The 576,716-nt window shown below is 45.3% G+C and overlaps 13 protein-coding genes, 1 non-coding gene and 1 pseudogene across 35 annotated transcripts; 9 read left to right on the top strand and 6 right to left on the bottom strand.

Annotated features, from left to right (window-relative positions):
- Positions 1–1,533: 1,533 nt before the first annotated feature.
- Positions 1,534–2,478, bottom strand: LOC116874360 (olfactory receptor 8B3-like). The gene is given in 1 exon segment (XM_032869024.1): positions 1,534–2,478. A coding segment is annotated over 1 exon segment (945 nt).
- A 13,127-nt stretch (positions 2,479–15,605) lies between these two features.
- On the top strand, positions 15,606–16,581 carry LOC116874326 (olfactory receptor 6T1). The gene is given in 2 exon segments (XM_032868994.1): positions 15,606–16,544; positions 16,546–16,581. Coding segments are annotated over 2 exon segments (975 nt in total).
- Positions 16,582–20,747: 4,166 nt separating this feature from the next.
- Positions 20,748–21,692, bottom strand: LOC116874359 (olfactory receptor 4D5). Its single transcript, XM_032869023.1, has one exon. The coding sequence runs from the start codon at positions 21,690–21,692 to the stop codon at positions 20,748–20,750; it is 945 nt and encodes a 314-aa protein (XP_032724914.1).
- Positions 21,693–43,824: 22,132 nt separating this feature from the next.
- LOC116874418 lies at positions 43,825–43,952 on the bottom strand (annotated as a pseudogene).
- Positions 43,953–48,349: 4,397 nt separating this feature from the next.
- TMEM225 (transmembrane protein 225) lies at positions 48,350–50,719 on the bottom strand. Its single transcript, XM_032869022.1, has 4 exons — positions 50,448–50,719; positions 49,687–49,833; positions 49,298–49,432; positions 48,350–48,572 (listed from the first exon to the last, which is right to left on the bottom strand). Exons 1-4 carry the CDS (start codon positions 50,623–50,625, stop codon positions 48,355–48,357), a joined length of 678 nt encoding a protein of 225 aa, XP_032724913.1. The 5' UTR covers positions 50,626–50,719; the 3' UTR covers positions 48,350–48,354.
- Positions 50,720–63,665: 12,946 nt separating this feature from the next.
- Positions 63,666–64,643, top strand: LOC116874325 (olfactory receptor 8D4). The gene has a single exon (XM_032868993.1). The coding sequence runs from the start codon at positions 63,693–63,695 to the stop codon at positions 64,641–64,643; it is 951 nt and encodes a 316-aa protein (XP_032724884.1). The 5' UTR covers positions 63,666–63,692.
- Positions 64,644–72,011: 7,368 nt separating this feature from the next.
- LOC116874324 (olfactory receptor 6M1-like) lies at positions 72,012–74,474 on the top strand. The gene is made up of 2 exons (XM_032868992.1): positions 72,012–72,932; positions 74,415–74,474. The coding sequence occupies exons 1-2, from the start codon at positions 72,012–72,014 to the stop codon at positions 74,472–74,474; spliced, it is 981 nt and encodes a 326-aa protein (XP_032724883.1).
- A 13,308-nt stretch (positions 74,475–87,782) lies between these two features.
- On the top strand, positions 87,783–88,724 carry LOC116874357 (olfactory receptor 6M1-like). The gene has a single exon (XM_032869021.1). It carries the CDS (start codon positions 87,783–87,785, stop codon positions 88,722–88,724), a length of 942 nt encoding a protein of 313 aa, XP_032724912.1.
- A 7,456-nt stretch (positions 88,725–96,180) lies between these two features.
- Positions 96,181–97,122, bottom strand: LOC116874356 (olfactory receptor 6M1-like). The gene has a single exon (XM_032869019.1). It carries the CDS (start codon positions 97,120–97,122, stop codon positions 96,181–96,183), a length of 942 nt encoding a protein of 313 aa, XP_032724910.1.
- A 10,573-nt stretch (positions 97,123–107,695) lies between these two features.
- On the top strand, positions 107,696–108,637 carry LOC116874355 (olfactory receptor 6M1). The gene has a single exon (XM_032869018.1). The coding sequence runs from the start codon at positions 107,696–107,698 to the stop codon at positions 108,635–108,637; it is 942 nt and encodes a 313-aa protein (XP_032724909.1).
- Positions 108,638–109,186: 549 nt separating this feature from the next.
- LOC116874413 lies at positions 109,187–109,288 on the top strand. The gene has a single exon (XR_004383988.1). It is a non-coding gene; the product is annotated as a U6 spliceosomal RNA (small nuclear RNA).
- A 55,669-nt stretch (positions 109,289–164,957) lies between these two features.
- Positions 164,958–165,908, top strand: LOC116874354 (olfactory receptor 6X1). The gene has a single exon (XM_032869017.1). The coding sequence runs from the start codon at positions 164,973–164,975 to the stop codon at positions 165,906–165,908; it is 936 nt and encodes a 311-aa protein (XP_032724908.1). The 5' UTR covers positions 164,958–164,972.
- Positions 165,909–173,317: 7,409 nt separating this feature from the next.
- On the top strand, positions 173,318–189,242 carry ZNF202 (zinc finger protein 202). Of its 5 annotated transcripts, XM_032868796.1 has the most exons (9): positions 173,318–173,428; positions 174,740–174,856; positions 175,695–175,763; positions 182,948–183,451; positions 184,158–184,368; positions 184,722–184,810; positions 186,095–186,224; positions 186,761–186,880; positions 187,414–189,242. In XM_032868796.1, exons 4-9 carry the CDS (start codon positions 183,050–183,052, stop codon positions 188,406–188,408), a joined length of 1,947 nt encoding a protein of 648 aa, XP_032724687.1. In that variant the 5' UTR covers positions 173,318–173,428; positions 174,740–174,856; positions 175,695–175,763; positions 182,948–183,049; the 3' UTR covers positions 188,409–189,242. The 5 variants fall into 5 exon arrangements, with proteins under 5 accessions (XP_032724687.1, XP_032724686.1, XP_032724688.1 ...); XM_032868795.1 differs by lacking the exon at positions 175,695–175,763; XM_032868797.1 differs by lacking the exons at positions 174,740–174,856; positions 175,695–175,763.
- Positions 189,243–257,157: 67,915 nt separating this feature from the next.
- SCN3B (sodium voltage-gated channel beta subunit 3) lies at positions 257,158–279,739 on the top strand. Of its 4 annotated transcripts, none has more exons than XM_032868793.1 (6): positions 257,158–257,262; positions 258,215–258,296; positions 265,352–265,515; positions 268,235–268,460; positions 272,840–272,978; positions 277,577–279,739. In XM_032868793.1, exons 2-6 carry the CDS (start codon positions 258,242–258,244, stop codon positions 277,638–277,640), a joined length of 648 nt encoding a protein of 215 aa, XP_032724684.1. In that variant the 5' UTR covers positions 257,158–257,262; positions 258,215–258,241; the 3' UTR covers positions 277,641–279,739. The 4 variants fall into 4 exon arrangements, with proteins under 4 accessions (XP_032724684.1, XP_032724681.1, XP_032724682.1 ...); XM_032868790.1 differs by lacking the exon at positions 257,158–257,262 and adding an exon at positions 257,366–257,639; XM_032868791.1 differs by lacking the exon at positions 257,158–257,262 and adding an exon at positions 257,405–257,459.
- A 3,694-nt stretch (positions 279,740–283,433) lies between these two features.
- Positions 283,434–525,536, bottom strand: GRAMD1B (GRAM domain containing 1B). Of its 15 annotated transcripts, XM_032868774.1 has the most exons (23): positions 453,365–454,189; positions 416,968–417,045; positions 328,197–328,407; positions 323,618–323,692; positions 322,181–322,201; positions 310,145–310,229; positions 309,605–309,708; positions 308,747–308,842; positions 307,351–307,431; positions 304,598–304,713; positions 302,724–302,880; positions 301,451–301,640; positions 299,772–299,915; positions 298,754–298,872; positions 298,356–298,498; positions 297,192–297,295; positions 296,431–296,634; positions 295,347–295,437; positions 292,683–292,694; positions 292,206–292,313; positions 291,769–291,886; positions 288,470–288,563; positions 283,434–285,090 (listed from the first exon to the last, which is right to left on the bottom strand). In XM_032868774.1, exons 1-22 carry the CDS (start codon positions 453,736–453,738, stop codon positions 288,474–288,476), a joined length of 2,721 nt encoding a protein of 906 aa, XP_032724665.1. In that variant the 5' UTR covers positions 453,739–454,189; the 3' UTR covers positions 283,434–285,090; positions 288,470–288,473. The 15 variants fall into 15 exon arrangements, with proteins under 15 accessions (XP_032724665.1, XP_032724671.1, XP_032724674.1 ...); XM_032868780.1 differs by lacking the exons at positions 283,434–285,090; positions 453,365–454,189 and adding an exon at positions 525,294–525,536 and having other exon boundaries at positions 288,047–288,563; XM_032868783.1 differs by lacking the exons at positions 283,434–285,090; positions 453,365–454,189 and adding an exon at positions 466,223–466,345 and having other exon boundaries at positions 288,047–288,563.
- Positions 525,537–576,716: the final 51,180 nt, after the last annotated feature.

The following is a 576,716-nucleotide window of genomic DNA, read 5'->3' as shown; positions in this document are numbered from 1 at the left end:
TAACAATAGTAGAATCTCTTTCGAAAACAGTTGGGCAGTTTCTTAAAAAGTTAAAGAATTTTCATTTCACCCGCAATTCCATTTCCCATACTTTCACTTAACTTGCTCAGAAGCAGCGCCCAGAGATCTATACATCTCCCCTCCTTCACTACTACCTCTGGATCCAGATATTTTTGTTGACTTATCTTGAGTCCGAACTACTTTTCATCAAAGGATACTGGACTATTAGATATCCAAATACAAAAATTTTACTCAGATCAACAGTCCACACCATATAGAAAAAGCAATTCAAAACAGATCATGAATTTAAATGTCCTAATACTTAGAGAAGAAAACATAACAGAGAAATCTTGGAACTCTGGGATGAGCAAAGGATCTCTTAAATATGAAACCAGAAGTTCAATCTCAAAGATTGAGACAATAGAATTCATCAAAATTGAAATTCTCTGCTCTTTGAGAGACACTATTAAGAGAATGAAAACCCAAGACAGATTGGGAGAAAATATTTAAATCACATGTCTGATATACTTTGCATTCAGAATATATCAAGAAATCCCAAAACTTGAGACTAAGAAAACAAACAGCACGATGTGCCCTATAAGACCACACACATTGCCTGTCTCACTTACCACTATATCTGCAGTGTTTAACAATAGAGCCTGGTGCAGGATAGATGCTCAGTCTCTATTAATAACTATACTGTTTGTGCCATTAACCCTCTGAGACAAAAGGGGCAGTGGAAATCATAAAGGGAAAATGCTGACTGCTAAAAGAATTAGAGATTTTTAAGTCTATTTGAGAAAAGGACAAAAATTCTTCTACTAATATAGCCTCTCCTATTATCTGTATTTCCTGCCCTGAAATCCCAAGAGGGAAAACCCAGTGTAGGCTCCTTTTTATTCCTGACAGCTCTAAAAAGGTTATCTTAGTTTCTTGTCCTTAGGATCTAGGATCAGAAGGAAATCCCCCTTTACCACACTCCCTTGAGACCAGAGACTAGAAGGACAAAAGGATCTTTCTATTTTTATCTTCTTTGGGGAAACAAAGGAATCTCCCTAAACAAAATGCCCTACAGCAATGTAATAGACCTCTCTCATTTCCACCACAGTCTTTCAATAGAGGTTTATTGAGTGAATGAATGAATGAATGAATGGCCAAATCTCAAGTCCACCAAAGTCCATATATCCATGACAAATCTTCACAGGAATTCCAGACATGTCTTAGTCAAAAATCTCACACTTTACCATTTCTGAATTTACCAACATTCAACCTTTTATACTTAAAATTTATAACTTCTGAAAATGAGCTGAAGAATGACAAAGGAACTCCTTTTTACTTTCTGTGAAAAGACAGAGGACTGGTCCTCCTTCTCCTTATATTGTCTTTGTGAAATGATTTATAAATAATTAACTCAGTTTACCTTATTATTTGAATCATTTGCATTCCTATTTTGATTTTTTACTGTTCTCTCTGTAACTTCATACATTGTGTGTCCCTCCTAGGTTTGGCATCTATACCTAACCGAGTTTCCATTTATGAGAACATCCTTTTCTTCAAAGTCGTACTCAGTGCAATTTTAACATCTTTGTTCCTCAGACTGTAGATAAAAGGATTCATCATTGGCCCCACAATGGTATAAAAAACTGTGGATACTTTGTCTTGATCCAGAGACCCAGCAGACGGCTTAAGATACATGAATGCTGATGACCCAAAGAAGAGAGAAACAGTAACAATGTGGGAGCTGCAGGTACTGAAGGCTTTGGACCGGCCCTCGGAAGAACGGATGTGGAAGATGCTGGAGAGGATCAAGGCATAAGAAACGGAGATGGTGAGGCTGGGCACTATTACATTGACACCCACCACAATGAAAACCACTAGCTCGTTGATGTAGGTGCTTGTGCAGGAGAGCCGGAGGAGAGGAGGTATGTCACACATGTAATGATTGATGATGTTGTCACTGCAGAAAGTGAGTCTCAGCATGCACCCAGTGTGGGCCACTGCACCCGCAATCCCCATCGCATATGTTCCTGCCATCAGCGTGAGGCAGACCCGATGGGACATGATGGCCTTGTAAAGCAGGGGCTTACAGATGGCCACATACCGGTCATAGGCCATGGACGTCAAAATACAGCACTCGTCAATAACAAAGAAGGAGAAGAAACAGAGCTGTGTCATACACTCTGCGTAAGAGATGATGTTCTCTGTTACAAGACCCATCAGCATTCTAGGGATTATGACAGACGAGTAGCAGAAATCAATGAAGGAAAGGTTGAAGAGGAAGTAGTACATGGGGGTGTGCAGGTGAGGGTTCAGACTGATCAGAATAATCAAGCCCATGTTCCCCACCAGGGTGACCACATAGATTCCTAAGAAAATGAAGAAGAAAGGCAGCTGGAGTTCTGGCTGTTGTGTTAAACCCAACAGGATAAACTCGGTCACTGAAGAGTCATTTCCTGTGGCCATTCTTCCCTAAGGCATATCTGTGAGAACAAGACAAAAGATGACATTGCAATGAGTACCCAGCTCTCCCCGCCAATCCCCCCATACTGAGACTGAGACCCAGAATGAGAGAATGAACTCAAACCCACCCTGCTGTGTGCCTTTGTTGTCTCCACTGTAAAGTCTGAGGGACCGTTCAAAGATGTGTATCAAACATGCTAACAGGTGAGTGCCATTGGTGTGAGGCTGAGGAACCCTGTGACCAATCAGGGCTACATTGTCTGTGTTCCACTCCTGCTTTGACTGTCCACCAGCCCCACCTAATGGCCCATGGCTGCCTCCATAGGGAGGAGATGAGGGCATCTCAAATCTTCAGCTGCCCTAGCTGAGGCTGGGAAGAAAGAGAACAGGACAGATCAAATCAACACTCACCCTTCAATATAGGTCCTTGTTAACCTCTCTCCCTTATTCCCAAGGAGACACAAGTGGCTCCGATGAATTTCAGAGATGAGCAGCCCAGAACGGAGATCCTTCCTCTTTGTTACCTTTTTTGTTTTGACTGAGGGAACCAGAGCACCGACCTCTGAGGAGCCATGACTTACAGATGATGATTTCTGACAGTGGCTTTGACCAGAATGGTTTTCTCCAGATGAGGGGGTAGTAAATAGCACCCTGCCCATGCCCAAAGAGCCCCATGCTAATATGACCCCAAGGGTTTTCATGCATTAGGAAATCCTAGGGACCTGATTAAAAATGGGAAGATGGTTCTCCCAGTGTTTTCCCCAGAGATCAGGCTTTGTAGCAAAGAGACATTACCTATTGTGCATGTATAGCCCAAGTTCATTATAGGAACACTGATTTCTTGGAATATGCCATTTTTCACACCTTTGGGGTTGTTGCCAAATCGGGCACATCCCCAAATAGAAAAGCAGATGTTCCTTCCTGCATCCCTCTTGCCATACGAAATACTATACATTATTTGTTTGTTAGTTGTGTCTTCCCAGAACACACAAACACACACACACACATTTATACACTCACATACATTTGAATTTAAGTTCTAAAGGGACAAGGATTTTATCTGTTTTCTTCAGCACTATTACTATTTCTGGAGCACCTTAGACTAATATGAAGGATATATAGTAGGTATTGAATATTTGTTTGATTGAATAAATGAATGAGAATCCCTTTTTTCCATCTTTCCTGGGCCCTGTGCTGGTTACTGACTGCAATGGAATTCTTGCCGCACAGGCAAAGGCTTACATGGGCGTCCATGTTTTTCTTTGCACACCTGTAGGAAAAACACCAGGAACGTCCATGAAGGTCACTGCTGAATTCCTGGTGTCCACGTAGGAGCACTTCAGATCAAAGTTACTGAACTCAGGGAAAAAATATTATTTCCCTCCACCCTCAGTGTCACATAGAGGACTGCCATAGGCTTTCAGAGAGGTCCCGATGTCTCTCCCCAGGGACCACAGCAGAGGCTCAGATCAAAAAGCAGATTTGGATTAGCCTAGGAAGCTCCAAAATCCCAAAGTCCTGCTCAGCTCACCGTGGGAGGCCATGGGGAACCATTCAAGATTTTTATTGCTCTTTTGGCACCAGATTAAAATCATCAAAATGGAGACCCTTGGGAAGATTAACATGGTGAGCACCAGCAAGTTGGACTGATATGCGAAAGACTAGAGGCAGGGTCAGCTTTGGGAGACAATTACAACAGTCTATGGGTGACTTTTAGATGCCCTGAATTAACAGTGCTACTGTCAGTAATTCCAAGAAACAAACATGCTCAAGAGACATTGCAAAGGGAGATTCATCCAGACTTCTTACAAAGAGGATAGAAATAGACAAAAAGAGTTGCAAAAAATGCTAGCCTCAGTGTTGGGATAAACTATGCTGTTACTACAAACAGAAAGAACTCGAAGTATTTATGGAAAGTGTACATTCGGGTTGAACATGGTGAGGTTGGCTAGCCAGACAGGGAAGCAGAAGCACACATTAGGAAACAGCCCAATGAAGGCTAAATAAATGTAAGGAGGAGGGTTACACATGAGAAAAAGATTTGGGGATCCTTTCCGTAAAGGCTAAAGCCATGGGATTAGGTAAACTCAAGGAGAGAAAAGATAAAGAAAGATTATGCTAAGTGAAGTAAGTCAAGCAGAGAAAGACAAGTATCATATGGTATCACTCATATGTGGAACATAGGTAATAACACGGAGGACCATGGGGGAAAGGAAGGATATCTAAAGAGGGAGAAATCAGAAAGGGAGATGAACCATGAGAGTCTATGGACCCCGGGAAACAAACTGGGGGTTTCAGAGGGGAGGCGGGTAGGGGAAGGGGGTAACAGGGGTGATGGGTATTAAGGAGGGCACACGTTGTGATGAGCACTGGGTGTTATATGTAACTAATGAATCACTGAACACTACATCAAAAACTAACTGAACATAAATGAATAAATATAAAAAGAAAAAGAAAAAAGAAGGAGAAAAGGAGCAGAAGGGCAAGAAGAAAATTTGAGAAATCCTCCCATTGTAGGTTTTATATTTAGGATCATTTTAAACCAAACCATTGCTGATATGAATCCTAATTATTATTCTTAGCCCCCTCAAAATTATTAGAGGGCTAAAAACTGCTCAGGCCAAATTTGAAAAGTGCCTCACTGGATAGCCATTCCTTGGGCTGCAACAGTGATGAGTACCTGGGGGAGTCCATAAAATGTTTTGTCTTTTTTTGTTTTGTTTCTTTTTGGCAGAAAAAGAGAGAGCACACATGAGCAGAGGGAGAGAGAGAATCCCAAGCAGGCTCCAGACCAAGTGCAGAGCCCATGTGGGGCTAGATCTCATGACCCTGAGATCATGACCTGAGCTGAAATCAAGAGTCAGTTACTTAACTGACAGAGCCACCCAGGCACCCCCATAAAATGTGTTCTGTATAGAAAGTTACAAACTCTTATTTGGCTGATAATCCCTTTAAAAATTAAAAAAAAAAAAAAGAAAGAAAGAAAGAATCCCTTTAAAATTATATGAAATCACATTGCAAGAATCTTACATGAAGGTTTTAAGCCACAGCTGAAAGTCATTCTTTAATCTTTAATGCAAACCACCTAAATATGGGCAAATGTGAAAGGAAAATAGGGAGGTTCTGAGCTTATCCTTACACTGCAAAACTCTCATTCCCTCCCTACCTTTCTCCCATCTACATAATGGTCGCCTTAACCTAATTCAGTTAAAACAATGTTAAATGGTCTTCCTTTCTTTGAAATATATCAGCACCTCTTGCCCATGACTGACTCCTTTTTTTTTTTTAAAGATTTTTATTTATTTACTTATTTGTCAAAGAGAGAGAGACCAGAAGCATGGAGAGTTGAAGGCAAAACAAGCAGGGCAGGCACAGGGAGAAGCAGGCTCCCTGCTGAGCAAGGAGCCGGATGTGGGACTCAATCCCAGCATTCTGGATCATGACCTGAGCCAAAGGCAGATGGTTAACCAAATGAGCCACCCAGGCATCTCCTGACTCCTTTTTAAGTAACTCAAGTTCAGTATGTTCTACCTTGTCATAGTCAGTGGTAATCAAAGCTTTATGCGATGCTCTATTTTCTAAAGATGCAGAAAATAAAACCATGTATTTTAACCCAGAACATGATGTTTTCATATATGTTTACATTGTCAAACGATCATCACAATCAAGCCATTTAACATATTCATTACCTCATGTAATTATGAGTTTTTTGTGATGAGAACACTTAAGATCAACTCTCTTAGCAAATTTCAAGGATACATTTCAGTATCATTAACTATAGATACAATGTTGTACATTAGATCTCTGTAACTTACACATCTTGCTTAACTGAATTTTTGTCCCCCTTAGAGAGCATCTCCCCCTTTTGCTCGGTCTCAGGTCCTGACAACCATCATTCTACTCTATGCTTTCATGAGTTTCACATGTTGAGATTATATATACAAGAGAAATCATGCAGTATTTGTCTTTTTTTTTTGGTCTGCCTTATTTCACTTAGCATAATGTCCACTACGTCCAACTATGCTGTCCCAAATGCAGAATTTCTTTATTTCCTTAAGGCTGACTAAACCATAAGCATTTTTTTTAGAAGTCAGCTCATCCTAAGATTAATTCTTCTTCTCTAAGTTCTAATCAGTAAAGAATATACACGAAGACCTCTAGTCAAATAAGATAAATGAATCAGCTGTAGCAATGGGCAAGGGGACCGTTATCTGTAGAAAGCAGAACTCTCTAGTAAACATTAGATTGGAAAATTACACCTTAATCTTAAAGCCAAATGAGGCTTCCTATGTATTCCCTCTTGCCTGATCCACTGTAAACAAAAGGAACATTGTGGACACACCCCACAGGCAGAAAAGGAATTGCCTGTACCAATCTAGTTACCTTGCAGGAGTGAGGATGGGGAGATCATGGCCCAAAGAGTCATTTTTCTATTAATAAATGAACTGGTCCAAAGAAAAGGATGGACTTCCCTTCTTGCTTTTGAAGCACAATGGCTCCACCTACTGATAAAGGTCTGACCCAAAGAATTTTGGACCAGCTCTTCAGATTAGCTATTTCTCTTCACTTACAAAAAATAGGTAAAAGGGGGGAAAAAAAACAAGATTTCCAGAATGTGAAGAAGCAAGGAAGTCCTTTCCTAGGTAGAAATGTAAGAGGAAAGAATAAACATTTCTAAAGTGCTGGGAAACGGGATCCGGCAGAGGCTGGGTACTTAATAAATAATTGTCAGTGGCAGATGCTCCCATCAGATTTTATTTGTCTATTATTTGTGAAATAATCACACCTGTGAAGAAAACACTGTAATATAGTGGGTAAGAGCCTGGCTTCTAGGGCAGAAGACCAGATTTAAGTCGTGTGTCCCTATTCATTTCCATTGATTAACCAAAGTAAACAGGTATAAGGGAAAAAAAAGAGAAAAAGAAAATGCCCATTTTTTGGAAAAGGTAGCAGTTATACTAATCTCCCTTCAGAATGATATTCCATCTTAATTCTGAGATGAAATGCTATCATAAAGACATTTTTTCTCCGAATGAATGTAGCTATCACCAGGCGTGTTATTGAATAAACCATTTGGACTCACTTCTTGTTTCTTGGCCTTTCTTATGAGAGAAGGCTTTGGGATCAAGTAGGCACCAAAACACCCTCCAGGTAAGGTGATTATCTGCCACACTTTATAGAAGTCCCACTCTAACTGGAATTATATCAACTCGTTTCACTGAAAGAAACAGAAACTATTCTAGGAATTTTAAGCAAAGAGGCTTACAGGGAAATAAGCGCTTACGTAATCACCAGCAGCAGCACTTAGGAAATGGGACTCCAGGATGGACTCCTAGTCCTCTGCAGATCTGACCCAGTGGGGAGATTAGAACGAAGGTGGGAAGAGCTCACCCACAGTAACCACAAGGGCATTAAAACACCCTTGAGCACACTTTCTCTTATTCTTGAAAATCAGAGCAAGGCTGGCTCCTCACTTTCCCATATTAAAAGCAGATCACTTTTATTGACCTTACTATTCTATCCGATTTTAAGGGCCAAGTTTTGACAATCCCAGAATGTTTAAAGACTTTTCTCTAGACATATTATTCTGATCAGTGCAAAATTTTCTTTTATCTATTACATATTTTAAGCCATAATTTATTTAGCCTATGAACTCCTAAGAATATCATAGAATATTTTCCCATCTTCAGGAGAAAGAAAAAAAACATAACTGGCTACAAATAAAAATCACCAATACATAGTCTGACATGACTATATTTCCTAATTACAACTAAGTTCAGACAACAATTATTGAACTTTTAAATATGTTCTCTTGATTTTATCGTGTCTCTGTTAAGCCAATAGTAGGCACAATTCGTTCATGCTCCCGAATGTGCAAAGTTTTTCAGTAGAATGGCATCTGAAGGGGACAGACTCTTAACAGTTCACAGTTTTAAAGGACTTTAAGTTCAACATTTATTCAGGGGATGGGGTAGAGTCAGCAGAGAAAAATGGATACTCTGAGCTTATAGAATTTATGTAAATGAGAAGAGAAATTTTATTCTGCATTATAATGAGCAAAATTTAAATGATTTTTCTAATCTTTATTATCTTAATGCAAACTATATACAATCCATTCTCTTGAAAGCCCTGTGAAACCCATTCTGCTGATGAGGAAACTGACACTTAGAGAATGTAAGGCCTGTAAGTTCAGGCCACTGGTTGTGTCATAACTAGTATGTGATTCAATACTCAGTATTTATTGAAAAATGTGGTTTATTTTGTTATTTGAGCTGATAATATATAGATACTTAATTTTTATAATTTCATTACGTTCTCAATATACCCAAGGTCTTGAGTCACTAGCCAAGTTTAAGAGAATTTCCCAGGGCGCCTGGGTGGCTCAGTGGGTTAAAGCCTCTGCCTTCGGCTCAGGTCATGATCTCAGGGTCCTGGGATCGGGCCCCGAATTGGGCTCTCTGCTCTGCGGGGAGCCTGCTTCCTCCTCTCTCTCTGCCTGCCTCTCTGCCTACTTGTGATCTCTGTCTGTCAAATAAATAAATAAAATATTTTAAAAAAAAAAAGGGAATTTCCCAAAGTTTGGATATAGTAGTAAATTTTCTACTACACTATACTCAAGAAATAGCTTTTTTTTTTTTTTAAATCAAAGGAGTATGGCTGCCACTCTATGACAAAACTCAAACAACTTACTCCCTGTAACCTCAAAGGGCTAATTACACTGTTTATTTTTAAGAAAGTTAGGTCAAAGGTGTTTCCTTTTGGGATTCCAAAACAAGTTCAAAGCAAGTTAAAGTAAGTGTTAATTGATTAGGTATGGAAAGAATTAATCATGCCAAGTTATAAGAGCTTAACTTTCAACACTACAGAGGGGTTTTGCCTGGTATCACGTGAAGCAAACAGGTGTTGATACAAAAAGCCTTCCGTGTGCTCCACTGACCAAGAACAGGAGCCCTACAGGTCCTCTGCCTTCACCTTCTTCAGAGTGGCCAAGGGGAGAAGCCTAAGAAGTACCAAATGGAACAGGTACAAGCCAATTTATATGAGCCTCCCATCTCAGGCAACTTTGTGTACTCAAAATCTATTCTTACTCTGACTTAGAAAGGAACTTGTTGGAATCGAGTCTTGCATATACAAATCTTAAGTCTTACAGTTTTGCAGTATGAAGCATATGGTATATTTCATTACACACAGAAATAAATTTCTGTTTATCGGAAGCAAGAGAGGAATGAGAGACCCCCATTCCCACTACTGGCTAGGGAGTTCTACACACATAGACCCGTACTTGGGCCAATAAAGCACTGCACTGCACTGTGGGAAGCTCTGAGGTTTATGTTTTGCATACCCAGATAATGAGACTAACAACTTCCTCTTTTATTAGGGCCTCAGACACCAAAACCTCCAGCTTTTGGAAAACTTTGTCCTTGTTCTTGTCACTGACGTTTCACATGAAATTCTAGTTTTGCAGGTAGAGAAGTAACCAGAAACCTACTGTATTTGGGAGAGCACTAGGCAAAGTACCGTGTCCCAGAGAGCACAAGTTCAGGGAATATTTGCATTCTATAGTTACTGTGTTAGCCATTCTATCCTCAGGCCCTTAAGAATGGAATTATTTCTCTTAAGAAGTAAATGTCTCCTTGGGTGCCTGGGTGGCTCAGTGGGTTAAGCCTCTGCCTTTGGCTCAGGTCATGATCTCAGGGTCCTGGGATCAAGCTCTGCATCGGGCTCTCTGTTCATCAGGGAACCTGTTTCCCTCTCTCTCTCTGCCTGCCTCTCTGCCTACTTGTGATCTCTGTCTGTCAAAAAAATAAATAAAATCTTCAAAAAAAAAAGTAAGTAACTCCAAATAATCACATTTCTTTTTAATTTAACACATTACTGGTTATTTGACAATTACCTAAAAGCAAGAATACCATGTAATAGCTATATAAAGACACTACTGGCAGAGATGGAAAGGATCCAAAGACAAAAATTAAACTTCCTCTGTCTCAAGGGCTTGTTTAGGCTCCCAGGAGCCTTTAAGTCCTTGAGGTTTGAATCATTCTTCTTCCAACAAATAGTATGCTCTGGTCTTGCTATCTTTAAAAAGGAGTATACTTACATAATAATTATATTTTGAACAGCAGTTTGTGAATAAAAAATGCACAATCTTTATAGTCTCATTTTCCTATGGAAACACTCAAAAGTTTTGGTATTTGGGGTTATTTTAAACCTGACAGACTCATATCCTTTCTTGAACTGCAACAATTCCTCCTTAAATGCTCAGTTAAATGTTATGAACCTTATAAAGTATTCCATGCTGCCCCCAAACAAAATTTGTTCCTTTCTCTGCCCCTCACATGACTTTCATTTTACTTTTATCACAGCCTTAAATGAATTCTAATGGAATTTATAAATTTGCAATCACGATATCTTAACACTTACTACACTATGGCTCTGTAGCAATTAATGCCACTTTGTATCTCCAGTACCTGGTAGGACAAGGTAGCTCAAGGCTTTTGAGATTGTATCTAATCTCCTATGTATGGGGTACTTGGAGAGCCCAGTCCTGAAAGCAATACTCCGTACATATCCATGGGCACCATGGGGCATGAGTCAGCCATCTGGAATGTTGTCAGAATTAGAAGCCTGGATTTATATTGCTTCTCTGGGTCATTTGTAAAGTTTACTCTACTAAAAGATAGAAACTGTAAAGTTTGCTCACATTAGAAAGCTGGTGTTGGGGACACCTGGGTCAGCTGGGTGGATCAGTTGGTTAAGCCGCTGCCTAAGGGCTTAGGTCATGATCCCAGGGTCCTGGGATTGAGTCCCACATTGAGCTCCTTGCTCAGCAGGGAGACTGCTTGTCTCTCTGCCTGCCACTCTGCCTGCTTGTGCACGCTCTCGCGCTCTCTGACAAATAAATAAATAAATAAAATCTTTAAAAAAAAGAAGAAGAAGAAGAAGAAAGCTGGTGATGTTTCTAGTTTAGAAAAACTAAACTAATGTCTAGGCTCTTCCATTTCCAACCTACAACTTAACCTCTTCTTATACCTCAGTCCTTTTCCCTTAATCACACTGAAACCACCCAACTCTCTCCTTTCTCTCTAAATCCAGTAGTTCTCAGACTTTAAGGTAAATAAGAATAACCCAGAGAAATTGTTAAAGATCTGTATTCCTCGGCCCTAACCCCAGAGGATGATTGCATTTTTACAGGTAGAGTCTAAAAATCAGCGTTTTTAATTAACAAACTAGAGGATTCTGGTGAGGGTTTTCCATGCTCTTAGGAAGTAATTCAATAAACCTAGATTCACCCTTAATTAATAAGGTATAAAATGTATTCAAACCTCAAGATGCCAGGAGGATAGCTAAAGAGGAAAAAAAAGAAACAAGCTAAGTAAATGTGCAGTCAGTAGAATGAGGATTTGGCTAAGGGAAGCAGGAGAGCAGCTCTGAATGGATCATAACGAGCTGGAGGACTAAACAGACACACAAACATACATCCTGGAAACGAAATTTTCAAGACCACATGGTCCACGTGGATGAAAGGATTGAGAAAGGGTCTCAGGGGTGCCTGGGTGGCTCAGTCAGTTAACCAACTGACTCTTGATTTCAGCTCAGGTCATGGTCTTGGGGTCATGAGATCGAGCCCCAAGTCGGGCTTTGTGCTGAGTCTGGATCCTGCTTAAGATTCTCTCTTGGGATGCCTGGGTGGCTCAGTCGGTGAAGTGTCTGCCTTCATCTCAGGTTGTGACCCCAGGGTCCTGGGATCAAGTCCTGTATCTGGCTCCCTGCTCAGCGGGGAGTCTGCTTCTCCCTCTCCCTCTGCCTGCCACCACCCCCACTTGTGCTCTCTCTCTCTCAAAAATAAATAAATAAAATCTTTAAAAATAAAAAAAATAAAAAAGATTCTCTCTCCCTCTTCCCCTGCCCCCACCCCAGCTCCCATGTTCTTTCTCTCTAAAATAAAAAGAAAGAAAAAAGAGAAAGGGTCTCATAGCAAAGGTTTATGGTAAGTCCTGGCAAGAGGGTCTTATCTTTCAGAAGGGAGATGAGACGGTTTTAATGATTCCAACCAGATTTAGGATAGTAAGTCATAAGTGTAATGCCATGAAGGAGCGTTTACTGGGAATGATCAAGTAGGTAAGTACCTATGTGTGATTCTAGATCTTTAAGCAACCCAAGCAGAAGGTTCCACTTTCTACATGATCTAGATCCAGCATATCCTGTGATAGAACTTGAAAGACAAGGAGGACAAGTCCCTCTGATGTACTCCAGCTAAGGGAGTCCATCCTCTTTGGGGAGGGAGTGGTAAATGGGGACAGAACACCCACCTTTCATCACTCTACAGGAGAAACTGAAAGCCTCCAAGGTAAGGCTCATTCCAGCACACATTCTGAGGGATATTTTTATCTTTTCAGGATCAAAGCTTTAAACTACAATAACTAATTTCTATATGCAGAATTCCTATCATTAGCCCACAAATGAAGCAAGATAACGATTGGAAGTTGACACTGGATCAAATTTACAGTCACCAACTCTCTCTCACCTCAGATATTATGGCCAAGCAGTTCCAAGTGCAGGCTCCAAAGTCAGACTTTCTAAAATTCCGATCCCTAACTCTCCTCACTAGATATGGGTACTTAATTTCTAACCAATTCCTTTGCCTGGAGAATGAAAGTAATACCTAGCTTGTGTAGTTGCTGAGAGACTTAACAATGAAATGAATGAAAAGTTCCTTTCCTGACACATAGCTACTCAGTAAACACTAGCTGTCGTTATCATGAGGCATTATATTGTTGCATTCCAAATCAATGTCCTTTTCTGGCAGGTTCAAGTTTCAAGTAAAAATAGCCATGGTCTGAATCAGGGTTGGATCATCTTAAATGTTCATCTTAGCTCTACCTCTGAGGTTTTGTAAACTTGCTCTCCTGAAGTTTGCTCACCAATAAAATGGAAAACAATAGAAGCTATCTTATTGTGTAGATTAAGTCATGGTGCAGCTAGAGTGGAAAATATGTGTACGTGTGTGTCCCTCATAGCTCTAATTCCCTCCATAGATTCTCACCTTGCCAAGCAGTATTTTTAGTGCAAAGTGCATGGAACAAGAAATCATTTCCAATAACAGTTTAACAATTTCTAACTATGACTTTATGCAAGACTTCTTAGACATTAAGTAGGCCAACCAACAACATTATTTGGAGGTTCAAAATGACAAAAAAAAAATTTTAAGATTTTATTTATTTATTTGGGAGAGAGAGAGCATGAGCAAGGGAAGGTGCAGAGGGAGAAGCAGACTCCCCAGTGAGTGCAGAGCCTGACAAGGGCTTGATCCCAAGACCCTGAGATCGTGAACCCAGAAGAAGTCAGACACTTAACCAACTGAGCCACCCAGGTGCCCCCAAGTGACAAAATTTTAAGCATGTATACATAGTGGTTATATTTTGATTATGTGGAATCATAACAAAGATAACTAGCCACCTGGAAATTATTCAGAAACTTGCAAGTAAGTTGAAGGATTACTTGTTACAGTTTTGTCAGTGGAATACTGTATAACAGACTTTGGTGTATGTATTTTATAATTGTAGATAAAAGCTAATATTAAACATTTCACAGCTAGGCTTTATAAGCTATTTTTAAACACAGTATTTACCTGATACTTTGGAAAAAGCCAGAGTTAACATATTTCCCTTATCTGAAATGATTATGACATCCTCAAATAGTGCTCAGCATCCTTCTCTGGATTTTATTGAGGTACTTCTTTGATTTTGGAGCTATAGTCTCTACCAGCCTTATATATATATAAGGCTTTATTATTAGCTAGCTAGCTATGTAATTCCAGGATTTACTCCTTATTGACATAACCAGAACTTAGCCTGAATGTCTCTCTCTTTCAGCCTTGGAACCAAGATTATCTGCCTCAGCTAGTAATTTTTCTTAAGGCCTCTTCAAACAGGATGCAGAAAATATTTGTGTTCCCCATCTTTAATGCTGGAAGTCTGGCATAATATAGATGATCCTGGATTAAACTTTGCCAAAGTTCTGAAATACTTCATTTCTCATCAATTAAATAAAGTAACTTGATGGTAACTTGCATTCTTTCTGTCTTAGAAAGCATTTTCAGGCAATGAAATTAACAGGCAATATCTATGAAAGTCTAAGTATTTGGTGATGGATTTAAGAAAAGGATCCTAGAACCAAGATGTCTACTGACACCCAACCCTTCAAAACTTATGGGTCAATTTCACAAGATGCCAAATGTCCAAGGAAAAGATGAACATATCTCCAAATGAAGGCAATGGTTCAAGAGGTGAGCTGATACAACCTATCTCCTTTGTAAAGTTTCCCTCTCCCTCCTCATCTTATGCCGTGAACATGTTGGAGGAGCTGAGGATGAGGGGAGGCAAGTCAATGTGACACCGGGAAGAGGGATTTCCTATAATCCACAGAAGGAAGTCTTGGTAAAAACAACAACAAAAAATAACCAAACAGGACTGGGCTCTGCATGGTTTCATCCTGTGACTCTGTAGCTGATTAAGGAAAATAAAATAGCTGAAGATACTGAAAGCCCTGATTTTTATTGTTATATTATGTTAAACCAGGACACAGAAGGACCACAAACACTGAGAGTTGTCAGTCATCTTTTCTTTATCTATAAGATGAGGGGGACACCTGGGTGGCTCAGTTGGTTAAACGTCTGCCTTAGGCTCAGGTCATGATCCCAGGATCCTGGGATCAAGTCCCACATCGGGCCCTTTGCTCAGTGGAGAGCCTGCTTCTCCCTCTGCCTACCACTCCCTCTGCTTGTGCTCGCTCTCTCTCTCTCTCTCCCTCTCCCTCACAAATAAATAAAATCTTACCAAAAAAAAAAAAAAAAAGATGAGAACAGTTATATCTAACTTTAAAAGCCACTGTGAGAGGAGATATAGCATCCAAATTTCCTAATACATAATTAGTGTTCAATATCATTCATGTTATTAGTGGTATACAGCTTGCTATCATAATTTGCTTCTCTTTCTGTGAGTCACCTCTAAGCAGAAAGATTAATATATTCTCAGAATGTAAGGAAGCACTAGGTGCTCATTATTTTATTAATTGATTAAAATATGATTTGTGACTATAGATCCAGTTACGAAGTTCTGTTTCATTTCTCCTCCAGGTCACTGGAGATGAGTCCTGAAAACTGGACTCAGGTAACACGGTTTGTCCTTCTGGGTTTCCCAAGAAGTTACATCCTACAGTCCTTGTTGGTCCTGGGGTTGATGGTGACCTACATTGTAACAGCCACAGGCAACCTGCTCATTATTGGGCTCAGCCGGACCAGCCGACATCTGCACACACAGATGTACTTTTTCCTGAGCAACCTGTCCTTCCTGGAGCTATTGCTCGTGTCTGTTGTGGTTCCCAAGATGCTCTTCATCATTCTCACAGGGGATCACTCCATCTCATTTGCCAGCTGCATCCTCCAGTCCTACCTCTACTTCCTCCTAGGCACCACCGACTTCTTCCTCTTAGCTGTCATGTCTCTAGATCGTTACTTGGCAATCTGCCGACCGCTCCACTATGAGACTCTGATGAGTGGTCATGTCTGTTCCCAACTCGTCCTGGCCTCCTGGCTGGCTGGCTTCCTCTGGGTCCTTTGTCCCACCATTCTCATGGCCAACCTACCTTTCTGTGGCCCTAACGGTATCGACCACTTCTTCTGTGACAGTTGGCCTTTGCTGAGGCTCTCTTGTGGAGACACCCGCCACCTGGAGCTGGTGGCTTTCATGCTCTCCACGTCCGTGTTACTGGGCTCCTTGGCACTCACCTCAGTTTCCTACACCTGTATTCTTGCCACTGTTTCCAGGGCCCCCACAGCTGCAGAGCAAAAGAAGGCATTCTCCACTTGTGCCTCACATCTGACCGTGGTCGTCATTGTCTACGGAAGCTCCATTTTTCTCTACATCCGTATGTCGGATGCTCAGTCCACGCTGCTCAGCAAAGGTGCCTCAGTCCTGAGCTGTATTGTCACACCCCTCCTGAACCCATTCATCTTCAGTCTCCGCAATGAGAAGGTGAAGCAGGCGCTGAGCAATGCACTGAGGTGGCACAGAGCCATGGCTGCAGGAGACTGTGAGGGTCACAAGTAAAAGGAAGTATTAGATGAGATTAAAAATGTATGCAATTTTGGGGCGCCTGTGTGGCTCAGTGGGTTAAGGCCCTGCCTTCAGCTCAGGTCATGTTCCCAGGGTCCTGGGATAGAGCCCCGCATCGGGCTCTCTGCTCAGCAGGCAGCCTGCTTCCTCCTCTCTCTCTGCCTGCCTCTCTGCCTGCTGTGATCTCTGTCAAATAAATGAATAGAATCTTAAAAAAAAAAAAAAAAAAGTAAGCAATTTTTAGAAGTGTATTTGAAGTTCAAGTCACTCGAGCAACACCCTGCACTTTCCTCAGACAATTAAGAAATAGTCTCCATATGGGGCACCTCGGTGGCTCAGTCGGTCACGCATCTAGCTCTTGGTTTCGGCTCAGGTCATGATCTTGCGGTGGAAGGATTGAGCCCCAAGTCAGGATCTGTACGCATCTCCCTCCACCCCTCTTGCAAATGTGCACTCTCTCTCTCTCTCTCTAAAATAAATAAAGTCTTTAAAAAAAAAAAAGTCTTCATAAATATATAATACAAAACAGGGAGTGAGCCTTCATTTTCCTCCCTCCTATCTGCCTGATGCCTCCCCGCCCACTCCCCCAGAAGGCTGATCCAATTGGTCAAGTTTCAGAATTCTGATTAGGACACATGTCCTTTGGGGCAGGTAATGGCCTTCAGGCAGGGAGACGACTCCTCTTCTTCCTTACATATGTGTTCAGGCACACTGATTCCCACTTTGGGATCCCAAATGATGAAGCCTGTCGGGGGATGCTGAAACATGGAGATTCAGATCAGGAGTTTAGAGGGGAGTAAGAGGCCTTCTGCAGCCTTCCACCTGGATTGAGTATTACAAACAAGATTAACCAGAATCTGGATACAGAAAATTACATTTTGGCAGCAATAATAAATGGTTCTTCCACTTGTTACTGCTCTGTATGTGACTAGCATCTCTCCTAGGAATCACATAAAGGAAGAATGCTGTGACCAACAAAACCTTTGGCTATCCCGAATCCCCAAGTCTAAATACAAGGACAACCATTCCATCATTCCTTGAAGAAATATTATTAAATACCTCGTATGTTTAAGGCACTGAGCTAGGCAGGCTTCAGATGAGGGTGACGTCTTGGGACAACAGAGATGTGTAGGGCCCAAATTTTAAAGAGATGCATGCCCCACTGGTTGTGCAAGTTCAGGGTCAGGCCAAGCACAAACCTGGGAGTGAATGCATCCTCGATTCTGCACCCAAGGCCACTCTGGGGCTGTTCTGGAATCTCGGCTCTGGAGCTAGACCTTCAGTATATGGTAGTAGACATGGCTCTCACTTTTATAGAATTTACAGTATACTGCAGATGGCTGGCAAAAACCAAACCAAACAAACAAGAAAACCTAAATACACACCTTAGTACGTAGTTACAATTTGTGATCAATGCTTTTGAGAAAAGAGTTGAGTTTTGTTCAAGGGGCTAATAAGGAAAACTAATTTGGACGAAATGTGGAACACGCCTCTGGGATGAGCTTTAAACAGTGGCCTCGGGTGGAGCGGCAGTTACCCAGGCAAACTGTCGGGGAGGAGCTTTCCAGAGAGAGCGAGTAGTATTGGCCAGGACCCAGGGTAAGACAAGAGTGACTAAAAGAGAAAAATGTACAAGAGGACTGGAAGCAGAGCGGTGGGCTGATGTCAGTTCAGACAGGACCTTATATCTATAAGGTTTCCGTGGATCTTTCTTCTTTTGTAAAGACAATGTAAAGCCTTTGAAGGGTTTTAAGTGAGGAAGTGATCAAGTCGTATTTTTAAAAAATCAATCAGCCGTTGTGGGACAACTGGTTAGACGGAGACTAGTGGGTTTGAGAGAATCAAGTAGGAAGCTGCCACCTGGCCTAGATGGCTGGCTATGACTTTGACTTTACAACTGGCAGCGACGACTAAGAAAAATGGACAATATGTAGTTTGGAAGCAGACTTGGTAAGATGAGCACTGCTCCTGCCCACAGAGATCTCACAGCCTATGAAAGAGCCAGGCTGGTAAAGGGACTAAGTTAGAAAGAGGGGGAGAGCAGAATCCTAAGGGAGACTGAGATATTTTCTGAAGAGAATGACCTCCTACTTAAGGGGACTATGTGCATTTTTATGTGTACTGGACCTGCCTAAATTTTAGCTCTTTTCCCCTACTATCCAGCTAGATGAAAATCATTTGGGTTACTAGAAAAAAAAAAGAAGAAGAAGAAGCTGCATTTTATTTGCACTTGTATGTCCTCTTCAGTGTATCTGTACATATGACTTGTATAAATCAAGATTTGACTCTGCTACAAGTCCAAGGTATAGTGGCAGGAGAATTAAACTCTTCCTACTAAACCAAACTATACGGAAAGAGAACTCTGACTTGAGTCTTCTGATTCCAAAATTATCTTTTCACTAAAAGATACTCTTTTTAAATAGATTATGTGTTTGCTCTGTGCTGTATGAACACCTCTTCCGACTTTCCAACTTGTTTTTTCCTAGACCTGTGTCTTTCCTCTTTCAAGCTTGACCCATGCTCTAGGCCCTGGGTACTAAACATTCTCTCTCAGCTGGCTATCATCAAGGAAAGGAACTTTGCTTATACTAATTTACTTACTAAGGTATAAGAGATGGGTGATGACTTAATGCTATGATTGCAGATGCTTGTTAAATATCATCCTTTTTCCATCCCACATCCATGGTAGGTATCACCAATTGATTAAATAACATTCAACATAAATAAACAAAACATTGCTTTGTTTTATTTTAAAACTGATTCTCAGGTATGGGAGTGAAGATAAAAAAGTGCAGGTCCTATGGCAAAGGTAAGAAGCCAGATGGTTAACTTGGTGGTAGGAGATGTGGGAATATGGATCAGGGAGTTAAGATGTGAGGTGGGGTAATAGACCACGTAAGAAAAGACCATGACTGTTTCTCCATTCCCTCTTAAGTTGCAATAGAGCTTCTAGGGGTACTTGTGTATTATCTTGTACCACTCCTTATTTAGGGACTGAAGGATAATCTACCTTTTCACTTTATAACGCAATTCTGCATTTTTTATTATGTTCAGTTGTCAACAAATTATCTTTTACTCTGTGTCCCCACACTCCAAAATCCAGTCTGTTTCACTCTCCCAACTACAAGAGACTGAGACCAAGTTAGAATATTTTATCTCGGCCCACGATGCCAATTTAACTGGCACAAACTCAAAAAGACATAATGGCCCTTAGTAGCTACAAAGAGCTTTAGATATTATCCAGAACTTGGGTTCCAAAGTTACACAGAACCTGGATTAGATTCCAGAAATAAGCTCTAGAGACTCAAATAAATGATTCAAAGTCTCTCAGCTGCCACAGATTCATCTTTAAAATGAAGATGATAGGGGCGCCTGGGTGGATCAGAGGGTTAAGCCTCTGCCTTGGCTCAAGTCATGATCTCAGGGTCTTGGGATCGAGCCCCGCATCAGGCTCTCTGCTCATCAGGGAGCCTGCTTCCTCCTCTCTCTCTGCCTGCCTTTCTGCCTACTTGTGATCTCTGTCTATCCAATAAATAAATAAAATCTTTTTAAAAAAAAAAATGAAGATGATAAAATCAATGCCTGCCACATAGTAAACTCTTAACAAATATTATTTAAATTGTGATGATGGTGAATACCTTAAGTAAGAGGAGGAAGTAATTTTCCAAAGACAATTTCCTTTCTCTTCATTGACATTAAATTAAGTTAGCCTTCCCAAATCAACACCACATTTACGTTAACCTCCAGATCTCTCTTGTCTCCAGGATGTTTATAATTGTTCTGAGCTCATCTGATATATTTTGTGTCCAAGAAGCAATATCAGAAGAGAAACACCAGATGTGCCACCTCCATGCAGCTAGAACTTTCTCCACAGGGCCAATACCATCATATGGACAAGTACCACTGAGCCAAACACCATTTCTGCCTAGCACCTAAGACTTCTTCTCTAGGAGGTGCTTGGGAGAAGTTCTAGGATACTCATTCCATTTTCTAACTGTGTTAAGAGTTCAGGTCTCCAGAACTTGACTGTGGTTGAAAACAATAGAGAAGCAAGTAGTAGAGGAAGTAATCGAGGGGACATGTAGTTTTAGTTACTCTGTAGGTCTCCTCAAGCATGTTCCTACACTGAAGCAGCCAGCAGATTCTCAGGCCCTGCCTCTGCTAATCTGGAGGTCAGTGCTCCAGGGGACCCAGAAGGTCCTTCTGCCTCCTCCACAGCTTTTTCATCGCCATGATCACTTCCTTATTTCTCAGGGTGTAGATGGCAGGATTCAGCATGGGAGTGACCATTGTGTACAGCACAGAGACCGCCTTGTCCATAGGGAATGTCCGAAATGGCCTTGCATAGATGTAGACACAAGGCACAAAGATTAAGGTCACTACAGCAATATGGGAGGCACAGGTGGACAGGGCTTTGCTGCGGCCTTCCCATGAGTGGCCTCGGAGCATGAATAACAGTGCTGTGTAGGATCCCAGAAGCACCAGAAAACACATCAACGTCACCAGGCCATTATTAGACACCATCAGAAGCTCTAACACAAAGGTATCTGTGCAGGCCAATTTGATCAGCTGAGGCACGTCACAGTAAAAGTTGTCCAGCTTGTCAGGCCCACAGAATGGCAGTTGGATAGTCAATCCAACCTGTACAATGGAGTGGATGAAGCCCCCCACCCAGGAGGCTACCATGAGGAGACCACATACGGTCCTGTTCATAATAAGCGTGTAGCGCAAGGGCTGGGAGATGGCAACATAGCGGTCATACGCCATCACAGTCAGCAGGAAGATCTTGATGCCACCAATGAAGTGGAAGAAGAAGAGTTGAGTCAAGCAGCTGCCAAAGGAAATGACGGGGTTGCCTGAGAGCAAGTCAACCAGCATCCTAGGTGCCGTGATGGTAGAGTAGCAAAAGTCAAGGAAAGAAAGATTGCCTAAGAGAAAGTACATGGTTGTGTGGAGGTGTGGGTCAGAGGTCACGATGGCCACAATAAGGAGATTTCCCATCACGGTCAAAAGATACACAACAGAGAAGACACTGAAGAAAAGGAACCGGAACTCCCATACCTGGGAGAGCCCCAGGAGGACAAAGCCCGTCACTTGGGAATGATTTGCTGGATTCATCTGCTTGGTATGACTTGGTCAGTGAACCTGCTGAGGAAAATGGACATCTTCATCATGAGATCCACAAGCTTCTCTGCAATAATTTTCTCTGCCCTCTCTGGGGAATTCTTCCCTGTCTCATTTACTCTCCGACAAATGTTGTAAGCAGTGCAATAGGAAACCAAGCATTTGAACATCATCTGCTGTGCAGTCAAACTCCAGGGGCCTAAAACTCAGGGTAACACTGATACTGTTCCTAGTTGATGAAAATCAAAACTAATCAGCCCTCAAAACTTGAGAAGTGAGAGGCAGAGAAGTGAATTCTCACTTCTCCCAGCAGCCATCTGTATAAACAGAGCAATCTTCCCAAATTCTCTAAGTCTCACTTCCCTCCTCCATGATGTACATTAGCCAAAATGCCTGCAAGGTCTCCTATAGTCTAAGATTTTATAGCTATAGACGGCCTTTATTTAGAAAGCCCAAAAAATTTCCACCAGCCAAATATCTAGACGTATAAGTGTCGTGAACTAGTGTTTTTCTTTTTCTTTTTTTTTTTTTTTTAATTTATTTGACAGACAGAGATTACAGGTAGGAAGAGAGGCAGGCAGAGAGAGAGGAGGAAGCAGGCCCCCTGCTGAGTGGAGAGCCCGATGTGGGGCTCGATCCCAGGACTCTGAGATCATGACCTGAGCTGAAGGCAGAGGCTTTAACCCACTGAGCCACCCAGGTGCCCGTGAACTAGTGTTTTTCTAAAGTTAGATAAGAAAAGAAGTGGAAGAAGCAGCTTCCTATCCGGCAAGTCTGGGAAACCCAGAGAAAACTATAGTCCCCGTGGAAATAGAGGGAAAGGCAACCAGAATGTTGAACCACCCCTGAAAATTTGTGTGTCACTGCTAATTTGGGGGATATCTGCCAAAGAATAATTTCTCATTCATACAAAAAGCAGCAAGGGAAGGTCATAAATATTAACTGAAGGTAAAAAAAAGTCATTATCTAAATGCAAAGCTGCCTCAACATCTTGAAAACCTTAAAAATAAAAAGGGTGTTTTTAAATATTTAGGCGTTTTTAAATATTTAAGTGTTTTTAAAAGATACTGAGAAAACTAGCTCTTTGTAAGAATTCTAGAATGAGTCTCTTCATACTCTTTAAGAGAAATGTGAAGTTATCATTCCACACTTAATTTTTAGTATGACTTTTCAACTATATTTTCTTTCCTTTGTTCTTTCTTCATTCAATATGCATTTATTAAACAACTTTTATTTACTAAGCCCTATATTAAACAGTAAGGATTTTAAAAAATAAGACACAAGTGATCTAACATGTCACACTAAGCATAGGAGATTCACCTCCTGACACCTGCCTACCCCTCCAATTTTGTCATTTTATACAAAGCCCCCTTCACACATACACTATGATCTAGCATACCAAGCTCCTTGAAGTTCCTTGAGTTTGCCATGCTCGCCCCATGCTTCCCTGATTTTCTTTATTAATCTCTACATACTTATTTTATCTCAATTTTAATGAAATGTTTCAAATACACAAAGTTGGGATTTCCAGTTTTAGCTTAAACATGTCTTCATATGTTCCAAGTTCTTCAACCTGGAAGTCAATACTCTCTTATCCTTGAAGCAAGAAAAAGCTAAATAAAACGAAAGGCAATGACTTTTCTTGGGGCCATCAGAGAACAGAAGTCACGGAGCAAAACACTCCCCCCAAAACCCGGAGAGAGGAGGGAAGCAAGAGAGAATCATAGTAGACATCTACTTAGCTGGGGGAGAACCACTGGAGTCAAACACCAGTAGGAGCACTTAAATAGCAATTTTGACAAATTACTGGAGGGTGGGTGTGGACTAGCACGCTAGTGGGAAACTCCTGGGAGCTGCAGCCTTAGGGAAACCCCACACTTCCATGGGTTCCGTCTTGTAGTGAAGAGTGAAGAAAGATACTCTCCTGGAACTGTCAGGGGGAGAGGAGGAGTAACAAGAGTGAGGGGTGCCTGGGTGGTTCAGTCGATTAAGCATCTGCCTTTGGCTCAGGTCATGATCTCAGGATCCTGGGTTTGAGCCCTGACTGAGCTCCCTGCTCAGCGGGGCTCAGTGGGAAGTCTGCTTCTCCCTTTCCTTCTCCCTCTCCCTGCTGTTCATGTGCGCTTTTTCTCCCAAATAAATAAATAAATCTTTAGGTGGGGAAGAAAAGAGTGAAATTTAGAATAGATAATTCTCCATTAAAAAAACAAACTATTCTCTAGGTTAAAAGACTTTGCTAAATCCATTCCCCACCTGGGAAAAGGACCTTCCTCCCCTTTCAGCACCCCACAGCCTTGTTGTGTTACCTAAGAGGGTGAGTGTCCAACGAGGGTCCACTAAAGACTTATGTTTAATCACAAGAGTATAGAATGCTCAGGGACCTTATCTCCACCGCAACAGGGCTCTAGCATGAAGACAGTGGGTTACCATGGAAATGGCTGCAAGACACAGACTATCTCTAAGAACAAGTACTTCAGGATGCCTAAAGGCAATGCAGGAGATAACACAGTCACCTGAAACCCCTGACTCCTTCAAAGATAGCAGCTACTAGTCAAATTCACATAAATTCTCACACTGAAGTTTCTTTACCTCGGTTCCTGTTACCTGACTGTTCCTATTGTTCCAGGTTTGAATTTCAACAACAAAATCACGAGGCATGCTAAAAGGCAAGCAAAAACACAGTCTGAAGAGACAGAGTAAGGAACAGATCTAGACTCATCTATCACACCAATATTAGAATTATCAAGCAAGGGAGTTGAAAACTGCCATGATTAATCGGTGATGGGCTCCATTAGAGAGAGTGAGCAGCCTGCAAGAACTTATTGGTTATGAAAGGAGAGTGATGGAAATTCTGTAAAGGTATAAAAATGGAATGCCAGAAGTCCAAAACACCGTAACAGAAATAAAGAATGCCTGTAATGGGCTCATCAGTAGGCCGGACGCAGCCAAGAAAAGAATAAGTGACCTTAAAGATAGGTCAGTATATTGGGTCCCCAATGTTGGGTCCCCTAATAATAGGTCCGTGATTAAAGGAGCGAGACTGATATAAAGCAAAGTTCAAGCAAAACTTTATTTTGCGTCAAGCATCAAGAATCAAACCGACCATCAAACAGACCAGTCAGGGCCGCCCCTTACAGAGAGGACGACCTCTCTCTGTTTCACAGACTAGCTTTTATAGAGCGAAGGCCATGTGGTTGGGCCTGGCCACACACAGGTGGCCAGTGAAATTGTAACACACAGAGAACGCCGCACAGTGATGCTAGGTGACCGACTGAATTACAATTTACCCTAGTAGACATTTGAACCAGCCTATCCCCTTGTTCAGAATTGGCGCCCAAAAGGTGCCCAAAGGGTGGTGCCCATACTCCTTGGTAGCTAGGAGACAGTGTGCGCCCCCACTGATTGAATGTCTCCACCTGGCCTGACCCACCCTTGTATTGGGGCTTTTTTACCTGGGACTGGTTTCCGGGACTTGTTTTTAAGTAAGTTCCCCTGGGGGGGCGGGGGGCAGAGTCAATATAAGTTTTACTGCATAAACAACAAAATGGCAGTTCAACTGGGGTGGGGCCACTCTGGATGAACAGGCCCTCACGGGTAGAAACTTCCCAACCAGAAAGGCAAAGGATGAAAATGGCAAAGAGACACAGAGAAGAGCATCCAAGAACTTTGGGATAGTTTTAAAAGGTGCAACATACATGTAATTGGAATGCCGGAAGGAACGACAGAATGGAGTAAAATAAGTACCCAAATAAAAACGGCTGAGATTATTCTGAAAATCACGATATACACGCAGTCACAGCACACCAAACAGAATAGCAAAAATTAAAAAAAAAAAAAAAAAAAAAAAGCCTACTATACCTAGGTCTGATGTAGGAAAGATGTCAAGATTCAGAGCAGATGGCCAAGAAAGAATTCTTGAGACGTCTTTGGTGCAAAAAGGTGATTTTATTAAATCACGGGGACAGAACCCGGGGGCAGAAAGAGCTGCACTGGGGTCATGAGGAGTGGCCTGTTACATACGTTCAAGTTGGGTGGGGGTTAGGGACAGCTTAAGTCTCTAGGGAATTTTGGAAGCAAGGTTTCCAGGACCTTGAGGGGGTAGCTATGGTTGGGAAATAGTCATTTATTACCATCTTCTAAAACCTGAGTCACGAGACACTTCAGGTGTATATGAACAGGTCATATGCTTGGGGGATGATTGCCAACATGTATCTTGGGAGGGTTAGAGATAAAGGAAGTTTCCATAGGAATTTTTGTATGTTACAGTAGACTTACAAGATCCTGGGGGTCAGGCTAAGATTGCCTTTGCCCTTAGCAAAGTATTAACATGGAGGCAGCTGAGTTCCTCGAGGAATGTCACTCTGCCTGTTTCAAGGACTTGTCAGTGGGCTCTAGGTAGTAAGGGAATTTATTTTTCTTTTGCCTTTGTTTCCCACATCAATTATATCATAGTCAACAACAGAAAACCAAAGTCAAGGAGAAAAATCTTGATAGAAGAGAGAAAATTTTCTCAACAATAGAGGAACAAAAACGAGAGTTAGAGAGAAAGGCTTGACAGAAACCAAGAAAGCAGGAAATAAGTGGACTGATAGATACATTTAAACAAGTGTTGAAAGAGAGAGAGAAAAAAGTACCAGCTTAGAATTCTAAATCCAACAAAATTGTCTTTAAGCATTAAAGAGAAATAAAGACTTTCTCAGGCAAATACCAGGTGAAAGAATTCGTCACTAGCAAATCCACTCAGCCAGACATGTTTAAAAAAAAAAAAAAAAGAAAGGAAAAAAAGGTCTTTAGGGAGAAAGAAAATGCTGTCGATCAGAAACTTGCATAGACATAAAAAAAGGAAGAGTGTTGGAGAAAGAATAAATGAAGATAAAATTAAAATAACTCTAAAACTTTTTCTTATTCTTAAAAGAGAAGTAACAATGTATTGGTTATGGACAAGTAAACCATTATGAGCAAGTAAATAGAATGACAGCAATGTCATAAGGGATGGGAGTCTATTCATTTGCCAAGGCTGCGAAACAAAGCACCCCAAATTAAGTGGCACCCCAAATTAAGCACCCCAAATTAAGCAAAAATGTATCGTCTCAGTTCTGGACAGTAAAGGTTCAAGATCAAGGTGTTGGCAGGACTAGTTCATTCTGAGAGCCATGAGGCCGTTTCCTGCTTCTCACCTCACTTCTGGTGCTTTGCCGGCAATCTTCGGCATTCCTTAGCTTGTAGAAACATCCTCCACATCTCCGCCTTCATCTTCACTCTCCATTCTCTGCAAGTGTGTGCTTCAGACTTTCCCTTTTCTAAGGCCACCAGTCATTTGGCAATAAAGTTAATCCTAATGACCTCCATTCAGCTTGGTAACATCTGTAAAGGAGTTGTCTTAAAATACAGTCACATTCTGAGATGCTAGGGGTTAGAACTTTAAGATGAATTTGGGAAGGGTGGTACAGAATTCAGTTCTTACAAGGAGGGAGGCTTTGGGAATACTCTTGTTGAGGAGAACAAAGGCAAAAAATATAGATAAAATTAAATTTCCTTACAATTTACAGCCCATTGATAAATTCCACAGACGCGCAAAGTGTGATATTCTCAAGAAACTCAGGGCCATCATAATGTTAATGCCTTGCTAGAGGCAAAAACAGCCTTAGCTCGACAATAGCCAGATCTCCAGGATCCTATAAGTCTTCTTTAACATATGAAAATCCCTTTAGAGACTTCCTTTACTCTACCCAACCCCCAACTTGGAAGTATATAATCAGTCACTCCTCACAATCACAGGGCAGCTCTTTCCGCCCATTGGTTCCGTCCCTGTTTTTAAAAAAACAAAAACAAAAACAAAAACACCTTTTTGCACTGCAGATGTCTCAGGAATTCTTTCTTGACCTTTTGCTCCTTGGCCCCACAGCACTCTGACCTACAGATGCAACATAACCTCAACCAACATCCCAGCAAGCTATTGTGTAGATATCAACAAGCTGATTCTAAAATTTATATGAAAAGCAAAAAGCCTAGAACAGCCAACACAATGTTGCAGAAAAACAATGCTGGGTGACTCACACGAACTGATCTCAGTATTTACTGGGACGTCATAAAGTTACCATTAATTAAGGCAGCATGATATTAGAGAAAAATAGAGACATAGATCAATGGACTATGATAGTCCAGAAAAAACAAAAACAAAAAAAAAAACAAAAACATACGGAAAACTGATATTTGACAAAGAAGCAAAGGAAATTCAATGGGGAAAAAGATTGTCTTTGCAACAAATGGTGCTGGAACAACTGGACATCCATATGCAAAAAGAAATTGTACACAGATTTTATGTATTTCATGAAAATTAACTTAAAATGAAACATAGACCAAAATGTAAAATTCAAGCTATAATATTTCTACTGAAAAAAAAAGAAGGAAATTTACATAAACTTGCAGTTTGGTGATCTATTTTTACATGCAACAGCAAAATCATAATCCATAAAAGAAAAAAAATAATAAATTGGGCTTTCTTAAAATTAAAGATTTCTGCTCTGCAAAGGACACCATGAAGAAAAGCAAAAGATAAGCTCCAGCTCGGATAAAATATTTGCAAAACATATACCTGGTAAAAGATCCAAACCCAAAATTACAAAGAACTCTCATAACTCAACAACAGGAAAGCAAGCAATCTAATGAAATGGGCAAAAAATCAGAACAGATCTCTCACCAAAGATATACAGGTGGCAAATAAGCAAATTCAAAGATGCTAAACATCTCTTGTCATCAGGAAATTACAAATAGAGTAGTTCTCCATGGAGATATAGAACAATTCTAATAACGGTATACTCGCATGTAGGTACTGAACAAACAGTTCAGTAAGTGAACGGCAATGGTAACAGCCAGGCTTCTCACTGTTGGAGTGTAAGCTCACAGGAAGCAAGAAAAAAGGTTAAAATGATCCATGTTGTAATGGACTAGAGTCGGAGGGATCAGTAGAACTCGTGTTTATCTTTGTAAAGATATTGACGGTTACATATCGAAATACGTACACGGGTAAGTAAACACTAATCTATTTCCTTGCTCTATCCGCATAAAATACCTGAAAGCAATGACATCCCTTTAGCAAAAGCACAAAGCACTCAGACCTTGGTTTCTAATTCAGTCTCTAATAAACGAAACCTTGGAGTAATAGCGGATTCTAGGACGAGGGCGGATTCTAGGAGGAGGGCAGGAATATTGAGGATTCTAGGACGATGAGCCTGGAAAACTAGGAAGACAAAGCATGGAAGCACTCAAAAAAAGTTGACGAGATATGCCAAAAGGACACAGGAGCCAATAAACAAACTCTCTATGCCCAAAGCTGGGACAATTGGTGCAACAAAATAAAATAGCATTGGCTTCAAATCTAAGGCATAAAATAAACATCCGTGATATAAATACATGATTGAATAAATAAATGGGAAGAATAGACACACCTCCCAGGGAGAAGAATTCCAAATAATTTAAGGAGATACTTCATCCTCAAGGAGGTAAACTCCTTAAGTGTAGATGACACACAGTGAGTCACTCCTAAGGTATGAAAAGTGAGAGAAAAAAAAGTTTCAAAAGGAGAAAAGCTGCCAAACATTTTTATACGAATGATGTTTCATAACATCAGTAGTGACGTTATGTTGTTAATATGCATCCTTGGTATATGTGACATTTATATCCCATATGTAATAGGATATCATGACAAAATAGGGTTTCTTTCAGAAAAGTAAGGATGGGAATGCCTGGGTGGGTCTGTGCATTAAGTGTCTGCCTTAAGCTCAGGTCAGGGTCCCAGTATCCTGGGATGGAGCCCTGCATGGAGACCACATGGTCTCCCTTCTCATTAGGGAGACTGCTTCGCCACTTCTCTCTCTCTCTCACTCTGCTCTCTCTCTCTCTCAGATTAATAAATAAAATCTTAAAAAAAGAAAAGTAAGGATGGTTTAACATTTAAAAAGCATACAATGTAAATTATATTAATCAAATAAAAGAAAACATTATATGACGATTTCAACTGATACGGAAAAAGCATTTGGCAAAATTTGACCCCCATACATAATTGTTAGGAATAGAAAGACATATTCTCAAACTCATAAAAGGTACCTCGGTCTATGGTGAAATCTTGACTACTTTCACCTAGGTCAAGGACAGAGAAATGATGGCCCCTCTTATCCATATAAAAGAAATGAGAGACATAAAGATTGGAAGGAAATCTTTTTTCCATATTATCCCTGCTTACAAACAACATAATGTTGGGTCCCCAATATTGGGTACCCCAATAATAGGTCCGTGATTAAAGGAGCGAGACTGATATAAAGCAAAGTTCAAGCAAAGCTTTATTTCGCGTCAAGCATCAAGAATCAAACCGACCATCAAACAGACCAGTCAGGGCCGCCCCTTACAGAGAGGACGACCTCTCTCTGTTTCACAGACTAGCTTTTATAGAGCAAAGGCCATGTGGTTGGGCCTGGCCACACACAGGTGGCCAGTGAAATTGTAACACACAGAGAACGCCGCACAGTGATGCTAGGTGACCGACTGAATTACAATTTACCCTAGTAGACATTTGAACCAGCCTATCACCTAGTTCAGAATTGGCGCCCAAAAGGTGCCCAAAGGGTGGTGCCCATACTCCTTGGTAGCTAGGAGACAGTGTGCGCCCCCACTGATTGAATGTCTCCACCTGGCCTGACCCACCCTTGTATTGGGGCTTTTTTACCTGGGACTGGTTTCCGGGACTTGTTTTTAAGTAAGTTCCCCTGGGGGGGCGGGGGGCAGAGTCAATATAAGTTTTACCAAAAAAATGGCAGTTCAACCGGTGTGGGGCCGCTCTGGCTGAACAGGCCCTCACAATAACTGTTCATGGAGAAAATCCTAAAAATATAAAAAATAAGTTAAAACCATTATGAGAGAAACATTTTTAAAATATACATTAAAAAAAAACACTGCAGGATTTATTCATCTAGCAATATAGTTCCAAAATATATTTTAAAAAGTTATAGTTACTGGGTGAAGTAAATGGTAAGTCCAGATGTCAGAGACTACCAAATTACATAAACAAAAAAATATTTAATGCTACAGAGAATTTGTGGGTTTTTTCCTAAAGATTTTATTTGTTTTGAAAGAGTGGGAGAGAGCAAGTGTGCATGTGCGCATGAGTGAGAGGGAGGGGATAAAGGGAGAGAGCCCCAGGCTCCCCGCCAAGCAGGAAGCCCAGTGTGGGGCCGGAGCCTAGGACCCTGGGATCTTGACCTAAGCCTAAGGGAGATGAGTCACCCAGGTGTCCTGCTATAGAGAATTTGAGTGACACAGCAAACCAGCTTAAACTAATAAATATCTAAAGCAGTGTAGTCCCCAAAGCAGAAAGTGATATTCTTTTCAAATACCTATGTGTTGTTCCTCCAAATTGTCCATGTATTATGTCACAGAAAAAAAAATTCAATGAATTCTTAATGACAGAATTTATGCTGTATTATAAGACATTAGTGGCAAAAAAGTAGGTAAAACAAATCATCCACTAAGAAATTTTAAAATATCTTCTAAGTAAGATACATATGCTATATCTTTTAATTAACTCTTTCATTTAGGAATTTCAAATGTAAACTTTAAATATATTTAGAAAGTAATAGTTTGTACTATAAAAAATTTGCAGGCAGTTGCTAAAGTAGCAAGAAGAAAAAATTAAAACCGTAAGTTTCTATATTTGAATATTAAAAAAGAATATATATGAATTAAAAATCCAATAGAAGACACTATAAAAAGGAAAAATACAGAGTCAGTAAAAGTAGAATAACTCTCCCACTCCAGCATCAACCCAAAAGAAAACTATGTGCATAATCAATAAAACCAAAATCTTTCTTTGAGTAAAATAGTAACCTAGAAACAAATATATAAGTCCAAAAAGAAAACACTACTTATGCACACAGTCGTAGGAACTGCCAAATTATGTCTATGTAACATTTATACAAACTTTAAAATCTAGTGAAATGGATAATGTTCTAAGAAAATATAAATAAACTAACCAATCTCTTCAATGTGGAAACATGACTATGTAATAAATAATAATAATAATAATAATAAAATAAATTGTAAAGTTAGTCAAAGATTCTTCCTTACAAGCAAAAATCTTTTGCAGAGAAGATCTACCAAACCATCAAGGTATAGATTATTATTCATGCTATTATATGTCCAGAACCTAAAACAATTTCTGGCACTTAATAAACCAGGAACCCAATCCATAGTTGTTGAATGAATAAAAGTTCTACAAACTGTTAGCAACCACAAAAATGATGATCAGCCTTATTCTTTTGATAACACTAATGTAATACCATTACCACACTCAGAAAAAAGTACCATATAACCAACAAAGAGAAAAGCATAAATTAATCTAAATATAACATAGGTTTAAATTCTAAATATAACAGTGGAAAATTAAATTGAAGAAACAATGGCTTTCTTGTCTTCCAGAAAAAAAATTTAGAAAAAAAAAAAAGGAAAATAGATTATATTCTCATTTACAATAAAACCAAATACCACAAAAATACCTAAAATAAGCCTTACAAGAAATATTTAAGACGCACATGAAAAAAAAATCTAAAACCTGGCTGACTTATTGACTAACTTTAAACATATGCCATGTTTGAAAGGACAAGAAGCTACAATGTATATTAAGTTTTAAAATTTTTTCCCAATAAATTTTTAAAATTAAATAACTTCAGCCAGAAAGTCACCAGAAATTGTTAAGGAATTTGACAGGATATTTTGAAATTCATCTAAAAAAGGTATGTGTCTGGGGTACCTGGGTGGCTGAGTCAGTTGAGCTGTGGACTTTATTTTGTCTCCTGTCAGGGTCTCAGGTTTGTGAGATCGAGCCCCACCCAGTGTAAAACATTTTATCTTTTGTCCTGAGTGCTTTGCTTCCTGCCAGTCTCTGCATGTGCCCAAATGAAATTCCTCTGTAATGGCTCCAGCAGATTTCTTACTCAGACTCTTCGAAGACAAATTTTCATTTCGCATCACCTCTGACCTACTGCCTACTTTTTTTTTTTTTTTTTTAAATCTCAGGTGTCCAGTCTAACTTTTCCTCTTTTCCTAAGAGGCATATCATGGAACAGTTTTGCCCAACATATCCGCCAAGTAAACTTCTGTTTCTTTTTTTTTTTTAAAGATGTCTATTTATTTATTTATTTATTTATTTATTTGAGAGAGAACACAAGCTGGGGAGGGGGGCTCATGGGGTAAGGCAGAGGGAGAGGGAGAAGCAGACTCCCCGCTGAGCAGGGAGCCCAATGCAGGGCTCCATCCCAAGATCATGACCAGAGCCCAAGGCAGATGCTTAACTGACTGAGCCACCCAGTTGCCCCAAATTCCAGTTTCTTCATGCACAACTTCTTGGCCCCAGGAAGCCCAGCCTTTTTTGGCTAATTATTCAGCCCTATAAACTTAGCTTAAATAGAGTCAGATCAGAGCTAAGGTCAAGTAGAGGCAGTATATTTGAAATGCACCACATTTCCCATCTCCAACTGCCTACACAATTCATAACTGCAGTGATTACTAATTCAAGCATGCATGAACCACTACCACGTAGTAGCTGCACATAGCTTCTTCTGGATGAAATCGTTACTTAAGCATCTGTCTCCCCATCAGCCTAAAAGACCACAAAGACAGAGACGGTACCTAATTGAAATTTTCATAACCCAGAACCCCAGAACGTTAAAGGTACTTGACACGTAATAGAACATCAATAAGTATTTATTAAAGGAAGGGGGGAAAAAAGGGGAGGGAAGAAGGAAAGACGGGAGAAACAGGGAAGGAGGGTAGGTAAGAAGGGAAGGTAGAGTTTCTGACCAGTGACTGGCCCCTGAGGAAGTATTTTGGGGGTGTACTCTTCAGCTGACCTCTGATGTCACATTACTTATTTAGAAAGTAAGTCTAAATAATAGAGCGCACCGTTTTGTATCAAGTAGGCACTGTTTGTTGGACATGGTATTACCTTTAGATCCAGGCTGACAGGACTCTTGCCCAGGATCACTTACCTTCACAGGGGCAAGGCATCCCAGGGGTCAAGGTGAAGTGCCTATAGGGTCATTTCCCTGCCCCTTCTCCACCATGGCAAGAGTAAATGGAGACCCCTCCCAAAAATGCCTAAACATTTAAAATTATACCTCAAGCTAATGAACTGTTAAATATATTCTTGCTCACTTGTTGAAGACAAGGTAAGGTCTATAAGGTCCAGAAAGCCAGGTCTGAATTTGGAAACCTTGGTCACATAGGAGGGGTTCTGCTCTGAAATGAGACAGGATGGGAAGAGGCCACTCCATCCTGCTTGCTTAGTCTTCACCCTGGCTCCATCCTGCCCACGAGGGGTCCTCATTGTCCACGTGTGTGCACCCTGGTTTGCACGTTCCAGCTCTATCTCCTGTCCCACTACCCAGTCAAACAGTAGGCACCCCCATACCATCCCCCAGGCATAGGGATAGATACACTTACGTCTGTCACAGACCATCCTGGGGAATGCAGTCCTCTGGAAGTGGGATTAGGACCACATAGACAAAGTCTTAAACACTGAGAGCATGATGGGGAGGGGTAAACTGGACCCCACGAGCCCTTCACTTTGGTGTCTCTACTGCCTTAGGCAAGAGTCCTTGGGGCCTGAGTCTAAAGCTAATACTGCATCCAACAAACTGAGTGCCCACCTTATACAAAACTGTGCTCTCTGTTAAATGTTTTTGTAGTAAATGTGTACCAATGACACCTGAAGAAAAATTAAAAGAAATATTATGATTTAAAAAAAAAGCAAAATGAAACACCAGGAAAATGCAGGAAATGGGGAAAATCTAGGAAAAAATGAGCTAGGAAGCCTTTTAATGTTTACTCAAATTCTCACCTTTTAATGTTTACTCAAATTCCTAGCTTCCTGAAACACTTCAGCTCCAATGAGAATTATCTAAATTTATGTGGCCCAACACAGTAGCCCTTGGCCACATGTGACAATTTAAAATTAAATTAATTGAAATTCAATTGAAAGATCAGTTATTAAGTTTTACCAGCCACATTTCTAGCACTCTCAATAGCTCTGTGTAGCTAGGGTCTACCATACTGAACAGTACAGATATAGAACATTTCTGTCATCACAGAAAGTTCTACTGAACAGCACTTTTAAAGAAAGTAAAAAGCTCCGTTTTGACCTTCAAATGACCTTCATTGGTGACTTTGATGAAAATCAAGCAATAACCTTTGAGGTTAATTGTGTTACAATGATTTGGTGCCACTTTTGAATTTCCTATCAATGTCTCCCTTACATTCGATAGTTATTTAGGAAATTGTAATGTGAGCAGTAACTTCAAAAAATCTTGTTCCTGGTATGAAGCATTTTATAAGGTCAGCCTCAAAACCTTAAAGAATTAGGCAAGATGCTCTGTTTGGACCAGCAGAGAATACACTAGTTTGAATCCAAGATCCTGTGAACAGCCTGACATATTCTTATGGAAACTGTATCAGAGAGCCTGGATTATAGTTCTGATATGCACGTCATCTTGGGAAAGTTAATCTCTCTCAACTTTGGTTAAATAAAAATGGTAAAAATATGCCCAGTTTGCCTCACTGAGGCATTTTAAGGATGAGATAGGAATATCATAATTAAATAAGGTATGATTGGGGCGCCTGGGTGGCTCAGTGGGTTAAAGCCTCTGCCTTCGGCTCAGGTCGTGATCTCAGGGTCCTGGATCGAGCCCCGCATCGGGCTCTCTGCTCAGTGGCGAGCCTGCTTCCTCCTCTCTCCCTCTATGCCTGCCTCTCTGCCTGCTTGTGATCTCTGTCTGTCAAATACATAAATTTAAAAAATAAATAAATAAATAAATAAGGTATGATTAATATCCTAAAGAAGGTTTGACTTTTTTTTTTCCCAAACTGTGTGATTTTAAGCAGATGTATTCTTACAGATGGGCCAAAATAGAGAAGATTTTACTCTAATTCCTCACACCTGAAACCTTTCCTTAGATTTTATGAGCTCTTTACTGTAATAGATCTTATAGCTAGATACGTAAATGTAGATTTCAGATTTTTAACTGGCATAGTCAGTCTTTAACACTCATTGTTAGGTAAAGTTCTGTACATACACGCATGAATTTTCTCTTCCATCCAATTCAGTGATGATTTATTCTCAGATTTTTGGGTTTGAAGCAGAGAGGACTAGCAACTAAAACATAATGGACCAGTTATTTATCAGGATGTATAAATTATGCATATTACTTTAAGTAGAAAGACAAGGAAGGAATCACTTTGTGAATTAACAATAAAATATAGGGGCACCTCGGTGGCTCAGTGGGTTAAAGCCTCTGCCTTCCAACCAGGTCATGATCCTAGGGTCCTGGGATCAAGCCCCACATCAGGCTTTCTGCTCAGGGGGGAGTCTACTTCCTCCTCTGTCTCTCTACCTGTCTCTCTGCCTACCTGTGATCTCTGTCTGTCAAATAAATAAAATATATATATATATATATATATATATATATATATATAAAAGAATATAAATTAGGCATATTGGGGCACTTGGATGACTCACTCAGTAGATCATGTGACTCTTGATCTCAGAGGTGTGAGTTCCAGCCCATGTGTGGCACAGAGTTTACTTAAAAGAACAAATTAAAAATTTAGAATGAATTTAAAATGTGATAAATGTCCCTAAAGGATTCTAGATCTAGCGTTATTGGGAGGAAAATATACCCTCTGTTTGGAGGACTGAGGAACTGTGACATCCCAAGGAGAGGAGTGTGTCACATTCATTTGGGTATCTCTATTGGCAGGCACAAACCCTGGCTTTGACACCCATTAACTGTGAACACCCAGGCAAAGTGTCTTACTTGCTCCGAGTCCAATCTGTATAATGTGGGCAACGATGTTTTCTGTTGTAAAATGAGCATAATGACGCTTCCCCTGCAGGGCTGAGGAAAAGTGTGAAATTAGACAATGTATAAGAAGCTTTTAGCTCCATGGCTGGAAGGGTGCTAGGTAGCACTATCGTGCATACAAATAAATCATAGCTGTATCTTGAAATTTGGAAAGGATTTTTAACTGTTAGAAATAGGGTGGAAGAGAAATAACACATTCCAGAGGTAAGAGACAGATGAAGAAAGTGTGTGAAGATATGACAGTGGAGGGAATGTCTGGGTAAAGTGAAAATGTATAACTGAACTAGAAATAGTGGTAAGAGATGATATTGGAAAAGTACATAGAGGGCGGGCTATGACCTCACCTTCAATTAAATGTCAGGTTAAAGAGCTCCTGTTTCCGAGTTTATGAGCAGGGGCTTGAGGGAATCAGCCTAGGACCTATCCCTGCCCAGCTGTGGCATTTGAACATTCAATTTATGTGACAATTTAAAGTTTGTGAATCCTCCCAGGCTAAGAGAATCACGGGCGCTTCCACTTTCTGTTAAATTACTCTATTTAAGTCAACATGTGTTGCGTTTTAGAAAGGAACAAGTTAGCCTAATTTTCAATCTTATTCCTCTTCCTGAAAGTGGAAAGACAACAGCAGGAAAAATGGTCTTAGGTTCTAAGACAGTCATTCAGCCTTGAGGGCGCTTGCTGAGTTCTCGGTGCTAGACAGTAGCACAGCCACGAACTGTGACTTAGTGCCATGTTTCTCTAGTGGATAATTTCAGGCTTGAACATCTCCAAATGAAGGAAAAATAACCTAAGAAATACATGAGAATAGCCTTGGTGCACTTACCTGGAGCTTCCCATTTAGGGCATCCCAACAGCAATCATCGATATATAAATTCAGATCCAAATGTGTCAGACTGCAAGGATTCCGTTGGGCCTCTGAGAGGCTTTGGGGAGTGGAAGTTGCTAGTTTTAGTGCGAAGGGTTATTGACAGAGCAGAAGGTAAATACCAGGCGTGGGGTAGGCAAACCTGCCAGGCATTCTCCCAAGCCAGAAGTCACTGGGGACCACACACAGGACCAGAGCGTAGGAAGAGCAAGGACTCCAGTAAACCATCCCTAAAGGATAAGTTAGCTGCTCAACCTCTAGTGTGGAGATGTTTCTACATCACACCATGGCCCATAATCCAAAGATGACATTTGTAATGATTCATCTCCAAAATTCTCTTTTCCCATCTTTCTCTTGCATCCTATTTTGCAGCCATATGCCAAACGGCTACACAGATCAAAGATCTAAATGAAAAAAAATAAACTAATGAAAAAGTTCACTGAGAAAGTGAGTTTGGACAACTACCTGGAACCCATACATCAAACTGACTTATTATCCTCTACCAGCTGCTATGTGCACCATTACTCTTGTTAAAGATTTAAACGATCATTTCTGTATTTGATCGTATTTATGCATATTCATGAGGAAAATTATATACTGCTCAAAATTCTCAAATGTGTTCACACCTTAGAGTATATCCCTCAGAAATATGCAATCTACTGAATGCTTTTTGTATATTGGTTTCCAGAAAATTTATTCCAATGTAATTATGTGAGATTCAATCACACCACATTCTCACTATCAATAATTATCAATTTTTACTTCATATTCAATAGAATTTCCTTAAAATATAATATCTTTAAATTATTGAGGATAAATATTTCTTTTCAAAAATCTTCCAAGACTTTCAGGTTGATATTAGCAACTGTTCTGTTCCTTGCCAAGACTTCCCATGCATTATTTGTTTCTGTAGACTTTGTTTTTATTATTTTTGTGCGATTTATTAAGAAGAGAAGCTGTATTTACATATGAATACACACATTTACATATTCATATGCATGTGCATTTATATGTAAGTAGGTGTGCATGCATTTAAATATATGTTAATATGTATATTTATTATTTATATAAATTGCTATGTTCTTGACTGCTTAGTGGTCAAGACTACTCTTTTTTTGTTTTTTTAAATATTATTTCATATGGGTTTTTTTTTTTTATGTTTAGCGAGGAATTTCCCACTGAAATAGTCATCCTGTATGACCTAGATTTTATGCTGTTTTGTTCCTTTATTTATTTTCCATTCAAATCTATAAAGAGTCTGGAAGTTTCTTAGGTGAAGCATTAACATTTTTCTAAGAAGCTCAATTTCCAAACTCCACTTATTATATAAATTAGAACTTTGCTATTGGTTTGTCATACCTTTTTTGTCATTCACTAAGTTTTTCTACATATATTAAGATATGTTTCAACATTGGATTTGATTTCATTAAAGGGTCTGTCAATTCTTATTAGTATCCTTTACTTGTTTTTAAAATAATACATTTATGCATATTGTACCTATTTGAATTTAGGCATAAATCCAGAAAACTATTAGATAATGGTGACAGCAAAAATCTTTGTCTTCTTTCTCTTATTTTAATACCTTTATTTTTCTTTGTGAGGGAAGATCACTTTATTACTAGCTAATGAAATATTTTGAATTTTTTTTGGTTGTTGCATTGTTTTATTGAGATTATCAATATTTTGTAATTAGATTAGTTTATGTACATTTTTAATATAAATAGATTCTAAAATTTCTGGGTGAAACTTTAATGCTGTTGTTTTAGTTTGTCAGTATTAGTTTTAGGACTTTTACATCTGTATCCAGTGGTGAAATCAGTCTATGGACTTTACATTTCATGCTGTCTTGGTAGATCTTGATATCCAAATAAAACCTAAGGAACTGAGGACCATCTCAAGTTTTCCTGGATTCTGGAAAATTACTTTTTGGTGGTTTTTATAGAACTCACCAAAAATGTTTATTAGGGCTGCATCTTGTTGTGGAAAATAATTTTTTTAACTGAATGATATGTGAGAAATTGTATTTTATTGTAGTTTTAAATTTCATTTCCTCTATCATTAGTGAGATTCCACAACAAGAGCTGTTTTTGCATGTCTTTTCTTTGTGAATTTTTGTTCATATATTTGCCCACCTTTCTTCTGTTTTGAACACTTTCCTCAAATTTTTTTCTTTTTTTTTTATTTTATTTTTTATAAACACGTAATATATTTTTATCCCCAGGGGTACAAGTCTGTGAATCGCCAGGTTTACACACTTCACAGCACTCACCATAGCACATACCCTCCCCAACACTTTCCTCAAATTTTAAGAATTCTTTCTGTATCAAATATATTATGACTTTTTCTGTGATGTAGATTGTATATATTTTGTGTTTTGTTTATGGCATTTTCCAATGCAAAAACATTTTTTATTGAGTCAAATATGTCAGTCTGTTCTTCTATTGCATATAAATTTTGAGTCATAGTTGAAAAATATTCCATAAATCCATTGTAAAAAAAAAATCATCTGTTTTCTTCTGTGCTTGTACATTTTTATTTCTTACGTTTAGTTATACTTATAAATGGTGTGAAGACTAATTTATTTATTTATTTTCTAAGATTTTATTTATTTTATTTATTTGTCAGAAAGAGAGGGAGAGAGAGTGAGAGAGATAGTGCACAGCAGGGGGAGGGACAGACAGAGGGAGAAACAGGTTTCCCACTGAGCAAGAATCCAGGAGTGGGACTCAATCCCAGGATCATGGGATCATGACCTGAACCAGTGGGCTTAACCCACTGAGCCACCAGGTAGCCCATCTAATTTTAGATCTAATTTTATGTTTTTCCAAATGCATAGCTAGCTATCCCAACACTATTAAAAACTCCAACTTTGCTCCTATTATTTGAGATTATATCTTGATCATATATTAACCTTTATATGTACTTTGATCTATTTCTAGAATTTCTATTCTATTCCAGTAGTCTGATTATCTATCCTAGTCAATACCACATTTTATTTTAATTTTATTTTTATTTTATTTTATTTTATTTTAAAGGCTTAGAGTATGTTTTGATATCTCATGAAACTAGTTTCCCCTCTTATATATTTATTATTTTTAATTTATAACATTTTATTTTTTTCTGTCACTGATAATATTTATTTTTTAGTTTTTCATTTTTTAAGTTTCTTTTTAATTCTAGTTAGTTAACATACAGTGTTATCTTAGTTTCAGGTGTACAATTTAGTAATTCAACATTTCTGTACATCACCCTATGTTCATCACACCAAGTACACTTCTTTTAAAGATTTTGTTTATTTATTTGACACAGAGAGACAGCGAGAGAGGGAACACAAGCAGGGGGAGTGGGAGAGGGAGAAGCAGGCTTCCCACCAAGCAGGGAGCCTGATGTGGGGCTCGATCCCAGGACCCTGGGATTATGACCTGAACCAAAGGCAGATGCTTAATGACTGAGCCACCTAGGCATCCCAATAAGTGCACTTCTTAATCCCCATCACCTACTTCACCCATCCCCCAACTCTCTGCCCCTCTGGTAACCATCAGCTTGTTCTTTATAATTGAGTCTGTTTCTTGATTTGTCTCCTCTCTCTCTTATTTTTTCCCTTTGCTTGTGTGTTTTGTTTCTTAAAATTCCACATATGAGTGAAATCATGTGATATTTGTCTTTCTCTGACTGAGTTATTTCACTTAGCATCATACTCTCTAGCTCCATCCATGTCATTGCAAATGGCAAGATCTCATTCTTTTTTAATGGCTGAATAATATACCACATCTTTTTAAATTTTTTTTAGTGAGAGAGCATGTGGGGGGTGGGGGGTGGAGCGGGTGAAGAAGAGGGAAAGAGAGAGAATCCCAAGCAGGCTTCATGCTCAGTGCAGAGCCTGGTATGGTGCTCAATCTCACATCCCTGATATCATGACCTGAGCTGAAATCAAGAGATGGACACTTAACTGGCTGAGCCACTCAGGCACCCCATATATCATATCATCATATCTTCTTTATTCATTTAACAATGGGTGGATACTTGGGCTGCTTCCATATCTTGGCTATTGTAATAAATGAATTCAATAAAGTTGCAGGATACAAAATCAATTTGCAGAAATCTGTTACATTTCTTTTTTTTTTTTTAAGTTTATTTATTTAAGGGAGAGGGCGCATGCACAAGTGGTGGAGGGAGCAGAGGGAGAGGAACAAACAGACTCCACATCAATTGAGGAGTTCAACACAAGACTTGATCCCACAATCCCGAGATAATGACCTGAGTGGAAACCAAGAGTCGGATGTTTAACTGACTGAGCCACCCAGGTGTCCCAAAATCTGGTGCATTTCTATACACCAAAAATGAAGCAACAGAAAGAGAAATTAAAAAAACAATATCACTTACAATTGCATTCAAAATAATAAGATACATAGGAATAAATCTAACCAAAAAGATTAAAAACCTATACTCTGGAAACTATAAAACACTCATGAAAGAAATTGAAGATGACACAAAGAAATGGAAAGGCAGTCCATGTTCATGGATTGAAAGAACAAATATTGTTAAAATGTCATGCTACCCGAAGCACTCTACACACTTAATGCAATTCCTAACAAAATACCAACAGCAGTTTTCACAGAACTAGAACAAAGAATCTTAAAATTTGTATGCAACTACAAAAGATCCTGAATAGCCAAAGAAATCCTAAAAAAAAAAAAACAGTGCTGAAGGCATCACAATTCTGGACTTCAAGTTATATTATAAAGCTGTAGTAATCAAAACAGTATAGTACTGGCACAAAAACAGACACATAGATCAATAGAACAGAATAGAAAATGCAGAAATAAACCCACAATTACATGATCAATTAATCTTTGACAAAGCAGGAAAGAATATTCAATGGGGACTATACCTTCAACAAACGGTGTTGGAAAAACTGGACAACAACATGCAAAAAGAATGAAACTGGACCACTTTCTTATACTTTACACAACAATAAATTGAAAATGGATTAAAGACCTAAATGTGAGACCTGAACCATAAAAATCCTACAAGAGAACACAGGCAAGTAATTTCTTTGACATTGGCCAGAGGAACTTCTTTCTAGGTATGTCTCTTGAAGCAAGGGAAACAAAAGCAAAAAAAAACTTTGGGATTACATAAAAAAGGTTCTGCTCAGTGAAGGAAACAATCAACAAAATTAAGGCAACCCAAGGAATGGGAGAAGATATTTACAAATATCATATATGATAAAGGGTTACTATCCAAAATCTATAAAGAACTTATCAAATTCAACACTCAAAAAACAAATAATCCAATCAAAAAATGGGCAGAAGGCCTGAACAGACATTTCTTTAAAGAAGACATAACAGATGACCAACAGACACATATAAAGATGCTCAATGTCACTCACCATCAGGGAAATGCAAAATTACAGTGGGATATCACCTCAGACCTGTCAGAATGACTAACACCAACAACACATGAAACAACAGGTATTGGGGAGGATGTGGAAAAAAAGGAATCTTCATGCACAGTTGGTGGGAATGCAAATTGGTGCAGCCACTCTGGGGATTTGTATGAAGATTACTCAAAGAGTTAAAAATAGATCTATGCCACAATCCAGTGATCACACTATTGAGTATTTACCTAAAGAATGCAAGAACACTAATTCAAACAAAACAAAACAAAACAAAAACAAACAAAAAAACAAGAACACTAATTCAAAGGGATACTGGCACCCTTACATTTACAGCAGCATTATTTATAAAAGCCAAGATAGGGGCACCTGGGTGGCTCAGAGTGTTAAGCCTATGCCTTTGGCTCAGGTCATGATCTCAGGGTCCTGAGATGAAGTCCCACATTGGCGTCCCTGCTCAGCGGGGAGCCTGCTTCTTCCTCTGCCTTTCTCTCTCTCTGTCTTTCATGCATAAATAAATAAATTCTTTAAAAAGTAATAATAATAGGGACGCCTGGGTGGCTCAATTGGTTAAGCAGCTGCCTTCGACTCAGGTCGTGATCCCAGCGTCCTGGGATCGAGTCCCACATCAGGCTCCTTGCTCGTCAGGGAACCTGCTTCTCCCTCTGCCTCTGCCTGCCATTCTGTCTGCCTGTGCTCGCTCTCTCTCCTTCTCTCTCTCTGACAAATAAATAAAACTAAAATCTTTAAAAAAAAAAAAAAAAGTAATAATAATACGGGGTACCTGGGTGGCTCAGTGGGTTAAAGCTTCTGCTTTCAGCTCAGGTCATGATCCTAGGGTCCTGGGATCGAGCCCCGCATCCGGCTCTCTGCTCAGCAGGGAGCTTGCCTCCCTCTCTCTCTCTCTCTGCCTGCCTCTGCCTACTTGTGATCTCTGTCAAATAAATAAATAAAATCTTTAAAAATAATAATAATAATAGCCAAGATATGGATTGATGAATGATATTTATACATTTTTCAACTAGCAATAATCGCGCCTCAGACAAATCTCATTGGCTATGATACTGCCACTGCGCAAAGCTTATATACCTTTTTTTTTTTTTTAAGATTTTATTTATTTATTTGACAGAGATCACAAGTAGGCAGAGAGGCAGGCAGAGAGAGAGGAGGAAGCAGGCTCCCGGCTGAGCAGAGAGCCCGATGCGGGGCTCGATCCCAGGACCCTGGAATCACGACCTGAGCCGAAGGCAGAGGCTTAACCCAATGAGCAACCCAGACGCCCCGCTTATATACCTTTTTAAAGTCCTTATTCCTCTGTCTTTTCATTTACTTTTGGACTATGTGGTGGTCAATTTTCAGTGGCATCCCTTAAATATCACCTATTGCTTATATAACAATGAGATTTTTTTTTTTTTTCCAACTTTCCTCTTCCCCTTCCTCTTTTTCTCCCTTATTTTAGGGCATTGCTTCCAGTGTTTTCAGAGCAAACAACACATAACACGTGTTATATTCATATGACAAAATTATTATTCTATCATCATACTAAATTTTGCTCTTGTCTTAGATCTACAATCAAATGTATTAAATATTTACTGTCACTATTTATACTGGTATTTCTACAGTCCTCTTCACTGGATGAAGTCCATCATCTAGTAAATTCCTCAAGAGCGGTTTATAGATAAAGAATTCCTGAGCTCTTCACATGCTTAAATCTGTTTTCAATAGCCTTGATACTTGAAGGCATGCTTAGTTGGATATAAAATCATTTCAGCTTTTTTTCCTCCTTAATTTCTTCAAGTGTTGCTTCATGCCTTGATATAAGTTGGGTTTGAGAAGTCTTTTGTCAGCCTAATTCTCTTTTTTTAAGTTATTCATCCCTTTTGCCTTTTCTAAGCTTGTATCTATATCGGTAATTATAATTTGTTCTTTTATTTACTTCTGTATTATCTGCTACTCCCTACCCACCAAAAGGAGAGACCTTGCACATCTACTTCACCATAATATTCCAGTACTTAGAACAGTAGCTCACACATAGTATCCACAATAGTGCTCTTTGATTATAAGTTTTTAATTTTGATGCAGTCTAAGTTATTTTTTCTGTTGTTTCATATGTTTTTGGTGTCATAACCAAGAAATCATGGTTGTATCCAAAGTTATAAAGACTGTCTCTTATGTTTTCTTCAATGATAGCTATTTTATGAAGTTTAAAATATATTTATAATAAGACTTATGATGATAATGTGAAATGTTGTATTCAAACAGCATGAAGGAGACCTCAAGGGTGCTGTTAATATTCTGTTTCTTTATTTGTGTGCTTGTTACACTGATGAGTTCTCTTTGTGAAGATTTAAAGAGCTATACATTTACCATTTGTGATCTTTTCTATATGCATTTTATATTTCAAAAAAGGTTACTCAAACTTTCTTCCAAAATAAAACAAAATAAAAATAAGAAAATAACATGTAAAAATAAACTGGGCAAAGAGAGTTCAAGAAGACAAATTGTAGCCAAAGTTTACTAATAAAGATAGATTCAAGAATTCTAAAATAATTAGAAAATTTATTTCAGCAGTTTATAAAGACAAACATAACATGACTAAAGAGGGACTTTCCCAGGAACTCAAAGTGTTTAACAATGAGAAACAAGAGAAGAAAATTAGTTTGGGAAAATTTGTACAGGGACATAGATGAGTGAAAATTTAATTTAAAACAATCTAAACCAAATGGAACATAGTGTTAAGGCTTTATAAGTTTAGACAATAAGTACACAGGTGGTTATTACATCGTTTTCGACTTTGTTCTGTATGTTTGAAATATTTCACAATAAAATACAGAAAAATTTTCCACAAATGATAATTTATATATAAGATACATTCTATTATTGGGATAGAAAAAAAATAAATTGATATTTCAGTAGATGCATGAAAATTTTCAATAAAGTTAAACATTTACTTCTGGTAAATTCACTCTGCAAATGAGATATATAAGAAGAAGTCCTTTAATTTGATGAGGCAAATATGCCAAATTCTACAGTGTATATAATGCCAACTATTATGATATATAGGCATTTTAATTAAGATGAAGAACACAGAAAGGATGCTTACTATCTTTTTTTTCCCATTCACCTTATCTTGGAAGTCTGAGCCAATGAATAAGACAACACAATAAAAAAGAAATAAGTGATTAAAGTATTGGAAGAAAATAAACATCTTTTCGGCAGACAATATGTCTTCCTCAAGAATAACATAAGAGAGTATATAGACAAATTAAAAGGCCTAATTAAGACAAATTAAGAGTTTAGTAGTTTCTAGAGACAAAAATCAACAACTTTACACCAATAATAGGCAACTAGAAAATATTATAAAATATTTCAATTCACAAAAGCACAAAACTGCAAGTTACCTATGAATCAACCTAACAAAAGATCTTTCTGGGAAAAAAAAAATCATAAAACATTGTTGAAGGACATGAAAGAACCCCTAAATACATGTTGTCATATTTTTGGATTGGATGGATAAATATTATTAACATTGTTAATTCTCCCCAAATAAATTAATAAATTAATATGATTATGAATCATATCAAAGTAGGATTTTTGTGGAACTGTATAAGCTAGTCCTGCTATTTATATGGGGACCAAAAGGCCAAGAACAAATCAAAATCATTTGGAACAAGAACAAGCACTTGAACATATTAAACACCAACACTTTCTATTCCTATAGTAATTTAGAGTGCTGTATCATACAGGGTTATAAAAACAGACCCATGAAATGTGTTATAGAGATCAGAAACACATTCACAACTATGTATTTGATGCATGTAGGAATTATGTTACAAATATATAAGACAAGGAATTAAGTCATAAAAATGTTCTGAATAAATAGCTATCCATGTGGAAAGTAAATAAAATTTGCATCTATGCCTTATATACTTCGCAAAGATTATTCCTAGTAAGTGTAGAGTAAGGAAGGATTTCTTAAACAAGACACTGTTAAGCACCAACTAAAAGGAAAAGTTAATATATTGTATTACACTTCATCTGAATACCTCTGCAAAACAAAAAGACCTAAAACCCAAGACACCACCACTTAGTATTAGTTTCCAATGTATAAGAACTACAAATCGATAAGAAATAGACAATTCGTTTCAAAAAATGGTCAAACAGCAATTCACAGAAGAGGAAATCCTAAAGCTCAATAATGAAATGAGAAGGTGAGCAGACTCAGCGATCGTTCAAGAGGAGATTAAAAATAAAAAGACTGATTAAACCTAAGTGTTGGCAAGGCACAAAGAGACTAGAACACCCATATGCTGCTGGTAGAAGTATGTATTGTAACAGCCATTTTTTACATCATTCTGTCAACATTTAGGTAACTTGAAACTGAAGACACTTTCTGATCCAACTCTTCCAATCCCAGATAAATACCCTAGAGAAAGTCTAGCTCATAGACAGCTGTGTATAAGAACGTTTATAGCAGCACTATAGCAGAATAAAAGAAAACTAGATTTTCATCAACTTAACTGTAAATTAGTTAAAAGCTTAACTGTAGTTTCAATGAACGAAGTAGAACAAAGCTGAATGAATCACAAAACCAAACACGTAGTTGAGTGGAAAAAAAGCAAGTTGCAAAGGTGCCTGAGTGGCTCAGTGGGTTAAGCCGCTGCCTTGGGCTCGGGTCATGATCTCATCACGGTTCTGGGATCAAGCCTCGCATTGAGCTCTTTGCTCAGTGGGGAGCCTCCTCTCTCTCTCTCTGCCTGCCTCTCTGCCTACTTATGATCTCTCTGTGTCAAAAAAATAAAATCTTAAAAAAAAAAAAAACAAGTTGCAGAAAAATGATCTGTACAGTCTTTTAATAAATCTTTGAACACTTGGAAAGCTAATCTATGTCATTTTTAAGGAGGCATAAAGTTGTAAAAATGACATGAATGTAAAGTGATCAGGAATGCATCATTAAAATTATTTTGTGAAAAGAAACAAGGGAGGGAAATGAGATTAGGGAAATTTTTAGCTGAATATCACTTTTATCTATAAATTTAATTTGAAAACATCTAAAGCAAATAAGGCATAATGTTAAAATTTCATAAAGTTGAATGATGTGTGCACAGGCATTTATCATACTGTTTTGTGTTCTGAATGAAATATTTCTCAACAAAATTAAAGTACAAAAGGTATTCTATGTTATTTAAATCTTTGTGGTGTATATAGTTAACAATACGGCAAGTATTAGTTATAAGATAATATTTATTGTGTGAATAACACATGTTCTTAAATGGTAAGAACAAATAGAAACTATTTGTTCAGCAGGCCAGGATTAAAAAAAAAAAAAAAAAAAGTCATCCTTTAGATCTTCTTACAGACACCAACCCAGGCACAGTCATTAAATAATGCCGAACAAAGACAATACGGCTGTGGAGACACACAGCGCATTAGGCAAAGCGGTTTCCATTACGATATGTACGTACTGAAAGATCGAATGTCAAATCATAGAGCCCAGGTTACACGGCGCACTTGGAATTGTGACCTGTCTGGAGAATCTTTCCTTGTGTGAACAATACTACGAGGCATGGCTGCCTTTGGTGAAGAAACAACAGAACCCTTCGACTCCTCTACGTCCTGACTTTCTCTCTGAGAGGTAGGGAGGAGGGTCACGCAGGCACAAACCTTGGTGGACTGCTTGCACTCTAGCAAAGACATGGTTCCTGGGGAAAAGAGAAGCCAAGAGAGGGTGATAAACAATGGAGAGTCACAGAAACTCGTCCCTCTGTGCCAGCAGAGAGGCCCCTACCCAGAGCCCAGTGGGTCCCTTTGAACCGCCCCAAACCAAACCGTGGGGGAGAGGGAGGTGTTAGCTGCAGAGATGAGAAGCCTATGCAAAATAGCTTAAATGCTGCGCATGTCAAGAGCACCGAAGACTGAAGACTCATGCTTCTGAGTTTGTAAGTGCATTTCCAAATGAAATTTTAAAGACTTTTTCAGAAAAGGAGGATCTCCAGTGTTGGCACGTGGTCATTTAACATCAGAAATTGCTTGTTTCTGACCTCAGAGTGCCTCAGCACCACCCTGGACACCCAGGGTACCCTGTCCCTCTTCACAGTAGTAAACATTCTGTATCAGCCATCCTCCTTAGTCATGACTTTGCTGGCTATCTCTGCCCTGAAGTGGGGAGGGGGTGAAAGACAGTAGAAATGGCAGACATGAGAGCTGCCCTTGGGAGCAAGCTTACTGAACACTTCACACAGCCCTAATCTCCAGTTCTACCCTTAGAGAAGCTGCCCTCAGAGAGTGAGTCCACTTGAACCTTGGTCATTTAATACACAAGGGTTGGCACCTTTTCCCTATGTCCCTTCCCTATCCTTTTTTCCTCTCCTTTCTATCAGGGATTGATCAGTTCTTATCACCCATCAGGGGCCCTGAATATACTCACCAGAGGCCATAAAAAGGCAAAAGCTTAAGTAGCCAGTGACGATGATCCAGCTGATTTTGTAACTAGAGTAGTACACGGATCGACCTTGCCTTAGCTTTTGATGATACAGGAGGAGTGCACAGAGCAGGAGGATACCTTTTGTCCAGACGCAAGGAGAAAAAAGTCCCTTTTGAGGAACCTAGGCTCTTCTACTCAAGCCTTGAACCCAAGATATGCCTGACTTCCAAGCCTCCACCCTGTACACTAGCACCTTGTCCAAAACCCGTCCCCCTTAGTGGTCGTTCCAATTCAGAGGCTCAATCTCTGAGCCAGAGAACTAGGAAGGCTACAGCCCGGACCCATAAATGAAGTCAATCTCCAAGCCTGTGTCAAGGGAACCAGGAAGTTACCTGTGAGGAAACTGAGGAAGGCAGTGATGAAGAGGATACATTTAGTTGAAGGAATCAGATAAGTGACTTCCAAACCCAGGAACAAGTTATGGAATAGAGAAAGGTTGAGAACCAAAATCATCATGATCCTGACCACTTCCAGGCCATCTGTTGGAAAGCAGAAGCTGTGTTGAAAGAAGGACAGAGATTTCTTCTAGGCTCATTTCCACCTGAAGACCACACAAATTTCTAGGTAAAAATTGGAATTGGGGTAAAAAGATTTGATTAAATAATAAAGAGGGGCAAGGGGAAAGAAAAAAGAGGCAGGGAGCCTGAAGCTGAATGGGAGCGAGACCCAGAGGAAACTGCTCTCTGTCTTAGCGTCTCTATAAGCCTCTTTTTCTCCTTTTCTTTTCTCAGATTTCTCGTTCAATACAATTCATCCTGTCCTCCTTTAGTGCTAACACAAGATATTTCCTTGTTGCCAATTACCTTTCTTTTATGGCCTCCTGTTCTAGGTGCACTGACTACCCTAGGGCTACTGCCAACACTTCTCAGATGTCCAGCAATTAAGTCTAGGAGCTTCTAAACTTTTCCCCCAAATATGCAGAATGGTGAGATTTGGGAGTCGGCCTTAACCATTGATTATGGAACTGGGCACAGGGCAGCCTGGAGAAGTTGTCCCAGAGAACAGAGAGTAAGCTGGTGAGATAAGTAGAAGTCAAGGAAAGAGGAACCCTCCCTCCCTCTCCCCCGATCTCTTTCCATGGTGTCGTTCTGACCTTCTGGCCAAAGAGTGGTACAACATATCCAGGGGCTGTGGCTTATTGTATTTTTCTTTGTTTCCAGTGTCAGTTCAACCCATTCTTCTGTGAGGACTCCTATTGCCATGAACACTAAGGCCCAGGAGGAGAACATCACGTTCATGGCCTGGATATTTCTGAATGAGACATTCACCATTGCGAGGGGGATTTCAAGCTGAGACCACCACCAGTATCTCACATGGCTCTTCTCTGATTCGATTACTCCTTCACAGGAGGACAAGCAAAGTCTAAACTCTCAGTGATTGCAGAGGCATTGGACATAGGCCTGATGTCGCCTACGGAGCAGAGACGATAAATCCCAATCCCCACTACTCCTATATCTGGGCCGGCCTGCTGTCAGGGTTGCCAACTGCCATGGAATCATCTCTTAGCTTGACCCTTGACCCCGGTGACTAGCACAGTGGAAGGACCAAGGGGACTACAGGTCCTGAGAGACTTACCCTTTATAGAGGGAGATATAATATCACATATTAGAGCTGCCAGACGTAGTGATAACTAGAGGCCTTGAAAGAAGTTAAACATGCCTGACCGAAGAGGTCCAATTTTAGAGTTGAAGGATCAGTGAAAAGCAGAAGGAATTCAAGATCATTGAAGGAGGAGTCGGCCAGCTAACCTCATAAAGGGCATGACCTCTCAAAATTTAGGATGGTTTGGAGAAACTTGTGTCCTCATTTAGAGAGCCTAAAGAAGTTGAGTTAGGCAGGCATCTAGGAAATGGACCAGCGCCTTGAAGCCACAGAAAATGGTTTCATACACTGAAGCATTGCAGTCCAATATCATTTAGAAGGCACAGACTATTATTTTTTGACAGTTGCCTTAGTAACTCGGAAGAGAAAACATTTACTTATTCCTTGAGTAGGCAACTACGGTATGCAGTAACCGCAGAGTCAGAGGACTTATATGAAAACCCCCAAAAAAGCCTTTTACTGAACTAAGATGAAAGTCCTATCTAACAGCCTCTTTCTGCCTATTTTTTTGACCTTATGGCAGACCCCTTTCCATGGGCCAAACTGGATTTCTTTCATTGCCTCAAACATGCTGTGCGGTCTTTCTTCTAAACCTCTTTACATATCTTGGTATATTGTATTTTAAAAACTGTTTAGGGGTGCCCGGGTGGCTCAGGGGGTTAAAGCCTCTGCCTTTGGCTCAGGTCATGATCTCAGGGTCCTGGATGGAGCCCCGCATCAGGCTCTCTGCTCAGCAGGGATCCTGCTCCCCGCCCCCTTCTCTGCCTGCCTCTTGCCTACTTGTGATCTCTCTCTGTCAAATAAATAAGTAATATCTTTAAAAAAAAAATACTTTTTGGAACAATGTTCAATATCTTTAATCTTACAAGGGAGACTTTGTTGTTAAGAAAATGGATTCAAGGGGCGCCCGGGTGACTCAGTGGGTTGAGTGGCCAACTCTTGATTTCAGCTGTCATGATCTCACAATAGTGAGATTGAGCCCCAAGTGGGGCTCCGTGCTCAGTGGGGGGGTCTGCTTGAGATTCTTCCTCTCCTTCTGCTCCTCTGCTCACATTCTCTTTATCTCTCTCCTCTCTAAAAAAAGAAAGGAAAGAAAAGAAAAAAAGGGACTCACAGTCCTGGCTTTCCATCCTGGCTCTGCCACTGAGCAGCTTTGTGATCTTACAGATAATAATGCTTCCTACTACATAAGAATTTTGTAAAGACTACATGAGTTCAGAGAGGCAAAGCACTTCAAAAGAGTTCTCGGCACATGACAAATGATATGGAAGCAATAACCACAGTATTGATTTGGACTCCCTGGGACAGCGACTCTGAGGCAGGAATTGTATGTGGAGAGTTTATTGGGGAGCATGTCCAGCAGTCACACCTGCCAGTGTCTGAGGGGAGCGGGTTTTGTCAGAAGTTGAACCGGGATGTAGTTGCAACAAAAGAAACTTGAGCCAACCGGAGCCACCAGGAGCTCCGGATTGGGAGCAGCTTTCTGGAGTCATCTCGGATGGAGCAAGAGAGCCTAGTTTGCTGTAGAATGCAGTCTGTCCCTGGGCTAGTATCTCCCTTCTGTGTCCAGGACAATTCCTTTCTTCACAGAAACTGCAAGCCTCAGGGGCCGTCCCTTCTGGTAGTCATGGGAATGAGCTCCCACCCTTGTCCTCTCCTGTATCAGAGCCAGCTTGTTCTGAGAGCTTCCAACTGCTGTGGAATCACCTATCAGTTTGACCCTTGATGCTTGAGGACTAGTGTAGTGGAGGGACCAAGAGTGTAATAGCCATGACAATTTATATTATTACATTCTTATATAGTGATGATTTTATACCTATGCAATTGGTCCCTAAGAGTAGGATTTGGAGCCGAAAGATTTATGTCTCCTTTAAACTTTAAGAGATAATGACACAAGAATATGAAGAGGTAGCCAGATTAGAGAACCTGGTGGGATATGAGGGATTTGTGAGAGACAGGTCTAAGAAGAAACCATGTTTCCAGCTTGGGAGAACAGTAGTCCATGATGCCATTAAGTAAGATATAAAATATGGTCGCAGAAGCACAAGCCTGGTGAGGAAGAAGCTAGTAAGTAAAATACTGGTTTGGGTTCATACAATAGATGGAATGTAGTTCTGGAACTTGCCGATGCATTAGGGGTTATCAGCCTGGGGATGACAGTTGAAACATAGATGTGCATATCCCCATGTAAGGATGTGACAAGAAGTAGACAAGGAAATTCTGGAGAGGGGCGCCTAGATGGATTAGTGAGTTAAGTGCCTGCTTTCAGCTCAGGTCATGATCCTGGGGCCCTGGGATCGAATCCCACATCTGGCTCCCTGTTCAGCAGGGAGTCTGCTTCACCCTTTCCCTCTGCCCCTCTCCCCCACTCATGTTCTCTCTCACTCGCTCCACTCTCTCTCTCTCTTTCAAATACACAAATAACTTTTTTTAAAAAATCCTTTAAAAAGAATTCTGGATAGCATTAACATTTATAAGAAAAAGCAAAGAGGATGAGTCAGAGAAATATAAATGTTGGTGAGTAATTAAAAAGAAGCTAGAGTTTTAAGAAGACATTGGGCAATGATACCTCATGCTGTAAGGAAATCAGGTTTGGTACAAGCTGAGCTTATGTCATTTTATTGATAATCAGAATGTCCTTTGGTGGTTTGGGTCCTAACATTTTCAGTAGAATGAGGGCAGGAGTGGAAGTAGAAGAGAGAGAGTTTTTGTTGTTGTTTTGTTTTTTAATGGCAACTAGATGACATCAATAACAAAAGGGAAAAAGGAAAGTAGAATTGTAGTTTCAAGAGGATAATATGCAATTTTAGAAAAATTAGAGAATAATACAATGATATAATATAATATAATATAATATAATATAATATAATAATACAATGATATTATTATGTGGGATATCTCTCACATATCCTACATCCAGCTTCAGTGATCGTTCCCTGAATTATTCTGAAATAATCCAAGACAATTTCGTTTTTAAATATTTGTTTGTGTCACAAAAAGGATTGATTTTTCCCCCCTCTACATTTTCTTCCTCCCCTCTCCCTCCCCATCTCTTCTTATCTAGTTTATTAGAGGGTTATCGTTTTCATTCAACATTTCAAAACCTCTTTATGTATTTATCCATTTGAAAACCTTATTTTTAATTTATTCACAACTTTGGGCTTTTCCCTTATTTCTCTTTTCGTATTATAGTTCATGAAGGAAGTTCCCTTCATGACCTCCAGAAGCATTCACACCTTTGTTCTCTTTGATATGAATACAACTAAGGCCCTCCTCCATCTCAACCCCTCTGCAGTGATTTTTTTTGCCATCATTTGGTTCTCTTGAGGGGAGAGAAACTCTGGGCTTTCTTCGGCAGGCTGTTGCTGCAGATGACATGTAGTAGAGAGACCCAATAGTGATAGAATCCTCTCTAACCGCAGATGTGAATTACATGATGCGGGGTTCCTTTCTACCTCTCTAACTGCAAAAGCAAGTTAAAGACAGAGGTCTTGGAAAGGCAAAACTTTGTAGTCCCTAATGACTTAGAAACAGACAAAATTAAAAAATATCTTTGTTTTTTAAAAAAGGCAAAATAGGGGCCCCTGCATGGCTCAGTTGGTTAAGTGGCCAACTCTTGACTTTGGCTCAGGTCATGATTTCAGGGTCCTGGGGTCCACCCCCGTATCAGGCTTCACACTCAGCAGGAAGTCTGCTTCAGGATTCTCTCTTCTTCTCCCTCTGCCCCTCACCCTACCCCTGCTCACTCCCCCTTGCTCTTCTCAATTAAATAAATAAATATTTTTTAAAAGGCAAAGATCAAAATTGTGCGGAACAAAGCATTTTGAACTATTATTAAAAAGAAGAGAAAAAACCAATATCAAAAAGGAAGAGAGCAACACGTGAAGAAATATTTAGGGAAAAAAGCCATAAATGATACTATCCTACAGCAACAACTAATTTCCTTTTGCTTATTACCTTCCAGTTTCTGGTTACAATGACGCATGTTGGACATGATTCTACATGGCTGTAATCAAAATGTACTATATGTAAAAAAAAAATGTAGTGTACATAATGAATAGCGTGAGCATTTAGAAACTCCTTAAAATAATTTGAAAGAACACACAATAGTTCACTGTGTTAATATACAAAAATATGTGATCCCATTTTCCTCTAATAGTTGGTTTTCATGGATTATACTGGCAGCCATCTTGAAAAAATGGCTGGAATCAGAGGAATTAGAAGATCATGCAGCTGATTCCCTCACTGTGTCTTTTCTGCCTTCCTTCTTCCTCCCAAAATAATCAATAGACACATTAGTATAATCTCTTTTTATTTTGTAAAACATTCCTGTGTATTTCTTATTTGACCTTCAAAAAAATGTTAAAATTCAGATAGAACATGTTAGAATTATATGTATCTTATCAATAAGAAACCTTATTTAGATAACCTGACCAAAGGTCACATAACAGCTAGTAAACAACGGGAAGAGATCTTAAAAAATCTTCAAGATGAGAAGCCCATGTGTGTTTTCTCTCTCTTTCTCTGAATATCCACTCCATGCACACATTAGCCATCAAATTAGAAGGATCCACAAAAGAAGCACACAGTACAGATCACAAATCATGTCACTCTTGAGACAGAGAGCCAAGGAAAGGCCAGTTATAATGTTAAAAACTGGAATCCATTGGGGACAGTAAACATATGCACAAATGTTCTCTCACCTGAAGGCACTGGGGAAAGTAGAAACTATAGTATTGTCACACTCGTGATTACAGGATTCACTTATAAATAATTGAACATAGTCCCATCTGGGGCAATTAAAACTTTCCCTAAACAAAATGAACTCCAGAGACCATAAAGGAAAATGGGATGCTATTCATCTAAATCAGCATCTAGGTCACTTATTAGCTTGATTAGGGACCTCCATGATCCAAACAATAATTTCAAGAATGAGAGCATTGTGAGCCTCTGTCTACCAGGGCTGGGAATTAATGGGTGATTCTTTAACTTACTGTTCTGGGACTCTCACCTGGATAAAGAGTTTTCCTTCCCTTTAAAGGGAAAGGTGCCTACCTCCCTGTACTCCACTAGCAACACTCCAGTCTGGGATTGAGGGACCATAGGCTAACAGACCTCACTACCTGAGACCTGGCTTGTCGGATTCCTGCTGGAGGATCATGTATTCAAGGCGGCACTGCATCATACCCCTGGGGCTGAAACAGCTATTCCTGACATCTTCCTGAAATGAAAGGCAGAAAGAATTCACGTGAAACCCTGGGGCACATACATGAAATTGGAAATTCCCCTTCCACCTATTGCCCTGGGAATGGTGGTGATTGTGGCATTGACGGGAAGACAGCATCTACACCACACAGGCTCATGGCCTGTGTGGAAACTTCCACTCAGATGATTTCTCCTTTCACGTGGCTTCCCGATTCTCTTCTTCATCAGGATGTCCTCCTGAGGTTGGGCCTGGGCTTTCAGGATTCCCTGAAGTACAGAACTAGGTGATGACATTTTGCCACATGCTAGCCCAAGATTTCTTGATTCTGTATCCCTCTGGAATGCTTACTGAAATTGAAGATTCTTTTTTTTGACCCCAGATTTATGGAATCAGAACTGTAGGGGGTGGGACCCACTTGGGCCAGGTGCCGTGAAAGAATTTTGGCACACAAACCTTAGGAATCTCTTGGAATCATAGGCCTGACTGCCTGGAAATGTTGTAGTACCTTGTCTTTGGATGTGTTCTTATCCTTTCGGACCCATTCCATGGGGATCAGGGTCTTTGAGATGGACTACAAGAAACCCACAAGTCCAGGGATCCTAAAATGAGAGGGGCTTTACTTTCGGGTCTTGTTTTCATGAATCTCCTGAATATCTATCCAGAATATGAGTCTGGTGCATTTACTGAAGAGGTCAGTGATAAGAGATTAGCAGATATTTTTCTAGCCAAGCGCACCAGCTTTATTACTAGGGAAATATTTGCTCCAAATAGGTTTGCTTTTCAAGCTTACTGATGTGTGCTAAATCCCCTAGGAGACACTTAGAGTTCTTTTCGTCTCACTTCAAATATAAGCAGACACCTTCTTGCTTGCTTTGCTCTTGGGGCAGCAAGACACAGGCTCTGGGATGAGGCTTTGCAAATTTGTCACTTATGGACCCACCACTTTACCAGCTGTGCAACCTTGAGCTCATTTCGCAATCACTCTGAGCTTCGTGGTCTCAAGGGTGAAATGGAGCTCCACGTTCCCCACATTGAGCAGTTACTGCTAGCAAATGAGATGTTTACCAAATGTCTGGAGCAGTACTCAGCACATATCAAATCTTTTCACCTTATCTTCACCTCAAGTGCATGTGCGTGTGTGTGTATACACACACACATATGTTGTGTGTCTGTGTGTGTGCTTACATGGTATGTCTTTGGGCAGCAAGCAGTAAAGACACATCTGGACACATAAGATGATATAATGGGTGCCATCTTCAAGTTTCCATTTACATCTAGACCAAGAGTTCTTGAAGAATTCAAATGAAGAAGCAGGAACTTGATTTGATGAGTTCAACCCAGTAAGATAAACTATATCCACCCTCAGAGATGTATAAAATCCAAGAATAGTACAGAGCCATCATGAGATTTGACTCTGGGCCATCTCCTTTGCATTTTCATAATATTGGAGGGAACAAAAACCAAAAATCGAATTTTAGTAGAAACCTCTGTGAGACATTACGGCACCATTAGCATCACATGGATTGACAGCTAGCAAAGTACAACATGCAGACAAAATGTAAAAATCTGTCTTCACCCCATTGACCTTGACTCCCTTACAGCTAGCAATGCTTGGTGGCGGCTGCAGGGCACAGTTGGGAAGTGGTGGGGCAGGGACTCTCCTGAGTGGAGCAAGGTGTTTCCAGCACTGACGAGAGTGACAACATGGGTATATGAGGCTGTGTGTGGGTCCTGAGGTTCTGCCCAAACCAAAGACCCCTAACTAAAAGCCTCATAAGGCTCTAGCTTTGGGGTGCCTGGGTGGCTCAGTTGGTTAAGCAACCAGCTCTTGATTTCAGCTCAGGTCATGATCTCAGAGCTGTGAAATCAAGCCCCACGCAGGACTCTGCCTGGGTGTGGAGGCTGCTTGGGATCCCCTCTCTCTCCATCTGCGCCTCCACCCCCCATTCACACATACACACTGTCTAACAAAAAGTGAAATAAAATAAAATGGGGTTTTTTGATCATTTTTTTAAAGATTTTATTTATTTATTTGACAGAGAGAGACACAGAGAGAGAGGGAACACAAGCAGGGGGAGTGGGAGAGGGAGAAGCAGGCTTCCCGCCAAGGGGAGAGCCCGATGTGGGGCTCGATCCCAGGACCCTGGAATCACGACCTGAGCCACCCAGGCGCCCCTTTTCCTTTAAATCATTTTTAAAAGGCTCTAGCTTAAATGAGGTTAAAAGCAAAAGGAAAAAAAATACAATCACAAAAGCAAAAAAATAACAAAGCCACCTCTAGTGTCCTGGCTTTATACTAACTCACCTCACTTTATAATTTTCTCATTTCTCTGCCTTGTGACAGCACCCTGAATCTTAGTCTTAGTCTTTGAGTATAGGAAATTGAGAAAAAGATGAAGAGAATTGCATCCAAACCATTCTCTGTCTTTACACTTATATCTCTGTGTGACTTCTTGAACTCCATGTTCTATTTCAAAACAATAAAATCTTTTTTAAAGATTTTATTTATTTATTTATTTATTTATTTATTTGGAAGCGAGAAAGAGCATGAGTGGGACTCGATCCTGGGACTCCAGGATCATGACCTGAGCCAAAAGCAGTTGCTTAACCAACTAAACAACCCAGGTGCCCCGCAATAAAATCTTTTAAAGAAAAAGCTATTTGTAATTTGTTATACAAATATGTGGAGGTCTCTGACTACAAAATACAAATGAAAAAAATAGAATCCAAAACCAAAGAGAAATGTTCAGATTATCTGGTATTCTTCCTTATAATGTGGGTAAGTCAAAATTGATTCAGCAAAAGCAATGTCTACTTTGAAACTCTTTTTGTATCCACTCAGCTTACGCAAATTCTCTCCTCCCTTGAAGGTGCTGTCTAAAACCTACCCTTCCATAAAAATGGTCTTTAACACATAGACAGTAGTGCTTTGTTCCATCTCTGAGCTCAAACCTTACCTACTGCTTATCACATAGAGTGCTGGATATGGTGCTTCTCACTCACTAGTCTGTCAGGGCAAGTCGTGTGTTGAACAATACTATTGTTCTTGCTAGATTGCAATATTCTGAAGGGATTCGTGTCAAACCCTCCTTCAGAGTGCCTAATCTATGTTGTATGGCAGTGTTGAATCACTATATTGTACACCTGAAACTAGTATTACACTTTATATTAACTAACTGGAATTTAAATAAAAACCTTAAAAAGTGTTTTAAATTAAAAAATAAAAATAAAAAGACCTCATATTTGGGTCACCTGGGTGGCTCAGTCAGTTAAGTGGCCAACTCTTGATTTTGGCTCAGGTCATGATCACATGGCTCCTGGGATCAAGTCCCGTGTAGGGCTTCACACTCAACAAGAATCTGCTTGAGGATCTCTTCCTCTTCCCTGCTCCTACTCTCTCTCTCTAAAATAAATAAATGAATCTTTTACATATATGTATATATATATGGGCAATGTTAGCATTGCTAGCTCCCATTGCTAACATTGTTAGCAAGGCTAATATGTATATATATATATATATATATATATATACATATATGTATATATGAGACTGGAAATCTACTTCTATAGTTTAAAAGAATTCATGTGAGATAATAATATCTTTTTCAAATCTACTCCATTTCTTTAGTATGTATTTTTTTTTTTTAAGACTTATTTACTTACTTATTGGAGAGAGAGAGACAGAGATAGTGAGAGAGGGCAAGAGCAGGGAGGAGAGGGAGAAGCAGGCTCCCCGCTGAGCAGAGAGCCCAATGGGGGACTCGATCCAGGAACTCCGGGATCGTGACCTGAGCAGAAGGCAGTCACTTGACCAGCTGAGCCACCCAGGCACCCTTTAATATGTATTCTAAATAATTCCTAACATTGGGCCATACTAGTTGCATTCCTCTAGAAACATGATCACATTTAATGGCCAAGTTTACTTATGTAAAGGGTGGATAATAAGACAGCACAGGGACAGTTCTTACAAATCTACAAATACACCAAACCTCAAGAGATAGGAAACCTGTGAGGATTACTTGTCTTTGTTTTTCCAGACGTGAGAGACTTGAACTAAGACTAGAAGTCACAGATTCATTTAAACCTGCTCTTTGCCGTGGTTGTTTGGATACTTAAGGATGAAAAGGTATAATTAACCCATCTCTATTCCTAAAATAAAAAGGATAGGAAAAAGAAGAGGCATTTGTCAAGAGTCTTCAGAGGAGGAAAGTGAGTTTCACAGCTATAATGTTTGTACGGTTTAGGTATTAAAACGCATTCTAACTTCAACTCCCGATTATCCACAGGAGCTCTAGAGGTCCCAGTGTTTGCAGGCTCAGGAATGGAGGGCAGAAGCTATGGGCATTCATTCTGGACTCAGCTGTGCTATGCCCCCTCACCTCCGCCTAATAAACCTGTGCCTTATCTGTGAATTAATCTGTGAAATCACCAGCATCTAAAATAGGAATTTTACAAATGTTTTTATAGAGATCTTAAAATGCACAGAATGTGTTTACACTTATGTCTTATTTAATTTGCACAATTTTCAAGTATTTATTTTTTTTACAGGTTAAAATATGAACCTCTAAGAAAATTTATGAATTAAATATTATGCCATTAAGTCTTAGAGCAATGGTTGAATTAAATCTTACGGCTCCTAGTTCAGTGCTCCTTTTGCCACCTCTGTGCTAAAGGTTTCTTTCTTTAAAAGGGGGCCACGGAGATTTAACATTTAAGTCAGACTTAGGGAAAAAAATTCTGGACCTGTGCTGTCCAATACTGTAGGCACTAGCCACATGAGGCTACTGAGCATCTCAAATATGGCTAGTTTGATTTTAGAAGGGCTGTAAGTTTAAAATACATTAAGAATTCAGAGTTCTGTATAAAAAAAAAGATAAAATAATTTGTTAGAATTTTTATATCATAATGCATAGATCTTTAAAACAGGAATTTTTATATCATTACATGTTGAATGAGTAAATTTTTACATGTATCAAGTTAAATAAACTGAAGTATTAAAATTGACTTCAACTGCCTGTTTTACTTAAAAAAAAAAATAGACTTCTGGAATTTCAAATGACCCCTATGACTGCATATATTTCTATCGGGCAATGCTGACCCAGAGACCACTTTTGTAAAATACTTAAAACTGTCATAGTTTTAACAGCACTGTGTGGTGCATTAAAATGTTTAAAAACATGTTTTAAGCTACTAGATGACTTTTGAGTTTCTGAAATTATTTGAGATCTGAATCAGGTCCGAGTCAGTGTAGTAGATTGTCTTAGAAAGAGGTCAAACACAACGTAAAAAGTTTTAACCCCAGAGTTTAGGAACTTACTATTAAGTAGATGGTCAGATAAAGCAGATACCTTTTTTTGGGCAATGTTAGCATTGCTAGCTCCCGTTGCTAACATTGTTAGCAAGGCTAATATGTAAACACTGCTAACATTGTTCACTCCTAAGTGGATTAGGGTATAATTTTATAACATTTCTTCCCTGCAAACACAAAAGCATAATACAATTTATTGTAATAAGCTCTCAGACATGCACCTCTCACTGCTGTGAGGTCTCTGAGTCTACGTATAGGTGCTAAAACACTGAAAGGCAAAATACATTTTAATCCTTCATCCAAGAAGCCTATTCTTGAGAAGCTGTTTTCAAACACTTCACATGAGCACATAATGGTTTCTGGCACAGAGAAGAAGCAGAGTTTCAGAGGAAGAAACAAGAACAAAGAAAGGTGATTTCAGCTCCAGGAGATAAAAACCGAAAATAGCCCTTCTCACACTATAATGTGTACACAGATCCTGGGGGGATCTTGCCAAAATTTTGGCAATGATTCAACTGGCATGGGTTAGGTTTGAGATGGTGCATAAATTTCCAAATCTTACAAATTTCCAAACAGCGCTGGTGCTGGGTCTGTGGACTGCAAAATGAGTAGCAAGAACCTAAAACACTGAAATGTGTGAAAAGCAAGAAATGTAGGAGAGAGAATCATAACTAACCTCAGCAGAAGGCAGATGGGTTCAGGGCCCTGGATCAGAGCTAGGAACAGGGGCAGGACAGAAGACATTACTTTGATGGAGAGCCCAGCAGGAATTAGGGGAAGTGTGGGAGAATTAGAAACGTGGCCAGACATTCAGGACAGTCTGAAGGTACACATAAGAGGAGATCAAAAGCCAAAACTGAGTATACGTGTCTTCTTGAACATCCTTTGGTATTTCCCTGTATGGTCTCTGTGACTAGACTATACCTGTGTATGCTGATTGGTAAGGGATGAAGGGAAAGGAAGATTCTGGACTATTCCAGCATTAGGCTAAGGGCAATTGGACATTTTCTCTTTTGCACCTGGCTCCCCTATTTCATCCCTCAGGATGGGAGAAGAAGAGCAGATGCAAAAGTCTTGTGTTCTATAGAGCTTGGAAACCTTCTTAGAGAACAGCTGTCCAGTATTATGAAGTCTCTTTGTTGTCAATTGACTTGGGAAATAGGGAGGAGGCGCCAGCATCCTTGAGAACGCAAGTGGCCAGAGGAAATGGGCCTTGTCTTGCTGTGATAGTAACAGATTTTAGTATTTTCTAAACCAGATGTCCGAGCAAGGGTCTGTATAAACTGTGGGTGAACACGAGTGTGTAGACAGGGCTCAATGACAGCTTTGCCTTCTAGAAGGTTTACTGTTCTACCATCACTCAGCTTTACTAAAGTGTATGAAGAATTAACTTCCTACCTGGAAATCAGCTTCCGATTAGACTAAAAATAGAATGAACACGCCTATGAAAACATAGTTTCTTCGAAGGTTCTGAGCCACACCATTGCTAAATACATTTTATTAAAAAGGAGAGGGGGGTTCTACCATCAGATAAGTTTGGAAAACATTGTATATTATATAGCTCCCTAGGAGATTCTGAAATATCCTTCAGTTCAGAAACATTTTTAACTTTGTGTATGTAACTCTGTGTCTGAAATCATGAGCTACATATTCCATGTCACACCTATTAACATCTCCCTAGAATTAATATTCTGCTGAACACCCCCAGAATCCTTGACGTGGAAACCACAGTCGACCTTGACAATGGACATCTTCTCTGTAGGAAATCCTGGAGGCAGTCAGCCCTTGGCAAATGTGTCATTAACAAAAATATTTCTTTTCTCAGTCCACAGCCCTTTCTTTAAGAACATCTTTGGCTGACTTGCTTTAGATCACCTCTACTGTGTCTTTAGTCTTCCCTCTGATTCTAGAGTTAAAGATTTCATACTTGGCTAAAAGAATCTGAGACACTGGAGAGATTGCTAAAGTTTATTCATAATTCCTAAAACCTATAGTTAAATAGATGTTTACCTCCTATTGTTATCTGAACACGGACTTTTGGGGTTGGAGGGGGGGCGGCGCTCAAAGTCTCTGTACATCATTGGAGGCATGGGCTTGGTGCCGAGGAGATAAGATAACCTTCATTGTCCGTTTTCATAACTACAGGGAATGGGAGACAAGCTAGGATTCTGCCTGCCTGACTTGGCTCTTTTCTCTCATCTCCACAGATCTCTCAGAAGAGAATGGGCATCAGAAACCATTCCACAGTGACTGAATTTCTTCTTTCTGGACTAACCAACCAACCCATGCTTCAGGTGCCTCTTTTCTGCCTCTTCCTAGGGATTTATGCAGTCACAGTGGTGGGAAATCTCGGCATGATCTCAATCATTGGCTTGAGTTCTCAACTCCACACCCCTATGTACCATTTCCTCAGTAGTTTGTCTTTTTTAGATGTGTGCTATTCTTCTGTTATTACCCCCAGAATGCTGGCAGACTTTTTAGGCAGCGATAAAGCTATCTCTTATTCTGGATGCATGACTCAGCTATTTTTCTTCTGCATTTTTGTCATTTCCGAGTGCTATGTGTTGGCTGCCATGGCCTATGACCGCTATGTGGCCATCTGCAGCCCCCTGCTCTACCATGTCACCATGTCCCCTCGGGCCTGTTTTCTGTTGGTGGCTGCTGCCTTCTCGGTAGGACTAACCGACGCGATGATTCACGGAGGTTGTATACTAAGGCTGACTTTCTGTGGCTCAAACGTCATTAAGCATTATTTCTGTGACATTATCCCACTTATTCAACTATCTTGTTCAAGCACTTATATTGATGAGCTTTTGATCTTTGTCATTGGTGGGTTTAACATGGTAGCCACCAGCCTGACAATCATCATTTCTTATGGCTTCATCCTCTCCAGAATCCTCCGCATCCACTCTGCCCAGGGCAGGTCCAAAGCCTTCAGCACCTGCAGCTCCCACTTGACCGCCGTTCTCATATTTTATGGGACTCTCATGTTCATGTATCTCAAACCTGCCTCCAGCAGTTCACTCATCCAGGAGAAAGTGTCCTCAGTATTTTACACTACTGTGATTCCCATGTTAAATCCCCTGATATACAGTCTGAGAAACAAGGAAGTGAAAAATGCACTTGTGAAGCTCCTAAAAAAAAATTATCTTTATAATGAATTTGCTCTTTAGTAAGATGTATTTACATATTTATAATCATAATATGTATGTGTATGTGTTTATACCCTGACTCTTTAAAAATCATTTGAAGTGAGGTGAAATTCTATACATAATTTTATGAATAAGTGTGTGTATATATATATATATATATATATAGTATCAGTTAGTAATATTTAAAATATAACTAATATGTTTATTAACATTGGTATTCTCCTGAGAATACCTCTTTATTTCCATCCACGATGTATAAAACAGATACAGGGCGCCTGGGTGGCTCAGTCGGTTAAGCATCTGCCTTCAGTTCAGGTCATGACCCCAGGGTCCTGGGATCGAGCCCCATGGGGGGTCCTGGCTCAGTGGGGAATCTTCTTCTCCCTCTCTCTCTGCCCCTCCCCCCCACTTCTGTGCGTGCTTTCTCTCTCTCAAATAAATAAATAAAATCTTTTAAAAAATAAAACAGATAGAATTTTATGGAGGAAAAGTCAAATTCAAGCTGCAGACAAGTCTTTAACCACAACACAATAAAACTGAAATTTCAGTTAACATTGTACGATGACAGATGGTAGCTACACTTGGGGTGAGCATAGCGAAATATATAGATTTTTCAAATCACTATATTGTACACCTGAAACTAATGAATGTAACATTATGTGTCAACTATACCTCAGTAAAAAATTTTGACAGAAAGAAGAAAAGTGAATAATAACTTGGAACCGCAATACGATCCAGCAAAGTTGGTTAATGTTCGCCTTATATATCCTTTTTCTACCCTTTAATTTTTTCAGCCATTTCTGCTTCTGATCTAGATGTGTCTCCAGTAATGAGACTACAGTTTGATTTTTTTTAACCTAATCCAACAATTTCTGGCTTTTAATAGAAATGTTAAAGTTTCAAGGCTTTGATTAGAGGAATCAATAGGTTCCAGAAACTAAGTGATGCTGTAATGTAGAACAAAATGCAATGGGAAAAAGCCACAAAGCGAAGAACACACAGGAAATGACACCATCAGAGGATAATGCCAGTGACACTTCTCCGTTACCTCTCCAGCTGTGTTAGAAGGTCCCTACTCCGTATCTTTTGGAGATTACTTTCAGTCAGTTCAGAAAATGTCTGCATTCATGGCACTTAACCATCACTCTAATTCACCAACCTAAGGATTTTTAGGCTAATATAAGGATTAGGTGTAGATGGATATAAATGAAGAGAAAGTCACCTTTTGTAGGTTCTGGCAAGAATAGGAGAATTTTTCTTCATTTTTAACAGAGGGGGGGGGGAAGGAAAGTTTATCATTTTCAGAGCACTGGAAGGATTATTATTGCCAGCATCCTTGGGAAAGGAAAACAGGCATCGTGTTGTCAATTATTGGGGAACATCAAAAGTTTTCTATGTTTTGATTTCCCTAAAGTTCTAAATGAAGCCACCAAGCTTTTATTAACTGAATAAAACAAAAGGCCTGGGATAATCCCCCCTGGAGTCCTGAACATGTCTATTTGGCATCTCCAACTAAACTTTGTGGTTGTGATTGTTTTTTTAGGACTAAACTTCCTTGATTACAAAATAGTAATTAACCTCATTTCACCTCATATTCCCAAGAGCTACTATTCTCAATTAAATCCTTGAGAGCAAGCAAGAGCTTCAAGTATTACTGTTTATTCATGGCCTATTTTCTTAGAGGAAAGGACACATCCCATCCTAGATACAGAAAAAAGAGGTAGAAAGCCAAAGTTCCATTTATCTTATAAAGGTTTCAGAGTTTTCAGAATAAATACAGAAAACAGGTGGCATTCAGCTTCCAGGTCAATGTAATGGCTGATTTTGAAATAGAGCTGTCCTAAGATACAATGGATTTAGTACGTCTCTCAGGGTAGAGAAATATTTGGGAAGGATATTGACATTTAGACCCTCATGGAACTACATGATCCTAACTATCCCTTCCAATCCTGAGATTTTTCTGAATCTAAAATGTTCTGGTTATTCAATTCCTCAACACAGCAAAACCAGCATTTCCAGACTTGGAAAACAAGGTGACAATGACATTTCTGCTCTGGCTCAACTAGAGAGCTGAGTCTTGACTCAGCTTCATGTGTTTTATCACTAACTTAGACCATAACCAGAGCTTCTCTGACCTTTTCTCTCCTCTCTGAAAAAGTGGGACTAAGAGTCCATATTTTGCTTATCTCTAAAGAATTCAGTACTCCAATGTGACTCTGCCACACACTAGCTATGGGACTCTAGGTAAGTGATTCAACCTCTATAAATTTCTTTTCTTTTTCTTTTTCTTTTTCTCTTTTTTTTTTTTGTGGGCAAAATGTAGATCATGACAATACCTATTAGAAGATCATTGAATCTATACATATGAAAAAGAAGAGCCTTGAAAAAATTAAAACAACTGCCAGGAAAATATGACAACCTCCAAATCAATCATACGGATGCTTTAATACTCACCTATCAGAAAGAGCTCAAAGCAGAAAAGTTGTGTGGAAACAAAAGCTGCAAATCTATAATTTAGCCAGAAAATACTACATTTCAGAAATGGATGATACACATTCCTTTCTGATGACACTTAAATTTTTCAAGTGATAACAATGCCTGACACAGAATACCAAGAACTCAATGCATGTTAGCTAGTATCACACCTATGACTTGAAACCTAAAAGTAGAAATCAAGGCCTTTTGAAGAGATGAGAATAGTGGCTTTGTCTGAACAAGTTTCAGGCCAGTACTGGGACCAACTGGTAGAAGTAACTGGGAAAAAGTATTACCTCAAGTTAATAAAGAATTTTCAAAGGGTCAGAAATCACCAATATGAAAAAAGATAATGAATTAGCAGTGAATTTCCCACAGTTGAAAGATTCTAAGTATAGATGGTTTGACTTTTGCTGAGGAAGAAATAGTAAGTTTGTGTAATGACCCGTGGACAACCAATATTACGAAGTTTTCCAAGAAATCCAAGTGAGAGGGGGCAAAAAAAATTTCATCACTTAACATTTATTTTTTTTAAGATTTATTTATTTATTTATTTGACAGACAGAGATCACAAGTAGGCAGAAAGGCAGGCAGAGAGAGAGAAGGAGGCAGGCTCCTTGCGGAGCAGAGAGCCTGATGCAGGGCTCAATCCCAGGACCCTGGGATCATGACCTGAGTTGAAGGCAGAAGCTTTAACCTGCTGAGCCACTCAAGGTGCCCCATCACTCAACATTTAAAAGGAATCTAACAAATACAATTCTGAAAAATTAAGTTTCCTTTTATGTTTAAATATAAAAAACACATGCTTATGGGATCAGTTTTTAATAATCTGCAAGGTATAAGAATATCTTCCCTTTTATCGCTATGATAGAGGCGTAGGCTAAAACATGCATATAAGAAAGCAGTGTGGCTACAAGGTCGAATCCTTTTAGGACCCTCACACAGATTTTATTTATTTATTGTGGACAGAAGTCCAGGTTCCTTAGAGATCTCTGTTATCACATCTCCACGACGTATTAATGTTTTTACATTTTTATTACTCACGGAGATGGGGTTGACAATATTTTTTTTTTCTTCATGGTTTGTCCATAATAGGTGCCTCCTCACTCCCACCCAAGGCTCCCAGTCCTATTTGTCTTGCTTGGTTTTATTAGCAAAACATTTATTGAACATTTATTGAACATAACGTAATGTTATGTTAGTTGTTTGCTGATAAGAACCTGACATCATTCCAATCCTTACTATGAACATAAGCAGAAGATAGTTACAGCATTTCCATTTACCAGTGAGAAAATTAAAGTCACGTGCAGAAATCACAGCTATGGAACTCCTACTGGAGCCTTCCCACTGCAAACACACTTACTACTGTACTACATGGCTCAGCTTACACATAAAACTTGGAATGAGAAATTATTTTTTTAAAGACTCATCCACAATTTCAGACATGAAGGGCTTATGAAAGGACTTCAAAGTAATTTGTATTTATATGAGCTGACCAGCGGAAATGAAGGAAAATAAAAACCTTAGTAAGGAGACTGAGACCTGGATTTTGAAAGAGATTGTTAAAGGATAAATTATTTAATTATCTTCAGATTTTACTTAGTAGAAGTTCAGTTACCTGTTTTGTCTATAGTGCAGTCAGCAAGAAACAAGTTTATTTGGCTACAGGGAATACTGACACAATCACAGGGTCCTTCAGTAAACTTTGCAAGAGCTATGGCTTAGTAACTAGCAAGAGAAGTCATGTAAAATTGGGTTATTTGTGTGTTTAATGAGTTGTTCATATAAACAGTGACTTGTTGAGCTTGTCACACACATACACACAAATATTTTAAAATTTAAAATATTATAAAATAAATGTATTTACTAAAATCTTCCACTATGATGATATTTTGTTCTTACTGTTCTGTGATTTTTTTTTTCTTTATGTGTGTTAAAGCTGTTTATTAGGTATCTACATATTTAGAATCATAATAAGTTCATGATGGATTGAAATTTGTAAAATCACAGAGCAGCCCTGTCAATTCCTAATGACCCATTCTGTCTTAGTGTCTGTTTTGCCAATTATTAATACAAGTTCCTCCACTATCCAAAAGTATTAATATTTCTATGAAACCTTTTGTAAACCAAGATAGGATCAAGTGAAGAAGGAATTACCATTAATTTATATGGAAATTTGTTGAGCATCCCTAGACACCAAAAAATAACCCCTCTTAGACTTTTTTGATACCTTTAGCATACATCTTGCTAATAGATTCACAAAATAAATCAAGATAAAAAACATATTAACAGACACAGCTCAAAGCTGAGTTCAATGCTGAGATGCTGAGTGTAGTTCCCTGGGGAAAAGCTTGGTGGCGCCACTCTCTGCTCTGCTTGGGTGCTGCTCACTACTATGGCTTGACTCCCTGCAAAACACATACACAAATTCACAGGGTTTCTGGATTCCTTTAAGATAGCAAAAACTAGTACAAAGTATGTTGTCCTTGAATGAAGTGGCAAAATGGGAACTTTCGAAAAGTGAAAGATACTTGCATAGCCACATTAACTTACTTTGTGATTAGCATATGTTTGACAATTTTTTTAAAGATTTATTTATTTATTTGAGAGAGAGAGAGAGAGCAGAGGAAGCAGCAGAGGGAAAGAGTCTCAAGCAGACTCCCTGCTGAGCACGACCTGGGGCTCGATTTCAGGACCCTGAGATCATGACCTGAGCCAAAACCAAGAAGCAGACAGATGCTCAACTGATTGAGCCACCCAGGTACCTTTGAAAAATCTTTTTTTAAAAATCCTTCTATTTTCTATTTTTCCATGTTCTTACCTTTTATGTATGTCTTATAAACAGAATAGAGCAGGAATTGTTTTTTAATATAATATTACATCTGTCTTTATTTAGCTTTGTTCTTTAATAGTTAATAAATTGGAACTGGTCTCTACAGCTTACTTTTTATTTTTTATTTTCCCCAATTTTCTGTTTCTTTTTCCATAATTTTTCTTTTTTTTTTTTAATTAATGGATTACTTTGACTTGATATTTATTTGTATCATTGTTATAGTTGAATTTTTGTCTTCCCTGTTTCCCTTTGTCCTTTCTACAAATTTGGAAATTATCTATTCTGTTTCTATTCTTTCCCTGAATACCCTAGAAAAATTACTGGGCTTATTTAACTTAAAACCTAAAAGAAAACAATGTTTCATCCCCTCTCAAATGATACATGAGGGCTTTAGCTCCAATTTCCCTCTCCACACTTTTATCTTATCATCACCCATATACCAATTCTAGCTTAACTCCACAAATTCAACACTGCTATTACTTTTTACAAAGAATTTCTATTTAAATCTATGTGCACGTTTACCATTTTATTATTCCTCTTAATACCTTAAAGTATCTCCATTATTTTATGCTTGAATTATATTTAGAAATTACTTTATAATTTGTCCCTTGGTAATAAATTCCTGAAGTTTTTATCTGAAATATGTTTATTTTACAATGGGAGATACTTTTACTGGATATCTCATTGTGAGTTGGCAGGTACTTTCTCGCCATGCTTTAAAGATGTTATTTAACTAATTTTTGGCTTTCACTGCTGCTGTGTTGGAACCAATAGTCATTCTGCTTTCCCATGTAAGTGATCTGCCTTTTCTTGCTGTTTATCATTGCCTCCCTTTGGTGCTCTATTTCTCTGTAAATACTATCCATCTTCACTGTCTGTGTTCTCTCCTGCAGGATACCACACTACACATGTAAATATTCCCATTCCCTGATTTTGTTTTGGTTTTTTTAACAAAATTCCATTCCTTTGAACACTAATATTTTGCAAGTTTATCTCTCTTTGTTTCATTAAAGAGAAATTCTTTTTATATATCTTCCTATTTACTAATCTGGTTTTTTTGTTTGTTTACAGAGTGGATGAGATGACCTAATAAGAGGGGGTTTGGGGGGGTGCCTGGATGGCTCAGTCGTTAAGCTCCTGCCTTCAGCTTGGGTCATGATCTGGGGTCCTGGGATCAAGCCCCACATGGGGCTCCCTGCTCAGCGGGGAGTCTGTTTCTCCCTCTCCCACTCCCCCTGCTTGTGTTCCCTCTCTTGCTGTGTCTCTCTCTGTCAAAAAAAGAAATAAAATCTTTGAAAAAAAAAAGAGAGGGGGGGTGCCTGGGTGGCTCAGTGGGTTAAAGCCTCTGCCTTCGGCTCAGGTCATGATCCCAGGGTCCTGGGATCGAGCCCCACATCGGGCTCTCTGCTCAGCAGGGGGCCTGCTTCTTCCTCTCTCTCTCTGCCTGCCTCTCTGCCTACTTATGATCTCTGTCTGTCAAATAAATAAATAAAATCTTTAAAAGAGAAAAAAAGAAAATGGATCCAGACACCTCCCCTTACTTTTGATGCAACCAGCAATGTCTCAGAAAGTGTGTCCTATCCAATTCTTGTTGCTGCTTAAGAGAATCCTTCAGATCATCATATGCTGGTCAGCCTCCATACAGGAAGGATAATAGAATTTTTGTCTGATGACTTCTTTTTCCTCAATGAAGTCTGATATGAAGTTCTCAGCGAGGATATCCATCGTATTAAATTGTAACATGTTCAGAATGTCTTCAGTGAATTTCAGTGAATGATACATATCAGTTAGCTTGAATGGATTTGGATGTAAGGAAGGAAGTAAAGAAAAGAAATATATGCATGTAATAGGAATTGAAAAGTTAAAGTTTAAAGAGGCCACAGAAAGGTTTTTTTCCCAACTCATCAACTATGAGGATGGGACAGAGGCCAAGCAAAGGAATTTGATTTACCAGAAGCCACATAATACAGCCAGAGAGAGGACCAGGACCCCAGCTCTTGAATGTTCTCTCTAGCAAAATTTGGAAGAGATCTTAAACTCTTCTGTTTTTCTTCATTTGTTTCTTCACCCCTCCAGTAGAAATGACTCTGAGAAACCAGAGTTCCTTGACTGAATTCACCTTGGTCTCCTTTCCTGTCATCCAAGAACTTCAAATCTTGCTGTTTGTCATTCTCTTGCTGGTTTATATGCTCACCATAACAGGAAACATTGTCATCATTTCCTTAGTATGGACTGATAATCGTCTCCAAACACCAATGTATTTCTTCCTTAGTAATTTGTCATTTTTGGACATTTTGTTCACGACTACTATTACCCCCAAGTTGCTAACTTGTCTCTTAGAAGAGAAAAAAAACATATCTTTTGCTGGCTGCATCACTCAAATTTATTTCTACTTCTTTCTGGGGACAGTGGAGTTTATTCTGCTGGCGGTGATGTCCTTTGACCGCTATGTAGCCATCTGTAATCCCCTGCGCTATACCATCATCATGAACAGCAGGGTCTGCCGCCGGCTGGTTCTGGGCTGCTGGTTAGGGGCCTTCCTCTCAGTACTGGGCCCAACTATTGTGGTGTCCAGATTGCCATACTGCACTGAGGAAATTGGTCATTTCTTCTGTGACATTGCCCCCCTGCTACAGGTGGCCTGCATAGACACTCATTTCATTGAGATGATAAACTTTCTCTTATCCTCCCTTGTCCTTCTGACCTCCCTGGTACTCACTATTGTGTCCTACACCTACATCATCTCTACCATCCTGCGCATCCCCTCAGCCCAAGGCCGTCAGAAGGCCTTTTCCACCTGTGCTTCCCACATCACAGTTGTGTCCATTGCCTATGGGAGCAACGTCTTCATGTACATGAGGCCCAGCCAGAGCCACTCGCTGGAGTTTGACAAAGTGACAGCCGTCCTCACCACAGTGGTGACCCCTCTTCTGAACCCTTTCATTTACAGCTTGAGGAATGAAAAGGTAAAGGAGATCTTGAGAGAGTCAATTAGCAGGATAGTTCTGCCACATTCCAAGGGAACACGACTCTAACCCATTTCAGGGCATCTAAGCTATGCTTTCTTCATATGGCATCTCGTGCTGTATGAAGAGTGACACCAAAGTGGACTGAACTCTTAACATCTGTTGGCAGGATAAATTAGCATCAAACACATCATCAATACTGAAGCATGCAAAATCAGAAGAAAAAAAAAAGAATTCTATGTCCACTCAGTCCTTAAAATATTTTGCATATCATAACATGGGATCATGGAAGCACTCCAGAGCTAAAGTTTAGTATTTGTTGAGGTACTGATTTCAGTGGACTTAGATTAGTTATATGACTTCTCTAAGCCTCCTGCTGCCCAACTGTAAAATGATGGCAGGGATTGGCATGTAGATATAATTGAGTACAACCAATATTTGGGTTTTGTTGTTGTTGTTGTTGTTGTTGTTGTTGTTGAGATTTTTATTTATTTATTTTGAGAGAGAGAGAGACAGAGTGAGAGAGAGCATGAGAGGGGAGGTCAGAGGGAGAAGCACACTCCCCATGGAGCTGGGAGGTGATGTTGGACTCAATCCCAGGACTCCGGGACCACAACCCGAGCCAAAGGCAGTCGCCCAACCAACTGAGTCACCCAGGCACCCCAACCAATATTTGTTTATGAGTTTTGTGCCAGAGGCCCACGAGGGCAGCAGTTATGGGAACACTTGCAACCCAGCCAGCATGCAAAAGGAATGGCCCCATAGAGACTTACAGATAGATCTGTCATTATAACACTTTGTATCCAGTAGAGTCTTAGTTTGATTATATGTTCCCCAAATCCTACTTTGATTTTGATTTTTTTCTTTGGAACTGCCCACTTTTTAAATTGTATTATCTTTGCTCACAGGTTGCGACCCAACACCCAAAGAAATCTGTTTGAATTCATTTATCAATCTAATTTACCCAAATGCTCTCACTTACTAGATTTTCTCATACAATTTTGTGATAGTTGAAAATATTGTTACAGGAGTTAAGATGACAGAGTAAAAAGGAGACCCTATATTTGCCTTCTCCCTTGAACACAGCTAGATAAATATCAAATCATTCCGAATCCCCCAAGAAATTGACCTGAGGACTAGAAGAACAAACTACACAACTAGAGGGAGAGAAGAGGCCACATCGTGGAAAGTAGAAGCAGATATGTACTTTGAGGGGTAAAAGAATTACTAGTGATGCATAGGGGAGAGAGTCCTGATCATGGAGAGAGAAGTGAGAGACAGAGAGACACAGAGTATTGCAGAAGAAACACTTCCCCAGAGGCATTGACTAAGAAAACAAGAGGGGCTACTTATCATGAGTTTTTACAAACAGTGGAGCTCAAAGTCTGAAGTTTTAGAAGTCCTGCCATGGCCAGTGTGGAGAAGGAGGACAGAGGCCCAGGAGTGGACTGCATGCTCTCAGGATCCCCTTGGCCCACTAGAGAGATGGTTCCCCTTCTTGAAGTCCATCTGGGAGAGGTGGCACTCCTTCTCAGGGACAAGAGCCAGTGGGTGCCATTGAGCTGCCCCATTTGTTAGCACAGGAGCAGAGACACCTGTTGAGGGCAGCTAACCTGGATGCTGATTCTTGTTTTGTTTTGTTTTTTTCCTGCTGCATTTCCCTCTAAACTCCAAGTTTCTGCACGTTGGTGCAACTGACCTTCTAGGACAAATCTGCATCAGACCCAGCATGGTAAGACCCACCCCTAGAGGAGCAGCATGGATCCATGCCATGGCAGATCCCTAAAATTTGGAGTTTTGAAACTCATACCAGCTGAGTTTCAAAATACAGGTGCACTGAGCTGCCAGGTGGGCAGATGGCCTGAACACAGACAGGGTGAAGGCAACAATCTGCAGGACACGAGAGGGTAAATTGTTCACTCCTCTGTGAGGGCTTCCTGGACAGCATGGGTGCAAACACCCTTCTCTGGGAACAAGAGAATGGGTTGGCACCATTTTTCTCCCTCCACCCATCAGCGTGGACTATCTTCAGTGAGGAGCACAGTGCCCACAGTGGAGACCTGAGCCACATATGCCAAGCCCCTCCTCCCTACACAATGCGGGTGCTTCTGTATGAGGGCAAGTGTCCCACACACACACACACATACCGAGCCTACTGACCATACACTGGCTGCAGACCTTCAGCTCTAGTGAAAATAGGATCAGGCCTCTTTCAACAAGCAGACCAGAGCTTACCTAGTTACAACTCTGGACAAGGTCTGAACACTCCCCACTGCAGGCAAAGAGAAACTCTGCACAGCCTGACCTGAAGGAAAGAGCAGCCACAATGCAGCCACAGAGTACACACAACATACCTCAGAGACACTTCCTGAAGGACCAGGCTCTGGACAGGATAGGACCCCTTCTTAAAGCCATTACTCTCAGCAACAAGAAACGTAACAGGCGGAAGAAGAAGAAAGAGACCTTGACAAAATTCCAAGATGAAGAAATTCATCCCAAAAGAAAGAAAAAGAAAAGGTCATGGCCAGGGGTCTCATTGAATAAGATGTAAGTAATATGCCTGATCCAGAATTGAAAACAACAATCATGACGATATCAGCTGTACTTAGGAAAAGCATAGAAGACACCAGAGAGTCTCCTACTGCAGAGATATAAGACATAAAAACTAGTCAGACCAAAATAAAAAAAAAATGCTATAACTGAGATGCAAAACTGACAGAATATAATGACCACAAACATGGAAGAAGTAGAAAAATGGGTCAATTATATGAAGATAAAATTTTGGAAAATAATGAAGCTGAAAAAAGAGGGAAAGAAAAATATTGGATCACAAACATAGACTTAGGGAATTCAGTGACTCCACAAAGCATTATAACATTCATATCATAGGAGTCCCAGAATAAGAAGAGAGGGGAAAATAGGCAGAAGTTTGCTTTTAGGAAATTACAGATGAATATTTCCCTAATCTGGAGAAGGAAACAGACATCCAAATCCAGGAGGAACAGAGAACTCCCATCAAAATCAAAACTGGCCAACAGCAAGCAAGATATTTTGTGGTAAAATTAGCAAAATACAGAGATAAGGGAAGAAAAGGCCTAAAACCAACAAGGGAAAGGAAGTACTTACAAGGAAAGACAAAGTAGGGGGCAGCAGACCTAGCCACAGAAACTTGGCAGGTCAGAAGTGACTGGCATGATATACTCAAAGTGCTGAGTGGGAAAAATATGTAGCCAAGAATCTTTTATCCAGCCAGGCTACCGTTCAGAATAGAAGGAGAGATAGAGTTTCCCAGACAAACGAAAACTAAAGGAGTTTGTGACCACTAAACCAGCTCTGCAAGAAATATTACAAGAAACTCTTTGAGTGGAAAAGAAAGACCAAAAGCAACAAAGACTAGAAAGAACAGAGAAAATCTCCAGAAACAATTACTTTATGGGTATAATACAATGATACTAAATTCATATTAAAAACCATTTTGAATGTAAATGGGCTAAACGCTCCAAATGAAAGACATAGGGTATCAGAATGGATTAAAAAAAAAACAAGACCCATCTATATACTGCCTACAAGAGACTCATTTTAGACCTAAAGACACCTGGAGGCTGAAAGTGAGGGGATGCAGAACCATCTATCACTCTCGTGGATGGCAAAAGAAAGCCAGAGTAACCATACTTATATCAGACAAACTAGATTTTAAACCAAAGACTGCACCAAGAAGTGGGGAGGGCACTATATCATAATTAAAGGGTTTATCCATGAAGAAGATCTAACAATTGTAAATATTTCTGCCCCCAATTTAGGAGCATCCAAATATATAAAACAATTAATAACAAACATAAAGAACTCACTGGGGCACCTGGGTGGCTTGGTGGGTTAAGCCTCTGCCTTCGGCTCAGGTCATGATCTCAGGGTCCTGAGATCGAGCCTCACATCAGGCTGTCTGCTCAACAGGGAGCCTGCTCCCCCCAACTCCTCTGCCTCCCTCTCTGCTTACTTGAGATCTCTCTCTCTCTCTCTCTCTCTCTCTCTGTCAAATAAATAAATAAATAAATCTTTAAGAGAAAAAAATGGAACTCACTGATAATAATATAATCATAGCAGAGGACTTTAACACCCCACTTACATCAATGGACTGATCATCTAAGCAGAAAATCAACAAGGAAACAATAGCTTTGAATGATACACTAGACCAGATGGACTTAACAGATACTTGCAGAGCATTTGTCCTAAAGCAGCAAACTACACATTCTTTTCAAGAATACATGGGACATTCACAGAATAGATCACATACTGGGTCACGAATCAGGCCTCAACAAGTACAACAAGACTGAGATCATACAATGTTTATTTTCTAACCACAACACTATGAAACTTGAAGTTAACGACAAGAAAAAATTTGGAAAGATCACAAAAACATGCAGGTTAAAAAACTATCTACCAAAAAATGACTGGGTCAATGAGGCAATTAAAGAAGAAATTAAAAAAAAAAAACATGGAAGCAAGTGAGAATGAAAACAGGACAATCTAAAACCTTTTCTGTGCTCAGGAGACTCTTAATCTCACAAAACAAACTGAGGGTTGCCAGTGGGGAAGGGGGTCGGGAGAAGGTGGTGTGGTTATGGACACTGGGGAGAGTATGTGCCATGGTGAGTGCTGTGAAGTGTGTAAACCTGGCAATTCACAGACCTGTACCCCTGGGGCTAATAATACATTATATGTTTATAAAAAATTTTAAAAATTTTAAAGAAAAGATGTGGTATATATATACAATAGAATATTATTCAGCCATAAAAAAAGAATGAACTCTTGCCATTTGCAAAGACATGGATGGAGCCAGTGTATTGTGCTAAGGGAAATAAGTCAGAGAAAGATAAATGCCACGTGATTTCACTCACATGTGGAACTTAAGAAATAAAACAGATGGACATAGGGGAAAGGGAAAAAAAAGAGAGAGGGAGGGAGGCAAACTATCAGAGAGACTCTTAATTATAGGGAACAAACTGAGAGTTATTGGAGGGGAGGTGGGCATGGGATGAATTAAACAGGTGATGGGCTTTAAGGAGGGCACTTGTGAGGAACCCTGGGTGTTGTATATAAGTTATGAATCACTAAATTCTACTCCTGAAAGTAATATTACACTGTATGTTAACTAACTAGAATTTAAATAAAAACTTGAAACATTAAAAAAACAAAGAAAAGTGATTTAAGATAAATATTTATGTGTAATTTAATAAAGTGAATAGTAAATTAACACTGGTACATATTTGATTACAGTTTGTAGTCAAATTTTAATACCACTGTTCCCTCAATAAATGCATCATCATCATCATCATCATACTGTTACCTAAACTTGCCAGTTATAAAATCAGTTACTACTTTTGGAATATCTTTTTTGTTTTGTTTCTTCTCTCTGCTGCTCACCACTATCATTGGTTTATAAGAGAGCAGACTGTCAGACAGCCACCCCAAATCTCTTGGAGAACGCAAGCTTATATCCTATACACTGAAAGGCTAAGTTGAGATTATTTATATGTTAATAGTTTTTTTTATGCATATGTATTTGACATCCTGGTAGAGATTGAATCCAAGTAGCAGTAACTGATTTCAGTCAAGTGTTTAAATATCCAGGATGGTCATATTTGCTTTAAGAAGACCTACATTTTGTTCAGCTTACACAGTGGAGGTTTGGAGGAGGGGAAAGGATGTTCACATGAGAAGGGAAAGGCTTACAAAGGAAAGCCTATAAGGACAAATATGTAAATAGTTAGAAAAGGGATTTTCAAAAAGTATTAATTTATTCATAGTTATTTTACACTTTACAATCTCTCGGAGGCTGAAAGGAAATATTCCAAATGGTTAATGCTGGTTAATCTGGCTGATATTCTAGGTGACTTTTTGTTTTAATTGAAGTACAGTTGATACACGATGTTACATTTTAGTTCAGGTGTATAACAGAGTGATTTAAGAAGTTTGCACGTTTATGCTGTGCTCACCACAAGCGTAGCTTCCACCTGTCACCATACAACACGATTCCCGTAGCCCTGACTATATTCCCTATGCTGTACCTTTAATGCCCTTGATTAACTCATTCCACCACTGGTAGACTGTACCTCCCACTCCCTTCCACCCATTTTTGCCATTAGACGATATTTTTTTTAACACTCTACTTTTCTACATTTCCTGCATTTTCTGTGCTCAGGAGGCATAAATGTTAATTGAAAAATATTTGGATGGGCACTTTTTGAAAGAGATTAAATTCATTTCCATACTGATGCACGGGTATGTATCTAAGAAGTGATGCCCATACTTGGTATATAAATAATGAAATTATTTTTATTTTATTCAATCTGTTTTAAACTCTGTAATTCATACTCTCCAATTCGGTATACATTTTTTAAAAGATTTTATTTATTTATTTGACAGAGAGAGAGAGATCACAAGTAGGCAGAGAGGCAGGCAGAGAGAGGGGGAAGCAGGATCCCTGCTGAGCAGAGAGCCCAATTTGGGGCTCGATCCCAGGACTCTGGGATCATGACCTGAGCTGAAGGCAGAGGCTTTAACCCACTGAACCACCCAGGTGCCCCTCGATATCCATTTTAGGAGTAGTAGTAAATATCTAAAATTTCCTCCATTTAAAAAAAAAAAAATTGTTTATCCTGCTTTGTTAGAATAGTTAAATGTCCTATGGAATTTCCTTTTCCTAAAGTTCAAAGTTTGCAAATTAACCCAGAGGGAAATGTATTGAGCCCAAGTGAGTTGATTACAACATTCACTATTTTCAGACTACTTCCCCCTGTAACAATTTAGTGGTAACGTCCCTAAATGGTCATACTAATTAAGAATACAGTGATTCATCTGGGACTCTAGGTCCCATACCCACTGTAAATAAATCATAGTTTTGGGGCAGAAGTGAAATTCATTTAAAAAAATCATAATCTCACTCATCTTCAAAAGATCATTATCATGATAATCAGGGCCCCACCTCATCTCAAGTGACAATTCCATAAACTTCTGAAAGAATTTATTATTTGTGATTATTTGGGAAGCCCAATCTGACGTATTTTGGTTCCATGTGCAAAGAAGCACACCGAGAGAGAAGCTGAAGCTACGTGAAACATTGTGTGTTTAACCAAGAGTTTCTGAATAATTTTAAAAGCCACCAAAAGCTATCTGGTCATCTATGTCAGAAACTGGAATAAATCATAGACTCCTTCCTCAGTGCCCATAACCATTGGTCAGGCCCTTTATTTTGCTTCCTATCCTTCAAAACTATCCTTCAAAACTGTTTTCTCCTCTTCACCATTATTACATTTCAAAAATCAAGTCCTTTATTATACATCGTAGGATTATTGGAAAGGCCTATTAACCAATCTCCCTATCTCTAGACTTATCTCCATCCAAGTAACCCTCCATAGGTTTGGTGCAGTAACTTTCTAAAAAACAAAGATGATCAAATAACATTTTCTCAATGGTTCCAAATGACTTCTCACAATATGTCATATAAGGCCATTATATCTGTCCCTCACCTGTGTCAACCTCACCAGTACCACCAAATAACTTGAAGTCTCCAGATGCTCCATGCCCTTCAAAGTATTTTTTTTTTTTAATTTGGAAGAGAAAGAGAGCACAAGTAGGGTGGAAAGACCAAAGGAGAGGGTGAAGCAGGCTTCCCTGCTCAATCCTGTGGGGCTCCATCCCAGGACCCTGGAATCAAGACCTGAGCTGAAGGCAGACGCTTATCCGCTGAGCCACCCAGACACCCCACTTCAAAGTCTTTTATAAAATTCTGTTTGTCTTGACATAAATGTTTCCCTCCAGCACTAGTACCACTAATCTGCCTAAAAACATATTCCTTATCCTTCAAGAGTCGTTACCTCCTCTCTGACAGCATTCTTGTCTAACACTCCCATAAAACTTTCCTCCCTCTCTCAGTCCCACAATAGTCCTTGAATTTTCTCATCATCTCTCTGTGAATTCCATGAAGGCGGTATTTCCTCTAATCTGTTACAGTATCGCTAGTTCTGAACATCAGTTAGCTACATTTAATGAACATGTATTTAATCGTCCAGTCAAAAAATATTTATTTATTTATTTTTAATTATTTATTTTTTAAGATTTTATGTATTTGACTGAAAGAAACACAGCAAGAGAGGGAAGACAAGCAGAGGGGATGAGACGGAGAAGCAGGCTTGTCACCGAGCGGGGAGCTCGATGCAGGGCTCGATCCCAGGATCCTGGGATCATGACCTGAGCCAAAGGCAGACGCTTAACGACTGAGCCACCCAGGTGCCCAAAAAATATTTATTTAGAACCTAAATGTGCCAGGTACTCCCCGGGGCACTGGGGGGCTCAGTGAGGAACACAAGAAACAGTGTGTTCTCAGTGAGCCTACTAGGTTCTAGTAAGTAGCTAGAGGTAGGACTTAAATAAATAAATTACAAAATATCAAGTGGTGACTAATGCTACACAGAGAACTGAATCAGAGTGAACTGACTGAAAATGGCTGAGGAAACTTCAGATTGAATGGTTAGAGTAAACACCTCTGAGAAAATAACGTTTATGTTGAAATTTAATGACAAGTCAGCTATGGAAAGATCAGGAGAAAGCAATTCAGGATATACACAATGAGGCCAAAACCTAAGACCATAGAAGTCAATGAATTTGACATGCTCAGAAGGAAAAAATAAGCAATATTACTAAAATATGGTGGTATGTTAATCACTGAACCTTACTATGTAAGTTAAAAAAAATATTAAAACTAACAATGGCGAGGAGCATGGATGGCTCAGCTGGTTTCAGCTCAGGTCATGATCTTGGGGTCTTGGGATCCAGCCCCACTCCATGCTTGGTACAGAATTTTCTGGAGATTCTCTCCCTCTTGTTCTGCCCCTACCACCACTCACACACGTGCTCTCTCCCTCTTAAATAAATAAATAAAATCTTTAAAAAAAAAACTAACTATAGCTATAATAATTTGTTAATAATAGATATACAGCTGACCCTTGGACAACACGTGTTTGATCTACACAAGTCCATTTACACATGGTTTTCCATAAATACAGTACTGTACATGTATTTTCTCTTCCTGTATACTTTCTTAATAACATTTTCTTTCATCTAGTTTACATTATTGTACAAATACAGTGTATAATACATAAGTAAAATGTATGTTAATTAATTCTTTCTGTTATTGGTAAAGCTTCTGGTCAACAGGAAGCTAAGAGTACTAAGTTTTGAGAGAGTCAAAAGTTTTACATGAATTTTTAACTGTGCAGGTCAGTGCCCTAACTCGTATGTTGTTCAAGGATCAACTGTACCTTGTGACATCAAAGCCATAAAATGTGGGGAGGTGGGAGATAAAAGGATAGAGTTTTTATATGTGATCAAAGTTATTATTATCAGCATAAAATAGACTGATCAAACTATAAGATATTTTATGGATGCTTCATCGTAACCACAAAACAAAAACCAACAGCAGATACCCTAGAGACAAAGAGAAGGGAATCAAGGCACACTGCTGTGGAAAATCATCAATTCACAAAGTAGGACAACCAAGGGAGGAAGAAAGACAGAGGGAACTACAAAAACAAAAACAAAAACAAACAAACAAAAAACAATAAGATGCAAAGGCAATAAAAATAAATTTGGAAAACACCATGACAGTTTCTTATATAGTTAAACATATATTTACCATAAAGACATAGCAATTCTACTTCTACGAATGTATCCAAGAGAAATGAAAACAAATATTTACACAAAAACATGAACCCAGCTGATCATAGGAACTTTATTCATAATAGCCAAATACTAAAAACAACACAAGTGTTTATCATCTGGTGAATAAAAAAATGTGATCTGCACAATCTACATAATAAAGAATCCTCCATAATACAAAGGAAGAGAGTTCTGACACCTGAAACATGTGGATTAATTTCAAAGTATCTGATTAAGTGAAAGAAAACAAACACAAAAGACTACATGAAGTAGGGCTGCATTTATATAAAATGCAAGAAAATGCAAATTACCCTGACAGGAAACACATCAGTGGTTATCAGGGCCTGAGGTAGGGGACAGGAGAGCATTTCCCGCAAGGGAGCACAACAGTTTCTAAGAAAACGGAATTATTGTAAACCATCATAGCGGTGCTGGCGGCTACGTGAAGGGACACAGGTGTCAAAACTCAACCAGCTCTACACTTAAATCGTCCATCGTGTGTACCTTGTACATCAATACAATAAATTTAAAATATGGACACAGGGGTGCCTGGGTGGCTCAGTGGGTTAAAGCCTCTGCCTTCAGCTCCAGTCCTGATCCCAGGGTCCTGGGATCCAGCCCCGCATCAGGCTCTCTGCTCAGCGGGGAGCCTGCTTCCTCCTCTCTCTGCCTGCCTCTCTGCCTGCTTGTGATCCCTGTCTGTCGAATAAATAAATAAAATCTTTTTAAAAAAATAAAATAAAATATGGACACAGGCATACCAATCTTTGTAAAGGATCTCTTTGTGGAATGCAGCTTAAAGCTTATTTCAATACACGACGATCATTTCAGGAAAAAACGTGTTTTAGGTTCTCCAAGTTTCTACTTCCCTGATGCTTTAAAGCAGCTCTCCAAGTTTCTCTTTAGATAATAAAATAAACAACCAAGAGTGTGTCCCAGGAGACCCTAACTTTCTGTGAGTAGTTCCTGCCACTCTGATGTTCTGACTGCAGTGATAATCATTAACCTTTTTTTATGCCATAGTCCCAGGTGCCACTGTAAGCCAAGTCTCTGAGGGTGAGCGCCAGATCTCATTAAACACCGCCGTTCGCCCCGCATGGGGCACTTTCGTACAGGCAGAGTCAGGCGACTCCTGCAGAGAGTAAGTGAAGGTGGTGCTACGTGAAATCAAGTCACGGACACCTGATGAATGAGCAGGGTGACCCAAGGAAGGGTGACAGTTTAGAGAGATGCTTCAGTGCATGCAAACATGAATTCTTCTGACAGTCCAGATGGAGCCACAGAAGAACTCGAAATTCACTGAGTGCCCGAAAGTTACATTCCTGAAGCGAAGAAAGGAAAAAACCCAGCTGAAATTTGGGCAGCATTCGGCCACTTTTGCCAGAAGTCAGGGGACCTGCTCGAGATCTGGCTGCGGGTGACTCCTCCATTCACCACCAAACCTCGCTGCTCCGCCCTTCCTGACCACCACGTGCAGCAGGATACATGGGACGTGGAACTCAGAGGAATGTTCTGAGGTTCACAGGAAACGTGAAGAGATACTGTAACGCTTGGACTTCTCCCTGGGGTTAAGTCCAGACTTCACTTTTGCTGTGGGCATCCGAAAAGGAAGTGAGAAAAAGCCACAGACGTTATGGAAAAGGACAGTTTTTCATTCAGAGGAAGAAGGATGGACTCCGTAAGCAAACACTGAATAACCATTTGGTGCGGTTTGGAAAGGGGGATTAGTTACCACCCAGGGGAAAGTCTCAGACTAGGACTGAGATTTACACAGAATTCAACGCTGAAGCAATCACAGAATTGACAGAAAAACGGAGGGAATGCAGTATGGAAAAAAAACCCGCAAAGCTTGAGTTTCCTAACATACCCGAATAGAGAAAACACAAAGGGTGCTACAAAGAGTAGGAGGTAAGTATACTTTATTATGCAATTATCCATACTTATATGTTAAGCAGTCTGACTCTCACTAAATTTGTTTACGTGGATATTTTATGAATTAAAAGTATAACAGTATAACTACTGCTCTCCCCAAAATTATAGTGAAGGCAGCTGTCAAGTATGATAGCTTTACTCTAAGTATGTAAATGAAAGTCCTTAATGTACTCAGCTTGCAATTAAGCTTTGTCACATTTTACTGACAGCAGCAAAAATCCCAAAATATCTCTAATCCCCACCCCCCACCACCACATCTCAGTCCTTTTCTGTTCCTCCTTTCCCATCCCGATGTTCTTAACAAGTCCACATACATCACTGTAGACATAGGCTCTAGCGGAGGGCCTCAGTCTGTCCCTGTCGTCATCCTCATTTTAGAAAACACATAAGACACGAGGCTTAAGAGTGTCATGAAAGATCCAAACCTACAGTGGCCAAACAGGTTCTCTTCCATCAGTCCCCATTTCTGACTAAATCTGGAATCTTGAGATGTGCCAGTGTGCAACTGAATGCCACTTTTTAAGGACCCACAAATGGTAAGGAAGAACAATCCTCCCCCAAAATGAAAGTCTTAACATGGCAAGGTTATAATTAAATGCTTAGACGCAGATTGTCATAATCCAGAACCTTTCCCCCAAGACAGGATGGGCTCAGGAGGGCATCTAGAGAAGACCGACACAAAGCCAGCTTGTTCTCCACTATCGTGAAGTTAAGCAACTCCCCTAGGAGAGCAAGGCTACATCTTTCCCTCTTCTCAGCATTTATTTGACCCAAATACAGCAGAACAGAAAGCTCTCGATGCCTTTTTTCCATTCCTATATGACCCCATGACGACCACAGCCAACAGCAACCCCATTTGTGTCCGACCATCCCAGAATCTTTTTTTTTTAATAAACATATAATATATTTTTATCCGCAGGGGTACAGGTCTGTGAATCGCCAGGTTTACACACTTCACAGCACTCACCATAGGACATACCCTCCCCAATGTCCATAACCCCACCCCCCTCCCAACCCCCCTCTCCCCATCAACCCTGTTTGTTTTGTGAGATTAAGAGTCACTTATGGTTTGTCTCCCTCCCAATCCCATCTTGTTTCATTTACTCTTCTCCTACCCCCTTAACCCCCCATGTTGCATCTCCTCTCCCTCATATCAGGGAGATCATATCGTAGTTGTCTTTCTCCGATTGACTTATTTCGCTAAGCATGATACCCTCTAGTTCCATCCACGTCATCGCAAATGGCAAGATTTCATTTCTTTTGATGGCTGCATAGTATTCCATTGTGTATATACACCACATCTTCTTTATCCATTCATCTGTTGATGGACATCTAGGTTCTTTCCATAGTTTGGCTATTGTAGACATTGCTGCTATAAACATTCGGGTGCACGTGACCCTTCGGATCACTATGTTTGTATCTTTAGGGTAAATACCCAGCAGTGCAATTACTGGGTCATAGGGTAGATCTATTTTCAACATTTTGAGGAACTTCCATGCTATTTTCCAGAGTGGTTGCACCAGCTTACCATCTCAGAATCTTGTTTAAAAATGGCACCGTGCTATTGCAGATCCCAACCTGTCTAACTTACAACACCAGGGGGGAATCAGGCTCCTCTCAGCGTCGTCAAAGAAGAAATACCCAGGAAGGAAAATGGAGGAATTTGGGGGAGGTTGGGAAACGATTGGCGAGATAAATGGAAGGAACAGTGGGATGGATGATTGGCAGCTGCGGGAGACTCCACCTCCGTCTGCCTTGACACCTGCTCCTCTCCAGTGGGGGCAGTGAGGAAGGTGGGAAGGGGGAAATGAAGGGGATTTCAAAGCATTTCCACTTGTCCACAGACCATGCTCGCTTATGTGTCTATATTAGACCTCAGCAACATTAACGCGCGTCCACCCAGATATGGTTGATATGGTTATGCCTTTCTGTGCTGTAGTAATCAGTCAGGAAGTGTATGACCTGGGTGCAGGAGCAGTGAGGGGAGGGTGAATATCACAATATTTATGGTGCAAGGCAAACGACAGTACAAGACCCTATTTCAATAGATCAGCCTCTGTGAGGTCCTTTGATAATTTAATTTTGGAATAAATGGATGGGAAATACAAATAATGAGCAACTACAAGGACCAGAAAAGTCACAGCAAAATTTTCAAATGGAAATTCATTCAGGAAACAAAAAGGGTGGGGGGGCTTGGTTAAGGAAAAAATGCTGCTAGGAATTACTTTTCCCAGACAGAGTGTCTGAGGAAAATGATTTCCTTTCAGGAGGAACTCGGTGGCTTCAAACCTAGAGGGATCCTAGCTCAGGTTCTTGAATTGGTCATTTGCACATAGAACTAAAGAATTAGCCACAAAATAAAACACCCAAGGACCCCAGCTTCAATGGAGTTACACAAGCATGCACTAGAGGTTCACCAAAGTTGAGCACTATTCCGAGAGGAGCATTCCAAATACCGCCCATCTGCATCCACTTTCTTGCACTACTATTAACAGACTCATGTTCCAATTGCTGAAAAGAATATAAGGTATAAGAGACCTATAGAAGAGGACCTGTAAAATATGCATAGGTGGGGAATGGGAGGTGAAATTTCTGTTATTCTTTTGGAAGCTGCCATATACATGACATTACAAAGAACAATGATTATTTTCCCAAAAGACGTTTTCAAATGCATGAAATAGGTTATGCAAGTTATGAAGCATGCATCATATACCTACTTGCTCTGTCACTGTGTAGACCTCAAAAACTCCAGTTTCTGCTCTCCTACTGGCAATACATGAAGGGTTGAGATAATGTGGAGAAAAGGAACTCAACTTTTATTAACATTCCCTTTGTCCTTTTGCAACTTGACTGTCTGGATTCTCAGTTAAGTATTCTCTCTTCTCAGGCACAGAACTGTCTGGGGAAAACAGGAGACCAGGAAGAATGAAAGGGAGATGGGAAGGAGCACTGGGTCAGAGAGAAAAACCATCATGAAGACCAGAGTTTAATGGGACCACAGAGGTAATTTCATTCAACCAAAAATTTTAAATATGAGAATCCTGCAGTGAGAAAAGTCGTGTCGTTTACCCAGGGTCCTACCTGTCTTATGGTGAGTGAAATGACTCTTGACTCTTCATCCAAGGCTTTTACTACTTCATCTTTAGCACTGACATTCAGGGTTGAAAACTTATTTTTGCTAATTTTCTTTGTAATTTTTTTTCAGAGACTTTCTGCCCACTGATATTGCATGCGATGGATATGCAGAATCAGACCACAGTGACTGAATTTATCCTGACTGCCTTCCCTATGATCCCAAAGCTTCAGATCTCCCTCTTTGTGGTCCTCCTGTTTACTTACATGCTAATTCTAACGGGAAATACTGTCATCATTTCCTTAATCTGGGCTGATAATCGCCTCCAAACCCCAATGTACTTCTTCCTCAGTAATTTGTCTTTTTTGGACATTTCATACACTACTTCAGTTACCCCAAAGCTGTTAGCCTGTCTCCTAGAGGACAAGAAGACCATATCTTTTGCAGGCTGCATCACCCAAATATATTTCTTTTTTTTCTTGGGGACAGTGGAGTTTATCCTCCTGGTGGTGATGTCCTTTGACCGCTATGTGGCCATCTGTAACCCCCTGCGCTATACTATCATCATGAACAGCAGGGTCTGCCTCCTGCTGGTTCTAGGCTGCTGGGTAGGAGCCTTCTTTTCAGTACTGTGTCCAATAATTGTCGTGTCTGGATTGCCTTACTGTTATAGAGAAATTAGTCATTTCTTCTGTGACATCGCCCCCCTACTACAGGCAGCCTGTATAGACACTCATTTCATTGAGATGATGAGTTTCCTCTTATCCTCCTTTGTCCTTCTGACCTCGCTGATTATCACCATTGTGTCCTACACCTACATCATCTCTACCATCCTTCGTATCCCCTCAGCCCAAGGCCGTCGGAAGGCCTTTTCCACCTGTGCTTCTCACATCACAGTTGTGTCCATTGCCTATGGGAGCAATATCTTCATGTACGTGAGACCCAGCCAGAGCCACTCACTAGAATTTGATAAGGTGACAGCTGTCATGACCATAATGGTGACCCCTCTTCTGAACCCCTTCATTTATAGCCTGAGGAATGAAAAAGTAAAAGAAGTTTTGAGAGACGCAATCCACAAAATTATGTCCTTATGGCACAAGAGAACTTGAACTTTATTACACAGGAGAGCTTGAAAGTTTGTGTGCTAATAATGACGATATTCAGCACTTGGACTCCAGGTGGAGGAAAGCATGCTTGTAGACAATAAAGTCAAAGATTTGTGGGAACACATGAAGAGGCTTCTTGCCACATCAGAAACAAGGTATTACAGTCAACGTCCAGAGAAGGCAATTCAAGCATAGAGAAAATAATGTTTTGAACCCTATTATTTTTACTGTCTCACACACAGATTATCATGAATTAATGAAAAATACTTAACTGAACTCAGAAAACCTGATTTGTAAGCCTGGGTGTATTGCTGTTTTATCACATGGCACTTACACTATCTGAACTCTCATTTTTCTCATTGGTACAGTAGGAAATACTTCACAGTCCCCCCACCCCTGCTTTTTCTTTAATAGTCTTAATCTAGATGACCTAAGAAAGGCAACCACAGATAACTGGAAGTTAATGCTTTCTCTAGGTATTAGGCTGATGCAAGATGGCTGACTTCATCCCTGACAGCTAAATACTGTAGAAAATAATAGTAATAATAATAATAATAATAATAATAACAAAAGCAAGAAAGAGCAGTAACCTATCCCAGCATTTGTACAGTGTGCTTAAATGTGAGCTTATATGTTGATACACATGGAGTTTATAAGAATATAGATTTTAAATCACCTGAGTTCAAAATCCTAATTCCTGGAAGGAGGATATGATTGGTGCAACTGACAAGAGATGTCCTCTCCTGATTCATTTCTTTGTAAGAGGAAAGATTGGCAAGGAGTTAAGTTGCCCTCTGTCCTTACCACCATGGAACCCGTGCTATGGGATGGGTACTCTGAACGACATGGTAAAAACAGGAACAACACCATAGGCATTCCTAAGAGCAAACAAATTATGGCTAGCGTGGTCATTAACCTTCTAGCTACATGGACGATGACTGAGACCCTAAACTGGCATGGAATCTCTCACGGACAAGCAGATAGAGAAAGTGCTACCTTAGGAACGGACTCAGAATACTATGGAAGAACCCAGTGTGTCATAAGGTATTGTAACGAACAAATGTTTCCAGATCGAAAGAACATAGAACAATGTCACCAGGGCTGAAGCAGTCATATAAGGATCTGGTCTGTACTCATTATCAGACACTCCATAAGTTAAGATTTGGAAAGTTACCATATCAGTTCCTATTGCTGCCATAACAAATTTGGCAGCTGATAACAACTCAGTTTTATCATCTGACCTTTCTGGAGGTCACATGTCCAAAATCTGTTTCCTACTCATCTGAGTTGTTGACAGAATTCCCTTCCTTGAAGATGTGGGCCCAAGGTCCTGCTTTCTTGCTGCTATCAGCCAAGGGCCATTTCCAGTTTCTAGAAGGTACTTCAGCTCTTGGCTCGTCGTCCCCCTTCCTTCGCCTTCAAAGCCAACAATAGTGGAGCGAGTATCTCACAAGTTTCAAACCTCTCTTCTTTCCCTCTCTTTCCAACTTGGCTGACAACGTTCTCCACTTCTAAGGACTCACTTGATTGGATTAGGCCCACCCCAATATCCAGGATATTATCATGGACTCAAGGTCCTTTTCCTGAATTACATTTGCAAAGTCCCCTCTGCCAAGTCAAGTAACATATTCACAGATTCTGGGGGATTAGGACATGAATATCTTAGGTGCCATTACTCTGCTTGTCAGCATTGGGTTGCTAGAGGTAATGATCCAAGAAAGAAAAAATAAAGAACAGAGCACAATAGGATTATTTTGAGCCAATACTCATTCCTAAACTCCAAGTTTCATCACTTAAAGCAGAAGAGCTTACAAATCCCAGAATGTGAAAGACTAGTGAAAAGCAGCAACATAGGAAATACATGTATGAACTAGCTACATGTGTTTTTATTTAAATCATTGTTAGGTAATGATGAACATAGCTGTCGCTTTGTGCTGTTTTACTGTTTTCATGAGTGCCCACATCACTCAGAAACTCTGATCTGCTATCACGAACACAGAAAAGAAAATCCTGAGCAAATAAGAGAATTTAAACACAATTTTGGTACCCAAAATTATACCTGGCCCCAGGTTGGGCCAGGCTTGAAACTGAAAATATAAAAAGACTTCATAAACTCTGAAAAATAACATAAATATACTGTTTTGCCTTGATGTTGATTATTATTCTTATGATCAACATTGTTATAACACAAGATAATAATATCTATCAGTTTCTACGTTGACTCTAGTTAGTTGCTTGTCCCAAACTTGGGGACACCTGGGTAGACGCTTACTTTTCCCATACTATGGGCCCTTTTAATGAGGCCCAAGTGTCAGTGGCCAAAACTCACTCTTTTGGTTGCAGCTGACTAATCTGGCCTTGGCCTGGGAACCCCCAAGCCCTCCACCCATAGACTTTAATGAAAGGATGTGTCCCAGGGCATGCTTCTCCATACTGTCCCCCTCCAAGGGTGCCCCTCCCCCACCCAGCCATGCCATGTACCTCCTCCAGGACCCATGAGTAATAAACTCTATGGTAATTCCTTTTGCAGTCTGTTGAACTGCAGCTCACCATCTGGTCTCCTCTGCTCCACTTAGGAAATGTTAACTTGACAAATTAATCACAAGGTGGTACCACCACAAATAGCAATTTGCTTCATTCTTGAAATGTACTAAGAAGTGTTTGTGTGTGTGTGTGTGCATGTGTGTGTAACACTTCAGAGGTATGTACTTTGTCTGAGATCCTTAAAAACTCTTTATTAAATAAAATTTTGGTGGGTACCTGGGTAGCCTATTTGGTTAAGCGTCTGCCTTCGGCTCAGGTCATGATGATCCCAGGGTCCGGAGATCCAGACCTGCCCTGGATTCCCTGCTCAGCAGGGAGCCTGCCTCTTCCTATTCCCCTCCACCGCCTCCTCCTGACCCTCCCTCCTGTACCCTTCCCCTTCCCTCCCCTGCTCACTCGCTTGCGAGTTCTCTCTTAAATAAATAAAATCTTCAAAAACAAAAAGGTTAACAGTGAAAATATATTAATTACTAAAGTTTTTATAACTGGAAAGAGCTTATGCATTATCGTTTTCAACATTATCATCTTTTTTTTTTTTAAGATTTTATTTATTCATTTGATAGACAGAGATCACAAGTAGGTAGAGAGTCAGGCAGAGAGAGAGGGAGAAGCAGGCTTCCTGATGAGCAGAAAGCCTGACATGGAACTCGATCCCAGGACAGTGAGAGCACGACCTGAGCTGAAGGCAGAGGCTTAACCCACTGAGCCACCCAGGCACACCTACATTATCATCTTTTTAAAAAGGGGGCTTACTTTCTCCAAATGCTGAAAGTAAGAAAGCATATTAATGAATGAATCCCTAGTTAGCTGTAAACAATATCCTTGGGGCAGGCCTGCAGTCTAAGATGATAAATGATTTTTTTTTAAGATTTTATTTATTTATTTGACAGACAGATCCCAGAGAAGGAGGCAGAGAGAGAGGAGGAAGCAGGCTCCTTGCTGAGCAGAGAGCCTGATATGGGGCTCTATCCCAGGACCCTGGGATCATGACCTGAGCCGAAGGCAGAGGCTTTAACCCACTGAGCCACCCAGGCACTCCGATAAATGATTTTTTTTTAAAGATTTTGTTTATTTATTTGAGAGAGAGACAGTGAGAGAGAGCATGAGCAAGGAGAAGGTCAGAGAGAGAAGCAGACTCCCCGCGGAGCCGGGAGCCTGATGCGGGACTCCAGGATCATGACCTGAGCCGAAGGCAGTCGTCCAACCAATTGAGCCACCCAGGCGTCCCAATGATTTTTTTAAATAAAAGATTTTAGGGGCGCCTGGGTGGGTTAAGCCTCTGCCTTTGGCTCAGGTCATGATCGCAGTGTCCTGGGATCGAGCCCCACATTGGGCTCTCTGCTCAGTGGGGAGCCTGCTTCCCCTTCTCTCTCTGCCCGCCTCTCTGCCTACTTGTGATCTCTGTCTGTCAAATAAATAAATAAAATCTTAAAAACAAAAAGAAATACATACTTCTGAAATGTACCATACATATGCACACACACACACACACACACACACATAACCACTTTTTAGTACATTTCAAGAATGAAGGAAATTGCCGTATGTGGTGGTACCACCTTGTTATTAATTTATCAAGTTAACATTTCTTTTTTTCTAAGATTCTACTTATTTATTTATTTGACAGAGAGAGGCAGAGAGAGAGGGAACACAAGCAGGGGGAGTGGGAGTGGGAGAAGCACGCTTCCTGCTGAGCAGGAAGCCTGACAAGTGGCTCAATCCCAGGACCCTGAGAGGCTGGGACCTAAGCCAAAGGCAGATGCCTAACAACTGAGCCACCCAGGTGCCCCCAAGTTAACATTTCCTAAGTGGAGCAGAGGAGACCAGATGGTGAGCTGAAGTTCAACAGACTGTAACAGGAATTACCATGGGGTTTATTACTCATGGGTCCTGGAGGAGGTCCATGGCATGACTGGGGGAAGGGGGCACCCTTGGAGGGGACAGTATGGAGAAGCAGGCCCTGGGGCACATCTTTTCATTAAAGTCTATCGGTAGAGGGTTTGAGGGTTCCCAGGCCAAGGCCAGATTAGTCAGTTGCAACCAAAAGAGTGAGTTTTGGTCAGTGACACTGGGGCCTTATTAACGGGGCCCATAAAGGGAAGGGGCTGGGAGGCAGGGAAGATGGTTGAGCACAAGGGCTGTTGGGGTGGTCATGTCAGAAAGTCACATGTGTTTGTGACTCTGCAGGCTGCATGTGCTTGCATGAGGGGACTAATAGCAGTTCAACATCACAGCAGGCTGCTGGGCCAAATGGGGGACAAGGCAGCAATACCCCGGAGTAGTTTAGCTAAACTCTTGACCACCGATAATAAATAATTTGACATGTTTCACTGCAGCCTTTGAGAATCTTGTGATCTAATTGAGATGTATGTTCACAGTTGTTGTCACCAAAACCTTTATTTCGACTGAGTCAGGAGGAAGGAGTATGTGAGGGTTAACTGGCAAGGAGAAGGATCACAGAATTCATTATGTACAACAGGGGTTCTCTGGTTGGGTTGTCCTGTGTCCACAGCTGGAGGGATATAGTTTATCTAGGAAGTGGATATTGTTTGACATTTCTGCAGGTTATTTTGATCTGTTCCCTCTTCTATCCCCATACTGAAGAGGAGTAGTTTAAATACCTAGTCCTAGTTGAGTGTGGGAAAAGTAAGCGTCTACCCAGGTGTCCCCAAGTTTGGGACAAGCAACTAACTAGAGTCAACGTAGAAACTGATAGATATTATTATCTTGTGTTATAACAATGTTGATCATAAGAATAATAATCAACATCAAGGCAAAACAGTATATTTATGTTATTTTTCAGAGTTTATGAAGTCTTTTTATATTTTCAGTTTCAAGCCTGGCCCAACCTGGGGCCAGGTATAATTTTGGGTACCAAAATTGTGTTTAAATTCTCTTATTTGCTCAGGATTTTCTTTTCTGTGTTCGTGATAGCAGATCAGAGTTTCTGAGTGATGTGGGCACTCATGAAAACAGTAAAACAGCACAAAGCGACAGCTATGTTCATCATTACCTAACAATGATTTAAATAAAAACACATGTAGCTAGTTCATACATGTATTTCCTATGTTGCTGCTTTTCACTAGTCTTTCACATTCTGGGATTTGTAAGCTCTTCTGCTTTAAGTGATGAAACTTGGAGTTTAGGAATGAGTATTGGCTCAAAATAATCCTATTGTGCTCTGTTCTTTATTTTTTCTTTCTTGGATCATTACCTCTAGCAACCCAATGCTGACAAGCAGAGTAATGGCACCTAAGATATTCATGTCCTAATCCCCCAGAATCTGTGAATATGTTACTTGACTTGGCAGAGGGGACTTTGCAAATGTAATTCAGGAAAAGGACCTTGAGTCCATGATAATATCCTGGATATTGGGGTGGGCCTAATCCAATCAAGTGAGTCCTTAGAAGTGGAGAACGTTGTCAGCCAAGTTGGAAAGAGAGGGAAAGAAGAGAGGTTTGAAACTTGTGAGATACTCGCTCCACTATTGTTGGCTTTGAAGGCGAAGGAAGGGGGACGACGAGCCAAGAGCTGAAGTACCTTCTAGAAACTGGAAATGGCCCTTGGCTGATAGCAGCAAGAAAGCAGGACCTTGGGCCCACATCTTCAAGGAAGGGAATTCTGTCAACAACTCAGATGAGTAGGAAACAGATTTTGGACATGTGACCTCCAGAAAGGTCAGATGATAAAACTGAGTTGTTATCAGCTGCCAAATTTGTTATGGCAGCAATAGGAACTGATATGGTAACTTTCCAAATCTTAACTTATGGAGTGTCTGATAATGAGTACAGACCAGATCCTTATATGACTGCTTCAGCCCTGGTGACATTGTTCTATGTTCTTTCGATCTGGAAACATTTGTTCGTTACAATACCTTATGACACACTGGGTTCTTCCATAGTATTCTGAGTCCGTTCCTAAGGTAGCACTTTCTCTATCTGCTTGTCCGTGAGAGATTCCATGCCAGTTTAGGGTCTCAGTCATCGTCCATGTAGCTAGAAGGTTAATGACCACGCTAGCCATAATTTGTTTGCTCTTAGGAATGCCTATGGTGTTGTTCCTGTTTTTACCATGTCGTTCAGAGTACCCATCCCATAGCACGGGTTCCATGGTGGTAAGGACAGAGGGCAACTTAACTCCTTGCCAATCTTTCCTCTTACAAAGAAATGAATCAGGAGAGGACATCTCTTGTCAGTTGCACCAATCATATCCTCCTTCCAGGAATTAGGATTTTGAACTCAGGTGATTTAAAATCTATATTCTTATAAACTCCATGTGTATCAACATATAAGCTCACATTTAAGCACACTGTACAAATGCTGGGATAGGTTACTGCTCTTTCTTGCTTTTGTTATTATTATTATTATTATTATTATTACTATTATTTTCTACAGTATTTAGCTGTCAGGGATGAAGTCAGCCATCTTGCATCAGCCTAATACCTAGAGAAAGCATTAACTTCCAGTTATCTGTGGTTGCCTTTCTTAGGTCATCTAGATTAAGACTATTAAAGAAAAAGCAGGGGTGGGGGGACTGTGAAGTATTTCCTACTGTACCAATGAGAAAAATGAGAGTTCAGATAGTGTAAGTGCCATGTGATAAAACAGCAATACACCCAGGCTTACAAATCAGGTTTTCTGAGTTCAGTTAAGTATTTTTCATTAATTCATGATAATCTGTGTGTGAGACAGTAAAAATAATAGGGTTCAAAACATTATTTTCTCTATGCTTGAATTGCCTTCTCTGGACGTTGACTGTAATACCTTGTTTCTGATGTGGCAAGAAGCCTCTTCATGTGTTCCCACAAATCTTTGACTTTATTGTCTACAAGCATGCTTTCCTCCACCTGGAGTCCAAGTGCTGAATATCGTCATTATTAGCACACAAACTTTCAAGCTCTCCTGTGTAATAAAGTTCAAGTTCTCTTGTGCCATAAGGACATAATTTTGTGGATTGCGTCTCTCAAAACTTCTTTTACTTTTTCATTCCTCAGGCTATAAATGAAGGGGTTCAGAAGAGGGGTCACCATTATGGTCATGACAGCTGTCACCTTATCAAATTCTAGTGAGTGGCTCTGGCTGGGTCTCACGTACATGAAGATATTGCTCCCATAGGCAATGGACACAACTGTGATGTGAGAAGCACAGGTGGAAAAGGCCTTCCGACGGCCTTGGGCTGAGGGGATACGAAGGATGGTAGAGATGATGTAGGTGTAGGACACAATGGTGATAATCAGCGAGGTCAGAAGGACAAAGGAGGATAAGAGGAAACTCATCATCTCAATGAAATGAGTGTCTATACAGGCTGCCTGTAGTAGGGGGGCGATGTCACAGAAGAAATGACTAATTTCTCTATAACAGTAAGGCAATCCAGACACGACAATTATTGGACACAGTACTGAAAAGAAGGCTCCTACCCAGCAGCCTAGAACCAGCAGGAGGCAGACCCTGCTGTTCATGATGATAGTATAGCGCAGGGGGTTACAGATGGCCACATAGCGGTCAAAGGACATCACCACCAGGAGGATAAACTCCACTGTCCCCAAGAAAAAAAAGAAATATATTTGGGTGATGCAGCCTGCAAAAGATATGGTCTTCTTGTCCTCTAGGAGACAGGCTAACAGCTTTGGGGTAACTGAAGTAGTGTATGAAATGTCCAAAAAAGACAAATTACTGAGGAAGAAGTACATTGGGGTTTGGAGGCGATTATCAGCCCAGATTAAGGAAATGATGACAGTATTTCCCGTTAGAATTAGCATGTAAGTAAACAGGAGGACCACAAAGAGGGAGATCTGAAGCTTTGGGATCATAGGGAAGGCAGTCAGGATAAATTCAGTCACTGTGGTCTGATTCTGCATATCCATCGCATGCAATATCAGTGGGCAGAAAGTCTCTGAAAAAAAATTACAAAGAAAATTAGCAAAAATAAGTTTTCAACCCTGAATGTCAGTGCTAAAGATGAAGTAGTAAAAGCCTTGGATGAAGAGTCAAGAGTCATTTCACTCACCATAAGACAGGTAGGACCCTGGGTAAACGACACGACTTTTCTCACTGCAGGATTCTCATATTTAAAATTTTTGGTTGAATGAAATTACCTCTGTGGTCCCATTAAACTCTGGTCTTCATGATGGTTTTTCTCTCTGACCCAGTGCTCCTTCCCATCTCCCTTTCATTCTTCCTGGTCTCCTGTTTTCCCCAGACAGTTCTGTGCCTGAGAAGAGAGAATACTTAACTGAGAATCCAGACAGTCAAGTTGCAAAAGGACAAAGGGAATGTTAATAAAAGTTGAGTTCCTTTTCTCCACATTATCTCAACCCTTCATGTATTGCCAGTAGGAGAGCAGAAACTGGAGTTTTTGAGGTCTACACAGTGACAGAGCAAGTAGGTATATGATGCATGCTTCATAACTTGCATAACCTATTTCATGCATTTGAAAACGTCTTTTGGGAAAATAATCATTGTTCTTTGTAATGTCATGTATATGGCAGCTTCCAAAAGAATAACAGAAATTTCACCTCCCATTCCCCACCTATGCATATTTTACAGGTCCTCTTCTATAGGTCTCTTATACCTTATATTCTTTTCAGCAATTGGAACATGAGTCTGTTAATAGTAGTGCAAGAAAGTGGATGCAGATGGGCGGTATTTGGAATGCTCCTCTCGGAATAGTGCTCAACTTTGGTGAACCTCTAGTGCATGCTTGTGTAACTCCATTGAAGCTGGGGTCCTTGGGTGTTTTATTTTGTGGCTAATTCTTTAGTTCTATGTGCAAATGACCAATTCAAGAACCTGAGCTAGGATCCCTCTAGGTTTGAAGCCACCGAGTTCCTCCTGAAAGGAAATCATTTTCCTCAGACACTCTGTCTGGGAAAAGTAATTCCTAGCAGCATTTTTTCCTTAACCAAGCCCCCCCACCCTTTTTGTTTCCTGAATGAATTTCCATTTGAAAATTTTGCTGTGACTTTTCTGGTCCTTGTAGTTGCTCATTATTTGTATTTCCCATCCATTTATTCCAAAATTAAATTATCAAAGGACCTCACAGAGGCTGATCTATTGAAATAGGGTCTTGTACTGTCGTTTGCCTTGCACCATAAATATTGTGATATTCACCCTCCCCTCACTGCTCCTGCACCCAGGTCATACACTTCCTGACTGATTACTACAGCACAGAAAGGCATAACCATATCAACCATATCTGGGTGGACGCGCGTTAATGTTGCTGAGGTCTAATATAGACACATAAGCGAGCATGGTCTGTGGACAAGTGGAAATGCTTTGAAATCCCCTTCATTTCCCCCTTCCCACCTTCCTCACTGCCCCCACTGGAGAGGAGCAGGTGTCAAGGCAGACGGAGGTGGAGTCTCCCGCAGCTGCCAATCATCCATCCCACTGTTCCTTCCATTTATCTCGCCAATCGTTTCCCAACCTCCCCCAAATTCCTCCATTTTCCTTCCTGGGTATTTCTTCTTTGACGACGCTGAGAGGAGCCTGATTCCCCCCTGGTGTTGTAAGTTAGACAGGTTGGGATCTGCAATAGCACGGTGCCATTTTTAAACAAGATTCTGAGATGGTAAGCTGGTGCAACCACTCTGGAAAATAGCATGGAAGTTCCTCAAAATGTTGAAAATAGATCTACCCTATGACCCAGTAATTGCACTGCTGGGTATTTACCCTAAAGATACAAACATAGTGATCCGAAGGGTCACGTGCACCCGAATGTTTATAGCAGCAATGTCTACAATAGCCAAACTATGGAAAGAACCTAGATGTCCATCAACAGATGAATGGATAAAGAAGATGTGGTATATATACACAATGGAATACTATGCAGCCATCAAAAGAAATGAAATCTTGCCATTTGCGATGACGTGGATGGAACTAGAGGGTATCATGCTTAGCGAAATAAGTCAATCGGAGAAAGACAACTACGATATGATCTCCCTGATATGAGGGAGAGGAGATGCAACATGGGGGGTTAAGGGGGTAGGAGAAGAGTAAATGAAACAAGATGGGATTGGGAGGGAGACAAACCATAAGTGACTCTTAATCTCACAAAACAAACAGGGTTGATGGGGAGAGGGGGGTTGGGAGGGGGGTGGGGTTATGGACATTGGGGAGGGTATGTCCTATGGTGAGTGCTGTGAAGTGTGTAAACCTGGCGATTCACAGACCTGTACCCCTGCGGATAAAAATATATTATATGTTTATTAAAAAAAAAAAGATTCTGGGATGGTCGGACACAAATGGGGTTGCTGTTGGCTGTGGTCGTCATGGGGTCATATAGGAATGGAAAAAAGGCATCGAGAGCTTTCTGTTCTGCTGTATTTGGGTCAAATAAATGCTGAGAAGAGGGAAAGATGTAGCCTTGCTCTCCTAGGGGAGTTGCTTAACTTCACGATAGTGGAGAACAAGCTGGCTTTGTGTCGGTCTTCTCTAGATGCCCTCCTGAGCCCATCCTGTCTTGGGGGAAAGGTTCTGGATTATGACAATCTGCGTCTAAGCATTTAATTATAACCTTGCCATGTTAAGACTTTCATTTTGGGGGAGGATTGTTCTTCCTTACCATTTGTGGGTCCTTAAAAAGTGGCATTCAGTTGCACACTGGCACATCTCAAGATTCCAGATTTAGTCAGAAATGGGGACTGATGGAAGAGAACCTGTTTGGCCACTGTAGGTTTGGATCTTTCATGACACTCTTAAGCCTCGTGTCTTATGTGTTTTCTAAAATGAGGATGACGACAGGGACAGACTGAGGCCCTCCGCTAGAGCCTATGTCTACAGTGATGTATGTGGACTTGTTAAGAACATCGGGATGGGAAAGGAGGAACAGAAAAGGACTGAGATGTGGTGGTGGGGGGTGGGGATTAGAGATATTTTGGGATTTTTGCTGCTGTCAGTAAAATGTGACAAAGCTTAATTGCAAGCTGAGTACATTAAGGACTTTCATTTACATACTTAGAGTAAAGCTATCATACTTGACAGCTGCCTTCACTATAATTTTGGGGAGAGCAGTAGTTATACTGTTATACTTTTAATTCATAAAATATCCACGTAAACAAATTTAGTGAGAGTCAGACTGCTTAACATATAAGTATGGATAATTGCATAATAAAGTATACTTACCTCCTACTCTTTGTAGCACCCTTTGTGTTTTCTCTATTCGGGTATGTTAGGAAACTCAAGCTTTGCGGGTTTTTTTTCCATACTGCATTCCCTCCGTTTTTCTGTCAATTCTGTGATTGCTTCAGCGTTGAATTCTGTGTAAATCTCAGTCCTAGTCTGAGACTTTCCCCTGGGTGGTAACTAATCCCCCTTTCCAAACCGCACCAAATGGTTATTCAGTGTTTGCTTACGGAGTCCATCCTTCTTCCTCTGAATGAAAAACTGTCCTTTTCCATAACGTCTGTGGCTTTTTCTCACTTCCTTTTCGGATGCCCACAGCAAAAGTGAAGTCTGGACTTACCCCAGGGAGAAGTCCAAGCGTTACAGTATCTCTTCACGTTTCCTGTGAACCTCAGAACATTCCTCTGAGTTCCACGTCCCATGTATCCTGCTGCACGTGGTGGTCAGGAAGGGCGGAGCAGCGAGGTTTGGTGGTGAATGGAGGAGTCACCCGCAGCCAGATCTCGAGCAGGTCCCCTGACTTCTGGCAAAAGTGGCCGAATGCTGCCCAAATTTCAGCTGGGTTTTTTCCTTTCTTCGCTTCAGGAATGTAACTTTCGGGCACTCAGTGAATTTCGAGTTCTTCTGTGGCTCCATCTGGACTGTCAGAAGAATTCATGTTTGCATGCACTGAAGCATCTCTCTAAACTGTCACCCTTCCTTGGGTCACCCTGCTCATTCATCAGGTGTCCGTGACTTGATTTCACGTAGCACCACCTTCACTTACTCTCTGCAGGAGTCGCCTGACTCTGCCTGTACGAAAGTGCCCCATGCGGGGCGAACGGCGGTGTTTAATGAGATCTGGCGCTCACCCTCAGAGACTTGGCTTACAGTGGCACCTGGGACTATGGCATAAAAAAAGGTTAATGATTATCACTGCAGTCAGAACATCAGAGTGGCAGGAACTACTCACAGAAAGTTAGGGTCTCCTGGGACACACTCTTGGTTGTTTATTTTATTATCTAAAGAGAAACTTGGAGAGCTGCTTTAAAGCATCAGGGAAGTAGAAACTTGGAGAACCTAAAACACGTTTTTTCCTGAAATGATCGTCGTGTATTGAAATAAGCTTTAAGCTGCATTCCACAAAGAGATCCTTTACAAAGATTGGTATGCCTGTGTCCATATTTTATTTTATTTTTTTAAAAAGATTTTATTTATTTATTCGACAGACAGGGATCACAAGTAGGCAGAGAGGCAGGCAGAGAGAGGAGGAAGCAGGCTCCCCGCTGAGCAGAGAGCCTGATGCGGGGCTGGATCCCAGGACCCTGGGATCAGGACTGGAGCTGAAGGCAGAGGCCTTAACCCACTGAGCCACCCAGGCGCCCCTGTGTCCGTATTTTAAATTTATTGTATTGATGTACAAGTTACACACGATGGACGATTTAAGTGTAGAGCTGGTTGAGTTTTGACACCTGTGTCCCTTCACGTAGCCGCCAGCACCGCTATGATGGTTTACAATATCTCCGTTTTCTTAGAAACTGTTGTGCTCCCTTGCGGGAAATGCTCTCCTCTCCCCTACCTCAGGCCCTGATAACCACTGATGTGTTTCCTGTCAGGGTAATTTGCATTTTCTTGCATTTTATATAAATGCAGTCCTACTTCATGTAGTCTTTTGTGTTTGTTTTCTTTCACTTAATCAGATACTTTGAAGTTTATGCACGTGTTTCGGGTATCCATGGTTTATTCCTCTGTATTATGGAGGACTATGTATAATATAGATTCTGCAGAATTATCACAGCCTGTTTATTCATCAGACGGTGGAGCCTTGAGTTGTTTTCAGTACTGGTTAATGTGAATAAACCCTCTATGAACCATTGAGGTCATGTTTTTATGTGGATATTTGTTTTCACTTTTGTTAGATACATTCTGAAAAGTGGGATGACTGTGTTTTATGGTGGGAATATGTTTAATTATAAGAATCGTCAGGATGTTCTCCAAAGTCATTGTATCATTTTCCGTTGTACTGGTAATAGAGTGACTCTCACACTTCCGTATCCTTACTAATGCTGGGTGTTAGCAGTCTTCTAAATTCTAGCCAGTCTAGTACATGTTGACGGAAATATCTGATGCATTATACATATATTTTTTTTACTTTTTCAGTTTATTGGATGTATAATTGACAAATAAAATTGCATATATGTAAAGTGTTCATCATGAAGACTTGACATAAATCTATATTTTGGGAAATGATTATCACAATCAATTACCTGACACATTCTTCACCTCATATTGTTACTTTTTTTTTTGATGAGTGTGTTTAAACTAGCTACTATTTAGCAAATTTCAAGTACAGAATACAGTATTATTAAGTGTGGTCACCACACTGTATGTTAGACACCCAGAGTTTATTCATCTTATAATGGAAGGCTTTGTGCCCTTGGCTACCATCTCCCCATTTTCCTCTATCCCACATGTGAGTGAAATCATAAGGTATTTGTCTGACATGTTTATAGCAGCATTATCTACAATAGTCAAATTATGAAACAACTCAAGTGTCCACTGACCGATGAATGGATAAAGAAGAGGTGGCGTAATGATGGGATATTATTCAGCCATAAGAAAAGAATGGAATCTTGCCACGTTTTGCAACAACATGGTTGGAACTATAAAGTATAATACTAAACGAAATCAGTAAGAAAAACAAATGCCATATGACTTCACTCCTCTGTGGAATTTAAGAAACAAAACAAATGAACAGGGGCGCCTGGGTGGCTTAGTGGGTTAAAGCCTCTGCCTTCGGCTCAGGTCATGGTCTCAGTGTTCTGGGATCGAGCCCCACATCGTGCTCTCAGCTCAGCGGGAAGCCTGCTTCCACCCCCCACCCCCATCTGCCTGCCTCTCTGCCTACTTGTGATCTCTGTCAAATAAATAAATAAAATATTTTTAAAAAGAAAAAAATAAAAGAAACAAAACAAATGAACAGAGGGGATAGGGAAAGGGAGGTAAGTGAAGAAACAGACTCTTAACTGTAGAGAAGAGACAGTTCCCAGAGGGGAGGTGGGTGGGGGGAGGGGTGAAATATGTTTTGGGGATTCAGAAGCACATTCTGTGATGAGCACTGGGTGTTGTACGGAAGTGTGGTATCACTATATTGAATACCTGAAACTAGTATTACATTGTATGTTAACAAGTAGGAATTTAAATAAAACTTTTTTTAAAAGATTAAAAAAAAAAAAACTTAAAAAACTTGCTGTGCTGTTAGAGACAGAGGTCCTAGATGGCATCTGAAACTCTAGAATAATTATTGTTGGAGAACACTTTCTATTGGTCAATGACTTTAAAAGGATGAAAGTTTTTTAAGCATTAATTTTCTTTTAAATAGATAAAGCAAAATATCATGAAAATCCCCAAGGAAACCCTAGCAGGTCAATTTGGCACCGTCTAAAACTTTGTAATTATGATTAGGTCGTTCAAAACCAACATTCTTTTGTAACAATATTATTAATTAACTTCCTTTGACCCATATCCCCAAGAGCTGTTTTCATCTAAATCTCTAAGGAAAATAAGCCCATGAAAAAGCACAGTTCATCCACTTATGAAAAAAAATTCATAGAAGAGAGGAAACTTTATAGAGAAAAAGAATAGGGTAACTTTTAGAAAATATACAACTCACCTTTAATCTTGGCAATTCAGTGTATTCAAGACTATTTAGTAAAATCTCCGGTGGAAAATTTAGTATTCTAGTAACCGTAAAGAGGGACCACGATACCAAAAACTACACTAAGTTCCCCTCACTGGGCTGTCGCTTGGTAAGGATGGCGTAAGAAGGATTCTGCATCAGCCACATCTGAGTTAGTTGTATTGGGTTTTATATCCAAAACAGCCCAGTTACTAAATAATTCGAATGATTGAGAATTAACCAAAGACTCAGAACTAGCCTTCTTGTAAGAGGGAAAATACCTGTGAATTGAGAATCAATGATTTTCCAGGATAATTTTTTTAAAGAGTCAGGGACGATCTACTCTTATCCAGCTGATTATTCCTGCAAGGTTTTCCAGGTTCTTAACACTTTACTACCACATTCTCTACTGCAAAACCAGACTCTAGAATCATTTTGTGTGGAACTCATTGGGGTACCTGGATCATTAGGGTGTTTAAGGGCTACTATGGTGAAAAAAGTGTTTGGTTGGAAAGGTCAGAACATGAACGTGTATTTGGAATTTACAAAGACAGAATTTTCCATTCAAGATGAGAGCTTTTCATTCAGCCAGTGCTAAAGCAAGGTAGAGATTTCCCACTCACTGAAGTCATCCAAGCCATGGCTGGATGGATATGTGATGAGGCTGGTAATCACAGGGACACACACTGGGGTTAGGTGGTTCACTCACCTCGTCAATTTTATTTTATCTTTAAGAGATGTTTCTAGGAGCTAGACGTAGAAATAGAAATGGCAAGAGAACAATTTCAAAGTACAATATCTAGAGTAGATTCATGCACACACAATAATCACAGTTGGACCCTCTTGCTGTCGAATGCTGAACGAATCTTGCATCATCTGTACAATCTATAAAATGTAAGTATACCTTTTCACCTATGTTTTATTGACTAATATAGCACGTTTGTTAAATGTATCTTCTCGTGTGTAGTCTCTCTGATCTGTCATATTCTTAGTGGGGTCAGATGCAAATCTGGGGGATTCAGATTAAGGATGCACTAAGAATATTCCTCAAATTAAACTTTCCGTAATTTGTTGTTATTTATTCAAGAAACAGATCACTCTAATTTTTCATCTCCTTTGAGTTTATCTCAATCCTTTCTGAACAAAGCCATATTTTTTAGCAAGATTCTGTTAGATATTGCCACACATATGATTTAATTTAAACTTCACAGTAGCTCATCTTGAATGTTATATTCATCTAACACTTGAATCTGGAAGTGTGAATTATCATTTTGAACAGCCTCATGGAAATAATAAAACACACACACAAAACAGACTCTCAGTGCCTCAGACAGAAAGTTCACGTGAGATTTCACTTGCTATTACACTGGTATCAGTATTCATGATTAGCCACTTCTGTGCGATGATTTATAGAAACATTTGAGAGCTTGTATGAGTTTGAGCACATACACACATCCATAATATCATCACCACAATTAAGGAGACAGACACACGCCAGACCTCCCAGAGTTTCCTTCACACAATCACTTGTAAGGGTCATATACTGTCTGATTCCATCGATGGCCCCGTGAGAAAGTCAGCCGGTTGTTTAGTGTTGGTTAACTTAGATGATCAACATTTCCTTCCTGTATAGATAATGACTGAGTAAATATTCTTGCACATAAATCACATAAAACTCATCAAATTGTGCCTATTAAATATGGGCTGTTCTTCGCTGTTGTTTTTTAAGATTTTATTTTTAAGTAATCTCTACGTGCAAGATGGGGCTTAAACTCATGACCCCGAGATCAGCAGTCCCATGCTCCACCAAATGAGCCAACCAGGGACCCCATGTGATGTTCTTTGTGTATCAATTGTACCTCGAAAAAGCTGATATTAAAAAATGAGTGTGCAGCGTTCTAGTAATTGACATGGAAGGATGATGATTATTATTAAAAAAAAAAAAGAAAAAGAAGAAAAGCCCGTTACAAAATAGTATGTCAGCCTCATTTATTTTAGATACATATGTAAGTAATTTAATTTTGAAATGGCATGGAAATACATTCACCAAAATATATAACAGGTTTGCTTACAGAATGTAATTTTCTTTTTTTGCATTTGCATATTCAAATTCTTTCCACTGAAAAATGTGTGGTTTTTTGTGGGGTTTTTTTGGTAATGGGAAACACTTAAAAAATGGAATAGGAAGGCAAAATTTTTATCTTAGTAAAGGAGTATGAGGGGAGGTGGGCAAAAGGAAAAAGAGGGGAATAACCTCTAACTTATTTGTTAAGGAGGTGCTCAGTAAAATCTAGACAAAGAGAGCATGGGCGTTAGAGCATGGGTGCTTTTAACCAAAAATGAGGATACCGGTTTCAGAGAACATTTCTCAGATACTGGGATAAAGAACAACTAGATGATCTTGATGTAGTTTTATTATTTCAACTAATCAAGTAAATAAAGTGAGCTACATTATCTCTATTTTACCTCCTGTGTATAATCTGTACCTCTTTGATTTTATCACACTGTCTAGTGTCCCCTTAAATAATCAGCCAGAAATAAATCAGACAAAGACAAATATCGTACAATTTTACTTATGTGTGGAATCTAAAAAACAAAACAAATGAACAAAATAACAGGATTGTAAATACAGACAACAAGCTGGTGGTTGTCAGAGGGGAGGAGGTAGGAAAATGGGATTAAGAGGGCTAAACTTCTAGTCATAAAATATATAGGTGACAGAGATGAAAAGTATAGTATACGGAATATAATCAATAATACTGCAGTAACGTATGGTGTCCCATGGTAGCTATACTTATCGTGATGAAACCAAGTAATGCATAGAATTATTGGATGAATATGTTGTACACCTGAAACGTTATATGTTCATTATACTTCAATAAAAAAATAATCAGCCAGATATGTGATGTATAGCTTACATACTTCACAGAATTTGGAGAAGGTAGGTTGTGGACCCAGGGTGTAACCTAAATATAAGATACTCACTATGCCCTTTTGATGTGTCATCTAAAGTGATTAGCAGGAGCCATGAACCATTGTTCCTTTCAGATACTTCCGGTCTGTTTCCATAGATCTATATATGCAAGGAAAAGACTTTCAAAGTTGAGACTCTGGAGATCACCAAATATGGGAAAAAAGAAATCAACCTTTATCTCTTGTGGCAGGTCACCAATGTCAACTGCTCAAGTGAAAGAAAATTTGTTATAGAAAAGGCCAGAAAGTATTTAAAAGAATTTCCCTCTCAATGACTGTAAACTTCAAAAAAAAAAAAATAGTTCTTGTTAAAGTGTGAGTCAGTACTTTATAGCACATTTTTAACCTGGAAAACGAAGCTGGGTGCACTGAAGAGAAGAGAAATTTCATTTAATGAGAATGAATAGAATTTTATCAGAGGAAGGAAGCTGAGAGGATTTTTTAAACCATTCTTCTCTCTTCATTTTATGGAAAAAGTTGTGTCTAAATGGTATTTTCATTTTCCCAAGGATGCCCAATAATGATCTTCCAATCGAGGGCTAAGCCCTTGACCCATCTCCCAATGGAAGACATGCTCCACAACACATTTTCTACAGATATTTATAAACGTACCTCCTAGGCTGATTTTCTTTTTCTTGTTTTTTAAGGGAGACCATGCCTACTGTGTAGCCACAGCCATGGGAAATTGGAGCACAGTGACTGAATTCACCCTGATCGCCTTTCCTGCTCTCCTAGAGCTTCGAATCTTCCTCTTTGTGGTTCTTTTGCCGACTTACACATTAACGGTCACAGGAAACATTATTATCATCTTCCTAACATGGACCAATAATCGTCTGCAAACCCCAATGTACATTTTCCTCAGTAATTTGTCCTGTTTAGATATTTTATACACCACGGTTGTCACTCCAAAGTTGCTAGCCTGCCTCCTAGGAGAGAAGAAGACCATACCTTTTGTTGGCTGCATCACTCAAACATATTTCTACTTCTTTCTGGGGACAGTGGAGTTTATCCTCTTGGCGGTGATGTCCTTTGACCGCTATGTGGCCATCTGTAACCCCTTGCACTATACCATCATCATGAACAGCAGGGTCTGTCTCCTGCTGGTCCTGGGCTGCTGGGTGGGTGCCTTCCTGTCCGTGCTGGTACCAACCATTGTGGTGACAAGGCTACCTTACTGTAAAAAAGAAATTAATCATTTTTTCTGTGACATTGCCCCTCTTCTGCAGGTGGCCTGTGTAGATACGCACCTCATTGAGCAGATCAACTTTCTCCTATCTGCCCTTGTCATTCTGAGCTCTCTGACATTCACGACTGGGTCCTACACCTATATCATCTCTACCATCCTGTGCATCCCCTCAGCCCAAGGCCGTCGAAAAGCTTTTTCTACCTGCGCTTCTCACATCACGGTTGTGTCCATTGCCTATGGGAGCAACATCTTTGTGTACGTGAGACCCAATCAGAACTATTCCCCGGATTTTGACAAGGTAGCTGCTGTTCTCATTACAGTGGTGACCCCTCTTCTGAACCCTTTTATTTATAGCTTGAGAAATGAAAAGGTGAAAGAAGTGTTGAGAGAGACAATGAACAGAGTCATGTCCTTGATACTTAGGAAAACTTGACATTAGTGTTCATTATATCACACAACATTTTTTATCTTCAGCACATTCATTCTGCATCAATATACTGCCAGGTGAACATTTCAGAAACCTGAGACTGTGTCAACAGAATGAGCAATGGCCACACCAAACTGAAGGACATTCTGCTTACATCTAGGGGAAAAAAAAAATCTAACCCACCAACCCTTGTATATTCATGGCTTTAAATCATGAGACATCACCTAAATAATATCCAGAGGTTTCCAAATCCAGTCTTGGCTCCATCGGTTTATTTTCCAGGTGACTTTGACCATGTCACAACTCATCTGAGCCTTGATGTCGCCATCTCTAAATGAAATAATAGATAATAGTGTATCACAACTCGTAGCAAGACATGTGAAGTTAGAGCATTTTAATTTCTTGGGTTAGGCACTCTTGAAAATTTCAAGAGATTCGGTTTTCACCTTTTGTTCCATTTACCTAGATCGAGTAAATATGATGTGCGAAGTGAGGGGAAAAGAGGTAAGTGAGACTAGGACGCCATCAAGCTTCTGGCTATAAACCTGAGTGAGTGCTCTCTTCGGCAGGACATACACTAAAGTTAAAACAATGCAAAGAAGATCACCTTTCCTGCACAAGGAAAATATGCAAATCTGTGAAGCACTCCGTATCATTTGGCGGCAGATGATAACTAGACTTATCATGGGGACCATTTCATAAAGTCTAAAAATATGAAATCACTACGATGTATACGTGAAAATAACTTGTATATCATTTACACTTCAATTTAAAAAAGAAGGTGTGCCTGGGTGGCTCAGTGGGCTAAGCCTCTGCCTTCGGCTCAGGTCATGATCTCAGGGTCCTGGGATCGAGCCCCGCATCGGGCTCTCTGCTCAGTGGGGAGCCTGCTTCTCCCTCTCTCTGCCTGCCTCTCTGGCTACTTGTGATCTCTCTCTCTCTGTCGAATAAATAAATAAAATCTTAAAAAAAAAAAAGAAGGAAAGAAAGAAAACCTGAGTGAAAAATGGAGATATTTGCTAGGAAAAGGAACATAAGAAGGGCAGGTCGTGAGTGACTTTGGTAAAATGTTTAATACAATTTTGGGGGTGAAAGCCAAAATAAAGTAAGGAGAATAGCCTACATGTATAAAGAAACAGAATATAAATATAGTCAACACTTTCAAGAAGGTTAGCTGAGACAATAAACAGTATGGTAATATAAAGTTAACATGGGTTAGAAAATATTATTTTCTGACAGGAGATGTGTTTGCTTTTCTATTTTCTGACAGGAGATGTGTTTGCTTTTTAAAATATTGATTAGAGGAGTATAGTCGTGGCCTTAGGCTGAGGCAATCAGTGAATGACTGATATGATGGGTTACCAGAAACTGTCAAAGGTAAGGACATCAAGAACCTGAGGAAAAGGATAGTTACTGGCAAAAGTTTGTGTTGCATGCTGACAAATAGGAATAGATGGATACAGAATGGAAGCTATAGCAACCAGGTGAGAATTGTCACAGTCCTTTTTGATGGATGGCCCAAAGTGAACACGAAGAAGAGATAGAAAAATGGCCAAAGAAAAAGTATAATTTTTAATAATGTGTGCAGAATACAGCAAATGAACCAGGTCCATCAGTAAGTAATATAATGTGTAATTATATTTCCAAGGAAATTACTCATTCTTCCATTTGCCAAGTATTGTTTGGTGCCTATAATGTACCAATAAGCATAAGAGACAAAACTTCTGCCCCCACTGGATATAAATTACAATAGGGGGAGATATACAGTAAGAAACTGATCCAGAAAAATTATAGAAAATGTACATGGTGACAAAAATTATGGAGAAAAATAAGGCAGGGAAGGGGAATAAAAGGTTTTGGGATAGAGTTTTGATTTTAAACAAGGTGGTTAAGAAAGCCTTTTCTGAGAAGATGACCTTCGAATAGATGGAAAGGATCTGAGAGTATGAGCCATGCGGGTATTTGGAAAAACAGGATGACATTATATTAGAGCAAAGATCTTAAACCATGGTAAGAGAGAGAGAAGCAAGCCCTCGTGCTCTAGCAAGTGGCCACTGAGCGTGGAGACCATCTGACAACCTCTGCGGCCAAGGACCAGTGTGGGCACCAAGATGGGAACTCCAGGGGCACCTGGGTGGCTCAGTGGGTTAAGCCTCTGCCTTTGGCTCAGGTCATGATCTCAGGGTTCTGGGATCGAGCCCCGCATCAGGCTCTCTGCTCGGCAGGGAGCCTGCTTCCTCCTCTCTCTCTGCCTGCCTGTCTACCTACTTGTGATCTCTGTCTGTCAAATAAATAAATAAATAAATAAATAAATCTTTAAAAAAAAAAAAAATGGGAACTCCATTCATCAGCGCACTGCACTGGAACTAAAAACCAAAGCAGCAGAAAGGCTATACTAATCCCATATTGCCAAGAAACTGGTACCTTAAAGCAATAAATATTGACAATATGTAAGAAAATTTATTCTTCAGGAGCACCTGGGTGGCTCAGTCGGTTAAACATCTGCCTTCAGATCAGGTCATGATCCTGGAGTCTTGCAATCGAGCCCCACATTGGGCTCCCTGCTCAGCAGGGACTCTGCTTTTCCCTCTGCCTGTTGCTCCCCCTGCTCATGTTGTCTCTCTCTCTCTCTCTCTCTCTCTCTCTCAAATAAATAAAATCTTAAAAAAAAAAAAAGAAAATTTATTCTTCAGCACAACCATACCTGATTTACCCATAGTGTTGTTCTGATTTCTTTTGATGGATTCCCGTCATTACAAGTTTGAAGTTAAAGACTTTTGTTTAAGATTTTATGTATTTATTTGAGAGAGAGAGCCTGAATAGAGGGAAGGGAGGGTGGTTAAAAATTTCAAGCACACTCTGTGCTGGACACAGAGCCCAACGCAGGGCTCCATCTCAGGACCCTGAGATCATGACCTGAACCAAAAACCAAGAGTCCAATGCTTAACTGACTGAGTCACCTAGGCACCCCCTAGCCTTTTTTTTTTTTCTTTTTTTTAAGAAACATCTTCAATAAGGATCAAATGGTTTTGTTGTTTAGGACACTGATTCTAAAATTCTGGTTCCCAAACCAGTAGCATAAGCCTCATCAGGGAACATGATAGAAGTGAAAATTCTCAGGCATCACCCCAGACCCACTGTATCTGAAACACTGGAGGTAAGCCCAGTGTTCTAACAAGCTTTCCAGGTGATACTGAAGTCAGTCAACATTTGAGAACCATGGGCTAAGAGAGGGCCAGGCAGGTGACCAGTTACCCAGACTCTTATTATCATTGCTATTGCTCATGAAGAGCCTTGATTAAATATTGCCAGGAAATTTGGCTTAAAATGTACTTGGTATCTAAATTTTTAAAAAATCATATACCACAGTAATTTTGTTTACAAATTTTTATTTAAATTCTAGTTAGTTAACATATAGTGTAATATTGGTTTCAGGAGTAGAATTTAGTGATTCAACACAGTATTACGAATATAATTACCATTATTCTCATGATAGGTAGGTACTTAATCGTATCTGCTAATTTATTGGGATTGAATGAATGACAAAAATTAAGTTTGTTTCTGTTGTGGAGAAGTATTTTCCTGGAGTACTAGAGATAACTACATAAGTACTTAGCCTTTTTTTTTTTTTTTAAGTACTTTGCTTTTAAGTCCTGGGCACCTGGCAATGAAATAAGAACATCTCTCTCTCTCTCTCTCTCTCTCTCTCTCTCAAGATTTTATTTATTTTTGCAAGACAGAGCAGGTAGCACAAGTGGGGAGAGAGGCAGAGGGAGAGGGAGAAGCAGTCTCCCTGCTGAGCAGCAAGCCAGATGCAAGACTTGATCCCAGGACCCAGGATCATGACCTGAGCCAAAAGCAGGTGCTTAACTGACTGAGCCACTCAGGTGCCCCAGGGAGGACGTTCAAAACAAAGTTCCCAGCAGTTGTATCAAAGGCCAAATTTACAGGTCCTTTTCTACAGTCATTTAAATTGTCTGTGATCTCAATATCTCTGGTTTTCTCTGCCTCTAAAAAAGAAAAGAAAAGCTTTAGTTTGCTCGTAGGTTTCATCACCGTTGTGTACATGATGATCATTTTTCCTCAGAGCTCATTCCTCAGTCAAGTGTTCATTCATACAAGATCTGTTGAGGGCACATTCTGAATCAGTATAGAGCCCAGTGTCTGGATGTAGGTCTTCATTCTGACATCTGGTTCCAGTATGATTTGGGGCCAATCCCTTCATCTCTCTGTACCTGTTTCCATTATCTATAAAATAAATTTCATAATAGTTTTCATGCTGTAGTATTATTGTAAATAAACTTGAAAACACTTGTATCACTGAATCAATATTAGCTATCCTCTTTGGGACTCTGTATAAAATTCTATGTGAGGTGATAAAGAGAAAAAGAAACAGAATATGAGTTCTACTCCTGAGTAATTCATATTTTAATTTGACAGAAAATTACATAAAGGAAAATATTATGAATGATCCAGTCTGAAAATAAAAGAATTAATACTTCCAATTTGGGACAAGGAGGAGTAACAGAGATTTTTAACCTTTTGACTTAAACAACTAGAAAATGCAAAAGTGTGTAGAGCAATGATTTTCACACACTGAAGAACAAACAGTGGAGGATTGTGATCGCTGCAAGGTGGGGAAAAAAGTGGGCCCTACAACTGCCCCAGCGTGCAACCTGAGTGCGGTTTCTAGGCTGCAGCGTGGGGCCAGAACTCTCAGCCAGAGGCTGGCAGGGTTCCTGAATTGAGCAGACAGAGACCAGAGTTTGGGGAGGTGGATGACTTGTGTTTGTAGAGAAGACAACCAGAGATAAGGAACAGACACAGAAAGACAACTCTGGAGACAGGCAGAAGGATGCCCTGGAGATTTTGGTTGAATACAAATTTAAGCATCCATCCAAAAAAAAACAAAAAACAAAAAAACACTTACCTGAAGGTGTGAAAGGATCCATGAGAAATAAATAGGCCAAATAAAATTTTGTGACCACCTAGGGATGGACACAGTTGTGTTCCCAGCAGCCAGAGTGAAAATTGAAAACACGTGAGACATAAGATAAAGTAATAGGGATAAATTAACCCAAAAGCAAAAGCAAACGTAGCTTTTTCTTGAAAAAGGTTTAAAACAAGATTTGAAAACATTAACCTCGACCACATGTGCCTAGGAGGACAATGTTAAAAGAATTCAACCTTAAAAGAATTCAGCCAATTCCATGACTTAACAAAGTAAAATACACAGCACCCAAAGAAAAATGTGTAGGCAAGGAAGTAGGATATTGTGATGTATAACTAGAAGGAGAATCATCAACGGAAACAGACCCAGAAATTGCAGGAATTACCAAGCAAATATTTAAGCAGCAACTGTAAATACATTCCATGTGCCTGAGAATGTAGAATGTAAAATGATTTAATGATGAAATCATTAAATGATTAAAATTAAAAATGATTAAAAACATTTATCATCTCAAATGGTGGTCACCATCATAACCATCCCCTCTCTCCTGCACTTTCCAAAATCTTTGTATCATTTTGTCATATTAACAACCATTATTCTTAGACAGAGTTGGCCATGATGATACCATGTTCTCAAGGTATTCAACAAAGAGCTTTGTAGGAAACATTCTTTTTCCTGAAATGGAATATGCATGGCCTGTAGACAAAATGCCCATAAAAAGGGTTTCCAGTAGTTCTTGTAGCCTTTCTCTTGCATGCAGGATTACAGGTAGGAGTTTGGACCCAATTTCCTCTTGACCTCACCAGTCTGTGAACACAAAGCAGGTCATAATAAAATTCCGAACATCACTGGCGCTTGCCCTTCTCACCCAGACACGGGCCACAGGCTCTCACTCTCCTATGCGATGACTACCACGTGTTGCTTGGAATCCCCAAGTGATATTTCATGTGTAGTTATGAACTGTCACTTAATATGATCAGGCCCTGACTGCCCTTTGCTGATTTATACCATCTTTGAAGCGGCTTGAAAGCACAACTTTCTCATGGTCATTACAGACTACTTACTCCCTCTGAAAAAAAGTGGATCTAAGGGACAAAAAAACTTTCAATGTCTTTCAGTGATCCTAAAGTAGCAGACCACGGAGGTGTTAGATATGCTGTTCTGTGCTCTGACGTAATCTGCTATAGTTCAGGACACTAAGCCATATCCCCAACGGAAGTGAGGAGAATCCCCATTATCTTACTTTACCACCTGGGCACAGAGGTAAGATGGCATGTGCCGTCCCTGTACCTCAAAGAGCCCTTCACTTTCTTCCTTCAGCCCCTCTGTTTATAAGGTTTAAAAAAGAATCCACATGGCTTGGGCAGATAATCAATATCTGAATAGATGGCATGTCCGCTTCCCCACCCTGGTGCTACCCGTATGTGTCCACCATCTCCAGCGAAAACCCTCATATAAATTGACTCGGAATTTCTTTACCCACCAGTGTGTCACAAATTCTTAGCCTCCATCTGGGACCCCTGAGGCACGTAAGTCAGACAGAATTCAAACACAGTGTATTTGAGTATCAGACATGACTTTGGGGTTTTTTGTTTTGTTTTTCAGTGTTCCAAAATTCATTGTTTATGTACCACACCCAGTGCTCCATGCAATACGTGCCCTCCGTAATACCCACCACCAGGTTCACCCAACCCCCCACCCCCCTCCCCTCCGAAACCCTCAGTTTGTTTCTCAGAGTCCACAGTCTCTCATGATTTGTCTTCCCCTCTGATTTCCTCCAGCTCACTTCTCCTCTCCATTTCCCCAATGTCCTATGTGTTATTCCTTATGCTCCACAAGTAAGTGAAACCATATGATAATTGACTCTCTCTGCTTGACTTTATTTCACTCAGCATAATCTCTTCCAGTCCTGTCCATGTTGATTCAAAAGTTGGGTATTCATCCTTTCTGATGGAGGCATAATACTCCATTGTATATATGGACCATATCTTCTTTATCCATTCGTCTGTTGAAAGGCATCTTGGTTCTTTCCACAGTTGGGCGATTGTGGCCATTGCTGCTATGAACATTGGGGTACGGATGGCCCTTCTTTTCACTATGTCTGTATCTTTGGGGTAAATACCCAGTAGTGCAATTGCAGGGTCATAGAGAAGCTCTATTTTTAATTTCTTAAGGAATTTCCACACTGTTTTTCCAAAGCGGCTGCACCAACTTGCATTCCCACCAACAGTGTAAGAGGGTTCCCCTTGCTCCATATCCTCTCCAACACTTGTTGCTTACTGTCTTGTTAATTTTGGCCATTCTAACTGGTGTAAGGTGGTATCTGTATTTGGTCTTGATTTGAATCTCCCATATGGCTAATGATGATGAACATTTTTTCATGTGTCTGTTAGCTATTTGTATGTCTTCTTTGGAGAAGTGTCTGTTCATGACTTCTGCCCATTTTTTGACATGATTATCTGTTTTGTTGACTTTGTAAGAATGCTCACATCCCTTCCAATTCATGCAACGGTCCTTTGACCAAACTGAAGAAACAACTAGAACAGTGTTGTGTGTGCATGGTATTACCCTACATGAAACAGAGACAGGGAAGAGAAAGATACTAACATTCCCGGAGATGGAGTGTTCAAGAATGCCTTAGAAGTTTGAAAGTGATTAACATATATTAGAAAAACTCTCTAGATACTGTTACATTTATAAACTTAACCCCCAGTTTTTAATACAATCAAACAGAAAAAGAAAGATTCAATAATAATCTTAGTGACAACCAATAATCCATGAAAATCCATTCTCTTAACTGACTAGAATTTAAATACAGCCAAAAAAAAAAAAGAAGAAGAAAAAGGAAATCCATCCTCTTAATTTAGTAATTTACCAGGTATAGACCTAACTGATGGAAATTTTATGCTCTGCCTTTTAAATACCTAATCACATTTTTGCTTGTTTTTATAGTTAAATACCATAAGGAAGTTCTTGATCTTGGGGTTAAATTTGAAAATTAAGTTTCATTAGTAACACACTCCAACCACAAGGGGGAGTGCAAGTCACACCTGACACCTGTCACACACAGACACACACACACACACACACGAAACCCCCAGGCAATTTACCTTCTGTGGGAGGAGGAGTAATTAACAAGTTCACTGAATTGCACTGTTCCAGGGGATCACTGCTTACATTGTACACTATGACATATTTCCAAATTCAGGATTTATTACAGCCTGAGTGTTTTGGTGCTTTAGATGTGATCAGTGAATCAGTTAAAATGTTTAAGAATCCTGGGAATCCTTTTTCGTGTATACATGGCTGAGGTATATATGTGCAAGTATATATGGTGCAATAAGACAGACCTGGGGTCTCCTACTGCTGAAGACAGGCTGCCCTTCCCCATTATAATTCCCACATTAAGCTATTATTGGTAAAGGGCAGAAGGGTATGATCTCTTCCTTAACTGAAGGCCTGTGGCTCTAGGTCTTACAGACAATCCTTCTTTTTTCCCCTTGGTGTACTGTCCCTTGGATCCTTTCTCTGCTTCTTTTCGTTCTTTAATCTTTCAATGTTTTGGAATATTTATTTTTTTTAAAGATTTTATTTATGTATTTGACAGACTGATCACAAGTAGGCAGAGAGGCAGACGGGGGGCGGGAAGCAGGCTCCCTGCCGAGCAGAGAGCCCAACGTGGGGCTCGATCCCAGGACCCTGAGACCATGACCGGAGCTGAAGGCAGGGGCTTTCACCCACTGAGCCACTCAGGCGCCCCTTGGAATATTTATTTTTTGTAAACAAAGTATTTCTCTTTGAAAACTCATATCCAAAAAATAATCTAATAAAAACGTAAAATTTTATTTATTTATTTATTTGACAGAGAGAGACACAATAAGAGAATACAAGCAGGGGAAGTGGGAGAGGGAGAAGCAGGCTCCTCACAGAGCAAGGATCCTGATACGGGGCTAGATCCCAGGACCCTGGGATCATGACCTGACCTGAAGGCAGACACTTAACGATGGAGCCACCCAGGTGCCTCTGAAAAACCTTTAGATTTTGGTTGTGTTTTGTTCAAAATAAACCAGCAATATTCAACCAAACTTTTAACAAATGTAGTGCCAAAGAGTTTCATGTTTTAAGGTGTTAGGAAATAGCAATTATTGAAAATGGAGCTTTCAAACATTAAGGCATTGAAATGTTTATGTACTCAAGCAAGGGAAGAATTGAACAAACTATAAAATTAAAACTCCAATGGTGTACAATACTTAATTTTGAAATTCTTTTAATAGTTTAGGATAATATTAGTTTGTTTGGGGGGAACAAATGTCTATAATTAAATCTATGTAGTCTTGGAAAATAGGAACACTTTTAAAATTTAAATTGCCCTTCACAAATTTTATATTAATTTTTACTGCCAAGTACTGTTTACAGAAGCTACTTCTGACTTAAAAAGTACTCCAGAAAGAGTATACTAGGCCCTTCAAGATATAATCTCAGAAAACAAAGACAGACTGACAGATAATATTAAGTATGTTGTGATAGATTGCATTACTTTAAGAGCAATTTTATTATTATTATTATTGCAGCAAGAATAGTTCACATGAGATCTACCCTCTTAGCAAAATTTTAAATGTTCAACTCAGGATTGTAATCTATAAGCACAATTTTGTACAGTGGATCTCTAACACTTATATATCTTACATAACTCAAACTTGATCTTGGAATAGCAACTACACCCAGCCCTGGAAACCACCATTCCACTCTGTTTCTATCAATTTGACTGTTTTAGATTTTTCATATAACTGAAATCATGCAGTATTTGTCCTTCTGCAACTGGCTTATTTCAAAATGGACTTCAAGTCCACCCATGTTGTCATATATGGCGGGACTTCCTTCGTTTTCAAGGCTGACTAACATTTCATTGAAGGTACACAGCACCTTTTTCGTTATCCATTCATCGACCAATGGACTTGTGGGTTGTTTCCATGTCTTGGCTATTGTGAATGGAGCTGCAATGAAGAGGAGAGTTTAGGGGAGGAAAATGTTCTCTTCTCCTATTCCAAGTTCTTTGCCTGGTCTAATAATTAAATTGGTGTAAGACAGATTGACAGAAAAAAAATTAACTCCAAATATACTGAAGCCACACAAAGACAGAGAGGTTCTCTGATAATCAGGCAAATGAGGTTTGTAGGCTACCCTGAGTTAGAGACGAGGTTTAGGGGTCTGCAACTTCAAAGGGAAGACAATTCACAGGAAAATGGCAAGAACAAGTGTTTGGTAAACAAACGTTAGTCATGCCAGGGGGAGAAGTTTTCTTATGTAAAAAAAAAAAAAAAAAAATAGAAAGTGATAGCTCTGTGTGGGCTCCCTATCTAATTTCTTGTAGGCAATTAAAGAGAAGGTAAAAAGCTCTTCTTGGTCTATTGGACCTTGATTGTCCTCAGCTAAAACTACTCGGCATGCCAAAGTGGAACATTCTGGGGTGCTTGCTCTAAACTCCATCAGAGTGCAGCAATCCTAATTCAAGATTCTGGTTTCAAATATTTTGGATATATACCCGGAAGTGGGATCTCTGGATCATACAGTAGCTCTATTTTTAATTTTTTGAGGGACCTCCATATTCTTTTCCAGAACGGCTGCACAATTTTATATCTCATCCGTGGTGTCCCCGCGTCCCAGCTTCTTCACCTTCTTGCCAACACTTCCTGTCTTTTGTTTTCTTATAATACCCATTCAAACAGGGGTGAGGTTATATCTCATTAGGGTTTTGATCTGCATTTCCCCGATGGTTAGTAATGTGAGCATCTTTTCATATACCTATTGGCCATTTTCATGCCATCTGTGGAGAAATGTTTATTCAGTTCTCTTGCCCACTTTAATCTGTTACTTGGGGAGCTTTTTTGCTACTGAAATGTAGGAGTTCCTTATATATTTTCGGATATATTCTCTTATTAGATATAGGGTTTGCAAATTTTTCTGCCATTCTGTTTACTGCCTTTTCACTCTGTTGATTTTTTCTTCTGCTGTGCAGAAGCTTCTCGGTTTGATGTAGTTTCACTTGTTTATTTTTGTCTTTATCATCTATGCTTTTGGAGTCACGTCCCAGAAACCATTGCCAGCCCCACATCATGAAGTTTAACTCCTAGGTTTTCTACTAGCAGCTTGACAGTTTCAGGTCTTATGTTGAAATCTTTAATCCATTTTGAGCTGATTTTTGTGTGTGGCGTGAATCCAATTTCGGTCTTTTGCATGTGGATATCCAATTTTCCCAACATCGTTTGCTAAAAAGACTGTCCCTTTTTCCCCATTGTGCATTCTTGTGCTCTTTTATCAATTTTCAGTTGAGTATATATGTAGGGTCTATTTATGGGCTTCCTATTTTGTTTGTTAAAAAAAAGACGACAGGCCCAAAATGGAGTCACTCAGACCAAGTCACCAAAGTGGGGCTTAATATCTAACCTAGCTGGCAGTTTCAACCTCCCCCAGAAATGTAGTTTTAACTGATCAGTCAGGAATTTTCTGGTCAGCACCAAAGAGGCAATCAGTGACTTGGGCCTCTCCATCCCCCAAAGGCAGATGGGGTAATCAGCATGATAAGATCTACTACTCCTTCCCTTAAAGGAAAATGGTCTTGCCTGAAATAGCCCTTTCTATTCCCTCTGCTAATTATCCCACCCTGTTTCTGTCTTTAAAATCCTTCTATTTTGTACAGCTCCTTGGAATTTTTCCTGATTACTAGATGTGATGCTGCCTGATTCATGAATCACTTGATAAAGCCAATTAAATATTCAACTTACCAGAAGTTTGTTTTTTAACATGTTCTGTGGGACTCTATGCCTGTTTTTATGCCAGTGCCATATTTGCCAGATTTGATTACTGTGGCTTTGTAGTACAGTTTAAAATCAAGAAATGTGAAGTTTCCAGATTGGTTCTTTCTGAAGATTTCTTTAGCTATCCTGGGGTCTTTTGCGGTTCCATATAAATTTTAGGATTTTTTTTTCTATTTCCTTAAAAAAAAATACCATTAAGACTTTGATAGGGATTACATTGAATCTGTAGATCACTTTGGGTAGGATGGACACCAACAATAGTAAGTCTTCCAATCCATGAACATAAATGTCTTTCCATTTACTTGCGCCTTCTTTAATTTCTTTCATCAGTGATTTACTGTTTTCACTGTACAAGTGTCTCATCTCCTGGGTTAAGTTTATCCCTGAGTATTCTATTCTTTTTCGTACTATTTTAAGTGGGATTATGTATTTAATTTTCTTGATAGTTTATTGTTAATGAATAGAAATGCAACTGGTTTTTGTATGTTGGCTCCTGAATATGCTTCTTTATGCCATCAAAGTGGGACGATATCAATGACCAATATCAGAGTGTGACCCTGAGGTAAACTGAAGCTCCTTTTAGTCATGGATCCACCTCTTCAAACAGACAGAAGTCTTGGCATAACTCACATCAAGGAAATACATTGAGATTGGGCTCCAAGGCTAGTAACAAAGAACATAGTCCTTTTCTTGGCCTTATCCTCTAGGCACGCATAGGAGAAGCTGCAGCTGCTCTACACAGCTTGTCACAAAATTGAGAATATGGTATCATGGGTCCCAGCCATTTCTCTTTCTATTAATTTCTACCATAGACACAAACCTTATTTGAGAGAAATGTATTGAGCAAACATGAGAATTAAAGTTTTTATTACTTACAGATTGTATTTTGGATAACAGAAATCAATAATGAAGACTTTAGGGATACAGTTTATAGTAGTTGGCTTTTGAAAAATTCAATAACTTATGCAGCAATTTACTTCCAACTTACAGGCTAGAAGGGTCCTGGTGTTAGAGCAGAGGCAGGTTCACAGAACAGAGGACTCCAATTTAATTTAACAAAGAATAACTTCTTTTAAGAATTTATTCATTTATTTGTCAGAGAGAGAGTATGAGCCAGTTGGGGGGAGGGGCAAGGACAGAGGGAGAGAGAGAAACAGACTCCCCGCTGAGCAGGGAGCATGACGTGGCGCTCCATCCCAGGATCCCAGGATCATGATCTGAGCAGAAAGCAGATGCTTACTCTACTGAGCCATCCAGGTGCCCCAACAAAGAATAATTTTTTTAAGAAAGCGAGGAACAGAAGTCTCCTCTATCAGGTGTGACAAGGAGGTCATGAATGAGCCAGTTCCACAAACTCATAAAAGTATTCTCAGTTCCACAAATATTATTAAGGCATTAGAGACATAAACTTGCAACTGGGGCCTGGGTCACATGGCATATTGATAGAAAGCCCAAGTGCACTCTCTGTTCTTCATGCATGAGAACATACAGCAAACACACTATGCCAGAAGGCCACTGGCAGGAGGAACACACAGCTGTCTCCTACATATGGACCAACACTGGCTTGAAAAAAAAGAGCAGCTGACAGGAACAGCTGAGGCTTACGACAAACTGGCACAGACTAGAGAAGTGAAAACCTGACCAGGGATGAACTCTGTGAAACCTGGAAATGACAGACTCCACAGTGGTTTAGAAATTACCCTTGGATGAGAATCAGATATTCTGGGTTTCAGTCGGGGTCCAGCCACAAACTAGATCAGTAGCTTCATGGAAGTCACTGAATTTCTGAGTTGCTTCAATGATAAAAGGTGTGGTTGTGGTTTGTAGGATATCAGGCCTTCGCCCAAATCTGTAACAGCGCTTCTCAAACTTTAATATGCATACGCGTTACCTGAAGAACTTGTGAAAAACATAGATTCTAAGACTAGATCTGAAGTGAGCTCAATCTTTTGCATATCCAATAAGCTCCCATGATACGCAATGCTATTTCTTTGCAAGCATGCTCTGTGTAGGAAGGCACTAGAGTTTACTGGTTCAATATTCCTAGGCAGGATCAATCAATAAGGGAACACTAAGTGTCTAATTGCCCCTTTCAAATGAAGAGATGAAGAACGAGAGTAAGTGGAAGAGAGATTAGGCCAGGAAATTTGACAAGGACCAAAGCACAATCCCAAACCATTAAGAACTGAAACCAGGGCTTACCATGCAAGTAGGTGTTCAATAGTTGTGTCAAATATCAAAAGATAGGAGGGTTGCTCAGATCTTTTGTGTCAGCAAGAAACAGCGGCCCTAGGGGAATTTCATTTGTTGTGTGGGTTATGGCACTGGTGGTTAAAAAATAGTTGTAAAAGTATTCCCCCAATTGGTCGTGTGTATATTAAATTTTCCATATACACAGTGGAATATTACTCAGCCATCAGAAAGGATGAATAGCCGACTTTTGCATCAACATGGACTGGACTGGAGGAGATTATGCTGAGTGAAATAAGTCAAACAGAGAAAGTCAATATCATATGGTTTCACTTATTTGTGAAACATAAGGAATAGCATGGAGAACATTAGGAGAAGGAAGGGAAAAATGAAAGGGGACAAATCAGAGTGGGAGATGAACCATGAGAGACTATGGACTCCAGGAAACAAAATGAGGATTTTAGAAGGAAGGGGATGGGGGATGGGTGAGCCTGGTGATGGGTATTAAGGAGGGCACGGATTGCATGGAGCACTGGGTGTTCTACACAAACAATGAATCATGGAACCCTACATCAAAAACTAATGATGTACGGTATGGTGACTAACATAACATAATTTTTTAAAAAGAATGAAAAATAAACTTCCCATTAAAAAAAAAATCTTAGTTTTGAGATAACTCAAATGTATCAATTCTTTGAGTTATAATTCATGACTTTGAACTTTGATCAAAACCAAAGCACCCACCCCAGATGACAAAGTCATTGTCCTACATCTTCTTCTTTGTAGTTTTGTTTTGTTTTATTTTAGAGAGCACAGGCAAGAGCAGGGGTGGTGGGGGAGGGGCAGAAGGAAAGGGAGAGAGAATCTTAAGCTCCACACCCAGCACAGAACCTGACTCTGGGCTCTATCTCACCACCCTGAGATCATGACCTAAGCCAAAATGAAGAGTCAGACGCCCAACAAACTGAGCCACCCAGGCGCCCCTCTTCTTTACACTTGGTTTGTTTTATTTTTTTCACATTGAGAACTTTAATCTGTCTGGAATCTTCCTTTTCATGAGATGTTTTATACAGAACAGTTTTCATTTTCTCTTTTGTTTTTTTTACCTCATAAGCCTTCTCTACTAGAGATCCCCTGCCCATCAATTCTGGGAAGTGTCTCTAATTTCCCCAAATATGACTTCTCTATTTATTTGTCTTTCCTGCTGAAACTCCTCTGTATCTCTTAGCTTTAAAAAAAAAAAAAAATGTTCTATTTTGTCCTTCTTTCCTGTTGCCCTCTAGAGAGTCCTCCAATGTGAGCTTCCAACTCAGTAGTGGTTCTTCAGTTTTATCCCTGCCACAATTTATCATGTTATTTTAATTATTACATTTTATGTAATAACATTTCCTATTTGGCTCTTGTTTGTGACTTCCTGTTCCTTTTTTCTTTCTCTAGTATATTCCCTTATCTCCTTGAATGTTCTTATTTTGCATATTTAAATTCCATTCTACCAGTAATGCTACTTCAGGTGGTAGGTGATGTTTGTTTTGTCTTTTTTTTTGGGGGGGGGGGTCCTATTGTTTGCCTGTCAACCCATGTACCTTGGGAGAAGCCAAACGCTCTTTGTGGTAATGCATGTTGGTAAGGAGCCAAAGGCCATGTACTTGTCTGCATCAATCTGATTAATGTAAGACAGTAATCTGCAAACTATGGCCCATGGGCCAAATTGGACCCATTGCCCATTTTTATAAATACAGTTTATTGGAGCACAGAAACTGCCATTTGTTTACACAGCCTATGGCTGTGTGAGCACCACAGGGACAAAGTTGGGTAGTTGCAGAGAAACCATACGGCTCACAAAGCCTAAAATATATAATTTGGCACCTGACAGAAAAAGTTAGTCGACCCCTGATTTAAGAAGTGGAGAGAGTTGAGACCTAGAGTGGAGAGTGACAATTACCACCAACCCCTGTCATCCAGTCCAAGGGCTGCCCTTCCCTGCGGCAACACCTCTGGTCAGAATTTCACCTGGCAGTGGCTCCTTTAGAAGGTAACAGCTGGGCCTTGATGGTTTACAGGGGAGTCATGGGGGCATGAAGGCTCGTGTGTAGGTGGTCAGCTCATTTCCATCACTTCCTCACTCAGTCCAATGCTTGGTGCTGCCCTGACATTTCAAGGTTGGACTGTTGCTACTTACTTCTGTCATGACAGTGCAAGCAAGGATAGTCTAAAGGCGTGGCACATGAAAAGCAATCTAGTCTCCCAATGCTTCCTCTTCCCTGCCGGGGTCTAAGTGGCCACTATCCACCCAGGGGAAGAAAGATGACCTTCTGTCTCCTTGGAGTTTTCTTATGCTTTGTTGTCATTTCATAGTAATTATCATTAGATTCTGGAAACCATGCTTCCCTCTTGTTTCTTTGGTTTCTCCCAGATTGTTTTTTTTGTTTTTGTTTTTGTTTTTTTGTCAGGAGGCCAACAACACATGTTGCTTCACCCTTTGACAGAAACCAGAAGTCTCTGATGTTTATATAGATTAAGACCATCTCCATGGCAACAACTTTTCCAAGCCCTTCTTCACTCATTCCTAATCCCTTCCAACACAAAATTCATACAGACATGCCTCCTGTTTCACTGTCCTTCACTTTACTGCACCTTGCAGATACTGCATTTTTTATAAATTGAAGGTCTGCGGCCATTCTGAATCAAACAAGTCTACTGGCGCCATTTTTCCACAGCATTTGCTCCCTTCACGCCTGTGTCACATTTCAGTAATTCACAAACTATTTCAAACTATTTCATTGTTATTTATATTTGTTATGGTGATCTGTGATCAGTGATTATGACTCGCTGGTTAATTTTTTTTTTAAAGATTTTATTTATTTGACAGACAGAGATTACAAGTAGGCAGAGAGGCAGGCAGAGAGAGGGGGAAGCAGGCTCTCTGCTCAGCAGAGAGCCCGACACAGGGCTAGATCCCAGGACCCTGGGATCATGACCCGAGCCAAAGGCAGAGGTTTTAACCCACTGAATCACCCAGCGCCCCTCGCTGGTTAATATTTTTAATTAAGGTATGTAAGTTGTTTTTTAGACATAATGCTATTGCACACTTAACAGACTACCATGTAAACAACTTTTATATGCACTAGGAAACCAAGAAATTTATTTGACTCACTATACTGCAATATTTGTTTTACTGGGGTGACCTGGAACCAGACCTACATTTCCAAGGTACAATTGAAACCCAGAGGAAACTGGGAGCCAAGAGCTGAGGAGAAGTAAGACTTCCAGTGATTTTTCTCAAGGATTCTGATCCAGTGGTCCTTCGTTCTCCTGAGCTCCACACAGCTTGTAACATACAAGTTGCTATTATGGACCCAAAATTTGTAAGTCAAAGCACTAATCCTCAGTGTGGCAATCTTTAGAGATAAGACCTTTCAGGAGATAAACGAGGTTAAATGAGGTCATCAGGGAGAGACCTAATCTGGAATGACTGGTGTCCTTAGAAGAAGAGACACCAGTGATTATGCTTACAGAGGAAAGGCCCTGTAGGAAAATCATAGCAAGAAGATGGGTCTCTACAAACAGAAAGAAAGGGTCTCACCAAAGACCAAGCACCTTGACCTTGGTCTTCCAGCCTCCAGAACTATAAGAAAGTGTATTTTTGTTGTTTAAGACACATATTCTGTGGTATACCACTATGGCAGCCTGAGAAGACCAACACACTTGCCAGTTAGCCCTAAAGAGTGCCCAGAAGACTCTGCGCACTTATATCCTAATAGCAAGGTTGCTGCTTATAAAATATGCCTTCTCCAATATCCAACATATATATCCAATATCCAACATATATATATATCGCACCCAATTTCATACATCCTACATCGCAAATGCAGAGAAGGAAATGAACCCCAGTTGTAACCATCCACCTATATCCTAAATGGATACCATAAAAGTATCCTAGATGAAGAAAAATACTTTTCTTGTAGAGAAAGCTCCTACATACCATGATCCCACCTTGCCAGATAAGCAATGCCTTAAACATGGATGAAGAAATCCTGTAAATAGAAAAAGAATGATCCATCATCCAAGCACAATCTGGGAGTATCATAGAACCTCTGAGGCATTTGGGAGATATGTCCTATGCTAATCACAGACAAAGAAAGGCCAATCATTTAAAAGCCTGGAAAGAACATATAGTACCCAGAGCAATCTAGAGATTCAAAGCAATCGCTATCAAAATACCAAAAGTATTTTTCACAGAACTAGAACAAACAATCCTAGAATTTGTCGGGAACCACAGAAAACTCAGAATAGCCAAAGCGACCTTGAAAAAGAAAAACTAAGCTGGATATGTCACAATTCTAGACTTCAAGCTTTGGTAATCAAAACAGGATGGTACTATCAAAAAAAAAAAAAAAAAGCCAAAATCTTGCCATTTGCAATGATGTGGATGGAACTAGAGTGTATTATGCTGTGCGAAATAAGTCAGTCAGAGAAAGACAACTATCATATGATCTCTCTGATATGAGGAATTTGAGAGGCATGGCCGGGAAGGGGTGTTTTGGGGGGGTAGGGAGGGAAAAAATGATACCAAATGGGACCGGGGAAGGAGATAAACCATAAGAGACTTTTAATCTCAGGAAACAAACTAAGGGTTGCTGGGGGGTGGGAGGGGAAGGACAGGGTGGCTGGGTGATGGACATCGGGGAGAGTAGTGTGCTATGGTGACTGCTGTGAATTGTGTGAGACTGATGAGTCACAAACCTATACCCCTGAAGCAAATAACATATGTTAATTTTTTTTAAACTACAAAAAAAAAAAAAAAAAAGGATGGTACTGACACAAAAATAGACACATAGATGAATGGAACAGAAAAGAAAGCCCAGAGGTAAGCCTACAATTATATGGTTAATTCATCTTCCATCAGGGAGGCAAGAATATACAATGTGAAAAAGACATTGTCTTCAACAAACAGGTGTTGGGAAAACTGGACGCTACATGCAAAAGAATGAAACCGGCCCGTTTTCTTATACCGCGCACAAAAGTAAACTCAAAATGGATTAGGGACCTGAAATTATAAAAATCCTAAAAAGAACACAGGTAGTAATTTCTCTGCATCAACTGTAACAGTATTTTTCTAGATATGTCTCCTGAGGTCAGGGAAACTGCAAAAATAAACTATTGGGACTACATCAAATATGTGCAGCAAAGGAAGCAATCAACAAAACTGAAAGACAACCTACTATGGGAGAAGATATTTGCAAATGACATATCTAATAAAGGGTTAGTATCCAAAATATATAAAGAACTTACACATCTCAATACCAAAAACAAAACAAACAAACAAACCAATTTCAAAATGGGCAGAAAACATGAACAGACATTTCTCCAAAGAAGACATACAGCTAGTCAACAGACACATGAAAAGATGCTCAACATCACTCATCATCAGGGAAATGGAAATTGAAATCACAATGAATTGTCACCTCACACCTCTCAGAACGGCTAAAATCAAAAACACAAGGGAGCCTAGGCGGCTCAGTCATGCAAGCATCTGCCTTTGGCTCAGGTCATGATCCCAGGACCCTTGGAGTGAGCCCCGCATCTGTCTCCTTGCTCAGGGGGGAGCCTGCTTCTCTCTCTGCCCCTTCCACCCTTGTCTGCATGCTCTCTCTTGCTCTCTCCCTCTCTCACAAAAAAAATAAATAAATAAAATACTTTTTTAAAAAACCACGAAATTTAAAAACATACATATTAAAAAAAAAACACACAAGAAACAGCAAGTGTTGATGAGGGTATGGAGAAAAAGGGATCCTCGTGCACTGTTAGTGGAAACAGAAACTGGGGCAGTCACTCTGTTAAACAGTATGGAGGTTTTTCAGAAAATTAAAAAATAGGATTACCATATGATCCAGTAATCACACTACTGGGTATTTACCCAAAAAATATGAAAACACTAATTCAAAGGGATATATGCACCCCTGTGTTTATTACAACATTATTTACAGGAGTGAAATCATGGAAGCAGCCCAAGTGTCCAACAACAGATGAACAGATAAAGAAAATGTGATATACATGACGGGATATTACTGGCCATAGAAAAGAATGAGATCTTGCCACTCGCAACAACATGGATGGATCTAGGGAGCATCATGCTGAGCAAAGTCAGTCAGAGAAAAATAAATACCATATGATTTCACTCACTTGTGGAATTTCAGAGACAAAACAAATGAACAGAGGGAAAAAGAGAGAGACAAACCAAAAAACAGACTCAGCTCTAGACAACAAACAGATACTTACAGAGGGGAGGTAAGTGGGGGATGGGTGGAATAGATGAAGGGGATGAAAAGTACACTTAACCTTGATGAGCACTGAGTAATGTATAGAATTGGGTCAGGGACGCCTGGGTGGCTCAGTTGGTTAAGCTGCTGCCTTTAGCTCGGGTCATGCATGATCCCAGGGTTCTGGGACCGCGTCCCGCATCAGGCTCCTTGCTTAGCAGGGAGCCTGCTTTTCTCTCCGCCTCTGCCTGCTTGTGTGCTCCCTCTCTCTCTCTCTCTGACAAATAAATAAATAAATAAATAAAATCTTAAAAAAAAAAAAAAGAATTCTTGAATCACTCTATGTTTCCCCTGAAGTTAATATAACACTATTATGCTAACTATACTGAAATTAAAATTTAAAAAACCTTAAATACATAAGTACATAAAAGCCTGGAAAGATTAAAAAGATAACGATAAAGATAAAAAGATAAAGACAGGTTTACATCTTCCATTTACCTGGGGCCATCCCCTTTCCAGTCCTCTCAACATATTGCATACAGGGAAATTGTGGGGTGCTCCAGTCAGACAGGGGTATCCCAACTGGGTGGGAGCTGCAGCACAGCTGGTGAGAGAAGTCACCCAAGGCAGAACGAAAGAGGAAAAAGTTTACTGAGCACAGCGCTAGAGGGCAGCTGTCAGAACAGCAGAGACGGTGTGCGATGAGATGGTGGTGAGGGGCCACATTTACAGGACAGAGTGAAGAAGGATGGGAACATATACAATTTTCTCTCTTTTGGTAACTGTGCCTTGTTATAAGTAGCCCATTGGTTAGACAGGGCCTCCAGCTATTTCATTTAACGAGCCTGTCCACATCCGGTCCAGGAGTCACTATGAGACCTTTTGCCTTGCTCGCATTTCTTTTTTTTTTTTAAATTTTTATTTATTTATTTGACAGAGAGAGATCACAAGTAGACAGAGAGGCAGGCAGAGAGAGAGAGAGGGAAGCAGGCTCCCTGCTGAGCAGAGAGCCCGATGCGGGACTCGATCCCAGGACCCTGAGATCATGACCTGAGCCGAAGGCAGCGGCTTAACCCACTGAGCCACCCAGGCGCCCCCTTGCTCGCATTTCCATGGCTCAAGCCTGTTGCCTAAAAGTGGCCCCTAGGGGGATTATCTCCAAGAATCATCTTGAATTTTCTAAAATCCTTTAAATGGAGTGAATATTAGTTATTATGGGCCCCCCTAAATATAAAAGACTTAACTGCAACATAAAGAAAAAAAATTTTTTTAAATTTTATTTATTTATTTATTTATTTAATTCCTGGGACTTGATCCCAGGACCCTAGGATCACGACCTGAGCCAAAGGCAGATGATTAACCACTGAGCCAGCCCAGCACCCTATGACGTAGAGAAAAAACTTAAAAAATATGTTTAAGCCAGACAAAATTTCCTTATTTGGAAGATAAAAGTGGGCACACAAATTCACAACACTGTATCACGCTGTACCCATTCCGCTTACAGCTTTCTGTCTACGGGACTGCTGAAATCAGAAATCCTCTTCTGACAGAGAAGTGAGAGGCTAAATGGCTAGTCCCACCCGCCATGAGCTCACATGTCAGGCTAAGGCTAAAACAACAGTGCAATGCCATTGTCATGGGAAGGAGTCTCCCTTGCTTACATGTGCTCCCCATCACATCTAAAACAATTCCCTGCACATAATCTGAGCATCATAAACACTGAACAAATGAAAAAAGTAAAGACTAATTATAGCAGAAGACACAACAGCCTGACGCATATGGAAATGTCGCCGTTATTACTGATAGAATTGATAGAGGAACCTGTCTTTGGTTCACCTCGACTTCATCCAAGAATCCGAGGCCACACGCTCTGGTCTCGAGCTATGCTGTGGACAGACAGGGGCCCCTCATCAGAGGAAGCACTCGTTCAAATAAGCTTACATGTGGTCAGAGAACAGACTGAAACACAGCGCACCCTCTCAGGGGAAGGCCAGGTCTGAAAAGCAGAGCTCCAAAAAGCTAAAGCAAAGTTGTTCTACTCTTTATCCTAAACTTGCCAACGAGATGAATCAGTCCTCCTCCTTTGAATGAGTGTGGGTGCGGGTGTTCAAGGATCTTCACAAGACAACATGTCTCCAAGCATTTTTGTTCCTCATTTTCCCACACTTTTATTTTTAAGATTTTATTTGAGAGAGACCTCTAACAGGGGAGTGGGAGGCACAGAAGGTGGTGGGCACAGAAGGAGAGGGGGAAGCAGACACCCTGCTGAGCAAGGAGCCAGACATGGGGCTCAATCCCAGGACTCTGAGATCATGACCTGAGCCGAAGGCAGCTGCTTAATTGACCAAGCCATCCAGGTGATGTCAACTTCTTTTTTTTTTTTTTAAAGATTTTATTTATTTATTTGACAGAGAGAGATCATAAGGAAGAAGGCCGGTGGAGGGGAGCAGAGCAGAAAGCCCAATGTGGAGCTTGATCCCAGCCAGGACCCTGAGATCATGACCTGAGCCAAAGACAGAGGCTCAACCCACTGAGCCACCCAGGTGCCCCTATGTCAACTTCTCAAGTTGGATGTTTGCCATGATTATTTTCAGTCTTTCTCCTTTTCTTAGAAACCTTTCTAAGCATTTAAAACTATAAAATGCTTTTAATATACCGCTTTAGCTATATTGCATATATTTTGATATTTAGTATTTTCATTATCAAGCAGTTTTAAGCATTTTCTAATATACATTATGATTGCTTTTTCAGTCAAGTGTTTTTAGAAGTGTGATTTTCAAATTACTAAGATAGGAGATGTCTGGTTATCTGTTTTTTTTAATTATCTGCTATATTCATCTAATTTAATTTCATCATAGTCTGAGGTGTGATCAATTATGATCGTGATTTTTGAAATATTTTTTAGGACTTGATTTATGATCTATGTAAGTGTCCCATGAGTGTCTGAAAAGAATATATATTCTCTAATAGGGGGGTGAAGAGTTTTACCCCCCTACTGGAGAATATATGTTCTTGAGAAAGATAATTATTATATGGTTCCATTCATATGCAGAATATAAGAAGCAGCCCAGAGGATCATAGGGGAACAGAGGGAAAACAGAATGGGACATAATCAGAGAGAGAGACAAACCATGAGACACTCTTAACTGTAGGAAACAAACTGAGGGTTGCTGGAGGAGAGAGGGATGGGGGAATGGAGTAACAGTGATGGTCATTAAGGAGGGCACATGATGTGATGAGCACGGGGTGTTATACGTAACTGATGAATTATTGAACGCTGCATCTGAAACTAACATGTACTATGTGTTGGCTAGTTGAATTTAAATAATTTTTGAAAAAGAATATATATTCTTTTATCTATGTTCATAGCTATTCATTAGGTCAAGCACATTGTTATAGAATTCCAATGTTCCATTATCTTATAATTTCTGTCTTCTTGATCTATAAATTATTTAGAGAGATGTGTTAACATTTCCCACCAAAACGATCAATTTATCAACATCTCTTTGCACTTTCTCAAGTTTTACTTATATCATTTGGAGCTATTTTATTGGGTGCATAAAAGTTTAGATTCCTGTTGTGTCTATCTTCTGATGAGTTAAATGTTATATCACTAAAACTAATGGTGTTATTCTTTATCTACAAAAACACATTTTGTCTTAAATTTTACTTAATTTCATATAAATAAGGTTAAATGGGGTGCCTGGGTGACCCAGATGTTGAGCATCTGCCTTTAGCTCAGGTCATGATCTCCAGGTCCTGGGATTGAACCCCGTGGGGGCTCCCAGCCCAGTGGAGAGTCTGCTTCTGCCTCTCCCCCTGCTTGTGCTCTGTCTCTCTCTCTCTCTCTTTCTCTCTCTCATGAATGAATGAATGAACGAACGAACGAATGAATACGGATACATCTGATTTCCTTGTTTTGTGTTTCCCTAGTGTATCCTTTTTGATGCTTTTGCCTTTGACTGTTTTTGTCCTTTATATTTTTGGTATGTTTCTTGGAAAAGGCCTATAGTATGTTCCTTTTATCAAATCTGAACTGATATTCTTTCTCTTACCTGATGTGTTTAATTCATTTACATTTATTTTTGACATACTAGGATTTATTTTTTCTTATATCTTTTTTTAAAATTTTTTCCATTTCAGTGCTTCTTTTTATTTTTCCTTCACTTTGTTGTTGTTGTTAGGTAAACCACGACACCCAACAGGGGGCTCAAACTCTTGACCTCAGGATCAAGAGTCACATGCTCTGCTGACTGAACCAGTCAGGTGCCCCTATTTTTCCTTCTTTACTCTTTGTTCTAAATTTGTTCTAAATTAAGGTTTTAGTTTGGTTTGGTTTTTCTCCCCCATTTACTGATTTGAGAGTTATTGTACTTGTTTTCTACTCTCTCAGTGGGAATTCCTGAGATATTTTTTATTTTTATTATTTATTTACTTATTTATTTATTTGATAGAGACTGCAAGTAGTCCAAGAGGCAGGCAGAGAGAGAGAGAGAGGAGGAAGCAGGCTCCCCGCTGAGCAGAGACCCCCCCCCCCCCCGATGCGGGACTTGATTCCAGGACCCGGAGACCATGACCTGAGCTGAAGGCAGTGGCTTTAACCCACTGAGCCACCCAGGCGCCCCCCTGAGATCTTTTTTAAAGATTTTATTTATTTATTTGAGGAGAGAGAGCACAAGCAGGGGGAGTGGCAGGCAGAGCAGGCAGAGCAGGCAGAGGTCATAATCCCAGTGTCTTGGGATGGAGCCTGGCATCGGGCTCCCTGCTCAGCGGGGAGCCTGCTTCTCCCTCTCCCACTTCCCCTGCTTGTGTTCCCTCTCTCTCACTGTCTTTCTGTCAAATAAATAAATTTTAAAATCTGTAAAAAAAAATTTTGTTCATCTGAAATGTTTCTTTTTTTTTTTTTAAGTTTGCTGCATGTGAAATTCTAGGATGGAGGGAATTTCTTCTCGTACTTGGCTACCTTTGTACTATACCATAGTCAAGAGTCTATTTCATGTTCTTTCATGGATAATGTCGTCCCTGGCTCATTATATGGCCTCTTTGGTGTTCTGCAATTTCACTCTGATATGTCTGTGCTTGTTGATTTCCTTTCATTTAATCCACTTGGGATCCCCTGGGATTCCTGAATCTGAGAATTGGTGTCTTCATGTTTCAGTGATTAAGTGATTCATTTTCTTATTCGTGCCTTTCCTCATTATCTTGATGCTTTCATTTTTTTCTGCAATTAACTACTTGTTAGAGCACTGGTCCAAGGGTCAGTGAACACTTATGTCCAATGAAAGTCATATGGTTTTATAAAAATTACAACTGGAACACAGCCACACCAATTTATGATTTGTCTATGGATCCTTCCAGGCTCCAACAGTGAACCTGAGTAGTTGTGACAGAAATAAGAGGCCCACGGTGCCTAAAATATTTATCATCTGAGCCTTTAAGGAGGAGCTACCTGATCCCTGCTTCCAGCCTTTGTGTCTTTTTTTCACTTTCACTTTTTAAATTTGCCAAATTTAATTGCTTTTCTATAAGCCTCGTCTATGTCTTTTTCACTTCTTGATTGTTTTTTCATTGTCTGTAGTTCTTACTCATTTTTTATCCCCTCTTTTTTTTAAACACATTAAACAAACTTTTTTCTGGATCAAATAAATAATTGTGATATTTTAATACCAAAGTCTTTACGGGCCTCATCCTGTTGCTTATTGTTTCTGTCCATTCTTGTTAACAGTGCCTCAGACCCTCATGAGTTTTGTACTTTTTTTTTACAATGAGGTTATAATTCTAATACCTCTATGGGGGCACATGGGTGACTCAGTGGGTTAAAACCTCTGCCTTCGGTTCAGGTCATGATCCCAGGGTCCTGGGATCCAGCCCCGCATCGGGCTCTCTGCTCAGCAGAGAGCCTGCCTCTCCCTCTCTTTTTGCCTGCCTCTCTGCCTACTTGTGATTTCTGTCTGTCAAATAAATAAATAAAATCTTAAAAAAAAAAAAAAAAGAAACCTAATACCTCTATGGGGATTTTTTCAGGCCTGCTTTAGGGATACCTTCCTCTTCTGAAGATTTGCATTCCTTCCATTCTATCCACCCAGGTCTACTTTAAATTACATTTACTGTTTATAGTTTCAAAAAAGAATAATGATGTAAGGGCCATTAATTCATAAAATGACTATTTTCCCTCAATTCATATAGCCAAGGTCAAAATAGAAAAGTAGGATGGATTTCTTTTCTAGTTCACTCTATTTCTGAGAGCATAACTCTTCCTTCGTCTGTTTTGTATTGGGAGGATGTTAATCCTGCCTCTGTCCTCTTCACAGGTGCAAGGCTTTGTTTCCCACACCTGACGGTATTTCCATCAGACCGAAGTTCAAGGCCACCTGGTGTCAGAAGGTACCACATACAATTGGCTTGGTGCCCCCCCCACCCACCCCGACTTGAGATGGTGCCCCCACTGTCTGGCAGGTTCACTTTTGCAATTGAAAGAGTGAGGTTTTATTTTAATATTTTCAAAGGTTGGGTAGCAGGAGACTTTTAAAATATATAGTCTTTAATATTGCCAGGAGTAGGTCAAGGTTAATTCCATTTAATTATTTTATTTTTTTTTATTTTTTTTTCTCTAAGGTTTTATTTATTTATTTGACAGGATAGATCACAAGTAGTGAGAGAGGCAGGCAGAGAGAGAGGAGGAAGCAGGCTCCCCACTGAGCAGAGAGCCCGATGCGGGGCTCCATCCCAGGACCCTGGGATCATGACCTGAGCCAAAGGCAGAGGCTTTAACCCACTGAGCCACCCAGGCGCCCCCCATTTAATTATTTTAAAATTAAAACTTCTATATGACAGAAAGCTCCCATGAATTGTGACATGGGGGTGATGCTTAGACAGGGAAATAATATTTGCAACACAAGAAATAATTTGTGTACAGATTATACAAAGAATTTTCCTCAATGGTTGAACAATCTCAGAAAAAATAAGTAAATCTTACAGAACAAAACAGAGGCAAAAAATGCATGAAAAGATATTAAATTCAATAGTAATAAGGAAGGAAAAAGTGAGTATCTACATCTTCATCCATTTGGGCTGCTGTAGTAGAATACCACAGACTTTAAAAAAAAAAATTTCTTTCCCACAGTTCTGAAGGATATAAAGTCTAAGATCAAGATGCTATCAGATTCAGTGTCTGATGAGAGCCTACTTCCTGGTTCGTAAACAGCAGTCTTCTTGCTGTGTCCTCACATGGCACAAGGGGTAAGAAAACTCTCTGGGGTCTCCTTTACAAGGGCACTAATCCCATTAGTGAGGGCTCCACCCTTGTGACCTAATCACCTTCTAAAGGTCTCATCTCCTAATACCATCACATTGGGGGTTAGAATTTCAACATATGGATGGAGGGTCAGGAACAAACATTCAGTCTATAGCTACCTAAGATCAGACAAATTCACTCGAGAGATACATTACCTACAGAAGCACTCTGCATGGGCACCTGGGTGGCTCAGATGGTTGAGCGTCTGCCTTTGGCTCAGGTCATGATCCCAGGGTCCTGGGATTGAGCCCCACATAGGGCTCCCTGGCAGGGAGCCTGCTTCTCCCTTTCCCTCTGCTGCTCCTGTTGGGTCCCCCACAAAATGGGTACCCCAATAATGGGTCCGTGATTAAAGGAGCAAGACCGATACAAAGCAAAAGTCAAGCAAAGCTTTATTTCCCGTCAAGCATCAAGAATCAAACCTACCATCAAACAGAATGGTCAGGGCCACCCCTTACAGGGAGGACCACCCCTCCCTGCTTTCCAGACTAACTTTTGTAGAGCAAAGGCCATGTGGTTGGGCCTGGCCATGCACAGGTGGCCAATGAAATTGTAACACACAGAGAAAGTTGCACAGTCATGCTAGGTGACCAATTGAATTACAATTTACCCTAGTAGACATTTGAACCAGCCTATCACCTAGTTCAGAATTGGCGCCCAAAAGGTGCCCAAAGGGTGGTGCCCATACTCCTTGGTAGCTAGGAGACAGTATGCGCCCCATTGATTGAATACCTCCACCTGGCCTGACCCACCCTTGTACTTGGACTTTGTTACCTGGGACTGGTTTCTCGGACTTGTTTTTAAGTAAGTTCGGGGCGGGGGGGAGGGGGGGTGCAGGGTCAATTTAAGTTTTACAACAAAATGGCAGTTTGACCAGGGTGTGGGGCTGCTCTGGCTGAACAGGCCCTTACATTCCCCCCTTTTCTTTGGAGATTAGTCAAATCTTTGACTTTTCAGCCAGTTCTATGTCCCTTTTTATGGCTGCTGGACTATTATAATGACTCCAGTGTGATTACCCAGAAACAGCATTTCTCTCTTAGGGCTACACAGAGCCCCCACTTATTCTAGAAATAGTATGTCAAGGCTTTCTCTATTTTTCCCACCTATATTTTAACACTAGGAGCAACAATGAATTCAACGAACTCATTGTTTTTTGAGTCTTAGCTTCAGTCCACAATTGGCGGGGTCCACTGGTAGCGGCATCCATCTCTGGGGGGCGTCCTCGTCCTCAGCTCATTTGACGTGACTCACATGAATCCAGGCCCTGATGCCATCTACTTTTATTGCTGTGGGAGTGGTCAGGATGACAGCAAATGGTCCCTTCCAGCGAGGCTCCAAGTTTCCCACTTGGTGGCGGTGTATCCAAACCAAGTCCCTGGGTTGGTAAGGATGTGGCTGGATTTAGCACCACCTGAGGCTGGAAGGTCACTTTTGGTTCGTTGAGGAGGAGGGCCTGGTACCCCTTTCCTGCAGAGTCTGTAAGAGAGCTCTCGACCCCCGCAAGCATGACCCATAGTCCTCAGCAGCTATTTCCATTATTCCCACTAACTCAGTCAGATTCTTCCTTTCAGATCCTTCAATTTTCTGAAGTTTCCTCCTCATATCTGGGGCTGACTGACTGGCAAAAGCAAGATCGTCTACACGAGTTACCATGCAACGTCTCCGAAGTTTACCTCAAGCTGCCTAGCTTAGGTAAACAAACATTTAAAGACAACCAAATCTAGAATTTAACACCCATAAAGGTGTGTTATTAAAACTAATTTTTCTCTCTAAAATAACCCTCATTTCCAGAGATAGCCTAATCAGGACTAATTCATTTGAAAAACAAGTCCAGTTTTAACAAACTTGGCCTAATTATTTACATAAGCTCAGCAAGAACAGTAAGTAATCATATAGATCTTTTAGAATCTGCTTTGCTAGAATTTCTTATAAGGAATCTCTAGGTTGAACTTTTAGTAGCCTCTCCGGGCCAGAAGCCAAGCCACGTAGTTGCCATCAGACATGCCTGCAATACCTGTCAGTCTGGGCGAATTACTCTGCCCCTGCCAGGGAGTGACGTTCTTTACTCACCTGGTGAGGCTGCTGGGAACTCTGTAAGCAAGGTATCAGGCCAACAGTTCCAACGGGCTTTACGGCTCCAGGTTTCATAAAGTCAGCCTTAGTTCCTTTAAACTGTCTGGTCATATCTGAGTCTTTTCAAATATGACATCCCAGTCAAAGCCTTGGTAAAATAACCAGTGTTTCCAATAGTGTCCTGTTACAAGGAGAACAGATTCTTATTGAACTTATGCAAATGATTGATTGAATGAAATGAAAGAAAGAATACTAAGACCTTTTTGTTTCAGAGGGTTCAGATAGAGAGAAAAGTTGAATGCCTTGATTCGTTTACAAATGAGCACTTTTACATCTCTATAAATTACAGAAAACTTAAAAAGTTTCCCTAGTCTGGAAGAGCAAACATTACAGAACCAGTCATGTTTAATAAGACAACACATTAAGAGACACAACATTACAACTTCCTTCAGTTCATCTAGTCCCATGTTACTAATTCTGGTTTAGTCCGAATGCAGCTTTTACTTCTGGAAATTCTTACCCATTTCAGTTCCAGAATTTTATCTTTTCTTTTTTTTTTTTTTAAAGATTTTATTTATTTGACAGAGAGTGATCACAAGTAGGCAGAGAGGGAGAGAGAGGGAGGAGGAAACAGGCTCCCTGCCCAGCAGAGAGCCCGATGCGGGACTCTATCCCAGGACCCTGAGATCATGACCTGAGCCGAAGGCAGAGGCTTAACCCACTGAGCCACCCAGGCAGCCCCCAGTTCCAGGATTTTAACATATCAAAGACCTGTATTTGTCCTGAAAGTCTCCCATATGAATTTCCTTTAAGGCAGAATTCATCTTACAAGAGAATTAAAACAACTATAAATGACAAAAACTCAGAATAGATATGGTTAAATATCACGTGATGACCCTTATCAAAACATTAAAACTTTAGGAAATCTATAGAACCTCTAGAGTAGCTACAGCATTTACCCAAATGTAATCCAAGGTTTATCATTTGTTTAGCAGTACTCCCTGAGTAACTTAGCATATCAAGGAAAAGCCTTATGAGTCAAAGGGTTCTCATTTACAACTCTGGGCAGACAAAGAGAAAACCATTTACACTTTTTTTTTTTTTTTTACCAGATCAATTAACCTAAGAAAACTTTGCCCTTTTAAGCAGAGAGAAAACCAGTTTTTTTTTTTTATACCAGTGTCTTTCCTTTTTTTTTTCATCAGTCTTAGTTACACTTAGCAGAATTTTGTACTCTTAGAAATACCTTAACCTCTACTCAAGACTAAATATTAACCAATTGTGAGCTGTTAAAACAGAATTCAGTTAAGCACAAAAGATGTTTACCGACAGATTCCAAAAGCACAAACCTAGTTCTAGCATTTTATCTCATTTGGTTTAAAGTTTCAGGTTAGAAAAGACTTTGAAAGCTACTTTAACAATTACCCATTAAAACCTTGAGACAGATAATTAACCATCACTTTAGTCATCTCTTTGCTAACAGATTTCAACAGATTTTAACAAATAACACGAGCTTATTTGACTTTAAGTAAAAACTCTGAAGTCTCACATTTACTACTGATAACTCAAGACATGTTCATCCTAATTAACCCAACAAACTTAACTTAGTTCAAATACTGATTTACATTCCACCTGGGCCCACTCCGCTTCAAATGTTTACCTGAGACCCGGGTGGGAAGATCCAGAGTTGGGGTGTTAGGTCCAGAGTGCACTCTTGTTTCCCGACAGTGAAGAACAGAACAAAGGGCCACCAGAAGGCAGAGAAAGGGCTCCCAGTTCTAGAGCTCACCAGCTCCAAGAGAGGAGCAGACGCCATGCTTTCCCGCCAACAAGGGGGAGGTGCTAGGCAGTCTACGTTGGGCCAGAGAAGGCAAGGAATGTCCCCGAAACAAAGGTAGTTTTGGCAGCTGCTTGGGAATATTCCTTAAAGTCTCTGTCTTGAGTTAGACTAACCCCAGTTGGCTCCAATTATAGCCCTTAACACACGAAATGAGTGAGGGAGAAGCCCCACATCTATTAGGAGGAGCAGAGAGACGAAAGTCAGAGTCCCCTTACACTCTGCTTGCCCCATTCCTTCAAACACAACAAACACCACAACAGACTACAAAGAGACAAGACAAAGACAACCACAAACCCAGCGGCCCTTACCCAGAGCCGGCCATGAGTGAGGTTTTCTCGGCCCCCTACAGACACTCACCAGTGGGGATTTCTTGGTCCCCTAAAGACACTCGCTGAGACGAGCCACAGAACAGAACCAGACCCAGATGACCGCCTAGGGGGGACTCGGACCCCTAGACGATCTACCAGAAGAGGGATGGGGCGTCCCCGCATCCACTCCAGCCCTGGGGAGCATGGCTGCGTCTAGCTTCTCCCTGGTGGGCCATACCTGGAGCTCCGCAACCAGACAGAGATTCAGACCCTGAAATTCCGATGCTGGCTCAGTTCTCGTCATTTAATTCCGGACGAGCCCCCATATGTTGGGTCCCCCCAAAAAATGGGTACCCCAATAATGGGTCCGTGATTAAAGGAGCAAGACCGATACAAAGCAAAAGTCAAGCAAAGCTTTATTTCCCGTCAAGCATCAAGAATCAAACCTACCATCAAACAGAATGGTCAGGGCCACCCCTTACAGGGAGGACCACCCCTCCCTGCTTTCCAGACTAACTTTTGTAGAGCAAAGGCCATGTGGTTGGGCCTGGCCACACACAGGTGGCCAATGAAATTGTAACACACAGAGAAAGCTGAACAGTGATGCTAGGTGACCAACTGAATTACAATTTACCCTAGTAGACATTTGAACCAGCCTATCCCCTAGTTCAGAATTGGCGCCCAAAAGGTACCCAAAGGGCAGGGCCCATACTCCTTGGTAGCTAGGAGACAGTGTGCGCCCCCACTGATTGAATGTCTCCACCTGACCTGACCCACCTTTGTACTTGGACTTTGTTACGTGGGACTGGTTTCTGGGACTTGTTTTTAAGTAAGTTCCCTTGGGGGCGGGGGGAGGCAGGGTCAATTTAAGTTTTGCAACAAAATGGCGGTTTGACCAGGGTGTGGGGCTGCTCTGGCTGAACAGGCCCTCACACTCACCCTGCTTGTGCTCTCTCACTGTCTCTGTCAAGTAAATAAATAAAATTTAAAAAAGAAAAGAAAGAAACACTCTGCACAAGACATGGGCAAGAAAATGGATACAATAATTTTCATTTTAACATGAGCTATAATTCTGAAAATTGAAAAGATTATCTGTTCAGCAGAAATCAAGTGAACCAACTCATTTGTACTACACGAAATAGTATGCAATAGTTAACAAGAATGAATTCAAAAAAAAATTTTTTTTAAAGATTTTATTTATTTATTTGACAGACAGAGATCACAAGTAGGCAGAGAGGCAGGCAGAGAGAGAGAGAGGGAGAAGCAGGCTTCCCGCCGAGCAGAGAGCCCGATGCGGGGCTCGATCCCAGGACCCTGGGATCATGACCCGAGCCGAAGGCAGAGGCTTTAACCCACTGAGCCACCCAGGCGCCCCTGAATTCAAAATTTTATGGGTCAACTTGGGCAAATCTGAAAAACAAATTACTGAGTAGAAAAAGGCAAGGTATAAAATAACAGTTAGGAGCGCCTGGGTGGCTCAGTGGGTTAAGCCTCTGCCTTCGGCTCAGGTCATGATCTCGGAGTCCTGGGATCGAGCCCCGCATCGGGCTCTCTGCTCAGCAGGGAGCCTGCTTCCTCCTCTCTCTCTGCCCTCCTCTCTGCCTGCTTGTGATCTCTGTCTGTCAAATAAATGAATAAAATCTTAAAAAAAAAAAATAAATAAAAATAAAAAAAAAATAAAATAAAATAACAGTTATACTAAAGTATCATTTATTTACATTTTAAACACACAAAAAAAGCACTGTATATTATTTATGGATACTTAAATATCTATAAAAATGTAACAACCTGTACGGGATCATTATCCTCCAACTTTGGGGAAGTAGTTCTTCTAGCAAGAGAAGCAGGAAGAGGAAAGAGTGATGTTTTAGCATTACCTGCGATGTTCTTTTTAATACAAAAATATCGAAAGCAAATAGTAAAATACTAACATCTCAAATTTGATGCTAATTATATAATACATATAATCAGCGGCATAAATATACATATATTTATTTTATGTATTATTTTTGTATTATTTTCTGTGCACTTCTGAATGCCTAAACCACTTTATAATTAATTTTTTAAAGAAGAAGAAAAAAATTAATGAGTGTAAAAATTGCCAATTTTTTTTTTGACAGGAACACTTACGAACAGACATTTGAAGATATAAATATATGTACTGCTATAAGAAAATAAAAGGTTGGGACGCCTGGGTGGCTCAGTTGGTTAAGCAGCTGCCTTCGGCTCAGGTCATGATCCCAGCGTCCTGGGATCGAGTCCCACATCGGGCTCCTTGCTTGGCGGGGAGCCTGCTTCTCCCTCTGCCTCTGCCTGCCATTCTGTCTGCCTGTGCTCTCTCTCTCTCTCTCTGACAAATAAATAAATAAAATCTTTAAAAAAAAAAAAAAGAAAAGAAAAGGTTAATCAGTGTTTCAGAATATAGTCTAAAAACCAGCCCAAGTATTGACAAGATTGTGAATTACATAAGAACCAAAATTTTAACTGTTTTCTTTTCCCTGAATTACCAGCACCTAAACAGAGACTAGCACATATTAACATCTTAAAATGTAAAATTTCTGAATGCTAAAAGCAAGTATAATCATAGTCAAAATACAAATGATAGAGTAGGGAAAATATTTGTAACATTCATAATAGGAAAAGGTTAATATTGCTAATATTTTGATGACATCTACAAATTAAATACATATAAAGGACAATCTAACAGGAAAAAAATGTCCTAGATACATGAACCACCAAGTCACAAAAAGAGAAATTGAAAACTGCCAACACACATATGAAAAGATAGGCACCTTAATTATTAATTAGGGAGATATCAATTGAAACAAAAACTTCTCTGCATATCTAATTGGCAAAAATTTCAAAAGACAGTTAACATACAGAATTAGCATTAGTACAGAGAAACTGACACATTTACAAACAGTGCATAAAAATGTAACTGCAAAGGGGGCCTGGGTGACTCAGTAGGTTTAGCAGCTGCTTTCGGCTCAGGTCATGATCTGGGGGTCCTGGGATCCAGCCCCGAATTGGGTGGGTTCCTTGCTCTGCAGGGAGCCTGCTTCTCTCTCTCCCTCTGCCTGCCTGCCTACCGCTCCCCCTGCTTGTGCTCTCTCTCTCTCTCACTATCTCTCTCTCTGTGTCAAATACATAAATAAAATCTTTTTTAAAAAATGCAGCTGCAGTAGATAGTAAACCCATAAAATATGCATATATATTCTCCCCAAATCATTGTCTGGCTCCTAAAATGTTCAAGATGCCCAGAGAAAAGCAACACCTAGAAGGCTGAGACAAAAGAAAGGAAGCTTGGAGCTTGAATTCTATCAATTTAGAAGAATTGGTAAACGGGGTACCTGGGTGGCTCAGTGGGTTAAGCCTCTGCCTTTGGCTTGGGTCATGATCTCAGGGTCCTGGGATAGAGTCCCGCATTGGGCTCTCTGCTCAGCAGGGAGCCTGCTTCCCCCTCTCTCTCTGCCTGTCTCTCTGCCTACTTGTAATCTCTGTCAAATAAATAAATAAAATATTAAAAAAAAAAAGAAGAAGAATTGGTAAACAACTTGGGAGTTTCCACTGAAATTGCTGAGGACTAAAAGCTGTGGCTCAAGACTAAGGAGTTGTTCTAAAAATAAAGTCAAAACCAACACATGCCAGCCTTTAAAAAAGTATAAGAACAAATCTCCACTCGTTCAAAGTGGTGGACCAATAATTTGTCTTCCTGAATATAAATGATCTTCAGAGAAAGGTTATAGAACCTAGTGGCTCTATAAATATCATTCTCTAGTACCCAGTATATATGGCGTCAATACAAGCAATTCTCACTAAATCTGTGAAACGTGACCCATAATCAGAAGGAAAAGTAATCAGTAGAAACTGACACATAGATGACCCAATCACTGAAGTCAGAAATAGATTTAAAACAGATATTAAAAATATCTTTTAACTTAAAGAAGAATATGTTCATAATCAATGAACCAGTGGGGAAATCTCTGCAGAGGAATGGGAATATTGAAATGAAAATTCCAGAATTGAAAAGCAAAATGTCTGGAATGAAAAAGTCATGGGTGGGGGCACCTGGGTGGCTCAGTGGGTTAAAACCTCTGCCTTCAGCTCCAGTCATGATCCCAGGGTCCTGGGATTAAGCCCCATGTCGGGTTCTCTGCTCAGCGGGGAGCCTGCTCCCCCCCACCACCACCGTCTGCCTGCCTCTCTGCCTACTGGTGATCTCTGTCAAATAAATAAATAAAATCTTAAAAAAAAAAAAAGGAAAGGAAAGGAAAAAGAAAAAGCCATGGGATGGGTTTAATGGTAGAATGGAATTATAAAATAAAGCATCAATGACCTCAAACACAGATCCGTAAAAATTATTCTGTTTCATAAGATAGAATTTTTCTAATAAAAAAAAGTACAGAATGTCAGTGACCTCTGGAATGGGTTAAGAATTATGCCAGTCCTATTTGAATTCCAATAGAAATGGGTATTCATTATAAATATGCCAAACTATTTTGAGCTGTTAAAATTTGTCTAAATAACTGAGTTGCTAAATATGACATTTTTATTCCATAAAACCCGAGGGATCAAAAATATTTTCAAAGAGAATTTCAGTTATTCTGTAAATAATGAGAAAGTAAAAGAAGTGTATTAAAGAAATGAGACACTACCTGCAAGCCCCACTTCTTTTTCCCAGTCCCTCCTTTCTCTTAAATCTTTGGCCTTTAAATCATTTCATGACTTGCTTTGTGATTATAAAAATTAACATGAGATTTGTCTACTTCAGAATGGTAAAATGTTTTGGGCTGTGGTGGGTAGAGGATAGAGGAATTTAAGGTAATTACTCCTTAAAAGCTAATTAACATATTTGATGGCACCCTGCTATTGATGTCCTTTCCCTCCATTCCAGTCCCTCCCTCCAATTCTTTTTATTCTCCAACATATTTCCTTTGAACTTGCCTAAAATCAGTGCAAACACACAACTGCATATAAACATAAGGAACCCTTGATAAAACTATGTGTTCACTAAAATATTTATTCTGCCCGTGGCCTCATATCCTATCTTCCATAGAATTCTTGGGTCCATCACCTTTCTCACAAGAGTGCTCTCATTCTTTCCTAATAACTACCTATTTTATCTATTGGAAGAAATGTTTATGTTTTAAGTAAAAAATGTTCTTCCAAAATAATTGCTTGTTCAACTATATTTCCTGGGACATTCAACCCAGTCACATCTTGGATGATCTCTTAAAAGAAGACGTGAAGATGTAGATTTGAAGAGATCAGGCCTCCAGAACCCCATTACCCAGAGTCTGCAATTGCAGGACAAGCTGGATAAGCTTAGCTAAGGCGGGTCTGCCTACAGCTGTTGAAGAACGATTCCCAGGAGTTTCTAGAGTTGAAGTGTCTTCCTGCCAAGTTCTCAAGATGGGACTCCTCTCCTGCCAGAATGCAAAGTCATCTCAAATCTCTCCCACCAGTTTTCACGCCTCTCTACTTTCTCCAAACCATCTACTCTGCCCCTCTGTGCAATTTTGTGACTCCTATCTTCCTCTTAACGGTTTTGCAAAATTTCAAAGTAAGGCTGACTCCCCCGCCCCATGCCTTTTTTCAACTTTTTTCGAAGTGTAAATTAATGCATAGTCATCATAAACATAATAGTAAAATTCAAAAAGCACATAAAAGCACTTCACCTCTCTTACCTAAGACAACTGATTGTAATTTCTTTACTGAGTGATTCTTTTTGAGCTCAAATCCTTTGGAAAATACAACCTCAAGAAGTGTGTGTGTGTGTGAATTAGACAACAACAACTTTGTATCCAGCCGTAGAGCCCCGTAGGGAGGCACTGCAGTGAAAGGTATGAGGGATAGTGTAGAGGGTATTCTGAAAAGAATCAGGGTCCTCTCCAGGTTCATCCACTAAATCACTGTGCAACAATGTCTAAAATCACTTTATCTCCCTGAGGTCAGGTTTTTTATTTGTATAATAAAGAGGCTAGACTTGATAATTCTAGGTTTACTTCCATGTGGTGGTATCGGTTATTTTTTTGTTGTCCCACCTCAATTTGCATTTGACTTTCCTGTGCATTTGTGTTTTGTGATTATTCGTATATATGCTCCTCGGTTAAATTAGTAAATTAATCTCGATGGAGACAAGGTTACTCACCTTTGGCATATTATTTTGAGTTAAAGTTACCTAAGAAACAGCCGATGCAAAAAGGCCACTCTCATCGTCTTTTGTCTCCCTGAAAGCAGGAAATAAATCTCCCATGTGAAAGGAACCCTCCCGGTACCAGCAGGAAGAGAGACATCCTTATCACCAAGGCAGAATTTAGGGCCAGGAAGGTTGTATAACAAACCTTGTTACTTTACTAAATTTACTCTGCCAAGATCAGACTTCTTTGTCTTGTAAATTCCTCACAAATGTATTGTTTCTTTGCCTAAAATATATAAAAGCTACCTGCTTTGGACACTTATTATTTTGGTCTCATGCACTTCCATACATGTGATTTAAATTTGTTTTTCTCCTGGGTTGCCTAGGTGGCTCAGTCGACTAAGTGTCCAAATCCTGATTTGGGCTCAGGTCATGATCTCAGGGTCCCAAGATTGAGCCCTATGTTGGGCTCCAGGCTGGTCATGGAGCCTGCTTAAGATTCCCTTTGCCCCTTCCCACTCATGTACGCGCTCTCAATCTCTCAAAAAAAAAAAAAAATTGTTTTTCTCCTGTTAATCTATTTCATGTCAATTTAATTATTAGACCAGCCAAAGAACCTAAAAAGGAAGAAAGAAAAATTTCCCACTCCCACAGTCTTCTTATCCTTTGCATCTGCCCAAATACACTGGTGGAGGGGGGAAAAAAAAGCCCCAAAATGAAGACTTTGCCTCAGGAGAGCAATCCAAGATTGAATTGCAGTTTTAACCTACCCCAGAAAGGTGACCCTTTCAAAGTCCTTCTGAACTTTCCTGATCAGCACTACTGAAGTAACCTGCATGATAAAAACCCTTGCTGTTTCCTTCCCCAGCAATAGAAGAGTCCTCTCCTGAAACAATCCTTTCTTTTCTTTTGCTAATAACTGTTTGTCCCACCCTCCTTCCTATAAAAAGCCTCCATTTTGTACAACTCCTCAGGGCTTCTCTCTACATTCTAGATGGGGTTCTCCTTGAATCATGAATTGCGTAATAAAGAGCTTTAAATTTCCTTGGCAGAATTTTGATTATTAACAATAGTGTATGGCATCTAATAGGTGCTCAATAAAGGTAGGAAGGATGGAAGTGAGGTTAATTTAAGACTAATGAAGATAGTTTTTGGTGAGGGAGCAGAAGGATGGCTAAGGACAGGCAGAAGCTGACACCCCACAACCCACCCTCCGTGGGATATATGTGACATTCCTCAGGTACTCCTGGATGCCCTAAAGGAAAAACAATTCATAGAGATTACGATCCTGCAAGACAGGAGTCTCCCTCAGTTCACAAAAGTCTTAGCAATTTACAAGAACAAAGCATTTCTGTCAATGGCTTAGCTTCCAGAAGAGAATGTAGCTGCACTTAAATGTCCTTATAATCTGCAGCCCATTAACAGATAGTTGAAGTGGGCAAAGTGCAATGGTCCTCCAGGAAGCTCCCAACTATCTTTCTGTGAATGTCTCACTGGAAGGGAAAACAACCTTGACAATGGCAAGGTCTCTGTTATCTTGTAGGTCCTCTTTAGCACAGGAGAGTTCTTTTGAAACCTCCCTTTTCCCTTACCTCCCCCAATGCCCAAGTATGTAATCAGCCAGCCCTCACAGCCCTGGGGTAGCAGCCCACGGGTCCAGTCCCCATGCTTTCATAAACCACCATTTTGCACCAAAGATATCTCAAGAATTCTTTCTTGGTTGTCAGCTTTGGACTCCACTGAACCTCACCTATAGTCTAAAGCCCCATCATATGGTTCCCTGACAGGTTGAGACTTGGATTCTTGGTTTCAGCTCAGGTCATGATCTCAGGGTCCTGGGATGGAGCCTAGCGTGGGCTCTGCTTTCAGAAGGAGGTCTGCTGGGTTCTCTCCCCCTCTGCCCTGCCATCAATCGCTCTCTCTCAAATGAATGAATAAATCTTTTTTTTTAAGATTTTATTTATTTATTTGACAGACAGAGATCACAAGTAGGCAGAGAGGCAGGCAGGGAGAGAGAGGGGGAAGCAGGCTCCCCGCTGAACAGAGAGCCTGACTTGGGGCTCCATCCCAGGACCCTGAGATCATGACCTGAGCCGAAGGCAGAGGCTTTAACCCACTGAGCCACCCAGGCGCCCCTGAATAAATCTTTAAAGTGTGTGTGTGTGTGTGTGTGTGTGTGTGTGTGTGTGTGTGAGAGAGAGAGAGAGAGAGAGAGAGAGAGAGAGAGATGAGGGAGCAGAAGACTAGCTGAAGACACCCTGCAAACTCCCCACCCCCCCACTCCTGGATGGGACAGGTGTGACATTCTTCTAGAAATCTCCCAACTATCTTAATGTTAATACCTCACTGGGGAAACAACCTTAACTTGACAATGGCAAGTGTCCAGCATCTTGTAGGTATCTTGTAGGTATCATGTAGCTCAGTCCTCTATAGCTTGTGAAAGTTCTTTTGAAACCTCCCTTTTCCTTATTGTCCCCAACTCCCACGTATATAATCAGCCACTGCTCCAGAACATGGTGTGTCTGCCCATAGGTCCTGTCCTGTGCTTTAATGAACCATCATTTTGCACCAAAGCTGTCTCAAGATTTTTTTCTTGGCTGTCAGCGCTGGACTCTACCCCACTGAACTTCACCTATGTTCCAAAATCACATCATGCCTGTGTATGAAGAATTGTTATATCCACAGAATGTCATTACGTATCTTTACGTAACAGCATTGCCACCAAACCTTGCATAGAAGCAAGATTGTTTTTATTAGAGAGTCAGTAATTTGATTGCTCAAGGTTTCATTTGTTTTAGGAGTTAGAGCCACACAGGATGACCTTGTTTGTCTTCTTGGGGGATTGGGGATTGTTTATCAGCCCTGGTGGTGGTGCTAGTGGTGTCCTTGGTCTGGTAGCAGCTGCTGTCACTGACGTCGCTCTTAACCACAGAGGCACCGTACACAACCACCCCTGGGTTAACATGGAAGGTAGCGCTTTCATTCCCACAGCCCTCCGAAAGAATAAAGTAGAAAAGGGTTAAATGAGCCAGAACAAAGGTACCAGGCAGATTTTTTCCTATAAAGATAAAGCAAGGAAGGGCGCCTGGGCAGCTCAGTCAGTTAGGCATCTGCCTTCCCCTTAGGTCATGATCCCAGGATCCTGGAATCAAGTCCCACATGGGGCTCCCTGCTCACGGAGAACCTGCTTCTCCCTCTGCTTCTGCCTCTGTGCTTTCTCTCTCAAATAAATGAATAAAATATTTAAAAATTTAAAAAAAATATATATAGCAAGGAAGACTTTCAGGAGAGATACATTCCCCAGATCCTTCTAACTTCTTTTTCCTTTGTTTGAAAAAAAGCTGAAAATAAGAGGCTGACAGGGAATTCTTCTATCATGTAAGTCATTTTGCTCCCAGATTCATTTGTTTAAAAATTACAGATTAAATGCCAAGATTATAATGTGAAGTATTCTTTTTTTAGAAAAAGATTTTATTTATTTATTTGACACAGAGAGAGAGATCACAAGTAGGCAGGAGGCAGGCAGAGAGAGGGGGAAGCAGGTTCCCTGCCAAGCAGAGAGCCCGATGCAGGCCTCGATCCCAGGACCCTGAGATCATGACCTGAACTGAAGGCAGAGGTTTTAACCCACTGAGCCACCCAGGAACGCCCCAATGTGAAGTAATCTGTGGAGTAATGCAAAGGGCTGTCCCTTTGGGGAGGGGAAGGATCTGGGGAGAGGAAGACTAGTCCCTGCTGTGGGAAGAATTCTCCCTCACACGTAGATACACTTCTACCTCCCCACATCCTCTGCATCCCCCCTGCATGGTCTGGCCTTTCTTTTTTTATCTTATCTTAGTCTTTATTTATTTTCTTGGGACAACCCTGAAGGCTTAGCTTGCGCTAAATCAAGCATGTTCTGTTATTTCTTGAGGTCTGAAAGGGGTAGTGGGGTCAGGGATTTATTTGCCTGAAAATATTTGGAAGGAATGTGAGGGGGTGCTTAAGAGGTTGTAGAGCAGATGTTTGCTGAACCAAAAAGTGGTTGTTTTTAGTGACCATTTGCATGGCTCTGGGTCTGTCCAGGATTGCAACCACACAAAACACTTGGCTTAGAGGATCTTTATGCTTATTTAATAAGTCATGAGGATTAATGTACAAATGGTGTATTTGGGAAATTTGTGAGGAAAAGCGAATATTGAGTACAGCCCTTAGGTATGTAGACTTCACATCAGGATGAGGTATGGTTTGACAAAGAGGAAGGTGGACATTTCAAGCAAGGGGTATATACCGTGTACCAAAGCTAAATGATGAAGTAAAGAGAAATTTTATATGTATAGTAAAATTGATATCAACTGGAGTTAAACATTGGCTTCGAAGCTAGTAAAAGTAAAGAAATTTACCTGCTGGGCATTGGTTCTTTAGGAATTTAGGGCTGATGCCCAACATACTTGCTTTTCTAACCCCAATGTAGCATCAAAAATAGTACACCACCTTTTGGATCCCTGATTCGCCTTGCACAGTCATCCACACACCTTCCCTATTTTCCTTAGCTCACTAAACATGCTCATTGCTATATTTGCAAAGAATGACTTGAAGTATTACCCTACCCATTTGGATGTTTGAGTTTAAGGGAGACTGCAGAAGACGCAGAATAACTCAAGACCAAAATTAATTACTCGGCAATGGTGATTTTCAGTTAGATAACAGGGTAGATGATTTTGGACAGGTGAGACCACCTTGTCACTGCTAAACTTCCGTCCTGTAGTCTGACGTCCTATAAGGTAATCCCTGGGTATCTCTACAATGGAAAACAGTGGTATCCTCAACCATTATCAGTTTATGGATTCTAATTCCTACCATTCCTACCATAAACACTGAGTCTAACCAAGACTACTTGTGCACAAGCTTATAACACATGCAAATTCAAACCACAAGAAATGATGATTCAATACAAAAGTTCAAAGATGGGTCGCCTGGGTGGCTCAGTCGGTCAAGTGTCTGCCTTCGGCTCAGGTCATGATCTCACAGTCCTAGGGTCGAGCCCCTGTCAGGCTCCCTGCTCAGCAGGGAGTCTACCTCTCCTGCCCCTTATCCCACTCATGCTCTCTCTTACTCTCTGTCTCTCAAATAAATAAATAAAATCTTAAAAAAAAAAAAAAGCAAAGAGATCATTTGTGCCTAATGCTTACATATCAATGAATCACAACAGATTTCTTTTATAAAAGTATTCACTTAGGGCCTTGTTTTCCTCACAAAGTTGTTATGAGATTAACTAGAATTATATAACTTGGAAAAGGGGAAATTAAAAGCACAGTAAGGGGCCCCTGACTGGCTCATTTGGTGGAGCATGTGACTCTTGATCTTGGGGTTGAGTTTGACCCCACAGTGAGTGTGAAGGTGTGAAGATTGCTTAAAAATAATATCTTAAAAAAAAAAAAAAAAGGCAGAGCATAAATGTTACGGATGTTTTGTCTGCTTTACATAGATCGCTGTGATTCTAAGCTCTTTTACTACACATTTATCTTATTCACTTATTCTGTCAGACCCCAGGGAATACGACTGATTTGTGGTTATTTTCAGCAGAAAGGATAGTGTGAGAAGAATGTGAAGTTGGCAATTAATATATCTTTTGAAAGAATCACAGCTGGAACAAAATAAAATTTCAGAGGGTCCCAAGAGATGAAAATAGACCACAACACAGCGTGTGAGGCAGGTAGCGCTCAGAAGACAAGCAGGTAAGCTCACAGCAGCTATAGAGATAATTAACCAGTAGGAAAGTTTCCAGCCATCAGGAAGGCGCTGAACAAGATTCCAACTCTGGGAAGGGGTCTAGGAAAAGCCCATTATTACAGATTTAACTTTGGGTTGGTGGAAGGTTGGGGAATGAAGAGAAAGTCTGGACTTCATGATCCGGGTAAAAGCTTAGTCTTCAGAGCTTACAAAGACTGAACTGAACCACTTGATCTTAGAAACTCACCTTCTGCTGCAGGTGCGTTTTGGTCTTTGGTCATGGGAATGAAATGAAGAGGGTTATCAAGCAACAGCCAAGACATATGCAGAAGCTAGGAATCTATTTGGACCCAACATTTCCTTCTACGTCATAGCACCACTTTGTGGTTCCTTTTGTTCTTCTATAAATGCTTCCTCTTCTTCGGGAAATGCTATTGTCTCGAACTCAATCTCTAAAACCATATTTCCTGGGTTGAAACCTGTCATTTTCTTTTTTTTTTTTTTTTAAAGATTTTTATTTAGTTATTTATTTGACAAAGAGAGATCACAAGTAGTCAGAGAGGCAGGCAGAGAGAGAGAGAGGAGGAAGCAGGCTTCCTGCCGAGCAGAGAGCCCGATGCGGGGCTCGATCCCAGGACCCCGGGATCATGACCTGAGCTGAAGGCAGAGGCTTTAACCCACTGAGCCACCCAGGCGCCCCGAAACCTGTCATTTTCTACATGTGGCCATAGTCAAGTTACTTGATCACTCTGTGTCCCGGTTTCATCATCTATAAATAGAAGTAATAATAGTCACGCTACTGCACGGGGTTGTTGTAAAGATGACAAAGACTCAAAACTGGTAAGAGCACTATGCAACTGTTTGCCTTGATTATTATTCTCTTTATTTTTTTTTCTATAATTAAAAAAAATACTCATCTTTTTTTTTTTTTTTTTAAAGTACGCACGTGTGCACGTAGGTGGGTAGGGCAGAGGGAGAGAGAGAATCTTAAGCATGCTCTGCACCCAGCTTGGAGCCCAATGCAGGGCTCAGTCTCAGGACCCTGAGATCATGACCTGAGCCGAAATCAAGAAATGGACACTTAACTGACTGAGCCACCCAGAAGCCCCCTCCATCTTTTTTACTTTGAAAATTCATATTTCCTTCTGACTTCAGTCAACCACAAATTTCGTACTTGAATTTGTAATCTCAGCTGACGCTTTCAAAAACGGAAAACTGACTCATCAGAATAATGTTCTGAATCTGTAAACACGGTGATAGCCTCATATGACTTGTAAAATTTCCTAACATTCTTCTGAATTTATATACTGTTACTCATTTTTGTACGTAGTAATTTTTTTCAAAACTCAGAAAATTCAACAGCCATTCTGAGGCACCTGAGTTTGGAAATAAAAGATGGCATTTCATGTGTTGAGAGCTAGGAAGAATCAAGGGTTTTTTTTTTTGTTGTTGTTGTTTTGTTTTTCTTTTTAGTGATGGCTGCCCACTCAGAGAACACCCTAACATAAAGCCTTTTTCTAGTAGCTGATGGTTTAATTCTTTTAATGTTTGTGATAATAGATCCAGACTCATGGTATCTAAACATACACACTGGGGAGGCCATCTTTAAGAAAAAGAACACTAGGGGTGCCTGGGTGGCTCAGTGGGTTAAGCCTCTGCCTTCGGCTCAGGTCATGATCCCAGGGTCCTGGGATCGAGCCCCGCATTGGGCTCTCTGCTCAGTGGGGAGCCTGCTTCCTCCTCTCTCTCTGCCTGCCTCTCTGTCCACTTGTGATCTCTGTCTGTCAAATAAATAAATTTTTTTAAAAATCTTTAAAAAAAAAAAAAGAACACTAAATTGAAAATACAGATTGGGTGCAAAAACTAATATATATTTTAAATGAGAGGGGAAAATAACACCAAATTGCAACAAGATACTCTAAAAATCACACAATCCAGAACAATAACCCAATTATTTATTTGCTAATGCGAATAAATGGAAGTTTCTGGTTTTTTAGTTTTTTAAAGTAAATATTAAACTATTTTTAGCATGTCTTTGATCATACAGTAATGATTTTATAATATCATTTTCTGTAGAGAAAATGGAAAGTTAATTTAGATGTTCTCTAACAGGATTAACTGAAGTGTTTTTAATTTATTTGTGTTAGGGAAGTCACTTTTAGCTTCACAATAATTAGGCAAATGTATACAGTTTTGTCAAATTTATAATAAACTTTGATAACGCATTTGTTCATGTGTATGACAGGGTATACACCTGACAATAGAGAATTTCAGCTTGAGTGGGTATTAATTAAACTGTCTGCTTACAGTTTCATATGACCAATAATAGGAAGAATCTTTCACAGACTCACTTCTGGTTCTGAACATTTTAAATCTTGTTTCTCCTCCATTATCACTGTTGGGGATATATAATTGAAATCAAAATCTTCCAACCCAGGGGTGCCTGGGTGGCTCAGTGGGTAAAGCCTCTGCCTTCGGCTCAGGTCATGATCTCGGGGTCCTGGGATCAAGCCCCCCATCGGCCTCTCTGCTCAGCAGGGAGCCTGCTTCCCCCCTCTCTCTCTGCCTTCCTCTCTGCCTACTTGTGACCTCTCTCTCTCTAATAAAAATAAATTTAAAAAAATCTTCCAACCCAGAAAACCTCTCCACAAAGATAGCAGAGAAAGCATACTTTTATTATTAAATAAGAATTCAACCAGAATGTGATGCATATCCCAGGCAATGCACTGAGATCTTGCAAAGACAAGAAGAAATTTCACCCTTTTACATAACCAAGCAACCACAATCCATTACATACATGCGCTCAAATAAATAATAACTAGGCCTCAAGTAAGAGGACTTGACAGCACAATTTTTAACACAGTTTATCTTAGACTCATCTGGTAATTGGAATGGCCATCTGTGTTAGCTAATTGGCTTTACCAAGAGGAAGAATAATCTTCTTATATCTTTTTGACAGGAGATGGTTTTGTAACTTGGAGTCAGATATCCAAGGAAGTTAGGCTCCTACCCTCCCACAGAAACTGTGAGATAGAGTACTATTACCCTTGTTTACATTTTAAAGAGACGGTTCTCAGGTCCTTGAGAAAGACATTTCTGAGTCATAAAGCTGACAAGGGCCTTATTGAGCTTCCAAAAAAAAAAAAAAATTACACACATTTCAAAGAGACAAAGAAAGAAATTATAATTTGACATTTTCTAAAGTAAATGCTGCATAAAAGGCAGGAGAGAGAAAGTCCCTTCCCTTATTTTTGACAAAGAGAATTAAATTAAGCCTCTTGTATTTTATTTTCTATTAATTCCTATACTACATATTCTGGTGCTTGCTAGAAAAATCTCTAGTCTTGTTCTTTCGGGTCATGACATCTAAGTGAGTCAGCTTGGTGGATGTTCCCAGAAACAATTCCTGTGGCCATTTATTTCTGTTGTAACAAAGTTCTTCATTTAACCCCAGTCTTCTCATTCCCAGACCAAACAAGCACCCTGGGACAGGAGAAAGATCACTGCAGATAAGCATGGCTTGTCCTGTATTGGGAACATCACTGTCTCCTCTAAAATTGTCCCACTGATAAGCCAACCTGACCTAGCAGAGTTCTCACATACGATGATTCTTTTTTCCCCCCAGAGTTTATAGAGTGCTTTCTCTGTAATTCACTTCATTAAGGGACCATCTCAACTTACAAATATATTTATAAATACTCCAATTTTGAATTGTTTCATATTTTAGCTTCCAAACATGAATCACATCAAGATATATGATCTAACAATCTGATTTAAATATCCAAGTATTGTAAGACAGATAAGAAGTTTGCTGACTCAGTGGCTTAAAACCTCTGCCTTTGGCTCAGGTCATGATCTCAGGGTCCTGGAATCAAGCCCCACATCGGGCTCTCTGCTCAGTGGGGAGCCTGCTTTCCTCTCTCTCTATGCCTGCCTCTCTGCCTACTTGTGATCTCTGTCTGTCAAATAAATAAATAAATAAAATCTTAAAAAAAAAAAAAAAGAAGTTTGCTGAATATTATATGATGAAAGGTTGGTGTAATCAAAACATAGATGAGTTTAGTAGGGTGTTATGTTGTTCCACAAATGGACCTAAAGAATTCTCATTTAAATAAGATGTCTAGGGCTCCTGGGTGGCTCAGTGGGTTAAGCCTCTGCCTTCGGCTCAGGTCATGATCTCAGGGTCCTGGGATTGAGCCCCACATTGGGCTTTCTGCTCAGTGGGGAGCCTGCTTCCCCTCTCTCTCTGCCTGACTCTCTGCTTGCTTGTGATCTCTCTCTCTGTCAAATAAATAAATAAAATCTTAAAAATAAATAAATAAATAAGATGTCTAACTTAATGTATTTTAGTTGTTATTAGGACTGACCAGCTTTACACAAAAGAAAGAATAAGTTATGTAAAATTAAGGTCATCTCCCTCAGGAAAAAAAGACAAGGAGAAGGAGGAAGAAGGAGATAGAGAAGACAAGAACGTGTAGTCATAAAAGGCAGGCTAGAAGAGAGTTCCCAAAGGAGGTAGTCAGTGGTATTGACTGCCACAGATTGATTTAGGGGGGAAAAAATGCACTAAGAGGAGCGCCTGGGTGGTTCAGTGGGTTAAGCCTCTGCCCTTGGCTCAGGTCATGATCTCAGGGTCTTTGGATGGAGTCTCACATTGGGCTCTCTGCTCAGTGGGGAGCCTGCTTTCCCCCTCTTTCTCTGCCTGCCACTCTGCCTACTTGTGATCTCTCTTTCTGTCAAATAAATAAATAAAATCTTAAAATATATATATATACATATATATATATATATGTATGCACTAAGAAAATCCTTTCAGATTTGAAAGATCATTTAAAATTTTAAGAATTATTTTAGGTATATACATTCAGTAAATGGAAACTAAACCTCAGGAAACTAAAGATTGCAAAGAAATAGAGGTGAAATTACATATTATTTAAGAAATTTTTGCAGGGCACCTGGGTGGCTCAGTGGGTTAAGCCTCTGCCTTTGGCTCAGGTCATGATCCCTGGGTCCTGGGATTGAGCCCTGCATCGGGCTTTCTGCTTGGCAGAGATCCTGCTCCCCACCCCCCCGACTGCTTCTCTGACTACTTGTGATCTCTCTGTCAAATAAATAAATAAAATCTTTAAAAAAAAAAAAAAGGAAAGAAATTTTGCAATAAAATAAGTCTAAGATAGCTAGGCAGTCAAAGTTTTGTTTTGTTTTAAAACAGAAAACTGTGCCTTTTTTTTTTTTTAAGATTTTACTTATTTATTTGACACAGAGAGATCACAAGTGGGCAGAGGCAGGGAGAGAAAGAGAGGGAAGCAAGCTCCCCACTGAGCAGAAAGCCTGACACAGGGCTCAATCCCAGGACCCTGAGATCATGACCTGAGCCAAAGGCAGAGGTTTAACCCACTGATCCACCCAGGCACCCCAAACTGTGCCTTCTTAAGGAAGAAAAAAAAGTCTATTTGGTGAGGGGAAATAGCCAAAAAAAGTAGAATTTTGGATGAAGGATACTCTGAAAGACAGCAAGAAAAGAATATCAATAATACTAACAATAAAACCAATACTACACACAAAAATAGGATATGTGATTCTTCTTTTAGCTTCTGCTAGAGAAAAATCTTCCTTCTCTAAGATCAGCATCTCTTCCCCTACTCATGCTGCCTTCCTTGTCTTTGAACTATCTCATATCTCTTCAATTATGAATAAATCATCTGTTGGGTACCACTGAACTTTCAAATTTCCATTCCATTACTTTGGAAGAATCTAATAAACAACCATGACAAAATAATCCTACTAGAACAATCTTCCAACCATAAACATAAGAAAAACTAGACAAAATATATGAAACAACTATTTTCAGGCACTGGACAAGGAGTCAAGGATGGATAACCATGAAAAAAGGGAAACAAATTAGTCCAACCCTAAAATAGCCAGGGCTCTCCACCTGGAGGTGTCTGTTAGACAACCCTAGAGGGCAAACCCAAGCTAGGCACAGCAGGTAGAGGAACAGAGTTCAGAGTTCAAGGAGACTAAAGCAACTGAGGGGCAAAATACAAAAAAGAAAAATCTCCAGAAATCTGCAAAGGAGTCTCTCATAGTTTATAGCTGAAAATAACAAGCTGTACCTGCATGCACAGCTTACTGGGGAGGTGAATGCTGAACTACAGAACTTGCAGAGGGTTAGATATCAGAGATCCAAGCAACCAGAATGTAAGGACCTCATTGAACACCCAGAACCTTAGAAATTATATGTCTTAGCAGGAGAGAGAAATTAGCTCTAAAATGAAGTCTACTCCACTGTGACCCAACAAAGCTTCAAAAGAAAATCTTGAAATAATCAAGTAAGTTTACAATACATTGACAGCTTGTCAGTACCAACTACAATACTCTTTTTTTTTTTTTTTTAAAGAGAGAGATCACAAGTAGGCAGAGAAGCAGGCAGAGAGAGAGGGGGAAGCAGGCTCCCCACTGTGCAGAGAGCCCGATGTGGGGCTCGATCCCAGGACCCTGAGATCATGACCTGAGCTGAAGGTAGAGGCTTAACCCACTGAGCCACCCAGGCGCCCCAACTACAATACTCTTTAAAGAAAGAAAAGAAGGGGCACCTGGGTGGCTTAGTGGGTTAAAGCCTCTGTTTTCAGCTCGGGTCGTGATCCCATGGTCCTGGGATCAAGCCCCGAATCCAGCTCTGTGCTCAGCAGGGAGCCTGCTTCCTGCCCCCCACCCCCGCCTGCCTCTCTGCCTACTTGTGATCTCTGTCAAATAAATAAAACCTTAAAAAAAAAAAAAAAGAAAGAAAACAAGACCCAGAATTCAGCATATAATGTCCAACAACCAACCAAAAGTTACTAGACAAAAATAAAAAGGAAATGTGATCCAAAATGAAAAGAAGTATCAATCAGTCAATAGCAACACACCCAGAAATAACAGAGATGCTAGAATTATCAGGCAGATAATTTGAAATAGCTATGGTAAATATGCTATAAGGTTTTTTTTAATGTGAACATAATGAGGAAAAAATGGAAGATTAAAAAACAAGTAAATGTAACTGAAGAGTATATACAGCTGAAGTGAAAATTTTCCTGGATGTATTCAATAGCTGTTTAGGCTTCACAATAAAAGAATGTGAAGACTAAGTATAAAAGCTATCCAAACTACATGTCATGGCGGAATAAAACACTAAAAACAAAATAAATGGAGCTTCAGTGGCATTTGGGACACCACCCAACAATCTAATGTACGTATAATTGGAGGACAAAAAAAGGGGGTAAGGGCAGAAAAAAATATTTGAAGAAAAAAATTCAAAGACATAATGACAAAAATTTTTGAAAATTGGATGGAAAATACAAATTTACATTTTCACAAAGTTTTACCAAGCAAGACAAACAAAACAAAACTACACCTACACATATCATAATTAAATGTCCAAAAATCAATGATAAAAATTGTTAGGACAATCAGAAATTAAAATACTCACCACACATACCCACATTACAACACATGTTATATAATATTGAAATATACATAATGCATTGCTTATGTCTCATGAGAACCATGCAAGTAAGAGGACAATAGATCATATCTTTAAACTGCTTGGGGTTGGGGGTAGAGTGTAAGAAACTCCCTAGAATTCTTTTTTAACAAATTTTTTTTTTTTTAAGATTTTATTTATTGATTTGACAGAGAGAGATCACAAGTAGACAGAGAGGCAGGCAGAGAGAGAGAGAGAGAAGCAGGCTCCCTGCTGAGCAGAGAGCCCGATGCGGGACTCGATCCCAGGACCCTGGGACCATGACCTGAGCCGAAGGCAGCGGCTTAACCCACTGAGCCACCCAGGCGCCCCTAGAACTCTCATATGTTGGTTGATGGGATAGCAAAATGGTGAGATCTCACTGGGGAAAAATTTGGCTCTTTCTTAAAAAATTAAATATACTTACCTCATGCTCAGAAAATTCATCAAACATTTATTCATCTAAAATAAATAAATGCTTACACTCACAAAAAGATTCCTGCATGAGTGTTCACCACAGCTTGATTTGTATAATCAAAACTGAAACAACTCAAAAGCCCATCAACCACTAAATGAATCAATAAGGTGTGGTATGGTCATGGAATATGGAATGTGTAGGGAAGGAAAATTTTCCCTCCTTCTCTGGTTTCTTTGGCTGGTCTAATAATTAAATTGACATAAGACAGATTAAGAGGAGAAAAATTTTTCATTTTGTATGTACAGGAGCTCATAGAAATACAAGTCTCAAAATAGTGAAAAACAAGACAGCTTTTATATCTTTTAGACAAAGAAACAATACATTTGTGAGGAATTGACAGGACAAGAGATGTTTGGGCTTGGGGAGGTAAATTGGCAAAGTAACAACGATTGCTTTTATAGCTTTCTTGGCCCTAAATTCTCCATCACTGGTAATAAGGATGTCTCTCTTCCTCCTGGTTCAGGCAGGGTATACCTCACATGGGAGATTTATTTCCTGCTTTCAGGGAGACAAAGGAAGTTCAGAGTGTCCTTGCACTGGTTGCTTTTTAAGAAACTTTAAATTTTTTTAAGATTTTATTTATTTATTTGACAGGGAGAGAGAGAGGTCTCAAGTAGGCAGAGAGGCAGGCAGAGAGAGAGAGAGGGAAGCAGGCTCCCCGCCGAGCAAAGAACCCGATGCAGGGCTCGATCCCAGGACCCCGAGACCATGATCTGAGCCGAAGGCAGAGGCTTTAACCCACTGAGCCACCCAGGCGCCCCAAGAAACTTGAATTTTAAATAACTAATATGCCAAAGGGTTATATTTGGGGGTAGCCTGCCCTGAATCTTATCAAGTACTACTCAACAATCAGAAGGAATGAACTTTTTATATTTGACAATAGGGGTGAATCTCAAAAATCCTTTGCTAAGTGAAAGCATCCAGAAAAGAAAAGAGCATACAGATTGTATGATTTCACTTATATGAAATCATACAGAAGTCAAGACTAATCTACAGGCATAGAAATCAGATCAGCTGTTGTTGGGGTGAGAGGGAAGGTGTTAAGGTAGACTAACTGAAAGTGGGCACAAGAGAACTTTTAGAGTGCTGAGAACATTCAAAATCTTAACTGAGGTGGTGGTTCCATGGGTATACACACCTGTCAAAACCCACTGAACTGTATACCTAAGATGAAAGCATTTTATTCTATGTAAACCATACCTCACTAAAGTTTTTTAAATTACAATTTCAACTCCATTTTCTCATTTTGCAGTGTCCCCCAATCAACTCTCTGTTGACCCTCAAGAGTTCAAAACCCCATCTTTTCCCTTATCACCATGAGAAAGTTTAAAAAAAAGTCATATAATTCTATGCCATTCACTCTTGCATTTCTGCAAAACTGGTCACTTGTCACATTCTTTTTTTTTTTTTAAAGATCTTATTTATTTATTAGACAGAGATCACAAGTAGGCAGACAGGCAGTCAGAGAGAGAGAGTGGAGGAAGCAGGCTCCCCACTGAGCAGAGAGTCCGATGCGGGGCTCGATCCCAGGACCCCGAGATCATGACCTGAGCCGAAGGCAGAGGCTTTAACCCACTGAGCCACCAAGGTGCCCCCACTTGTCACATTCTTAAATCAAATTTCCTACACTTGATTTAACTCAGTTCAATAGAGGATCCCACTTAATTATTAAGAAACCACTGATTTTTCTTCTTGCGGAAACTGAGAAATTCAAGATTTAAAACCCATAAAATCATGGATTCTCTGATTTTGATTATCTCAGGAGTGGAGGGATGATTGGTACCAATTAGAATTTAGGAAACTACCAATGCCACACCTTGACTTATGAATAAACTTTTAGCGAAACTTTGTTTTCTCCTGGGAGTCTCTGGAGCACATCCATGGAGACTGATGTCCCAGAGGAAGCTGGGAAAGTGCCCTGCTAACAAACCATTATTTTGAGAGAAGAATTCTTGACCTAGTGTGAACTGATCTATTAATCACTTTCAGCACAATTGTCTTAAACGCTGAAGCAATCTTGCCATTTCTTGAAAGCTTCATGAATGGAATTCAGCAAAGCCTAACAGCACTTACCTTAAAGTTTAGAAAGAGAGATTCAATTTCCTGGTGCAAAAAAGAAGGAAATTTTCTGTTTCAATTCTGTGCCTTTATAAGAATCTCTCCTTTCCTTTAAGTCTGCTTGTGGATAAGGACACGCCTCAGGACCAGAAGTGTTTCCCTGGGAATCATTAGTGCTGTGAATATTGCTTTGCTACTGAGAAGCAAAGAGTACTATTCTGGGTAAAGTATTGCTCTTCTGTAGACTTAATAGATAGGTCTAGCCTTGATGCCTTAAAGCCTTGAAATACGTTCCAATTAATGCATCTCAGTCTCACATAGAAACGTCATCATAACCATGACTGGCCTTGGACCAGCAAGCAGTCTTAATTCGCTGCACTTTACCTACAACCATCAATCCTTGGGATGAATTTCATACTGGCTGTCTTTATTTGTATCCCAGTTTTACGCAGCCCCCCAAGCAGTGATTCCTGATAGGCTTCCCTTTGTGGAACTCATAATAGAGTATAATCCAGGTACGTTTGCTCCTACTCCTACACCATCGGGCATCTTCAAATTTACTACATGATCCAAGTCTTGAAAAATTGAAACTGTCAGAGACAGTTAAAAAAAAAAAATGGATAAGTAAATGAACAAAAGATGAGACTTGGGACATATTGCCCTTAGCCCAGATTCAGAAAAGATATATGTTAACACCTTTCTACCTTTTTCTTTTTTTTCTTAAGTTTTCTTTTCTTTTTTTTTTTTAAGATTTTATTTAGTTATTTATTTGACAGACAGAGATCACAGGTAGGCAGAGAGGCAGGCAGAGAGAGAGAGAGGAGGAAGCAGGCTCCCCGCTGAGCAGAGAGTCTGATGCGGGGCTCGATCCCAGGACTCTGGGATCATGACCTGAGCCGAAGGCAGAGGCTTTAACCCACTGAGCCACCCAGGCACCCCTACTTTTTTCTTCTTTTGAGACAATGAAAAGCTTAAGAAAAATGAAGGATGCTTCATCGCCACAATATAGCTCAGAAAAAAATGATTCCATTCTACCTCAAACCATTGAGCATCAAGCGGGTTGAGCAAGCTCTCTGTACTCAAGATCCGGGATAATAACCAGAACACAGTCAGAAACATGGGAAAGATGCAGCCGAAAGTTTTGCATGCAGCAAAATTTATATAAAAGCTGGAAGCAGCAGCAGACTTGGAGATAAATTATTTAGCAAACAGTCCCTGTTATGTCTCCAGCATTTGAAATATAATACTAGCGTTTTATAAACATATGCATGTATTAATCTACATAAACTCATAGGAAACTGGGGACACAGCGTCAACAAACTATCCATTTATATAATCCTTCAGAAAATCTCTCTTGAGGGCTTATTTTATGCCCCACAGATATTATTGCCTTAGAGTCTGTGGAGGAATCCAAACAAACTGTAAATACAATTTGGTAAGAGGTTGCATATGGAAATGGCGGGGAGGAGGGTGGGAGTCACACCAGAATGAGATGGGAAGTTAGACAAGGCTTCCCTGACATGGCTCCTGGGCCGGCGTCTAGAAGACAGACTGGATTTAGCCAAATCTGGGAGGGATTGGGAAAGGGATTCTAGGTCAAGGTAATAGCACGTGCAGTGATGGTGGGGGGGGCGGAGAGAGAGGACGGCCCCTTCCGGGAACCGAAGAAGGGGTCAGCAAACTTTTGCTGTAAAGGGCAGACCTGATCATGTATATTTTAGGCTTTTCCACGTCCTATAGTCTCTGTCTTAACTCCTCAACTCTGCCGCTGTAGCACCAAAGCAGCCACAGGCAATATGTAAACGAATTAGTGCGGTTCCGGGGAAATCTTATCTCCAGAGAGTGAATTTCCATATACAGATAGGAATGCTTTGCTTGGTATGGAAAGATACTCGGTCATAAAGGAAGGTGTTAGTAAGGATGTAGTTTCCAAGATTCAGTCTGTTACTGCAAGCATTTGCTAGCCTTTTAACTTTGTTAGTTTCATGTCTATGGATCTTTATTTGGTGTACAGTCATTAAGTACTTTTGTATATCAGGTCCTAATTCAGCTGGTCTTGGCATTTTGAATTAAAGCTTAGTACATTTTCCTACTTGCTTAGCAAGTGTATTCACTTCGTTTGAATGTGTTTTAGTCTCCTTTGTTAAGAGTCTGAATTAGAATTTGGAAATGGATTCTTGAGAGAAACATCTGTTCTATTATCTAAGTTGTATTTCACTGCTAATATATAACAGCAATGATTTTTAGTTGTATAAATAGACACAGAGAACCGTGGGGGGTTGTAAAATCAGCTTTCTTACACATATGTGTAATATAAATCAAGAATTTCTTTTAGAATGTAATAGGGGAGTGTGGGTTAATTTCTTCGGAGCCCCCAGCAGTGATCATTCTCATTGCCGTACACAGTTGGGAAAGTACTTTTCCACTCACCAAGTGTACTTAGTACTTTCAAAGTCCATTAAAAGCTGGTTTAGCTGGCAAAAGGATAAGCCCAATCCTGAGTAAGGAAGAAGTGCTGAAGGTGTGTATGTGCAGGCAAAGGAGGGGATGTGTCCTGAAGGAACTTAAATGGAATCAGAATCCTCCTTTTTTCTTTTCTTTCTTTCTTTCTTTTTCTTTTCTTTTCTTTTCTTTTTTTTTTTTTTTTCTGGTCCAATCTGTATTTGAGCATGAGATTTGAAGGAGCTGCTTTCTTCCTTGTCTTTCTAGAGTATCAAGGGACATGAGAAATGGCACAACAATCACAGAGTTCATCCTTCTAGGATTTCCTGACATCGAAGGACTGCAGGTCCCCCTTTTCATAGTAATCTTTTTCATCTACCTATTAACCCTTGCAGGCAATGGGCTCATAATTGCCATTGTCTGGGTGGAGCCCAGGCTACAAATAGCAATGTACTTCTTCCTCTGCAACTTGTCCTTCCTAGAGATCTGGTACACCACCACGGTCATCCCCAAACTGTTGGAAACTTTGGTGGTGGCAAGAACAGCTATCTGCATGCCCTGCTGCCTGCTGCAGGCCTTCTTTCACTTTTTCCTGGGCACCACCGAGTTCTTTATCCTCACTGCCATGTCTTTCGACCGTTACCTGGCCATCTGCAAGCCCCTTCGCTATCCCACCATTATGACCAGCAGCCTCTGCCTGCAACTTGCCCTCGGTTCCTGGGTGGTGGGCTTTACCATTGTCTTTTGTCAGATGCTGCTGCTTGTCCAGTTGCCCTTCTGTGGCAACAACGTCATCAATCATTTCTACTGTGATGTGGGTCCCATTTTGAAAGCAGCCTGCACAGACACAAGCATTCTGGAGCTCCTGGGTCTTTTGGCGACCGTCCTCGTGATCCCAGGGTCACTCCTCTTCACGGTGATTTCTTATATCTATATCCTGTCCACCATCCTACAGATCCCTTCAGCCACTGGCCGACAGAAGACTTTCTCTACCTGTGCCTCACACTTGACAGTAGTCTCCCTGCTCTATGGTGCTGTTTTGTTCATGTACCTGAGACCCACAACACAGTCTTCCTTTAAGATTAATAAGGTGGTGTCAGTGCTGAACACTATTCTCACACCTCTTCTGAATCCCTTCATTTATACAATTAGAAACAAGGAAGTGAAAGCAGCCCTAATGAAGGCAATGGCTTGTCCGAAGATTCCTCATCCATAGTAAAACATGCAACACATCAAAATGAACTTAAGGCAGATACAACAATTAAATGTGAAAGAGGACTGTGGAGAAGGTAAAGATGTAAAAGCAAACTATGATGGTTAAAGTTTCCTATAAGAATTTGTTATGTATGTTACATTGTATGTATGTTATGTATGTTCATGTTATATATATATTTATATATATAATGTATGTATGTATATTATGACCCAGGAGCCCTTCAAAAGAAATGAACTCATTCTCCAACAAGGAAATCCCACCTTCCGATGCATCCAGTAGAAACCACAAGACTCAAGGACAACTGTCAGTAACTTTAAAAAAAAAAATGTGGGGCGCCTGGGGGGCTCAGTGGGTTAAGCCTCTGCCTTCAGCTCAGGTCATGATCTCAGGGTCCTGGGAGCAAGCCCCACATCAGTCTCTTTGCTCAGCAGGGAGCCTGCTTCCCCCTCTTTCTCTGCCTGCCTCTCTGCCTACTTGTGATTTCTGTCAAATAAATTAAAAATCTTAAAAAAAAATGTAAGGAATCCTATCTCCCTCTTTGTTTATAATAACTCTTCTTGCCTCATTTCCTTATCAAAGACATAAAACATCCCACATATTTTCTTAGTACTTAGTCCCTTCACAGTAGAAGTCCCTGGTAGGCTTCTAATCAATTCTAATGGGTCTTTCAGAAATGTTTTAAATAAACCAAGTTTTTGTTTGATAATGTGTTAATAAGGGAACTTTCATTTTAATAGAATACAAATGTCTACATACACCTAAATGTGTTTATTCCCACTTAATACCAAAACTTGAGGACAGCATGTGAAAATTTCCAATTGGATTAGGCTGGTTCCTATGTTCCATTCTAAGTAGTCTAGGTGCCTATGAAACCAAAAGTTTGAGAGCCAATAGAACTATGAAGGCTTTCTTGCTGGAAAACTCAGCCCCAAGGTTACATTAATGACAGGGCTTGAATGTAAGGTTATCATGTAAGGTCCCTCAAGGAATGACAAACAAATTCATTTAACCATGTTCTCAGGCAAGACATTTGGCAGAAAAAGTTTTCTACAGAATGATGATGTAGGTGACTCACAGTTGTAATAACAAGTATTATATATGCCCCTCTCCCCACAGCAAAGAAAATCTATCATTAAAAGTCCACTAAACTGTGATTTTTAAAAAAAAGGATTATTTATTGCACATCCCTTTTAATATGTTTTGCAAAAGCAAAACAAAGTGTAATGAGGTGAAAATGTTATTATCTCGATTGTCCAATTGGATTTTATCTTACAGAGGAGCTGTCTTGGGGCCAGGCAGGTGGAATTGGTCATTTGAAGGCAGAGAGAGAGACTCTAAGGATGAATATTATCAACAGCCCTTTCATCAAAAGAATGATTTAAATTGCCCTGAATGAGAAAATCTGGGTAATATCTAAGTGGTCCCCAGAGAGGAAAATGGCACAGAAAGTAAAGAAAGGAGAAATGAGCAAAAAGATGACTGTAGCAGAAAAGTTTGTGAGAAGAAGTCAGTGGAAATTCTCTGAAGTTGGAGAGCCTATAGAGCATTTTTTTAAAGATTTATTTATTTATTTGACAGACAGAGATCACAAGTAGGCAGAGAGGCAGGCAGAGAGAGAGGGGGAAGCAGGCTCCCCACCGAGCAGAGAGCCCGATGCGGGGCTCAATCCCAAGACCCTGAGATCATGACCTGAGCCAAAGGCAGAGGCCTAACCCATTGATCCACCCAGGCGCCCCGTTATAGAGCATTTTTAAAATGGATATGCCTATCTTCAGTTTGAGGTCACATTTCTACGCTGTTCAACTGTCTTCCTCTTGAACCTTCAGTAACGTTGCCTACATTACCAAATATGTGTATGAACATCATGTGTATGTCACACGTATTCACATATGTGTATGTTGTGTGTGTAATTCAAGGAAGAACTAAGTTTCCTGTCTGGAATGATGTGGTCTGAATTAAAGAAAGCCCACAGAAAAGCTTACGGCAATGGCCACAGAATATGCAGAAATTTTAGGAAAAACTTCAGACTTCTTTTGGCGTGGGCATGGTTCCAGGTCACCTCTATCTAGGGGAATTGTGATACCTGAGTTATATTATTAATTTAAAACATTTTTAAAATCTGATTTCAAGTTTCATAAGTATCAGTTTTCCTGGGTCTAGCTTATTGTCTTAAGAGTTACCTGTTTGATGGCAGACAGAGATAACATAAAACACCTTGACAGATCTTATAAAGGAGAGAAGAGAGTACCACCAGAGTACGACCAGACTCCAATTCATGAAAATCAAAATAGACACCATTTATTCATGCATTTTTCATATTTTATTGGTGTATTGGTATCATGTCACAAGCAATGTGCCAGGTAACTGATTTTTGTTGAAAAAAAAAACATATTTTGGTAGTCTGCCAGAGAATGAGTACTAGGAGTTGGAAATACCAGAGTTGGAGAGGTCTAGCCAACAAAGAAGCTCCAATACCTGAACATCAAGAATGAAATGGGTTACAGGACTTCTAGGCAGCCCTGCCTTAGATCTTCACCAACATGGTCCCTCCAAAGTCACCTCCAGGGCCTACAGAAGCCAGAGTGCTATTTTGAGGAGAAGGAGCTCTGGCCACAGAGACAACATGGCAAAGATTGACTCTACGTTGCCCTTTTTTCCCTAGGGCCCTAGAACCCAAATATCTTCCTCAAATGTACATACCCAGCTTTCTCCAAGAGAATAAGAAATTACACAAGAACTCATCCAAACAATATCATAAACAACTTCTTCCTCAGATCCCTGGATATTAATTATTTTCCTATTACTGGAAACTCTAATGACAAGGTTGAACTCATGCATACAGCTGAGCCAAATCCTTGACAATGAGCTCTTGAGTTAATTTGTACCTGAAAAACATACACACTTAAGTAAAGGGGTTGTTTCTGTGATAGGTTCCAAGAATACATCAGTTATTAAAAGCAGGGTTCAAAGTATTCAGACTTGACATACAGAGTTAGACAAAATTAAACAGTTTTCTTCACTACTCAATTTCTCAGAATCTTTAAGACTATGTTAAAAATAAATTTCTAACTCCCAAGCTTATGCATATTAAACTGTCTGTTATATCATCTTGATTTTATTAAGAACCGTGCCCGCTATTAGTGATGTAAACCAGAGCAATGACCATTTCAAAAGGTCCTCTCCTCAACCAATCAAATGGTGGCTTTATTTTCCTGCCTTATTTGGGCAAAACTTCCTTTCCTTCTCCAAGATCTATTCCTTCCCTTGTAGCTCTGAAAGATCAAAGTCACTTTTGAGAGGTACAGCTCTCCCTTACCTCTCAGGTAATAAATTCAGCTTGACTTTTCAATTCTAATAATCCTCACATACATTAGATACTTCCAAGAGGAAGACAGAGAATATGCCTTTCCCAAGCTTACCCAGCTACAGACCGCTTCTCTCAATGTGCCTTAGACTAAGATGTTCCTGCCATCTTCCTTGAGGGGCATCCAAAGTCATCTCTGTATTTATCAGGCTATTATAATTCCATGATATTTGTAAATGACCAACCAACTTAGAGATGAAATTTTTAAGCTCCCAAACAAGAAAAGCTGAATGCACAAAGAACTGGACGTGATTACATAGTTACCAAAGCATCTAATGCCTGACCAAGTGGGTCCCCACCACTTTGACTTACATATTCTCCTTGCAAGTTTAAATGAGTCCAGTTATAAAAATGCCATTTACACATGACTCTTCCAAAACCATTCACTTTCTGTGTTCACCTGGTATTCAGCTAGTCTCAGACTGAACAACTAAAAGAGTAGAATGACATGCACTTTCAGATGAGCCCACTCCACTAATTACTCCTGCTGTTTCTTTGATTTTTGGAAAATAATCTCTCTCTTCCACGTGCAGAAGCAACCATTTTCCTAATAATTAGGTCTTTGTTCTTCATCAAATACCGTTAAAAAAAATAACAATCTAATGCCCCAATCTCCCCCCCCCGCCCGCCATGGCTTTAGTCCAAGCACTTGACCTACAATAATAACTTTATAAATCACCTTTCCACATCCACTCTTGGACCCCTTCATTCTCCTCTGTGGCCAGAAGGAGCTTATAAAAATATATATCTAATCATGTCACTTAATTAAAATCCTTCAGTGGCTTCCCATTAGCTGTAGCAGATAATGCTTAATTTAGTCTATAAGAACTTTGGTCTATCAGATCTGATCCCTGTTCACAATACCAGGTCCATCTCATATATTTCTCTGCGGCTCTCTGGCCCTAGACACACTATCCCTTCAGTTTCTCTAATACTCTAAGCTCCTTTCCACCTCAGGACCCTTGCATATGCACTATTTCCCATTACTTCAAATATTCTTTCTTACCCCACTTCCCACTCCTACCCCCAATCTCAGCCTGCCCACTCATCCTTCAGAACTCTGTTCAAAGCTTACTACTCAAGAAAGTTTCTCCTAACCATCTCTCTTTCAGCACCATCACCAGGATTAGGACCGCCAGTCATAAGCTCTCATAACATGCTGTACTTCTCCTTTGTAGAACCTACCACAGTCATAAATAATTTATACAAATATGTTTCTTTCCTCCCAAACATATACACCACAAGAAAGTTAGCTCCACGAGGACAGGCTGTTCTCCACTGTATTCCATATACTACCACAGTGTCCAGGAATAGTAATTACTCGATAAATAAATCCCACTGATGAATGAAGGACCCAAAACTGGACTGACAGAAAACCAGTCACATCACAAACGGACTGTAATCTCTGTAGTTCTGTTTGTAAATATCCCATACTGTGGTTTGTGTTTATTTTTTAGATTTTATTTATTTATTTGAGAGAGAGAGAAATCACAAGTAGGCAGAGAGACAGACAGAGAGAGAGAGAGGGGGAAGCAGGATCCCTGCTGAGCAGAGAGCCCCATGCGGCTCTCAATCCCAGATCCGTGGGATCACAACCTGAGCTGAAGGCAGTGGTTTAACCCACTGAGCTACTCAGGAGCCCCCACATACTCTGTGTTTTAAAAGTATAAATGAATTACCATAAACAATATTAGATTAGAATCCCCAATTTATACCAATCACAAAAATAAATGCAAAATCTAACCATAAAAAGGAGAGCAAAAAATGTAGTAAAAAAAAAATATATAGGAGGAAGCCCTGATGATTTTGATGTGGAAAAAAATATTCTGAAATAAGACATGAAAATCAAAGCCACTGAGAAAAAGAGTATCACATTTATCTGATTTGAGCTAATTTAAAAAAAAATTTTATTCATCCAATTTAAACTTTATCCAATTTAAACTTTAAGACAATAAACGAAGTTGGAATGTAAGCTATACAGTCAAAGAAAGTTTTTGCAACATATATATTAAATGATTACTATCAAGAATATATAACATTTAACAATGAATAAGAAAAACATCCAACTGAGAAATGGGCAAACTCATGGGAGAACTACAAGTTACCAATAAACATGTAAAGAATGTTCATTTTCATTCTTAATCCTGGAAAGGAAAGGTAAAATATGACCACCACTTTCTTACCCATTTTACAAGTTTTTTTGAGAGAGAATGAGAGAATGAACTGGGTGGCGAGGCCTGGGGTGCGGGGCAGATGAAGAGGGAGATAGAGAATCTTAAGCAGGCTCCCTGCTCAGTGCTCAATCCCAGGACCCTGAGACCATGACCCAGGCCAAAACCCAAACTTGGATGCTTAACCAGCTGAGCCACCCAGGCGCCCCTCACTTAGGAGGTTAGCAACATCAATAGTGGCATGAATATGGGGGAGGGCACCTGGGTGGCTCAGTGGGTTAAAGCCTCTGCCTTCGTCCACTCAGCTCATGATCTCAGGGTCCTGGGATCGAGTCCTGAATCGGGCTCTCTGCTCAGCAGGGAGCCTGCTTCCTCCTCTCTCTCTGCCTGCCTCTCTGCCTACTTGTGATCTTTCTCTGTCAAATAACTAAATAAAATATTTTTAAAAATTTGAATATGGGGGAAAATATCCTCATATGTGGCTTTTAAGATCATACACTGGTGCCGTCTCTGGGAGGTAATTTGGTAGTATTGATTGAATGTATATAACCTATGACCCAGCAATACTTTTTGTCTGTCCCAGAGTAACATTTGCATGTATGCTTGAAAAAGATGTTTACTATAGCATTGTTTGTGTTAGTAACAATTATAAACAACACATATTATCTATAGGCAAATGGCTAGACACACTACAGAATGTTACAAATGCAAAAAGTAGGAGGAATAAGGCAGATCTGTATGTACTATGAGCAGGTCTCCAAGGCCCAGTACTAGGAGAAAATAGCGAATTGAGGAATCTAACATGAACCCACACATATATGCACATGCACACAAAATAATATTATATGATTTCTATGAATACACACGTTTATTATATGTAAAAGTAGGGTTAAGTTCTGGAAGGTAAGTACCTGAGAATGAACCTTTGGTGGGAGAGATGAGAAAGCCAGGATTAGTAAAAGATCACTAACTTTATCTGCAATGTTTGAAATGTTTAGAAAAACATTTATGTATCATTTATGAACTTAATATTTTAAAATATTGAATGAAATCTATAACCAGAACATCTGACACACAGTAGGCCTTCCTGGCTCTCCATCAAAAGTGATGAATACCTTGGCTTCAAATGCAGTAGACTGATCCCAGCAATGTGTCCCACGAAAATAAAATGTGTAATAAAGACACAGATGGGGGGGGTGGTGGGAGAGAAGGCCCTCCCATGGCATGTGGAAAGTGGTGACTTAGGGGGTTCAAGGGACAGGGAGACTAAAGAGGAAAATAGCAGAGGTCACCGACCTAGACACAACTGAACAAATGAGATCAGGGAGGTCAGTCTTAACAAAACACAAAGACATGCTCCAAGGAAAACAGAAGAGAACAGGATACCCTAACTCTTCTCTTACTAAGCTTCTACTACGTTCCAAAGGGTTCACATGCAATATATCCCTTAGCTCTCAGAGCAAGGCTTATAATTACACCCATTTTAGAAGATGAACGCTGAACCTTAGAGGGGGTAGAGGGGTTTGCCCGATGCCACACAACTGTTGGCGAATGCAAGAGCCAAACCCCAAACTACTCTCTTTGCTATCCTGCTTCGCGAACAATTAAGAAAAACCAAGACTCCAAAATCAAAGCAGAGATCAAAAAACGGTGAAACGGGTCTGTGAGTAAACTGAAGGCCCGGGGCTGCAGGAGGGGCATGCGGCCGGAAGCGGTCTGGCCCCAGGCTTTCCGCGCTGGGACCCCGCGACCATCACAGCCTCCACCCGCGCGGAGCACACAGAGACCAAACCTCCCACAGCCTAGAAGGGCTCCAGCGCCGCGAGGAGGCGGGGCAAAGCCCAGTTTCCGGTTCCGGGAGCAAAGGCCCCACGTGTTCCGACCCGCCAGGCCCCGCGCGGCTCGGATCCGGCGGCGCTGCTACGGCCGGGAGTGGGTGGGGGAGAAGCCGGGACAGGGGAGGAGCCGCCGGAGCTGTCGGAGCCGTGAGTGCTGAGGGGCTGGGCCGGGTCGGGCCGGGCCGGATCGCGTGGAGCCGGGCAGGGCAGGGCGGGGAAGAGGGGGAGAGGTCTGAGACCCCGCCCCCCCAGAGCCTGGGGAAATCGCACTGTCCTGGAAGAAGGGGCGGCGGCAGGGTAGTGAGGGGGCCGAGGCGTTGCGGTCCCCGGGGCTCCCGTGGCAGGAGCTCGAACCTCCGGGGACGCGGATGGCGCTCCGGGCTTCTTTCGGTGCAGCCACCGCCCTCCGCCCCCTCCTGAGGCCTGCAGAAATGCAGTTAGTTCATACCTTCCTTTGCTTCCGCGCCAGCTGGCCCCCACGGCACCGAGAGAGGAGTAGTCTAGGCCCCTCTATTTCCCCCAGCTTTTTCTCACCCCGTCTAGAAGATTGTTAAGAACCATCTCCCCCCACTCCATCCCCCGCAGTCTCCCGGCCCAGACCAGCCCCATCTCTTTCCACCACCAAACTCCCCCCTCGCCAACACACGTACAGATACACTCACCCGTGATCTTATCACCCTTGGACACCGTCTGGCCTGTGGCTTTTCAGCTGCCACTGTGACCGACCCCACGTTTCCCCTCAAGCTAGTAGCTTCTGTCTCCACTTGCAGCTTCCCTCCCCCCAAGCCCTCACAGCCAGTTTTGGCACTTCTGAACCCCACCGTTAGCAGGAGTATACAGGCCTCTGCTTCTTGTCTGGTTTGACCGAAAGTTTGTTAGTTCGTATGCCTTGGGTATTCTGTTTTCTCAGGGTCAACCCAGTTTTTATTTTTCTGGGCATTGGAGATTCTTGTCTCCCAGGCCCTTTGATTACCCTGTCTGCCTCCGTCCCTGTACTGACCACCCCAAAGGTGACCTCCTGGGCCTAGCTGTTCTGTGACCACCTTGGTCCTAGAGAGCACTGTCACATCCAGGCTCTCACTCAGATGTTAGGGTGGGGACTGTCGGTTTTCCTCTATCTACACACTGCCCGTGACACCCAGGGCAGCCTGACTCAGGAGCCACAGAAAGCTAGTGGAGCCCCCTTCCCTCTTCCCAGCTTCTCTTCTAAGTCACCCCCCTGGGCCTTGATCCAGAAAGCCACTTTAGAAAGGTTGTGAGGAAGCCATTGGGAGAGAGGAATGTTGGTGGGAAGTATGTGACAACCAAGCAGTTAGGGTTTGTGGCCACTTGTCTTGGGTAACTTTCTGCTGATAGTTTCTAGTATAAGAGGGCTGGCAGGGTTGGAGGGAGGAAGGGGATTTTTCCTCTTAGAATCAAATACCTGGGATTCATAATCTTTCCCCCTTTCTCCTCCAGCTGTACCCCTTTTGCACTCTTTTATATACTATATTGCAGTAGACAGTCATTTCAAGGGCACAGCAAGGTTTACTACGATGTGAGGGACTCTTGGGCATTACAAACTATAAAGATGAGGTAAGTTACAGGCTTACATTTTTTTGTGGTTAATTTGGCACAGGCATAAAACAGTCCTAGACTCTTGACTTTTGCAAATCTTCCTTTAAATTTGGGTAGCACTGGGGCACCTGGGTGGCTCAGTGGGTTAAAGCCTCTGCCTTCGGCTCAGGTCATGATCCCAGGGTCCTGAGATCAGAGCCCCGCATCAGGCTCTCTGCTCAGCAGGGAGCATGCTTCCCTCCCTCTCTCTCTGCCTATTTATGATCTCTGTCTGTCAAATAAATAAATAAAATCTTAAAAAAAAAAAAATTGGGGCAGCACCGGAAAAGTTGGATGCTTTCTGCTGAACCTCAAGTTTACTTTCTTTAGGTACTGGCTCTCAAACTTACTGTGCATCTCAAGCACCTGAAGGGAAGGCTTGTCAAAGAGATTGCTGGGGCCGCCCCCAGAGTTTCTGATAACAGGTCTGGGCCTGGGCTTGAAAATCTGCACATTTCTGACAAGTTTTTAGGTGCTTTTGCTGCTGGTTTGGGTTTCTCACACTGAGAACCACTGCCTTTGGCTAAGCTCCTTCACATAAACAGTGCAGTGGTTTGGGGAATCAAAGGACATATGTGTGTACTTCTGTTAGAAACCAGTAATATGATCTTGTGTGGATAATTTAACCTCTTAGATCTGAGTTCTTTCGTTTTTAAAATTAAGAAAGCTTACTTTAAAAAAAAAAAAACAACTCCGTAATTGCTAGTGTTCTTATGCCAAATAGAAGATGAAATATTGATGAGTTTTCCCCGTGATTTTTCTTAATTCTCTTGATAGGAGCTTCCGTTTTGACCATATTACTTATATCCTTTTTTAGGTTTTTGCTATGAATTGCTAGTATCCTAAAGTCCCTGCTGTTTCGTAACTACTTACTCAATTCTTTAAGGTTAGAGCCAGTGCTTTTTTCATCTTTCTCCGTCTGGCGGTTTGGATTGTGTGGGACACACAATTGATGGTCTGTGGGTATTTGTAGAATGAATAACCTTATCCCCATATCCTCTGCTATCTTTTCCCTTTGAGGAAGTTTTTCTTCCCTCGTTCTGCATCGTAAAGCGGTATATGGCTATGCCACTTGATTCCCCCAGGCCACTGGGATCAATGCTGGTGCCAAATTCCTATAACTGTCCCTGTGAGTGATTTATTACCAAGGTCCTGGCACCCACTGATTCTAAATGTTAGTGCATCCGTATCCAAGGTGGAGTAGGATAAATAGCTTAATAAAATTCAACACGTTTTACTGAGCACCTTTTCTACCAAGCATTCAACAAAGCATTAGGCACTTGGAATATAAAAATGAATATAGAGGTCCTTGCCATCCTGGGATGCCTTCTACTCTTTGCACCATGATTTTATCTGCAGTGGAAACCTGCTGCTCCTCTGATTCCTCTGGTCCGCAGGCATGGGTCCCATCTTTTATCATCTCCTCATAAGTGAGGGAGCCTCGGGCAATGCCGGAAGGAAGTCCTCTAGATACAAAGCAAAGAGTATTTTGACAATATCAGTTACAAAAACTAAAACCATAATACATGACCCTTGAATTCACTGTTCCAAATTACCCATATTTACTCCTCGGGTCAGGGTCTAGTTATAAAATATATTACCCTGTTGTTTTTCATTAAATGATGTTTCCTGCATCCCTGTGATTGGCCTTGGCCATGTTTATTGTAGTAATGAATTGGGTACAGCTACTTTAACTCTGGCTGCCATATGAGCACTGCCTCCCTCATTAGGATGGGTGTTCGGTTTGGTGAGCGCCCTTTTCCCACTTCAGACCACTTTGTGATGTTCTGCTTTAAACTGAGCCCTAAGGGGCGCCTGGGTGGCTCAGTGGGTTAAAGCCTCTGCCTTCAGCTCTGGTCATGATCCCAGGGTCCTGGGATCGAGCCCCACATCGGGTTCTCTGCTCAGCAGGGAACCTGCTTCCACCCCCACCCCCCCCACCCCCCCACCCCCGCCTGCCTCTCTGCCTACTTGTGATCTCTGTCTGTCAAATAAATAAATAAAATCTTTTAAACTGAGCCCTATAATTAACCTGCTTTGTTTAAGCCATTGACCACCTCTAGGTAACCGTTAAGGTTAAGAAGCCTAGCTTCCCGTTGGACATTAATCAGTATTGTCAGGACGGCCAGATACACCGTTCTGGACTCTTAAAATCTGTTTTTGGCTTCTACCCATCTAAACTCTTTGAACTTCTTAGGCTAGTACACCATGGCCCAGGTATTTAGTAAAGAAACCTTATATCCTTGTTCCTCACAAAGCCCCTCTGTTACCATTAAAAAGCAAGATGGTTTTTCAAAGGATGATCCAGCTTTCTGTCTTTACATGGAAAATCATTCCCATTTCCCAGATAACACATCTTGAGGAGGTAGAACTTAGATCCCCTACCTGCAAGGGCAGAAGTACCAGCAGTCCTTCACGGCCTCCTGGGCCTGCGGTACACACCTAGAGAAAACATTTTAATTCAAAATAAAGTGAATTGGTATGTTTTTTATAGTTTATTTCACATTCTTTTTTTTTTAAGATTTTATTTATTTATCTGACAGATCACAAGTAGGCAGAGGCAGGCAGAGAGAGAAAAAGGGAAGCAGGCTCCCTGCTGAGCAGAGAGCCTGATGTGGGACTTGATCCTAGGACCCTGAGATCATGACCTGAGCTGAAGGCAGAGGCTGTAACCCACTGAGCCACCTAGGCACCCCAACACTTTACTTTTAATATAATAGTAGACAGACCAAGATTTTTCCTGTGCATTTAAATTTTTTTTTGGAATGACAGTGAAATAAAGGGCCGTTTGCTTGTTCATTGTTTAGATCTTGTGTTCTTCCCAAAAGGATTTAAAGTAATTGGAAGGGAAGAGAACAAAATAAATTGAGCATCTGCTCTCTACCGGGCTCTATGCTGTAGTGATTCTGTATGTAACTTCATTTACTCCTTAAAGCAACCGTGGGAGTTAAGTAGGATAGCCACATTTTGAGAATGAGACCCAAGACATAGGGAGTGTCACGTGGCCAGTAAATGAGGAGAGGGATCCAAACCCAAGGCTCCAAAGCCCCAAACCATTATGTGGAAAGCATGGATACACACTTGTATACAGGACAGTTAACCATAAAAGATAATCTTCGCAGTAGAGGGATCATACCAGATAATCTTTAGTTTTAAACAAGAATAAAGCGGGGCCCCTGGGGGTGTCTCGGTTGGTTAAGCGTCCAGCTCTTGATTTTGTCTCAGATCATAGTCTCAGGGTCGTGAGGTAAAGCCCTGCATGGGCTCTGTGCTGAGTATAGAGTCTGCTTGAGTCTTTCCCTCACCTTCTACCCCTTCCCATCCTTTCTCCCTCTCCTTCCCTCTAAGAAAGAAAACTACAGCATTAGAACAGGGCAGTTAACAATTTAGTTGATTCCTGTTCTAGAATGATGATAGGAGCAGGTGGAAGGTCTGGTTAGCCCCAGAGAATAGACATACCCAGATTTCCAGGTTATGGGCCAGCATTAGGGTAAAAAATAAAATTGGAAGCAGAAGGGCTAAATACAATCCTTTGAGCCCTGATGCCCATTGAAGATGATTTGCCAGTGAATAGACCACTCTCTCTCTCTATTGCTGTATGACCACAAACCTTGTCATTTAGGGTCCAGAAAGCCCTCCCGAAGCAGTCAGATTTTCAGGTAGGGAACCAGATATCCTTTTATTCCCTGCAGTTTTTGTTCTTGTCCATAGAATGCAGTTACGGCCTTCGCTGGCATGTGACACATTTTAGATAAGGGGCAGAGGTAGCTGGACCAAAGGCCAGAGAAAGCTCTTGCCTTTTCCACAACTCCCCAGTCCTGCTCCATACACCCTAAAAACACTCAAAAGACAAGGTCATGGAGCACACCCGGCCCTACGCTTGTGAAGCTTTTCTGTAGCCATTGTTTCAGAGCCTTCTAGAACCAAGTCTTTTGCTCTTCCTGGCCTAGCTTCAGTCTCTATAGACTTCAGTTTTTATCTGGCATTGTGGAACCCTTGCAAGGGCAGACACGGAAGGAAGGTATTAGAAGAGCATGGACAACAAGTTGCAGGGCTAGTTGCAGCGTAGCATATCCCAAGAACCTAGAATGAAGCAATGTCCATTTTCTGTTTCTAATACTTGACATTTGCACAGCACATTTTCGTTCATAAGCTCACAGAGCCCAGCTAATCCTGTGAGTTAGAGTAGTTATCTGCAGAGGACTCTTGTATCATCTCATGGTTCCCTTAGAGCTGCTCCAGTTACTTGAGGATGTGGGGCTGGGACGTGCATCTTTGGAAGCCTAACCCAGTGTTCTTTCCACGCACTGCCTGCCTCCTGTTCCTTCCCATTCCTTGTCCCATCAGGGGCTCCTCTTCTGCCCATCATCCTGCCATTGCTGATCTGTTTGTCTTTGTCTCTTCCTAAGCTGCCAAAGTAAATCCAAAACAAACAGTGGAAACTTCAGTTCACAATTTCTGAGAGGATTTAGAAATGGCAGGTTTTAATGTAGACCTTGTACGTTCCTTTGTCTTTGGAGAGCAAAGCCCTCTGAGAGCAGGAATGCTTCTGTCAATGCAGACTTCATAGACTCTGCAGTAGACGATCTCTGGTAGCCAGTGCTATGTGGAAACGAGGAACACTTCTAGTCCGCCTCCCTGGGCACGGGTTCTCAGACTTCAAAGATGATTGCGATCCCTTCATTAAGCCAAAAGACTATCAATTCATTATTATCTCAGAACTCCCAAAGAAAACAGCCTCACTGAAGATGGGCATAAAATTTTAAAAGCTACAAACCGCATAGTAAACAGACCACCATGGGGTAGAGACAGCAGATCTGGTAGGTAAGACAATGACCATGTAAAGATCTAGAAATGAGGGAACTCTGTAAAGCAGGCTATGAAAGTAAGTAGTATATGTTTGAGGCTACCAGAAGAGAAATAAGAGCATGAATGAATGAAAAGCCATTTGGGATAACAGATAATAAAAATAAACAACAGGGTCATTGAAATTAAACTCCGTTTTATGGGCAGCATGACATTAGACCCAACTCTTTTTTTTTTTAAGATTTTATTTATTTATTTGACAGATCACAAGTAGGCAGAGAGGTAGGCAGAGAGAGAGAGAGAGAGAGAGGGAAGCAGGCTCCCTGCCGAGCAGAGAGCCCGATGCGGGACTAGATCCCAGGACCCTGAGATCATGACCTGAGCCGAAGGCAGCGGCTTAACCCTCTAAGCCACCCAGGTGCCCTAGACCCAGCTCTTAAGAGCGGATTGTTAACCTTGAAGGTAGATCTGAGACTGAGGTAATGAAGCCCCCAAAGACTGAAAAATGAAGAATGCCTCAGATTGCATGTGGAGAGGGGTCTGCAGGGGGCAGGACCGGGAAGACTAGGGGTGAAATTTAAACAAAGTCGTTCATTCAACATACAAGCATCTGTTACATGCCAGGGTGGTGTAGGAGATGGTCATGTTTTTAAAAGTTCCTCTTAATGCCTTTCAGTGGTTCATAATGGCTCAACCAGGGGAATGGCAGTGGAGATGAGATGGATTTGAGAGACCCTTAGAAGGAAGGATTAACAAGATCGGTGAACTAAAAAGTATAGAAACAGTGGAGGGAAAGATGGGTTCTTCCTGATAAAAATGGGAAGAAAACTTTATTCATTTAAATTCACTTCATGTGCACTTTATCATACATGTTGGGAACATCAAGGAGGTTCATAGGAAGCATAGCCGGGGACTGTGTGTGCTATCCCGGGATCCATACCCCGGGCGTGGTGATGGCGTTGTGCCCAGGTTGCCGCACAGGCACAGTGATGTCCAACCATTTTAAGGATGGGGGAGTGGGATCAAGGAAGACATGGAATTGAAGCTGCCTTAGAAGTAAAGTTTCACCTAATGAAGGGTGAAGACTCAGAAGGAACAACGTGTTCTAAAGTCAGAGAGCATGGGGCTTGTGTGTGCTTCACGTGCATACTGTGTGTGTGTGTGTGTGTGTGTGTTGGAAAGGATTGAAGAGGAGGATGAAAGGAAGGTCTGCCTAATTTATAATACTTAGGAGTTTGTTTTTCACTTAAAAGACGGGGGAATGGTTGCGCATCTTATAGGGAAGGGACATGATCACATTTGCCAAGAGTGCTCATCACTCTTGTGATACTGTCCTTGGTAACTTGAAGGTAACAAACTTGCCGGCCGGGAGCTCCAGGTTGGAGGCAGTTGAGAGTAATCCAGACGAGAACTGATCAGGAGCTGCGGTGCAAATCGTAGGAATACAGAAGAGGGAACATGCCAAGAAAGGGAACACACCATGCGGCATTGGAGCTAGGGGGTGGGAAGGTTGCATTTAGAAGGAACAGCCTTCCTATGAGCATGGTGTCCGGAAGAGACACCCGCTTTCGGTTGGAAGATCAGCAGTTCGCGATAGCTTAGTGATAACACAGCAAAGGGGAGGATATGAGGCTTGACAAAGCAGTCGAGGGCTGATGGGGAAGAGCTTCGTGTGCCATGCCGAGGACGTTATAGCTGATCTTACTAACAGAAGTATTTTTAAAAAGTGTTGAGTGGTGCAGTTGGGACTCTAATTTAGAAAGATAGTCAACATTGGGTTGCCATTGCCCTTCTAGGCACTTGACAGTGATATGTTTAATCCTCAAAGTCACCCTGGTCGATGGATACCATCCTTACCTCCACGCCATAAATGGGGAAACAGGCACGGGGAGCATAGGAACTTAACTGTGGCCTCACACCTACCAAATGGTACAGCCCCAGTTTAATGCCTGGCAGTCTGACAGCAGGACTCTCGTCCTTCCCTTACACACCTTTGGTGTTTCTCCACCACCACACGTATCAGGACCACATGTAGCATTTCTAAAGACGCAGTTACCTCCATTGACTAAAGCCCAAGTGTCCAGAAGAGTGTTGAGCAGTACTTATTTTGCAAAAGCTCCACCATGTTCCTGGTTGGGTGCTGCCGATATCCCAGGTAGGCAGTCGCGTCCGTAGTCCAAGCAAGAACTGAGGGCCCAAGCTCAAGCGGTCTGTGGCAAAGAGGAGGAGGAAACAGATTGAGAGGCTTACAAGGTAGAACTGGTTTTAAGGGGCTGTAAGCAGTGGGGAAGAATCAGAATTGAGTCTAAAGATGACAAAGTGGAGGGGCGCCTGGGTGGCTCAGTGGGTTAAGCCGCTGCCTTCGGCTCAGGTCATGATCTCAGAGTCCTGGGATTGAGCCCCGCATCGGGCTCTCTGCTCAGCAGGGAGCCTGCTTCCTCCTCTCTCTCTGCCTGCCTCTCTGCCTGCTTGTGATCTCTCTATCAAATAAATAAATAAAAAAAAAAATCTTAAAAAAAAAAAAAAAAAAGATGACAAAGTGGAGTGTTTACTTAGCTAGTGATCTCAGCCAAGATAGGATCTCAGGAAGTGGGGTGGATTTGAGAGTCAGCGTAACTGTCAGTCAGTCAGTTTTGAACACTTGGGTTTGAGGTTCTGGAGGTCTTCCCATTAAGATGTCTTTTAATAAGCAGAATATTGCTCTGGGGGTGTCTGTGTGCCCGCCGCTGTATAAGGGGCTTTCCTCACTGTTACCTCACACAGTCTGCCCCTCAGATCTCTGAGAGGCCCCCTTTTACGGAGGAGTTCCTATGGAGTGTGGTCGAGTTTGAAATGAGCCTTCCTAAAGGCTTCCCCGTCTGTTTCAGCCTGGCAGATGGGTCTCTTGGTTGTGTATGTAAACGTGTGTGTGTGACACAGATGGTGGTCAGTACGATGCGTTCCAGCCGGCGATGAGCAGCGCCCTTTGTCCTCGCCATTTTCCTTGCAGGTTCACAGGGTTCATGAAGTAGAGATGCAGTGTTTTTCTGTTTTCTCTGTGGGGTGTGAACCTGGCGGAGGGTGAGGGGTAAGAGAAGAAACTTGAGGCATAGATCATCTGATTTCAACCAAATCTATTTATAGCTGATGGTGGTGGAGATGAGCGGCAGGGTTTTAATAGTGTGAGAAAGTGTTAGGTGTGCCGGGTTATGAGTGAACTCAGATCTGTTACCTGTGTATCAGCTCATGCTTACGCTGTTGTTTGTCTCTGCTTTTCTGCCCCAGGTCCCTTGGGAGAAACTCCTTGAGGTGCCCAGGCTGAGACTGGGGGGTAATGACGGTGTGAGCTCTAGATGGTATGAGACCCCTCCCCACAAGAGCCAAACAATGGCTACAGCCTTGGAACCAGAGGACCAGGATCTTTGGGAAGAAGAGGGAATTCTGATGGTGAAATTGGAAGATGATTTCACCTGTAGGCCAGAGTCTGTCTTACAGAGAGATGACCCTGTGCTTGAGACCTCACACCAGAACTTCCGGCGCTTTCGCTACCAGGAAGCCGCAAGCCCTCGAGAAGCTCTCATTCGACTGCGAGAACTTTGTCATCAGTGGCTAAGGCCAGAAAGGCGGACAAAGGAGCAGATCCTAGAGCTGCTTGTGCTGGAACAATTCCTTACTGTCCTGCCTGGAGAACTGCAGAGCTGGGTGCGGGGCCAACGGCCAGAGAGTGGCGAGGAGGCGGTGACGCTGGTGGAGGGTTTGCAGAAACAACCCAGGAGACCAAGGCGGTGGGTGAGGAGGGGGAGTCCTGATCTGTGTGATGTGGAGGGGGCTATTTGCTGGAAGGATGGATTTGGGGCGTAGGGCATACAGGGAGGACCCTCATCGTTTACCCTTTAAAACTAATTGACTCTGCTCTTGGGTTGTGCCTAATCCATAAGGGGCAGAAGGGTGTGTGTGTGTGTTTGCATGTGTTTGTGTGTGTGAGTGAATGAGTGAGTGAGTGTGACTTCTCTGGTTTTTGAAATCCCTGCTTAGGAACCTCAGCACTCAAGGGTCAGATGGCTTTGGTTTTCCTTACTTTGGCTGTCGAACCTCCGGTTCTTGAGGAGGCCAGTTTTGTGACTTTCTCAAAGGTCCTCTTAGACTCTCAGTCACAGATCCCCCTCCTGGGACCATAAGACAGGGAAGCAAACAACGAGGAGAGCCACAGGTGGGAGAAGTGGAGATGGAAAGAATGGGTATCTCAGAGCCCCAGGTGACAAGGGCAGGGGTGGGGGAGTGAGGAAGCTGTGCGGCAGTGTCCGAATGTCCCCACCTTGTCCTGGCGAGGATAACCTTCAACAACTTGTGTGCCCCAGTGGCACCAGAGACTCCCCTCCTTATCTGGGACCCTCTGGGAGTGTTTCTGTTGGCAGCATCTCCTAAAATAAGCCCTGATGTCAACCGAGACTTTCCTCTTGACTCCATGCTGACTGGAAATTGGAATTATTCCCAGGTGACTGTTCATGTTCATGGCCAGGAGGTCCTATCAGAGGAGACGGTGCATCTGGGAGCAGAGCCCGAGTCACCTAGTGAGCTGCAGAACCCTGTGCAGATCTCGACTCCTGAGGCATCCTGTGAGGAAACCGTACAGAGCCCGGATCTGGGGACACCGGAAGAGCAGAGCCTGTGCCATGAATTGGAGTTCCAGCCCCTGCAGGAGAGCGGTGGGAAGCCTCAGCAGAAGGGGACATTGTGGCGGGCAGAGTGTGGGAAGGGGGCTAGTTCCCCTCTACGGAGGAGGCTAGGTGTGGAGCATAGTGGGAAGAAATCACAGAATCCAGGGTATTGAGAGGAGACATTCCTAGCTAGCGTCTCCCAGAAACGCGGCCGAGCTGAAATAGCCAACCCATCCTTGCTTGTCCTCTTGGCATGTCAGTAGTTTTCCACATGGTGGCAGTGGGAGGACTTGAGCCGCCCTTGGGCCGGTTTCTGGATTCCTGCCAAAGAGCAGGAGAGCCGGTCAGCTGTTTGCCGCTTAACCTGCACATTGCTCATCTTCGCCTTCTTTTCTTCATAGAGGTTCCGGCGTCCCAGGACCCATACCTTCCCGAAGAGAGGAACACTGGAAACCCAGAGATGGTTGCCCTTCTTACTGCTCTTTCACAGGTGTGCTCTGGTTTCCCCTCTGTGCCTCAGAGAATTTGAAGAACCACCAGGCATTAGCTGAACAGGTCGGACAGGGCACAAATTTCCACTCTCCTTTGCCAACTTAAGTTCTCAGTTCTAGACGTGTCTGCAGCAGGAGGAGTTGCATGGAATGGGATGAATGACCGTAGTCTCATTTGGCTCTGCAGGCTCCAGAGCCTTATTTGCCACTGCCCAGAGAGAGGGACTAACAAAATGAGATTATTTCATAACTCTCTGGTACAACCTGGAAGTGGCTGAATGAGGGCTTATTTTTGGTTTTTAGAAGTCAGCTTGATAGTCATTTGTAAGAATGGCTGACTGCTGCAGAAATGCTTTCTGAAATTGTGTGGTATCCTCTCGCAGGGGCTGCCCTCAGGCCACAGCACATAGGAAGCCCTTCGCATGGTCAGGGCCTCGAAACTAGGCTGTGATCATGGAGAGGAAAGGAAAAGGCTGCATCTGTGGTTTCACATTGCAGTCCAGGTGCCACCGAAGGGCCTGTGTGTGCTGTGCTGACCCTGTAGGTGATAGGGGTGCCTGGAGAAAGTCAGGGAAAGCTTTCCAGAAAAGGTGAATTTTTGCAGAAATATAGGTGGCATTAAGGCAGCAGATAGGGTGTTAATGAGGACCTTTAAGACTCTTCTTGTAGGGGTGCCTGGGTGGCTCAGTTGGTTAAGCCACTGCCTTCAGCTCAGGTCATGATCCTGGAGTCCCGGGATCGAGCCCCACATCAGGCTCCCAGCTCCATGGGGAGTCTGCTTCTCCCTCTGACCTTCTCCTTGCTCATGCTCTCTCTCACTGTCTCTCTCTCTCTCAAATAAATAAATAAAAAATGTTTAAAAAAAAAAAAAAAAAAAGACTCTTCTTGTACATTAACCAATGTGCTCCGGAAGAAGAGCAGAGGCTGGCCCTGAGAGAAAGCAGTGGGACTGGGAGCACCAGAGGAGGAAATAAGAAAGTGCAAAAGTAGGAAGTCAGGGAGCAGCAGCCCAGAGTGCTGCAGTTCCCGAAGGGAGCCCGGAGTCCTGTGTGCATGCCTTTTGTCTCCAGCCATAATCTTTATCCCTTGAACAAAATAGGCACCTCTGGGAGCATCCCGTTTTTTTGTTTTATTTTGTTTTTAAATTTAAATTTTATTTTTATTTATTTTTATTTATTTTTTATTTTTTTAATTTTGTTTTGTTTTGTATTTTGTTTTTGTTTTTGTTTTTAGGTTTTTTTGGGACGAGCATCCCGTTTTAACCGAAGCCTGTGTCTTTTCAGGGATTGGTAACTTTCAAGGACGTGGCTGTGTGCTTCTCCCAGGACCAGTGGAGCGACCTGGATCCAGCACAGAAAGAGTTCTATGGAGAATATGTCTTGGAAGAAGATTGTGGAATTGTGGTCTCTTTGTGTAAGAAATTTCAAGTGTTTCTAGGGTGTTCTGAGCACAGAGGTCTTTCTCCTCTTGGAAGTTGTGGGGGTCTTAGACCTTAGAACTGTATGCACCACGCTTCTCTTAGCCTACCCCACCAGCGAGACTGAAGGATGAGCTAAAAGCAGGACAGTATCCTTCCAGGTTAAAGGGAAGAGGAAATGCTTAGAAAGTGGTTGGAAACTCCTAATAAGAAAATAAAATCATAATATATATAGCTTTAGTATATTTGAGGTGGTGTGTGAGTTTTGAAACAAGCAATAGAAGTTGAAGCTGATCTGCTTACTTGAATTTGGGGAAAGAGGGAGCAATAACAGTCCTAGACTATCAAGTTGCAGACGAAGGGCATGAAATGTGCAGGATTTGGTGAGAAGTGCTCAAGCTAAAAAGACCAGATCGGAGCCACTGACCGGGCCGTCCATTTGTTCTTCAGTAGACCCAACAGCAAAGATCTGCTCTTAACACAGGGAATTGCTGAACCAATCGTAATGTCCCACTTTCCCTCTCTTGAGCAGCATTTCCAATCCCCAGACTAGATGAGATCTCCCACGTTAGAGAGGAAGAGCCTTTGGTCCCAGATATCCCAGAGCCTCAAGAGCCTCAAGAGCCAGAAATCCTGAGTTTTACCTACACAGGTGAGGAACAACAAAAGGCATCTTCCCCCGCAGGGCTGGCACTTTCCCTCTCCCTCTGGGGTGCCCCTCTCATTGGTTCTTCTAACCTGTTGGCCATTACCCCTGTCTCTCTCTGAATGCCAAATTCTTCTGTCCTCATCCTCCTCTTTCCCCTCCCGTCATTCATGTGAGGGATGTGTAATGCAAGATGGTGAAAGAAAAAAAAATGGGAACTTGGGAATGCAGCTGTAGTCCTTTACTAAGCAGGTTACTTAAACTCTTGGTCCTCAGTGTCCACATTTGTGAAATGAGGATGATAATTTTTGTCCACACCAAGGCTTGTTGACAGTATGAGATAATGTATAAGAAAGTGCCTGGCACATGACAGAAATTAGTTGACTGGTTATTTCCTTCTCTCCCAGCCTCTGCAGTTATGAAATACGGGCTTCTCTCTGTGGTCTTGCCTTCCCAAGACTGTTTAAAAATCCCAGCATTGTGTGGAAGGCATTGTCCCCTCTATAATTTCCCTCGTTCTCCTCTCACCCTCTCTACAGGAGATAGGAGTGAGGATGAAGAAGATTATCTCGAGCAAGAAGATCTGAGTTTGGAGGATCTACACAGATCGATTTTGGGAGATCCAGAAATCCACCAGACTCCAGACTGGGAAATAGTCTTTGAGGATGATCCAAATAGACTTAACGAAAGAAGATTTGGTACAAATATTTCTCAAGTTAATAGTTTATCGAATCTTCGGGAAACCATGCCTCTCCACCCCTTGTTAGGGAGACACCATGACTGTCCTGTATGTGGGAAAAGTTTCACTTGTAACTCCCACCTTGTTAGACACCTAAGAACTCACACAGGAGAGAAGCCCTATAAATGTGTGGAATGTGGAAAAAGTTACACGCGGAGCTCGCATCTCGCCAGGCACCAGAAGGTCCACAAAATGGGCACGTCATATAAATTTCCCCTAAACCGGAAGAATTTGGATGAGACCTCCCCTCTGGTCCAGGCTGAGAGAACTCCACATGTTGAGAAACCCTATAGATGTGACGATTGTGGAAAACACTTCCGCTGGACCTCAGACCTTGTCCGGCATCAGAGGACACACACAGGTGAAAAACCCTTCTTCTGTACTATTTGTGGCAAAAGCTTCAGCCAGAAGTCTGTGCTGACAACACACCAAAGAATCCACCTTGGAGGCAAACCCTACCTGTGTGGAGAGTGTGGAGAGGACTTCAGTGACCACAGGCGGTATCTGGCGCACCGGAAGACACACGCAGCCGAGGAGTTGTATCTCTGCAGCGAGTGTGGGCGCTGTTTCAACCACAGCGCCGCATTTGCCAAACACCTGCGAGGACACGCCTCAGTGAGGCCTTGCCGGTGCAACGAATGTGGGAAAAGCTTCAGTCGGAGGGACCACCTTGTCAGGCATCAAAGAACCCATACTGGCGAAAAGCCGTTCACGTGCCCTACCTGTGGAAAAAGCTTCAGCAGGGGCTATCACTTAATCAGGCATCAGAGGACCCACTCAGAAAAGACCTCCTAGCTAGGTTCCCATGTAAGGAGGTCTGGCTTCAGCCCTCACCTGGGGGTGGGCGAGGAGACGCCCTCTTGTCAGCCTGGGAAGACCTTTTCTGGGGAGTCTCCCTGACGTGCCCAGATCTACATCACCTCTTCCCACAGCTAACTGAAGTCCCCCAGGCAGAACCTCTCAACCTTCTTCTACACCTTGAGGAGGTTTTTTGCCCAGAGTACAACCTGGGTGGAGGCTTCTCCTTGACCGGAGTGTTCCTGCCTCTGCCTCATGGGTGTGAAGTAGGAGATGTAGAAGACTTAACAATATCATGGTTATTATACTTTCCCCTAAATAGGCTGTCGCATATCCTAAAGACTGTTTCACAGCCTCAAGTCTGAAGTTGCCCAGGACAGCCCTTTAGGTTGGGTGAGGGACCAGCCTCTAGGATTCTGTCCTTACTGGGCTCAAATCTTAAAGCACACAGCCCTGAACTCAAGGCAGGAGATTTGCATCCTCATGGCTCTGCCACACATTCACGAGATAACTACAGATCTCTCACTGGTTCACTTCTTCACCATGCACTTTCCTTTGATACCTGGGGAGAGATGGGAGACGTGTCTGATGGGGGAAAACCTCGAGGCTGTTTCACATGGACCTTGTCAGGCTGTTCCCTTACCGGTTGCCAAAATACCAGGGGCCAGACCCTGCTAGAAAGGAGGGTCTAGTCAGAAACCTCTTTCGTTGGGGCTGTTTTCCTGTTGGAATACTCATGCCCACCCTCCTTAGTGTTCTACCAGCCTCTTGGTTTTCCCCCTAGCACTTCTGCAAAAGGGAGATGGAACAGCTGGGTGCCAGGGGAGTCAGTGAAGCGCGATTACATCACAGTGAAATCATTTACATTCCCACATGCATACAAGCCCACCCACCCTGCCCTCTTTGAGTGGGTTTGCAAAGGGATTTTGGAACCATGTCAGCTAATGTGGGTATGATAATAATTACAGAATCACGATTGACTGGGTCACTTCATTTATATGAAGAACACAAGAAGACCTGAGACCAAATTATGAAGAAAATTCTGTAAAAGCTGTTGCTGCTGGCTAAGGCCATCAGGACTATACTGACACCCAGCCCCTATCATCCCTGCCTTGGTTCTCTGATATCAGGGAAAATTATGAACCCCAGCACCTGGGACCCTGAAGAATTTACCAGGAGTAAATGGCTTTCATGTATTTGCGTTGTTTGCTTTTTCTTATGTGATCTCGTTTTTATGTAATTAAGAACTAAATAGTAGTATCTCATGGCTGATAGTAGGATCTCTGTTGCCTGATTAAGGATCCTTGGAGATGGGGAGGAATAATTAAGAGTCTCACCTGCTCTGCTTGTGGGAGTGGCAAGGACTGGATGGACGTCCTCCATAAATGGAGCATAGGGTATGGGATTAAAGCATGAGAAGGGAGATTGTCTCCTGTGCCTGGTTTCTTCAGCTGTTTCTCAATCCATTATGGGCCAGTGTGTACAGAGAGAATGGGTAGGATAACAAGGTTTCAGACCTAACAGCTCAACAAGACAATTCACATTTTGGCCAGGACTGATAACTCCAGTTGCCCAGTCTGGCTTTAATACCAGTCAGCCGTTGTCCTGGAAATACACATGTGTGGAATAAATAAAAGTAACACAGGCAGCCCCGTCCCCTGGTTTCTGGAACTTTCCATTTTATTAACTTCCCAAGGCTTCAGGTTCCAGATAGTTCGGGACGTCTTACATCCAAAGACATCAAGGAGTACACAGTAGTTTTCCATGAGGCAGGTCATGGTTGGCAGAGCTGAAGTTGGATTAGATGGCATATTGAGGGAAGGTTCACGCCTGTGGTTTGCACAAGACACTCCTCATGGGCAAACATTTCTGAACCCTAGATCTAAGGTCTAAGCAAATTTGTGTTGGGTGAAATACAGCCTTAAGAGATCATTTTCCCTAGCTTGCACCGGTTATGGGAGCTGATAAAATTCTGGAGGTAGCCGAACAAATTTGTTCCAACAGAACAGTGGTTTTGTTCACTGATTTACCTGCATCACTGCAGTAAGTGAGACAACTGTCAAGAGAATTCTACATGAGGAAAAGCGAGAGACTGGTGTAGTTTGTTGGCGCATCAAATAGTTCTTTTATTCTCAACTCCCCCAGCAAAGTCACATGTGTAGACACTAAGTCTCTGCTTGCTTGTGAAACACTTTATTTTCTGAGGCTCGTGGAGGGGCGTGCCGTCTCCTAAACCCGAGCATGAGCAGAGCTACAGTTTGCAGCAGAAGGGCCTCTGCTAGAACCTGTGGGGAGCAAGAGACTACACCGGAACTGGGGAAGAGGCTGGGCCGTGGCTACCCTCAAGAGGGGGGTCCCCATTAGAATTTGTAAACAGTTGAATACTGGTGTTCTTGAATACCGTACTAAGAAGTTTCTGGAGAATAAAGAGGATTTAAAAGATAATATTTGGAGGAAGCTATAAAGTACTCGAGTCAACAACTCAAGAAAATCGGTAGATGGTTGGAAATGATGAAGTCGCATGCTAATAAAGTTATGAAATTAAAATATTTGTGCTTTTGGCCATTAGTTTAGGATTAACCAAGGAATATTGAGCCTCTTCTCCATCCCACTTACTGAAGAGAAATAAATGGAAAGAGATCAAGGCAGAATATATTTTTATTATCTGGAACTTGGGCCTCAGAGTCTAGACCAGAATCTAGTGAACTCTCCGACGAACCCCATGGAGGACACGGAAGCGCTAGAACCAAAGCAAGCTAAAAAACAAAACCACTTTCTCTAGGGCCCAGCTCAACTGGAAGATCTAATAGAAAAAGCATTCTTTTCACTGAGCACTAAAGTGGTGAACAAGAAAACACCCCACTGAGTTCTGCAAAGTTGGCAGAAACCATTCGCTTCAAGCCTCACATGTCAGAGCAACAATCTCCAGATTGCCCCTTGCATGAGGAAAGTAACAAGCTAGTGTGCACCCCTTCCAAGGCCATTTTGATTCACCAAGCTCCCAGGAAGGACAGCAACCCAAGTGAGAGTTAATTTTACCCTGTGGTGGTTTTGGAGAACAAAAGCTGTACTGAGAAATAGTGAATTATTATATCCCACGCACCTGAATAATTTGCTAGTCTTCCACACAGATATTTTTTAATTTTACCTCTAACATCTCCTTCAGCTAACCAAAGTATTTCTTCGAGCCACAATAAATTTCCCTAAGAGAAATATACATAATTTTTTTTCTTCTGTCTCCTTAAATTTCTAGTGATATTGGCCAACTGACCCATTAATCTGATTTGTGGGTGAGTAACAGACTAAAAGCCGAAAAATGGATGCCCTCCCTATGTACTCACTAATCTGTTTTGGCAGATTCAATGTTCTCAAACTTGAGCACATCTCCTTGTAGGTGACATAAGTTGATTCCTCCTTGGAGAAGCCCCGAGAAGCAGGCAAGGACAGGTTTTGATCTCTCTTTAAAGATTTTATTTTATTTATTTGACAGAGATCACAAGCAGGCATAGAGGAGGAAGCAGGCTCCCCGCTGACCAGATAGCCCAATGCAGGGCTCGATCCCAGGACCCTGGGATCATGACCTGAGCCGAAGGCAGAGGCTTTAACCCACTGAACCACCCAGGCACCCCTTGATCTCTCTTTAGATACCAGTCGCTGTAAATTATCCTTAATAACAAGAAGAAACAACTCTTGTCAGTGCTACAAAAGTAAGGATATCCTATAATGAACAGTTCCTGTTCTTACTGTATGTGTATGCTCATGGAAATTTCAGGTAAAAAGGGACAAGAGGGAATGCAATTTGATTTTTTTAAAGATTTTATTTATTTATTTGACAGAGAAATCACAAGTAGGCAGAGAGACAGGCAGAGAGAGAGGAGGAAGCAGGCTCCCTGCCGAGCAGAGCGCCCGATGCTGGGCTCGATCCCAGGACCCTGAGATCATGACCTGAGCTGAAGGCAGAGGCTCTAACCCACTGAGCCACCCAGGTGCCCCCAGTTTGATTTTTTTTTTTTAAGAGATTAGATTATTTGGTAATCTGGAAAGACGGGAGCTCTTCAGTGGAAACTGGGGACTTAAGAGCAGAACTTATATAAAACTTCCAGAAGCAGAAGTAATAGGTAGCTGGAGCAAAAAGACCCAGTCCTCTGCAAAGGTGCATGAAAAATAACAATCTTCACTTAAATAGAGTATAAATCTTAGTAATGATCCATGCAGAATATGGCAAGGCTTCAAAAGGCCATTTGCACAGGAAGATAATTGAAACTGTAAATTCCCAGGATTTTCTGTAAGACTGCTGCTCTGGGCTCATTTCACTTCAGCTGTAGTTCCTCCATTAGTTGTACATCTTACGATCTCTTAGAAGAGTCCAAGAGACTCCTTATCAAGGGACACTCTCAGGAAGAGGACTACAGCAACCGTTTCGACCTTTGGTTCATTTACTGAATCTCTGCAAAAGCTCTATCAAGAAGCAGTTCAAGGTTGAAGAGCTGGGAGCGGTTGGAAGAAAGTACCCGAAGAGGGATGAGTTAACCATGAGCCAGGAAACATCAATACAAAAGCAGAAAACTGGATCCAGAGACAAAGATCTCTGCTCCCTTCTTTAACTCTGAGGAGCTATTCTGAAAGGCCCTCTTCTACAGCGAAACTCTATTTTGGATAAACTACTAGAGAACAGGGACACCTGGGTGGCTCAGTCAGTTAAACGTCTGCCTTCCGCTCAGGTCATGGTCCCAGGGTGCTAGAATCCAGCCCAGCATCGGGTTCTCTGCTCAGCCAGAAGTCAGCTTCCCCTTCTCTAACTCCCCCTGCTTGTATTCCCTCTCTTGCTGTCTCTCCCTCTGTCAAATAAATAAACAAAATCTTTTTAAAAAATTACTAGAGGGGGCACCTGGGTGGCTCAGTGGGTTAAAGCCTCTGCCTTCGGCTCGGGTCATGATCCCAGGGTCCTGGGATCGAGCCCCGTGTCGGGCTCTCTGCTGGGCAGGGAGCCTGCTTCATCCCCCCTCTCTCTCTGCCTGCCTCCTGCCTCTCTCCCTTGTGATCTCTGTTAAATAAATTAATTAAAAAAAAATTTTTTAAAAATTAATTTATTTAAAGTAGGCTCCACACGCAATGTGGGGCTTGAACTCATGACCCTGGTATCAAGGGTCACACATGCCACCACAGAGCCAGTCAGGTGATTCTCCACTTAAGAATTTTTTTTTGAGATTTCATTTATTTATTTGACACAGAGAGGGAGAGAGAGGATGAGCAGACCTTGGAGCAGGAAGCAGAGGGAGAGAAGCAAGCTCCCTGCTGAGCAGAGAGCCTGAGATCACGACCTGCGCTGAAGGCAGATGCGTAACCACTGAGCCATCCAGCTGCCCCATGGAAATTTTTTAAGTAAAAGAATAAAATAACCTAGAAAGGAGACAACTACAGAAAATAATGACCAAAAAAGTACATTAGCAAAGTAAAGAAGCTGGTTCTATGAAAAGATGACTAAAACCTCTGGCAGTATTGAGTAAGAGATGGAAATACAGTATATAATAAACTACAGAAAGGTAAACATGTAGATAAATAGAAATCATACTGATATGAAAACAATGTCTTATGAGTATTAAAATACTTGTAATAATGCACAAGATGAAGAGAGTGGATGTAGTCAAAATGTTCCAAGGTTCTAGCATTATTGGGAAAATGGTGAAGTACTATGTTTTTTTGGACAGTAATTATCTATGATCTCTGGGGTAACCACTAAAAGAATAACAAAGGAATGTGTAACTGACAAGTTAATAGAGGGAAAATAATGAACTTGCAAAAGATTAAGGCAAATGAAGGCAACAAGAGAATATAAAAAGGTAGATCAAGGGGCACCTGGGTGGCTCAGTCAGTTGAGCATCTGCCTTCGGCTCAGGTCCTGATCCCGGAGTCCTGAGATCGAGCCCTGCATCGGGCTCTCTGCTCGGCGGGGAGCCTGCTTCTCCCTCTCCCACTCCCCCTGCTTGTGTTGCCTCTCTTGCTATGTCTCTCTCTGTCAAATAAATAAATAAAATCTCTCTTTAAAAAAAAAAAAGGTAGGGACGCCTGGGTGGCTCAGTTGGTTGGACGACTGCCTTCGGCTCGGGTCGTGATCCCGGAGTCCCGGGATCGAGTCCCGCATCTGGCTCCCAGCTCCACGGGGAGTCTGCTTCTCCCTCTGACCTTCTCCTTGCTCATGCTCCCTCTCACTGCCTCTCTCTCAAATAAATAAATAAAATCTTTAAAAAAGAAAAGGTAAATCAAGAAGCTAAAAAGCTAGATATATAAATACTATATATTCAATATAAATGGATTAAATGCCCCCACTGAAAGACCAGGCTAACATTATATACACACAAACACGACCTTAAAGATGATCAGAAAGCTGAACATAAAAAAGCGCTCTTTACAATGACTCGTCCCTAGAGAGTGGGTATGGTCAGGAAGGGAATGAGAGCGACCATCTCAGTACTGAGTCGGAAAGAATACACCCCACGAGTGGTCCATTTTGAGCCTAAGGAGAAGAGCATGTTTGAGAGAGAAAGGAACAGGATAGGAGAGGGAAGGGATGGGGAACACAATGAACAAAGAGTTACCTGTTCTCTCTGTTTGTAATCCCTTCCAGCCAGTCACCACTCATTGGCTGAGTATAACCTGATCGTTGTGCGCTGGATGCTTAACACAAGTTACTCATGACAACATGTTACAGGTATTTTTATTCTTATTTCACAGGTTTAAACCAAGTCTGAAAGGAGCCAAGTTGCTCATTCAGTTTATAATCATTAGTGGGATGGGTTCAAAATCAGGACGGTGACCCCAAAGCCAGTCGTTTTTTTACATGAGCATGCTGTCCAGAAGAGAGCAGAGGAGAAGGGAGGCACAATTCAAAAGAAGGAAGAAGAAAGCCACTAAAAATAGATGTTGGTATTTATATCAGGCAACTACTGCCACATGATAATACAAAACTTGGGTGGCTTTCAACCATAAGCACATATCTTCTATATCCGCAGATAGTCTAGACTTCCAGAAGCAGATCTTCTCTGGGTTTGCGGGCGTGGCTTTGCTTCTGCCTGGTGATGTGTGGGGCGGCTGGGGCTCTGGGGCTTTCATTCTTCTCCTGGACCCCCGTGGTGCAAGCCTTGATATAGGACTCCTGTAGTGATTACCCAGGTGCGACAAGGGAAACCCAGCCTCCAGGTGCGTGCCAACGCCTATGTCTCAAGTCGGCTAACATACACTGGTGAAAGCAAATCACATGGCAGAGCCCAAAGTGAAAGGGAGGAGACTTTTACTATGTCTTCAGTGGGAGACTGCTTCCTTATATGGAAAAGGGTTTGGATATAAAAAGGGGAGATGAGAGTCAATAATGTACTCTACCATTTTCCAAGCAAGAATCACAATGTAGTTTTTTACTTGACATCCATGCTGTTTTGGAAAATGCCTACTTTTATTTAAGTCTTCTAAGACTAGCCCTTCTCTCGACACAAAAAACTTGAAGTATTTTCACCTATCACTTTCCTTGCAAGCTGGTAATGGGGAATGGGATCAGACAGTTTTTATCAATCATCAACAAGGTGATCAAAATGCTTTATGTAACCTTTATAGAAAAATCAAGAGCAAACTTGGGGGGCAGGGGATTCAAAGATGAATAAAATACAACATGCACAGAACAGTTGTGGGGATCTAGGTGACAGGTGACATCATCACGTTAGAAACACGGGAAAAGGAAAATTCACCAGCAAAGATACTCGGCTCAGTTTTTTATTGTGTTGAGTGTGAGACAACTCTAGGCTATCCACAAAACAGAAACAGATCTGTTGTGAGAGAAGAAGTCTGGAAAGGAGCTGGGGAGTGATCTGCAAACTGGGGAGTGATCTGCAAACAGGAATAAATTCAGGGTATGCGCCTGGATGAGAAAGAAAGAAGGTGTATACGGAAAAAAGAAGAAGAACTTGCTAAGGAGAGAAATCTGGGCTTCAGGAGCAATGGGTGAAGGCAGTAAGTTACCTACCAAAAAACAGTGGGAAAGAACAGCTGAAGGGGAGAATCAGAAGAGAAGTGTTGAAAAAAATCCCAAAGAGAAGAAAATTGTAAACAGAAGATGTGGTCTGTGCTCTCAGATGCCACAGAGGAGCCGAGCTGAAAACTAAAGGAAAGTGTTTGATTTCATGATTGGGTCAACCTGAGCCAAGGGGTGAAAATTAGGTAAACCAATAGGAATGGAGGAAGAAACAAGCTGTGGAACTTTGAAGGAAAATGCTTGAGACGGAAAGAAACAGTGTGGCAGTTTGGGGAGATACAGTGTCAAGAAAAGATGTCAGTTTTTTCTGGGTCTAAGGTAGACTGGCAGCAGTGGAGGAAGGAAACTAACTTGCATCAACCACCTGCTGTTTGCCAGACCTGAGCTAGACATGCTAATACATAGTGTCAAGGTGAACTCGATGAGGGGAAGGAATAAGGGCAGACAGAAATATTAAAAATACAAAAGGTGGGAGAAAGGAGGAAGCAAATCTTTAAGAGGCTAGGATCAAAAGTGCAGGTGGACAGACGGACATTAGAAAACAGCACATTCTGAGATGAAAAGCACAAAATGTTTCGGTGACGACTGAATCTGATAGGTCATATACAGGGGGGAAAAAATCCACAAGGAAGGTTTCTGTCTTCTGCAATCAGTGCTGTGTTCATGATCTGAGAATGGGGAGTGTATAAGTAGAGAAATGGGCTCAGAAAGAGTAGGAAAGGGTGATGCTTCTGATGGAGAAGACTGTTGGATGAACAGAGAATATAACAGCACATAAGTGTTCGTTTGTAGAAAGTTTTGTTACTAAGCTGACCAAGAGAAAGCTACTCTATGTAAATAATTCTTGACCTGTATAAATAATTGTTATGGTGAATTTTCTTAGTGAACATCGGCTTGTAGTCGAGTAGGAGGCACGTCAATTAGAAAGCCACACAGTCATGGGATCACGGAGTGGCAAATGTGTACAGAGCACACCCACCCAATAGCTCAGAACATACGCTCCTGAACTACGCAGTGAGTTTCTTCACCTTTTCTTTCATACACCCAGAAATCATGTAATAAATACTCATCATGGGGGCACCTGGGTGGTTCAGTTGGGTAAGTATCCACTCTTGATTTTGGCTCAGGTCATGATCTCAAGGTCTTGAGATCAAACCCTGTATCGGGCTCTGTGCTGAGCATGGAACCTGATTAAGATTCTCTCTCTCCCTCTCCCTCTGTCCCTACCCTTCTTACCCACCCCTCCTGGTCACACATGTGCACTCTCTCTCTTTCTAAAAAAAAAGAAAAAAAAAGTTTATCATTTAACAAACTTTGTTCTAGATATTTGGGAAATGGCAGTGAACAAGAAACAAAGATCCCTATCTTCATGGGGCTTATATTGTGGTGAGGGGAGACAAACAGTGAACAAAATAAATTATTGTTTTTTTAAAACATTTTATTTATTTGAGAGAGAGAGAGAGAGAGAGGGTGAGATCACAAGCAGGGGGGAACGGTAGAGATAGAAGAAGACTCCACACCTAGCAGGGAGCTGGATGCAAGACTTGATCCTAGAACCCTGGGATCACCACCTGTGGCAAAGGCAGACACTTAACCGACTGAGTCACCCAGGTGCCCTAAATGACTGTTATATAGCATAACAGAACGTAACAAATGCCAAGAAGAAGAATTAGTCAGGCAAAGTGTAGCACACACACTCCAGGCATAGCACAGGGAATAAGCAAGGAAGGCTCGCAGAGGAGGAGATTGAATAAAGACCTCCAAGAGCTTAAGGGAGTGAATCATGCATATTAAAGAGAAGAGGCATTCTAGAGTGAATAGCGAGTGCAAAGACCCTGAGAAAGCTTGTGCTTGGCATACCTGAGAAGCAGCAAGGAGACCTATGAGCCGGGAGCATAGAGAACGAGTGAGAGGGTTGTAGGAGGTACGATTAGGGGGATGTTAGTAGGCAAAGTATGGAACTCCTTATAAGCCACTGGAATGATTTGAGCTTTTATTCTGAATACAGTGGGGATCCACTAGAGTTTATCATTCAACAAACCGTACTATGATCTCACCACGATTATAGAAACATGCCGATAGTGAGAATGGATTGTAGGGGAACAAAGATGGAAGGAGGAGTACCACTGGGCAGGCGGATACAGTTCTCCACATGAAAGATGGGCATGGTTTGGATGAGAACAGTAGCAGCGGAACTGATGAGAAGGGGCAAGGCTCAAATCATATACTTAAAGTACAATTGCCAGGAATTACGGGTAGATGTGAGATTACAGAAATAGACTAGTCATCGGGGCGCCTGGATGGCTCAGAGGAGAAATAGACTAGTCAAAGAACGCTCTAAGGGTTTGGCCTCAGTAAAGGGGAGAAAGACACCATTGACTAGGATGGGAATACTGTTAGGTAAAGCACATCTTGCCAGGAACATGAGGAATACGGTTTGGACACGGTAAGTTTGAGGTATCTACTAGACAGACTAATGGAGGTGCTGCATAAGTCGCTAGATGGAAGAACCTGGAGAATAGAAAAATAATACCCAGCCGTTCGTTAGACATTTATTGGGCATCTGCTCTGTGCCAAGCATTGTGTCAGGTGCAGTGATTAACTACTGAGAACTTTGCATCCAAGGAACTCATGAACTGGCCAGAAAGACTGATCTCTAACCTGATATAAGAGGTGGGCTAAGTGGGGCACCTGGGTGGCTCAGTGGGTTAAGCCTCTGCCTTCAGCTCAGGTCATGATCTCAGGGTCCTGGGATCAAGCCCCGCATCGGGCTCTCTGCTCAGAAAAGGGAGCCTGCTTCCCCCTCCACCTCTGCCTGCCTCTCTGCCTACTTGTGATCTCTCTCTCTCTCCCTGTCAAATAAATAAATATTAAAAAAAAAAAAAGAGGTGGGCTAAGTAGATAGATAGCATAGGAAGTGGCGGGTGGGGGCCAGGTCAACTTTGCTGGGGGAGATGATTCAACTAAGACAGGAGCAGAACTGAGCAGTGGTTAAGAGCACAGACTCTGGATTAATGGACCTAGATAAGGACCTAGTTTGAGTCCCACTTGCATCATTTATTAGCTCTGTGACCTGGACATGTAAGTTACTTAACAGCTCTAAGGTTTCTCCTGTGTTAGCTGGGGATATTAATAGGTCCCTTAGAAGCCAATATTTTCATTAGTTGTCATATTAACCCAAATTGCTTCATGAGTGGACCTGTGGCCAGCCAGGCTGCTACGGACCCTGTGTGAGACAACGTCTGTGTATCAGCAAAGCCCTGGCCATGTTTTCACAGTGACCTCACTGATTTTTTCCACCATTCCTAGCATCAATGAGAAAAGCACTTTGGCTCCTCAAGACTGTTATGAATATCTATGTCTTTTACAATTCCAGGAGCCACTGAGGGTGAAGATGTTGCTTCAAATCCATTTTCCCTATGGCACAAAATATACTGAGAAAAAAATATATGTATATATGTCTTGACTCTGATTCCTTCAGTGTATCCATCCAAACCTGTCAAAAAGAGGGATATAATGAGAACCAAATGACAGCCCTATAATAACCAGTAGTATTACCTTAAAGTATCTAGAAATTTGAAGCCATTCTATAAAATTTATTAATATGAACTCTTTCCATTTTCAAGTAAACCCTCTTTTGCCACAGGTAAATTGCATCCCCCCAAATAATCTTAATTTTATCTTTTTCCACAAGGAAAACCAAATATCCCAACTATGTGTTGAGTCTTTCCATTCTAGTTCCCTGCATGGTGCCCAGTTATCTTCTCCACCCATGGGTCAGAAGCTGCCTGCTGTTTAGGACCCAAAGTGACTCTGAACTATGTCACTCATTCATCCGACTCTTCCAGGAACCCAGAGTTAAAAGGACATAAACGTTTGTCCTGGCCCCAGCACCACACCCAGAAAGTTGAGAAAACTCAAGGATATCTCGGAACCCATGTGAAATCTACAATACTGTCAATGCCATCATGCAATCATGTCTCCCAACAAAAACTATGTTCTTAGATCCATAGTCTTCTACATCCACATTGCTATTTCCAGCAATTTCCTAGCTATTTCTACTGCTGTGTCCAGATGCAAATAAGGGCAGATTGAAGTAATTAAAGGGAAGGGAAAAAAAAGTGATAAAGAAAAAGACTATGGGTTCAGCTTCTGTGGAGTACCAATCACCCTGAATCCATCATTTATACTGAGAGAGAAATCTTCCCTTAAGAAGCTCCCCATCTCCAGGGCACCTGGGTGGCTCAGTGGGTTAAGCCTCTGTCTTTGGCTCGATCAAATCTCGGGGTCCTGGGATCGAGTCCCCAATCGGGCTCTCTGCTCAGCAGGGAGCCTGCTTCCCCACCCCCTCTCTCGCTTGCTTCTCTGCCTACTTGTGATCTCTCTCTGTCAAATAAATAAATAAAATCTTAAAAAAAAAATTTCCAATCTCCTAGGGGAAAATCCATCTCTCATACAAACCATTTCCTCTCTCAAAGAATGCATTTTGAAATCCTCTTCTCATGTGATTTGGAAATTTCTGACCAGTTTGTGGGTTTTCTCTAAGTAATCCTTTCATTTTGACTCCACACTAGTTTCTAGTTTCTTAATTTCCCTTCCTAATTCCCATTTAATTCCTGCATATCTGGCTTCCCATTGGGGAATTCTTTGGAGTGAAAGGTAGTGAGGACCTCTACATTGATTGACAGCTTCCCCTTCCCTGTATTCCTGACATGCCAAGTTCATAGGCTTGTACCCTGCCAACCCAAATCCCAATCTCCTGCTTTTATCTCCATATTTTTCCAATGTCAGCAAAATCCTAAATCCTTCCTAAATGCTGCTGGTGGTTCTTTCCAAAGAAAAACAATAGGTTGGAAACTTGCTTATCAGCTGTGATTGGGATCAGTAGCCTTTTTTGGAAGGGGATCAGTAACTTGTAAGTTAATCTACAAAGCTGACAAATCATTTTAAAAAGATACATCCATGCTATACATTTCATTCTAATTTCAAACGTGTAAACCTGTGTTTATTCCCCATTTTTTAATTGCATAGTGATTAGTCCGAGTTTAAATCTAGACTCATTATTTGCCACTTATGTGACTCTGGACTAATGAGAGCAAATACTTACATAGCTCTTATTATATGCCAGTCAATTTCCTAAGTGCTTTACCACGTTCACTAATTTACTCTTTATAAGAACCCTATTGTGTTAGTTTTCTATGGGTTCCCTAACAATTAACATAAACTGAGTGGCTTAGAACAACATAAATGTATTCTCCCATGGCCTAGGGGTTAGAAGTCCAAAATCAAGGTGTCAGCAGAACCAGTCTCCCTCGGAAGGGAAGAATTCTTTCCTGCTTCTTCCTAGATTTTGGTGGTTACTGGCAATCCTAGGCATTTTTTGGCTTATAGCTGCATCGCTCCAATGTCTGCCTTCAGCTTCCCATGGCCATCTTCCCTCTGTGTGTGTCTGCATGTCTGCATGCCTCCAAACTCTCTCTCTTTATCAGGACACCAGCAATTGATTTAGGGCCCACCCTATTCCAGTAGGACCTCACCTCAACCTGACCACATCTGCAAAGGCCCCGTTTCCAAATAAAGTCACTTTCATAGGTACCAGAGAACAGGAAATCAACGAATTTTGGGGGGGATTCGAATCATACACCTGAGAAGAAAGAATGCCTGATTATCTAATTTGACCAATAAGGAAGTTGAGATACAAAGAAGTTCAATAACTTGCTTACGTGCACACAGCTAGAGATTAATAGAAGCGACATTTAAATCCAGGCTCTGGTTTGGCTCACAATTCTTCTTCGCCAGTATGTAAGACCCCTTCTAGACAGAAGAAGGAACCTGAGGGTAATGCGTGCTGTGCTTGGCACTACCCAACCAAAGCCTGAACTCTGAGCTGCCCTGAGGCCAGCAACGGAATCCAAATCCAAGTATCTCCAAGGTCAGGCTCTGCTCCCTCCCAGACCGGCAGGTGCACTTGCAGTTTAATAAGTGACCACTAGAGGCTGACACCCAATGCTGGAGGCTTGCTTCCTCCACAGAGACCGCAGATCTGCAAAGCTTAGTGTTATTAGGTGGAAAGAAATAGGAATATGTCTGGGAGCTCAAATTTTTGAAAGCTCCCTACTGATGCCTGAAATTTTTAAAAGATATCTATACAAGAACTGGGGTGCCTGTGACCATCTAGGTCTTTGTACCTCAAGCCTTCTTATGCCGTCAAGCTGAGAGGCAATATGTTCATTTGCCTTCTGGCATTCTGACCTGAAAAATTTAAACAGGTGAGTGAAAGTGACCAGGGTGCCTAAGGAATTCAGTACAAAAGTACATCACAATGCTCACAGACCTTTTTCCTTATTATACCCAAAATGGTCAGTTCTCTCTAGAAACAAAAAGAAGGCTGGGCGGTAAGGAGTGGGGAGGTTTGTGAGTAAAGAATCTATTATTCTTCTTGAAAGGAACCGGCCACCATCTACCAGGCAGAAACCTGTGATTTGTCCCAGACTCTCTCCTCTCCCTCTCTGTATCCCATTAGTGACGCTAATTCTATTTTTTAAAATTTAAATTCAATTAGCCAACATATAGTACATCATTAGTTTTTGGTATAATGTTCAATGATACATTATTTGTGTATGACACCCAGTGCTCCTCACATCACATGCCCTCCTTAACGCCCACCACCCAGTTACCCCAGCCCCCCGTGATGCTAATTCTAAATTATCTTTACCGACTGCATCTGTGCCTTCCTCTCATTTCCCCTCTCCCCTCTCCCCTGCGGCAATGGTCCTGGCCTCATCGTGTGAGTTATGATTGCCTTCTAACAGACTCCCCTGCTCCCCATGTTTCCCCTCCTCAACCCATCCTCTGCGTAATTGCCAGCAAACTTCCTAAATATCAAGTTGCATCCTATTACTTCTATCCTATTCTGTTGCCCAGTGGCCCCAAAGCACGTTCAAGGTGCAACACAAACACCTTAGCTCTGCAGGCAGGTCATTTACTGCTGCGGCGTCTTCTGTGCATCCCTTTTCCCCCACTCTGTCCATGGCTCCCTTTTACCTACTCTTTCCTGCTAATTCCATTTGGGAAACTCGACTCATGGTTCACATCCTCCAAGAAGCGTGCTCTTATTTTCCCTTCAAATGCTTCTTACATGGCCCTTTGAACATTGCCGCATGGTCCTCTGTTAAGTTGTCTCTTGGTGTTGTCTGCCCGACACTGAGCCCAGTTCCTGACACATAATAGCAGAACTGGGAATTTCACCACTTCCCATCCACCTCAGTACCTTTCATGGAAAAGCATTTTTTTTTTTTTAACCTAGGACCACCTTGTTTGTGTGTAATCTTGTTAAAGACTGGAGTCTCAAATGGATCACTGTCTGTAGGGATTTACAATGGAAGGACACACATACATAAATCCAGAATCCTTGAAAAATAATGTACAATTTAACTATAAGTTTTCATAGAGCAGTCGGTTTTTGGACCACACACTTTTGGGTGGTTTGTACCTAAACGGTGCCCAGTGCCTGGTAAGTGCTCAATAAGTATCTGTTGAAGAATGAATGAATGAATGAATGAATGAACGAATAGACAAATACCTATTTTAGGCATTGATTACAGTACTTCACTCTGGTTTCTTATGTTTCTCCTTTACTTACCTATAAGCTTCCAGGTCTCTCAAATATACTTCAGAGTTTGTGGTGGCACCAACCGCAGGGCTAGAATAGAGTAAACCCTGATCGTTGTAGCTATAAATATCACACTCAGCTTTTGGAAATGTAATCACTCCAAGATAAAAGTCCCCCAAATCCAAACTCTAAATATTAGACTTGAAAAAATGCAAGTACATATGGCAAATCAAAAAGAACTAGTACGCAGAGGCAATGCAAAAAATAATTTAAAAAAATCGTATATAAGGGAAAGTTCAAATAGCATGCCTCAAGAATGATCTGCTGGGAGCTTTGCATCCCTCCATGTCTCGTTCATGCCTTTTGACACCAGATGGCGACATTTTATCATGATTGACTGAATCTTGGCTATTTGCTAATTTACTCAGCAAATATATGTATGCTTGGAGGCTTAGGTTAGGCACCAAGAATTCATAAATGAATATCATATAGACTTTGATATCAAAAAGTATACTGGAAGAGTGGATAGCTCTACAGATCATTTAAAAGTTCAACAGTGGGGCTCCTGGTGGGCTCAGTCCCTGAAGCATTTCTCTCGATTTCGGCTCAGGCCATGATCTTGGCTGGAATCAAGTGCACATTGGACTTCGTGCTCTGTGCAGAGTCTGCTTGGGATTCTCTCTCTCTCCTTCCCTCTACCCCTCCCCCGCTGTGTGAGCTCTCTAAATAAGTAAATAAATAAATAAATAAAATCTTTTTAAAAAGGGCAATAGTGATGATACAAAATAATAACTAACGTACTTTAAGGGACATAAGAACTAAAAAGACACATCATAAGCAAGGATTTCCAAATGGACAAAAAGCACACAGAAGTGGTCAACATTATTAGTCATCAGGAAAAGGCCAGTTACAAAGCTCTGTGAGACACTATTCTGTCCCCGCCCCCCCTTACAATGACTAAAATGAAAAGGACTCAGAAAACCAAGGGATGATGAGGCTGTGGAACAGCTGGAAATCCTACACATTGCGGTGGGGAAACCGGCATTCAACAACTTTTGGAGAATTGCTGGGTATATCTACCAAGGCTAAGCTTACAGCCTAGCCATTCGGGTATATACCAACAGAAATGAGTGCTTCTGTACAACAGAGACATGAATATATATATATTCATAGCAGATTACTGGTAATAGCAAGAAATGGAAACACTCAATGTTGATCTATAGTACAGCATATAATTATGGTGTATGCATAATATAGTCAGTATATGGAATATTATACAGCAATGAAGAACAAAAGACTGCTTATGGCCACACGGCTGAATATCACTAAATATAATGTTAACTGAAAGAAGCCAGACCCTAAAGAACTATATGACTATATTTATGTGAAGTTCAAGAACAGGAAAAAAATTTTTTTTAAGATTTATTTATTTGAGAGAGAGAGAGAGAAGGGGAGGGGGGAAAGGTCAGAGAGAGAAGGAGAGAGAGAATCTCAAGTGGACTCCCACTGAGCACAGAAGCCTACATGGGGCTTGATCTCAAGACCCTGAGATCATGACTTGCGCTGAAATTAGGAGTCAGACGCTTAACTGATTGAGCCACCCAGGCCCAACCCCCTCTCTTTTTTAAATAGATTCCATGCCCAGTGCAGAGCCCAGCATGGGGCCTGAACTTGCGACCCTGAGATCAAGACCTGACCTGAGATCAAGAGTCAGTTGATCAACGAACTGAGCCTCCCAGGTGCCCCCAAGAACAGGAAAAACTAATGTGTGATAATAAAGGTTAGACTGTGGGTTACTTGGGAGAGCAGGTGGTTATTGATGGGAAGGGGACAAAAGTGAACCTTCTATAGTACTACAAGTTTTCCATATCTTGATGTAGGGGCTGCCACACAGGGATAGACAGATGTAAAAATTTACAGAGCTATATAGGATTTGTGCACTTCACCACATGTAAGTCAGTTCTCAATAAACTGGTAAATAAAAAGGAAGCAACAGCTAACATCATTGAATGTTTATTAGGTACAAGACATTTTGTTGATACATGTACAATCTCACTCAGTCATCATCCTAATTCTTTTCCACCCAAATCTGTTGAGATATAATCAACATACCACATCGTGTGATTTAAGGCATACAAGGTCATACTTTGATGCATGTATATGTTGCAAAATGATTACCGTAACATTAGTTAACTCATCCATCATCTCACAGTTACTGTGTCTGTGTCTGTGTGTGTGCGCGCGCCCCTTTGTGATGACAGCATTTAGATCTACTCTTTTGGCACTTTTTTAAAATGGTTTTATTTATTTGAGAGAGAGACAGCACAAGTGGAGGGCAGAGGGAAAGGGAGAAGCAGACCCCCCACTGAGCAGGCAGCCAGACATGGGACTAGATCCCAGGACCCCAAGATCACAACCTGAGCCAAAAGCAGACACTTAACCGCCTGAGCCACCCAGGTCCCCTGTATTTTTTTTAATTTTTAAAATTTTTTTAGTTTTTAAAATATTTTATTTATTTGAGAGGAAGAGAAAGAGAAGGAGCACAAGCAGGGGGAGTGGCAGAGGGAGAGAGAGAGAAGCAGACTCCCCACTGAGCAGGGGACCTGATGTAGGGCTTGATCCCAAGACCCTGGGATCATGACCCGAGCCAAAGGCAGGTGCTTAACTGACTGAGCCACCCAGGCACCCCCAATCCTTTTTTTTTTTTTTAAGATTTATTTTATTCATTATTTTAGAGAGGTGGGGAGGGGCAGAAGGAGAGAGACAAAGAGAATCTCAAGCAAACTTCGCACTGAGCACGGAGCCTGATGCCAGGCTCAATCTCATGACCCTGAGATCACGACCTGAGCTGAAACGAAGGGTCAGCCACGCAGGTGCCCCTGGAAGTTTATACACTTTGACCGCCTTCACCCATCTTCCCTATCTTCCCCCCTCATCCCTGCCCTAGGCAACCACCAATCTACTCCTGTCAGTGCAGTAGGAGAAACTGGAGTGGGTGGTCAGCGGGAAGAGGGGAGGCCGGTGGAGGCATGACCTTGTCAAACTGGGCCAAATCCGAATGCAAACAAACAGGGCAGGTAATAGGGACATGTTGGCCAAGCTCAGCTTCCAGCAGAAAGAAAGCAGCATGGAGAAACCACCTGATCCAAACCAAGGGATCATTTCAAGACTTGAATTTAGACCAGGAGGAAGATTAAAAAAAAAAGCTCACTTTCAGAAAAGTTCAATTAAGGCATATAAAAAAAAAATCCAGTTTGGATCGAATTGGTGGGTCTATCTCGGCCCAGGGTACGATGCTTATCTAACCAAGGCAGCTCAGCCCGGAGTCAACCATTTACCTGTCCCTCCCTCTCTCTCTGATCTGTCTGTGTCCCCTCTTCCCCAGCTGGAGGTCCTCCAGTTTTTTCCTGGGACTTCCACCGTGTACCCCGCATATCAGAGGTCTAGGAGCCGAGGGTCTTTGTCTTGGCACAACCGGTTTTGTTGAGCCTTTTCTGCATTATGTCCAAGGACTATGGGGGCTGTGACAAATACCACAGACTTGGGGGCTTAAGACAACAACAATTTATTCTGTCCTAGTTCTATAGTCCCCAAAGTCCAACGCCAGTGTCACTGGGCCGAAATCACCCCGCTAGCGCAGTGGCACTCCCTCTGGGGGTGCTCGGGGAGAATCTGTAGCTGGCCTCTTCCTCCCACAGGTGACCCCCGCCCCCCGTGTGGCGTCCCCGGACTTGTGGCTGCTTCACTCCAGTGTCTTCCCCGGTTCACAAGACCTACCCTGCGCGCATCATCCGCCTTGGCCCCTCTCTCACACAGACTCACCTGGAATAACCTCCTCGTTACGAGACCCTTCATTTAATCACATCTATGACCATGGAAAATTGTATTCACTCTTTTTCCAAGGAAGGGAATATTTGCACGTTCCGGGGGCTAGGACATCCTCTCCTTGGGGGGACCCTTATTCAGCCTAGAGTTTTCAAGCTGCAGAAGTACAGATAAATAGATTTTTACAAATAAAGAAAACTTCTCTAATGACCGACTATAAATACTGCCATTGAGGACAAGTCCTCTCTTAATTCTGTTCAATCTGGCTTTGTTTCCTCACTATCCTCTGGAAATACCTTTGACAAAGCTGCCAGATCCCATGGTCATTTCTCAGCTCTTAATCTGTTGTCATAGCACCTAATAGAGGAGAACGCTTCCTCCTAGAAATGACCCTCTTCCCCTACCAGCTACCTCTTCTCAGTCTTCTCCCCTGGATCATCATCCTCATACAAGTTCTAAGCATCAGTATGCCTGTAGCTCAGCTCTTAGACTGCTTTCCGTCCTAACCTGTTCTTATCCCCTGAGCAGTATAACCCAGCGCCCCCCGCAAATGAAGTCACCAACACACAGATGATCCCAAGTTGTATCCCCATCCCAGTCTCTCCTGGAAGCACCCAACTATTTTTTTTAAGTTTCTTTCTTTCAGTATTCTCTACACTCAACGTGGGACTCGAACTCACAATCCCGAGGTCAAGAGTCACATGCTCTACCGACTGAGCCTGCCAGGCGCCCCCTTAACATCTGACTTTATTTTTTTAATTTTCATTTTTTTAAAGATTTTTATTTATTTATTTGACAGAGATCACAAGCAGGCAGAGAGGCAGGCAGAGAGAGAGGGGGAAACAGGCTCCCCGCAGAACAGAGAACCCAATGCAGGGCTCGATTCCAGGACCCTGAGATCATGACCCAAGACGAAGGCAGAAGCTTAACTCACTGAGCCACCCAGGCACCCCAACATCCAACTTTAATAAAAATAGTTTGTTTGAAATCTCCTTCTGGATGTCCAACAGGGATCTTAATCCTGACACGTCCCAAACCGAACTCCTTATTCCATTCCCGTCCCCAAAACTGCTCTTTCCCAAGGGTCCCCCATCTCAGCAGAAGACTCTATTTGCCTCGTCACTCAGCCCCCAAATCCTGGGGTCCTCTTTGGTGTCTCTTTTTTACCTACGAGCCCCTCTAGCAGCAAGAGTTTTTAGTTCCATCTTGTAAAAATTTCCAACTCCTACTACGGCCGTCCACCTTGACCACTGCCGCCTTGTCTAAGCCACCATGACTTCATGCCCAGATTGGGCACAACAGCCTCCTAACTGCTCTCCCTGCTCTCCCTCCCACCTCCTTACAATCTGTGGAACCAAGGAGAGTATTTTAAACACACACCCCATCATGTATTGCTCTTCTCAAAATGTTCCAGTAGCTTCCCATTATATTTAAGACACAATCCAAAGTCCTTCCCATGGTCCTTGAAGCTTCTCCACCTTCCTTCCTTATTGCTTCTTTACTTTGCCCCTTGTACTCCGGGCTCCTTGGTTCCTAATGTTCTTCAGACTGACCGTTCTCACTCCTACCTCAGGACCTTGCACTCTCTGTTCCCTCTCCTAGACCATTTTTCCTGGATATTTGCCCATCATGCTCCTTGACTGCCTCCAAGCCTCTGCTCAGTTGTCATTCATTCCCTCAGGGAGACCTCTCCTGGCCCCTCACCTAATAATAGCATTTCCGTTACTCCCTAGCCCCATACCATAACTGATTCTCTTTAAGACATCTGTCACTACCTCACATTATAGTATGTATTTATTTGGATAATTGATTAATTTCTACCTCCTCTACGAAAATATTGGTTTTCTGAGAATAGGCATTGTGTCTACTTTTGCTCTTCTCAAGATCTCTAGTGCCTAGAACAGTGCCTGACACAGAACAGGAACATTTAGATATTTCTTGAACAGATGAATGAATGAATGAATGAATAAGGATTTTAGAGGCTGGCTGGCTGGCTGGGACATAACAGGTAAACTCTTGGAAGGGACCTCCCTCCACTGCCTCCCAGCACTCCTGCAGACTCTGATCCCCGTAGCTATGATTCCTACCCCACCCCCCCAGCTTGAATAGCCTGCCAGCTCCTGCTGAACATCAGCTCTGCAAAGGGAGCCCAGGACCTCTAGCCCCACCTCCGCTTCCCCACCAGCTTCCCAGGGGAAGTGGGCAGGCAGTCCACAAGGCAGAGAAACTTGCCTAGGAGAGCACAGCTAATAATGGACTTCTTGTGCTGTAGCAACTGCTATGACGTGCAAATGCTATGGGTCTCAAAAAAAAACACCCAACCCCCCCCCCAAAAAAAAAACAAGAGCAACCTGGTGGGATTCTTTGTAAGTTCTCAGCAGCAAAATCTTCCTTTGATGTGCCAGTTGGGGCAGCAGTTAAAAAAGATGGCAACCACTTGTGAGTGTTGTCCCCATCCTGGGTGGGGTGGGGGCTGGCAGGCTCCGTGGGCCAAAGGCCCAAACAGAATGCCACCTTCCACATCAGACGCTGCTCCCTCCTCCACCCCACCCCCAGGGAAAGTCGGCATTGGCCTGCTGGCCAGGAGAAACCCACATAAAGTGCAGAAGCCCTGTAACACAGTGAACAAGTGGAATTTTAGATGCAAGCCTCAGTTTGAATCCCCCGTGCGTACTTTTAGTTCTGCATTCTTGGGTAAGTGACGTACTGAAAGCCTCAGTTCCCTCGTCCGTAACATCAAAATCACGCCTGTCTCTAGGGGACTTTGTGAGGGTGGAATGGTCTGGGCCAGCGCTGGGTCCCCATGACTGGCAGTCGGCGGGTAGGAAGGCATGGAAGGTAAGGGGGAGGGTGGGGAATGGCTAGGATGCCGAGGTCCCCTGACACCATTGACCCTGGGGTGTGGCCAGCCTGCTCTGTGGAAGCGGAGAATCACAGAAGGATGCAGTTACAGGAGGTTTCGCAGTTATTAAAACAAATAAGCGACAAAACCTTGCATTTTACAAAAAGGGAAATGGGCCCACGGAGATGAATGGTTTTGCCCAGAGTCACATAGCCAGTTCATAACAAAGCCAGAGCAGGCACCCATATCTCAGCCGTTGGTCTCAGGGTCTTACCAAAGCTTCTGGGTGTTCTCAACAGCTTGGGTGATTCGTGAGCCTTCCTGCCCCCGATTCCCGGGCCTCAAACCCCACAGCAGGCCAGTGTTCTCTGCCCAGCCCACCAGGCCTGCAGCATTCTCTGCCCCTTGTCCCTGCCCCCATTCTCTAATCTTTCTTCCTTCTGACACCTCCCTCCCAGCCAGGGGGCTCACTGGCCTGTTACAGGGGAGGACATTTCCTGGACATGAGGGGAGGAGAACCACAACGTCACTCTGAGGATCCCTGGGCTTCTGTGGCAGCTAAAGCCCTTCAGGGGACATGTGTCCCAGGCCAGGCCTTGGTAGAGCCTCTCACTCCTTTCCTCCTATCCCCGCAGCCCTTCTGTAGGCTCGTTGGTGATGCCATATTGCCAAAGTTTCCGTAAGTTAAAAATGAAGGCAAAATCCCCAGCTCTCTTAGATCAAAGGCCACATGGCTGTCTACCCCCCTTCACTTCTCTGTTCCTTTTTCTTCAAACGCTCTTGGAAATATCATCTTCTGCCGAGCCCTTGAAGGGACGCATCATTCTGAGCCAGAGCTCAAGTCTTTAGCTGTCCCTCACGAGTTTCCTCATGACTCTGTGACTCAGTTTCCTTATTTATCAGGCAGAGCTAATAGGATTAGCTGTCTCCTAGGGTGATTGTGAGATTGTGAATTGATACCTGTAACGCACTTCTAGAAACGCCTGGAACAAAGTAAACCCTCAATAAATCTTGTCTGTGATTTTTTTTTTTTAAGATTTAATTTACTTATTTGACAGACAGAGATCACAAGTAGGCAGAGAGGCAGGCAGAGAGAGGGGGGAAGCAGGCTCCACGCTGAGCAGAGAGCCCGATGCGGGTCTCCATCCCAGGACCCTGGGATCATGACCTGAGCCACTCAGGTGCCCCTTGTCTGTGATCATTATTATTACAAGAAAATCATCCTCTCCCATTTCAAACAGGAATTTACCTGGGACTCCAACGGCCCCATTATATGTATTTCTCCCTCTTTCTGTCCTAACTGCGTATATGTTGGTGCTGTTCCTGAGGCGATCCTCGTCCCTGTCACTTGTCTCCTCTAGTGGCCAGTGTCTGATTAGGGAGAAGCTCCCATAGAGCTGGGACCAGGACTTGTTAACCCTCCTCTTCTGCCAAATGGATCGAACCCCAGGTGGCTTGTACTGCTATTAACCGAAAAAGCGTCATCGAGTCAACAGTAGGTAACACCGTCACCCTTATTCCTGATGACCTGTCCGTGTAACCTGACTTATATACTATATATAATACTATAAGAAATCATCCAATTTTCTAAGTAAAAAACAGTTAAATATCAGCACTTTCGTATGGTTCAGTCTTATAAGAGTACAATAATTATAATAAAAAATAGCACCCAATGTTTATTGCTACTATCTGCCATGTACCATCCTTTTCATTTCATGTGGACCTTTGCTGTGTCATATCCACGGCTCTGTGGGTTGTGCACCATCACCGTCACCAAACGTCAGAAAAGGAGACTGAGGCACCGAGGAGTTTAGTAAATGTCCTCAGCTAACACAGCTAGTGACGGGATGCAAACCTGGGGGTTTACTTCTGCGCTCACACCCCCAGCAAATACTCTCGTGCTAGGCTTTCTGAATCCAGGACTCTGCCTCGTTCTTATAAATTCATCTTTCGAGGCTCAAGGATTGGAACTCTAACTTTGAACCCAGCTGGTGGATAGGCTCCAGTCCCCTGATGAGAAAACCCCCTGCTTATGCCTGGTGTCTGCTCGATTCCCTGAATATGCCTTCCTCCTAGCTTTTCTACCACCACGTTCTGTTCATCTGTCTGTCCAAGGAACCCTCACCCATTATTTGTGTTGGATCTTCCCAGTGAGAAGGGCTTTATTCAGTGGCTCTCATCACTTACGCCGTCCCGCTAGTCACGTGCGGGGCTCCACAGACCGCTCAGCACCTGCTCCTTCGCCTCCAGCCGGTTCCTCCTCCTGAGTCCCTCCCCCATTCCTAGGAGTGGTCCAGTGTCACTCCCATGCCCACTCTGTCCGTCATTCCTGCAGTCTTGGGCATTTGTACCTCGCCCTGCTCAGGCCTATGACACTGCAGAGCAGAATCCCCAGGGAGCCGAGTGCATGAACCTGGTCTCTGCGTGCAAAAATCCTTGCAATCTCATTGGCAGATAGAATATAGGAAAAGAAATGCAGGGTAGTGCGTCCCGACTGACGATTAAGTGGCCCGAACATTTATTATGCACTCAAGGCCTCACATTAGGAAGAGAGTGAAGAACCATGATCAGGACACAGTCCAAACAATGCCTGCCCGAGATCCGCCCCAAGCCCAGTTCCCAGTTTCCCAGTGTTAAAAGGCACCCAGCAGGGGCCCCGAGGGAGCTTACCTAAAAGGCAAGGGTGGCAGAGCGCCTCTGCGGAGTGTCCCCTCTCCTCCAACCCTCTCCGTGTAATGGCAATAGTGGAATCTCATTTCTGCGCCGCGCTGGACGTATCCTAAGCCTTTCATCCACAAATCAGAAGTCCAGTAACCATAATTTAAATTCTCCCCAGTGCCTCGCCTGGGCCACAGTAAATTGCAGCCTAAAAGCCGCATTTGTTTTTTGTCGAGACCCACACAAACCATGCACTTTCTGGCGATTTTCTTTTTTTCTTCCAGCCTCCCTTCTGCTAGCAGAACAAGCCTCATTTATCTGCAGCCATTAAGTCTGTCCACAGGCAGGTATCAGGCATGACCAAGAAATCAATATGAGCCAGTGAAACAAGATATTTCCTCCCTGTTTTGCTCGTCTAAATGAGGAAAGCTTCCAGCAGTGATCAGGGAGCCGCCAGCCGGCCACGCAGTGCCCTTTTCGCTCTCCCCATGCCGGGCAGACACAGGAATTCTTTTCTGCTGGGAATATGGGCCATTGTGAAATTCAAGGACTTTCATAGTATGATGAAGCCAGTCTAAAATACCCTTCCCATCTTGGAAGGTACCACAGAATCTGTTCTGGCAAGGAGTAGGAAAGAGGGACCAGGGAGGCATCAGGTCTGGAGATGTATAAGGGGACCAGGCGCTCTGTTTCCAGACAGCACCACTCACATCCACCTCCACAATTCTCAGAAACCTTTATTTCCAAACCCCATCCTAAAGATTGTATCTGTATACAGTAGGACTTGTTTACTCCATCCAGCTTTTATTCGTCTAAGATAATTTATTATTGATGACAACCTTTTTTTCGGAGCCTCTGTTGTTCAATAAGATTTTGGAGCTCAGCGGCCTTGTAACTGAAGAGCGGGCTCTGTTCTCCATCAACTGGTAGAGGTAGACACTGGGGGAGTTTTCGGAGGAGAGCAGTAGATAAAGGACTCTTCTCAGTCGGCTCCAGTGGTCATAACCGCATAACATGCACTGGGTGGCTTAAACCACAAACATCTATTTTCTCACAGTGCCGGAGCCTAGACGTGCAAGATCAAGATGCCAGGTTGATTTCTGGTGAGAGATCTCACCTGGGGTTACAGATGGCCACCTTCTCAGGGCGTGCTTGCCTGACCTCTTCATTGCAAGGGAGAGAGAGCATGTAGGCAAGTTAAGCGCCTGTGTCTCTTTTATAAGGACACTAATCTCATCATGAGAACCTCACCTTCCTGACTTCATCTAATCCTATTCCCTCCCAACAGGCTGCCATCTCTAAACCCCTCACCACAGGAGGGCCTCAACACTGTAGGTCTTCAAATGCAGAATGGAGGGGCGGGGCGGGGCCACAATTCAGTGCATAGTAGCATTGTACCACAGATGCCCTCTGTTGCTGTATGATCTCTCTTGATGAGGAACTGAAGGGTTCATCAGATGCACACCCACAGATTTCTGTGATGGCTTCTCCTGTGTTTTCTCAGGAAGCTGTGGTTGGTGTAATGTGATATATTATCTGTGTTGTGGTAGAAGCTGCACTGGACTTGTAGTTAAAAGACAAAGTTTCAATCACCTCACTCCCATTTGGACAGCTATTATCAAAAATACAGAAGATAGGGACGCTGGAATGGCTCACTCCGTTAAGTGGACAATTCTTGATTTCAGCTCAGGTCATGATCTCAGGGTTGTTGAGATTAAGCCCCTCGTTGGGCTCCCCACTCAGTGCGGAGTCTGCTTGGGATTCTTTCCCTCTCTCTCTCTCCCCCTGCCCCTCCCCCTACTCTCTCTCTCTCTAAAATAAATAAATAAATCTTTTTGAAAATACTAAGTGTTGGTAAGGATGCAGAGGAATTGAAATACTCATGCACTCTTAGTGGGATTGTTCAATGGCGCAACTACTATAAAAAACAATATGGCGGTTTCTCAAAGTATTAAAAATAGAACTACCAGCAATTCCACATCTGGGTATAAATACATACAAAAGACTTGAAAGCAGGATCTTGAAGAGTCATTTGAAACACATGTTCATAGCAGCATTATTCAGAATAGCCCAGAGGTAGCAATGGATGAATGATGGAGTAACAAAATGTCTGTTTCTATACATACAATGAAGTATTATTCACCCTTAGAAGGAAATCTTTTCACATGCTGTAAAATGGATGAACCTGGAGGACACGGAGGACATTAGGATAAGTGAAACAAGCCAGTCACAAAAAGCGAATGAATCCACTACCTGAAGGGTCGAATTCGTAGAAACAGAAAGTAGAGTGGCGGTTGCCGGGGGAAGTGGGGAGGAGAATATGGGGGGTTTCTGTTTAGTGGATACAGAGTGTAGAGTTCCTGTTTCTCAAGATGAAAAAGTTTTGGAGATGGTTGTACGACAGTGTGAATATTCTTTTTTTAAAAAAATATTTTATTTATTTATTTGACAGACAGAGATCACAAGTAGGCAGAGAGGCAGGCAGAGAGGCAGGCAGACAGAGAGGAGGAAGCAGGCTCTCCGCGGAGCAGAGAGCCCGATGCGGGGCTCGATACCAGTACCCTGGGACCATGACCTGAGCCGAAGGCAGAGGCTTTAACCCACTGAGCCACGCAGGCACCCCAACAGTGTGAATTTTCTTAACACTGTTGAACTGAACACTTATAAAATTAAGATAGTGAATTTTATATTACGTGTTTTTTACCACAATCACACACACATGTTGTAAGTCCAATCAAACAGGAGCTAGCAATGAGAGAGTCATTTAAACTTTCTAAGTTTCCGTTCTTTCATATGTAAAATGGGGATAAAGTGTCCATCTCTGAGTTACGGTGAAATCAAAGATATTAGGGCAAGCGCATTAGGATAAAGGTAGACAGGATGGTTGTGGACAACTACGTGCAATACTGAAGTTGTACACAGGTACTGATGTTGCTAGAAATTGCTCTGCCACAATTTAAATTATATTAAATGCATTAGTTGCCTAGAAGTGTTTTAATTCTGGCCACTATTAAGAACCATATGCAATGTAGGCACAGGAACTGCCCACCCTATCAATTCCCAGTTTTGGAGAATGGTGTGAGTTTTAAATGAAATTTTAAGACTGGCAATATATTTCCCAGGCAGCAAAAACACAATAAATTACTTAGGTCTAAAAGCGTTCAACTAGGATTTGTAAATGGTAACCTGGACTCATTAATGATTCCTATTTGTTGGAGGATGCTCAAGAGGACTGGTTTTGTGTGATTCATACTCCCACTGCTACTCAGGAAAGGGTAAGCCAGTAAAATCCATTTGTGGGCTGTGAAACACTTAATGTTCCTTTGTACTGATATCTTATCATCCAGGAAAAAAGAGCTCGTTTATAAAGAGGACAGCAGGAATTAGGAAGTAGCACATAGTCATACTAACCTGCCTGTCCATCTTCAAGAAGCTCTGCTCCCAGGGTCCTGGGTTTGGGATCAAAGATGGGGACTGAGGTGGGTTAAGCCTCTGTCTTCGGCTCCGGTCATGATCCCAGGGAACCTGCTCCCCGCCCACCGCCCCGCCTGCCTCTCTGCCTACTTGTGATCTCTGTCTGTCAAATGAATAAATAAAAAATATCTTAAAAAAAAAAAAAAGATGGGGACCAAATATCAGCTCCCTGCTACCCTCACAGACTAGAGAGCCAAGATCCTTTTTCCTTGGTTCTCCTACTAGCAGAACTCAGTTCTCCTTTGGGCATCTTCAAAAGAGGCTAGAAAAATACTCCAAGAGAGACTTTTCGTATTCCTTCATTCCCAGACTGTTCCCAGAGGGAGTTGTCACAACCCCAGCAGATGTCTGTTCAGACTGTCCTGCTGACCACTGTGGGTCTCTGAGGAGGACCAGCACTGGGGTGGGTTCTAGAGGGTCAGTGACAGGGGATAACTTGTCTGCAGTGCACTTAACTCTCACCGATCTTGACAACACAAGGGAGCCATGAGCAGTGATGGGGCCGACCCCAAAGAGCATGTAATATTTTTTAGAAGCTGACTGTGGTTTTTAAGTTGCTAGTTCTTTAAGAAAGTTGATTGGGTGGATGTAACTTAAGAGAGATTTTCTCTCTTTGTTTAGGACCCTATGACTCGGTGTCTGAGAGGCCCAATCAAAAGTATTTTTGCTGTTTCCCCAAGAGAGTATTGTATTTCCATTCTAGTTCGTATCCTGGCACTCTGCCTGTTAGGTCAAGAATCCTAAAGCAGGGGAGCCTGGGTGTTTCAGTCGGTTAAGCCTCTGCCTTTGGCTCAGGTCATGATCCCATGGTCCTGGGATCGAGCCCTGCATCGGGCTCTCTGCTCAAGGGGGAACCTGCTCCCCCCCACCCCGCCTCTGCCTGCCTCTCTGCCTACTTGTGATCCCTGCCTGTCAAATAAATAAATAAAATCTTAAAAAAAAGAAAGAAAAATAGAAAAAGATTCCTGAAGCCAATGGACAAGTGAGGTGCCTCCGAAAATACCGTCATAAACACATACAAACCACACCCCCAGACCTCAGGAGAAGGTAAGGTCAGTGAGGAAAGGGACTTTTTGTGTTTGGTTTGCTGCTTTATTCCCAGCACTTGGAAGAGTTCTGAGCACGGAGTGGTGCTCAATAACTATTTTTCAAATGAACAGGTGGGTACTTGCTGCTTCCCCACTCACACACAAACTCACAGAATTGGTAGGAACAGAGCAACCAGCATCTCATGCCGGGGAAACATCAGCATGTCTTATATGACTGAAGATGGCCAGTTTCTCCAGTATGATGGTGAGGTCTAACACATCTACGTTGGAAGGAAAATATGTCATGACACTGGGCTTAAATCCAAACACCACGTCCAGAACAAGTAAGAATATACTTAGTTCAGGGACTCTTAAAATTTGAGAAAACAGCATGTAAGTAATGGGAACTATAAAAACAATGGATGTGGTCCTTTGAGCCGCCAAAGGATGTCAAAATCTTAAAAAATTAATCATATCATGATTATGGACATCAGGTCTCAGGGGCTAATTACTGCTTTATTATTTTCTTTCTTTGACTTAATTTACAAAGATTTTTATCTGACTAGACTATTAATTTGTGTCCTTAATAGGAGTCCTTGCAAAATGACACACTTCAGATTTTCAAAACACAGTTTCTAGCACCTTCCACTTTTCAAAGAATCTTTACATGCATTATCTAATTTCAAACATCTATGCAGAGCATGAGGAAGACCAAATCTCTGGAGTCCAGAAAGCCTGAGAGAGCATCCAGTTTATAGTTTTCTTTTTCCTCTGCAACTTGCCTTTACCTAACTAATTCCGACTCTCTGTGGCTTCCCTTTAGCACAGACTAAGGTAAATGGAGGGGAGGTAGAATTCAGACTTATTAGCCCCTAGGTAATTGAAATTGGAGCTCTGGATGTGTGTGCCCCATTGTGCTCATGAAGTCTGTGATGGTTCAGAACATACAGGAAAGTGAAAATCAAGGTAGGTAGCAACAGCTCCAAATACTTCATCCCCCTTTGCATAGAAGGCCAATGAGAAAGTGGGGGGGGGGGGGCTTGCACACATGCATGTGTATATCCATGTATATTTTGCAGTAGGCATCAGACTTTGGAGTCAAATGTTCAGAGCTCAGATATTGCCACCCCGTCACCAATATCTCCCCCCACATCTCCCTGCTACACTGCTGATTCTCAACCCTGGCTACACACAGAAAAATGTATTATTTATTGCATGTGCCCATTTCAGAGATTCTCATTAGTTTGATTTGGGCAGGGTCCAGGCATCAGCATTTTTCGGAGCTTCCCAGGATACAGCTGGAGTTGAAAACTACTGGGTCGTGCAGTGCAGCAGGTTAGACTGAAGTTGGAATTTGTCATTGAGGAAGTTGTTTGATCTTGAACCTGTGAAGTTTATAAATATCATCTTGGGGGCTTTAGAAAAGGAAAAAAAAAAGGCTTTGAGTTCTATATAGTGAATTAAACATGAGTTTATCTACATTCCCTCCTGAGTTTTCGCTGAAATGAGAGTATGTGTTATAAACCCACAGGACATATAGAACAGAGAGGAGAACGCCAGAGACAAGAGACATCAACAAAGTTTGGGGAAACAGAATGCAAATCGAAGAACAGAAGCTGACTTCATGGACCTAGAAAAAGCTAAAGCCTAAGTACTTGCAGAGGGGAGGTTGAGGAGAGTCAAGTTGATTCGTGTTCAAGAATCCTTGAAAGGCTCAGAAATTGGAGGCCCCAGCTACAAAGATGGGAAGGGGAGGGTAAGACTGAAAACAGGAGGGCCCGGTCCCTTGAAAGTCTGTATAATGGGCAGCAATCCTCCCAGCTCTTCCCAACATGAGATGCCAGGTCCTCCATTGTAGAATGAGCTAGGTTATTCGCTGGAAAAGCCAAGTCCAGAGTCTTTCAGACAGGATAGGAAGGAGGCATGGTACTGGAAAGAGGAGAGCAAGGGGAGCTCCGTAATCACCTTTGGACATCCATCCCCTTCCAGCCTCGTGGTCTCAAGAATGCTGAGTGCCAAACAAACCCTCCCAGGCAAAGAACTGGAGAATCTTTCTCTGGAGAAAATGAAAAGCCCGGGGCACCTGGGTGGCTCAGTGGGTTAAAGCCTCTGCCTTAGGCTCAGGTCATGATCTCAGGGTCCTGGGATCGAGCCCCACATCGGGCTCTCTGCTCAGCGGGGAGCCTGCTTCCTCCTCTCTCTCTCTCTGCCTGCCTCTCTGGCTACGTGTGATCTCTGACTGTCAAATAAATAAATAACGTCTTAAAAAAAATAAATAAAAGGAAAATGAAAAGCCCTGAGGAAGAAAACCTCTGAAAAATGATGTTTAAAATACCCACAGTAAGAATGACTTCACGTCTCTACAGAGTGAAGCCACAAGCCACACCCAAGTATTCCTGAGATTCCAGTCAGCTCTCTGGAGCCTCATCTGAAGGGATGATGAAGGATCTTCAGATCCTTGAAGAAAGCTTCCGTCTGGTGGGGGGAGGGGTGGGGAAGAGAGAAGAAATGGAAGTCAATGCAAAGAGAGACAAAAAAGATATTAAATTTATAGTTGATATTCTCCGAAAGAAGAGAGGATACTTCAGCCAGAAGACAAGAAGAGAAGGCTATAAAACAAACAAACAAACAAACAAAAACCAAGACAAAAAAAACCATCCAAACCCTTCAAGAACAAAGAGTTCTCAAGAAATAAAAATCTGATAGATTTGCTAGCTAGTCTCCAAAGATGGATCCCAAGGAGCCCTGCTTCCCAGTATTCCCAGCCTTGCATAATCCCCTCCCACATGGAATCCATTTGGCTTTGTGACACTCGAACTAATAAAATGGAACAAAAGTGATGCTATGTCCATTTTTGGCCTAAGCCTTAGGAATCTAGCAGCTTCTTTCTGCTTTTGTGCTTTTGGAAGTCTTGAGCCATCCTGTAAGAAGTCTGGGTACCCCACTGGAGAGACCCCAGGGAGAGCTCATGAGGAGAGAGAAAGTTCCTGAGACTGCATGAAGAATGAGAGGCTCTGCCCTCCCGGGGTCTTGGCTGAGTCCCGTCCTATCATCCAGCCAAAGCAGGTGCAGGAATGAAGCTGTTGGAGATTCCAGCCCCAACAGCCATGTGAGAGGGAGACCACACGAGAGAGGCCAGCTACCGCAGATGAGCCCCAGTCAACCCAGAGAATCATGAAAAATAATAAAATGGCTGTTGTTTTAAGTTACAGATGGTAGGTTATACAACCAGTGATATCTAGAATAATTGCCAAAATACAATGATAACTCTGAATGGCATCAGGCTTCTATTTTTTTTAATATTTTATTTATTTATTTGACAGAGATCACAAGTAGGCAGAGAGAGAGGAGGAAGCAGGTTCCCCACTGAGCAGAGAGCCCGATGTGGGGCTCGATCCCAAGACCCTGAGATCATGACCTGAGCCGAAGGCAGAGGCTTTAACCCGCTGAGCCACCCAGGCACCCAGCATCAGACTTCTTAACAACAACCCCGAAAGCTAGAAGACAGTGGAGTAACAGCTTGATAAGCCAGGGGAGGGGGGAGGATGGGAGGGGAAGGGGGGAGGGATGCCTTATTTCAATCTACAGTTCTACATTTAGTAAAATTAGCAATCAAACATAGGGTTGGATTAAAAAGATTTTTTGCAAGGCCTCCAAAAATTTACAACTTATGCAACCCTTCTCAAGAAGCTATTGTCAGATGTGAGTCAGTAGAATGAAGGATTAAACCACAAGTTCTGAACTGGGGTGGGGGGTTGGTATTTGGGCCTCCAGGGACATTTAGCAGTGTCAGGAGACATTTAGGTCATGGAAGGCATGGTGTTGCCGGCATCGAGGAGGTTGAGGTCGGGGATGTTGCTAAATAGTCTGTAATAGCAGGACAGCCCTCCACAACAAGGAATTGTCTGTCCCCAAATGTCAGTAGTGTACAGGCTGAGAAACCCTGGATTAAACCAAGAGAGAAGACACGATATCAGGGAATAAGATTTTCAGCACAGAAGATCTGCAGAGGGAAGTGCCAAGACCATGGCTGTCTTACAGGCTTAGAGAACAGCCAGTCCAAACTGGAAAGGGATCATAGAGGATTCCAGCAGGAATACAGAGCTATATCCAGGAGCAAAAACAGGGGAGGATGGACCTGGAATAATACCTGATTATTTGACTATCTGAGCAGAGTATTGGGTGGAGAATTTACAGTTCTTTTGGAGAGTGGGAAGATTTAGTGATAGGGTCATGAAAAAATAAAAAATGTAAAAATGCGGCAATGACTAGCTTTACAAGTAATGAAAAATTGTACAGGAAAGGAGATACAATTATATTCTCTCTGCTCAGCAAGTTGGTCATATGTGGCAGTAATAAGGTAATCATAAATTAATGATGATAGCAGGCACCTATATGGCCTATCATAGCACTGTTCTTACTGCTTGACCTGTACTTACTCATTGAACCCTCACAAAACTTTTGCAAGGTAGCTGCTATGATATTTCCAGCAAAGGCATGAAATAAGCAATTTGCTTGAGACAGCACAGCTATATGTAGTAGAAGCAGGATTTTGAACCTAGGAAGTCTAGTTCCAGAATTTTAACATTTTTCTACTATCCTAGCTGTTTTCTTATTTACAAAAGATTTTTAGGGGCGCCTGGGTGGCTCAGTGGGTTAAAGCCTCTGCCTTCGGCTCAGGTCATGATCCTGGACTCCTGGGATTGAGCCCCACATCGGGCTCTCTGCTCAGCGGGGAGCCTGCTTCCCCCTTTCTCTCTGCCTGCCTCTCTGCCTACTTGTGATCTCTGTCTTTCAAATGAATAAATAAAATCTTTAAAAAAAAGATTTTTACCATTCTTTTAAAAGATTTTATTTATTTATTTGACAGACAGAATACAAGTAGGCAGAGAGGCAGGCAGAGAGAGAGGAAGGGAAGCAGGCTCGCTGCTGAGCAGAAAGCCCGATGCCGGGCTCCATCCCAGGACTCTGGGATCATGACCTGAGCTGAAGGCAGAGGCTTTAACCCACCAAGCCATCCAGGCGCCCCTAAAAAAGATTTTTAAAATGTGATATTCATCTTATAAGCACGAGTGTAATTGGCCAACAGGCAACTGTTCTGTTTTCCAGCAGTTACTCAATATCTGGAATATTGCTCCTAGAGCCAGAGTAGAAGGACAGAGAGGGGCAATCAGAGTGTGAATGTGCTAAACCCTCATCCGCTGTAATAGGATTACTGAGATATATATATACAGTCTAAAATTCAGAATTAAAGATACAGCAGCTCGAGAATGCTGTTTGATATATGGAAGAAAATGTCAGAAGAACGGCTGAGAGATTAAAGTGGTTGCTCTGAGGGGATGGGCCTTAGGAGCAGAGAGGAAAAAGGAGGGGAGAGCTTTTATTATTATAAGCCTTGTAGTACTATTTGGCTTTAAAATTTTGTATGTTTATTACTCTGATAAAAGATAAAATTCATTTAGAAATTAAACTGTCATTGGTTAAAGATTGTTGAGACTTATCCTGCCTGGAAACAGAGACATAATCCAATGATTCTTAAAATGGCCTTCTGGGCTCAGGACCATGGAAATAGGACTATGTCGTCTCAGGGAATGGCCTAAATTGCTTTTTCATAAATAGGACAGGAAGATCATTCAGCGTAGAGGCTCTTGTCTTGAGCCACATAAGACTCTCCATGATCCATGGGTGGCAGCTCTTATGACAGTCTCCTTTCTGGAGAGAAACATGGGGTATCTCAGATGGGAAAGGGTTCTTGCTGGGGGAAGAGGATGGTTGATAACCTCCATCCTTGGGTACAAAAGATGAAGGTAAATTGTACCAAAGGAAGACTGTGTGAGAAAGTCTCTTAACATTTCGAATGGAGGCTAAGGATAAACCTTAGGAGACTGAGATTTCTTGAAGCGTACCCAACTATGACTTATTTTTAAACCCTTCTCGCTTGCTTTGTGATGGCCCCAGACTCCCCTTATGCTCTACTTAATAGTCTCACCGTCTCGGAGGCCTTGGACCACCTGGTCCAATCCTACTTGTTGTAACAACCAATTGGACTAGACTGAGCAACTCTGTGTGGGGACATTCCGACAGCATCTTGCCTCACACCTGAGCTGTGCCACTTTGCTCTTGTCCATGAGACTCCTGTCTACAGGGAGATGAGAAACAGACTGGTTGGGCACTTGCATGTGAGCTGCTCAGAAGCACAGGGGAAATTCATCCCAACTGGCCAATGATGATGGACACCAGTGGATAAGTCTCTCTTCCAGAAACTGTCCTGAAAAACAATCATGTGTAACTTGGAAGATCCTGTGATATCAAGCATTCCTTCCTGCTTCATGTTAAATGGTGATGAACCCTTGTATTACTTCTCCCTGCCCCGCCCCCACCCTTTCCCTCACTCCCAGTACCTGGGGTCTGACACTCTAACCAAGTAACAGCCCACATGCCATGTCTCAAGATCTGCTTTCTGGGAAGCCCAGATTTCAGACTTCAAAAAATGTTAAAAGTCTCACCTAATATAAAATAGATTGTCTGAACAGTCCTATAACTATTGAAGAGATTGAGTCTGTAATTTGAAAGCTTCCAAAGTGGAACTCTTCAGGCTCAGATGGCTTGCTGGAAAATTCTACCAAACATTTAAACAAAAGAATTAGCCATCAATTCTATGCAATTGCAATTCTATGCAATCTTCCAGAAACTAGAAGAGGGGAAAGTACTTCTCACCTCACTTTATGAGACTATCATTACTCTAATATCAATATCAAACAAATAGAGTAAAAAACAAAAACAAAACTTCAGGCTTATATTTCTCATTAACTTAGATGCAAAAATACTTTTTAGAAATGCGAGCATACTGAACACAGTAATATATAAAAAAAATTATATACCACAACCAAATGGGGCAAGGGCTGAAATTATGAGCTAGACTGTCTCAATATTTGAAAATCAGTCAACTGATGCAAAAAAGGAATTTGACAAAACTTAATTTGTGATAAAAACTCTTAGAAAATTAGGGATAGAGGGTAACTTCCTTAAATTAATAAAAGCACCTATAAAAATTAGCAGTTAACTTCATACTTAATAATGATAACCTGAGGGTCCCCTGAGTGGATCAGTGGGTTAAGCCTCTGCCTTCAGCTCAGGTCATGATCTCAGGGTCCTGGGATCGAGCCCTGCATTGGGCTCTCTGCTCAGCAAGAAGCCTGCTTCCCCCTCTCTCTCTGCCTGCTGCTCTGCCTACTTGTGATCTCTCTCCCTCTGTCAAATAAATAAATAAAATATTTTTTAAAATTAATGATAACCTGAATGCTTTCCTTCTAAGATTTAGAATAAAGCAAGGATGTCCACTCTCACCACTCCTATTCCACATAGTAGTAGAAATTCTAGCCAAAGCAATAAGCTAAGAAAAAGAAATAAAAGGCATACCAATTGGAAAGGAAGGAAAAAAACTGTCTAAATTTGAGGTGACATGGTGAGAAAAATCCCAAGGAATCAACAAGAAAAATCGCAGAACTAATGAGTGAATTCAGCAAGTTTGCAGGATACACGATAAATAGCAAAAACCATTATATTCCTATATATTAGCAACAAACATGTGGAAAATAAAACAGAAAAGCCAATACCATTTATAATTAGCCTTAATTATCCCTCAAAATTAAATCCTTAGGTATAAATCTAATAAAACACATATACATCCATATGCAAAAAAAAAAAAAAAAAAAAACACAAAATGCTAGGGCACCTGGTTGGTTCAGTTGGAAGAGCGTGCCACTCTTGATCTCAGGGTTGTGAGTTCAAGCCCCACGTTGAGAGTAGAGACTACCAAAAATTAAAAACAAACAAACAACAACATAGAATGTTAATGAAAGAAATCAAAGAAGATGCAAATAAATGGAGAGGCATACCCTGTTCAAAGATCAGAAGGCTCAATGCAGTGAAGATGTCAATTATTCCCAAATTGACCTATAGATTTAATGTAATTCCTATCAAAATCCAAGCAGGAATTTTTGTAGATCTAGACAAGCTTGTTATAAAAATTTATATGACAAGGCAAAGGAATAGAATAGCTTAAATAATTTTGGAAAAGAAAAAAAAGTAGGAGGAAATACTGTTCTTGGTGCTAAGACATTCTGTAGTGACAATAATCAAGATAGGGTGGTATTGGTGGGGGAGTAGACGTGTAGATCAATAGACAGAATAAAGAACCTAGAAATGGGCCAACACAAAAATGCCCAATTGATTACTACAAGATGCAAAAGCAATTCAATGGAAGAAGGATAGTATTTTCAACAAATGGTGATGGGACAATTATAATTAGACATCTACAGGCAAAAATAAATCTTGACACAAACTTCCCACCATATACAAAAATCAATTCAAAACGCATCACAGATTTGAATGTAGTGTGGATCTATAAAACTTTTATAAGAAAATACCAAAGAAAATATTCAGGCTAGGCAGAGGCTTACTAGACCTGACACCAACAGCACAATACACAAAAAGAAAATGTGATAACTTGGACCTCATCAGAATTAAAACTTTTGCCCCACGAAAAACCTCAATAGAAGGATTAAAATAAAATCTACCACCAGGAGAAAATATTTGTAAACCATATATCTGACAAAGGCTCCTATCTACACTATAGAAAGAGCTCTTGAAAATCAACATTAAAACAAATAAAACAATTTTAAAACATGCACAAGACAGAAGCAGACATTTCACCTAAAAGGAGCTAAAGATGGCAAATAAACACATGAAAAGTTGTTCCACACCCTAGCCATTAGCAAACAAAATCACAATGAGGTATCAATACACATCTGCTAGAACAGCTAAAATGAAAACGAGCAGCAACACTAAACCTGGCAAGAGTGGAGAGAATCTGGATCACTCATAGCATGGTGTTGGGAGTGAAAATGTTACAACCACTCCAGAAAACAGTTTGGCAGTTTCTTATAAAACCGAACACGCCATTACCATATGACCAAGCAATTTTCCTCTTGGCATTTATCCCAGAGAAATGAAAACTTAACTTCACACAAAAACCTATACATGAATGTTCATAGCAGCTTTCTTCCTAATAGAAGAATACTGGTAACAACCTAAAAGTCTTCTTTGAGAGAATGGTTGAACCATCTCTGGTATATCCATATGACTGCATACCACTGGTCAATAAAAAGAAATGAACTGTTAATACATGCAAAAGCCTGGACAGACTTCAAGGGGATTAAGTTTACTGAAAAAAATCAAGCTCAAAAAATTATATGTATGATGCCCTCAGTAGAACAGAACATTCTAGAAATGGCAAAAACAACAACAACAACAATTCTCAAAAATTGTATGTATGATGCCATTAGTAGAACAGAACATTCTAGAAATGGCAAAAAACAAACAAACAAACCCAAACAACAACAACAACAACAAAAAACAGAGCTAGCAAACAGATTAACAGTTGATAGGGGACAGGGTGGGATGGTGGGAGTAGAGTTGGGGGGGGAATAGGTCTTCGTACAAAGATGTAGCATAAGAATGGTCTTTTGTGGTGATGGAATAGTTCTGAATCTTAATTGTAGGGATGGTTATACAAATCTATCCATGGAGTTAGCTGGCTTGGAACTACACACACACAAACACATAAATGAATACTAGTTTTATAAGTGGTGAAAACTGAGTAAGATTGATAGTCTAAAAAACACTAATGGACCAATGTCAACTTTCTGGCTTTGATATTGTACTATAGCTACGTAAGAGGTCACCATAGGAAGCTGCCTGAAGGGAACACAGGACTATTTGTCCTGTTTTTGCAACTTCTTGGGGGTCTATAACTCTTTTAAAACAAAGTGTTAAAAAAGGGGGGGACTTAAAAAAATGAAAAATAAAAAAATATTTTTAAAAAATGGTCTATCTCCTTAACATCTTATTTTATTTTATATGTTTTATGTATTTATTTGACAGAGGGAGACAGCGAGAGAGGGAACACAAGCAGGGGAGCAGCTTCCCACGGTGAGCCTGATGCAGGGCTCTATCCCAGGACCCTGAGATCAGGACCTGAGCCGAAGACAGACACCCAAGCCATCCAGATGCCCTCCTTAACATTATAAAGGCTTTGTTGGTCTGTTAAAGCCGACTAAAATAACTATAGGAGAGCCTTTTCCTACTGCTGAAGACAGATGTGGTCATGGAAAGAAAGCCCAAAAGGGAAGCAATAAACAAAGCGAACAGAGGCAAATAGTCCCAATATCTAGAATCTACGGGAGAATAATAACACGCCTTGAGCCAAGAAGTGAGCTACAGCGTTTAAATCAGAAGGATGCTGTGTGTTCGCTGACACCCAAGCATGAAGGCAACAGCAGTGACAGACGGGCTGAAGCAAATCTGGGTTTGAAGCACTGGAGGGGGAGGAGAGCATCTCTGTGAGGGCGGATGGATGATTAATATGGAGTCTATGCTTTGGGTGCAGCAGGGATGAACATCCAGCCTGGTGAGCGCCATTGTCTGAGACCCAACTCATTCCTTGTTGAGGCGACCTGCCGCCCCTGCCTGCCTCCACGGCGGGAGACCTGCCTGCCTCCTCCATTTTTCCCTCCACCTAAACCCAAGGCATATAAATAATAGTCATCATCACAACCTACATTTGCATAGAACCTTTCCATTTTTGCAGAAAACATTCCATATCTTTGACCTCATTTGAGCCTCACCATTCATTGGTAAGGTAGCAGGGAAGGTGTTTAGAGTAAGGTAAGACAAGTAAGAGAAACAGAGGTTTCACGGACTCCTGTGGATATAGTACTATGTTTTGGGTCTCTGGGGTCTGACAATCAGCTCTGAAATCTAAATTGTGGCCCCTCTTTTCCTGCTGGGCCAAGTCAACTCCTGGAACACGGACTCTTTCCCAGGATGCTGTGCAGGGAATGAGAAATTCAGACAGAAAAGCAACCAGCAAAATTCAGCCTCATATAAAGACCTCTGCTTTTCAAGGAGACATGATAATAATAATAAAAAAAAAAAAAACATCAGTTCATTAGTTCATGGGGCTTGTTTTTCTTAAGAAAAGAAAGGAAAGTATGCAAATTTCAACCTGACTGGTTTTATGTTTTCAGGTAATTCCTGAGTCTTAGTCATACATGGGTCTTGGATTAATCAGAATTTATTTTTATCTTCTAACCTTCCGGCTGAAGCTGAGTGCTGTTCTTTGCTTGCTGGGTGAGGTTGCCATAGAAACACTTTCAGGGGAAGCAGTGTCTCTCTTCACAATGTTGTGACTGCAAGTACCGACTAAAGCAGACCAGCCACTCCCCAGCGAAGGAGAGCACCCTGGGGCCCCCAAAGTGCTCCATCTCCTCTACTCCAAGATCCGTGTGCCCTGAGGTGTGAAGTTGTTTCCCCATCAGCATCCAACCCATAAAAATATCATTTGCACCCTGAAGCCTCCTCTCCATTAGCCCCTCCTTGGAGAATGGCTGCCAATCCCCGATAGGAACCAGGAGCCCTAGTTGGAAGGACTGTCACGCCGGAGCTAGCTCGCACTGGTTCACAAGACCGATCTGTGCATTCCTCCCTGGTTCTATGTTCTCAGATGTCCCATCAGCAGCTTGAAAATTAACCCCGGGTGGGAATATTTATGCCTCAGAACTTGGTCAGTCGCACAGATCAGGGCTTTTTACTTTGTCATCAGCTCACTACTGAGAACCTTTCTCAGAAACCCCAAGAAGCTTTAATATCTGATTCCGAATACTTTGTCTTCCAAATGTTTGTTGGTTATAGGCACCTCTGAGTCCAAATGAGATAAAAGTAACTCAGATCTCCATAGAACTCAGGTCTCTTGAACTTGTCCCGCCCTTGTAACTTGTGTGTGCCTGTTATCACACTGTGAGGTTTTATTTCAAATATGTCAGCTTCATTCGACTATATCTCCTTAAGGGCAACAACTCTTTCTTATACATCTTTATATTCCCTAGTGCCCAGTATAGGGCTGGGTATGCAGCAAGGGCTAGATGGGGATTTGGTGCCTGAGTTATTGAATGAGTAAGCGAGTGTTAGAGCTGGAAGGGCCAAGAACTAATCAAACAGTCATTATACTGGTAAGAGATGCCTCCCAGGAAAGTAATAGTAAATTGCCCAAGGACACAATCCTGTTAATGGTAGAGGAGAGAGAGGAACTTAGCTGATAACATCTAAAATGGTGCCACATTGTCCCTGGTTCCAAACATCCAGTCCTTGTGACAAATACCACATTTGATTCGTAGCCTCAGCCTTTTCCTCTGAACATCGCTTCTTATAATCTTGTTCCACGAGGAGCCCCTGCACTGGAATTTCTCCATCCTTCTCTGGATGCTTCCACCATCCCTAAGTAAGGCAGGATTGTTCCCGCTCCAGTAAGCTATGGCTATAAGGGAAGGAGCTTCCAGGACATTTCCATCAGACCACAGTGCCCTACTCTCTTCCTCCCTTCCCTTCCTTTTCTCTCTCCCTTTCTCTCTCTCTCTCTCCTTTCCTTCCCACCCCTAGTCTTGGATAGGCTTCTTTACTTGAAGATTCATAAGTCATATTTTGAGTTCTTTCCCCACAAGTCCTTAATGTAAATTCTGAATGTCATCAATGCTCTGGACAGATAGGAAGACATCACATACAAGGAACAGTGAGAAAGAAAATCACATCAATAGATTTGGTTTTGTTGGTTTGTTTGTTTTAAAGATTTTTATTTATTTATTTGACAGACAGAAATCACAAGTAGGCAGAGAGGCAGGCAGAGAGGCAGGCACAGAGAGAGGGGGAGGCAGGCTCCCAATAGATTTGTTTTAATGTCATTTTTGCAAATGTCCATATTCCTAATATGGTGTCTCACAAGGTGTTTCTTTTCTCCCCTTCTTCCTTCCCTATGACCTTGACTTAAAGCTCTTCTTTCTCTCTTCCTCCTCTTTCTTACTCTCCTCTTCCTCCTTTTCCACCTCCTTCATCTTCTTCATGAATTAAAATTTAATTTTTTTTTAAGATTTTACCTATTTATTTGAGAGAGAGAGAGAGAGAGATCACAAGCAGGCAGAGAGGCAGGCAGAGAGAGGGAAGCAGGCTCCCCGCTGAGCAGAGAGCTTCATGTGGGGCTTGATCCCAGGCCCCTGAGACCATGACCCGAGCCGAATGCAGAGGTTTAACCCACTGAGCCACCCAGGTGCCCCTAAAATGTAAATGGTTAAAGTATGAAATAATGTGCTGACTGCCCAATGGGGTATTAGTTTATCAAAATCCTAATATGTTTGGGGTAGTTTTTACTAACAGGTACTAAAAGGGGGGGGGTTGGTGATCTATAGCTGCATGCTAGGTCCTTAATGATATATTCATTTGCTCTGGTAAAGACACCACGACCGAAACAGCAGCTGCCTCTGGGGTCACCACCTGATGGAGTGTCCAGAAATCCACCATCAGTCTTCAAGATTCAGCTGTCTTGCGTGCCGGTGAAAAAGTCAGCCATCGAAGTAAGCTGTGGGAGTTATTCCCCGTCATTCAAGCTAAAACACCGACTCTGGTCAGTGAACCCATATCAATAAATCCACACTGATCCAACCATTCTCAGACATACCCCCTCAGATTGTTTTTCAATGGAAATTGTCAAAATCTTGCAATTTGGATATGCATGGTATCTTCTCATTGGTCACGCTTGTACCCCATGGTCTGACAGAATTTGTGTTTAGATCTCTAAACAGAGATGTAGAAGAACCAAGAGTGGGAAAGGTGAATCTTGAGAAGGATCAGTGCTCCCAGAGCTCTAGGGGACTTCGAAAGAAACCATGTAGCATCACAGTACTCTACTTATACTTATTTTTTCTATGGCAACAACTTCTCAATCATTCAGAGCCTTTCCTTTTATAAACACTTCACTGCAGGTAACAGCAGGTGATATCCAACTAATTACTTTGCCATTGTAGGTCCTTGACTACTAGTTACCAGCGATGATGCAGTCATTGATGGCTTTAAATTAGTTTATATTTGGTTCCAATAAGGTAAGTCAGAGAAAGAGAACTATGGTGAGTATTATGGATATGAGAGATTTATTGTAAGAACTGGATCTCTTTTAGACCCTAGACTTTATTATAGGAATTAGATGCAAAAGTGAAGGAGTTAAGGAAGCAAAGTTCTGGAAGGAGGAGCAGGGGAACAACAACAAAAAGAGTCACTCAGCAGGTCTTCCTGAAGCATGGATACCGGTAGACAAGTCGGGGCTTGCAGGGAATTCTGGGAAGCAATTATATGGAGCCGCTCAAGTGGGACACAAAGGGCAGACTTCTGGAGAGGTCTATGGGAAGCCATTTCCCTTAGCCCCTGCTTCAGGGGGTACACAGCTAAGCCTGGGGCTGCTGTCTGGAAGACAAGCTAGATACAGAGCAGAGGAGAGAAAGAAGGCACCTCTGTGTCCCCAAGGTGCCTTTGTGTCCGTCTGTGACGTACTTCGGAGAGTAATGGCTGTTGCTTTGCTTTGGCTTTCCAAATCTCATGCACGTTCTGTTTTTGGCCAACTCGAAACTAGAACCATCCATGGTAGGGGCATCTGAGAAATATAGCTTCCAGTTTGAACAGGTTGATATAGCACAACCTAACACCACCTTCCAGGAGTGTGCAGGTGGCAGCAAGTGACAGTAAGTGTGAACCCAGAGCAGAGAGTACAAAACACAAACAGCCACCTATAGCCTGCTGAGACAAACAGTCGTGTAATGGCAACTGCACTGTGGTCAAGTTTATCTGCCAGGCTGATGCTGAGAGGTGTTAAAAGCTGGGAATTGAAAAGAAGAGAATTACCATTTTGCTCCCTTTTTACCCTGACAGACTATTAAGTTAAATGTCTCCCTCCTCTATATTTTAAATATTTATTAATCAAAAAGCAAGGATGATGGAAAGTTACAACTCAGCTAATTCTCCAAAGAATCTACTCTCAGGGGACAGATTCACTAAACTTGTCATTCTCATCCTGTTGTCTATTAAAATCCATGGCTTTTTTCACTGAAAAAGAAAATTGAGTATTAAGAAATTTTCTTCATTTAATTTATTCAAGCCTTGTCCTAGAGCTTCGTTTTGGGGTTGATTTTAGTAAACCTTCACAGAATCGAGATAGGTGGATAAACTAAATTATTTGTCATGGTCCCTTCTACTTCTTGTCGTATAACTTTACTAATGACATGGAACTCCTTCATTGCTATTTCTTTTTTTTTTTTTTCAGATTTTATTTATTTATCTGACAGAGAGACAGAGAGATCACAAGTTGGCAGAGAGGCAGGCAGAGAAAGAGAGGGAGAAGCAGGCTCCCTGCTGAGCAGAGAGCCCAATGCAGGGCTCGATCCCAGGACCCTGAGATCATGGCCTGAGCCGAAGGCAGAGGCTTAAATCACTGAGCCACCCAGGCACCCCCTTCATTGCTCTTTCTTAACATGCACAGGCAGAGTGATTTTAAGTGATACCTGGAAAAGTAGAACACAGTCCTAACAATTCGTGCCAATAAGGAATTTTGAAATTGACAAGGCACTTTAAAATGCTGTCACATTTGAGTCTCAAGACAATCCAGTGAAGTGAGCTAGGCAGATGTCCTATCACCGCAGTGATAGGGAAACTCGGTCTCTGTGTTTTTAAACCACGTGCTGTTGCTGGAGCTCTCCCAGTTCATCATGCGTGAGCCAACAGAACTTATGCAACTGATTACGGTTATTTTTCTTTTTCCCCGGGAAGTGATGATGGATCGCTCTGCTTCATCCAGACCTTATCACCTGGTCGTTTGTACGATCAACGCTCACCGGAAAGAAAATGTGCTTTGGTAAGAGAAAAACCTGGATTTGAAAAAGGCTTCCATCCCTAGTTTTGTGGCTGTGGACAAGCTACTTAATCTCTCTGAGCTTCAGTTTTTCCATTTTAAAAATGGAAATCGTTTTTTACAAGGTTATGAAGATGACACACGCTGTCAGGAGGCCTGACACCACGCCAGGCACATCGCAGGGGCATGGCAAAGGCCATTTTTCATCTATAAATCCTTCTTCCTCAAGGCTGAGGACAGTTCCACACAAAGCCCTCCCCTAATTAACCTCTCTTTCATTTTCCCAATTTCACGGTACCCAAACCACTCAGAGCCCAACTTATTTGTTCTCAGATTGTTTCATAGCGATCTGCTCTTTTTCATTCATTGGACAAATATGTAGTGAGTGCCAACTATTTTCGGACACTGCTATATAAATATATAAGAGTGGATGTAAAATAGTGAAGAAGGGCGCCTGGGTGGCTCAGTTGGTTAGGCGACTGCCTTTGGCTCGGGTTATGATGCCGGAGTCCCGGGATGGAGTCCCGCATTGGGCTCCCTGCTTGACAGGGAGTCTGCTGCTCCCTCTGACCCTCCCTCTTTTCATGTTCTCTCTCTCTCTCTTTCTCTCATTCTCCTTCTCTCTCTCAAATTAAAAAAAAAAATCTAAAATAGTGAAGAAAACAGATGTGTTCCTGCCCTCAAGGAGCTCACAATCAAGCAGGAAGCAGAGCTCATACCAGTAAACACACCAGTAGATGTATCATAACAAAGGATGATAAATGTTGTAAATGGAAAGACCAAGCTGCAGTGTGGAAGACCAAGTTCAGCTTGGGTGACGACAGACGTTTTCCTTGGAGTGACATTTAAGCAGAAACATGAGGGGTTAGGAAAAAACCAAACACGTAAAGTTAAAAATCTAGCATTTCCTAGGCAGAGAAGAGCAGATATGGACACCCTGAACGGGGGGAGGAAAACACTAGAAAATCAGCATGGCTGGAGTACAGGGGATGCAATGGGTGTGGCCTGAAACCAGGTCAGGAAGCAGGAAGGGGCCAGACTGCATGGAGCCTTTGACCTCAGTTGGCCTCTCCTAGATTTTGAGTACCCACAGTTTATTTAGGAGGTTGGGGAACAGGAAGTGAGAGAGGGAGACAAGGAACACAATAAAGATGCATTATTGAACAGATCACCACTGGGGGAGCCCAGGTCTCCACCCTCTGAGAAACTCCAAGACCCAGTATATATATGGGATACCTACCCAGGATACCAGGAATTGGGGCTCTTTATCCATCAGATTCCTATGCTCCTGATGGCATCCACTCTCTGGCACTCCCAGCTTGCCAAGTGCAGGCTTACTACACTCATGGCCAGGAAAAGCAGCCCAGGAACAGAAAGTTATAGATGTGTACTGAAGCAGCCTTCAGTGTGTACGCATGAGTGAGTAGTTGGGGTAGGAGATGAAGGAGGCCATCCTGGACACATCATTTTCATTATAATGGAGAACTATGGGAGGATTTTCATAGTTTAATACGATAGAGTTTAGGGTATTTGTTTTGTTTGTCTGGGTGCCTTGTAAGATCCTTGAGAACAAAGAACATTCTTCATATTCCTTCAGCACTAGCCACAGTGATGACACAATGCTGTTCACATAGCAAGTCCTAAATAAATATGTTTGATGGAAAAAAAAATATGTTTGATGGACTGTCCAGGGGTAAAAGTTTTGACGAATCCAAGGTAACTGGACCACAAAGGACCCGCTGAAAAGTTTTTCCATCAGTATGTTTGGCATCAGGTTTTATAAAGTCTTTTTAAAGTGACCAAATGGCACATGGGCCACCTCGGTATCCAGGAAGTCAACTCTAATTTGGGCTATTCATAGGAAAATTTTTCAGCGAGAATTCAACCCCGTTTTTAACCCTCAGAAGGGCAGAGTAGTGCAGTGGTTGAAAGTACTGATTTTGGAATTCCATCCAGATCGCATAGGGCCTGGACCATAACCCTTCTCAGCTTTGGGCCCTTGAACAAATTACTTAACCTCATTGGCCCTCAGCCTCTCCATCCATAAAATGGACATAATATGAATTACATTACCTCACAGGGTTAATGTAAAGGCAAGATAATATAATACTCTCTGCCCAGTATGTAAGTAACATTCGATCAATGTTATCATGACTGATATTTTGACTTTCCTTAGAGTTATTCGGCTTCTCAAGTCCATGTCATGAAACCATGTCATGAACACGGATAAACCGTACTTTCGGGTGTAGGCCAGAGTCAGGAGGAGCCTCTGGTCTGTTTGCTCTTCAAGCCTATACTTTAGGGGGGGAAACATCCCCAAAAGCTGATTTCCAGTGGATACTTCTTCCCAGAAACAGACTCTCCCTCCAGGAATCAAGGGACATATTTGTAGAATGAACTGAAGCACGTTGGAGGTTGAGTGTGGACTCACAGTCTCCCAGACCGACCCTTTCATCTGCCCGCCCCCTCTGTGCTGCCCCCTCCCTCCCCTTCCTGGAGAACTCAGACAGAGATGCATGGAACTGTGAAGTATCTTTATGTAAAAGGCCCCCCTAGCAGGGACTGCACTAGCCTGCACCTTTGTATTCATCTTTACGCATTTGCATTTTTTTCTGATTCCAAAGAGATCTATTCTCCTCCTAGAAATTCTGGAAAACGTATAAAACCATAAAACAGTAGGAAAATAAAGCTCTTTAAACCTTCTCTAGGATGTGATTGTATTCACCCATGACATGCTAGCTGAGTTTTTGCTAACAACCTTAGAGTCACAGGCTTTAAATTGTGCCTGACCTGAAAGTCTTTTATAGCTACCTTCCCTTTCTTCTTGCTCTGGTCTCTATGAAAACAAACCCTTCTTAGTCACCGTTCTCTGTCTCTGAGTGTGGGCGTTTGTCCACTTTGGGGCCTCCACTTCCTGGAAGAGCATGGGCTGCCAAGGCCAGATCTGGGTCCAAAGGACATTCACGCAGGGGGCAGAATGCAGGGGACAAACCCAGAGCGGGGTAGCAACCACCAGCCAGGGGTGCTGAGCTCAGGTAAGGTGTCCTCACTCTGCTGGGTCTTCTATCATGGTCTTCCCACCGCAGTCGTGAACCCAGCCCAGGAAAGCAGCTCCAGCTCTGGCCTCATCTAGCTGGAACAGATACTCGTCCAAATGGAGAGCAGGAGGGGACTTTTTAAGGGAAGTCTAAATATGGCTCTCCGCTCAGAGAACTCGACAACTGTTCAGAGCGCTTGTCTTATCTCAGGAGATGGGAATGACTTTTATGCCGCTGGCACTGGAACTTCAGGAAAGTGTTGCTCATTCCACTGGGGATGTTGGGTCAGCGGGGTCTGGCGGGTGAGGAGTGGAAGTTGGGGCTTCTCAAGTCCATGTCATGAAACCAAATAGGTTACCTCAGCTGGGAGCTGTTGTTCTGTCTCCGTCCTGCTAGCCAAGGAAGAGAAAGAAAAAGGAAAAGAAAAAGAGAGAAAGAGGGAAAAAAAAAAGAATAAGGGGGAGGGGAAATACTTAAATTTCATCCAGGGATATGCCTCCCTCCTTGATTCCCACAGTCTGTTAAGCACTCAGGAAGCTCTTCCTTAACTCAAACCCACGTTTGTCTTATTGCCACGCAACCTCATGTTGGGTATCCTTCCTCTGCGAGAGGAAGCTTCTTGGTACCAAGAAAGGTGGTACAGGTGGTACCGGGGGTCAGACAATCGTGAATCTGAGCGCCATGTTCTCCATCTGTGAGCCGTGTGACTTTGTGGACTTGCTGCATTTTGGTCTCCTTATGCGTAAAATGGGCAGAATTATAACACATGCCTATTAAGGTTGTTGTAAGGATTACGTGAGATAACATATGTAATGCTCGCTCCACAATAACAAACTCAATAAACATCAGTTATAAATAGAATATTAGCAGCAGACCCTCCCATGGCATTGGCAATGTCTTTGGTACCATGATCCAACTTTTACACTGAGGGTGAATTAGATCCTTTAATTCTCTTTTTTTCTTCCTGTTTTTTTTTTAACTATCTTTCGTTTTTTATATCACTCAGATTTTTTTTTTTAGCCACTTCCTGATAATTCAAAGTAGAATCACTTTACTTTAACATAGAATTCCTTTAATTTACTTTAAAACTGAAAGTACCATCCTCTGCTTGGGAAGTCTCAGGAAAGTGCTGGAATTCTCCTCTCTCTTTTCTTTTTTTAAAGATTATTTATTTGACAGACAGAAATCACAAGGAGGCAGAGAGGCAAGCAGAGAGAGAGAGGAGGAAGCAGGCTCCCCACTGAGCAGAGAGCCTGATGCTGGGCTCGATCCCAGGACCCTGGGATCATGACCTGAGCCGAAGGCAGAGGCTTTAACCCACTGAGCCACCCAGGCGCCCCTCCTCTCTCTTTTCATTGTGATCCTGAAGATGAAGAGACAGAAGCAGTAAACCCTTCCTGAGGAGACTTAAAAAGGAAGCAGCTTCTTTACCCCTAGTTCCTGCCTCAGCTGCATGCAGGAAGGAGTCAAGGTCATGTCTCCTTCCTGCTGCCTAAAAACAAGAGGCATCTTCTCTTCCCTCTGAGGCCTTCAGGCCCTCAGGGACTGCCAGCAACACACAGTTGCTTACTTATTGGGGTTATATTTATGCATCTCACATGCCAGGTGCAGAGGAATGATGGTGTTACAAAGAACTCAGCCTTAACCTTTTATGAACAAATATTCCCCAAATTCGACTTCCAGGTTCTTCACTTCTATTAACAGAGTCTTTTCTTTCCTCCTCCCCCAGCCATCAACAATACCAAATCTCTTATAATTCTTTCAAAAGAGGCCCTATGCCCAATGTACTTCTACTCCCCGGCAAGAGACTCATTCATTATCTCTGCTTCCCATTGTCACATCCAGGTGGTTCAACTCTTCCTTCACGGAATTCACAGAAGTCACGCCGTCACTCTTGTACCCTCTTCAAAGGTCTCCGCCTACTTCCCTATACTTTGCCCATCTTACTCAGTGGTTTCTTCATCGAAAGAATGGTGGTTTGCTCTTTACGTCCTCCCCATCACCTTCAAGAATGCCAACAATCCATGCTGATAATGCTCCTTGTACTGTGGCCTCACATACTCTTTTATCTTTTCAATTCCAGAGACAGGCAAACATTCATCAATTTTTATTCCAGTCCAGCTAAACGGTAAGTGAGTTCAGTAAAGAATTGTTGACTTACTGGCCTGGATCTGAGCCTGAAATTTCCTCCCCCTGCTTTATTCCTTTGAATGCCATAAGTTTGTTTTGATTTTGTTGTTTTAAAAAATTGTGGGAGCAAGATTTGCTTGTTGAAAAAAATAACTCCAATTTTTGCAGAAGCATATAAATTGTAAAACTATGTATTCCTGATCTCCTCAACTCCAATGTCTTCCTTCTGCAATGTACTGGGTCACTTCGCAGGACCTCCACAATACAGACTTGCTTATCCTTCGATGTGGCTCCACGTTGGAGAGGTCAATCCCCCCAAGTCCCCTCTGATAATGATCTCCTGCTCTTCCTTCTCTCTCAATTACTTGCAGTCCCTAAAATTGCTTCTTAGTCTTCCTGTCACCACCAGGTACTCCCTGATTCCATTTATTTATTTGTTTATTTATCTCTCTTCTTTAGAGAGAGAGTGTGGGCACACATGCATGTGAGGGGAGGGGCAGATGGAGAGGGAGAGAGGGATCCTCAAGCAGACTCCCTGTTGAGTGCAGAGCTCAACTCAGGGCTCTCTCATAACCCTGAGATCGTCACCTGAGTGAAATCAAGAGTCAGGTGCTTAATTGACTGAGCCACCCAGGCACCCTGCTCTCTGATTCTCTATTCTTTTCTTTCACCTCTGTTGGCATTCAGTTAACTATTTCATAAACATACTTTATTCCACCCCAGGATATCTAAATGCCTTGAACTTCTGTTCCACCTCTCCAGCCTTCAGGAATGGTTAGCAATGTTACTGGAGAAAGCCTTGAAGCCATTTGGAATGGATCCATTGCAATCCATTCTTTGTTGGGTCTACTGATACTCACATCTGCTTTCATTCATTTTTTATTAATTAATCATCCCACTTCCTAGAGACTTTTTGATCTCTCTCTCTCATTCTCCTCAAGTCCCCAGTTCTGTCCAACTCCCACTTAGAGCAAATAATTTTATTGCCTGTTTTACTGACATATAATCTCTCTCATCTGAGCAACTTCGAAGTCTTTTCTTGTTGTCTTCACATCGCTGTGTATCCTTCCTCTTTCTCCTTGTCCTCCTCCCCTGAAGCTGAAGTTAACTCCAGCCAGGACTCTGGGTTCAAGCCCTTCCTCCTTGTTATGAAGCTTGTGCATCAGTGATTGCCCTTTTCCTACAAATTTGGTCTCACCCTCTGAGTTGACTTCTAAGCTTTTGCCTATATGACTTTCCCAGAAAAATCCTTACCTATCCTAAAGTTTCTTTTCTTTTTTTTTTAAAGATTTTATTTATTTATTGGACAGAGAGAGAGATCACAAGTAGGCAGAGAGGCAGGCAGAGAGAGAGAGAGAGGAGGAAGCAGGCTCCCCGCTGAGCAGAGAGCCCGATGCGGGGCTCGATCCCAGCACTCTGGGATCATGACCTGAGCCGAAGGCAGAGGCTTAACCCACTGAGCCACTCAGGCACCCCTATCCTAAAGTTTCTTATCAACACTTTCCTATCCCTACCAACACCTTCATTTCCACTATCAAATGTTTTGAAAATATAATAAAACAAATTACATCCATTAGTTTTGCACCAACACTTCTTGCTCAACTTCTTCCACAGTATGGCCTCCTCTTGGCCATCAGCTGAAACTTCTCATAAGGTCATCAGTGATTTCCTGATTACCAAGTCTCCCAAACAATTTTTATCCCACTTAAGTCTCCGTCATGGCACTCACTGTCAGTATGGAACATTCCCCTCCTTTTGTCCCTGACACAGCACTGTTTTGATCTCCTATCACTTTGATCACGCTGTTTCCATCTCTGTTACAGATCTCCTAGCACTTTATAGTCTCTCCTTCAAATACCAGCCATTTCCATTACTTCAGTTATTACTCTATAAAATGACTCTCCTATCTTGATCACTAAATCCATGATCTCTTCTGAGGCCCAGATTTAAATTTCTGGGCAATCTATCAGAATCTGGAACACAAAATATACCAAACAAAATCCAAGATCCATCAGTTTTTCCCCTAAATCACCAATACTGCTATCTTTTCTATAACTTTGGAGGCATCAAAATCGTCTCCTCTTCCATGACTAGGGTGAACTTTCTTCCCTGTCCCACACTTGGTCATTTGCAAAATGCAATGTATTACACCTCCACATTTTCTTCTGAATCAGGTATCTCCCACTCACACTGCCTTACATGAGTTCCTTTTTCCTTCTTACTACAGCTGCAGCAATTATTTTTCCTATTTTTCCCATTTCATGAGTCTTATTCTACCAGATAAACTTTCCTAAACACCATTTTTTAATTAATTTAATTTTTTAGTAACATATATTATTTGCTTCAGGGGTACATGTCTGTAACTCATCAGTCTTACACAATTCACAGCACTCACCATGGCACATACCTACCCCAGTGTCCATAACTCAGCCACCCTATCCCTTCCTCCTGCCCACCAGCCACTCTCAGTTTGTTTCCTGAGATTAAGAGTCTTTTATGGGGGCACCTGGGTAGCTCAGTGGGTTAGGCCTCTGCCTTCAGCTTGGGTCATGATCTCAGGGTCCTCAGATTGAGCCCCACATCGGGCTCTCTGCTCAGTTGGGAGCCTGCTGCCCCTTCTCTCTCTGCCTGCCTGTCTGCCTACTTGTGATCTCTCTCTCTCTCTGTCAAATAAATGGATGAAATCTTAAAAAAAAAAAAAGAGTCTTTTATGATTTGTCTCCCTCTCCAGTCTCATCTTGTTTCATTTTTCTCCCTCCCTACCCTCTATGACCCACCCACCCTGCCTCTCAAATTCCTCATATGAGTGAGATCATATGATAATTGTCTTTCTCTAGTTGATTAATTTTGTTTAACATAATACCCTCTAGTTCCATCCACATCATTGCAAATGGCAAGATTTCATTTTTGATGGCTGCATAATATTCCATTGTATATATACACCACATCTTCTTTATCCATTCATCTGTTGATAGACAGCTAGGTTCTTTCCATAGATAGGCAGCTTTCCATTGATAGACAGCTATTGTGGACATTGCTGCTACAAACATTCAGGTGCACATGCCCCTTCAGATCACTACATTTGTGTCTTTAGGGTAAATACCCAGTAGTGCGGACACAGGGTAGTTCATTTTCAACTTTTTGAGGAACCTCTATACTGTTTTCCAGAGTGGCTGTACCAACTTGCATTCCTACCAGCAGTGTAAGAGGGTTGCCCTTTCTCTGCATCCTGGTCAGCATCTGTTGTTTCCTGACTTGTTAATTTTAGCCATTCTGACTGGTGTGAGGAGATATCTCACTGTGGTTTTGATTTGTATTTCTCTAATGCTGAGGGATATTGAGTACTTTTTCATGTGTCTTTTGGCCATTTGGAAGTCTTCTTTGAAGAAATGCCTGTTCATGTCTTTTGCCCATTTCTTGATTGGATTATTTGTTCTTTGGGTATTAAGTTTGATAAGTTCTTTATAGATTTTGGATACTAGCTCTTATCTGATATGTCATTTGAAAATATCTTCTCCCATTCTGTCAGTTGTCTTTTGGTTTTGTTGACTGTTTCCTTTGCTGTGCAAAAGCTTTTGATCTTGATGAAGTCCCAATAGTTCATTTTTGCCTTTGCTTCCCTTGCCTTTGGCACTATTTCTAGGAAGATGTTGCTGTGGCTGAGGTTGAAAAGGTTGCTGCCTGTGTTCTTGTTAAGGATTTTGATGGATTCCTTTCTCACATTGAGGTCTTTCATCCATTTAGAGTCTATTTTTGTGTGTGGTATAAGGAAATGGTCCAGTTTCATTCTTCTGTGTGTGGCTGTCTAATTTTCCCAACACCATTTGTTGAAGAGACTGTCTTTTTTCCATTGGAGATTCTTTCCTGCTTTGTCGAAGATTAGTTGACCATAGAGCTGAGGGTCTATTTCTGGGCTCTCTATTCTGTTCCATTGACCTATGTGTCTGTTTTTGTGCTAGTACCACACTTTCTTGATGATTACTGCTTTGTAATAGAGCTTGAAGTCTGGAATTGTGATGGTGCCAACTTTGGTTTTCTTTTTCAACATTCCTCTGGCTATTCAGGGTCTTTTCTGGTTCCATACAAGTTTTAGAATTATTTGTTCCATTTCTTTGAAAAAAGTTGATGGTATTTTGATAGGGGCTGCATTAAATGTGTAGATTGCTCTAGGCAGCATAGACATTTTCACAATATTTGTTCTTCCAATCTATGAGCATGGAACATTTTTCCATTTCTTTGTGTCTTCCTCAATTTCTTTCATGAGTACTTATAGTTTTCTGAGTATAGATTCTTTGCCTCTTTGGTTAGGTTTATTCCTAGGTATCCTATGGTTTTGGGTGCAATCATAAATGGGATCAACTCCGTAATTTCTCTTTCCTCTGTCTTGCTGTTTGTGATTCCTGTGCATTGATTTTATATCCTGACACTTAATTGAATTCCTGTACATGTTCTAGCAATTTTGGAGTGGAGTCTTTTGGGTTTTCCACATAAAGTATCATATCATCTGCAAAGAGTGAGAGTTTGACTTCTTTGCTGATTTGGATGCCTTTTATTTCTTTTTGTTGTCTGATTGCTGAGGCTAGGACTTCTAGTACTATGTTGAATAACAGTGGTGATAGTGGACAGCCTGCCATGTCCCTGACCTTAGGGTAAAAGCTCTCAGTTTTTCCCCATTGAGAATGATATTCCCTGTGGGTTTTTCATAGATGACTTTTATGATATTGAGGTATGTACCCTCTATCCCTACACTGTGAAGAGTACTTTGTCAAATGATTTTTCAGCATCTATTGAGAATATCATATGGTTCTTGTTATTTCTTTTATTAATGTATTGTATCACATTGATTGATTTGTGGATGTTGAACCAACCTTGCAGTCCAGAAATAAAAAAAATCTCATTTGGTCATGGTGAATAATCCTTTTAATGTACTGTTGGATCCTGTTGACTAGTATTTTGGTGAGAATTTTTGCATCTGTGTTCATCAAGGATATTGGTCTGTAATTCTCCTTTTTGATGGGGTCTTTGTCTGGTTTTGGGATCAAGGTAATGCTGGTCTCATAAAATGAGTTGGGAAGTTTTCCTTCCATTTTTATTTTTTGGAACAGTTTCAGGAGAATAGGTATTAATTCTTCTTTAAATATTTGGTAGAATTCCCCTGGGAAGCTGTCTGGCCCTGGGCTCTTTTTTGTTGGGAGATTTTTGATGACTGCTTCAATCTCCTTACTTGTTATGGGTCTGTTCAGGTTTTCTATTTCTTCCTGGTTCAGTTGTGGTAGTTTATATGTCTCTAAGAATGTTTCCATTTCTTCCAGATTGTCAAATTTGCTGGTGTATAGTTGCTCATAATATGTTCTTATAATTCTTTGTATTTCTTTGGTGTTGGTTGTGATCTCTCTTCTTTCATTCATGATTTTATTAATTTGGGTCCTTTCTCTTTTCTTTTTGATAAGTCTGGCCAGAGGTTTATCAATCTTAATTCTTTCAAAGAGCCAGCTCTTAGTTTCACTGATTGTTCTACTGTTCTTTTGGTTTCTATTTCATTGATTTTTGTTCTGATCTTTATTGTTTCTCTTCTCCTGCTGGGTTTAGGCTTTCTTTGCTGTTCTTTCTGCAGCTCCTTTAGGTGTAGGGTTAAGTTGTGTATTTGAGACCTTCCGTATTTCTTGAGAAAGTCTTGTATTGCTATACACTTTCTTCTCAGGATCACCTTTGCTGTGTCCCAAAGATTTTGAACAGTTGTGTTTTCATTTTCATTTGTTTCCATGAACTTTCTTTAGAAGGATGCTCTTTAGCCTCCATGTATTTGAGTTCTTTCCAACTTTTCTCTTGTGGTTGAGTTCTAGTTTCAAAGCACTGGGGTCTGAAAATATGTAGGGAATGAACCCAGTCTTTTGGTACCAGTTGAAACCTGATTTGTGACCCAAGATGTGATCTATTCTGGGGAATGTTCCATGTGCAGTCGAGAAGAATGTGTATTCAGTTGCTTTGAAATGGAACGTTCTGAATATATCTGTGATGTCCATCTGGACCAGTGTGTCATTTAAAGCCTTTATTTCCTTGTTGATCTTTTGCTTAGATGATCTGTCCATTTCAGTGAGGGGGGGTGTTAAAAATCTCCTACTATTATGTATTATTGTAGATGTGTTTCTTTGATTTTGTTCTTAATTGCTTTATATAATTGGCTGCTCCCATGTTAGGGGCATAGATACTTAAAATTGTTAGATCTTCTTGTTGCATATACCCATTAAGTATGATATAGTGTCCTTCCTCATTTCTTATTATAGTCTTTGGCTTAAAATCTAATTTATCTGATATAAGGATTGCCACCCCAGCTTTCTTTTGATGTCCTTAGCATGATAAATTGTTTTCCACCCCCTCATTTTAAATCTGGAGGTGTCGGGGCACCTGGGTGGCTCAGTGGGTTAAAGCCTCTGCCTTCGGCTCAGGCCATGATCCCAGGGTCCTGGGATCGAGCCCCGCATTGGGCTCTCTGCTCAGCAAGGAGCCTGCTTCTCCCTCTCCCTCTGCCTGCCTGTCTACTTGTGATCTGTCTGTCAAATAAATAAATACAATCTTTAAAAAAAATAAATAACTAAATAAATCTGGAGGTGTCTTTGAGTCTAAAATGAGCTTCTTGTGGACAGCATATCGATGGGTATTGGTTTTTTATCCATTCTGATACACTGTGTCTTTTGATTGGGGCATTTAGCCCATTTAAATTCACAGTAACCAAAATAAATAAATAAATAAATAAATAAACAAACAAATTCACAGTAACTATTGAAAGATATGAATTTAGTGCCATTGTATTGCCTATAAGATGACTATTACTGTATATTGTCTCTGTTCCTTTTTGGTCTGTTACTTTTAGGCTCTCTCTTTGCTTAGAAAGCCCCTTTCAATATTTCCTGTAGGGCTGGTTTGGTGTTTGCATATTCTTTTTTTAAGATTCTATTTATTTATTTGACAGAGATCACAAGTAGGCAGAGAGGCAGGCAGAGAGAGAGAGGAAGGGAAGCAGACTCCTTGCTGAGCAGAGAGCCTGATGCGGGGCTTGATCCCAGGAACCTGGGATCATGACCTGAGCCAAAGGCAGAGATTTTAACCCACTGAGCCACCCAGGCACCCTGATGTTTACATATTCTTTTCGTTTTTGTTTGTCCTGGAAGATTTTTATCTCTCCTTCTATTTTCAATGACAGTATAGCTGGATATAGTATTTTTGGGTGCATATTTTTCACATTTAGTGTTCTGAATATATCATGCCAGTCCTTTCTGGCCTGCCAGGTCTCTGGGTATAGGTCTGTTGCCAATCTAATATTTCTACTGTGTATGTTACAGACCTCTTGTCCCAAGCTGCTTTTAGGATTTTCTCTTTGTCACTGAGACTTGTAAGTTTTACTATTAGATGACATAGTGTTGACTATTTTTATTGACTTTGAGGGGGGTTCTTTGTGCCTCCTAGATTTTGATGCTTGTTCCTTTTGCCAAATTTGGGAAATTCTCTGCTATTTATATTACTATATTACTGCTATAATATGCTCCAATATACCTTCTGCCCCTCTCTTTCTTTCTTCTTCTTCTGGGATTCCAATTATTCTAGTATTGTTTTGTCTTACGGTATCACTTATCTCTCAAATTATCCCCTTGTGGTGCAATAGTTGTTTATCTCTCTTTTTCTCAGCTTCTTTATTCTCCATCATTTGGGCTTCTGTATCACTGATACAGAAGCCCAAATGAGCCATCACTGAGCCATCCAGGCGCCCCAGCCTCCATTTTTTTATTGCACCTCATTAATAGCTTTTTTTATTTCAACGTCATTAAATTTTAGTTCTTTTATTTCTCCAGAAAGAGATCCTCTAGTATCTTCCATGCTTTTTCCAAGCCCACCTAGCACCTTGATAATCATCATTCTGAACTCTAGTTCTGACATATTACTAATGTCCATTATTGATTATGTCCCTAGCCAACAATACTGCCTCTTGGGGGCGCCTGGGTGGCTCAGTGGGTTAAAGCCTCTGCCTTGGGCTCAGGTCATGATCTCAGGGTCCTGGGATCGAGCCCCGCAAATGGCTCTCTGCTCGGCAAGGAGCCTGCTTCCCCCTCTCTCTTGCCTGCCTCTCTGCCTACTTGTGATCTCTGCCTGTCAAATAAATAAATAAAATCTTAAAAAAAAAAAAACTGCCTCTTTTTTTTTTTTGAGATGAGTTTTTCTGCCTTGTCACTTTATCCAGATAAGAATAAATGAATAAGATAACAAAATACTAAAAGGATAGCAATGACCCCAGAGAAATATACAGTAACTTAATTGGAAGACAACCTAAATGGGGAGAAGAAAGGAAAAAAAATATATATATATGTATGAGACTGGCTGGAAGAAAAGAGAGAGCCACACACTTTATTTTGGGTGTATTTTGGTCTGTTAGAAGAAACTGCCTCCTAAAATTTTAAAGAAAGAAGAATATATATATATATATATATATATATATATATATATGTAAATATGATGAAGGGGTGGAATATGACTGTAAAGATGAAAATTATAAAAGATTCTAAAAAAGGAATTGATAAGGTAAGAAGTTGGTTAAAAAAAGAAAAAAGAGAAAAGAATGTGATCAGGCTGGAGACTAGAACAAAGACATGTGCCAGATTTGGGGTGTATTTTGATCTGTTAGAAGAAACTGTATCCCAAAATTTTAAAGAAAGAAAAACCTATATGTATACAGAAAATAAGGTTAAATGCAATGAAGGTATAGAATATGACTATAACAATGAAAATTTTAAAAGATTTTAAAAAAGATATTGATAAGTTAAATTAGGTAAAAACATTAAAATTGGAAAGAGGAAAAATTAAAAAAAATAGAATAAGAAAAAAATACAATTAAAAAAAATTTAACTTTGAAAGACTAAAGAATCATGGGGAAAAAGCCATGAATTCTATGTGCTGTATTCCCATAGCTCTGAAGTTTTGCAGTTCTCATTCATCAGTGAACTTGGTCTTGGCTGGATGTTCTTGTTGATCTTCTGGGAGAGGGGTCTGTTGCAGTGATTTTCAAATGTCTTTGCCGGAGGCAGAATTGCACCGCCCTTGCAAGGGGCCTGGCTAAGCAATCTGCTCGGGTTTGGGTTCGCTCTCGGGAGCTTTAGTTCCCTGAATGCTTTCTGTAGAGCTTTGGAGGAGGAGAATGAAAATGGAGGCCTCCCAATCTCCCGCCCCAGAGGAGCCAAGAGCTTGGGCCCCACTCCTCAGTGTACCCTCAGAGAAAAGCAGTCAATTATTCCCATCTCCCTGGTCTCCAGCTGCACTCCAAGCTAACTCAGCTTGTGACCGAATGTTTCTATATCTGGGGCACAGCCCCATTTGGAGTCTCCAAACCCAGCAGATTCCTGCCCAGTGCTCCTATGCCGCTCCTCCTGGAAGAGGAAGGTGAGTCTCCCTAGATCTGCCACTTGTGGTGTCCCTGCTTGAAGAGCAGTGGCCCAACTGTGACTTGGATCATGGTTTAAGGTAACCCCGAGCTGAGAGCTCACTCCTCCGCTCTGTCTCTGCTGCCAGCTTCCCCACTCCGATACCTGGGAGATCTGCCACACTCAGGCACCCCTGATCCTTCTGTGGCCCCATGGGACCCGAGACCACACTGTCCCCATGAAAACTCCACTCCCGCTTAGCCCCTGGAGCAATGTCTCTAAGTGGAGCCAACTTCTAAAATTCCCGATTTTGTGCTCTGCTGCTCCACCACTTGCTGGGCGCCTGCCCTCCCACTGCGGTCTATCTTCCCGTCGCTTCTGATTCACTTCTCCACACGTCCTACCTTTCAGAAAGTGGTCACTTTTCTGCCCCTAGAATTGCTGCACTTCTTCTCTCTGATCTCCTGTTGAGTTTGTAGGTGTTGGGAATGGTTTGATAACTAGCTAGCTCAACTCCTGGGACCTGATGACATCTAGGTTTCCTCCTCCAGCTGCTTCTATGCTTTGGTCATGTTGGTTTACCTATAAAGAATGTCATGCTTTTCAAACACATCATGTTGAAATTGTACCTTTGCCTCAGGAATGTTTTCAATGTACCTTTTTTTGTGGACCTTTTACAGTTTGAGGCTTAGCCAGCCTTTTTCTGGTCCTCTATATCTTACTCCTACTCTGTTTTATAACATAACCATTTGTAGACGTGCTACCTTCTCACCCCTGATGTCTGATCCTCACTATAAATTGTGTCTTTAATACTATTACCAAGAACTTTGCTAGCCTGCAGGTTCAAAGATGAATTAAAATTTTTATAATTTCCCTGGGAAATTCAAAATTTCCTTGCCCAAAGGAAGCTTGTATTTATGTGTTTTTTAAAAAAGATTTTTATTTATTTATTTGACAGACAAAGATCAAAAGTAGGCAGAGAGGCAGGCAGAGAGAGAGGGGGAAGCAGGCTCCCCATCAAGCAGAGAGCCCAATGCGGGGCTTGATCCCAGGACACTGGGATCATGACCTGAGCCGAAGGCAGAGGCTTTAACCCACTGAACCACCCAGGCGCCCCATGTTTTTCATCTTCATTCCCCAGTGAAGGTTTCTCATTTATGTGAAAAGTGACCGAGTTCCTATTTTCACTACTTTAAGGGTGGAGAACATAGAGAAGGGAGGCCCATCTTTACCACTATGACCAGGGAAAGTGTGTTCTCCAATCCCCACATTGGAATTCAAAAGGCAAATCGTTGCACTAGAGGGGAGAACACAGACTAGTGATAGAAAAAGACCCCAGTACACCCAGTTACAAGGTTGTTTGACAAACACTATGGGTGAAGTGTGTGCTGTGGGCATCATCTCTATCATGGTGTGGGAGAATGAAAGAAGAAATCTGAGGGCAGGATGAAAGACCTCAGCAGCCACTCAGCTCAATCAGGTTTTCTCATTGTGACTTCATTTATCATTCTGAAACACAAAATGCAGCACTGTGCCTTTTCCAAACACTCAGCATAGTCACATTCTCTTAAAAGTACTTACAGAAATGGCAATATTTTTTTTAAATTATGTTATTGTTTCATGTGGTCTGAATATGGAGGCTCTTCTCTCTCCTCCTCCAAGTCCTGGAGTTGTTATGTTGGTCTCCTCCCAGCAGCACACAGCTGCTTGTGGAAATCTGAGTCCCACCATTAGTGGGAGTGGTGCGTGAGGGACATCAAAGAGTAGAAAACAGAATTGTATGTCAGAGTACATACAAGTTGAATGGCCAAGTCACTGAACTTCATTTGAATTTAGTTTGCTAAAAAAAGAAAAAAATAACAATAATGCTTACTCCTTATTTATGAATTTATGAAGAAGGTAGGAAACAGTACTCATTAAGTTTATGCTAAGAGGTGCCTGGCTAGCACAGTTGATAGAGTATGTGACTCTTGATCTCAGGGTTGTGAGTTCAAGCCCCAAACTGGGCATAGAGCTTACTTTAAAAAAAAAAAGAAAGAAAAGAAAAAAGTTTATGCTAAGGGCCTGATGTTGCTCCAGGTGATTTGTATGTTTAATTCATTTAATCTTCATAAATAGATACAAGGTAGGTAGTATTATTATTGTTTTCATTTTCACAGAAGAAAATAAGGTTCAGAAGAATTAAGCAACTTGCCCAAGGTACAGAAGTACCAAGCAGAGTATCCAGAATAAACCTGTCCCAAAGAAATAATTCTTTTTCATTGCTGCATTCAGCCACTCCCAATCATGGCCTTACTTAAAAATGGTGGGGTTATTCAGTGATACATACCCAAATTAAGAATCAGGAGTGTGTTACTTGCATCTATAAGGTGAGCTTCTCAGGACACTCTTTATCCCCCAAGCTCCCATTTCCTTTCTTTGGGAAATTTTACTCATCTACTCAAATATTAAACCTCTTTCGAAACTTTCCCAGCTCTCTCTCTGCTCCCCAGGCTCAAGTTATAATAGGTGAGCCCATCTTCCAGGCTACCTATATGCAATAACCACACAATTTCAGTTATTGTTTTAAAGCCACAGACTAATGTGATACCTAACATAGAGTAAGCGCTCAGTAGAAGTTTTATAAGTGAATGAATAAGTGAAGTTTAACAGTATATAAGTAATTTAATAACTCCAGATATCAATTTTCTCCATCTTTAAAATAGATGGCTAGTCTCTCATATGCCACAGGCATATCATGAGAATTCAATGAAACATGTTGTGTTCATAAAAATAAAACTGTAAGATGAGGTCAAGCAGTTGTTCCCTTTGCAAAGAGAAAAAGACTCCCCCCACACAGAAAACAGACCAACAATGAGGAGTTTTTCATTCATATTAATCCATGGGAGCTCTCTAAGTGATGTGATTACAAGACCACTCCACTCTGGAAGAAAAAAAGAGAAAAGAAGATAAGAGGGGGAGGGGAAGGAAGGAAAGGAAGGAAAGAAAACACAAATTATATTGGTTTTTTTCTTATTTACTTACTTAGATTCCATACTTTTCTATAATACTTGAAGCTTTGTGAGTAAAGGGGTCATACCTACTTTTTCTTACATATAAACACACACACGCACATAGGCACACACACACACACACACAGAAACATTCATCTTAGGACTTCACATAAGGAGTCATTAACTTTCTGATTGATTTGCACATCAAAGTGTCTTTTGATGGTGAAGACCTTATAGGAAGAAATTAAGTCTTTAAGACTTTGAAGACAAAGAGCCTTGGGTTTGAGTCATAGTTCTGCCATATACAAGTTGAATGAGCAAGTCACTTAACTTTTCTTGTAGTTATTTCCTCAAAAACAAAAGAGAGAGAGAGAGAGAGAGAATAGTGTCTACTTAAAATCTTTGTGAGGATTAGGGGCGCCTGGATGGCTCAGTGGGTTAAAGCCTCTGCCTTCAGCTCTGGTTATGATCTCAAGGTCCTGGGATGGAGTCCCGCATCGGGCTCTCTGCTCAGCAGGGAGCCTGCTTCCTCCTCTCTCTCTCTGCCTACTTGTGATCTGTCTGTCAAATAAATAAATAAATAAAAATCTTTATAAAAAAAATCTTTGTGAGGATTAAATGAGTTAATCCATACAAAGTGCATAGAATTGTTCTGGGGCCAAAGCATCTCAAATATTATGATCATGATAAAGACAATGATGTTGGTGATGAAAAGGATAACAAAGGTGTTGACAAATCATGAAAAGTTGATTATCTCTCATCATGCTGAAGTCAACAGCTGGGGTACAACTCTGTAAGGACTAAAGAAATAATCTAAACAGGAGCCTAACACGTTGGTTTTATAAGACTTTACAAAATTCAAAACACATCCACACATTAGTTCATTTGTGCTTCCAGTAACTCTGAGAGGCAGACAGAGAGAGAAAATTGGTTCAGAGTGGTCAAGTGAAAATGTCAGTACTATCTGCGAGCCTAAAGAGGCCTGAGACAGACCTCCTGTCCCCAACCTGGGGGTCATTTTGTGGTTTCTTTTTCTCCTTCTTCAATATTATTTCTGATGAACATCAAGTAATCAGGGCTTAGGTGCTGGTTCTGCACCAAACTTCAGAATAACCAGAGTATTAGTTTAGCAGCAAAGGCAATAATGACACTTATTTCTCCAAAAGTCTTTTTCCTTTGGTCTAGCCTAAGAACACAAGCCAGAAATGCATAAGAAATTATGCCAGATGAACAGCAATACTTGAAATATAACATTTCTTCTGAGAAGCTTGAAGTACCTTATCACCAATTATATTTTCTTTTTCCCCATTCAAATGTCTGGATGATTATAACTACCTATTGACAGCTTTCTCATGGACGTGTACCATAGGTTTCCTGAAGATTGGTGAAGATCGGTGACATCAACTTCTCTTGCACACAGGGTATGTTATGAGGGCTTGTGGGTCTCTCCTGGATGTTAGGAGTGTTCTAGCTTCCCTGATCATTCAGACGAAATTCAATTCAACTCAACAAACCTGCCAGGTTCTCTGTCATGTGCAGGTCCAGGAAGGGATTGCATACTTTGGTCATAATATCACCATTTCCTGTCCTAATCCCAAACTTCCCTTGGCTGGTAACAGTAACCACACAGCTGGCAGTCTGATGACGGAGCAATTTGGGGGAGCCTGATATCTCCCAGTCCCACATGTGCTCCTCAGCCACAATTTAAAATAAACTTTTTTTTTTACTCTCCTTGTCTCATGGGTTATGCACTATTTTTCAAAATCCATTTAGGATAGCAAAAGCAGGTCACTTGACTTGTTTACATTGGGCTCTGATTTCTACATCTTGACTCTTAGTTTGGGTATGTGTTGATCTTGAAGTGCATCAAGAAGGGGCCCACAGCATCTCTCCCACCTGTAGCTCCCTGTTCCTCTCCACCCCCTACTCTTCAGGAGACAATTTTGCCTCGTTCACTAAGATCCATACGTGTATCCTAAGGTCTCTCTCTCTCTTTACTCAGTGTCACTGCCTCTATGGCTGTTTCTAATTTCTCCCCATAATTGTAGTGAAATGGATTAACATTTCCATGCATATCTCAGATGCCATTCCTCTTTCCTTGTCAGAGTCATTCTTTCTGCTCTACTTCAAAATCTTTAAATACCTCAGGCCCCATACACTTCTCTCCTCTTTTGCAATCTCTGAGCACAATTGGCTGGAGTATTCTGTGAGGAGCCGTGTCCTCCCATTTCTCTGATTATTTTTTTTAAGATTTTATTTATTTATTTGATAGCGAGAGAGGGAATACAAGCAGGGGGAGTGGGAGAGGGAGAAGCAGGCTCCCCGCTGAGGAGGGAGCCTGATGCAAGGCTTGATCCCAGGACTCTGGGATCATGACCTGAGCTGAAAGCAGACACTTAATGACTGAGCCACCCAGGCTCCCCTCTCTGATTAATTTTTTTTTCTGTTCCCTCTATTGATTATGGCCTGGGTTCCTCACCCTTTCCACACTATTCTCACTTGTTCATTCATCCATTTATTCATTCATCCAGGATTCATAGAGGATCTAATAATCTGCCTGGTACCAACCTGAGCATAGGAGTACAGCAGTAAGCAGAGCAAACACGGATGCTTTCATGAAGCTTATATCCTGATAGGAGAAACCAGAAAATAAGCAAGTGCATTAAATTTCAAATAAAATAATTTTGGATAGTAAGAGAAGATATAAAGAACAAGAAGCAGGATAATGACATAGAGAGTAGCTTCAGGTGGGGAAACTGAACAGGAGCATGACCAGGAGTGCCACTCTAAGGAGAAGTCATCTGAGGCAAGACCCTAATGATAAGAAACCAGCCAGAGGATAAAGAACATTCTGGGAAGAGGGGACATCTGGCAAAAAGGCTCTGTGATCGGAAAAAGCTTAATAACTTTGTGTAATGGAACATTGTGAACAAGACAGGGAATGGTAGACACAAGTGTGAAGATCTAGCCAGGCCTCAGGGCAGGTGAGGAGTCTAGATTTTATTTAGTGCAATGAAATGCCATTGAAGGGCTTTAAGCAAGGAAGGTACATGATCTTATAAAATACAAAATACAAAAAATCCTCTGGCTGCTGTTTGTAGACTAGAATGGATGGTTTCATCATCATCTGTAAGGGGAAGATGATCTTCAGATTGGGAAAGGTTAAACACAAAACAGTAAAAAAAGCATTGAAGCCAAAATGGCAGAAAGGAAGAAGGCATAACTTAAACAATTAAAATGAATTAAAAACTCTTAGAACAAAGCAGAAGTTACTTCAGGAAACTTAAGGTACTTGCCAAGTGACAGAAAGCCACTGCCAAAAAATCAAAGGAAATGTCAGAAAACTGAAAAGACCAAATGCTCCTATTTTCAATAGAAGAGAGAATTTCACATGCAGACTAGAGGCAAGCACACTGTTCCTAAAAATCTCATGTAAAATCCTCAAAGTGACTGAAATGGGACTGGTAAACATTTAGAAAAGAACATTGTGATTATTTCCTAATAGCACAAATGGATGTAAGAAAGATTATGTAAAATTAAACCAGTTCCCACAGTGGTAGTGGTGATGTATGTGGGGGTGGTGGTTGACAGATTTATCAGACTGAAAATATCTCAGTTACTCTCTGTATTTGGATGGGACTTTCAATAAAACCATAGAATCTCAAAGGTTCTTGGAACTTTATCAGTAATTTATTCCAAATGTCTAACCTATAGAAGATTTTTATCCCCCTGCACCATCCCAGTAATTTTTTAGAGAACAACTTCTTGAACATAACAAAAGATAATTCCTTCCACTTTGGAATTGTTTGAAATATATTGCTGAAAATCTATTTCCATGTAAATGTAAACCATCGATCCTACCTCTTTTCTCTGGACCATTATCGATGTAATTTTTCTCCCATGTGTCCTTTGTGTTAAGTATTCAGGATGTGTCATGCTATAAGTATGGAAAATAGAGAGAGATACCTTTAGTATTTATTTGTGATTGAACAACCGTACCAAAAAGTCTAATTAGGAGCTCATTGTCACGCTAGAGTGAGGTCTCTAGGATCATGTTGAAGGACTCTTCTTTGGTTTTTTCCCTCCCATTAAAAAAAACAAACAAACCTATATTTGGATCAGGTGATTGTCAAGCCTAGAGGTAAAACAAAGCTGAAGAAGAGAGATATGTTGGATGATTGAATTTGGATTCAATAAGAGTATCAACAGGATGTGACAGTTAGTTGAAGCTGATAAATCTTAACAACAATAAAGTAGTTCCATAATCATTTTTCCAAAATTCCCCGTATAACTAAAAATGACTCTGCAACAATTCAAGTGAAAAATACTTAGGAATTTTAACTGACGACAAGCTCATTTTGAGTGAGATATGGCAGCAAATGTATTTGAATCGACATACCTTCTGAAGCAGGTGTGGCCATAATTCCCCTGGATTTATGCTGGTCAGACCACATGGGGAACATCATTTCCTGTTCTAAATGTCACTTTGAGAATCGTGCTGACAAACTAAAAATCCTCCTGAGAAAGTGACAAGAACAGTTTGAGGACCACTTCATGGAGTGTGGGGAGGGAAGAGGAATGTACAGAATTTGACTGAATGTAAAGAAAAACTTCTTTAAACAGTAGAAGGGACAGGTACCTGGGTGGGCTCACTTAGCTAAGCATCTGCCTTCAGCTCAGGTCTTGATCCCAGGGTGCTGCAATACACTCCGACATAGTCCCTGCTCAGTGGGGAGTCTACCTCGCCCGCTGCCCCTCCCCCCCGCTCATGCTCTCTCTTGCTCTCTCCTTCAAATAAAAAAATAAAATCTTCTTTTTAAAAGATTTTTTTTTTTATTTGACAGAGAGAGAGAGAGAGAGAGTGAGAGGGGCAGAGGGAGAAGCAGACTCCCCCGCCAAGCAGGGAGACTCTGGGATCATGACCTGAGCTGAAAGCAGACGTGTAACCAACTGAGCCACCCAGGCGTCCCCCAAAATAAAGTATTTTCTTAAAAATCAGAAGGGACTAACTTGGGAAGTAGTAAGCTCTTACCCCTAAAAAGGGTCGAGCCTATTCATCAGGAATGTTCTTGGGGAATTCATGAATTGAACAAGTTGAATTAAGTCAACTTTAATTTCTCTTCCAAGCTTAATACACTGTGCTTTAAGGGCTGGCCTTCAAAACAACATAGAGTTTATGGCCTGGTGGCTCCCTGCCCAGGAAGAAGATTCGATCTTGGCGACCTTCTGCTATTCTGTCATATGTTAGGAAAGAGAATTTCCTGCCTATGGTTCGTTTACAGTCAGCTGTTACTCTCCCGTTCTTTTTTGGAATATCGGTGTCAAGCTTCCCCTTTTGGAAAGGGAGCAGGAGGGAATAAGAAGGGGGAGGGGGAGATTTTGGTATTAATCTTTCATTTCAGTTCCAGGCATTCCTAATCGAGTGGTTATAACAAATCTGAGTTTGAATTTAAAGTTTCAGGTTTCCCTTCCAGAGATGGGGCGGGGGCGCTGAAACAGCTGTTAGGACTAGGGAGTGGCTAATAGTTGGAAGAAGCCAAACCACAGTCTGTCTCCTTTTAAACTAAAAAAAGAAAAGAAAAAAAGAGATCAGAGCAAGAGGGAGCTGCCCCCACCCACAGCACCGCTCTTGGGCTAACCTTTGGGTCACCTCTCTGGATGAGGAGGTGAACATGGGAACAGGTGCACCTCACTCCTCTCCACTCCTCCTAAGTAGGGATTATCTTGCTGTGTTCACGGTGTCCGGAACTAACTAATCAAGGCTAGACAAAGAATAGATTGGAAGAACAGAAGGGGCTGGGGTCGGGGGAGAGAAGCCCAGAGCTTCTCCGGTACAGTGTATATTACAGATGACATCATTGCCTGAAAAAGATTCGGCCCTCCCCTTCCCGGAGCTGGAGGCAAGCATGCGTGTGCGGGAGCAGGAGTGGGGTTGCCTGGAGGGTGTGAATTGGTGCGAGGGGGTGTGCCCGTGCTGGGGAGAGCTGCCGGGATGTGAAAGGGAGACCTGGAGACAGCCCGCTAGCAGAGAAACCGCGAGGTCTTGAGGTGTTTGCGCCGCTCTAAGCTCCGCCCCTCGCTCCGCCGCCGTGTTCTGCCCTGGGAGGGGCACGCCTGTTTGGGGGTGGGGAGTGTGTGCACGAGGGGTGGGTCCGGGTAGCGGTGGGGGTGGACAGCCGCCTGCGCATGTCAAGGCTGACTGAACATACGCGGTCAAAGGGAACCTGGAGAAGGGCAGTAGGTCACCCGCCACCCAGGGTCCGGGACCGGGCACGATCCCGGGGCGAGCTCCGGGGAAGGGGCCCACCCTCCCTGTCCCCTCCCCCTGAGATCGGCAGCGCGACAGGAGCTTCCGCCTCCTTCCCCGCCCCTCCGGACCTTCCCGGGGAGCGGAGGGCGGGTGTGGACGGTACCGAGGTGGAACGAATTTTGGAGCTCAGACGGGTGGCCCGGGTGGCTTCGGGTGTCGGGGGGCACGCCCAGCTTGGAGAGCCGGTGCAGGCGGATGAAGCCGAAGCTCCTGGGTCTTGGCGGATCCTGGTCTGAGCATAGCTATTCCCAGGGGAGGTGAGAGGTGGATCAACATGGACCCCTTCGACAGCCCAGCCGCCTAGAGCCCTCCGTGCTGCTCTCTTCGGAGCTGAGCTGTCACCGAGGCGCAAACAGAAGCCTCTGAGCGCCTGGAATTTGTGAAGTTCCGGGGTGGGCGGGGAAGGCACTGTCCGTGGTGCTGAGCCGGATCCCAGCAACGGGCTCCGGGGAGAGCGCGCGAAGCTGCTCAACGGCTCCCTCGAATTGGGGCGGTGCGCTAGGGTAGCTTGGAGCTGAAACCCCCGCCAGGCTCGGAAAGCCCCCGGAAAGCCTCCCCAGTCGCCGGCGCTTGACCCTTATTTCAGTCAGAAAGTCGCCCCCTTGGGGCAGTTCGTCCCAAAGGCTTTCCTCGAAAGTATCTGAGAGGGCGAGTTGTTGACCAAGGGAATCTCTCTGTTTAGCCTCGGAAGCCACCCGCCGGAAAAAAGATGCCTGCCTTCAACAGATTGTTTCCCCTGGCTTCCCTCGTGCTCGTCTTCTGGGGTAAGTACCGGCACCCTGCCGTGCGAAATGCAGATAACAGTAATAATGCCAACAATAATAACACTTAATTCATGTCGTTTGTGACAGAAAGGAGCCCTGGCTGGCTTCCCTCTATGCTTGTCTGCCAGACACGGAGCTCCATAGGGGTTCCATGAGAGCTGGGATTTTGAGATTGGAAAAACACGTCCTCAATCCTGCTGCTTTATTCCTGAGCCACCGTTGGTGGTTTTTCCACCCCTCTTCCTGTTTCCTGTTAATTCCAAAGTATTTTCCCCCCTTTCCTTTGCTGAAAGGGAATGCAGCAACGTTCATTATGAAAAATCTCAGTTGCATTTACATTTCATTTTTCAATGAGGAATCAGTCGGTCTTCAGATTAATTCCCATGTCTTTTTTTAAAAAGCTGGATGCACACATTTTGAGAATGAAAACACTTTAGCTGTCGGCCCATTTTTAAAATTCTAACAAGGAAAATAGGCTTCAGCCATTTGCAGCTATGTCTTTGATAAATGGGCACCTGGGCATTGCATCTTTATTCTTTTTCATGAGCATCTGAAGCTAAGGTGCTTTGGTGTTTGGGGACCAATGTTTTTTTGCTTTCAGAAATGAATAGGCTCTTGTTTGTTGTGAGGAAATAAGGTGACCTTCTCCTTCCAAATACGGAAGACCTTCACTTACAACAGTAGGGCTAAGCAGAGTAGTGTCCGGGTAGGGTGCCTGCATGTGTGTAGAGAGAGTTAAGGAGTCCATGTGATAACATCTGAATATGTGATTGAGAGAATGCTTTACTCAGTGTATGTATATGCCTGTGTTTAAATGTGTGAGCATGTTAGAATGGGCATCCGAATAGATTGGTGAAGATGTGTGCGCGCGTGTCTGTGTGTGTGTGTGTGTGTGTGTGTGTGTGTGTGTGTGTTGGTTGTGTGGTTCTGGGCATCTCTGTCTTGATGACTCTGATTAGATCCTCAGGTCAAATATAGGTGCTCTTCAGTTAACAGATTGCTTCACATAATCTTCTACATTCCCACTTTTTTCCATGTTTTTACCTTTCTGTATGCTAAAAATCAATAACCAGTATAATTAGAAGTGATTGTGCCCACCGGCTTTATTGGAATTGGGCATGTGGGATTATCCTCCTATGCTTGGTGTGAAGCTCATTCTGTCTGTGCAGTGGCAAATATGCTGATGGGAATTGCCTCTTTGCCTTAGTATCACTTTATTAAGCCTCCAGGACTTACTGGCTGCCAGCCTTATCTGGATTTTGCATGTGACCAAAAGCAAAGCCAAGCTTCCTGTTGAACAAAATGCCTGATGAGATAGTCCAGGAAGGACAAAAAGGAAGAGTAATGCCAGTCCTAAGGGCAGACTCACCGCCATCCTTCCCCAATAGAGTAGACTAGACCTGAAGATGAAGCCGACATAATAGGTTGCCAATGATCTCACCTGCCTTGCAGATTTAAGGCTGGAATTTCCTCAGGGGAGGCTAAGACTAGGGACATGAGGCTTAAGAGAAGTTGGTCTGGCTAGGTAAGAAAGAGTGTGAGTAAAACAATGGGAGATGAAGTTGGTGAGAGCCTTGTAAAGCCCTGGTAAAAGGCTCTACACAATCTTTCTTCCCAAACCTTAATTTAAATTTTTAGCTCCATGCCTGAATTCCAGCAAAAGGGGTGAGCATGCCTTCTCCCAAGCACCTTTTTGGACTTACAAAGCCTGGCTTGGAGTCTTAGCTCTGCCATTAGCTTGCTATGTAACCATCTTAGAGTATCTGGTTCCTCATATGTAAAGTTTGGAAGTTGGGGCAGATAATATTTAAGACTGAATAGTAAGGAAGTATTTACAGAATATTGCTAAACTTGGCAGTGTCCACGCCTCTCCTCACTCCACTCCCCACCCCACCCCAACATAGACCTTTGGGAGAAGTGTGCACATCACACCCATCCTTGGTAATTCTCAGCTTCTTCATAACTGGAACATTGTTTCACAAAACTTAAAAGCTGCAGAAGGAAAGAGGGATGGTTTGGGAAACTTGGCCATCAAATGTAAGAGAAAGGGCCTCGTTTCACAAATGCAATTTCATTTTATTTGAATGTAATTCTAGTATTGGAAACCACTCCTCCCCAAGCTGATTTTTCACATGATGCAAATAGGAATGGAAAGAATCCTTTCCATTATATTATTGTCTGCATCTCCTGAAAAAACTTCCCTTATTTCCTTTAATAAAGTGTATAATGATAATTAAAAGAAAACTCTATACTTGCCTGGTGCTTTATAGTTTACAAAGCATTTTTCAATCCATTACCTCTTTTTGGTCACCGTATCGATCCTTGGGGGTAATCAGGGGAAAATAGTATTATTTCCAATTTAGAGGTGAGAGAATGAGCTCAGGGAGAAGGAAGGACTTGCTGGAGAACTCTTTTCTCCTGATTTCAGTCTCCTACTACTTGTTCTAGCACTTCTTATGGACTCATGTCCTGCTCTGCAGGATTGCAGGATAGGTATCATCCTCTCATCCCTTTTCTGAGCCATCACCTTTTCTCCCCTCCGCCAAACCATTGCCTTTCCTAAGGGCCTCCTGAGCCTCTAGGCCCAGATCTATTCTCCCAGATGTCTGCTGTGTTGGGTGGGGAATATTTTCCTCTCTTCCGCCAGCAGCCCATCTTGCTGGATCCCATTCTTTCAAGGCTCTGCTAAGTGACTGGCTAATTTGATGGACAAATCACTTCAAGGTGTTAATATCTACAGATAACTTCATTTATTACCCTCCTTCAGAAAGTATTTACATTCTAATCAAAGCCTTTATTATCTTAGCACAAGGAAAAGAATTCTAGAGCAAGGTCAGGAATGCCCAAAGAAGAAAAAGATTAGAGGAGTTGGTTCAATACACATTACTCTCTACCTTATAATAGATTGACATAATTCCTTAATTAAATATAATCATTAGTTTATTCTACCTTCTTAGAAGTTTCTTCATTTTTTTAATATTCTACCTTCTTAGAAGTTTCTTCATTTTTTTAAAATTTTATTTATGTGTTTGAGAGAGAGAGCACAAGCAGGGGGAGCAGCAGAGGGAGAGGGAGAAGCAGGCTCCCTGCTGAGCAGAAAGCCTGATATGGGGCTTGATCCCAGCACCCTGAGATTATGAACTGAGCCGAAGTCAGATGCTTAATGAACTGAGCCACCCAGGTGCCCCAAGTTTCTTCATTATTACTATGGAAACTGAAGAAGAGACCAAAAGTGAAGTGATCTGTCCAAGACTATTCTAGTTTATTCTTTACAGTCAGCAATGTGGACTGAATACCTACCATGTGTACAACCATTCTTGGACAGCTAGAGGATTTCAGAGAGGGGCAGTCTCCATGGGCTGGAGAAACAGATTTCAGCTCTTGATGGATGGAACAGCAAGTCATATTGCAAAGGGCAAGCAAAGAGGGATGAGAGAATTTTGTGGCCATTTTGCAATGTACTATCCAGGACCTCACGAGCAGAATTCTATGAGAAGGGAATCAGTAGCACTCGTTCTCTGGTGCAGTTTTCCTGACTGCATATATTCTGTCCTCCCTCCTTTAACTGTAAATGAACTAACTGTACCCCTATTTAAGACCAGTTCATCTACATCACCTGTGACCTGTGGAAGGATGTGTGGTCCGGCAAATTATTCCTTTTCAAACCCCAGCAGCTCTACTACACCTTCATCCAAGCAAAACCATTGAGCCATCTCTCAGTCTCATCAGTGTGCCAGCCCCTTAACTACTCTCTTTGCTTCCGCACTTGCCTTTCCTCACCTCTTCCGTTTATTCTCAACAACATAGCAGTCAGGTCATGTAATCTTGTATAAATCATATCTTTCTTCCACTCAGAATACTCCAGTGTTCTCCAAGTCACTCTGAGCAAAAGTCAAGGGTAAGGTTCTAATTGTGGTCTGCAAGACCAGCCATGATCTGGCCCTGGTTTCTGTCTCCTTCTCACTCTGTTCCCTGTGCTTTATTGTGCTTTTAGCTCTTGACAGACACTCCCCCCACCCCAGGACCCCTGAAATGCTATTTCCTCTATTTGGCATACTTCCACACTGATATTTGTATAACTCATTTCTTCCCCTCATTTTTTTCCTTCAGTGCCTGCTCATTGTCACCCTCTCAATGAGGCTGTCTCCAATGTGTCTGTGCTCCTCTACTCTGTTTTACTTTTTCTCATAGCACTTATTATAACGTAATGTATCTTGTTTTTCTCACCCTCCCCTGGAATGTAGACTCTATGAGAGCAGCGATGGTTTCTGTTTTGTTCCCTCTTGTATTGTCATTGTCTAGAACAGGGCCTGGCACACAATAAGCACACAACATATTTGTTGAGTACGTGAACAAAGAGATGAAGGGTAAAATATCTTAACAAGGGATAGTGTACAAAGCACATTCATATAAATAATTCCATAGAATTTCCATGATGACTCCATTAGAGAGATGTTATTTCCAACATTCTATTGATGAATGAACCAAGTCTTTGGGGTTAAAGAGTAGATAAACCCAGGCCTTCTGTTGCCAAATTCATCTTCATCCTGCCTCTGAATTTGTAACCATGCATTCCTTGGTACATTTTCAACCATGCTGCTTTGAAGTCATCATCATTGAACTAACTTATTTCCACCATGTCTCATTAAATAAGAATGTACCCCAAGGCTCCCTTCTACACAGAGTTCTCAAGGCACATGCTCTGCATCTCTGTTCATTCCCAAGCTTTTGCAAAGACCACACCATCTTCTCTTCAAACACATCACATTCTGAAAGTGTTTCTGGTCAGTTCTCTCCAGATAGGGACCCTTTCCCCAGAAAGGGATGGTCCATATGCAGAAGCAGGAGACCCTCTTTTTTTTTTTTTTTTAAAGCAGGAGACCCTCTTGCAGATTGCCCAATAAGACGAGCCCCAACTTGTTTGAGAGTTTTAAAACCAATTAACTTTATTTTACATTGATGTTTTAAACTTCATCATAGTGCCACTTTGTTTGTTTGTTTGTTTGTTTGTTTGTTTGTTTTGAAAGAAAGGCAGACCATCCAGTGCCTCATTTGGAGGTGTCTGGAGCCTTGGAAGATAGACTCCCCTATATTCTTTTCCAAATGGACCTTGAGAGCTTGTTTGGAGGTTCACAGCCACTCACATACCCTTGAGCAGAGAACAGTCCTCCTCTGTAAGGTTGTCCCCTCTCACTGAGTGCACAGCTTTGGGAGGGATGCACGTGGAGCGGTGAGGGAGGAAGGGGACCTGCCTAAGCAGACGGATGAGCCAGATCAACCCTGGCTATCAGTGGGGTGACAGATCCTAGGGCCACTTGCTTTTTAAATTCTGTGTTTAATAGTGACATTTTTTGCCTTTGAAGCCAGTCGAATGTAATTTATTTTTTGACTCAATTAGTTGGTCAATCTCATTTTAAGCTCTAAAAAAAGCTTTCCTCTGTTTTTAGAATGAACGGCCTGCCAATACAGAGACAAGCTAACCATTTATAGTGTACTAGCCTTTAAATAGCAATGTGTATTGTTTCATTTTTTAAGGGGTTCTGTTTTTATTGTTAATTCATCAGTCCTGATATAAGAATCCTTTGTGGTCATCCCACTTTTTAATCTTCTATACAATGAAGTGTAAACTCTTACCAAGTAGGTTTGTTTGTTTTTTTTGTTTTTTGGTTTGTTTTTTTTTTTGCATTTGTAAACAGCTTCAGCACCAGAAAATTATTTTTTTTAATAAGTTAAACTTACTTTCTTGTAACTTTTGGAACTGGACAGAAGTTCCTTTCTCTTCTATAGGCCAGCCTTCAACTATTGGAAGACAGATAAGTTCTGTGTCCAAGACAGGCACCCCTCATCCTCCCGTCTGTTTCTCCCCAGATTTTGTCCCCAGACCCTGCTCCATATTGCTCCCCTCTGGGCATGCACTCATTGAACAACTTCCTTTTGCAAACTGTGACACCCTGAATGGATCATAATGGTCCAGATTTGTTCTGAACAGTACGGAGGCCCTGTTACTCCCTCGTTCTGCACATTGTACATCTGTTAATTCAACCCACATTTGCACTTGCTTTGCTGGCAGCCACATCCCACTTTTGACTCATTCTGAAAGTACAGTCTGATGTACTCACCCTTTTTTAATGGGTTATGAGTTTCTAGAGAACAGGGACTGGAGGTCCAGACCTCCATGTGGCATACAAGGTGTCCCCCTGATTCTGACCTCTCTCCAGATTTTTAACTTTGTTTCTCTCCACTCCTCTGCGAAAAGCATACTCTGGCCGAGGGTCTGTTCCCTTGTCTTCCTCACTGCTGCTCCATCCCCCACCAGGCATCAGAATTACCTACATTTTTTTTTCATGAAGTTCAGATATAATTACATCTCTCCATGGCTTGCAGACATCTGACCCCTCATGTTGTGAAGACCATACAAAGGTCTTCACAGTGTGGTCCTAGCTCCCCTTCTACACCCCAGCCTCATCTTCTTCTTCTTCCTCTCTCCCCAGTCCAACCAGGAATAATTGGCCCTCCTCTGGGAACAGAGCCCATCGCCAGCACAGCACTCATCATGGCCCCATTTCATGATATTTCAGAGTATGCGTTCCCTGCTAGATTCTAGATGCCTTTAGGGTGTGGTTAGCGTTCCGTTCATCGTTGCATCTCTGCCTAGCATCAGGCCTGGCCTGGAGTAGATTTCAGCGAATGGTGGTTGAATGCAGGGGTGCATGGTGGTCAGTGGATGGGGGTGTGTGTGCCCTGTTTCCCACCTAGACTCTAAGTCTTTGAGGGCAAGAGTCAGGGCTGTGCCACACCCTAACTGCATCCTGGGAAGTTTGCAGTGACCTCCAGGTCATTCATGGCTCCTCTAGCCCACTCCCTGCCCGCTCCGAGCGTGCACCCTTGGGGAGCACAGGTGTCGATGTACGGACACATACATGCGATTTTCAAGTTTGTCTCATGACTCTTTCTTCTCTGTCTCTCCTCCCTCCCTCTTGTTCTCCAACGCCACTCTCCCGGTGCCGGCTTCCCCCACACCTCCTGTTCCTTCCCTGTCACTGGCCTCTCTGCAGTCAGCGTCTGCTTCCCTGTGTGTGTGGAAGTGCCCTCGGAGACGGAGGCCGTTCAGGGCAACCCCATGAAGCTGCGCTGCATCTCCTGCATGAAGAGGGAGGAGGTGGAGGCTACCACGGTGGTGGAGTGGTTCTACAGGCCCGAGGGCGGTAAAGATTTCCTTGTATGTCTGGCTGCGGACGCTGGCCTTTCTTTTGCTTGCCTCTGCTATTACGGGCCTGGATCCTGAGAGTCTGGGAATGCGAAGATCTGACAGACCCTGGCTCTTTCTTTTCAAAGCACTGACAGCTCCCCTGCAGATAACCTGACAGCCCAGCCTCTGTGAAAGGAAGGGCGCCCGGCCAGCTGCAAGCATTCCTGCTTACAAGCAGGGGAAGGGGGAGAAGAGAGAAATAGCGTTTAGCGCCTACTGTGCGCTAGTCACCGGATAAGGCACCTCGTAGGTGTTTTTAATTTTCTACACTGTCCTAGGGGATGGATTAAATTAGCAGGAGCACTGAAACGACACTCAGCGTCATTATATGGAATAGCGTAGGCTAGCTCATTGAAATCTCACAGTCCCAGTGAAATAAGACTTGCAGGGATGACCAAGCTGCTTTTCTTCTCCTCCTCCTCTCTCTCCTCCCCCTCCTCCTCCTTCTTTTTATTTAAATTCAATTATCCAACTTAGAGTACATCATCTGTTTCAGATGTAGCATTCAATAATTTATCAGTTGGGTACAACACCCAGTGCTCCTCACACCACGTGCCCTCCTTAATGCCCACCACCCAGTGACCCCATCCCCCACCCACCTGCCCCAAGCCGCTTTTCAGCTGGTATACCCAGTACAGCCGCATCCGTGAGTAAAATATTTAAATAGTTCTGTGGTGGGTATTTAGCTCTGCCTAGCCTCCCTAGTGGCCTCACCACCACGGGTCCCATTAGGATCCTCCGGATGTCCCCATGTTCTAGAGACTGAGGGATCACCCTGACAGAGCAGGGAGCCTCCAAGCCCCGCCCCGTGCTGTGGCTAATGTCAGTTCTGATTGGTTGGCGCCACTGCCAATATGGTTGTTACTCGCTTTGAATACCCACTCGGGGATGCCCATTACTCACACTTTCACTGACCGCGGGACCTCGCTGCCTGCCTCGGTTTGAGTCTCGATTCCACAACTTCTGGGTTATGTGCCCTGGTACAATTTACTTCGCCCCTCTGTGCCTCAGCATCCTCATCTCTAAAATGGGGGTGCGAACCACCAGAGAATTGTTACCTTCCGAGTTGTTAGCTTTAACTTTTAAGGCTATTTAGAATAGCCCTGGGATATAGGAAGCACGATATAAGTGTTTGCTAGAGAAGAGGTATACGTCCATAAGTGAGGCGCCTGGGGCCCGGAGAAGTTAAGTTAATAAGAGAGCTTAGATTCGAACCAGGGACACAAGGCACTTCTTACTGCCCTATCCCACCTTCCTGCAGACAAGTTTCTTTTCTACAAAGACTTCATGGCGACAATAATAGGGGGAAGTTGAGTGTTTGCTTCAATTGGGTGCCAACACCGGAACCAGTAGGTGTCCCCCAAATCTTGGTTTTTCACCCAGAGTTGACTGTGACTGACACTAGTCCCCAGGTTACAGGAACCTGGATGTCTGGCTGGATGCGAAGGCTCCCACTGACCTCAGGCCTGGTTCTATGCCAACCCCCAACTCAGCCTCCATGGCTGCCCAAAATGAGTAGAAGTTGACTTAGAAGGAAGAAAAGAAACTTTAAAAAGTTGTAGTGGACATACAGAGCAACGCTGTCTCCTAGAAATGTTTGCGACAATGGGAATGCTCTATCTGTGCTGTCCAGTACAGTAGCCACTGGCTACAGGTGGTCACTGAGCACTTGAAATGTGTCTAGCGCAGTGGAGGGATTGAATTTTACATTTTATTTCATTTCCAGTTATTTAATTTTTATTGTAGAGAGCCACGTGCGCCAAGTGGAGACTAGAATGGACAGCACGCCTGTAGAGAATAAAGAGCTGGAGAGAGTGAGAAGGTGGGGGGTGTCTGAGAAAACCAGTTTTGAGACCACATTTCACTTACAATTCAGCCTAAAATGAAAGACCTGAGGTGTGCATATCAGTTGGCAGCTCTGTTTATCTGTGACACCTTTTGCGTCCTCGGTCCCCTTCCTGTGACCTGACCCAGACCGACCACATCCTCTCAGTGAGAACCAGATCAGAGAGGCAAGTTTTGAGGCCAAGACTTTCAGATGTCTTCATGACACAGGAAGCTGCCTTTCTAGGTCTCTCTGCTCTGTTTTCTCACCGGCTGCCCCCGTGACACATCTCACTCTCTCTTGCTCTCTGTCTCCTTCCAGTTCTTTCTTTCTCCCAACTTCCCCCCTCCTGGTCTCCTGTATGCTTCACTCACCTTTTAAAAATTTAAAAAAAATATTTTTTTGAGAGAGAGAGAGAGAGCATGAGCAGTGGGAGTGGAAGGGGCAGGGAGCCCAACGCGGGGCTCGATCCCAGAACCCTGGGATAATGACCTGAGCCAAAGGCAGACGCCTAACTGACTGAGCCACCCAGGAATCCCCTTCCCTCACCTTCTTTCATGTTCTTCCTTTGCACCTCTTTTTTCCCCTGCCAGCCTTCTTCCTGCCTCCTTATTTCTGCCTCTTGCTTTTCTTTGTCCAGATGCCCTGATACCTGTTTACCTTTGCTCATCTTTCCCCGCCTTTCTCTCTTCCCTGCCCTTCTCTGAGCCTCATCCCACTCCTATTCTTGGGATCTCCTTGTAACCATGTCCCTTTTCTTCCCTGTCCCTGCACAATTCTCCTTTGCCCTGCCCTGTCCCCATCCCAGCTCTCTGACCCGATTTTCTCTCCCGACCCTACTCTCTTTTGCTTCTCTACCTGCAGATCTACGAGTATCGGAACGGCCAGCAGGAGGTGGAGAGTCCCTTCCAGGGACGTCTGCAATGGAATGGGAGCAAAGACTTACAGGACGTGTCCATCACTGTGCTTAACGTCACTCTGAATGACTCCGGCCTCTACACCTGCAATGTGTCCCGGGAGTTTGCTTTTGAGGCACATCGGCCCTTTGTGAAAACTACACGGCTGATTCCCCTCCGAGTCACCGAGGAGGGTGAGGCTGGGGCGCAGGGTCTCCAGGGTGCCCTGCTCTTGGGGGAGGGAGGACAGTGGGCTTCCACCCAAATGACACCCTTGCAGAGTGCAAAACCCATATATCGAGAGTGGCAATACCTAAAACTGTCAGCATTCACTTGTCTTCCTGTAGCGGCCAGTTTCCTGCAAACTGCCTGATAGCTTGCCTCTCTGTGCCTTTCTTCAGAGCAGAAAGGCTCAGGGATGACAGGAGAATGACCTCTTCCTTCATCCCCTAACTCTTGTCCTTAGAGAAGGAGGACAGCCTCCATAAAGCCCAAAGCTGCCAAATCAGCTGCACCTGCTTCTCTAGCTTGTGTTGAATCCCTGACTCGCTGGGCACAGGGAATGCTCATGAGGTCATCTAGAGGTCCTCAAACCCTCCTGTACGTAAGCCATACACATCCCTGAACCAGCGGTGCTCAAACTTCAGCAAACCTCAAAATCCCCTGCAGGACTTTTAAAAATGCAGACTTTCTGATTCTGTAGATAGAACTTGGGAATTTGCATGTCTAACAAATTGCCAGGAGATGCCCCAGCTGCCGGGGACTGCACTTTGAGAACCACTCCTCTAAACCAAAGTTGGACAGCCTTTTGTCTTCTGTTCCCCTCCCCCCAATTAATTACCCAAGCAATCTCCTCCTTCCCCATCCCCAGCATCTCTCATTACATAACCTCATTCTCAACTGGGAGAACAAACTTTCTAGTCTTTAGTTTAAAATCTTCAGATTTCCCACAGCTAGTTTCTTGTTGGGGTGGGAGGTGTGGGGAAGCCCTTTCATCAACCCAACTCAAAAGTTTCTCTTTTAATCCAGTCCAGAATCCAGGGCAAAGTTTGAGTGTTCTCATGCACGGTCCTTGTGCTTCCTTCCTTTTTTTTTTTTTTTTTTTTTTAAGATTTTATTTATTTCTTTGGCAGAGGTCACAAGTAGGCAGAGAGGCAGGCAGAGAGAGAGAGAGGGAGGAAGCAGGTTCCCTGCTAAGCAGAGAGCCCGACGTGGGACTCTATCCCAGGACACTGGGATCATGACCTGAGCTGAAGGCAGAGGCTTTAACCCACTGAGCCACCCAGGTGCCCCGGTCCTTGTGCTTTCAAGGGACTCCGGGAACTGTGGCTCCTACCCCCTTGCCAACACTCTACCACGTGTCGGAGAGTGATATATGCACGTTCTTGTGTGTTTTCTCATCCAGGTTCAATGATGGTTCCATTTCTCTTAGCCTGTTCTCAGGCAGTCTGTTTCCAGCATCTTCTTAGCTTTATCGCTGCCTCAAGATGCCGGGTGGTGAGAAGGCAAAAGGTGTGGGACATGAAAGAAGAGGTCAAAGTCAAGATAGGGCATTCCTAGGATTTCCAAGAATCCCAACTTCCAAACCACAAGTGTATGTTTTTCTCATGTTATTGTGATAGAATTCATAATGCAAACTTGAGAGCGAATGGCAGGTCAAGAGGGGTCATGATTTTGTCCTGATGTGGGCACTATGACTCAAACGGAAGATAGGTCAGTTCTGAACGTGCAGAAGCACTCTCAGACCACTGGCATTTAGACCTGATGAGCCATTTTCCCCCTCTGGGCCAGTCTCCTCTTGTGTACAATGAGTGTGTTGGCCTGGAAGCTCTCTAAGGTATTTTTCTGTTCAGAAGTTCCATTAGCCTCTCTGTTTACACACCTCTTCTCCCCGGGGAGCAGGGGCTGGCGCCCTCTGCTGCTCACCATGAGGAACTGCTGGCTGCTGACAGCCGGGCACTAGGAAGGTGCCTGTCTGCACCCACTGCGCTCCCAGGCTTTTGCCTCCAGAGACCCTCACGCAGCCAGTGGAAGGTGTGCCAAAGCTGAACCAGTCTGCCTGCTGGGCGCCAGAGCCAGGCTTGGGTAAGGATAGAAGGAAAACAAGTTTGTTGTCGGAACCACCGATCCTCTTGGGATGCTAGGACTGGAAGGAAGCTTGGATCTCATTTCATGCAGGGGTTCTGAGCAAAGAGCAGGCGTCGGAATTGCCCAGGGGGCTTGTCTTCCATGTGGACATCTCAGTACCGCTCTTGTGGGTATGAGTTCGGAGGGTTGGAGTGACGTCTGGCGTGTGTCAGTAGAAATGACTCCCTCGGTGATTGCCTGGAGGGTGCAGCCCTGGTGTCCCTCATTTTGTGGTGGGGAGGTCAGTGAGGGGGCTTGCCTAGAGACGTGAAGCAAATTAGCACCAGACGCAGGACTCCAAGCCAGATCTTTTGCCTACCAGGCTAGCTCTATGTCCATGGCATCTTCTCCTTCTACCACCATCACACTCCCTGCTACTCTTTCTTCTCCTTTTCATAACTTTTTTCCCTTCCCTCTTCCCACCCCCCACCCCTTCTCTTCCCCTCCCTTCCTTTTCCCTTCCCCCTCTCTTCCCTCTTCCTTTCCCCATCCCTTCTCTTCTCCTTCCCCTTCCTCTCCCACTCCCCTTTCCCCATCCTTTCCCTTCCCTTCCCTCCTCTTCCTCTCTTTCTCTTCCTCAGTGAGCCCCTGGCAGCCTCCGAGAATACCTCCCCCCCAGATACTACTGGTCTCATAAGGCTCAGAGCCACATGCCCCACCATGACATGTCCTCCATTCCTATAGTCTCCCAGAATCTCTCTGGTTTTCTTTGTTCAAGCTGAAATTATCCTACCCTAAGCTCTGGCCTCCTGGCTCTAAGACAAAAATCTGAGGTCTTTTTACCTAGAAGTGAGTAAAAATAGTGAGCCTAGGTACCTTCTTGTGTTACTACTTCTGGGCTATTGCATTAATACAATGCGTGCTTTAAGATGAATATGTCCTAAATCAGGTAGTGTCAAGGCCACAAAAAGACATTTGATGTGTATGGTGTTCTTTTGGGCTTCAGGCTGCATCTCTGACCTCCAGCTCCAGGAGGTCCAGCATCCAGGAAACCTGGATGATCGTGGAGCCTTTAGACTGCTTCTCTGAGCTGAGGGTCTTGGCGATGGCTATTCTGTGCTTTCAATGAGCTAATGAGCGAGGACTTGTGGATGCCTAGGGCTGTGAATAACCAGGGACCATGAATCTAATGTATGGGTAGGAGCTAGCAACGGGAGATGTGGCTAAAACCTTCCTTCCCACTAGAAAGGAGGATCTGTCAGGACACTCGCCATGGAGTGTGTTTTAATTGTCATTTTGGTTGGCCATGAAACAAAGATCAATATTTATTTATATTAATTCATTCAACAAATACTTATGGAGTACTTCAAATATTCTGGCATTAGACAAGATAATTCAGAAATAAGTAAAATATGTTCTTAATAAGCCCACCATCAGTAGGGAAGACAGAGAAACCCATGGCAGTACACCCTGAGGAGTGTCACGATGGACGAGGAGGACAAGTGCACAGAGGAGGACACCCTCTGCATGAGAGGCTGAGGAAGGCTTCGCAGCCTGGGCCTTTGGTGGCATCTGGGAGAATGGTCGGGGGACTGAAAAGCAGGAGGGGATGTTGAGACAGAGGTAGCAGAGTGAGGGGCAGTCCCATCGAGGAAGAGGAAAGGGTTTGGATAGATGTCCGCGGATCCCAAAAGACCACAGTGTATATGGGAGTGGAAGTTTTGCCCGTGCGTCGGATGGCGATGAGGAGAGCAGGGCCGGGCAATGAATGGTCTCATGTGCCACGTTCACAGAGCTCGGTCTTTCTCCCAAGGGCGGTGGGGAACACAGAAGGTTCTAAGCATGACAAAGGCAGGATCAGATTTGTGTTTCAGAAAGCCCGGTTAGTACATGCAATGCTCCAGTTCTCATTTCTGTTTGGGTTTGGGATGACGTGGAAGGAAGACAGTGGGAAGGACCCTGTTTCCAGTCTGGTCTTGTAGAGAACATGCCCAGCTCACGGGGCTGGCTGACTGCTCTGGCCCCACGCTCTCTCCCTCTGCCACTCTAATGTCAGAGGACAAGGTGGCTGAACTAGCCACGTTCCCCACATCTGCGTAGACCATCACATCTCACCAGATGTTCTGGAACACAGTAGGTAGTGTCACGGTGGGAACGGTTACCCTGGCCTTACCTTTTAGGGAGATGAGTCTCCAAGAAGGGAAATGACTCTTCACATAAAACCGGGACCCAGTTCTTATCTCTCACTCGGTTCCCAGATTCCTTCCGCGGCTCTGTGATTTCTTCCACTCCCCATTCCTCCGCACCCCCCGCTCCAGAAGGAAGTCAGTGAGCGAACGGGCAAAGAGCGTCGGACAGTATTAAGCCTCTCCGACATCTTCTCGAGTTCCTTAGCCCCAGGGCTTATTTAAGCGACACTTAAAAATAGGTCTCATATATCTCGGAGCCAGTGACAGCTCTGGCTTTGCTGGGCGTGCATATTCTGAACCCTCTGTCCCCCTTGCAGCTGGAGAAGACTTCACCTCTGTGGTCTCGGAGATCATGATGTACATCCTCCTAGTCTTCCTCACCTTGTGGCTGCTCATCGAGATGATATATTGCTACAGGAAGGTCTCAAAGGCCGAAGAGGCAGCCCAAGAAAACGCGTAAGTTCAAAGATGCCAAAAATAAGGCTAACGGGCACCTTCAGAGCACTTGCCCTCACAGTCGAGGTGCTAAGCAATTGACACGGTCCTCCGCTCTCCTCACTATGATCTTCAAGGTAGGCAGCATCGATACACCCATTTTAGAGCTGAGAAAACTGAGCCCGGGAGAGTTTGCCCAAGATCATTATAAGAGGCAAAGCAAAGTTTTGATTCGTGCCTGCTAACTCTTGACAGGGACACTTAACCTTTGATGTAAAATAAGACCCATAATCTACCATCTCAATCCTATGAAATTCACATTATTATGATCATCTTACAGAGGCTGAAGTGGGCTCATAGAGGTTAAGTGGCTTGCGGAGGCCACACAGATAATGAGAGGAGAGGCTGGGATTTAGGCTTCTTGATTCCAAACATTTGTGCTCTTTCTGTCACACTCAGCCATTTGCTGTACACCTCGGAGCTCATCACGCCATCTGGGCACCACCTTTTCTTGGCTGAGGAGCTCGGGGCCACACGATCTTTGCCCTGGAGCTCAGCAGCAATTGAATACCCAGAGTAGGGCCTCTCATTCTCCAAGGTCCAGACCGTACCGTGGCCATGTTCATCAAGGCCCTAGTCACTCAGGAGTGAGCACATCTGAGAAATGATGGGGTCTGAGGGTCTAAGAGGCCGCTCTGGCCTGTTAATTTGGGGAGAGGAAAGCACAGAACGGTCATAGATTTACAACGCTAGCCACAATGCAGAGGTGATATCCTAAAAACTGGAGGCAGATAAGATCACCTAAAAATGTTTGGTAAAGAAAGTATATTAGATGATGCTATGATCTCAGGAAAGTAAAAATTACAACTGATATAAGGATAGAAAGTAATGATATGTTGGGGAAGATTGTCATTCCTGGTGAAACCTAGGTTCTCAGATTTTAACGCTTGGACAGAAAGTGCCTACAACTGGGCCCGCACACAAAACAGTTGGAACCGAGACCCCCAGCAGAGCCAGGATCCTCCAAAGGCTACAACACATATCAAGGACAGATGAGAAAATCAGCCTGCCAGCCTGGGGAAAAACCCAAGGAAACTTACCTGTCTTGGCCTGACTCCCAAAGAGAAACAGAAAAGATTCTTGAGAATTAGTAACCACAAGCCTGCAGTCACCACATTTGGGATGTAAATTTATACTACCTGCATGATCCAGGAACCTCTAAGCTGAGAAATTCAATTAAAAAATTAGTCCCCAGACAGTGATAACCATATAGGAGCAAATGAAAAACCATTCTGAAGTGACCCTCTCTGAGCTGAGGCTTACCAGGATTCCCCACGTAAAGCCCGGCTGGATCTGATTTCACAGTCTGATCCAAAGCTAAAAGCCAGCACAGGCAAGACAAGGAACAAATGGCAGGATTAAATCCCAGGAACTTCAGACACAGGACCTGGTAGAATTTTGAAAATAAGTTCATTTGAGAGAGTTAAAGCAATAAAATAAAAGCATAAGAATAGAGTCAGTTGCTAAGAAAAACAAACAGGCAGATTTCATTTTAATTTTTAAAGACTTTATTTATTTATTTGACAGAGAGATCACAAGTAGGCAGAGAGGCAGGCAGAGAGAGAGAGAGGAAGGGAAGCAGGCTCCCCGCTGAGCAGAGAGCCCGACGCGGGGCTTGATCCCAGGACCCTGAGATCATGACGTGAGCCAAAGGGAGATGTTTAACCGACTGAGCCACCCACGCACCCCCCACACAGGCAGATTTTAAATAATTTAAGAAATCTGGACATGAATGGTAGAGTCAATAAAATTTTAAAATGTGATGGAGGGGTTCACCAGAAGATTAGATGCGGACGGGCAGGGCAGCAACATAATTCAGCAGTGCGGAGCGAAGCCCAGAGATCTAAAAAGATGGGCTATCTCAATGAAACACGAAGGAAGAAAATGAGAATACCCATTAGAACAGAACAGGCAAAACGGAGGAGAGACGATATTCAGGGATACAGCGGCTGAGGGAAGATTCCTCAGACCCAGGAAGCACGACGTGTCCTGCGCAGCGTAAACACTAAACTGAAACACCAGTCATCCCTAAACCGGAGAAGGGCGGCCACTCGGGTTACCTCCAGCAAATACCAGCGGGGTTAGAACTGCCTATGATACGAGAAACATGTCTGCAGGCTTCGGTTCAATATTAACTTGCAGATCCTAGGGAGTGTACTAAGTAAATACAGAGGGAAAAAAAGAGTAAAAATTGTAAGGGAAGACACCAAAGTATCATGATTCATACCCAATATAATTATCTATTGTTGGCTGGCAACCCCCTCTGGAGCTTCCCCGGTGTGATGGGAGGGCAGGGAGAGACGGAAGGAAGAGGCAGACCTATCCAGATGGAATTAAACCAGGGAAATTACTTACACGACTTTTCCTGGGCAGCCACAGGACAAGCCTGCCAGAATCTTAAAGGCTTTTGTAGACAGAGGCTTTAACTGGGTTCAGACGGGTATATACTGTCCAGATAGTCTCAACAACACATCACTGTCTTCAGACAGTGTCCCTAGGACAGCTTCTGGGAGTGGGGAAGGTAGGCAGAATGCACACTCCAAGAAAAGACGGCAGGGGGTGGGGGGGTTGGGGGTGGGCGGCTTGGTTGCTGGAGTCCAGCTCACGGGCCACCCAACAGCCACGTCCTGCCCGTGACTTCCCCCACCACCTACATAGAAAATCCAAGGGAAGCCGTGGAAAAACCATTAGAGCCTGTGAGCACATTCCACAGGAGGGTAGATACAAATCAAAACACAAAAGTATAAAAACCACCTGTAGTCCAACCACAGACATTTAGAAAAACATTGAAATACTTAGAACATTTGAAAAAAAAAAAAATTCCATCACAGTGGCAACAAACACTGTCCAGCACCTGGGAATACATTTGATGAAAATGTGCGAGAACTTTCAGAAAATTGCAAAACTTTACTGGAAGACTTAAGACCTAAGTAAATGGGAGAATCAGACCTCACTGATGCAAACATGGCAATTCTCTCTGAACTTAATCTGTAAATTCAATGACATTTCCACCAAAACCCCTGTTGGATTGTTCAAGGAACTCGGTTAGTGGATCTTAAAAGTCACATGGAAGACCGAAGGGCCAAAACTAGTCCAAACCAAGCGATGCCCAGATTGTGACTCTTTTCTCCACCCGATCTCTGTTGTGTATTATTCTCTGGTTTTGCTTCTTGGTGGGTAACCCTTCTGATCATTCTTAGCTCATGAGCCATCGTTTGCCTATTTCAAAGAAAGAGCACTATTTAGTGAAGGTGGCTGGTAGGACTTTCCCTATCCGACATGAAGATTTCTTTTTTTTTTTTTTTAAGATTTTATTTATTTGACAGACAGAGATCACAAGTAGGCAGAGAAGCAGGCAGAGAGAGAGGAGGAAGCAGGCTCCCTGCTGAGCAGAGAGCCCGATGTGGGGCTCAATCCCAGGACCCTGGGATCATGCCCTGATCTGAAGGCAGAGGCTTTAACCCACTGAGCCACCCAGGTGCCCCACGACATGAAGATTTCTTATAGAGCTATTAGAGAGAAGAGTTTATCTGTACTGACCTAAGCATGCAGCACAAAGAGAGCAAAGCCGAGAGCCCCCCTCCAAATGGGTCACGATAAAAAGATTCCCCCTCTCTCACACTGAACAGAAGTAAATTGTAAGTGGATTTAAAGACAAGGTAAAATGTACAACTTAAAAAGCCTATCACGGGAAAATAGAAGACACTATCTTCATTACCTTAAGAGAGAGGATTTCTTAAAATGCAAAAGGTACGGAGAGGAAAGAAGGGTAAATTTCATGACACTATCTATGAAAATCAGTTTAGAGACAACAGACCCAGAGAAGATATTTTCAAGACACAGAGCCATCAAAGAAAAATCCAGCGGTGTGTGAGGGGCTTAGTCAGTTAAGCAGCTGACTCTTTATTTTGGCTCCGGTCATGATCTCAGCGTCCTGGGACTAACCTCCCTGGTGGTCTAGTGGTTAGGATTCGGTGCTCTCAGCGTCCTGGGACTGAGTTCCATGCTCAGTGGGGAGATTGCTTCAGGATTGATTCTCTCTCTCTCCTGCTGCCCCTCCCCCTAAAAGAAAGAAACAAAACCAAGAGAAAAGAAAAGAAAAGAGAAAGGGAAAGGGAAAGGAAAGGGGAAAGAAAAGGAAAAATCCATGAGAAAAAGATAGGAAAACTGGGAAAGCACATGAACGAATTACAGAAGCAGAAACCCGAATCACTTAAAAACCTACAGCATTAGCAGTAATCAGGGAAATGGACATTAAAGCAACTATAAAATATAATTTCACACCCCACAGTGTGGTCAACATTTTAGCCTGAGACCCATGTGGATCAATGAGAAGATTCATGCATTGCTAGGGGAAGGGAAAAAAAATAGACAAGGTCTAGTATTCTAGTCCCCGCTGAATGGGGCATTCTAGTTTTCTCTGGGAAAAAGAGGCAGAAGGAAATGCGGAGCTGTTCTGCAGACATCCTTGCTCCTGTGCCCCACTCCTTCGCCTTTCTTGGGCTCCCACCCCTGGGTAGGAAAGTACTGATTCTCTCCTCCCTTCTGCCCAACTCCAGGTCTGACTACCTTGCCATCCCGTCCGAGAACAAAGAGAGTTCGGCCGTACCTGTGGAGGAATAGAGGCATGCGCCTGGGGTGACGTACAGGGAAGGGCCAGGGACAGTGCATCCGGACGGCAGCTGGTGCAAGTGACTGTGTCCATCCACACCCAAGTGACTTTACATCTGACCCCTTAGATTTCTACCCTATCCAGAGTCCCCGCCCTCAGGGTACTACCTGAAGTCGATGATACCCAGGTCACAAAGCTCTACGTCAAGCCCTTCAGAAAGTGAATTGCTTTGGCCTGAGTGTTGGAGCAACTTGGACGTCTTTCCCACCGCGACAAAAACGCCCCCAACTCCCTCCTTTGTAAGGATTGTGGGTTTGGTCAGAGTCTTCGACTGGGCTGGACTGGACCAGGCTGGAAATTCTCAGTGAGTTGTTTTATCGTTGGTAGGTGGTCTGGACCCCGAGGGACGGGATATTCCAGATTCAATGATATCAACGGCATCAGAAGGGTGCCCCAGGGGCCACATCGCTTTGCCTCCTGCATCCATCCTTCTAGTCACTCATATCTGCTCACATCTGAACTTTCACCTCTGACTTCCTAACTCCATCAGACCTCTGCACACCCTAAGACTTTGCCAGAACCGAGGAGCCAACATTTCTATGTGGACTCAACCTCACCCTGTTCTAGCTTTCAAGCGAGGAGCTCCCATGCCAACCGGACTTCCTCCCTGGGCTCCAAATGACTCTGTACAAATGCTGGAGATGGCACACCCCTCTGTCCCTAACTGGCTGGAACTGGCTCGTCCTTCATTGCTGCAAGTGAATGGATGTCTTCATGGAAGGAAGCGGGAATGATTAATTCGGGTTAAAGCACGAGTGTCATGAAGTGGGATTCCTTGAAGCCAGTTTTTTTCAAGTCCCTGGCCCACCTGACTAGAGCATCAGAGCAAAGCATGCCTTTCTAGGTTCTTCAGTGATAGAAAGTTTACTAAGCCTGGGCCAAAATGTGTTCAGAACTTGGTACTCTAGGGCTCGATCCTGATAGGTCTCTAAGGCCTAAGCAGGGCTCAGTCCTTCAAGAAGCCAAAGACAGAAGTGGCTCTTAAAAATCATGCAACAGGTTCATAACCCTATTAGGGTAGCACAGGTGCACCCTCCAAGGGGAGCACCCACCTGAGATCACTGGGAAGCACTATTTCCCTGTGGGCATTGGAACAGAAATTCCTAAATTCTTCCTCTCAAAATTCCTGTAGATCAGTATTATTCTTCATTTCACAGGAGACAACTGGGACTCCAGACCGGGCTCAACTGGGTAAGAGACTTCAGAGGCTACCTGGGGCATAATAAGCCTTAGATGCTGTCCAGTCGGGACTTTCAGAGACGGGATGATTTTGTTTTTAAAAAGACCTTGAAACTGAGCTTGGCTGTGGCCATGCCTCATCCCCAAGCACGGGGGTGGGCTGGGGGGTGGGCTTGGATTGCCTGGCTAAGGTTAACTCTGATAGCGTCAGGTAACTGGAATCCGGCTGAAAGGCCCAGAGTAGGACGTGGGGTGGACTGGAAGAATTTCCTCAGTGAACATGAAGAATATTCCAGAAGGACGTTGCCTCTGGGAATACTTAAACTAAGAAATGTGCTTTTTAGTCTTAGATGGATGACACGTGAATGAGTGAAGAGACGGGCAGGGCGCATTGACTTCCAAATATTCCACCCACGAATCCATGATGCCTCTCGCTGTTGGGTATTTTTCTGGATTTGGGGAGAGAGGAGGAACACTGAAAAAATTTGAGTCAGTGTCTCATTTCATTTCAACTGAGTGACTGGTCCAAGTGTGATGTCCTTCGGCACCTAGTGAGGAGGAAGGGGAAGGCTGCTTTATGGGATATGAAAGCATGGCGGTGGCAGGGCCCAGGCAGTGAGATGTCGCTCAGATCTGGGGGAATGTGTGAGGGAAAGAGCACACTCCACTGGCTCTGGGGCTCACCCAACAAACCTTTCAATTCTTCCATCCTTGGGAGGATCTGCTAGAAACAAGTCCTTGTTCACATCTTCAAGAGTCCAATTCTATTGAAGAAAATACTTTCAGTAAACTCAAGCAAGACCTTTCTCATCGGTAATTTCCCACACGATTTCTCTGAAATAGGCGGCAGAATATAGACCATTTTTCGTACTTTGTAATGAAGAAGTTCCTCATTACAAAAAAAAAAAAAAAAATTCCTGTGAGTTCCAGTCCCGTGGCTGGTGGATGGCCAAGTTTACAGCAGAAGCAAGCTAATTCCGACCAGCCAACCCTCCTCTTGCTTCCAGGAGACCACGCATCTGACTCGTAATCAAGTAGTACACACGATGGCTGCCTTTGTCCTTTTTCAAAAGCCCAACTCAAGTATTTCCTGAGTGGTTTGGTCTTTTTTTTTAAGATTTTATTTATTTATTTGACAGACAGAGATCACAAGTAGGCAGAGAGGCAGGCAGAGAGAGAGGGGGAAGCAGGCTCCCTGCCAAGCAGAGAGCCCGATGCGGGGCTCCATCCAGGACCCCGAGATCATGACCCAAGACGAAGGCAGAGGCTCAACGCACTGAGCCACCCAGGCACCCCTCCTGAGTGGTTTTTAATGAACTCAATGGCACCTATCATTTTCTCCCCTTCTTTATCTTTTACAAGGAAGCTTCTCAATTCTTTTCTCTTTCCTAACCTCTCCACCCCTCTCATCCTTAATTCTGCTGTGAGAGCAACATGGCTTACACAGCACTTTCATTTCCGATACTTTAGTTCTCTTCCCCAGCTAGTCCTGTGAGGCGGGTATTACCGTGGGTATTACCATACCCAGGTATCAACTGAGCACACTGAGGCTGTCTGAGGCCAAGCAGCTTTACCACATCCTGCCTTCATACACCTGGGAGGTGCGGAGCCGCGGTCGGGTCTTCTCTGGACTCCTGGCCCCGCTCCTTTTCCACCCAGACCGCCGCTGCTTTCTTCCGTGGCTGAATTTCGTCTCCTCTCCGCCTCTCTTGCAGGGGTTGGACAGCTCTCACCCCTACCCCTCAGCTGCTCCTCTGCCGCTTTGCATCTTAGCGGTGCTCGCATGGTGCTTTGAGAGTCTGTTTTGTTTCGGTTTTCCCTCTCTGGCTGGTTTGCACATCACTCTTTCTCCTGAATGGCAACTCAGCTCCTTCCCGGGAGGCTTGATCAGGACTACAAACCCCATGATCCCCAGCCTGCTTCAGATCTTCCCCATATTCCTAGAGGAGCCAGACCCAGTGTGCATTGCTCTGGAAGCTTCGTCTGGCATGTTGTTCTTATAAAAGGGCTTAGAAATGTTCTCAAGGGCTATTACCACTTTAGGAACCCCACCTGTTGCCTTGGTGCTGTGTATTTCCCATGACAGATCCTTCAATAACACACTTCGCTGAAGGCCAGGGCAGGCTGGCTCTGGTTTTTCTTTTCCTACCGCTAGCACAGCCAAGAACTTGATTGCTCAACTCGGCTGGCGCTGTAGACACCCTGCCCTACTGACCTTCACTGCCAGCTCGGTCTTCTTGCACAGCCCCAGCTCCTGTGTGTTAATACTGTGACAGTCAGGGCCTGTCCCTCCCCCAGCCTTTACTTTCCATCTGTTTAAAAGCATTCTCCTTTACTTCCTCCATCCCCCAACATCCACACACCCAGATTGCCGATTCTCAGAGTTTTTCTCTTTTGATGCCCACCTAGACAGGTTAGTAGAAAGGGAATTTCTCAAAGCAGGACTGTGCTGGAGAAACGAGGAGGCAGTGGCTGGCTGAGGGGCAGGAGGCGGTCCTTCCCCTCCCCCACAAAACTACTAGATCAAAAAGTAAAGGACCTCTAACCCCGGATCTGTGAGGCTGTGTGACTGGCATCCCTGTGGCAAGATGCAAACCCAGACCCATTTCAGAACAGATCTTGGTTCCCAAGTTCACACAGAGAAAGGGAAAAATAAAACACCAACAAAAAGCCTTCCCTTCCCTTCCTTTTGTAGATGAAAGGTCCCTACGCCAGTGAGTTCACCTCGTCCCTGCGAGTGGATCTGAGTCGTACTGCTGTGTTCAGCCTCCGATCGCCCATCTCGCCTGCGTTTCCGCACGCATGGTCTCAAGCACCAGGCCAGAGCCTCTGGGTGCCCCGCCGCCTTAGGTCAGAAAAATACCGTCAGCCAAGCTCTTCCTAATCTCTGAAAGTCCGGCATGGTAGATAACTCATGTTGAGCTCTCTTGCTTGTGAGTTTAGAGTAGGACCCAGGAGATAAGCACATGAACCAAGTCTGAATTGTGGTAGATCAGATTCCACCCCTCTCCTAGGCCAGCTAAGCCTCAAAGCTGGTAACAGGCTTCTCCCCGCTGCATCGCTATCCGGCAAGAGCTGCATCCGCTGGGCAGGGGCGCTGCGGAAGCCCGAGCGCTCGTCCCTTTGGGAACAGCATCGAACACAATCCGCCAAGTCCTGCAGTCCCGCAACTGACGCATCTCTTTGCCACATCATCCTCTTCGTTATTGCTTTTTGATTTTCCACAGCCAAGCTTTTCCCAAACCCTAGAAACGTCGTTCCTGATCGCCCACGCTCTCCACAGCCTAACGCCAGTAGGTAGTGTTTTTCAGGAAATACCTTGTTTGTGTCAATAAAGTGTCTCTAAACGCACTTGCTCTGGTTGGGCTGTGTGTATCTGCTGTCTGTACTATGGCTTCTACCTCCCTCCCCAGCCCGCGCCAACTCCGTTAACTCCCCATCGGTGGTATCTTCCCGCAGAGCAAAAAATGCATTTAGCAGTCTAGAACTAAACGGTATAAATGTGTGATGCAGCCCTCCTTCCCTCTCCAAATCAAAGGAATGCAAGAGTTGCCAGTCTTCCCTCCCGCCGGACACCCAGTAAGTTTCCCATCACGTGGTGAGGGTGTAACTCCAAGACAGACAGGCCTAATGAGGGGAGGGGCCAGACTCCTCAACCAGTCTAGGCTAACAAGGAAGGCAAAGCAGTCTCCCGATGTCCACCTTCCTGGAAGGGCCAAGGCACAGAAGGGAAAAGTTGAGTAAGATGTTGTCCCTGGGAGTCACAGCATGTGTTAATAGGCTCCTACGGTAATGGTACTGCTGGGCGCTCCTGGGGTGCGGGGGGGCAGTCGGTTGAACATCCTGCTCTTGGTTTTGGCTCAAGTCGTGATCTCAGGGTCATGAGACTGAACCCCACTTTGATTCTCTCCCTCTCCTTCTGCCTCTCCCACTAATAAATCTTTCAAAGTACGGTTAATAAGGAAAAAAAGTTTTCTTAGTATAGTACTTGCCACTCTATGAAGAAACACACAGACACTGGGGTGCCTGGGTGGCTCAGTGGGTTAAAGCCTCTGCCTTTGGCTCAGGTCATGGTCCCAGGGTCCTGGGATCGAGCCCCTCATCGGGCTCTCTGCTCAGCGGGGAGCTTGCTTCCTCTTCTCCCTCTCTGCCTGCCTCTCTGCCTACTTGTGATTTCTTAAATAAAATCTTTAAAAAAAATGAATTAAATAAAGTAATTAAATAAAATCTTAAAAAAAAAGACACAGACATATTTTATATTATCTCTAAAAAACTGAGGCTCAGAATAATGGATGGGGACCAAGGTCACACAGCTGGAAAGTAGTGTTGCTGCAATCCATACTCTGGTCTGATTTGAAGACTTCTTATCCATCTGACTTACCAGGCTGCCTGCCTTCCCAGGAAAGGGCATCCTAGACGTTGAGCATGTGTATGAGCGCACACAGACACACACACACATACACCCCTACATGCATGCACGCCCTCATCACATCTGAGAGGACCAAAACCTTTTGGGGGTGATGAGCATTAGTGAATCGAGCAATAAACACACACACCATTTATTATTTGTAGTTCAATACTTTTTTCTTTTAATTCATACTGTACTTCCATGGCTCTAGCTACTTTACATGAAGATCTGGCTGGGAAGCCGTGTATGGTTCTAGGTAATAGCAGGTAAGTTTTCAGACCTTGCGCACAGCGCCAGGCAAAGTACAGTTCTAGATCCAAATACAGAGGCCAGACAACTCAACTGCAGTCGACCGGTGTTCTTTCCCATATATGGCCCCATGCAGGTGCTGGGGGCTGCTCCCTCTGCCTCACCCACTCCACCCATTGTCAGGATTATCCAGGGGCCCCTGGGGCCTCTGACTCATCTCTCCCCACTTTGGGAGTCTAGGTTGAGTGGGGGTCGGGGGAAAAGCACCATGGGTTTGGGAAGATGACCTGGTCCATGCAGAGAGTGGTCTGGCCTTAGAGTGCAGGACAGGGAAATGTGGGGAGCCACACTACTGTTGGCAAAAATGGTTGCTTTCGTTATGCAATCTCAGCACGTGAAACCCGAGCCCAGGGCCAACTCCCCAGACAGAGCCAGCTGTCTCGCCTGGAGCGGAGGCCGCCATCTTGTTTCTGCAGCGTCTCACTGTGTTGTGAGAAGCAAGGAAGCCACGGGGCACAGATGACAGTATTCTTTACTCTTTCACATGCTGGGTACATCGTCTGGCATCAGCTCCTCTTGGCAGGCAAGGTGCTTCCCGCCAGTGGCCAAGGTTCCAGTCCAGGCTCCCAGGCCTGCTGAGGACCTCAAGTCACAACAGAGAACAATGCCCAAGACCCCTGAGCTGTCGCACCCAACACCGAGCCAGGGAGCTGGCTGGGCCCGTCCACAGCCATGGCTGGAGCAGGAGTGAGGTAACAAGGCTGGGCAGAGAGGTGGGAAGGGGTGCTCTCTACACCTTGTGCAAATTCCTGCTCCATATCAGGGAAGCAGGGGGTGTTAAGAGACGACCTTCCAGAAAAACGCTCGACTCGGACCCAAAAATGCATCTTCTGGAAGAAAACATAGAGTTGGAGGGAGGGGGGCCAGCCTGCTGGAGATTGGGGGATGAGGGTCAAGGATGTTAAGTGGTGGATGGGATGATTGTCCCACAGCCTAGAGACAAGGGGTCGGGGGAGGAGAGAGTCAGGAAGACAGGTTCTCAAGTTTCCTACTGGAGTGGGCAGGTGAGGTCCAGGGGGTGTGGGGAGGGAGATCACAGCCCTGCCACCTGGGGGCCCTAGGGAGGAAGGGGCCTCGCTCTAGCTGTTCTGCAGAGCTAAAGCAGCAGCACAGCATGGCACAGAGAACAGCCTTCTGAGACCACAGTCCAGAAAGATTCTTCTCCCTGGTCCTTTCTCCAAGACTTCACCCTAGAGATGCTGCCCAGAAATGATTTTAGACATGGTCCACGCTTGTGTCAGGACAGGGACAGGGAGAGAAGCCATTTCTAGCAAAGCATTCTTCTTGAGGTTTCTTGATCCCTCTCCCCCTTCCTGTAATCCCAGGTTCTTAGGGTCAGTGCTCTATGACAACCCCAGGATTTTAGGCAAAGCTTCACAATTAATCAAAACCCCAACAAGGTTTGAACTGAGTCAAAAGAGAAGTACTAGGACCAGGAATGACTTCTCTCCAGTGTTTCTTCTAGTGAGGAGGAGGAAGGATGGACAGATGAAAGGCTTCACAGCCTAGAGACAAAAGATGAGCTTATATTAATCCAAGATGGTGCCCTTCTTGCCATTATCCTCCTCCTCCTAGCTTAGAGAAAGTCCCTTCCCAAACTAAGACTAGGCCGACAAAGGAAGACACACCCTCCTAGATTAATAATGGGAAATACAACACACCTGATCTCCTTCTCCCTGCCTCACTAGGCCTCCTTAGTCCTGTTGGCTCATAAAGAAGAAAGTTTAACTATCCTGGATTTCCCAGGAACCCTGACACTGCCCTACTACTCTACACACCAGGAAGCTCTAGCCCAGAAGGCTTGTTCTCTCCAAGTTTAAGAAAGCCCTACCTTGCCAGTCTCCAACACAGCCTAATAAAGACAATGCCCACACTAGAACCTATCTTAGAGATGGTCCAGCTCAACCCCCCTCCCGTTACAAAGGAAGATACAGCAACTCAGGTAAGGGAAGTGACTTGTCCAAGAGCAGAGCCAGGACTTGGGCCCAGGTCTCCTAACTTAGCCCAGTGCTCTAATAAAGAGCTGCTGATCCTGCTGCCCTTGTCCCAGGGAGGTGAAGGGGAGAAGCGAGGCGTTGCAGATGTGAGTGGGTTTTCCAAGGCCATAATTCCTTCAAGGGAGCTGGGATGGAAGGACAGACCCTGTAGCTCACTGCCACCTGGTCAGAGATGCTGCAGCATCTTTTGAATGCAAGCTCTCAAACGTGACCCCAGGAATCCTCGCGGAAAGATTCCCACATGACCAGGGTCCTTACGTGAACAAAAACAAAGCACAGGCTGGAAGGAATTACACAAAGGATGTGGTTCTCATGCTCCCGGGAACAGCTACAAGCCAAGCTGCTGGGCTCGAGCTGCCATGTTACTGATCAGTTTCACTCCCAGACTTAATCTGCAAAGGTGCGCTTCCTTGGACAGGTTACTGAGTGTGGGGAGAAGGTTTTGTTCAGGAGTGAATAAAGGTGTTGGGTCTTCTGCTTTGAAAGTTAAACACAGTATTAGAACAGAGTGCCCACAAGAGATCCATGATTCTTAGGAATGAGGTAGGCCGAGGGACCTTCCCCATGTGTACACAGTGTGTCCCGGGTTCAAACCCCCAGGGTTCCTCGGATATACTAAGCATCTCCCTTCCTGTCACTTCCTCCTCCCTGGGATGGCCAAAGAGGTAAAGCAAAAGCGAACAGCTCTGTGCAGCCAAGCCCCCTGACATCACTTTACTCCCAGCAGAGAAACCACTGGAAGTCACCCCAAAGGTCCCACCACGGGACCATCAACAACTGGATGATTTAAATAAGTATTAAATTATGAATGGAATAAAGGAGAGAATTTATCACTTTTGCTTTCAAAAGTTTCTGAGAATAATGTTGGCCACTGGATCCTGCGGCAGGAAAATTTCTAGCAGTCTGCACTGTTCCTCCTCCTTTGGCCCGGGGCCCACAAGCCCCGACCATCACTGGAGTGTCTCCCGATCCAAGTCCTGGACAAGGATGAGGAGTGACCCCCCGTGACCTGTGGGCACATGCACCTTGCACAGGCATGATTCCAGCCCTGGAATCTCCTCTCCTAGAGAAGGGATATCCATTCTAGCTGATTCTCAGCCCACTCCCCTGAGGCAAGTATCCTTTGTCTTCCCATCCTGCCCTTAGGCAGGATATTTCTTAGACTGAGAAGTCAAAAGCTGTCTTTGATTGTCAAAGGGGGATGCTCAGGCCATTCCAACAGAAGAACATGACTTGCTTTTCTTTGCGGCTAGATCAGCGATAAAATCCTCCTTTCCTTTGACCTCCTATGTCAAGAGACCCCCAGGAGAACAAGCAATCTGGAAGAGTCTTCCCGGCCAAACTAGTATGATCCTTTCCCAACCAAGGAACCGAGGGGCTGGCAGGATTCCTCTGATCATTACACAGACAAATAGCAGTTAAATGAATGAAAAATGCTAATCGTGCCCAGAAGGCCCCTGCAAGGTCAGATAAATGCCCGTGTCCGAGGGAGCCAACTCCCAACAGGCCCTGAGTGACTCACTCTCCTAACCAAAGGTCTTCTTTCTCCTCCTGAGTAGTCTCGTACCTCTCTGGGGCCAGAGGCTAGAGAAGGCTTTGCCTCCTCTGCCACAGCTCCCACTCTCAAGTCTGAGGAACGGGATTTGGAATAGCCTCCTCGTGGCGCAGAGGCTCACTCTGGCCTTTTCCTGCACAAATGCAATGCACCTTTGCCAAATGCATTCTTTCCAAAAGCCTAGGTCTCCTACCCTGTGCGGAGTGTCTTCGTTGTCTCCCTTAATCAAAGTCAATCCTTCCCTTATAAGGAAAGGATGCTGGCAGCCAAGTGAGCGCTTGGAGATCGGTGCTCACTACTCCTACGGCGTTCTCTGTGAACCTATGATCTGATTGTACAGTGCTAGGGCACTCCCTCCCTCCAACCCCGGACGCCCCTAGGACACCCTGACTCGTCCCGGAAATCAAACTATCAGCTCAAAGTGAAGAAATTAGAGCCACAGGCCTGACTGGCTCATAACCACTCGGAAAGGGGTTTAACGAGATCCAAAATGCTCCATCCTGGCTAATAAACGATGTGCTCTTAGGGCACAGAGAAAAAATAGGGCTTTAGGCACTAAAAAGTGACACTTCACCCAGATCCAGCCTGGGAGAAGACCAGAGAGAAGGGGGAAGGGGGCGGGAAATAAGAAATTCCCAGCCCTTACTGGGTCCACACCCTACAGGGGTCAGGGGAAGGTGCAGGGGTGAGGGAGGAGGACACCATCCTGCACACGTGTCCTCGGGAGCCTGCAGCTCAAGGCCCAGTCCCACAGGGGCAGCCTTCCCAGCTTTCCAGCCCTCCGCCTCGCTGGGGGCGCATGGTCCATAGACAGCGGGGTGGGAGGGAGGGGGCTCAGGTGGCAGAGTTTGGACGGGTTCTTGCCCTTGATGCTTCCAGTTCACAAGAGAACACCTGGGGAAGCGTGGGGTAGGGAAGAAAAGATTCTCTTTTATTTTGGAAACAAATCAAGAGGGGATTCGGGAATGAAGCACCTTAAGCCCCTTGAGACTTCGAGACCCCAGGGTCTTCACAGGCATGACTTTGGCTCAACAACATTTCCCTTCTCAGAGCCTGGAACGGCCAGGAGGGGAAGGGCAGGGACAGGGGTTGGGGGAGGATCAGGGGAGGTCGGTGCTGAGAGGTGGTCCCTGCCCTCCTCGGCCCCTCCGCCGACCAGCACAGGAGGCGGGCCCGCTCCTTCTCCCTGGTACATAGGCATTATCTCTTTTTAAAATCTGTATATAATATATATATATTTATATTCTGTATATATATATATTTATATATATCTATTTATACGGTCTATGTACACGTATTGCACGGGCCTCTCGCAGCCCCCCCTGCTCCTGCCTTGTCAGTGATAGCGGTTCCTCTTCTCTTCACTTTCTGACGTGTAGTCTCGGGACCTGATGCCATTCTGGAGATTGATGAGCGAGTCCTTCATCTGGAAGACAGGGAAGCCCGCCCAGCCCCGGGTTGGTGCCCTCAGTGGGCTTCTCCACCACGCCCACCAAGGGCGGGTCCCCTAGCGCAACATCGAGTTCCAGGAAGCTGGGCCCCTAAGACAAGGGGGATTCTCCTAGGATGCTGCCTCCAGCAGAAAGGGGACAGCCGATCTAGCACTGGGAACCCTTGGGGTGAGGTTTCCTGTGTCTTAATGATTTGTGGCCCCTGTGTTGCTCGATTAAGAATTCTTTCTCTCTCTCTCTCTCTGTCTCTCTCAGGGCGCCTGGGTGGCTCACTTGTTAAGCGTCTGCCTTCGGCTCAGGTCATGATCCCAAGGTCCTGGGATCAAGCCCCACATCCGGCTCCCTGCTCAGCGGGAAGCCTGCTCCCTTACCCTCTGCTGCTCCCCCCGTTTGTGTTCTCTGTCTCTCTCTCTGTTAAATAAATGAATAAAATTTTTAGGGAAGAAAAAAAAGAATTCTCTCTCTCTCTCTCTCTCTCAGGGTGCCCGGGTGGCTATGTGGGTTAAGAGTCTGCCTTCAGCTCAGGTCATGATCCCAGGGTCCTGCAATCGAGTCCCACATAGGGGTCCTTGCTCAGTGGGAAGTCTGCTTCTCCCTCTACACTTCCCCCCTGCTTGTGATCTCTCTCTCTCACTCAATAAAATCTTGGGAAAAAAAAATTCTCTCTTTCAAAAAAGAAAAAATTTCTCAAAGCATTCCACTGCTATAAGGAGCCACACGAGGCTGTCTTCTACTCATTCCAGGTGGTTTCCCCATCAATCCTGAAGACCATATACTCCCATCTTGTGCATTTTGCCACCTTATTTTCCCAGCCCGGGGCTCTTGTCTTCTTGCCTATTCCAATCTCACCCATCGTAAGGCCCAGAACAAGTCCAAACGTTCTCTAGCTCACCATCCACTTCCTTTTTCCTGGCTGCTCATAAACCACTTGTTGGGACTCCACACTAGGGTCATCTGTAATCATTTTGTTTCATGTGTGGTGGATAGCAACAGACACTTTGGGTGCCAAGCGAGACCCGACAACTGAGCAGGCTTCTAGCTGTACCCACATCATGAATTAACCTTAACTGAATGTCTTAACCTCCATGAAGGAAGAGGCACACTAACACTGTCAGGTCATGGCCAGGAGTCTAAATGGGGCAGAGTCCCAGCAGCAGAATCCTAATGGGTCTGTCATACACAACACATTTACATACCACCTTGACCTAAGCTGCCCTGGGACAACATGGCTAACATTTCATGGGCACATGGCTATGGATTTTGAAATCCTCTCTCCCTCTGCCTAATCTAGTTTTCTTCTTTCTCTCTGGTTCTTCTATATACCCTTTGCTCTGTAGGGATGCTCCAAAGGGGTCTGTTATTAATCTTCCTGAAGTTACTTTTAAAGGGAATGAAACGGGCACCTGGGGGGTGTCCGTCTGTTAAGCGTCAGCCTTCGGCTCAGGGCACGATCTCAGGGTCCTGGGATCAAGTCCTACAGCAGGGATCGAGCCCCCGCTGAGCAGGAAGCCTGCTTCTCCCTCTCCTGCTCCCCCTCCTTGAGCTCACTCTATTGCTCTAATAAATAAATAAGAATCTTTAAAAAAGTAAAATAAAATAAATAAAGGGAATGAAACAAAACACCTATCCTAACGCTCATAGAGTTGAGTCCTCCACCCTATACATCTGACCGCCCCATGCTCCAATGTAAGGGACCCCATCCTGACACCGGATTCTGGAGGTCGTTCAGTCCAACTGCCTCCTACTTCATTCATAAGTTTCTTATCTGACACCACCTGGTCAACCCTTGGGCACTTCCGGTGATAGAATCTCGAGCCTTCAAAATAGCCCATTCCATTCCTGACTAGCTTGTCAGTGGTCTGTTTTTATTTGATTACTTGAAGCTCCCTTTCCCTGTAACTTCTAGCCCCTGGGGCCCCACGAGCATTCAATCTATCCTTCTACCTGTTGGACCTCAAGGTCTGAAGCCTATCCTGTTTTCCTCACCCCATCCTTCCTTCTCCTAAGTGTATCTTTAATTTGATCAACTTTTCTTGGTATCACAGAGCTCCTAAGCACCCTGCAATGCCATTTACCCCTTTTGTTAAAAAAACAAAAAAAATCCATGGCTCCAAAGCTAAATATGATATTCTAGAACACATTAAATTGGATCCTGATAGCCACATTAAAATGCTCTCTCCTCGATCTACAGCTAAGACCACACTATGAAGGGGAGTAAGATTTAATATTAATGAGGGCCTCCCCCGTGCCCTCAAATCCTGACAGCAATTCCACGAAGTCACAATTGTAATTCCCATTTTATAAAGGAAGAAACTGTGAAGTCACTAATATTAAATCCCTTGCTCCAGGTCACAAAACCAGTCCGTGGCAAGGCTGGGATTCCATCTCAAGTCTGGCCGACCACCAAACATAAAGAACTCCTTAGGAACAGAAATTTTAATGGACAAATTTTTCATCTCCTATCTTCTTAATTCTCTTGGAGGGCAAAGTTAGCCTCTTGCTGTCTTAGCAACTACAAAGGAGTTCTAAATGTTAACTTCTTCTGGGGGAAGGAAGAGAAGCTCCCTCCTTTGATGAAACTAAACTTGTTGATTTTGCACCGGAAGGATTTTCTTAAAGAGATGAACGAATGCAGTTATTGGAAGGAACACAGGCACCTACACTAGAAGATGTCACAAAGAGATGACGCAGTACTAACACCATCTTCCCAGACTACCTGTGCTCCTGACAGAGAGTGACGTGTTGGGGGTTGTGTGATGGTGTGTGTGTGTGTTGAGGGCGGGGGGGCGGGGGGGGGCATACAGCAAAAGGAACTAGAAACATATGCCCTCTCGGAAGACAAATCTCTGTGAAAGGAGGTTCTCCCCTTTAAATGCCTGTCAGATGGCCACGAGTGACCAAGGGGGGAAAAAAATAAAGGAGTTCTTCAGTCTAACCTACTGCTTTCTTGCTGCAAATTTCATTGTTATCGCTTGGGGAGAACACCTGTGTTTCCAACAACCCATTCCAGGATGACTTTAAAATCAGAACAATGGATGGCCCAGGGGAAGAATGAACAGGAGGGTGAGGTCCAGTGGGTGGGGGTGAGGATGGGGACAGGACGGGGAGATCTCCCAGAGCACAGGGAAGCAGCTCATCTTCGGAAGATGAGGGCAAGGAGACAAAGTGGGGACATCTCACCTGGTCAAGAAGCATTACCGAGGATTTGATGATCTCTCTCCATTTTTGGAGCTCTGTATCGTGGTACTTTTGTTGGGACTCCAAGAGCTGGGCCCATTCTGTCTGAGACTGGGGTAACCTGTGGGGCAGAAGAAGGGGTACCCCGGCAGCTGGAGTTATGCTCAGTGGACTGTCCTGTGCTCCCAGACCCCTAAAGGACAGAGAGTCACATCAGACTGCTTTGTCCTCTGCTCAATGCCCCCGGCTCCCCTGTGCCCCAGGTCAGAAGCAGACTAAAGCTACACGGACAGTTTTCAGAGCCCACTTATGGGCTCATCCCAAAGGGTTACCCACTGGATAAGGGAAGTGGAGCCGTCCCACGGAGACCGGATGGCAGGAGCGGGGGCACGGTACCAGGTGGGATGGAGGTGGTGGCCCAGGGAAGAGGCAAGGATTACCTTTCTTGGAGCCTCAGACCCTGCCAGGCGGTGAGGGTCTGGGTGGTGTATTCCAACATCCAGAGTTTGTAGAAGAGCATTATGTTAAGGACAACCAGCAGCACCAGACTGGGAAGGAGACAAAGGGGACAAAGGCGACAGGCATGAGAGGTCATCTGAGAATGCATGCAACCTTGAAAAGCCTGGGATCACCCCCCACCCCTCCAGAGGCAGCTGCTGTCCTTGACCATAGGTCACCTGAAGCATGGCAGTAAGGGAGGGAGGAGGAAGGATGCAGCGAGGGGGAGAGGGAGAGAGAGCAGCGCTCTCATCTGGAGGGGCCGGGACATAGCAGGAGCGCCATGGAGAGGCACGTGGGCGAAGGCATTGGGAAAGAGACACACATAGGAGCCCCCTAGACCCAGGGTGCCTGGGGGAAGAGGTAAGATGGAGAGGAAAAGAGATGAAGGGTAAACGAAGCAATCAGAGAGCCAGTACCTGAAACAGATCCTAATGGGAGCAAGGAGGAAAAATGGGGAGGAGGCAGAGGTTAGAACAGGCCAGTGCTGAGATGGGGAGGGCTGCACTGTAACCAAGCCAGGGAGCAAGTGAGTCTGGGGGGAAGAAACACTGAAAGTGAGGACACGAGGACGAGGAGACCCAGCAAGCAAGGAGCAAGAGACAGCAGCTGCAAACAGATCTTAGTAGGTCAAGGGTGACACGCAGAGGCATGTCCTCCTACCCAGCGAACCGGACACACGACAGAAGGGCGAGGCTGTGGACTATCGGCCTGATCTCCCCAACAGGGGTTAGCACGATGTCCTACAGCACGTCTCGTCCTCATGCCTGGCTGGACCCGTGGGGGTCACGAGGTTGCCCGAGCTGGGCTAGCATTGCTTAGAGCCAGGAGATGGTAAGGACGACCCTGGGGGCACAGAGGGCCACCAAGAGATGGGGGAGCCTCAGGGGCTGCCAAAAGGTCATTTTAGGTTCGTGGCAGAGAGATGATTTGCAGAGCAAGGGGATCTAGAGACACATAGAACTGGGTACAGTGCTGGTGCAATGTTTCAGGGTTCTGAAATTCTGATGAAGTTCCCTAGCTTCTCTGAACACCCTTAACTACCCCGCTGGGGCTGCACTGTGCGTGGGCTGAAAGCGTGGACGGAAAGCTCCCTGCACACAGGAGCCCCCCGTGACGGCCAGTTTTATCATGAAAGGGGTATGAGGACATTTAGGGACACACACAAGAAAAGGGAGACAGAATGATGGAAAAGGACCAACAAAGAACATCTTATGCTGTGCCTTCGACCTTTCGGGGGTGTGTGTGTGTGTGTGTGTGTGAGAGAGAGAGAGAGAGAAGAGAGGGAGACTGCGCTCTTCTCTGTGCCTCCAGCACTACAGAAGCAGATACTCCTGGAGCTGACAGCTTCCAGTCCCTGACCCCATCCAGGGCTCTGTGCCTTCTCCAGAACAATCTCTAAATTTCACGCTGACTTGCAATGACGCTGCCTCTAACTGTACCCACATGCGCCAGAGGACCTGAACGCCCGCCTCTTTGGCGTGGGCTGCGTATATCCTACCTCCTGCATTTAGGTCTGTGTGTACAATTCTGCCTGTGCTCCGTGGAGGTCCACGGACACCCCTGTAAGCGCCCCCCCATGGTGCCCACGCCTTGTCTGTGGCCCCGATTTCTTCTCATACCCGGCGCTGTCCTCGGATGGTCTCATTCTCACCCGGGGCTCTCATGCTATCGCTAACTAAATCAGCATCCATGAGCCATATGCCTCTCCGCCTCGCCCAGGTCTATATCAGCAAGTGCTGTCCCCTCCCCCTGGATTCCCTACTGCAACGTGGGACACAGCTGGAGCCCAGAGCATCTTCTCGGACAGCTCTGCACCCCGACCCGGATTTCTGTGAATGACACAACCATCTCCAGGCGCCCACCGCAGTCCTCCCCCTTCTTCGGCTACCCAACCAGATGGCTAACGGGTCCTCCGTCCCCTCCTTGAGGGACAGTCATGCTCCCCTATGCCGCTGCCCCTTACTTGGACCAGCCTGCCTGCCTCCAGCCCTTTCTTCTCTAGGCCTCCTGCTACAGGCAGGCAGAGGGACTTAAAACAACACCACCACCTGATCTTAGCCAAAAGGCCCTGAAGTGATAAAACAGCAACGCAGAAAGCCAATCCTGTCACATTCCAGAGCTTCCTGACAGGTTTGTCTGTGCCTCTGCTTCTGCCTCTCTGAAAACGAGTTATGGGAGCCTGACCGAGTCGGGAGAGGGTGTCATAGAAGACACACCCAGAGACAGGCCAGTCCCCAGTGCAGAGCAGGCAGGACCCCCATCTGGGCATCTCCCATGTCACACCTGCCTGTGCCCCCCCCCAAGCTCACAGCACACCCCCATCTCCAGGGAAGGCGGTGGGGTGGGGGTGGTCCGGCAGCGGGCCGAACCAAGCAGAACAGCAATCTGCACTCAGCCGCCCGTCCCAGGAACTCCCGGCTCCCAGCGGTTCAGGGACGACCCCAGCGCCCTGGGCTCCTCCGTGGACAGTGGGCCCTCCCACACTACCTGTGCATTTCTTCCCACTTCGTCTCTCCCTGCCCAGGGTCCTCCTGGGAACATTACTGCGTCTACTGTTCTATAACGTGATGGCAACCTTGTAAATTATTTACAATAATATAAGCATATATTTCGGGACAGTCGTCATCGATTTTGTCTGGCTTTCCTGCCAAAGTGTGGGCCCAGGCGTGCCCCGATCCTGGCCCCCGGACCAGAGCAGTCTCAGGACCTCCCTCACACGTGAATGAACGGGCTTCTCAGACGCTGTGCGGCGTCTCCGTGTTAGCATTTCTCCAACAGTGTAGTAATTCTGAATTTCCTGTCTGTCTTACCCACTTGAAACTGAGTTGCCAAGGGCATGGTTGCTGTATACAGTGTTCTGTTCCCCCTCCTGAGGGCCTAGCTTACTGCAGATGCTAAATCGAACAGAGAAAAAGAAACAAAGCAGCAAGGAGTGATGGACAGAGCTAGTGATCTGAAGAGAGGAGGCTAGAGGACAAAGGCCAGGGCCACGGGAAGGGGTGCGCACACGCCCAAGGAGCCAGCGGGCAGGGAGGGAAGGTGCTGGGGCAGGGGCGGGGAGGAGAGCTGAGATCCCTTACACACAGCTGATAACCAGCAGCAGCTTGGACACACTCTGCAGATGGAAACTGTTAGGGGTGTCCTCGGGGATATGCCGTGTCTGCGTGGAACCTGTGGGGAGAGTAAAGAGGCCATCACCACGGCGGCTCACGAGCCCTCTGGCTGCTGTGACAGGGGTCACGCACAAGCTTCGGGGAATGACGGAGAGTTGTCCATGATGTTTTCCCAACAATGAGAGGAGAGATACACCCAGCCCTCCAAAAGGGCAAGGGAAGCCCCCCAAGGGCAAGGTCATGGGCTGGATCAGGCGAAGTGGACATTCAAGTCACCGAACAAACAAGAGACTCAACAGCCTTATGCAGCGAGGACATGCGGAGCGGGGACAAAGTAGCCGTGGCACAGACAACCGCACCGGGCTGGGACCAGCGCCGGCTTTCCGCTCAGGCTGTGCCTGTAGCTGGTGCCGGGACGCTGACCAAGTCTCAGCTCCCCTGGGAGACCCAGTGCATTCACATGTGTCACATCCGCTACGTAAGGGAGGGGGACACAGAAGGCGGGCACCGTCCTCCTTTCCTGCTCCCATCCTGAGGCACACCCCGGGGTGTGCAAAGCACGGCCTGAAAGACTCTGGACTGGTGGTCTCTATGGCCACATGTCGCCAGGACTGAGTGAAGACATGAGGTTGTGCGTAGCTGGATGCAAAGAGGGAAACAGGTCAAGGCGGGGGGTGGGGCAGGTGCGGGGGCTGCCTCAGGCTCCCTGACATCTGTGTCAGGAGGGCACCTCTGGCCTGAGCTGCAGCTTTTCCCCGGTGCATTTGCCAAAAACCTGGAAGCTGCTCGTTTGAGTCCATCGAGGCAGGCATGGGAGTTCAGGGAACTTCTGTTCAGCAGACCCCACGTGTGGGTTCAGCAGGGACCGAGGAACATAAAGGGCGAAGGGGAACAGGTAGCGGATCCAGAGGTGAATGATGAGTCAGTGGCAAATTACATACGATCTGTACCCATGGACGCAAAAGGAGCGCGTGTGTGTAGGCCCCGGCACTCGGCACAGGCAAGCTGCTCGGGGCCCCAAGCCCCACCCCCACCTCCAGCAGGTGCGCACCTGCTACGTGTTTGATCCTGTGGCCCACGTCTTCATCGGTGGGTGTGGTGACGGGGCTCATCACCTCTTCCAGGTGAGGCACCCGCAGGTGGGCATGGGGACGCTTCCTCCTCCGAACGGCCGGGGCCTTGCTGGTCTTCTCTTTGGGAGACTGTCTGTGCATCTCAGCCAGGTACGTGCTCTCCGTCTTGGCCAGCTCGCTCTCTGTCCGAGAGAGAAGGCCACCTGCCTCCACCTGCAGCTCGACCCACTGGCCTCCAGAGACAACGCTGCCTCTGCCCAAGCAAGCCCGCTCTCCGAGAACCCTTTTCCCACACTGCATGCGGGGACGCTGAGTGGCAGGGCAGGGGTCCCTCGGGGGCAGCGACAAGCCTCAGGAAGTTCCACTGGGACGTACCCCCAGCCAGACACCCCGCTCTGGGTTCTGCTCAACACTGTGCAGAAACGTAGGTTCCCGACATCTGCGCCCCCGTGCGGACAGCTGGGGGCACGTCCAGGTCCTCAGGGACGCATTCCCAGGCTCACCCTTCCTCTCCGTACCGAATTACCCCCAGTGTGATGAGAGGTGGTGGTCACATGCCGGGGGTGGGGAGGGCTGGCCACAGACCCCTCTGAAGTTACCCGCACAGCCTCTCGGAAACGCACGTGTGCCCACGTGTGGCCCCCACTTCCGTGCTTCCCATGCCCGACCGGTGGCAGCTGCGCGGCGGAGCCCGTGTCGGCCCTGCTGCGCCAGTGCCAACGGCTACAGCCCTGCTCACCGAGGTGGCGGAAGTAGTCCTCCAGCCCACTCCAGAAGTTCTTCTCGATGAACGTCTTCACCAAGCCCCAGGGCTGTTTGCGGTAGCGCAGCTCTGTGGAGACCCTGAGGAACAAGCCAGGAGCGAGATCAGCTGTTTCCCGGGATCCCTGCTCTACCAGACAGGCCCTTCGCACCACACCACGGTGTCATCTCAGCTCCCTGACCACTTCCGGAGGTCCGTGGAATGGGCAGATGGACCCTCCCTTTACAGGTGAGAAAATGGGAGTTCTAGAATAGTCCTGTAGACCAAAGGCTAACATAGAAGGGCTCCTGACAGTGGGCCCACAGGTCTTTCATGAGGCCACACCGCCTCCTTCAGATGGGGCCAGGAAGCCGGCCGGCCGCGGGGGTCTTTGTCTTCTTCTGTAGACACCTGCTAGTCCAGATTAGGCTCTGGGGTTCCGTCACTCCCACCACTAGGGGACTCATCTGCCACCGGCCCTGGCTCCCGCCTCTCCACTCCCCAAGAGCAGGCCACCTCTTGCATTTTTCCAAGTATTCTCTCTCCCAGTCACGGGTCTCTCTGCTGCCCATGCTGTCTGCACACCAGCCCCTTCCCCTCCTCTCCTCCATGGCCGTGTCACCACAGCTCCCAGTTAATGCTCCCATTTTTTAAGGCTGCCTGGCCCCCTTCCCTGCTGTCCTCGGGGACACTGCGGCCTAATGCGAGCCAACCGATGCTTGCAAGTCACCCCACCATCCCCTTCTGCCCTGCCACCCAGCAAGTGTCACGGGGTTACAGGGGAGGGGCGCCTTTCTGGGGGGGGGCGGTGCATCAGTAACAAGCTGCCTCTGGGTGGCCTGGACAGAAAGGACATGTCATCAAGAGATACTTCAAAAAAGCTGGAAGAGAGAAGCCTAGACATGGTGTGGGGCAGGATGGTGGGGGCAGGAGGGAGGAGAGATGATGGAGGCGCACAGGCACCCAACAAAAAAGTATTTTCAAAGAAGAGGATGAGAATGATGCGGCCCTTTCTGAGATGTGGGGCTCGGAACGTCTCGAATCCTGAGAGGGCTCCCTGGGGCCCTTCACCAAAGCCCCGTCTTACGGCGACAGCACAAGCGAGGTCACGTGTGCACGCGGGGCACCTCCCGGAACCCACGGGGCACTCCGGCCACCCACCTGAGCCGACTCTTGTTCCGAGCCACGCGGGTGAGCGTGTAGCGGTTGATGGTGTAGAAGTAGTCGTGGTAGGGCACGTCGTGCGTGAGGACCTCGGCGTCGATCACGTAACATTCGCTCTCCTGGCTCGCCTTGTACATGGTCTGTTGGGACGGGGGACGAAACAGGAGACGTGGTGGGAAGAGCGCCGCCCTCCCTTCTCTCCCTGCACCCACCCCCGACTTCTGGGCGGAGACGGGGCCCCCCAAACCTGTGGAAATGGCAGCCCAGCATGTATCCCCGCCTTGGGGCGCAACGACACAGGCACCCAGATTCCTCTTCACAACGTCTACCCTCAATCCTTCAGACGGGGCAGAGGCTCTTCCTGCCGCTCCTCTACGCCCCCGCCCGCGGCTCACCTGCGTCTCCCTGACAGTGGCAGTTTTCGGAGCCAGAGGGTTGGTGAGGGTGATGGTGTACAGGATCACTCGGCTCTGGTTTCCGTTCTCTTCCTTCTTCCACGGATGGAAGATGATATCTGAGGGTGGAGAAGAGCCCCGGAATGAGGGCGGGAGGGAGGCAGGCCCGCACCATCTCTGAATTTCCCCTCCCAGCGAACCCTTGACTGTACTGGCGGCCGGCTGGCCCCCAATGGGAAGCCAATGGGAGCCCGAGGGCCCCGGGAGGAGGGTGGGAGGAGGGGGAGTCAAAACAGAAAGAGGCCCATTGTAGCGCTGCCGAAACTCTACACAGGGCTCCAGAGTGCTGATTGTTCCTGGGGCCGGGACAGGCCGTCCGGGGGCCACCTGCGGGGGTGCTGGCAACACTGGAGTCACTGTGATGAGGGCCTGGGATCTTTGGGAACAAGTCCTCTCCTCTAAGGCATGGCCTCTGAGTGCCCTCCGTCTGCCCTCCCCTCCTGGCAGAGGGCGACGCTGATGCCCGGATGTTCTTTCATGGCCAGAGCCGCAGCCCCTGCGGTGGGGCAGAACAGGGGCAGGGGGATGAGATGGGAGCAAAGCAGGAAGGTGCAATGTCCTGGATGTGAATCCTGGCTCACGTCCGACTGGGCGACATGGCTCCTGGGCAAAGTGAGGACAGCTGGAGCTCGGGGTTCCTCACCAGTAACCCCAGGGATCACAATGCTCGCACACACGGCAGGCCCAAGGGTTACGCGAGATGGTGTCACGTGCTTGGCGCGCCTGGGGTGGGGGGATGCCTGGCAATAAGGGCTCGAGGCAGTTCTCTGCGAGACCGTGAACCCTGGGCAGTCTTGCTCGCTGGTGGGCCTTTGGGGCCTTGCGCACGGTGGGATGGGGGAAGGAGGAACACACAGGGCTCTGGGACGGGAAGGGGGGCCCCCCGTGCCCTCAGGGAGCCTGGGGAAGGAGGAAACTTGGGAAGGAGAGGATGACGCGTGTCCCGAGATGAACTGACCGGAGAAGCGCCGCTGTTCCATGAAGTCCCGCTGGAAGGGCGAGTCCGTGAACAGCAGGTCGTAGAGCTTGTCCACGCTGAAGTTGAAGACCTCGTTCACATACTGCCGGCCACTCAGGTCCTCGTAGAAGGCCTGGACCTCCCCTGCACAGAAGAGGATGAGAAGGAGGGAATGAGGGCTGAGGGGCGGCGGCCCCAGGGACAACGGCCAGGGTACTTCGGGGTCATGGGCCCCTAAGGAAGGGCAGCCCTCATGGGTAGCAGCTCATGACCTCGCATCTGTCCATCTCCTCCTTCGCCAGCACGCACACAGCTCACTTGAACCAGTAGCCTTCCTTGACAAAGACTACGGGAATGTTCCGCTTGTTTTTCCATTTTCAAGCCTTGCTAAGGAAGCTGATCTCAGATGAAGATTTAAATGAAGGAGGATTTCCTGAACCTAAAAGCTATCAGTTATCCAGAGTCTGTAAGTTAAGCATGACGGAGGACACACGGCCCTGCAACTATGGCACAGGGGCATTAAAGGGACATGGGTTCATCTGGAAAGTCCAGCTGGGCTGGACTGCAGGGCGACCGTAACTACACGGAGCTGGCTCCTCTTCCATAAGGCGGCCGGCCGCCCCCAGGATTTCAATGCCTGTCACTTTTCTCAGGTTTCTATCTGCTCCAGGAGAATGTGCCTGGGAGTAGAGGTGTGTTGCTAAAGTCCCGGCACCCCAAGCCCTCGGCACCCCAGAGTCCCTAATCACTGCACCTACAGAGGCTGCCGTGCGGTCTCAAGCAAGAAGCTGACATTCCTGGTGCCGCTGCGGCTCAGAATCATACAGAGCCGGTGCCTGTGACCGGACAGGATAAGCACAGTCGGGAGGGAATGGTCACGTCTGAGTTGATGTGCGTGTTGTGCAGTACCCAACCTGTGCAATCACTGGCACTGGCCTGGCATCCTGGATGGGACTGGGGGAGCTGGCCGACGGTGAGGACATCACTCCAGGGGACCATCGGAGAGACCGTCCACAGGTGTTTAAATGAGCACTGTCTACGTACACGCGCTAGTCCTAGCCTTCCCCCAAGTCCATGGATCAACCCATTTCATCAGTACTGACAATCAGGCCCCTGGGCCCCGGAATGCCAGAGGCAATGCACACCAGAACCAGGTCCTAGAACCTGACCCACTGCAGGCAGGAGTGACGTTAAGAAGTACTATCTAGAAATACTAGAGAGAAGGGCAGGTTCCAGAGTCTGAGTGACCCGGCAACACCTTTTCTCACAGCCTGGTCTAAAAAGCCAATGCTGGCGTCACCACAGCAAGCTTCTAGTAAGATCGCGTTGTTCCAGGAAGCGGCTGACTGGCACCTTCCCGTGGCACATAAACACCGCCTTGCCTTGCATCTCTATAAGAACAGAGGTGCCGGGCAAGTCTGGTCAACAGGGGAGACTTTAGTGGCAAGACCAAACTGCAGGACAACACATGACCCATTCAGTACGGACAGACAAATACGGAATGAGAAGGATCCTGCAGCGGCTATCCAGAAAATGTCCGTATGCTAATGACACATGAACCCACCCTTCTACCAGAAACCCAGAGACCAACGGACTCCAGCCTCCACACAGGGACATCCTGTTGGCCTTCAAACGGAGAGAGAAAGGGCTGCTCCGCACACCCACTTTCGAACGCCCACCTTCATCGTGGGTGTCGGAAGAGTCACTCAGCTCAGTGGGGATGTCCTCATTGTCATTGAAGTCCAGCGAAGGGGAGGTCACAGGCGCGATGATCTCAATCTTCTCCCCGATGATGTTGTCAATGGCAAGCTCCTTCTCCAGAGACCCCTCGCCCTCCAGCACCTCCTCCTCCAGGGGCAGGCCATCGAACTGGGGTGGAGACAGAGGAGTCACCCAAATAGGGCGAACTACTCCGGGTTTCCTCTCCAAAGGGAGATTAGGGACCTGGCCCAGGGAGCTCTCACGTTCACAACACAGCCCCTCAGGGGCTGGGTTGGAGTCCCGCTCTAGGGGTTTTCCCCAGCTCTGCCATGGAAGGCAGGAGAACCGAGTAGAAGGTTCTGACCTTGTACTACCATCACACAGTGCCCCAGCCCTAGCATCCAGCAGAGTCAGCTCCCAGAGCCACATCTCCCCCCTACTACAACAGGTCAGCCTGCCTCTCACGAGCGCTCGTCTGCTAAGAGGCTCCAAATCTTCCTAAGTGCTTTTTAATTTATTCTCCCCTTAGCCCTAGAAGAGAAGAGAGACAAACCTTTTTATTTTTAGGACAACCTTAGAGATGGAAAATGGAGATTAGGCACAGATGAACGACGTTTTCATTCTAAGGTCTGACCCCTGAGCCAACGGAGTATGCGGCTCCCCTCTCTGGGAATCCTTTCCAAGAATCCCCGCCCATTCTTCAACCCGCCAGTGCACACCCAACACTTCCTCTGTCAAGCTCCCATCCCTTCTGGAGCCAAGTCTCAGAGAACAAAGGCCTTTCTTAACATATTTTTATCTCTTTCGCAAAGTCTAGCACAGTGGAAAAATAAATCGGGAGCGTATACACTAGGAACTCAAAAACTAATTGTCGAATGACTGAACAGATAAAAGATTGCAGCCCTAGATTCACATGCAATTTTGACCTTGTATCAAGGCAGTTAAAAAAAAAAAAAAAAAAGACCTGGGATAGTTCTCCATAGAGGGGCCGACTTGGAGCTGTCACACCATGAACTTGGAATGGTTTCCGTGTGCTCAGAAGCCAAACAAAACCTTGTATCCAGGGCGCGGGACTACAGCATCGGAACAAGAGAGCCCATTGGCTCCTGGAGGCCTCGTGAATCACCTACCACAGGGTAAGCAACCTCCCTTGTGTCCGTGCCCCAGGCCGGGGTGCTGGGGAGTGCACTGGGCTGGGAAACAACGACTACGACGGGAGGAGGGGCAGAAGAGAGGTCCTATTGCCCATACCGAGACAGGGGCCTCGCTGCTCCCTGTGGACGTCAGCGTGCTGTTGGTGATGGACTTCTTGGGGAGCTGCGGACTGGCATCCGGCTTGGTCTCGATGCTGCTTTTGGATGAGCTGTCGTTCACTTCATTCTCTTCCACGGGGATCTCCTCACAGTAGCTGAGAGAAGACAGCACGAATCCCTGTCACCTCGGCAGTCAAGACTGCTGACTATTCTAAGAACCTCACATCTGTCTACCCGTCCCCAACTATGGGCTGTCTTGCTTCTTTGCTTTAGCCAGGATCTTCCTCTAAACACCTCCCCGCTGCTACACAACATTCCCGAAACCTCCTCCCCACCTCGCACTCCCCTCCCCATGTATGATTTCTGGCTCCAAAGTCACCTATTTTCTGCATACTCTCCTTAGATTTAACCCAACCTATGACCGTTACGTGTCTTAAACGATCTTTCTTCCATGGCATCCCATCCCATCCCAACCTCACCACTGGCAGAAACACCTGGGACATTCTGAGAATACATTTTACTTCCCACACAGTGATGGGGACTGGACCCTCCACAAGTGTCCTTTGGTGAGAACACCCAGATTCTGGATCCTAACTAGTGAGCTTCTTTGCCCTGGACATCGGAAGGTGAACCCTCCCTGGGAGAAGGGTGGGTGCCTGTCTCGGGACACTTCAGCCTCTCCCAAGGGAGAAATCAGCCCTGTCATCAGCTTCTGACTCACACTTTGCCTATCACCCCACTGGATGCAAGACAGCTCTGAGTAACATACGACACGTCTGCTCAAGACAGGCAGACGTTCACCGAGATTGAGTGGTATCGCCACTGAGGGTCACTACTCCACGCACTTTTCCTGCTTTCCACGGCTCTGTGCTTCGCATGCCACCACCGAGCCTCCATCTACCTCCCCACCTCGAGCAAGGCTAGTACGGCTTCGAGGCCCCATCCTTCTCAACACATCAAGCATGGGATACAGTGATGCTCCCTTCCCTTGGCTCCGAGCACGCGAGCTCTCCTAGTGCTCCTCCTACCTGGCTAGATGTTCCTTCAGGATTTCTTTTGCTGCTGCTTCCTCCTGCTGAGTGCTCCCAGGCCCAGTCCTCGAACTTCCTATGTTCATCCAACCATTTGTGGTTGCAGCTAATCTCCTTAGCTAGCCACTCCTAATTCCCAGGTTTAGGAACCTCGCCCACGCTTCCCTGGTAAACGCCACACTCACATCCACAAATGTCTATGTGACATCTCCATTTGGCCGGCTGTCATCTCAAACCCAACCTGCCTGATCTTCCCCCAAAGTCTGGTTTGTAGCGCTGTCCATCTCGGTTTGGAAGAGCCCTAGGCTTCCAGCTGATAAATCCAAGGAAACCTTAAAGCCATCTTTGGTTCCTTTCCAATCTGTCAGCAGATCCTTCAAAACAGACCTGATTCCACTTTCAAAATATATTCAGCAACGAACCAGTGCCTGCCATTTCTACTGCTGCCCTCCCAGCCCAAACAACCTTCACCTCTCCTCTCAATTATTCAACAGCCTCTCAGCCTCTCAGCCCATCGCCCTTGTTCCTTCCTAGTCTATTTCCAACGCAGGAGCCAGAGCGCTCCGGTTAAAACGTTAACTCAGATCTTATCCATTACCAACTCAAAGCCTTGCCACGGCTTCCCAGCCCATTTGGAGTAAAATCCAATCGTCGCACTGGCCAAAAGGCCTTCAGGGTCTGGCCCCGGCCTCTCCTCCTCCTGCTGGCCCTTTGTTCGTTCTGTCCAGCCACCCACTGGCTGTTCCCACTCACTCAGGCATCGCTCCCTAGGGAGGCTGCCACCACCATCCCAGGCCCTCTTGGAGGAGCTCCCTGGGCAGCTGCCCTCAGCCTTGCTCACCCCATCGTGTTGAAGTCGTCATCAGGGGGCACGTAGTCCTCATCGTCACTGGTAAGGCCCAGTTCATTCCCGTAGCACTGGTGAACGAAGTGCCAGAGCTCCTTGGGGCAGAGGGGCTGCGGGGACAACAGAGGGACTCTGACCTTTCCTTCCTCGGGACCCCACGCTACACAGAGGCACTGAGCTGGACTCCCCTGGGGGTAGGAGAAGTGGACCTCCATTCTGGACTAAGTGGAGAGCAACGCCTCTTCTACTTCCCTGTACCTCCTCCCAGGGTCACATCAAGACACCAATCTTTTGCCTAAAGATACAGCTTCCAGCCAAGCCAGGAACCTGGCCCTGTTCCCACAACTCAGGTTTGCATAATGGGATCAGCTGCCCCCTTAAGGATGGTAACTACCCATTTTTTGGCTTCTATGGACGAGGTCAAGCATTAAGCGTGATAAATCAATGTGAATCCTGGAGCCAAAGGGATCACAGAGCGTCTGATGTGGACCTGGTCCCTAGGGGCAGTCTCCCCAACACACAGAAACCTCCTCATACTAACGGTGACCATGCAAGCAGGCCCCACTGCTTCACAGAACGAGGTGTGACCTCGAAGGTGGCCATTCCGTTGTCGGACAGTTCCCGTGGCTAGAAAGAAGCCTATGTTCTCATAATTTAAGGGGCCTCAGAGGGGAGCACATCCAACCCTCTCCTGGCTACCTCAACACCTCCTTCTTTCTTCTCCACCAGAATGAGTCCGTCTACAGTTCTGGGTGCTGCTAGCCGCACGTCCTTATTTCACCATGGGCCTACGTACCCTCCTCAAAAGCTCTGTCCTGAGAAAAGTGAGCTCCCGTGGGGTTCGGATTTGTGGGAAAAGAGGCAGAATGTGGAAAAAACAACGACTGGAGGGAAATGGAGGAGTCCTCAGTTGGAAGCGGGGCAGAAGGTGGCAGGGTCAGGATATGAGAAAGAGGGCCAGAGACTTAAGGAAAAACAGAAGGAGTCAAAACACAAAGAAATATTACATCAAACTTAAAGAGCAGTTCCCATTAACAGATCTGATTAAGAACCTGAGAATTCTTGGAGATCAGCCTTTCCTGGTGTGGTTTAGGAAGCAGGCAGTGCTTCTGGCCTCCCAGCTGAGGAGAACTGTCCAGAATGGCACAGCCCAGGGCTCCCTCTGAGCCGAGAGGTGCTGGCCCTCACCAAGCCAGAGGGAGGTATCTCCTCCTCCTTTCTCTGGGCCCCCTGCCTCCTATCTCTGGCCCTGACATAGATCATTCACCCCACCTGAGACACATTTGCCTTGCTGCCTAACCACGTCCTCCCCAACCACGTCCTCCCCTTTGTCACAACTCCCCTTCTCCATGCACTCCTCTCTGATCCATCCACCAGGCTCAGCCTGCCGGACCACAAGCAGGACGAAGACAGTCAGCGGACATCTGCTGTGTCAGAGCTTCTGTCTTATTCACAAAGGACAGTGTCTGTGAACTGAATGAAAAATCCCAACCTGCCAGTGGAGGTTCAAATACACAATCATTTTACTATTACTGATGGCTACTAAAGGCAGAAGATCGCAGCACAGATAAGCTACCTGGATTCGGGCCAGGGCTACAGGCCTTCAGGTCAGAAGAAAGTCTAAATAATAAATCTGCCCAGTTTACTTTAGATTGCTTAAGAGTCAAAGTGGATAAATATGTGTCATGTATATAATTATAACCATGTAACTTTTCTACTGTGTCTCTTGCCTTGGCTTGAGGCTTCTTTCCCAACACTCACCCCGACTGGCCAGGGCATCTGAGTGGGAGTTCTTGAAGGAATGTGGCCATATCATCGCCAATATCCGTGTCCCCTCAGAGTCCCTGAGACACTCGAGTCAAATGTGGCCATATCATCGCCAATATCCATGTCCCCTCAGAGTCCCTCAGATACTCGAGTCGTCAGATTAGGGGGCTTATTAACTCTATTTTTCCCTTTTCTGAATTTTTGATGCTTGGCATCCAAGGCCTAGCTGACTGGTAAGGGAATGTCCATCCCAGGGTTAGCTAATCCCTGTTGACAGAAAACAACTCTCCGGGAAGTTCACCTTTTGTATGTCACTGGCCAATCCAAAGCCTAGACCCTCCACCCCCTTCTTTCCTAGACCCTTACAGTCGGGGCCCATGTTACCTGGCCTTAGGTACCCCAGCGACAGGCAACTAGAGACAGTCTCCATGTCCCAAGGCCTGATGGAATTATTCAAACTAGCCAATTTTAAACCTGGTTGGCCCTTACCCGGCCTCACCCAGTCCTTCCTGCAAAAGCCGCAACGGAAGCTCTTACCCATGCTTTCCCCTTATGCTCTCTACCTCCTAATGGGCCGTGGTCTCCTTCCCTTCCCCATGTGATCTGCGAGGTGTGACAGGCCTCTGCCTCTAGGAACCTGTGAGTATAGAAATCGATTCCTCCCTGACAGTCCTTTCCACCTCTGCAGGTCTCACAAACCCTGGCACATTTCAGAAGGTGGAACTCAAGTGCCTGAAGTCAGTGAGGGCCTCGCTCCAGGCAGCAAGCGGGCAGCTCACAGAACACCACCAGGAGGAGAACAGAGAACTCACCCAAGTCTGGGGGACTTCGAGAACCTTGATGACACCCGGGCTGCTCTGGAGCCAGCCCACGTCACGGAAGCCCACTCCCGCCACGGAGCCCTCACCCCAGGGGAATGAACATTCCAGGTGGATGCGCATCCTGAGGCCGAAGGATGGAAGCAGCTGGGCAGTACTCACCTTTTCCAGGAGTGCGTTCTGCCAGAGCCGGAACATCATCATGTATGTCCTGTCCCGGGCCCCAAATGACGTGAAAAAGTGCTAGATGGGAACAGAAGACAGCAAGAAGAATCCTTTAAGACTCACAATATAATGGAGGGAGACAGGGTGCTTCATCCTTTTAAGGAAAGCTGCTGACTTCCTCCCCAAATACTACAGACTCAGTTATCCACGACCATGACACCAGCGTACTGTGGTGAGAGGGACCAGCCCATGGGGCCCAGGCACTTGGGACCTTCAAGTCCACGGTGGCCCCGAGTCCTTCGGTATTCACCCCTGCTTTCCAAGGCGCTTCTCCCTCTGCTTGGGAGGTTTTCCTCTCCATAAAACAACTTTCCTCATCCACCGACTGGACCCGGGATAAGTGGTGAGCCGGGAGCCAGACTTTGGGAAGGAGAAGACAAACCCTCTCACCCTCTCATTCGCTAATTCAACAAATATTTGAATACAGTACGTGCTGGGTATGATTTTACATATTTGGGGTACAGTGACAATCAAAACAGAAAGGCCGGCTCTTACTGTGCTTACATGTTAGTGGGGACCCCATAGAACACGTGGGAAGAAAATGATGGGGAACCAGATGTCCTGAACACGATCTAAATGCTGCTTCACCTAAACCACACAAAAGCCTGGAAGAGAAACTAACCGCCAACGCCTAATAAAGAGAAACAAGCTGGTGGGATTAGAGGTCTTGTGTCATCACAAGGCTGATTCATGTCAGAAACAGAATTCAAACCAAAGACTACCTGACCCAAAATCTCAAGGCTGTTGCCACTGAACTCCCCAAGTCCAAGGGCTCTGCAGTCCTGTGTTCGGCTCAGGCCTAGTCCACCCCCAGCCCTGAAGCTCTCAGTCTCCAGGCGCTGGTTAAAGGTCAAAGATCCCAATGTTTCCTCGGCCCCATATGTTACCTCCCCCATACTGACAATCCACTTCCTACTGGACTCTGCCGATGTGTAATAACAACTCATATTTGCAAAGCGCTTTACAATTCAGTGTTTTCAAATCCGTGACGTCATTTCAAGCCTTTGTCATGGGAATGACTGGCACCACGTTACGCATGAGAAAACTTAAGTGGAGAGAGGTTACATGCCACTCCCACGGTTACAGGACTCAAATTCAAGTGCTCTGGCTCCAAGTCCAGTGGACTGACCTTCCGTCCTCACCCCTGCTCAGACTCCAAACACCCCAATCCAATGGAGGTGGTCCCCACCATCTCCATCACCTTCCCATCCCCCACCCCCATCCTCCTGGCCTCCATATTCATGCAGTTGAAGGACAGAAATACAGAAGCGGGGTCGGGGGGCTGGGGACTGGGGTGCCAGGGAGTAGAAGGTCCAAGATTAGTCTCACTTACCTTTTCAGAGTCAGTGCAAACTTGAATGGCATTGGGAATGAGGCGAGCTGTTTTCTCTTTAGTCATGGAGCAGATGTCTTTCAAACGGACCGTCAGCTGGCACCCCACAGGGACGGAGAACAGATAATAAGCAAGAAGAGACATTCATTGAGTCGGCCACAAGTGTTTATGTGGCGCCCATTCAGAGGGAGGAAATCACATCTCAGTTTACTTATTTCTAAACCTGGAAGGGACCCCGTTAAACATCACCTGGTTTAGCTCCCCATTTCCCAGAGGCCACGCAGCAAGATGGCGGCTGAGCCTTGCCTTGAGCCCAGTGTTGTCTCAGCTACTGGTCCAGGCAGCCTGCCTTCTCCCGTCTACACAGTCTGATCAATGTGCACAGCCCTACTGCTGCTTGGCACTTACACAGACACAGGACAATGACACTGGATGGAACCATAAAAGTCACCAGCTTATTTCTTCCTGCTTTATTTTATAAGATGAGGAGGCAGAGGAAGAATAAAGGACTAGCCTCCTAAGAAACAGCTCACTAGGTGGAAAACCCAGACAACGTTCAACCGGGCCCTGAGTGCCAAGGCCAACGCTCCTTGGACTCAACTACTCTACCTCCTGCGATGACTTTTGCCGAATGCTAACCCCCACTTGCCAAAAGCAAATGCTTTCATGCTCTCTTCCGCACCCAAGAGGGAGGGAGGGGGAAGACATGGCAGAGGAGATCTCACCCTGAAGACTCAGGCATGTCCTTTTATGCAAAGGCGTGGGTAGAGCAGGAAGTCAACCAAAGGGGGAGAGTGGGGACAACTTTCTCAGTGCTAGCCGAGGGGACAGCCCAGGGAGAAAGCCCCAGTTCTTTACCAGAGTTTCCCAGCGGAAGATGTTGCTGTAGAAGCAGATCCAATTTTCAGAGAGGTAGAGTCGGCCCTGAAGAAGAATGTCTCTTTGGAGTGCACATGAGTAATCTGCAGTAGGATGGGGGACAAGAGGAAGCATCTTCAGCGAACCACTACCAACGAGGCCCGCCATCCCTCCCACCAGCACTGCGGGAGCTCCGCTGCCTGCCACTCACTAGTTGGGTGAGACACTTGAACTAGTGGCCAAGGGGGTCCCTAGCAGCTGACATGACGTGAAACACGCCGTTGCTGCCTGGAGGCAGAGGGATGGAGGAGGTGGCAGAGAGGACGAGAAAATCAGAGGGAGTAGAGGCCGATGAAAGTCAACTGATACCCCTCCCCTATCCACATTACCCCAACCCTTAACTGCTGGGCCACCTGCAGAGGGAAGAGTGGCAGTGACTCATCCTGGGCTGGGCTCTCTACCGAGGCCATCACACACACGGTGCTCAGCCCAGACTTCCTTCCCGCTCCCACCCCCTGCTCTCAGGGTCCCCCAGCTCACCAACAATGAGACGCTCTGTGTCTGGAAGTTGCTTAAAGAGCTTTCGGAAGTCTTCATTTCTCTGCTTGTAAGTTGGGCTTAACACCTGCGCGACAATGACTGAGGTTAGCAGGACGTCCCCAGGTTCTGTGGGGATGGGGAGGAAGACATAGCAAGAGCACCTGCTTGCAGGTTTAAAGGGCGAAGATGAGGCTCTGTTATTCCACAGACCCTACGTAGCCCGGTGAGGCCTAGGGGGCTTCAGCATGTATGGATAAACACCCCAGGGAGAATCACACACTCCAAAAGTGTTTGTATCCAGTGTCCATCAATGAGAAAATGTCAAACATGCTAAGCAGGGCCCTACTGGATACCAAGAAGAGAAAGGAAGGAGGGACCCCTCCAGGGAGCTTCCCGGGACCCACCACGAGAGCTACTGCTGCCCTGCCTTCTGCCAGCAGGAAGTCCCACCTTGACAGCAAAACGGGGGCCTGAAAGGGCTCCCTCAGCCCCCTAGCAGGACCCACAATACGACAGTACTCAGTGCATCTCTTAGAAGCAGTGGTTGTTGTCACTGATACAATAAGTACCTGGCTGGGTACGACAATCGCAACTGGAAAAGAAAAATCTTACAATGGAAGACTATTACGATGGGACTTGTCGATTATATCTCAGTGAAACGGGGTGGGGGAGAACTGTACTTTACCAAGACTAGATTAGAAAACAATAACAACAATAACAACAACATAAAACCAGTACTAGAATAAGCACAGAAGCAGAGAATTTAAAAGCGTGTCTGGCAAGTTGGAGGCACCCCACCTTGAGGCCCTCCCCACCTTTTACAAGCCCATCTAACCCAACCCTTCCATTAGCGGTGAGGAAACGAAGGCCCGAGAGGAGACCCCTGCCCAGGAGCCCCTGGACTGGTCAGTGACAGATTTCTGCATCCCAGGTCCTTGGCTCCCCCTGAGCCACCACCAGAGCCTGTGCTTTTTGGGTGCAGACCTATCCCCATAAACTGTCTTAGCAAATCCTCCCTGGAAATTCCCTTAGTCAGTTGAACAGACAGGAAACCTGATCTAAGCTTACAATCATAAAAAAAAAAAAAAAAAAAAAAAAAGGCAGCATATGCTGTGGCTGAAAGGCACCCAAGGATGACACATGAAGACGAGGGCACAACCCAGGAAGAGCCACGCATCACGACAGAGAGACACCTGTCCTCCAGCCAGGTGAGTCACTGACCAGCCTACTCATGCCGGGAGCGCCCCAGATTGTCCTGATGGTGGTGTCAGGTAGGTCTTGGCCATTTACACTTTCCACCCACTTCCTTGGCAATGCACCGGTATACAGCTGTGGCAGCAACACGACGTGCTTTAGTCAGTAACTTCTGGCTTTCTGCAAAGCTGAGTGGCCCTCGAGCAAGCTCGGGCTGTGGTCTGACTGTGTTCAGGGCACCTGCTTGGCTAGCCGAGCTCAAAGTGGCCTGTTGGCTTTTGTGCTAGAGGCAAGGGGAATGTTTCAGGAAGCTGGAGAAAGGAATGGCAGGACTTCAGTTTGGGGGAGGATTTCCAGGACAGAGAGAGAAGACAGTGCTTTCAGCTATGCTGTCTATAGTTAATTTGGCTTTGAAACTTATCTTGGCTGGTTTATAAAACGAGCCATCCTGGTAGTAGTCAATGCACAGCTACCTTCCCCAAAGGCACGCTGTGCTGTAGAACCCCAAAGTCACCTGCTGTATCTCTGAGCCAAGCATCAGGGCCACTGGGAGTGAATATCTAGAAGTCAACCTATCCTCTGACTTTTATGGCTATTAAAAAAAAACCTCCAAATACCACACTCCTCTGGCCCATAGGTTGATCCCAAACTGATACCAAGATAGCCAATCCAGCCAGCGCCCTGGCCTTACAGAACACAGCCCACACAATGAAAACCCCTGCTCGCCCACCTGATCATCGCTAAGTTCCTAATTATGCCTAAGCGACCCTGTACAGCTACAGCTGAGCGAACATGAAATGAGTCATTACCACGCACCCCGTGTTACCATTAGCCCTTCACATGCATCATTTCACCGGACCACAGGCTGTTTCCCTTATCCCATTTTATACACTAGGAAGTTGAGGCACAGAGAGGTGAAGCAACTTGTCTAAAGCATGTGATTCCGAAGTGGGAGAGGAGAGCACAAAACCGAAGCAGCCTGCCCCAGGGTCCCTGGTCTGAGCCACTGTTCTGTGATGGCGCCTCACGGTCTTGGTCCCAAGAGGGCAACACGGATGCCCCAGGAGAGCACACCCTCCGAGGCGATGAGACACTCACATCCTTGGGGGCACCCACTCGTCTCTCATGCCCACGAGTGGTCTCCTCCCCGCCCCAGGGGGTGGTAATAAAGCTTCAGTGTTTCAAGATGAAAAAATTCTGGAAGCTGGGTGCAGACAATGTGAATGCACTTAACGCTACAGAACTGAGAAATCCTTACAAATACTCCAGATGGTTAAGCTTTAGGTTCTTTACAATTAAATTTCTTTAAAAAATTAAAAAAAAAAAAAAGTCTCCAGCAGGCGAGTCTTCCTAGGCCCCCTCAGGTGTTAACCAGGCACCAGGCAACCAATTATCCAAGACTGGAAGTCCTCCTGTTCTCACGTGCTCTCCACATAGCTGCCTCGCCCCTCCCTCTCTCTCGCCTCCACAGAGAACTCAGGCATCGACAGAGGTAGAGATAGGTGCTTGGCGTCTGGCCGTCATCTCCCAACCAGACTGGTGGCAAACGGAGGGAGCCGCTCCTCTCCTCTCCTCCCCTCCAAACAAAGCTATGGCCGAGGGAGAGGGAGGGCAATGCCAGCTAAGCTCTCAACTCAGCCAGTTCTATCAAAACTGACCTGGGTGCAGGAACTCCTTAACAGCCTTGGAGATCAGTGCCCTCGTTCTCCCAGGCTGCCAGTATGGATGGCAGGCGGGCCTCTGCCTCCCAGACTCTAGAGACATGTCAGGTCAACCCCCTCACCGGCATATATCCTTTTGACGCAAAAGACCTCGACCCTCTGTCTCCCACCCCTGTGCTCTTAGAGCAATTTCCTCGGAAAGTGAGGCGTGGCACACCTACTTTAATTTAAAATGGTCAGAGGATTTTGGTTCAAGGATGGTCAGGTGGGGGGGCCCTCAGGCAGCAGGAGTGAGTAGGGAATTACAGGGGTGCGGCAGAATGGTCACACGGGCCCAGAGAAGTTGGGATGCACACTCACGGCTGGGATCTCCTCAGATTCATGCCAGCAGCAGAGTTCTGCACCAACAGGTGGATCCGGAAACTTCTTCAGGTACCACTGCAAAGGCTGGCTGTCCTGCTCCAGCAGGAGGCTCAAGAGGACCCCCGACTCAGTCAAAGATTCCATCGCTACCCACGGTTCCTCCTCCCCAGGGAGCCCAGATCCTGGAGCTCTGGTTCCCGACTGTGCCCTCAGGATGAAAAACAATCAGCCTCGTAATGCAGATAGGCAAACCGCTGGCTTCTCGGCAGAGGGTCTGTGTGACCCTGACTGGCCTCCTTCTGTCTCCCAGAGCTCCGTTCCCAGCACGAAACCTCACAAGCGGGAGGGTGTGGTCAGCATGGCTCTTGGGACAGGCTGGCTGGCCAGTGTCCCATGGCCAGGTTCTGCTTCACCCCACTTTGGCTCCCACAAGGTGGCTGGTCTTTGGGCTGAAGGTGACCCAGAGAGGATGCGGTGGGACCCCTCCTCCTGGTCAGTGTGGACAGCCACTCCGAGAGGCCAGCTGAGGCCAGAAGAGGCAGACGACACGGCAGGTGCACAGAGCCAGCAGGAGGGCTCCGGACAGCAGGCCCCTGATGGGACACGCCGCACAGGAAGATGACGACCCCACAGCCAGGTCCAGGGGTGCACCCCGCCAATTCCTCACACCCCGCTCACAGTTGGTCAGAAACTCCGGGGAGAGAATGAACTCCTGGCTTCCCAGCGCCGTCTGGCCCGTCCCATAAGGCAGCCCGTTCACTGTGCAATCTCTCCGCTGGGCGGGCACTGGTCCCTATGACTCACAGCCCTCTCCCAGGCAGAGCGGCCACCACTGGCTGTGGCAACAAGGCCTGTTCTCACCCCCACCCCTACACACACACCCCTTTCCTTCCCCACAACGTGCTCTCCTGAGCTGACCAGCAAACAACTTCTTTGTTAGAGCCGCCCATGGCAGGGGGGAGGCAGGGTGGGTGGGTGGGCAGGGCCGGAGTCCTACACATGCCTCAAGTTACAGGATCTGGGTGATGGTACTGGCCAACGTCCTCCAGTAACCCCTCGGCCTAGTCTGGCCTCCCCAGCAGATGTTTCCTGCAATGGAAAGTAGCTGGCCAGGGCTCTGGGGGGAGGGGAGGAGGGGAAGGGAGGGGGAGGTGCCAGGGGCACGGCTGCTATGATGAAATCTGAAATTGGAGACGCTAATAGCCAGGGACTTCTGAAGCACACTCCTGTCACTGTCCCACTGGTCCACGGACCTCCGGGTGTGCATCGCACCAGCAGGGGGACTGGAGTTTGACTCCTCTCTCCCCGGATATACTGGTTGGGAGAAGTTGGGCAGATTGCCTGGAGAAGTTGAGGTCTTCAGTTCCGGGGACCCTCCCCTGCCTCCAGCACTAGCAGGAGGGGGAATCCAGGCCAAGAGGATTCCCAGGCTGCTCCTCAGACCCTGAGGGCCAACTAGCAATGCTAAGACCAGAAACTTTGGCCCCAGCGGGGGTTAAAAGGAAACAGCGAGAACTTAGGGAAGCAGAGGAATGAGAGTCAGGCCAGTGGGGCCAGGAAGGGATCTAGACAGAGAAACCGGGGCAGCAAATGCATAGCATCGGGACTGGGAAGACATGGGTCCCCAGGAAAAGTTAGACCTTTGAAACAAATGGGGCACCTGCCTCGCCCTCCACGGCAATGCCCTCCATGTAGCGAGGGTCCCAAGCCCGAACGTGATGAGGACTGGTGCCTCTTGGGAGACTCTGAGGTCTGAGCCAGCAGGACTCCAACACGAGCAGACTCTAAACAGAGCTAACGAATGCACTGAAAATGGAAATCCTAGGGGCGCCTGGGTGGCTCGAGGCAAAGCATCTGACCCTTGGTTTCAGCTCAGGTCGCGATCTTGGGGTCACAAGACAGAGCCCACGTCAGGCTCTGCACTCCACGGGGAGTCTGCTTGAGATTCGCCCTCCTTCTCCCTCTGCCCCTCCCCTTCTCTCTCTCTCTAAAAATAAAGCTTAAAAAAATGGAGATTCTTGACTCCCCGAAGATTCTGACTCTGAGGAACCCAGAGTCTCCTGGTTAAACAGTGTTAGGAAGTAGACAAGGAGTCTGAATCCTTCCCCAAACTCCTGTCTCTCAACATTGCACACTGGACCCAGCCTCTCGGCCTCCACGTTACCCACGCAGCAGGGTTCCTCCATCAGGTTATCATCCTCTCCAGGAGGGATCTACGCCTCAAACAGTTCTGTCTTCTACAGCAGAGCATGACCTGCTGCTCAGAAACCCTTTGCCAAATGTACATGTTCCTTATATCCTGCTCCTGTTCCTCTGTATACTGCATCTGACGTGTGCACAGCCACCCAGATCCCAAACTCTGTATGCACTTCTTGGTGCTCGATCCCTGCCAACACTCCAGACCATACACTCAAGCTTCTCTGCTCCACGTACGGCAGCCCTATCCTTTGCAGTGTGGGATGGGAACCCCGGTAGTTCCATTTTCCGGGGTGACCAGAATGCCTCCCTTTTTGGGCCATACCAGACCCCAAGATCTAGGCAGTGTATAGACCACGAAAGCTGAATCCTTCAAGTAATTCCGCAAACATTTCCATATCGCTATGGGCCTGACGGCTATAGGTACTGGGTGAGATGGAGTCAGGACACACCCGAGAGAGAGAACCCCAGGGAGACAAGTCTCAGTGCTCAGCCTTTGTCTCCTACAACCCCCACGATGGAATGGGCTGGGCAGGGCAGGGCGGCAGGCAGCTCCCGGCCTGAGGAGAAGGCATTGACCCTGAGATAAACATTAACTGGATGGCAAACACTGGGAGCTGGGACCAAATGGTACCCCCTCCCTGGGTATAACACCGGAGGGGTGGGGTCGAGGAACCCAAGAGAAAAACAGATGGATTTTGGTGGAGTACTACACTCACCTGGGAAGAAATCAATTAAGACCTTCAAATCCTGGCCCTCCAACCAAAGCCAGGTAGGGAGGAGCCAGATGTGGGGCTTGGGGCGGGGAGGGTGGCAATGAGCAAAGAAAGGAGAGAGATGCAGGTGGGACAGCCTCACACAGAAAGGTAAAGAGGGGAATGAGATTGAGAGGGTGACCTCATCATGGGAGTGGGGACCATTCTGGAGAAGGTGAAGGATGGGAGTCCGGGAAGCGGAAGTCAAGAGACTCTTCCAAGACTCTGGGTAGGTAACAGTGGGGAGATGGGCAGAGCTGACGGAAGCACACGGGGCTATAGGCCGCAAGTCCTGTCTCTGAACTTCTACTTTCTATGCTGTCCCCCTAATGTCCCCATTTCATGCCCACAAGGCTTTGTTCTCTGGCTCTCAATCTCATGCCGGCAGACCTACTTGGCCATCCCACAGGACCGGTGCTATCCCTTCCTCCCCATCAAAAAAGCCAGCGCCCCCATCCCGGGGCATCGAGGGGAGCTTGGGCTCTAAGTCTCTCCCAGCCGCCAGGGCCTAGGCTCCTAACTTAGGACCTCAGACAAGTTGCTTCTCTGGGCTGTCACGACAACTGACCCCCCAGGAAGGGGTGAAGCCGCTGAGGACAGTTACCTGTGTCCACACAAGGCGAGGCACCGAGCAGGAGACTCCTGACCCCTTCATCCAAGATGCAAGCCTACTGCACCCAACAGGGGCCATTTCTGGGGGACAGAATACACCCCTCCCACCTCCAACCTTGCCCTCGGCTTCCTACTGAAACTAAAGCCCTGTTTGTGCTTATCCCACCACTTCATGTCTACTGGGGCTGCGCCTCTCAAGCTGGGAGCCTTGATGAATAAAGCTGGGATCATCGGGCGCCAGTGTGGCTCAGTGGGTTAAGCCACTGCCTTCGGCTCAGCTCATGAGCTCAGGGTGCTGGGATCGAGTCCCGCATCGGGCTCTCTGCTCAGTGAGGAGCCTGCTTCCTCCTCTCTTTCTGCCTACTTGTGATCTCTGTCTGTCAAATAAATAAATAAAATCTTTAAAAAAAAAAAAAAAGCTGGGATCATCAAGTAAGTTGGCGGGGGGACACAAACGTAAGGGGGCATGGATATAATCAAGCCTGAGAAGGCCTTAAGGCAGTTGTAGCTTGCCCTGCCTTCACAGCCTACTCTTTTTTTTTTTTTTTAAGATTTTATTTATTCATCTGACAGACAGAGATCATAAGCAGGCAGAGAGACAGGCAGAGAAGGGTGGGGGAAGCAGGCTCCCTGCTGAGCAGAGAGCCCGATGCGGGGCTCGATCCCAGGACCCTGGGATCATGACGTGAGCCGAAGACAGAGGCTTAACCCACTGGGCCACCCACGCGCCCTTCACACCCTACTTGACCTGCATAGCATATCTCTGGCTAGAGACGAGAAGCTCTCATGCTTTAGCCTTTCTGCGTGTCCCTGGAGTCCAGCCACTTCCCTCCACGGTCCCCGCTCTTCAGGCCAGAGTGGTCTGCCATCATGGTGACAGCTCACCCCGGGCCGGGTTAGGTGAAAGTAAAATGTGGAACAACGAGATGGCAGCTCACACCAGTCAGAATGGCTAAAATTAACAAGTCAGGAAACCTTGACAGATGTTGGCGGGGAAAGCGGAACCCTCTTCCACTGCTGGGGGGGATGCAAGCTGGTGCAGCCAGTCCACAACACAGGACAGAAGTTCCTCCACAAGTTAAAATAGAGCTACCCTACAACCAAGCAACTGCTCTACTGGGTTTTTACCCAAAGGATATAAACACAGTGATTTGAAGGGGCACGTGCACCCCAATGTTTATAGCAGCCACGTCCACAAAAGCCAAACTATGGAAAGAGCCCAGACATCTGTCCATTGACAGATGAATGGATAATGAAGATGTGGTATCGATACACAATGGAACAGTACGCAGCCATCACAGAGAATGACGTCTCGTCATTGGCAATGATGTGGATGGAACTAGAGGGTCACGATGCTAAGCTATAGAAGTCAGTTGGAAAGACAAACACCGTATGACTTCACTCTGTGGAATTTAAGAAACAAAACAGATGAACATAGGGGAAGGGAAGGAAAACTAAAATAAGATGAAATCAGAGAGGGAGAGAAACCATAAGAGATTCTCAACTCTAGGAAACAAACTGAGAGCTGCTGGAGGGGAGGAGGCTGAGGGGACAGGGTAACTGGGTGATGGACATGGATGAGGGCACGTGATGGACTGAGCGCTGAGTGTTGCATGCAACTGACGAATCCCTGAATTCTGCCTCTGAAACTAACAATGCAGATGTATGTTAATTATAGTGAATTTAAATTAAAAAATGTAAAAATAAGGGGCGCCTGGGTGGCTCAGTGGGTTAAAGCCTCTGCCTTCGGCTCAGGTCACGATCCCAGGGTCCTGGGATCGAGTCCCACATCGGGCTCTCTGCTCCGCGGGGAGCTTTCCTCCTCCTCTCTCTCTCTCTGCCTGCCTCTCTGCCTACTTGTGATCTCTGTCCGTCAAATAAATAAATAAAATCTTTAAAAAAAAAAAAAGTAAAAATAAATAAATTAGTGAATATTTATCATAAATACCACCTTTGAAAGTAGAATAGTGGAATCTTGCCCCAGGAAATTACAGAAGTCTGCTCATTATCCCTATGCTTTGTGTTATTCTGGCAAGAAAAATAAACACAAGTATCAGAGGCGGGGGGAAAAGTAAAATGTGGAAGAGAGGAAGGTAAAGGAAGGGGCTGGGGAAATGCTGGGTGAGCCTCCTTCCTAGCAGACCCAAGCTACTCAACAACCCCAGATGTTCTCTCAATGGTCAGCAGCTCCACGAGGATGCCCGGTCCGGAAGCTGACCAGGGCACATGTGACTGTCCCGGAGCTGGGATGACAAAGCCTTTGCCTATCCACATAAGGATGGCCCCCTAAGCAGCAACCCAGCTACAGTGCTCCCCTGAGTGTCAAAGAGGGCTGTTGGCAGCATGGAGAAGGGGAGATGGGGCAACACAAAGGCCAAGTTAAGTGCCTTCTGGAAAACTGTGGATGTATTATTGGAAGGCAGTGCTAGGGAGCCTGAGGCTTGTGCTCTCAAGAGCACAGACACATACGGCGCACGGCAGGGGGGTGTCAGCCCCTCAAGGGTGCAAGCGCTGGGAAGACTGCGGGTATCCCACACCATGGGCCCCGAGTCACGTGGCTCTGGGGAAACCCCCAGGTGGTAGCTTCCTGATCAGGGCAGGACAACAGTGCCTAGGGGAACGACCACACTCAGTCCCGTGCTGCAGATAGGCCCGCTGACAAGATCCAAGCGGGCAGAGATGGGGTGACACTAGCTGTGTGGGGCAGGTAGCACCTTGCTTCCTCCACAGACACCCAGAAGCTGGCAGTCCAGAGCCAGGGTATCGTCTCGGTCTCAGGGAGAGAGCAGGGTTTTTGCAGGAGCAGCAGCCCGGGGCTGCATGAAGCCAGCCCTTCTAGGGCTCTCCCTGACACAGCAGCTGCTCCTTTCCCTCCTGCAGCTTAGGCTGGCTGGAGGTCCCCCCTGTCCCCTCTCGGCCTCCCAGAGTCTCCCTACCATTTCCCTGCCCCTCCTCCACATCACTCCGTTCTGCAACCCGTCCCTGCCCGCCCCAGGCTTCCACCGAGGAAGCAGAGCAGGACCCGGGCACATGGAAGGAGCCAGATCTGCCTGCAACGTGGAAACACAGCCAAGGAAAAGGGAGCCACAAGAAGACATCTCTGGATGGGCTGCCTGGAGTCTGCAAGACGCCCCAAAGCGAGAGCACACGTCCCAGAGAGGGGGCGGTTAGGGGCATTTAGTCCCTTGTGCACTTGGCCTCTATGAGTTAATGATTTGTGCCAAGTGGGGAGTCTGTCATGCTTCTGTAATTTATTTGGGGCGAGGGACGGGAGGCTGGAGGAGACACTGACCATCTGTGAGTCCCAGGAAGGCCTGGGAGACGACCTTGCATGGGGGCCCATTGCGCAATCAGGGAGGGTCTCCAGCTGCCGGGCTCAGGCAGGAAGCGGGTCTGACCACTCTCAGCTCCTCTGCCGTCTCCCCCTTATGTGTCACCAGAGCCCCTGAGTTCTGGGCCCTTGCGGTGACTGGCATCCATTCCTATTCCTCACTCTGCGAGGGCTCAGGGGCCCGCTGGGCCTGTGGGGGCGGAGGGAGGCCCCGAGGTGACGGAATGGGGAAGCCACGGAGGGGAAGGAAAACCTGCTGGCTGGTAGCAGAGAGGGAGGGGGAGCCAATCCCAGAATGGAAATCAGAGAAAGGAGCGGAGGAGCCAAAGACAAAGGGCATGGAGTCAAGGAAAGGGAAAGAGCTGGAACAGAAGAGCCTGACTGACAGAAAGAGAGCGACAAGGGGGTGGGGGGACCTGCAGGTCCAGATTTGGCTGTTTCAAAGGTCTAACATGTCTGCAGCCACCTGTTTCCTGTTCCCTCTGGGGCACTAATTTTGCAATGCCGCTCAGAGTGGTGGAGGCTTTGTCAGGCAAAGGATGCTGGAGGCCCCACATGCCTCCCAAGAAAGTGGCCCCCCCCACTCCTCCCTCACAGAAGCAGCTTCTGTTGCCTCCAGGATTTGAGCTCTAAGCGGCGGCGCGGGGGCTGAAGACCACGGCAGGTCCAAAGGGAAGGGCTGGGGAACGAGGGGGCGTCGTCTGGCTTCTCCTCGACACAGGCCACCTCAGCCCACCTCAGCCCACAGCTCAACCCCGTCAGTGCAGCCCTCCAGCCTCCACCTCGGGGGCGCCGGGCTCGGTGGGCAGAGCTCCCCAGGGACAGGCAGGGCCGCTGAGCAGCAAGAGGTCAGAAGCCACAGGGCTGACCAGGCATCCCTGAGCCGTGTGTGAAAATATCCCCCCACCCCACCCCACCCCACCCCTAGGATCAGAAACAAGCCCCTACATGAAATGCAAGCCTCCCCTCCCCCCCCCAGGCATGCACAGCCCCCCTCGCTCCCAGCTACCTTCTCCCCCACTCCTTCCACATGCCCATGAGGCCCCCTGGGGTACAGCCTGGCCAGGGGCAGTGGGCAGTGGTACCTGCATGATTAAGCAGACCAAGTGTGGGGAGCCAGGCCCTGGGCGGGAACGACGGCGGCCTGAGGCCAGGCCCTCTGCGGCCCAGACCCAGAGGGCAGAGTACAGTGTGGCCGGATGGCTGAGACCTCAGTCAGCTGCTCTCTGGGTGGGGGTGGGGGGTTCAAAAAGCTGCCGCCCAGTCTGTGTAGTGGGGGCTGTGGTCCTGGACGGGACGGCTTAGTCCACAACATTAGTTCTGGCTACGGAGTGGCTGGGTGAGCCGCCACCACGGACGACCCCACGCTACACCTGCACGACAGACCCAAGAGCAGTGGTTGTCTTCTAGAAGGCACACGCCTCTTGGGCTAGCTGAGGTGGGCCTTGGGGCAGAGGTCAAATTCCATTACATGGAATGGCCTCTCTACTATCAGAGAAAAGTCTGGCTGCATTTTCCCCAAAATGTCTTAACTAAGGGAAGGAAGCCTTGGTCCTAAGTTTAGGCCCCGGAGCTGTCCCCATCCCAGAATTCGTGTGGTCTTTGGATGCCTCCCCCGCCTGGTCCCCTCCACTGGGGCTGGAGGAGCCCTGTCCACAAGTGTAAGGGAGGATAAGGAGGGCCATCCCTCCTTGGTCTGTCCTGAATCAAAGCCTCCATCACCAGCAGTCCTGTCCTGCTGCAGAGAGGATAACCAGCGTGTTTGGTCTTTAGGGGCGGGGGCCAGCCAGGGAGCCCATCAGCTGGCTCAAGCCCCTGGGGCAGCCCAACCGCACTCCACCCCTCTCCCTTCCGACCGCTCCCACCCTCCCCCCACACCCCCGCTTCCCATGCACACGACCAGAAGAGAAACAGGGATACTTACATTATACCAACTCTGGCTTTTCTGAAAGGACAAAATAAGAGAAGGTACCATTAGTCAGGGAAGAGATAGCGGGAATGGCCAGGGTAGGCCCGGCCTCCTGAGGGAAGGTTACACAGACAGCAGAGGGCGGGCAGGGAAGAGGAACCCCAATGCAGCTGAATGCTTCCCAGGTGGCTGCTCGAGAGGGGTCCTCCTTTCTCAAGACAGATCCAGAAAGGAGGCCCAGGGCAGGTCCATGCTGGAAGCCTCAGCAAGGTCGGGGCGGCAGGCAGCGGCAGCACCAGCCAGAGCTCAGCTGGCAGGGAGTCGGAGCCCCATCACGAGCTTCTCTGATGGGGGGGGGGGGGGAGGATGCGCGGCAGGCATCCGAGACCCAGTCCCCAGATGGGCCCTGACCAGAAGCAAAGTGCAGACGGAGACCAACCCAGCCTTCCGCCCCAAGTCAGCCCCTCTGCGCAAGGCAGGAGGGGACCCTTCGGGGAAAGGAAGAGAAGGGGCTGCCTGGAAACCTCTTCCAGCTACGTTCTCGGGGAGCAGAGGAGGCCATTTCTCCTTCCACTCCACAACTGGCCGATGAGGTGAGAGAGGCTGGGGAGTACCAGGGGTTCTGCCCTGGGAGGAAGGTCGAAACTCATCATTGCTAATGGTGCCTCCCAGCTTCGAGGTGCTGTCATTCTGTTACCCACAAAATCAAGACTCCGGGCCAGGTCCAGAATCCAGGTGCTCTCGGCTCCCGGCCCTGGGCAAAGGTGACTCGTTTTCATGGCAACTGAGAGGCGTGGCTGATACTGTGCTCTGTCTACCTCCAATCTCTATGGCCAGGAGTCCTTTATGCACACCCCGCTTGGAAGACAGACAGGCAGGCAGATAGGAGCGCACGTGTGCGTGCACGCACACGCGCGCGCGCGCACACACACACACACACACACACACACACAGAGCTGCTGGGCCCCAACCCTTGAGGTGCTGACCCAACAGGTTTAGACTGGAGATGGAGTATTTTCGGTACTAAGAAGCTTGCCAAAGGCATTAACTGCAGCGAGAATCACTAGGTCGGGGAAACTGTGCCTGCATGTCAACCACTACACAGAGGTGGGGATTCTGGGCCCAACTGCAACCTTCATCCTCCCCCCACCTTGTCTAACAGGTCCAGACTCGTAAGGGAAAGAAAGGTCAGTCACGGGCTCAGAATGTCTACTGGGAATGTCTCTGGTGGGGGTGGAGGGCGGGTGACTAAAGCATGGTCATGCGACCTCCCCCTTCGCCAGCTCTCTCTCTCTCCACCAGAAGAACTCTCTAGATGCTCTCCCCATAGTCGCTTCCCAACAAAGGCTGTCACTATGGCCCATCTGCAAGCCACATGCTCAAACCACGGCCTTACCCTCTCCTCTAATCCAGAGGTCTTAGCGGGGAAAGGGGCCCCATCTGACTACTTACAACCAACTGTTGCCCTGCTGAGGGAGCTACAGTCACAGTCTTCGCCTGCAAACATCTGGCAAAGGCCACCCGTACCTGGAGGAGAGGGATGGGGCACAGGCTGCGTCTGCCCTGACCTGTGCCTTCGGAGGTCTTCGCTCCTGGGGCCCGCCCTGAGATCACATGGCACGAGGCTGTGCAGGCATTCCCTGAGCCCCATCCCCCAGCAGTGGAGAGGTGCCGTCAGCCTCCATGGCCCCTCAGGTCCCAGCACTTCATCAACCCAAAGCCAGGCCCTCAGACACCTGCTTCACAGTTGAGAAAATGCTCTGTCACCTGCCCCCTGGCTCCTTACCCCACTGTCCTGGCTTTCACAGAAGACCCCAGGAGGGAAGGGGGAATGGGAATGAACTTGGGCTGGGAGTGGGGACCCAAGAACCTTTACGATTATTCCTATGTGGTGTTCTCGCTCCTGCCTAAGGTACAGAAGTGGATTTTTTTTCTTCCTGTACTGCCACACGGCTATGTGTGCTTTCTCAATCTGCTTCGAACAAAGGGCTTCAGAATGACAAAAAGCCTTGACCACAGAACCCATGTCCCATCTCTGTGTGACACCTTTGTGTGTGATATTTGCTCTTCTGGAAAGGGGTGGGGGGAGAAGAATTTGTGCTCCCAAGTACTGAAATGTGAAATGTACCATCAAAAGCGAGGACTTCTGTCTTCTCCCTCAGCGTGAGACTCTACCCCAACCAGCCATCTCCAGGCACACTGGGAGTACCTCTGGGGAAAATGCCTCCCCCACCCCGATCCATAGTAGCTCCTGAGAACACCCACTGTGGGCACGGGTCTCTGAACTCTGACCAGCCTCCTGGAGGCAAATTCTACCCTCGTGGCTTTGCTCTCCCAGGGCTGAGTGCCCAGCTCAGGGGGGGCAGGGAAACCAGAGGGAGCTTCCAGGCCCCGGTGCAGCGAGAACAGAGGTGTCCCCTGGCATGAGTTAGGCTGTCTGCCCTTGCAGGTTCCCTGAAATGCCCCTCCTCTGCAGAGAAGGTCAGAAGCGTGGGGAAAAACAGAACTAGGCATGGAGGTGAAGGCTTTTGCGACAGGTCATACATGGATTTGGCTAGAAAGGGGAGGGCGTCAGGGAAAGTACTCAAAGACAGAGTGGAACACATTTCTATCACCTCCTAGAAGGGGTCTCAAGAACGAGCACTAAAGGAATGCAAGGCCCCTAGAGACAGACCCATGTTCCCTAAAAACATCTCCCCAGTGCAAAGGCTCCTGGAGTTGGGAAGATGGGGACAGGGGGACCAGAGGAGGGGGAGAGAGGAGCTCTACTTATAGGAGGTCAGAAATAAGAGAGACTTCTTACTTTGATCAGGTTAAGTCTGTCATACTGGAAAGAAAGCCACAGAAATTAGAATTGAAAGACAAGTCAAAAGTCAAGGGGAGAGGAGCTGCAAAGCCACTGAGCCGGGATAACACAGCTCAACCAGCCTGGGACCCAGGTTCTCGGGGGGACCTCTGCAAGGGCCAACCTAGAGCAGGAACTCCTGGCCACACATAGCGGCCGCCAGCTCCCCCTAGTGGCCTCAAGCCAGCACTACAGAGCAGAAGGTGGGTGGTGGCAGGAACTCAAGGGGTTTCAGGGAAGAGGAAAGAAGCCATGACCATCTTCTAGCCCGCTGCTCTGGGCAGGGCTGCTGCACCCAGGAAGGGTCAGCCTCCGCAGTCTAGTTACAGATTCACAGGTGTGGGGCCTTACTGATCCCCTACAGATTAACACGAGGAAATGGAGGCCCTGGGGAGGGGAGGCAGATACAGCAGGACACCTTGGCTCCAGGGACAAGGAGGAACCCTCTCCTGCTTGCCTGGAAAACACAGGAGGTCTCCTCCTCTGTGAGGTGGATGGGAGGTACTGAGGTAGGTGGCCTGGCGGGGTAGCAACGGCCGCTCTGGCTACCACTTCCCTTGCCATGGACAGGTTTGGTCAACCTGAGACAAGCATCTACCCAGAGGGTGGTGGGAGGGGTATCCCCACCTCACCTCTGTAGCTCTCCAAACCAGGGGACTCCCAGACTATGTGTCTGCCTCCCCTGAGCTCTTCAAAGGGAAAATAAAACCCAGCCCCCCTCACCTTCTCCCCCTGCCCCATCACCTCCTTATGAAAGGGGGGGGGCACAATTCACTTGGAATTCACCCTCAGCTCGTGGTCCCTTCTTTATGCCTCATTTTGCCTCTCAGGGCCCCAGCCTGGCTTCTAACAGCCAGGTTTGGTTTGCGGACAACCTAGGCATGTGTCTTCTCTCCCCTCCTAGACTGTGCGCTGCCCAGGGCAGGTAACTGGTCTCTACGCTTGCTTCCCAGAGAAGAGCTGCCATTCAGCAGGAGAGGTTTAAAAATTCTCCTTACCGAGTGCTCGCCTCCACCCAGCACCTGGCTGAAGTGGCACCGGCCCCCTGTGGGTGGGGACTGCCGGCCATCGGTAAGGTTTGCCTCGGCCACTGAGTGCCTTGCTAGGCATGGGGGTAAGAGGGCAAGAAGCCTGTAGCTTCACCTTGGGATGGAAAAGTGTGCAAAGTCCGTAGGCACGACCAGAGAGATGGAACAACCCAATGCGTGTGTCTGGACCACACAGGTACTCTCCCCAGCCAGAGGGCTGAGGGGCCGGGGGTGTGTGCGTGCTGGCTGCACAGAGAACTCCCTCACACTGGGCAGAGCTCCTCTCCCCCTCCCTAGAGCAAGCAGCCACCGTCTCAAGTCCTCGGAGGCAAGCTTTTAGCCTGAAGGTCACAGACTCTAGGATTAGCCCTGAAGTCTCTTGTTCTTCTCTCGGGAAAGAGAACAGCTGTCCGCCCTCCTCTTCCTCCCTAAAACACTATTATTAAGTCATTCCTCTGCTTTTTCTTCTCCGGGCGACATCCCACCTCCTTTCTCCCGTGGGGATTATTTCCTGAGCCTTGCTGTTCTAAAATACCTATTGCTCTAGCTGTACTCCCTCTGAGTTCTGCTCGGACCTCTGAGATCCCGGGGGACGGGGTCCAGGCGGCGGGGAGGCCGGGCAGACTCCAGCACTGACTCCCTGACCCGGCTGCATTGCTGTGAGGCCTGGAAGGGGCCACCATCCACGTCCACCAACTGTCAGATGTTAGCACCATGCCCTTCTGGGAGAACATTTCCGCTCTAATCACAGTTCAGGGTCCTGAGAACACCAGAGGCCATAGGGCTGGGCAGTGGGCAGGTAGAGGGAAGGAGGGTGCCAGGTGCAGCTCCTGAGGTCACTCTACCGCACCGGGGAACTCCCTATGGGCATCTGTCACCCTCAGTCCTCTCATCCAGGGAATCAGGACTCACCCAGTAAAGCAGGTACAAGGGGCTCTCAGGACCTGAAGCCCCTCTGGATGGGGCCTCCCTTCCCCAAAGCAACGAAGGAAGCCCCGGCAGGACTCTGCTTCTAGATGGCTCCATGTAAGGAGGGAAGAGATTCCCAACCCAAGGTAGTGTTCGGGGAGCAGGCAGAGACTGGGGAGGATGGGGGACGGGTCTGTTCTCCGACTCTGGGCGCAAGAGGAATGGTCCCTCGGTAACGTCAAGCCAGCCTGCCACGGGGCAGTAGGGCCGGCCCTTCTGGGAAAGGGACCAAGCAAGACATGGGCCAGAGTGGGCGGGGGCGGAGGGAGGGGGTGCAGAGCACTACAGACAATTCAACACCGGAGGGGAGACCAAAGACAGAGACAAAAGATGGCTTACTTTTGAGAGGCGCTTGTGAGACTAAGACCATGCATGCAAAGGAGGTATTTGGGAAATGGTGGGGAAGAAGAGGAAGAACAAGAAATCAAAAGACAAATCAGATGGGAAGCCAGCTCCCGTGCCTCCCAGGGGCCCCTTCCCCTCCCCAGGACCTGGGAGCCCAGCAGTAAACAGAAGCTTTTTGAAGGAGCATCTAGGCAAAGAATATCTCCTGCTTCCCAAAGGACTGAGGAGGGGATAAGAAAATCTCTGGGGACCCAGGCACCCCCCCTGGGGCTTATGTTATGCCTATTCTCAGGCAAAGGCCCAGGTCCTCAGGCAACAGCATCTTGGGAGGGACAGAGAGGCCTGGTCACCGCCCCCCCGGCCAAAGGACTACCAAGTGGGTTATTACCAAAGGTAAGGCAGAGAGACAGCCAGGGTGGATGTTAAAGACATCCCCCTTCCCGAGGACTCTCTTCCTGGCCCTGTTGTTGTCCCAAATCATGTTCCCTTCTACCCCAAATTTGAAAAAGGAAGCAGGACTAAACAGATGGTCCCTCCTGGTCCCCAGAGCACCCTTTCTCCAAATCTCAAGGTCCAGGAGGCTCCCTCACCCCAAGAGAGAGAACAGTCAGTGTGGAATCCTGTAACGAGTTCCCCGGGGGCACTCCGAGGGCTGAGCTGAGAAGAGAACACTGAGCTAGGGTCAACCCTGCCTGTCCCACCCTCGCCTCACTGACACAAGGGTCCTCGGGGAAAGGGCTCCCTGCCTTGCCGCCCCCCCCCCCCCCCCCCCCCCGCCCCCACCCTGGCTTCCCTGCTGCCAGCTAAGGAGGAAGTGGAGAGGCCCCGGCGAGGTCCAGCTCACCTTGGAATTTTTGCCACCACTCCGGCCAGACTGTGAGGAGCAGCTGCGCTGCACACCCTGCTCCGGCGTGGACGGGGACTTGTCCGAGGAGTGATCGGAGCCCTTCTCCACCATGGTGTCTCCGTCCGGGCTCTGCGGGGTTGGCGAGCGAGACCGTTTGCGGAGGATGGGGGAGCAGGCCGGCGTGCTGCGGTTTGAGTTACTGGCAGTGCTGCAGGGGCAGATGGAGAGAGGGAGTGGGGTGGGAAGGGAGGAGGAAAGACAGGCAGTCAGTGATTGAAGGCCAAAGCCGGGTCCCAAGGAGCCAGCTCAGGGAGCCAGGGCTGGGGCTGGGGAGAAACAGGGAGAGAAGGGCCCGGCTAAGGGGTCTCGGCACCGTAATACTGCTGCTGGCCAGGAGGGGGCGGTGGTGTCAACGGGAAATGGAAATGGGACTAGAAGGGGTAAGTAGGGCAATTAGACATTTAGCTATTCATCCATCCATCCAACCATCTGTCTGTCCATCCATCCAAATATTGTCAGAGTCCCTATCACATGCCAAGAGCCGTCTCCAAAACAGAATTTAGGGGCTGAAAGACGCATGAGAGATCATCTAATACTGCAGATCCGGTTTCGACATTTTGTTCTACACATATGTGCCTGTAAAAATGGTCAAGAATAATCCTACTTTTCAAAGCAGTCCCATGCACTCTATTTGCTAGCTTCTTAAAACAATCCTCCACGGAGGTAGTCATGACAAGTGCCATAATCCCTATTTTTAAAAATGAAGCCCGTGCACCCCAGAGAGGAGCTCAAGTGTCCTCTGATCGCAGAGGCATTCGAAACAAAACCTGGGTCTCCTGACTTGCAACTCACGCACGCCGGAGTACTTCCTTGTAAGCCGTACTGCTCTCCGCATCCCCTGCCCAGGGCGAAGACGAACACAGCAGAATTCTCACCTTCCAGAGTGCCCGCCACCCAACCGTGTTTCCAACAAGCATCTTATATGCCCCACGGTCCTGAACCCCTGCACACCAAGGCTTATAAGCTGTGTATTTACTGCTGGATACTGAGCTTCAGCTCTTGATGGAAGAGAAGGATAGAAGACAGAAGAGGGGAGGAAAACTGAATACTATGACGTTCTAACAAGTGTTTGCTTTGGTCTGAGAGGACAGAGCAAGAGAAGTCAGGGACAAGGACAAGGTTAAGTGGGAAAGAGGAGAAAAGGGAAGGAAAGCAAGGATGAGACTGCAAAGCCAAAGAAAGCATAAGGGCAGGGGGCAGATGAGAAGCCCAGGGTCTCTCTCACCCACTCAGTGGTCAGAGAGCAGGGCCAGGCTTCTGGAATAGCCCAGATCCAAGGCTGTGAGGGCCCCTTCATCCCAGCCTTCCCTAAGGGTGTGCTGTGCAGGGTGGGGAACAGTCATTTGCATGAAGATCAAGCTGTGACCTCAGATGTCCCATGGGACCCATTTGCAATGAAAACCATGTACGTGTGGAGACGTGAAAGACCTGAGGCTTTGCTTCACCCTAAAACAGATGGAAGTTTTAGATCTCACTTAAAATACTAACAATACCCTTGATTTAGAAAAAAAGAAGCTAGGGGAGCCTGGGTGGCTCAGTGGGTTGAGGCCTCTACCTTCCGCTCGGGTCATGGTCCCCGGGTCCTGGGATCGGGCCCCGCGTCGGGCTCTCTGCTCCGCGGGGAGCCTGCTTCCCTCTCTCTCTCTGCCTGCCTCTCTGCCTACTTGTGATCTCTGTCTGTCAAGTAAATAAAAGAAATCTTTAAAAAAAAAAAAAAAAAGAAAAGAAAAGAAAAAAGAAGCTCTTTGAGTTCTCATCCCGTCACCATCTTTATCCTCTGACCCCGCCCCAACTCATTCACGATGCAAACCCTGGAAAGAGGAAATTATGTTCCTTTTCTTGGGATGGAAAAGCAGAGCCTTGGAATGGTGGCAAGGGGGTGGTGGGACACGGCCGCCTCCGGAAGGAGGACTCAGGTGGTCACTGTAAGGACCTATTTAGAAACTGTCCCTGCTCCCCTTCCCCCAGGGGATTTACTTGGAGACAAGTCCCGGAAACCAGCTTCAGGTAACAAAGCCCAGATACAAGGGTGGGTCAGGCCAGGTGGAGACATCCGATCAGTGGGGGGATGCATACTGTCTCCCTGGTTACCAAGGAGTATGGGCCCCGCCCTTTGGGTGCCAATCCTAACCAAGGTGTGATAGGCTAAATCAAATGTCTACTAGGGTAAGTTGTAACTCAATTGGTGACCTAGCATCACTGTGGAGTTTCCTGTGTGTGTTACAATCTCATTGGCCACCTGTGCGTGGCCAGGCCCGACCGCATGGCCTTTGCCCTTAAAAGCTAGTCTGTGAAACAGAGAAGGGTCGCCCTCTTTTGCAAGAGGTGTGTCCCCGAACATTCGGTTAGATTCTTGATGCTTGGCACAAAATAAAGCTTTGCTTGACCTTCGCTTTTTATCAGTCTCGCTCCATTAATCACGGACCCATTATTGGGGCATAACAGTCACCAGTATTCCAAGGATTAAACTGTCTTCTAGCATTACTTAGCTAGAAGCACAGCCAGGAACTCTACCCCTCACCTCAATGAGTTTGCTCACGGACACACCAGGGTGTGGACAACGCCTAGCACCGCCCGTCTCAGACCCAACACGCCCACAGCTCAGCTCCAGTTTTTCCCTTCCGTAATGGGACCTCGTAACACATGGTGATTCCAGGTACAGCAATGAAAGGAGATCTCCTTATCCTCCAAACTCTCCAACACCACGGAGAGCAGGCTGTCTGTCGAGGAGGGATTCAGTAAGGCGTGGGCCAAAAAATTCTAACCTGCAGGAAACTCACTCCAACTTGCCCCAAACCACATGAATCTCACACTCAATGATCAAAATGTCCCTGAGATTCCCTCAACACCTAGTGGCCTCCTCTTAGCTGACCCCCCATAAGCCATCCAAGGAGACCTAACTTTTGGCCTTCCATACATCCGTCAAAACGTCAGTCAATAAACTTGTACTGTCCTTTGTCACTTTATTCTCTGTGCTTTTATGGCTACTGATCATCTATCTGAGCTGCTCCCAAAGATCTCGCCTCCCCTTCCGGATGCCACACACCTCTTCCTGCCTCAGAGCTGGCTTCTCTTTGCTAACTCTAGCCGAAGTGTGGTCCTTCCCCGAAAGTGAGTCTTTCCTTGCCCACACCATCTCCCGCTTCACGGGACTTCACCTGTGCCTTGCAGCAGAAGACTCCCTCCCCTCCTGCTTCCAGCTCTCATCACTTGCTCACTTCAGCCCAGCAATCTGCGGCCGAGGGGACACTCCCTCCAAACCCACGTCTCACAAGCCCCTCACACAGAAAGCCAAGCCTGCCGTTGGTCCTGAACCTCTTCCCGCTACGGCCGCTTCTCCACAGCATTCTCATTCCCCGTCTCTGAAGCTGCAGACCCACACCTTCCATCTCACCCCGCAAAGAGCCAGTCTCTGGGATCCCATCAATTCTATTTGCTGCAAGCTCTTTGTCCACCCTTCCTTCCCCTCCCTCCAGGGCCCCTTGCGGAGCCTCTCCCCAGGTGGTCTTCCAGGCAGTCTCTTTCTCTCCCTTTCCTCTCTTGGGCTCATTCACACCTCTGGCATTCAATCTTTCTGAATACAAACCTGATAGCATCTTTCTGCCCCCCTCCCAGCATTCACATTAAAGTCTCCAATCCTCAGAATGGAATTAAAAGTTCTTAAGGGAAAATTATTTTGACACTTACTGTATTCTGGTACTTTGTCTCTCCTTACACAATCTTTGAGAGCTCTGGTGTATAGTCCTATATAACCTTCCCCGGTTTTCTTCCCACTCTCCTCCTCCTGCCTCCTGACTTCCACACCTATCACTACTTGAGTGTGAGGGGTCCCTCCCCCAACTCCCCCCACCCCCCCTTATCTACCTACCAGAGTCCTACCCAGCCTTTAAGACCCATCTCAAACCCCACCTTCTCTGAAAAGCTTTTCAAAGCCTCCGCCACTGAACTGGCTAGAGCATCTAACATATTCTGCCCAGGGCACGCTCTTGGAAGCACCCACCTGTGCCCCCCGCCCCCACAACGCCCAGTGGGAGGCTCTCTAAGTGGTAGGTGCTCAGTACACATCCGCTGGATGGAATAGCATTACAGCCAAGTTGTAACAATCCTCATGGCTTTCCCAGTCCCCAGTATCACGACAACTCCCAACCAAGTCTGTGCCTTCAACCTGCTAACAAAAATAGCTATACAGGTTTCTGAACGTTTATATGAGTTCCTGGCCCGGTGCCAAGTGTTTATGATGCGATAGCCTATTGAAATCCCCAGCCAATCTGTGAAGTGTTAGTGGGTATTATTATTTGTCCCATTTTTCAGATGATAAAGCGAATTACTGACAGATTCAGTAACTCCCCCAGGGTCACCCAGCCAGGTAAGTGGCAAGACTGGGTTTGAAATGCAGGCCTGATGACAGAGCATGTTCTCAGAACCAACACTGAGTAATCCTTCTTGGCTGGGTGAACAGATAGAGAAGGATGGATGGGGTGGTTGGTGGACGGAAAGAAAAGAAGGAATCAGCTTCTTGCCTCCAGTTTTCAATCCAGTATCTATTTTGCTATCAAAATGAACCTTCTAAAAAGGGATTTTGCCATTCTAACCATCCCCTCCCCTGGTTCAAAGCTCTCTATGGTTTCTTATCCCCTTAGAAGAAAGCCTGATCTCCAAACTATGGCACAGAAGTTCCTCGAAGGTCTTGAGGATCACCCTTGGCTACTCCTCCTAGCGGACCCCCTCCCCGCCTCAGCCATCCAGGACTAATGACAGATCCTGGTGCCATGTTGTCTCCCTTCCACATTTGTCAGTGTCTCTCATTCTGAAAATACCATTTCCCCCTCCAAGCACCCTTCCAACATTTGCTGTTCAAGACTAAACCCAACTACTCCCCCCATCACCCTCCCCCCACGCTCTGATCCCTCACTATACAAGAAGAAACCTTCGAAGCTATAGTTCTAACTTGGCAAAATCACTACTAGATGTGCTACATAGCTAATACTCTTTTAAGAGGTACTCCATGATCTAGCTCAGTCAGTTAAGCGTCCAACTCTCGATTTCACCTCAGGTCATGATCTCAGGGTCATGGAGTGGAGCCTCCTTAGGATTCTCTCCCTCTGCCTTTCCCCCTATATTCATGCTCTCTCTAAAAATAATAATAATGATAATAATAAATAAGTAAATAAAAGGTACCCCATTATCCTATAGACTAAATAAGTAAATAAAAGGTACCCCATTATCCTACAGACTTTAGACGTCCTCCTGAGCAAACAAAACTAATTCCCATGTAGCTCATAACCCTACACTATTGCGTCTTTTGAGCAAACTTCACGGTGTGCCATTAGTCTGATTCTGCCACTATTATTAATAATAGTATTACATTGGGTTTCAAAATCTTGGGAATTTATTTTTTTTGAGCTTGGGGGGACGCAGGCTCCCCACTGAGGAGAGAGCCCGATGTGGGGCTTGATCCCAGGATCGTCAGATCATGACCTGAGCCAAAGGCAGAGGCTTTAACCCACTGAGCCACCCAGGTGCCCCAAAATCTTGGGAATTTAAAACAAAAAAGGACCTTAGATTTTCTATAGAAAGGGCAGGAAGACTGGCATTGGAGGAGCTACTAGACTATGACCCCCTTTCAGAATTTAGAATACAACCAGCTTGTCACTTGACATATAAGAAACCTAAGAAAGAGGGAGGTTAATAAATGCCTGGCTAAAAATTAACAAGACAGGAAACAACGTGTGTTGGAGAGGATGTGGAGAAAGGGGAACCCTCTTACTCTGTTGGTGGGGATGCAAGTTGGTGCTGCCACTTTGGAAAACAGTGTGGAGATTCCTGAAGAAATTAAAAATAGAGCTTCCCTATGACCCGGCAACTGGGGTATTTACCCCAAAGACAGTGAAAAGAAGGGTCATCTGTATCCCAAGGTTCATAGCAGCAATGGCCACAATCACCAAACTGTAGAAAGAGCCAAGATGCCCTTCAAGAAACGAATGGATAAAGAAGATATGGTCCATATAATACAATGGAATATTACATCTCCAACAGAAAGGATGAATACCCAACTTTGGTATCAACATAGACAGGACTGGAGGAGATTATGCTGAGTGAAATAAGTCAAGCAGAGAGTCAATTATCATTTGGTTTCACTTACTTCCGGAGCTTAAGGAATAACACGAAGGACTTAGGGGAAGGAAAGGAAAAGTGAATTGGGGGAAATCAGATGGGGAGATGAACCAGGAGAGACTGGGAAACAAACTGAGGCTTCAGGGTGGGGGGGTGGGAGGTTAGGTGAGCCTGGCGGTGGGTACTAAGGAGGGCACGTATTGCATGGAGCACTGGGTGTGGTACATAAACAATCTTGGAACACTGAAAAAATAAAATCAAATAAAAAAAAAATGCCTGGCCCAGGTGATATGCCTTCATACCCAGATCTCCTGAGCCACAAACACTTACTAGGCACCTGGCATCATCCTAGGCATTCAAGTCCATAAGGGTGAGTAAGAAAGGACCCTTGTCCCTGGGACATTATAATCAGGAAGAGCCGGACATGCATTTTTTTCCTTCTAACATAAGCCAAAGTGCGAGACAGGGAAGAGAGTCAGGGAATCTTCTCTAGACTTGCGGGATCAAGAAAGGCTTCTTTGGCACAAGAAAGGATATGGCACTTGAGACTAGAGTGGGGATCTAAATAATGTGTTAAGAGTTAGGTACAAGTACAGGGCACGGTCATAGGAGGGAAGAGAATGTTCCCAAGCAAAACAAAACAAACAAAAAACCAGTATAAACAAAGGTGTGAAGGCCTAAAACAGCACGGAATACACAAGAGCATTACAAGAAACTGTGTGTCACTGAAGCGTAACACACTTAAGCCTGTGCTTCTAAGATTGCTGTAACTGTCACGTCTCCCCAGTAACAGGTGCACTGAGACCGCCACCAGCCACTTTTAAGCCACTTACTGCAGAGGGGGCCCAGGAGCCGTTCACTCATCTCCCCTCTCCTATCTTTAAGACTTCCAACAAAGACTTTTTCATTCCTCTCCTGGTTACCTTGCTAACAAGCAGTGCTTCCATTAAGTCTAACCATTAATCTTACCTCCTACGTTCAGGTCTGGGTGAAGTCCTTGAGAAATGGATACGAAAAAGAGGACGAAGGCTCTTTGGGCTCTCCGTGGCATCTCTCACCCTCACCTGACACGTGGGAGCCCTCATCCTATGCTTTCTTTTCCCACCCTGACAGCTGGGTGGGTGATCCTGTGGGCACCAGCAACCTTTGTCCACAAGCCAGCTCCCTGAGCAGCCATCCGTACATTCTTCAGAACTCGGAGCAGAGCGGAATAATTAGGCGGTGTCCCAGTGTTCCTCATTCAAGTTCACTTGTGTGCCTTCAGTGTAACCATTCCTGCTACAGAGATTGCAAGGCCCGTGCCTGTCGCTCTGCACCTGAATCTCCACCTGCCGGAATGACAGCCGCTCCTTTCCCACTCTCCAGACAAGTTCCCCTGGCCTGGCTCATTCCCAATCAGATTCCCACTTGCCCTCCCCACACCTGGACACATCACATCCACTTTATCTTCTCCCCTAAGCCCAGCCCTGCCATGACCTGTCTCATCCAATGTTTGGCTGGAATCATTTCAATGCCAGGGCACTGGTTAATTTTTTTTTTTTTAATTGGACTGCCTGATACATTCCAGGGCACCTCAAACTAACAGAAAAAAGCATTTAATTAAAAATTTAGAAAGCCAGTTTCAAACAAAACATTTGTTTGCTGGGGGCCTGCTTGGGCCATATGTCAGGATGAGCTGCCAGTCTGTGGGATCCTGTCACCAGGGTCAGGTTTGAGTCCCAGCTCTGCCACCTGCCATGTGACACTGGCCTCTGGATCTCATTTTTCCATCTGGACAAATGAGAGATACCACTATCTCACCATAGGACCGTGAACCCCAAATGAAGTAAGCTCCGTAAAATATTTAGTGCAGTTCCTGACACATCAGAAATGCTGTGTATTTAAGGCGGCTTCTGTTCCTCTCTGCAAAATGTGGGATAAAATCCTTGCCCGCTCTCCTCAGAGGATTATGTGGACAAACTTCAAGCGCTCCTGTGCCTTACTTCTCATCGTAGGGACCACATCTACCTAGGCTGTTCCCCTGAAGGGTGGACTCCCACTCCTCCCCCACTGTATAAGTGATCATTTCCAGGGACGGTCTTAGCAATCTTCATCCCTAAACAAGCCCCAGGGCAGATGTGATACTCTCAAACTTGAGAGGACTCCCAAGGACGAATCTTGAAAATATCCAGGGGTAAGTGACGCATCTGTCCCAGATGACAGAAACCTGCTTACAGCTCTTCGAGGGAATCGGCTTTTCAGGGTCTACTAGGTTGGTGAGCTCGTTGCAACAGAAAACATGGGCTGAGTTTGTCACAGAAACCGGCAATGGAGAAGAATCTAGAGCCGATGGGGAGTGGGCACGGAGATGTAGGTCTCAAGGTAGGGCCACGACTCAGCATCCGAAGGAGAGGGTCACCTTCTTTTGGTGTGGGGAGCCCAACCATTATCATCAGAGCCCACACCCACCACGTGACAGGCACCCCTCCCTGGCTTTAGCAGCATCGAGATAAAGCTGACTCTGATCTCTAGTGGTCTCCAATTCCCAGCAGACCACCATTCTGTGAGCCAGCTCTGCGCCTCCCATTCCCACGCCGATTCCGAGCTCTCGTCAGTAATCCTCCTCGGTTCTTTATATCAGCACTGCAAATATCCAGGAGAATTAGCTATATCCACTTGGAATTTTCCCACAGCACATGCTCAAGTGCCTGAGACAGAGAGCCCACGGGTGTATTTGCCTAACACGGACATGAATTTACATGCTGCCTGCAAACGCCTCCGGTAAGTCCGTCCACCTAAACTGGTTCCCAGTTCAGGGTACGAGGACTCCCTGAAGCTGGCTGTTTGCCAGTTCCTCTCTGTACTCTTGGCTTGTCACTTAACCGTGTCTCTGAACCCTTGTAAAACCACAGCACGGTGAGCGGGATGGGCATACCCAAGGGGAGCTTCGTAGAGGGGGAATGTGGCCCAAATTGCCAATCCCAGCAGAGCCCCAGATGCCTCTTGGATCCTTCTCCTTAGGGAGCAAAATACCATGTTAGAAAAAAACTAGATCTTCCCAATCCTGCTTCACTCCTTGTTATAACTTCCTGGAGCTCCTGATCTTACCCCCTGCCCCGACCCCAACCCTTACCTAGGATGATAAACCCAGGCTCGGGTCCCCAAGGAACGACTGTGTGGACAAAGATGGGGAGGGGCTCATCCTGTCCAACCCTCTCCCTGGTGGGGGAAGCAAGGGTCCAGAAAGAGGACAGAATTGTCCACCAGGGGGTTAACAGGCAGCGGGACACCCCAATGCCCAAGCACAGAGGGCTTAACAGTGCGAGGTCAGAGACTCCCCTTCCGCCCCCCTACTTTTTAGGACACTGGATGGGGAGGAAGTTCAAAAGACTGAGAGAAGTACTTCTGTTTCTCCTAAGAGAAGCTCCTCGTGACCATGTAGGGAACCCACCCTCTGTAGACCTATGGCATGGAATCTAAACCCGGGGACAACTGTGCCACTCGTCTGGTTCCTTCCTTTGTGGACCCAATGGGCCTTTGGTGGCAAACTGTGATTACGTGGTTGAAGACTGAGGCAGGCCAGGCGGCGACTAGGACACAGATGCTTTTTTGTTGGTGCTGTTTTCGTTTTGTTTGGTTTTGAATGGCACAGACGTTCTCTTCCCAACTTGGGCTATGGCAGAGTCTCTGCCGGGTCCCAGCCCGGAATGCTTTGGCCTAGAAGTAGCAACCTGCCGCATTTCAGCAAAGGGCAGCAAAGGACAGGGCTCCTGGAGCGCTGCCTTTCTCCCCCTAACACAGTTCACAACAACGGCAGTGGCGGAGCCCGACACAGAAGGGGCCTCCCTCACCGGCTGCGAGGGCAAGATTTTGACGGAGATGAACATCTCATTCCCTCTCCTCTGTTTGGGGAACTTGCTGAAATCCCCTGGGGGCTTTCCAACTGGGCCTTTAGGTGAAGGATACAGGGTGTTCGCAAACAGGTTCTGTCTGCAATCTGGAACCAAGAAGGCAGAACTAGACGGTTGCCAGGTCAGACCGCTGGCAGAGAAAACTCGCAAAGGTAAGCCTGACCATTCTCCACCCTCGCTAACTACCCATGGGTCATCCACACCCTGACCCACACACAGGGTCCACCCTGGCCCAGGCCTTGCCCTCTCTCTGCACTCTGCCCCTCATGAGTCCTCATCTCCATAGATATTGTACAGATAGGAGTCAGGTCACTTCCTAGGACCAACAGGCTCCACTTACCCCTTCCTCCTTCCCTATCTTGTTCAAGTAACTATGGAAAGTTTTTTTTTTTTTTTTTAATTTGCTTACAAGGGAAATGAAAGGTGGCAGAGCCCATACAAACACATTTGCAGAACATTTAATACCTGGAGACATTCTTGATAAAAATCTACTTAAGCCTGGAAGGAATGACTTGGGGGGTGGTGGGGGGAGTCCTAGCAGGGAACTCTAATTGTTAATTTATTAATTGAGCAGCTAATATAAGGGTGAGGCCCATGGAAAGTCTTTGGCCAAAGAGAGAAAAAGCAGACCTTCAATTACCCTTCTACTGGTATTCTTGGTCCAGGGAGGTGATGGGTGGAAAGAGTGCCAGGGATTGGGTAAAACCTGTTTGCCTTGGCTACTCAAGCCAGAGAGAAGAGATCCTCGTCACATGGGCTGGAGCCTCCATCCATCCTACTCCCCCGCTCCCTGGCTTTCCTACAGCTTCTGTTCAGCCCAGAGTTTGGAATTCAATCCAGGAACAGGCATGACAAACACTATTTTTCATTTCCATGGAGACCAAGGCCTGCAACAGAACCAGGACTCCATGCCCGAAATGCCAAAACAGCCTGACCCACTTTTCCCCCTTCCTGCAAAAACAAAATAAGTTTGTTTGGGTCCTGCAAGGGCTCCGGGAGAAGCCAGAGCTCCTGTTATCTCTTTGGACATGCTGAAGAGGAATGAGTTAGAATAACCTTTGGAAACCCAGATGATGCTACAGAAACGGTCAGGCATGAACTGCTTTACCCTAAAAGCTCTCAGACTGTCTGGAATCCATGCCGCATCCTCGTCCTAACCTTCTGGAGGAAGAGGTTCGCATCCCCTGAGATGTACTTAATGGCCAGCGATGCTACTCCTAGGATCCGAACTCAAGGGACTGTCTTCTCCAACTTCCTCTTACACCACTTCCCCCCACCCCCAACCATCTTCCGGCTTCCTAGGGCCTTTCTGTTCCTGAGACAAATCAAGTCTACCCCTGCTTGTGGACATTTGCACTTGCTGGTCCCTTCTGCCTGGAACTCTTTTAGAACTGAAGTTTTGGATTCTGGTTCTTTTTTAATCTTCAGAGTTCAAATGTCACCTCCCTAGAGCCATCTGTCTTGGAAGGACCACTGGGCTGGGTCTAAGGTGGCGTCCCTGTCCCCAGGCAATCATTATCAGAGCCTGCCTTTCCCCCTTCCAGGCATTTAGGAGAAGCTGAAATTGTCTGCTGTTAGTTTGTTGACTTTTTTTTTTTTTAATTAAAGTGAACACTGTTGGGCAGGTAGGGTGCCTGGGTCGCTGGGGCCTCCAGCACCATAACTGGCACCTGGGACCACAGACTCACTGCACGAATAAAGGAATGAGCTCTTTTTAAAGCCATTCGATCCACTGTTCAGCCACTCTGTTAGACACTGCTTTTTCTCAAGCCTGCCCCGAGTCTGCCTTCTTATAACACCGGCCCACTGGTTCTTATTTCGACTTCTGGATCCAGGCAAACTGAAATCTGACATCACTTCCAGGTTCTCTGCTGGCCTGGCCCCTTTCCTGCAACATCAGGATATGTGTCTGAGTTTAAATTCTGAGCTGTTCTGTGCTTTTGAGAAAAATGGCTTTATCTTCCTGTGAGTCTGTGTGTCCCATCTCCCGAATGATCACAATTTACCTTACTAGGGTGAGGGGCGGGATCTTAAAAAGCAAACAAAGCTAATTAGACAGTGCCTCCCCGAAGGAAAGGTCTTCCTATAATTGCTCATTGAGTGAAAAAAAAAAAGAGAGAGAGAGAGAGAGAAAGAGAGAAGCAGGAAGTGAATTTCCCAGTGAAGAAACTAAATCCTGTTTCTAAATTCCATCCTCTCCTCATGGCACAGACGGGATGAGAATATCAGCCGTTGCATGCACGCCTTCAACTAGTTCCTCCTTGCATGGGGCTGGAAAGTGAAGCATTCAGGACAGAGCACAAGATGCTGAAATTCATCGCAGCAGCTTATTGGTGTGGTTACTACCATTTCCTTTCCCCGAGATTATTCACTACAGGACAAACACCTACACTGGGAGACAGTCCTGCTGGGTTCGTAGGCAGCGCTGGCTGAACGGATCTACAGTGACAGTCTGCCATTTGGAAGGGACCATAGTGGTCTCGTAATCCAATCCACCCTCCCCCTCCCCCACCAAATGCAGGAATTCCCTCCATGAGGCCCTGCTGACAGCCACCCAGCCAGGGCTGGCTTCGGATCTCCAGTGAGAAAGCACTCACTGGCTGGCTTGCACAGCTCCAGAGGGACTTTTAGCACCATGGTCCTTATCTCTCCACGATTCATGGTCACCAGGATCCATCCAGCTGTCCCTGAACATCAGCCTTTGGAAAGTGAGCTAACCGTGCTGACTGGATGTCTGCGAACAAGCATTTCCTCAACACCTACTATGCGCCTCCAACCCTGAGAAACCTATTTATTCATCCCGAGGGCCCCAAAGCGCAGTGACTATGTCAGGGCTCTATGCAGACACACAAAGATTAAACACACATATCAAACATGGTGATGGGCACACGGTAGGGACTTAACACTTTTAAATTTGACTATCAGTCTCAGCCAAATCTAAGTATAATCCCACCCAAAGTATTCCAGAAGCCTCAGCACTCGGAAGAATGGGACCTTGTGAAAGCAGAAAGGTGCTAAGCCTATCCCAGGAGGCCCCCTTCCTTGAAAGAGATTTCCAGTCCACTGGGAGGCCACAAACCTCTAGAACAAGGCAGGGAGGGGTTCAACTGAATAGAACTTCCTTTGCCCGTCAAGGGCCCCTCCCCCATGCCCTGCAAGAGAAATGTTGTGGCTAAGCCTGAAAGGAACTTGAACATGATCCGTGTATCCGTCATCCATCCCCCATCCATCCATCCATCCAACAAACAGCTGAGGAGACCACACTCCATGCCAGGTAACGTTCTAGGCATTAGGGATACAGGCTCTCCCTCTAAGGAACACACAATTGGGTGGGAGAGAGACATGTAATGAACTAACACTATTACATGTCCATCTCTCCCACCCAACCCCAGGTGATAAGAGCTACTTGGATTCAGTCAAAACTACTCCCCTCACTACCTGCCAAGGGAGCCAGCCAGCCCTGATGGCAAACACTCCTCTCGGGGCTTCAGCTTGAATTACGCGAGACGTGTGGAGGCCACCTAATCCCCGCAGAGACATGACAGGGGGAGGGCAACAAAGAATGTCTCGAGGACACACTGTGAACTCCTGAGAGCAGCAGCCTCTCCACCTAGAGGGACTCCGCTCTCCATTCGGCGGAGGATGCAGAAACAAGACCTGGGCACTTGGGGGTCCTTGTGAATGCAGCTTCCCCAGCCTTCCCTCTTCCCAGAGGCTGCTGCCAAGCTGTCCAAAGAAAGCTCTGAGCTTGGCGGTCTAGCAGACGAGGGGTGTGTAGGGTGCAGGGGACTGAGGGTGAAGCAGCAGCATTTAGACAACCCTTCCCAACCACCGCCCTCCCCACTCCTCCCTACCCGCACTGTCAAAGCCAAGTGCGGCGAAACCTTTCCAGACCCCTGTGGATTCAAGTCCCGTTGGGATTTACTTTTCTGCTGGAGAGCAAACGGAAACAGGCTGAAGAACAGCCATTACGTTAAAATCACAGAAATTTTAGAATAAGACGACTATAAGAGGACAGCCAATAGGCCTGGCTGGAAGCAGACAGACCTAAATCACTCAAGGGAGGCTTCGTTCTACTTGAAAACGTATTCCAGGTACAAAAGTCCAGGGCCCTCCTTTGGGATCCTTCTCACTGCCCTCCGCTACCATCAGGAAGTTCCCAATGATTAAAACAAAAGCCTGTTATAATGCATTTAATGCCACTTTCTCCATTTCAGCTTTCCAGGACTCGAGGTCAGTTCATTAGCTAGAACCGTTCCTGTGTTCCTATCCTCCTTTCTTTGGGCGGAATGATCCTAGTTCCTCAAACCTACTTTCAGAAGTTAAAAATCGTTTGTCCTATGATCTCTCCACCAAATCTCTCTTTAGATTATGCCTCAAGAGGCGGAAAAGATACTTAATCAATGATGTGGTTCAGTTCACCTTTGGACAACTCTTTTTATTTTAAGCTCAAACTATTTCCTGTGGCTTTCTACCAAAGGTCCTATTTTCTACTTCCGTGGCAGACATAGAATAATCTAATTCCTTTTAAAATAATTAATTAATTTATGAATTTATGAAAGAGAGAGGGAGAAGGTACGCTAGCAGGTGGGTGCATGCGAGGGGAGGAGGGGTAGAGGGAGAGAGAGAGAATCTCAAGCAGACTCCCTACTGAGAGCAGAGCTTGATCCTATGACCTTGACATCAGGATCTGAGCCAAAATCAAGAGTCAGACGCTTAACTGACGGAGCCACCCAGGTCCCCATAATTCTTATATGTGCAATTTATACAGTTTGCACGATCCCTCAGCGCTTTCTCCTCCAGATCTGCCAGTGCCTCCGGCATTGCTCACACAGCCTGGCTATGGACCCCGTGGCCACAGGGCTCACTCTCCTCTGAATTAATCCCAGTTCATCCCAATCCCCCTCATATTCTCAAACCCAGAAATGTAATCCCACAGAGAAGTGCTCTGATGAGCTCAGAATAGAGCAGAACCACCACCCCATGTGCTTTTGGAAATCAGAATGCAAACATATATTTTTGGAATCATCTCCTGAATCAGGAGATTCTGGAATTAGTCACTGTTCTCTTACGAGTCTGGCTACAGCCTATAGGCTAAGGAGAATGTATGCATGTGCACGGTACGTATGCACAGCCCTACAAGGAACACCCCACCCCCATCCCTTCCCCTAAGCGGACAAACCCGAGTTCGGTGAGATGATGAAAAATCCATCCAGTTCTCATCCCGACTCAGGTTATATCACAATTCTGAATGTTTATGTATTTCCAGGCCAGATGCAAAACCACAGACCTCACAGAGATTTCTCTTATCTGGAGATGTCAAGTCCTCAACAAATGTTTTCCCTCCTCCTGGTCCACAAACATTGGTTCCTTGGACCCTCATAGCTTGACTCACAGATAAGCTGAGGTTTTGCCGAACTGGCCGAGAGCAGTTCTAAGGTCATTAGGAAAACTGAGTCCAGCCCTGTCTGGTCCATTACCAGGAACCGAAGGGTGCATGTGTGCAGACACACATGTAGTGAGGGCTGCCTGCTCCCTTCAGACCTAAAGAGGTCTCCGGTGATCATCAGGACCTTCCAGTCAGACTGTCTAGTTTAGGGCCAGCAAACTATGACCTAGATAGGCCAAATCCAGCCCACCATCAGTTTTTTTTATGCCCCACAAGCTAAGAACAGTTTTTACATTTTTAAATGGTTGGGGGAGAAAAGAAGAGTATCTTGTGACATGTGAAAATTATATGCAATGGAATTCTCAGAGTCCCTAAATAAAGTTTTGTTGAGAACTCAGCCACGTGCACTCTTTCACAGACTATGTCTGCGGCTGCTTCTGCTGGACAAAGCAGACTTGAGTAGCTTCAACAGAGAACAGCATGGGCCACAAGGCTGAAAATATTTACTACTTGGCTCTTTCCAAAAACAGTTGGCCAACCCTTGGCCTGACCATGTATGACCTTGAAAAAGGTCTTTCCCGTGAGCCTGCTTCTCTTCCGTCAAGTTGGGAAAGGGGGTGTCTGTGTCCCACAGACAAAGAACCTGTGCTTGATGACTTCACAAGTGGAGGGAAAAGGTCTCAGGTGTGCTCCCACCTGCAGAAGAGAAGCAAAGACCAGGAAAGAGAGGAGGTTTCTTCTAGGTAGTATACAAAAGCTCCCTTTCCTTCATTTTTTCCCAGTAGGATACTACTTTCCATGGCCTTGACACTGACACAAATCTGCCATGGGCAGCTTCCCTTTCAAAACATCCCATTCTCCTTTCCCTTCTTTCAAGGTCAGCTTTTTCCAGCGTGGTCCTAAACTTCTCTAACCCGTGGAGTGCCACTCTAGGCTAGCTGGGGAGAGAGGGAAGGCAGGAAGCAGAGGAGGAAGAGGGTGTCCACGGAAGCGGAGTCTGCTAGCAAGTGTCAGAGAAGGTACAGACAAAGTTCCCTCTCCCCAGCTCTGGGTGAGAGCTTGGCTGAGTCCCAGGGAGACAGAGAGCTTCAAGTCTCCCCCCACCCTTCCACTTGTCTAAATCAAGCAAATAACTAACAATGCAAGGAGGTGTGGGGGAGTAAGGACCAGCCACTGGGTATCTATTTTCTGAAAACACATGGCAAATCTCTGAGCCAAATGCAGGCTAAGCCAAAGAATAAACAAATCCCTTTATTTCCCTGAGACAGGAGCTATCAACTTCCCCTCTGGTCCTCTCCTTCCGCCAGCCAGATCCAGCTGAGAGGAGGTCCTCTCCCTGGGGGAAAAGCAGCATCTGTTCCTATCTGAGAGGACAGCCTGCCTTATAACGCCCCTGCCTGCCTCCTTTCCCTTGCTAACCACTGCTCTGGTCACCGAGCCCCCACCAGGGGCACCTCGGAGCTAAGTTGGTGGGTGGAGAACAGGAGCACATGGCCAGTCCAGACTTCCCCCAGAGGCTTAGGCCAGGTCTCCATGACACACCGCTAATTCAGTCCACTGGCCTCTGTTCTCCAAGTTATGGGACCCTAAATAAGTCCTGCTGGCCAAGGGGACCCCTGCGTACAGCCCACCCCCTCCCTCCAGCCGACCAGGGCCCACCCTTCAGTGCTCCAAAGGTCTGCTGAAGCAGGGCTACTATGAAGGAGGGCAGGAAGGGGGAAGAAAAGAAAAAAGCCAGGGAGGGAAAGAACATCTCCGCAGCATGATGTCACACCGGCTGCTTTCGGATCCCCCAACACAGAACAGAGGCAAACAACATGGACTCCGGATTTTACTGTCGTGGAAGGTTTGTGTTCTCAGCAGCTCTGAGCAGCCTGCGCCAGCTGGAAAAAGCACACGGCCAGACAGACACGTCCTCCTCCTTACAGCCCCCAGGGCCTCGACCCGACACCCCCCCAACCAGAGGTGGGGGGAGAGTCACCCCTCCAAAAAAAAAAAAAAAATGCCCGGAGGAAACAAAGATAGACTGACACATACACACACAAGCGTCAGTGAGCACTAACCTGGAAGCCATTAGGAACGGTAGTAGAGTGCAGTGCGGAGGAACTCATTCATTCATGCATTGGGCAGTGGGGGGGCGGGGAGCGGGGGCCCTGAGGACGGCGGAGGGCACTCACCTCCATGCCCACCCCACAGCCCTGGTTCTAGCGGGGAAGGGAGTGGGGGCGGGGTGCTCATAAGCTCTGGGAGCTGCCTTGCTCTGCTGTTTCGCACGGCTCTGGAACTGTCAGCATGACCCCCCTTAGTTCCTGCCCCTCCCCCCGCGGCTGTTACTTGGTGTGGTCGCACAGCCTACAGAAGTCCCCCTCTCCCTCGCCCTGGCTCCCTTTCTCTCTCTCTCTCACAGACAGCTGTTCTCCGGTCCCTGCACGCGCGCGCGCACACTCAGCCACGCACCCCTGTGCGCGCGGGCGCGCGCGCGCGCACACACACACACACACACACACACACACACCCTGCCGCCTGCCACTTTACATAACGGAACTCTCTGGTGCAGTCAGCTTGCCAGCTCTCCATTATTCATGCCGGGCTGGAGGACAGAGCCGCCTGGGAGGCGAGCATGATTTCCTCTTCATCCTCCCCATCCGACAGAACACAAGATGATGCTCCCAGGAGATTCTGCGCCCTTGGCCGCCACCAATTATTTCCCAGGTGTTGCCTATTAGGTCAACCTGTATCAAGGAGGGGACGCTCAGTCAAAACACGGGCGCCTGGCTCAAAATAGAGCCTTGCCTCTCAAAGGATGAGAGTTGCGCTCCCTGCCTGAGCCCTGGGAACAGAGGAGGGGAGGAAGGCAGTGCTGGAGACCACAATCCATGCGAGAAAATGGCTGAGGACCTCTTCAGGGTAGCCTCTCCCAGAATTCCACGATGGAGGGCTGACGCTTGCAGCCACGGAAAATAACACTCACCCTCGCGACAAAGGAGGCTCCTCTGAGTTTTCAAAGTCCTAAGCTGTGCCTTAAGAAGGTTTCTTCCTCCTGCCCATTCACCGAAATGCAGTGATTTCAGGGCTATTGAAACAGTCCCTAGCAAGTGTTTTTTTCAGACCAGAGGCAATCTCTTCAACAAGGGTATCATTGAATATTGTGAAAGTCATCCATGGCTCAAAAAGCACTTTCCCCCTCAAATCAAACTCATCTGATTTCCACAACACTCCTCTATACAGGCCTCACTACGACCACATCTAACATAAGGATGCTGAGCAGCCCTGGAAAGTCGAGGGTCCCACAGTAAGAAAGGCTGAGCTGGGAATCCAGACCACTGGGCTGGAAATCCCACGAAAATCAACTAGCCAATGCCCCAAGCATGCCTATGAGCCTCTGCAGTTATCACTGTTGTCTTCTGAAGGGAGTAGCAGGGGAAGCCCAACCGTGAGCCCAAACAAACAACAAAAAGAATGATGATGGTCAGCTCAGTGTTTCACCAACTTTAGTCCCCCTAGGATCTTGTTAAACCACAGGTTCTTAAGTGGGAGGTCTCAGGGAAGGCCCAACAGTTGGCCTTTCTCCGAGACCCCCACGGGATGCCCATGTTGCCATTCCAAGGGCCACACTTTGAGGAACAAAGGGTTGGTTTATGCATTCTCACCCTTAGGATGTTCCTAAAGGACAAAGAGTTGTCTGTCTGCACAGGATAACGAGCTGAAGGTGAATACTAATTATAATCCATTGATGTCACCTTTGTCCTGGTCACCAGACCCACTCTGGGAGCTAATACTTCTCAGTCATCTGTTGGCAAAACATCTCACTCTGGGATTGCCAAGCCTTATAGGCTCAGCATTAAAGGTCTTTCAGGATTGTTTCTGTCTGCAGCATGTTGATAAAAGAACAGCCTCGTGGTATCCAAGAAACACAGAGGTTGAGTGTCTGGACTCCACTGACCATGAACCTAAAGGAAGTTCAGCTCCAAAGAACGGTGTGCTGGAGATGTCCTGGGACACGCGCTCCACCAACTCCACCCACCCCTACCTGTCTGGGTCACGTCCTACCTCTTCTGAAATACCTTCCTCCCTTTGGACTGCCCCACTCCTTCCCCTCTCTGTTACTCCACAGAAAGAGCCTGCACTTTGGGGTTGAACTGGCATGCAAAGCTAAGTTTTGCTGCTTTCTGGCTTTGTGACCCTGTGTAAGTTCATGTACCCCCATCTCAGACTCGGCTTCTTCATCCGAAAAAGCCAACAGTTTCTCTTTCCTCTTGTACGCCATTGGAAAAAAAAAAAACCAAAACAAAGAAAAAACAACAACGATGCAATAAAATAAATGCATGGAAAAGCACCCAAGAAAAGCTAGTACCTCCCCAACCCCTGCCATTATAAACGACCGTACACAATCTGGAACCGAACTGGAGGTTCTGTTGCTCGCTCTGTTGGGTTTCTCTAAGAAGATTCTAGGCTACTTCTTTCATGTCCCTCCAACACGTAGGAGTACCGGGTACAGCCCAGGTGTTCAGTAAGTGTCCTTGTACTGATTGTCCCGTCCTCTATTAAGACAAAGACAAAAAGGTGGGTGGAGTCAACCAGCCAGCGCTCTCGTCTTGGTTCCCCCACTCACCTACTACGTGACTTTGGACAAATCATATTCACTTTTCGGGGGCTTTCCTACTTCGAGTACAAAATGCACAAACTCATCTTTCTTCTGAAACACTTCTACGTCCCTCTATTGTGTTAGGAGCTTCAAGGTTGAGATTAATCAATGTGGTTAAAAGGGCAGGCTAACAGGTGGGACAATCCTGACTTCACATGTGGCTTCTCTCAGTGACGGATTCTGTGACCTTTGGAAAGTCGGTGTCACTAAGCTTTAGGCTTCCTCGTCTTGAGTCAAAAAGTAAAAGAATCTTCCTGGACTGTGGGAGGATTAAGTGAGGTGAATACATGTGACAAGCTTTCACTGTATCTGACACAACACCAGTCTGATAAATAAAAATATTATTACCAATATTGGTTAGAAACAATAGCTATTAAAAATATATATATATAGGGGCGCCTGGGTGGCTCAGTGGGTTAAAGCCTCTGTCTTCGGCTCAGGTTATGATCCCAGGGTCCTGAGATCGAGCCCCGCATCGGGCTCTCTGCTCGGCAGGGAGCCTGCTTCCTCTATCTCTGCCTGCCTCTCTGCCTACTTGTGATCTCCGTCTGTGAAATAAATGAATAAAATCTTTAAAACAAACAAACAAACAAACAAACAATGAAAAGATCTACTTCTGAAACCTTCAACTAAGTCTGGACCTAAGAAAAATCTCAGTGTCTGGGGCACCAGGGTGGCTTGGCTGGTTGTGAGTCTGCCTTCAGCTCAGGTCATGATCCCTGGGTCCTAAGATCAAGCTCCATGTCAGGCTCTTTGCTTAGTAGAGAGTATACTTTTCCTTCTCTCTCTGCCCTCCCATGCTCGGCTCTCTCTCTCTCTTTCTCTCTCACTCAAATAAATGAATAAATAAATAAAATCTTAAAAAAAAAAAAGAAAGAAAAAAGAAATATCTTGGTTCCTTAAGCTGCATGCATATATACACATTATTTCCCACCCTCACCACCCCCATCACGAAAATCTTCTCTGCCAGCCCCCTCCCCAGTTGGACCTCATTAAATAATAGGTTAGTTAAAGGGGCGCCTGGGTGGCTCAGTGGGTTAAAGCCTCTGCCTTCCGCTCAGGTCATGATCCCGGGGTCCTGGGATCGAGCCCCACATCGGGCTCTCTGCTCAGCGGAGAGCCTGCTTCCTCCTCTCTCTCTCTCTCTCTCTGCCTGCCTACTTGTGATCTCTGTCAAGTGAATAAATAAAATCTTTAAAAAAAAAATAATAATAATAGGTTAGTTACAGAGCAGGCAAATCAGAGAATCTGGACTATGTCTACTCCAAATCATAAGCCTTTCTTTAATGATCAGAAGCTCCTCACTTGGGGTGCCTGGGTAGCTTAGTCGGTTAAGCGTCTGCCTTCAGCTCGGGTCATGATCCCAGAGTCTTGGGTTCAAGCCCCACATCAGGCTCTGCGGTCAGCAGGGAACCTGTTTCCCCTCTCCCTGCCGCTCCCCCGGCTTGTACTCTCTCTCTGTGTCAAATAAATAAGTAAAATCTTCAACAACAACAACAACAACAAAAAAAAAGCAGCAGCAGCTCCTCACTTGAGCTACTTAAAACCAAAATGATCCTGATAAAAAAACAGAAACAGTATCTTCTATGTGTGATACAACTTGCTACTGATGTGAATGACCTCTTTAATTCCTGCCGACAATGTTATAAAACAGGTGCTTATCATCCCCATTTTTTCTGATGGGTTAACTAAGAGGTAGGGTGCTGGCTAACTTTCCAGTAGTATTTGATTTATAAGGAGCAGAACGCGTATCCAAAACCCTGGCTGCCTTCCCTGCCGTTCCAAAGTCCCACTCTTAACCACTGCATCACCCATGAAGAACAAAGGTGCTACGGACGTCATCAGGAGGCCAGGGGCCTTCTAGTGCTAACCGTGTTAAACAGATTTGCACTGCTCCCTCAGACTTCCTGGAAGTCCCCGCACAAACTCTGCCCAGGCTCCTGAGTCTAGGAGATCCAAGACCTGTGACCCCAACGGAGCAAACTGTATTTCTGCATATTCAACGTACCCACCCCTCCCCTTGGTCCCACTGCCCACCCCTCCCTGGCTCCCACCCCCCGCCCCCAGCCCCAACTCAACACCGGCCTTTTCACAGCTGAGCTATTTGTCACCTAAATTCCCAAACTGGTTTTCTGTAAATGAATTTAGGAAATGGAGGTAAAAGTAGGTATCTTTTTCTGAATTAAACCTTTCCCTTAGAGATATGGAAAACTGACATTAGTTTCTATTTTTGAAAGGAAAAAAGGTTTTCTGAGTCCTGTGCAGTATCAAAAGCACTTTCTAAAGAGTGCCCTGGAGAAATTGGGGGGGAAGAAGGAGAAGTTAAGGTACACCCGCAAATCCAATCCGGTCCCACTCAACCCACTCCTGTCTGATCACATTCTATAAAAAGAAGGTCGGTGTCCACAGAGCATCTTGCTCGCCTCAGGTATTTAGTAACTGCTGGGGACAATAATGGGGGACAAAGGATAAGGTCTTATTATAGCTTTGAATCCTATTCCCATCCCAACGAGAAAGCAAAAAGCTTTTTTTACATACTACGTCCTTTCAAACATTTTAACTAAATCTGAATTTCTTGAATGACAGGTGAAAGTGAACCTGACGGGGGCGCAAGGTGGCTCAGTGGGTTAAGGCTCTCTCTGCCTTCGGCTCAGGTCATGATCCCAGGGTCCTGGGATTGAGCCCCGCATCCAGCTCTCTGCTCAGTGGGGAGCCTGCTTCCCCCTCTCTCTCTGCCTGCCTCTTTGCCTACTTGCGGTCTCTCTCTCTGTCAGATAAATACATAAAATCTTTTTTTAAAAAAGTGAACCTGACTGTATTACTATTATCATCCAAAACACAGGTGCTTTTATGCAGCATAAACATCTAGGAGATTCCTGAAGTGTTTAGTAAGTCAAGGAAGGAAAAGGAACAGAGATCTAGTATTTACTGAGACTCAACCACATGTTAGCCCCATATTTTATTTCCTTATAAAATTTTTCCTTTATCTGATGAGAAAACTAAGTATAGAAGCCAATCCTTACCCAAGGGCAAGGGCACACAAGTATTTCTAAAATCTACATTTTGGGGCATCTGGATTGTTCAGTTGGTTAGGCGTCTGCCTTCAGCTCAGGTCATGATCCTGGGTCATGGGATTGAGCCCCGCATCCGGCTCCTTGCTCAATAGGGAGTCTGCTTCTCCCTCTGCCTCTGCCGGTCCCCCTACTTGAGCTTGCGCTCTCTCTCTGTGTCAAATAACTAAAATCTTTATAAAATAAAATAAAATCTACATTCTCACTATACCATGCTACTTCCATAAATAAACACCTATGAAGTAAAGGCACTTCAGAAAGTTCTTGTATTTAACCATTACCAGTCACAATCATAATTTTGCATTTAATCCTTGAAAAGACACTGCAAGGTAAAGTCCCACTGTTCCTGCTCAGGCCAGTGATCCATTTATGGCTGCTCAGGTCCAAATCCAGCCTTCTCTGCCCTGCCTCACAATGCTGGAGCTGTACCCTGTCGACTTCCACCAGCCCCCTAAAAAGCCTCACTGCCCCCCACCCTTCCAGGGAGAATTTCCAGCTTACCCGCCCCCGCCTGCAGCACCTCAGGAAGCTTCTGGGCCACACACGGGGCCACAACTATACCCTCTCCAAAGAACTCTGCATCTGGGCCTTGGGTGGCGACCACCCCGTGTTCCTCTGCTGGAAGCTCTGCCCTAATCTAAAGATGGAGGCTGGTCCCTACATGTTATTCCTGTATGCTTTAGAGCCCTCTGTTACTTGTTACTTGTTAGTGATTCTTAACATTAAATCCTCCCTGTCCACTCACTGACATGCTTCTGTCTCCTGACTGGACACTCACTCATGGACTGCACAGCAGTGAGCGAACAGCAGCAGTATCCCCAACCCTCAAGGCACACGGTAATAACAAAATGGCCAGAAGCATCCGGAGCATTCTACGAGCCAGACAGAGACTTACTGGATTTCATACATATCCCTGCCTTTGATCCTCATGTCAATGCTGCTTTACGGATGAGGAAGGTGAGATACCTCAGAATCGCAACGATTTCCTCAGGTCACAAAGACGATAGACAGGAGTGAGGATTCGTCTCCCAGCCCTCGGACACCCAGCCTGCCCCGCCATGCCGAAATGCTGCCTCCGTCAACTGGGGGCAGCCAAAGAGTGACAAAGGGCCAAGGAAGTGTGAGTGGGGCACACACACACAGGAGTTGTTCACATTTGCAAGAGAAAAACGGAGTTAAATTGTTAGCCAGAGAGGTCCACGTATATCCAAAGAAATCAAAATACAAGAAGGGGCCATCATTAAAGGTCTTTCAAGGGAGCGTCTGTAGTGCATAGGAGTTGGGGTACCCTGGTCATGAGGTGCTCCGGAGACCGCATGAAACAACTCTTTCCAGACCTAAATGCTCAGGATATTGCCCATGTTGTATGAACGCTCCACGCGAGACTACTGATAATCCTCACACTTCCACCAGGCCCTGAGTTCCCCAACCCAGACTCTGATCCTCGGAAGCTGGGCGGGGGGTGTCCGAAAGGGTATATTGGTTGTCTCTGACCCAGCTGCAACCCAAGACATGTCATGAATACTGCGTCTGTCACATGAGGAGCCGTGATGTCTACATGATTAAAAGTTGAAGCGAGAGCTGGGGAAAGGGGAGTGAGGGCGCAGCTGACTCTCACACCGTTTCCACTCTGTGGTGACCCAGTGCCGCTCCTGAGCAGCTACTACAAGAGCCAACTAGTCTCGAGGCAGCAGGACACAGAGACCCAGCCCCTAGCCCACTGGGAACATATTATAATATATATGCTATATATATACACACACGCATATATATTTAACGTACATATTATATATATAAAATATGTACTTATTATATATGTGCACATATACACATATACATATATAACATATAATAATATATATTAGGCCAAACCCCTTGTACCATGCATGCCAACCCCCTTCTCCCAATTTCCTCATAATCCTACACGAAGAAAATAATTAGTCTCTGTGTATCAGCTTTTTCTAAACATCCACTCTAGATTTTCACCCAGGATCAACTATAAATCTGCTCAATGGGTCTATGCTGGTGGCTCCTCAATTTGGCTGCCCTTTAGAATCACCTAAGAGCTTATACACATTCCCAGTGCCCTGTCACCCCCTACCACTACCAATTAAATCAGAGTGACTGACGGTGACGGTCAGGCATCGTGGTTTTTTTGAGCTCTCCAGGTGACTGCAAGGTGCAGCCGAAGTTGAACCCACCGCTGGTCTGTATGACAGTAACCTTAATTCTCTAGAAATGTAATAGAGAAATTACTTCTGAAAGTATAGTTCTAATAATCTGTATTTCCCAGAAGTCACATTTTTTAATCTAAGACACTTTTCATCTCTTCTCATGATTTCCCAAATAATAATCAGAACTAACACTCCTTGAGAACGTGCCAGGTCTTGTTCTAGGCACTTCAGGAAGGTTACATTGGGTTATACTGCAGTTATTATCCCAATTTCACAGAAGAGAAACGGAGCCACAAAGATTACGAGCACATCTGCACGTTTACTCCATAACCCCAAGATGTCACCCACCAAGGACTAGAAACGGAAGCAAACCTAGGAAGGTCAAATCCTCCCATGTTCTTTTCTCTGATCCTTGGGTTTTAATTCCACCCAGTGACATCTGCTCTATTCTTCTGGTCTTGAAAATTGCTCTTTTTTAAAAGAGAGGACAAGCTTGGGTAAGTGTGGTGGTGTTCTTCAGTGTGGTGAAACTTTCTCCCTCTCCCAGCTCTCCAGAATTCAAGCAGGTGCTCAGTGGCCATGGTGAGAATCTACAGAAGGTGGAAGGCACTAAAAGTGTTTTTCCCCAGAGAGAAAGGGCAAATCCCCACATGGGATCAGAACATTACATCTTAGGGGCACCTGGGTGGCTCAGAAGGGTGGGCGTCTGTTTTTGGCTCAGGTCATAGTCCCAGGGTCCTGGAATGGAGCTCCATCTCAGGCTCCCTGCTCAGCCGGGAGTCTGCTGTCCCTCTCCCTCTGCCTGTTGTTCCCTCTGATTGTGCTCTCTTGATTTCTGCCAAATCAATGAATAAGATTAAAAAAAAAAGGAATATTACATCTTGTATGTGGAAAAATATAGGCAAGCAACTGGAGTTGATTTCATGGGATTGGGGAAAATGAGGATAAATCAGCCTGTGATCATGACTCTGTGGGAAGCAGGTGGCAGCAGGATTCTATCTGGAGCCCAGAAGCCACAGAAGGGCACAGAGACACCAAAGTGTAAAAAGTGAAGAGGGTAACAGGTGGGACTGGTAACCCCAGGGCCAACCTGAGAACATCACTGAACAGAAAAAGGCAAGCTGTCCTCCTTCCGGGCAATTCTAACTGCCCAAGCAAGAATGCCTTAAACCAAGGGACTACCAGGAAGGTGGCTACACATGGGCTGGGGACGTTTAAAACATGAGCACAGAACTAATCTAATTACTTCATTATGCAAATTAAGCAGTTTAACTGGGCCCACATCCCAGGGCTAACACAGGTTAACATGCAAGAGGATTAAATAATAACACAAACCACTCAGTCTACCATTCTTTCCACCACCCGAAGAGTCACCACGTCCTGGACTGCCACCAGCTACCCTCGGCCCCTCCGCATGTGACTCTCTTGGTCAAAGGCAGTTAACACCTGTTCTATAAAAGGGTGAGTGTGAGGAAGAGAAGACGTAAGGTCAAGTGCAAGTCCGCGGGCTGCCTGAGTTAACATCCCGCAATGGTTACCTCCAGAACTCCCCTCCATGCTCCCCTCCAGAACCAGGCACTCACTTCCCTAGCTCTCTGGACTAAAACCTGCTGGTGGGTCACAATCAAGCTCCTCTTTGGGAGGTGCCCTTCACCAAAGAGAACAGCCTTGCCCAAAGGATGATGTCCCCTTTGTGAAGACAGACCACACCTATTGGACAGTCCCTCTGCGAGAGGATGCGAAAACCTGCCCCTTTGCCTTCATTTGGGATAAACGCAAGGCCATTTTAGAACCAGAGCTTCTCCTGGAACTGGCCAACGCCTTCTGCAAGTTCATCAAAGTTTAGCTTCCTCCTCTGCCCAGGCCTGATTCTCTCACTCACTCACAGGTTTGTTCCCGGGCGCTTTCTGGTAAAGCTCCTGCAGGGCAAATCTGCCCCTGCGTCTTTTCCAGGATTCTTTGCAACCTAAGACTTAGCCCAAAGGAATGCATGCACATAGGGAAGCACTGAGGGACACGGAGCCAAAGTATAAGGAAAAGGCCAAGTCTCAGACTCAGGAATTAGGTACAAGCCTGGGACTTCCAAAACGTTCTAGACCCCTGGGACAGGCAGATAACCGTGCTAGGCCTTCTACCTCTGTCTGCTACAGGATATTAAGAGAGACTAAGCCCTCTCCAAATCACCTCTCCGCAGAGGTAACTGACCTCTCCTTAATCCTGGATTAAGGTCTTAAACCGGAGAAGCCTGCTTGCTGTTGCCCCAGTTAAGATGTTGACATGTACTTAAGAGATCTTGAGTCCCTCCTGCCACAGGCTGGAGACTGCGGCCACATGACCATCCCCTCCACCCTCTTCCGTTAGCCCTAAAGAACCAGGTGGCTTTGGTAGCTAAGGGGGCACACATCATGACAATCCCGCTGTTAGGTCCCTGTGCAACCCTGGATGCTGGTGAGAAGGACGGAAAGAGTGCTGCGATAGGGCGGAAGAGGTAGGGGGATCGTGGAGTGAAGGAGAAATCCTAGTCCAGGCAACGGCTGTCCCCAGTTGGGGGTCTTTGGGGGCATGCTAGAGAGGCTGCCGTGGCCTCCTAACCACCCCACGTGTCCACATGTCTCAGAAGTTGGGCTGGCCATGGGGCCAGGCAAGACGGAAAACCCAGGTGGAAAGCAAAGCACCAGAGCCCATTCTTCAAACATCCTGACCCAGCTCCTCCCCAAATCAGTGCTGAGTCTCCAGGAAGTAACGAACAGAGCTCTTACACGGGCACTGAGAGAACTTCCATGATCTCTCTTGTCTTAGGGTGGCACAGAAGAATGGCCTTCTGGAAGTGCTGTCCAGCGCCTGGCTTTCGGCAGAGGTACCCACGCTGCATGGTGAGGCTGCAGACCCTGGCTGGGCTCAGCCCCGACAGAGATCGTCCATACCTACGGACATCTTTTCTCTGTACCCGTTTTCCCCAGATGTGTCCAGGAGTGGCACTTAGCCCCCTTGATCACCTTCTTCAAAGGGTCCCGCGGGGCTGCTAATGCTACTGCTCCCAAGATTGGCCTCCTCGAAGACAGGGACCCGACAGACACTCGACTCTAGACGAGGACAACGCGGGCTCACAGAGGGGTGACTGACGCGCCACAATCCAAAACGCACTTTAAAAGAGTGTCCACCTTGGGGCGCCCGGGTGGCTCAGTGGGTTAAAGCCTCTGCCTTCGGCTCAGGTCATGATCCCAGCGTCCTGGGATCCAGTCCCGCATCGGGCTCTCTGCTCAGCGGGGAGCCTGTTTCCCTTCCTCTCTCTCTGCCTGCCTCTCTGCCTACTTGTGATCTCTGTCAAATAAATAATAAAATCTTAAAAAAAAAAAAAAAAAAGAGTGTCCACCTTCATGTAGTATGGAGCACCTAGTAACACAGGTGTGTGACCCTGAGTGGGTCCTACCCTTTCTCTGGGCCGCAGTTTGCCCGTCCAAGAAGGGGTTGGTCTAGATGACCCCCACCCCCCAGTTAGTTCCTGCTCTGAAGTCCCTGATCACTGTTTACCACCCACACCTCCAAATGCTAGTAAGCAGCAAAAAGATGAGCTCTGTGACCAGAGAGAAGAGAGAGAGACGCAGGAAGAGAGGGTACCGCTGACCACAGCAGACAGTGCCAGCGACCCAGGCCACGAGCTCCAGCGCTCTGGTCTCTTTCTACCTTCTCTCTTCTAACTACATCATGATCTTGAACTAACTGCTTCTCCTCCTCCAACCTCTGCAATCGCCAGAGCTCAAATGCTCTCTGAGGGGCTATGCTGGGCAGCTGGAAGGTACCTCTCTTTCTGAACTCAAAGCCAATCCTCATTGAAGAATTTTGGCACTGCCTGACTCTTCCGGTCAAAAGCTAAAAGGGTCTGGGATAGGTAGGGGCAGAAGTGATCAGAGTAAGGAGATTAAGTAGCTGGCTGGCAAGCTGGGGACACTGACTTGCCACATACACAGACTAGGACATCCTGGCCACACCACACCCTCCAGCTGAATCAAAGCTCACCCAAATCCAACTCCCTTCTCACAGTCCACACACTGGGGATCATTCAGCCACACACCCCAGACCCTGGAGCCCGCCTGATGCAAGGGGGACTGCAGAATAAGCCCCTGACCTTCTGGCAAGGACCTTCTTTCTACAAAGCTCCATGGAGTGCCAAAGTCTCGTCACCACTGGGCAAAGACCAAAGCTTGGCACGGACCAAAACTGCAATATCCCTGTGAGAAGCATTAAAATGAACTTGGCCTCATCAACAGAAGCAAGGGAAAGAGGTAACGAACTTGCCACAGGTCATACTGGCAGGAGCGTACTTAGAAACAGGACCAGGCTTTACAAGGGCTACTGTACAGATAAGGAAGACAGTGTGGGTCTGGAAATCCTGCGCTACACAAAACTGTAAGGTAATTAATTAGATGTTTAGACTAAAGGACAGTTGCCTCAGAGTAAGCAGGGTATCAAGTATTTGAGAAGAGGAAGAGAAGAAAGAAAGCCAAAGGAGGAGGCGCCTGGGTTCGGGGGGGTGGGGGGAGGGGGACTCTGGTGGACAGGCGTCTGTCTTCAACTCAAGTCACAGTCCTGGAGTCCTGGGATGGAGCCTGTGTCAGGCTCCCTGCTCAGCAGAGGTTTGCTTCTCACCATGCTCTCACTCCCACTCTCTTACAAATGAATCAATATAAAAATCTTTAAGGAAAAAAAAAGAAAGAAAGCCAAAGGAGTAAAGAAGCTTTTCTTGTTTCTCCGAAGGGAGGTTATCAGATGGCATAATTGGGTCTGAAATATCGGGGAATAATAATAATAAGAGTTCTGGCAGGCCAGCGTTGTAAGAGGCTGGCTCACAGAGGGCGGGTGCCTCCCATCCCCATCTCCAGAAGGGTGCAGATGACCGTCCCAAACCTCCCCACTTGAGACATCATCTGTGGCACAGAGGGCCCCGGTCCTAGATGACAGGGAGGCCCCAGCGTGTGAATGAGTACAGGGCCTTCTGATTCTCGCACTGAAAACCACTTAGGGATGTACATCTGTTTCTATTCTGTACACTTCCTCTTCCCCAAATCGAGAGGCAAGGTCTTCCCTCTACTGTTGGGGCCAGAAACCCGTGCACAGAATCCACCCATCTTCAAAGCAGAAAGGCCTTTTGATCTCATTCAGTCCAGATTCCCACCCAAAGCAGGGATGTTCCCTGCAGCTTCTCCGAGGAGAAGAAAAAGAAACCAATGGACTCTTCCATTAGCCTCCAAAATGATGAATCAATATTCTTAAGTAACAGGGCAGAGAGCCAACTCCTCCTCCCCAGGGAAGTGGACAAAATGAGCGTCTCGATCCACCAAGGAAGGTCCTGTCCCTCCGCTATCACTGCAGGTTTCTGAACCACCAAAGGTACCAAAACCCCCACCAAGAACAGCAGTGGTCCTGTGAAGCTTCCTGGAAATCTCGTAAAATATGCCCAAGTGGGAGTAAGCGGACGCTAGGAAAAGTCTGCCCACTGCTGCGTTCCCTGTATGCTGACATTTGTCATCAAGATGGAAAATATCCACGAGACATGCCCTGGAGGACTGACTTGTTTTCTTCTAAATAATCCAGCATTTGACTCACCCTTGTTATCAGGATCTATAAAATACCACAGCCTGGGGGTATGGCATCAGAATCCCCCATTCACCCCCAGGCCCTTTGCCCGGCCTTGCTGATTTCGCCAGCACACCCTGGGGTGGGGTGGGGGGCAGGGAGAAGCAGCTCAGTAGCACCCCCCCGCCCGCTCCTCCCCGGCCAGGCGGGGTGTCTCCCTCCCAACCTCCTCAACCACATGCCATGTCTGTGAGCAGCTGGATGAGTCTGATTCCCGACTGCAAAGAGAAATGACAGAGCACGGGAGGAGAACGCAGCCCCAAGACGAGTACTAAACGTGGAAACCTCGAGTCCTACAGGATCGTTTTCAGAAATGTAGTGGTTGAGCAAAACCAAAAAGTTATAATAAAAACTTGTTTGCATGCTAACCCCTAGTGCCCACTTTGGCTCAGGGGTGCTCCTGAGGGTAACGCCTCCTGCGTACCCCTGGTTACACACCGCCACCCCGCCCCGCCCCTGCCGGGCCACCGCAGACGCTTCTGTCCATTCTTCTTCCTTGAGGCCAGGAAGGCTGGACAGAAGGTTCAATTTAAGTCAGGAGACTGAGCTGGGTGTGGACAGTAATTATTATAATACCTTGTATTTATGTCTAGCTATTTCTGGCCTGCAGCTTGTTTTCCCTTCTGATTCTCGCTGGAGAGGTCAGTCTGCCTTATAGATGTGGCTTCTGGCCTCCCTCTGACAGCATTCCAGGGCTCAGCAACGGCACCTCGCCTAGAGGTGGAATGGAAGCCAGGCAGGGATTTCTCTTCTCAGCCTACAGGCCAGGAGATGGACGGGGCACATGGGAGGGCCGCCTTCTCAGAGCAAGTTGGTGTGACGTGCAGCTGAGAGTCGCCAGTCACTGACTGGAACACACTGACCGGCCTAGCTAGAGCACCTTGCCTCTAAAAGGCTGCTCGACAGGGGCACCTGGGTGGCTCAGTGGGTTAAAGCCTCTGCCTTTGGCTCAGGTCATGATCTCAGGGTCCTGGGATCGAGCCCCGCATTGGGCTCTCTGGTCAGCAGGGAGCCTGCTTTCTCCTCTCTCTCTGCCTGCTTCTCTGCCTATTTGTGATCTCTGTCTGTTAGATGAATGGATGAAATCTTTAAAAAATAAAATAAATAAATAAGATTAATTAATTAATTAATTAAAAGGCTGCTCGACAATCATGATCTCCAACCTGGGTGATCAGTTTACCAAAACATAAAAATTAAGGAAAGGGGCGCCTGGGTGGCCCCGTCGGTTAAGTGTCTCACTCTTGGTTTTGGCTCAGGTCGTGATCTCAGGGTCTTGAGACTGAGCTCTGTGTTGGGCTTCATACTCGGTAGACCTCTCTCTCCCTCTCCCCTTCCCCCTCCCACACTCACTCTGTCTCCTTCTCTAATAGATAATTCTTTAAAAAACACAAAAATTTCACCAAAAACGTATATAGCACGAACGATGTGCGAAGTCTATTGTGAGAACTTCATAAACAGCAACTCTGTTCATTCTCAAAACCACCGTCTACAGCAGGTACGAAATTATCCTCATCTTACAGGTAAGAAAACTGAGGCACAGAGAGGTTGAGAAACTTACCCAAGATCATAGAGATAGTAGCTGGTGGGGCCAGGCTTCAAACCCAGTGGACCAGCTCCAGGGAACCTGCTCTTAACCCCTAACGAGAGGCCCCCTTGCTCAAATCCGTGCGCCCCAGGCAGACAGCGTGATTCTGTCTGCCCCCACATGATTCTGATGGCCAGTCAGTTCCGGCAATTACTGAGTGGCTCTCAAAACTGGGGTGTGCTTGTTGAGACTCAGGTTCCTAGGCCCCAGATGTTCTGGAATTGGAACCTAGAATGCACAATTCTAACGAACCCCTAAGGCAGTGCCATGGCAGGCAGTTTCCAAAAGGCACTGGGAGAAAACCAGTCCTATCCCTTGAACCCACTCACCTGGGACAAGTAAACGACTCACTGGGGCACCTCGCCTGCTACAGCCTGCAGAAACCATTCCTTCTCTGCTGGGGCGGGTGCCTGGGGGAGGGGGAGCCACCGGCTGTGTGAGGGCTGTTCTGTTTTTTAGCCTTGGTGACAAGACTGCCTTCCGACAGTGGAGGAGGAGGAGGGCAGGGTGGGAGCCCGAAGAGAGCGCACCATCCCTCCACCCTTGACAGGCTTCACATCACAGGGGGACATGCGGCTGGTAACGGGAAAAGGAAAAAAAAAAAAAAAAGACTGGGCGGCCTGGGCCCCCATCTCCCATTGCCAGAACAATGGCCTCTTCAAATGCCTGGCATCTGAACTGGCAGTCGGCCACCAGGAAAGAAAAGAGCTCGCTGTCCCTTTAAGGACGCCCTCTCTCCACAAAGGTCAGAAATGCCAGCTCAGCCTGCCCAGCGGCAGCAGCCGGTCTGCCACTTTGGTGCCCCGGGGCCCAGGGCCATGCTCTCCCTTCCAGTTGGTTCTCCGGGCACCTGCTGTCTTCCAAAAAAGGCAGAGCACCTGGGGGACAGCTGTCGCTCCAAATGAGGTTCCATCCATCCGGCAGGAGCCGCTGATGTGGAGGAAACCCAAGACCTCGTTTGCATCTCCCAATCTTTCCCCCAGGGGAGTTGGTCCCAAGAAAGTGGGGCTTGGGGGCCAAGGTCAGAAGCATGACTGGAGGAGGAGGGATGTGGTCAGAAAGAAAACTGACAGAGGAACAGACGCTCCAAAAGAAACATGGTATTTCACCCACAAGTGCAAAGGCTGATGGATGAAGGATCCGGAAATCACACTAAGCCGGGGGGGGGCGGTTGAAACACAGGGTAGTAGAAGGGCGAGGGCCCTCCTCCTGCAGATTGGGTTTGAATGCTGCCGCTTTAGGTAAACCAGGCACCTTCCCTAACTTCCCTGACCCTGATTTATTTACTGAACAGCACATATAGAAACTAATAACGTCTGTGATTAGACATGCTGTGGGGGTCTCACAGGCAGCTCAGATAGTCAGGGCACGTGCTCAAGAAGCCTGAATCCTGGACCACACCACCGCTTCTAAGAAGACAACTTGTAAACAGATGCCATGAGGAAGAGGGGCATTCACAGAGCAAACTGCATGTTGGTGCAAACCATGATTCTCCTGGAAAAACAATCCCACCTATTCATAATATAAAGCAGGGGTCGGCAAACGTTTTCTGGAAAGGGCCAGCTATGTTACATTATAATATTATAATACATTGGGCCTTCCACTCACCGTGTGTGGAGCCCAGTCTGGAACTTGACCTTACAACCCTGAAATCATGACCTGAGCTGAAACCAATAGCTGGACGCTTAACCGACTGAGCCACCCAGGCACCCCTGTAAATAAAGTTTTATTGGGACACAACCACATTCTTTTGTTTACACGTCCACGGCTGCTTTAATCCTACAGAAATAAGAGTTCAACAGTTATGGCAGACCCAATGGTCTGCAAAGCCCAATGTTTTTTTGTGTTATGTCCCTCACCCTCTGCTCCTCCCCCTGCTCACAGTCTCTCTCTCTCAAGTAAGTAAGTGAATAAAATCTTAAAAAAACATAACACAGAAAAACTCCTTTATTTTCAAAAAGAGATGGCAGCTGACAGGTAGTATTAGTGGAGGAAATGGTGCAAACCTCATGGGAGATTGGAATAAAAGATATAGAGGCAGAAACCTACTTCTTGGGTGCCTGGGTGGCTCAGTTGGTTAAGCAACTGCCTTCGGCTCAGGTCATGATCCCGGAGTCCTGGGATTGAGTCCCGCATTGGGCTCCCAGCTCCACAGAAGTCTGCTTCTCCCTCTGACCCTCTCACGCTCTTACTTGCTCTCTCTCTCTCAAATAAATAAGTGATATCTTATTTAAAAAAAACTATTTCTGGGACGCCTGGGTGGCTCAGTTGGTTAAGCAGCTGCCTTCGGCTCAGGTCATGATCCCAGCGTCCTGGGATCGAGTCCCACATCGGGCTCCTTGCTCGGCAGGGAGCCTGCTTCTCCCTCTGCCTCTGCCTGCCACTCTGTCTGCCTGTGCTCGCTCTCTCTCCCTCTCTCTCTCTGGCAAATAAATAAATAAAATCTTTAAAAAAAAAAAAACCTATTTCTTGTTCTTCTATACTGGGACTGTGACTATTGTGCCCATTGACCTGATCTCCAAGAAAAGTTTCTGGCTAACCCCAGCCCACTGCAATGGCTCCTGCTGGTTTCTTCAGCGGTCACGTCTACAGTCTGCTCACATCTCTTGTTCTTCTGCACTTCTTCTCTTCCTTGAGACTGGGAGCTTAGAAGGGGCAGGGTCTCATTCCTCAGCAAAGTCAGCAGGGCACTGACCCAATGACTACCCCTCGAAGTGTCCTCCTCAGCACCCCTCATGGTAAACGTGTCCTCCCCCGACCCAGCTTCCCAGGCCACAGCAGGCTGGGGTCCTTCAAATAGCTTCCCAAATAGCTCTGTCTGTCAGGGAAGCCATGCACACTGTTCAGTCATTCACGGATCCATTTAAATAGGGGAGCGCCTACTGTGTGTGGGTAAACCTTAGGAAACACCAACTTCACCTCCGCCTTGAGTGGCGCTGGGGAGAGTCTGCTGTGACGCGCCCTCTCAGAAGGCCGCCCTCGTGTTCACTTCCTGCTCCCTGCTGTCTTCCTACCCCAGAGCCCAAGCACTTCAAAAATAACTTTCTCGACTCTGCTAACAACTTTTATCATGACAATTTCTAACTGGCACTAAAAGTAGAGAGGATAAGAAAAGCTGAGAATAAGAAAACAGATCAAAAGCAAAGGAGGTGGAAAGAAAAGCCAAAAAAAAAAAAAAATCACTATTTCAAATTAAAAAAAAAAAAATACTGCCCACTTACATCATTCTATCTGCATAAAACAACCTCGTTCCACAAATCCTCCCTAATAGGGTCCTAGCTTTCCTTCAGAGCTCTGCCCCCCATGCGCCTTCCCCAGGGAAACTTCCCTGATAAACTCTCCCAAATCTTGAGGACACTCAAGATCCAGTTCTAGACCCTAGAATTCTCCATTATGGCTCATTCTTGCTTATGTACCTAACGTGTGCTGTATTACAGCCCATGGGCTCTGTCCTAACCATTAAAATGCTCAAAACCTACAGGATATGTTTTCCTTCTTCCACATTTCCTATGGCACACTTTCCTTGGCCGGTGCTCTCCCAACATGATTGCTTGGCCAACATTCTGCCTGGATGGAAGGGCTGTTGCTGTATCACAATATCCTCAGTGACCTGTCATCACTGTTCATTCCACCATTCATTCATTCATTCATTCACTCACTCACTCCTCCATCCAACCAAACACCACTGTGCAGTCCACTCAACCAAACGCCATTGTGCCGTCGACTGTCCTGCATCTCATGGGCAAATTCATTTAATCATCAGGCCAGCTTGGTATTAACATGTAACTGGCACAGGACGGCAGAGGTGATTTCAGAAGGGATTATGGCGAAGTGGGTGATGGATGGGAAGGGGCAGACTATCACATTCTGGAAGAGAGGCACTCATCTACCTGGCACTCAAATGTTGGCAAAATGGCGGGACCAACCACATTCCCCTTGAGGTCCATGACAGTCCACACACCAAGGTTTTATAGAAGTAGATACCATTTTATATCAAAATGGACTGAGGTATTAAATTTAAAAACCAAATCACAGGACTCAAAGGAAGCAGAGGCGGATGCGTATATGGTTATGGTTTGGGAGGAATTTTCTTTGAATAATGCCAAACACATAAACCATGGAGGGCAAGAGTGATTGACTGGATCACATTGAAACAAACACACTTCTGTGTGCCGAAGACAGCCTGAAGTTAAAATACTTCTGACATGCATGACTAAGGGTTAATAACCTTATTATATTCGAGTCCTGAACAATGAAAAAGGCAAACACCTCAACAGGAAGGGGGGCAGAGAACAACAAAGGCACTTCACAGAAGAAGTATAAATGGGTAATAAGGAAATTAAAAGCATGTCACCAATGATCAAAGAGATGCAAATGAATGATACCACTCGGGGAGTATCAGATGGGCAAAGACTAAAGAGAATGGTAATGCCAAGGCAGGCAAGGACAAGGGGAAGAAACAAACACTCGTAACTCGCTGGTGGGTGTGTAAACTGGAACAACCTTTCCAAAGGGCAACTTGGCACAGGGCATTAAAAGCCACTGACCTACAAATCTGGCTTCTAAGTATTTATCTGCAGACTGTTAGCACATTATTTTTAATCTTAAAGAATTGCAAAGACTCTAAGTGTCCAATAGGAGAAGGGACAAATACATCTCTGCAATACTACCCCTTAAACGTAATTACAGAAATCGGTATTTATTATGATAGAGAGATCAGGTGCTATTAATTAAAGGATTTCAGAACAATGTACAGAGTGAATTATAAGTTTCATCTATCTTTACCTTTCTATGTAAAGCATATACAGGAAAAAAAAACAGCTCAAAGGATATAGTGATTATCACTGAGGGATGATATTATGACTGACTTTTTTACTTTATATTTTCTGATTTTTCTACAATACCCAGAGACAATGGGTGTTGCCAAAACAACAACAGAAAACCCCACATATTCAAACAAGTTTAAACTACTGACAATTTTTTTCTCAAAAATGTTTTTTTTTGTTGATTTCTGATTTTCAGAAGACAAGTAGTATGCAAAAGAACTATGAAAAGCAAAAAGGACTATACAAATCCAAGAGGGCGATCAATTATCCAGCATATTTTTTTTCTGATGTGTAAATCCTTGTAGAAAGTACCAGAAAATAAAACAAAAATTGGAATGCCTCTCTATTCTCAGAAAAGATTTAATATGTCATAAAAGATAGAATGACATTTAATCCAAGACCGGAATTATGGGGATTCACGTAAAGTGCACAGAGAATGGAAAGGGACTAATTAATTCCTATCTGGGGATGAGATAAATCTGGGATTGACTTCTTTGAGAAGGTGAGAGTAAGATAATTCTGAAGGATAAATGGATTTCTATAACCACAGACAGGAGAAGCAGAGGCAAAGGGGCAGCATAACCCAAGACTGCAGGGACATGAAAAGGTATGTGTGTGACATGCTCTACAAAGGGAAAGTGTGTCGAGACGGTGGGGACAGAAGAACCTGTGGAAATCTGGAGTGATGATGAGGCTGGACTCTCATGACGGAGCCAGAATAGGGAAGGCTTTCAGTGTCATAGCCAGGTGTCACCTGTATATTGTAGGTTACTAGGAGCCAAGTTCAGTTTTGAAGAAGGGTTAGACATCTGATCCGTAGCTCGCCTGAATGATCAATGGACCCAAACGTTCCAAGAAGAGATGAGATTATTCAGTCATAATAAAGGAATGAAGCACAGATACATGCTATGGCTTAAATGATTCCTGAAAACATTATACTAAATGAACGAAGCCAGTCACAAGAAAGTCCACATACATCTATGATTCCATTCATGAAAGTCCTTATAGGGGACTCAGAGAGACAGAAAGTAGATTAGTAGTTGCCTAGGGCCGGGCTGGAGAGGGGGAAGGTCTTGTCTTGGCTAAAAGGCACAGATGGGGTTTCCTTCTGAGATGATGAAGATGTTCTCAAATTGCGGTGATGGTTGCACATATTGTGAATATACTAAAACCCACTGAGTTGTACACTTGAAATGAGTTGTGTGGCACGTGAATTATATTTTAAGAAAGTTTAAAAAAGAAGAAGAAGAGGAGGAGGAGACCAGCCAGGTGGCTACTGCAATAGACCAAGCAAGACATGGCAGGTCATGAATTCAGACAGTGGCAGTAAGCCACAAGGGAAAGGGCAGAGGACAAATCAGAGACACTGCAAAGAGAGAACGCACCATGTGGACAATGACAAGAGCAAGGGGAAAACAAAAAAAGCTCCAGAGCTTCCAACGTGAATGACTAGGACAGGAGGATGGGAAGAGAAGGCTGTTGGCAGACTATCACAGATGTGCTTTCTGCGCCATGAGTTCAAGGAGCTGAGCCCCTTCAGGAAGTGAGGAAACTCAGAGAGGGGCAGACCTGGAGTGAACAGTACTCATTCTGTTTAGCGCAAACAGCCGACATCAAGGTGGTCCTGATGCCTAGAAATATACTTCAGAGAATTTAGCCAGAGAAAGAAGGGAAGACTGCCGCAAACGAGAAAAACCAGGGCACCTGAGTGGCTCAGTCCGTGAAGCGACCCACTCCTGGTTTCAGCTCAGGCTGTGATCTCAGGGTCATGACACCGAGCCCCGAACCTGGCTCCATGCTCAGCACAGAGTCCCCTTGAGAGTCTTTCTCTCCCTCTCCCTCGGCCCCTCCCCCATTCTAAAATAAATAAATAAATCTTAAAAACCAAACGAAAACACAAGAAAACCAATTTTGTATCTGTACCTACAACAGTCTCAGCGTTTAACAGAATGGAGTCCTGCTCTAGGTCCAGACTCCGTAAAAGGAGCGCCATCACCGCGGCTGTTAAAGGTCACGGTTCCTGCAAAGACCACTCAGCAGCAGAATGGCAGAGGTTGGCACCTCTTACCAGCGCACCTCCCAAGAGTATAGATTGACTCTGTTTGTTTACATCATAGAATGCAAGAACGTGAAGGAGAAACACTTGGCTCATGCAATCAGAGGGTTAAAAAAAGTCATTCAAACAAGCCAGAGTCAACAGAGGCTAAATACATAAATATATTTTTTAAAAGGTACACTTTAGACCAAAAAGATGGGCTAAAAAAACAAACAAACAATAATAATGTGCAGAGCCCAGCAGGGCAGATCACCTTCAAAAAGCCCAAAGGTCAAGAGTTCCCCAAATTTGCATCCTGATGTCTGTCAAGTTGAGCCTCCGGAAAACAAAGGGATTTTGCATGTCATGTCGTAATGCCACAGGGATACCAACTACGGCCACCCAGTAAGGCATAAAAAGTTGAGGTCACTGCAGGGAAGCTATTATGAAACAGCAAGGCTCCCAGTCTCCGGAGAATGGGTCCAAAAAAAGCTCTTAACTGGAAGATAAATCTATTTGCACTACAGCAGAAGAGGTATGCGAGTCCCTCTGTGGAATTTTCCTGTAACAGGCGGTGCTAGTGAGACCCTACGGAGAAGGGCGTCCAGGTCTGGCTCCCCCACTCCTGGGGCCGACCCCCACCCCCACCCCAAGGCCAGGACCGTTTCCTATCACCAGCTGAGTGTGTGCTCCAGAAGGGGACAGAAAGAATCCAGTGGGAACTTGTGGAGCATACAGAAGGGTCCGACACTCCAGAGATCTCCAGCCTGAAGTTCACGGGGGTTTAGAAAGAGAAAAGTATCTGCTGCTCTAATCTCAGCTGTCATCTCAGAGATGAGGACACTGGTGCCTTGCCGAAGGTCACACACTCAGTTGGAGGTAGAACATGTTCCAGGCTCCAGCTAAGTGACCGAGTGACCATACCCATGGGGCGACCGAAGACAGGAGAGTTCCAGCAATGAGACTAAAACCTATCTGGGAGGCTATTAAGCTGAAAGGAGTAAAACTGAGTGATTGTGGCCTAAGACTATCCTTCCTGGCTACTCTAAGGAAGATAAAGATCAGAGTTCTCTGTATCTATCCAGGGCATGAGTAACAACCGCAGATTTTCAGTATGTGGAGAGCAAGGCTATGACCACCCTCTCTTTCAACGTCAAACACAAGACAATGAAAATGTTAATAGCGGCGTAACATCTATAAGGTGGTTACAAACGTGCTGGGCCTCCTCCTCAGTACCTTCCCAGGATTTATCTCTATTAATCCTCCCAATCCCTACAAGAGCCCTCCAAGGCAGGCATGATTAGCCCCATTTTATAGATGAGAAAATCAAGGCTTGGCAGAATACGTAACTCACCTAGCATCCCGCAACTAGAAAGGAGCAGAACCACTCGCACCTGTCCCTTAGGGTCCCCCACATAGCTAAAAGGAGGGAGTCCCCCTCCCTGGTGATGGAGCAGCCATTCGTGTCAGCATCAGAACAAGGAGATGCTGCCTGAGAAGCATGACCTGCCCACTCCGTGGGGAAGGGGCATGGGGCCCGGACTCCGGAGCCCCATCTGTGCTCAGTTCCCAAGATCTGCATTTTCTGGGACCTGTCCTCCCAGCCGTTGAATGTTTTCATAAATCTTACAAAACAAACAAACTGAAGGGCTTTCAAATATTTAGGTATGGTTAAAATGCTTAATTGGATGGTGAACAATGTTTCACTCTCCTTTATTTATTTCTTCATTCTCCTTTAAGCTGTACAGATATATTATATGCTTTCTTTTCGAGGTAGGGTCCATTTCACAATTTTTTTTTACAAGTTTTTTTTGTCTCTTAGTTTGTTTTTTAAATAAGCCCTGACCCAGCCCCAAAGTGAAGCCACCAGATCAGCGATGACCAGGGACAGGGCTCAGCACAGGGGTGAGTGGCAGCAGAACTAGTCTCCCACACATCACCTGACCCAGAGAGCACCACTCCCCGGAAGACTGCCCCACCTCCATGCCAAACCCTTTCTGAATGGCTAAGTTTACAGCTCCAAACTCCCACCAAATAAACACCCCTTTCCTCATGCAGTCAAAGACTCCGGTAGTGTCGAGGTTAAGGGCACAGGCTTTAGAGGCAGACATTTCAATTTCACCCCAGTTCTGCCATTAACCATGAGGTCTTGAGCCTGTTACCTAAACCTCTTTGAGACTCAGTTTCCTTATCTGTAAGATGGGATAAATGCGACCTTTCCCGTTTCATGAGATAAGGAAGGCAGGCTCCCTGGCTCACAGAAACACGGTTATAATTTGTAACCCTATTCTTGTGTGCTTCCAAAAGCCAGGCACTTGTGCTCCAGTTCCCCCCCCCCTTCCCCACCCAAACATCTTGCCCACCAAGCTGGGAAACACATCTCCCTCTCTGGACATTCTGAGCCCAAGGGCTTCACACAGCTGAGTCCAGCAACCCCACTCACCCTGCCTTACCCGTGAGGCTGTCTGTATGTGAAACCTCTTACACCACGTGAACTCTGTACATGCACACCCCTCTGTTCTGACCAGAACACGCAGCTCTCTCTCCTCCCATCAGTGCCTCGCTCTGGTTTCTGTGGTCTAGCTCTTGCTTCTTCCCTGCCTAGACCCCTCTAAACTCTCTTGAAATCTCAGTGGCTTCCATCCTCAAGGATCGAGTCACGTCCCACCTCCTCCCTTCAAGCCCTTTTCCATTTATGTTGCTCTCGTCCTCTCTGTTCTTGCCCACCTTTGTAGATATAATTTGTATTCATTAAATGCCTCCATAAATTACCTTGACCAATCCTCTAACTTTTCATGGGTATTTGTCTTCTCTCTTCTCATGGGCAAAGACCTGTCTTCCAATTGCTTTACACCTGCAGTGATTAAGAGTGTGAACTCTGGAGTCAGACTGCCAGCTTGAACACTTTGGGGCTGTGTGACCTGAGGCTGATTACTTAACCTCTCTGTGCTTCAGTTTACTACTTGGGAAAATCCACACCATAATAATATAGCTCAAAAGACTGCTAGGAGTTAATCTACAGAAAACATTTAAGATATATGTGATATAGTAAACTGTCATGTTAAGTTTTAGCTACCACTACTGATGTCCTTATCATCAGGATCGCTATTACAGTGCTTAGAAGGAGACAAAGCATGGAGCAAAAACATCAATTTGTTGCATTCAAGAGGCATCTTTATCTGTCTAAGTAAACTTTGTCTAGGGCTAGATAATAAATAATAAATATTTTATCTTTGTGGGTCACAGGTCTCTGTCACAACTGCTCAGCTCTGACCCTGGATCACGAAAGCAGTCACAGACAACGGCATCCACAAATGAGTGTGACCGTGTACCAATGAAACTTTACTTACGGACACTGACACCTTAATTTTGTACAATGTTCACATGTCATGAAATATGACCCTTCTTTTTTTGCAGCCACTTAAAAATGTAAAAACCAAAAACCACAAAACATACATAGCTTGCAAGCTGTACTAAAGCAGGCAGGGAGCTGAGCTTGAGTCCTCCCCCCGCCATCCCGCCCCCAACCCTGGCTGTTGCTTGCTGACCCCTGGCCTAAGGTTGCACAACGTCTTCCATGACAGTTCAAATCCAGACCTTTATTCCACAGGCAGTAAGAAAATTGCCATTGGGTTTTAAGAAGGGGAGTGGGCCCAGGGCCCCACTTCCAGAAAAGCAGCTGTAGTCCCCATAACTGGTGCTGAACGAGACTCCTGGTTCTCCACTCCTCTGCCCTTCAGAAGCCTCCTGGTTCCCAGACTCCCTGTGGTCAGGGAGGGCCATGTGATAGTGCTGAAGGGTAATGACAGCGTGCCTGCTTCCAAGGAGAAGCCCTGAGGGGCCAGGCTCTCCTGACTTCTATGGTGACTATGGAGGAGGGGCCAGGAGATTCTTACAACCTGGATCACGGAGCCACCTGCCATGCCCCGTGCCTCACAGAGGATCACCTCCCTGGAAGTCTTGGTGGGGGGGTGGGGCGGGAGGTGGCCATGCCCAAGAGCTAAGTTACTGTGAGTTGAGCGACTGAGTCTGCGCGCAGGGGGTGGGGGGGCGGGTGACAGCAACTGCTATCATAGCATAACCAAGCCTATCCAGTTTAATTCAACATCTTTATGCAAACATAAACCAAAGAAGGACGTTAAAGGTAAGTACACATAAAAACATCTAGCAATATCTAGTTAACCTATCCTTTCGCCTTAACTCCTTTAAGAAACATATGTCCAGACTTCTGGACAAGGGATTAGAAGCATTCCTCTCCACGTTTTCTCATGAGAAACCCTAAATCATCTCTTCAAGCAATAAAATTCAATGGCAGTAAGTCTCATAACGGCCAGGAGGAAGGGTTTCTAGCCAGAACAGAGACCCTCAGGCGCAGGGGTACCCCTTATGCGTTGGGGACCCATTCAAAGACCCCCAGTGGCCGCCCACAACCACAGGTACTACCAAACCCTATACATATACACACTATCCCTTCTCCTGTACATACACACCTATGATAAAGTTTAATTAATAAATTAGGCACATAAGAGTTTCACAACGATAAGAGAACACTCACACTGTCATAAAAGCTACGTGACTGTGGTCTCTCTCTCAGTCACAATAGCTCATTTCACTGTACTCGCCCTTCTTTTTTTTTTTTTAAAGATTTATTTATTTATTTATTTGACAGAGAAAGAGAGGGAGAGAGAGAGAGAAAGAGATCACAAGTAGGCAGAGGGCAGGGGTGGGGGGAAGCAGGCTCCCCACGGAGCAAAGAGCCCAGTGCGGAGCTCAATTCCAGGACCCTGAGATCATGACCTGAGCCGAAGGCAGAGGCTTAACCCACTGAACCACCCAGGAGCCCCTGTACTCACCCTTCTTTTGGTGAGGTGAGATGATAAAATGTCTATGTGGTGAGATGAAATGAAGTGAATGCTGAAGGCGGGATGGCGTAGCGCTGGGCTACTACGGACCCTCTGAGGAGCTAGCAGGAGGGGCACCCGCCTCCACACCACAGTTGGCCATGGGTAGCTGAAACCTCAGAAGGCAAACCCACAGAGAAGCAGGGGGGAGTACGGGACAGGGATAGGGAAGGATGGGGCGGCGGGGCGGTGGACTGCCATACCCGTAATCTGATTTGTTCTGACACAGTCTCTGCCAACCATCTCACATTCTAATACAGTAAATTTCTTTCTTCTTAAAATAATAACGATGGTGACCAGAACCACAAAAAATCATGGTGACAGCTGCTTATCTCAAGCCGGGGCAGCTCCCAAAGTACAGACCTGGATATGAGGTAGGACTTCTTTTTTTTGGGGGGGGGTAATCTGTAAAGTCAGAAGATCCAGTCACTGCCCAGAGCCATCCTGACCACTCATGGGATTTCAATGCTTAGGTGACCAGCACTCAGTGCCCTGGATTTAACAGACCATGGGGAAACTCCCAATTCCCATCCCACCGAATCATAAAGTTAATCTTGTACTGTTAGCCGGAGAGGGTGTCTGCTGGGGGATGTCTGTGAATGAGTATTTAATATTTTCTTTTTTTTTAAATATTTTATTTATTTATTTGACAGAGAGAGAGATCACAAGTAGGCAGAGAGGAAGGCAGAGAGAAAGGGGGAAGAAGACTCCCTACTGAGCAGAGAGCCCGATGCGGGGCTCCATCTCAGGACCCTGGGATCATGACCCGAGCCGAAGGCAGAGCCTTAACCCACTGAGCGCCCCGAGTATTTAATATTTTCAAGTGAAGTTTCAGTGTTTCCTGCTGGCTAAAGAAGCATAACAAGCCCCCACATACAAGCCACCGCTCTCTGCGGGCGACAGCCTTTCTCTAAACCATTCGTGGAAAGAAAGCAGAGAGCCCAGTTCATCTGCCCAGTGCTGTCATTTAATCCCACTTTCAAAACAGCTACTCCTCAAGGCAAACAGAAGTCCCCTACCAAGGCCACCAGCAGGTAAGGAAGTGGTGACAAGGTTCAGATTCCCAAGGTGGCCCTCCAGAATCTGGAGCTACTGAGGGACCTCAACCCTCACTGCAGCTCACCTCCTGGTAAACTACTGAGTCACTGGGAAGCCTGGCTCTCAAGGAGGCCATGTCTTCCTCTGCCTCTAGAGAAAATTTCTCACGAAAGAACCTCCCAACATAGATGATCTGACCTGATCTTGACGCTCCAGAGGTAGAAATTCCGAACTTTTTCCTTATGTCTAATTTAAATTCTCGCTTGGAACCTCACCCATTTCTTCTTTCATGAAAGTGTTTCATGCATTAACAGATCTGAAGGGGTGGGGGAGAAAAGCACAGGAGATGACAGACTTCTGGTAGCTGAGGAAACATGGCTGACCACAAGCCTCCAGGAGCCAGGGAGGAATGCAAAAATGAATTTCTGTCCCAGCTACCGGTGAGGACATAAGCGAGCAGGTTCCTTTACACAGCACTCATAGTCTTAAATAAACAGTGTGAAAGTAGCATGAATCCTCACTCACCCACTCAAACACAAAGAGAAGCTCAAAATTCCTCTCCTCTGGGGACCACAGCCTGGCCACAGAAATGCCTCCCCCTTCTATGTGTCAAGAACCCAGGCCTCTTTACTGTTTTCCCGGAACTGGATTCCTGCAGCACACTGACTTCCCTGAAGGTCTGCCCGAGCCTCCAGCACCCACCAACCCCAACAGATGTGAAGCCCAGGAGCACAAGGACAGAGAATCAAGACAGATGTCACTACACTCTGCCAAATCCTGTGGGGGCCAAAATAATCTGTCCATGGCGCAGCCCCACGAAACTGGAGATCTTGGCATTCGAGGTTCTGAAGCCCTAGGAATTCGGGGTATCTTTGCATCACACACCTGCCCCAAAATAAAGAAATAAATGATAACCATGGAGACGCTAAGAAGGACTGAGTTGTTCTTTGACTTTTTTTTTTATTCTTTATTTTTTAAAGATTTTATTTATTTGTTGGAGAGAGCGAGAGTGAGAGAGAAGCAGCACAAGCAGGGGGAGCATCAGGCAGAGGGACAAGCGGGCTCCCCGCTGAGCAGAGAGCCAGATGCAGGACTCGGTCCCAGGACTGAGCCGAAGGCAGACACTTAACCGACAGAGCCACCCAGGCGTCCCTGAATTGTTCTTTTAAAACATCTTATGGCCTCCAAATTGCATGTGTTCCAGAGTCACGATGACTCTTTGGCAGTCCTATGTGTTTCCATGGACCGCCTCCTCTCTCTCTCTCTCTCTCTCTCTCTCTCTCCTCTGCCCTTACCTTGTGCACCAAATTCCTGGGAGACAGAACCACAGGATCATCTTTTGAGAAGGGAGGCTGAACAGTGGGAAGATTTCCCCCTCGCCATCCCACCACTTGTCAATCACAGACGCGTACCTTGATCCGCATCATCCAAAAGCATCCCCTGTGATAACCCCCAACACCCTGAGGGGGGTTTAGCGCTATACAAAGGATGGGCTCTACTTACCTAACGCTGGCCAGCCTTCACGCCCCCACTCAAGTCCCAATGATTCCAGGAAGTGTCTTTGCTACCCCAGATGCAACGAATTCCAGCCTCCTCTGAATTTCTAGAGAACGTGCTGCTAATTACATGAATCTGTCCCTTAGCATTTACTGACTGGCTTTGGCAGGGGAAGGGAGTGTGTGTGTGTGTGTGTGTGTGAGTGTAAAGGGGTTGGGTCTCATTTTCTCAGTGAAGCTACCAATCCCCTAGAAGTCAGAGGCAGTACCCTTTACATTTTTTTAACCCCACGATGCCTAAGCACAGGACTGTGAAAATAACCATGACTTTGTCCACATGCGCAGATCGAAAGGATGGAGGCAGAGCAGACGTGTGGACCTTGCCCCTGTCCTCTGGGAAGGCAGGTCTAATGCAGACACCCCTGTTGTCGCGAACTGAAGTAGGAGTCAAGTAAGAAGAGCGCAGCCTACTGCCTTCTTCACTAACTGGCTGCAGGAATTTAGCCAAAACCTTTTAGCACTCTGTACCTCAGTTTCCCCCGCTCTCAAATGCAGATGCCATCTGCTTCATGGGCTTGTAGTAAGGATCGACTAAGATGCTACCCTTCCTTACACTTTTAAAAGTCTAACGAACAAAATAAATACAAGGCAAAGAGACCGCAAGGCAGGGGCGCGGAGGGGTGAGAAAAGCCAGTCTACGATGTCGTTACCTGCTGAGAAAAGTGCACCACAGAAGAGCAACCAAGCACAGGTGAATCCCAAGGGAAAATGACCCACAAATCCAACGCCTGCCTGTACACCGGCCCCGCGTCTCAGACGGCTCACGGCTTGCTCTGTAAAATGAGGGCCTGAAGCACAACGCCGTGAGCTCTACGGGACTCAACACCTATAAAGTGCCTCGTGTGGTCCTTGACGTGTCGTGAGCACTCAGTGAATGTCAGCTGCCGTTACTACTGTGATTATCAGCGTTATCATCGTGTGTGTGTGTGTGTGTGTGTGTGTGTGTGTGTGTGTGTGTGTGTGTATAGCCCAAGGTAGGGCTTGAGACCTGAGCCGAGATCAAGAGTCAGGCACCTAACCAACTGAGCCACCCAAGCGCCTCAGCATCATCACCATCATTTTTTACACCACCAACACATAGCTGGTGTTCCAGAAATGTTTCTAGAAATGACGCAAACACTAGGAAGTTAGTTAATTCCATCCTCTTCCATATGCAGATAACGTCCCCCAGAACAAGGTAGCCAAGCTGTTTGGTCACCTTTTCCTACCAGGTCTCCCTGTGGACAGAGGAGGAGAGCTCCCGGTTATGGGGTATCACCAAAGGGAGCTGCACGCAAGCCCAAACACTCACAACACACACGCGAGCCTGGCCCCTGGGCCAACACGGACCAGTATATTTACACCTAAGGAAATAGTGACTCACAGGGCCTAACACTGTCCAGGCATCAATGGCCAAACCTCCCCATCCTTGTAGTATTTTATTTGGCTGGAAGGGACAAGGTTATCCCAGTTCCAGTTCCCAGCATCACCCTGGTCTGCTGAAACGTATCAAGGGTTACTCGAGGCAGATTTTTAAAGACCCTGATCTCTGCATGTCCCTGAGGGACCAACCCAGGCTGAGCAGAGAAGCATTCTGTACCAAAGTGATGTCTCCTCAGCAGAGACGGCCAAGCACTCCTCAGTCCCAACTCGGCCATGCAGACAGCAGGGGCAGGGAAGGACGTGGAGTGGTTTCTGATGGTGAGCCCAGTGTCCCCACTCACCCAGCAGGACCCAGGCCTTTCCCGGAGGCCTCACCCAAGTTACAGGCCCAGCTTGGCTCTGCTGAGGAATAAAGCGGCGCCTCTAAATGGTGCTGACTGGGCCTAGAATTCTCAGTGACTACAGATTCTGCCGATCCCTTCCAACCAACCCTGAAGGAATAAGGAACCTGGCCCCAAGAAAGCCGTGAGGCCACTCTCCCTCATTTCCTCCACCTCGGAGGGGGGTTTCCAGCACAAGAGTTAAACTAAGAGGGAGTGACAGCATATCCTGAAGAGAAGATACAGGCTGGGGTGCGGCGGGGGCGGTCCCTGATGGTGACCATTCCTCAGGACCTCAGATTTTAAGAGTTACACTCACAAGAACGAGCTCCTTGCTTAACCTTCTTGCCTAAAGGAGGAGGACCAGACTAGACTAATTCTGTCAGACCTTAACCTAGGGTCACAGCAGGGGTTTTGGAAAGCCTGATATAACCCAGAGCCGGGTTAGGACCCCATGTACTAAACTGCCCGATTCCTACCCTGACTCTGAAAATCAACCTCCCAACCCAGAGAGATCACCTCCCACGGTCCCACCGCAGATGGACTGCGGGTGGACGGCTCCCAGCGGCAAGGAAGACAGGGCGCATCCCTGCAGGGAACTCTCCCAAACTCTCCTCCTCTGGGCCTCCACTGTCCTCAAGGAGAGAAAGCGCCTGCCCACCCCCCACCCCCAGCCCGGAGGGCCTTCCTCCTCTGAGCTGCACGCGTCACCCTGCAGGGAGTACCATGACAAAGTTTTCCAGGCAAAAGCTCCAGTTTCTCAAGCAGATAAAAAGCCGATTCACCCACCCACCCGATTCAAAGGAGAAAAGGGAGAGGTGAGGGTTTTATTTTTAAAATGGGAGGTAAAAATACTCTGACTATGTCTGCGGCCACCAGACAGCAACCCCACACACGTCAGGCATGAAGAGGCTTTAATATGCCAACATCAGGCCCCGGAAGAGGCACTGACAGAGCCCCAAGGAGTGTGTATGTGTGTGTGTGTGTGCGCGCGCACCCCGTGGTGGGCAGGTGGTGGTGGGCACGGTGGTGGGGGGCCACCCCTTCTCCTTCGGATGCCAGGCATGCCAGAGGTGGGAACCTGGCCCTCATGACAGTCTCCTCAGAGACAAGCCTCCAGGCAATCAGAGCCTGCCTCCCAGAATGAGGGTACCCTAAGGAGCAGGGTGAGCACAGCCCCTGGTGATGTCTGTTGGGCTGGGAGGGGTACCACCGCACCCACCTCCAGCCTGAGACGACCCCCCCGCCCCTCATGCAAGGGTCCCTTCTCTACCAAGTTCCTTCTGTACAAGGTCCCCCAAAGTTGGAGACTCTTTGCAGCTGTACTTTCTCTCCACGGCCCCCACCCCCCAACTTCCACCAGACCCCTCCCCCAAGAAGATGCTGGCAGAAAACACTGCAGCAGCGCAGAAGCAAGGATAAGCCAGAGAGGGTGACCCAACTTTGCAGAGTGTGTGCCCGCCCCCACCCCGGGCCCCTCGAGGGCTGTCTGTGTGATGGAGCCCTCCTAAGGATGCAGAGGTGCTGGCGGGGGTGGGGCAGACATGGACAAGGACCTGGTTGAAGAACGAGGACGATGACGAAGAGGAAGGTGCCGTATCCCTCCTCTACTTACCAGGAGAGCTTGAATCCTTTCATTAGTACAGGCACGAGAATCCACTGACCGTGTCCTTAGCATCCCCGTGACAGCTCCGGAGGTCCCAGGACATATTTGAAAAGATGACGAAGTCCCCAAAGAACAGAATCCCATGAAATGTGACTTGAACACAGAGAGAGAAAGAAGACAGGGAAAGAGGGAGAGCAAGTGCCAGCCAGAAGGACCCCTGCGCGCTGGGCTCGGAGGCCAAGGGCAGCTTCTGCAAATCCAGCCCCAGGCTGGAGCCGCCTGCCCGTGCTGTGGCTGCCGCTGCCAGCTCCTGATGGGGACGGGCCACGCTGGCCAGGCTGCAAAACAAGCCCGGAGGGGCTGTCAACAGGCAGGCCGGCTGGCCACCCACCCACCCTCGCCTCCCGCCGGCTCAGGGCAGCCTCGGGGCAAGGACCCGAGGGGAGCCCGGCAGGAGAGCGAGAAGCAAGCGGAACCTTCACCTCTCTTCCCGCAGGCGGCGGCTCCCGCAGCTCCATATAATCTCCTCATCAATGCAGTACCCAAGCAAAGCACTGCCAGCCACTTCCGCCCATTTAAAGACACAGCACATGTTTTGTCCCGGCATGGGACAGAAAGTCAGGGAGAGGGTGGGTGAGTGAGGGAGCAACGTGAGTCCCGTGACTCCCGGGAAGGAAGAGGAGAGGGGCAGGAACAGCAGAAGGCGGGCACTTGCCCAGCTAAAATGCACACCCGGTTGGGGGGCAGGTGGGGAGGAGAGCTGACCCCAGGCCCTCAGCTAACCTCAGGAACCCAAAGCCCTGCAGACCTGAAGGCTGGGGAGAGGGTTAGTGCCTGGGTGTCCAAAGGCGAGCTGCTCAAGGCCACCTTAAGTGGAATCCTCTCACCCTCTGCCTGGCAAGGCGGGGCAAGCTCCGGGGTGAGATCCTGAGAGCCGTGAGCGCTCACAGCACACACAACACACAGTTCCTTCCCCTGCTGGGGAAAGTGCTTCACCACCACTTCTGGGGCGTGGTGAGGCAGCAGCTTTGCCCTGTCACCTGGGGCCCCAGCATCCTTTGAAGGTGGCTGCAAGGCCCAGTGTTGAATCTAGGCAATGTTTTATCACCAATACGGGGCTCTAAGAAGACTCAGAACCGGCAGAGCATCAAAGGGAGGAGGCACGGAGAGGAGACAGTCAACCCCAACCAGAACATAGAATTCACTTAAAATCCTCCAGTCTGGGCCCACTGTGTTCCAGCCCCAGCAACCTCCCTGGCTGTGTGATTTTTTTTTTCTTTTTGTCCTCCCCTAGATTACAGACTATCTGGGTCAATAATGCGGATGGGTGAGAACAAACAAAGAGGAGATTAATTATGAAATAGCAACCTTCAACTGAACCATATTAAGCCTTTTCCCCGAAACCTGCCTCGAAGCAGTCATCTGCAGACATCCGTACGTGCTGTACGTACACCATCTACACCCGGCCCTCCACGGTGATGGTCAAGAAAAACTGGAATGGAAGAGCCCCACCGGTGATACTCACTGTACCTGCAATTACGCGTTTATTACCTGCCTTCCTTTTTTTAGACGGCACACTCCCTGGAGGTAGGCACTGTGCATCGTGCTCAGGTCCACTGACTTAGGAGGGACTGTATGCTGTAGGCACTATTCCCAAGTGGTTAACTGAAGTGGCCTTATTCGAACCAAACTAAAATACTGCAGCCTCCTTCCAGTGTCCAGATGGTCCAGCAAAAGCACTCCTTATGGGGTCCAAAGCTTTTAGACATGTCCTCCCAAAGCAGTTTGGGGCTATGGACTTTCCCTCCTCCATCCACAGCCCCTAGGCTAGACAACACCGAAATGCTTTCGAGACTTCTGAACACATCTTTAGTTATATACCGGCACCAAAAGACATTGCAGGGAAGCTGAAGTTCTCCTTTACAACCCAGATAATTCATTCAAAGGGCCTCCCGAGACCAGTGACACCAGCTCCCGGACAAATGTCACTTAGAGTACTCTAGGTAGATGAGACTGTTCTCATACTGCCCCACGGACTGCTCTGATCACAGATAGCACATAAAACCTGCATCAAAATTTCCAATATTCCATGCGAAGCAAATCACTATTTTAAATTCTTTTGGCTTTAACTCTTTACCTATTTTTTTTTTTAGCTCCTTGCAACTATTAATAAGAATGCATTGGAAGCATATTGTGTCAGGCGTCATGCTAAGCCTTTAGTTGCATTATCTCATTTAACTCCCATATCCATATTACGAAGTGGTGATGATCATCATTTTTCAGGCAGTGCTGTTGAAAGCAAGTATAGCACCTAAGATCTGCCTAACACTAAACGGCCCACAAGCTGCAAGCTTGAAACTTGAACTCAGGCATGTTCAACCTCAAAACCCAGTCTCTTAATCATGATCTACGCTTATTTAAAAAAAAAAAAAATCTATCAGACAAGTTGATGGATAAGGGCTCACACGCTCCCAAGGCAAAAAGAACCCAGGGAACAGGTGAAAAAGGATGATGAGTCAAGTTAGCTCCTTCTTTCCACTACTAGTGCTGATGAGTTAGCTTGCTTACGTATCAGTGTATGAATGTGATATGAGTAACGAGACAAGGAGAGCCTTGTGGGTTGGGAGGCAATCACCTGCCTCAAATTCCCCTTGTCTGTTTCCGGTTTCTGAAACCAGAGCGTTTCAGAGAGCTCTAGAGCCTGGCTCCATTGTCATGGTCCATAAGAAAATCTTTAAAAATGATAGAAATAGGGTTTTAAAGAGCCATGGGATTGCTATCTTTCCTTGAAATAAAGAATAAAACCAAGCAAGATGAAAGACATTCTTCACTCAGTGTATTTCCCTCCTTGATCTTCTCACAGAGGGCAGACCGTTTTGTACGGTTTGGAAAGGTTCCTGACCGGCAAGCTGTCAGCACTGACATAATTCTAGATTACTCTGGGGGGGCGAATGCGTGGACTAATGGTCAGGAAGCTGCTTTCGATTCTCCTGCTTCTGCCTGACTCTGCAATCTGGCTGCTCCTTGATGTCTGTATTTCAGGAAGGGCAAGAATTTATTCTTAAGATTTTATTTATTCATTTATTTGAAAGAGAGAGAGAGAGAGAGAGAGAGAGCGAGCGAGACCGAGCTTGTGGGGAGAGGAGTAGAAGAAGAGGGACAAGTAGACTCTGCACTGGGCACAGAGCCTGACACAGGGCTCGACCTCACCATCCCAAGATCACAACCTGAGCTGAAACCAAAAGTCAGATGCTCAACTGACTGAGCCACCCAGGCCCTCCATGGAAGGGAAAGAATTTTTTTAAGAAAAAACGAAAGTCCAAAGACTTCTATTTCTGGCAATATAGCAGACTAGATATGCTGATGGACCTTCCTGCTAAAAACAACTAAAAATGCTGGATAAAATAAAACATCTAGAAAGGAAGAAAAAAAAAGGAAATTCTTTTAAAATGCTTGATGAGCTATCAAAACAGTGAGACATACTTAGAGGCCACAAATTTAGTGAGGGCAGAAACCCAGAAAATTAAAGAAAGCCTTATGGGTATGTTTTCTAGAGAAGGCACTTGTAGAACCTTCGAAATGGGGACTTGGGGTTTTCTGGACCTCACAGAACATGGTGGACAGAGACAACACCAGAGGCCCACAGATGTGAGAAGGGAAAAGAGATCACCTCATCAAGTAGGCCCTGCCGGCTTACCCTCATCCTAAGAATTAGCTTAAAAGAAACTCCCACATGCTGCTGAGCAACTAAAGGACAGCCCTGTCTTTGACCTTGGCAGAGACTGAAGGAGGAAAAACCATCTCCCCTCATAAGTCATAATTACCAACTGATCCTCACACAGACGGTGGCCTGAGGGTTTCCTCAACAACTCACACACACACACAAAAACAACGTCCAGAATGGAGAAGGCTGAGGAAACTCAACCACAGTAAACCTGTGAACACCTGGTCATCAAAACTGATCATAAAGAGGGAGAAAAAAAGGGGCACATGGGTGGCTCAGTGGGTTAAACCTCTGCCTTCGGCTCAGGTCATGATCTCAGGATCCTGGGATCGAACCCGAGCCCCACATGGGGCTCTCTGCTCAGCAGGGAGCCTGCTCCACTCCCGCTTTGCCTGCCTCTCTGCCTACTTGTGATCTCTCTCTGTCAAATAAATAAATAAAATCTAAAAATTAAAAAAATTAAGAGGGAGAAAAGACAAGGCTTCTCTGGGAGAAGCTTTTTGCAGCAAATATAATCAAAAAAGGAACTGTTCACAGAATTTATTTAAAAAAAAACACACTTGGGTGCCTGGGTGGCTCAGAGGGTTAAAGCCTCTGCCTTCAGCTCAGGTCATGATCCCAGAGTCCTGGGATCGAGCCCCGCATCTGGCTCTTTCCTTGGTGGGGAGCCTGCTTCCTCCTCTCTCTCTCTGCCTGCCTCTCTGCCTACTTGTGATCTCTCTCTGTCAAATGAATAAATAAAATCTTTAAAAAAAATAAAAATAAAAACACACTCTACAAATCAATAAGAAAAAGAAAAACAATTAGAAAAATAGACAAGGGATTTGAATAAGCACTTTCAGGAGAGGAAATGATCAATAAATATATAAAAAGGTGCTCCACCTCATTAGTGCTCAGGAAAATGCAAGTCTAAAATGCCAATGAGATGTCCTTTCATACCCATCTGATTGGCTGAAGTTAAAAAGTCTGGTCATAAAAATGACAGAAAGGAGCTTGTAGACATGTATCATGGTTTAACTACCGAAGCAAACCATCTGGTATTACGTGGGCAAGTTGAAGGAACGCAACTAACAGCTAGCGGTTCCATTTCAGCCACCATAGAAGCTTCCAACAAGAGAGGTGCAGGGGAAACGTCAGACGGCACGCTATGTAGCAATACGGTCTGCAGAAACAAACCCCCACGCCGGGAGACGGAGGTCTACCAACAGCAGAAAGGACAAATAACTGGGATTTTCTTACAGTGCCCATCGCATATAACTTCCAGAAAATTTATAAATCACCGTCCCAAGCTACGGTGGGAATCTCGGAAACGATGCTGAAGAGAGGAAGGCCAATCTGGGAAGAATGCAGAGTGTGATCCCATGCACATGCAGCTAGAGAACAAAGAGGGAACAAGACAGCTCAAATTCATATACAGATAAGGGGCTCGGCCTCATCAGCACTCAGAGTATGCAGGCATTCTGGATCTGTACAGCTAGAGAGCCTGTGTCCATTAAAATAAAAAAAAAAAAATCAAGCACAGGACAGGCAAGAAGTATACTGTGCTTACTGCTTTTTCTTTTTGTATGCTTTATACATACTTAATGCTTTTTTTTTTTTTTTAAGATTTTATTTATTTATTTGAAAGAAAGAGAGTGCAAGCACATGCGCACAAGCTGGGAGGAGGGACAGAGGGAGAAGGAGAAGCAGAGTCCCTGCTGAGCCCCGGGGAGCCTGATGCAAGGCTTAATCCCAGGACCCTGGAACCATGACCAGAGCCGAAGGCAGACACTTTAACCCACTGAGCCACCCAGGCGCCCTCATATTTAATGCTTTATAAATAATCTTTATAATTATTCAGTATTTAGCAAAAACAATTTAAAAACAAAGTAACTAGAAAATACCTGACACCAGTCTTCTCCTTTGGGTCTTTGTGAACAGAATGGACAAGGCAGCAGGACGGTGGTGGGGAGGGGCTGACAGTGACAATTTGTGTTACCTGCATTTTCAAAGACCTAAGTTCAAAAACTGAGCCTTCCCAGGCTCATGGATATTCCCAAATTTGTTGTGTTTATAGGTCTGGTTAACTTAAGGTTGAGGTGTATCCTCCTAACCTCTCACTATAATACAGTGGTTTCTTCCAAACTTTACTGGGTTTAGAACGCAAGTTGGAAGAAGTTCCTTTTTGTTTTTTTTAAAGATTTTATTTTTTTATTTGGCAGAGAGAGATCACAAGTAGGCAGAGAGGCAGGCGGGGGGGGGGGAAGCAGGCTCCCTGCCGAGCAGAGAGCCCAGTGTGGTCCCAGGACCCTGGGATCATGACCGGAGCCGAAAGCAGAGGCTTTAACCCACTGAGCCACCCAGGCTCTCCAGAAGTTCCTTTTTGATTTTAGGGGCTCTGACTTTCTCTTGGCCTCCTACAAGCCTGAAGGTCTCACTACCCCAGTACTGTTCCTTTCCCAGGCCAACAAAATCAGGATTGGTGCTTCTTGCCTCATCTCTAAGTAAGGACTGGTTGGTGGGAGGTCTCTGAACCAGGGCATAGAGCTACGCAGACACCCAAGGCCTCAGCCACAGGAAACCTGGCAGCTGTGAGCCCAGAACTCACCAGAGTTCGGCCCCCTGCCTCCCACCCATCAGAGGGTCTTTCCACCACCGGAAGCTCACACCTCTTCGTAACCTTGGGAAGTTACTGGGAGCCTATCTGGAGCAGAAAATAGACCGTGGACATGATCCTCGAGGCTCCCCCTCTACGTCGGGCTTCTGGACCCTGCGCGCGCCTCCGGAGGAGAGAGGAGCCGCAGGACCAGGGCAGAGCTGCGGGCCTCCAGGAGCTGGCAGAACTGGGGCAAAGCAGTGCTGCAGTCACACGTTGGGGAATCAAAGCTCCGAGCTCAGGCAGGGGAGTCGTCAGGCGCTGGGAGTGTTATATTTAAGGAGCATTTTGGAGGTCAGGAAGCTGGTGAGAGGAGCAGCGGGGGAGGAGCAGCCTCGGAAACACTCCATTTCAACAAGCCTCCTCGTCCTCCAGCCAGAATCCTCTTCCAAATCCCAAACCGCAGTCAATAGAGCCTGTGTGAGGGGAGGACGGCAGATGGCCAGAGCAGCACCCGCTTAGGTGCTCCCCACTTCCCTGTCCCCTCCTCCCCCCATCCCCCAGTCTCCTCTCCCCACCCTCTGCCACTATTAGTCACTGGCTCTGGGGTGACAGTGTGGGCTGCAGGCATTGGCCTCGCCTTCTGGTCTGTTCATCTGTGTCAGCTCCCAGCTGGGAGCCTCCCCAGCCTGCCCCTCCCCTCCGGTGCTGGGACCCGTGTGCACACCCCTGCCCTCCAGCCCCACCAGTCCACTGTAGGGAGGACAGGGGCAGGGAGAGGAGAGGAGGGGTGGCACGGGCCACAGAGCAGCAGAGGTCCCGAGGTTTGTGTGGAAAGCCAGCAGGGCTCGGTTCATTTCGAGTCGGCTTCCTTCTGCCTCTGGGACCCCAAGGAATCACTTACAAAAAGTAAAGATAAAAAATGGAGAAACGTACCACTCCCCGCCACCCCGGCCCCATCCTTCTCTGCCCCTCCTTCACAATCTGCTAATCCAGAATGTTCCTTCAGGCCTCCAACAGGGTGGGCAAGGGCAAAGCCAGGCTCCAGCCAGCTTCATCCCACCCCCAGCTGCTTCACCACCCCAGCTGACTGGAGAGGAAGACAGGATGGAAGCAGGGGGGCCACTGTAGAGCGTCAAGTAGTCTCCCCTACATTATGTCCTGTGAGTCTCACAATGCCCAGGGAGGTATTACTAAGCCACATTTCAGGAAGGAAGAGACTGAGGCTCCGGGGTGGGGGGTGGGGGGTGTCCAGTTCTCTTCCTACCGCTGGTTGCTGTCCCTAGCCCCAAGGTAAGGGGGTACTGTGGTTGGTGAAAAGAGGAAAAGCGGAAAGGTGAGGCCCGTGCTGAGTCCCACGTACCCCCTCCTCTCACGCTAGCCTCAGAGCCTCTCCTCAGACAGGCCAGGACGAAATCTCCTCTCTTGCTGGCCTCACCTAGCATGACCTCTGTCAAGGCAGCTCTGGACATCCCTTCTCCCTGGAAACTTCCCGGCCTCCTCGGCTCTACTCTGTCTGGTTATGGAAATCCCAAAGAGGACCCCCTCTCTCTCTAGCCTACATCCCTCTCCCCTTCATCTCCCCAGATCTCTCACAGCTGCCTGGAAACCTGCCTGCCCGCCTGAGTGCTGGCTCATTTGTCCGTCTCCTTCATTAGCGTGTTCCAGATCACAGCTCTTTCTGCTGCTGGACAGAAGGGTGACCTGCAGGTGGTACAGCCCTCCTGTCAGGAAAGAGACACACACCTTAGAGAAACCCCATTAGCCAGGCGAGGGGACCTCACCTGATTTCACTCATCCTAATTACAAGCATAACAAAAGAAAACATCTCTCCTGCCAGATGGGAGAAACAAGGCAGATTTCTAATTACCCACCCTGATCCTCCCGGTTTATCCTCAGGAGAAATTCAGGGTGACTGATGGTATCGGGGACCCAGAAGGGAGCTTATAAACTCAGGTTCTCTTGAGGGAGGGAGCGACCATCCGCCCACGGCCAGCTGCTCCTGCTCTCCTCCCACCAAATGGAAACTTCTCCCTTCTCATCTAAGTCACAAGTGAGGAGGACCCCTTCAAAAACTGATGAACGGAGCTAGCGTCCACTCATCTTAACAGTGAAGGACTCCTGGCCAAGGACACAAGAATTTACTGTTGGCCGAGAGCTGGCTGGGTGAGAGGACAAGCCTAGAAAAATCACATTCGTAACTGATTCGAGCCTGACACCTGTCCCGGAGGTGTGTGTGCTATGGTTTCACACGGGGATTCTGGAATTAGACCTGAGTTCAGATCCCTGCGTAATAGCTATGGGACCCTGAGCAAGTCAACCACATTTCTCGACGCCTCTGCTCCATCTATGCAAAGGTGATGGCAACAACCCATACGGTGGCTAGGTTGTCAATGACCTAACCCGTGACCTACTATCAGGTGCCCAGCACACTTTAACCACGATTACGATGATTCCCCACAAACTATGACTACCTATGGCAAGAACCAGACCCCGTTCTCCATACCTCATCTACTTTCTCTTCTTTACCTAAACAAAAGCTCTGATTTTTCCCTATTCTGCGCAGGATGTTTTTATATTTTTGTTTTGCGTATTTCTGCAACATCTGCCAACCATTTATTTATTCGACAATTACTCTACTTACTAAGTGCCTACTACGTTCAGCACTCAGGCAAATCGGCATGGTATTTCAACAATAAATCCAAGATCCTCCTTGTTCTCCAGAAGCTTATCATCTAATAAGGAAATTAAGACATGGGCATGAAGTAGTTACATTAAGTAGTTTTAACATAAAGTTTAAAGTAGTAAGTCATGTAAGAGAAGCAGATACTCAGGACACAGTACTTCTGTTTCCCTGAGTGAACATAGGTCTGTAATCATTATGCCAATTTTTCAATCAATTAACAAGTAACGGCGGACATACTCAGCTAACCAATACGGAGTCTGTCTGTGACAATTATTTCCTGATTAGTCTGGTCTTAACACAAAAAGAGTCGGCCAGAGAAAGGATCCAATATTTGTCATCATCCTTTATGGAGGCAAGAACTTCTTATTAGCGTGACAGGTGTCCAGAAATAGTGCCTTCGGAACATACTGCTGTTCTCACTGCCAGTAAACACAGGTTTATTTGGACAGAGCAGACTGTGTCTAATGGGCTGGAATTTGAAGTTTCATTTCCTACCATTAGGACATTTTCTCATGAGAGCCTTAAGGCTGGGGGGGGCGGGCGGAAATGTTCAAAGATGTTTCAGGCCCCTATAGCTACTATTTTCTCTAAACATCACGATCGACTGAGAATGGCATCCTCATGAGCTCAGGTTCCACGTACCTTATGATCACAGCCACTCAGTAAGTACACCTGCGTCCTTCCGTAAATATATTTTTAGTTTTCGATAACATGCCCCTTTAAATTTGTGTTAAAATATTCTTTAAAAATGTTCTTTAAATATAAACAGTGGTTGTGGGCATTTTAGATGGTAGTTTTGTTGCCTTCTATAAGTAAAACAACTGTGTGGCAATTCTGTGTCAGTCCACCAGCTTCTTTCAACTTCTCTGCTACGTCCCCAAATTCAGACTTCCCTATGAGGAAGGGCTCCCGGGTTCTGGGAGCTCACATTCCGCTGTGAGGAGGGGCTCTGCCTCTTAACTGCTGGGAAGAGGGATCTGAAAGCCTTCTCCAGTCAACTCCCTTGTCTTTAAGCAGTCATCTGGGTCACAGAGGTTCCTAACCCAGGGGATTTTATTGACATGTAATTGGCATATAACATTATATTAGTTTCAGGTGCAAAACACAATGAATCATTATTCGTGTACGTTGTGAAATGATTGCAACAAGCCTGGTTAACATCCGTCACCACACATAGTTGTACTTAGTTGTCTTTTTTCTCATGATGACCAAATATACTCTTGAATGCTTTGACAATGCCTTGGAGTATGGCTGAGCCTCTCAAATCCACGCAGACAGCTCCTGCCCCTCCCCTAACCTCAGATACAAATTCTCAGTTGTTCCTGAACACCTTTCCCTGGATGTCCCACGGGCACCTCAAAGCCTGCCAGAATAAACAAAGCTTCTCACTGACCTTTGGCACCTCCTTCTGACTCCGACCTACCAAGTCACCCGGTCAGACACCTGGCACTCACCCCATGCTCCTCTTCCACCTCCCACTGAACCAGGTACAAAGGCATGTCAATTCTAGCTCCCGGAGGGACTCGAGTTTATGTCTTGCTTTCACTTTTATACCTGCTTTTCCATTTTCATTATTAGGTCTGCAGGGGTACCTTCTCTCGAATTTGTGTGTTCACTAACCAAATCTTTATTGAGTGTCTATTATATACCAAGTAATATGCTAGATGCTGGAGGGTGAGGGGGGGTGCTTGTGGGTTAAAAAGCGGAAACACACTTAGCACTCTGCCCTTAAAAAGCTTAGAGTCTAGGGGCGCCTGGGTGGCTCAGTGGGTTAAGGCCTCTGCCTTCAGCTCATGTCATGGTCTCAGGGTCCTGGGATCGAGCCCCACATCGGGCTCTCTACTCAGCCAGGAGTCTGCTTCCCCTTCTCACTCTTTGCCTGCCTCTCTGCCTGCTTGTGATCTCTGTCTGTCAGATAAATAAATAAAATCTTAAAAAAAAAAATTTTTTAAAAAGCTTATAGTCGAGTTAGGGAAGATAGATTTATGTTAAAAGCAAAAACAAACAACAACAACAAAAATGTCTTGGAGATGGCACCAAATAAGGAAATGATCAATTATCTGTCTACCCCGTAGCCAGAGAGTATACTTTCAAAAGCAAATCCAGGGGCGCCTGGGTGGCTCAGTGGGTTGAAGCCTCTGCCTTCGGCTCAGGTCATGATCCCGGGGTCCTGGGATCGAGCCCCGCATCTGGCTCTCTGCTCCGCAGGGAGCCTGCTTCCTCCTCTCTCTCTCTGCCTACCTGCGATCTCTGTCAAATAAATAAATAAAATCTTAAAAAAAAAAAGAAAGAAAAGAAAATCCAATGATATCCTAAAATTTCTCGATTGTTCCCAATATCAACATAATCTCAGGACTGTGTAAGGCTGTTGTGGGTTGTCGATTCCTGCATCTCATTTCATCCTCTGTTCCTAAGGCCTGATCATGCCGAAGTGCTTACAGTGACCTGGGCTTTGCCACATTCATGCTGTCTCCTCCCCTCGCCTCGCTCCTATTCGGGGAACAGCCACAGCGTGCCAGGCGTGATCTCATTTAATCCTCACTACAGCCCTGCAGGGTCCATACTACCGCCCTCACTTACAAATAAGGATGCAGAGATGAGAGACGGAGAAAATCCACTCAAGGTCACAGAAGCAGAGGGCAGCGGTGTCAGCACTGGAAGGCACATGGGTCTGACGCGGGTTCATAACATCCCCTCCCTTCTCCTGTCCACCTGAGAAGCCCCCACCGATGCCTCAGAGCAAATGTGGCTTCCTTTAGAAAGCCCTCCTGCCCACCCAGGGAGCATCAAAGAGTTCTTCAGCGCTTCCCTGCTGACCTCAACTTCTGTTACAACCCCGATTACCTTGTACCATCATAATGTGTTTACTCATCTGTCTCCCCCAACAACCCGTGAACAAGCGCTCACCGTGTTCGCACATACACCATCGAACGGAAACCTCCACCCTGAGCCTTCTGCTGACATATTCCCTGGCATTTCACACTCGTCGAGTGTGTGGACTGAAGAATGACCACCAACTATTCTTGGGGCTGAAACAGAAACTCTCAGGGCACAATTTACCATCCAAATATCTTAACCCCGTCATGTCAGGACATCAGACGACCCCATTCTGAAACCACAACCTTAAAAAAAAACAGCGGCGGAGGGTGGGAAGGTGGTACCGTGGCAATGCAGTAACAGAGCCTCAAAATCTAGACTCTGGGAGATGAAGTCATGCCCCCAACAGCCCTCCTCCAGGAGCCCAGTGCAGTCTGAACAGGTAGTGTTGTCATCAGGAGTGACCGTGCTTCCAAACCGAAAGCTATTTCATCCTGAGGTACCTGAACCCAACATATGCGGGTCTAAGAGAAACCCTGAGAACAGAACCTCAGAACTAAAAGGGAAAAGGATAAGGTAAGAGAGGTGCATTTACATGTATTTAGAAATATCTCTATGTACGATGACGTATTAAAGAAGAGGCATCCAAGCCATATGTAAACGAGGTACCAATAAATCATAACATGAATTTGTACTCAACACTGGCACTGCACTGATATACGATCAGAGATTTGGTACATCGGCCATCATCCATAAGCTCTCTCGGCACCTGGGCTGCAAAACACAAAAGCTTCTTAAACATTTCTGAGTTTTAAACCTTCTAGAGATCTGGTGAGAGCCATGGGTACTCTTCCCAGAAAAATGCAGAGAGATACAAAATTCCACCTACAAATGAATGAGGCTCGAGGACCCTCTCCTAAGGAACTTCCTGGTTCATGGACCCAGACGGAAAGCACCTGAACTCAACTCCCTCCAAAGCGTTTGGAGGACAGAAGGTTAAAGAAAAAGCCATCACTGTCCTGGGGTTAAATGGTATCAGTGTCCAATGATCAATCAGATTCACTCTTCAAGGTCCTGAAAGCAAAGGCTAGCCTCAGGAACGGCCCAGCTCCAAAACCGGCTCGCCCGCCTGAGTAGACAGTCCGCAATCTGGACGAGCGGATGGTCAGAGCCTCTGCAAAATGGAACTGTCTCCTTTCTTCAAAGAAAAAGTATTTGAGGAGTCTAAGCTGGTTAAAACAACAGCTGTGTGTAATTTTCACCACCGTGCAGACTAGAAGACTTAACCCGGACAGGTTAAGTAATCTGGGTCAGATCATACCCCATGTGGGAGTTAGGAGAAAGGGGCCGGGAACCCAGATCGGCAATTCGCAGTGACCTGTCTTAACCTCTAGAACGCATTAATGCCCACGGTACCCTTGCTGCCTGGGCCTCCAACCTTATCCTCTCCTCCATATACACTTGGGGTGCCCAACTGCTTCAGAAGTCTAGCTTTGTCCAGTCTCACATCTCCGAGACAAAGAAGACCCTGCCATCTGACCAAAAAGGCAAGCCCCAGCCCAACCAAGGGCTGAGAAATTCTTAGGACTACAGGTCTCCCCCTGCACATAGGGGCCGGGGTTGAGGCTAAGACCCCTCCTTAGATCCCCCATCCACTCCCAAGGGCTCAAGTTCCTTGTTGGGGAAAATGCACAGAAAAACAAATTCCAAACTGCAAGCAGGATTCAGGAGAGATTCGAAATCTGTCTCAGGAACGCCCTCTAGTGAGCCAGCAGGGTCCACGAGACAAAGCCACGGGCACCACTCCCTAGAGGGGCCCAGACCCACACTTTCATTGGGGCATCAGATGAGTGGTGGGAGGAGACAGCAGCAGCATCTGCCACTCAGGGCCCAACTCCTCGCCAATCCCAAGGCCATCATCTTCTGCAGGATGAGAGGCAGTCTCTGCTCTCAAGACCGACCGGCCCACACCCACCCAACCCGTTCCTTATACAACAGGCGGAGGGAAGAGAGAAGCAAACAGAAGGTGGGCAGGAAGGATAGGGACGGCACATATGGGTGGAGAGAGCACTGTGGTGTGAGGTAGAGGCAGAAAAGAGAAACAGGATAGGGATAAATGAAAAAAGGAGGCAGAGCTAACACGACAGACACAGAAGTCAGCCCAGACAGAGCTAGAGTCCCCGCCCCCTACCCTGCTCAGACTCCAGGGCATGTGAAGGTGAGGGGTGTGCTCTGCGGGACCGAGCCCTTCCTCCCCTCTCCTGAGGGCATCCTGCTCATGTGGGTTCCCTCCGCTCTGACACAGCCCCTGGACGCTGGGGACTGGTGGGCTGAGGGACAGGAGGGGAGAGAAAAGTGAACCAAAGGCAGAACTCGCCAAGCGAAGCCACTTACGCACAGTGCGGCCGGCAGCATTTCCATCCTACCTTTGCTGTCGCCATATCAGCCGGCTCCATGATCTCTGCTTGGCCTAAGGAGCAGCGGCACCATCCAGAGAGAAAAGGCAGAGTCACAAACGTCCACCCAGAGAGAACAAACCACCCCTGTGGAAGGTCAGGGAAAACAAGACCCGGACTGCTGTTCTATGGCCCCTCAGGTTGTCCTCTCCTGGTGGGGGGGAGTGGGGGGAACGCATGAGGGGACAGGAAAGAGGCTTGGGGTCCCCGGCAAGTCAGGGGGCTGCCTGGCTTCCCACAGGTGCTCACGTCAGGCTGAGTCAGGGGGCATCTCCCCTCGCCTGGGACTTCTTCCCTGGAGGCAAGTGTGGATCTCCCGGGGCTCCCCCTGCTGGGGGAGAGCGCACAGAGATGGGAGGGCCTGGCCTCCCATCACCGGGCCAACTGGTACCCACAGGTCAGGAAGAGGGGAGCGTGTGGGCAGCGGCCAGCTGGCGGGTGCTGAGCAAGTGCGGGGGGCAGCAGGTAGGGAGGAGGCTGGGGGCCGGTGGGGGCGGGCGTGACAACCTCCAGAAGGGGGTGCAGGCACTCAGATGGAAGCGGGAGGCGCCGGAGCCCCGCACGGCTAGGTGGAGAACGCAGAGGGAGAGGGACGTGCCGGGCGAAGCCACTCACCTTGCAATAACATTCAGACTGACTGAGGCCTACACAGAAGCCAGGAGCGGGCGGTTCACACCCCCCCCCACTCCACTCCCAGAGACTCACAGCCTCTGTCTGATGGTACATGAGAGCAGCCGGCAGCCTAGCGGGATCTGCAGAGGCCCCTGGCTCGCGGCAAGCAGCCTGATTGGAGGAGCAGGATGACTTCATCCGGCCCCATTCATCATGTAGGTTTCCTGCCCGGCAGGGACAGGCCGCTCCGCGAGCTGAGACTACAGCTTCCTCTCGGGCCCATTTCACTCTGGCAACCTGGGATAGGCTGTGTCAGCCAGAGGCCGCCAGGGGAAAGGGAGCGGAGCAGCCCGGGCCCTAGAGCACGGAGGCTGCTCCCGTGTCAGGGAGACCGCCAAGCCTCTCCTCCAACAGAACACGGCGTGGCGTGCGTATTCGCGGTATGTGCACGGGCGGAAACACAAAGGGGCAACACTCCACAACACCGGCAGGAGAGGGGCTCGCGCGCTCTCCTGAACCCCTGACCTTCCTGCTAACCTTCAGAGATAGTCTCCCAGTCAAAGAGAATAACCGGGGGGCGCCCGGGTGGCTCAGCGGGTTAAAGCCTCTGCCTTCGGCTCAGGTCGTGATCCCAGGGTCCTGGGATCGAGCCCCGTGTTGGGCTCTCTGCTCAGCGGGGAGCCTGCTTCCTCCTCTCTCTCTCTGCCTGCCTCTCTGCCTACTTGTGATCTCTGTCTGTCAGATGAATAAATAAAAATCTTAAAAAAAAAAAAAAAAAAGGAGAATAACCGAGGCAAAAGCAGGCCAGGATCTTCAGGCTTCCTTCCCCGCGAGCTCCAGCTCTACCAGCTCCTCCCAAAGTGTTACCCTGGCCTTGCTGTTAAGATCCTCCGAGTCCCTGACGCTTATGGTTTCGGACCCATGAGATGTTAAGGTGGAAGGCACCTTAAAGCTTTGGCTCCATTTTACAGATGGGAAAATGAACATCCAGAAAAGAGTGAAAGCGTTGGGGCACCGGGGTGGCTCAGCCTCCGGCTCGGGTCGTGATCCCAGGGTCCTGGGATCGAGCCCCGCATCGGGTTTCCTGCTCAGCGGGGAGCCTGCTTCTCCTTCTCCCTCTGCCCCGACCCTGCTTCTGTTTTCTCACTCTCTCTCTCTCTCTCAAATAAATAAAATCTAAAAAAAAAAAAAAAAGTGAAAGGGCAAGGGAAGGACTGCCAACATCCTTTCCCAATTCCAGATGGACTTACCCTGAAAAAAGGGGAGACCCTGAAAGAAATAACATCCTTCATTTACCCATCCCCAGTTCAGCTTCCAGAGCAGAGGAAAAATCCAGCATAGCAAGGGTTCAACAGAGAGCTTAAAATATATGAGAATTAAAAAAAAGAAGGCAACTGGGGCGCCTGGGTGGCTCAGTGGGTTAAAGCCTCTGCCTTCAGTTCAGGTCATGATCTCAGGGTCCTGGGATCGAGGCCTGCATCAGGCTCTCTGCTTGGCAGGGAACCTGCTTCCCCCTCTCTCTGCCTGCCTCCTGCCTACTTGTGATCTCTCTCTCTGTGTCAAATAAATAAATAAAATCTTAAAAAAAAAAAAAGAAGGAGGAGGAGGCAATGAACCTGTGATCACTCAGTTGGGTCCATTCTGGCCGTCTCCTCCCCTCATTCTTCTCTCTGACCCTGCTTCTGTTCAAGCCTGACTTCACAACCAAAGTGCACATTCAGGTAGACCAACAACAGAGCAGGAAAGGGTTTTCCAAAAGAATGACACCACCAGGATTCGACCAGTTTCCACAGCCTTTGTGCATCTGGCTTAATGACAGAACAGTAAAAGAATTACAACTCCCATTTGCCTGGGGCTCTGGGGCATTTTCAAATCTGCTGCCTCATCTGATACTCGCAAGAACCCTGCAAGGGAAGCTGTTCTCCCTTCCCAAGAGAACCTAACTGAGATTCAGAGACTTTCAGGGACTTACCCGAGGTCACACAGCACAGCAGAGCTGGGATTCAAGCCTGTGTTCATGGACACCAAACCCCTTGCTACCTCTCCCACCACTTCACTTTCCCCCCTTCAATCGGTCCCCAACTCCTGCTTCCATTATCACAGACACTGAGAATATAAAACCTCAATTTAATATTTCTCCTTGGGGACCCCCACTTTTTTTGTGAAAGATGCCAAACTGTTAGAAAATGCATTATCAAGACATAGGGAGGAAAAATCCTGGGCATATTCAGAGGTTGGTGTATACATTAGCAAATCTCCTGTGTCCAATGGAAACTGTTTTTAAAAAGAATCATCAGAGGGTGCCTGGGTGGCTCAGTTGGCTGAGCAACTGTTTTCAGCTTAGGTCATGATCCTGGAGTCCCAGGATCCAGTCCTGCATCAGGCTCCCTGCTCGACAGGGAGTCTGCTTCTCCCTCTGACCTCTCCCCTCTCATGCTCTCTCCCTCTCTTCCTCTCTTTCTCGCTCTCTCTTAAATAAATAAATAAAATCTTAAAAAAAAAGAATCATCAGGAATTCCTAGGTAGAGCAGTCAGTTAAGCCTCTGATTCTTGGTTTCAGCTCTGGTCATGATCTCAGGGGCCTGGGATCAAGCCCTGCATCAGGTTCCATGCTCACTGTGCAGTCTGCCTGAGAGTCTCTCTCTCCCTCTCCTTTTGCCCCTCCCACTCACGCTCATTCTAATTAATGAATCTTAAAAAAAAAAAAAAGAATCAAAGATTCACTCATGTTCACTTTATTTAGGCAGCACAGTAGACCAAAACGTCTCACCAAAGCGATCAACTATCAGGATTAAAATGAAGAGGGGAAAAGATGCGTTCCTGGTTCCAGCCACCAGAAGCACTGAGTGGGTCATATCTCCCTAACCTATCCCATCTTATCCTATTAGCCAAGAGGCGCAAAATTTTCATAAAACCAAAGGGAAAAGGACAAGAATAGAAGTAGTAGACTATACCATTTAGGCCATTGGACTGATTTTCTTCAACTCGCTGCCCCATGGTCACAGACACAGTCAACCTGGAAAGGGTCCGCGGCACTGCCAGAATGGCACTAGAGGTACTCCACTGTACCCTGCACCAAAAAGCTGTGTGCGGGCTCTGCCAGTTCCACACATGCCATCTCTGCTCAGAGGCCTGCAGTGTTCCTCCTGGCTATCGCTCTGGCCTGCGGTCCTCTCTCTCCCTGGGCTGACAGTCAAATGCACAAACAGATGGAGAGCAGAAGGCTGGTAGCCACGAGGGAGGATGTTCTGTTTCAGCAAAATAATGCAGAGATCGCACCCATGTCCACAGGACTGCACCCAGTCTCCCAAATGACCAAATACCTCAGTCCTTAACAGCATCTGACAGTCACATAGCCCTGGGTGGCGAGCACAGCACACAGCGTTCAGGTGAGCTGCTCAGCTAGAATCATCTGTGTGTACTTTATAAGGCAATTTAAACACCCTGAACTCCAAGCGGCAGGGAGAGAGCTGTCACCTTGGACAAGGCAGAAAACAGGGCAGGGCAGGAGGGAGGGGGCAATGCTTGGTTTCAATGAGAAAGGAGGGAAAGAGTATGTCCCAGAGGCCAAAGAAAATTCCAGGAAGAAAGACAGAAAAGAGAACAACACTGAAAGGGAAAAAGGAAAGAAAACCTGACGCAGACAATCCCATTAAGAAGTCACTGTACCCACACTTCTGCTAACCGTAAAGGAATCTACCTAAATAATGGACTAAGTAACTCCTCTAGTCCACGCCATCTGCTCTTTGAATTAAAGGCCAGAAGCTTCTTCTACAACTCCGTGTTGTTCCAATCTGCCTAGTATTTAGTGAAAAGACAACGATGGAGAGAGAGACAGATATGGATGATGACAGAGATGGATACATGGGACGGTATCATTTATCATTACATCATTTTCTCTCCAGGGGAATTATTCATACTAATTACTTTACCCTAGGTATTATATTCTAACTCCTTAATCACTGTACTTATGTAATAGATTTAAAACCCAGATACCTGAAGAGAGGCTAGGGTGAGTTTGGGCAGAGGACGGGGAGGGTGTGGTGGGAAGTACAGGACCCGGTTCCCTAAGGACAGCTCAGAGGCTGGACACTGGCACCTGCTTCTTTCAGGAAGGGCCTCCTCCCAAGCAGCTGCCTCCTGGTGGGAGGAGCTGCAAGGAAGCCAAGGGGAGCTGCTTCCAAGCCTGGCCAGGTCAGCATCCCCCCGGGGCACCATGGGATATGTAGTTCTTGGCGCAAAGTGCAGTGGTGCAGCCATAACTGCATTGCTGATCAAATGTGCAGCCTGATCGTTCTGCCCATCCTGAGACCGCCAACTCCTTGCTGGCACCTTTGCCAGAAAGGTACCATTCCTTCTCTCCGGAGTCTTGACTTTAAACAGAAGAGATGGTGATGAAGCAGGGAGGGGTGCGCACAAACTACAGGCATCCAGAAACATGAAGACCTTGAGAGGTCACTTAACGTCTTCGCTCCGTGGATACAGAAAGAGAGGCAGATGAAGGGGGAAAGGGGTGGGGGTGTGTGTGTGAAAGGTGTGTGTGTGTGTGTGTGTGTGTGTGTGTGTGTGTTTTCTCACCACCGTGCATGTCTGATTCCAGGGCTGGAAGGTGACTTCTCCTCATCTCTTTCGCTCACTAACCATCAACCCTAGAGAGAGGCAGTCAGGCACGTGGACGAGCATCTCTCTCCAGCCATTCTGCTCAAGTCTGAATTCTGACTCAAATGCCCACCATCTGTGTGACCTCAGGCAAGTTACTTAGCCTCTCTGTGCCCCCATTCCTCATCTGTAAGCCACAGATGTTACTCAACTCATATGCTACATGAAGGTAGCACACATAAAAGGTTTAAAACTGTGTCTTAAGAGTTAGGGTTTTTTTTTTTTTTCCTTATTATTAATCAGTGGCTCGACACTTGTCTTCTCCTAATTCAGCTGACCCTTCTCCCCCAGAACATGAAATTTTAAGTCCCCTGAAGAGTTCAAGATGGCAGAGGTGGAATGGACTGAAAACAAACCCACCTGCTTTTTCAGATGAATAAAGACATGAAAATGGGGGGGGGGCAAAACGGTCATCAGAATATGAAAAAGGGAGAAAAGGAACAAAGACGGGAACTACGAGTGGACATTAAGGGGGACTTGTAGGGGAGTTTGTGGAATAAAAAGCCATCAAAGAACAATAAAAGAGTCCAAACAGAAATAAAGAAGGGGAGAAAAGATTTACAAAGAGAATCAGGGACGTTGATCAGGCTGGAGGGGGCAGAAAGGAGACTGAGCAAAGTGGCAAGTTCCACGAGAGAACCTGACTAAAGCACCTGGGAGGAGATCTGGGAGGACAGAAACTGCTCAGCATGAGGAGAACTGGAGAGATGGCAGCTAACCCTGCAGAGTTCAAGTCTGGAACCATCTTGTGAAGCGGGCCTATGCCCTGGAGATCCCAGGTGCTGCACCGGGGCTGGGCTGGAGGGGCTTCTCAAGCGGTCAGGACAGGAGGGGGTGAGGGGGGTGGTAAGAATTAAGGTTCAGGTTCAAGGAGGAAAGGAAGTAGCCTTTAGTCAGCTACAAGACGGCACCCGCAGCTCTGAAGTCAAGAGGAGAGAGGCAGGCCTCTTTGAGCGCAGGCAGCCATAGGGTAGACAAAAGGGACAGTGCCAGCCCCTCAGCCATTGCTTAGGGAAGCTCGGATCTCAGGTAAGACTCTTGAGGGTCTTTGCTGGTATCAGATCAGGCCCTTCTGCATCTAAGTTCCTCAGGGTAAAACAATAAGTCAGGCAGGGGGAAGGCCTGCCCCCTTAGCCACTAGCAATTCCTGGGACCTCACAAGCAACTGGAGTATCAATGATACCCCTTCAACATCAGCCCCTAGAGCTGGACAGGGAGGTGCTGCAGAGCGGTTAGGACCTAGAGTCAAGGCGCCTGGATTCACATTCTAGACCATCACATTAGAGCTGTATATGCTCTTATGCAAGTTATAAAACCTCTCTCACGGCCTCAGTTTTTTGAGCTATAATTAACAGTTATACCAGTTATACTATTTCATAGCAAAATGCTGACATTTAAATGAGAGCCCAGTGCCTGACACATACCAAAAATAGTCACTAAAGGTTCACTAAGACAATGCTGTCTTCTAACCACTATCTTTAGGGCAGTCAGGGGTTGGGAACAATAGATATTTCATGAGTTCCCCTAACCCCCCCTCCATCCGTACCCAGCACTGCTCAGGTTACACAAGCCCTTCCCCTCCCTACCCTCTCCAGCCAGCAGCTGGTCCCGTCCTGTACTTCCAGATGACAGATTTGTGCAAGTACTTTTAAAATGAAAAGGGTCACCGATGCAGAGGGCAGATTCATTCAGGGTGAGATTTTTTTTTTTTTTAAGATTTTATTTATTTACTTGACAGACAGAGATCACAGGTAGGCAGAGAGGCAGGCAGAGAGAGAGGGGGGAAGCAGGGGAAGGGCGAAGCTCCCTGCTGAGCAGAGAGCTCCAGGCGGGGGGATCCATTCCAGGACCCTGAGATCATGACCTGAACTGAAGGCAGAGGCTTAACCCGCTGAGCCACCCAGGCACCCCTCAGGGTGAGATTTCACATGGCCATTCAGGGTGAGGACATCTAGGAAGCCACAGGATTAACTGAGTAGGGGGTCCACAGGGAGGGGAAAGGGGGCAAAGGGCAATGCTGAGCTTTTTGGGGTGCATGGTAAATGGGCGCCATGCACGCTGTCCTGCGTGCTCCAGAGGCAGATAATGGGAGAAGCCTTAGGATGGAAGGTGTGAGGCTGTCCGAATGCCCTGGGGGCATCACTGGACGCAGGCCGCTGGAGAGGCCCGCTAGGGACCACTGCTGAAGCGAGGGAGAGACCAGACGGGACGCCAGACCATGGTCAGTGACCCCTGGACAGCGCAGCAAGCTGCAGCAGGCTCGGGGACTCCCGTGGAGAGCGGCTGCATCCCCCCATTCTGGGCAGCTGCCAGGATGGACCAAAGGTGAGCGGGCGGCCGAGGGACGGTCTCCAAGTCAGGAGCGTTCTCCTTCTGCTCTCAGGTTTCTTCTAGCGAGCCGGGACCAAGGTTGAAGGACGCAGCTACAGATCTCGGCCAAGTCCTGGGACATGGGCTAGGCAAGAGAGGCAAAGCCAACACACTCAAAGGGAAATGTGGAGGGGAATGCTTCCAGGGACGACCACCCTCTCCAGACCGCTGCTTGGTCCCCACCACCCTCCAAGAATACAGGACCCACCAGGGAGGGCTGTTGCAACTGCATCAGAAAATGAAAACAGACCATAAAGCTACAGAAGCTGGGTGGGATGGGGAAGAAAAGAAGGACGGGGCAGGGGTGGGGGGGAGTAATATATATCCAAAGAAGAACTCACTGGCCCCAGAAGAATCTGAGTGAAGGGTCAAAGACGAACATACAAAGCCAATTGCTCAGCTCATCTGGCCATCAAGTCTGCAGTTCCCCCCTCCTACTGTCCTGGTCCTATGAGGTGGGGGCTGTAGGGCCAGGTGGAAAGTCCTGCCCTCCATAGTAGGAGGGGAATCCAGGCCACGCCCCCTGCCTCCTGCCTGCTGAATAACACCCATCTCACTACTTGAGGGCATCTGGTGGCCACTCTCTCCTCTCCAGCAAAGCCACTGCCAGCAGGGGGTGCTGGCGAGCCCAGCAGACAAAGAGCAGGGGAAGGTAAAGCGCTTTTGTTGCTCAGGCCAACACCTAGAGGGCCTTCACCTGATACCAACAGAGAAATCAGAGCGACCACAGTTCTGTTCTGTGGTTTAGACATAATACTGAACCGAAAGAAAGCATCAGAAATGTATCAGAACTTTCCTATAAGTAACCTGTTAGTTAAAAACCTACGGCACTTCTCAAAAATCAACAAGGCATGTGAAACACACTCAAAACAGAAAAACAAAAACAAAACACAAAACCCTATTTGGCTCTCAGGCGTATTTAACTGAATCATTTAGAGTCACTGAGGTCTATTCCCTCCTTGTCAATTTGTCTTCTGTTCCATCTGGCTTGAAGCTTTGCCACAAATCATCTTCATTAACCGACTCACACACTCCTCATCTGGAGCTTCAAGTCCAGGAGACAGGGGAAGAAAGATCCATCCAACGTAAGGAAAAGCAGAAGGTTCAGCACTGGGCGCCCCAAGTGTCCCAACGGCCACATGGATGCTCTCTCAAGGGGAAGTCATAAAAGGCGAGTCGGCTCTGGAGTTGAATCTCAGTTCTGTCACTTATAAGGAATGACAGTGGACAACCAAAGTTCTTACAGGCCTGTTAGCATAGTTAAGTAAGAAAGGACATGGAAAGCACACTGCTGCACACATAAAAGACTCTCAAAACATGACTATTATTATATTATTATATTAATATATTATATATTATATATAATTATTACATTATAATTATAATATTATTATTATCAAAATATGATTATTATTAGTCATAACAGATAATACCTCGGAACTTTTATGGTGCCCACAGACTAAGTCCACGGACATTCTGTGTTCTCTTAGATTTGCTCACCACATTTATACCGCTTCTGTAGTTTCCCCTAACTCGACCTTTCTTTACTGAAAGAAACCCCAATTAATTTTCTTCGATTTCCCACTATGGAAGTTATTCACAAAGATGATGTGGGGACTGAAGAAGAAATTCACAACTGAGGAAGGAGCAGAGAGGATCAGCCTCCTTAAATCCCTTCTTCAGGCCCCCTCTGCAGATCTAGGTCCCACCCCCCATTTATAAGGACGTTGGCCAGACGCTCTCGGCCAGACGCCAAGTCCACCCATTCATTGAGAGGCCAAGAAAAGGAAACCCCGGTGTTTCACTTCTAGAGGGAAAGGAGTTCAACAGAGACAACCGTTCACTCCGTGGATCCCCCTAATGAGTCTGTCCTGGGGCCACACAAATCAACTGTATTTCAAGCCTAGCCCTGGTCCTCCCGAGGGACTCCCCCATCCAGCTCTTACCAGAGACACAAGGGAGTGTCTGTGTTAGTGTCTGGGGGCCAGGAGCGGAGGTCCCCAGGAGCCGTCCACAGCCTCAGCCCCTCTTCCAACCCCAGAACAATCTGCCCCCGGGTTATGAGGGGTTTCTCGCATCTGGACAGAGACTTTAACCTTCAGACTAGGGAACGGCGAAGAGGGAGGGGGCCCAGCAGGGAGCTGCTTGCTGCTTACCCGTCAGAGGATAAGAAGAAAAGCAGCATTGAGCAACCTGCAAAGTTGGTGACAGATAAGATGAAATGATTAATTTAATTACATATCCCCACTCCGCCCACCTCTCCCCCTGCTGCAGAACCAGGATTCTTGGGCTATGCAGCCAATAGCTGCGGGAGAACAGAAGCGATGCACTGATACCAGGGCCCCTGAGGGCTAGGCATTAAAAACGCGCCATGGGTCTGCCAGAGGCTCCCTACGACGCTGGGCTCTCCCTGTCCCATGACCATTCACTATTAAATTGCGTACTTGATGTTCACTAGAGCAGAGTTAACAGGAGGCTTCTGACCATGGGTCACGTTTCTCCGAGCGTGGTTCAAGACCCCCAGAGTCAGAATCGCTCGGGATGCGTGGTGACTATGCAAGTTCCTAGGCCCACCGCAGTCCACAGGGCTCAGAACTGGAGAGAGGGGCCCAGGAATCTGCACACTGGATAAGCCCTGCATGGGATCGTGACACCCCGTATGGCCGCTCTGGTCTCCCGAGGAGACTGCTCATGATCAAGGGGTAATGAGCACTCACGGGGGCAATGCAGGAAGGGAAGTATTAGAACTTGCATAGATCTGGGGGCACCTGGGTGGCTCAGTGGGTTAAGCCGCTGCCTTCGGCTCAGGTCATGATCTCAAAGTCCTGGGATCGAGTCCCGCATCGGGCTCTGCTCAGCGGGGAGCCTGCTTCCCTCTCTCTCTCTCTCTCTCTGCCTGCCTCTCTGTCTACTTGTGATCTCTCTCTGTCAAATCAATAAATAAAATATTAAAAAAAAAAGAACTTGCATAGATCTCTATTTCTTTTTATCTCATCCTTTTAAAACGTCTGCTTAATTACATAATGAGCAAAATATTCAGTACAGCAGTGCATGTATGTAACTTATATAAATGCATTCACACGTGCATATATATGTATGCATATATGTACGTGTGTGTATATGCGTGTATATACACACATGTGTGTGTTTGTGTATATTGGTGGAAATATGTATATATATTGGTGGAAACAGCTCAAAAATGTTTCACTGACTCAGGTTTGCAACCAAGTTAGAGTATCAACTTCTGGTACAATGACTTATTCATCGCCTCGAAGGGAAAGCAGGGCGTGGTCTCCGCAAACAGGTGCTCTGAGCTCCCATTATTCCCCATTATTCGTCAGTAACATGCTCGAAGGAGAACTCCGGGATTCTGGCCTCCAAGTGCACCTCAAGACTGGATAAGAGGGAGACAAAGGAGGCAGCAGGGCAGGGCAAGCTGCAGGTGGAGTCTCGGCCGAGCCCCCGGGGTACTGCCACCCACTCACATTCCTTCTCCACTCCCACTGGTAGGAGGATGGGATTTCTCCCCAGCAGGAGGTGGGGAAGCTGGGGAACGGGGTTTACCATCTGCCTGCCTGCCGGTTGTTCAAATCCAGATCCCAACTCCGGCATTGGCCAAGATAGCACAGTTTGCCGAGCTATAATTAACAGCCCCCTTTCTCAGGCAGGAAAGGAGAAATGCTGGAGTAGGAGGAACTCGGAGCAGGTGACGGTTACACCTGCAGACAGTTCTGCTGACGGCCACAGACCCAGCCAGGCCTGCCAAAGAGGAGCTACGAACTGGGAACTCGGGGAGGGAGGGGAAGACAGGAGTGCCCACTCGCTTCTCTGCCCAGACCTAAAATAAGGTGTTTCTCTCTCCTGTTCCAACACCATGTGTGCGGTCTGTCCAAGACCACGCCGTCACCTAACCAGAGGTGTATGTGGATCCGAAGAATATAGGAGGGGCAGTCACAAGCCACTGGCCGCGACCATGAAAATGTCACAAATATTAACAGACACAGAAAGGTTAGTCAGTGGCCCTCAGTTTGGGGCACAGCTACACAATCCTGTGATCACAGAATGTGAGAGCTGGCAAAAAGCCTTAGACAGTGGCATGCCTGGGTGGCTCAGTCGGTGAAGTGTCTGCCTTTGGCTCAGGTCATGATCTCGGGGGTCTGGGGATGGAGCCCCACACCGGGCTCCCTGCTCAGAGGGGAGTCTGCTTCTCCCTCTGCCTGCTGCTCCCCTGCTTGTGCTCTCTCTCTACGACAAATAAAATCCTTAAAAAAAAAAAAAAAAGCAAAAAGCCTTAGACAGTTACTCATTAACCAATCTTCACTGAGCACCTAGTGTGTGTCGGGCACTGCAATGCGTGTCAGATACACACTAGTGAGTGAACCAGACTGTCCCCCTGCTCTCGTGAGATTTGGGCCCTAGTGGGGGAGACATGACCACCAGGCCAACAGATACATACAGTGACAACACGATCAGCATTCAGACGGAAATCAGCTGGGAAAGTGAGGACCCAGGTTTATGTGACTGGCCTCCCCTGCCTTAGCCTAACCAAGTCCTCCCACGGACAGACAGCTTTCAGGAGCTCAAAACTCCCCTTCCACTTACTCACAGGCTTGGCTCCAGGCTACCATTTGCCAACAAAAAGGATCTATCATATCATTTACTGTATCCAGACACAGGGCTAGACCTTCTCCCATTTTATCTCATTTTGAACCCCCCAGTCTCCACAAAGTAGATACAATTGTCTCTGTTCTTTTCTTTTTTTTTAAGATTTTATTTATTTACTAGAAAGAGAGTACAAGCAGGGGGAGCGGCAGGCAGAGGGAAAAACAGGCTCCCCGCTGAGCAGGGAGCCCGATGCGGGACTCGATCCCAGGACCCCGAGATCATGACCCAAGCCAAAGGCAGACACCTAACTGACTGAGCCATCCAGGCACCCCCCGTGTTTCCATTCTTAAGGAAGGAAGCGTTCAAAGAGGCCAGAATGATTTTGTGAGAGCTCCATAGCCAGTAAGTGCTAGAGCCAGGGAGCCGCCGAAGGTCATAGAGTCTCCAACAGGCTCCTGAGTTCCACAGGACCCCAGAGGGAAGCTGGCCTCTGTCACCAGCAGTGACAGGGCATCTCAGGGGGAATCCCTCATTCGGCCATCGCGTGTCAGATGTCTGCTGTGTGCAGGTAACCTGGGCGGTCGGCACCTGAGAAGTCACCTCGTAAGAGTAAGGGACTCAGTCTCTGTTCACTGTCCTCCAAAATTCTGCCATGAGAACACCCCAGGGGAGACAACTCTTATCAAAAGACGGCTAAGCACTCACGGGCAGCCACGCCTGTGGGTGTTTGCACACGGGCCTGTGTGAGAGAATCAGATCAAGTCATCGACAACACCTCCAGCCCCAACTGACCTCTGAAATCTATTCAGTCTCTCACCACCCTCCCTCCACTTGTCCATCCTTCCTTCCCCTTACTGCTATATTCCTCTTCACAAAAACACACCCAGAAACCTGCCCATAAGCTTACATGCCCCCCCTCTCCAACAGCTGTCAGCCTCTGAGTTTCCCCTCTGGCCTTGGGGGCTGGAGCGTCTTTCTCCTCTAGGACACCTCCTCTCCTCTTCTTGCTGCAGAGGCCAAGGGGGCATGGCCACCACGGAGCCCCTGCCCACGGTTCTGCCAGCGAGGGGGGCGCCACACTGGGACAGAGCACCCCCCACCCCACTTATCCTCTGACCTCCCCGGCTGCCTACTCGAGCAGCTCTGGGGTCGGGGCAGAGGCCCCAGTGACTACCTCTAAGAAGTGAACCCGTGACGTCCACACCTCCGAATGCCTCCCTCACAGGTTCCCTGTCACTGGAAGGAAATGATCAGCACCCCAGAGACGCCAGTTAGAATACATCACCCTCCACAGCACCTCTCTCTTACGACCTCCAAGTTCTTTACCAACTGAAGTAATTTACCACAGGGAGAGACAATCCTCCCTGGCCGGTTATGAAAAACCAGGAGAGCCACTAACCCCCTGGGCAGACCCAGTAAGGCCCCGTCAAGCATTCCATCCATTCCGACGAAGGGCCACCCAGCTTCAGCTGGCGGCACCCTTCTATCCTTTGCCTTCGGCCTCTTGCAACAGATCACTCCTCCCCCCTTCTTGAGGACCCGTCCCCCCTGGCAAAGAACTACAAGAGCCCCAAACATGAGAGCCAACCCCGAAAGCTGCCTCTGTGAAGAGCCCCCGGTCATCCCCAACCAGCCCAAGGGCCAACTGGTCACACTCTCACCCTTGGGGGGGGGGGGTCGGGGGTCCCCTGCCACCTACTTGGCTCGCAGAAAGGACAGCTTTTTCCTCAGGGAGGAGACGTGGTAGTGACAGGCTTGCTTGACGGCCGCGCTGCAAGAAACAGCCTCGGAGTGCAGATTCTGTACCATGCTGGGCTCAGGGGAGGGCCCACCACATGGCAGCCGGGACCTTAAGGGCTGGGGGCTCACTCCAGAGCCACCTGGACGGGACTTGGCCTCTGCAGCTCTGACAACTGTCGGCCGGAACACCTGCCCACAAGCCCTCCCAGCCCTGCTGGGCGATCCAAGACCCGGGCAGGCACAGGGCCCGGGGCAGGAGAGCCCGAGGCTCCGTGTCACCAGGATCCCCTCTGGCGTTGGCCCAAGCCACAGCTCCAAACAGGGCCCTCCTCCATCTTCCCACATCTGGCAGTGCTCTGGGCACTTGGTGAGTTTCCTCCTCCTCTTTGTCCTCAGACAGGGAGGCTGGAGCTCTACCTGCCTGTGATGTCAGCTGGAGGGGGAGGGCCGGCGGGCCCCGCTCCCAGAGGGTTTGTACTGGGCTCTGTCCTTGTGCTGAGGGAGCCGACTGCAGAGGTCACCTGAGCGGCCGCTGGGCCGCAGGGACCTTGGGGGCCGGGCACGCAGATGGAGCTCGAGCACTCTGGAAGTAGGCTGTCTGGGGACAATTTCTGGTCTAGAAGAAGCAGAACTGAAAGTATCCTTCCTTCTACCAGGAGGCTCTCCATTCTGGTGGCTAGACCCGAGCTGAAATCAGTTGAGCCTGCAATTCCGGAGGCCTGGCCTTTGGCCTGAAATTCCATTACTTTGGTTTCTCCATCTGTTCACTCGTGAATTCCACAAGCATCTGTGGAGCGCTTCCTCTGTGCCAGACAGAAGAGATACGGTCTCTGTCCTCCGGGGTCTCGTGGGCCGGTGTGGGGGGAGACAGAGAAGTGAACCGGACAGTGCAAACCACGAGGGAAGTGCTGGACAAACGAACCACAACCACGAGGGAAGTGCTGGACAAACGAACCACAGCCCAGCACTCCACCTATAAAACGGGTCCCATAACACGTGCCCTCCCTAGCGCACCTGGAAGAAACGAGGTGAGTTCCGGGGAGACAGGTAAGACGGGAACACCTTTCCTGCGAGTGAGAGAAAAGGTGATGCAAGAAATCCCCAAACTGGGGCATCTGGGTGGCTCAGTGGGTTAGGACTCTGCCTTCGGCTCAGGTCACGCATGATCTCAGGGTCCTGGGATCGAGCCCCCGCATTGGGCTCTCTGCTCAGCAGGGAGCCTGCTTCCCCCTCTCTCTCTGCCTGCCTCTCTGCCTACTTGTGATATCTCTCTCTCTCTCTGTCAAATAAATAAATAAATAAAATCTTCTAAAAAATTAAAAAAAAAAATAAAAAAGAAATCCCCAAATTAACCATACCCAAAGCTCACACAATTCTCATTCCCCCTCCTTTGATCTTAGGAAATCATCTCATTTCCCACGACTCAGAGAAGACAGGTCCTGCCACTATTCACCCCCTCACCTTCCTGCCACGTGACATGGGAACTCACTTACATCCACTTCCATTAGGATCTGGTCCAGGCCAATCCTTCCACCTGTGATCGAGATCTTTCCTTGCCTCCTCTGAAACCTTGCTTCCTTATCTCCCGTAAGGGCCACGAGCCCGCTGACCAAGTCGGAATCCTGGAACTAACTCCCAAGACCTCCCTTCTCACACCCTAAATCCAATCCATCACAAAGTCCTGGACATTTGAATCCCCTTAAAATGTATCCTGAATTCATCTACTTCTTATCTTTCTTTTTTTTTTTCCCCCTCCACAACTACCATCCCAAGTCCAAGCCACCAATATCCTTTAACTGGACTCTACTGCAATGGCCTCTGGGCTTCCCCATGTGCTCACTCCCTCTGCAGCCACCTTTCCTCCACACTGCAATCTTCAGAATGCAAATCTGATGCTGTCAGCTCCCTTCTTAAAGAGCCTGCTTCCCCCTCTCTCTCTGCCTGCCTACCTGTGATCTGTCAAATAAATAAATAAAATCTTTAAAGAACAACAACAAAAAAGACTTGCAGTGGCTTCTGGGTGCTCTCCACATAAAGACTCAAGCCCTTGTCATGCCCCCCAACCCCACCCCGTGTCATCTGCCTCCTGCACACCTCAAACTCCTCTTCCCTTCCAGTCTTAGCTCAACCCCTCCATCCTCACCCTGCCCCCTCCATCCTCTGTCCAGTCCATGGACACATGCGAGCTCCTGGAACCCTTCCTTCAATGCCCACATCCAGGTTTGTACTTTGTAAGTCATACCCTCAGTGCTGTTTATCCTGTCTCTTCAACGAGACTGGGAACTCAGTGAGTGGCTAACGCACAATGGCTAAGTGTTTACTGAGCACTTGAATGAACCACATCCTCTGTTCAAATTCACACCATTGACCTACCGGTTTCCACTTCAGAGTTAAAAAGGGCTGTGTCGGGGTGCCTGGGTGGCTCAGTGGGTTAAAGCCTCTGCCTTCAGCTCAGGTCATGATCTCAAGGTCCTGGGATCGAGCCCCGCGTTAGGCTCTCTGCTCAGTGGGGAACCTGCTTCCCTTCCTCTCTCTCTGCCTGCCTCTCTGCCGACTTGTGATCTCTGTCTCTTTTCAAATAAATAAAATAAATAAAATAAAAAGGGCTGTGTCTCCCTTTATTAAAACAATTTCTCCCCAGTCACCCCTGCCTTCTCCTCTAGGTATCATCTCTTCCTCCCGGAAAAACTCCTAGAATAAACTCTCTTTGCTTCCTCTCTTCTTCCTCCCTTCACCTACGCACTTCTAAAACTGCTCTTTCGTTACCAGAGACCTCTGAACGGTCACTGCAGAAGATCCCATTTCGAGGGGCCCCCCTGGGGACACAGTCAGCTGAGCATCCAACGCTTGGTTCTGGCTCGGGCCATGGTCTTGCGATTGTGGGATTGAGCCCCACGTTGAGCTCTGAGCGTGGAATCTGCTTCAGATTCTCTCCCTGCCCCTCTCATTCACGCTCTCTCAAATAAATAAATAAAATCTTAAAAAAAAAAAAAAAAAAAAGGAAGAACAGACTCAAGAAGGCAGAATCAAAGAGGAAAGAGGCAGGTAAGGTAAGCACCATCTTTTTTTTTTCTTTTTAAAGATTTTATTTATTTATTTGACAGACAGAGATCACAAGTAGGCAGAGAGGCAGTCAGGGAGAGAGAGGGGGAAGCAGGCTCCCTGCTGAGCAGAGAGCCCAATGCGGGACTTGATCCCAGGACCCTGAGATCATGACCTGAGCTGAAGGCAGAGGCTTTAACCCGATGAGCCACCCAGGCGCTCCGAGTCTGTTATTTCTGTCTCCTACTTTTCCCAGCTGCAGTGGGCAACATTTTGCAAATTCCTTCTTTCTTTGCCTTCTGCTTACACTCTGCTGACCCTAAGACTCTTGCCTTGACTACATTTTCATTTCCAAACAAGTAATATTAGTTCTCTCGGGATGCCGGGGTGGCTCAGTGGGTTAAGCGCCTGCCTTCAGCTCAGGTCATGATCCCAGGGTCCTGGGACAGAGCTCCGCATTGGGTTCCCTACTCAGCAGGGAGCCTACTTCTCCCTCTACCTGCTGTTCCCCCTGTAGGTGTGCTCTCTCTGTCATAAAAATAAATAAAATCCTTTTTAAAAAAATATTAGCTCTGGGAGCGCCTGGGTGGCTCTGTAGGTTAAAGCCTCTGCCTTCAGCTCAGGTCATGGTCTCAGGGTCCTGGGATCAAGCCCCGCATCGGGCTCTCTGCTCAGCAGCGAGCTTGTTCCCCACCCCCCACCCCCCGCTTGCCTCTCTGCCTACTTGTGATCTCTGTCTGTCAAATAAATAAATAAAATCTTAAAAAAATATATCAGCTCTGTCTCCTGAGCTTTAAACAGGTATAGCCAACTGGCTGGTTTCTCTCCCCACCTACACACTCGACGTGTCTAAGTTAAACTCACCACCACCCCTGCTCTTCAAATTCTTCCCGCTTTACTCAACGTCTTAATAATGATAAATATAATATTAATAACAATAGCAAGCAAATATATAATACGAGCCATGTACCAGGCACTGTGCTATGCTAATTATCATAGACACAAACACACAAGCTCCTCCCAGTAACTCATGAGGTATGAATCATCACCATACCCATTTTATAGATAAGGAGACTGAGGCACAGTGGTGGAGTGGTTTGCCCAGGATGACATATCATGCACTTGGAAGCACCATCAGAGCCCAGGCAGGAATTTAACCTCTGGCCTGTGCTGCCTTTTATTTGTTGCCCCTGCTAGAGAGCTTAGGTTCACACCAGGTGCCCTCCTCAACCCAGCTATAGGCAAGCTTTGTCAAACCTACTTAACACGTTTCTTCTTCAACCAGTTCCTCCTTTTCTGTCCTCGCTAGTCTAATTCAGAAACGCCTTCATCTGATCTTGGCTTAAATGTCACCAGGTCAGTAAGCTGTCCCTTCCCACCCACCTTAGTGTTACCCCAAAAAGCTCTGGTCCACTGTACCACCCTTTCCCATTTTCTTTATAACCACTGCTACTGCTGGATGCTTTCTTATTCACTTGTTTGTTGATACCTATTTCCACCCACTACAACATAAGCACCATGAGAGGGGAGACAACACTTAGCCTAACACTTACCTGTTCATGGCTGCAGCCCCCAACGCCTGTAAGAGTAGCTAGCATATATTATGTGCTCACTAAATGTGTTAAATAGGGACCAGATGGGTAAATAATTGTCAGGTTCCTTCCCTATCTGCCTTCAACATGAGCCCCCTAAATCCACCTCTCCCAGTAGGACCAAAATGACTTTTCTCCCCAAGAGTCTCTGTTAGGTGACCTAGGAACCCCCGTGCTCAGAATCTCTCCCTCATTTCTCCTCCTCTATAAAGAAGCCCACTCTGTCATGGCAGGCTATGGCGTGGTGAGGCACGTACCTGCCTACCTGGGCAAAGATGAGGACTAGCCACTCACCAGCTCCCCACCATTGGCCTTGATCGGCAGTGATGCTCAAGTATTTGAAGTTCCTGAACACGCCTTTCTCCCACCTCCGTGCTTATGTACGTCTTGTTCCCTCGCCTGGGAATGCTGCCCATGGACAGACTCCTACTCAGCCTGCAGCTCTCAGCGGAGCACAACTCCTTCCGTGGAGCCTTTCTGGGTTCCCCGGCCCCCTCTTCCCTCTCCCCTGCCCTCACCCCAAGTACAGTGGCTGTGCTACTTTGCAACAAATCTGGGGCCTCCACTGAGCCTCCATTCCCTACATTCTAACATAAAGATAGTAACAGCCCCTATGTGACAGGGTTGTTGAGAGGATTACATTTCTTTTTTTTTTTTAAAGATTTTATTTATTTATTTCACAGAGAGAGATCACAAGCAGGCAGAGAGGCAGGCAGAGAGAGAGACAGAGGAGGAAGCAGGCTCTCCGCCGAGCAGAGAGCCTGAGGTGGGACTCGATCCCAGGACCCCGAGACCATGACCCGAGCCGAAAGCAGAGGCCTAACCCACTGAGCCACCCAGGCGCCCGAGAGGATTACATTTCAAAGCGCATGCAAGATTCATACCAGTTAGGCACTTTAGCGTCCAAATTCTTTAGTTTTATTACTTTATACGAAATCCCGTGTCTGTTATCACATTCTATTATATTTGCATACTTATGGGAACGTCTCACCAGGAGACAAGAAAATGCTCAAGGGGAAATCCCATGCCTTCATCTCTTTATCCTTGGTGTCCACATTTGACATTTTAAGGGCGATCAATATTCTAGAAGTCCCCTCCCTGTCTCTGCTTCTTCAAGGACAGCAGAGCACAGATCATTAGGAAGTGAAATCTCATGCCATCCTCGTCATAGCAGGTATCTCTTACTAAGCACCTACTATGAACAGGGTGGCACTTAACACGTTATCTCATTTATTCCTCTCAAGGAAAGACTTTTACAAACGAGTAAACTGAGGCTGAGCAAAAGTGAGTAAGTTGCTTCTAAAGATGTGAGTAATAAGGAAGAAGGGAGTCAATCCTAAGTCCGTTTTGACTTCAGGGATTTCACTCTTTCTAGAACACCATGATGCCCACCAGCAGTGAGCCTCTAGACATCTTTTTATTTTTTTTAAGATTTATTCATTTGTTTTAGAGAAAGAGAGAGAGGGCACACACGTGCACAGGAGCTGGCAGGGGTGGGGAGAAGACTCCCCAATGAGCGTGGAGCCCAACACAGGGTTTGATCTCATGACCCCGAGATTATGACCTGTCCTGAAACCAAGAGTCAGACGCTCAATGGACTGAGCCACCCAGGCGCCCTGAGCCGCTACACATCTTGCAGCCTGGACTCCAGCAGGCTCCCCAGCATCCTGCAGACACTTAGCGAAGGTTTGGGGCACACACACTGCATGCAAGGACAGATACATGAACCCAGGCAGCCTAGCCTTGGTGCTTGGTTACATCCCAGCCCTGCCCAGGGCTCCATCCTCCTACACGGAAAGGCTTCTGGTCAACCAGGACCGAGTTCTGTTGAAACTAACACTGTGTATAAACCGTCCTCAGTGAAACAGCTCCTTTTTCTACAGCTCTGGCTTTGACAGTTCCTACCATCACGTGAATGTATGAAATAAAGATATGGCAATGTGAGAAACCCTGACAGTTGGTCCGGTTTGGGCTGAACCTGGGAACTAGTGTTTTTTAAGGGTATCCCTGGCTTCACCTAGAAGCATGAAAATAAATTTACTATCCCACATTTGATTACACGCGCGCACACACACACACACATACAGACTTTGGAGAAGGTGGGTCTATTCTTTCTACTGGAAACCTGAGTTCCTGTCTCTGAGACAGTCCTCATTTCTGATTTTCTTCCTGAAATCAACTCTTCTTGATGCACACATGCCCAGGAAATGATTGCCTCCCTGCACCCTCCCACCGACCTGCCCCTATTACAGACCCAAAGGCTTTCTCCTTCAGGAATCAACACTGATGTGAATGAGGAGGAAAACTCTCAGAAGCCCTTGGGTTTGGATGCCCTATTGTGGCATCTCCTCCTTTGCCATCGGGTGGACATTTGTTAAACTACCAGACGGGCCCTAGTTTGTCTCTAAATATCCCATCTATTCTGAACCTTGTACAAGAAAAAGAAAAATTGGTGTCTTACTTAACAGCTGAAAGTGTACATCATACTGAAGGATTAGAATTTTTATCTTTAAGACACAAGTAATTGATGTTCATTTTTTTTCCTTTTTTGCCTGTTCTGTGAAACTGTCCCTCATCCTGGAACTGACCACATGGTATGGAGAAGTAGGGGCAACCACAGAAAAGGGTCTAGGCTACCCGCCTCCTACCTGACCATTTTCGATCCGTAATACCTGCTCAGCAGCCTCCCAGGGGAGTCACGAGAATACAGGTCACACAAAGGCCTCGCCTCTGTGGGAAATGCCACCACAACCAGCAGGGCGCACCATCCATCAGATGGGGGCCCGGAGCAAGGAGCCAGACCCTCGCCACTGCTGACAATCTCCCCAGGGTTTGGATCTCATGCTTGACCCAGGCCAGGAGAACACGGGCCAGCATCCGAAACGCCCCAGAGAGTCTCTTAATTGGGTAAAAACATATTAGAGGAAGGGTTAGGGGTAGAGTGTTGAGGGTTTGCTGTGAACCGAGGCTGGTGATTAATTAGCACTCCGAGGACCTATTCTCTCCAGGAGAACCAACTGGATGCGAAGAGAAAAAAGACTTCATTCAGAATGGCCATGGTGAACGCATTCCAGTCTTGAGTTTCCGAGGCAAGGGTCTGCAGGGACCACCACGGGAAGCATACTTCTGATCAGATTTTGTTTCCCGTACTGTCCAAGGTGAGCTGATGCAAAATTATATCCACTGTCCACCATGAAGAGTTAGGGAGCCGTCATGGGGCCGGGAGTGGGAAGGAGCAGGGAAGACATCTAGATGACTTTTCTGGGCAGAGGTTCTGACTGGAGACCTGCTGTAACATTGCATTTGGTTGAGGAAGGGGGCAGAGAAGAAGCTAGAACAGAATTTATGGCAATATACAATCCCAAAGAGCAAACAAAAGGCAGGGCTCTCTCTAGTTGGCAAGCAGTCATGTCCTAGAGGAAGAGCTGAAGTTGCCTTGGGAAAAAATGTAGAGTCCACAACTCACCACCTGTTCCCTCTCTCCGAGGAAGGCCCCCAAGCAGCCGAGATAAAAGGAGTCGAGGAGCTACCAGTCAGAATGCTGCTGGACAAGGACCATCTGGACCAACAGAAGACACTATGACCAGAAATGGACAGGACACTTCAGGAGATGTTTGACACCCAAGCACAGGGAAGGGAGCTGGGCCAAGGGAACTCATGGGTCCCTGCTAATTTTGTGAGTATGGTGGATGAATTCCAAAAAAGCAATGGAAAGGGAGGGTAGGCCACTCAAGAGACAGACAGAACTGCCATGGGATCGTCACTGATTAAGCATCTTGACAAGAATGATTAGTCTTTGCCCCTGGTGGCCCTTTGCCTTCTATCTGCTCTGTTTGAGTTGATAAGCTGGACTGATACTTGAGAACTGGGGTAGAACTACACAACTTTTTTAAAGGATTTTATTTATTTATTTGACAGAGAGAGAGAGACAGCGAGAGAAGGAACACAACAGAGGGAGTGGGAGAGGGAGAAGCAGGCTCCCCGTGGAGCAGGGAGCCCAATGTGGGGTTCGATTCCAGGACCCCGGGATCATGACCTGAGCCGAAGGCAAATGCTTAACAACTGAGCCACCCAGGCACCCCAAGAACTACACAACTTTATAATGTAAAGAGATAAGTACAAGGATTCCCCAAGGCCCACGCTCTTGGCCAGAGGGGCTCCCCTTATGACACACCATGCAGCTTTTGCTGGAACCCAAGGGATACACTGTCATCACAGCGTTTGTCCTTATCCTGAGCTGGAATCCTTCTCACTAGGATCTCTCCGCCTCTCACTCTATGTCTTAGATTTTCAGGTACTTTAAGAGTGGTGTTCTACTCATCGTGAACTTTCTGCTTTCCAGGCTAAGCCACTCTTCCTTCTACCGGTCCTTATAATACGTTATCAACCCGACCATTCCTTCTGGACTCTTCATTTATCAGTATCTACTTCCAAAGAACTGGACATGATACACCAGTTATAATCCAAGTAGTACAGACCAGTGAGGTCTTTTTCTCTTTTTAATGAGCAAATCTGGACTTTCAACGATAATCCTAAATCCTACATTTAAGAAACTATTCTAGGGGGCGCCTGGGTGAGCTCAGTGGGTTAAGCCTCTGCCTTCAGCTCAGGTCATGATCTCAGGGTCTTGGGATCAAGCCCTGCATCAGGCTCGCTGCTCAGAGGGGGGAGCCTGCTTCTCCTTGTCCCGCTCCCCCTGCCTGTGCTCTATCAAATAAACAAATAAAATTTAAAAAAGAAACTATTCTAATATAGATTTTTAAGTACTAAATATAAATATATTAGCACCTTTCCTTTAAAAAAAAAAAAAATTGTCGTCTGCACCCATTGTTCCATCTGAAATACTCAATCCTGAGTCGGTCGGCCTCCGTCTTCTCTCTCGATCCCCGCTCAGTGTCTGCCCTAAGTCTGATAAATGATGTAGAGGTACGTTCTCCTTCCTCATCCAGTGCGTTGACAAAAGCAGTAGACAGAGCACGACCAAAAGCAGAGCCCTGTGGTGTCCCGACGAAGACCTCTTTCTCGTTAGTTAACATCAGGCCAGTCACCCTTCGCGGGCACCGAAGCCTCGCCTGCCACAACGGGCACCGAAGCCTCACCTGCCACAACAGACCCGTCCGCCCACCGCACAGGCCCTCCACGGAGCAGAGTCTGGTCCTCACATCCTGAGCGTTTAACTTCGTTGCACCGCGAACCCTCCAGCCAGCACTTCGGGGCCTCATGCTCACTGCCCCTTGCCTGTCCACCCTCCTTGACCTCTAACGCCCACAGTCCACCTCCATCCTGCTATTCCGCTGTCACACATCGGACCTGTCCACACTGCACGCAGCCACTAATACACGCCTCAAGCCAAGTCCGCTCGCGCCTCTTCCCAGGACCTGGGGTTCGCCACAGGCTGACCTTGCTCCCAGCTGAACAGCAGAAGCCTTTAGAAGCCGTCGGTCTGCGCGGCCCCCTCTCACTTCCTGCGTGAACATCCCATCTCTCTGCCCGATCTGAGCACAGAGGCCTGGCCGCTTCCTCCCTCTTCCCTCCTCCCCTCGCCCACGGTTCTCCCCCAGTGCCTGGAGGGCGACTGTACTCCCACGTTTCAGCCCATCCACTCTCTCCTCCCTTGGCCTTACCTTTCCTCCCGCGCTCTGGGACTCAGGAACCTGCTGGCATCATCGTCGTGGCTGCTCTGCTGGCTGCTCTGTTGGCTGCTGAAGACAGACACAGGATAGGAACCGTTACCTTCTTTCTCAACACTGGGGGAGGTCATCTAGACAAAGAAACCACGTTACAAAATTTCAAAGATACAAGTTCCCCCATGTTACTTTAAGCAAGATGTACAGACAGGCCAGACGCGGGTGGAATGACACAATTTGGTACAAACCCCACCCATCACATCTGAGGCCTAAGAGGAAGATCTTGCTGTTCCTGGTTCTTCCTTGTCTACACAGTCTTGGGGAGCAAATGCCTCCAGCATTTTCTACACTTGGGCCTCTTAATCTGTAGAGCAGGGTAACAAGCCCATTCTTCTTCAACGTCCCTGGAGACCCCAGAGGCAGGTACAGACTGGGAGGGAGGGGGAAACTGCAGCAGGGAGAAACACTTGGTGGGGGCAGAGGTCAGCAGGCAGCTTCTCTGCCTCCTGGGAAGGCAGAGCAAGGTTGAGGATAAAGGCGGGATTACAGGATAAATCCCTCCACTCCTGAACACCCACCCTGCAGGCGAGAGGATTCTAGCTAGGACTTCAATGCTCAGAGCTCTGCTCTTTAAAACACTTCCATGGGAGTTATGTGGAATTCGCCCCTCTTTCATCTTACTTGAGAGGAAAAAAAAGCTGTCCAGGCACCTTATGACTACTAACTAAACACACGATTTTTATTGTTATTCATTAACTAATCCAAGCATCTGATCAGAAGTCAATAAACTCTAGCCCTCCAGGCCAAACCTGAAGCTGCCCATTGTTTCTTTCTACTGCCCTTTGAGAATGATGTTTGTTTTTTTAAATGGTTAGGGGGAAAAGTCAAAACAAGAATAACATCTCACAGACACACGAGAATTGTTATGGAATTCAAACTTCAGAGTCATGAATAAAGTTTTATTGGAACATGGCCACACCCACATATTTGCATATCCTCTGGGGCTGCCCTGTCAAGGAAGAGCTGAGGCAAAGCTGAATAAGCAAGTCGTGAGTTCATCAGACTTGCAGTCTCAAATATTTATTATCTGGACCCTTACAGAAAAAGCTAGCAAACCCCCTGCTTTGCAGAGAGTCTATTAATAAATTGCTATTACCATAAATGTCACTATAACCCAGGCTCCAGTAGAACCCAACTGTTTCCTTGCTCTGATGGACGGCTCAGCACAAAAATCCCTCATCTCCAGGGACTGCATTCCTCCGATGAGACCCCCAGGTCGGCTGAAACTCTGCAGTCTGGCAGGGTGAGAGCTTGCTCCCATCCCTGTGCGCTCTCCCCCAAAGTGGGACGTGATTTTTTTGTGGTCACACTTATCACTACGCTCTTAGACTCTGTTCTTTCAGCAAGAAGTAAACGAACTTAGAAGCAACCTGTACCAAATTTTCAAGCTCATACATACACCGGAAATCAGAAGAGCACCAAACACAGACGGCCTCCAACTGCCTGGTGGAACCCAAGTGTGTACACAAGTCCTTTCTCTTTCATTTACTCTACACGGACCACTTTTGTTCCTACTTTTCCCCGTGGAGTGGTTCCTCCTCCTTTTTCCTCCCCTTCGTGAGGTCTCAAAGACTCGCCCATTAAAAACTCCTCCTCAGGCGTGCCTGGATGGCTCAGTGGGTTAGGCTTCTGCCTTCGGCTCGGGCCATGATCTCGGGGTCCTGGGATCCGGCTCTCTGCTTAGCAGGGAGCCTGCATCCCCCTCTCTCTGACTACCTCTCTGCCTACTTGTGATCTCTCTGTCAAATAAATAAATAATATCTTAAAACAAAACAAACCTGCTCCTCACAAAATTGTGCCACGGTGTTGTTGACCCAATGGGATTTCTTACACTGGGACTAACTTGTTATGATGCATCGGGCACGGAGTCTCCTACAGAACCTGGGATACATGTGGCACTAGGGTAAGGCCACCCACAGCTGACTGGAACTCAAATTCCAAAGCAGACCGGGCAAGCATTATGAGAGGAAAGCCAGTCTACACCACCAGCAGCGCGTGCGAGGCGGAGTGGAACAGCCAACGGCAGTCAACCAACCCAGAGGCCCAAGATCAGCATTACAGCCTCTTCAAAGAAGAGACTTGGTTTGACTCCATTCCTCCTGGTTCCTCCCTTCTCACCCTACCCTCTCTCTGGCAATCAAAACTTTAAGCTAATCAAGGGGCTCCCAGAATTAAATGACGATGTACCAGGGTTTCAGAAAAATTCTGAGGGGCTGTTCACAAGCTGTCCCACTAGGTGGCACTGCTGACTTCCAAACCAGAACCCAAGCCATCCCTCACTTCCAAAACCCAAACTAGAAGCAACCTTCTGGTGCCCCCTTTTGGCCTGCCCCTTGCTCAAGAAGCAGTTCAGATGGTGGAGATGAAAGCGCCAATGGATCTCCTCCAGACGGTTTATTGGTTCTAAATCACCAAGAAACATTAACCTGCATGCACTTGACAAATATTTATGTAATGTGGTCCGTGGGCACATGTGCCAGCGGGAGGTGGCATCAGGCAACGGGTTTAAGTCTAGGCTCCAGAACACACTGCCTGGGACTGAATCCAGGCTCCTCTGCGCCCGCATGACCTGACCCCAAGCAAATGATTTAATGCCATTTTCCTTACCTACAAAATGGAAGGTCCATGTTAGTGGTGATAGTTCTGACCTTACAGAGATGTTGCAAAGATTAAAGAATGAACATATGGGAAGCATGGAGAAAAGTGTGTGCTGCCCATGAGCTGCTGTGTGTGTGTTACTGTCATTCTTGCTCTTATTCGGTGTAAGGCATCATCTTGTGGGTCCTGGACCATAAAGACATTAGTCAGGGAAGGATCCTGTGCTCACAGTGTTTACAGTCTGGAAAGGAAGAGGCAATATATTTTACATTTAAGAGTAGGAAATCAGGGGCGCCCGGGGTGGGAGTGGGGGTGCTCAGACAGCTAAACGGCTGCCTTCGGCACAGGTCAAGATCCTAATAAGGTCCTTGGATTGAGTTCCACATCGAGTCCCGCATCGGGCTCCTTGCTCAGTGGGGAGCCTGCTTCTCCCTCTACCTGCTGCGCACCCCCCAAACCCCGAATTAAGAAAAATAAACAAAAAGGTAGAAAATCCTAACTCTTAGAAGGAAATACTAAATGTTCCAGAAACATAAAATACCAGGCCAGTAAGAGAAAGAAGAAAGACTGTCCTGACAACAAGGCTTTTAGTGCGGACACTTGAAATTCAGAGAGATTCAGGACAGACGGAACTGAGAAGAGAAGGCATTCTAGGAGTGCCTGGGTGGCTCAGTCAGTTAAGCGTCTGCCTTTGGCTCAGGTCATAATCCTGGGATCGAGCCCCGCATTGGGCTCTCAGCTCAGCAGAGCCTGCTTCTCCCTCTGCCCCTGCTCATGTACTTGCTCACTCTCCCCTCTCTCTTGCGCTCACTCTGTATCTCAAATAAATAATATCTTAAAAAAAAAAAAAAAGGAAAGACATTCTATTTTAGCTCTGTTTACCAAACACTTATGTACCAGACACTGTGCTAGGAGACGGGGACATAAAGGAGGCCCAGAGAAGGTGCGAGTATTGGCCACACAAGGTGAAGCCGCAACACTAGAAGACAGACGAGGTGCAGGGGGGCAGACACTCCTGTTGGGGGCGAGCAGGGAACATGCCAGAAAGGTGACACCAGAAAAAAAGGCAGGAATCCCTGGTGGCAACAGCCCTATAGTACACAGAACCCCTCCCTTACAGCTCCCGGGAAGGGGCTGGTCCTCTGTCCTCCCATGTTCGGAACTTGCTTTTCAACAGTCTTAAAAAGTGAGATGGCCACCCACGCACTCCTCCACTCCATCCCCATGAGATAATGTTGTTGAGCAGAATTTCCAGAGATAGGGGCTGGCTCACCCTCTCACATCAACTCTTAACTCTTCTCTTAAATGAGCCATTTCCTTCTTTTTTTTTTTTTTTTTTTTTTAAGATTTTATTTACTTATTTGACAGAGAGGGACACAAAGAGAGAGGGAACACAAGCAGAGGGAGCAGGAGAGGGAGAAGCAGGCTTCCCTCTGAGCAGGCAGCCTGACATGGGGGGCTTGATCCCAGGATCATGACCTGAGCCAAAGGCAGATGCTTAAGGACTGAGCCACTCGGGTGCCCTTAAATGAGCCTTTTTAAATGATGCAGGCCCCCCGGGAAGCTCGTTCTGCTCCCTAAATGCATCTACCCGTCTTTTGAGGTCATGAAAAAAGCAACACCAGACTAGGGTGTTCATGGATATGGAATGCCAGAAGGTCAAGGGCCACCTCCCAACCACTCCGTTTTCATGAAGACCTTGGACGGCCTGGGTGTCCATTCTGGGCTCTCCAGCTTCAAGTCAAGAAGAATATGGAGGAAGTCCAGCAGAGGGCACTAACAGATAATAATGTCTGTTAGAAAAACCTTTTGGAAAAAAAAAAAAAAAAAAAAACAACCCACAACTCTGAGCAAGGATTTGGATCTGGGCACTGGATAACAGAAAGTCTGCTGAAAGCCTCAAGGAAGGGGCTTTGTACAGGCAATTGTTCGCTGTTCCCCCCAAGATGGCTAAAGAAGTAAATCTCTCCTACTGTAAATGCAAGCTTCACATAAAAATCACTGTATGAATTAAATTTTGAAACACTAGAGTGTGTTACTAAGTAAGATAGGGAAGCAGCATCTTTCAATTCTGGAATATTCCGAAGGAAAACCAGCTGAAGCAAATCAGATCCGTAATCCTGGTTTTCTTCTCCACCAGCAAACGAGTACTGGGAGCTTATCCTCGAAGGTCATATTAAACCAGTAACACTGGCACAAGCTGGGAAAAATACTTTGTAATCGGAGCCAAAGCACACCTCAGAAGACAGAAAATCATAGACTATGACCAGGAAGCTCCAGGCTGGTAAATTCCCATAATTCCCCTGATCGCCCTTCCTCCCCCCCAACAACCTGGGACACTTTCAGAAAGTACAGGCTGAACCCACAAGCCACCAGAAGGGTGTCCTTTTGTCCTCTGGAAAGTACAGCTTCCCTGCTAGGGAGACTGCATTTGGTACATTTCCTGAGGGGGTGCTTCGTACGTAGAAATAGCTCTTTCTCCCCCAGACAACACTAAAGGGGTCACAGCCTCCTAACCTCCATATGGGGGCTGGGGGGGTGTTGAGTGATTCAGAGGATTCCAAGCAGGTATGGGGATGGGCAAGCTGTTATTTCTAGAACCTAATGGAAACCGTCCATTTACCCACACTACAGCTGTGCAGACTACTGACTGAATTTCTTTGCTTTTGGTGGTCACCAGAGCAATCTAGAGTGTCGACTTATAATAACTGGAAGCTTCAAAAGGCTCAGAGTGGCTTTGATTGATACAGATCTTTGATTAATAAAAATGGGGAAAGAAATTAGCTTGGGCCATGGATGCAGTAGAAACGGCACAACACAGACCAACCTGGTTGTGGCCTGGCTTTGTTTCTTATCTACTCTCTACTTTGGCCAAGTCCCTTCCCCTCTTTTAGCCTATGCCCCACCCCCACCTCCAAATTCTAGAGCAGTGCTGAGGATTGCGTTGCGAGTAATCGCATCACAGTACATGAACTCAGGATTTAGAGTCAGAACCCCACAAGTCCTAGTCCGGACTCTGCCACTTAGCAGGATGATACGGGGTAAATTAACTTTTCTCAGTGTCAGGCATGGGTATACCTCATACCTTAAATGACGGCAGTGAGCACTAGAAACAGCAGAGATCATCTCAGAACGTGTCCCGGCCAGTAGCTTTGGTGGGTCTACCATTCGTGGCGGACATCGATTGGATCCAACCTTCAGTGAGTTTGGCAGATAGAGATTTTGAAATGTCCAGTGCATGGGAGGAAGAGGAGAGACACTTGCGGGAGTTCTGACAGCTGCTGACCTGAAAAAGCAGGGTCAGGGACGGAACAGAAGGCGGCTGCGTGTTCATGCCGGATTACAGCCACCTGTGAAATGGCTTTGGCATTTACCGTTTCAGCGTAAGGAGGAAAGGTGTACAAGGGAAGAGAGGCAGGTGGCAAAGCAGCTGAGGACGCAGAATAGTTTGTCATCTGGCAAACGAGTACGGGAAAGTCTAATAATAGAAAGTAAGTCAACAGATGTGATTTGGGGCATGGCCAACGGCAGCCAGCTTCGTAACCCGACATACCTGAGTAGTCTCAGATACTACCCTAGAAAACAACACTGTCCGGGTGAAGCCGGATCATTTGTCTACAAAGTTAGCAGGACGGCACCCAGGGAACGGCTCCCACGGAACCCTGCAGCAGGGTAGGGAGCGGGACAAAGACTGAGGGATTCAGAACTAAGCTAAACATCCTTTAACTTGGTACCAACACGCGAATCCTACCCTACTGAGTTCTTTCCGCCTCTAAACATGCCCCTGGCTGTCTTCACACATACAGAAAAAAATAAGGCTCTCCCTCAACCCCTTTAAGTTTCCTTCCTTTCCTCCAGGGCCATATTTTACTAAAAGACCACTTGACTCAGTGCACGCCAAACTTTCATCAAAGCCGCATCAGCAGGAGCTGGGAGCGTCGTGATGCTGATTTCTTGGCCCTTTCCCCAAACTTGCCATGTCAGAGTCTGAACCTGTCCAGGAATGTGTATTTTGTATTTTTTAAGTTTACTTTTATTTATTTATTTAAGTAATCTCTACACCCAACGTGGGGCTCAAACTCATGACCCTGAGATCATGAGTTGCCTGCTCTTCCGACTGAGCCAGCCAGGCCGCCCCCAGGAATGTGGACTTTGTAAAAGCTTCCCAGGGATGCTGGTGGGCAACCAGGATTGAGACCCACTGGATCCACACTCACTGACTCATGGATTAGTCCACTGCCATGGGAACACCAGCCCCACCCCTCTTTGCTTTCATCCACCAGGACCTCCGTTACTGAGAGGTCAAGGACAGCTGTCGTGCTCTCATCTCATTTGACCACCCAGGCAGGTCTGACATTGAGAATTCCTTCCATTCTCCAAACCTCACCCTTCCTGCCTTCCATGGCACCACCTTCTCCTGGTTCTTGGGTTTTGTCCTGCCTTTTTCTCTTCTCTTTGAGGAAGCTTCGTGGACTCTTCTGTTTCAGCCTCCCATTTAATAAATTACCAAGTACCCACTATGTACCAGGCAACGGGCATCTCGATACCAAGTACAGAATAGTAAACAAAGCAGAGAAGATTTCCATTCTCAAGTTTACATTCTGTTGGGTTCCTTCCTCTTCCAGCTTCATGCCAGGGGAACCTGAGTTTCATGAACCTCTACTTATCAAAATACTGCGCAAGAATAGTATATATTCATAGGAGATGACTTATAAACTCTCCCCAGAATCTCAGATAGGCCTGTGACCCACAGAAGAATCCACCGCAATACGTCTCTGGGGAATCTTAGCCATACGCGAGCCTTCAGTTACGACAGATAGACTGATGGCTCCCAAAGACAGCAGGGCAGGGGGCTGGGCTGTCACTAGTCACGGGTGGCTATTTAAGTCAATTAAAAATTCAGTTCCTTAGTCATCTAGCTATATTTCAAGTACTCAATAACTACCTGTGGCCATTTGCTTCCATATTAGATAATGCAGATACAGAACATCCCCATCATTACAGAAAGCTGTACTGGACAGCACGGAGGTTTCCAGACCAAACTCATCTGAGTCATCCAGAGCAGCCTATTTCCCTCTGTCTATCCTCCCGTCACCTCATCTGTTAAGTTGTTTAACTCCAGACAACTGTTTCGAGGACGGAGCAAGTTTAGTAATATAAAGCACTTAACAGGGGTGCCTGGGTGGCTCAGTGGGTTAAAGCCTCTGCCTGCAGCTTGGATCATGATCTCAAGGTCCTGGGATCAAGCCCCGCATAGGGGCCTGCTTCCCTGTCTGTCTCTGCCTGCCTCTCTGCCTACTTGTGATCTCTATCTGTCAAATAAATAAATAAAATCTCTAAAAAAATAAAGAAAGAAATAAAAATAAAGCACTTAACAGAAGGCTGGGCAAATAACAGGCCCCCAAGAAATGTTAAAAATACTATCATACGTTTGCATTGGTAAGAACTCTCTGGAGTCCAACAGGAATCTCACACTGAACACAGCCAATCCTAAATTCACCAAATTTTTTTTTTCCCTCTCCTGGTACCCGAAAAGTAAGGATTCATTCAAGCTTAGTGTTAAAAAGGAAAAAACACAAAAAACAAAACACAGGTCCAAAACGGCATCACTTAAACCACGTTCCAACCTCCCCTGGAAATGGGAATCCCAGCAGCTCCGTCAGGAATTCTCCCAGTGGCACCAATGAGGGAATGGGTCACCAGGACCTCTCCAGCCCCCAAATCTGCATAAGACACCCCTCCCTCTTCCCCTCAGGGAAGGGGACCAGGCCTCAAACAATCCTCTTTTCTTTTGCTAATGATTTCTCACCTCTCCCTCCTTCCAAGGAAACCTCGCATTTTGTACAGATCCTCAGGGCTCCACTCCACTAGGTCGGTAGAATGCCGCGGAATCAGTCCTGGGCTCATAAAGCCAACGAGACGGGCAGGTTTCCGCTGCCCTTGTTCAGTACATGTGCCACACAAGGGATCACTGGGTCAGTGTTTAACACCTGAGAGGAACCCCCACAGTGACCTCACAGCACGTGCTAGAGATTCCCCTCCCGCCCCCCATATCCCCGCAGTCCATCCTGCTCTCCATTCATCACTCCTCTGGCCACTGCTGAAGGTCAGGCTCTCATCACTCCTCGTGGGGATTACCGTAACAGGCTCCTAACTGCTTTTCCTGTTGCCAATCTGGCCCGGGCTCCAGGCCATCCTGGACACGGACGGTCCTCCTGAAATGTAAACTAGATCCTTGCTCTTCCTTAGGCTTTAACATCCTGCAGACTTCCCATCCTTTCAGAACCAAGTTCAAACTCCTTTGTTTGTGGGGAAAAAAAAAAGAAAGAAAGAAAAGAAAAGCCCTAACGAAGCTACCTGCTCATGGCCCACGCCCACTCCAGCGATCCCACCTGCCCCCACTTAGCCCCCAAGCTCTGACAGGCGCCTCTCTGGGCCTGGTTAATATATTTTCCTGCGCTCCCTTCTTTGTTTCACTCATCCCATCCGCAACGAGGCCTGAGGACCGGAGTTTTAGACTGCCAGCATTTTTTCCAATCTTAACTGCTCTACCTACTCAGTTTCGACCTCTATAAAATGAGGATGACAAGGGTACCTTCTTCATTGGGGCATTGTGAAAATTAACACTCAGAGAGGGATCTGGCCTTGGGCTACTCACTATTATAACTATTACCAACCCTCGAAAGCAGCACCTTCTTAAGGAAATCTTCCTTGGCAACCTCGGCCCACAAGGGTCCTACATCACCCTACCCTTTATCACAAAAATCAGCATACTCCCTGGGATCAAGTGATTAAGGCTTCAGTTCCCTGGATCGTCCGTCACACCCTCACTTATTTAAGACTTAAGATCCTATCTTACGTTTCATTTCCACTGGACACTCCCGCCACTCCAGAAAGATCTTCCGCTGGGCAAGTACTCTCAAATCCGCACAGATGCCACTCTCTCCGCAGACTGCCACCCAGTTCCAGGTGTTCACCAGCATGGTCTAAATGCCAGTGTCGAAAGTACCCTAGGCCCTGTTCAGCACAGAAAGCACGGTCTGTGACCTCAAGGAGTTTCCAGCGGACTGTATTTCAGTCCATCAGATACCAAGTTGAATTAAACAGACGTGAACCTTCCAAAGAAAGCAGCTACTGTGAAGAAAGCTTTCCTGTTGCCAGTCCTCCTCGGCCCCACACCCCCCCACCCTGCCTGTTAGGCTCCAATTCCCAGTGACCCAACCTGAGGAAGATGTACTTCATGCTTGAAACAGCCTCTCCATCTAAGAGGGGAGGGGCAGGAAAGCATGTAGCTCTCCAGTTAGACAGTAGGAGTACAGAGTCAACAGGAAAAGGTTCAGAAGCCCAAGGCTACAAATTCTTTTGTTTCTTGCTTTCTGAATTGCCTATGCGTTTCGATCAAATGTTCACGCCCGTCCTTGGCTCTCGTGAATACAGATAATCAAGCGTTGGCTGGGGAAAAAAAAAATATTTTCTCTAATGCCCTGTTCTGTGATATTTTCCACAAAGAATAAAGTTTCCCTGATCTACATTAAAATTCCAGCCCTCTCACTGCACACAGTTAAAATAATTACACTTACCCCATTATATTCCCCAAACGGCTTCTGAAGAAAGGGGGCAAGAGAACTTGCGCTGGTTTAAAGGTCTTTGGTCTTAAGAACACTTTTCTACTTTGGTTCTTAAAGGAACACTGCACTTTTCTCTAGTTCCCACACCCTTCTACTTCCTTGGCCTCAAGCACTACTTTGCTTCACAGGCAAAAATCTTGGGCCCTCTAAAGAGATACAAACAAATTAACCAGGTCACTTAGTGGTAAACCTCAATCAGTAGTAATGTGACCAACCAAAATGCTTCCCAGAACTTCTGACAGTTGTCAAGACCCTGGGCCAGGGAGTCTCCCAAGCCCACCTTCCCCACCCTCTCAGCAACCTGTGCCACCTCCCTGCCTTTAGGACATCCTTTGCTTCCTAATCCAGGGCCTTCATACTGGGGAACGAAGTAGGAACAGCCATAGATTTCTCAACCCAACGCAAGCCAGAACCCATTCTGTCCACAGATAACCCCAAAACCTTATTTTAAAAAATTTTAGTAGGTCACCTGAGTGGCTCAGTCAGTTAAGCATCTGCCTTCAGCTCAGGTTATGGTCTTGGGGGGTCCTGGTATAGAGTCCTGCATTGGGCTCCCTGCTCAGCAGGGAAACTGCTTCTCACTCTGCCCCTTCCCCTGCTTGTGCCTGCTCGCTCTCTCTCACATAAATAAATAGAGTAATTAATTAATTAATTTTAGTAGTCTCTACACCCAATATGGAGCTCCAACTCAACAGACCCTGAGATCAAGAGTCACCTGCTCTCCTGACTGAGCCCGTCATAGCCAGGCAAAACCCCCAAAACCTTCTTTTTGACAGTCATCTTGATCCTTCGTCTAAACTGTTCTAAATGAGGAGTTAAAATCCCTTCTCCCCTGATTTCCTCTCACAGGGGCACATGGAGAGACATTCCCAGACATGCAGAGAGCCCCACACCAAGAACCTTTAAACCAAATCCACAACTATCATGTTTTGGAAGGTATCTTTCTGATGTCTAACTAAACAGCGGTCTCCCAATTAATTTGTGTATCTTTTTTTTTCTTTTTCTTTTTTTTAGAGAAAGAGTGAAAGCATGGATGTGCAAGTAGGGGGTGGAAAGAGAGGGAGAGAGAGAGAGACTCCCAAGTTGGCTCCACGCTGAGCACAGAGCCCGACATGGCACGCATTCTCATGACCCTGATATCATGATCTGAGTCGAAATCAAGAGTCCAGCGCCTAACCTATGAACCATCCAGGTGCATGCGTACATGCGTGTGTGCGTGCGTGTGCGTGTGTGTGTGTGTTTAATCAAAGGTACATAACTACCATTCAGAACCTCAGGTCAGCATCTAATAACATGCCTCAAACTCTCTTCAGTCACTCTTAACCTAAAACACTCTAAACAACGTTTTAGGTTACTGCAAAAGCATGCTACGTGGTTTCTACCAGACTTTCGGAAATGCTGGAAACACCTAGAGGAACCCCCTCCCTCCAAGAAACCACGGACTTCAGGAATCAATACGCAAAGTGCTATTTGCTTGACCTCTTCTTGGTCTCCCTTCTACCATTCTCTGAAAAGTTGTTGCTAGAGTTCTGCCCACCTTCTCTTCTCTACACATTCTTCCCCAACAATATCGTCCAAATCCATGCCTTCAACAACCCACATGTTGTCCCAAACCTGACTGTTCTACCGAGCACTAGGTTCCCGGATTCCAAATGCATAGAAGACATCACCAAAACCCTGCGTCCCTAGGGGCTTCCCAGACAGCATTATGCAAAACCGGCTCTGCTCTCCTCCCCACGCTCCTCTCTCCCACCAAGTCACTCTTACCTGCCTTCCTTAGCTCGCCTACCTGCATCTCCATCCATCCACCTAGTTGTCTGAACAAGGAAACACACAAGAGGCTTGGGCAGTTCCCTCTCCTCCACTCCCTACATCTAATCAGCCACTGATTCTGCAGCTCCTACCTCGGACACATCTTTTGTACGAACCACTCCCCTTTCTCCACTGTCCTGACCTTGGACCAACCACCAGTGCCAGACTGATTGTGTAAGAATCACCAGGCAACTTTTTTAAAGCTAGGCTCCCACCCATCACTTTCCTTGGATTCTGATGCTGAGGGTCCAGGCGGGGGCCTGAAGGATTTTCACACATGTCCAGGTGTGCAAATTACCGAAGTCCCTACCCTAATGAAATGGCCTCTAAAGGCGCCTGGGTGGCTCCCTGGGTTAAGTGTCCAACCCTTGATTTCAGCTCAGGTGATGATCCCAGGGTCATGAGATCAAGCCCAGCATCTGACTCGGTGCTGGGCATGGAGCCCGCTTACGATTCTCTCTCCCTCTCCCTCTGCCCCAATCTACCCCCCACCACACACACAGTCTCTCTCTTAAAATAAATACATAAGTAAACATTTGAAACAGCCCTTGACTGAGCTGATAGTGTTTAACCATCAGCTTCGGGGAGGAGGAAACAGATGAGCTTCACTGGCGGGTTTCTGCTGTGTGGATCCTCCCAGCACGGTCAGTTTCAAGCTAACTTCACAGCCGGGGAACCATGCGCGTGATCGGCGATGTGAGCTGGACCCAGCACGTGAAAATGTTCAGACCATCCAGTGTTCTCTTCTAAAATAGGTCTAAACGTGCCTTTTCCCAGGTTAAAATCCTTTGGAGTCTTCCTCTGATGCCCCCCAATACAGTCCAAGGTGTATTGCCTCCCACATGGGGCTTACACCATGAAAGCAGTTTCCTCTTCTCAACTTCCCCTACACAAAGCTCCGCCTAAGCACATGAGCTCCCCTCATGTCTGGCTCACGTAGACTTGCTTGTGCTCCCCCCAAAGAAGCCATGCACACTCATTCCTCCAAACTTTATTCACCTTGTCCCTCTGTTCCTCTATATGACCTCACGTCTCAATAACTGCATTGCCCACTGAGCCCCCGTAGCCCACAGAAGCCTGGCTGCCTCTTCCCTCTGACATATAGTCAAGGCCTAACTCATTCATTTTTTCCCTCCTGCACCCAGAGCTCAATGGCCTTTGAGCCACGGAGCTCGGATGATCCAAGCCTGAACACAGTGCATTGGGGACAACCTGTTGGCTGCCTGAGAAAAAAATCTCTTTTAGGGCAAACACTGGCTACTTTTTTCAGTGTATTCAAGAGACTGCATTCTAATAGGTCATATTTAATACGAACAGTAAACAGTGCTTTCCTATCTACAAAGTGCCTCCCCGCACACTCTTCCAACTGATCTTTCCAACCTCATAAAGCAGGTAAGAATACAGTCTCTGATTCCTGTTTTTTAAAGATGAAGAAAATAAGGGTTTACAGGGTCAAAGAGCAAAGCAGTGGAAAGCTAAGGAAAACAGGGTTTCAGGACAGGGGTTCTGTCCCTGAATTCCCCATTCTATGACCTTGAGTACAGGACAACGCTGGCCGTGGCATTCACCTAAAGCTGGGAAGGGGTGAGGGGCAGGAACCACCGACCTCAGAAATGAGAGTGGGGGAGATCTGAAGTTCGGGGTGGGGAAGGGAGCCTGGGAGGAGTGGAAATGTTCATCGTGCTACAACTGCCAACCGTCTTTGCACGAGGCTGCCCTCGGCCACAAGACAAGAGCATCTGGGAAGTCTGGGCGACGGAAGAGAAGGGACAAGAGAAGAATATGATGTGCAGGGTTATGGAACTACGGTGTACACATGAAACTTAATGTAACATCGTGTGCCGACCAAATTTTTAAAAATTAATTTAATTAATTAAAAAATTAATTTAAAAAAGAAAAGGAGACGTGACGAGAGTTGCTCTGACCAATCAACAGGGGCTGATGTGAGACGGGACAGTTCGCCAGGTAATGGCACCTGCCATGAGGTCACGAGGCCGCAAGTGAAACCACAGAAATAAACAAGTTCTCCAACAACTTCTGCAGAAGAGCAGAGCTGTCTCGAGGACAATCAGCGGCTGAAAGCCAAGTGAGACACAGCAGTGTGTCCGGGGTAGGAGAGGACTTCCTCGAGCTAGAGCCAGGCCTGGGAAGGGCTAGTCTGAAGTCCACAGGATGAGTCTTGGAACCAGAGAGGTGAGCACCATCCCCTGGAGTTGTGAGGGCAGGAGTGGGGAGGGGTGGGCAGGCCACAGGGCAAGAATGCCAGCGTCCTGAGTGCCTTGGCACAGAAGTAAGTGTGGGGAGCCATGCTGGTGGCCGGTCTACCACCCGCGGAAGCAGAAGCAGCCCGATGGAGGGCTTGGAATAGCTCAGAATAGCTCGGGGCACCTGGTTCCCCAGAAACGGCTGGCGAGCTCCCGCAAGAGCCATTTTCAAAGCCCAAGTAAAAGTGGCAGGAGTCTGTGTTACTTCTTTAAAGCCCAAGCCCAGTGAAGAATAAATATGTTTTCAAGATGTTTTATGACTACAGCTTCCCAACTGGTAGCTAATTTTGTCACCACCTGTTTCCCTCTAGTTAACCAGAATCAAACCCCTTCAGCTGAAAGTGTGGGAGTGCTGGAGGTAACAAAGCAGGGAGGATATAGAAAGCCTTGTGTTGGGGTGCCTGGGGGGCTCAGTCAGTTAAGTGGTTGCCTTGGGCACAGGTCATGATCCCGGGGTCTTGTGTATCGGGGCTCTGCGCTCAGTGGTGAGGCTGCTTCTCCCTCTCCCTCTGCTCCACCCCCCGCCCCCGCCGCTCGTGAGGGCTCGCTCTCTGTCTCAAATAAAATCTTTTTTTTTTCTTTTAAAGATTTTACTCATTTGTTTGACAGAGAGAGAGAATGAGAGAGTGCACAAGTGATGAAGGATAATTGGAAGAAAGACAGGAGGGGACAAAGATGCCCCCCAAGAGGAAACCACCCTTGAAAGGATGTTACACCCACCCTGGAAGGAGCCCTCCACCCTTTTCCACATGACAAGCAGATGACAAAAGCCTGATTGGATGACAGGTGCAGGGAGGGTTAATCAGATTAAAACAGCGTCAAGAAGCAGACTTAGAAACACCAGAGGCAACCCCCTGGGGTCCCTCCCTCCTGGAGAGTTTTGTACTATCCCTTGGCCATCTCTCTTAAGCCTCTCTTTGCTGTCCACCACTTTGTCTGGTCTACGTCTTCATTCTTCAAAGCACTGTGACCAAGAACCGTGGGCACCGTCAGAGAAAAAATCCTACAGCACAAGTAGGCAGAAAGGAGAGACTGAGGGAGAGGGAGAAGCAGGCTTCCCGCTGAGCAGAGAGCCCAGTGCTTGGGTGGCTCTCAGGACCCTGGCTCTCAACCTGGGTGCAAGGCAAACGTTTAACCAACTGAGGCATCCAGGTGTCCCTCAAATGAAATTAAAAAAAAAAAAAAAAGAATAGCCTTCTATCCTGCCCCAAAAAGCCAAGGGGAGAGAAGGGGCCGATGCATCTAGAAAGCAGGAGGAATTCTTGTGTCCTAAATGGCAAAGGACACATGGCGGGGGAGGGGTACTGACCCAGAAACTCTATCACAGACAAACTGCCAGATACATGGAGGGCCTGTGCAGATCAAAGATGGACTGCAGACTGTGTTGTGTTCCAGAAAGAGTCCCTTCAGCTTCCCTACCTCCCCCTTCCCTGCCTCACACCTAGCCCCATCCCCCATGCAACTTCACTTGCCCTTGGCCTCTGGAAAAACTGGTTTATGGTAAAACCATTATCTTGTTTTTTTTTCCAATTAGAAGAAATAACAAACAGTCCTAACAGAGAACTCTGTCATTTAGCACTCACAGAGAGCCCCTGAGGGGCCACGGGAAGAAATAGCACTGAATGGACCTGGAGTCAGGACACGTGAGTTAACAGCTCGACACCATATCTTCCGGGCCAAGCACTTGGCAATGTTCTGATAAAGTACACACTCATGGGCACATTTCATTAGCAAGAAGGCAACAGATACGTGTAATTTAGCTTACGGAACAAAAGGAAACAGAAGTTGAATAATCCACAAATCTTTTATTTTTGTTTTGAGAATGTTAATGAAACACACATGCACACACACACACACACCCATAGTCCTGCCCTATATCCATTTTGCCCCTTCAAGTTCAAATGCAGGATCCACCCACATGGAAAAGGGCACAAAAAAGATTTTCATGATCCACAAAGTAGATGATCCACTCACTCAAGACTCATTCAACGAACACTTCGAACGGCAACGTGCCAACAGAGAAAAGACGAGAAAGCAAGCTTTGGGTGCCCCAAGTTCCGTGCTAGAAGGCAGTAGAGGCAAAGTACCCTAAGACCTAGCCCTACCCTCAAGAATCTTAAAGTATGGGGCACCTGGGTGGCTCAGTGGGTTAAGCCTCTGCCTTCAGCTCAGATCATCTCAGGGTCCTAGGATCAAGCCCTGCATCCGGCTCTCTGCTCAGCATGGAGCCTGCTTCCTCCTCTCTCTCTCTGCTTGCCTCTCTGCCTACTTGTGATCTCTCTCTCTCTCTGTCAAATAAATAAATAAAATATTTTTTAAAAAAAAAAAAGGAATCTTAAAGTATTTTTAGAAACGAAGCCTGAAGTATAAAGATAAGTATGAATCACCAAAACGCTGTATCACAGAGGAAGGGCAACAGACATGTACTGAACGCCTACAATAACCCTTTTTCACATATGATCTCACTTAAAAGTCAGTATTCGAGGAAAATAACATGCCTCTTTTTTATCCCAATTCCATTCTGTCTGTTCTTGATTTCTCAATTTCTTTACATGGAGAATAACAGTGTGCCATTTTCTGTCACCAAATACCCCACTCGCCCTGACTTCAAGAGCTAATCGCCATAACTATAACCCTTTTACGATGTGGGGTTCTTTCTGGCCTATAAAGCGCCCCCTACCGCAACTTCCTATATGTGCTTTTCCAAGCCCATGACCAGGCAGGCAATTGGGCTGTGATGCCTAAAGCCCACAAGTGTCCTGAGTCCTCTGTGCAACTCTGCTGGGCTGAGAGCATGAGGTGGTTATTCCCATGCCTCACGGACTAAGGAGAACCGACTCGGGGCTGGGGGAAGTAGAGGAGCCAGCTCCACTCCCATTATGTGACGGCCCATATGCAGAGCTGAGACTTAGAGGATCCCACGAATACAGACCTGCCCCACCTGTTCTCATCACTCAGTATGCTGCTGTCCTCTGTCTTTTCTGCTCTTTACTCACATTCCATAGTACAGTGGGGGTGGGGTGCACTGTGTTTTCCTGCACAGGAAAACCCCTGGCCTCTCAATGCTCCCTTGCCTGGGATGCCATTCAACCTAGAGAATCAAGAAACGGATCTGCTTCAAGCTCTTCTTTATGTCCATTGGCTTCTCAGTGTGATGTGAGGGACACGGAACGCAATGGGCAGCCTCCATTCCGCCGCTCGGCTGGCAGGCAGCCCCATTTGGAGGAGGTAAGTTGGAATTGATGATGCCCAGTTGCCCCAAGAGGGCAAACAGTCACCCAACGTGGGCTCAGATCACTTTTGGTTTCATCATACTCTTTTGAGTGTTGAAGTTACCCACCTCGTCCGCTTTCTTCTCATTTCCCCACTCCTCAGACTGGAGCTGTCCACTAGCTCCATCCATACCCCTCGGCTCACTTCCTCACTCAAGCTCCCATCTCCAGTGCTTTATGCAAACTATCCTATTATCAAATATCACGGACGACGGCCCAGGGGCCTCTTCCCTACCTCAATTCTTTTTGACATGTCTACAGCATTTGAAATGACTCCTCCTTCTTGGGGGGGAAAAAAAATAACAGTACTCTATCCTTGACCTAAGTTTAATATTACTTAGTGAGATCACGTCTCTCACTCAACAAGCATTTCGAGCACCTACTATGTGACACGCTCCACTTGAGGGAACACCAAGACGAAAGAGGAAAAAGAAAGTACATTCCATCCTGAAGGAGTTCACTCTCCAATAGAGAGTCTTTCCATTGAGTAAAGAGATTACACACAATAAGCGAACCTCTTCATGGAGGGTGGGATGGGAAAAGTTGTCTCTACAAAGCACACTACCCACGCACAAGACAGAACACCTGGGGTTCCATGGGACTCTGGACAGAGCTTCACGGAGGAGGAAGCAGCTGAGATGGCATATTCTAAGTGGAGAAATCGGCAAATGCTCTCGATGACTTGACGGAGAGTTGTTTGCCGCTCAGTCAAGGGCCTCTGGCTCACCCTGCTGGGGGCGAAGACTAGGCCCTTTATGGCAAGAGAAGAACATAGGCAAGAAAGCAAAATCTGCATGACAAAGGGCCCGTGGGTCCCAGGAGTGGGATTAAATATCATCCTGTAGGTGATCAGGGAGGTACTGAAGACTCCGGAAACAGCATTGTTTGGTTGTTCGTTTATCCAAAGAAAGCAGAGGATTAAGAGGGAGGCCTCTAGAAGGAAGCAGAGGCTGAAAGGCAAAGGCTCAAACAAAGGGAGTGGAATCCCTGAGGGAGAGATTTGAGGAGATGCCTGACTACAGGCGGTGGGAGAAGGCCAGGGAGAAATCTAGAATCCCCTACTGCCTCTGCTTGCTCACACCTGAAGACAGGTCTGTCTTCTTCTCTGGTATCCCTACCTGCTCCACTCCAAGCATCGTGCAAAACACATGCGAGGCAAGGTATAAATCTGTGCTGACTTTTCCCTGCTCCCACCTTGCTCACCCAATGGTAAGGTAAGTCTACAGCGGGACTCTTCCGCGGGCCTTGCACCCAGAGTGAGAGCGGGAGGCCGCTACGGTGGGCTACGGGAAGATCTCAGGGCACCCCCAGCTGGGTTCTATGTACCATCCATATGCTCTGCTCCTGGAGTCATGCACACAGTCACACTCCCATGTATTAAAAATAAAAACAGGGAAAACAGAGCACAAGCTCAGTAGCACTGGGGCCAGGTTCAGAAGTCCAGGTCCGGCTCTGGTTCCGCCACTGACGGGGCAGGACACAGAGCAAGGAGCCTCACCCTTCTGGACCTCAGTCTGCCTCTGGGTAGAACAAACGGAGCAAGCCCGACCACCGCAAAGGCCCCTCTTGGCCTTTTCAACGGGCAATGAAGCTCAGTAAGATTTTAAGGACGATTTCTAGTAAAATTGGTTTGAAAGCTAAGCAACTGGCAGAGAAGGGTGCTGTGTGGTCTGAACTAGAAGGGTGAGGTGGCCCCAGCTGGGCAGTGGGGGGCAAGAAAGAACAGCATCCTGCAGCTTAGGTCCCCGGAAAGCCAATTCACAGGCGCAGAGACACATGGGACTTCCTGGCTCGCTTCCTGCGCTCGAGATTCTGGATTCCTGCTTCCTTTTATTGTGACTGTTCCCAGCTTATCGCCTTGATCAAAGTCTATAATTCTTGTAATAAAATCGTGGACCAACCCATATATAAGAAGGGGCCTAAAAGATGATCTTGTCTCACTCTTCCCCTTCCAGAACAGGAAACTAAAGAAAGAAGAGACATGTAGAAAGCCACAAGGGTATTTGAGAGCACTGCAAAAAATAAAACTCGAGTTGGCCCTACCCTGACAGCAAGAGTTCTGCCCCACAACCCCAGGCTGCCCTTCAGCCACAGGAACCTTCCTTCCTTTCTCTGACCTTCGGTGCCACCACTCATGACAAGAAGTATGACTAGCTGTTCATTCCAGCGAATGTCCACATCGTAGGCTGTTGGTGAGGGTTTACCAGATACCAGCTCTGTTCTGACCACTGGAGACATGGTACAGGCCGGGCCCCAGCGCTTAAGAACTTCAAATTCTGTGCTTGCTTCGGCAGCACATATTCTTAAAAAAAAAAAAAAACAAACCCAACCCTCAGATTCTTGTGGTTTTGCAGCAGGGATGCAGAGGGAAGAGACCCGTCATCAACACAGACGAAGACGAAAATGAAAACAAAACGAAAACCCACTGTAAGTTAAAAGTATTACAAAGGTGGGGCGCCTGGATGGCTCAGTTGGTTGAGTGTCTGCCTTCAGCTCAGGTCATGATCCCAGCATCCTGGGATCGAGCCCCCCGGCATCGGGTTCCCTGCTCCATGGAAGCCTGCTTCTCCCTCTCCCACTCCCCCTGCTTGTGTTCCCTCTCTCGTTGTGTCTCTGTCAAATAAATGAGGCTTTAAAAAAAGTATGATCAAGGTAATAAAATCAGGAACTGAGGAGTCTCAAGGAAGCAAAAAAAATAAAGATGCTAAAGTTCACATCGATAAAAAGGGGCAGAATTTGGACTCGAATCTACCCAGCTCACCGCACAGCACACGACTTCCCCAACGGGGTCAGATCGAGTGGCTCAGTCAGCAGTTTGCGTGACAAGGGCCCACAGGACCAATGACGGACTGAAGGGGAATACATATAATCAGGAGGGTCTCTCGGGCATTTTTAACTTGAAGTATTTTTAATTTGGAAGGGAATTCAGAAGAAGAGTCTGGGGAATTTTGTTTTGATTTTCATGTACCCTCATGAATCTCTAGCTTGTCCTAATGGAAACATAGATTATAGTTTAATCAAATATTTCTCCTTTCATTCTATATCTGTGTACTGTGACAACCCAGATGTCAACATCTGCTTTCCTACTTCCCTGACCAGTAAAGAGAGCTCCTCCACAGTACATACTCAAAACCACATTTATCGCTGATGTCGCCGGGGATATAACCTATCACAATCCTCTTACTAATATAAGGCTAAGTCCTCATAAAATACGCAGATAAAGTAAGTTAAAACAGTCTCTAAATACAAGAATGGCATGTAGCCACTTCCACAGTCAGAGTCTCACGAAAGATGGACTCAGCATTGCACAGTACACACAAAACCACCCGAATCTCACAAATGCCTCACATCTCAAAGGCAGTCTTTCCATCTTACCTTGGCTCTTTTCTATAAGATCTTCTCATTTTTCTAAAAGTTCTCCCTCGGCATCTTCTCCCCAGCACCAACAGCATCTTCTCTCCTAATTACGCCTCATATCAAAGAACATCGCTCCTTTCAAACCCCAGAGACAATCCATTCATGTAGAGCTCTCCGCCAGGCCTTATGAAATACTGATCTAGCTGAAATCAAAGATTCATGAAGCCACATCTGGGAAGCCCAGCTCCGGGCAATAGAGGCGCAACATCCCCCCCGATGGCTTCCATGTCCCTGTCCCTCTCCCATGAGAAGGGGGACCGGGGTCCAGAAGCGCACCAGGAAATGCGAAGCAGACACCACAGGCTGCCTTCACTGATCACACACAGCCCTAACCGCCCTCTGGACCACTAATTTTTTCCAGGTCTGCCAACCCCAAGTGACTCAGCAAAGGTACTGCAATGACAGACAACCACAAGCCGCATGGCCTGCCCTTCGCATCCGATAAGCTCGGCACCGATCGGAAAATGACACCAATGTGGAAACACTTCTTTCCCTTAAATGTAAAGGCATGAGAAAGAAGTCATAAGAAAGAGAGCGCCGATCACGCATCAGGCACTTGGAGAGATGCCTCGCCTTTATTTCAACGCCACGCCAACCTACAAGGTCGGTATTAGCACGGTGCCCTCTTTCTGCAGGAGGAAACTTATGATGCAAAGTGGCCAGAGGGGAGAAAGTTCGCTCCAGGCTGGAATCTGTATAGAAGCAGGCTGGAAATTGCTACCAGAATAAAAATCAAATTCAGCCACTGGGGAGCCCTCTCCACTGGTGAGGAGCGGTGTCAGCCTGGGCGTTATCAATGGTATTCAACAAGGATGAAGAGCCTTGGAAGGGGTGGAAACACATTCTATGTTTCAGCTGTCCCCGTCCCTCTCAAATTCACCATCAGTAGCCACCTGTGATTCCGGATGCCCCATCCCTCAACTCTGGCTGGGCTTAGCCTGGACTCATCTAGAACGGGGCAAGCCAAGTCTCTCAGTCCCCCCGAGGGGTGGATGGATCTAACCCACCAGCGAACATCAAGACAAGTATCCTATTCCATCAGCAAATTAAAATTTTTTGCTGATGGGGGCGCCTGGGTGGCTCAAGTGGGTTAAGCCTCTGCCTTCAGCTCAGGTCATGATCCCAGGGTCCTGGGATTGAGCCCCGCATTGGACTCTCTGCTCAGCGGGGAGCCTGCTTCCCCTCTCTCTGCCTGCCTCTCTTCCTACTTGTGATCTCTCTCTCTCTGTCAAATAAATAAATAAAATCTTAAAAAAAAAAAAGTTTTTTTTGCTGATGGCCCAAGACCACCTCACCTGCCCTAGGGGATATCCAGAGTTAAAAAATACATAATACACACACACACACACACACAGATACTTATATAATATATTCATATTAGATCCACAATATATTTATTTTTGTTTCTTTTTAAGATTTTACTTATTTGCCAGAGAAAGAGGCGAGGGGGAGCACACACAACACAAGCACGGGGAGCAGCAGGCAGAAGGAAAACCAGGCTCGCCGCTGAACAAGGAGCCTGATGCGGGACTCGATCTTAGGACCCTGGGATCATGACCTAAGCCAAAGGCAGATGCTTAAACGACTGAGTCACCCAGGAGTCCCTCACAAGACATGTTTTTAAAGGTCTATTTACTTATTACTTCATTCATTCTCTGATACCCATCCACTGAACCTGGACAAGCATGTTTGGGTTTATCTGCACATGTTCAACTGTTTCTTACTAACCCTCCCAGGACACTACTGAGCTGATTAAGCAGTGAAAGTGAATTATTTCCAAACAGCACCTGTCACTCAGAGGGGCCCTAAGCTGGTAGGCAACTGGGGACAGATGCTCTAGGACTCTAGACTCTTCATGGCTATGAGGACTAAGGTCAGAAACAGGCACAGATAATAATTCAAAAGTGCCCTACTTTGGAATCGTTTGCATCAAAGGAATGAGAAACAAAACAGAACTTTTATTTCTCCTGCCCATCCTCTGCTACAGAAAGCTGAAGGGAAGTTCGGCGGTCCTGTGTTCCGAAGAAAAGAGAGAAGTGAAGTGGGCCAGGTTACCCCAGGCCCATAGCTGGGGATCCCCATTCAGCAAAGCACAAGCCATCTTCGTCTACTCTGTGAAATGAATGAGCCAGCCAGGCCCTAGAATGAAATGAATGACGGTAACTTGCTTCTGTTCTCATAAGACAACATGTCCATCCAGCTCCATTTACAAAGGATGGTCTCCTGCTAGAGAGGATGTCCTTCACAGTAAGATGTGGCCAGCTACCAGGATGACCAAATGCGGCAGTTTCTGCTGCCCTCTCCTTGGAGGCACCTGCCACATTTCCAGGTTTTACATTTATTTGCAGGATTTGCACTGACCGCCTAAAAGATGCTCAATAAAAACTTGCAGGCGAACAAATGAATGAATGGACAATAAATAAACTAGACTAAATCCTTCCAGAGCAGAGGCCAGCAAGAGCCCAGTGGCTGGCGCAGAGCAGCCAAAGCCCTAGAGGCAGGTGGAATTAGAACGTTCCTCGCTGGGGCAGCCTGAATGCTTCATGTGTCCCGCAGGGGAGGTAAAAATCCAGCCAGAGCTTTCCACCAGAGCGGCTGCTTTAACAGAGTAGAGGCCCGCTGAAAGAGTGTCTTACAGTGTTCGGTCTCTATTTTCCATTTCCTATGGATTTTCACCACCTACATCGTCAGCACACGTACATAAACCTCGCTACGGCGTTACACGGGCCGATGTGTTCTTTACACAGTATCAAAAAAGGCCTGAATTAAAAGAGCCAGGAACCCCTCTTCTGGAGTCAGATTCCATCATTACTGAGTTGTACAGATGAGGGCTCGGTGCAGAGTTTCAGTTTCCTTAAGGACCAAGTGGACATAGACGTTCCACCTGCCCTACAGGCTGCCGGAGCGAATGAAGCAATGGACGGCCAAGCCCTGAGCACGTGCCTGGAGGCTCGGTGTGTGCCGGGAAGCATGGTAAGTGCTGGAGCAAATGCAAAGGGTCATCGCTCTCTGAGCCGCCTTCCTGGAGCCGGTGGCCTGGGAAGTCACTCTGAAAAGGATTCAGATTAACTGCTGTCCATGCGGGCACCATTCTCTGCTGCTCTGACCGGAAGCTTCCGTGGCAAGGGTGTCTGTGTCCCCTCTTTCCTCCGTAACCTGCCCCCCCACCGCCTGCCTCCCACCGCCTTGGACTCCCAGTTCAAGAGTTCAGACCCCACATCCTGTGATGCCCCGGTCCCCGGCCTTCAAGGCCTGTCTTCAGGCTGTCACTATGATGCATGAAGAAGGCCCATTTCTCCTGCACGCCCTTCGGCTCTGGGCTTCTGCTAGAGCCGAGAGGACAACGCCAGGAGAACAAATGCCCTGACATCTGACAGCTGCAGAGAGACAACCGGCTTTGCACCGCCGTCTCCCGAGGTCTTGGAAAACGTCAGAGCAGCAGACGCGTCTGCATTCCGAGATGCCCACACCCGAACCAATGAAGTCCTCCTGCCAGTGGGTGGGAGTCCGCTCCCACGGTCAGCCCTCAGAGGCACCCCCGTTGCCCTCCCTCCGCATAGCAGGGCGGAAGACCTTGCTTTCACAATCTCCGAGTTCTAAGTATTAGAACATAGACGAATTCTCTTTTGGGGATGTGCCCAAGTAACTCGTTTTTTAAATAAACAGGGATCACGGTGGCATCATTCATTTCCTCACTCTCTCTCTCCCCTCTCTAGGATGCAAGCTCTCCTAGGGCAGAAACTATGTCATTCACTGTAGTTTCTGGCCTCTAGAACGGCACCTGCCCCATCACATGTGGTCAATAAATATTTGGTGGATTAACGGGGGAGGGGGGAGGGTAGAATGGAAGGCTACATGTATTCCCCAACCCTTCTCTCCTCTCAAGAGGACCAACTGTTGCCCTGACCTGGAATGGGAAGGCCAGAAAAAAGTACGGTTGCCATGGCAACCACAGCTCCAAAATTCAAAACATTCTTCAAAACTGCCACAGGTCTTCGGTGGGAAAAGGGTTAGTTACACCTCGCTGCAGACCGTACCCGGGCTCTGGGTCGACCACTGGCCAAAATATTTCTTCCGACCTGTTCTTGCTTTCTGGAGCCTAGTTTTAGGAAACATCAACCACTCTCCACCTAGGGATGCCAAGTTAAACTCCCTGAATAGAGACCACACTTAGAAGAACAGCAGTCTCTGTTCTCTGGGCATCTAGAGTCCGATGGAAGATGCAGACGGCACAACAAAATAAAAACACGAAAGAAACCAACAGGCTCAAAGCAAACGCCCTTATGTAATCATCCAGATTTACATAAATGGGATATTGGCGGGGAGGGTGGGAGGATTATTCAGCTTCAAGAGGACTTCTTGCTTTGCAAAATGATTTACACTAGAATTCCATGAAAATCAAGTTTCTGTGCAGTCCTTCATTCATTTGATTATTTACTCCTTCCCCAAATACCTATTTACTGGAGCTCCTACGATGTTCCATGCAAAGAGCTCAGCAGGCACTGAATAATTCAAACACTGAATAAAATAAACTCTGCCCTCACAGCTTATGATCCAGTAAAGGATGCACTGTGACCAAATAAACACAATTGAGGAACACAGTCACAAATCAGGACACGTAATAAACACCAGTCTGGGGATGCCTGAGGGGCTCAGTCAGTTAAGCATCTGCCTTCAGCTCAGGGCATGATCCCAGGGTCCTGGGGTTGAGCCCCATGTCAGGCTCCCTGCTCAGTGGGGAGCCCACTTCCCCCCTCCCTCTTCCTGCTGCTCCCCCTGCTTGTGCTCTCTCCCCTCTGACAAATCAACAAAATCTAAAATAAAATAAAAATAAAATCAAGTAAAAAAACACCAGAGTCTGGAAATACTTCCTGGAGGAAAGATCCAAAGGAGAAGAAAAGAAGGGCAGGGTGGCAAGGTGGGGCAGTGTTACCAGTGGGGAATTCCGGCTGAAGGAACAGTGTCTGTGAAGACACGGAAAGAAGAGAAAGCACCCCACTCAAGGTGCGAGGGGGTTACTCTGGCTGGAGGCACAGGACCGGGAGCAGCAGCGAGGCCATGAAGACCCCTCTGGCGGCAGCCCGTCCCGTGGCCCTTGCGGAGGCAGGGAGACGAGTGAGGAGGGCACTTGAGGAACACACGCGGGAGAGATGGTGGCCTGGAGAGGAGCAACAGTGGTAGAGTTGGGAAGATGGGCTTGAAGAACACCCTCCCAGGGGAGGGAAGACTCATGAAGCTGACCAGTTCCCATCCCTAATGCAAGGAACCGAGGGAGAGGAACTAGGCTGGAGGGAAGGAGGGCCGGTTCAAGGACACTGACACAGAGTTTTGAAGAGCATCTCCATGAAACATCCATTAGTCACTCATAGGTGTGAACCTAGGGCTCAGGAAAGAGAGGAGGTCTGAAGCATGGGAGCATCATCATCATACAGAAGTAATGAAAGCCACTCAAGTGGATGAAAGAGCCCTAGGATAGTGTGTAGATCTAAGAGAAGGAGGTGAAGGGAAAAAGAGAGGGAGAAATAAGAAACCCAGAGTCAGAACCTCAAGCAGATGGACACCGAAGAGACAGAGAGACAAGAGCAGCCCATGAACTGTAAGAGCTCATTGTCAGCACCCATAAGTAGATCCAAAAGCGACATCTCGTAATTAATCAAAGAGGTAATAAACCACCGTTCCAGCTTGCGCTAACCCAAGGAGCAAACTCAGAGGCCTCGCAGACCACCAAAAAAAGTCACTTTTACTAACTAATAATCACATTAGCATAAGTCTCCAGACTCGTCTCCTTAAACTGTCTTACAGGAAGAAGAAATGGATATTCTCTACTTGACAGAGGAGAAAGACACCGAGACCCGGAGAGATGGAGTCACCCGTGCAGGACCACACAGCGAGAAAATAAGCTCAACCCCAGACGACAGCTCCTGCTGCCTCAGATGGTCCCCTGGACTGGCGCTAGGGCCTTGGTCCTTGGAAAGACCATCCACAGACAAGGCCTGCGTGAGCTTCCTGAGTTCACTGATAAAGACAGGGCTCCATCCCGCACAGAAAGGGCTCCCCACACACGAGGTGGGCTGAATGCCGAGCTGACCGCAAGGTACCTGTACTCCGGATCCCCCTATGCCGCTGACCAACTCCACAGCCTTGGACTTCTGTCTGTTCCAAGTTGAAATGGCCCCACAAATCCCATCCACCATGAAGACTAGATCCTCCGGGAGAGATGCAGAGCTGGAATGTCAGGACTAACAGGTGGCAGCTGAGTACAGAGAAGGAAGACAACGTAATGGTGTCATTTAGGTCCTAGGACCCTCCTCCCCTCTCCCTTCCAGCTGAGTTTTTCCTCAGACCTATTTTTTTTTTAAATGCTTTAGTGTGATGTGCATATTCTCCTAAAATGATCTTTTTCACGTTGCTCTCCACACAGGCCGGAAGGTCCTCAGTGGAAGGACTGTTGATGTCCAGCCCTGTAGCACAAGCACCCAGCACAGCCCAGCACGTGTCCAATCAATGTTTCAACTGTGAGAATCAGCTCTCCTGAGTTCTCTTGATTTTTCAGCCGAATGTCTCTTAACTACAAACAAAAAGCATGTCAATTCACAGAGAAGCAACCCAAGCATGGAGAAGGCATTTGAGAAAAAGGACTCCTTCAGGGTCCCTCGGAACTTTCCGAATCAGTGGGCTACTTTCTACTATGGTCTTCCGACACAGGTGGACCACCAATCCCCCCAGTAAGTCCGCAGGGCCCCAGGACACCCATGAGGTCCAAGTAATGACTAGCAGAAACCTAGGGCTTCCCTCAGGATCCGCAAACCAAAGCATATGTTACTAGTAAGAAGAAGTCTCTGAAGGAATGTTCTCAAAGGATGACAACCCGTCTCTCATCCTCACTGAAGACGTAACTAAAGAAAATGTGTTTGAACCTTACCATGGGGGATTTCAGTCAGATCTGAGGAAGAACTTGCTCGGTAGTGGGCCTTGAAACACAGAAAGAGGTAACCAACAAGAGGTGGTGCAACCCTCTTTCTGAAGTCTTTTTAAAATTTTTTTATGAGGTCTTTACCCGTCGGGAAGATGTGGTTCCATCACAGACAAAGATAGAGAAAACACATGTTGTCACCCATGCTAAGGGCAAACTGTTCCCTGGAAAGGCTCCACCCTGTTCAGAATAACCTTTATTACTGCCATTCCATCCAACCCTGAGAGGCAAGCAAAAGGTCAGGAAGAGCTCCGGAGTGTAATGGCCCAGCCAAAAGGCAAACACTTGCCAGATCAACGCAGATGGCTTTGTGGAGTCAGACTGGCCTGAACGCTTAAGCTTGGTTATGGGAACCACAAGGACGAGGCTAAGTGGCATCTCTGATGAGCGGGCTTGTCCCCCCACTTTGGAGAAGCATCTCATCCTGATGGCTCCTCCAAAAACAGTGCCGCAGAAATTCTTTTTTGTCCCCCTTTATTTCACAGACTCACCTGTCCTCAACCTAGGGACAGATCTCCTGCCTACCTTCGACAGAGACAAGATAACAGAAGAGCCAATGAATCAAAATGTCTTATCACTTAAAAAGGAAACGTGAATGATGGATGGCTCAGTCGGTTGGGCGTCTGCCTTTGGGTCATGTCACAGTCTCGGGTTCCTGGGATCAAGCCCCGTGTCGGGCTCCCAGTTCATCGGGAAAGCCTGCTTCTCCCTCTCCCCCTGCTTGTGTGCGCTCTGTATGTCAAATAAATGAGTAAATAATATTTTTAAAATAAATAAGAAATAAACAGGAAACCTGAATGAGAAAACATAGTGGGTGATAATACACCAAAGACACTGCCGATGGCATCGCAAAATGACGAGCTCTATCTTCCTTTCCCCTACAAATTTTACGGTGACTAGCTATTTTATTACACACACAATAGCCACTGGTTTTTAGTACGCAAAAACTTCTGTTAAGAAGCTGGAAGATCCCTGCTGAGCCTCAAAAAGATGTCACTAAACCAACCGTCCATTATGTTTTTCTTTATTTTCCTAATTGTTGAGTCAAATCACGCAAGGGTTACCATACCCTCCTTTCCCCCACTGGGCCTCCAAGGCAAATTCTTTTTCCATAGTTGTGGAAGAAGGGGGAAAAACCAAGTGGGTTGGTTGGGTTTTTTAAAAAAAATTTTTTTTTTTTTTTTTTTAATTTCCCTCACTCAGCCCCCTCACTTCCTGACTAAATTTGCCAACCAAAAAGCAGCAAGACTAAAACCCTCTGTGGTCAGACCAAGTAGGTACGAGGCAGCAGGCGGGGAAGAGGCATGACGGCAGCATTGTGCTGACACGGGGAGACCTCACGAAGCCCCAGGAAGCTCTGGAGAACAGACAGTTAGAAACTGGCCCAGACTTGAGGTCAGAGGCCCGAGTTCTGGGCCATAACCCAGATCTGCCACCGAGACGTGCCTGTGGCCTTATTTCTTTATGTCATCGACAAATCAGAGTTGAATAACCAGAATCTCAACACGAGTGTGTATGAAGGAGGCAGATCCAAGGGCTTCATACCATCGGACCCAAAACGACGTACGGGGGGGCTCCAGTGGGAGAACCCCAGATTTTCTTACTCCTCTCCTCCTCCACCCACTGATCTTAGCTGAGCCACAGCCCACCGCTGGCTGATGATTCTGAACTATATTATTTGAATTGAAAATCCAGACACACAGTGTCTGGGAAACAGAGGAGAAGATTTGACACCAGGACTATTTTTAGAAGTGGCACGTGGCTGCTCAGAGTTGCAGGCGGCAGGGGGGAGGGGGAGTGCCGGAACCAGCCACCACGTGACATCTCTTTGTCACAGCTGCAAACATCTCCATCCTACCCACATTTGATTTGCAGTTTTGCATCCTGGATGGAAGCTTTGCCATCTCCCGTGAGAGCAGGAAGATGGCTCAGGGGTCGAAGTCCCAGGACAAGAGCTGGCAGACCGCCCTCCCCACCCCCAAGGAGATGTGTAAAAGCTGTATCTTCCTTCACACCAGACACGACAGCCCTCTGGCCCATCACCACACTGATGTGGGCTACGGAGGCAAGAACCCAAGAGGGCAAAAGCTCCAGAAAGAGCCCTCAGGCTGAAGAAAGCTCTTGTACACACCGCAACCCAGCAACTGTCCCCGGGCTCTCAGGCCAGCTTGGTTCGGTGTCTGAACACTTGCTCCGGCTCCGGGGCCCAGTGGCTCGTGCACAGAGGTCAGGCAGGAAATTCCCCACCAGCAGCTTAGCCATTCAGACGCCTTAATGGAAAATAGCGTTACCCTAGAAGCAATTATCAGTGACCAGCCTAGCAACTGGTGGATGGAGAGGACCCAGGAGAAACTAACCGCACAGGGCAGAATCGTCACCTGTTAATCTGCCCCGGGATCACGCCGGGCTCCTGCCTGACACGGAATGGGCGCCCCCTGAGTGCATAACCACCATGGAAACTCTTAAAATACCAACGCCCACAGAGGAGCCCGGCCAGTGCGTATCAGCCCATGGGACTCCATCTCGACCTCCACAGTTTGCACAAATTGTTAGAATCTGGAAACCACATCTCCAGCCAAAGCCTGGCTGCTTCTCACGGAGCAGTCTGCCCAGGCCGGTCAGCATGGGTGCCCCTGCCCATGGCAGTGCTTGCCCCCAAGCCCTACAGCTCGCTCCCCGGAGCCCTTCCCATCCTGCTGACCTCATTCCTACCTTCTCTCACACCCTTCCCCTCCACATGTATGCTTTCTCAAACATGCATGAGAGCCAACGATTTCCAGAGCCTGGAGCGATGGTACAGTGTCCCTGTGGAGAGCTCAGGCTCTGCAACGCTTCAAATCTCCCCCTTGCTTCTGTGGGACCAAGAGCGAGTTAATCTCTAACTTCTGTTTCTCAGCCGTAAAACCCATCGGGGGGTGTTTCTTGGGAGGATTAAATGGGATTGTATATTAAAGACGCTTGGCAAGAAACTTGGCACATAGTGAGATGCTGTCCCCGCCCTCAAGGATTTAGGGGTCCGGTCCAGTAAAGGCTTTCTCTAGTTTCACCTTACCCAGCACCAGTTACTTACTTAATCTGTGGACAGATCACAGGTCTCCTCTGCATTTGTTTTTGTTGTTTTGTGTTAAGAAAAAATGACAGTTTTCTCAGGCACCCGGGGGCTCGGTAGGTAAGCGGTTAAGCGTCTGCCTTTGGCTCAGGCGACAATCCCCGGGTCCTGGAATTGAGTCCCGCATCGGGCTCCTTGCTCATGGGCTGTCTGCTTTCCCCTCTCCCTCTGCCACTCTGCTTCTGAGCACTCTGTCTCTCTCTCAAATAAATAAAATCTTTAAAAAGGAAAAAGAAAGAATGACGTTTCTCTCTCCCAGCCTCCCTGTGCCTCTCATACATGGCAGGGTGTGCACAGAGGTGATGCACGGGGCATCTGGAGGCACAGCTCACCCTGCTTCCTTGGAAATGGAGCTGAATCCGGAAATGAGACTCTCTCCGAAGGCTAAAGAATTTAAATAAATGCACCACTGATACCGTAACCTGCCAACCCGCTGGCACTCCCAGCTGGAGAGCCTGGCCCCACCAGGCTGGGCAGAATCAGTGAGAGGCCTGAGGTCAGATGTGGGTCGCAGAGCAGAAACCCCGAGACTCCAAACCGATAGGACTCTAAGCAGCTTGAGGATATCACACAGACGAGGGGACAGAACCGCCAGGGGGTCATGGTGGTGCAAGTAACGACCATACCGGGGATTCCTGGAGGGTAGAGAAGCAGAGACGCGCTATGTCCCCTGGAAAGACAGCCTACAGGGAGCCATCCACACCTGCTCACTGGGCCCGCCAGCTTTCTGCTCTCCCTCCAAGGAATGAGGACAGGATGCCATCCCGCCAGACATGGTGCCGTCCAATTTCTGACTTTTGACCAGATTCCGGCAGGTCAGAGAGTTCTGAACAATCACCATAACCAGTTATGGCCAAGGAATTTAGGGAGACGTGCAGGTACTAATTCCAAAAGCTTGACCCATTAACTTCAGACTCTGTTTTTTAGGGAACTCAGAGGGCAACATGGCCAGCAGGAAAAAGAAAAGTGCCATCTTACGTTAAATGATGGTTAAGACACCAATTCCCAGACCAACCACAGGAAGAACAGTGGAAGGCTCGAGAATTAGCTCCCTCAAATACCACTCTGCACGTCTCTCCCAGGTTCTAGAACCTATAGCGGCTCCCCAGTGACCTGAGTCCCCTCTGTATACAGAGCACACTCTCTTGGGGATCTCAGTGCATCTTTGTTGACTGATAAAGTGAAGTTCCAACTCTTCAACAGAAATCAGAAATCAGCCCATCCGTTTGCCTCCCTATTTCCCACATCCCTCATTGAGGCAACTCCTGGTCATCCATTCCTGTCTTCAAGCCAATCCTCCCAAACTGCTTCCACCACCAAAACCTGGTCTCCGTTCCAAACCCTGCTCTCAGGGTGCCTGGGTGGCTCAGTCGGTTGAATGGCCGACCCCTGATTTAGGCTTGGGTCATGGTCTCAGGGTCCTGGGATTGAGCCCTGCTTCGTTCGGGCTCCTCCGTACTCAGTGGGAAGTCTATATGGGATTCTCTGTCTCTGTCTCCCTCTGCCCAACCCCATGCTCTTTCTCTCTCTCAAATGAATACATAAACCTTTAAAACAAAACAAAGCAAAGCAAACCCTCTGCTCTCCACAGTAAGTAGATGCATGGCTGCTTCGGGCCGGAGAAGAGGGATAGGAACACTGAGGGTGATATATATAAAGGGCACGGGTTTCCTTCTGGGGTCAGACAATGCTCTAAAATGGACTGTGCTGAGGGTTGTGCATATTGGGAATATGCTAAAAACCACTGAGCTGTAGACTTTAAAAATGAGGGAATGGTACGGTACATAAATTAGATCTCCATAAAGCTGTCACGGGGAAAAAAAAAACTCAGCTCTGAACCCATCTCCTCCAAGAAATTCTCTCTAACTTATGAATAAAGATCACTCCCCTCCGAACAGTAGAGAAAAAAAAGAACCCTTCTTTCTCTTCTTTTTAATTTATTCGCCAACAAACATGTATTGATCACCATAAAAGCCCAAGTGCAGTGCTAGACATTGAGGAAACGAAGATGAACCATACCAAACTGGGCGTAGGTTACTGCACTACTGTACCCCAAGGTCCTGGGCTCCCCAAACCACACTGACTTTACCATCTTCTCCACTTCTTTCTTCCTAAGGCTAAAGGAGGGGGAAACAAAGGCGGGTGGGGGGGATGGTCTCCCAATCCTCTTCCTCTTTCTCTGTTTAACTTGTGCAGTTAAAACCCACAGCCCCTTGCCTTCTGCTGCATCAGACTTCAGGGCAGCCTGCAAGGTGCTATTCTGGCCCAAGGAGAGGTAGATTCTGGAGGGAAAATGGGAAGAGGATGTCACACTGGGCCTGGTATGCTAATCCCCACTGGCTGAACCAGGCCAGAGCAGAGCAATTTTCCAATCCTGGAACGGATGAGGGGTCCCAGGTGCTGCTCCGGGACACTTGAGTGTGGAAGCTTATACCCTCAAGCAAATCCAAGCCACACAAAACACTCACAGAATAATCCACAAAACACTCACAGACAATAATCCTTCACCATGACGTGGCATTTTCACATGTGGAAAACGTTTTCATGAGTATGACTCCCAAGACGCGTCTCCCCTTCCATGGATGGAGAAGGGGAGACGCACAGAGCGGTGAATGAGGTGGGGTATCCGAGGTCCCACAGAACTGAAATTTAAACTGAAATCTCCCGAAGATGCCTGGGTGGCTCAGTTAGTTAAAGGTTTACCTTCAGAGTTCAGGTCATGATCCCAGGGTCCTGGGACTGAGCTCTGCATCAGGCTCCCTGCTCAACGCAGAGCCTGCTTCTCCCTCTCCCAGACCACCTCCCCCACTCATGCTCTCTCTCAAATAAATAGATAAAATATTTAAGAATAAAAAAATTAAAAAAAAAAAAAACCTGAAATCCTCTGGCTTCCAGTCCAATATTCTTTCTGCTCTACCACCCTCAAACGCCAGCTCCTTTTCTCCGGGAATCTTGCTGGGCATCTATCTACAAGTTTCTACTCATTCGATTGCTTCTTTTCTCTCCAAGAAGCCTTCCATTTTCAAGACCTACACATGATGGGGTTTTGTGTTTACCAATATCCAGAGAGATGCCAACACGAGGCAGTGTACAGTGGTTAAGAGTAGAGATCTGAGTCTGACCGATTTGGGTTCGAATCCAGAGTTTGCCTTTATTCTACACATTCACGCATGTTCTTTTAATCCGGCAGGCTGTTACTTAAAAGACCTGCCTTCATCTACACCTAAAAGGTGAAAATAATTCCTGATTTTAGGAATACTGAAGATTCCACGGCACCCTTAGACAACGCTCTTAGACAACTCTAAAACCAAGAAAGCCTTCCTTAATTCCAACCAAATCCACTTCCATCCTCACCCTGGCCAGCAACGCAAGCCTCTTTCCCCCTTATTGTGTCCTCAAGAGGTGTGGCAAATCCCAAAATCAAAACGGGGTCTCTATTAGGGTCTCTCACATCCGAGGGGAAAGCTGACAAACTGTGATGAACTATTTTCATTCAAGATTAGCTCCTGGTTGGCTCAGTTGGTAGAGCGGGGTTGTGACTTCAAGCCCCACACTGGGCATAGAGATTACTTTAAAAAAAAGAAGGAGAGGAAGAAAAAGGAGAAGAAGAAAATGGAAGAGGAGAAGAAAAAGTATAAAAAAGATTAGCTCCCTCCAAGCTTGGCCTCCTCCCCTCTACTCTGTGGAAAGGGCAGCATGATGAGGTACCAGACAGAAAGAATTGTTATCCTCAGATCCACAAAAAGCTCAACAAGGATAACCACTTTCAGTCACCAGAAAAGAGATCCTGGAAAGCTTGGCATAACCCCACTGATTCTTCAGTGTCCCTCAAAGACACAAGGCTCATCCTACTTCTTTCTTCTTCTAATGTTTTTTATTATTATTACTATTATTTTACTTTTTGTAAGTTCTGCACCCAACATGGTGCTCGATCCCATGACCCGAAGAGATCAAGAGTGGCAGACTCTTCCAGCTGAGCCAGCCTGGTGCCACCACCCTGCTTTTTTTGCCTTTGTCCATGTTGTTCTCCTTTCCTGATCTCATGTCCCTGACCTCACACTTTTCCTGCTGTTTTTCTACCACCCATCTGTGTTTGCCACAGTTTGAGACTCCCCCTTCCAGAAATCATTATGTCTTCCAATGGTTCTACCTCCTCCACAGGAGTGAAACTCACGGGTCTTAATCTTAATTACTTATACAAGTCTCTGCCCACTCTCCTTCTCAAAGCTGGTATTCCCTTTTCTCCCTTCCATCTCTCCTTCCAGGATCCCATTGACATCAGCTGGTACCAGACCATGTTCAGAAGAACATTCAATAAATACTTGCTGAATTGAAGTGAGTGAAACTCAACAGGCTGGGAGGAGGAGTCCTGGGGAAGGTGGCCAATCCTCCAGCTCCCCCACAGGAGACAACCCTAGAGACGGGACCCTAGAGTCTGGAAGTAAATGGGCAGAGTCCATGCTACAAAGAGCCAGTGAGGATCCCTCACCCCCACAAACCAGGCCATGGGCTTGCCTCCAACATACTCCTAGCCAAGGTCCAACCAAGCTGCCCTATGGTTTTCTACACGAACTTCTCCCACTTCTCCCAGGACAAACCAAACTTCTTCCACTACTCTGATGCCACATTATCCCAGGCAAAAAAGTAGCAGGCACAAACCAGAGTAGCACAGAAGCAGCTCTACAGGCCGAAAGACTCTCTGTAACAGAAAATGAAAACTCCAGCACATCGGCTACACGTGGGGGCCAGGACAGGCAAGCTGGTGTGGCCAAAATACTTCATAAAAATTGAAATGGGAGTTCAGCAATAGGAGTCTAAGGGAAGGCGCCCCTTAACCTCTCGCACCTTGTTACCTCCACGTCTTAAATGGCAATGACAGTAGTACCTAACGCAGAGTTTTCGTGATACAATGTGCTCACGTCGTGACCTGCACGTGATAAGGGCTCAATAGATATTAGCTGCCATGGATTTACCATTCACTTTGCTATGAGGATGGAATGAGATGGAATGCGGCGGGAACCCCCCCACCCCCCAGGTGTATGGCACAGGAGGAAGTCGCAGGCCCCAGGCCCCGGCTTGGGGAGACACGCGTGGAAGCCGCAGTACTCCCGGCCCTCGAGCGGGGAGCAGCGGTGCCCGAAGCCCACTCTGGCCAGCACCCCCTCCCCGCTTTCCTCCGCGAGGTGTCGGCCAGGACGCCCCCCCCGGGAGGGTAGGGGAGGGAAAGGGGAAGCAGGCAGGGGGGCGGCGCAGGGACGTACCTGCTTTCACTGCACTCCTTTCGCTCCCTCACCCTGAGCCACTTGCGGAGGAGGAAGCGCTTTCGGCGCGGAGAAGCGCTGGGTGTGGAGCAGTTGGACCAGGGGGTGTCCTCGTCGCTGGAGGGCGTGATCTCGATGGACGGCAGCTGCAGGAACTCCTTGCCCGGGGCCAGGACGCCGGGCAGGTCCCGGGTCAGCCCGGCCTCCAGGCTCTGCTCCTGCACGTTCTTCATGCGGCGCATCTTGAAGCGCCGGCGGCGGAGCGTGGGGGTCGACGAGCTGGACCAGAGCGGGCTGCCCTCGGGCGCGCCCTCGGGCTCGGGCACCTGCAGGGCGGGCGGCTGCAGGTTCTCCAGCATGTTGGCCGCCGGCATGGGGGCCCGTGGCGGCCGCGCTCCCTCGGCGCCCTCCGCCAGCCGCCTCGCTCCCCACCCCTGGCCGTGGCGCGCTCGGCCCGCTCTCGTTGGGAAACGCTCGCCGCTCGAGCCGCGCGGAGAGGGCAAGTTCGTCTGCCGGCGCGCCGCGGGGCAGGCGCGCGCCGCCGCCGGGGCCGAACTTTCCGGTGCGCGCTCCCCCAGGCTGTCGGCGCCGGCCCGCCCCGGCCGCCGCCCGCCGCCACCCGGCCGCCCTCCTGGGGCTCCCGCGGCGCGCCCGCTTGTTTTTCTTCCGCGCTCTCCCCGGCCTGCTTGCGTCTTCGCCTTAGCGGGACTCGGCGGCGCGGGGCCCCAGGGGGCGGCTCGGCAAACTCTCAGCGGCTGGCGATCGGCCGACCAGGCTGGGGAGCCGGCGTGGCGCTGTAGGCAGGCGGAGAGCAGGAGGGAGATGGGGAGAGAAAGAGAGAGAGAGAAGAAGCGAGACACTGGATGAAAACAAGAAAAGGAGGAGGGGGGAGCTAAGAGGGAGGGGAGGGGAGGTCATTTCTGTCCAGAAGGGGCATGCACAGGCAGCGACAGCTAGGGTAACTGTAGGCAAAATCCCTTGGGGAGGGACTCTACCTCCGAGTAAAGGCTGCTCCAATCAGCCTAATGAAACAGGATCACAAACCAAACTTTCTCAAAGCAGCGATTGGCCAGGCAGCTCTCATTAGTCTAATGCCCAGCTTTTTCTTCGGGGCAAGCAGGGGAGGGGGAAAGGAGAACGGAGCAATCAGGAATTCAGTTCTCATTCCCCAAGGCCACCCAAGACAGGGTTGGGGGAAAACTAGGGGGCTTTTCAGCAGGATGTTTTCTAAGAAAAGTGCTTTCTTTAAATTATGTGGGAGTGCGGGTAGGGGCACAGGAAGGCTGGGCATAGTCAGAGGATGACAGCAAGGTTCCGGGAGGCTGCTTCCAAAATGACAAGTTGAGAAGAGAGAACAGTTCTCCTGTGGAATCAGCTGAGGACAGCGGACAGGACATACCAAGGAAAGACAGACAACAGGACCCGAGAGACACAGGACACACAGGACCAGTAAGGAAAAAGGACTGGTCCCTCTCCATCTTGACCGACCCGGTCAATACCACAGCCCCATCCCAAAGCACAAAATGAAGGTACTGGAGGGTTGAGCCCCCAGAAGGCAAAGCATCCAGCAAAGCCTTCCTGGGAGTTACGTTCCTAGGGGACGATTCAATTCTGCTTCTACCTGCAAGGGGTATGGACTGGGTCCCCAAAAAATCTTCTAGGTCATGGAACCTAGAAAGTGAAGCAGCCCTGGCGGTGTCTGAAGGTATGCTGACCCACTACCTCCCTAGACCCATGTACCTATAGCCCTAAGAGCCTGGCCGGAGACCTGATCCACTTCAGTGAGGCAAATGCCATCAGGACTGAGCATAAACCAGCCCAGCTTGTAGTGCAGAGGCTGTACGTTCCATTTTCCTCCCTTCCAGCCCAGCACAAATGCCTCTCCACTATTTGCTTCTCCACAAAGTAAGGACAGCTGGTTTCAAACAGACCAGGAGGAGCACAGAAGAATGCACCCTTAAATCCACAATTCAACTCACCTGTTCTTCTCTGCCCCTCTCTAGGGGTCCAATTCCCAGTTAAGAGCTGATGCCCCAGCTTCCCTACCAGGATGAAGGACACAGTGTCCCAAAGCTGCAAGAACTCACAGGAAGAAAATCCGTCCCTACAGGTCAGCAAAACATCAAGCATGACAACTGGCCATGGGTCCATCACGCCCCAGAATGACCCATGGAGGGGAGCTCAAGGTATCAATGTCCAAGAGGCCAGGCAACTGAGGGAAGTCAATTTTGCACTGGGACAGAGATAGTGTGGCCAAAAGGCCAAGGCCAGGCCCACCTGTAAATGACTGCCCGAATCATCAGCTGGTCTTATTTCTGACTCTACACATCCGGCCACTAGCTCTCTCAAAGGTGGTTTTGGTATCACTCTATTTTAACTCCCGGACATGACACAGAAAAGAGAAACCCCTTCAGGTGTCAGGCCTGGCAAGGAGCAGAACAGTTCTTCCGGCCCCAGGAATGCAGAGGGCCTGGGACAGGCAACTCCAAACTTCTGGATACGGAGTAAAGTCAAGGCACCAGAGTTGCTCATTGCCTTGGACTTCCCCCAAGGATGCTCACTGCCTTGGACTTCCTCCAAGGACAAGGGCTTTGCAGGGGATCGGATAACTTCCCATTGCACGGAACCTGCCTTTTGAGGGGCCTGCTGAAGTACGAAGCGTGAGGATTCACCACACAGGGCTAACCCACTTGATGGGTACTGGGGTGGGGGAAAGAGAGATTCAGGAGGGTAGCAGGCCCTTGAAGTTGATCACCAGCACTCTGAATTTCAAAGGATGCTTCTTAAAAGGAATAAAAGTCACCAGGCTCCCTCTTCCAACAAACTGCAGCCGCTTTTCCCACCCACAATAGGATTCTGGACCTAAAATCGAAAATCCTAGGAGATTTAATTTAAGCCTTGGGCACTGCAGTAGTTGAGAACGATCATTTACATTTTACCTGGCCTGAGGGAAAACCTCCTCCAAACGAAATCTGAAATGGTTTCACTTGGCTGAGAAGCAGATATCCAGAGGACAACAAGGCCCCCAGCACCGTCCTTGCTTACTTCCATGGCAGTCCCTTCTCCCCTTCTACTAAACCCTGTTCAAAATACACTCTCCTATCCTCCTGCAGCTGTTTCTGTTTTATTATTATTTTTATTTATTCTTTTTTTTTTTTTTTTTTTTTTTTACCATGGCACCATCGAGTGAGATGATGAAGGGGGACTGCTTTGAGAAAGGAAAGCCCCTTTGACGGCGAGCCATCATTACTATTGAGACCACAAGCCTGTAGCAGGAAGAACCAAGTCTCTCCTCCCTTAGATTCTCTTTAGTATCCTGCGTGTTTTTGTTGTATAGTAACCTTTACACTTTTGCAGAGGACTTCCACACATAACATTTTATCTTCCCAGCGACCCAGGGGTGAGGTAGAACTTTATCCAAGGTCATAGATTAAAAAAAAAAAAAAGTCAAAGGCAAAACCAGAACTTGAACCCAGTTCTTCTGAGGCCCGTTGGAGGCCCCCAGAATCTCACCAGGTGTATCAGCTCAGGAAAACAGCAGGTCCCCGGAAGCACCCGAATTCTACCAGCCCTCACCTCGGCTGGGGATATCACGAAGCTATATGCAGCTATTCGATCCCATTAGTCATTTTACAAGTGGGAAAATGGAAGCAGGAAATCTTAAAAAAAAAAAAAAAAGCAATTGCCCAAAGCAGCTGTTGGCAGGGGTTCAGGACTAGGGTTTCCACTGGGTACTTCGGAATCTCAGTCCCTGCATTCCTCTCCCCACCTCCCCCTCCCCACCTCAAACCCACATTTGGCCCCAGCAGACCCTGTGTTCCCTGGGGAGCTGACCTCACCTCTGGCCTCCCAGACAGGTGGAAAGCTGGAACAACCTGGCCTCCCCTCCCCCACCCGCAGCCAGGCCTCTGACTTTAAATGAAAGGAGCTCATATTACCAAGCAACTGTTGTTTATGCTCAGCTGTTCAGGCTCTCTTTTCCTGCAGACACAAGACACCCAGCACCTGTCTATTACTTCTGCAGACCCACTAACTACAGTCTGGTTTGCAGCCAGACTTTGGGAGGGAGCATGACTGAACGATAGGGTTACATTTCTCCTGGGCGCACATCCAAGTGAGTGTGAGCTACAAGGGGCAGGTCCCCCACGACCGCCCATCCCACCTGCCCCAGGGTTGCCAAGGACAGGCAACTCCCAAGAGCCAAGGCAGGACTGCCCCCTCCAACACAGCTGCCACACATGCCAGAAAGTCCTCGCCCTCTAGCTTGGGATGTGGGGTCTGTCTCCTGCACAACATGAGAACAAGCAAAGCCCAGTGCTCGCCCACGCAGAAAGGGAAGCAAGCAGCAGGCCTCCACGGAGTGGACTTCGTTACTATGGGAGAAGCTGGAAATCTGACAGAAGTGTGAAGGGTGCTGCCACACAAGGTTATTACCTGTCTTCAAATACAAAGTGAAGGGTGGCAGACCTCACTCTCTAGCTCTCCTTCTGCGGCTGAGCAAGAGGAGGGGAGTGTAGAGCTACATGCGGGGGATTCAGGTTGGATGATAAGCATCTGTTGAGGCTAAATCCAGTTAGGGACTGGGATGAATGACCCAGGATGGATAGCCTGGCTTTCTCTGAACATCTCAGGTAACTGGAGCTCAGTGGGAGGCAGCAGCAGGAAAGAGATGATGTCTTAAAGGCCCAGTCCCCAGCCCATCACCAGGGGACTGTGAGGCCCCAGATTCTCTCTCTTTTTTTAAAAAAAGCATAAAACAAAGTCCATCTGAACGGATGCACGTCTGGCCCCAGGCATCTTGATGACTGGATACTGAATACCTCCCTGAAACCTACAAACCGCTTTTGCATCTTGCATGGTGAAATAGAAAATCAGGGAGTAATCAGTAGGGTGGGAATGGGACCAGGAGCCGGGAGTGGGCAGACAGGAGCAAGAGAAAGGACTGGAAAGAACAGGCGTCAACCCCTCCTGGTATCTCAGTTCTGTTCCTTTTACTAATCCCTACCTCATTTCCCCGTGAAGGTGCGAGCTACTGAAGAAGTCAGAGGAAACTGCATGGGATCTGTGTGGTCAGGGGAGGGCAGAGCGTGCTGGCTGAACGAACAGTCTCACTAAAACCACAGTTGGCCAGCCACCTCGTCCAGCATCTCCTGAGGAAAGGAAGAAAATGCCATAAGACTTGTATGGAGTCTAGTTGCCAAGGGCAGAGCGCTGGCAAGGCCTCTCAGCCACAGGGAATGCACACAGAGCTTCCACTAGCCTTCGGCAGGGGCCAGGGTGAACAATGACGTCACCTCAGGAGAAGGACTGTCACCAGATAAGCCTCCCTGGTTTAATTGCTCATCAAAAGGCTTAGGAGTCAAAGAAGAATATTTTGCACAACAACATTTGGCTGCCCCGTGTTCTTGACACCAGGATACCAAGGCAAAGACATCATCTCTTGTCCTCTAAGCCTTACAAGGACAGTCTGTGTGCAAACCAAGGCCGGAAGAAACTTCCTGACGTCATCCTGTCTCCTTGCTGTCCTTGCAGGTGGTATGATCTGGGGATTCCACTACTTTCCTTGGAGGCACCAAGAACTATTGGCAATATAACGTAGTGATTAAGTGCACAGACCCAAGGCGTGCGATCTCAGCTTTAGACCCCATTTCCTCACTGACTAGCTCTTTGATTCGGGGGTAGGTTACTTAGTTTCTCTGTCTCAGCTTCCTCACCTGCAAAATCAAGGTAATTGATAGCATCTCCCTCCTGGGTTGTGAGCACTGGAACAGTCTAGGACACTCAGAACAGTGCTTGGCCCACCGGAAGCGGTCTATAAATGTTAGTCTTTGTTATGCTGAATTAAGTCCCCTGATAAAACCCATGTGAGGAAGCGTGTTGACTTTCAACTCCGTTTAATGGTACAAGTACTTGTTAAGATAGAGCACTATGTGAGGTCCCTTACTTAGTGCCAGGATACAGCAAGACAAGTAAGACATGGCTTGTGCAGAGCAAGGCCGAGTTAACTTCGTGCAAAATCTAAGTGCAAACAAGGTAGGAGTGGGAGGATTGATAAATTGTAACTAGAGGGAAAGAGGTGGTCCAGGCAGGCTCTGTGGAGGTATTGGTACTTGAGGCAAAGTATGAATTCCAACAGGAAAGAAGAGTAGGACATTCTGGGATAAAGAAACAGTTGTAGTAGGGGCATCTGGGTAGCTCAGTGGATTAAAGCCTCTGCCTTCAGCTCAGGTCATGATCCAAGGGTCCTGGGATCGAGCCCCACGTTGGGCTCTCTGCTCAGCAGGGAGCCTGCTTCCTCCTTTCTCCTCTCTTTCTGCCTGTCTCTCTGCCTGCTTGTGGTCTCTGTCTGTCAAATAAATAAATTAAATCTTTAAAAAAAAAAAAAAAGAAAGAAACAGTTGTAGTGAAGGCACTGAGGAGTCAAAACTCATGAAGGGTTTTTGATGATAGGGAGCGATAAGTCAGGGCATATGGAAGGACATAGAGGAGATGAGGACAAATAAGAACCAGGTTGGTAAGTGTTCAACGTGTAGATTTTATTCTTTAAATAAAGAAATGCTCGGGGCGCCTGGGTGGCTCAGTGGGTTAAGCCTCTGCCTTTGGCTCAGGTCATGGTCTCAGGGTCCTGGGATGGAGCCCTGCATCGGGCTCTCTGCTCAGCAGGGAGCCTGCTTCCCTTCCTCTCTCTCTGCCTGCTTCTCTGCCTACTTGTGATCTCTGTCTGTCAAATAAATAAATGAAATCTTTAAAAAAGAAAGAAAGAAAGAAAGAAAGAAAGAAAGAAAGAAAGAAAGACTCCTCAAGTTTTTTTTTGTGGGGGGGAGTGCTATTATCTACCTGTATTTGAGGCACATCCATTCTAGTGACTAGGAAATACATACTGGAGGAACAAAATATGGTTACACAGAGGCCATCGGGAGATTATGGTCAACATTCCACATATTCAGAATATCAACTACAGGCACAGCAAATCATTCAGGTAAAAGATGGAGGAAAATCCGAAATAGGACAGGCAAAAAATGTGGAATAAGAAGAGGGGGCAAGGAAAAGAAAAGCCCTATGAAGATCTATTCAGAGACACAGATGGGAAGAAAACCAAGAATGAGGGATGATTCGGAAGTCCGGAAAGGAGCCAACGTTTACTGAAAGCCTACTGCGAACCAGGCACTGGGCTAAGTGTTTACGCACAAAATCCCATCTAACCGTCCCAGCCACCCTGAGAAACAGATATCAAAACACTAGTTTTAGGATGATGAGAGATTTTATTTTTTTAAAGATTTTATTTTTTTGAGAGAGAAACAGTGAGAGAGAGCATGGGAGGGGAGAAGATCAGAGGGAGAAACAGACTTCCCATGGAGCTGGGAGCCCCATGCAGGACTTGATCCTGGGACATGACCTGAGCCAAAGGCAGTTGCTCAACCAACTGAGCCACCGAGGCACCCAGGATGATGAGAGATTTTAAAAAAAGGTCACTTGCCCACGTTCACACCGCTAGCAAGGGGAAGATGGGCACATATCTCACTAGGTTCTCTTCACTTTAAATCTCATGCTTTTTCAATTAAATCACATTTAAGAAAGATAAATGATGCCAAACACCATAATGAAGTCAGGCAGGAGAAAGATGGAGATAATTCCATTAGATTTTGTAATTGGGTCAATTCTCCAAGAGAACTGCAGTGGAGGGGCAAGAGAGGAAAGGCCACTGTCAGAAGTTCAAGAGCAAGTGGAGAAGGAATCCATGCAGGCGGCAAGTTTACACTACGTCTTCCAGGAATTAGGCAGTTTAAAGAGTGAGTGACATCTGTTTTTTTTTTTTTTTTAAGATTTTATTTACTCATTTGTCAGAGAGAGGGAGCACAGCAGGGGGGAGAAGCAGGATCCCCACTGAGCGGGGAACCCGACGAGGGACTCCATCCCACCACCCTGGGATCATGACCTGAGCCAAAGGCGGACACATAACCAGCTGAGCCACCCAGACATCCCTCTATTTTTTTTAATGACTTTTTAATTTTTAATTTTTTTATTTTTTGAGAGAGCAAGGTCAAGAAGAGAGAGGGGCAGAGTAAGAGAGGAGAGAGACACTCAAGCACTCCATGCTGACCGTGGAGCCCGATGCAAGGCTCGATCTCACACCCTGAGATCACGACCTGAGCCAAAATCAAGAGTCGGACACTTGTCTAACTGACTGAGTCACCTAGGTGCCCTGAAATCTATTCATTTTTAAATAGTCATTGAGCATCTACTATATTAAACACTCCTCTAGGACCTACAGCTGGGCTGTGAAAAGCAGTGCGTGTGTTTGTGAGAGGGAGAGAGGTGGGGTGGGGGACATGTAGGGCGTAGGGATAGCAAGTTTTTTTCCTTTTAATTTGTATTTGTGTTCTCTTGTTGGTAGATGTTACGTTTAGAGGAACAAAACGTGACCATGATTATGCCATTTAAAATGGAGTTCTGCCTGTATCTGCGAAGAAAACTGAAGCTTGGTGGTGTACCTGGTAATCTAGCAAATCAATCAAAAAACATTTAATATGCCCAAACTCTAAGCATACCATAATACTAGGTACGGTGAAAGGCTTCTTTAAAGTTTCTGCGAAACTATTCATTTATTCCTAAAATAATTGTGAATGCCTATCAAAGATGACCCTGGCCTCTGTTGCTTCGAACCTTGGAAGGGGAGGGGAGAACAGAAAACCAATCCAAGAACTACAATTTGGTAAGAAATTACACTTGAGTGGAGGCATGTGTCTAATGCTATGTGAGCCCAGAGGAGAGAGATTTGATCCAGAAAGATCTTCATGGAGGAGACAGTGCCTACCCAAGGTTGAAGGTCAGCAGAGGACTTTTCCACATAGAGGAAAGAAGTATGCTTCCAGACAGATGGGCCACACATGCAAAGGCACTGAGATATAAAAGAGAGTATGGTATATATATATATCTTTTAAAATTTATTTATTTATTTATTTGTGTGTGTGTGTGTGTGTGAGAGAGAGAGAGAGAGACTGAGAATGACAAACAGACTCTGCTGAGTGCAAGCCTGACGCAGGGCTCAATCCCATGATCCCGAGACCAGGACCTGAGCTGAAATCAACTGTGGGATGCATAAGCAACCGAGCTACCCAGGCACCCCGAGAGCATAGTATATTCTTGAAATTATAAAAAAAACAGTTTGGGTCCTAATGTTCACTTGGGTGAGGGATGAGAGCAAGAGAGTGTATCTACTATAAATCTTCCTTCATTCACCCATTCCAAAGTGTTTATTGAGCACACAATGTTCTCGGTGCTGGAAAACAGGGGCGCATGAAAGGAAGTCTGTGCCCTGAAGGAGCTTATGTCCTGGGGATCACAAAATTCCGGAATGATGGAACGGAGACTTCCAAGAACTAATCCATCCCTGTATCTCCACTGTTTATTCTGATCTAGATATTTGGAAAAGCACAAGGAGGTTACAGGTTTTTACTGAAATTGCACACCAGAAAGGCAAAGCTACACAGATAATAAATGGCTTTGCAAACAGAGACCCAGACTCAGAAGAGCTAGAAGCTTAACTCAATCAAAAAGAAGTGCTCCAAGGCTCTAGGAAATGGTGCCTTTCTAGTGCTAAAGCCACCACAGAAGGCTTTTATTTCTGACAGAACTCTGGCCATTCCACCTGCTCTAAATGAGAAAATTGCCCCCTTTGAGAGACCAGCAAACTAAGATCCAGAGAGCTAGGAATGTTTGAGCCTTGCGCTCCGCATGGCTTCAGGGTTGAACGGAACTGTGAGAACTAATTACCTTGAGATATAAATGCCGAAATTGTAAAAATTGCTTAGCTCTGATGGGAAACAACAGTGTTTGCCAAGCATCAGGAGGATGCTAGCCTTTACATAGCATTTCACACAAAAAATTAGAATCGTTTTGTTATGACTCAGAAAAGGAGCTGCAGAAGGCTGGGCTCACTGGAGGGTTTTCAGTGGCAGCCCCTGTAATCTGGTTTTGGACAACTATTCCCACTGGGCCCCGAGCTGTTTTTCTTTCTGCAAGGAATGCATCTGGAGGGAGTAACTGTAAATAATTAATTCCTGTAAAATTCTGCGTTTACTGTGAGTTCTGGCCTTTAATGAAAGTCACACTGTCAGATGTCCCCACTTTTCAGGAATAGTCCCTTGGCTTCCCTGGCTGTTCCTAGGGACAGGCGTCCCCTGGGCTTGCATTCCCCCCTACCCTCCTTCTAACTTGCTGACACTCTGCACCACTGCCCTCATCATTTGCCTCAATTCAGTGACTGCACGGTATTTTAAATGCCCTGAAATTGGGATTCGGGGATTGGTTACACTGGGTGTAACCAGATTGGTTACGTCTAGTGTAGCTTCCCGAGTCCATGAACTAGAAAGCTCTACTTGGCTTTAAGCAATCCTATATATGAAAACACAGATCTTTAAAATGTACACGCCAAAATGATCAATCATGTCATACAAATCATTTGCCTTGCAAAAGGAATCCACTAAAATGGATTGTTCTTTTTTTATAGATTGTTTCTTTATGTGTATGAACATTTTTATTCAATTAATAAACGAATAAGGCACACTCTATGAGGAAGCTACCTGTTGAGTAACTTAAGTGTCCAAATAAACATAAAACATGTCACTTAATGTTGAGTGACCGTTTCTCCCTATTTCCAGGAAAAGAACGAGCCCCATTTCCCATATCCTCAACCACTCCCTTGAAGTAATCTGGTACTTTTGGAAGACATGTACTAACTCTATCTAACAGCTGGAAAATGTATGAGCAATAAAGCTTTCTGAGGTGATGGAATTCTAGGCATACAATAAACATGAGGTATTTAGTTCAATTTCATTAGATATGTGGTCCGCCCCCATCCTCCAAACCATCCCACCCAGGTTCCCAGATAAGAAACTGAGGCTCTGACAAGATAAATCTTGGACAAGGTCACAAGGCTGGAATTAAAACTGCTTTTTGCAAATCAAACATCTTTTGGTCAGATTCTACCTTTATTACTTCTGGTGTAGATTTTGGAGTTAGCCTTTTTACCTCTAAGAAAAATTAAAAAACAAGTCGCACTCAGAAGCCCAAATACTCATCCTGCTTTTGCCTCCACACATTCTGTGTGCGATTTAATTCTCTCAGAAGCCCGCCCACGGCAAGAAGTTAACGAAATACCTTGATAGAACTAATCCCAACATGTGAACATACAGATCTGCACAAAAGATGTAATAAAACAGTTACTTGCTTTTGGGAAGGCCTCTTAGCTTTACCCAAATAGAATTCCTTTAGGTGGGGAGTTCCCTGATTGCACTTTATTATTTTTTTTTAAAGATCTTATTTATTTATTTGACAGAAAGAGATCGCAAGTAGGCAGAGAGGCAGGTAGAGAAAGGGGCAGGGGGAGCAGGCTCCCTGCTGAGCAGAGAGCCCGATGCGGGGCTCGATCCCAGGACCCTGAGATCATGACCTGAGCCGAAGGCAGAGGCTTAACCCACTGAGCCATGCAGGCGCCCCTCTGATTGCACTTTAAATATCACTTGATATATACGCAACTTTGCAACACCACCACGTAATAAAAGTATATTTGTAAAATATCAATCAATAGATTCATACCCTTTTGGTTCAAAGCAAACATATGATAACAAGGACTTGAACCAAATATGGAATCAGTCAGGCATAGGTTACAAATGTTTCACTGTCCTAAACATTTTCTGATTCACCTAGGATTTCTTGAGCCAGGCACGGTCTTTTCTCACTTAGGTCTCCTAAAAATCCAATGAGTTGATTGCGCTTTTTTCTATGTTAGCAATAAAGACACTGAGGCCCAGAGAGATTAAGAACTTGAAGTGTCAAGATATGATTCAAACTCAGGTATTCTGAATCCAAAACCAGTGTTTTTTCCACTCTACCGTATTACTCCATTTTGACTTTTTTTTTTTAAGAATTGTTTCATTTTATTTTTTTATATTTATTTAATTATTTATTTGACAGAGAGAGAGAGAGAGCATGCGCAAGCACAAGCAGGGGGGTGGCAGAGGGAGAGGGAGAAGCAGGCTCCCCTCTGAGCAGGGAGCCCCATGCTAGGCTCTATTCCAGAACCCTGGGATCATGACCTGAGTGGAAGGCAGATGCTTAACCAACTGAGCCACCCAGGCGCCCCACCATTTCGACTTCTTGTAAAATATATTTTTCTAGCCACCATTTAAACTGGTTCTGTCATTTTTTTTTTAAAGATTTTATTTATTTATTTGACAGAGAGAGATCACAAGTAGACAGAGAGGCAGGCAGAGACAGAGAGAGGGAAGCAGGCTCCCTGCTGAGCAGAGAGCCCGATGTGGGGCTCGATCCCAGGACCCTGAGATCATGACCTGAGCCGAAGGCAGCGGCTTAACCCACTGAGCCACCCAGGCGCCCCGGGTTCTGTCATTTTTTAATGAAGCCTTTAATTTGATTTGCAATTTGGTCAACAAATTAATATTTGGGAATGCCATTCTGCTGTTTCCTTGTTTAATCCAGTCAGTTTCTATTTATTCCCTAGCTAAAACACACCACAAAGTCAATACCGGTTTCCTTGGGAGTTCCTGTTGAATTCTAAGTATTTTTAAAAGAAATATTATCCCAAATATCAAGTGGAACTCACTTTCTAGAAATACATGTAGTTTCAAGTTTATTTAGTAATCTCTGTACCCAACGTGGGACTCAAACTCACAACCCTGAAATCAAGAGTCGCAAACTCTTCGGACTGAGCCAGACAGGCAAGAAATACTTTTTATGACATGTTCAGGCCGCAGAAGCAGTTTCTCATTTGCAACTCATAACATCAGCATACTGCCACTTCCTCATTTGTACCCAAATGTCTCTAATGCCTCTTACCTGTTAAGAAGTCTACCTGTAGATCTGAGGCGAGTCGACAGAGTTCTCCAAGTGCTGATGCCTATAGGTTCTACAATAGAGGATTGTCTCCACAATGCTCCTATCTCCTCCAGGCACACAGAGGAGACCACGGGTCTCTTATGACACGAATGGGGCAGCCCCAGGCTCCACTAAATTGGTTTGCTAACGTCCAGGAGCTTTCCACCCCCCGCTGAAACGGTAGCTTACTAAAACACCTTTACAAGTTGCTTCTCTGTGGTCCTCAGGTTCTAATTTAGCTTCAAGAGGTAAATCTAACTTGTTTTCAGGGTGCAGTAAGGCACTGGCTTAAATCCTGCCAGGCAGAGCAAAGTCTCCGTTCTTGAAGGCTTGCTCACGTGATCTCCTTCTGCGCAAGTTCACCCTTGCATCCTTGGACCATGGCACCAGGACATTGAGCTCTATCTTCAGCATACTAATATCTCCCCAGCTTAACTCAAGAAACAGCCAGTCAGCACTTGTTGGTCCCACTGTCCTTCAGGCAGAGACCCGCTGGGATACCAAAATTTGGTTAGTGACCCGCTTCTTTCTCCCTCCTGTCCCTCCCCACCACCACCAACCTACCCACCCCCAACACACACCCCATTCTTAAAGATTCCTCTACTTCCTTCAGTGACCAGACACTGTTAATCCAAAACTAAATGGTGGGTACCCCATCTGTGAGGTGTTCAAGCAGAGACCGAACCTGCCGGGGACAGTCTCACATTGAGGTAGAGACCTAATGACCTTAGAGGGCATTTCCAGCTCTCAAGTTCAACCAGGTTCCTAGGTCTTATAGCAAGTGTTTCCAGACTCCTACTCTCCCTATTCTCCTTTCATGGCGTCTTCTCTTTGTTTTCTCCTTTGACAATGTCCTCCATATTCATTTAAATCAACACTTACTAGTCATTAAAAAACCTTGCAGGGTGCCTGGGTGGCGCAGTGCGTTAAGTGACCAACTCCTGGTTTCGGCTCATGTTGTGATCTGAGGGTCGTGATCTCTTAGGGTTGTAGGATGGAGCCTGCACGGGAGGGGGGATCTTCTCTCTCCCTCTCTCCTCCCCCTGCCCTTTCCCCCTTCTATCGCTCTCTCGAAAATAAATAAATCTTTAAGAAAAACAAAAACAAACAAACAAAAATTTGGAGCAGTTTACCCACACTGCCTTTCAACACATCATTATCGTCTTGTATCATAATTTTTTTTTATAAAGGTTTTTTTTTTTTTAAAGATTTTATTTATTTATTTGACAGACAGAGATCACAAGTAGGCAGAGAGGCAGGCAGAGAGAGCAGAAGGGAAGCAGGCTCCCTGCCGAGCAGAGAGCCCGATGCGGGACCCGATCCCAGGACCCTGAGATCGTGACCTGAGCCGAAGGCAGTGGCTTAACCCACTGAGCCACCCAGGCGCCCCATCGTCTTGTATCATAATTATTGATGTGCATTTCCCACCTCCCCTCGGACTGTAGCTGCCATCTGGGCAAGATTTATGTCCCATTTATCTCTGTCAGCCTGTTACAGAGCTTACCAGCTCACACAGGGTACGGGCTCCTTAAACAAGTGTGAATGCATAAATGATGGGGGGAGGGGTGTGAGCGCGGAGGGCAGAACAGGAGGTTTGAAGAAACCCAGGGCAATTCGTTTCCCAGCTTCCAACTCTCTGGAGATTGTTCCTCCACAGCAAAAACCTCCTGGAGAGGCGAAGGCTGAAGAACCCTGTAGGCCTCAGCCCCGCAGGACCCCTAGGGACACAGCTCTGAATATGGTCATAATTTCTCTTAGATTATCACGTCACACTCACTACATCATAGAGGAGCCCTTGGGAGAAGTCACCTAGCACTACATTGCTCTTTGCCCAGAGCATTCATTCCCGATGAACTAAAAGCTCAGGTTTCTTAGGTAAGAGTGTTTGGACTACGGATCTTTGGGGAGCAATGAAAGAACAGAAAAGGAATGCATTTGGAAAAGGCTGCTTATCTATCCACTCTTAACGCCCTGCATTGGAGCTTACTTAATCAATCCTCTTTCTCTCGTTGGTGAAGGCCTCAGTTTAACCGTTCCTGAGAGAAGGGAATTCGTCCTACACTCTTTTGAAGATCTCCTAACTTCCCGCAGAAAACCCAGCCTGGGGGTGCCTGGGTGGCTCAGTGGGTTAAGCCTTTGCTTTCAGCTCAGGTCATGATCTCAGGGTCCTGGGATCGAGCCCTGCATCGGGCTCTCTGCTCAGCGGGGAGCCTGCTTGCTTCCCCCTCTTTCTCTCCCTGCCTCTCTGCCTACTTGTGATCTCTGTCTGTCAAATAAATAAAATCTTTAAAAAAAAAAAAAAAGAAAGAAAAAAAAGAAAACCCAGGCTGACTTAAGTTCAGGTGCTCCCCACACCCAAGAACAGAACCATCCCCTTCCATCGTTCCCTGCCCAGAGGATGCCTGCCAATCCTGATTATAAGGCTGACACGAAGCCATAATTTATTCTTCCCCAAATGTCTGTTTATTTCATTTAAGTTCCAAAGAAGACAAATGCCTTAGAGGAAGCCAAGCCCCACATTTCGAAAGTAAGACACCAGGTTCAAGGGCCTACCCTGGGACTGCCTTTGTTCGCTTGTTTGCTAAGCTACAAAAGATGAAGTCAGTCCATTAATTGCAGGAGAGCTGAGTGCAGAAACACATTGCCACTGCTTTTGAAAAAGAAAAGAAAAGAAAAGAAAAGAAAAGAAAAGAAAAGAAAAGAAAAGAAAAGAAAAGAAAAGAAAAGAAAAGAACTTTATTTCAAGAATAGTTTTAGATTTGCAGAAGTCACACAGACTTCTAAAAGCTAAACTACTTCATCCTTCCTGTTACTCTTTTACTAACAGCACCCTCTTATGTCTTACTTCAGACTAGAGCACATTGTCAAAATATTTTGTTTTCCATTTTGTTGGCACTCAATACTTTCTACGGGTAAGTGGCTGGCCCAGGTTCCAGAAACAATTTGCTTGTTTTCTGAGGGGAAATGATATAAAGAACAACTTACAAACCCAGGTTCTACGCTGAAGGTGGGAAGAAAATTTGATTTAAATTAGATCAATGGCCGAGTACAATCATGGTAAGACTAGTTAACATTTACTGCACACTTACTAAGAATCAGGCACCATCCCTTGGTTCCTCCAATCGACCCAATGAATTAGCTGTTATCCTTGGTTCCAAGTGAGAAAAAAATGAGGCATGGAGAGGTCATTCAAAGACACTCAGCTAGGGATGCCTGAGTGGCTCAGAGGGTTAAGCCGCTGCCTTCGGCTCAGGTCATGGTCCCAGGGTCCTGGGATGGAGTCCCGCATCATGCTCCTTGCTCAGGAGGGAGCCTGCTTCTTGGCCTCTGCCTGCCTCTCTGCCTGCTTGTGCATGCTCTCTCTCTCTTTCTGACAAATAAATAAATAAAATCTTTAAAAAAAAACACACACACACAGCTAGGGGCACCTGGCTGGCTCAGTGGGTGGAGTACCTGACTCTTGATTTCGGGGTCATGAGTTTGAGCTCCGTGTTGGGTGTAGAGATTACTTTAAAAAAAATACATAAATAAATTTCTTCAAAAAAAAAAAAAAGGCACACAGCTATCAGCAGCTGGGCTGGAGTTCAAACTAGACGATCTGATATCAGAGATTATACCCTCCCATCATTCACTTGGTCCCCTCTGTGGTATGAAAGGGTCTCCGTCTTGAAAGTCAGCATCATGGTCCTAAGTTGGTATATGACTTGATAACTCATTCATACACCTAGACTACCCAGTGACCATATGTATCTTGTACAAAATACCACACAAATTCTGAATACCATTCCATGATTGGTTTGAAATAAATAAAAATTCAGTATGTGCAGATACAAATCTTGGACATAGGAATTCCCAAAGCTGGCAGACATACTGGCATATCCTTGACACTGACAACAGATTTTCAATTACTACCGAGTATGTAATACTCCTTTATTTCCTCACTTATGGGACACAGTATAACCTAGCAATTAAGTGCAAATAAGTAGAAGGGTTCTGGAACTAGAATGCCTGTGTTCAAATCCTGGATGCACCGTGTACTAAGTTACAAGTTAATCTATCCATGCCTCAGTGGACCCATGTGCAGAATCAGACGGAGTATTATCTCAAGGGCTTGTTAGAGAGAGAAAATGATACACATAAAGCACTTAGCACAGTCCCTAGCACATAGTAAATGCTAAGTGAAATCCATGATGGTATTATTTTTATGCCTGTAGTCATGCATATCAGCATTGCACGTTCATCACTGACGTAGTAATGGACATCAGGCAACAAGGGATTGGTTGCACATGCACATCAAACACACACCACCGGGAACTATGAAAACCCACTGTATCTACAGAGCACTACTCACACTGCGTGTATGAGATCCACTGATCATTTCAGCAGCTTCTCACTCACACACAAAGATTGGTAAAGACTAAGGTCACCTGGAGAGCTTAAAATACAGGCTTATTTTAAGGCCCCTGGGGAAAGGGCGAGGTGGAAAAGAGGAAGGACTGGTACTGCTCTGATCACTATTGTTACGGTGACTACCGATATGAAGAGAACGCGGCTTCCGGAGTCTCCCATGTCTGGACTTGCCGTTTCTAAAGGGACCAGAGAACGCTCCATTGCTTCCTGACAACGGGAGTGGTTTTGCCATTCAATTATCATCTGCATCGCACTCAACGGAAGTTAAAAGCTAACATCTGGGTCTACCATTCAAGCAGGGGACCTCTGTATCCCTTTCATTACGGGAGAAGCAACCGGGAAAGCTGATGCGGTGTGTTGTAACTAATGCCTCGGAGATGCCCAAAGCACAACATCCCTAATGCACTTTGAAGACTAACTGTATTCAGTATGGTTTTATATTAAGCTATATGTTATAGTAAAATCAGCTGCAGGGGAAAATCCTCTTTGAAACAGAGCTAAACCATTTTTATTTATTTCTAAAACTTGCAAGAGCCTGGTGCCAGAGGGGGGGAAAAACCAACAAAAGTCAATAATAAAATACCAATTTAACCCTTGGTGGAGCTAGGGCAATGGCCGCTATGTGAGTTTTGCACCAAGGCGATGGGGTATGCATGACCTCTAGAACCCTCGATGGCATCTGGAGGCCAAGAAATAAGAGGCTATTCTAATAAGGAACACTGGGTGCCTGGCTGGCTCAATTAGTTGAGCCAACCCTGATCTTGGGGTTGTGAGTTCAGGCCCCATGTTGGGTATAGAGATTACTTTTAAAAAGTCTTAATGAGAAACACTAGAAGCTAGCCACAAAGTCACTGTTTTACCAATGAAGCATATGACAGAGGTCAGTGGTTAAACGGTGACTAAGAAGAAAAGAGGGGAACTCCACATTTTCTCTCGGATCCTTTCCCAGGTGCTTAATGGAACACTGAATTTGCTCTGAATTTCTGAAGAAAAGAACAGGATATGCAAATAGTCCCTGAGTTCTTGTGGAAGTTTCCAGTGTCCCCGAGCCCATAATTACATTTCCTGATGTTTGCTGATCCGCTCTCTATTCAAGACATGTTACCCCAGTACTGCCATTAATGCAATGAGGGAAAAGCAGAAAGATCAAAGTAGAGTGCCCCGTAGCTCTCATTTTGACAGAATATGCTTTGTTATATTTCTCAGAGGGATGACGGGAATAAAAAGGAGTAATAATAAATAAGGAAATGCCATTTTTCTCCTTTGCTGGTTTGTGCCCCACCTTCCAATAGGGGTGAGAGCCCAGGTCTAGGTGAACTCAGGGCAGACAGTGAAGTACTCCATGCTCCTTTCTAGAAGGTAATATGCAAGTTCGAGATGGATCCAATCTAGAGGCCCCTGGTTGAGCACCTGACTCTGGATTTTGGCTCAGGTCACAATCTCAGGGTCATAAGATTGAGCCCCACATCAGGCTCAGCAGGGAGTCTGCTTAAGATTCCCCCTCTCCCTCTGACTCTTGCTCTGCTATGCTCATGCACACACACTCTCTCTGCTTCAAATAAATAAAACCCTTTTAAAAAGAAGGATTCTATTTAAAAACCCCACTTATAAGGGAAAAAAGAGAGTGGATGTGGGTCTTTGAGTTTCTTAGCTTACAAAACATACCAAAGTTATGGGGAAAACAGCATCTTCAGGGAGCAGGGCTTTCTACAAAAGCACAGAGCTATTGGAAAGCAACATGTTTAAAAGTAGTGAGAGTTCTATGTTAGAAACCTTTTAACCGTACAATCCTGACTTTTGGGTTTTGGAGGAGGAAGTCTTTTGATTGCTGAGCAGATTTGAGTACAAATCTTGTGTGACTTAGCCAAGCTACTTACTTCTCTAGGGTTCCATTTCTTTCTGTACAAAGAGGAAAAACACTACACACTTCATAGGTTGTGAAAATTAAGTGATACATTACAAGTAAAACGCAGGGCTAGTAACAGGTACTCATCACACTGCCTAGGTTTTGTTTCTTTTCTTAAAAAGTAGTAATTATTTCTTATACAAGAGAGATTACTTAACAGTGAAAAGTTGGCAAGACTAAGGAAATCATGGTATTTTTCACTCAAAGGAGAAAAGCAACTATTTAAAAATATAAACATACATCTACTATATAGTTAAATTTTTATTTATTTTTAAAGATTTCATTTGTTTATTTGATAAGTAAAGAGCACAAATCAGCAGAGGGAAAGGGAGAAACAGACCCCCTGCCGAGCAGGGAGCCCAATGTAGGGCTCCATCCCAGGACCCAGGGATCATGATCTGAGCAAAAGGCAGTTGTCCAACTGACTGAGCCACCCAGGTGCCCCTTGTTTTTTTCAAGTAATCTCTACAGCCAACACGGGGCTTGAACTTATGACCCTGAGATCAAGAATCACATGCTCTACTGACTTGAGCCAGCCACCCACTTCTGTACACATTTGTATACATTTGCTGGTAGTGGAATGATTTTACACATACAGCAAAATTACAACACGTGTGTGTGTGTGTGTGTGTGTGTGTGTGTGTAACTTTCTGTGTTGTACTAAGTGGCATTAGTATAGATGTTATTTGCTCATAATAACTGCTTTTAAGAGATTAGATTTTTAATCAAAAAAAAGTAGACGGGCGCCTGAGTGGCTCAGTGGGTTAAAGCCTCTGCCTTCGGCTCAGGTCATGGTCTCAGGGTCCTGGGATCGGGCCCCACATTGGGCTCTCTGCTCGGCAAGGAGCCTGCTTCCTCCTCTCTCTATGCCTGCCTTTCTGCCTACTTATGATCTCTGTCAAATAAATAAATAAAATCTTTAAAAAAAAGAAGTAGAAATTAAATTCATTCCTTAATTTAAAATGAAAAAGAAAAACGTATAGAGATGTGTAAATGGTCCCTTTTGAGCCTCTGGGGAAATGGAAGGCAAGCCAGTAACACTGATCCTCTCCCCCTACTCCTCCCCGCCGGCCTCATCCAGCCCAAAGAGTAGCAGATGGTTTGAGCACTGATGTTACCACTTCTAGAGACCTGCTTCCTGGGATCGCTGAAGGAGAACGACCGTCTTCCTTGTTTATTTGATTATGAAATCCGTGGTGGATACTTGTCACAGCTGCTACATGCCGGACGCCAGCCTACATGAGAAGTCTGTAAGGATCCTGCCCTGGACGAGCACACAACCTACTGAAAGAAGATAATGTGACCCTTGATCTCAGAGTCGTGAGTTCAAGTCCCACGCTGTGGAGAGAGTTTACTTAAAAAAATAAATAAAATAAAATAAAATAAAATAAAACTTTAGAAGAAGACAAACTGTTTGCCTATCTCCACAGAAGGTAGTGGGACACACGATAGAAGGTACACAAGTCACTTCAGGGACCACCTGCGCATGTCAGCAAAACACAGGGAGGTTTGAGAATGGAGACAGGTCTCGTAGGTAAAAAACTTAGACCTTGCTCGGAGGCCACTCAGCAGAGAAGTGGCAGAGCAGGGACACCTGGAAATGCCCTCTGAGGACATCTTCTCTGATTTCTTCCCTCCATCATTGCCTCCCTACACAAAGTGATCTGGAAGTTTTGTTGGCCAGCATCTTTTTTCTGCGTCTTCCTTGTCCCTCCTCAAACCCTGAGTAAGCATGTGAGGTCCCAGCTGTCAAGGAGAGGAGATGGCTGGGACGCCCGGGTGGGCTCAGTCAGTTAAGCATCTTCCTGAGCTTAGGTCATGATCCTTGGGTCCTGAGATCGAGTCCTGCATCTGGCTCCCTGCTCAGTAGGGAACCTGCTCCTCCCTCTGCCTGCCCCACTCCCTGCTTGTGTGCTTTCTCTCTCTCTTTCTCTCTGACAAATAAGTAAATAAAATCTTAAAAAAATAAAAAAAAAGAGGAGGAGGAGGAGACGGTTACACTGCTTGTCACAGGGGTGGGTACAGTGGCCTCTGCCCTCAGAACTAGGGCCGGCAGCTTGGGGCGCCTGTGTCAGCAGATTGCTGGGGACCCAGAGGCTTGAATCCCCAGCAGCCTGAGAGCCACACAGGCAGCAGCTAAGGGACATTTGGGCACAGCTGATTTCCTCTGAAATACCTGTTTCTGCTCAGTCTCAGTAGGAAGCTGGAGTGGAAAGGTCTTACACCCTGTCCTCCTCCCTCTGCCGTACTCTGACTTGTTCACTCCTTTTTCCTCCCCCACTTCTTTCTTTCCTCTTTTTCTAAGATTCTCCCCATTAATCTTTTCCCCCATTTCTTTTTTTTTAAGATTTTTTTTTAAAAGTCATCTCTATACCCAGCATGGGGCTCAAACCCACAACCCCAAGATCAATAGTCGCGTGCTCCACCAACAGAGCCCTCCAGGCACCCCACCCACCCATTTCTTCTTCTGCTTCTTTAAACCCCTTTTTCTTGTCCCTGAAGCATCTGTCCTGTGAGTCCTGAGGGCCTGGTTCAAGACGTCCTAACCACAGCCCTCCACCTCTGCCTGCCCACTGGCCTTCTGGGGTTTATTAGAATCAGAGCTGTCCAGGAGGGGGTCATGAGGGAAAGGTAGGGATGAGAACCCATCTCTAAAATCTGATCTTCTGACTCTGTAATTCTAGCCCCCCAGTTTGAAACGAACAGGAACTTAGTGAGGGTAAGTCAGGCACCTGTTCTTGATCACTATAGGGAGGTGAAGAGGACACCCCCTACCTTTGGAAGAAGAAGGCTGTAAATTGTTCTGAAGCCTCTCGCTTTCGCTCTTTGCTGTGGGTTTTGTTGTGGGTGTTAGTTTGTTCTTGGTGAACTAGATTTTCAGGCCCCAACTCTGAGAGCGGAAACAAGGCCTCCTTCTTACAGGTCCGTGTTTCTGGGAAGCCACGTCTGCTGCAGGCAAATGTTGGTGAGTTTCAAGTCGGCAGGTTTCCTACGTCTGCCGGGTGATTAGGCGGTGTTACTGTAACTCAGCACCAAGAGGCCTGGACAATGGGCATATTTTTATAACCGAAGGCAAGTGAGGGACAGGAGTCACCCCATTCTCAGAATCTCCTGAGTGTCAGGGCAGGGAAGGCAGGCAAGACAGATAAGCCCAGTAGTGGCCCCAGCTGAGAAATGCAAGTGCTCAGCAGTGTCTAGTGGGGGACAGTGGGGGGGATTTCTGAGATCAGATGAGATGACAGAGGCACGGCTGCCCAAATAAAACCCTGCATCAGCAGAGCCCTTGCCTTTCAAACACTGCCCCGAGTATGCATGGTATGATTATTACAGCGCTTCCATAAGGAGAGTAGGATGCGTATACTAATACTTTATCGAGGACAGAGTACGGTCAGAGAAGTTATACGACTTGCACGGGTCCCAGAGGAAGAAGCAAAGGCAGGATTTTCAGCCAGGTGTGCCCTTTCCAAATTACCGTAATTACTGAAAGTGCTTGCCTGGTAGTTACATGGTAAGACAGTGGCAGAGCAGGGGTCCATGTCTTTTTAACCCCAGTCCTAAGGTCGTTCCACCATGAAAAGTCCCTCCATAACCCAATCATGTAATCGAATTTCTTTTTCTCTGGCTCTTGGTAAAGACGACTCTAATCAGTGCGGCCTCTGGGCAAATACTAGATAAAATTAAAAAGAGGACAAATGTTATAGACTCCCTCGGTACTTATCCTGTTACTTCTAGTCTTCTGAAACAATAAATACCGTAATTTAACTGCAGGTTATGGAGGCACCGGTCAACTTTCAGGGCAGTGGTCTTTTGAGCAGAAAGTACTTCTCATCTTCCAAGTCAGAGCACAAGAAACTAAAAACTGACGGTCTGGGCCAGCACTAGCGTCAGGAGGCAAGTTACATGCACGGATTCACGCTCAACAATTAAGAGACAGTTCAAGTCATTCTAGCAGATTCCCTGTATGTCCCAGTTATTCCAATGAGTTAACAATCCCCACTACTCCCCAGTACCTTAGGGCACAGGTCATCCGGCCAAACTTGTCAGATTTGCCCTCTGGACAAACACCCCTGGGTCTGAGGTTGTGGAGTGGGAAGGGCTGGTCCCAGAATCCTTCCCTCATTCCACACTATCTTCTTAGCAAGCAGTGAGCTATACCGTGTCATCCATTTACAAGCTCCATTCATTCCAGCCATTGTGAAAAACAAACTTTGATCCCTCCGTCGGAAAATTATTCCCATCTGGGTTCCAGGACTAGTTTTAACATAACCTAGACTGTGTGTCTCCATAAAAAAATAAGAGAGGGATTTGGGTTGCTGGTCGCCGTGCGAACACACACCTAGCTGTGAAGACATAAAGAAGGAGCTAGAAAAATCCCAGCTGGGTTTCCACCCTGGTGTGAGGCCCCACAATATTATTCTCTTCAATTTCACTTAGCTTTCTACTGGTAACAGTCTTAGCATCCTGGCCTTTTCTGAGAGCAGCTGGGAAAACACCAGTCCAGAAAGACTGATCTTTTCTGCAAATTTACATAGCAAAACAGTGACTCCTGGTTTAGGACTCACCATGAAGCTATATATCAGCTCTACGTTGGTGTCCTAAAATTTAGCCAAAGTTTATACCAAAGTCATCCAAAGGCCAGCCTCCTAAGATCTATATTCTCTCCTTTGAAATCAACATTATGATCTTAGTACGTACAGACTTCACTTGCACTGTAAGGAAACAGCCTGATGTTTTCTTGGATTTAGGACCATGTGGAGCCACCCTGGGGCAACAAGCCGTTTGCTCCTTGTCTCCGGAAAATGTAGGAGCCCGTGGAGAGCAGAAGCTTTGTCTTGGTGAAGGTTGGACTCCAGAGTCTAGCTCCAGGCTTGGTAGAGAAACCGCAGTCAGTAGATGAGAGACCTGTTGATTCACTGGATGTGGCTGCAGGTTTAATTTTGGGAGAAGAGAGAGACGAGCGTCCGCTTATCTCTCCCAATTGCTTGTAGCATTGGCATTCAGGAGCTGGGACTCGGTTCTACTTGCCTAGGAAAGGTCATTTTACCAGCCCTGTTTAAAACAGGCTAGAACTAGACAGAAATGGGAAATCAGTAGGTGACAACAGGTTCTTAATGCCCTCTGGTGGCCGAGATGATTTCGGATTCCAAAGTCCCAAAGCTTTGAACTGAAGCATCCGGGTAGCCAAGAGCATGGAGGTTTCATGGACCCATCCCCTCCCCCCAGACAAGGGGCTCCATGGCCTCTGGGCCAGAAAGATGCCACCCTGTTCCCAATGTCCTCCAGGGAGGCCTCTCATCTCTGTACCGAGAACAGAAAAATATGTCAAGAAGCTAACACTGAAGCTTTTGAAGTGAACTGCCTTTCAGTGAACGCGCTGTGCTCTCAAGAGCTCCTAGAAGGGAAGACCATTCAAGGAACATAATAATGTCCAGCCTGGAACATTCAGATTTCCATTGTGGGGTTATTGGGTTAGGTTACCCTTCTGAACATTTAAAAAAAAAAAAAAAGCCCTTTCAAACCTTACATTGCCCCTATGTCATGATTCCTTTTCCGCTTACAGAAAGACAGACTGAGGATCCAAACCAATGACTAAAAAAAATGGCAACTATCTTCAGAAGCCTACAGAAGGTTTCAATCTTGTTTTCTTTTGTTTTAAATGTATGGCAAATGGAAAAAGAGCCTGTAAACTTCTGCAGAGATTTCTAAGGTAAGTACCACAGGGTCAGGGACTTTTGTGTTTCATCCCACTGTTGACACTCCAGCTCCTGGAACAGCATCTGACCCATGAATACATACTTCGTGAATGAATGAATGAACTAAGCCTAGAGAGAAAGAGGTGCTTTTTAGTGGAAACCGTTGCACATTGGAGAGGATGTCATCTCCTCCCTTGAATTCCTTTGAGATCATCGGTCTGACCTCCTCTTTTGGTTTCATCCATTCACTTCATAGATGAGGAAAATGAAGGTCAGAGAGGTTAAGCAATTCACCGTAGGTCACACAGCAATTTCACAGCAAAGACTACAGCGAATCCAAACCTTCACTCCTAACACTAAAAGAGCAATGATATTCAATGTTTTGAGCTGTGACTTACAGTGAGCCAGCACACACCCATGTGCATGCACACACACACACACACACACCACTAGGGTTTCTAGGGTCTATTTCATTTTTTATTAAATATTGATCACGATTCGCCAAATTAATTTCACAACTTAAAGTTTTAAAAACATTCCACAATAGCTTCTTGGCTACTGTCCCCTCTGCTCTGTAGAAGGCTGAAGTCCTCCAGAATCTTCTGCCAAGGAAGAGAACTAGAGTGATCAGCTTCTTGGGACTCCTTGGCCCGAAGATCCCCCATTTCATAACACTCCAGGCGTATCTCCCACTGTCAAGTTTCATTTTGCTTCCAAGAGTGCGGTCCAAGCAACTCTCCTTTCCAACCAGGCTAACCACAACACTGTGCTTCAGAACACAGACCAGGGCCATTGGTAGCAGCCTTGTCCTTGTCCTTGCCTGACTCTCTATCCACAAGTTAGCAAGGATTTCCATCCTTACATAAAGGAGCACGTTCTTATCTCTCACTAACCTCTCTTGGCCTTCCCCCAGCTTGGGGGGAAGAAGCCAGGAGAGGCGGCAGCAGGAAGAAGAGAAGCAGGGAAGCGGGGAGAGAGTAGGACAAGTAGGTGGGTCTGAGAAGGTCATCAGCTATGTAAGTAGGTGTGAAAGATGGACTGCTGAATAGACTTTAGGAGGTAGGCAATCTTTCCACCCGCCCCCTCACTCACTCACACACATAGTTGCAAAATACTTTCCTTTCTCCTCACCCACTTTGATCCTTTTCTACATCATCCCATCCCCCCCGACCCCCCCATCCCCCCGCCCCCGGCATCCTCTAAGTGAACACAGTGGGGAGATGGCTTCTCCACAACTTCCCTCCTAACAGACAAGTTGGGACTTTCTCCTCTGACTTCCCATTTTCCTGCTGAGAATCAGCAAGACCTGATTTGGCGGGGGTGGGTGGGGAGGGGGGTGGGGGGAGTGGGTGCGCCTTGTGGCAGCCCAGGCTGAAAACTTCTCTATGGCAACCTGGGCACATTCCCACAGCTCCCTGACACCCGGCGGGATCACCAGGGTTGGCAATTCTCCCCATCCAGAAACAGTTCTAAAACTGCAGGCTGCCCCCTCCCTTGCCAATGAGCCCCAACCAGGCTGCAGGGCATAGTAGTAAAGGCAAGAAGCCAGGAGGCAGGTCAGAGGATGCTGCAAGTGCTTACAGGCCATTTCAGATAGTCTCAGAGATGGCTTTTGAGCCTAGGGTTCCACTTCTACAATCCTGTACCCGAAAGGGGAAGGTAACAATGCCCTTGGGAAGCAGGAGAGCACTCCCTCACCCTAGCTCTGCCACCCATGGGCTGTGTGATGTTCGGTCAGTTACTTAACCTCTCTGGTTCTCAGTTACCTCATTTCAAAAATGAGGCCAGAGATTTAAAATTGGACAAAATTTTGTTTTTTACTTTTTAAAAAAAATTTAGAGAGAGTGAGTACAAACAAGGAGGGGGGGAATCCCAGACAAGGATTCTGCGCCCAGCGCAGAGCTCAATGTGGGGCTCAAGCTCACGACCCTGAGATCAGAACCTGAGCCAAAATCAGGGGTAGGACAATTAACTGACTGAGCCACCCAGGTGCCCCTGAACAAAAATTAATTGCTCATCCTCAATGGTTCCTTCAACTGTTCAGGGAATTAAATCATTTGTCTTGAAAACTGGCAAATAAAGAAAATAAAGAAAAAGTCCTTTTTCTCCTATATCAGTTACACCACCAAATAATCAAAGAATTGCCAAAGGGAAGCGCCTCTTTCGAAAAGTATTCAAAGAAATAAATGAAAGAGAAAAGAAGGAATATCACCATTCTGTAACACCCAAGGAACTGACGAATTGAGACTCTGAGCACCAACATGTCACAAGAAGAGAAACAATCCGACAACATGTGCTTCCTGAGGGGAGAACACGATACCATCCGCCATCTTGCCAGAGAGATCTATTCAGATGAGTCCTGTTCCGAGCAAACTTCTGGGTCCAGCAACTAACCTGCAGGAGCTAAAGAGTTCATGGGACCTGGAGACCTGCATTACCAGCGGGCAAGCAGCATAATCCAGCCCACGAGAAACTATAGGTCACATGTCTTGAGCTCTTCAAAAAATAAAGTTTGAAGAAAAGAAACTGATGAAGGGTAAATATGGAAAAGAACATAGACTTGTAAGACATGTTGATTTTTTAAAAATATTTTATTTATTTATTTGACAGAGAGAGATCACAAGTAGGCAGAGAGGCAGGCAGAGAGAGAGATGGGGAAGCAGGCTCCCTGCCGAGCAGAGAGCCCGACTGGGGGCTCCATCCCAGGACCCTGGAATCATGACCTGAGCCAAAGGCAGAGGCTTTAACTCACTGAGCCACCCACGCGCCCCGACATGTTGATTTTTTTAAGCACAAAAGACCACACTAGATGTCGGGAGAGCTGCAGCTAGATGATAAATGACAAGGAGACGAAAGGCAGCACTTACAACATGAGCTAGAGCTAGGGGAGTGATTCCTTTGGGGAGGGGAGAGTCTGTGAGGGGATCAGGGTACAGAGTGTCTGGAACAACCAGCAGAGTCTCATTGCTTCTTTGTCATTCCCTGTACCTGTATTTTATTTTATAATAAGGTGTGTTTTTGGTTTTTGGTTTTTTTAAGAGAAGAGAAAAACCGTGTTAAATTCCTTACAGACCTAGAACATTTGGTTCTGGGATTCTAAATCTGGAAAGCTACAGGGATTGTCATGGTGAGGTTGGTTGGTTGATCGTGAGACCACTCTGTGGCTGGAGGAGGGAGGGCAGAAAGTCTAAGACTGTTCTGGCTGCTTGGCCTTGAATCCTGACTGCCACTTACTAAGACATTGGGGAATTCTGTTAACCTCTCTCATCCCGCTGTCCCCATCTACTAAGCAGAGATCATAGCTCCTGCCTTGTTCCTGTGACAATTAAGTAAAATAACTCGTCAGAGTTCTCAGCGTACTATCTAGCCCACAGTAAGTACTCACCACAAGTTGCTTAATAATAGTAATTATTATTATATTTTGATATTGATAATTTTATGCTTTTACATTTCATACTTATTGAATTTATTATAATCTGAATAACAACAGTAATGACTATCTATAATTACTATTATTAGGACACACTTAATGTGGACAGAAGTAAACCAGAAGGCAGATGTCTCCTACAAAAAAGGAACATGAGAACGTGGCCCCTTTGGGACACACGTGACTGGGGTGCTTGTAGAAGGCATAGTTTCAGAAGCCTTCTGACTGGCTCTCCCCTGTGTGTGAGACCTGGTGGACATGTGCCTTCTCCATTCACTCTTCTTCCTCCTCATTAAGCACTAAACCAGGTTTCCACCTTAAGCCATTCTCATCAAAGACCATTCTCATCCAGTTAGTCTGGTGTATGTCTTTGGTTCTGGTCTCCAGATGGAGGGAAACTCAGGATGCCACTAACTGTTTCTACTGGTCACTGGAGCCACTCTGTGAGGAAGCCACCAAGATGAGGAAATGCCCATGGAAAGCAGGAGAGCCCAGTGGCTAAGAACATGAACTCTGCACAGGGTTGATGACCAACACCTGCCCCGTGGTGACCACAAGGTTGAGGTTCTGAATGGACACAAACAGCCTTTGGAACCTGCAAAGGACCACACCCATGCCAGGAGTCACTGGGATGTCTCTAGCAAAATGGTCATATGTTCATTGCTTTTGTTTACTTTAACTTCTTGGGAGGACAGGGGAAGTCGAGGAATCCTGTGACATATGGGGCCACAGTTTAGCGTCAGTCTTCCTTCAGGTTCTTATTCAAACAGTTTCATCGTATCTATGTGACTTTGGGCAGCTCACTTAACTTCACTGTGCCCTCATTCCTTCATCTACACAATGATGATAAGAGAATCTATTTCATATGGTTGTCATGGAGATTAAATGACTTAAAAAATACAAATTGTTTTCAACGATGCCTGGCAAGTTGTCTGTTTTTTAAAAAGCTGTGTCTTCAGACCTTCTGGGTTCAAACACTAGCTCCTTCCCATTTATTAGTTCAGCAGCCCTGGAGAAGTGTCTTTGCCTCTCAACATCACTGCCTCTTCCTCTATAAAATGGGGATAATAAGAGTACCCTCGTTGGATTGGCAGGGATATGAAACAGGGTAAGGCAAGTAAAGATCCTGGCTCAAACAAAATATTTAACACACACTGGCTATTATTACCCCCAAAGCACCAGACAAGGTGTAAAGTTGTGTTTCCTTCCCCTCCATCCAAAGGAGAGGAAAATGCACAGAATATTCCAGCAGAATACCGGGTCAACATCCTTTGAAGCACAGTCCTTGTCTCCAGGCACTGAGACACTCTGTAGACCGTGAAGCAGACCATTTTTGTAGACCCCACCCCTGGGGTCAAGGACAGGCAGTTTTCTCCAAATCCATCACATCTTGGGGGGCAGCAGAGCAGTGGAGTGTGTGGCATGGCACTTTTAAGCCACAGGAAATCAAGATGAATAAAAAAAGGAGAATAAAGAAAGAGAAAACGAAGGAGCAGCAAAGAGGAGAAAAGCTTTCTTCTCCACCGTAACTAGGTCTATTCATGAAGCCAGCCTCACTTTTCCAAAGAACGAACAAGCCATTAGAACTGAGGAAGAGCAGCCCAGAGCCCACTGCGTAACAGGATTCCCAGAGGTTTTGCTTCTGGTTGTCCTTTCTCTCTGACACTTCATTTGATGCTCTCAACATTTCAGCGGGATACAAACATTTTGGATGAGAAGCCCTATTTCACAGAGGGACTTCAGCTCTTGGGCTTACCCAAGGTCATGAGTAACTTGGGTCGACTTGGGTCTCTTCACCACCCAAACAGGGCTCTTTGGTCGGGCCCAGGGCTTCTCACCCTTGGCTACTTATTGGAATCACTCGAGCACACTTAAAAAGCACTAACACCTGGATTCACCCACAGAGACTCTGATTCATTTGGTTTAAGGTAGAGCGTGGACACTGGGATTTCCAAACAATCTTTAGCTGGCTCTACTCTGCAGCCAAGGTTGAAAATCACTCCTTGAACATATTTGACTTCTTGAATAATAAGTAAAACACATATTTCACCTAGGGAAACTCTGATATTTCCCTTGTCCTTCTGAGTAAAGCACATAAATAAGGAAAAGAAAAAGTGTAAAGACAAACCCTCTCCTTGAGAAAACAGTCCAGATGTCATTTGGCTTTTTGCCGGAGCAGGGGGGTTGGGGGGAGATATATCTGAAGAATCCAAAGGGAGAAGGGTCCACTGTTTCCTCCATACACTTCCAAAATTTTATTGTTTAATCTTGTGTTTTAGCTGAGAAGGAAAACCACTTAGAATATAAAAACTCTTCTTTAGTATGAAAATCAAGATTATCTTTCCAAAAAGTTTCTTCTCATGAGCTTGTTTGATTTCATTAAACTAAAATTTATTAAGGACCTACAATATTCAATGGTTCATGCAACGTTTATTGAGATTTTGCTAAAAAAGTATAACATAGCCCTATACTCAAGGGATTATAAACTTGTAGAGGGGATAGGAAAGGTACACAAATACCAATAAGAAAAAATTATGCTAAGTGCTTGGAAATACTTTGAACAGTTCTTAGCACACAGAAGGCACTCAATAATTACACGGGGAAAGAAGACGACAAGAAGAGAGGTAGGAAGAAAAAAAGAGAAGGATGGAAAAGGTAAACAAGAAAGAATTATGGGGAAGGGTTTAAGATGAAAGATCCAATGTGCTGGGAGGAGGTTGCAATTGTAGCCTTGAAGAGCAACTCGGAAGTGGAAAGGCAATTCCATTTGGAGGGAACAGTATACACAGAGGAATGTATGAAATCCTGGCTATGTCTGGGAAACATGAAATGGTATCATTGGACAGAGCAGAAGGAATAACAATGTTGATAATAAAAGAGAAATGAGGGGCGCCTGGGTGGCTCAGTGAGTTAAAGCCTTTGCCTTCGGCTCAGGTCATGATCCCAGGGTCCTGGGATCGAGCCCCGCATCGGGCTCTCCACCCAGCGGGGGGAGCCTGCTTCCTCCTCTCTCTCTGCCTGACTCTCTGCCTACTTGTGATCTCTGTCAAATAAATAAATAAAATCTTTAAAAAAAAGAGAGAGAAATGATAAAAGAGAATGTTCTTGCCAGGATAAGAAAAGGGACAGAATAATACCTTAATTCTTAATTGGTAGGCAACTGGATGACCATAATTTCGGTTTTTCTCATGACAGTATTAATTTACATCTTTGGTTCATGCATAATTGCTAAGAACACACTTTTTCACTCTCAAAGGTGCTATAGTTTGGATAATAAATTATATGATAATCTTAGTAGCAAGAAACCTTTAAACTCTTCTTAAAAATCAGAGGAGGGGGAAATATAATAAGGATGACATTACCAGAGTTGCCTTTTACCAAGACTTACCAGGCAGTTCTATGGGACCTGCCCCCATAGGGAAAGAAATCAGAGATGGGAAGATCTTTCAGATGCCATAGCCCTGCTCTGGGCAAAAGTGAAAAACAGCCAACATTGAGGTGCTAATCAGATGTGGTAGGCAGCCTGTGAGCCAAGCCCGTGTTCCCCATCCCGCGGTATTGAACCCCGTGTAGTCCCCTCCCACACTGAAGAGGGTGACCTATGTGCACTCAGTAAGATATTACAGAAAAGGTAGGGTGTGACTTCTGAGACCAGCTCAAAAAAGATGCTGTGGCTTCCTCCTTCCTCTTTTTTTGGATCACTTGGTCTGGGAGAAGCCAGCTGCTATGTTTTAAGGACCTTCAAACAGCCTCAAGGAAAGATGGATGTGGTAAGGAACTGAGACCTATCACCTCCAACACAAATATGCCAGCCCTATGAGTGCGCCATCTTGGAACTGAGTCCTCCAGTCCCAGTCAACGTTTTAGATGTCGGCAGCCCCAGCTGCCATCTGACTACAATCTCATGAGAGATCCTAAGCCAGAACCATCCACGAAGCTTTTCGTGAATCCATGATCCACAGACACTGTGGGAGATAAAAATGTTTATTATTGTTTTTAACTGCTAGATTTTGGGTAATTTTTTACACCGCAACAAATTGTAGGCCATAGAAATAAAAAGGAAAAGATAAAAATGAATGGAAATCAGAGTGTGGGTCCTCCTCCCAGTTCCTCCCCTAATTAACTGTGTAATATTGGTGAAATTACTTAATGTAGGAGTCTTGGTTTCCTCATCTGCAAAATACACAGGCCTGGCTAATGATCTTCGATGTCCCTTGTAGCACCTGAATTAAATGATTCCATTTTCTAAAAGCACACTTATTAGTCATAAAGCAGGGTTTAGAAAATATCACATTATCTGGTGGGCTCTCTGCATTTCTGGCCTCATCCTGTTCAGTGATCTTATCAATGACTGACTTGAAGATACAAAAAGCATTCTTGTCAAAACTGAAGAGGATGTAGAACTTACAGGGAAAGCAATCACAGTGGCTGAAGCAAAATGCTTAAAAATCTGGAAATTCTGGAACAATGAGCCAAGTGTAACAGGACAAAATATAATAGACTCAGAGCCTGTGAAGGTCTAAAAATTTATCTCTAGGAGCATAAGCATGTATGGTAGAATTTTCATGATTGTTCGGTAATGGGAAATGGTTGCCAAGGAATGAATTCTGCCTTTCTTAAACTGGATTCATGGGGTGCCTGGGTGGCTCAGTGGGTTGAGGTCTCTGCCTTCGGCTTGGGTCATGATCTCAGGGTCCTGGGATCGAGCCCCACATCGGGCTCTCCGCTCAGCAGGGAGCCTGCTTCCTTCTCTCTCTCTGCCTGCCTCTCTGCCTACTTGTGATCTCTGTCTGTCAAATAAATAAAATCTTTAAAAACAAAACAAAACTGGATTCATGAATTCAATCAGCGACCACCCAGGCACTGTACTAGGACAGTGCTAGGCGTTAGAGCCAAAGCGATGACCAAGATACAGACCAAGGGGGCGCCTGGGTGGCTCAGTGGGTTAAGACTCTGCCTGCAGCTCAGGTCATGATCTCAGGGTCCTGGGATCGAACACTGCATCGGGCTCTCTGCTCAGCAGGGAGCCTACTTCCTCCTCTCTCTCCACCTGCCTCTCTGCCTAATTGTGATCTCTCTGTCAAATAAATAAATAAATAAAATCTTTAAAAAAAAAAAGATTCAGGCCAAGGCTAGCTACATTTCTAAAATTATAGAACCTAAAACTAAAGGAGAGAGAATCCCATTTGCATCCTTGCTCGGTCAGATCATCTATGGCTACTGCACACAATTCCACTGATACATAGACAAACCAGAGTGAGGTCTGAGATGAGTTAGCAGAATGGATATGGATCTCAAAGTAATCTGAATTAACTAAACTTTATTAAGCGGCTGCTCTGTGTCCTGACCGCAGACAGTATGTCCAGAGAGAAGAAAAGATGCCTTAGGATAGGATCTTGCTGAATACCAATACCTAAAGGACAGACAGAAGAAGAGGATCCACAAAGAGGCAGAGTAGGAGTTGCAAGAGAAGCAGGAGAAAAATCTGGAAGCTGAAACAAAAAAGCATTTCAAAGATCTGGTGCTTGCCTCCTCTCCTCCCAATCTCCTCTTTCACCCTTTTAATTTGCTCACTCTGACCCAAAAACATGGGTTTTCTGATCATTCTTCAGACCCCACTTGTTCCTAACTTTGGGTCATTCATGTTTGTGTTTGCACTGGTTGGCGGGCTCTTCCCTGAGGTCCAAGAACAACCCAGTCCCTCCCTTCCTTCAGATCTCACCTCAGATGCCATCTCCCCAGAGAGGACTTCTTGGACCACCCCAGCTAAAATAACCCTGTGCCTTCCCCTGATCCATTTCTCTTCTCAGCATTTATCACTCACCCCCTAACATGTTATACATTCACCTGCTCCTTTAATGATTATCTCCTCCTCCCCCAACTCACTGGCCCCATACACGCTCACTGACTTCGCCTGCCTTTTACTGGTGAATCCACGCCACAGTAGAGTGAACTGCAGGTGCTTTGTAAATATCTGAGAAAAGCATTAATTAAATACAATCAAGATGCCAAGGAGGACTTCAGTAATCTTCACAGAGCAATTCCAGTGAGGGAGCAGAGAGATACAGAAAGCACAACAGACTAAACCAGGTCTGAGAAAGCAGGAGGGGATGAGATCCGAAACACCGATGGTGAAATTGGTCTTGAACAAGAGACAGGAACCTGAAGAGGGGAAGAGGGGAGAAGGAGTGAGAAGTAGTGCTATTGGTGAGCTCCCAGCTAGGAGGTTAAGAAGTTGAAGGATTTCTCATCTAATGACTTCTGTGTTATTTTTAGGCAGGACTAAGGATTCATCAGCTGAAATGAGGTAGGGAAAGTGGGAGCACTGTGGATTTCAGGAAAATAGAGTAAAAGAGATTTGAAATAACTGCTGTGAGAAAAGCCAGGTTGCAGGGTGAGAGCTAGGGTATTGGGAGCAAAGTGGCTGGAGTAGAGGCTCCTAGAATGAAGGGGGATAGAGAAGAAAGCCAAGAGGGAGCTTATGGATGGGGTCACAGTGGGCAGTCACGAGACTGGCCTACACGCAGTCTAAGAACAATGGCACGTCACCTTGCCACCAACAACCAGTTAGAGGGACAGGGAACCCTATCCTACACAAGAAATGGGTCATGGAGGTCACGGAGAGAAAAAAAGTATCTGTCTTCAAAAAATCACCACAGAAAAACTGTATTGGACATGTATTCTGTATTAGACTAAAGCCAATAGGCAGAAATTATGAATGCTTTAACCACCCCCCTCCAAAATGCTAAGACTCACAGCAGTCATAAAAAGATAAAAGTTGTCTTTAGGGAAGAGATTACCCATCTCTTTTTTTTTTTTTTTTTAAGAGTTTATTTGACAGAAAGAGACACAGCAAGAGAGGGAACACAAGCAGGGGGAGTGGGAGAGTGAGAAGCAGGCCTCCCGCCGAGCAGGGAACCAGATGCAGGGCTAGATGCATCCTGCATCCTGGGATCAGGACCTGAGCCGAAGGCAGACGCATAACGACTGAGCCACCCAGGAGCCCTGAGATTACCCATTTCTAACAGTGTTGGAGGACAGACCAGGATATTACAGGGATGGGAGGATCCAAGGAGAGCAGGTGGTGCCTCCAGGAGGCTGGGCACTCCTCGGCATTCCAGTATTGCCCCGGAGACAGGCGGGAGGTGAGGAAGGGGCCTAACAGATGGAGCCTGGGAGCTCTTTCCACCTCATACAGAGCAAGTCTGCATTTATTTGTATGTGATTGGACTTCTGCTTAAAATTTTGTTTACAGTGTTTCTGCATAAAGAAATAAATATTAAAAACCATTAGGCTAGGTGGTTCTTAAGGTTCCTTCCAAGCTGGAGGGCTTATTTTTTTTTAATGAGCTGATTTGAACACAGCTATTTTTATTTTACTTACTTATTTATTCATTTATTTATTTTAGAGAGGGAGAGAGTGAGAGGTGGGGGGTGGGGGGAAGCTGAGGGAGAGGGAAAGAATCCTAAGCAGGCTTCATCCTATGATCCTGAGATCATGACCTGAGCCAAAATCAAGAGTCAGACACTTAACTGACTGAGCCACCTAGGCGCCCCAAAAATAGCTATTCTTAAAATAAACTTTTAAAGATAGTACACAGAGTTCTTATAAGCATTATACATACATATATACATATCTATATACACACCATATATATTCATATACTTATACCCACTTTCCTCTATTAACCTTGTACATCTATATGGTATATCTGTCATAATTATTGAACCAAGATTAATACCTTTTGATTAACTAAAATCTATCTTTAAGTTTCCTTAATTTTTATCTAATAGCCTTTTCCTATTACAGGACAGGCTACCATTTTACATTTATTCATTACGTCTCCCTAGGTTCTTAGATGTTCCGTGACTGATAGTTTCTTAGACATTCCTTATTTTTGATGACCTTGACAGTAAGAGTCTTGGTCAGGTATCTTATAGAATGTCTCTCAACTGGGATCTTTTTCTGAGATTTTTCTCATGATTAGACTGGTTGTTATGGGTTTGAAGGAGGAAGATCACAGAGGAAGTACCATTCTCAACACATCCTAGCAAGAATACATACCACCAGCATGACTTATCACTGTTGATGCTAACCCTGATCACTGGCCAACGTAGTAGGTGTCAGATATCTCCATTGTAAAGTTACCATTTTTCCCCTTTCCATACTAACTATAGACTTTGTTTTTGTTCCATGTATAGTTTCCATTTCTGGGGCTGATTTCAAAGAAAAAAGGTTACACACTGCCAACTTGACTGAACTAATGGGGCCCAAATAGCTGGTCAAACATATTTCTGGGTGTGAGGCTGCTTCTGGAAGAAGTCAGCATTGCAATCAGTAGACCAAGTTAAAATCACCCTCTCCGATGTGGGTGGGCACGTTCCAATCCACTGATGGCCTGAAGAGAACAAAAAGGCATACACAATAAGGGGGAATTCACTCTCCACCTGAACTGAAGCATCCACCTTCAACTGCCCTTGGACATTGGCATACCTGGTTGTCAGGCCTTTGAACTTGGACTGGGACTTGTGCCACTGGCCCCCTGGTTTTGATGCCTTCAGACTAGGACTGAATTACACCAAAGGCTTTCCTGGTTCTCCAGCTTGTAGATGGCAGAACTACTGCAGACCAAGCCTGAGTCTTTTCTTCCTCTGCGTCAGTATAGGGAACTCTGCAAGGTTATAGATGCAGGCTAGGAGAGAAAAGACAGCAACGGGGACCACAGGCATTCGGGTCACTTCTTCATGCAACTTGCATGTGTCTTAGGGCCGTTTGGGCCCGATCCCATGTATACCACTTGATGGATACCATATATCCATTTGATGACAAATGCTGCTGGCACATCCAACTTTAAGACTTGGTGGTTCAGATAACACCCAGTCCGTAGTGGGCAGCTCAGACCTCACAGAACCTCGGTGGCCCATGGTTAAGTGTTTAGTTTTACTAAGGTCCAGCAGCAGGCCAAGGGCTGTTCTCGAAAGGAGGGCAGTTATCTGTAGAGGATGGCCGGACCTTGCTCTGAAGTTCTAGGAGGGCTGTGCTCCACTTGACCTGTAGGTGCCTGCCGGGGGCTCCAGACATCGTCCCCGTCTGCCACTGTCACCTTGTGTACCGCTGGATGGGCTGATCGGATGGCCCCGGGGCAGAGCAGCTGGCCCAGAAGCCTGGAAATGCCGCAGAGCCTTTCTTTTGTTCAGCCCCAGTCAAAACTAGCAGCTTTTCAGGTCACTCGGTAAATGGGCCAAAGTAGCCCAGCCAAATGAGGGATATCTACAAAATCCAAAGAAGCCCACGAGACATGTGCCTCTTTCTTGTAGCAGGAGCCTGACGCCAACAACCTACCCTTCGCCTTCAAAGAGAGGTCTCAACATGCGCTGTCCTGGTAATAATTTGTCTTAATTTGTTTAGGCTGCTCTAACCAAACTACCATACACTGGGTGGCTTATAAACAACAAAAATTTATTTCTCATAATTCTGGAGGCTAGGAAGTCCAAGATGAAGGCAGATGGCTGGCTCTCTTCTCCCTGCGTCCTCCCGTGTTGGAAAGAGTAAGGGAGCTCTCTGCGGCTCTTGTAATACCATTCATGAAGGCTTTGCTTTCATGATCCATCTTCCTCTGTAAGATCCCACCTCCATTACCCCAGAGATTCGGTTTCAACCTCTGAGTTTGGGGAGGACACAAATAGTCTATGGCACCAGGTCACACAGGGTACGTGGGGAGCAGGAGCAAGCTGATCCTTGTTTATAACCACACTGCGGCCAGAACACCAAAACTCTGAGGCCTCTGGGGATGCCAGTGTCTAAATCCAAGAAGTCCAGGAATCCGTTACCTCCCTTGTTTTGTGGAACTGTGAGTGGAAGTCAGAAAGTGGACTGGGTGGTGTGTCCTTTGAGAAGGCTTCAAAACCTGTACCTTGACACAAGAGCCCCCGCTTCCAAGATTCTTTCATTGCTACGCAAAGAATGCTAATTCAGTGACTTTGGGGAGTTCTTGTTCCTCCTTTCCTTCTAAATACGCAAAGAATGCTAATTCAGTGACTTTGGGGAGTTCTTGTTCCTCCTTTCCTTCTAAATACAGTCTGTCTGTGATGACAAACAGTAGGCCTCACGTATATGTGTGTAGGCCTGTGTGTCAGAAAACACGCTGCCTTTCTGGAATATGTGACAATCCACTGTGAGCCATGACTCTACGAGAAGACTGTGCCAAATTAGTCCTTTTCTGAAAAATCTTCCTGGGGATACTTTACATCCAGAGCCATTACTCATAAAACCAGATGATGCTTCTTAAAATGCCAGTACCTTGGAACTCAACAGCTTTGCATACCCCAACTAGGGTGTTCTGTAATTCTCGGGAGGCTCAGAGACTATCTCTGGCCACTGCAAACTTTCTTACTCCACTTGCTTCCCAAAAGGAACCCAAACACTAAACACCCCTACCAAAAGACCCTTCGACCATTCAACCAATGGTTACAATCTTGGTCCAATAGGAACTCAACAGTGCGTGGTGCACTCATTCAATGTACGCACAGGAGACCAGGCAGTCTTTCCTATTTCTCCCACACAAACTCAAGACGGGCTGATGTGATCACCCTCTTGCTGAGCCAAGGGGCTCAGATCTGCTAATTATCAGCCAACGAAAGGTTTTGTCTAGCAAACAGGCTCTGGCTAGCTGCTCCTATCTCCCAACCACTGAGGCCAGCAGAAACTGAGCAGTTTTCTATTTCCTGAAACAGAAGTACATTGTGAGTCACATTAAAAGTAAAATCCTAAGAATCTGGAGTTGGAAGAAATTGAGTGCCTGAAAACGCAAAGAGCAGGATTTCCTTTGGGATAGGAGGCCCCTCGATTCCAACCGGGGATCTCCTATATAGAGTGCTGGAAGTCATCCCCACAAAGGAGTCAGAAAAATCTTTGGGAATAATGGAGAAACTGTGACAGAAGGAAGGCAGATAAGGAAGGAAAAATATGTATATTAAACTTAATTTCATCCTTATAACAACCTTACAAAGGTGGTATTAGGATCTCACACAACAGATGGGAAAACTTAGATATAGAGGGGATTAATAACTTGCTTAAGGTCAACAACTAGGTCAAAAACTAGAATTCCAACCCATATCTGTCAAATTTCAAAGCCTATATAGTTTTCTGATATTCCAGGATATCTCTGACAGCGTCAGATAAAGACACTGAGATAATATGTTCCCAGACCCACTCTGGCCACTCTACAAAGCATAATGGTGAAGACCAGGAAGAAACGAAAAAAGGCAGATGCTGGAAGAAGTGTACTATAATTGCACATGTACATACATGTACAGTGGTATAGCCAAGGACCCATGATCTCTACCATCCAATGAGACTCAACCCACAACCCCAAGTAAGGGTTTTTTTTGGCTAAAGATGTACTTAAATTCAATGGTGCAAGGCTTAAAATTAAATTTGACTCTATGAGGATGAAGATGGCAAGGCCCTTGCCTTCCAGAAGCTTGCAATCTAAGGAGGGAAAGAGAGGTATAAACGACCAAGCGACCACACTAACAGGCAGAATGGGAGTAGAGCAGGATACCTGATTCACCCAGGCTTGAGAGGCTGGGGAGGGCCTCCAGGTAGATAGATCTGGGTCCTGAAGCATAAAGTTTTCCTGGGTCCTGAAGCAGTGGAGGAAGGAAGGCTACTCCAGGAAGAAGGAACAGAAGAACAAAGGTATGAAGGGATGAGTGGGAGCCAAGAAGAGGGTGAAGAAGCCAGAAACCATGAAGAAGAATTTAAACTGCGTTTGGTAGGCAACAGAAAACCAAGAAAGGTGTGAGGGGGGTATGGGTTGAGCGGCCCAGGTGAAGAACAAGAGGGATCAGTGAGGAGGAGGCAAACACAGTGATCAAGATAAAGGAAATGAGAGCTTGAGCTACAGCAGCAACTGAGTGAAAATCATTGCAGAAATGAAACTGTCAAAATTTGGTCACCGACATGAACAGACATTTCTGCAAAGAAGACAACCAGATGGCCAACAGACACATGAAAAAGTGCTCCACATCACTTAGCCTCAGGAAAATACCAATCAAAACCACAGTGAGATACCAACTCACACCAGTCAGAATGGCTAAAATTAACAAGTCAGGAAAGGACAGATGCTGGCGAGGATGCGGAGAAAGGGAAACCCTCCTACACAGTTGGTGGGAATGCAAGCTGGTGCAACCACACTGGAAAACAGCATGGAGTTTCTTCAGAAAGTTGAAAATAGAGCTACCCTATGACCCAGCAATTGCACTACTGGGTATTTACCCTAAAGATACAAATGTAGTGATCTGAAGGGGCACGTGCACCCGAATGTTTATAGCAGCAATGTCCACAATAGCCAAACTATGGAAAGAACCCAGATGTCCATCAACAGATGAATGGATAAAGAAGATGTAGTATACAACACACACACACACACACACACACACACACACACAAACACACACACACAAACTGGAATACTATACAGCCATCAAAAGAAATGAAATCTTGCCATTTGCAATGATGTGGATGGAACTAGAGGGTATTACGCTTAGCAAAATAAGTCAACTGGAGAAAGACAACTATCATATGATCTCCCTGATATGAGGAAGTGGAGATGCAATGTGGGGGGGTTTGGGGGGTAGGAAAGATGAAATGAAACAAGATGGGATCGGGAGGGAGACAAACCATAAGAGACTCTTAATCTCACAAAACAAACTGAGGGTTGCTGGGAGGGAGAGGGGGTTAGGGAGAGCGTGGTTGGGCTATGGACATTGGGGAGGGTATGTGCTATGGTGAGTGCTGTGAAGTGTGTAAACCTGGTGATTCACAGACTTGTACCCCTGGGGCTAATAATACCTTATATGTTAATTAAAAAAAATTGGGGGTTGCCTGGGTGGTTCAGTGGGTTAAAGCCTCTGCCTTCGGCTCAAGTCATGATCCCAGGGTCCTGGGATTGAGTCCCGCATTGAGCTCTCTGCTCCGCGGAGAGCCTGCTTCCTCCTCTCTCTCTGCCTGCCTCTCTGCCTACTTGTGATCTCTGTCTGTTAAATAAATAAATAAAATCTTTAAAAATAAATAAATAAAAATTAAAAAAAATTGGTCACTGAATAGATGGGGGGAAGGAAAGGTAAAGTAAAGGTAAAGATGAAGCTAACTCAGGTTTCTTTTCTGGACAACTGGAACAGAGAGGTAATATAAACTGAGCTAAAAATCACAGCAAATGAAGAAGCTTTTGGAGAATGAAGAAAGAAGATAATCATTTCAGGTCAAACTGAATCTGAGGTGCCATTAAGTCAACCACATGACAATATGCACCGACTGGAAACATGAGCCAATAAAGCAGTCTGCAAATTATGACCCGGAGCAGCATGTTTTTATAAATAAAGTTTTATTGGGACAAAGCTACATCTGTAAGTTTATTGTCTATGGCTGCTTTCGCTCTGGAATGGCAGAGTCGAGTCCTTGTAATGAGACCACATAGGCTGAAAGCCTAGAATAGTTACTATCGAGTTCTTTTTTATTTTTTAATGTTTTTTACTATCAAGCTCTTTAAGAAAAAATTTGCTGGCCCTTGATCTACAGTCTGAAAACAGCAGTCAGAAATGTTTATCTGGTGAATAGACAGTTGAGAAGAAAGCTAAAAAATTAACACTGGGGGAATATTATAATCTATTCTGCATTCAACTAGTATTTGTTCACCACTCATGCTACATCAAGCACTGGAACACTAGGTTCTTTGGTGGGAATAACACAGCAAATAAGAGAGACAAGGTCCCCACCCTCCTGAACTTCACAAGAGAAGCAACAGGAGGAAACAGTCAGATAACAACCAATTACCAGCAATATCTGTATTTTGAGAGTGAGAAAGCAAGGAGAAGTGAAGGGCAGGGGGAAATCCTGGGCAGGAATACTGAGCTAGGCCAACAGAAAACCAAGAAAGAGCACCCTAGCCCAGAAACCAAAGGTGAAGTACAGGAACCCAGTGCGGAAACCAAGACAGACACAACTGGGAATGTCAAACGCCGTGAAGTAGGGTGAGATATAAAAGAAGCCGCTGGCATTTGGGAGTCAGGGACTTTGGAGATAATTTTTGGCATAATGGTGAAAAATAAACTAGTTTGCAGGAGTTCAGAAATCAAGGGGCAGTGAACAACTTGGGAAAATGGTTGTACACTGATTTTTTTTTAATATTTTATTTATTTATTTGACAGACAGAGATCACAAGTAGGCAGAGAAGCAGGCAGGGAGAGAGGAGGAAGCAGGCTCCCTGCTGAGCAGAGAGCCCGATGCGGGGCTCGATCCCAGGACTCTGGGATCATGACCTGAGCTGAAGGCAGAGGCTTTAACCCACTGAGCCACCCAGGTGCCCCGGTTGTACACTGATTTTTATAGAAAATCAGAACAATAGGGGAACAACAGCCAAGATGTGGCAGATCAGAGGGCTATTAAGGTTGAGAGAGAGATTTCTTTTTTAACATCAGGAAGATGTAAGTATCCTCATAAGGAGGAAAGAACCACTAGTGAGCAAGAGATAGAAAATTTAGGAGAGAGGAAGTAATTCATTACCCAGAGGTAGAGAGAGGATTTATTCGACACTGAGCAGGAGCCAACCCTCTACTGGGAGATACAGGACTTCTATAGACAGATAGAGACAAGGAATCTTTCATTCTCATATCAGCCATGAACATTTAATACAATCTACCTTTTAGAACTTGGGAGTTTACTAACTTGTCCAAGTCCCACATTTGATAAATAGCATGGCTAGGAGTTCAAACTAATATTATTTAGTTCCAGAGCCCATGTACTTTCCACTTAATCAAGACATCACAACTTGGAAGTTTCCTCCTTGCTGAAGAGGGAAAGAAAAAGAATGTTGGGGAAAAAAAGAGAGATGCTGAAGTAGAAAGCATTGTTAAGGGCAAATCTAGGTGAGCCTGAGCTAATCCCTGAGGATTCTGAGAAAACAATTTTACCTTACCTGCAGTTACACACTCAACTGTGGCCACGTGCTGGGTATTTTCCATTTGCCCACCATATCTGCTCTCCATTCTCTCGATCTTGCTTATAAGGCTGACGCTCATGAACAATGTAACTGACTCATTTGCCCTCTGGCCTCTGGCTGGGTCCTGCTGAGGGAGGCAGTGGCTGGAGATGGGAGGGCAAAAGGAGAATGGGGGCACAGATTGATGGCGGGGGGTCTCCTGGCAACATCGACATAGACTGATTACACCCTTGCATCAAAGGCCACAGCTCCAGTCAGGCAGCCCTTTCCTACAACGTTGCCAACATGTTTTCTGGTTTCCCCTAGCTCACCCACACCGCCATTAAACTCCCTCCTGCTACCCTATCTGAGTGCACCATCTGTGTCCTGCCCAAGCTCCAACAGGCTACATGGTCCCATATGTTCCAGGATTGTTTTTCACAATACATTAACATAGTCATTCCCACATGCATGCATTTCCCCACAAAATTAAACAGCACATTCACTTATGTATGTCGACAACTGCGAGGTCTTCAGAATGAAAAAAATCGAGGCATTTTTCACAACATGAGAGTTCTAAGCTGAACCTTGAAGTTCAGTATCAATTTAATCCTCAAACCCAAAATAACTTAAGAATCAATGATGCTTAATCATGAACCTCAATATTCTCGACTCTTCTAAAAATGCCCTAATGAAACAAATCCTGGATTTGACTGACCCAGGTTCAGAAGCGGAGAGAAACGCACCGCAACTGAAGCTACAATTCAGTTCAAGTTCAAAGCTCTTTCCAGTTCTGGTCTTGGAAGAGAAGATAAGAAAGATTTCTGTCCTGATTCACACTCTGTGATAAAAACTTAATTTAAAATATTAATTGGCTTTTCCAAAGGGTGGTGAAAAAAATGCATGCCCTCAGAATTGCTGCTTTCCTGTCTTCTCATTCCTTCACCTTAGTCTTTCATTGGTATCATTCATTTACTCTGGGAAGGTGAAACCTCCTAAGTTTTCATGTTAATATGTAGCTTCTTCCTCGGGCTCTGAGGTAGCACTGCTAGGCATTGGTCAGACTCCTTTGCCCTGGGGACGGCACCTTCTGCATCATGGGTAAGCAGAGCAGGGAGTGCGGAGTCCTGACACTAATAGTCCACCTACTGGAAATCGCCCACCCTCCCTTAAGACCCCAAGCCAGTCACCACCTCATTCTTTCTTTCTACCTGGGCTCCTGTTCACTGAGTTTTTAAGATAATGGGTTGGAAATAGAGCAATAGTTTGTAAATTTTTTCAGCTATGGGGGTTGCATTAAAGAAACAGTGTAGTCCCGAGGGTTGGTGGCTATGCTTATATAAATCCAGTCCATAGGGAGTGTTCAGTGTACACATGGCTTCTTGGAGCCTTTGCAGTAACTCCATAGCCCCCTGGGAATATTTACTACATGCTTAAGACACATTAACCAAGTGTTAGTCCCTCGGGACTCTGATATCCCCTTGAGTTCCAGGATGTTGGTTGTTGTGAGAATTCAGAAGACCTCGTATTCATATAAAGACCTGGCATGTGAGAATCTCAACATCTTCCCACCCTGGAGTTGGCCCAGACCAACTCTCAGCTGGCCCAGACCTGAACTCTCAGAGGTGTAAATACTTATCTAGAACCAAAACCTAATCTACTCAAGAACCAGGGATCAGGTTTTCCCACTTCGGACCTCAGATCTAACCAAAGCTCAGATTTGAATCCCAAGGCAGAGTTTCTAGAGGGGAGCCCTAAAGAGGCTCTGTAGGCAAGGTTTACCTGGTATCAAAGAAGAAGTCCCATCACAGGTCACAGTTCACACATCCACCCCCGGATTTGCCCTAGATCTCTGGGAGGTCAGCAGATACTAAGATCTACCTAAATAGCTCTCACTTAAGATATCTCACTTAAAAAAAATCCCTATTTTATGGGGCTCGATTCTTTTTTTTTTTTTGGTGGGGGGACTAGATTCTTAATCACAGTTCAAGGTATGGTCCATCCAGGTGTCTAAAAGCCTGAAATCTTCTTTGGGATTTCCAGAATAGCTTTGTCGACCAAAAGGAAAGACACCTAGGTCAGTTAGCTTAAGTGTTAAACACAGTGCCATCCAGAGGCACAGGGATGGCTGTGATCACCTCCAGAAGCCCTTCCATCTCTGTCCAATACCACGAGCACGAGGGTGGTGATCTGGAACCCTACTCTCCTAGCCAGGACTTGCCTTAAGACACACGTGAGGGCGCCTGGGTGGCTCAGTGGGTTAAGCCGCTGCCTTCGGCTCAGGTCATGATCTCAGGGTCCTGGGATCGGGTCCCACATCGGGCTCTCTGCTCAGCAGGGAGCCTGCTTCCCTCTCTCTCTCTCTGCCTGCCTCTCTGTCTACTTGTGATCTCTGTCTGTCAAATAAATAAATAAAATCTTTAAAAAAAAAAAAAAAAGACACACGTGAAACACACCCGACTCAAGTTTTCTCTGAAGCTGCCAGACAACCACCCAGCAGCACCCTCCCCCGCACCCTGAACTATAACTCTCAGGGTCACTGTCACCACCATCTGTTCAGTCCTAAGACACAGACTCTGGGGCTCCTAAAGCATCTTATGAAAACAGATCCAACAGTTGTCCAGAGAAGGGCTGGGGAGGGAGTGGGGAGAGACAGACACTCCCAGAGCCCCACAGAAATGAGCAAAGCTTGATCATCTCACCCCTGTTCAAAAGTCCCCTACCTCTGGCCAGGAGTTTCCATGGAAACCTCATAAGTTCTATCTATAGGAAGAGAAAAAAATTAAAAAGAAGCATCCTGAGGTATGTATGAATTAGCTCCAAGGAAGGCAGACAGAGGAGGAGGGAGCGGGGGTGCTCATGTGGGAAGAAACAGAGCCGATCATTACTCTGATACATAGAAAAGGCTTGTTGAAAACCCAGCTGCCTTCAGCCACAGAATCAGGACAGAGGTGGGGTGGACTGGCAGGTATGAGGTATGAGGGGCTCTGAGGTGGTCATGCATTAGCACATGGAAGTGACTATAAGGGAAAGGGGGGACCTCGAGTCAACTCATGAAAGGATTTCAGGCCAAAGATTCTTTCACCTCGTGCTACCTGCAAAGAGTCAGTCAGCCTGTCACTCATACTGCTATGTCTGAGCCCCTCAAAAATCAAGTCTTCAGATAATAATGAAGTCTCTAGAGAGATCTAGTACAACCTTGTCTTATAAAGCTGCACAGCTTTGGGTCCCCTATAAGGAAAGGCTCTGTTAAACTCTTTTTCTCCTAGTCTTGATTTCAAGACGAAGTTTGAGTCAGGAGGAAGTTTCTGAGTCTTAAATGTCATGCAATTTGGTTTTTAAAAATAGACCATGAGGATCAAAGAGCTAAATGTAAGAGCTAAAGTTATAAAACACAGACATAAATCTTTGTGTCCTTGGGTTAAACAATGGCTTCTTAGACATGACACCAAAAGCACAAGCGATAAAAGACAAATAAATTGGACATCATCAAAATTAAAGACTTCTGTGCTTTAAAAGACAACCCAGGGGCGCCTGGGTGGCTCAGTGGGTTAAAGCCTCTGCCTTCGGCTCAGGTCATGATCCCAGAGTCCTGGGATCGAGCCCCGCATCGGGCTCTCTGCTCAGCGGGAAGCCTGCTTCTCCCTCTCTCTCTCTCTGCCTGCCTCTCTGCCTACTTGTGATCTCTGTCTGTCAAATAAATAAATAAAAAAATCTTTAAAAAAAAAAAAAAAAAAAAAAGACAACCCAGAGAACCGGAGGAAATTTTTGCAAATTGTATGTCTGATAAGGAACTTATATTTAGAATATATAAAGAGCTTCTACAACCCAATAATGTAGATGCCGCTTTCAGGTAACAGACTAGGGCAACGGAAACTTGATCATGGCAATAGGGCGCAGAGTGACTGTGACCCCTGCCTGAATACAAAGAGGCCAAGCAAGCAGCCCACCTCTAAATACCGGCAGGCCCTAACTAACCAATGCACTCCTTACAATCAGGCACAGCTGCAAAAAAACCCAAAAAAAACAAAAAAGAAAAAAAAAAGGGAAATTCCATCTATTCCCATACCTCCTTACCTTCCCCCTTTAAATATGGCCCCACCCATTGCTCATCGAGGACAATCTCTGCTCTGCCATCCTGCCCGCTGCTCCCTTGTGGTGTACTCAACAAACTTCTATCTCCCTTGTTCTGCCTCAGGCAAATCCTTTCACTGCCCAAGTCGGGGTTTCCACTCAACAGGGACACTCCACATTTGGCCACATTTGGTGATCCCCATCCGATGGGGGGAGACACCACAAATAATAACAAGACAAAAGAAATTGGAGATGGATCGAATAGACATTTCTCCAAAAACGACATACAAGTGGCCGGCAAGTACATTAAAAATTAACATCGTTACTAATCAGAGAAATATAAGTCAACACACAATGAGACACCACTTCACACCCAGGAGAACGTTAAGAGTGAAAAATGATGACAGCAAGTATCATTAAGGTGTGGAGGGACTGGAACACTTCTATTGTGCCGGTGGGAACACGGAAAGGCGTAGCCACCTTGGAGAAGAGTCTAGCATTTCCTCCAGAGCTTGTATAAAGTAGCCATAGGATCCAGCAATTCCACTCCCAGCGATACACCCACGAGAAATGAAAACATGCATCCACACAGACATTTGCCCTCAGAGCCACACTACTCACGATGGCCAAAAAGTAGGGACAACCCAAATGTTCATCAACTGATGATGACACAAACGAAATGTGGCATAAGCACATAATGGAAGATCATCCAGCCATAAAAAGGAATGAAGTACAGACACGCTACAGCACGTGCAAACCTTGAAAACACTGAAAAATGAAGGAAAGAAGCTAGTCACAAAAGGCAACATATCGTGTGATTCCACTGATAAGAAAAGTCCAGAATAAGCATATCCATAGAGAAGGAAAGAAAATTAGTGGTTGTGTAGGGCTGGGAAGATTGACGGGAATCAGGAAATGACTGTTAATGGGTACAGGGCTTCTTTCTGGGGTGATAAAATGGTCTAAAACGGAGTGGGATGCTGACTGCACAACTCAGGGATACGTTAAAAAAACCCCACCAGATTCTGTACTTTAAATGGGTTAAGTGGGAAGCCTGCTTCTCCCTCTGTCCCCCTCCTCTACTCATGCTTTCTTGCATGTGTACTCTCTCTCTGTCAAATAAATAAATAAAATCTTCAGAGAGAGAAAGGGTGTGAGAGAGAACAAGCAGTGGAGAAGGAGAATCACGCTGCCCATTGAGCAGCCCCAATGTGGGGCTTGATCCGAGGCCCCCAGGATCATGACCTGAGCTGAAGGCAGCTGCTTAACCCACTGAGCCACCCAGGCATCCCAAATAAAATTTTTTTAAAAAAAGCCTAGGGACGCCTGGGTGGCTCAGTGGGTTAAAGCCCCTGCCTTCAGCTCAGATCATGATCTCAGGGTCCTGGAATCGAGCCCCGCATCAGGCTCTGCTCAGCAGGGAGTCTGCTTCTCCCTCTCTTTCTCTCTCTCCCTCTGCCCATCACCAGCGCTTATTCTCTCTCATAAATAGATAAAAATACTTTTAAAAAATGAAATAAAATAAAGCCTATAGCATACTAATCTTGTCTTTATTCAAACTCTTGATATTTTGTTCACCGTGGACTTTTTCACACCGCTACTATTTAAAAAACATATATTGCATTACTATATTATTTCCCTGCGTTACGGAGTTATGGGCCACCCCCTGAGATTTTCTGCCTGAGGCAAGTGCTTCAGGGACTTTACCCTAGGGAGGGCCCCGATGGTGGGCTTGGCAACAAAGACGTCCTCATTGAAAGGAGAGAAGAAGGGAGTCGGGGGAAACCAGAGGGGGAGACGAACCATGAGAGACTATGGACTCTGAGAAACAAGCTGAGGGTTTTGGAGGGAAGGCGGGCGGGAGACTGGGTGAGCCTGATGGTGGGTATTAAGGAGGGCACGTATTGCATGGAGCGCTGGGTGTGGTGCATAAACAATGACTCTTGGAACACTGAAAAAATAAAATTAAAGTAAAAAATAAAAATATAAAAAAATAATAAAAAATTTAAAAAAAAAAGAGCCTTAAGTGATCCTCCCCTCCCCCAGCATCCTCCCACGTTCCTCAGTTCCCTCCTCCTCTCTAGCCAACCTGAGCTCTTAGCTGCACGCTTCGTGAACTCTCTGATGCTGTTCTCCTGCTCCTTTGCATACACTTCCTCCCACTGGCTTTACGTGTGCGGGCGTGCACGTGTGGGAGACCACATGTGTACGCGTGTGTAATTACGAATAAAAAAGACAATGTAAAACTAACAGGGAGCAACTATTCCAATTTTCAAACGAATGAGAAGGAAAGAAAGCGTATTCTACAAATGACAGTCCGGTGAACGGAAACGGATCTCTAGTGGAATTACAGAACTTTATTCCTTCACAAGATGACTTTATGAACATTCGGGAAGCAAAGCGGCTTCCAGCAGCCGCCAGCAAAGTTTCACTAGAACCAAGGAATGTCAAATGAATTTCACTGCCTTTTTGGATGGTTCTTAGACTATGTTAAAGATAAGAGAATTGCTAAACACCGTGAACATCTTCGGTACAGCAATGCATCCAGCGTTATCTTTCTATTATTGTGAACAGGATAAAGAAATGTAGGCACAATGATGGCATATTAGGAAAAGCTGTATTCTCTGATTGGTGATACACAAATTTAGTTTGCTATAAGCTCAATATTATCAACAGAGTAAAGTAGCTGTAAAAAAAAAAAAAATCTAGAATGATCTTGGGCTACAACCAAATTCACATGTCTGAAAAGAGGGCTGGACTACTTTTCAACTGACTGTAGTTCTGGGGCTTTCCCTTTCCAAGGGGACTCTAACCCGCTGAAGTACTTACAGAGGAGAACAGTGTGGCTGGAAGAGAGAATCAAAAGATGACAAAAGACTATGAAAAAGTCGAGATTGGAAATTTAGCGTACAGTGGTAAAAGCATAAGGGAAACATGATGGACAGGATGACCACTTTGAAATATTGGAAGGAAGGAAGGCAAGCAAGAAACCAAGAGAAGAGAAAGAGGAAAAACTTAGTAACTTAATGTATCCCAGAAGGACAGAATTAAAGCCAGTCAATAGAAGTTATTACCAAAAAAAAAAAAAAAATCACCTTAATGAAAGGCCCCTTCTACGGCTGTCCCACAGTCAAGGGGGCTGCCTTGTGTTAAATAATCAGATGCGGTTGGAGTTGTTGGCTTATGGGTCCCTTCCAAAGTAGACATAACTGTGAATGTGTGTTCCTTCTCTTTTCTCCAGCCTAGTATTTTATCCCCTCTCTGTGGTGAGTACTTGGAAGATGTGCTTAACCCTCCACAATAAGCCTTAACAATAACCCACTGTTTCACCTTACTCCGTCCCTCCTCTAACCCTGCTCCCCAGCCTTCCTTCCTCCCGCCCTTCTTCCCTGTCGCCACCTTCCCTTGTTCCTCTGTAGGCTGACACGGTACACTGCTTTATGCTCTTCTCACAATCTCCTCCACAACTCGGTTATGTGAGAGAAAGAGGAGCAGGAAAAAGAAGGGAGTAATAGGAAAGAAGACTGAACTCGGGAAGCATGTTGTGTCTGTTACGTTCTGATGTTCAAGTCCCATTGCCTGCTTGTTCTAGGACACAGGACTGAACTCCGTTCACGTGAATTAGCCTCAGAAGCATCCATGTGTACTGCATGACACTCAGGGCTTACAACATATGCAGGGTCCCTTTTCCCTGCTCTACCTGTAAGTTCCAAAGGCCAGACCATGACAGCCTGGTCTCTGCTGTAACCCCACAGGGGCACTCAAGAGACAGTAATGAATGAATAGTAATTACATGAATAATAATTTCCCATACCCTTCCTCCATATATCCCAGACTGATGAAGATTCTGCTGATAAAATGCTTAAGACCAAGCATTAGACAATGCACAATAGAGAGGTCAGAAAACACCGAGCCTAACCCCTGTACTAGGCAGATGAGTAAACTGAGGCCCAGAGTAATGAAATATTCAGTTAGGAAGCAACAGAGCTGGGAATCAAAACCAGCTCTTCCAGTTTCTTGGGAGACAGAACGTTACAGGAATAAAAAAAAAAAAAAAAAAACCACAAAACAAAAACAAAAAAAAACCCCAAAGATTTTGCAGTCAGATGAAACCAGGTTCTAATGCCAAGTCTTCCTCTTACTAACTCCATGATCTGGGGCAAGTTAATCAGTGCCTCCAAGCCTTAGTGTCTTCAGAAGTAAATGGGAAAGATCGAATCTTCAACCACATCACTAGCACAGAGGACATGCTCACTGAGTGGTAGTTTTGAGAATTACTGCCAAGACCAGTGCTCTGTCCACTACAACACATGGGTCCTTGGCTCTGTGTGTCTGTAGGAAAAGAAACGTATCCACACTAATGGGGGTGGGGGATGTGGAACAACCAAACACTGAGGGTCCGCCCGCCATGTGCTAAGCACTTTTCCCACACTCAGTCTAGAACCCACAGGACCCACATGCAAAGGGACAGAACAACTGCCATTCGTGCAGATGCCCCCTTTCTGCTGAGAGGACATGACCACAGAAGGCAGTCCACTTCATTGGACTTGAATATCTTTTGTGAGTCTTTTCTTTGGAGATCTAGAAACTTTCTCGGGTTTCTGCTTTGGGGCCTTCAGGTAGAGAACACCAGAGAGTCCCTGGCACTTCTAAGTGTATTATTATCTCTCAGCTCTCCTGGATGGTGCTTGAGGGCAGAGGGCAAGGGAGCATGTCCGGTTCCCAGGCTGGTCACTGTGGGAGCTTCGTAGAAGCCAGGAACGAATGAACAGAGCATGGTGACCATTCACCCCTTCCCAAGGAAGAGCTTGCTTCCTTAGCTCCTCGTCTGCTGCCTTACATGGTCCCCAGATCTGACTCCAGCTTCCTTACAAGCACAGACCCCCTCGCCTCTTTCTTGATGGCATTACTTCTGAGATGTCACACATGAGACATGCCTTGACTCAGTTCCTTCCTTCATGGGAAACGTCCCTTTTTCCCATGCCAGGCACAGACTCTGCCCTCTTAAGTCTAAAGTTTTGTGGACCCAGAACATCTCATCAGAGCTGGAGGTTCCTCATTCCATAGCACGAGGGAGAGAAATTCTGGAATTAATTTGGCTGCCAATGTTTTGAGGCATTTATCTTTGGATTTTTATAACAGCTATCATCCTGGTGCGAGGTGTACAGACAAGACAGAGGCGATGCTTCCCAGGATAAATAAACCTAAAGGAAATGAATGCAATAATCTTGTCTTACTGGATCTATTTATTTGACTGTCAGAGGACTTCGGGAACTGAGGAGGAACTGTTGAAGTGGGGTAGAATTTGTTTGTCAAAGCAGGCAAAACTGTTCTTTTAGAGCAGTTCTTGGAAATAATTTAAGAAGGTAGGACTGGATGAAAAAGGTAACGCTGATGAATGTAAATGAATCCCTTGTAAACTCTGTTGGTTTAATTAAGACTTGCGGAACTGAACCAGAAGAATCACGAACTACAATTCAACATGTGTTCTTTAGTTAACTAGCTATTACTGAGTTTCCAAAATTCAATGGTCGTTCTAAAACATGGCAACCACTTGGGATCTGAGAGTGAGTAGGAATGGCAACCCGGACATAATCCCAGTGAGAGGAAAGAATTCAGATTCCAAGGACTTGGTCCAAGTGCCCCCCTCCCCCACTCTCTTAACCAAGAAAGTTCCTGTTCCTTGAACAGCCTCCAGATAAAAGGGCAAGGTTTGGATAAAAAGAGAATTGTCTCCGTGGTCATGAACAACAGAGATGGTCTTTTCACTTAAGATGCTTCCTGCGGGTTAAGAATGGGACTACAATGATCCTTATCTCACTACTGCCCACCAGAATTCCAATTCTTCTTGAGGCTTCTGATCCCATGCTAAGAATTTTCCTATTGTCTATATCAGGACTCAAAGGTCACACCATAAAAATGGCACTCTGGAAAACCTCCAGGGCCCCCATCTCTATTCAAATAGAGAAAGGGGAAAACAATATATAGGAACAACAATGGGAAAGAGGTGGTACATCTTGTTCTTGTGAGGACTACTCATCAATATTCATTTACTCAACACATTTTTATGAGCTCTAACTCTGTATATAAAGCAGAATGCAAAATTGTACACACTCCCTGATTCCAAGCATGCAAAAGAAAGCACTATTTCCATGCTAAAACTGCAAGAGATTATATCCTGGTTCTATTAGGGAGGTAGGATTGTAGGTGATTGTCCATTTTTCTCAAAACCTTTTTGTAATGCCGCCATAGTGCTTTGTTACTTTTTCAAATTTAGAAATAAAGCAGTCAGACGGATATGGCAGAGCTGTTCTCGTTCCTTCTGACATGCTGGCTAGAAGAGAGGAGCTGGAGATGGATAGAACATACTCCAGCAAGAGTGTATGCACCTGTGAAGGCATGCGGTGGGGGGTGTGTTTGGGGGGAGTAGGGGTTGGCTATAGGCCAAACACGGATTCCAACCAGACAACTCTGCAAAACACTGCTGGGAGAGGCAGAGTGGCGACAACTGACCTTGAATTTGTAAAAACCAATCTAAAGGAGCCTTGTGGCCCAGGCCTGGGTTGTTGACACTTTACACCAAGCTAGAAGCATGTGCACCTGTCTTACCTTAAATTGTTGTAACCTGTTCTGTGTAGAGAACATAAGCTACTTGAGGAATGACATGGTTCTTATTCTTCTACTGTCCCCTCCTAAACTCCATCCTGGATATCCCCCGACAGTGGCTAGCATAATTCCAGCACTGGAATAAATCATAATGGATTGATTGGTTGATTATGAGACCTGTGAAGAGGTAAAAGAGAAGTCATGGCAGAATCCATGGCAGAAAGGTGGATCTTGTCAATTTTCACCAACCAATCTGGGGATGAGCCAGACATCTACTGGTTCAGCAGGGAGAAGGCCCCTATGATACCCAGGCAACAAACGATGCCAATGGCACCCAAGCTCCCGTGCTCTTCCTCCTCTGGCCTTTTCTCTTCTAAAAGCTACAACACATGCTGACTGTTCTGCTTTGAACTGGGTACTTTGGGTACTTCTCTTTCTCTTCCTGGCATAGGATGTTATTTACCAGAAGGCAGTCCAATCCCTACAACTGCTAGAGATAAATGAGTGACATATACTATTGGTTGGCTAACTCAACGCTCAGTTCGCATGCCCTTTGTCCCTTTGCTCTTCCTTATTATGGAAGCGCGAAAGAACAAATATTTTGTTCTAGCCTCCTTTGCAGCCAGTGATGACTCCTTCTATGTCTGGCCCATGAGCTATGAAGGAATGCGTACTGGAAAGCTTCTGTGCTTTCTTGAAAGGGGGCAGACACTGTTGGTACCACCACATTCCACTTCTGTCCACCTTGAACATGATCATGATATTTGAGCAGTAACAGCCTTCTCATGACCACGAAGTAAGAGCATGAGGATCGAAAGCGAAAATGGTGAGGATGGTACAGGAGAATGAGCCTGGGTCCTTGACTGTATGGTCAAGTATCTAAACCAATGCCAGATACAGCTTTCTCTGGGCTCCTTCTTGCATGAAAAATGTCATCACATATTTAAGCTGCTATTAGTTTGGTTTCTGCCAAATTGAAGCCAAAAACATTTTTAATGGAATCACTCTCTTGAATCAATCATTTGCAACCGTACTAGAGCTGCACATAAATATGATTATACATTACTCTGCTTAAATCCCTCACAGCTTCCACTGCCTTTGGAACAAAGTATAAGGGTCTTAGCACAGCAGGTAAGGTCCCTGATACCCTCCCCTAGGGCTCCTACCCAGGCACATGTCCTTCAAATCATCCCTCTTACTTTATACTCTGGAAACTGTGAAATAACTTAATGTTTTCTGTAAAAACCATACTTTCTTTGGCCGTGACTTTGTGCAGGCTTTCTCTGCCTGCTCTCAGTTACCCATTAAATATAATTGCTTAAGCATCACCTCCTCCAGGAAACTTTTCTCCACATTCCCAGGCAGGGCTGAGTGCCCCTCTTTTATTACAATAGCACCTGGCCATACTTCTGTCTTTGCCCTAATCATGTGAGACATAAGGTGTCCATTTGCTGATCGGACTTCTTCCCCAAAAAGTGAACATCTCTGACAGCAAGGCGACGAACTTCACTCTTCTCTGCAACCCTAACACTTAAGTCTCTGGCACATGGTAGCTGCTCTGTAGGTAAATGTTGAAATACGCTGTGTTTTAATCTGTCTATATAGCAGCTCTTCCTGCCCATGGATCCTGTCCTCCACACACTTGCTCCAAGGGGCAAAGTCTCTCCCTTTGCCCCTTCCCCCCAATTCCCATTCTCTCTCTCTTGCTCTCCTCAAATAAATAAATAAAATTTAAAAAAATAAATTAAAATAAAATTCAATATATGTACACACACACACACACACACACGCACGCATGTTCCTGGGTGGATGAATCTTTGTGTCAAATTTCCTTCATTCATTCACTCATCCATTCATTCATTCGTACAAAACAGAAAAGCTTCAGTAGTCCAAAAGTCCTATATCACAAGGATGGAAAACAAAAGAAAAACAGCCAAATAGACAGAAATGTAAGGGATTGTAAACACACTCAACCAGAAACCCATCTGTTTGAGAAAAGAGATGGCTCCGACAGTATATTGACAATCACGGAAGCCCAGTCATCATCCAGTAGCAGATAGGTATAAGGATGATAAAGACTTATGGTTTAAGGATAGAGAACTCAGTGGCGGGGTATGAAAAGGGCATAATAACTGTGCCAATACAACCATCCAGTGTTTGAAAATTCTACCCGTCCAGTTACTGTTAGAACACCGTGCTACCAAAAAAATCCCAGAGGACAGGAAGAGTTCCCTCTGTAACATCCTTCATTTCCAATTTCTTCAGTCTCTTCCTCTGTCCATATCCTAGAGCTTCAAATATGGTTTTGCCCATTTTGAGGGGAAAAAAAATCCCCAACTTTGATCAATTCTGTGGCCCTGCTGTCATTATCTTCGTTTTCTTCTCCTTTGGCTACTGAACTTGTAAAATGAGCATTCTCCACTGCTGTGATGATCACCTCTCCTTTTACTTAGTAATCTCCTGCAATAAGGTTATTGTCCCCAGCACACCACTGAAATGTGCTCTCCACCATCACCGACAGACCAGTCATCAAATTTAATCACCACATTCAAAAGCATCCAATCTCTCTTGGTCTGTAATCTCATCTTCTCTTTAACACCCGTGACCCCTTTCCCTACGTACTTTCTTCAAACTCTCCTTCTGAGCATCGGTGACATGACAGGGGCCTAATTTCCCAGTCTGTCCTTCTTTGACTTTCCTTCTTCCCCTGTGCTCTAAACATAGGCATTCTCCATACAGACAGATAGATGTTTTCATCAGAGGAGTGCCCACCGTCCAACGTGAAGTCCAGAAAAACCAGGGGAAAGGGGACAGGACAGAGATAACTAGTTTGGAACTTTTTCAGAGAAGGGTTTAAAATCTACCTATAGCTCCCAAACTAGTGATTGTGTCTACAAGACAAAGTCTCAGCTCCTGAACTTGGTTACCAATAAGGCTCTACTCTACATTTTCAACCTCCTTTCTCATTCTTCCCCTAGGGAATACCTCCATGTAATAGGCATATTCAACAAGCATCTGTCAACCAAACAGATGAGTACACAAATACCTCCTCCTGGATAACTCAACCCATCCCCATTGCCCTTCACCCTTCAACAATAAAACATGCCTTGTATGCTCGGTTTTAGGGTTTGTTCACATCAACTCCCTTGTATAAAATGCTTTTCCTCTTGATTTTCCATCTATGTAAATCTTGTCCACTGTTCAAGGCCCAGTGTGAATCTCACTTTCTTCAAGACTTCTTCCTTATTAATATATTGCTTATTGTGTTCCACATATTGAGAATTTAGTGTAGTGTTAATTATTTTAAAAATGACTTCTTGCCCAACAGCATTTGAAACCGTGAAGGAATGGGAGGTATCGTATGCGTCTTTGTATCCTCATCCCCCTAAACCTAGTAGAGTACCTTACATAAGGAGATGCCTGGTGAATAGTTTCTGACAGCTTGGTTTCACATGACATAGCTGTATTGGAAGATCAGGCTTGAAATCAGAGCTCTTAAACCTAGTAAGATAATGTTGGAAGGTCACTGTTTCCTAAGTCTTGGTTTTCTTATCTGTAAAATTGAGAAATGACTAGTACTGACTCACCGTGATCTGAGCTAAGTGAGATCATGAATGTACTGTGCTTAGCCCAGCATTCGGCACATGGTAGAAGTTCCAATAAATGAGAGCAGATAACGACAATGAAGAGGATGATTCTTCAGATATGGATTAGGCCTGAATCAATGCAAAGGTGAATGACTATCTATTACTGGAATCCTATGACTAATCCGAAGGAAGCTCACTCATGGAAAGATACCTTCCTGTTCTAAAGGACATTGAGGAAGACAGACGCCATCACCCCCTACCTGAGTTATAGCCACCCAGCAACAGAACCTTAAATTATGTATTAATATAGGTCATTCTTAGAATTGCTTCTTCCACATCTGTCATCTCATGATCTGAGCAGTGAGCACAGAGTGAGCCCATTAGCTCTACGCTGGGGTGATCTGGAAATAAGAGCAGAGGGTCACTGTCTGTTGTTTCGCAGTAATTTAACCAAATGGCGGATAAGTGCACAGGAGGCTAGTAGCAAAACAAAACAGGAAGGTTGTAATGCCTGTAGGGTCAGTGATCTGAAGAATGCCAAGACTGTTTTGAACTTGCCCTTCCTGCATTAGACGTGAGCTAGGCTGCTCTCCAGCTTTTATACCAAAGATAGTAAATCTGCGGTAAGAAATCTCTGGACCTTAATGATACCCATGTTTGAGAAATGGCTCCTTGAAACTCTGGACTGTGGTTTCAGTTAAAAGTTCAACAGAGTCAGTGGTTGATTGTGGGAGAGGAAGGTGGCTGTAAGTACTATGTTTATTTTGCATACCATTTCTTATCTCCAAGACTCAACAACAAAATGGCCTACCTTGGAAGATGTGGTTTGGCAGGGGAGAATCGGACACACAAAACACAGAATTACTGAACGATAATTTAAGAACAGACAGAAACAATACCACAGATAACATAGGGACAAGCCAAATGACAACACAGTTCAACATTTTGGAAGCAGCTATAACATTTGAACAGACCAGGAAAATAGTCTTAGCATAGGGACCCCTGACACAGCGAGACACCTACAGATCCCCCACTTCTCTTTGTGGCTCGCACGGCTGAGCACACCCTTAGTAAAGCTATTAACATGGAGGACTACATGGCTGTTAACTGGTATTTTGTCCAGATGGGATTCTCCCTGGGGAAAGCAAAATCAGAGAGCAAAATAACCGGCAAATAATCTCCACAATGACCGTGAATTCTGTACAGCTCAACTCTCAGGGACCTCAAGCTCTGGCAAAAAGAGCCCGTGTGACTTCTGTCTGGGCTCTGCAATATAATTTATTAACTCATGTTTCACAGAGGCAGAGACAGGAAACTTTCTCAGAGGACTGCCATAATTTTCTTTTATTTATTTATTTATTTGAGAGAGAGAGAGAGAGAGAGAGAGAGAGAGAGCAAGTGGGGTGGGGGGAAGGGCAGAGGGAGAGGGACCAGCAGACTTCACACTCAGCATGGAGCCCGACATGGGGCTCGATTTCATGACTCTGAGATCATGACTTGCATCAAAATCAAGAGTCGGATTCTTTACCAACTGAGCCACCCAGGTGCACCAACTTCTGTAATATTCTTATGAGCAAGTTTCATTGGTTCCCAGTCATTTTCTTGTGAATGGTCAAATGATCTCCCACCTACACAGATAAGAGGTGGAGATTCCCTTGTTCCTAAGCACTTTTTTTTTTTTAACCCTTTTCTAATATGCCTGTCCTGTCTACTGTCCCCAAGTTAGGGACACTTGCTTAGTACCAGCTTCTGTAATCCTAGGCATCTAACCCACCAGACTGACCAACAAGGTCCAGAGCAGTGACCTGGGAACACCTCCACTTCTTCTAAAAGGACAAATACTGACCTGGGTTTCCCCACTAGGGCAGGTGCCATAACTTTGCAGGCCAGAAGGCAGGTGACCAGTGACTGGCAGTCAGGGAAATCCATGCCCACCTTACGGCAAATTCATCCACACCATCAAACTTTCTACCTGTAAGACCAAGTAAATCCTACTTTTGCACTTACGCGGTTCTATCCTCTCAGATATATAAGAGACCAGTATTGTTTCAGAAAGGGTCAGTTCCCAATATCAACACAAAATCTTTGCTTATTAGGGGCACCTGGTGGCTCAGACAGTTAACAGTCCAAATCTTGGTTTCAGCTCAGGTCATGATCTTGGGGTTATAAGATCAAGACCCAGGTCAGGCTCCACACTCAGTGCAGAGTCTGCTTGGGATTCCGTCCCTCTGTTCCTCCCCACTCACGTGCACACATGTGCTCTCTCACTTTCTCTAAAATAAAAATAAATAAAATCTTAAAAAAATATATTTGCCTGTTAACAGAGGATGACATGTTATGAACAACCAGAAGATCAGTTTCTATTTGCTAGTCTTACACACAAGTTTTAAACGTGTAGTGGTAAAACAACGTTTACACATTCAAATTACTCTCCTTCACACACACACCCTCCATACAAGAAGGGAAGGGGGCAACAGATTCAGTCCCCTTGTTCACTCATCGGGTGCAGGATGAAAACCTCACAGGGTAATCCATATATAGGACAAACTGAGGACCAGAAAACTTTATGTGCTGCCCCCATAAGCTGTCACCCAAGTAGAACACCCTTCTACTCAAAATATTACCTCAAAATATCACCTCAAAATATCCTCCTCCAGCAACTGGAGATTAAATTGCTAACACTAAATTCTATGTCAAGAAGTGAGGGTACCAGTCCCAGATCTGCTACCAACCAAACTGATGATTGATTTTTCTCTGGGCTTCCTTTTCCTCATCCATAAAAAGTTAAATGAGATCATTCTAGGCCCCTTAATGGCCAAGAATCCATAGAAGTGAAGCTACAGAAGGCAACAGACAACTTAATTCTTACTCTTTCTTATCCAGAGCTCATCACAGAGCTAAGTAATGATTGAGTCATTAGAAGGACACATGGACAGATCACTGCCTAGGGAACTGTGTCTGCTGTCTACACTGAAGCCCTGCCTTCAACCCGCCACTGTAACAGCCTTGGAAGAAACCAGAACTGGCTGTAAGGAAGCATAGCAGACTGACCTAGAAAGGATGTTTTAGAACCTTGCTCCAGTGCTCTGAAATTGAGGTGAACAAACAAACAGGCAGATAAAACACATGTGAAACATTTTTTCCTGACTTCTAAAGCTTTTTGGGGGAAGGAGGAGGGAAGGTTGACATCAATTGTTCACAGATACCTACAGATTGTGTTCTTTTGGTTTTTGTGTGCAGAACAGAGACGTGCAGCTGCACCAAATCATGGAGGTTGCGATGATCCAGACAACAACATCTAGAAACAGGGAGCCCGAGGCTGAGTCTGGGGGTGGGAGGTGGAGGCCAGGGGAGATGGAGCATCCAGGTAGACAAACCATAAATGCTAAAAGAACAAGTCAGAAAGGGCCACACAGACAGGCTCATCGCCTGCTGTAATTGTTCTCTCAATGACAAAAAGATCCTTTGTTGGCCTCAGCAGGCCCATCATAGGCTCAGCTTCTGTTGACAATACTGGTAGGAAGCATGTGGCCCAGTGGTGAGTCAATCCCTCTGATATGCCAGGTTGGATGAAAATGGAAGCCATTATGTTACCTGGCGGGAATGGTGTGTGGGGAATGGCCCAGAAAATTCACTTTTTGAACCTAAAAGTTCATGAACTGAGAAACAGAAAATGTTCTCTGGAAGGGACACGTTTATTTTAAGCCACTAATGACATAAAATAAGAGAAAATAATAAATCCCATTAAAAACAAAACAGAAGTGTGGCTTGGACTTTCAAAAGGCCCAGGTGGAAAAAGCCTGCAGTCACATGTTTTAGATATTCCTCAAAATACCTGTTCACTGGGCTCTGCACCTGGTGGGCAGCAAACACAAGGAGTCATCTAGCACAGCACTCTGTTCCCAGAGAAACCACACCTACCTCACCCCAGCAGATGGATGGGGACCAAACAATGTGGAATTTCACAGCCCTTCTTGGTCACCCATCCAGAAATAAACAACTCCATCATTTGATAATACAAATAAGACAATGCCAATTTAAGGTAGGGGGTCACTGACAAGCATCCTGCTTGAAACAACTTTTTATCCAGATATCAACCCCAGAATCTCAAAGTATCTCTAAGATCTTCACAGTCTCAACTCCAGTCCTCTAGATTTCTTATTCCGTTACTCCTTTAGATCCCTTCTCTGTCTTCTCAAAGCTTCTCTGCATCGTTCTGGCTTTACTTTCCTCGAAGTCCCCTTCCTCAATAGTTCCAACATCACTCTCAATGACTTGTGGTTTTGCCAAACATATGGGATGCATCTGCTCCCCAGGAGAATTCCAACCAGTGGCTAGCTCTGCCCAGCTCCCAGGGAGGGGGAGGATGGAGAAAATGGTGCCATCACAGGGTATGTTTTCCAGCTCCAACAGGTGTCAACTCTATATGGAAATCTTTCTGCTTGTCTGAAGTCAATAATTTTGACACTGAAAATTTTCCATTCTTCTTTACCTCACTTTCTGCTCTACTCTCAGAAGCTATTAACATTGATGAATACATGGCTGTTAACGGATATTGTGTCTGGATGGGACAATCTCAGAAGATGATTTCACCTCTTCTTCACAGAGGAAGTAGAAGTTACTACTTGAAGCTACCCTCAATGGCTCTTCACAGCTGCATTCCTGAAAGTAACACCTTTTGCTGTTTTCCCACCTCCTCCAAAGAAAGGGGCATTCCTTTTCTCTCCTTGTACAGTTTTAATGAAAATGGAATAAATCAATAACCATAAAATACCTAGCATGATGCTTGGCATGCCATAAATACTGGTACCCTTCCATTCCTCCCTGTACAAATTTAACCCCTGCTCTTGTTTTTTGCTAGATTCTGTTACCTTCTGAATTCCTTTTTTTTTTTTTTTTAACACCTTCTGAGTTCTTAAGAACTCTGCTCTCTTAGCTGTCTCTTCTCTTTCCTGTTCTCTTCAATCCCTCCCTTTCTATCCAGGGGTTTCCTTTTTATTGAAAGGTATATTCAAGAGATTCCCCTCTTTTTTTTTTTTTTTTAAGATTTTACTTATTCATTTGACAGACAAAGATCACAAGCTGACAGATTGGCAGAGAGAGAGGGGGAAGCAGGCTCCCGCCAAGCAAAGAGCCCGATGCAGGGCTCGATCCCAGGACCCTCAGATCATGACCTGAGCTGAAGGCAGAGGCTCAGAGATTCCCCTCTTTTTAAAGACCTTCTCATTCTCACTTCTAGGTTGTCATGTCCTCCTCCTCAAATATTGAGAGTAGTGTTCCAGAACTCTCTGTTGCCTTCAATTCCAAAGCTTTGGGCAATGTTACTGGCTTGCTCCCATCCCATCTTCCTTCACAACTTCATTGAACCTGTTTTTGCTAACTTTACAAAGGACTCATTACATCTCTACTCCAGTAGCTTCTTTTCAATCCTCATTCTGCCCAAATTTTCCTCCCTTTACCTTCTCTTTCAACTATGCTTCTTTTCTGGTACTTCACATCTCCGTCTATGGCTAACGGCCCAGTTAAGACAACATGGAGCGAGAATGTTACCATAATGTATGTCTCCTCCTCTTCCTTCCCTCTGCCTCCATTATCCACTTGCTACTCCGTCTCGAGGACTCCTTTTTAAACTAATTCTCAAAGCTGGATATTCCCTTCCAAACTTTCCCACCGGATTTCAGACCCCCCATCAAATCTCACCTGGACTACTCAGCAGCCCCTTAATGGCAACCTGGTCTTTGGACTCTCCCTGTTTCTGTTTACCCTCCACATGGCTGCCGCCTACTTTCGTAAAAAAATGAATCTGTTCTTGTCCTCCTGCTGAAGAATGTCTTGGCTGCCCGTCGCCTTTAAGTACAAGCTATATAAGTGGACCTTCACAGTCGGACTCCAGCATGCTGCTCCAAGCTCACTGCCTCACCTTCTAGAAGGTTCTGTCCTTCTCCATCTGGAACATGCCTACTTGCCCGTTAAAACCCAGCTCAAATACAACCTTATATAAACCTCTGAACAGGCTTTCTCAGTTTGACCTGGGCTGCTCTGCTCACTGCTCTGGACTTGGTGTTCCCACGCCACCTTATTCTTACCTCTTTAGAGCATTAACAAGTTTTCTTTGCCTCTTCTACTTTGTCCTCTTTATTAGAAACCATGAGCACTTTGGGCGCCTGGGTGGCTCAGTGGGTTAGGCCTCTGCCTTCAGCTCGAGTCATGATCTCAGTGTCCTGGGATCGAGTCCCACATCAGGCTCTGTGCTTGGTGGGGAGCCTGCTTCTTCCTCTCTCTCTCTCTGCCTACTTGTGATCTCTCTCTGTCAAATAAATAAATAAAAGAAACCATGAGCCCTTTGAAGAGAGAATCATCTTATTCTAACTCTGCATCCCCAGTATTCATCTGGTTTCTCGTTTAACAGGCATTTGTTGCAAGAATATGAATAGAGGATGTGGTTTAAAAAAATGACAGAAATAAGAACAGAATAAAATAGAGGTAAGGATATGTTACATCCTGTCCACAGCTGGTAGAGATGCCGTAGCAAAGAACAAGAGATGAGGACACTTCACCAGTGCTCTGGAAAACCTGGATTCTGACCCATCAACTCATTTCTCTCCACTGCTCACAAAGGAATAAACACCACAAAAAGTGTAAATGTCTGGATTCCTTACTCTATTTTGGTCTTGTTGTTACTGCTTTTAATCCTGTCCCAAAATCAGTTCTCAAAAGTTGATCGCAGCACCATGATTTTATTGCTGGTATACAAGACAGCCCCAACACTCCATCCCTAAATTAAATTCGGCTGTTGCTAAGAGAGATCAGGCTTCAGTTAGATGAGTTGAAACCTAGCACTAGCATTGAACTCCCGTTCCTGTGGCATCTAGATGTGTTAAGAATGATCATATTTTAGGAGAAAATAAAAAGGAATAGATGAAATTAATTTTTAAACCTGGCTTTATAAATCCTCTCATCTTATCCATGGTTGGGCAAACACTCTAAGAACACAGACCGGCAGTCCCTGCTAACTTGTTCGTGCTTCTTGACAAGCCAAAATATATCCTTCAGCTGGGGTTGGTTTAACTGCTAAATAAAGCCCTCAGCACAGTCTTATTTACCTGGGTTCGTGCTTTTTCAGACCAATAGCAGGAAGCTCGTGCATGCAAAACACCAGCCAGGACCAGCAATTAACACTCTCTATTGATTGTTGCCAACTGAGTTCAAATGGAGGGAATGGCCTCACCCAAGTTAAAGACCTCAAAAGACGGACTGACAGAGATTTGAATCCTAAGGGACTTGCTCTCTTTTGGAAGTGGCAGTTTCCCTCAATTCTCCTATACTTTCTTTGCCTTACGGAAATTTATTTAGCCACTGGTTCCACTGCAACAGGCTAGGGGGCAAGACTCTTCCTTCACAGTAATCTACAAGAGAAGGAGGGATATGGCAGTTACAAGGTGTAGATATCATGCCAACTTTCATTCAGCATTTTCCTTGACTTAAATGTCAAGAAAATTTGGCAGAGATTAACAGACCAAAACATGAAAGGAAGGCAGGAAGTGCCAAAGAAAGTAATAGTCCACCTCTTTGTTCTAAAGTCCTTTAATTAGGTCTGCATAGGTATGTATATTTTAAGAAATCCCTTTGTGTCCCAGCTACAAGGAGATGCTTGTATACCCCTAACCCGCAGAGATAAAGAACTAATGACAGCTCATGGGAGAGGATATAAAAAAAAAAAAAAAGAAAAAAAAGAGGAGGAGCCTGGATGGTTCAGTGGGTTAAACCTCTGCCTTCAGCTCAGGTCATGATCTCAGGGTCCTGGAATCAAGCCCTGCATCGGGCTCTCTGCTCAGCGGGGAGCCTGCTTCCCCCTCTCTCTCCGCCCGCCTCTCTGCCTACTTGTGATCTTGTGATCTCTCTCTCTCTGTCAAATAAATAAAATCTTTAAAGGAAAAAAAAGAGGACACTGAAAATTTAGAGTGGAGTCCACAAGAGAAAGAATGGTATCATAGTATTCAAGAACAGTATTTAAGAACAGATCACAGTATTTAAAAATAGAACATTGGTTTAGGTCCTAACTCTACCACTTCCTGCCTATGTGATCTTGGGCATTGTGTCTGTACATTGCAACCCTAAAAGGCAGTTAATAATGATTCTGCATAATAAAGAGCTCTATGCTCGGTAACATGTAATACCAATGGTATTTTAGCAGTAATAAAATAATAATAATGAAGGGTTCAAGACGATTTTCTTTAACTGCCCAAACTATTATGAGATGGCTATGTCATCCTCACCAGGAAAGGGGAAACTTTTGGATAAGACTCTGTGTAAGCTTTCTACTTCCAAACAAGTTGAGAAGCTCATTCTGGGGATTTATTCATTCATTTGTTTTATTTTTTTAAGATTTTACTTATTTATTTGACAGAGAGAGAGACAGCAAGAGAGGGAACACAAGCAGGGGGAGTGGGAGAGGGAGAAGCAGGCTCCCTCAAGTGCAGAGAGCCCGATGCAGGGCTGGATCCCAGGACCCTACCACCCAGACGCCAGCACCTGGGGATTCATTTAAATAAAAAGTGAAGAGACTCAGAGTCCAAGTACAGAAGTCTGGGGACAACGTATGGCCAAGAAATGATGGGGACATTCGTTTCTGGCTCTGGTGGCTGTAGGATGGACACTGCAATCGTGCACCATTGGGCTGAGTGATGGACAAAGGCTTTACACCTAGGAGGCCATCCTTTGAAGTTGACAGTGGTAAAGGGAAGTTCCGACTTGGGTTTATCTTTTTTCCCTTTTTCTCCAAGATACAGAAGAGGTTTCCTTGGCTAAAAAGGCATGCCAGACAAACTGCCTGAACCAGATAGCCAGGAAGAAAGAGCAGAGAGAAAACACACACGGATGCTCAACTGAAGGGAAGGGAAGGAAATCGGCTTCTGTTTCTGTCTTAATGGACTGTCAATCCTTCATTTCCTTGGGCCTTTGAACATACACCCATATGGCTTGTGTCAATGCTTTCCATCGCTCTCTGCGTCAGAGATGGAGACACCTTTTTATAGTCACTGCTGGGAATATTCTAGTAATAGACTAGTAAGCCTATTTGGTTCTGGAGAGAAAGATCAGCCTCTGCAAGGCTAGCCAGCAGAAAGAAGATCTCCTTCTGAGTCACTCTGTCCGATCCATTGCTCTTTTTGAGGTCAGGACTGACTGAACAGCAGTCTTGGTATCCAGCCTCTGCTGCTGGATTTGTCAGAACACCACTTTAGAGGTTAGCAGGTGGGGAAACAGATAAACATTAAATGTTAATGGCAAAAGAGCCCACAGATCTCCTATTAAACCCCTATACGTGCATAAGAGTGGCAAGCCTTTTGAAGAGTCCTGCATTTTTACATCTACCCAACCAACCCTGTCTTATTAATTGGTCCCCTTAACAGGCATTGTTGTTTTTCTTTCCTCCAAAAGAATGGTTATGTGTCAGGGGCATGCATTTAATTGGTACTACATCTCCTGGGACTTAGGAACTAAGTCCACGTCTAAACCAACAAAACATTATCTGCGCTGAGTTCTAACCAAGTACAAGTTGTGCAGCATCCTTATTCTTGCTGTCTAAGCGCGGTAACACCAGCACGGTACACAGGAACCTCCCTGGGCAGGCCAACAAAGAGGGCAAGTGCCCAGATTCTAAGCAGGCTTCCACTCGGGGCAAGTTCAGCCAAAGTGAACACTTTCTTTTGCATTTAGTGAGATCTCCAAGGAGAAATGGACCAAGAAGGTTCACAAAGGCTGGAATCAAATCCAGTGCCAAAAAAAAGTATGGGAGGGGAAATGCTAAGCTCCTCCAGAATGCAGTTCACTGGAACTCTTCCCGCTAACAAGCCCAACCGAGCCAGAGAACAAGGTTCCTTTCTGGCTTCTGCCCACCCTCATCAAAGCAGCTCTTCATAGGCTATTATCAAAGCCCCGGCTTCTCTGGAGGATGCCTTCTTATCTGATTAAGTGGAATATTATGCTAAATATTCAGCCACCCCGGCACTGGCTGTGTGGGTGAGCTGGATAAAATCTTCATGAACACGCCATCACAGGGTCATCTGTTTAATTTCAATTCTGCAAAATGTAAAAATAGAAGAGCTGCCGTGTAGGGTTGAGGCTTGACAGCTTCAATGAGAAGACTCCAGGAGCACAAAAACCATGCTGCTCAGTTGGATAGGCTGGCTTTCTGCCCCCCCCGCCAGAGGAAAAGGGAAGAAAATGAACCTGCAAGCAAGGTACTGCCTTCTCTTATCCTCTCTCTCCCCCTCTTTCACCTTTTCTTGCACTTAGTGTCTGCATCCCCCTTCTAGTCCACTGGCTTCCTCTCTCGGCTGCCCCGCCTTCCGCTCCTGCATCATTTTTATTCTTTTTCTCCTTCCCACGGACCCTGTCTGTCCCAACAGCCTCACCTGGGCTGTGCTCAACTTCTGGAACCGCTAGATTCCAAGTCTCACAAACTTTTCCCGAAATTGCTCTTCTGACCCATTCCCATTTCTATCCGCTACCCCTTCCCCAGGTCCCAGACACTGAGGATGTGACAATGGGATTCCTGAGATGTGTTAGGTTAAATGGGAGAGGAGCTGTAGAGGCTGCCTTTCTTCATGCCCCTTCATCTAGCTGATATACATTTATTACTCATTGAGCTCTACAACTCCTGGTGGGGGTCAGGGTGGGCAGGCGGTGGTACCTCCCCGGTTTTGTGTTTTGGATAAGTCAATATTTAATTTCTTGAAATTAAAAAAAAAATAAATGTTCAAGTTGAACTCTCCATGTGTGATCTTTGAAGCCCTCAGCCACCTCCGCTTTGGGCTTACTACAATTCAGGCTCAGAAAGGGAAAATTCCTTTCACCAGGGGTTCCAGAGTTGTGCCAAAAGCCCACGTGGGTGCTGAGGGTGGGGAAATGCTTCCTGCTTCATGCCTGTCAGGGTCTCAGAAAGGTCCCACTATTTGACCTAGTTTCAAACCAAAGCATTCGGGTTGTTTCTATTAAGATTGGTCATTAATATGCTGATGGAACGACCCATTCAGCTCATCCACTGGGCCTACAATGGGCTCCTGGCCTGTGGTGTCCGTGAAGGACAGGAGCTGTCCTTCTTCCCTACTGTGGATCACCCGTGACTTTCTCTGAAGACAGAGCTTCACCGGCTGGCTTGAGGAAAGCCTAACGGGAAAGGTGGTTAGCAGACCACTAACTCACAGATTCATCAACGTCAATCCACTCTAGACAAGAACTTACATTCCCATTATCATTCCTATCTTACAGACCTATACCTGAGTCCACTGCAAGCATTCCCCTCTCCAAAGAACTCGACTGCCACCCACACCAAATAGGGTTTCAGTCAATGAAGGTGACCCTCCTAACAGCATAAGCCTACTCAGAATCCCATTTCCTAAAACACACACACACACCCCTTTGCTATCACACTGTTTCCACCCTCCTGCCTCTTATTGGCAACGTCCACTCCTTGTGCAGATGGGCAATGCGTACCCACCAGGTACAAAGCACAGTGGAGATGGAAACATCTCTTAGAAGCCAGAGCCCTGTATGCACGGAACCCCGGCACCTAAAAGATGCATACAGTGTTTCTGCTTTGAGCGCATTAGGGTTTTGGATCAAATCAAGGAAATGATGATTTTAGCACAATTTGAAGAATAATCATGCCTAGACAGAAAATGAAATGTACCAATCCACAGATGGAAAAGGGGGAAAGGAGAGGGAGAAAGAAAAGATCCTGATCAAGCTGAAAGAACAAAGAAAATCAAAGCAGTATCAGCTGTAACAGGCACCCCAAGAGATAGCAAGCCCTTGGCAGGGTGAGTGCAACGGATGATTATTCATCGCAGAATATTAAATAACAGCCCAAAGAGCCCCGCGCCACCTGTGCACAAGCAGCAGGCTATGGGAGCAGAGCGGTGACAACCCCTCCCGAGTGCACCTGCAGCCCAGGGCTGGCAGCTCAGGTACAAGTGTACAGACTACAGAAGCGTCTGGTGGGGATGCCCTGACAGCGAACCAATAGTGAGCTCATCCGCAAAGACATCAAAGGACTGCTAAGGTCCCAAAGCAAAGGCTGGAATAAGGTGGTGGCGGGAACCAGCTTTATAGCACAATCGCCTCATAAAGGTGTGATTTCTTCTTCTTCTTCTTTTTTTTTAAAGATTTATTTGAGAGAGAGAGAGAGAGTACACAGAGGAAAAGGGAGAAGCAGACTCCCCGCTAAGCAGAAACCACGGCATGGGGCTCATTCCCGGGACCGTGGGATCATGACCTGAGCCGAAGACAGACACTCAACCGACTGAACCACCCAGGCGCCCTAGAGATCTGATTTCATTCAAGGCCTGTGACCCTTGAATACGTCTGGACAAGAAACCGAGCAAGGCACTCACATTTGGTGACACCATCAAATTGGGGTGCGACAATAATACCCCAGTTTGGCTCCATATGGATCGGTTGCTCATACCAGTTTCTTTCCAACACTAACACCAAAGCGCAGCCCCAAATCTCCACACCCAAAAGCCGTTGAGTGTGGACCAAGGAAACCAGAGCTTCCACGTGCCCCTTGGGGACCGGGTCTCCCAAATGCCAATGATGAGGACGCTCAGTGGAGCTCTTGGCCCAAGTTGCAAGTTGAGGACAAGATCTTCTGAACAAGTTACAAAGTCAGTGGGCCAAGGGATGGGGGTGGGAGGGCTTCAGGCACACACAGGTGACCTCTCTAGCAGCCTCACTGCACACCATCAAAGGCAGGCAGTTCCTTTTGAGCAGCAGGGAAGGGGACATGACTAGGGACACCAGGTATAAACAAGAGAGACGAGATCTGCAAGGAAGGAACAAAGGCAGAGGCACTGCAAATAGAGGTAACGATGGAGGGAACAAATGCTAACCTCACTCAAAGCATAAGACTGAAGGGCTCACACAGGAGACATATGTTTATAGGTTGCCCTCTGACCTCCTAAATGCTGTTGAATGAAAAAGGTCAGGTCACACCAGACCAGCAGCCTGGGTGCGTCTCTCTGGTGTGCCTGCTCTACGGCGAGCCTCAAGTTCAGACCAGAAGCAAAGGGGGACTTTTGGGTGCGAGATAGAAAGGCAGTATTTCCCACCTGTTTCCCATATGGGCTACCTGAGCTCCAAGAGAGAGCCCCAGCTGAAATACGCCCCTCTTGGAAAGCCCCCCAGGCAGAGAGCTCCTCCCCCAGAAATCATTCTTTGTATCTGCGAGAGGTAATGTGCCCACATAAGCACTGGCAGAGGAGACAGCTCAGCCCCCTCCACAAATTTCTTTATCGTCTCCCAGAGTGGTGGGAGTTTTACATCTGCTACTGTCATGAAAACATTTTATTATTTTTTTACAAGTCTTTGCTTTTTTTTTTTTTTAACTTCCTTGGATAAAGCTAGGGATCTTCCAAGTGGATGTGATGTGCACAATCTTTACTCCCCTCTCAGTGCTGCTCACCCCCCACCACTGCTCCAGGCCCACCAGACCTCAGCCTGGGAGCCTGCTATCAGGCGTCTGTTCATACGTGGCCTTGGAGCAATGTGGCCTGCTAAGGGACTCCCGGAGGAATGGCAGGAGGTCGGCTGACAGCTGCAAACAAGTTGTTTGGGCTCTAACAACTTCATTCTAATGGCCACTTCTCATCTCCTAGAAATGGAGTAAAGCCATTTCTTCCGGAATGGGACTCCATGCACCCCTAGGCCCAAAGCAGGAGTTTCTCCAGTTACTAGACCTTCCATCTCCACTCTAGGAGGAAATTAGGAAAAGCAGAACCTCTCCCTAGTCTCACTAGGTAGACATCTTCAGATAAACCTCATGATATCCACTTTGTCATTCTCCCAAATCTCGGACTTCTACAGCATAAGGGAAATAGGCATAAAATTGATGGGGGTAGCCCGGTAGGGGGAGGGGAGCACCACCCTGAGCAGGGAAAGCCAGTGTCCCCAGTATCAACTTTTGCCTGAAAGCTGGAGAGAAGGAGACTTGATCTCCCTACCCACAGCCCTGCCCTCACCACTCGCCTGAGCACATCTCCAGAACTGAACACAGAAAGAAGCCAGCTTAGCCTCTGGAAATTGCTGAGAGAGACGGTCTATCCCAGTGGTTTCCTGGGGACACCAGCTCTCAGGAGGGGACACCACAGCCAGGCCACAATCCATGTTAATAGCTTTCAAGTGCCCTCTGGTAACTTGGAAGCTGCACTCAAGATTCAGAACCAACAGCACCCTCACCGCCACCCCAATGCTTCCCCAGCCTCCGGGTTCCCCGGGGCTTCCCCATCCTCACCCCGGCACCCAGATGTGTTCCTCTCAGGGCTGAGGAAGGTCGAGAGAAGTTCTTACCTGGGTCTTCTGGGAGAGGCACTCATGGGGCCCGCCGGTCGGGGCGCCCTGGCTGCTGGCTGCTGCTCACCGCATCTCCCCGGGAGCCCGGTTTTGCAAAGAGAAGAGCCAGTCCCATCTGGAGCAGGGAGGAGGAGTGGAGCCCGAGGACGCGAGGAGCGGAGGAGCCGAGCCCCGGTGGGGTCGCGGCGCAGCTCCCTAAGGGTCTCGGGGCTCTGGCACCGTGGGCGGGGACCCGGCCGGCGGTCTGTACCCTGGAGGGGCGGGGTGGGAGGTACGGGGGCGGGGGTTGGGGGGAGGCGGATGCCTCGCAGGGCTCCGAGGCTCCCGCTGGCTCCGCGCCTGCTATCACCGCAGCGTGTCCCCACGGTCTATATATGCATTGCCCCCTCCCTGTCGCTGTTCTCCTCCCCGCGTCGTCCGGACTGTACCTCTGTGGTTTCCGCTCGCGGCTCAGTCCCCTCTCCCTCGCGTCCCACCCTCGCCCCCTCCCCCCTCTTCCCCTCCCCCTCCCTCTCCGGGTGCAGCCTGCTGCCTGGATTCTCCCGGTGTTGCCTCGCTCAGATATTTAGCACTGAGGTGCAACTCGGGGACACACAACCAGCCAGGTCCTTTCAAACCAACCGCTCCTTTACAATCAGACCCTCAAGTTTAGTGCGGAAACGAGTGCGAGAAAGGCGGCTGCCTGGCGGCTAGGAGAGGATGTTGGCCCATCTGGAAACCAGATCTCCCCGTTTCAGCAGAGCTGTGAAAAGGGATGCCAGGAAGGCGAATGGCATCGATCAGCCCACAGGTGACCTGCTGGGTCTTCAGGCTGGGGTGGAATCCTGCGTTGGGAGTGTCCAAATCCCAGCACTTACAAAGCAGCGTAGAACCTGAGGAGTCATTTGGTTTAAAGTGCTCATTTTGCAGAGAAAACTGGTGCTCAGAGAGGTGCACTGACTGGTCCAGGGTCACACAGCTAGCTGGGAAGGAGACCTGAGTTATCCAGTTGTCAGGACACCCAAGTTTCCAAGCCTAGAGAAGAGCACTCTACACGGAGTGGCCCCAGAGACAGCGGGTCAGTCTTCATTCATTCACTCTCCCCTCCTGCACCTGTGTTCCTGGGAGGTCACCCGAGCCCACCAAGGAAAAATAACCAGCCAGTTTGCAAGTTGACCAGTCTACTCTACCCAGAACCGCTTCTTAAGCTCTCCCTGCTTCCAGGAAGGCTGTGGAGAATGGAAAACTCCAAAGGCACAGCAACGCTGAGGCCAACCAAAGGGGAAGGAACAAATCCTTGCTTATTGCTATCTTCCAGAAATCCAGCTAACAGGATGTGCTTTACAAAATTCCCATTTTCCACTTCTCATACTCCTCCTTCCTCTCTCTCCTTCCCAGCATTCTGACCACTCTCTGACACAGATATTTTCATGGTACCCGCAAAAGAGAACACATCTTCCGCCATGTGCTTCTTACATTGAAACTAAAATCCTATCTGGTAATATCAACCTATATCAAAAGGGCTTTCTCACCAGAAGACCTTGGGGGGTGGGGAGGAGGGGGCAGGATTGCTAAAACAATCCTGCCCAGAAGATGTTATTATCGCTGGCAGAGTCTTCTCATTCACAAGTGTCTGGCTTTGTGCATTTCATTTCTTCTTAAGGCTTTTATTTTTTTATTTTCGTGAAAGAGAGAGAGAGAGAGAAAGCACAAGTGAAGGGGAGGGGCAAAGGGAGAAGCAGGCTTCCCACTGAGCAGGGAGCCGATGTGGGAATGGATCCCAAGAACCTGAGATCATGACCTGAGCCAAAGGCAGATGCTTAACTGTCTGAGCCACCCAGGTGCCCCAGAGCATTTCATAACCCTAATGACAGAGCTCACTGCAAACTGCTCCTCAGGACAATGGTATCAAGGACCCCTTCTTGCTGGGGGGTTCCAACATTTTGCACTCATATACTCTCTTTAGGGAAGTTTTGATCCCTACTTCACACCATGTGCTTGAAGTGACAGAGACTGATGAGACCTACCCTGGAGTTACACTGTAAGTCAGGAACAGTTCCTTTGTCCAATGTGGCCATCGAAAAGCAGGTAACAGAGTAGGAGTTTGAACCCTGAAGCAGGCACCCCATCCCCACCCTTCACCAGCTCTGTCAACTTGAACACGCTATTCAACCTTTCTAACCTTTAGTTTCCCTGAATGAAAAATGGAGAAAGTAATTGGCCCTGCAAGGGTATCAGTGAGATCCAAAGGCAGACTGCTTGGAACGTGGAACCCAAAACATTTTAGCTGTTACTCACACTGTCCACACTGCTCTCTGGGCCAGGGCGCCCTCTTAGAGACCCCGTACTTACACTTACTGGCTGGCTAACCCTGGCCAAGTTTCTTAATCCCTCCCCTCTTCTCTCATAATCCAACCTACCTTAATCTCGAAAATGGGGATCATAATATGTCCTTCATAGGACTGTTGAGAGGATTAACTAAAATAATACATGTGAAACAGCTAGCATGGTTCCCAATGCAAAATGAACCAACAAAATATGTTAGTCCCAACTTCGTCTCCAGTTACCAGATGTGTGAGCAAGTTACGTATCTCTTCTAAGCCCCACAGGGTTGCAAAGATTAACATAACATCTGTAAATTATCTGGCACACAGTGAAAGTGAATATATACTAATTACCTTCCATCCCTTTCAAAACTGCTCAAAATTTATTTTTACCTGAAAGTGTTCCCACCATATCTCAATCACTCACGATCTCATTCATCCTTTACTTAAGATCCTGTAATACCAGTCTGTTCCATTTGCATGTATTTACATCTTTTTCCCATTCCTTCATTCATTTAGCAAGAATATATTACTTATTATGTGCTGTCAGGCACTGTGCTGCTCTATTCTGACGTGAATGTATTTCTTTTATATTGATGTTCCATTCCCAGAAGCTAGGAATATGGGGTGTGTGTGTGTGTGTGTGTGTGTGTGTGTGTAAGTAGGCTCCATGCCCAGCGTTGAATTCAAACTCACAACCCTGAAATCAAAAGTTGCATGCTCTATCAACGGAGGCAGCCACGCACCCCTGGTTGTCCATGTGGAGGCAGCCACGCACCCCTGGTTGTCTGTGTGGAGGCAGCCACGCACCCCTGGTTGTCCATGTGTTTTAACTTTTCACCTCCTCCTATAAACGTAGGCATAGCCACAGGTTCACTGAGCTGGAAGGAGGCCCAGACATTCTATCAGACAATGTTTCATTTTACAGCCCAGAGAGGAAAATCGACTTGCACTCATTGCTTAAGCTAAAATGGTGGTGATTTCTTGCGTCCTTATCCATTGTTCTTTGAACTACGCAAACGTTTCTTGCCACCTGTTCTATGGAACACTAGTTTCTTGGAATGTTCCCAGGTGGCACTCCAACAAAGTGTTCTACTGCTAAGTGTGTTTGATAAATAATGGGTTAAGCAAAGTAAAGAACGTTTAATCTTAGTTTTTGTTTTTGTGTTTTGTTTTTACTGCAAGACTTTCCAGAGCCTTTCTTATGTTTATGAACACTGTGAATTAACAAGAGGGATACAGCACACCTCATCTTTTAAATGCATTCAATCAGGAAACCTTTTCTCATAGAATGTTTGGGAACCTACTGATCTAAGACACAGATTTAGGGAACAATGGTGCTACACCCTGGAAATGCAAGCAAGTAATGTGCCTACTCTGTTTGTAGGACCTCTGGAAAGGTCATAACTCATGACAGGCATTCAGTGAGTCCCCTTAAAGCTATAATAATGGCAGGGTAGGCATAGCACTTAGTTGCCGATGGATAGCTTTGGTGATAGAGCAGAGTTTGGTTGAATCCACAAGTCCCATCCTTCCTTCCACTCTCCTCATGCAGTGTTAAGTCTGTGACGGTCATCCCCACCACTGCTCTGCTCCCTCAGAGCTGGGAGGAAACGAATAGTAAATACTCTTTAAGCAATCTCAGAAGGGAGCAAAAAAAGGATATTTCATTAGTATTAAAAAAACTTTTAATTGAGGGGTGCCTGGGTGGCTCAGTGGGTTAAAGCCTCTGCCTTTGGCTCAGGTCATGGTCTCAGGGTCCTGGGATCGAGCCCCGCAGGCTCTCTGCTTAGCAGGGAGCCTGCTCCCCGCCCCACCCGCCTCCCTCTCTGCCTACTTGTGATCTCTGTCTGTCAAATGAGTAAATAAAATCTTCTAAAAAAAAATAAATAAAATTAAAAAAATTTTTTTAAACTTTAATTGAGCAGCTGCTAACTGCTGAGCACTGTGCTAGGTGATATATGTTTATGTTTATACTCATTATCTAGCTATATTCTGTCCGTATCCTTATAACCACTTAAAGAGGAAAATAGCCACCCCTCCATTTTGAAAATAAAAAAGCTAAGGCTCAAGAAGTTTATGGGGCAAGAGGCCAAATTAATTCAATGACAAAATGACAACTTCTAGTTTCCCTATAGTCATTTCAGTCCTAGGGGAGCATAGGCAGATTGTGTACTAGAACACACTTTATAGGACAAGTTCTCTCTTTCACTGGAGAGGCAATTATAGAACAAATGTTGATTAGTACCCAATTAAGTAAGAAATGGAGACAAGAAAATTCCTTTCTCAGTTGTCTCCCCCAGGGGTCCACACACTGGACTCTGCCCATCAGCTAGAGTATGTGAAGGATACAGGACTCATGTTAGCGCTTGAAAGGAGCCATGTTTATTGTGGTGGTCATTTCACAGTATATGAAGTCAAGTCATTATGCTATAACCCTTAAATTTATACAGTGCTAGATATCGATTATATATCAGTAAAACTAGAAAAATAAATAAACGAAAGGAGCTATGGTATCAATTGATCAGAGAGGACACTTCGTGTACACAGTAAAATGAAGACATCATTTTCTCCCCAGCTCTAGTAGGAACTCAGGCATGTGGAACCAGGACAGTGATTTAATTATTTTTCTCCCTCTCATCCAAAATATCTGAAAATTAATAAAGGGATACTTCACAGATGTCAATTACAAGAAGAACTGTCAATTACAAACCCCAGCAGAAGAAAGGTCAACAGAAAAGAATCACCAGTTACAAGCCCCAAGAAGGGAAGATGTACGTTACATCTTCCACAAGAGATCCAGTATCCATGCAACTCAGCTAGTTAGAAACCATCATCTCCCGGACCTCTTGCTTTTCTCCAGTGAACTTTCCTTCAGAACAACCCCTCCCAGCATCCTCCTTCTCTTCCATAAAATAATGTTCCTCTCTTTTGCTGGACTTGCCTATGGTTTTTGTAGTAGCTTGCTTGTTATGAATTGCAATGATCTGTTATTCCTGAATGAACACATTTTGCTTGTAAAATAACTGGCAATTTTATTTTTAAGGATAACATAACCTTTTGGATTCCACACTCAGCCCACCATTCATCCTCAGCAAGAAAGCCACACCTGGGGCCAACTTCCAAACTAAACTTTCCCAATAACTATAGTTCACTCAGGGTCAAGTCAAACCATCAGACACCCTTTGGTAGCAGCCACAGATGAGGAAAGGTCTGACTTGTCCCCTCCAAGAAGTCAGAACCCTAAAGGCAGCCATGGCCACCTGTACCTCCCTGCCAGAAACACAGTGAGGCTCTTTCCCCTCTCCCCCTAAGGGGAGCTGGAATGAAACCAAGCGATTAAGAGTAAAGGCAAGAGGAAAGGAGAGCAAAGCTTTGTTATTTCCCCCAGGCAAAATATACCAAGAAGCTTCTGTGACACAAATTATATTTGTAGAACTGATACTGGAGAAGAGAGAAGGTGGACATTTGGGTGGTTTTGTTATCAGAGGATTCTACTGTGTTTGTCCTCAGAAACAACTACACTGTGACTGTGCAGGTCCGCAGCTGTGTATGTATTAAGGGGCTGAGGTGGGGGTGTTGGGTAAAACATCAGTATTGTAGAAGAACTATTACAATGTGTCAGATATCATAGAGAGTGCTAGCAATTCAAGATTTCCTGTAATTCGCACACTAACCTGATGAAGTTAGGTTCAGTCACACAGACACACACCCCACTTTATAGAAGAGAAACCTAAGGTTTTGTTTTTGTTTCTTGAGAGAGATTGCGTGCAAGTGGGGAGAGGGTCAGTGGAAGAGGAAGAGAATCTTTTTTTTTTTTTTTTTTAAGATTTTATTTACTTATTTGGAAGAGAGCTAGAGAGAGAGGAGGAGCAGGGAGAGGGGCAGAGGGAGAAGCAGACTCCCCACTGAGCAGGAGCCCAACACATTGATGTGGAACTCAATCCCAGGACCCCGAGATCATGACCTGAGAGATCATGACCTGAGCTGGAGGCAGATGCTTAACTAACTGAGCCACCCAGGTGCTTGAGATAGCTAAGTCTTTTTTTTTTTTTTTTAATTTTATTTATTTGACAGAGAGAGATCACAAGTAGGCAGAGAGGCAGGCAGAGAGAGAGAGAGAGGGAAGGAGGCTCCCCACTGAGCAGAGAGCCCAATGAGGGACTCAATCCCAGGACCCTGAGATCACGACCTGAGCCAAAGGCAGAGGCTTAACCCACTGAGCCACCCAGGCACCCGAGATAGCTAAGTTTTAACAAAGCTTCAGTAACTTGTCCAAAGCCACACAGTTAAATATTTAATGTGGGAACCTGATCTTTTATCTGTGACAAATACTAATCCCAATGATCTCACAACTGAATGTAACATTTCAAGCATATTCTTTTTGGACTGCAAACAGTCCTGTGAGAGATAAAACATTTCTTCCAATTTGCACAAGAAACTAAGGCTCAGAGGTAACCCTATTCCAAATAGGTAGAAAAGGACAGGTCTAGAATCAAAGCCTTACTCTACCAATCAGTCACTCTAGCAAGATAGGCACTTTCCAAATTTTGAAATCCTGATGCTTTCAAGAGTCAGAAAACCTACCACTCCTTTAAAAATGACCCTAAAAAATTCCCATGACCAAACCAGTCCCTGTAAAGGGCAAAGGCTGGGGGAAAACAAAACAAAACAAAACAAACCACAAAAACCCACAGAAAGGCCAGAAGAGTCCCTGGGGCTGCTGGTCATTGTGCAGGGATTCCAGGAGCTGGAGTCCCTCTGCCTCTCCCTGATAGATTTCGAGCCAAATGTTTAGTTTTTCCTGTGTAGAAAACCGATTAAAGTTTAATGTTGATAATAATAAAAGCAGATCCTCACAGGCGCACCTCCCAGGCAGCCTCCGCTTCAGACCACTGCAGTAAAGCAAAAATTGCAATCAAGTGAGTCAAATGAATTTTCCGGTTTCCCAGAGCATATAAAAGTTGTACTTACACTACGCAATAGTCTATTCAGTATGCAATAGCATTGTATCTTTAAAGAAATAATAATAATGCCCATACCTTAATTTAAAAACACTTCATTGCTAAAAAAAATACTGACCAAGAATTTAAAAAAAATTACTTACCATCATCCAAGCTTCTAGGGAGCCATAACCACGGATCCCGGATCGCCATAACAAGTACAATACTACAAAAAAGTTTGAAATATTGAGAGAATTACCGAAATGTGACACAGAGACGGTAAGTGAGCAAATACCTCTGGAAAATGGCATGCACAGGTTTGCTTGGCGAAACGTGGCCACAAACCTTCAATTTCTAAGAAAGCATCATAAAAGGAGATTTGCTGTAGTTAATGGTTACAGGTTCTAGGCACCGTTAGAAGTGTGACAAGGGACCGTGTGAACAAGCTCCAAGTGAAAAACATCACACACCTGGGGCGCTTCCCGGTGGCTACCATTGCTAAGCAGCTCTCCTTACAAAACAGAACCAGGTGGCGGTCAGGATGAGCCCCTCTAAAAGCGGGATTTAAAACGGAGGACCCTGGTTCCAAAAAGCGCCAATGAGAGCCTGTGTTGCGCGCCAATATGGACCAATCAGGATGAAGCCAATTCTAACCAATCAGAATGAGGCCCTTTCAGCCAATCAGGATGAAGCTCTCCCCTCATTAGCACTTTGGGCCAGAGTGGGAACCTGAGCTGGAACTCCATCCAAGCAGGGACTTCCGTCAGTTCAAGTCCAACCTGTGGCGGTGCCGGGTCGCTCTTAGTTCAGGTTGTATCTGTGCCTTTGGCTTTTGGGTTCCACCTGTTCTTCTCTTTGGCTGGCCTAGGAACTGGTCGCTGGTAACAGACATAGTTTCTTTTTATTTACTCATTTAGTTAGGAGTCATGCAGTGAGATAGGTACCATTATCTCCTTTGGTAGATAAGGAGAACGAGGTCCCAAGAGGTGAAGTAATGTGCCCAAGATGACCTAGCTAGTAAGGGCAGAGCAAGGAGTTAAACCCAGAGACACTGCGGCCAGAGTCCAAGTGCGAGTGAGCTTGTGGCTTAGCCAGGGTATTGTTGCCTGCCCTGGCAAGGTCTGTGGGCACCAGCTTACTGAATAGTTAGACCCCAGGGTACGCGCTTGCATCTGAGGAAAAGGTGTTCTGGGACCGTCTTTTTCCCCTCCCCCAATTTGGCCTTTGCCCACAGGCCCTTAGCTCATTTCCCTGCTTATTTCCCTGCCAGCGTCACCAGCTGCCCCTTGTCAGCCCAGCACAAAGACAGATTGGCTGGGGGAGGGCTGCCAAGCAGGGGACTACGCCCCCCCCCCCCCCCCCCCCCCCCCACCCCCGCGCCTCCTCCTGGGAACACCCATCTGGTCTGTAAGACCTACTGATTCGTGCTCAGAGAAGCCTGCTTTCAGGTGAGGGCAGTGGGGATTCAGCCCCTGGAACCATGCCGGTTAATCCAGTAGGGACTTTTCCCCTGACTGGGGGCATCACCCAACCCTGCAGGATCTATTACTGGCATTGAAACAGGGCTCTACCAGGAGTCCAGACAGAGCTTCCAGGCCTTTCTTTCAGAGAGCACATTTGACCTCAGGGATTAGAATGGCTTCCTCTACCCTTTCCCCACTGGGTGTTGTGACATGTTGTTGTGAAATAGCAGCAAAAAGATATGGATGGGATGTGGGTGAGTAGCAGCCTGAGGTGGTAGATAGGTACAAGCCTAAACCTTAGAAAGCCCAAACTCAAGTCCAAAGGTCACTGGAAATAAGCTATTTGAACTTGGGTTCATTATTTCCCTTCTTTAGGCCTCCCTTTCCTCATCTATAAAATGAGAGCGTTGGATTAAATGGACCCTAGGCGATTTCTTCCACATTGCTTGAAATGGAAAGACTCCTCCAAGAGGTGCTTTTCCAAGGAGAGAATAGGGGAAGAGCCCAAAGTGACTCCCTATGCCCTATATTACTTCCCTGGAATACCTCCTCATGTCTCTAAAATATAGAACTCTCATTCTCCAGGACTCCACCCCTTGGGGTAACACACTGGGCCACTTGTGCAGGCTGCTGGGCCAAAGTCTCTGACCCTGGAGAGGTGACTCCTGAGCTCCCCTTTGGCTCAGAGCAAGTATTCAAAGTCTGGGTTCTAAAAAGTATCCTGTCCTGGGCACACATCTTCTCTCAGCTGCCACTGACTGCCAATCTTGGGATTAGCTCTTTATTTGCTTCTGACTCCGCTTTCCTCTTTTAATTAATACAAAGGAAAAAAAAACCTTAATGAGCCTTAATGGGGTGCCAGGCAATTAGCTAATCAGAAATATGGTTAATAAGCTTTAGGACATGAAGTGTCTCACAGAGAAAATCTATCTAACTTTTCAACCATGTCAGGCTCTATTCCTGACAGGCAGTGGCTACCAAGAACACAGCAGGTTAGAGACTTTATTTTTAAAAGGCTTTCCCTGGCTCTAATTTTCCCTAGTGTGAAAGAAATAAGACAAGACCAAAAAAGAATCCAGGTCGGAACACGTGAGGGAAAGTGGAATTAAGGAGGCCAACTTGGGATCTTGGGTTGTACTATAAATCTGAGAAGTGGGTGCTGAGTCTTGATTAGATGGCTTTGAACAGCACTGAGTACAGCACACACACGCACGAGCAATCACTGAAGCCGTTCAGCGGTGACGACTGACGTGGAAATGCCTTGTCCTTTGTCAAAGTCCCCTGCCAGCAGTCACTCCACCTAGAGTTAGGGACTAGCAGAATTGGTTTGGTTGCAGGACACTCCAAACAAAGCCTAGGACAGGCACATGATGAGAAAAGCCCATCCAAGCAGATGGCACATGGCATGTGGAGAGGACAGTGACAGGCACTAGGCAGCGATCCAAGCGGGGAGGTCCCCAAACAGGAGATGAAAGGTGGAGTATGATGATACAGGCAACGTGGCGGTGTGCAGTCAGCAACAGGGAGGTCTGTGGGGGTGCCCAGCTTCTGGATCCCACTCCCACATGGACTGGTGAGAACAAAGAGGGGTCCTGTCCCTACAGATCTGGGTACTGAGCAGGTTGCAAGGTCAGGACCATTTATCGATGAGAAAACCCAAGATCAAGTTTACATCACCAGCATGTGGCATAGCTGGGATGCGGACTCAGGTAGCCAGGCTCCAGGTTTTTTGTTTTGTTTTGTTTTTAAGATTTTATTTATTTATTTGAGAGTGCGCATGAGGAAGGATGAATGGGGGAGAGGCAGAGGGAGAAGCAGGCTCCCCACTGAGCAGGGAGCTCAATGCAAAGTTTGATCTCAGCACCTAGGGATCATGACCTGAGCCAAAGGCAGGTGCTTAACCGATTGAGCCACCCAGGTACCCTAGGATCCAGATCTCAACATGTGTTTCCTCCCAGCGCTAGGCTCCATCTGCCTGTTCAGTCAGGAAAGAGGCCTGGCAGGAACCCCGGAGGTCATTGCAGAGTCAGTCCTGGAAATTGCTTACCGACTGACTAGAAACCACCATGGGAAGGGCCTCTCCTGCGGGTCCTACAGACTTGGGAGGCACAGGAGAAGAACCAGGAAGAGAAACCCCAGTTCAGTGAAGAGGCCCTAGGGAGAACCTGCAGTCACCCTTCTTCAGGTCACATGTCCAGGCTCAGAGAGAGCCATCCCAGAGTGCGGCAATAAATGCCAGAAGCTATCTCAGACCTGCACTGGTAATTCTGGGAAATCGTGGGAGAGCGAAAGACCAAAGTCCTGAACTCCACTGTCATTTCCAGAAAGGCAGAGACTGGGGAATCTCTAACTGAGCACTAGGAGAGACAATTAAATACATAACTGAACGCTACCAAAGCAGAGTCCTACTGGAGTCCCTAAGAACCAGTTGTGCCCACATGAGCTTACCGTTCGGATAGGCTTACCACGGACATCAAAGTACACTTAAATCCTTGTGTACATCATTCATTCAACAAATTCTGAGAGTCTGACACCTGGGATAACATGAGCCAACAAGACAATTAAATATCTTCCCTCTCAGGGAGCCTGGGGGGCTCAGTTGGTGAAGCCTCTGCCTTCGGCTCAGGTCATGATTCCAGGGTCCTGGGATCGAGCCCCATATTGGACTCCCTGCTCAGCGGGGAGCCTGTTTCTCCCTCTCCCTCCGTCCTTCCCCTAGCCTCCACTCATGCTCTCTCTCATGTGTGCGTGCACTCTCTCGTAAACTAATAAACATCTTCTTTTTCACAGTCTACTGGGAAGAATCTGAAAATTAACATGTAAACAATTTCAGGTGAGGACAAGTGTTAAGAAGAAAATAAAGCATAGCAGTGAACTTGCCAGAAGGATGGGGAAAGCTCCTCTCAAGGCGTCTGAGCGGAGATGGTAGGAGGGGCCAGCCTGTGGGGATCCAGGGGAAGTTGTTTGAGGAAGAGAAAATGCAAGTGCAAAGTTGAAGAGCTTGAGGGGTTTGGCCAGTTTCAGAAACCGAAAGGAGGCTGCAGTGTCTGACTTACAGCAGGGAGGGAAGGGAGAGTCGGGGGACGGAGCTGGGGAAGCGGGCAGCTTTGCAGAGCCTCGTAGACTGGGGGCAGGAGTTCAGATTTCAGATTTCGTCTCCAGTGAAATGGGAAGCAGTTGAAGAATTTGAGCAGCAGAACGTCAGGATTCCAATTACTTCTAGGAAGATGGCCCCGGCCTCTGTGTGGAGAGCAGTTAGGGAGTGGAGAAGTTGACCAGGGAAAATCAGTTAGAGACCCAGCACTCATCTGTTCAGGGGAGCAAATATAGTGGCTCCTGCAAGGGTGGCCCCAGGAGAGAAGGTTCCATGCATCAGATTCACGATCCATTTTGGAGAGACTGGTGATACCTTCAGTTTTCAAGCAAATACAATTTATTTTTAATTTTTATATTTATTAAAAAAAACACACACTGGAGCACCCTGGGAACAAATTCTAAAGGAGCCCTGCTAGACCTCTGGCCTCGGCCTTCTCCTATTTGTTGATACCATATGCCTCTCTTTAGGGTATGACTTAAGACAATCCCTTCTGATTTAGTATCTCCATAATAGCCTTCCCTCTAAGATCTATTTGGCTCCCGTTGTTGTGAGCTGCCTTCTCAGGCACCTCTGATGGGATGCGGCACACATCCGTTGTAGCCAGTCTCCAACCACCTCTGGCCAGGGTGATGGGGGCTCAGGAGGCCCAGTGTATAAGGACTGTGTGTGAGGGAACTCTAGCACCAAGATTTAGGTCTCTGGCCTACTAGACCATGCTTATGGTCTAACTCACCATCTTTGGTTGGCCCACTCCTTTCTAGGCCATGTACCATTTACATACGGTGTTTCTCTTTTTCTCTGCATTACCCGCAAAAGCAGCGGGAATGCATGTGACTCATTAACTGAGCACAGAAAATGTGCCAATCACTAGGCCCACACAGAGTGGAGCCAGTTGCTGCAATGAGTAGAAGGGCTTCCAGAAGATTCTAAGGGGATCCTTTTTCTTTGAATATGCCTGTGAAAAAGAGAAAAGAGAGTTTCTACAGGGAGGAAGAAAAAACTTTGAATTCCAAAGATTATTGAAATGGCCCAGCTTCTGCCAAGAGACTGGCTTCTAATTTTATTGGAGCTCCAGTCCCTGACTCCATGCTAGAAACTGATTTCTCTTGCTGAGGATCTAGCATATTTTACACCCTCCAAAGGAGCAGTTTACTCTGGAGACATAGAGTCATGTAGGATGATAATCCCAGCAGACAAATGGGAGAAGACAGTAATAATAAATATCACTGCTAAAAGAAAAGAAAGGAAGTAAAAGCTTGGGGCATCTCAGAAGCACCAGCTGCTTAATAATAAAAGAAATGATAACATGATTCCTTGGCTGAGCTGCAAAAATATCTTTTAGTTACAGGTGTCAAAGCCTGAGTGTCTGGCCCTTGCTTTATTACTGCCATTTAGTATGCTGTTGGAGTCTGCGCCCAGTGCAAGCATTTTTTCCTGACACCAGAAACACAAAGCTTGCTCTCTCTGAATTCCCAAAGTCCCCCATTCCTTATACCTATTTCCTCCTCCGTTCTCTCCTAACCCAAGATTGTCTGGTCTTTTTGCTATAGAGAGAAATGGAACGTTCTTTCCAGGAAGGCTTAAATAATTGCATCTGTGTTCATTGAACTATTAAGCCCTCTCCTGTCTGAGGACTGGGGTGGGGAATACAATTATAAAAAATGATGATGTTAAGAATACGGTTTTCTTTTTAATTCAATTCTCTTTTCCATTCATAAGCCTCGAGAATGACAAGATGTCAGACAGCTCCCTGAAGGAATTTGCGATCCAGTAGGAAGGGCGAGATGAACACAGGATTATAGGGAAAGTATGAAATAAATGGAATGAAAACAAGGGATCCATGGGCAGTGAACAAACTCATCCAGCTTGGAGAGAAGAGAAAGGTCAGGGGAGTCTTCCTGAAGTCGATGGCATTTGAGGTGGGTCTTAGGAGATCATTTGAGTCAGGGAGCAGTAGCAGAAGGTTGGGTGAATGAACGGACCCCAGATGGGACTGGAGAAATTGTCCTAGCTATAGAGCCTGAGCCGTTTAAGGATGCCTGGGCAGTCCCACCTGGTGTCTACAGATCAAAAAAACTTAGCTGTAATTCAGAAAAAAGTATTTGCACCAGGAAAGTATTCTTTTGCCTTGACACAGAAGTGTGAAATTCTAGGCCACTGCAAAGAATATTGGGGGAAAAGTAAGCTGCATTATGATTCTAAGAGATCTGTTCATTTCCAGAAAATACTCAGGGTTATAGGAATTAGAATCCCATCTGTGGGGGGAGAGAGCTGGGAAGAGCTGAGCATGGTAAGAGTCCCTGTCTGGTTGGCAGGGTTGGGGCCCAACATTCTAATCCTGAAGCGGTCCTGGGAATGATGCAGGCTAATAGACCAGCTTCAGAACTGGGGGTGGGTCCAAAGCTAGAGCCGCATTCTGGGGCCTGAAACAGAGTGGGGAATCCAAAAAGCTATTACTCAGAAAAGCCAGCATCCGAACCCAGCCTGCTCACATCAGATACTCATTTCTGTGTAGTAAAATATCTCGGTGCCAAGCCTCACCAGATGGTAAGAGTGAGCTTCTGACTTTTTTTCTGCCCTGAGCAGGCACTAGGCCTTTTGTATCTGCAGGCAATACCCTGTGTCAGGGATGAGAAAAGCAGGGGGAAAGGGGACAAGGCAGACTTCGTCCTTTTCTGACAGTATCTGACCGTGTGCTCCCAGGGTCACCTGCTACAAAGCAGCAAAGCCTGGTAGGATATGTTGAGACATTACCAGTCTCACCAGAGGAAAGATATAAGCAAAAAAGAGAGAGGGCATGAACGAGAAAGAGAGAGGTCAATCCAGATCGATCGGAGGGTGGGTAGTGCTATGGCCTGGATGCTGAGTTTTGGGCCAGCCTTTAGGGGGAGGAAAGGAAGTCTGGGGTTTCACCATGAATTGAAGCCCTCAAGGGAGAGCAAGGAGAGTACAGGAGGTGGGGCAAGTTCACTGACATAGTCCCAGATCAGATGCCCCCTCTAGTCACTGTCAAAAGCAAAAGCAAATCTCTGCAAGGAAATGTCTCCATCCCCAATTTAAGCTCCCTGATGTTCCACCTATTATGACAATGAGCTCACAAACATTACTAAACATAAAATGCAAGCCTCTGAAAGTTGGCAGATATAACGTACAATGAATTTAGAATCCTTTGGATTAAGATATGAGATCTGTCAGATATAGAATATAGAGCAGTTATGCAAATACGAGGATTATCTACATACGCAATGTCTTCTGTGAATAAAGACCGTTTTAGTTCTTCCTTTTTGATCTAGATGTTTCTTTTGTGTGTGTGTGTGTGTGTGTGTGTGTGTGCGCTTCAAGAAATGTTTGGTCACTCTTAGTATAACTCCTAATTGTACCGGTGCATCCGAATTCTAGAGAGGTAATATTTCAAGTTTCTCTTTTTTTAAGTCCTTATTTATTTATCTGACAGAGACAGACAGACAGCATAAGCAGGGGAGCGGCAGGCAGAGGGATAGGGAGAAGCAGGCTTTCCGCGGTTGTGGGGCTTGATTCTAGGACTCCAGGACCATGACCTGAGCTCAAGGCAGACGGCCAACCAACTGAGCCAACCAGGCAACCCTCAAGTCTTTTTTTTTTTTAGCACCTGAAAAACCCAAACTGAGAGTCTAAGAAAGCTGACAGAACCTACCAGAGGTAGCACTTTTAGGCTAGTATATCAATTATCTACCGTTTTAATAATAGTCTGTGGGGAAAAAATCTCAAAATCTCAGCAGCATATGACAACAAGCACGTAGCTCATGAGTCTGTAGGGTTTACCTAATCTAGGCTGGGTTCATTGATGTGTCAACAGCAGGCTGGCGTGGTCACCGTTCTTATCTTGGCTGGGCACCCTCTTCTGCACGGTGTTGGCTGGCTGATGGCTGATCTAGGGTTCCGTTGACATGACTTGGGTGAATAAACTCTGTTCTACGTGTCTCTTTACCCTCTACCAAGCTAGCCAGGTCATAATCTTATGGTAATGACAGAAGGCAAGAGTAATCAATGGAAATGCACAAGCACTTTTCAAGCCTTTGAAAAGTTTGCTCATATCACATTGGTCAAAGCCATGCCAGACCCAGAGTCAGGGGGCAGGACTCTATGGAGTCCCGTGAGGAAGGACACAGATACAGGGAGGCCTGAAGAATTGGAACCATTAATATAGTCATTAATGGTTAGAGCCAAGGGGTTAATACACGATAGCAAGGCAATACCACATGTCTTGGCCCTGAAGCAGTTAACATTTGTATTTTACCTCCTCTGGTAGAGTGACCAGTAAACCCTACTGGTAATCCATTCCCAAATTGCTGTGCAAGATCTGAGAAGTTCTTAAGAGTAGAGCATGAGGAGTAGGCACTGTGTGGACAGTTAGATCTAATTTTTGAGAAATCTTCAAAGGCAGAGGAGACCAGGCAATCCTGAGGGATTCATTAAGTAAATCAACTCCAGTGTCCAGAATATCCTATATTAATTGGAGTCTCCCTGGTTGCAGATGACAGAAATCCAAGCAAAACTGGTTTAAACAGAAAAGAAACTTTATAGCTTCCATAAGAGGAAACTCTGGGAATATGTCAGATTTCAGACACAGCAGGAGCCAAATCTTCAAATAATGACATTGTGACTCAGTCTCTATCTCTGGGCTCCAATGATTTCTGTTTTCATTCTCAGGCAAGTTCTCTCCGTGTGATGGCTGCCGGCACCTCGAAGCTTATGGCCCCCACTGTAACAACAACATGTGAAAAGGGCTCCATTTCCCTTCTAATTCCAATAAAGCTCTACAATTGACCTCGTTATTCTGACTCGTATTACCTCCCCAACCCTGAATCTATTACCTAATGCCAGGGAATGGAAAATGGGTGTTGCCCAAGAACACTCCGTCACGTGGGAACAGTTTTCACGCTGTCACTGCACAACCCATAAACCTAAACATCCATTCCTGTGACTAACTCCAGTCGGGCACAAGGATATTTTCTCACGTATCTTAACCTGTGTCCTTAAAAGAAGAACCTCGTTAAGAATGCTAAGTCTGGGGGGCGCCTGTGTGGCTCAGTCAATTGGGCATCTGACTTCAGCCCAGGTCATGATCTCAGGGTCCTGGGATTGAACTCTGCATGGTGGCGGGGGGGGGGGGGGGGGGTCCCTGCTCAGTGGGGAACGTGCTTCTCCCTCTCCCTCTGCCTGCCCTTCTCCCTGCCCTACTTGTGCTCTCTCTCTCTCTCTCACTCTCTGTCAAATGAGTAAATAAAATCTTTAAAAAATATAAAAATTAAAAGAATGCTAAGTTTTGTAGTTTATGCTGCCCCTGACACTGGAGATAGTTAATACTGTAGAGTGAGCAGAGGATTTTGGTGGCAAAATTACCTAGGTAATAGGACAAGCACTTAGGTAATTCCATGTTTTATTATTTTATGAATCGTGATGTTCTTCCTCTTACATAGTATGAATTCTGAGATATTTTTCCCACCAGCACTAATTACCCACTTTCTTATTTCTCTTTGTCTTTCTTTTTATGGTTCCATAGATAACTCACCAACGAGCTTCACAACCACATGCCTGTGGTTGAACATTTTATAATACGAAGTGATTCATACTACTCTTAATATTTATATAGCCTTGGATAGAGATATAAATATAAATGCAGCACGCATAAAGCATGATATTAAATCTTTACATAGACAGCTGCATGGTCATTGAACACTAGAGTTGTGGGTATTTTTATTTCTTGTAAGAAATCCTAGTATGATGTATGTAAGATCACCCCCCCAAGTTAAAATTTCAGCTTTGTTTAAACAATTTTTACTTAAAATTAGAATCTATGTTTGGTCTTTTAATTTTTTAAAAAGATTTTATTTATTTGAGAGAGTGAAAGAGAACGTGAGGGGAGCGGGGGTGAGGGGATGGACAGAGGGAGAGGGCGAAGCAGACTCCCTGCTTGGGCTCCATCCCAGGACCCTGAGATTATGACCTGAGACAAAAGCAGACACTTAACCGACTGAACCACCCAGGCACCCCTGGTCTTTTCATTTTAAGATAATTTTGTTATTGTTGTTATTTTTTATTTTAATTTTATTTATTTATTTTTATTTTGTTTATTGTGTTATGTTAGTCCCATACAATACATCATTAGTTTTTGAGGTAGTGTTCCATGATTTGATTATTTTATAGATTTTTTTTTAAGATTTTTCTTGTTTACTTGGCAGAGAGACAGCAAGAGAGGGAACACAGGCAGGGGGAGTGGAAGAGGGAGAAGCAGGATTCCCACAGAGCAGGGAGCCCATCCTGGCTCGATCCCAGGATTTTGACCTGAGCTAAAGGCAGACACTCAACAACTGAACCACCCGGGTGCCCCAATTTTGATTATTTTAGAAGAAAAACTAACATTTGTGAAAAAAATAATTTTATCTTGTTATATGTTTTATTTATAGTTTCTGGATAGACATTCAAATTTTATACATTTTTACTCAAATCCTATTTTATTTTTGATTCCTTTAGAACAAGGGTTGACAAGCTACAGACTACTGCCTGGCTATGTTTGTATATAAAGTTTTATTGGCACACATCCATGCTCACTAATTTATGCATTGTCTAGAGTTGTGTTCACTTTACAATAGCAGAGTACAGTTATTAAGACAGAGACGACACATAAGGCTAAAATATTTACTGTCTTGCCCTTTAAGAAAAACTTTGCTGATCCCTGCTTTAGATTATTGTCAATGGGACACAAATTATATGAAAACATTAATTATGTTAACATAATTAGTGATTGTGCTAGGACGAAAACAGGACAAATATATTTTGTGGAATAAACATGTAATAATTTAGGAAATATGTAATTTACTGTGCATCTGGACATTGCCAGTCCTTCAACATCACACCCAGACATGCGTAAATATAATTAAATTTGATTGCATTTCATATTTTTGCTGACTTTTAGTCTTTTATAAACCACAGTTTTGGGTGCACCGGGGTGGCTCAGTCGTTAAGCAAGGGACTCTGGGTTTCAGCTTAGGTGGTGATCTCAGGGTCGAGAGATTGAGCCCTCCCCTCCACTCCTCATCAGGTTCCAGGAGCAGCATGGAATCTACTTAAGACTCTCTCTCCTTCGGAACCCTCCTACACTGTTGGTGGGAATGCAAGCTGGTGCAACCACTCTGGAAAACAGCATGGAGGTTCCTCAAAATGTTGAAAATACAACTACCCTATGACCCAGCAATTGCACTACTGGATATTTACCCTAAAGATACAAACGTAGTGATCCGAAGGGGCACGTGCACCTCAATGTTTATAGCAGCAATGTCTACAATAGCCAAACTATGGAAAGAACCTAGATGTCCATCAACAGATGAATGGATAAAGAAGATGTGGTATATATACACAATGGAATACTATTCAGCCATCAAAAGAAATGAAATCTTGCCATTTGCGACGACGCAGATGGAACTAGAGGGTATCATGCTTAGTGAAATAAGTCAATCGGAGAAAGACAACTATCATATGATCTCCCTGATATGAGGAAGTGGAGATGCAATATGGGGGGTTAATGGGGTAGGAGAAGAATAATGAAACAAGATGGGATTGGGAGGGAGACAAACCATAAGTGACTCTTAATCTCACAAAACAAACTGAGGATTGCTGGGGGGATGGGGGGTTGGGAGAGTAGGGTGGGGTTATGGACATTGGGGAGGGTATGTGCTATGGTGAGTGCTGTGAAGTGTGTAAACCTGGCGATTCACAGACCTGTACCCCTGGGGATAAAAATATATGTTTATAAAATATTTTAAAAAAATTAAAAAAAAAAAGACTCTCTCCTTCATCCTCTGCCCCTCCCCCCACCGAAAAATAAATAAAAATAAAATTTTTTTAAAAAACCCAGAATTTTACACAAAATTAAAAATTGGGGCATTCTAAAAAGTAAAACCATAGAGCATATTTTATGTAACAATTTGCTCAACTTACAGCTTCATAATACTTAGGTATATGGGATGGGCTACCACCGTTTTAACTCTTGTTCCTGGGTCTGCAAAAGCTTGAAACAGGAGAGGGAGAAGTTATGGGTTCCCTAAAGGAGAACCAGGATGTTCTAAATAGGAGGGGTGGGGGAGAAAAACCAGACAGATTACAAACAACAGATGTCAGTGAGAGCTGACAGTTTGCCAACAGGAGGAGTTCTATCAAATGTTACTGTACTCTGAGTCCAGAACAGGGATTCATGGGGGCAGGGAGGGAAATATTAGAATAATATTAGAAACAGTAGATATTTACTAAATACTATATATTTATATCAGATTCAATAAAATGTCGGAAAATATTAGAATAAACAAGCTATCTCATGACGATTCTGGTCAGTCAAGTGTTTGATCTAAAGCTTGATGGCCATGTCAAGGATCCCGTGGAAGGGTTCCTGCATTAAAAAGAAGACTAGACTAGGTTAGTTTAGTTAACAAACATTTGTTGGTGGTTGTTGTGTCCCAGGCTCTGCCCTAGGCCCCAAGGTTTGTAGGATTCCAGTAACCAGCCAAAAAGGTTGGAGACAGACGAGTTCCCACTGCCGCAAATGCACACAGTGCAGAAATATCTTAGCAGGCAGTCTAGCTCTGCTATTAAGAAAGCTCTGGGTCTATTTTTACATCAGAAACACACACACTCAGAAGCCATCACTGCAGGAGGCAATCTGGGAAGTTACCCGAGGACAGTCTATGGCCTTGACAGTTCAACTTCAGAAGGAAGAATTAAGCAATCTTTGCAACATAGATCCCCCGATTTAATTTTATTTCATCTAATCAGTCCACCAAAGGCAAAAGGTGAATTTCTAACAAATTAAATTAAAATGCAGTCTCAGCTGCTCTAAAAAGCAGAGTTCAAAACCAATTTTTCTCTGATTTCCTCTTTGAACCTGGAAGTTGAGAGGTCTGTGGAGGGAAAAGGATGCAACCTTGATCAAAGTTATCAAATCAATTTATTCTGTTTCTAAAGGAATTAGAAGAGACAACGGCGTTTTATCTCACTGGATAGGGAGAGAATGGGGCTTCATTTTCATTTCTCAAGAAATCTCTGGAGCCAGACCCAGGCAAATGACAATGGCCAGCATAGTCTGTAGGATGAGAATGCCCTGTTTCTCTCCTTCCCTGCCATCGCTTCCTTTCTATAAAATTATACCTTGACTTCTATCTGTCTACAGCTAGGGAAACACTACTGACATATATGTAGTTCTCTAAGCCAATCATACTCAGCTACCTGCTAACTAAAGATTTCATTCATTCATTCATTCATTTTTAGAAAGAAAGTGAGTGTGCCCAAGGGAGTGGGGATGGGCAGAGGGAGAGGAAGAGAGAGAATTTTCAGCCAACTGCATGTTCAACGCAGAGCCCGACGGGGGAGCTCAATCTCACAATCGGAGATGATGACCTGAGGCAAAATCAAGAGTCAGAGGCTTAACCGGCTGAGCCCCCCAGGCGCCCCAACTAACTAAATATTTTTAAAACCAGAAGGAGACTTAGAGATCATCTTGAAACTTCTTCAGTGCCCAGAAAAGTTACATAAATGGGCCCCGAATAGGAAAAAAGTGTACAACCCCGATCTCTCACTCAAGAGTGTTTCATCTAAACACTCTTTCAGCTGTGCCATTCAGTGTGGTACTCTGGTAGTATGAGGGGTTGGAGAAGTATTCTTGGTAAGCCCCAATACATAAAGTCCACATTGGACTCCATTGTCTCTCAAACTCTGGCTTGGTCCGCGAATCATCCACAGAATTCTTTTGGGAAATGTTGGCTTTGTGTTCTGACTCTTGACGCTTTTCTGTTGTCGATCAAGGGCTGACCCCTCACCCTTTCAGACCTCAATTTAAATCATTTCTAACATAGATAACCACAAAAGCACCTTGTAGCATTGGTTAAGGATTTTATTGTTTAAGATAGAGTACATAAAGTGCTTCACAAACTGGGAGGAAATACACAAAGGTCAGGGGTCATTATCACTGGTGCTGTTGTAAGGCACAGTGTTTCTCCAAGATATGCCCTGGGTGGGTTTTCCACATGCAGTAATCTGAGCTCTTTCTTCTCATCCCTTCAACATATCAGGCACCATTCTTCGTCATGGAGCTTCAGAAATGACTGAGATGAATGAGATTCCAGCCATCCAGAGCTCCACGGACTAGTAACAGGTACATAAATCGTCACGGTCAATATGGGAGCACAGAGGGTGAACATGTGCCGAGATCCTTGGGAAGGCTGCATAGTGTGCATGCCATTTGGGTAGTTTTGAGTCAAAAATAGTTCTCCAGACAGGAGAAGGAAGAAAAGAGTGGAAATGGGGGGCATCCCGGGTGGTTGCAATGGATTTGCATGTTCACACAAAGGCGATTAGCCTAGAAATGCTCCTATATAAGCTTGAACAACAACATTAACAACTAGAGCTATTTTTTTGAGTGACCCCTAAGTGCTATATTTTTTAACCTGCACTTATAACCGGCACGGTGGCCCTTTAAGGACATAGCATTGCCTGAAGATGACAGGTGAGAAAATAAAGGCTCAGAGAGGTTAAGTAACTTGCCTAAGATCACAGAGCTGGTAAATGGGGAAGTCAGGTTGTGAACTTAGGTCCCAGTGCTTTGATTTCATGTATCACACTGCTTTTCCTGAACTGGGGGTTTTTAAGAGATGACTGGAAAGGTAGGTGAGGGGCAGAGTTTGCAGAACATCAAGTACCAAAGCCAGGGAGCGTGGGTTTTATTCTATAAGTTGTGGGAATTTCTGAAAGATGGTTAAGGAGGTGTTTAAAGAAAAAAAAAAAAGTCAGTCTGGGGCACCTGGATGACTAAATCGGTTAAGCGTCTGACTCTTGATTTCAGCTTAGGCCATGATTTCAGGGTTGTGAGATTGAGTCCCTCATTGGGCTTGGAGTCTGCTTAAGATTCTCTCTTTTTCCTCCCTCTCCTTTTGCCCTTCTTCCATCCCACGCTTGCACTCCTTCTGTCTCTCTCCTGAAAAAAAAAAAGAAAGAAAGAAATCACTCTGATGGCAGTGTATAGGATGGATGGGACAAGAAAGAGAAGATAAACAGGAAAATCAGTTAAAAAAAAAAAGTATTACAAAGATCCAGACAAGAGAAAATAAAGACCATCTGAAACTAGGTGTTCATCTGTTCACTCATGCCTATGTGGGACAGATCACTGTTTTATTAAATAAGGACTTTTACTATCTCACATAACAGAAAGTCCAGAGGTCCAGCAGGCCCCAGGTTCATCCGAAGCCCCGGCCTTTTTCCTTCTCTCTACTCTAGTAATAGTTATTTTACTATGGGTTCCCCTCATAGACCCAAAATGACTACCAGCAGCAGTTTGAGGTCTGCATGCTTCCTTGCTCACATCCTACCAGAGAGAGGCACCTCTCCTCCCAGACCTCCAGTCTGACTGGGGTCAACTCAGATAGCAGGAGTGAGTAACTGCTGCTGGGGGAACCATGCGTTGACTGGCTTAAGAGGAGTCAGGATTCTCCTCTGGATCTGAGCAGGATATGTTCCCCTGTGCCTGGTGGGACAGGAGTAGCTACTGGAACCAAATTATAGCTTTTTTAGCAAAGAGTAAGGAGGAGCTGATACCAAATGGGCAACAAGTAGCGACCATTGCTGCCATCCAGCTTTGGGCATGGATACTTGAGGCCAATGGCTTTCCATACATATCCGTCCCCAAACCAGTCTGCCTGAGGACATGCCCATAGTCAGAGAAGGCATTAGACTAGTCCCTCTCCAACTCCCTTTTCTCAAAGGCTCTTCTTCCACTTTATGAGAAAGCCACTCCCACCTGTTTCAAATATTGCCATAGTGCTTTGCCTCAGGAAAAATTTTCTAGGGTGCCAAAAAAAGAGGAGTTTTTAAAATATTGCAGATGATTATAAGGATGAGGTAACAAGTACTGCCACATGTCAAGTGGCTTCCAGTTTTTTTGAAATTCAAAGGAGACCCACCAGGATTATTACCTGTTAGATCACTAAATATACTTTTTAAAAAGGATAGGTTGCAGTGCTATTTTTGGTATGTAAATTGGAACAGTAAGATAGGAGTGGAATTGGTGCCGAACCCCATTTTATTCTAATAATATGATATATTGAACCATAGATACAAGAACTGATTGAGAAAAACAATAAAAGTCCCATCTTTCTCATTAAATGATGCATTTCTAATAAAATAATGTACTTGTTATGTTTAATTTAAAAGGTCAATATACTTACATTTTTTGTTGATTATGTGGTAATAAGCATTCTCATAACAACTGTTTTTCAACACTTAAATATTTATAGCATCAGAATAAACATTTTTTCAATTTGAATTTATATTTTTGATTTAGAGAAGTGTGAAGAATGAACAGTAGAAGATTTCCAAGCATTAATCTGGAGAAAGTTAAATGGGCATCATAAGGTCAAGGAGAAAATATATAACATTTTTAACCATTAAAAAAGTGTTGGGGGAGCTACTTGGAGAAATTTCCAGTGAGATAAATAAGTCCTAGTACAAAATGACTACAGCTAACACACCTGTAGGATATATAGGAAAGTTTTTTTTTTTAATTTTTAATTTTTTAAATTTCTTTTCAATGTAACAGAATTCATTGTTTATACACCACACCCAGTGCTCCATGCAATACGTGCCCTCCACAATACCCACCACCAGGCTGGCCCAACTTCCCACCCACGCCCCTTCAAAACCCTCAGATTGTTTTTCAGAGTCCATAGTCTCTCATGGTTCATCTCCTCCTCCAATTTCCCTCAACTCTCTTCTCCTCTCCATCTCCCCACGTCCTCTGTGTTATGATAATTGAAACCATATGATAATTAACTCTGCTTGACTTATTTCACTCAGCATAATCTCTTCCAGTCCTGTCCATGTTGCTACAAAAGTTGGGTATTCATCCTTTCTGATGGAGGCATAATACTCCATAGTGTACATAGACCACATCTTCTTTATCCATTTGTCCATTGAAGGGCATCTTGGTTCTTTCCACAGTTTGGCAACCGTGGCCCTTGCTGCTATGAACATTGGGGTACAGATGGCCCTTCTTTTCACTACATCAGTATCTTTGGGATACATAGCCAGGGTATGTATCATTTCAGGTATGACCATTTCAGGGTCATAGGGAAGCTCTATTTTTAATTTCTTTTTTTTTAATTCATTTATTTGACAGATCACAAGTAGGCAGAGAGGCAGGCAGAGAGAGAGGAGAAAGCAGGCTCCCCACTGAGCCCAACGTGGTGCCCAATGTGGGCCTGATCCCAGGACCCCGAGATCATGACCCAAGCCGAAGGCAGAGGCTTTAACCCACTGAGCCACCCAGGCGCCCCTATTTTTAATTTCTTAAGGAATCTCCACACTGTTCTCCAAATTGGCTGCACCAACTTGCATTCCCACCAACAGTGTAAGAGGGTTCCCCTTTCTCCACATCCTCTCCAAAACACATTGTCTTGTTAATTTTGGTCATTCTAACTGGTGTAAGGTGGTATCTCAATGTGGTTTTAATTTGAATCTCCCTGATGGCTAGTGATGATGAACATTTTTTCATGTGTCTGATAGCCATTTGTATGTCTTCATTGGAGAAGTGTCTGTTCATGTCTTCTGCCCATTTTTTGACATGATTATCTGTTTTGTGTGTGTTGAGTTTGAGAAGTTCTTTATAGATCCTGGATATCAGCCTTTTGTCTGTACTGTCATTTGCAAATATCTTCTCCCATTCCGTGGGTTACCTCTTTGTTTTGTTGACTATTTCCTTTGCTGTGCAGAAGCTTTTGATCTTGATGAAGTCCCAAAAGTTCATTTTTGCTTTTGTTTCCTTTGCCTTTGGAGACATATTTTGAAAGAAGTTGCTGTGGCTGATATCGAAGAGTTTACTGCCTATGTTCTCCTCTAGGATTCTGATGGGTTCCTGTCTCACGTTGAGGTCTTTTATCCATTTTGAGTTTATCTTTATGTACGGTGTAAGAGAATGGTCGAGTTTCATTCTTCTACATATAGCTGTCTCATTTTCCCAGCACCGTTTATTGAAGAGGCTGTCTTTTTTCCATTGTATATTTTTTCCTGCTTTGTCGAAGATTATTTGACCATAGAGTTGGGTCCATATCTCTACTCTGTGCCACTGGTCTATGTGTCTGTTTTTATGCCAGTACCACGCTGTCTTGGTGATCACAGCTTTGTAGTAAAGCTTGAAATCAGGCAACATGATGCCGCCAGTTTTGTTTTTCTGTTCTGTTTTTCTTTTTCAAGATTTCCTTAGCAATTCGGGGTCTCTTCTGATTCCATACAAGTTTTAGGATTATTTGCACCAGCTCTTTGAAAAATACCGGTGGAATTTTGATCGGAATGGCACTGAAAGTATAGACTGCTCTAGGCAGTATAGGCATTTTAACAATGTTTATTCTTCTGATCCAAGAGCATGGAATGGTCTTCCATTTTTTTTGTGTCTTCTTCGATTTCTTTCATGAGTGTTCTGTAGTTCCTCAAGTACAGATCCTTTACCTCTTTGGTTAGGTTTATTCCCAGGTATCTTATGGTTCTTGGTGCTATACTAAATGAAATCGATTCTCTAATTTCCCTTTCTGTGTTTTCATTGTTAGTGTATAAGAAAGCAACTGATTTCTGTACATTGACTTTGTATCCTGCCACATTACTGAATTGCTGTATGAGTTCTAGTAGTTTGGGGGTGGAGTCTTTTGGGTTTTCCATATAAAGTATCATGTCATCTGTGAAGAGAGAGAGTTTGACTTCTTCATCCTTGTCGTGTTCCTGATCTCAACGGGAAGGCTGTGAGCTTTTTCCCATTGAGGATGATATTTGCTGTGGGTTTTTCATAGATAGATTTTATGAAGTTGAGGAATGTTCCCTCTATCCCTATACTTTGAAGCATTTTAATCAATATAGAAAGTTTTTGAGAGTAAATCCTTTACACCAAAAATCTTTTGTTTAAGTCGCTAAGTTTGTGGTAGAGCCGGTGGGAGGCGGGACCCCCTGAGGAGGTGGGCTCACCCTTTAATGGTAAATTCAAAACATAAGAGCAGGAATTAAAATGGGAAAGGAAAGGCAGGGTCACTCCAAATTTCAATTACCTAAGCCACTCAGGATGAAGTAAAAAGAGAGAGTTAATTCTGAGTTCTCAATACAAGGAGAAACATTTTTTTTTCTTCTTTTCTCTTTTCCTTTGTTTTTATTGTATCTCTGTGAGAAGATGGTTGTTAGCTACACCTGCTGTGGTAACCATTTTACAATACACAGTGTATTTACAATATAGGTAAATCAAATCATCATGCTGTACGCCTTTAATTTTTACAGTGAAGCATGTCAATTATTTCTCAATAAAACCAGAAAAAGTTCATTCATGTATTTTCGAATGAATGATTATGAGTATCAAATTGGTAATTGAGATTCCACTGGGTAAGTTTTTAAAATGCTGTAATACCTTCATTTTAAAATGTTGATCCTTACGCTATATTAAAAACTGTATCCCTTGGAATATATAAACTTATAAAAAAATTCTAGATGTCAATTTAAAATATGAAGGAGGGCATGTAGTATTTCTAAATTATTTTAGAGATACAAATCCAAAATGCTAATCACCACTTGTTTAAAGGAGACAACCAAATTGGGTTTAAGAGCAGTAGGCTTGTCTCAGTGCTGGGCAGGTCACTCATACGGATCCATGTTTGTTGTGCTGGTTTTGATGTTCCTATAAACATCCAAGACGTGATGACTTTTAAGCAATTGGAATTCAGCAGAGGAATCTGGACTACATATATATTGCTTGGGGATTATACAGGTACAGAGCCTGGTCAAATCAAAAGCGTAGTTGCCAATATCAAGAGAAAGTATGACAATGGAGAAAAACACCAGAATCATGTTTTGGGAAATAGCACGGGCAAAGGAAACAGAGGAGAGATCAGAGAGGTAGGAAGTGAGTAAGAGAGAAAGACTTCTATAAGGAAGTAATGGACAATAGTCCCAAAAGAGGTCAAATAAGATAAAAGCTCTGACGTATCCACTGGACTTGAAATTAGGAAGCCAACAGCGACATTAGTGATGTCAGTGGCCGTGGGTGGAAGAACAGAGGACTCGTGAAACTGGCTGGGGGCGGGGTATCGAGCAAGACCACGATGAATCGGAGACTCTGGGAATATGAATGAAAGAAATAAAGTCAGAAAAGGGAGCCAAGTGATTTTTCTCCCGGCTGGGAGGTAATGACAACAGCGCGGCTTTCTGACAGTTGAACTTACTAAAACATGTTTAATTCGGATTTAGCAATTTGGGGGTTGAGAAGATCCAAGTTTAAGTGAGAAATGGAGATCTAAAATAAAAAGAACTTACTGCCCCATCTGTGAGCACAATTTGTTGTCTTTTGACTCCTGTATGTAATGAGATGTGCATTAGGAAATAAAGTCACCAGAGGTAAATTAGATGCTCTTTACTTCCCGGAATCATCTACACATACATGATGGCTCAAGATGTACATAATGACTGGGGTCTAAAATGGATAAGAGATCACAGGAGCACCTGGGAGTTCTGGCTTCACGATGCACTAGAGAAGGGGAGTGGTCAGAGAAATAGAAAGAAATCAGAAGAGCAAAGCAGCTCAAAAGCCAGAAAAACATGAGCTGTCAAGGTGTGGAGTAGAACGCCGCAGAGAGCAGTAGAATTGAGAACAAAGGAAATCTCACGGGTTGTCGTAATTAGAGAGTAATTGACGACCTTTGAGAATGAAATTGCCATCCAGCTAGAGGGTGCAGAAACAAGCAGATGGAGAAAAAGTGGGAGATGTCGGTGTACTCACTCAGAGAAACTTCCTGGTGACTTTTCTATCCCAAGGACTCATTTGGGGGCACTTGTGTTATGCTTGGTGAATGAATGGCAGTGTAGAGATATTGCACATTTAGTAAATTAAGCTCCCAAGACTTTAATGTCTTGGAAAATGAGATGTGCTTTGCAAGTCACAGTCATATTACAATTATGGACTTGGTAACGGTGTGAATTTCCCGATAATAATAGTACTTCTCTCACCACTTAAGGCAAAGGGGATACTTTTTAGCTCTGAGACATTTTCTAATCATTAGTTAAGCAAGTCTTTCTTGTGTGCACTTTCCTAAATGATCGGATTAAGCTTTTATTCTTCTCCCTCGAGAGCTAATCAAATGTGTGGTAAAGCCACTTAGAATCACATTGTAAATTTATTTTCTTCATTCCTTCTCCCTCTTTGGCTATAAAAATGTGGTACTCACACAGAACAAAACAAAACGAAAAGGATAAAAAAGGCTACCACACTTCACCGCAAGAAGAAGGGCTCTATTTTCATTATGAAGTCATTAACCCTACACTCAGAGCACCTAGCACATGGGGGGAGCCTGGTACCCTGTATTTTGGTGGCCGATGGTAGGAGGAAGTAAAGTCTGCCTTCTAGATGCTCACAGTTTGAGTGTTGGTGGGGGCCTCTGAATAAGGGCATATTTTTATGAAATGGTAATGATCAGAACCCAGTGTGTTCTTCTTACTGTAGATATTGAGGATTTGCAGTTGAGTTGAAGAGCATAGACTCTCATGCTTGAAGAACTTCAAATTATAGTTCCTCTAACTCCCTGTCCAGTATATGTATCCACCCCCCCAACATTTCTGCCAAGTGACATTTCTGCTAGTGAATTCATTAGCTCCTGAGGACAGCGCTCTTAGTAAGTTCTTCCTTATAAAGAGTAAAGTAAGGACAATACTCCTGTATTTTTTTTTAAGATTTTATTTATTTATTTGACACAGAGAGAGACAGTGAGAGAGGGAACACAAGCAGCGGTAGTGGGAGAGGGAGAAGCAGACTCCCCATTAAAGCAGGGAGTCTGATGCAAGACTTGATGGCAGGACCCTGGGATCATAACCTGAGCCGAAGGCAGACGCTTAATAACTGAGCCACCCAGGCGCCCCTGCTCCTGTATTGTTATTGGTCCCAGTTCTGCCAAGTCTGTCCACTCAGAGCAAATGTTGTCCCAAATATTTGGGGGTAGTTTCATTGAGTCTTCTCTTTTCCTTCAGCTTCTACTCATGAGTTTGGCCCTAAGCCCTCCACGACCCCAGTTGCTCTGTCTGAATGTACTGTTTTCTATTCTCCTAAACCGTTCCCCTGATACAGAATACATTTCCCATTCCTGGGCTGTCCTGGGAAGGGCATGGAAGAAGCTGTTGGCTTTCCCCATGTGTGAGGTTCAACAGCTCTGTGCCACTCCAGAGAACATTCATTTTTTTATTTTATTTTTAAAGATTTTATTTATTTGACAGACAGAGATCACAAGTAGGCAGAGAGGCAGGCAGAGAGAGAGAGAGGAGGAAGCAGGCTCCCCGCTGAGCAGAGAGCCCGATGTGGGGCTCGATCCTAGGACCCTGGGATCATGACCTGAGTCGAAGGCAGAGGCCCAACCCACTGAGCTACCCAGATGCCCCAAAATTCATTTAATTTACACATGACATTTGTGCTCTTCATTCATTCCTACCTCCCCAGCCTTCAATGTCTTCCTCTTTGTTATGGAATACATCTGTTTCCCTGCTTGGTTTTAAAGGCTTTTTTTCATTTTTTCCTATTGGATTCATTCGGGGTTATTTTACATTCCACTCTAACAGACATCCATCCCTTGGGTCCGTCTGGTCTTATTAATATATCCCAAACATCTCCTGCCTGTTCACTTCCAGCTCTGCACATTCTCGTGCTGTTCCCTATCTGAAATGTTGTTCCCTATCTGAAATGCTGTTCCCTATCTGAAATGCTCTTCCCCTTGCCCATTTAAATTCCCTCTATCTTTCAAGACCCAACTCAAATACTACCTCCTAGATGCAACCCTCCTATTTTATGTCCACTTGGATTATCTCCTACTTTGCTGAATGTTTTTATCCCTCAGAAGCTGATAGGGCAGGACCCATCTTACATCTCATGCATACGAAACTTCTTGGTCATTTGTCTTGTATTATTCACTATAAACTATATGCATAAGTATTATACTCAGAGCAAAACATGGACCACATTTTAAAATTCACTTTGTTTTATCCACTGGTTGTTAAGGACTGAATGTTTATATGTCCCCCCCCCCCCCGCTTCTAAATTCGTATGTTGAAATCCTAACTCCTAATATGATGGTATCAGGAAGGGGGCCTTTAGGGAGGGGATTAGGTTATGAGGGTGAGGTCCCTATGATTGGGATTAGTGCCTTCCAAAAGCAACCCCAGAGAGCTCTTTCAGCCTCTTCCCACCATATGAGGGCAGCCAGATGGGTTCTCACCCGAACACACCTCTCTGGCTTGCTGACCTTGGACTGTCAGCCTCCAGGACTATGAGAAGTTCCTGGCTGTTGTTTAAGCCACTCATTACAGAGTCCTTTGTCATAGCAGCCTGAGCAGACTAAAACACTGGTGTAGGGCCAACACCTGGAACAGCGTCTGGCACATCGTAGGCACTTAATTATTTGCGGAATGAATGAATGAATGAATACATGAAAAATGCTTAAATGCTCACTGATTGATTGAACATCCGGGACTGGACAGATGATTAACCAGAGCAGAAACTAAATGGCAGAGGACAGGAATATCATTCTTAACAATCAAACAGCGCTCCACATCCATGGGTCTGATCCCGATTTGCGGAAGGAGGAGGAAGAGGTGGGCCGTCAGCGGAGAAAGTCACCAAGTTCTCAGGGGAATAAGATGATGTAGGGAGTTCTGACTCATCTCGGGAAATCATCAACAACGTTTCAAAACCTACTCCCTAAAACCTGCGGCCCCCGGATAAGCTTTGAGGCAGTTTTGGCTCCTCTGGTCTTTGTCTCATTGATATGAAGGAGCTCGACTTGGAGACTGAAAGTGCTGTGGTTATTTGGCGTTCAGGATATGACAGGTGCACGCCCTGTGTCCGGTCACCGTCACCTTCAGTTTTCTTTGGAGCCCAGGAAACTATTGGAGGCAGGAGAAATGGACGCAAGGCCAAAAAAAAAAAAAAAAAAAAAGTTTCAAGGAGGGATATAAACTCTGACGTACCACCTGAATTACTCTCTTCACCTACCTCATCTGCTCCCCAGATACCTGGATTTTGACACATAATATACTTTACATATAATAAGGCATACTATTATATACATGTATATATACACATATGTGTATATATATACATGTATAAGGCATAATAGAAATATATGTATATAATATGTATGTGTATATATTATACACATGTATAATACATGTATATATATGTATATATATACATATTGTAAGGCATAATAAAAAGAATCACCTCAAAACATAATGGCTAAACACAAGACCAACCACTTTTTTGGCTCATGATTCTGCAATTTGGGCAAGTCTCAGCAGGGACACCTCGTTTCTGCTACACCCGGTGTTACTTGGGGCAGCTTGACTGGGACCAGAAGCTGGATTGGCCGCCGGCTGGTGGAGTCTCTCTCTCAAGCAGAGTGGTTGGACTTCTTTCCATAGTGGCTGGCTTCAAGGAGAGAAGAGAAGCCTTACAGCCTCTTAAGGTTTAGAACCAGAAGTCACACAATGTCACTTCTGCCATGATCTATTGATCAAAGCAAGTCCCCAGACTAGGGTAGAGGGCGGGAGAAGCGAAAAGCTCTGCCCCCTAGGGGGGAGGGTGTCAAAGTCACATTCCAAAGGACATGTGGAACACAAGAGATTTTTCTGCTCATCTTAGATACAGTTTACCACAGTCATTTGTATATCCTCTGTGCTCCAATAGAGTACTTCCCTAAGGTCAAGTCCTTATTTGTATTCATTTGATGGCTCTCCCCGTGCCCACTCCCCCAGAATCTCTTATCAGTCTGGTCACTGTGGTTCCCTCAGAATCATCTCTTCCTTGGAGCAATCCCTGATCCTCCAATTGGAAATGAATTTTGCATCCCCTGAATGGGAATTTTCCTTTGGTTTCTTCCCTTACATTCTGAAAATTATAGGTCATACAACGCTGGAGCTGCTAGGAAGTGAAATCATCTGGTCCCATACCCTTCATTTATAAATACGGGGAAATTCAGACCAGATGGACAAAGCAACTTGACCTAGGACTCATAGTTAGCGTTGGACCCCGAGACTTCCTCATCTTTCAGTTATACCGTGTTTTGTACTCCAAGCAGGTTACCACGCGAGCACGAAGTAAGCCCGTTCCAGCGTGGAGAAGGGATGATGGAGGAGTAAGATAGGTGACGGTGTTGAATTCTCAGAAGGAACCTTGAATCAGAGGACACCAACTGCGGAGAGTGGGTAGGCTTAAGCTCACAGACAGAATGCAGCTGAAGTAAGTTTTGCGTGGTTCACGTGGTATCTGTTAAAAACATTTGAAGAAGTTGCCAATATTTAAGAAAAGAGTTCGTGTCAAAATCCAGATTATCCGCTTCTTTGGGAAACCGGCGGGACCATCTAGCCACACTGGGCCTGCCTGCGAGCCTGGCAACCATCCGCTGGAGCCACATGGTGGCTGTCCTGTTAAATGTGGCTGTGGTCTCCCAGGTCCCTGGGTTCAGGAAAGTTCAGCCTGCTCTCCTCTCCTGTGTTAGCGGCACAGCTACTGGTGGACGATGAGTGCGTGGCTCCTGCCTTAGATGAAGGCACTGGAAAATCACACAAACATCTTCTTCTATATGGCAAGGATTTGCCTGCATGTTCGATCTCCCTACAAATTATAAGCTCCCTAAGGGAACTTACCGTGTCTTAGAACACTCGGTAGAAATAATATTTGTTTAGCACTGTGTACCCCCGTAGTACTCTGTACTTAGTACATACGTAGTACTCGGAACTTTGTGATGTAGGGCTTACTATATTTGTTTACCTTCTTCTAAATTTTTCTATCAGGTGAGGAGACAGAATCAGAGAGGTTGATCCCGAGATCAGCCAGCCATTAAATGTGGAGCTGGGGGCAGAGGACATCTGGTGTTCATTTTCCTTCAGGAAACTTTCCCTTTCCCCCACACCCCTGTGGTTTGGATGAGGCTGATCCCATGGGAATTCAGTTTTGGCCTGTCCAATAAGAGTTCGGATTACCCCTAACCTCAGTGATTGGTTTGCATGAATATGTGACCCACGGTGGGCCAATCAGAGCTGATGAGTACCAGTCCCATGAATTTTTCTGAAACTCTTCATGCATTAAGTTGATCACTTTGAGGTTAGACCAGCCTCCCTGTTCTACAGACTTCCAGAGGCAAGGAACGAGAGTGTCCGAAGCCCCCAGCTCTGCAAAAGATCACCCCACCCCTAGCTTCCAAAGCATCACTGACAGGAGTAAAACAGGCTGTAAACTCTGTGTGCGCCTGAAAAAGCCTCTCACCTCCCTGTCTTCCAGCCGTCACTGACCGACCACCGGGCTGCCTTGAGGGCATCAAGACCTACCAATATGCGCATTATCTGGAGACAGACTTAAGTCTCCATTAGAGTACGGGCCTCCCAGATCATCCCACATTCCCAGGATGCTAATCCTCATACTTCATGAGCACTGGGGCGTGGGCACCGCCCTCATAGTCCTTATCCCCTTTTCCTGCTACTTCTGTTTTCCATAGACTTTGTGTTCTGAATGTATACAGTTGCTTTTTTCTTGCTCCACCCGACCCCCACCTTATTAAGATATCATTGACATGTCACACTGTATAAGCTTAAGGTGTACCAAGTGTTTATTTGATGCACTTCTGGATTGCAGAATGATCACCACGTAGCTTTGCTGACACCTGCGTCATGTCACGTAATTACCATTTCTTTGTTGGGATGAGAACATTTGAGGTTTACTGTCTTATCCAAGTTACTTATTCCTTTCACATCTGTCTCTCCCTGTTAGAATGTAAGCCTTGTGAGGGAAGGGACCTTTCCCGTTTGACTCACGGCTTAGAACAGTGACTTCTAAGGATTGAGAACTGTGTCTGAGACCAAGAAGGAGTTCGGTGCACACTGTGTTGACAAACGAATGTTATCCAGCGGGGATAACTGCCCACACCCAGGAAGAAAACCATAAAGAAAGCAAATGCAGGAGGGAGGAAAGAAAAATATTTCTGCTACATTTGTCTGAACCCTGTGTTTTAGTTTGTGAGGGCTGCCATGACAAAATATTATTGCTTATACAGCAAAAATTTATTTTCTCACAGTTCTGGAGGTTGGAAGTCCAAGATCAAAGCGCCAGCACGGCTGAGCTCTGGTGAGAGCTCTCGCCCTGGCCTGCAGACAGCCATCATGTCCCAGAATCCTCATACAGCCTTTGCTCGGTGCATGGGTCTGTGTGTGTGGAGAGCTCTCTATCTCTCTTCCTCTTCTCATTAAGCTACCAATCCTGTCAGATTAGGACTCCACCTCTCTGACCTCATGCAACCTTAATTACCTCCTAAAAGCCCTATTTCTAAAAAAGTTACTTTGGGTATGAGGGCTTTGTCATATGAATTTTGGGGAGGATACAATTCCATCTAACGCCTTGACCCTGGATGTGCCTTAAAGTCTTCAGTTATTTACAAAGCAATAAATTCTTCTGTTTATGTCATACCTTAAGCCAGGTTGACTTTGGTTTCTGAAGTTGCATTTAAAAGAAGCCTAACCATGGGGCGCCTGGCAGGCTCAGTTAGTGGAACATGTGACTCTTGATCTAGGGACTCTAAGTTCGAGCCCCATTTTGGGTGTAGAAATTACTTAAAAATAAAATCTTTACCATGGCTCAGTTGGTTAAGCAGTTGTCTTTTTTTTTTTTTTAAGATTTTTATTTATTTATTTGACAGACAGAGATCACAAGTAGGCAGAGAGGCAGGCAGAGAGAGAGGATGGGAAGCAGGCTCCCCGCTGAGGACCATGACCTGAGCAGAAGGCAGAGGCCTCAACCCACTGTGCCACCCAGGTGCCCTGGTTAAGCAGTTGTCTTCAGCTCAGGTCATGAACTTAGGGTCCTGGGATCCAGCCCCTCATAGGGCTCCCTGCTCAGTGGAGAGCCTGCTTCTCTCTCCCTCTGCCGCTCCCCCTGCTTGTGCTCTTTGGCTCTCTCTCTCTCTGTCAAATAAATAAAATCTTTAAAAAAAAAAATCTTTAAAAGTAAAATAAATAAAAGAAGCCTAACCACTCCACAACAAAAACCAAGCAGCCCAATTAAGAAATGGGGAAAGGACTAAAATAAACATTTCTCTAAAAAGATAGACAAACGGTCAGTAAGCACACAAGAAGATGCTTAACACCACTAGTCATTAGGGAAATGCAAGTCAGACTACAGTGAGATACTACTTCACACCCACTGGGATGGCTGTTATGAAGAAACAAACAGAAAACAGGCTATTATTGGAATAATGATGTAATGTTGACGAGGTTGTGGAGAAATTGGAACACTTGCACGTGGCTGGTAGGAATATAAAATGGTGCAGCTGCTATGGAAAATGGTATGATGATTCCTCAAAAAGATAAAAACAATTACCACATGATCCTGTCATTCTGCTTTTGGATATGTATCCAAAAGGAATGAAAGCGGGACCTCAAGTAGATACTGGTACACTCTGTTCATAGCAGCATTATTCACAACAGCCAAAATGTGGGAGCCACCCAAGTGTCCATTAACAGAGGAATGGACAGGGGCGCCTGGGTGGCTCGGTCAGTTAAGCATCTGACTCTTGATTTCAGCTCCGGTCAGGATTTCATCAGGGTGGTAAGATTGAGCCCAGTGTTGGGCTCTGTGCTGAGCGTGGATCTTGCTTAAGGTGCTCTCCTGGTCCCTCTACACCTCCCCCCCACTCCCCCTCCCCCCTCAAACACTCTCTAAAAAAAGCAAAAAACAAACAAAAACCCCCAGATGTTTGGATACATAAAATGTGCACAGGCTACAGCATGGGTAAACCATGAAGACATGCCAGTGAAATAAGCTAGTCACAAAATTACAAAAACTCTGTGATTCTTCTTACATGAGACTTCTGGGGTCATAAAATTCATAAAGGCAGAAGGTAGAATGGGGGTTGCCAAGGGTTGGGAGGGAGAGGGAAATGGGCAGTTGGCATTTAATGAGTACAGTGTTTGGGAAAATGGGAAAGTTCTGTAAATGGATGGTGGTGATGGTTGCACAACACTGTGGCTATTCCATTGAACTGCATACCTAAGAATAAGTTTAAAATGGTAGATACTATATTATGCATATATTGCCATAACAGAAAGAAAACTAACCAATGAACTGGGTCTCAAACCAAAATCATTAGGCTCCAGATCTCTTTTTAACCCTACATCCCTAGGTCTCTTTCCATCACTTATGCTATCCAACTCAAATGCCCTACACATCATTTATGCTTAATACAAATCAGATGAATAAGTGAATTAATATATAAGTGAATCAAAGCACTAACATTTATTTGTTTGTATAGAGAGAGAGGGAGAGAGCATGTGCACACATATGAGAGCAGGGGTTGGTCAGAGAGAGAATCCTAAGCAGGCTCCACGCTCAGCATGGAGCTGGACATGGGGCTTAATCTCATGACCCTGAGATCATGACCCGAGCCAAAATCAAGAGTAGGACACTTAGACAACTAAGCCACCCGGGTGCCCCACTAACATTTATTTTTAATTAACATGACATCACCATGACATAACATAATCATCTCCTGGCAAAAAGCCATCATTTTATTTTATTTTTTTAAAGATTTTATTTATTCATCTGACAGACAGAGATCACAAGTAGGCAGAGAGGCAGGCAGAGAGAGAGGGAGGAAGCAGGCTCCTTGCCGAGCAGAGAGCCCGATGTGGGGCTCGATCCCAGGACCCTGGAATCATGACCTGAGCCGAAGGCCGGGGCTTTAACCCACTGAGCCACCCAGGTGCCCCAAAAGCCAGCATTTTAATTGAGGGTCCTTAACAGCTTGGAAAGTATCGTGAAAGTTCAACACAACCTTACTTCAGGAAGCCTGGAGGCTCTGTCCCTACCCATTCACACTTCCCCATTCGGCACATGAGAGTTTGTTTTCTCTGCAGATGTATGTTTCAAGTGTGAACCCTGAGGAAATACAGCTTCAAGGCAGAGGCACTTTACTCGTACCATTGACAGTTGCTCATTCAGAGAACTTATATGCCCAGCTGCTCCCCGAGAGCTTCAGGGTGGAGCTGGGGAAAGTAGACCTGACTTTCACTCCTTCACCAAGCCCTGGTGAGGTTTACATTCTAAACATCTTCAACCTTCTCCATCCTCACTGCCACCACCCTGAGGATAGCCATTGCCATCTGTCCTCTGACTGTCCTCCGACTACTTGCAGGAGTCTGCTAACTGCTATCCTTATTTCCTGCATCGCCCCCCCACATCTGGGGCCATCCCCCACAGAGCAGCCAGGCTATTTTCCAGATCATCAATCTACCCTGGTTTCAACCTTGAATGACTTCCTACTGTGGAAGGATAAAGAGAAAACCTCCTAATTTGTCCTCCTTTGCCCTCTTACATTCTGGCACCTGTGTAACTGTTCAAGCCTCATAGGGAACCACCTCCTGCATCTTCCCTGGGCTCCAGCCAGATGCGCCCACTCTTCTCTTCCTGAGACACACCAATCTTTCCACCATAGAATCTTTGTGCACCTTGGCACTCCTTCCCACCATCACACCCTCTCCTGTTCAACTCTTATTTCTCCTTCATCTCTCGATACAATTGTGTTTTCCTGCATAAAATCCTCCCGGATCTCCCACACTCCAGCCAGGCTAGGTCAGTGTCCTTTGTGTAAGCTGTCATGGCTCAGTGTTCTTTTCCTTCAGGAAGCTACCCCTGGCTAGGAATCGCGCATTCCTTCAAAGCTCTGTTTGACCAACAACTAGCTCCTGCACTGCCCAGATTCTCAGCTTCTTAAAAACAAAGATGATGTTTACTTTTGCCCATCACTGATTCACCATCATCTAGCTCCACGCCTGGTGTATAGTAGTTGCTCAATAAACGTGTGGAGAAAGGCGAAAGGAAGGAGGGAAAGAAGTAAAACAACAGGGTCTCCCTCTGGAACATTGGGACACCGTACGATGGCTTCTGTGCACAGCACTGGTACCCGTTTGACATAACAGCTGGAGCTCATCAGAGTTCCAGGGTTCATCTTGGTTTTGTGGGGGCTTGGTCAAATTGCTGAAAGTCTCTAAATTTGGGTTTCTTCCATTTATTTCAGCAGACAGAGGTAGAATTCTTACTAAGTGCAAGGTGTTATTAGAAAACTGCTTCTCAGAGTGCCTGGCTGGCTCAGCTGGTAGAGCATGCGGCTCTGATCTCGGGGTCATGGGTTCAAGTCCCACGTTTGGGCCTAGAGCTTAGGAAAAAAAAAAGAAAAAGTGCTTCTCACCTGGAATGGGCATCTTCTGTAGAGGGCGGTAGTAGAATTTTAGGGGGGAGTCTTGCTCAGAGTACAAAGAAAACCCCAGCTAAGGTGATTGGGCACATGTTGGGTGTGTGAGTCAGTGAGCAAGCAGAAAGTGCTAGAGAGATGAACCAGACAGTTCATGACATCAAAACACTTACTCTCAAATGTGGGAAAGACGTGGGGCTAGAACTGTACTATGAGGCCGTTGGCTAGAATAGAGATAAGAGGCGCATACGGAGCACAGAGGAAGAGTGATTAATTCCATCTTAGGGAAGAGGGGAGAGGGTTTATTGGTAACTTTGGATCTCAGCCTGGAAGGAGAGACAGGATAGACCTGAGGAACAGTCGCTTGGCCCTCTTTCCAAGAAAGATGGCTAGTGCCAACTAGCTGAAGTGCAGGCGGCCTTCTGAAACCTTTCACCAGAGGCTCCATGAGCACCAAGTACAGCAGACCCTTGAACACCACAAGTTTGTACCGTGTGGGTCCACCTACACGTGGATTTTTCATACTTCAATACTCAATGTATTTTCTCTTCCTCATATTTTAAGAACATTTTCTTATCTCTAGCTTTCTTTATTGTAAGAATATGGTGTATAGTACCTACAGCCTACAAAGTACATTAGTTGACTCTTTATGTTGTCAGTAAGGCTTCTCTGGTCTGTGGTAGACTGTGGGTAATTAAGTTTTGGGGGAGCCAAGTTTCATGTGGATTTTTTTTTTAAGATTTTATATTTATTTGAGAGAGAGAGAGAGCAAGAGAGAGCACAAGTAGGGGGAAGGGCAGAGGGAGAAACAGGCTCCCAGAGGAACAGGGAGCCCGATGTGGGACTTGATCCCAGGACTTTGGGATCAGAGCCTGAGCCAGAGACAGATGCTTAACTGACTGAGCCCCCCCAGGAGCCCCCATGTGAATTTTTGACTACACAAGCGGTCAGCGGTCCTAACTGCCCACGTTGTTCAAGGGTCAATTGTCCTGTCTCTTGACAGCAGATAATTCTAATATATTCAAAGACACAGCGGCTGTGCTCCGCTGACCAATGGTATTACTCCTATGAATGGAACGAACATAAGCTTTTCCCTTCACTTCATAAAAAGGTCTCGACTGACCAGCATAATCAGTTTGTGGGAGAAAATATTGCAGCAGTCAGCAGGGGATTAGCTTGGGAGAGGTTGACTCCTATCTAAAACTAACCGACGATTTCGGTCCTATTTCTGTTCTTACGGAGCCAGCCAAGTGCCTGGCGTTCTCATTACTTTATCAATTCAGACGGACCCCTCGAGAAACACAAAAACAAGGGCACGTCTTTCTAGAACAAGATCTGGGGAAATAGCAAACAGAGGTGGTGTTAGACAAACATGGGACGTCTGGTCTCTCTGGCTGGAGCAGAACACACTGCAAATGACACTTAGCTCTTACTGGGTTCTGGGTGCCAGACTGAATACTTTGTAGGTATTGCGTCATTGGCTGATGCAATGTGCTGTAGACAGTCATTGCCATTCACGTTTGGTAGAGGACAAAGCTGAAGCACAGAGGGGCTACATAATTTGTCCAAGGTCACACTTGGTGGAATTTGAACTCATGGCCCATGCTCTTAACCACCATATTTGACTGCTTCTCACCTGTACAGCTGAAAGCAAGGACATTGGAGCCAGGCAAACCTGGCCATACCAACATTTCTGTCACTTTCTTGCTGTGTGATCTTGGGCCTGTTAGCTAACGTTTCAGGGGCAATCACATTGGAATAAGCCCCAAAGCCTTAAACTTGGGGAATGACTCTCATTGGGAACAATGTGCCATCTCAACCTGCTAGTCGGCTGCCTTCCCCATGTCCCCAGGCCTCGCCCCCAGTTGAGCCTCCAAGGTCACCTCCCGCATGCTTGACCAGTTCTGAGTTAGGCTATGTCTCTTTCAGTAGGCTGAGCTGTGCCAAATAGAGGCCAAGTCTTGGAATCCTCAGGCCTTTGTTCTAATCCAGTTTCCAGAGCTCTAATGGGGTCCCCCTGAGCACCTACGTAGCTATCCCATTTTTTTTCCCCTCATGTGGTTCTTCTATTCTTCTATCCTGCTAATGGAGTACTGGCCCTCACTTCTTTTATTTATTTATTTATTTATTTATTTGACAGACAGATCAGAAGTAGGCAGAGAGGCAGGCAGAGAGAGAGGAGGAAGCAGGCTCCCTGCTGAGCAGAGAGCCCGATGTGGGGCTCGATCCCAGGACCCCGGGGTCATGACCTGAACTGAAGGCAGAGGCTTTAACCCACTGAGCCACCCAGGCACCCCTGGCCCTCGCCTTCTTAATCCAGATTCGCCCATGCACTTTGATGTATGTGGTTAGGCTTCTGTTCTGACACCTTCCAAGTTCTGGTATATGGGCTGGGCCCTGCCTCGCACTTGCTAGTCCCTCTTCCCAGCTCAAAAGAGGAGCATTGCTCCTTAGATGACCCTAGGAGCTGGCCCTGTGCCACCTTGAACCGGCCTTTTGATTAGATTCTTTCCTGACCACTCGCCACACCTGCGTCTTTCTAGATGAACTCATGTAGCATAAAATTCACCATTTTCATCACTTAGAGTGTATAGCTCAAGGGCTTTGTGTACATCCAGAAGGTTGTGCAACTACCACCATTATCTAATTCCAGAATATTTTAGTCCCCTTATAAAGAAGCTCCAGAGGACATCAAAACTGAAGAGCCTGGAAGGGTTGGGGCTGGAAGGGACCGGGCTCAGCGTGGCATGGCCGGTTATGTGCGGCGTCATACGTGAGAGACGAGAGGCCAGCCCGACGTCCTACCCCCAATGACAGCACCTTGGCATACTGAATATCAGGCTGGGGAATTTTCTGACAGGAGGGATTTTCTGACTTTCTTCGGAAGCAGAGGGTAAGATCCTCCTGTAAGAGGCTCCTTTTTTGTCCTCGGAAGAAAGAGCATCCCTGCCTCTGAAGAGGACAGACAGACACTGAAAGGAATCCAAGTGAGCAGGCCTCGCTGTCTTCCCCAGTTTACTGCCTTAGCTCAGAGTCCTTTTTGCATGTTTGCATTTTCCCACGACCCTCCAGTCTTCACCAAACCTACCACAAATGCTTAGGCTTAACCACCCAAAGAACAAAAGCCAAAAAAACAACCCCACACTCCTCACGGGTCATTCTCCATCTCCCTCCCTCCACCCCCCACCAACCACTACCCTATGCCAAATCCCATTTCTATCACCACGGATTTGCCCATTCAGGACACTTTGTATAAATGCAATTATATACCATTTGTCCTTTCTTTGTCTGCGTACTGTCTTCTCTCTGTTTCTGGCCTTGTGAAAGGCCATCCCCATCACAACATGAGTCAGTACGTTGTTCCTGTTTACAGCTGCCTAATAGTCCGTCGTGTAAATAAACATTTTGTTCATACGTTCACCAGTTGGATGTCTGGGTTGCTTCTACTTCTTGGCTATTATGCATAATAGTTCTACGGACATCTGTGTACAAGTTTTCCTGTACACACTTTCAGTTCTGCCAAGGAGTGGGGTTGCTGGATGGTATGGTAACTCTGTGTTTAACTTTTTTAGGAATTTCTCAGCTGTCTTCCAAAATGATATTTTACACTCACCAGTGATGTATGGGAGTTCCAGTTTTCCACATCCTTGTCCATGCTTGTTATTGTCCTGCTCAGTATTTCTTGGTTCCCCTGGTGGGGGGTTGTAGGGGGCGGTTTCCTGAAGTGGGTGATTCCTTGAAGAAAATAGTTAAGCATTTGGCTTTGATGCTAGAGCCCTAAGTCTGGGTCTGTTCTTCCATGCAAGGTAGTAAGGCAGGTATGTTTCTTGAACAAGTTTTTTTTTTTTTATCTTAACCCTCAGTTTCCTCATCTGTTAAATGGGAATAATAGGGTCATTGGACTAATTAAACGGGACAAACCATGTCAAACCTTTAGGATAATGCCTGTAAAGTCCTGTCCTGATAAATGAAAGCTGTCATTATTACCTTCCACCTTCCTTTGCCTACACATCTAGACTTCTTGTCAATGGGTCATTACGCTGGTCATTGGGCCAGATAACAAATATGTATGGAGAGTCTGTCAGGTGCCAGGCACTGTTTGAAGGAGCTAGGATTAGAGTGCCGTACAAGTAAGAGACCCACGAGTAGGAAACTAACATTCTACTAGAGCAAGGGCCATGATAAGTATATAAATTTAAAAATAAGGAAGATAATCATAGGAACTAGAAGAACCTTGATACAGTAGATAAGAGGGTAATGTAATAGTGAGTGGGATGGGGGTCAGCAGGTGTGGCCAGGGGAGGAGGGACACCACAGTGCAGAGCCAACTAGAGAGGAGGAGGCAGCCTCACATGGGTCCGGGGAAGAGAGTTCACACCGACAGACCCTCACAGAGAATCCCTGTGACAGGAATGGCGTGGAGGGGCTGAGGGGCTGAGAGAAGTGAGGGGAGGGGGCAGTGGTGGCTCCCAGCAAGCCTGGGACCCTGGAGAAGAGCAGCAGGAGCCAAAGAGCTGCCCAGACCCTGTGCTGGTGACAGCTCCGTGCTGACGGTGGGGCCCCAGAGAAGGACGTCAGGGAAACTGGGCCAGACCCCGAGTGTGATATTTGGCAGGAGTTCCAGATACTAAATGTTCTCCATAGTTGGCAGGAGTCAAAGAAGTCTCACTGGAGAGCTTCAGCCTGGCATGCCTCCTCCCCGAACACCACTGTCACTCACTCCTGGGAAGTCCTGTCCTCGTTTGGATTTCTTTGTATCTGACACCGAGCCTTCGATCACACGTCTGCCACCGGTGTACCTATAATAGGACAACCTCTGTGTCGATGTAGGTGCTTGCACACTTGGGAAAGCTGAGACAAGAAAGCTTGGACCCTCTCTGCCTCTCGGGGAACATTCTGGATGAGGCTGGTGGGGTTGAAAACTCGTCCTGTGATGCCACAATGCCCAGACTCAAGGACGGAGGAGGCCTCGCAGGAAGCCCATTTTGCCTCACATGTGCTGGCCTGAGTGCTACCTGCGACTGCTCTAAGGCCATCCACGTGGCAATGGGGGACTCCAGGAGCTTTGGTTGTGCGGCTAAGGGCAAGGATTTCAGACGTGCGTGTGTTTGTGCTCTGGGCTCTCCCACTTCCTAGCTATCTGGCCATGGGCAAGTTTCTTCAACACTCTAAGCTTTGGCTTCCACATTTGTGAGACAGACACAAAACCTATGTCAGAGCGGCAGCAAGTACATGGCTCCTGACGGTGGAGTCAGCCCTCAATTACTATCATTTATCATCATTAATTACCACTAGTTTTGCTCCAACTGTGCTATGACGATTTTAAGAGCCTCCATCTAGGCAGGGTCGCCACGTATTGAAAAGCCAGTGCCGAAGTTGACGAGTGTCCCAAGAAGGGCAGTGATTATAATGATAAGACTTTGACGATTTGAAGGAAAGGTTGGCATGGGAAGGTTGAATCAAAGAGTATTGTTAAACAGTTTTCAAGTATGAAAATTGAAGAGCTACGAAATGAGAACTAATATTTCCTTGGCATAACCTACCCTATGCCAAATCCCAGACTAGGGTCTTTACATTTATTATTACATTAATTATTACATTTAATCTCCATTGTGACCCTCTGAGATTGGTGTTATTCCCATTTTACAGATAAGGAAACTGAACCTGGGAGACCAAAGGCGAACATTGAGTGGGGTGCTGGTGTCTGTCTAACTTTGATACCAATGGTCCTTCCTCTATACTCCAAACCAGTAAAGCCCCAGCTAACCCTATCTGTTTATTCTAGAGATCATGAGCTCCACAAGTCCAAGAATATTTCCCCACATGTTAGAGCTCTGCAGTGGAGTAACTAATCCAGCCCAGGAGACAGACGTGTGTATGTAAGCCGAACACTAGAATGAAAAAATCTGTGTAGCAAGAACATGCTTCTGGAAGAAGGCAGAGGAGGAGGGTTCCTTCTCCTGAGGCTGAGAAGGTCCTCAGGGAGGGGAAAAGTAAGTAGCAGGCCTTTTCCAGAAGAGGAGTTTCAGACGAGACTCCTTGGGGTCGTTTGCTAGAAAGGCATGGAAAGGGCATCCTTTTCAGCTAGGGCTAAGGAAGCTATGGCTTGGAGGTGGAAAGGCACATGCTTCTTTCAGGAAAAGACGTGGGCCACCTGGACTAAAGGAGAAGAGGATCTGGAGAAGGAGAGTGACACCTGAAGACGGGATGCTTTGCATAACAAGCTATGGATTTTAGATTCTGTCCTGTAAGCAGGACATAAAGGCTTTTCAGTAGGTGACATTTGTGTTTTAGGACATTACCTCTGGCGACTGAGTAAACAATGCAGCAGGCAAAGGGTGAAGCCATAAAGCCAGGTTCTTCTAATTTACTCTGTAGTGCGCCTGCCTTTGGGACCCATGGGGGGCCCTTTTAGTAGGCAAGAAAAGGGGCATTTCAAGGATGCCACTGAATCCAGTCCTTCAAAAAGCTCCCACTGCATGACATCCATCCTGATCTTCTCAGGTCCCTGACCAGGCAGTCCGCGGGCAGCACCATCAACCTTCGTTTCCACTGCACTGAAAGGCAAGGGAGGATTTCTGAACATAGCCTTTACTTTTAAAAGTGTCTCTAGCTGAGATACCACCATTTCCAGGGCAGACAGAAGTGGTTGTCTCCAACAGTTGAGAAGTCTCCAGAATAGGACAACAGTCCAGGGCCTTCCCCCAGGACAGGCAGGATGAGCGGCATGATCTGGGACAGTGGATGAAGCCTCAGGCTCAGGCCTCCGCCCATCCATTCAGCCAACCATTCATTCACAATTGCTCATTGAATGCCTGCTGGGTGTGCCAAGGAGAAAAAGGTAAGGTTCCTACCTTCAATAAGGTCACAGTCTAGTGTGGAAGTGACCATGATGGCTTTGGGGTGGAGAGGTGGACCTTGAGCCAGGCACTAAGGTCTTCTGTGAAGCAGGCAGATGAAAGTTAACACAAAACTATGACAAAATGGGAAAGGCATAATAATGGAGATTCTCCAGGATCACTTAGGAGCGACTAGCTCAAACACTCAGGGAGGTAGAATAAATATCAGGGACCTTTTTGTCAAGATCTTATTAAGCATGTAATAAAGTGCCAGGTTCTGGGCTGGGTATCATCAGGAAGAATGAGTAGTCATATAACGAGGAGGTAAGTGGAAGGGAATGTGCAACAGAGCGAAAGTGTGACCCATCGTGGAACCTACAAGTAGTCAATAATGCTTAGGACAGAATGAAAGAGATAACATTTAGGATAAAAGAGAAAGGGGGGAGCTGGAGGGATGACAAGTGTGTAATTACAATGGGTCTTCTATGGGATGCTAGAGAGTTCAAACAGCCAGTAAGAAGGAGATCTTGGGACAGGGCACTCTGACTACAGTGATACGGTCAGAGATCACATGACATGATACAGAGATAAGATCATAGCATGGTTCCAAGAGCTCTTGAATTTCAGTGCTGAAACTGTAGGCAGGAAGAACTAAGTGGAATTAACATAAGGGAAACTATCGAGTCCCTGAACGAAGGCAAGGGTGGTGGGGATGCTGGGGAGGGGAAGAATGGGGAGATACTTGGGAAGGAACAAGAACTTGCAGGGCTTGGTGACCACTTGGAGTGAGGGAGAGAGGAAAATCAAGAGTGGGGCTCATGATGCTGGCCTGTAGCCAGGTATGCAGAAGAAGGCAGTAGATGGCTGGATTGGTCCAGAGACTGGGATTTCATTGAGAAGAGTGAAATGACAAAAGAGAGGAAGCAAGGATCATTGCAAAATGCTTATGAAGCAATATATCATGTTTTCTAGACTGGCTGAAGGAGGAAATGGAGAAAGAGGATTGATCAATGGCTGAAAATGGAGGCAAACGGCCAGTAAGGTCAGACACTAGGTGTAGCAGGAGTAAAGGAGTTCGAGAAATGGAAGGATAGGAAACTGTGGTGGGTTTGAGGGTATTGGAGTAAAGGTTGGAGATGAAACCTTTCCAGGGTGTGGCCGTCTGTAAGAGCAGCTCCAGTGGAATGGACCAGACTACTGGTCTACCGGACTGCTGGTCCTCCTTGTAGACAGAGAAGTCAGGATGATGGCAGGCTTTGGAGTGGAGAGGATGGACGTTGAGCCAGGGACTAAGGTCTTCTGTGGAGCAGGCAAATGAAAGCTACAAAAGTGGGTAGAGCGAACGGTGTGGACTTCTAAGGAGCAACGTTTGTAGGAGGCATGAGAAAGTATGGTTTGGAAGCAGAACTGGGAAATGCAAGTTTGCTTATCGGTGTGGGCCCTGAGCTTCTTCCAAAGGAGGCAAGTGTTGGTGAAGCCGAGCCCTCATGCAAGGGTCACTTTCAGCTCAAACCAGGATGAGCAGAGTTTACATACTGGGCTGTAGTGTTCAGAAGTCCTAGAGTAGGAGGAGAAGGAATCACAGGAAAGGAGGCCTGAGTGGTATGAGAGCTGTTTGGGTCTATGACTGGTGCTGCCATCTTCACAGTCATCCTGGTCCCTCCCCCTCACCCCTGCAGCCAACTGGTAACCACAGCCTGCTGATTCAGATTCCTAAGGAGCTCTTGGGTCCCTCTCTGTCCTTTCTTCTCCACTGCCCAAGCCCTAAACAGGCTCTCATGGACCACAGCACTGGCCTCCATTTTGGCCCTTTCCCCACCATGTCCCACTCTCCACCCCCTCCATCCTCCACATAGCTGACAGAATGTTCTTTTTTATCCACAATTCTGATCCCATTATCCCAGCACTCGACATTCATCAGTGGTCCCTCAGTTGTTAACAAGACACAACCTGTCCCAATTGTTTGGCTTCCAGAGTCATTCATAATTGGTCTCCTTCTGATCAGTCCCATGTCATTTCTACTGTTCCCTATCCCCCCCCCCCCCCCGGAACTGTATGCTCTAGTAATACTCAATTATTTATAGCTCTCGGAACATGTTACTATATTCGCTTATGTTTCCAGATTCTGCACATTCCATTTCATCCGCCTACACATTATTCCCACCTTGCCCTTGACAGAGCCCACTCCAAATCCACTCCCGCACATAGCTCTTCCTCTGTAAGTTTGTCCTTCCCTCCTCTGGAGAGCCGAGGAGACCCTTTCCTGAAACTCCCCCTAAACTTTGCACACACACCACAAAAGCAAGGATGCGATTATACTGTACTGATCATCTGACTATTCACCTTACTACTTGACAATAAGCTCTTTAAGGAAAACATTGTCATTAAAAAAAATATATATATATGTGTGTGTGTTTGTTTGTTTTTTAACAGCAGTTTTAGGTTCATGGCAAAACAGAGGGGAAGGTGCAGAGGTTTCCCATATATCCCCTTGCCCCAGACATGCAGAGTCTCCTCCATTTTCAACATCCTGCCCCAGAGTGGGACATCGTTAAAACCGTGAAACTACATTGACATCATAATCACCCAAAGTCTGTAGCTTCCATTAGAGATCACTCTTGGTGTTGTACAATCTATGGCCTTGAACAGGTGTGTGATGACATACATCCTCCATGATAGTATCATACAAACTGCCCAGAAAATCCTTTGTGCTGTGCCTGTCCATCCCTCCCTCCCCACGAACCCCTGTCAACCACTGATCTTTTTACTGTTTCCATAGTTTTGCCTTTTCCAGAAGGTCATACCATATGCCGTCTCTGCAGAGACGTTGTCTTTTAATGCTCACATCCAGGGCCTGTCACATTGCTTCATCCAAAGTAGGTGCAGACTATTTACAGAATCAATGGTGGACTTGGTGGATGTGTGTTTAGGGAAGGGACCCTCCCTGATGTGAGGCGAGCTGTATATAATTAGACTCCAGACCTCAGAAGAAGCTCGGCTCTGGGCTGTCCTGAAGCTCATAGACTCTGTCTGATTCCATTCATTTCCAGACCTTGTCCCCAGGGCTGGAATGGATTTTTTTTTATATCATGGGGACTCAACAGCTGTGGAAGGAGGATATAGTCCCTGACCTCAAGAAGTATACAGTAGACCAAATAAGTAGACCAAGTTTCTGCGGCCATGTTGCTCCGTCCTCCCTTTTCTTCAGTTGTCCACTAGCAAGGCCTAAAGGCCACAATGACTCGTTCTTCCATTCATTTATTCAACAAAGCTGTCACAGGTCAAGCGCTGTGTTCTGCTTATTCACTGGAAACTTCTGGAAGGGCAAGGATCTGGCTGGATGGCCGGTGCTCTAGGCCACAGGCTGAGACCCTTCTCCTCAAAGCATCCCATGCCTAAACCTTGTGGCTCCAGGGAGTTCTCCGTGCCCCTGCCTGGCTGACTGTTCCAGCTCCCCAGGCCTTCTCCAGGGCAAGTCCTGTTGTACTCCAGTCAGAACCAGACAGTTTGGCATTAATTGCTTTCTAATTGTTTCAAGTGTGCTATTTTTATCTCCCCAGTACTTTGCACTCTCCTTGCAAATCGCCTGGTCTTTGAGTTTCTCATTGCCACTGTGCCCCCAGCGCCCAGTAAAAGCTTGCTGATTGATTTTCTATGAGCTGTAATTATTTCCAAGGCTGCCCTGGGACAAGGATCTCGCCTGAAACCGTGGCTGATTCTACCCCCTGCGATCCCCTCCCCACTCCCAGCACCTTCCACCGACTGCCACTTCCATGGGTGTCCCTAGAACCTCTGTTTCTCCTCTCTGTCTCCGCCACCGAGGTTCTCTTTTTTTGCCAGACCTCTTTTTGCATAAAGGCTCTCTTGGCAAGAAACGTTATTCTTATCGGCTGCCTCATGATCTATTTTTATCTCTCGGCGCAACATATTAAACACTTCTGGGACATGCCGGGTGAATGAAGCTTCCACTTTGAATTTCTGTGTTTTCAGTTTTCTTATCTCAAGACACAGTTGAAGGAAAGGAATCTTGGGTGGGGGGATGGAGCTGAGGTGAGGTTAAGTGGGAAGAGAGGCTTCTTTTTAGAAGGGTAAGCTGTGATTGCTGACAGGAGAGGGTGGGGACGGGCAATCACCAGTCACCCAGGCTCCCGGCTCCTTGTTAGTCTCAGAAAGAAGACAGTAAGGCGTAGGGACAGCGCAGAGTTTTGCTGCAAACGTGCTTCTCAGACAGAATTCAGAGAACCTCCGAAGGTTTTCTGAGAATTGCCAGTATTGCTCTCCAGACTGTCTGAACCTGCCTCGCCAACCCCCAAAGGAGACGGAACCTTGGAATGTCTGAGGTCTCTTGCGGTTTTAGGGAGGGCTTTGTCCGACCTGTCTCCAGGTGAGAGCTCTTGGAAAGACTGTGAGCCATTCAGATCTACCAGGGAACCCTTAGATGTATGAGGCCACAAATTCTATCGAGGACAGGGGTCGTGGTGATAACTATTTTTATTTATTTATTATATATTTTATATATAATATGTAATTTATATATAATATACATTATATGATATGTAATTTATTTTATATATAATATATGATTTATATTTTATATATTTATTATATATTATTATATATAATATATATTATAAATAATTATTTTTCACGTGGATCCAGTAAGATTGATTTGCTGCCTCGAATGCTGACGGCAGAGCACGAGGGTGAAGAGGCTGGGCTTGGTGTCATGTTAACCTGAGTCTGAATCACGCTGTAGCATTTCCTGTGGGAGTTCAGGCAGACGACTCGCACTCTCCAAACCTCAGGTTTTATCACAAATGTCCACAATACTACCACGTCCTGGGTTATTACGAGGGTTGTTGAGACAGGGAAGGCACTGTCTACAATGCCTGGTACATAGTAAGTCCTCCATTGATAGCTCATAATATTATTATCCTAAAGGCAACAGCTACCTTCTTCCTGACCAGACTCTGACCCAGTGCTGATCCAAATCCTTTGGGAACCTTGAGCTAAGTCATCTAAATAGTGAGACAGTTAAGGGACCATGGGAGCAAGCCCCAGTGAAAAACTGCACAACTGGGGCGGTTTCTGGTGGCTGTTACTGTGACACCGCTTCTCCTAACAGAGCAGAACCAACACGCGGCCTCTCTTTGAGCTTGAACTAAAACAGAAGACCCCGGTCCCAAGAGCACCAGTGAGCCGCCTGCCTACATCGACCAGTCAGGTCGAGGCCCTTCTGACCAATCAGGACGAAGCGCCTTTTTCCCCTTCTCCTTATTAGCATATTGGACCAAGTGGGTACAGGTGAGGCCCCCTGGTGTATATAAGCGAGGCCTCCCTTCTCGCGGAGGTCAGCCCAACTGCTCTCTGTTGGTGTTCTGTCTCCCTTCCGCTCACGCTGTAGCTCTGATAAAATTCTCATCTGTGCCTTTGACTCTTGGTCCAGCTCGGTTTGCGG

The sequence above is a fragment of the Lontra canadensis genome, unplaced genomic scaffold (genome assembly GCF_010015895.1).
Source record: "Lontra canadensis isolate GAN:19392208 unplaced genomic scaffold, GSC_riverotter_1.0 scaffold36, whole genome shotgun sequence".
NCBI lineage: Eukaryota > Metazoa > Chordata > Mammalia > Carnivora > Mustelidae > Lontra > Lontra canadensis.
Note: the sequence above shows the minus strand (reverse complement) of the source record. Positions and strands in the feature narration are given on the sequence as shown.

What these genes read in the sequence shown, in the direction of transcription:
- LOC116874359 (XM_032869023.1), bottom strand. Translation starts at nt 21,692, where the DNA reads ATGAATCCAGCAAATCATTCCCAAGTGACGGGCTTTGTCCTCCTGGGG.
- TMEM225 (XM_032869022.1), bottom strand. Translation starts at nt 50,625, where the DNA reads ATGGTGAATGTCTCATTCAGAAATATCCAGGCCATGAACGTGATGTTC. An exon ending in TACCACTCTTTGGCCAGAAG is followed by an intron (nt 49,834 to 50,447) that starts GTCAGAACGACA and finishes GCTTTCCAACAG; the next exon opens with ATGGCCTGGAAGTGGTCAGG. An exon ending in TTGCCTTTTTATGGCCTCTG is followed by an intron (nt 48,573 to 49,297) that starts GTGAGTATATTC and finishes TCTTTTCCCCAG; the next exon opens with GAACCATGTCTTTGCTAGAG.
- LOC116874325 (XM_032868993.1), top strand. Translation starts at nt 63,693, where the DNA reads ATGGGCATCAGAAACCATTCCACAGTGACTGAATTTCTTCTTTCTGGA.
- LOC116874324 (XM_032868992.1), top strand. Translation starts at nt 72,012, where the DNA reads ATGACTCTGAGAAACCAGAGTTCCTTGACTGAATTCACCTTGGTCTCC. An exon ending in GAGAGTCAATTAGCAGGATA is followed by an intron (nt 72,933 to 74,414) that starts GTTCTGCCACAT and finishes CATCTGGGAGAG; the next exon opens with GTGGCACTCCTTCTCAGGGA.
- LOC116874357 (XM_032869021.1), top strand. Translation starts at nt 87,783, where the DNA reads ATGCAGAATCAGACCACAGTGACTGAATTTATCCTGACTGCCTTCCCT.
- LOC116874356 (XM_032869019.1), bottom strand. Translation starts at nt 97,122, where the DNA reads ATGCAGAATCAGACCACAGTGACTGAATTTATCCTGACTGCCTTCCCT.
- LOC116874355 (XM_032869018.1), top strand. Translation starts at nt 107,696, where the DNA reads ATGGGAAATTGGAGCACAGTGACTGAATTCACCCTGATCGCCTTTCCT.
- LOC116874354 (XM_032869017.1), top strand. Translation starts at nt 164,973, where the DNA reads ATGAGAAATGGCACAACAATCACAGAGTTCATCCTTCTAGGATTTCCT.
- ZNF202 (XM_032868797.1), top strand. Translation starts at nt 183,050, where the DNA reads ATGGCTACAGCCTTGGAACCAGAGGACCAGGATCTTTGGGAAGAAGAG. An exon ending in CCAGGAGACCAAGGCGGTGG is followed by an intron (nt 183,452 to 184,157) that starts GTGAGGAGGGGG and finishes AATTATTCCCAG; the next exon opens with GTGACTGTTCATGTTCATGG. An exon ending in CCAGCCCCTGCAGGAGAGCG is followed by an intron (nt 184,369 to 184,721) that starts GTGGGAAGCCTC and finishes TTTTCTTCATAG; the next exon opens with AGGTTCCGGCGTCCCAGGAC.
- SCN3B (XM_032868790.1), top strand. Translation starts at nt 257,409, where the DNA reads ATGTCAAGGCTGACTGAACATACGCGGTCAAAGGGAACCTGGAGAAGG. An exon ending in CCTCCGAGTCACCGAGGAGG is followed by an intron (nt 268,461 to 272,839) that starts GTGAGGCTGGGG and finishes TCCCCCTTGCAG; the next exon opens with CTGGAGAAGACTTCACCTCT. An exon ending in GAGGCAGCCCAAGAAAACGC is followed by an intron (nt 272,979 to 277,576) that starts GTAAGTTCAAAG and finishes GCCCAACTCCAG; the next exon opens with GTCTGACTACCTTGCCATCC.
- GRAMD1B (XM_032868774.1), bottom strand. Translation starts at nt 453,738, where the DNA reads ATGCCGGCGGCCAACATGCTGGAGAACCTGCAGCCGCCCGCCCTGCAG. An exon ending in CACAGAGCGTCTCATTGTTG is followed by an intron (nt 309,709 to 310,144) that starts GTGAGCTGGGGG and finishes ATCCTACTGCAG; the next exon opens with ATTACTCATGTGCACTCCAA. An exon ending in CGGAACAAGAGTCGGCTCAG is followed by an intron (nt 297,296 to 298,355) that starts GTGGGTGGCCGG and finishes CTTGTTCCTCAG; the next exon opens with GGTCTCCACAGAGCTGCGCT.